General features: G+C 46.4%; 1 protein-coding gene and 1 pseudogene across 3 annotated transcripts; one reads left to right on the forward strand and one right to left on the reverse strand.

Annotated features, from left to right (window-relative positions):
* Positions 1 to 3,205: 3,205 nt before the first annotated feature.
* LOC115099942 lies at positions 3,206 to 63,536 on the forward strand (annotated as a pseudogene).
* Positions 63,537 to 86,363: 22,827 nt separating this feature from the next.
* On the reverse strand, positions 86,364 to 482,274 carry ERI3 (ERI1 exoribonuclease family member 3). Of its 3 annotated transcripts, none has more exons than XM_029617885.1 (8): positions 482,108 to 482,274; positions 429,013 to 429,299; positions 410,906 to 411,022; positions 393,725 to 393,784; positions 392,201 to 392,292; positions 355,336 to 355,408; positions 273,707 to 273,806; positions 86,364 to 91,722 (listed from the first exon to the last, which is right to left on the reverse strand). In XM_029617885.1, exons 2-8 carry the CDS (start codon positions 429,268 to 429,270, stop codon positions 91,640 to 91,642), a joined length of 783 nt encoding a protein of 260 aa, XP_029473745.1. In that variant the 5' UTR covers positions 429,271 to 429,299; positions 482,108 to 482,274; the 3' UTR covers positions 86,364 to 91,639. The 3 variants fall into 3 exon arrangements, with proteins under 3 accessions (XP_029473745.1, XP_029473744.1, XP_029473743.1); XM_029617884.1 differs by lacking the exon at positions 482,108 to 482,274 and adding an exon at positions 482,063 to 482,083; XM_029617883.1 differs by lacking the exon at positions 482,108 to 482,274 and adding an exon at positions 481,741 to 481,887.
* Between the last annotated feature and the right edge of the window lie 13,174 nt (positions 482,275 to 495,448).

Genomic DNA, 495,448 nt, shown 5'->3' on the forward strand with positions numbered 1-495,448 from the left:
GGTATCTGAAGGCTGTATCGTATCTCCCCTGCATCTCCTCTCCTCCAGGGTATACATGTTCAGGTCCTTCAGCCTCTCCTCATAGTCTTCCAATGCCGACCCCACCCTCTTCTTTGGACCCCCCTCTGTCCTCTCCTTATCCTTTTTGAGATCGGGTTCCGGAACTGAACAGAGTATTCCAGGTGAAGCCTCACTAAGGACCTGTACAAGGGCATCAGCACCACTTCCTTTTTTCTGGTTTTCCCTCTCTCTATGCAGCTCAGAATTCTTCTGAATTTAGCTATCACCTTGTCGCATTGCCTTGCTGCCTTTAGATTGCCAGAAACTATTACCCCAAGATCCCTCTCCAAGTCCGTGCACATCCACCATGCACCCACCATCACATACAGCTCTTTTGGATTACCGCATCCCACATGCATGACTGTGCATTTCTTGGCATTGAATCCCAGCTGTCAAATCTTCGATCAGTCTTCAAGCTTTCTTAAATCAATTTTTATTCTTTCTACTCCTTCAGGTGTATCCACTCTGTTGCAGCTCTCAGTATCATCCGCAAATTCACAACTTTTCAATGGGCGAAGGAACTATTATCAGCATCTAATCATCTGGCTTTATGGAGACAAAATAAAGCAATATCTGGGCGAGTTACAATGGACCTTCCAACAAGGGTGGCCAACTCAAGTCCTTGAAAGCCACAAACAGACCACGTTTTCTGAATATTCACAGTGAAATATGCATGAGATAGACCTGAATACAATGGTGACAGTGCATGCAAATCTATATGTTATATTTATTGTGGATATCCTGAAAACCTGGCCTGTTTGTGACCTTGAGGACTGGAGATGGCAACTCCTATCCTAAGGTTTAGGATTCCTAGCCCTTCCCAGCTTATCTATAAGCCTGCTACCCTATTACTAGAACCACTTATCACTTCTATAAGCCTTTTGATGTACATAGTGCTATATAAATACACATTAGATAGTACCTGCTTACAATCTAATTAAGACAAACATACAGGGCAAGAGAGATGTTGGGAATTTTATTTATTAAGAAATGGTTAAAATCAATATGACTATAAGTAGAAGAATCAGGGGTTAAGATTTAAAAGCAGCCTCAGAAAGGAAAAATTGGCTTCTTACCTGCTAATTTTCTTTCTTTCCATGAGTCCTACAGGACTAATCCAGACAAATGGATATATCTCCCCTATCAGCAGATGGAGCAAAGAACAAAAGATTTACTATAACCATCTTCTTGATGCATTGTGCCACCTGCAGTCAGTCAGTATTTGCATATCAAATCTTAACTCCCATACAAGAAGGATTAACAAATATTTAGGTGAACTGAAAGCAGGCCTGTTCACTTCAACTGGGAAGGCCAGAAAATAGAATCTCAACTACTATAACCACTCTTCAAACTGAATAGAGAATACACTATGTAAGAGCAGACCACAGAATTACCAGGCAGGACTCTGGACTGGTCTCGTGTGACTCAAGGAAAGAAAATTTGCAAATAGAAACTAATTTTTCCTTCCTTATCATCCACCAGACCAGTCCAGATGGATGTACCTAAGTCACGCTTAACCTGGGAGGGATCTTGGTCTTAAATCACAAAAAAGTGCAACACCTCCCTAAATGAAACAAAATACAAAAAAAGAAAGGGAATTATAAATTATTCACAGAAAAAATCTATATATAAACTACTCAGGACTTTTAAACTAAATAGAGGAGGTTGTATCAGAAAAGCCGGTGTATAAGATGTAATCCATTGTCTCTCGCTCGCAATGGGCCTCAGGCAGTATCAGTGTTGCATACACCAAAGATTTAAATCATGTACGGTCATACCTCCAATGGCTATACCTAAAAAGGTTTTTATTTATCACTCTAACTTTCACCTGTTATTTGAACTTTCGCCATCATGAAAATATCCACAAGACTATATTCTAAGAAATCAATATTTTATTTATTTATTTAAGGTTTTTTTATACCGGCATTCATGAACTCGTTCACATCATGTCGGTTTACAGAAAACAGGGGTGCGGATAATACAACCAAAAAACATAAATAACGTGATGAAGAGAAGCAGTTACAATTAACAAGGGCTAATGAACTGGGAATGTAAGAAATAGAAAGAGATAGAGGAGAATAATTATTACAAAAGTTCAATATAAATATGGTGTCTCATATGTACAGTCTCTGTACATATATGCAATAAATATATGCAATAAAATATGCAATAAAAATCTCATACTGACATCATCTTTAACTGAATATCAATCATATGATTTCTCAAACAATAGGTCTAGTAGAGTTGGAATTATAATTAAGCTAATTATTCAGTGGGCTATTGTTTGAGAAATCATATGATTGATATTCAGTTAAAGATGATGTCAGTATGAGATTTTTATTGCATATTGATTTCTTAGAATATAGTCTTGTGGGTATTTTCATGATGGCGAAAGTTCAAATAACAGGTGAAAGTTAGAGTGATAAATAAAAACCTTTTTAGGTATAGCCATTGGAGGTATGACCGTACATGATTTAAATCTTTGGTCTATGCAACACTGATACTGCCTGAGGCCCACTGCCAGCGATTACATCTTATACACTGGCTTTTTTGATAACGCCTCCTCCATTTAATTGAAAAATCCTGAGGGATCTTGCTCTTAACACTTCTGCCACAATAACAGCCATGTCTGCGGCTCGGACATGCGATCTGTAAAGACTGGCAAACATATGGAAAGGGGACCATGCGCCCTCTACAAATGTCCTGCAGGGACACTCAGCCCAAAAGGCCAGCACTCCTCTAGCAGAATGAGCCCGAAGACCTTCTGGCACCATCAGGACTTTACAAATCGTTACAGAAGACTTAGAAGCCTTTACACCTCCCCTGCCCCCACTGAACAGCACACAAGATCTGGGAAGACCCAGCACGCGCAGCTCCGGGCCCAGAGCCCGGAATGCGGCTCGCTAAAGGACGGTAGTTCAAGCCCAGTCTTTTATGCATTTCAGGTTTACTTCATTTTTAACTCAAGATGCATCTGAGGAAAGGGAGGAGTCGAGGACCAAGAGCGCCCTCGGTTCCCGCTTCGTAGGGCCGCTCCTCGTCTGCTGGCGCATCTCCGTGCCCCCGCCGCCGTTTCCATGGAAACCGCGCCAGAAACGCTGTCCAGCGCTAAGAAAGGTCCGACCGGAAACAAGACCCGGCGTCCCCTGTACCGGAAGTGTTTTCGACTGGACGGAAGGTGGCGCTGTACCAGCGGTGAGACGGATTCTCTTGTGCTCGCAGCGGCAGAGACGGTAAGAAATATTTGTATTATATCGCAACCGCGCTCTACCCTGACTCTTCTCCCTCTCTACACCGCACAGAGGCCGTGCTTTACCCGGACTCTTCTCCCCTTTTGTACTGCATAGGGACCATGCTTTATCCTGAGCCCCTCTCCCTTTATACTGGAGGTGTATAACTGGATGGGGACAGTGCTTTATCCTGACTCTTCTCTCTCTCTACACCGCTCAGAGATTGTGCTTTATCCTGACTCTTCTCCCCTTTTGTACTGCATACGGACCATGCTTTATTCTGAGCCCCTCTCCACTTCTACTGGAGTGTATAACTGGATGGGGACAGTGCTTTACCACCCGGACTCTTCTCCCCTTTTACTGCATAGGGACCATGCTTTATCCTGAGCCCCTCTCCCTTTATACTGGAGGTGTATAACTGGATAGGGACAGTGCTTTATCCTGAGCCCCTCTCCCTTTATACTGGAGGTGTATAACTGGATGGGACAGTGCTTTATCCTGACTCTTCTCCCTCTCTACACCGCTCAGAGATTGTGCTTTATCCTGACTCTTCTCCCCTTTTATACTGCATAGGGACCTTGCTTTATCCTGAGCCCCTCTCCCTTTATACTCGGGTATATAACTGGTTAGAGACCTGGCCAAGCCACACACACACTTTTTTTTTATACTCTGTATGTAGGACTGGATAGGAGCTACCCTCTGTCTTGGTTCTCTCCCCTGCCAGCCTTCATATAGTCCTTCAGTACAACAGCCCCAATGAGCAATCCTGGGCTGGAAAGCCAACTCAAGTCCTCCTCTGAGCTGGCTGGCTGATATTTTTTTTAAAAAAGCAATATTTAGTATAACCTAAAAAACCCTGAGTTTTCCTCCTGCTTGCTTCTAATGGCCCTGGATATGAGCAATCTTTTATGTACTTATTTTATTTAAAATATATTTAAAATTATTTTTATACCGCAAACTCACAAAGTTGCTTTGGTTTATAAGCATAAAGGAAAATAAATTACATATGTTATTAGGCATAACGACAACACAAAGTCACATTAAATAAAACCTGCCAATTATTCCTTCCTCATACTGATTCTTTTTACCATCTAGTCCTGTAATTTGGTTTTAGTCATGTGTTGCATAAGAGATGTGAGTATCTCAACCATTGTAATTTGCCCCGCATGTAGTGGTTGGAGATGTGCAACTTACTATCTAGCATTGCCCTCAACCCCCACAGTGGGCCTGATGTAAGATAGGAGTTAAAAATGTGTATTGAACTTTAGTGCATATTTTCTTTGCTTGTATGCTAAAAAAGTTAACTCCTGATGCGGAAAGCTAATATAATGCATATGCATCTGGAGTTAAAAATCATGTAAACCTAAAAAATGCATGCAAAAAAAATAAATAGCATCCCTAAATTACATTTAACGTGCACACAGCATGAGTTAATGCTATACACCTCTGCACTGGGAAGTAATAGCTAATGCCTTGATTAACATGGGATTTGAATAAAGGAGTACTAATTGGTATATTAAACTCTTTGTTAAATCAGGAGCCTAGCTGTATGCAGAAAAATGTGCACACAACAGCATGCTAATGTGAGCATAGACCAGCACATCCTATTACATCAGGGCTAATGTGTGGGTCAGCAGTCCAGCCTACTGGAGCTTGTCACACCTAAAGTGTGCTGACCATTCCTTTCCTTTGAAAATTGACTAGGCTAAAATGGTCCCTCCCAACTCAGATGTATAATGTTAAACTCTCCTGCTTCAGAGGATCAACAATTTATATAAAAAAAAAAGATTTTGCAGTGTGTGGTTTTTCATTTTCACTGTGATGCTTTAAGGCTTTTGATGGTGCTGCACTAATTACATCATGGGCTTTGTTATGTTCTGGCTATGAAGAAAGAGTGTTTTCCTTTATAGACCCCAGCCTGCAAATTACAGCACAAATGTTTCAGTAGGAAATGGCTTATTTGCTGCTGTGATATATGCATTATGCTCATGCTCCTGGGTAACATCTCCCTTCAGCATAACCACTTCTGGGGAGAAGGGTCAAGGTGACTCAAATCTCTAATGCTTTAGGATTTGCCACCAAAAGAACCTCATGTTGTACATTCCCTACCAGAGCAGAGGTCTCAGCAGCTGATATTGGGCCTTGAAGTGGATGTTAGCCTGCGAGGAGGTGAACAGAAATCCGGTGGATAAGTGGTGGCACAGAGCGGGAAATTCCCCGGGATTTGGTAGCAGAGCCAGGGCTGCCTCACCAAAATCCTGATTTGGAATCCCCTATTCTTGCAAACCTACACTTTAATTTTTAAAAGCAATAGAATGGATTCATGTTTTCACGTGTTTACAGAATCAAATAAGAACCAAATATACTGAGAATGTGACACATTTGTACGTGTGTGCCCCTGTCCCATCTGCAATCCACTGCTCTTACAGACACTAGTTTATGGTAAGCGCACGTAAGGGTGCTCAGGGGTCTCCCATGCCTGGAGATGGAACTGCATTTGTACACCATTGCTAAAGCTCAGCTCTTCTTACCGACTGAGTGATAAAGGCAAGAGCTGGGTGCTAGTGCTTCATCTGGTAATAGTAGGGACACGTAGAGCTTTGTATTCCAATTCCACGGAGCAGTAACTGAGTCTGCAAAAAGGGGATTTTAGCCAGTAAGTGGACTGAACACATATGAGAGGCCCACATGGTCTCATTATTCCCCAGAAACAATTCTCAGTGGAAGGACATGTCCGTGTTGATAAAGGAGGCAGATTTGTGACACAAGTTTTACTGTTTATCCCGGTTTCTTGCCAGAAGGCAACATGGCAACAGGTGCGGATGTTCGGGATATCCTGGAGCTGGGAGGTGGGGACTGTGAAAACACGGGTATCATCAGCAAGAAGGACATCATCAACTCGGATAAGGTAAGTGGCGCCCAGCCCCTGGGAGGCAGTGTGAAGGGAAGGGAGATGGTGAGACTGGGCAAGCAATAAGAGAAGGTTAGATTTCTTGCTGTCTGGCTGCACAAGTTATCCAGCTAATTGGTTCATGACCAGGCTGCTGAATGTACTCTGCTGTCTTATAGTTAGCTGGAAAAGTTTATCCAGCTGACTTTAGGACATCCAAACAGCAATCCTACACTTATCTGGCTAACACTGAATATCAGGGTTTATCCATCTAACTTGGCCAGACAAGTGGCTCCGCTCCAGGACGCCCCTGTCCTGCCCTTTACGTAACTTTTTAGACCAATAAAAACGTGGTGCCACGTGACTGGCCCTGCCTGACTAGTATGGCACCAGTTAGCCAGCTAAGGCCAAACTTAACTCGCTAAGTGGCACTGAGTATCGGACCCATAGTGTTAGATCTCTGCTTTTAAACCTCTGCCGGCAGGAAGGAAGGTCTTTCATGGGAAATGCAGGGTGTGGGAAGGAAAGATTGGATAATGTATTTCTCTTGTAGGTGGTGCCCACAGCTTCCTGCAATAACATGATTAGGGCTGCAAAATCCAATTAATTGTTGTAATGTAAATTGCAGTGGGAGAGGGGGGTCAGGCAGAAATGGTGGCAGCCCATGCATCTTTCCAGAGCTTCATTTGTAGAGAGAACAGAAATTAAAACGTAAAGTGGATGGTGGGGGCCGTTTTCCAGATGTGTGCACACACTCTCTCTCGCACACCCATACGTGAATGCGCTCTATTCCTCCTCCTCCCCCAGCCCCTGCTGCTTATGCCCACCAAAGGATGACTGGGTTAAGGAGGAGGGCAGAGAGAATGGGGGCCTTTCTCTCTACTGTCGTCCTCCTCCTGCTGGTGATTCTTGTCCTCCATCCCTAGCCCCCCCCCCCCACCATGATTCCCTCAATGGTCCTCATTCCCATCTGCAGTGGATCGAGAGCCCCCAATCCCTTCTCCACTATACTCATTGCCTTCCCCAGCAACTCTCCTCCTCTCCCTCCTTGGCCAGTAAGGCACAGGCTGCCTCCTCGGGCTGGGATGCGGCACTGCCAGATCTCTTCAGCCTCCTTGGACGTGGGCGGAAAGCTGGAATTCAGAGGTGCAGTTTGCTCTTTGTGTCTTTGGCTGGATGGTGGAGGAGGGAAAAGAGCAGGAGAGCATGCTCTCCTCGTTCATTCTTTCCTCTCTCCCTCCTTTCATTCACTCTTTCCCTGCCTCACTCCGGTTGCCTCACTTACACTCCACAGCACCTTTGATCCCCTGACTCACTCCCTTGTTTCTTGACAACTCACTCTCCTCCTCTTTCTGATCCCTTCACTCACTCTTCCCACCTCTTCCCTTCCCCAATATCCCCTTGTAGCGTATTTGGGCCGGCTGCAGCCATAGGAACCGTTTCAGGAATACCACAGGACTTGACTAACTTGGTTTGGGTGCAATTATTTATTTACAGTGCATAAATCAAAATAATAGCTCACCTTGCATCAGGCACACGCATATTAGGTAGACATTCGGCATTTGGATATCTCGTAAGGTCCTACCAGCTCCTCTGAGGCCTCCTCAAGCTCTCTAGGCCTGGGCTCTTATGGCAGGGTGAAGGGAACCGACCTTCACCCAGAATCCCTTGCAGCCTTCTGCCTTAAAGAGATCTGGGGTTCTTAAGGTAGAATGAGGGAGGAGTTGCTATACTCCGTCACTCCCCCTTCCTGTTCCCCAAGTGTGGTCATCAGAGGCAGAAAGGACTGGGAATCCAGAGCAATAAGCAGCATTGGGGCCAGGAAGCCAGCAGCCTCAGTAAATGGCAGAAGCAGTGGAGCTGACAGCTGGTCACTCCTTGACTCTTCGGCCTTGCTAATTCTCCCTCACAGCCTCCTTAACTGTGCCAGAGAATCATGCAAAAATCAAAACCACGCGGCTGCTTCCTTCTCAGCATAAGCAGCTCCAGCACATCCTTCTGGGGCTGGGATGTCAGAGATGATCTGTGCACGCCAGCGACTCTTCTCTGTTTCTGTATGGGAGCTAGAACCTATTAACGCTTCAATCTTTTTTATTGAGTTTCACTATTATATACACATTACATGTATACTGTCCCTAAGGTGATGTGTGTTTTCTGCACCCCCACCCCCGGTATCCCAGAGATAAAGAGGAACCCATCTATTCTTCAGTAACATCTCCAAAACTAACCCCTAGTTCCTTCCCTCCCCAGCATCCATCGCATTGTTCCAGAGAAACGAGAAGGTCCACCCAGTTTTCAGGACCCAAGCTCTAATGTATAATCTATGAAAAATTGTTCAGGATAGAACTACGCGCTCTATATGGCAAGCTCCAGATCTTCAGGAAGACATATTTCTTCAACGTTACGTCTACTATAATCTCAATATATTTTTCATTTCTCTACTGTGTCACATTCGGAGGCTCCGGAAGCAACCAGTTCTTTAAGATAGAGATTTTCTCCCCCCAAACTTTAGTGCATGAATCTGGAAATGGTGTCCCCCCACCAAATCATCAAAAAGAAAAAACCAGGCCTCCAAAGGTAATGGTCCCATTGTAACCTGATAAATATATGCCTGCATTGCCTTCCAAATGGTTTGCAGCACTGGACATGTCCAGAATTGATGTCCCAGAGCACCCTCCATCTGCTGGCACTCTGTGGACAACATTGACTGCGTCAGCCTCATACGACAGGCACGTTTTTGAGAGTAAAAACCTTGCATAAGAAATCTATTCTGAGTTTTTCGTAAAGAGGGCTTTGTAGTGAGAGAACGAATCCTCGAGAAACAGGGACCATGGATAAGCCCAATTCCACCTGCTACCCCTCTAAGATTCTGGTAAAATCTAGAGGCTTCTCCTTTTCTTCATAAATTTACAGAAGTAGGAAATGCTTTGTTTAGAGGGATCCTTGCAATCGGAGAATTCCAGCAAGAGCTCTCGGTTTTCATTTTGCAATTTTCTCTTGTCTAAGGATAGAATGTAAAGCTTCAGCTGTAAATAGGCCAAAAAATGCTTTTGTGGAATCGCAAACCGTATCTCACTAAAAGACAATGGGACTGCTCCTGCTCCCGACATTTCTGAAATAGTTTGAACCCCTTTAGCCGCTCACATTGGGGAAAAAAAGAGATCATAATCCCAGAGGAAAATCCCCATTCCCCGCTACTGGCAAAATATGTGAGATTTTGCTGCTAAGATGCAACTTGGTGCCCAGCCGTTTCCAGGCCTGTATGATTTGGTGCCAATCACCAATGTTCTGTAGCGAGAGCCCTCTACAATCAGGGACCTACCCTCTCCATCATCTGTCACCTTAGTGGCTTGAAATGTTCCTGCTACGCCCACTCTCCTGTTGGAGGTTTGGGCCAAGAAAACTCCCCCCTCGCATGCTCTGAGTCCCCTGCAGCATTGCATACCGCACCTCTGCAGAGCCTGTGCAGTCTTCTAGCTCGTGATTGGTGCATCTTAATGTAGACTTAGCCCTTACCAGCCCAAGTGACAAGAGGATCTCTGACATCGATACAAGGGATCGGGACTCCCAGCCTAAACCCCAACCCAAGGGACCTTCCTAATTTGCTTCCTCATACTTGCTTCTGAAGAACCTATTTCCATCCCTTCTCCAAAACCCATGATGGTCTCCTCCCCCGCCCATGAGAAGCCCCCAAACCTTCTACGTTTGAAAATATAACATCACCTCTCCAAAGGCACAATGGTCACGAAGATGTGCAGGTTCCCCCTTCTCCCAACCCACCGAATGGAGGTAAACCAAGTCTGTAATAATCACCTAAGTTCACTCAAGTCCGTGAGTCTCTTTGATGCTGACGATCTGACATATCTCTGATGAGATGAGTTGTAAATCAGCCGTGAACAAAGACAGCTGGAAGGCACAATGACCACGGCTTACACATATGGACAGGTGCCATTAACCAACTCCTCCATCTGAATAGGGCAGTCAGTCCAACCTCCAGTGCAAACCAATTTTGAATTCTGTGGGTAGGTCGAATGCGTTTGTTCTGCGCAACAACCAGAATGAGTCCTTGGCTCAATGGATAAACAACGGTAGCAAACGCAACGTTTCAACTAGCCAGCTTTACCCTGCGTCTCTAAGGGCCATGAGATCCCCTGGTACCTGGCTCAGCATTAGATTGCACAAATCCCTGGGCTTTCTCTGCTGACTCAGATATAGCAGGCTTGATCGTGTGAGAAATGTCGAGCCATGCTGGATACAATACAGCAAACGGGGTGTGCCTGCTCAATTAAACGGGTGCACATGGATAAAAATGCTTTTCTTTATGCTACTACCACCACCGAGACGTCCTGAAAAAGTAAGATGGCCTCCCCATCAAATTTCAGATTTCTAACCCAGCGGTATGCTTGGAGGACCTATTCCCTGTACGTACCTCCCAACTTTGTCACCATGTGTAGAATGCACCGCAAGCACACGTGGCATCCATTGCCAGTTTCCTCTGCTAGCTCGCAGTCTGAGATGTTTTCTAGAATGGCGATAAATGGAGATTATTCCTCCTTGATCCATTTCCAGATCCTCCAGCTTAGCTTTGTGTGCATCTCGAGCAAATGTAAAGCAGAAACTTCAGCTTCTAAACGTACTCTGAGCCAGACACCCAGGCTTCTACCTCCTGCAGTACATCAGGAAGCAGCATATGGAGCTCATCAAACTTCCTGTAAAGGTTTTCAAACTTAGCTTCTAAGATCACTGCTTCTGCATTTGCAGTCTCACTCACTGCCGGTTCTCTGGCCTCGGGGGGTTGCTTGCGAATCATGCCGCTCTCTGTCCTTTCACACAACACTCTGGAAGACACCTACAAAAAAACAGCCACTTACCTCACCAAAATAAAACTACTAACCAACATGGAACTCATCCTAAACTTCGATAAGACAGAAATAATCATACTGGACAGAAAGAACAATGCTCCTCAACTACCACCTCTCAAACTAATGAACCAAAAAGCTGCTATCTCACCTATCACCCATGCCCACCCATGCCCACAACCTAGGAATCATAATTGACAATGAGCTATCCTTCAAGAACCACATCACCTCTAAAATCAAAGACGGATATCACAGACTCCTAACCCTACGATGTCTAAAACCTTTCCTATTTCCCAACGACTTCAGAACAGTCCTTCAGCTACTCATCTTCTCCAATCTGGACTACTGCAACTCCCTGCTATTCAACTTACCTCTCACCATCATCCGACCACTCCAAATCCTCTAAAATAGAGCCATCAGAATACTCACTGGAACTAAAAAAACACGATCACATTACTCCTACGCTTATTTCACTACACTGGCTCCCAATAAAATTCAGGATAGAATACAAAATACTATCCATAATACACAAAATAATATACGAAAAACAAACAAACTGGTTAAGTACATCTATAAAACTTCACTCCTCAAACAGAAACCTCTGCTCAGCCAACAAAGGTCTATTAAAGATTCCACCTACTCGTTCCAAACAACTTACCTCAACTCGGAAGAGAGCCATTTCCCTAGGAAGTCCCAAACTCTGGAACACCCTCCCAACCGAACTTAGAACAAAATTTAAAAACCTTCAAAAAAGAACTAAAAACCTGGATGTTCACCAAAGCACCTAGTGACTCTCAGATATTACTTCCCTCCTACTGACCCTATGCAAACCATGTTGAACCATGCAAGCACATAATACAAACCTAACTGAAAACCATATAGTTTGAAATACGATCTACGTGTATAAAGCCTGCAATATTTATCTTGACAATCACATGAATCTTTGGAAAATAGGCTAAGCGATTACTCTACCATTCCCAAGAAATCTATTCACCGTTAAGCACTTTATTACCAACAAACCCTCCCAAGCTGAATACCTAGCATCATACCCAGTTGAGCCTATTACATCCAATTGCTGTTACTCAATAGTAAATTATACTCAACACGAGACATCGCCGTGCTGTGAAACCACTAATAGTAGATGTCATAAATACCATGACAATACCCTGCTGTATTAACATACATAGTATGATGGTTCATATATTCTCTTGTTTTAGCCCCTCCCACAGTTACCTTGTAATCCGCAGGCCCGTTCTTATAAACCTATGTTTTGTAATTGTTAAGAACATAAGAACATAAGAAATTGCCATGCTGGGTCAGACCAAGGGTCCATCAAGCCCAGCATCCTGTTTCCAACAGTGGCCAAACCAGGCCACAAGAACCTGGCAAGTACCCAAATACTAAGAAGATCCCATGCTACTGATGCAATTAATAGCAGTGGCTATTCCCTAAGTAAACTTGATTAATAGCCATTAATGGACTTCTCCTCAAGAACTTATCCAAACCTTTTTTGAACCCAGCTACACTAACTGCACTAACCACATCCTCTGGCAAACAAATTCCAGAGCTTTATTGTGCGTTGAGTGAAAAAGAATTTTCTCCGATTAGGCTTAAATGTGTTACTTGCTAACTTCATGGAGTGCCCCCTAGTCCTTCTATTATTCGAAAGTGAAAATAACCGAGTCACATCTACTCGTTCAAGACCTCTCATGATCTTAAAGACCTCTATCATATCCCCCCTCAGCCGTCTCTTCTCCAATCTGAACAGCCCTAATCTCTTCAGCCTTTCCTCATAGGAAAGCTGTTCCATCCCCTTTATCATTTTGGTAGCCCTTCTCTGTACCTTCTCCATTGCAACTATATCTTTTTTGAGATGCGGCGACCAGAATTGTACACAGTATTCAAGGTGTGGTCTCACCATGGAGCGATATAGAGGCATTATGACATTTTACGTTCTATTAATCATTCCCTTCCTAATAATTCCTAACATTTTATTTGCTTTTTTGACTGCTGCAGCACACTGAGACGATTTTAAGTATTATCCACTATGATGCCTAGATCTTTTTCCTGGGTGGTAGCTCCTATATATGGAACCTAACATCGTGTAACTACAGCAAGGGTTATTTTTCCCTATATGCATCACCTTGCACTTATCCACATTAAATTTCATCTGCCATTTGGATGCCCAGTCTTCCAGTGTCCTTCTTGCAATGTATCACAGTCTGCTTGTGATTTAACTACTCTAAATAATTTGTATCTGCAAATTGATAACCTCACTCGTCGTATTCCTTTCCAGATCATTTATATATATATATATGTTGAAAAGCACCGGTCCAAGTACAGATCCCTGAGGCACTCCACTGTTTACCCTTTTCCACTGAGAAAATTGACCATTTAAACCTACTCTCTGTTTTCCTGTCTTTTAACCAGCTTGTAATCCACGAAAGGACATCGCCTCCTATCCCATGACTTTTTTTGTTTACGTAGAAGCCTCTCATGAGGGACTTTGTCAAATGCCTTCTGAAAAGCCAAATACACTACATCTACTGGTTCACCTTTATCCACATGTTTATTAACCCCTTCAAAAAAATGAAGCAGATTTGTTAGGCAAGACTTCCCTTGGGTAAATCCATGTGACTGTGTTCCATTAAATCATGTCTTTCTATATGCTTTACAATTTTGTTCTTGAGAATAGTTTCCACTATTTTTCCCGGCACTGAAGTCAGGCTCATTGGTCTGTAGTTTCCCGGATCGCCCCTGAGGCCTTTTTTAAATATTGGGTTACATTGGCCAATCTCCAGTCTTCAGGTACAATGGATGATTTTAATGATAGGTTACAAATTGTAACTAATAGATCAGAAATTTCATTTTTGAGTGCCTTCAGTACCCTAGGATGCATACCATCCGGTCCAGGTGATTTGCTACTCTTTAGTTTGTCAATCTGGCCTACTACATGTTAGACCCACCCCTTCTTTTTGCTCAGGCACGCATGTAATTTGTGGATTTAAAATACGCATTGCTCATGCACAAGCTTCATACTCATGTGTATGGGTCTTTTGGTGTGAGCAATGCTTTTAAATTGGCCCCTGAGCATGTAGGGCCGCTGCTCTTACAGCTAAGGCAAACTCAAGGTCCAAATTGCTATATATTTTGGGCGGGATTTTTGATAGTTGTTTGCAAATAAAACTTCTGTGAGCCAGCAATAGATAAAACTCTTGTCATTCTGATCTCTTACAAAAATACTTAGCTCTGGTTAGTAAGGACAATCTATCAAGGGGGTCATTCCCAGCTATTTATTTCTGTAACACTGTAAGGATGTACTGAATATTCAGTGTCAGCTTTCATTTCATATAATTATTTGGAAGATACTTGATAAGAAATGTATCCTTGGTCTTAAGCTCATCCTGGAAGGCATTTAATGGAGAAGCTTTCTGCCTTTATTATTGAGTTTTATATACTGTCATTCGGTAGAGCCATCATAACGCTTTACAAAGTATGTATTTTTCTTAGCAGTTGTGCAACAGTAAAACAATGTGAACATTTTCAGAAATAAACCTATCAAGTCCAGAAAGCATTAATAGGTTGGATGGGGAGGGGAAGGAGGTTCAGGGTGGAGAGCAGGTGCGAGATCAGTTGAGAGTTGGGATGATCAGACGTCTGAGGGTCAGTGTAGAATTTGCAGAACATTAGTGTTTTTAGGTCTTTTTTGAATGTTTTTAGGTCGTGCTGGGTTCTCAGGGCTTTAGGTAGGGGGTTCCACAGTTTAGGGGAGGCAATTGAAAAGGCTCTTTCTCTTGTGGTTGCCCACAATAAGTCTGAGACGTTTGAACACACTCGGCCTTCGTTTATTTATTTATCCAGCAGATGAATCCAGAAGGATTAATTTTCTAAGCTGGTTACATTTAGAGACCTGAATGACATCATGGCAGTGCTAATTCTCTCTGTACCACTAACAGTACGGGTATTTCTCTGGTTAGAATTTGCTCATGCATGATAAGAGTTGCTTGGGTGCTGTTATTTGTTCTCTAGCTGGGTGGATGGTTCTTAAACTGGGTGGAATATCATCTCTCTCACAAATATGAAACTATTGGAAGAGCAGGAACGTAGACGCTCACGTAGTCTGGTCCATCTAGGAGGCCGGATGTTTGCTGGTTATTTAGGTTATTATAGAGGCTTGTGATTAGTCATGGGAAAGGTGGGTGCTGTGCTACTATGAAAATATGCTAATATTCCAAACCAAATGAAGGGAGAAAACTATTCAATATGTCTCAGCCAGGACCATATCTAAAAATATTTATATGTGGAGCATGAAACTCATGCAGATACAGCCTGCTATTGTCAGTCCTCACTGTAATCATTGGTCTGCAATCCTTTTTGTATTTGCAGTGCTTTCTTAGTACAATTGAAAAAATAACGTCGTTGACTTGTACAACGTCTGTAGGCTATGCAAAATTCATCATCTTCCCTTAGGTTTCCATGCTTTGAGTGGCTCTCTGCATCGGGACGCACTATATTCTGATCATCCCGATGTTGCCCCGCCACAGTGAGGGGAGAGAATTTATATTCGCCCATGGACCAGACCACTCCCGTTATTCAACAGAGGGCATTCATCGTGGATATCCAAAACTGCTCTCGCTTACTGAACTGCCTGTCCCTGTCACCTGCCTCCCGACTCGTAACTGGGATTTGTTCAGCGCTTGTCCTTTTCATTTGCTGAAACGTATGATTACCCTTCAGACAATGCTGCGCTCTGACCTGCCTGTATTTTTTCAGTCTTGAGGCAACTCTTGTGGTGTTCGGTTAATCTACTTCATCCAGTTCTTTTTGCACGCCCAGAATAAATCATCGGGGAAGAACATTGCCAAACATAACCAGAGAATTAGTGCGATTGCTAAATTTTGTTGTATATTGAGCCGTGGGATGAATCCAAGAATTGCCAGTCATGACTTGCAGGGGTAACTCGCATCGCTCACATGTGCAGTAGAAATGCAAAAACGATGACAGCCTGATGGGGACTGCCAGTAGCAGGCCGCGTCCGCATGAGCATCAGGTTCCATGTAGGAAGCTCATTTTAGAAATATTATTGGATATGGTCCTGCTTTAGACACATAAGTAAGGCTGGATCGTTTTAAACATTAGTATGACAAATATAGCAGGAAATCTGGAGCCCTTTGGAGTGTTCTGTGTCCCGGGTGCTGTAATTGCAACGTATTTGCCCTGAGCACTTTGTAAGTGGTGTGGCAGTTTTAAATGCAATTTGATGATGGTATCGTATTAGATAAATTATGCTTTACAGCAGGGACTGGCATCTGCAGTCCTGGTGGTCCCACAAGCCAGTCGGGTTTTCAAGCTATCCACGCTGAATATTCATGAGATGCATTTGTAAATACATCTGTGGCCCCTCTTATTCCATATGATGGTAGAGTTCTTCCAGAGGGATTAGTTGTGTTCACAGCATGGGAATAGTATTCGATAAAAAATATATGGATACATGCAGCAGTTCTGTTTGTCAGTGACTTGTAGCAAACCGATTCTTTCATTACAGAAAAAATCCAAGAAGTCTGCAGAAACTCTGACCTTCAAGAGGCCGGAAGGGATGCATCGAGAAGTCTATGCATTGTTGTATTCGGACAAAAAGTAAGTGAGAGACCCTGCCGCCGGGACCAGCCCATGCTCCTCCCAGCTGCTGCCCAAGGGTGTGTCGAGCTGGGCTTTCCCTTCCCCCGTTTCTGCTGACTTCTCACTAGGAGATAAGAGTGCAGATCCCCTGCAAGAACGAGACCTGTGAGCCCATGCACTTCATCTTATTATTATTCTTTAATTATATGTTGGTTACTTTGAACTTATTCTAACAAATTCCAGTGTGTAAAGTTACAGTACAGTGGTTTCGGCCCGCAGACTTTTGTGGTTACGGAATTGGTCGGTGGATGTCTCCTCACAGTTGGGAGCTTTTCCTTTTAGGGAAAAATTTCTTTTTGGGGATGATTTGGAGCAGCTCATTAAGTCCTTGGGGGATAATAAGGTGTATAAGCTTCCTGAGGATAAGCTGAAGGCCTCCAGGGGTTTCGGTCCTTCCCGTTCTCATTTTAGAGCTCAACGCTGTTTTTGCCAGTCCAAGCCAGTCGCCTTTGGCCAAAGGCAGCCTTCTAGGAAGTCTCAGTCTTGGTCTCATTCCTTTCGAGGCTGGAGGCCTCCCCGAGACAGCGGTGCTTCAGGTGCAGCAGGCCCTAAATCATCCCAATGAAATAGCGTCGACCCACCCCTCTGTTCCGATGGTCGGGAGACGGCTGTCCTTGTTTTATGAGGAGTGGGTCAAGATCACGTTGGACCACTGGGTTCTAAGCATTATAGAACATGGTTACGCCTTAGAATTTGCTCACCCGTTGCACGATCTGTTTATGGTGTCTCCCTGTGGGTCCTTAGGGAAATGGCGCCAGGTAGAACAAACACTTCGTCGGTTGATAGACCTCGGAGCGGTGATCCTGGTTCTTTCGGACGAGCAAAGAACCGGCAGATATTCAATTTATTTTGTGGTTCCCAAGAAGGATGGGTCCTTCCGTCCGATTTTGGATCTGAAGGTCAACAGAATTCTTAGAGTGCCCTGTTTTCGTATGGAAACTCTGCGGTCCGTAATTGCCTCAGTCAGGGGAGGAGAGTTTTAGCTTCCCTCGATCTGATGGAGGCGTATCTACTCATAGCGATTCGGAAGGACCATCAGTGGTATCTCTGGTTCATGATCCTTCGCAAACATTACCAGTTTCAGGCCCTTCCCTTCGGTCTGGCTAACGCTCCCCACACCTTTACCAAAAAGATGGTGATGGTGGCAGTGGCCCTCCGATGGGAGGGGATCCTGTGTCATCCTTATTTGGGCGATTGGCTCATTCGAGCATAGTCAGAGGAACTATGCAAGTCTGAGGTGGCCAAGGAGGTGCAGACCCTTCACTCTCTGGGCTGGATCATCAACCCGACTAAGAGCCAGTTGTGTCCCACCCAGGTCCTGGATTTCTTGGGGGCGCGGTTCAACACTCGGATCGAAAGGTCTTCCTTATGCAGGAACGGCGGATAGCAAGCTGATGTCTCAAGTTCGTCGTCCCTTGGCTCTGACGCTTCCCAAGGTGTGGGACTACTTGCAGGTGCTTGGTTCTATGGCATCTATACTGGAGTTGGTTCCTTGGGCTTTTGCTCATATGAGGCCGTTGTAGAGGGCATTGCTCTCACATTGGGATCCCAAATCTGAGGAGTTCCAGATTCCCTTGCCACTCCAGGAGCCCACCAGGTCCAGTCTCGCTTGGTGGTTGATACCTGAACATTTGTCTCGGGGTTTAGACCTGGAAGTCCCTCAGTGAATCATTGTGACGACTGACGCCAGTCTTTCCGGTTGGGGAGCAGTTTGCCAATCTCAAGCACCGCAAGACCAATGAACACAGCAGGAAGTGCAATGGTCCATCAATCATCTGGAGACACGAGCGATACGATTGACCTTGCTGAAGTTCCTTCCTCTCATCCGGCATCAGTCAGTGCGAGTGTTATCCAACAACGAGATGACTGTGGCCTACATCAACCGGCAAGGAGGAACAAAAAGCCATCCTGTAGCATTGGAGGCGGATGTTCTCATGTCCTGGGCGGAGAAAAATCTGACCAAGCTAGCGGCTTCTCACATTGCTGGGATGGACAATGTTCAGGCCGATTTTCTGAGCCATCAGCAACTGGATCCTGGAGATTGGGAGTTGTCCGACAAGGCGTTCAGGTTATTAACTCATCGGTGGGGGATTCCTCGCTTAGATTTAATGGCGACTCGGGTGAATGCCAAGGCGCCTCGCTTCTTCAGTTGTGGAAGGAGTGGATGCTCTTGTCCTTCAGTGGCCCCCGCAACATTCTGCTCTACGTCTTTCCTCCTTGGCCCCTGGTGGGCAAGGTTTTAAGAAGAATAGAGGCCCATCCGGGTCCAGTGGTTCTGGTGGATCCGGAATGGCCACGGAGGCCGTGGTTTGCGGATCTCATCAACCTCACGGTGGTCGGCCCCGGTCCATCTGGGTCATCTTCCAAATCTCCTGATGCATGGTCCAGTATTTTTCGACCAGGTGGATCGCTTTTGTCTAGTGGTTTGGCTTATGAGAGGCGGCAGTTGAGAAAGAAGGGCTATCCGAATGCGGTAATTTCCACTCTTTTGTGGGCTCGCAAAACCTCAACCTCTCTTACTTATGTCCGGGTCTGGAAAGTGTTTGATTCGTGGTGCAGTCGGTCGAAAGTTTCCCCTTAGCACGCCTCAATAGTCCACATCCTTGCCTTCTTACAAGAGGGTTTGGCAAAGGGGTTGGCTTTCAGTTCTCTTAAGAGTGCAAGTGGCAGCTTTAGGCTGTTTACGAGGGAAGGTGGAAGGAGTGTCCATATCGGCTCCTCCGGATGTGGTGTGCTTTCTTAGAGGTGCTAAGCACTTGAATCCTCCCTGACGGGCTGTTTGTCCATCTTGGAGTTTGGATGTTGTGTGAACCTCCTTTTGAGCTGCTTAAGCGTGTTACTTTAAAGGACCTTACGCTCAAAACGTTTTGGTAGCTATCTGCTCAGCTCGGAGAGTCTCGGAGATTCAGGCTCTATCTTATCGTGAGCCTTTCCTTAGGTTTTCAGATTCTGGTGTCTCTCTACGAACGGTGCCATCCTTCCTTCCTAAGGTCTTATCGGCTTTTCACATGATCCATTCAGTTGAGTTGCCAGCCTTTCCAGATTTGGATCCAAATTCTCTGCATGCACGCAAATTGAGGAGGTTGGATGTTCAGCGGGTCCTTCTGCGTTTTTCGTTTGTCTGACCATCTTTTTGTTTTGTGGCGCGGTCCTAAGAAACGGCATAAGGCTTCCAAGGCTATTGCTATTGCTTTGGCGTACATATGTCACGGGCGAGCGGTTCCGGAGGGTCTTAAGGCTCATTCACTTCGGTCTCAGGCGGCGTCCTGGGCAGAAAGTCAGTTGATTTCCCCCCAGGAGATCTGTAGAGCGGCGACTTGCAAATATTTGCATACTTTTGCTCGGCATTACCGTTTGGATGTTCAGGCTCCTGACTCCGAGAGTTTTGGAAGCGGTGTGCTTCGAGCGGGCTTTCTACGTCCCACCCGTGTAAGGCAGCTTGGGTACATCCCAGCAGTCTGGGCTGATCCGGGTACGTACAGGGAAAGGAAAATTGGTTCTTACCTGCTAATTTTCGTTCCTGTAGTACCATGGATCAGCCCAGAGTAGAGGTTCTTTCCACTCGAGATTTTTTCCATTTTCTGACAGACTATACCAGAACGAGGACTTCAGTGCTCTTAATCTATACTTAGTTTTGATTTAGCCACTAAATTTGACCGTTTTTGGATTACCTGTTAGAATTTAATTTCTGCTTTGGTACTGTTTATACTGAAGGGGACTGCAGGTGGTGCACCTTCAAGTTTTTCTCTGTCTCCATCTGCTGGAAGGGAGGCATAACCGAGCAGTCTGGGCTGATCCGTGGTATTACAGGAACGAAAATTAGCAGGTAAGAACCAATTTTCCTTATTTTTGTATCCGCATATTCCACAAATGTGCACATGCAATTGCTCCACCCAGCCACTTCTGAAACTGAATAACCGTTTTGGTTTTCCATCTGATCGACCCCAAATTTTCAGGATATGTCAGAGAGTGCATGAGGTTCATGACAGGGGTATATTCCACCGCTATGTGCATGTGACTCTCTGGTGTGTACTTAATGCGTGTCACGTTTTCAGGAGATGGGGGTGGGTGAGGGTCATGACAAGGCATTTCACGAATACCCACATGCAGTTCTGCCACCTGACACACCAAATTTTCAGGAGATGTCAGGGGGCCAGAAGGAGTCGGGCACAGGTAATTTGTCCATTACTTCTGTGTGCAGCCTCTAGTTACATTCATAGCCGTGTTAATTGCATGCATTGATTAATATGCAGAAACATCTCCTGCTGTTGCTGGCTAAGAAGAGGTAGGAGAGAGGGTGGGAAGGGAGCAGCAGACAGGTCCTATGCTAATCTTTCTGTTTGGGTGCAAGTTTAATGGATTTTCTCGGGGAAGCGATTCCATTTTGCTTTGTGCTGGCTGCGGGTAAGGCCCTATGTGTTCCTTCCCCCAGGGATGCTCCGCCCCTGCTGCCCAGCGACACCACGCAGGGTTACCGCACTGTGAAGGCCAAGCTGGGCTGCAAGAAGGTCCGGCCCTGGAAGTGGATGCCCTTCACGAACCCAGCCAGGAAAGATGGGGCCATGTTCTACCACTGGCGGCGAGCAGCCGAGGAGGGCAAGGACTACCCCTTCGCCAGGTTCAATAAAGTAAGGACAGCATCTCATGACGGACCAGCCTTATCCTACTGTAGCACCCATAGAAAGTACGGTACTCGGCTACATGTTTCTGCATTTGTTACGCTTTCTCCTTGCTTCGGAAAGCTCTTATCTAATTGTTAACCCCTTCTTTCTCAGCAGCAATGCCTCTGATCTGCTGTGCGAGATTTTATGTTTTAGGTTCCGGATTGCGGACGCTTCCTGAGGTGTTGGGCGTCTTCGTGGGCCATCCCTCAGGAGGAGCCGGGCCGCCTGGGGTGGGGGGGGGGGGGGTTGGATACCCCCTGACTGGGTTCGCCCGCAGTGTACCGGACGGTCCAATAGCCAGGGGTCATGGCTCCCTTTACCTTCCGAGGCACCTCTCGACCACCTTCCTCTGGACAGGGAGCTTCCCGCTTAATAAAGTTTCTTTTAAGTTCCTTGTTTTAAAAACAAAAAAAGTAGAGCTTAGCAGGAGCTTCGGCCTCAAAAGCGGGAGCTGTTGGCCAGGGCGGGGAGGTGCAGGAGTGAGCGGCGGTCGACTGGCTGTTAACCCGGGGATTCGCGGTGCCTCTTTCCTTGTACGGTCCCCTGGACTCTGCCCACGTTCCTGGGAACTCCCCAGTGGGGGTTGCAGTGGCTCGGCGAGCATCTCCGCACAGGAGACCTCATGGGGGGAGTGCTGCGGGGCACGATCGGGACCATGGCGCCAAAAACCTAACATGGCCGCCTGCCGCGCGTGTGGAGGGTGGCCAGTGTAACCCCAATATTTAAAAAGGGCTCCAGGGTTGATCCGGGAAACTGCAGACCAGTGAGCCTGATGCTGAAAGACTGAGTTACTGCCAAGATTTGCTGCTTAGTTCAGAATTTTTCTGCTTCATAAACAATTTTTCTCTCAGAGGACAATTATGGGATTCACTTCCATGTCTTGTTTGCTTCTTGATGAACAAGGTTTATGGTTCAGGGGTATCTAACCCTTAGTTTCCTATGTCTGTGTAAAACGTTTTTAAAGTATCTCAGCTTGGGTACAGGTCAGTACTGAGGGACTGCAGGTGGCACCCTAGGTTATGTAGCAGTGCCTCTGCCTCCATCTGCTGGTGGGAGTGCATAACCCACTGGTCTGGACTGATCTGTGGTATAACAGGAACAAAAATTAGCAGATAAGAACCAATTTTCCTGTCTTGGCCCAGGCCTAGTGAACATAAATGCTGCATAGCATGGTGAAAAAATAGGAACTCTCTGCTCAGGGTCAATCCTGGAACCCGGGTTAGGCTCTTATAGGGGTTATAATTAGTCCCTCACAAATTCAGATTCACAAAGCTTTTTTTGGCATGACTGTGTGTGCATGTGCTGCCAAAGTGATGTATAAATTGACTAAAGTCAAAGAAAAAGAGAAAAGATGACACAGTAACGACGGTAGCGATAAAATAAAATGCCTTGTATGGGATTCAGACCTTTCATTCCTGCAGTGTCGGGGCATGGAGAATGCCCAGGGTGTATCCCCGCGTGCCCTTCCAGCCTCAAAGCCCCAAGGGGTTGGTTTTGCTCACCTGTGACTGCAGCGTGTGACTGGGACTCGATTCTCTGTTCGTATAGCTGAGAAGCCTGAAACGAATGTGTTTTCATCTTCTTGTGCCAGAGCTGTTAGAGTGCTCCCGGAGGTTTCGAGCCATTTTTGCACATCTGGGCGAGGTAGGGGCACTGTGACGCAGGAATAAGATGAATATGCCTCCCTCCCTCTCTCTTCCCCTCCTGCATGTTAATGTCCCAGACAGTGCAGGTGCCTGTGTATTCGGAACAGGAGTACCAGATGTACCTGCATGATGATGGATGGACCAAGGCCGAAACAGATCATCTCTTCGACCTGTGCCGACGGTTTGACCTCCGCTTCATTGTCGTCCATGACCGCTATGACCACCAGCAGTTCAAGGTGAGTCGCCAAGCATGCTAAGGTCCCAAGATGAATTGTCCTGTGGTTGACAGCACAGTCCTTACTGATCTGGGGCCAATGAACTCCCCAGGATCTCTCTCTTCTCCTAGGGCAGTGGTTTGCTGTTGCCTTATCAGAGATCTTTGGGGAAACTAACGCAAGCAGAATTCATAGTTCACAACTAAATGTTACTTTAGCTTCCCTTTGCTGTTCTCTTGCCTAGAATGCACAAAGTGACTTTATTATTCAATAAAAGGCATCTCTCAGTATCAATTAATGCACAGCATTAGACAATATAGCCAGCCAGGCTGAGAGCTCCAGGGTTAGACTATGCCAGCCTGTAGGCGTACTCATTACGTGGCAGTGCCTTCCTGCTGTTTGCAGCGACAGAGGCCGCCCAACTTCTCTCAGGAGTGTATGATGTTCTCTCCTTCATCAGCAGGTGCCTCGCTGTTTGCCACTCTCGGAGCTACAGTATCTTTCTAAGGGAGTCATTTATCAAAGTGCTATATGGCGTTTTTCGCATGAAAAACCCACCATTAACGCATGCTAAAGCACCATAACGTTTGGTGCAATGCAAATGAGAAAAAGGGGAGGATATTGGGGTGGGAATTTTGGCCAAGTGGGCTGGGCTCACGGTTTTGCGAAGCCATATCGCACGGCTTTAACGCAAATTTTAACTACACCTTTTTCATTTGTGTAAAGCTGTGCGATAGGGCTTTATCGCGGTTTGCGATGTGTTTCGCACATGCTGTTTTCATCGGTTTTAAGCTCCTGGAGATCCAGCCTAGCTATCAGGGCCCTCTGGGGAGAGAGAGAGAGAGACCTGGGTAACATCAAGCTAGGTTGAGAGAACATTGCCCAAATCTCATCTTGGAGTGAGTGTCCTCACTCCGAAGGACATCAAATCTTCACAAGAGAGCACTGTTCTGTTCGTACGTCTCACTTTGAATGTCAAAGTGGCCCCTAACCCCTACACTAATACCTAAACCTCACCTCTCGTGATTAGGTGGGCCTCCCATAGGGATACAAATACCTATCTAGGGTGAGGGCATTGTGGCGAGGTGCTCTCTCGCGCTCTCTCTCTCCCTCTCTCCTTAAACCTACTAAACATGGTCCGTCTCTCCCCCCCCCCAGTGGTTGTATGTAGGAAATACATCAGTTCTGGCACTTAGTGCAAATTGTGATAAACTGCCTATTACCCTAAAACACGAACCCTTTTCCTTTTGCATGCGATATTTAGTGCGTTTTGATAAATCCAGGCCTAAGTGTTTCCCCTGCTGTTTGTTTTGTGATGCAATGTGTAGAAAAGATCCGCGGAAGACCTGAAAGAGCGCTATTACAGTATCTGCTCCAAGCTGGCCAGCATCCGGGCCACTCCGGGAACAGACCTGAAGATGCCAGTGTTTGATGCTGGGCATGAGCGGCGCAGGAAGGAGCAGCTGGAACGCCTGTACAACAGGACCCCGGAGCAGGTAGAGCCATGGACCTTAAAGCGGCTTCCGGCAGTGCTGAAATGGGTCCAGTTTCCCACTTCCATCACATAAGTGGGGGGGGGTGTTAAAGATGGGATAGGGGGTCAGGTGGATTTGTTCTGGGCTGCGAGGGGGGGGCGGGTTGAGAGGACAGAAGAAGGTGAAAATGGCAAACGTTTGATTGTTTTGCTGCTTTGCCTGTGGGGTGCATAAGAGTCACTGCAGGCTGAAGGTTTCTGTATTTGGTAACTTTGGTTAATAAAAGGTTTTACAGTAAAAGGGACACGCGCCATTGCCAGTTTCACCCCGGCTAGTCATAGGACTTCCAAGCCCCCCCCTAGTTTATGAATCCAGCTGTATGAATGGGGATTAGGCTGTCTGGCAGACACTGGGGCAGTGCGGTGCTATTGCTGTGATCTGACTCGGCCGCCATTCCTCCTCTCACCTGCAGGTGTCAGAAGAGGAGTATCTAATCCAAGAGCTGCGGAAAATTGAGAGCAGAAAGAAAGAGCGAGAGAAGAAAGCCCAAGACCTGCAGAAACTCATCACCGCCGCCGACACCACCACTGAGATGAGGCGGGCTGAACGCAAAGCCACCAAGAAGAAACTCCCACAGAAAAAGGAGACAGAGAAACCGGTAAGGATGCTTCCTTGCATCTGATTCTCGTTCCTCACAAGACAAGACCTAGTGCAGAAACACAGGAGGCCCAGCGCTACATGGGAGGCCCGGTGCCTGACACATGTCGGGAAAACCCAGAATGAGATGCACATGGATGCCCCGTATAACCCAATGTTTGTATGTGAATGTGCGAGAGGTCTGGAACCTGACACACGCGCAGGGTAAAACCCAGAATGAGATGCACATGGATGCACCGTATAACCCCATGTTTGCATGTGAATGTGCGAGAGGTCTGGAACCTGACACACGCGCAGGGTAAAACCCAGAATGAGATGCACATGGATGCACCGTATAACCCATGTTTGTATGTGAATGTGCGAGAGGTCTGGAACCTGACACACACGCAGGGTAAAACCCAGAATGAGATGCACATGGATGCACCGTATAACCCAATGTTTGTATGTGAATGTGCGAGAGGTCTGGAACCTGACACACGCGCAGGGTAAAACCCAGAATGAGATGCACATGGATGCCCCGTATAACCCAATGTTTGTATGTGAATGTGCGAGAGGTCTGGAACCTGACACACGCGCAGGGTAAAACCCAGAATGAGATGCACATGGATGCACCGTATAACCCAATGTTTGTATATGAATGTGCGAGAGGTCTGGAACCTGACACACACGCAGGGTAAAACCCAGAATGAGATGCACATGGATGCACCGTATAACCCCATGTTTGTATGTGAATGTGCGAGAGGTCTGGAACCTGACACACACGCAGGGTAAAACCCAGAATGAGATGCACATGGATGCACCGTATAACCCAATGTTTGTATGTGAATGTGCGAGAGGTCTGGAACCTGACACACGCGCAGGGTAAAACCCAGAATGAGATGCACATGGATGCCCCGTATAACCCAATGTTTGTATGTGAATGTGCGAGAGGTCTGGAACCTGACACACGCGCAGGGTAAAACCCAGAATGAGATGCACATGGATGCACCGTATAACCCAATGTTTGTATATGAATGTGCGAGAGGTCTGGAACCTGACACACACGCAGGGTAAAACCCAGAATGAGATGCACATGGATGCACCGTATAACCCCATGTTTGCATGTGAATGTGCGAGAGGTCCGGAACCTGACACACACGCAGGGTAAAACCCAGAATGAGATGCCCCGTATAACCCAATGTTTGATTGTGAATGTGCGAGAGGTCCGGAACCTGACACACGCGCAGGGTAAAACCCAAAATGAGATGCACATGGATGCACCGTATAACCCCATGTTTGCATATGAATGTGCGAGAGGTCTGGAACCTGACACACGCGCAGGGTAAAATCTGAGAAGGTGACGCCTGCAGATACCCAAAGTCTGATCACCAAATCTCATTCCTTTCCCCCACCCATTGTCCTCATGGCAGATACCAGGCGTCTGTTACAGAGGGACAAGGAGAATGAACCTCTGGTTATGATCTTCTAAGCTGCAAATCCGTGATGGGGTACTTGTGATTCACAGCTGGAAAAGCTTTTGCTTAGCCAACAATGTTTGTTTTTTTGTTTTCCTTCTGCTGAAAGCTTTCCCAACTCTAGTGCATGGTAAGGGGGGCGTCAGGGTCCCCTCTTTTCCCATGTGTAAAGGTCCTCGTGACGTTTGATGCTATCCTCAGCATGCAGAAGGCGTGCATGAGTGGCAGTCCCTCCACTTGTCACACTGCGCCCCAGGCTGCTCTCCTACACTTGATAGTTTAGTTTTATTATAAAGTTCACTCTGCCCTTGGGCTCCTAATTGCTTTTGATGGTCCCTCGTAGCACTTTGATGTCTGACTCCTACTCTAGTCTTCATCTTATGCCTGGGGAGACCAACGCTGAGGCCGGGCCGAGCAAGTCCAAACCCAAGCAGATGAAATAATTTGCAAGGTACTAGAAAGCCCCTGGACTCTGCGCAGGATCTGGAGCGCTGTGTGCGTGCTCAGTGCCTTTCCCTTCTCTCATCCCCTCCTGTTCCCCTTTCTTGCAGGCTGTTCCTGAGACCGCAGGCATCAAGTTTCCTGACTTCAAATCGGCAGGAGTCACGTTGCGCAGCCAGAGGGTACGTCTCAGAGCTTTACCGGTCCTCGCCCTCTCCTCTCTCCCCTCACTTCCTGCTTGGTTTGGCTCTTTAAAACAGCTCAGTACAAGAAAGTGCCAGCGCAGCGATGGCTCCTCAGGGACGTAGGGCCACAAGTTTTGATTAGTGTTACAGTAATGTCAAGCTTGATGAGGGGGGGGAGAAGTAACGCGGGATGCTGTGCTTGATGTTTCCCTGATGAGAGCTTGATAGAGATGAAAAAGTCGAGAAGCTGCGCATGATAGCTTGATGGAAGAGCGTAAAAGGAGAGGCCATCCATGATGACTTCCTGATGAAAGACACATGAGAAGGGCTAAACAAAACCCCAGCTTGCAGGTCCCATCCCTGCCCATGGCTAGAAGCAGTCGTCATTGCTGGCTCTTACCACTGCTTTTCCACCTTTTCTGCTGTCTGTCTCTCTTCCACCCCCAGCTCTCTTCCTGGATGCAGTGGCTCTTACTCAGCTTCAGTGCAACAAGACCTCGCTCCTCACCTTCCAATAAATGAAGAGATTCCTGTCCCCTCTCATCATCCCTCGCTGCTAACAGCCTGAGTCTTCCCTCCATTTCCCTCTTCATAATACCTACAAAATCCATTCCTCTCCTGCCAGCATCTCGGTGCCATCGTATTCTTTACACCTGACTGCTTGTTGGTCTTCTTGACATCTGTGTGCCTTCTACAAATCCTTCCAAACGCTGCTGCTGCAGTCTCTACCATCTCCCCATTATTCCCATGTCACTAAAAAAATCCCCAAAATACTGGAAAAATAAGGGAAAAGTTAAACATTTTTTATAATTTGAAAATAGATGCGGCACACAGATAAGGGAGCACTAAGCATGAAAAAGCTGGGGCCCTGAATAAAATAGTGGGTTTTTCTCTGACCGATCACTGTCGGAGTTTATCCCACATTATGATTGTACCTTGCAAAAACTTTTCAGAATATACACAATGAATATGCATGAGATATTTGCATATAATGGAAGCGGTGCATGCATATCTATCCCATACCAATTCTTTGTAGATATCTTGAAAACCAGACCTGTTTGTGGCGCTTGAGAACCAGCATTGGACACCCCTGGGCTAGGGAGTGGATGAAAGAGGGGAATAAAAAGGTTTGGAGAGAGAGGGGAAAAGGGGGGTGAGAGTAGGAGATGGAAAACCAGTATGTGAGTGGTGAAAAGACAGATTTGAGGACTGAAAAATGGGGCAAAGGAAAGTTGAAATCTCACTATGAGTGGACAGAGAATCAGAGAAGAGAAAACTGATAAAATATGAAAGGAAAAGATCAACATGAGGAAGGGAGGAGAAGAGAGAAATAGAAAATGGAAAGGGGACCCTGGAAAAAGACTTAGAAGAAGACCAATAAGAGGAAAATGAAAAAGAGAAAAGGCCCACCCCAATTAGGTCCATATCCAAAGGGTTTGTCCAGCTAACCTTTTGAGTTAACTCGACAAGTCCATGATTTCAACATTTTCTGCCACACTCTGGCTAAATGTTGGCCAGGCACCTTGTTTCCTGCACATCATTTCCAGGATAAGAAGAGGCAGTACTGGGGATGTCCCACGGTCCACACACTCCCCGGACAAAGTTAGCCAGGTAAGTCTGGTTGAAAAAGTGCCAGTTCTAAAGCTCCTCAAATACTCAGCGGAGCACTTGTCTGCTCCTGAATTTCTTTGTAAAGCTTTCCAGGTACTTGTATCCTGGGTAATTTTCCTGCTCGCTGGTTACGCATTATGGATCTCAAAATTCCCAACGGCAGGGGCAAAAAAGAGCATTTTATTTTCAGTTTTCAGTGTTTGGGAATGTGCATTTCTTATATCTTTGTATTTTGCTCAGCCTAGGGGGAAGTGCGTTTCTCTTCCTCTGCATGCAGGGTCTGGCTTTTCAAGGTTTCCATTTCAGTTTTTGTCTGCATGTTTCCTTATTCTCTGTTAGGTTAGAGTGGGTCTGTATTCTGCCTGGGTGAGGGATTTTGCTAGCATGTAGTTTGTGTAGAGATTTATAGCTGTCCAGGGTGATCATTTTTTTTTTATTTATTTTTTTCCCCAGTAAGGAGGTGTATTGGTGTTCTAGGGCCTGGTGCAAAATTGTTGTGTTGTCTTTTCATAGATAGGGTTGTTGCTGTTTGAGTCATGAGCATTACTGCTGTTATGGTATGGAAAGTTTGCTGTAGCCTTTGAGTGTTCTTTTGCGGTGGAGGCAAGTTGTGTTGCTTTAACTAAGGTGACCCCAGAATTTGAATATATGTTTTTATGTTTGGTGAGTTGTAAGTTCTGCTTTGCACCCATCGTTGTGGGAAATTTCTGCGGATGCTGTCTGTGTGTATTAGAGAAGCGGAGGTGCAGGGTTTGTATTGCATTTCTGTCCACACTTCGCTCTAATATAGAAGACTCGGTTGACTGAGGCCATCAAATCATTTAATGGTACATTTACCAGGTGGTTGAAACTGGCCAGGGGTTTCTTTATTACACAGAAGGCCCTTGGGACTTTTTCTTGTAATTTCTTTTGCAGGCAATTTAGAGGCAAGGGACTGTGCTGTGGGGGTGATGTATGGGAATGTCACGCTGGGGTGCCACCCTCCATTCCTAGCTTGCCCCTCTAATACCCCCAGAAAATACCTCTGTCTAGAGACGCCATTGCCCTGGACCAATCAGGCCGCAGGTTCAGAGCCTGCCACAACTTTTTCCCCCTCCTTACATCCTCCCATCCCCCACAGGAGACACCCAGCTGCCCTGATGACCCCTGGCTCAATTTCATCAGCACTGTCCACGGTTACCTGCAGAAGGCAGGGTCTTTAAGTATGAAAAAGAAACAGCATTACCACCCTACCAGCGTCCCATTTAAAAACGTCTTTAAGCACAGACAGGTCCTGCTGCAGAATTCAGTCCGGCTGGCCTTCGAGGAGAACGGGTCTTCTGCATGTTGCCAGGGGACCCACAGTCTGGCAGAGTCAGTTCCTTTTCATTGGACTCCGGTGATGCCTGGTCCTGAGTCTGTGCTATCGGCTCTCCCTTGCTCCCCCAGGTTGAGCCCAGCCTGGAACATGGGGTCCCAGACCCCGGCCTATAGTGGCTAGGCCCCCCGTTCTCTCTGGCGCAGTGTGTTTGTGTAGCGGCCGGGCCTTCCTTCCTTGTAAAGAGCTGCCCTCTCGGAAAACGTAGCCCTGGTACATGTTGCGTTTGGTGTATTATTTGTGGGTGAGCAGGACGCCGTGGATCTCCTCTCGGAATTGCCTGAGTTTGGCCCATGTGTCACCTTCTGGATCGGTAAAACCATGTCATCTGGCTTGCGAGCTTCTCTCCGTTTATTCCTGAATTCTGGAGAGCTCCACTTCCCTGTCTCCCATTTTCCAAACCCGTCCGTTGTCTCCACGTCTGAAGCGCCTTTTCAGCTACAGGCAGCCGGTACAGGTCTCTGGGAGAAACATTGTTTTGTCTACGCACGGGGGCCGCTTTGCTCCCAACAACAGAGCTGCCCAGTTTAAGTCATTGCTGATGAGCAGGCTTAGCGCTCGGCCTGCTTTTCTGAAGTCCTTGTTGAAATATTCAGGGAACATCAGGAAATGCCAAATACACGGTGGCCCATGTTGTCATCAAAATGCTGAAGGGGCAGTGGGTATGGGCGTAGTGGGATTTTCTAGAATAGCCCAGAAGGCCTCGGTCATCCCCGCTAGTGGCTGGCACCGCAGGTGTAAATGGCAGTACCTGCGTGGTTTCTTCCACAGCCTTTGCAGAGGCTCAGTTAGCAAGGGTTGGTTGCCTCCTGCGTATCTGAGCTCGGCCCGTCGTCAGAAGCAGGCTTAACCCCACAAGTCTCGGACAGGATGCAATGGTAGACAGACAGGTTTGTCCACCTTGCTGTCTTTTTCTTTGGAGTTTAGAAAAGCTCCAGCCCTGTACAAAAGCTGGAGGGCAGAATATCGGGTGAGCTCAGCCAGCAGTCGGGTTTGAAGCCTGAAGAGCATTGCCGCTAGGGGAATCCGGTTGCAGATGCACGGTGCAGGGTTCTACAAGTGCCTTGGGGACCAGGATCCAGCCTTATCAAAAGGAGGGCGAATCCGGGTAGTAATGCCCCTCATAGGGAGGGATGGGGCAAGAAGACAGGGCCAGGTCACTCGTGCTCTATAAATCAGGTTCATTATTCTCACTTTTTGGGTTTGTTTGTTTTCATAAGTAGTGTTTTATGGTTCAGGGTTATTTTTGGGGTTTATAGCCTGCACTCTTGGGCAGGCCGTTTTCCTTGGCAGGGAAGTAGAAACTCCATGCGCCCTCGTCAGGCGGCTCAGCCTATCCTTGTTAATCAGATCTTGCAAGTGCAGGGGAAATAACTTACATAACCTCACTGATAGTGCCAGTTCCTGTTTACTGCTTTTAATTTCCCTGCAGTTAAGTTCATTGCCTTCCTTCTCTCAGCAGTCGGTTTTCACTGATGGGGAGGGGGGTGACTTGGTAGCGAGGTTATGGAGTGCATCCTGGGAGGAAGGGGAGTACGAGGGACGGGCTTCCCTTGCTCTGTGGCCACAGTGTGCGTGCACCCTCCGCGGCTGTGATAATTACCACAAACTGACCCGAGCACGTGAGTGCTAGTAATTGGCAGGGCTGAACTGTATAAAGGATAATTTCTTTCTAAACCTCCAAGAGGAAGAGTTACTATGCAGACTCTGATTCTGTTTGGGTGGGGGGAGGAGGTAGAAAGCACATCCCGGGGATGGCAGCCCTAAGAGCAGGGCCGTGTGGTGTCAGCTGTGGGATAGGGAACACTAGAGCTGCCTGCTGCCCATAGGACGAGTGTGGGAGGGCAACGGGGGGAGGAAGGAGGAAGATGGGCTATAGAGAGAGAGGAAAAGGAGACCAAACTGAATGGTGAACTTTACTTTAATAATAATTATAACCCACACGATACTCAACATTAAGTAACGTAAAACTATGCACCAATTTCTGTTCATAGTGCCCAGAGAGTTTATGAACCCCAAGTAGAATAAGAATTACAGGATCTCACCACGGTACTCTTGTTTAATTGGAACAGAAGGCTGTAAATTAAACAATTCAGTGCTTCTGGAGACAACATAATGTTCAGAATAGGAACTATAAGACTCGTTCAGAAAAAGACCGCCCACTCTGCGCAGGTGCAGAGTAAGTAAACCCCAGTTTCCTTAGCACAGTTAATTGGCTAATTAGAATCGGATGCTTCAATAATTGAGTAGCGAGTAAATCTGCACAACTGAGTTTAGGTATCCTGTTTTATATAAATGGCCAAAAGGTTTTGAGTTTGATCTTCACCATAAAAGTTAGCGGGAATTCATCTTGCCATGATCAATAGTAATTTCAGAGGAACTACAAAAAAAATGTAGTTATCTGTCTGGTTACAGACCATTTCTAAATTTTTGGGCATTCATTCATCCACTGTCAGTCTACAAATGGAAAAGCTGAAGACTACAGTCATTCTACCCAGGAAGGATTGTTCAGCCAAGGTCGCCCCAAAAACAAACTGGAAAACCATTCACAAAAGTCACAAAAAATCCTGGACTTACATCTGCAGGCCTCTCGCTACAGCTGATGTGAGGATTCATTGCACCACACCATCCACCATCCAGAGAAAAATGAATGGGAATGGTGTGTGTGAGAGTATATCTAAGAGAAACCACTGCTGCTCACCTCGGCTTCACCAGAGAGCATCTGGATGACCCACAAACTTTTATCTTTTCAGTCACAATAATAAATGTTTTGTCTGGTGAAACTAAACACTACCTTCCAAAATAAGAACCTCATCCCAATTGTCAAGCATGGTGTAGGGTTGCTGGGCAGCTTGCCATTATTGATGGAGCCATAAATTCCTTCTCATCAAGTCAGACAAACGGGTTATGCCCACCGACCAGCAGATGGAGACAGAGACTAACAATTCACTAATATGCTTTATAGGCATCTGTGCTTACCTCAGCCTGCCAGTATTCCCTGTCTCTCGCAGCAGGTAGGAGAGCATCCCTTGATGTAGACTAAGGCCTGATCAGGCTAGATAGGAAGACTGAAATGTAGAGGGCAGCTCCTGAGGTGAAAGATGAAAGACAAGCTCTCCCACCCTCAGTTGGGGGTTTATTCTCCAATACCTCCAGTGGCAAAGGCCTTATTGAAACTCTGAAGAGACTAGAGATGTGAATCGGAACCAGAATCTGTTCGGATTTCAGTTCCGATTCACATCTCTAGAAGAGAGCAGCTCCCTATTCGCTGACACTGATTTGGGTTCCAGTTCTGCAGCCTTGTCCATTAGGAATCCAACCAGGCTGGGGAAATCCCCAGCTCTTTTCACTCAAGACAAGGAGGCAGTTCTGTCGTCCCAGCATTGGGTTCCTGGCCCTCACTGCCTGGAGGTTGAGAGTGTAGCTCTGCAATCCCTGAATCTTCCTGAGGATGTCTCTTGTATTCTTCTGGCTTCAGGAAGCTCGGCACAAGAAGTCCTGGGGTTTAAAACTGCTGAAATGCTTTCCTCATCTTTCTGAGTCAGGTCTCACATTAGGGCTCCCTGTAGTGCAGAAGGCAAACCAATCTCTGTACTGCCTTTAGTTACCCATCTCACTTGGGGCTTGCTTCCCACTGTCATGGGACCTCAACGTGATACTGACCCAGCTTTACTCCTATAGGCTTCCTGTGAGCTGAAGTACCTGAAAGGTCACGTTTTTGGTGGCACTAACTTCGGCGTGCAGAGTCAGTGTGACTTATGCACCTTACACCAAGTTTTTTTTTCACAGCAGGGGGTGGTCCTGCTTACACATCCGAAATTCCTGTCTGGTGTTGGACTCCCCCTTAAGCGGTCAATCATCCTGCTAGCGTTCTTTCCCACGAAGGTGAATGCGCACCACACGGGAGAGCCTCGGTCTTCTATCTGACGCCCTTAGAAAGGCCACCCAGCCTTTTGTTTCATGTGACATCAAGAAATCTGGAGTTGCAGTTGCCCAGTGCATGCTTTCTAATTGCACAGCAGCTTGTATTTCCTTCTGTTATGCCCAGGTGGGTCATATCAAGGCTCATAGTGTCGGAGCCAAGGTGGCATGGTAGCCCACCTAAGATTGGCCACCACGAAGGCTGCGACGTGGCGTTCTCCACACCTTCACATCATGTTGTTTGGACAGGAACTCCCTACATGACAAGAGGTTTGGTCAGTCTGTCCTGGAGCCTCCACCCTCCCTCCAACCCCCAAGGCCTGTGATTTTGGTTCCAGTCTGCCCATTTAAAAAAAAAAAAAAAAAAGAGAGAGAAAATGCTAAAATGGCCCTTTGCCATCAAAACTAATGGGGAGGGGGTGACTTGGTTAACGAGGCTTCTTCCTGGGATATCCGGGTGCCCTGGTAACCGCAGGGTCAGTCCCGGGGTATCCATTGCCATCAAAACCAGTTTCTGCCCATTGTCGCTGTTTCTTGTTTTTTCCCCATTTTTTTCATCCGGGGCAGTCTGTGTCTGGGGAGTCCCCATGTCTGAGGGCTGCCATCCTGCTTGCCCTCGGAGAAAGCAGAGTTACTTACCTGTAACAGACGACGTCGGAGGACAGCAGGATGTCAGTCCTCACGAGGCTTCTCCAGGTCGAAGCTAAGTCATGACGTGAAGGGGTCCCCCACATGGATGTGTGGTGGGTTGCCACGCTGCGTGTGCCCAGTAGGGCCAGAAACTTTGAGGTCCAACGTCCGTGCCGGGCTCCATCCGATGGTATCCGTCCGTCTGTGAGGACTGACATCCCGCTGTCCTCGGAGAACACCTGTTGTAGATAAGCAACTCTGCTTTATTGAAACTTTTTTAATGAAAATGCATCCTTTTTGTCTGTTGTTTATTCGATTCTTCTAACCCTTCTACCTGTGAGTTTTTGGCAGCAGAGCCCTGGCATGTAAAGAGGCTGCCCTGGTGTCCGAGACGGGCAAGAGGACGGCTGATCTGAGGCTTCGTGCCCAGCAAGCAGACCAGCGCTGCGAGCACTCGCAAACCCTGAAGATAGCAAGAGTAAGGGTTCACTTGGGCTGCACTGAAAGAGAGGCGAGAGGAAGGCTAATGCCATTATGCACTGGAGGCTGTGTGCAGCGGTTCCTCGATCAGAGCCCGGCAGAGAAGAGGAGCGGCGTGTGGCTAGGCATGCAGGTTTCCAGATGAGAGAGAGATGGAAAGGTGTAAGGACAATGAAGAAGGAAAAGACCTTGCTCAGGATGAGGGATTGTGGGACCAGGGGCAATGTCTAGTAGAGAGAGCAGATCCCCTCTCTGTGGTGCAGGTTCTGATGAGGCACCAGCGAGTCCCAATCCCTGTGACCTTCTGCTGGTGGAGGGGAAGGTGACCGTCTTCCTGTGAAGCTTGGAGCCTGGGATCGTGGCTCGGTTTCCACCTCATGAAGGCGGCACAGCAGAGTTCTCCACCCACTTTCCACCTGAGCTCTGAGCTTGAAAGTATAACAGATGGAGGAACATCTCATCAAAGACAAGCAAGGTGGATCTGCATAATGACAGCAGAAGTGGGGAAAAATGGAAAATACAGTCAGGATGACATAGCTCAGTAGTTTAAAATTACTTTTATTTCACAGCCCAGCATTAAAAATAGATAAGGCGTCAAGGCTGGGATTCAGACATGAAACATACTGACAACAGCCAGCAGATGAATTACCAGCCAGCTCCATAAAAAAGGAAGGAACGAAAGGAGTGGAGATTTAAGGGGATGCAGTGAGGGACTGCAGCCATTTCTCACGTCCCGAGACTGCGACCTAAAGGCTGTTGCAAGTCACATATGTAGGCAATTTACCCTGTTCCCAGCAGAACACCAGCACTTTCAGATACAGTGAAGAGGGCAGGAATGAGGAGGTCTCCGAGCAGGAGTGAAATGCATTGGCAAACTATGGGAGGGAGGAGGTGGAGGGGGCGACCTTAGTACTGGACTAGCAAGGAACGAGGTGCGGGGGAGGCACAGCAGACGCTCTGCGTGTACCTGGCCCTTGCTGTGATATCAGTCGACAAGCCCCCCCCCCCGTCCCCTAAACGAAGCCGTCTCGGTTACTCAGATTGGGCAGCTCACAATGAGGGTGCGGGTCAGGTTACGCTGCTCCCAGGTGCGTCATGGACTCAGAAGGAGGGCGGGTTCTAGAAAAGTTGCAAACCCCCCCCCCCCCCCCCCCCCCCCTTCCTACGTCTCCACTCTGCCTTTCTCCCGGGCATTAATGCAAGTCCAGAGCCATGACCCATCTCCCCTGATCAATATCATTCCTTCAGAGGCCTCGCCTTTCAAGGCACTTCTATAAAATATCACTCTTGTTTATTTGGATGTGATAAATGTAATTACTTGGCGTGATTAATAATTCACCTGTTTACTATTGATTGCTCTTGAGGCGTCTTGGCAAGATAAGCAGATAGCAATCCGCACATCCTTATTAGCTGCAGACTAGATGTGCTTTGGAAGCGCTGAAACTTGGGGCGGATTAGAGAGACGGAAGACTTCTGTCGTTTTTCCTGGCAGTTCTTCCTGGAGTGAAAACTCCCAGAGTGCTGAGCCTGGCTGCAGAGCTGATATATAATGTAGTGAGGTAAGGGGGAGAGGAGGAGAATGTGCAGACAAGCTTAGTGCTGTGGAAATGATGCGACTCAGTCGTGGCAATACTGCTACCAAGGCACCCGTCTGTCCCGGGACCGATCCCAGCAGCTACCAAAGGACCCGTCTGTCCCGGGACTGATCCCAGCGGCTACCAAAGGACCCGTCTGTCCCGGGACCGATCCCAGCGGCTACCAAGGCACCCGTCTGTCCCGGGACCGATCCCAGCGGCTACCAAGGCACCCGTCTGTCCCGGGACCGATCCCAGCGGCTACCAAAGGACCCGTCTGTCCCGGGACTGATCCCAGCGGCTACCAAGGCACCCGTCTGTCCCGGGACCGATCCCAGCGGCTACCAAAGGACCCGTCTGTCCCGGGACCGATCCCAGCGGCTACCAAGGCACCCGTCTGTCCCGGGACCGATCCCAGCGGCTACCAAGGCACCCGTCTGTCCCGGGACCGATCCCAGCGGCTACCAAGGCACCCGTCTGTCCCGGGACTGATCCCAGCGGCTACCAAGGCACCCGTCTGTCCCGGGACTGATCCCAGCGGTTACCAAAGGACCCGTCTGTCCCGGGACTGATCCCAGCGGCTACCAAAGGACCCGTCTGTCCCGGGACTGATCCCAGCGGTTACCAAAGGACCCGTCTGTCCCGGGACCGATCCCAGCGGTTACCAAAGGACCCGTCTGTCCCGGGACTGATCCCAGCGGCTACCAAAGGACCCGTCTGTCCCGGGACTGATCCCAGCGGCTACCAAAGGACCCGTCTGTCCCGGGACCGATCCCAGCGGTTACCAAAGGACCCGTCTGTCCCGGGACTGATCCCAGCGGTTACCAAAGGACCCGTCTGTCCCGGGACCGATCCCAGCGGTTACCAAAGGACCCGTCTGTCCCGGGACTGATCCCAGCGGCTACCAAGGCACCCGTCTGTCCCGGGACTGATCCCAGCGGCTACCAAGGCACCCGTCTGTCCCGGGACTGATCCCAGCGGCTACCAAGGCACCCGTCTGTCCCGGGACTGATCCCAGCGGCTACCAAGGCACCCGTCTGTCCCGGGACTGATCCCAGCGGTTACCAAAGGACCCGTCTGTCCCGGGACCGATCCCAGCGGTTACCAAAGGACCCGTCTGTCCCGGGACCGATCCCAGCGGTTACCAAAGGACCCGTCTGTCCCGGGACTGATCCCAGCGGCTACCAAAGGACCCGTCTGTCCCGGGACCGATCCCAGCGGCTACCAAGGCACCCGTCTGTCCCGGGACCGATCCCAGCGGCTACCAAAGGACCCGTCTGTCCCGGGACTGATCCCAGCGGCTACCAAGGCACCCGTCTGTCCCCGGGACCGATCCCAGCGGCTACCAAGGCACCCGTCTGTCCCGGGACCGATCCCAGCGGCTACCAAGGCACCCGTCTGTCCCGGGGACCGATCCCAGCGGCTACCAAGGCACCCGTCTGTCCCGGGACTGATCCCAGCGGCTACCAAGGCACCCGTCTGTCCCGGGACTGATCCCAGCGGCTACCAAGGCACCCGTCTGTCCCGGGACCGATCCAGCGGCTACCAAGGCACCCGTCTGTCCCGGGACTGATCCCAGCGGCTACCAAGGCACCCGTCTGTCCCGGGACTGATCCCAGCGGCTACCAAGGCACCCGTCTGTCCCGGGGACCGATCCCAGCGGCTACCAAGGCACCCGTCTGTCCCGGGACCGATCCCAGCGGCTACCAAGGCACCCGTCTGTCCCGGGACTGATCCCAGCGGCTACCAAGGCACCCGTCTGTCCCGGGACCGATCCCAGCGGCTACCAAAGGACCCGTCTGTCCCGGGACCGATCCCAGCGGCTACCAAGGACCCGTCTCTCCCGGGACCGATCCCAGCGGCTACCAAAGGACCCGTCTGTCCCGGGACCGATCCCAGCGGCTACCAAAGGACCCGTCTGTCCCGGGACTGACCCAGCGGTTACTAAGGCACCCGTCTGTCCCGGGGACCGATCCCAGCGGCTACCAAAGGACCCGTCTGTCCCGGGACTGATCCCAGCGGCTACCAAGGCACCCGTCTGTCCCGGGACCGATCCCAGCGGCTACCAAGGCACCCGTCCTGTCCCGGGACTGATCCCAGCGGCTACCAAGGCACCCGTCTGTCCCGGGACCGATCCCAGCGGCTACCAAGGCACCCGTCTGTCCCGGGACTGATCCCAGCGGCTACCAAAGGACCCCGTCTGTCCCGGGACCGATCCCAGCGGCTACCAAGGCACCCGTCTGTCCCGGGACTGATCCCAGCGGCTACCAAAGGACCCGTCTGTCCCGGGACTGATCCCAGCGGTTACCAAGGCACCCGTCTGTCCCGGGACCGATCCCAGCGGTTACCAAGGCACCCGTCTGTCCCGGGGACCGATCCCAGCGGCTACCCAAAGGACCCGTCTGTCCCGGGACCGATCCCAGCGGCTACCAAAGGACCCGTCTGTCCCGGGACCGATCCCAGCGGCTACCAAAGGACCCGTCTGTCCCGGGACCGATCCCAGCGGCTACCAAAGGACCCGTCTGTCCCGGGACTGATCCCAGCGGCTACCAAGGCACCCGTCTGTCCCGGGACCGATCCCAGCGGTTACCAAGGCACCCGTCTGTCCCGGGACCGATCCCAGCGGCTACCAAGGCACCCGTCTGTCCCGGGACCGATCCCAGCGGCTACCAAGGCACCCGTCTGTCCCGGGGCCGTTCCCAGCGGCTACCAAGGCACCCGTCTGTCCCGGGACCGATCCCAGCGGCTACCAAGGCACCCGTCTGTCCCGGGACCGATCCCCAGCGGCTACCAAGGCACCCGTCTGTCCCCGGGACCGATCCCAGCGGCTACCAAGGCACCCGTCTGTCCCGGGACCGATCCCAGCGGCTACCAAAGGACCCGTCTGTCCCGGGACCGGACCCAGCGGTTACCAAAGGACCCGTCTGTCCCGGGACTGATCCCAGCGGCTACCAAAGGACCCGTCTGTCCCGGGACTGATCCCAGCGGTTACCAAGGCACCCGTCTGTCCCGGGACTGACCCAGCGGTTACCAAGGCACCCGTCTGTCCCGGGACCGATCCCAGCGGTTACCAAGGCACCCGTCTGTCCCGGGACCGATCCCAGCGGTTACCAAGGCACCCGTCTGTCCCGGGACCGATCCCAGCGGCTACCAAAGGACCCGTCTGTCCCGGGACCGATCCCAGCGGCTACCAAAGGACCCGTCTGTCCCGGGACCGATCCCAGCGGCTACCAAGGCACCCGTCTGTCCCGGGACTGATCCCAGCGGCTACCAAGGCACCCGTCTGTCCCGGGACCGATCCCAGCGGCTACCAAAGGACCCGTCTGTCCCGGGACCGATCCCAGCGGCTACCAAAGGACCCGTCTTGTCCCGGGACTGATCCCAGCGGTTACCAAGGCACCCGTCTGTCCCGGGACCTGATCCCAGCGGCTTACCAAGGCACCCGTCTGTCCCGGGACCTGATCCCAGCGGCTACCAAGGCACCCGTCTGTCCGGGACCCGATCCCAGCGGGCTACCAAGGCACCCGTCTGTCCGGGACCGATCCCAGCGGCTACCAAGGCACCCGTCTGTCCCGGGACCGATCCCAGCGGCTACCAAGGCACCCGTCTGTCCCGGGACCGATCCCAGCGGCTACCAAGGCACCCGTCTGTTCCCGGGACCGATCCCAGCGGCTTACCAGGCACCCGTCTGTCCCGGGACCGATCCCAGCGGCTACCAAGGCACCCGTCTGTCCCTGGACCGATCCCAGCGGCTACCAAGGCACCCGTCTGTCCCGGGACCGATCCCAGCGGCTACCAAGGCACCCGTCTGGTCCCGGGACCGATCCACAGCGGCTACCAAGCACCCGTCTGTCCCCGGGACCGATCCCAGCGGCTACCAAGGCACCCCGTCTGTCCCGGGACCGATCCCAGCGGGCTACCAAAGGATACCCGTCTGTCCCGGGACCGATCCCAGCGGCTTACCAAGGCACCCCGTCTGTCCCGGGACCGATCCCAGCGGCTACCAAAGGACCCGTCTGTCCCGGGACTGATCCCAGCGGCTACCAAAGGACCCCGTCTGTACCCGGGACTGATCCCAGCGGTTACCAAGGCACCCGTCTGTCCCCGGGACTGGACCCAGCGGTTACCAAGGCACCAGTCTGTTCCCGGGACCGATCCCAGCGGCTACCAAGGCACCCGTCTGTCCCGGGACGATCCCAGCGGCTACCAAGGCACCCGTCTGTCCCGGGGACCGATCCCAGCGGCTACCAAAGGACCCGTCTGTCCCGGGACCGATCCCAGCGGCTACAAAGGGACCCGTCTTGTCCCGGACCGATCCCAGCGGCTACCAAAGGACCCGTCTGTCCCGGGGACGATCCCAGCGGCTACCAAAGGACCCCGTCTGTCCCGGGACTGACGTTGCGGTTACCAAAGGACCCGTCTGTCCCGGGACCGATCCCAGCGGCTACCAAAGGACCCGTCTGTCCCGGGACTGACGTTGCGGTTACCAAAGGACCCGTCTGTCCCGGGACTGACGTTGCGGTTACCAAATGCGCGCTCTCTCTGACACGAGTGCGCGCTCTCTCTCTGACACGAGTGCGCGCGCGCTCTCTCTCTCTGACACACACTCTCCCACATAAAGGCGCACTCGTTTGTGTACCCAGGCACTCTCTCACTCCCACATGCTTTCTCAGGGCCTTGTCTTTGGCTGCTGTGGGATGGGCTCCCTGAAGGCAGGCAGCAATCCCCTCCTTCTCAGGTGGAAGACGTAGATTTACAACTTCCGCTCATGAGCCGGCTGCCAAGAAAGGGGAGGATCGCGACGGACCGAGGGCCGCAACTGATGGGAGCATTGGCTGGATCTTTCTTCTGAACCACGGTTTGCGTTTCAAAGAGCTACATGCGGCTCACAAGGTGCCAGTTGGCCACCCCTGGCCTATAGTGCGGCAGTTTTGGGGGCAGCAGCAGGAGCTTAGCTATGCATAAGCACACAAGGCTCTCCTCTATTGGCTAACGCCCATCTTTGGCAACAGAGAACAGTCCTCTGCTTCCTGCTCCAGCCCCTCCCCTCCCCTCCCAGGCAGTGTGCAAGGGACTGGAAGGGGTGAGGTATGAACAAGCTTTGCTCTCTAAGCCAGCCCCCCCCCCCCCCCCATCCCCACCCCCTCCACTCCTACCCTGCAAGGGACAGGAGGGGATGTGGCTGAGGATGGAGTGGACCAGAGTTGAGTTTTTGACTGTATATTTCTATCTATAATTCATGGTCACTTATTTCCTAGTTCTCTCTCTGTGTGCCCAGCATGAGATACTCTGTTAACTTGTAGTTTCTTTGCAGTTCTGTGTTCTCTTTTCCCAATAGGAGGTGTATTACTAATAATACATCTGGATTTTTAGCTCACCTTTCCAATGATGCCCAAGGTGGCTTACAGCATTTTTAGAATTCAGGTATAGTGAATCCCTTCTCCCAGAGCTTACAATAAAAGTGGGTACCTGATGCAACAAATAAAGTGACTTGAAGGTCACCATCAGTGTCGGGGGGGGGGGGGAGTGGTCACCCTGGTGTCCAGCCCGTTGCTTTAACCAGTGGTCCACATCTTTTCCCTGCTGGGGAAGGCCCAGTACAACATCTGCAGGGTTGCCTTTATTTAGGAGGCGTCCTGGGAGTTAGTGCTGTTTAGTGTTACTTCGCAATGTGCCTGGTAATGGAGGGAGTTTGTGTCATTGTTATTGAGGTGACATTTTTTTGTATGGTGAGTGGTAAGGGGATAATTAAAAAAAAAAAAAGCAAACTAACCTGAGGTAAAACGTTTTTTCAAAAAGCACTACAGTAACCTAAATAGTAGTAAGGAGAAACATCCTGGCTGAGCCAAGCCGGCCGATCATTTCAGAGTACGTTAGCCATTCTGGTATGGATTTCTTTTAATTTACACATTGTATGTATATATTTTTTATTTTTTTCCAGTCCATCCACAAAAATCACAGCTGGCACATTCATCAGACACTGTGACACGATTTCTGAAACATATTTGTAGAGTTTGTGTTATGTGGCTTCTATCTCTCTCTATTTATTTATTTAAAAGTTCTTTTAGAGGGCACATTCAAAGCCCTGAGCAGTTTACAAAATAAAATGTTCATAATCAAAAAAGTAACAAAAGAAAGATTTAATAAAATACATTTAAAAAAAAAAGGCCAGCAGTAAAGGTCTCGGCACCTGCATTCGATCCTATGTAAAATATATGTTTATGGGGGTAGTTTTCAGAACTGTGTGTTGGGGTGCAAACACGTGAGTACTCTGACTCGCACGATAGTCTCAGCACGCATCCCCTTTAAACCATGCTTAAGTTTAGCTGCTTTTAGGGTGGACATTTCTCCAAAAAAACCCTCTTTTGCCTGGATCTTTACCCAGGTAAATGAATTTGGATAATTCTCCTCCTTATTCCCGATTAGGTGATTTTTTACAGGATTATTCTGGGAGGGGTGATGGCCTCATAACGATTGTTGATTTGAATTATTAAAATTGAGGTGGGAGAGAGGGAGGTGGCTGGCCTATGGGCCTGGAGGCTCACTTAGACTGCCTAATGCGCTGCCGCTAGCCCTGGACGGACTCTGCAGTCACTGAGAGTCCCAGATTTCCACGTACTGGCCTTGCTCTCATCCAGGGGCCTGGATATCTCATCACAGTGGTTAATCAACCCTGGCTGTAACTTGTGTACAAAGGAGAGAGCAGCACACAGGCTGAATAGTTATGAAAAATGAACACTCTTCTGGCTGCCTACCCTGTTGCAGATGTTGCCAAAATCTGCAACAGGGTAAAGAGCCAGGAAGGTGTGGAACACTTGAGGAGGGACCTAGCAAAGCTTGTGGAATGGGTCTAGAGTCTGGCAGCTAAGATTTAATGCTAAAAAAATTTCAGCAAATACCCAAGGGAGCAGTAAGGGGGTGATCATATGTGATGAACTCAAAGTAGCCAAACAGGTGGATAAGGCGACAGCAAAAGCCGGAAAGCTGCTTGGATGCCTAGAGAGAGAGGAATGGTCACTCAGCACTGCAGTTCCTGGTAGGGATGTGAATCGTTTTAGGACGATTAAAATTATCGTCCGATAATTTTAATATCGTCTTAAACCGTTATGGAACACAATACAATAGAGATTCTAACGATTTATCGTTATAAATCGTTAGAATCGTGAGCCGGCACGCTAAAACCCATCCCCGACCCTTTAAATTAAATCCCCCACCCCCCCCCACCCCCCCCCAAATAACTTAAACATTTCCTTGCCAAATCCTACCTCCTTCAATCCCCCACCCTCCCGAACCCCCCCCCCCCCCCCCAAATGACTTAAATTACCTGGGGGTCCGGAACGGCAGCGGTCCGGAACGGGCTCCTGCTACTGAATCTTGTTGTCTTCGGCCGGCGCCATTTTCCAAAATGGCGCCGAAAAATGGCGGCGGCCATAGACCAACAGGATTCGACGGCAGGAGGTCCTTCCGGACCCCCGCTGGACTTTTGGCAAGTCTTGTGGGGGTCAGGAGGGCCCCCCCAAGCTGGCCAAAAGTTCCTGGAGGTCCAGCGGGGGTCAGGGAGCGATTTCCCGCCGCGAATCGTTTTCCATACGGAAAATGGCGCCGGCAGGAGATCGACTGCAGGAGGTCGTTCAGCGAGGGTTCCGGCGCCTCGCTGAACGACCCTCCTGTAGTCGATCTCCTGCCGGCGCCATTTTCCGTATGGAAAACGATTCGCGGCGGGAAATCGCTCCCTGACCCCCGCTGGACCTCCAGGAACTTTTGGCCAGCTTGGGGGGGCCCTCCTGACCCCCACAAGACTTGCCAAAAGTCCAGCGGGGGTCCGGAAGGACCTCCTGCCGTCGAATCCTGTTGGTCTATGGCCGCCGCCATTTTTCGGCGCCATTTTGGAAAATGGCGCCGGCCGAAGACAACAAGATTCAGTAGCAGGAGCCCGTTCCGGACCGCTGCCGTTCCGGACCGCCGCTGGACCACCAGGTAATTTAAGTCATTTGGGGGGGGGGTTCGGGAGGGTTGGGGGATTTAATTTAAAGGGTCGGGGGTGGGTTTTAGCGGGGTTTTAACGATTTTAACGATATATCACGATATTTTACCCCCCCCAAACGGCAACAATACGATTCCCTCCCCTTCCCAGCCGAAATCGATCGTTAAGACGATCGAGGACACGATTCACATCTCTAGTTCCTGGTGCTCTGTAGGCCCTCGTGTGGCGCAGCTTGGAACTGCATGCCTGTGTACTCTTGCACTTTTAATTCTCTTGATGCACATAGTTGCTGTCATTCATTGCAGTGCACTGGGGGCCTGTAGTCATTAAATCAAGACTGCAGTTATGGAAGAGGGCTGTGGGAACAGCCTGCCAGGGGCTGGAGAGCATCCAAAATATATTAATCATAAAAATTACCAGCTAGTCAATTTTTGTAGTCACGTTGTCATTTTAAGAGCGACCTCAAAGATATTTGCAGAAAGAAGAGAAAAGACTGTATTAGGAAGAGAGATTGATGTGCTTCAGAGCGGTGAATCTGTTATTTACACAGGTAACCTTTGCTATTTTCTGTTTCCCTGTGCTTCACCCAGATGTTAGGATATGATAGGGACAAGTCATGAATCAGTGGTTGCCCATAGGCTCATTTCCATATCCAGAACGTTAGGCAATTAAAAAAAAAAAAAAAGAATGAATGATTGTGCTCATTCACCGCTGGCCACATAAACTGAAGGCGACACCTAGGGGCTGGCCCAGGAGTTGAGCCTGAAGTGGCTCTATTGAATGCTCCAGCTTGGCCACAGGAGGGCACTGCAGCACTTCTCAATGCCCAGGTGCAATTAAAAGAAGTGCAGAGAGTGGTCAGCCTCCCTGCAGTCCTGCTGCCTGGGACAGTTGTTGGCAATGGCACCTCTAAATGTGTTTAGCTAACAAAGCCCTCGCTAACAGATCATCAGTGCTGTGTGAGTAATAGACTCCTCATTTACTTTTAATACATTTTGCATAGAGAGCAATCAACCTTCATCAGTCTTAAAGATGAATCGGTTTGCCCAGCTACATTTTAAAGATATTAGTCCAATAGCAGCCACATCAATCATAACATTTTCTTAATGATAGTAGAATTAAAATATACTCTGGTTTTCACAGCACTATGAAGTGTGCTCTCACACACACAAAATTAAAGGAAAGATTTATCGCAGTGGATTTGTGATGTGCGTAGTCCATTTTCCTGATGGCTGGGAAGGGATCATGTCCAAAGTCCATCACAGGGGGACGTTTATTAAATGTGCCCACGTGCTTTTTATCCTGCCTAGGTGCTTCTGCTGTTTGTTCTGCTTCAGTACCTCCTGCCCCATTCCCCCCTCTCCCACCCCTGGCTTATCTCTTCATCAATTCCTCGTTGCCACTGGATCCACCTCTGCGCAGCACTGCCAGGTCCTGCCAGTCTTAGGAGCAGGAACTGGGATCAGGCTCCCCGCACAGTGCACTGCTCTCCTATCGGGAGAAGCCACAATGGCTGCACTGGCGGTGACTGCTGCACAAAAGCTTCTCTCGTTCTCTGCTTTCCATTAGCCCTAATTTCAATGTGTTCTTCCTGACTGCCTTTACCTAATCCGTGCACCTCAAAATACGCACACTGAGCTAGACTGGGGTAATACCCCAAGAAACCAGCACACGGCTAAGAGATTGAAAGAAAGGATACTGGGAAGTGGCCAGCAGTGATAGAATTCTTCTCTTCCTCAGTGGGAAAGTCAGAAAAATGCTCCCCCGAGGCATAGAACATTATATTAAGGGCACCAGATAGCTCCATGTCAACAGGGCCAGGCTGAGCCAGTCCTGCTTTTCTACTCCACTGTTTGCAAGTGGTTGGGGTTCCAAATGTTTCAGGAATAGTAGGACTGACCTCCCTGGAATGAGTGCCCGGACTCCAATCCAGATATCTCTTTATTCACCCTCTGCCTGCCACCCTGCTTTTATACCTAGCTTGGTTTTCTTTTCTTTGTCTGCATTTATTGTGTTTGCCTGTGTTATCATAGTTTAATAGAGTAGAAAAGCATGGAGGTTTTGTTGTAGTAATGCTTATTTTTAAAACTTTTCTTCCATGAAACACTTTCTCAGTTGCCAATTCTGGGGCTCTGATGAAGATTCACTCTGTGCCGTGTTCTCAATGTTAATTCACTTTGGTGAAGGTAAAATTACGCATGGATACCTCAAGGCTCAGGACTTGGGCTGGTTCTTTGCAGTTGCATTGTTAGTGTTATTGCATGAAGGGCTCAGGGAGCCGTGCTTGTTTGCAGGTAACGCACAAATCTGTAACAGCGAACGTACCGTGAGGGGCCGAATAATCAAAGGAAGATGATGAATGGTTTTAATGTTCCCTCTAGTTTTTGAAAGGCTACATGCGCAGTTTCTTTTGTGCAACTTTGAGAAGCTGAGATCAGATCTGTACGCTACAAACCAGTTTAATGAAAATAATACCAGGATTTCTTGTGCGCAGGTTTCACCACCTGTGAGCGCACGTGCACAGCGTAGCGGGAGCCATGTTTGTAAGGTGCTTCACTGCATAAAAGTGTAAAATCTCTACCTCAGGTGAGAAAATCCATAAACCATTTATCAGCTAGAAGGACAAGAACTGGTAAATAGGAAAGGGATCTAGAAGTATTCCCTCAGATGAGCTGAAAGCTGCCTGACTGGGTTCATAAGGAGAGGGCATCGCCCCAGGAAAAGGCAGGTAACGATGAGTATTGGGTGCAGTTCAGGAGGAAACCTCTTCATCAGCAGTTCAGAGAAGGGTGCAGACAGAGCCTGTCGCAGAGAGATGGGAAAAGGGGGGTTTCTGTTCGTACCCCAGAGCTGGTTTTCACTCTCAGCTTCCGGAGGAGGTGAAGGCCTGGGGTCCTGGTTCCCTCCCTAACTCTGAGGTTTTCTCTCCCTTTCTCACTGGGTCCTTGGTTTAATGCTGGAACCGTTCTTCTTCTTCTTCAAAAAAAAAAAAAAAAGCTGAGAGAGCAGTGCAGGGCTAATTGGATGCCTTGAGCTCAGCAGCAGGGGTGAGAAGCAGGCACTTTTATCTCTGGGGCAGTGACCGGAGAATGTTTTTGCCCCGGCAGGGAGCTAGCTACTGTTATCTGTGCTTCCAACATTGGGGTGAGTGGTGCGGGCAATTGCACAGTGGTGTTTGTGTCAGGCCTGTGGAGTGAGGCTATTGCGCCTCCATGCAGCCTCGCTGTTCTCCACCCTAGCCCAGGAGGGAACCTCCGCAGAGGCTGTAATCGGCAAGCTGGTTACCGGGTTGGCAGGTTCTGGTTTCAGCGAGCCCTGAGCGGGCTGAGGAAATGCTGGCCATCTTGCCTCCACATATCCAGAAGCCAGGGACTCTCCTCCTTCCCCGCTTTCTCCAGTGCGTCTTTCCCTGCTGGAGGACCGGGAAGGAACAGAGGGGCCAGATGAGGACATGCGGGGTGATGAGTCCAGTGCTTCAGAGAGGGTGTCCTCTGAGTTTTGTCTGGTTTCTCCATAAGACCCATTTGATAATAGGGGGAGCAGGGGCAAGCATCGTCCTCCCAGAAGTCCCACTGCCCATCTAAGAAGCTTAGGCTGCCTACGCTGGCAAGCGCAAGGGGGGGGGGGGAGCTTCTTCATCTCCTGGGGCCTGGATGGCCATCAGAAGAGGAGGCTGCCTTGAAGGATTTGGATGTGGAACAGGATGATCCAAAAGATATTTCAGGCGATCCTGCGGACACAATGGTGGATGGGGTGCCTGATGTAGATAAGGAATTGTCAGATTCAGATGAGGTTCCCACCACAGAAGGAGATGACATAAGGTGGTGCACTTCTCCAGAAGGAGGAACTGTATCCTCTTCTTCCCTATGTCTTGCATGGGATCAGAATAACACAGGAGGATTTGAGCAATGAAGAGGTGGACCCAGTCCTGGGTGGGTCACCAAGCGCTTTCCCTTTACTGAACAAGCTGTCCGGGAGTGGGATACTCCTGAAGTAGACCTTGAAGTAGCCAGAGCGATGACTAAGTCATATTCCTTGCCAGAAGAGACCTTGGAGCTAAGGTAGATGCGTTATCAGCAGTTACCAGGAAGACAACCATCCCGGTGCAGGGTCGGCTGTGCTAAAGAGGTCCAGCACTGGAAGTTGGAGATTCGGTTAAAGAGGATTCTTGAGCCTTTGGGTGGCGGTCTGTGTTAGTCTAATGCAATGAGCGGGCTTATGCTGGGGGCAAAAGGCACAGGACAAAGAGGCAGCTGATGCCAAGTGGGTAGCCCCGTTAGAAGCAGGGTTTGCCTATGTGGCGGATGCGCTGTATGACAGAGGTCGGCGAGGAACATGGTCTTCCATGGTGGTGACACAGTCTTTTGTGGTGGCATTATTAGTCGTCAGATATCTGGTCTAGGTAGCAGCTGTCTACTCTCCCTTTCAAAGGAAAACTGTTGTTCGGTGAAGATTTGGAGCAGTGTGGGATGCATTTGGGGGAATCAAAGGGCAATATGTTGCCTGAGGATAAGAAGGCTGGCATTTTGACATAAGCTCCCTTCAGCACTTGAGGAGACTTTGCTCTGACAGAAAAGCTACTGCTTCAATGCAAGGCGGCAGGCGTTTCGTGGGATGCATAGAACTTCCCAGGACAGTTTTGGCCAAGGGACGAGAGGAAGTAAGAACTCCCAAGGAAGGCAGGCTGCTCCTCCTGGGGGAGACTGGCCCTCTTTTACAAGGAGTGGACCAAGATCACATCAGATCAAAGTGTTCTGGAGGTGATAAGAGCCAATTATGCCTTAGAAATGTCTTGTCCGCTTAGAGAATGTCCTATTGAGACAGTGCAGAAAAGAGACATTTCACCGGCTACGGCGACTGGATGCAGTTGTCACAGTTTCTCTAAGGGAACAAGGAATGTGCTCGGTGTGCTTTGTGGTTCCCAAGAAAGAAGGCTACTTTTGGTCCATTTTTGATCTGCAAGAGGTCAAGGCGACTCTGTGGGTTCCATGTTTTCACAAGGAGACGTTGCGGATGGTTATGGCAGTGGTTCGCAAAGGGGAGTTTCTGGCATCTGGGGAGGCCTATCTGCACTTCCCCATATGATTGGACCATCAGAGGTTTCTGCGGTTCAATTTCAGGCTCTTTTCTTTGGGTTGACAACAGCGCCATAGATGTTCAGGAATAGTGGTGGTGGTGGCATCACTCAGAAAGGAAGGGATTCTAGTTCATCCGTATCTGAATGACTAACTCATCTGGGTGAAGCCAGTGTTCAATTCAGTAGCTTGTGGAGAGGTTGCAGTCTCTGAGTTGGGTGGTGAACCTAGTGAAGACTCTCCTACAGCCATCCTAGTCATTGGATTATCTGGGAGTGCGGGTCCATAGCTGTGTAGGCAAGACGTTCCTTACCTTTGACATGATCATGAAGTTGCTGTGGCTACTGCATCTGTCGGTGCCCAGGGTCTGGGATGATTTGCAGGTCCTGGGTTCTATGAATTTTATACTGGATTTGGTTCCAGGGGCATTTGCTTACGTGTGTGGCCTTTTCAGAGGGTGATTTTGTCCTGTTGGAGTCCTTTTGTTGGAGGAGTTTGTTTCCTTTACCACTTCAAGGGGGTTCCAGGTTCACACTCTCGTGGTGGCTGTCGTGACCCACTTTGGAGAGAGGAGTGGAGCTGGATATTCCAGAAAGGGTGGTAGTGTCTATGGATGCCAGCCTCAAAGTTTGTATGTCAAGGACGAGTGGCCCAAGTTCAGTGGTCAGTTCTGGAGACATCCTGGTCAATCAATCTTTTGGAAATGAGGGCAGTTTGCAGGGCATTACTGGTCTTTTCTGCTGCAGATTCAAGGGCGGACATTATACATGTTCTTGGGCAATGCGACTACAGTGGCATATATTATAACGTCAAGACGGGACAAGGAGCCGACTTGTAGCTCTGAAGGCCAAGAAGCAATTTCTCTGGCCTGAGAAAAATCTAGCGGGACTGGTGGAGGCTTATGTGGCTGGAGTGGACAGTGTGCAGGTGGATTATCTCAACTGGCAGCAGCTGGATTGGGGGAGTGGAAGTTGGCCGCAGAGGCTTTGGCCTTTCTTCGAACTGGGTGGGGCCTTCCCCACCTAGATCTTCTGATGTCACGAGGGAATGCCAAGGCAAGGCGGTTCTTCAGCCACTGGAGGGAGATAGAGTCCAAGGAGGTCAACGCTCTAGTTCAGCTTTGGCCAGCAAGACTCCTTTTGTATGTGTGTTTGCCGTCGCCCCTCGTTGGGCTAGTTTTTGCATCGCATAGAATAGCATCCTGGATGGGTGATCCTTGTAGCGCCAGAGGGGTCACAACGTCAGTGGTTTGCGGTTCTAGTTCATTTAGCAATAGACAGTCCTGTCTGGTTCATCTGCAGGGCTGCAGTGACAAGGACGAATCTCTTTGGATCAGGCAGATCTCCTCTGTAGCTTCATTTAAAGGGGGTACTCTGAGCTGGTGATTGCTACTTTTCTCCAGGCTAGCAGTCCAGCCACTTTTCCGAGTGAGTCGTGGTTTTTGGGTGGAAGGCCTAAAGCCCTTACAAGTGGACATTTCTAAGGTCTTAGCCTTTTTGCAACGGGACTGGCCTACAATTTGCCTCGCGTACAGGTAGCAGCTTTAGGATATCTTCGAGAGAGGCTAAGAGGGGACATCTTTTGTTGTCTTAAGGGAGGGAAGTGTTTGTGTCTCCCGGTCCATAGCATAGCAGTGCCACTTATATTCATGCCCTTAGAAATGGCTAAGTAGGAAGAGCTTGCAAAAACTCAATTTGCATACCCACAATGCAGGCACAGGGCAACTTTCTTCTTTATTATAGTTAGGTATGATTTAATATTATAAATATTTACCTTTTTGTGTAGAGAATGAAATGGTAACTCAAGGCAAGTTATATTCTGGTACAGAAGATATTTCCCTGCCCTAGAGTGTTTACAGCCTAAGCATCCTATTTATTACGTGTTTTTCCCATAGACCCAAAATGAGAGAGAACCTTTAGTAAGCTTGTACCTGCAGCGATGGCTGGTGCTTCCCAGGTTCTCAGCCTGCTGCTCCACTCCTATATAGAGCGAGATAGATATCTACATGGAGAGGAAACAGAGAACACAGGAGAGGGAGTTTTCAGAGGGATTTAGGTACGTAAAAGTAGGATATATTGTAGTAATTTCAAAAGCCCATTTACATGCATATTTTGAAAATTTGGTGAAATTTCAAAGGAGTTGCGCCATTAAAAGTAGCAATTTTCAAAAGCAGATTTACATGTGTAGATCCTTTTTGAAAATTACCTTGTCTCCCGTGTTCTCTGTTCACACCGCATGCGCCACATTCATTCTTTAGAAGAATCATAGTGTTCTGATGACACGCATCACAGCGGCACCCTCTGTTAGGGACGTAGTAAATAGGAGTTTTCACGTCTTTTTCAAATGAAAGAAAGAAGGAGAAACCTTTAATGGTTCTGTTTGTTCTGCCTGCATCTGAAGAAACTTAGGACCCTGCTGCCTAATTAGCATTTGGTGAGAGTTTGTGCGGCCATTAGGTTAGTCGGGAGATGGTATAATATGCCCGGTGATCCTGCCATTTGCCATCCACCCTTGCCCTGTGTCCACCATATTGAAGATTTCTAAACTACCTTCCTGCCAGCGAGCTCCCTGCACCATCGGCTGCTTCCTGCTCACCCCTAATTTCTTTTCTGCTTTGTTAGAGCTCCCGTTTTAAATGAATCTCACAGCTCCGGGGCTTATCAGGTAAAAAAAAAAAGAAAATAACAAAAGAATAAAGGAGAGTAAGTGTGTCAGTGTAGACGGATAACAAAGCTGGGGGAAATGAATAAAATAGGTCATTTCAGCTTTGGCTAGGAAGGAGAGCTTTGATCTGCTCTCCGCGGCGGGAGGAGAGAGAGGAGTTTGAAGTCAGAAGAAGTTTTGTTGGTAATTTAGTGACACTAGAGAACTGTGCAATAGTGGTTTTCCCCTCTGCTTTGTCAGTGAATGCACTCAGACCCAGCCTGAAAAGTAGAAAAAAGCAAGCCATTGCTGCCTTTTGAACTAGGCAGCCACGAGTGAGGGCTAACTCCCAGCTTCCTGCCTCTCTCTCTGTCTTTGTGTTGCAGATGAAGCTGCCCAGCTCTGTGGGACAGAAGAAGATTAAAGCCCTGGAGCAGATGCTGACGGAACTGGGAGTAGGTGAGGTAAAGGGGTGGAAGCAGAGAATGCACGCACGGAGAGAGGAGGCCTTTGTACTCGTGATGGCCTGTTTGTTTTATCTTTCCCTCTGTTCATAAATAGCGACTTATCTGCAAGAATTTTTTTTTTTTCTGGAATAATAGTTCATACGTTCAAAAAAAAAAAAAAAAAGCCACTTTCTCCGGCTGGTATAAACGATGCCTGTATTATTCTTCCTTCCTTTAAAAAAAAAAAATCGAAGGTTTAGAAAGACTCTGCCTACTGGGAAGCGTGAAGTGGTGGTCGAATGTTGGGAGCCCTGGAAGTGTTCTTGTCTAATTTAGCGTCATGTTTACCGATGCTGTCACATGTGGGGGGTCCTGGTGTGGTGATACCCCCCCCCCCCCCCCCCCAGAGCCAGGCTAGGCCCCTCTACTGACCATCTGAGCTGGGGGGGGGGATAGCTGCATGCTTTGCAGGTGGAGCTCTGTCGTCCTGCCGATGCTGCAGAAAATATGGGGAATAAAACCAAAAGACAAAGCTAAAATCTGAACCGCAGACAGAGATGCGAGGTGAATGTGCTGTTTCGGGGGTCAGGGTAATAAACCCAGCTCAATGCCTGCAGGCTAAGAACAGCACTGAGAGATTTCCTTCTTTCTCTTCCGGCTCCCTTTCTGCCGAAATGTGGGGCCCCATCGGTGGGGTCCTGCCCTTGGAGGTTGCCTGAGATCATCGCGTCGTAAATGTCCGTGCATGCCAGTTACAGCACAAGTAGTTGTGGCGAGGACTCTGTGCCGGGCCTCCGCAATTTGTGGCTGCTAGGAAGATGAAAGAACAGAAACTGATAACCATTTCTGTGATCACCAGCGCCGCCATTGCTCATCCCGGTCCACTATTTGAATGGCGTACTGAATTGTATGTGGACGCTCACTGGAGCAGGGCCGCGGGGGGGGGGCTCGGGAGATGAGATCCCTTTGTAATCAAGGAGCAATCTTTTCTTTTTTTTTTTTTCCATACTCTCCCCCTCCTGTCTTCTGCAGACTGAACCCCATGCCCACGGAAGAGATTGTTCAGATGTTCAACGAACTGCGCAGTGGACCTGGTGTTGCTCTCCGAACTCAAGCAGGCCTTTGCTAACTGCGGAGTACGAGCTGCAGATGCTACGGCACCGCTACGAGGCCCTCGCCAAGGCTGGGAGTGTGGGACCCCTGAGCGGGGAAGGTGCCAGCACAGACGGCCACTCCAGCATTGCCCTGGAGGAAGGCAAGGGAGACAGCAAGGATCCCAATTATTGATGTGGTGGGAGCGCCCCTGACCCCGAACTCTGTAAGTAATGCTCCATGCTAGCGGTCTTGCAGGTCCTGAGAAGTAGAGATTCCCGGCAGGCTGTGATCCATCCCAGGATTGTGCCGGGCGAGGATGCATCTGAGCTCATCAGATACCTCCTCAGCCTTGTGAAGTTAGGCCAGTGAAAGTCCTGTAAGTATGAAGTTTCTAGCTTCCCTGCTTGCCCCTGGCATCATATTACTGGGGACGTGTCAAGATGGACACAGCAGCTGGCTCTCCCTGGGGCTACCCTGGGGACTGCTAAAGACGAACATTTAGTGACTCAGCTGCAGGTTAACAATATTGGCAAGTCCTGCGTTCATTTGCCCTTTCTCTGTGGCTGCAGCCACAGAGGAAAGGGATTCAAGCAGAGGACATAAAAATAGTAAGTTTCTCTTAAGCAGAGACATGTAAACGTTTTCAGTGTGACTGGATCAGTTTTTGGCAACCTTCTGAAAGAAAGTGCCGTATATACAGCTTTAAATGTAGGCCCATATTCAGACACAGTCCGGCCAGCAAGTTAGCCAACTAAACTTACCTGGCTAACTTTAGAGGCATATTCAATAGAGAGGCCGCACTATCTTAAAGTTATCCTCCTACCTTTAGGATAGCTCTTAGGCCCTGACCAGACTTAGCCGGCTATGTTATCCGACTAACTCTGAGTATCGGAGATAGCCGGCTAACCTAATCAGCTAACTCAACGCCCCTAACTTAGCCGGCTAAATTCTAACCCGTTACCTTATTAGCTGCTAGAATCCAGCCAGATAAGTGCCCAAATATTCATTTGGCTGGCGAACTTCTGAGTTAACTGGCTAAATGCTTTTGAACATGGACTTCTAAATTCTCTGAGGTAACAAATAGGACTGGGCAATCTCACTGAGCTCCACTAATGCACTGCAACTGGAGGCACATTTCAGCCTTGGCAGTGTTGGCCCGCCGAGCTTCCAACTCCCTCACATATTTATCTGTTTATTTACAATAATTTGCATCGATTGCCCAAACAGTGAACAATATCCTCAAAGTGGCACAGCCTCACTAAAACCAATGTGAAATATTCCCAGACGCGTCATTTCCCCTGGCTGAGGCGCCGATGGGATCGCCTGCAGAGAGGCGCGGTTCCCAGACGTGTCAATTCCCCTGGCTGAGGCGCCGATGGGATCGCCTGCAGAGAGGCGCGGTTCCCAGACGCGTCATTTCCCCTGGCTGAGGCGCCGATGGATCGCCTGCGGGGAGGCGCGGTTCCCAGACGCGTCATTTCCCCTGGCTGAGGCGCCGATGGGATCGCCTGCGGAGAGGCGCGGTTCCCAGACGCGTCATTTCCCCTGGCTGAGGCGCCGATGGGATCGCCTGCGGAGAGGCGCTGGTTCCCCAGACGCGTCATTTCCCCTGGCTGAGGCGCCGACGATGGGATCGCCTGCGGGGAGGCGCGGTTCCCAGACGCGTCATTTCCCCTGGCTGAGGCGCCGATGGGATCGCCTGCTGGGGAGGCGCGTTACCCAGACGCGTCATTTCCCCTGGCTGAGGCGCCGATGGGATCGCCTGCGGGGAGGCGCGGTTTCCCAGACGCGTCATTTCCCCTGGCTGAGGCGCCGATGGGATCGCATGCGGGGAGGCGCGGTTCCCAGACGCGTCATCTTCCCCTGGCTGAGGCGCCGATGGGATAGCCTGCGGGGAAGGCGCGGTTCCCAGACGCGTCATTTCCCCTGGCTGAGGCGCCGATGGGATCGGCCTGCGGGGAGGGCGCGGTTCCCAGACGCGTCATTTCCCCTGGCTGAGGCGCACGATGGGATCGCCTGCGGGGAGGCGCGGTTCCCAGACGCGTCAATTCCCCTGGCTGAGGCGCCGATGGGATCGCCTGCGGGGAGGCGCGGTTCCCAGACGCGTCAATTCCCCTGGCTGAGGCGCCGATGGGATCGCCTGCGGGGAGGCGCGGTTCCCAGACGCGTCATTTCCCCTGGCTGAGGCGCCGATGGGATCGCCTGCGGGGAGGCGCGGTTCCCAGACGCGTCATTTCCCCTGGCTGAGGCGCCGATGGGATCGCCTGCGGGGAGGCGCGGTTCCCAGACGCGTCATTTCCCCTGGCTGAGGCGCCGATGGGATGCCTGGGGGAGGCGCGGTTCCCAGACGCGTCATTTCCCCTGGCTGAGGCGCCGATGGATCGCCTGCGGGGAGGCGCGGTTCCCAGACGCGTCAATTCCCCTGGCTGAGGCGCCGATGGGATCGCCTGCGGAGGCGCGGTTCCCAGACGCGTCATTTCCCTGGCTGAGGCGCCGATGGGATCGCCTGCGGGGAGGCGCGGTTCCCAGACGCGTCATTTCCCCTGGCTGAGGCGCGAGGGGATCGCCTGCGGGGAGGCGCGGTTCCCAGACGCGTCATTTCCCTGGCTGAGGCGCCGATGGGATCGCTGCGCGGGGAGGCGCGGTTCCCAGACGCGTCATTTCCCCTGGCTGAGGCGCCGATGGGATCGCCTGCGGGGAGGCGCGGTCCCAGACGCGTCATTTCCCCTGGCTGAGGCGCCGATGGGATCGCCTGCGGGGAGGCGGCGCCGGTTCCCAGACGCGTCATTTCCCCTGGCTGAGGCGCCGATGGGATCGCCTGCGGGGAGGCGCGGTTCCCAGACGCGTCATTTCCCCTGGCTGAGGCGCCGATGGGATCCGCCTGCGGGGAGGCGCGGGTTCCCAGACGCCGTCATTTCCCCTGGCTGAGGCGCCGATGGGATCGCCTGCGGGGAGGCGCGGTTCCCAGACGCGTCATTTCCCCTGGCTGAGCGCCGATGGGATCGCCTGCGGGAGGCGCGGTTTCCCAGACGCGTCATTCCCTGGCTGAGGCGCCGATGGGATCGCCTGCGGGGAGGCCGCGGTTCCCAGACGCGTCATTTCCCCTGGCTGAGGCGCCGATGGGATCGCCTGCGGGGAGGCGCGGTTCCCAGACGGCGTCATTTCCCCTGGCTGAGGCGCCGATGGGATCGCCTGCGGGGAGGCGCGGTTCCCAGACGCGTCAATTCCCCTGGCTGAGGCGCCGATGGGATCGCCTGCGGGGAGGCGCGGGTTCCCAGACGCGTCATTTCCCCTGGCTGAGGCGCCGATGGGATCGCCTGCGGGGAGGCGCGGTTCCCAGACGCGTCATTTCCCCTGGCTGAGGCGTGGTTCCCAGACGCGTCATTTCCCCTGGCTGAGGCGCCGATGGGATCGCCTGCGGAGAGGCGCGGTTCCCAGACGCGTCATTTCCCCTGGCTGAGGCGCCGATGGGAATCGCCTGCGGAGAGGCGCGGTTCTCGCTGGTGGGCACCAATCTGTGTGGTTTCCTCCCATCTCCTGCCTGCAGAAATCTTTCTGAGAAAGATAATTGACTGAAAGTGGCTCGCCATAAACTCCCCTGCCTTTTCCCCACATGTAGGAAGCAGTATAGATAATTCCTTGGATGTCGACACTGGTTTGTTAGGTAAATGGCAGCAGTAATATTTCAGAAACATGCATGCAGCCGCCTCGGCGGTGGAAGGAAAATCTTACTCCGGATTTGTGCCCGATATATATCATATATATATATAGATATATATATATAATATGATATATATATATATATTATATATATATATATATATCGTAGGCAAGGCATGGAATCGACATGGGAATCCATCCCTGGCTGCTGGCGTTTCTGGGTCAGAATCAGGAGAAGACTCCAGCATTTCCCCTTTGGTTTTTCACCCAGGATGCAGGTTTGTGGATTCTGCTCTTCATACACCTGTAATTTTACACACACACTGCGCAGCCAATTAGCAAACCTTCACAAAAGCCACAAGAGGTGCTCGGCTTCCAGAAGGAACGCGCACAGACACGACTGGGCATCCGTGTATCAGGCTGGAATAGAAATTAAAAGATGAAAGGATATTTACGAGCTGCCTTGTAATTGAAGAGTCATCTGTGACATCCACGGAGGAGGGTCCAGGAGGGATGTCTCCTCCTCGGAAGAAAAGAACCACCCAGCAGTGAGAGGGCAGATGTGCAGAGCTGCTTTATGTGAGCACAGGCTGCACCTTACCCAGCTTGTCTGGTTGATTCTGCTCTTCTGCGCAGGAAGGGGTGCAAGAAGGCTCAGAAAGCAGTATCATGTGTGCCTTTAGTTAGGATCAGTTAGTGTAGCACTGGCATTTCCAGCATGTGAGACATCCCGTGCACCTGATATCAGCCTGGGTGTCCTCTTCATTGCAGAAGGGCTCTGACAGAGGCACTGGAGTGCATTTTCCCTTCACCCTGGCTTGCGTGGCCTCCCTCGTCTTCAGCGGCTTTCTGCTGCCGAAGATCCCTTGCATCACTGTAAGCCAACTTTGCAGGTGCCCCTTGTGCACCGAGCTTTTGGAATAAACTGTAGCAAGGATACATTTCCTACCCTTGCACACACCACACAAGTCTCATATAAAACCATAAGGTCTTTGTTTTCAGCCTGCCTCACCCGTCACCATCCCCTGACCAGTCTGACGGCATCGAGGTTCATCCAGGCAGTAGCTCAAGGAAGCAGCTTTCACAGCAGCTAATGATATCAAGTGGGCCCTGTGACAATTGTATCCAGACCAAATTAACCTAAAATAGTCCCTTCACCAGTTAATTTGACGTCCTTTAAACAGAGTGCATGATAGTTGTCCATTAAATGGAGGATTTATTCTGACTGCGTACTCAGGAGGGGAGAGGGTTTCCATAATTAACTCTCATTCTCATCGCTTGCGAGTTAGGGCAACTCTTCCCGCTCCTTTCATGAGGAAACAAGGAGCATAAAGCATTCATCTAATGGACAGCTGTTATGTATCCTGTTTATGCTGTTTATGAATGCCATTTTGTCTAATGAGAAGTTGATTAACTTGTTACGGGACTTCTTTTCACATGGCCTGAGCAGCCTTAGCTTTTATAGGCAGCAGGAGCAGGGCTGACACTGCAGCACCCAGGGGAATAAACCAGGAGAGGAGAAAAACCCGCGTGCAGGACACTGGAGAGCGGCAGGCCAGCAGCAGGCTTGGAGGACAGAGAAAGAAGACGGTCAGCCTTCGTCTCTTCTGCCGAGCTGGGAGCCGGCGTGGCGCGCACCTTTCTGGCGGAGAGCAGAGTCGCTTTCATGTTACTCTTAAAAGAAATAATAATTATTTGGGAAACACTGGTGCGCAGGGTGTATTACAGCAGCAGCACAGTACAGTTTGGGTCTTTGTCTGAAGCTCTGTCTTCCTTCGAAGGCGATAATGTGAAATATTTATCGTCGGCAGATAACGCTGCGCCTGCCTGGAAGAGGTAGTGGTGAGTGCAGACGGAGCCGACAAGGGTTTAAAATGACCTGGTCTTTTGGCATATTTGAAAGAAATATAATCAAGTTAATTCACTGCAAGGCAATTCAGTACCTAAAGGGCCCCATGTTAATACAGCACTGACCTTTTACTGGCTGATTACACAAGGACGACACAATTAGATTAGTCCAAGACAAAAGGTCAAGCGCATTCACACTGTGACCATTTTGCACTACCTTGAAAGAGAATTACCCAGAGCGGGGATTGCGTGTTTGGCGCTCTCCTTATTTCCTCTTACCCCCATGTTCATGGCTCCTTCCCTTGCCCTAGCGTTGCTGCTTTACGTGGCGAGGGTCGGGCTGAAGCAGAACGCTCTCCTCTTTCTCTGAGCCTGAGCAGCGCATCATCTCATGCCACTGCGTCACCTTCGTCCCCTTTTTCAGACCCCATGGTCGTGTGTCGCGCTGGAGCTGATGACCCTGGCCGGGCCTGGTCACAGGACTCTGGAGGAGCAGAGATGGTCTTTGTTGCAGCTCCGGCAGAACCAAGGAAGGTTAATTGGAGACTGCCTGATTGTGGTTTTTTGCCACTAAACAGAGCTACGTTCACTGAATGTTGTCTCCAATTCTTAAGAGAGGGAAAGGTTATAAAAATCCTTTTTTTCTCCCCCCCCCCCCCCCCCCCCCCACTTGTCTGCAGGTAGCTCAGGGGCCCTCACAGGCACCCCTCGGCACCACTCGGTAGGGTTCACCACAGCTGCAGTTGTCTGTCCAACCGAGTCTGAGCATGCACCCAGGCCCCACTAGCCCTGAGGATGGCTGCCGGGGATCTATTAGCAGCAGGAATTTGGGAAAGCCACTGAATGCTGAAATCCCTGGCATCATTGGCCTGGCGGGTTTGTCTCCGAGCTGGCCTCCGTCGCTGTTTGTGTCCCTCAGCCAGGTCCTAGCAGTGACGGTCCTTGGTTAGGGGCCACCCCCTCAGCTCCCTGGGCTAATGACAGCCCTACAACTGGCTACTGCCGCTGCCACTTACTGATGGCCTGAGGTTCCCTCACCCCGGGGACTCTGCCTGCACAGGGCACTTCTAAGCACTTGCCACTTTGGCGCTGTTCTGGCTTGATTTTTATTTGAGCCATTAGCCGAATATATTGATCCAGTACAATATCTGAGATTCAGCTTCTGCCGTGACACGCTGGGAGAGGGTGACGTGAGTAAACCAGGACGACGGCGATCTACAGGTCCTCTGCTCTTTGGGCCATAAAAGTTTCATGCCGGGTTGTGAGGCAGCCACTGGCGATCTGACACCCTCTCTGCCTCGGATGTTCATGGACTGGCTGGATGGTTTTCATGTTTCTGCCCGTGACCCCGAGAAGGTTGAGAGGTGGTGAGCAGATGAGGTGAGTGCAGAGGGTTTTTGTGTGTGTTTTTTTTTTTTTTGCGGCTTGCTCCAGATTTCTGAAACTCAAACTCCACTCAGCGCTGACTAATGAGTCGAGTCTCCCAGAATCCCTCACGCTGCTGAGCCTTTGTTGTGCGGCTCAGAAGTCAGCCCATTAGCAGGCAGAGGAAAAGGCCCTTGCTTGTAAGAAGTCAGAATCATTTGGACTTTTAAAAGCCGCCTTCATCCGAACGCCCGCTGACTTCTGGGTTTGCAGCTTATTTGAAACCTAGAAGTTACATTGTTAAGATCAAAAAATTCTGTCTCGCAGATGAAATCGGAATATATTTTTCTATTTCTCTCTGTGCAGTCTCTCTCTCTGTCTGTCTTTTCTTCCCTATTAGAGAAGAATGGCTTGGATTCCTGCATTCTAATGTAAAACATTCTTTTTTTTTAACTAGACAGTTTCTAATTTTGCCTCTAGGCACCAGCCGTGGCATCGATGCGAAGGCGCTGGGAAGGTGCTTAATTAGAATGGGCGACGTATCTGAAAGATGTCTCTTTCTGCCTTCCTCTTTTTTTTTTTCTCTTCTCCCCTGTGCTGATAAAGATTATCAGACGCACACAGCCGGAGCCCTCTTCTCTTAGAGCTGCCGCTCGCTCTCTTGTTTTTGCCCGAGTGCTGCGAGACAGCATTATTTATAATTGTCTCCGTAATGAGAGCATCCTGTGCTGGTATACAGCATCTGTAACTAACCGGCAGGTTACCTGCCCTCTGCATTTTCTCTTCCCTCCCTAATAGGTTCCTCATCAGATTACTCCACTAAGGGTTTTGATAACAACAAAAAAAAAAGCCTTTTCGCTTTATCTTGGCAAATTATGTTCTGTTTTGCAGCCTTGCTAGGAAGAATGGAACTCCTGCGGAAGGCAGGAAGTCTGCCGACACCTCAGCTCGGCATGGGGGCAGCTCCTCTGCCAGTAATTTGTAGACGGAGGTGGAGGTTCTTTGCATTTAGAGATCACTTAGCGGGTTTTAGTTTAGTAGACTGATGTCTTCCGTCCCCTGTCTCTGTGGCTTTCCATGCTGAGAAGAATTTGCCCTGCTAGGAGATCTCTTGTTTGAATGGGACTGGGTAGCAGGGTGCGGTGCACAGCAGCGTGAATGTGGCCAGAGAGCGTCTGAAGGGGAGGGGGGGGGTCCCCGACAGTACCAGGATCGGTGCCGAAACGAAGCAAGGAAAGTTGTCTGTCCGTCGGCACCGGCCCGGTCTCTGTCCTGACCCTTTGTGCGTTTCAGGGGCCAGGGATGGCTGGTAAGGAATTGCTTTCCCGTTAGTGCACAGATAAATGGCGCACAGCGGCCTGGCCTTTACCTATCCATTACGCTCTCTGTAGCACTCAGCTTTTAGGGAGAGGGGAGTGCGTGTCTTATCATGTTACCCTTTTTTTATTAATCCTCCCTACAAGCTAAATGCTCTTCTTGGTCCGTACTGAGTGAGTCCCCTTGGGTGAGCCACACGAGGCCATCAGATAGCAGGGTACCTGGCCCCTAGAGCTTCCTTTCCTTTAATACAGCATTCCTTTTGTTCTGATCCCCACCCCTGTGCATGTCTGGGACGTTTCTCTTAAATGATCACACCTTAGTGCCAGCCTTCCCCCCACCCTCTGATTGTACCTTCAGGCCAGCACTGAACCTGGAATGATGTTTTTTTGTCCTGATTATAACTCATGTTCTGTTTTTCCATCTTTCCCTATCTCAGAGGAAGCGACGGGAGTCTGCCTCCAGCTCATCCTCTATCAAGAAGGTAAAAAAGCCCTGACGCCCACCCGCAGAGGATAACAAAGTGGACGGCCGCATCACCTCAACACTGCCCGGCTGCGGGCAACGGAGGAGGGATTCAGTGTTGGGTGTGAGCTGCATCCTTCAGTCTGATGAAGCAAGGTTTCTGTTATTCCTTCGGCTCACAGTGCCCCACGAGCAGTACAGCTGGAATAACAGGGAGCCCTGCTGTGCATTTCTAGTGCAACAGACGCGGGGACCTTGCACTGCTGAGAGAGAGGCCGGCTCCAAGAATAAGTCTGCCTGTTTCTCTCTTGTTTTTCCTCCCGCCGCGCTGAAACCTATCTGTGGCCCTGGCTTTGAAGGGCTGCCAGGCCCAGTCCTTCTGGAATGTGCTGGCTCCTGTACACACAACCCTGCACATGGAAAAGCAAATTCGTGTCACGGGGATCAGAAGAAGCAGTGGTTTAGCCGTTCCTCCATCTCCAGCGCTAAATGTGACTCATTGTTTTCCAAAAAGAGAACCAATCCAGGCCTCCGCACCCGAGGCAGGGAAACAGTGCACTCTGTGCAGATGCCATGGCTTTGGCGCTGTGGCACTGCTGATAACAACTTGACTGTGATTTTGTCAGTGCTGTGTTTTCCCTCCTGTGCTTAAAGCTCTTGAGCTTCACGTCCCTGTCTCCACTGGTTTATCTTTCACTTATTGCTCTGCACTGTGACTGTCAGTATGAAAACGAGAGCCTTGGCTTCCACATGCGCTGTGTCCTGTCCCTCGCTGTCTCCCCCAGTCTTTCGGCGTTCTTGTTGCTGGCGCATTCACAGAGAGCTCAGGAACACCTTCACAATCTGCCCTCATTAGGCTGAGGAAGGTTTACGGTGCAAACTTTAGGTACTGGTAAGGCCCCTTTCAGGTTATGCTGGGGTGCTTCCTTTTACAGAGCAGGTATAAAAGGGATTCACAAAGATGCTTGGGTACGAGGTGAGCCCCCATAACACAGCCTGTAGTAGGGAGCTAGAAGCAGCCAGGGGAGGGGGAGTGCGCAGAGGGCTGTCTCATCACGTCGAGCTGCTGGCGGGTTAGGGAGCACACAGAGCTGTCTCTCAGCTCTGGGGCTTTTTACATAGATGCCACAAAACCTTTTAATGGATCAAATGGAAAACAAAATAGCTAGGGCCTGCCCTGAGGCTGAGAAGCAGCACTCCATGCTGCTCGGGCTACTCTTCTGCACCCCATGCTAGCCAGTCCTTGGGAGGGACTCCGAGTCATCGCCAGAGGGTAGGGCCTGTGATTGTAGGATCCCAGAGGACGTCATGGTGCACGGCCCCCAGCCAAGTAGCCCAGCCTGTGCAGTGACTCTATAAGTAGGGGAAAAATCAAGGGGCATTGTGCATGAAGGCTCATTGTAGCCCAGTGGAGACTTGTTCCAATTAAGCTGGAACCGCAAAGGAGCAGGAGGAATCTGCTGAGCTAAAAATAGATAATTTAAAAAAAGAAAAATTGGTGTCCAGTCTCATTATCCCCTGTTCCTTTTTCTGCCAGCCCTGGACAGCTGCCAGGCTCCTCCAGCAGAGGACGTGAGCGGTCATGGTTTAGGGACACCCTAAGCCTGGGGTGACAGCCTCTGGCTGATCCAGCTTCATACTCCCCTCGCCTCCCTTTCAGAGCTGCTTGTAGCCTTTGCCTCCACCCCCTCCTCTGGCAGCCTGCGTGGTGAGAAGAAACCTGCCCCCTCCCCATTCTGTGTTTTATGAGACGCAGGGAACAATCATCCCCTGCTTACGTCCTGCACTCTCTCTCGTTCATCCTGGCTGCGTTCAGTTCGTTCTTTTCCAAGCTGAAGGACCTTAGTTTTTTGGGTCTTTCCTTGCATGAAAGTTGGTCCAGTAATTTTTGTTACATCATAATCTTCAATTTATGCATCACCTTCTTCCAAAAGGATCCAGAGCAGCTTACAAAACAGCAAAAATAGCAATCGAAATACATAAAAAGCTAGGAGAGCTTGTGGGTGGGCTGTGATCGGCTTGGTGGTGGATTTAAGGGTGACGGAGAGTTGCTGTTACTCTCCATTTATTCACCGGGCAGCGGAGGGTGGGTAGAGTTTATCTCAAGGTTTCAAAGAGTTTGTAGTCCAAGCTTGCACGTTTTACCGGTTAGTAGCGTGTTCTATAACCAAGTTAACGTATGTGGTTAGGGGTGACTTGAACATCAAAATGGCGTCCTTAAATGTGGGGCATTCCTTTGCCCATTAAGCCCAAGAGCTTTTGAAGGAGGGGCCCAGATTTGTTCAGGAAACGCCCCTTCCAGACCAAGAGCACTTAAAGCTGCATTTGGACGGGGAGTCTTCTTATTCATAAATCCCTGCCAGTGCTGGTACAGAAGGCGGTGGACGATCCTGCTGGTCACTGGCGTGCTCTGAGCTGCGACTAGCTTTGCCCTGGTTCATGCATATGGTCCTCGCTCGAGGCCATCCTCCTTTTTCACCTGTTTAGAGAATTTCTCTGCCACCTCATTGATTTTTGGGTGCGATTGGAATTCTTGCATTGGCCCTTCCATAGCAGATCTTCTGGTCTCTCACTTCCCCTGTGATCGGAATAATTGTCTCCTTGGCCTTATCTCCAAATATAACTTCTGGGATACATGGATGGTATTTGATCCGTACCTGTTACTCTGCGCGATTTCAGTCTTACAGCAGGAAAGACTGCTTATTTAATGAGGTCCACTTCAGAGAGATCTTGTCTAGTACGATTTCAGACCGTCACCCTACGTCTGTTACCTCTTCCACATTGGAAATGCCTGCATCTAAAAGTTTCTGGAGATTGAATACCTCAGGCATTTATTACCCTTATGGGGAATATTTCAGCGGACTTTCTTTTTCATCATCCTTTGGCTGATTACTCTCTGGTGCTGTTGTGGGGAATCTTTAAATCAGTTGCTGTGGGTCATGTCACATTGCATATACAAGTACCATTAATAAACCAGAAAGCAACAGCAACTGAGCCTAGAAGCACAAATGAAAGAGCTGGAGAGGAGACCCAAGGCATCTGGATCATGTAATGTACTGGCCATTGCAGAGGGATGGGATAGGTACATAATGGTAAGTCTGGTAAAATCAGAAGTGGAGGCAGAGCAGCCATGTGGACAAGATGAGGAAATCTGCAGATACAACAGGTTCCTCCCCTGCAGAGATTTCTGTGGCCTTTAGGGGGTGTTATAGGGCTTTGTACACTCCTGGGGATCTTATGAAACAGATACAGCTTCCCTCCTTAAAGGCAGATCCTAAGGAGCAATTAGAGGGCCCAATCAGTGCACAAAACCTGTATAGAGCTGTAATGTAGTCGTGGAGGGAAAGGTCCGGGGTCGGATGGGCACCCAGGAGGGTGGAATAAAAGGTTTCTGCTATTGTTTTCTAACATGGTAATTAATCTTTGCAATCACATCAGGTGTAATTTATTGGATACTGACATTGCAGTAATCCCTAAGAAAGATCTGGACACACTAGAAAGCAGCTCATGCAAAGCCATCTCCCTCGTTAACAATGATAGGAAATTGCTGGCTAAGATTCTGCAACTACTACAGTTGGATCAAACTGGTTTTGCTAACACTAGGCATCAGTTTGACATTATGAGTTAGGCTGACCAAAATAAGATGTCAAGCCCAGTTCTGTCTTTAGATGCAGAAAAGAGATTGGACAGGACCTCTTGGCCTTTTATATTCACAGTGCTTGATCATTTTGGTTTTCTGCCCGGTTTTACAACTTGGAGAAGAGTGTTGCACTCCATCCTCAGCGAGGGTGGTGGTTGATGGTTATAGCCATCTTCATGTCTCCATGTTGCACTCCATCCTTAGCGAGGGTGGTGGTTGATGGTTAGCCATCTTCATGTCTCCAATTCTACGAGGCATCTGTTGGGGTTGCCCTTTGTCACCCTCTTGTGATTGAACCCCTAGCCCAACCTCTATATCTGAATTGATAATCGTAAGATCTTTCTGCTGATGCTGTCCTAGTCCTAGTTATGCAGCCTAGCCACTCAGTTCCCAATATTCTTCTTATGCTGGCTAAGTATGGTGTGGTGTCAGATTATAAACTGAATCTTAACAAGTCTGAAATTTTTCCCATAGGCCTGCGATTGAAGAATACCCAACATTTCTTGCTAAATTTAAGCTGCAAACATTTCAGCTCCAATATCTTTGAATTACAATTATGAGGAGCTTCTAGGCTCTGTTTATCAGAAAACTATAATCCAGTGGTGAATAGGGTGAAAAATGATGGATCAACATATATTAAACATGAAATATATTCATTTAAAATATCTGTTCCAGCATGTACCATGTCCAGTACCTGGGAAAGCTTTTAGGGAATTGAATAAGTTAATATCCAGTTCTGTATGGCTTGGAAAATCTACACGGATACAGATGAGTATCCTGTGGCTTCCAACGTTCACGCGTTTACCCAATCTTCAGTTGTATTACTGGGCAGCCCCTTTGAGAAAGTTGCTTGGGAAATCAGGCCTCGGGGGTTTCTATTGAAAGATCTTTTTTGCCAGGTAGGGACCCTGTGCTCCTGATTGCCATTCTCACCCGACTGTTAGGGAAATCTGTAGGGGAAGCCCAGTGATAGCCCACACCCTATACATGTGGTGACAAATTATCGGTAAGGTTGGGGTCTCCAGAGAGGGGCTGACACACTAAAACCCAGCTATCTCAGTACGTGTACTGTTTGACAGCCCGATTGATTGGGAAACCACTGGTTTAAAGTACATAGAGCAGCTGTGTTTCTCTGACCCGATGGTACTTTTTGAGCAGCTGGTTAGGCAATGTCATATTTCTCAGGTCACTCTTCCTATGTATGAGCTGCTTAAACAGTCCCTCTTCAAAGCTAAGAATAGAGGATGGATTCCTAGGCACATGAACTTGGTGGAATTGGCTGTAAGTAAGCCAGAATATAACTAAAATGAAGGTAATCTAGTTTGTATAAAAGCTTATGTAAAGAAATTATAGGTGAAAGCAGAATTTCTCCAAGGACCAGCAGGATGGTAGTCCTCACAAATGGGTGACATCATCAGATTGAGCCCCAATGAGGAAAACTTATGTCAAAGTTTCTAGAACTTTGACTAGACACGCTAAGCATGCCCAGCATGCCCTATACCACGCACCCAGGCAGGGACTCTCCAGTCTCTCTTTCCACAGAGCTGTAAGCCTCACGAAGTGAGTGAGTGCACTCTGGCTGTTTTTTTGGCCTTGTGGAAACTGAGGTTTTTCTTGCGGTTTTCATGATTTTTCCTCATTGTTCCATCATCAGATCCCTCTTGGTGCCCTCCCACAGTGTCTCCTAGGCAGGGTTTTCAGTGATTCAGGTAAGCTTTCTTTCAAAGTCTATTTCCTGTGGCGGTGGTGCATTGTGCCCGTTGGCCATCGCCACCTTGGCGCCATCATTTTCAATATGTGCCACTTTTGTTTCTTCTCTATGTTACAAGACTGAAGAAGGACCTCGTGTGGACACATGGTATAGTCAATGTGTCTAGTCAAAGTTCTAGAAACTTTGACATAAGGTTTTTTTTGTATCAGGGCTCCATCTGATGATGTCACCCATGTGTGAAGACTAACATCCTGCTGTCCTTGGAGAGCACCTGTTACAGGTAAGCAACTCTGCTTTAGTTTTTGATCCAGAAATGGAATGAGGAATTGCTATTAAAACTCTAGGAGAAAATGAGGATTCTCTTGGAAGGGACACATGCTATCTCAATATGTCATAAGAGACCTGACAATGGTTAGGCTCCTTCACCACACCTACCAATTTCCCATGCAACTTCATAGGTTTAATTCTACTTATGATCCTCGATGCGGGGGAAAGTCTGGGTAGAGAGGAAGATGCATTCACAAGTGCTGGACATGCCTACAGCTGCAGACTTTCTAGGTAAGGGAGTTTAAAACAAACTCAAGGGTTTGCATCTCCTGCGGTGGCTTTGCTGGGCTATTGGGGCTCTACCCCAGTGGCTGGCAGAGCCAAGAAGCTGACAAATCAAATGCTTCTCGTTGCTAGATTTATTATTGCTCAACATTGGAAACAGTGCCTGAATTTAGAAGTCGTCACACTTAAGGACAAGCACCAAACACGATTGTTTTTGGGGTAAATTTTGGTCTTGCTAGTCTGAGTTGCAGAAGGGCCTTGATACAAGCTTTCATTAAGAGTTTTCTTCTTGAATGGTTTATAGGTCCTTGTTAGGAAGTTGCTAGAACATGCAGGCGACGTGTACCCTGGCACTGTTTCAGGCTTCGTCTATCTTCTTGATATTATTTTATTGTTTGATTGTGGCTATTTCTGATTGTCTCCAATATAAATAAAGAGTATAAAAAATACAAAACCTATATCAAAATACAAAGCACTCAACAGATCAGCAGCGCTCTCTCTCCGCCCTGCGGAGTGGGACGGACTAGGAGCTGCAGGGTGTAGGAAAGAGATGATGATGGCTGGAGCGAGAAGCAGGGCCTTTCGCTCTGCCCTGAGGTGGGCTCAGACTTGGAAGGTGCTGGTGTCCTCTACATCTTTTCTAGATGGGTTGTGTTCATCAACTCAAAGTTTATATTGTAACATGATGTAGAAACAAAAGATGATTCCTTATTGTGAAGTGATGAGAGACAGCTGCCTTGTTAGGCATGTGATTTCTGGTAGCAACGTGCTCGTCTTGTGCTCTTTGGGTAGCGATGATGTAACCCGTAGATTCGCAGATGGGTTGGGCTCTGGGCCAGGATTTCAATGTGAGTTGGTTTTCAGGATATTCATGGTGAATATGTGTCAGCTAAATTTGGATAGAGTGGAGACCCAGTATATGCACATTTATCTTATGCATATTCATTGTGGATCTCCCAAAAAAACCAACTGTGAGGTGGAGTTGCTTATCCCATTTCTATGGCATGGGTTAGAAAATTCTGCAGATGAGTAAGATTGTTCCTCTCGTATCTCTAAATATGGTGTGACAAAAGCGATTATTGAACACATTGACTGAGACTGGGAAGTTTTAATTGAAAAAGCAAAATTAAAAAAAATGATGTTATAATTAAAGCAAGGTGACCCCATACCGTATTGGAGTCTGTGGCATTATACAGACCCTAAGAGTGAGGGGCCTACATATACATATACTTGGCAAAAACCTTTCATATTAATTATTGACCGGTTGTACTATTGGTTTGAATTTGTGGGTATACATTTAAGGTACACTGGAATACAGTGGTGTGTGGGTATAAGGTTGTGATTAGAAAATTCTGCAGCATTTCTGAAATTCTGTGGCAGGTGTGAGGTAAATGTACTTTATAAAAATAGTAATTTTCTGGCCTCTTATGTGTCTGGGTGTTTTTTTGGTTTTGTTTTTTTTTGAGTGAGAGAAAAGGGATCTTAATGATTGGTGCAGGGTCACTCGACCTGAGGATGCAACCACAGGGCTAGGGGAGGCCTGGAGGTGGACAATGCAATGCACATGTTCAGCCAGCTGCTGCTGCCTCCGAGCGCCAGGCCCTGATCTTCCGCGATTCCACAGTCTGTCCAATGTCACAGCAAGGGTTGTGATTTGCAGCCCCCGCTGAAACTCTCAAGGAACATAGTAAATAACGGCAGCTAAAGCCCCAAATGGTCCAGCCAGTGTGCTTGGCAGGTTGTTTAGGAGCGTAATTGCCGCTCTGTGCGGGTTAAGCTCCTTGGCTTCGGTTATGGCTAATAACTGCTGCTCCGTGCACTTAAGGTTTACACAGCGCACTTACCCAGAGGAACTCACGGTCACAGGAGTATAACTGGGGTCAAAAAGAGGGAGCAATCAGAAACTAATCCTATAACAAGGATGCTGCCCTGGCATCGGTACATCCCTAAATCATGAGTGCTAGCAACTGGCAGGGTAAGACCTGCCATGGCCCAGTGCTCCTACTTTCTTGTTTATGTCCTGTTAGTTTCTTTTACCTTTTCTGGGTAGTGAGAGCCAGACTGTACTGAGATTACATACCTGAGGGATCCCCACACGCCTCCTCTCTAGCCCAGCTATCCTAGCAGTGTTGTCTGGCTGAGTTGCTGGATGGATGTAACGCTTGCAGGGATAACGAGAAGAGCCTTCCTTCCCTGCGGAGCTTGCACTCTGCTGCCGGAGAGATACAGACCAAACAAATCGGTGCAGTTTCCTGCAGAATCCAGCACAAGTGTCTGCATAAGCCAGCAGCAGTAGCCAGGACTCCCTCGTGCTACCTCTGCAGAAGATGGGCTAGAGAATTGTACCCAGATCTCCTGCATGGCCATGAACTGAGCCTTCAGGCTCGCACAATCCATCTAACTTTGTCCTTATGCGATAGAAGTGTACGCTGCTCCCTGCTGTACCAGACACTGCATGCTAAGGGCCTTTATTTAACAGCAGTGCATTCTAGGATGAATGCCCAGAACCTGGAGCTCACTGGAATCAGTAATGAATATTGCATTTAAATTGTAAGCTTGCAAAGGCAGAGAAGCTGCTCACCTTTACCATGTTGTTTGGTGTAGGTATTAAGTGGATATGATGTGCATGTCAGTGTCTCCCTGGACTCTATGAATCTCTTGATCAATGAAACGCTTTCTCGTCTGCATTAGCTGCAGTCTCTGCGGACTGTGATACTGGTTATTGGCCCAGTGTCAGAGATAATGCAGCAGTGTGCCCTTGCACAGCAGTTGAAGTTGATTGGAAGCAGACCTGTCTCCTTCCATTCCCAGGACTGAGGTTAACTGCTGTGGTGTAGAGAGATTCCTGTTTCCAGGCATCAGAAGGAGAGACTGTCCAAGTCGCATACTGGAGCACACAACCTTCTGAGATGAGGCCTAGCAAAGTCCCTGCCTGTTAAACCTCAATATCAACCTCCACCTGCCTGAAAAAGGGTTCATCTTAACATGGCTATTTCTGCAGAGAGCAAAGGTGATAACTCGTGGTTTTAAAAAAGGACGACCACCTCGAACAAAGTGTCTTCTAAACAGAAAAGTGTGGCCTCTGTCAGAAAGCAGTGAGGAGTGATGATAGGAAGAAACCAGTGTGAAACAGATTCTGGTATCAGTCTACTAACTCCCAGTTGTGAGGCTCCCCTGGCACTGTGTATTGTGAACCCTGCCTGAGGGCTGAGCTATCTATGGGGGACACCTCCAAGCAGCTGTGAATGAAGAGTTTTGGTGTCGTAGCCCAATGGAGGATGGTTCCAGTTAAACTGTAAGCCCCAAAGGAGCAGGAGAAAACACATGATGGCTTCTGTGTACATACCTCTGTCACACAAAGGGACCAATGCTTAGGCCAGTGCACCGGTTAACTCTCTATTGGACATGCTAAGCCAGGGGTGGGCAATTCCAGTCCTCGAGGGCCACAAACCTGTCGAGGTTTTAGGATATCCTAATGAATATGCATGACAGATTTGCATACCACTGAGGCAGAGTGCATGCAAATCTCTCTCATGCATATTCATTAGGGATATCCTGAAAACCAGACTGGTTTGTGGCCCTCGAGGACTGGAAGTGCCCACCCCTGTGCTAAGCTAACTCCCAATGCAATAATGGATTAGCAAGTCCAATCGAGTGCGTAGCCAATAACCTCATCTACATGAATTTACAGGTGATGAGCGCTATTGGCCATTACCCCGGGATGCAGAAAATGACCGTGTGCCCAACTGGCCCTGTTTAACATGGCAAATTTAACGCCAGCCCCAGGGCTGGCATTAAGTCATTCTGCACTTAAGGATTCAACCAAAAAAAAAACAAAACCCATGCTTTCTGTGGTTCCTTCTACAAAGTGTCGTCCAGTACGGTCCAGGCCATGCAAATTGTGTGTGTGTGTAGTGTGGCGGTAGCAGGAGAAAACGGTCGCCCTTACAGCCAGCTCTCCCTGGTGCCTGTGGCCGAGGAGGCGCTAGGGTGGCACAGTTTCCCCTGGTGCCTCCTTTTTCCTATTGCATCGTGCACCCATTTTTAGTGCATCGGCCCCAGGGAAACTTCCGTTATTTAAATCAAGTATGTGATGAATGCATACACTTTGCTCATGCCGCAGAAGAGAGGTGGAGAAAGCATCTTCATCCTTCCTGCAGCATGAAACCCCACTCCCCTTCCTCCACACGCTGTGTATGATCACCGACGCACCGTCCGGGGCCGCCACCCAGAGTGCTACAGGTTTTGTGGTGGTTATCTAGTGCTTTCACCAGCCTTGCTCGTATGTGGTCTTCAGGCAGCAGAGCAAGATTCCGGACTCTTCCGGGTGGCAGGACTGCGGGAATTGTGCCTCCTCCTTCCTGCCCACAGAGGCCGGAAGAGGAAGTGGTGTCATATGGACCTGTGCAGGTAAAAAGGAGAAGGTTAGATCACAACGGCTGTAAGGAGCAGGAAGCACTGGCCCTGCAAGGGTGGAAGAAAGAAACAGGCTTCAGGAGGCGAAGCAGCATCGGCAGGCACACAGGGCCTGAAGGAGCAGGAGCAGTATCGGCCTGGCTCACGTGGCTGAAGAGGAATAGAGTTACCCCATAAACAGAAGAGAGAAAAGGGGTGCTGAAGCCACATGGGCCCAAGGAGGAGGCTGCTACAGCTGATTAGAGAATATGTGGTGAGAGAGTATATGCAAGAGAGCATGAATGGGTGTGAGAGAATGTGAGCATGAAAGAGCATGTGTGGGTGTGAGAGAATGTGAGCATGAAAGAGCATGTGTGGGTATTAGAGTGAGAGTATATGGATGTGAGAGAACTTGGAAAAGAACATTTGTGTGTCAGAGCACGTAGGGGAGATAGAGGGTGAATATGTGTGTGTGTGTGTGTGTGTGTGTGTGTGTGTGTGTGTATTGCAGAGTGTGTGTAGCCAAGAGACAGTGGAGAAAGTTTGTGCACCTCTGCAACCTACTACTACACAACAATCTCAGGGGATTTTTAAATTCCTTATTTTAATTATTGAGTGTTATTTAATGTCTGCTATTTTGAAAAATTTTATTGGTGGTTGGGAGATTTTTAAAAAATGTGTATGAGTTTTTAATTGGATGTTCTATTTCTCAGCTGTTTTGAAATATTCTTTTTATTAGTATGGTTTTGCATTTCTTGATTTTTTTTTAGCATTATGTTTTCTGAATAAAGATCAGGTTTCTGTTTTTCCATTGTTGCATTGCATACAGAGTCTGGCTTGTTGAGATTTCCAGTTTAATTTTTGCTTGCATGTTTGTATTTATGGTCTCTTTATTCTATATACTTGGTGAGAGTCTGTCTGTGTTCTGCGTGTGTGACAGAGGTGAGATATTCTGCTGGCCTGTAGTTTCCATGTAGGGATCTATAGCAACCTGGCTTGTGCTGTTTTCCTAATAGAAGTTTCTAGGGCCTGGTGTAAGATTTGCAATGTTACCTTTTCATAGATAGGGTTGTCACTATTTGAGTGTTGGCAGTTAGTGCTGTTTTGGTATGGGAGGTTTACTGTATTGTAATTCAGTTTACTCATGGCTTCCTGAAGGCCTAATATCATATGGATTCCAAGTGTCTTTTTTGAAGGTTATTTCGGTTGGCACCATGGTAGTGCATGCAAATATAGTATATATATATATATATATTGTTATAAATGGTAGTTTATCTCAGAATGTCCTTTTTCATGTAAAATCTGTTATAAATGATTTTTAATTATGTGTGAGGGGGTGGGGAGGGAAGGCAGAAGGCTGTATGGTTTGCCTGGGATGCCTAATCATCTTGCATCAAACGCAGGCCTCTCACTGGTTCTAGACTGAATTGCTAGTGCCTAGTGCTACTCTCTGAACAATAATGAGGGGCAGAGCTCCTGGAGGAGGCATGTTCTCCTGGGCACTTGGGCCCTAGAAGAACACTAGAAGCCACTTTACTGCTGTTTGCATAGGGAGAAATGCACATTGGTTGTCCATAAGATGTGGAGCTCACACTCTGAGATGGAAGGAAGCTTCTCCATGGCTACCTATTAGAGCTAGACCCCTTACCAGTATTAGGAATAATAAACTTTTCTCATGCACATTCTCTCAGCAAATACAGTGCAGTGATTTGCGTGCTCTCTACATCATTAGCTCACTTTCCTCCAAGCTTAACTGATTATCAATAAAGTATGACTATGTACTTTGATTTACATTGTTGACCTGCCTAGTAAAGGTCATAGGCCAAGTTCACCCCACTCTCTTGCTCTCTTTTCAGAGAACTAATTAGGAGAGTCTGTCCAAAATTGGTCAATAAAACCAATCCCTGATCAGACATCAGAAATATGAAAATTTGTCTGACCTTTGATCCAGGTAATAACAAGCCCTACAATTCCCTCTCCATTAGGAGGCCACCTGCTCAGGCTTGCCAGATCAGAAGTAGAGGGCTCCCTTCTCAGAGAACTTCCTCTCCATGCATGGCTTCTGGACCAGGAAAGCGACAAGGCCACTGCAGAAAAAATACACCTTTCTATTCTGCTACCCTCCAGCTCCTGCTATTAGTACCACTTATTTCTATAGTACTATGAGATGTAGGCAGCGCTATATGGATACACAAACGAGGAATTTGACAGTAAAAATGGTTAAAATCAATAAGGCTGTGATAGGGATACAAGATTTTGGTTTTAGTCATTTCATTTTATTTTAGTTTGGTTTTTTATTTCATTATTTTTTTTTTTTTTTTGTTTCTGTGATGATTGTCATCCACGAGTTGCTCCAGAAATCAGTGGCCTAGTAGCAGGAGCGTCAAATCCAGGCCACCAATGATAGAGGGACTTTTGCCTAGGCCAACCACCTTCCCTTCAGGTTCGGCTCTCTGGTGCTAGTGGCCGATGAAGCATGAGAAGTGGGAATTGACCCTGGCACGAACAGGGGGCAAGAGGCCAGGAGCAGAGCGAGGACCAAGAATGAGCCAGGAGCAAGAACAAGCAGGAGTGCTGAATGTAGAATCTGAAGGCAAAGTAGTCTTCCAGATGCGAGGACTGGAAGGTAGGACCAAGCTCTGGCTACTGATTACTGAGACTACCTCAGCATAACTCCATAGAGGAAACAAGATGGCCGTCATAGAGAAGCACGGAGCACAGAGCTGGGACCCGAGACAGACAGTTTCAGTGGCTCAGCACCACCTAAAGGCAACAGATGTTTATAGTTTCATTTTCTATTGCATTTTAGTGTGCACTAATTTTTTAGTGCATGCTAATTTGATTTCATTTGCATTAAAAAATTAGCATGCACTAAAATATTGTGCACACTAATTGAAGCAAAACAGCAGAAATGAAAGCACATCCCTAATTGAAAGATTTAAGATTTAAAAGCAGCTTCAAAAAGGTAAGCTTTTAGGCAAGTAATACAGACACAGAGGGATTGTAGTGCAGGAAGTCTATCCAAGGCATCCAGCAAGGTGTAGGGAGGAGGGAGCTGGCAATGGAAGAGAAGGATACATAGAAAAACCACTTGTCCAGTGACTGGAGGCCATGAGGAACGATGGAGAAGGCTCTAGAAGAGAGGGAGAGCACTTGTAGGGAAGTAGGAAAAGCTTGATCAGATTTCTCCAAAGCCTGGCTTTTTATTTAATGTTTTTTGAAACCTTAACGTGACAGTTAGTAAAGGATTTGTCCCGTAACAAGAGCTGTCACTGCAATGGCCGAGGCTCATGACGCCATGGCCCAGAAGAGGCAGGTTCTGATTGAGCTGAAACCCCAGAGGGGCACCGAGGCAAAACATTGTTAGTATTTTAAAGGTATCACTTCTACTCCATTGCTTGTTTAGTTCTATAAAAAAAAGTATTTGTTACTCAAAAGTTTAAGCCACAGATTTCCAACTGGAAAATGAAACATATCTATTTATTGTTCTTTTACCCTGTTACCAGTTTAGCAGTAATAAGACAATCATCACACAAAATAGTGTTTTATCTACAGCAACTGTAGAAGTTGCAAGAAAAATACAAGTAGAATTGAATTAATGTGACCATTTGATAAAAAAAGAAACTAATAGCAGCATAAAGCCATTTCTGTTTGTGCTAACAGCACGTGTGTTTGCATCATGTTCTCTAATAATAGGCGCATTTAACTTACAAAAACAAAAAATGAACTCGAGCAGTGAATGGGTCTCACCCGTTCTCAGCCTGGACTTCAGCACAAAATTCAAATTCCCCCTGGAAAACCGAAGTTGGTTTCTGATTGTGCTGCCACAAATAGAGAGGAAGGGAAATACTGCATCCTCCGCGTAAGGACCCGTGAGCTGTGACCTTAGGAAGGTGCAGGACCCAGGGTGCATCGACGGCAGCAGGGACCTGGGACGCTGGGGGGTGGGGGGTCCCTCAAAGAGCAGGCCCCACCCCCTTGGAAGGACAGCCCTGCAGGGAGCAGTGGGGTGAAAGGAAGAGGCCTGCGTGGGGATAGTGTGTGTTCAAGCAGTTTTACACTGAAGACGAATATAAAATGAAGCCCTACACATCCAACACTGCAGAAAGCTTAGCGCCAAAGGTTAGAGCCAGTGGCATCTCTAGACAGACAGAACTGGGCTATGAAGGAGGGCGAGCAAAAGTAATATTTCCACATACCGTGCTTACCCCATGACATAGCTCCTCGCTTTTATATTGGCCATAAAAGACACTGAGAGAAGCTGCCAAGGGCACTAAGGAAGTTCCCATCCGTTTCAACCAACCAGCAAACTACCTACTTATTTATTTATTTTTCTATACCGATGTTCAACTAGTTTTATCACCCCGGTTTACAGCTTAACAGTGGAATCTATTGCAATAGATTTCATACTGTACATTAAGACATTGTGACATGATTAGCTTTGTAACATGTATAAACTTTAAAATTATTCAATAAAACCAATCAACCAATGCTTGTCTAGCAGCTGTACAAGATGGGGCAGAAACGCAATATAAACTCTGAACTTCAAGTTCTGTAACATTCCACATCCACAGAAATTCCCCCCAAAAATGAGTGCAGAGCCAAACTAGGAGATTTCCCTTACAACTCAACATACAAAAAAATGTATTCCAATTCTGATGTCACCTTAGAGCGGAGTGCCGCAGGGATTGGTGTTGGGACTGGTCCTGTTCAATATCTTTGTGAGCGACATAGCGGAAGGGATAGAAGGTAAGGTTTGTCTTTTTGCGGATGACACTAAGATCTGCAACAGAGTGGACACCGGAAGGAGTGGAGAGAATGAGACGGGATTTAAGGAAACTGGAAGAGTGGTCGAAGATATGGCAGCAGAGATTCAATGCCAAGAAGTGCAGAGTCATGCATATGGGGTGTGGAAATCCGAATGAACTGTATTTGATGGGGGGAGAAGGGCTGATGTGCACGGAGCAGGAGAGAGACCTTGGGGTGATAGTGTCTAATGATCTGAAGTCGGGGAAACAATGTGACAAGGCGATAGCTAAAGCCAGAAGAATGCTGGGCTGCATAGAGAGAGGAATATCGAGTAAGAAAAGGGAAGTGATTATCCCCTTGTACAGAACTGCACATAGCACTAAAGTGCTATGTGCAGTTCTGGTCACCACATCTCCAAAAGGATACATGTGAACCGCAAAAGGTACAGAGAAGAGTGACCAAAATGATAAAGGACCTGGAATGGCTCTCCTAAGAGGAAAGACTAAAGAGGTTAGGACTTTTCAGCTTGGAGAAGAGACGGCTGAGGGGGGATATGATAGAGGTGTTTAAAATCATGAGAGGTCTAGAATGGGTAGATGAGAATCGGTTATTTACACTTTTAGATAGTGGAAAGACTAGGGGGCACTCCTTGAAGTTAGTAAGGAGCACATTTAAAACAAACCAGAGAAAATTATTTTCCACTTAATGCAGAATTAAATTCTGGAATTCATTGCTGGAGGATGTGGCAAAGGCAGCTAACATTGCTGGGTTTAAAAAAGGTTTGGCCAAGTTCCTGGAGCAGAAATCCATAAATTGTTATTCAGCAGATAGACTTAGAGAAAGCCACTAGTTATCCCTGGGTGTTAGCCACATAGGATCTCTCCACCCCTTGGGATCCTGCCAGGTACGTGTGACCTGGCTTGGCCACTGCTGGAAACAGGAAGATGGCCCCTGGGTCTGACCCGGCATGGCAATTCTTATGTAACATTCTCTGCTGGTAGATTAGCAGCTTGCTGTGTACAAATCAGTTCAGAGGGGAACTGGAGAATAACATTGGGGAGGGGGATGTTAAACTATCCCCAGAATTCCCTGTTGCTCCCAGGCTCTGGGATGTCACAGTATCCCCAGGATTCTGGAAGAGACGCTATAAAAATAGGAAATACCAACAAGCTGCAGAGAATGCAGAGAAGACTCCAGCAAAATCCAGAATCCATGATGCTAAGGAATTGGAAAAATATCTCGCCTAATGGAGGAAGGGGATACAACAGGTCATTCCTGATTTTTTAATTCAAATCTCAGGGCACGCTAGCCCTTCCAGTCACAATGGGAAAAGACGACTGTGAAGTCACTGGGTGAGGGGTGAGGCACAAGGTTTGGGAAGAGGGTGAAGGGGCCTCCCCCTGCTCCGTCTCCCTTGGGGGAGCCTTGGCTGACATGTCCCTATTAGCAAGGAAGCGCTCAAGCCATAGGAGCAAGGCTGTTGGCCAACTGTCAACATTACTGCAGTGTGAGTCATTAGGCCCTGACATAGTTTAATATTCATTATGCTAAAAAGCTAGCGAGAAGCCTGAGCCCTTGCCCGAGATAATGGTAATGAGCTCTGGGAGTTGCTGTTGAACGCAGAGAAGTGCCAGGTACCCTGGCGATAAAACACAGGCACATTAGTGCTAACAGGGCCCGAATGGTGCCGGGTGGCTCGTAACGCTGACTTATAAGGGCCAGGACAGGCTGAAGGCGGGGGAGTTCCCTCTCTCCAATTAGCTCTTTCTTGTCACTTAAAATGGCCACGTCCTGTTTCCTTTTCCCTGAAATATCTGGAGAGGTTTGTGCCGAATGTGCTGACAAGGCCGCGTGATGCCATCGCTGCACATTGGGAGGGTTTTCTCCAGAATAATAATAATGATGAAGGGAGGAAGAGAAAAACGATCTTAAAACAGAAGCGCTATCACTTGTATTGTGTTTTTTTTTAATAATTCAGTCCACGGTCAGAATAAGAAAGCAGCCAGCAGCATTGTCCACTGTAGTCAGGGGTAAAACCACAAATTGCTTCACGGACGCTTCTTGGACGCGGCTTGCATTTGCAAGCTATTTAAATACAGTATCGAGCGGTAGGTGAGCCGGACTGTGCGTGCGGCAAACGCGGGTGCGCCCGGCCCTAACGCAGCTCTTCCTACCGCTCCTTACAGTATCGGCCCGATAGCTTGGCCAGAAGCAGCTCTGAACCTGAACGCTGGGACAGCGGAGTCTGCAGGCCTTCCTCAGGCAAACATCAGATCCCCCCCCCCCGTGTAGAGTGTACAAAAGGCCTCAGAGAAACCGCGTACAGCCACACTCACAGTGCAATGCTACCCCGAGCCTCTTCAGTCAGCACTCACAGGGCATTCAGCACATAAAAACCCAGAACGGCCCATCCAGCAGAGCCGTAGCTAGCCCAGGGCCCACTGCAGCAGCCTTCATGAATTCCACCACAAGGCTGGTGGTGGTGGTGGGGCAGGAGATCACACTTTTGCCCCTTTCCCACCCCAACCTGAGCCAGCGGCCGGCACTTCTGGCAGCCTCATGTGGCAAGTGCAGGGAATTCAGATTCCTCTTTCCTCTGAGGTGGCCACCGTATGAAGGTTTGAGCCATGCTCTTGTGTGTGATCCAGAGATGGAGTGAGGTGTCATAGCTACAGACACTGCCTTCGGCAACCTCTCACATTCATGTCAGGATGATGTACAAGTTACAGTGACATATTAACACAGTAAATAAAGACCACAATGGCCCATCAGGTCTGTCCAGAAAAATGTTTAGAGTCGTAACTGCCGCTCCGAGCAGGTTACCCCCATGTTTCTGTGAAGGGCAGTAACTGCCGCTCCGAGCAGGTTACCCCCATGTTTCTGTGAAGGGCAGTAACTGCCGCTCCGAGCAGGTTACCCCCATGTTTCTGTGAAGGGCAGTAACTGCCGCTCCTTGCAGGTTACCCCCATGTTTCTGTGAAGGGCAGTAACTGCCGCTCCGTGCAGTTTACCCCATGTTTCTGTTAAGGTAGTAACTGCCGCTCCGTGCAGGTTACCCCCATGTTTCTGTTAAGGGTAGTAACTGCCGCTCCGAGCAGGTTACCCCCATGTTTCTGTGAAGGGCAGTAACTGCCGCTCCCTGCAGGTTACCCCCATGTTTCTGTGAAGGGCAGTAACTGCCGCTCCGAGCAGGTTACCCCCATGTTTCTGTTAAGGTAGTAACTGCCGCTCCGTGCAGGTTACCCCCATGTTTCTGTTAAGGGTAGTAACTGCCGCTCCGAGCAGGTTACCCCCATGTTTCTGTGAAGGGCAGTAACTGCCGCTCCGTGCAGGTTACCCCATGTTTCTGTTAAGGTAGTAACTGCCGCTCCGTGCAGGTTACCCCCATGTTTCTGTTAAGGGTAGTAACTGCCGCTCCGAGCAGGTTACCCCCATGTTTCTGTGAAGGGCAGTAACTGCCGCTCCGAGCAGGTTACCCCCATGTTTCTGTTAAGGGCAGTAACTGCCGCTCCGTGCAGGTTTACCCCCATGTTTCTGGTAAGGGTAGTAACTGCCGCTCCCTGCAGGATACCCCATGTTTCTGTGAAGGGCAGTAACTGCCGCTCCGAGCAGGTTACCCCCATGTTTCTGTTAAGGGTAGTAACTGCCGCTCCGAGCAGGTTACCCCCATGTTTCTGTGAAGGGCAGTAACTGCCGCTCCGAGCAGGTTACCCCCATGTTTCTGTTAAGGGCAGTAACTGCCGCTCCGTGCAGGTTTACCCCCATGTTTCTGGTAAGGGCAGTAACTGCCGCTCCGTGCAGGTTACCCCCATGTTTCTGTTAAGGGCAGTAACTGCCGCTCCGTGCAGGTTACCTCCATGTTTCTGTGAAGGGGAGTAACTGCCGCTCCGTGCAGGTTACCCCCATGTTTCTGTTAAGGGCAGTAACTGCCGCTCCGTGCAGGTTACCCCCATGGTTCTGGTAAGGGTAGTAACTGCTGCTCCGTGCAGGTTACCCCCATGTTTCTGTTAAGGGAAGTAACTGCCGCTCCCTGCAGGTTACCCCCATGTTTCTGTTAAGGGCAGTAACTGCTGCTCCCTGCAGGTTACCCCCATGTTTCTGTTAAGGGCAGTAACTGCCGCTCCCTGCAGGTTACCCCCATGTTTCTGTTAAGGGCAGTAACTGCCGCTCCCTGCAGGTTACCCCCATGTTTCTGTTAAGGGCAGTAACTGCCGCTCCCTGCAGGTTACCCCCATGTTTCTGTTAAGGGAAGTAACTGCCGCTCCCTGCAGGTTATCCCCATGTTTCTGTTAAGGGCAGTAACTGCTGCTCCCTGCAGGTTACCCCCATGTTTCTGTTAAGGGCAGTAACTGCCGCTCCCTGCAGGTTACCCCCATGTTTCTGTTAAGGGCAGTAACTGCCGCTCCCTGCAGGTTATCCCCATGTTTCTGTGAAGGGGAGTAACTGCCGCTCCGTGCAGGGAACTAACACGGATCACCACCATCATCCACATTGCTAAAAGCCTTCCAGCATAGGCTCCTGAAGTCAAAAAGACAAATGACACATTCATAGCAGGGTTAGCCTCAGCTGACCTCTCCTGGTAAATCTATCAGGCAATAGTAGTGAACAGAAGCCCCATGAACACTTCAGGGCGTCCCAGGAGGCCCAAGGCTTTGCAACTAGAGAAGCTCCGAGTGTTGTGACTGTGAGATAAGGGAGGTGCAGGTCTGACTCCAGCCCATCCCCACCAGTCCCTTTCTCTCCTCCTCAGCCCATCTCAACCTCTCGCTTTTCCCTTCAAACTGTCTGCAAAGTCTCTCCTTCTCCCTCTTTCAGAGCCAGCAGCAGGAGGGTCAGGACTTATTCAGCACAAGGTTTAGCTTTTGCAACAGGCTCCGGGGCAGATTTTAAATGGGAAAACCCCTTTGGTAATAGGCATACATGGGAACTTTTCATTTCCGGTCACCCTGAGAAGGCTGTGGATTATTTGGGGGAAGGGCCCAGGAGCACTAACTTTCTCCTTATTCTTAAACACACGCTCAGAGCGTCCCACACATGCTCAGTCTTACTCGTCTCATTCTCCCAAATACACGCGGTCTCTCACTCACACCCACTCCCACACGCCCAAACCTAACCCAGCAGCAGCAGCTGCCTCTGCTTGTGGCCCACATGGCTGACAGGTCTCCTCTTTCTGCCAGCTGCATGGGCCCACACGTCCCCTGTTCCTTTGCTGGCCGACGTAACCACTGCTATAACCTCTGTGGGCCGATGAGGCTCCTCTTCCCTTTTCAGCTTCACACTGATGGTCCTCGTTCTGCCTGCCCATGCAGGCCCTGGTTGCTTCCTCTTCCGGTGCCCGAGCGGGCCATCTCAGTAATGCAGCCATAGTTTTCCTGGGTTTGCCTGGAGACCAGGGTCCAGTCTCTGGGTCGAATCCAGAGGGTTCCCAAGTATCCACTGCTCCCCAGCAGTAAGGGGGGGCAGAGTGGGAGAAGTGAGCCGGTTCCAAGGGCCCACAGCAGCATTGGACGGAGTGGCGGTGTCCTCATCAGTGGATCAGAAGGGCCAGAGAGAGCGCGCACCTGGAGCAGGGGCTGCGGCCGGGACCAGGAACAGCAGGAGCACTGCCACACCTGCAGCACCTGTTTGAGGCTGCATCTTTTCTTCTGGGCAGTCAAATCAACAAGGGTTGGTGGAAAGTCCAGACCGCTGACCCCCACTCCTCTCCACATTTGGGATAAAAAGCTCATTGACAATCAGGCTCATGAGGCAGAGATAACAGGATACATTTTACAGAGAAACCAAGCACCACCAACCAGGTTCTCTAACACCCCTGTCCTTTATCAAGGTTTCCCATTTGCTTTTAAAAGAAAAAACAAACGGAGGCCCACAGATCACCTAGCGTGGAGAGTACAAATTAAAAAATAAAAAAGGTTTCTTTCTCTAAGGCTTTGTAGATCTCCTCTACTCCTGGAGGAAGGCGCATGAAAATGAGCTCATTGTAGTATGCGGTGATTTCTCCACAGCATCAGGTTTTGATCTTCGTGAATATTAAAAATGATCATTTTTGGCAGCATTGTGCTAGAAGCTTATAGATATTTGGGGCTTTACTGTAATATGTTACAGGAAGTCTTCAGACTTAAGACCCAAGTGGTTCCTGAAAAAGCAAGTTTGCTTACCTGTAAACAGAGCTCTCAGAGAGCAGCAGGATGAATTAATGGTTAATTTTGCATGGGTGATGTCAGACGTGGACCCAACTCTCAGAGTGCACTAAAAACTTTATTAAATAAGCGTGGGAGTCCCCCACACTCACATGCTGCCTTCTGAGCCTCCCAGTCTCTTCTTAGAGCTTAAGCGACACAGTCAACCCTCTAGGACAGTGGTCCCCAACCCTATCCTGGGGGCCCACCAGCCAGTCGGGCTTTCAGGATATCCACAATGAATATGCACGAGAGAACATTTGCATACACTGCCTCCATAACATGCAAATTTTCTTTTCCCTGAGAAGACCCGGTAAGGAAGAATTAGGGTAAAGAAAACCTCTCTACTCTCCCTTTTTTTTGTTTTTTTTAAATATTTATATTTTACCTGAGCTCAGCTGTCCCTCAATGAGAGTACGACCTGGTCTCTGGCTACGGGGATAGAGGTGAGCTCAGCTGTCCCTCGATGAGAGTACGACCGGGTCTCTGGCTACGGGGATAGAGGTGAGCTCAGCTGTCCCTCGATGAGAGTACGACCGGGTCTCTGGTTACGGGGATAGAGGTGAGCTCAGCTGTCCCTCGATGAGAGTACGACCGGGTCTCTGGTTACGGGGATAGAGGTGAGCTCAGCTGTCCCTCGATGAGAGTACGACCGGGTCTCTGGTTACGGGGATAGAGGTGAGCTCAGCTGTCCCTCGATGAGAGTACGTCCGGGTCTCTGGTTACGGGGATAGAGGTGAGCTCAGCTGTCCCTCGATGAGAGTACGACCGGGTCTCTGGTTACGGGGATAGAGGTGAGCTCAGCTGTCCCTCGATGAGAGTACGACCGGGTCTCTGGTTACGGGGATAGAGGTGAGCTCAGCTGTCCCTCGATGAGAGTACGACCGGGTCTCTGGTTACGGGGATAGAGGTGAGCTCAGCTGTCCCTCGATGAGAGTACGACCGGGTCTCTGGTTACGGGGATAGAGATGAGCTCAGCTGTCCCTCGATGAGAGTACGACCGGGTCTCTGGTTACGGGGATAGAGGTGAGCTCAGCTGTCCCTCGATGAGAGTACGACCGGGTCTCTGGTTACGGGGATAGAGGGCTAAAGCCTTCATCACCAAGTCTCCCTCGTCCTTTAACCACCTTGCCTCATTTTTTTTTTTTTTTTTAAGTCCATGCCTGAAAAAGTTGTCGGACTAAGGGCACTCAACAGAGGGAGGGACCCACTGGTGCCACCTCAGGGATATGGGCGGTGTGATAAATTTCTCCTTTTTCTTCTTAAACTTCCTTTTTTTTTTTTTTTTTCTACAAGCAATCCCCAACAGGGAAATGCATGTCCACCATCTGCTGGAGATGGAGACTATTGGTGAGCTAATATCTGGACAGGACTTTATATCCGTGACATCGGCTTTTACTTCGTCTCCATCTGCTGGTAGAGGTGCATTACCTACTTGCGGGGATTGGCTTGCCCGAGATCAGAGGAAGTGCCTATTCTTGACATTTATAAAATAGCATATGCACAAGAACATGCTACTTATGCTCATATACGTTATTTATAAGAGTGAAATCCCTTTGAAAATCTACTCCTTACATTTTAAGCCCTTTGGGGATAGGGAAATGCCTACTTACCTAAATGTAACTCACCTTGAACTACCAATGAAAAGGCAAAAGCTAAACATAAATAAATTTTCCTAAGGAGAAGACGTCCCCAGCATTTTTTCTGCTGATGTCACCTCATCGGGCCCCATGGTCATCAGCCTGTTGGGTGATGCCTGGGTCTCCTAAAGCTGGAACAAATCTAAACTGGATAATGAGTGTCAATTTAGAAACTTTATAACTCAAAGTGCTTCAATTTGAGGATTACCTGCATTTTTCCTATGTATTTTTAATTTTATTTAACTTTTTCCAGTTTTAATTGTATGAACTTTCTGACCAGATCAAAGATTGTACAGATCTAGTCAAATGGTCAGAACTCCAGTTTTCAATATGGTTAAAATGGATGAGAGGATGGAGGGAAAGCAAGATAGAAGATAAAACCTGAGAGAGCGCGCATAGATTATGAGATTCTTCAATTACTGTTACGATAATGGGTGAGGGAGGCCATTTTGCTCTTGGTACCAGAAGTCTACACATGACATCACTCATGAAATGCAGGAAGCTTTCATCTTCCATTACTAGCACAATACACGATTCATCGATATGCAAGGACTTAAAAAAGAGAAGCATATGTTTTTTAATTTGATTTCTGATATTTATTGATGTGGCACATTTACAGCAAGAATTGAATAACTAGGCAATGACCTTTAATGGTGGTTGACTTTCTCTTGGTTGGTTGTTTAGCTGGAGTAACACCTACCGTGCATTACTAAATTCAGGGGCAGGTTCGGTGTCTGCATTCTGTGTCTCTTGGAGCCTGCTTGGCATCACCTCTTCAAGCGCCACAGACATAGAAGGAAGCATTAAATACCAGGAGGGCGACTGGTGACTGTAAAGGACTTCTGAGAGGGATTTAGCTCTTATGTTAAAGAAACGCAGAAATGCACATGGCATAAGATGTAATGTAAATGTAGATAACTTAACTCCTTATCATCAAAATGTAGTTCAGTCCTGTTTTTTCTAAATCTCATCTTCAATGCAGCCTGGTACTTGTTGTCCTGCTTGGTGCACTGGGTTGAGAGTTAGAACGCTAGAACAGGATTTGAGCATCCTCAAGCCATGATGTTATATTGGCTATAGTGCTTAATGAAGGCAACAGGGATAAAAATACATTGGTGATAGGAGTTAAAAGTCAGAGGGGGTTCATTTTAAGATTGCTCAGCTCTTCTCCAGAAATGGCTTCCTTAATTGTTATTGAAATACTTCGGTTCTCTATTGTATAGATAATGATGCTATTGCCATTCTTGAAATAAATACAAAAGTCTTTGAAAGAAAAGCTGAACCGAGCAGGCATCTTGGGGAGGTCCAGTAGGTTGGTAACATTACAGATGATAGGAGAGGATGAGAGAGAGTACTCCTGAACCCAGGCCGGAACTGAAAGCTGACCAGCACCAAAACCGGAGTTTTGTCCATGCTGTTGGACTTTCTGTAACCTGTAATTTTACTCCACTGTTATTATTTTGGAATTTTTTTCTTTTCTTCCTCTTTATTTTAATCATTATGTATACTACTTTGGCAACACGTGTAAAATTGTCAACGCCAATAAAGTTAACTGAATCCTGAACAGAGTTTCCATAAATTCTTCCCTGCAGAGCTAGTCTGAATAACACAACCTTCCTGCCCAGACTTCTTCACTTGACTGCCCACAGAGTCTTGCAGACTGAGCCATTGGGAAAACTCCCAGTCATCTTTCAGGGGGATATCACTGTTCAAAATTAGTATGACCCTGCAGGTACACAGAAGAGAGGAGCAAGTGGCAACCCTAAGGCTATGGAGAGGAGAAGAGAAGAGATAGTCCTCCCCTCCTGCTCTGGCAGCTGAGTCTCCTGACCTATGAACAGTAGAGGAAAGAGCGAGTAGTACTACAGAGCATCAGCATGCATATGGCTTACTGAACGTGCTGCACTAACTATCACTGCGGTCGCCTCTCTTCCCTCTTGCTCCAACACTGAAGCATATGGCACAAGGATGCCACTGCTATAGGAAGAGGTGGCAGAAGAAAATGGGATTGTGAGAGACTGGTAGGAGTGAAATGGAGCAGGGCTGGGAAAGGATGAGAAAAAAATGGATGATGGGAGCTGGAGGAGTGAGAGAAGATGATTGCTGGGAGGAGTTAGCGGTTTGCACTAGAGTTGGAAGAATGGAGGATTAGCCCCTTTGCCAACATTGGGAGAAGGTAAGATCGGCCTTATGTTAGAGCTGGGATGATGGAAGAGTGACCCTGTGTCAGGGCTAGGAGAAAGAAAGAGTGGCCCCATACCAATACTGAGAGCATAAACGAGTGGTCCTGTGCCAGTGCTGGAATGATGGAGGGGCAGAAGGAACCAGGGCCTCATACAGAGAAGGAAGGACAAGGCACATAAGTAAAGGTGAGGGAAATAAAAGAAGCTGCAGATGGAAAGGAGGAGAAGGAGAGAAGGGGGAAATGAGAAGCATTAATGAGGGGTTTGGGATGGCAACCACTGATCGGGCAGAAGAAGTACAACAGGGTTAATTTAGATCCTAACTGCTGACTCCTGCTTACAATTCAAAAGGCAAAGCAACAATCACTCATTCAGGGCAGAGGCAGCCGGACCATTTGCACCAATACAGCACTCTCCCCTAGTCTCGGACAGGTGGTTAGGGGCTATTACTGACCGGGCCCAGATCACTGTCAGACCACCCTGCAATCAGTAGAGTCCATACTCCACTATGATCTCTGGATCAACCACTGCAGGCTCCACAAAATCAGCCTCTTAAATCTCGCATTTCACAATATGGGCGGACAAGCCAGGCTCCTGACTCGTATGCCAAGCTAGGGGGACATCGGAGGCAAGAGCCATGCACTGCATGGCCCCCTTCTGTATTCTTCTCCCAGCCCCAGATGTGCTTAAGCATTCCCCAAGCTGGCCAATAAGAAGCAAGCCTGCCCCACTGTGGCATGAGAGCCTTACCGCCAGCCAGGGCTGGGAAGCAGGGAAGAGAAGGCCAGCAGTTTGCAATTGTTTCCTGGGGCTAATAGTCCTGCTTTTCTGTAATGTCAGGAGTGCTGCAGAATACTCTTACAGAGATAAAGTACTCAGGGTAATTGGACTACAAAGGTGACTATTACCTGTGCCAGGGCCTATCATAACATGTTTCCCTAATCTGGCTACAAAAACACTTCAAATGACAGAGGAGGATAAATGTGGTTGTATTTCTATGTTACTGCAAGCACATGGGGCTGTCTTATCCCTGCAAGAGTGGTCTGCTTTGCCTTCGCGGACCTGAGTCTCTCTCACATCCACAGGAGGCGACGATCAGAGGCTCCACTATCTATCGGGCCCAAGAGGTTTACTGGGGCCCTGGTAGGGAATGGAGGAGGATTGTCAATGCAAGGGAGAGCCCTGCTGCCACCGAGCAGTGGTGAAGGGTTCAAGTTCACAGCCAACGAGGACCATGATCACCAGAGGTGGAACAGAAAGAAAGAGCGATTTCTAGCAGGGAAAAGAGCCAGATCGGCTTACTCTGCAGAGGTCTTCTTACAAACTATTGGGGCTCAACAAACTCTAGGTATGCTCGTTACCACTGCATGCAGCAGTAGCTTTTGTTTAACAGGTATTTCATATACTCAAACATTTGGAGAAACCTCCAAAAGACTGATCAAGTCTTACTGTCCTACATCAGGCGGAGCCAAAGTATAGGAAGCCCTTTCTACCAAAGCCTCTCGTCGATTCTGGATCCGAATGCCAGTCTGGCTAGCATGCACACATCGGGTCACCATGACGCGCTACTTGGCACCTCTAACCAGGCTGGCATAGGGTCTCCTGGTGACATGGAACCGGATGCTGTAACTTCCAACGTGTATCCACTAAAGGAGCGAGCGGGAGGCCTTGATGTCCTCACTGCTCCATGCCTCTTCACTGGGAATAAATGCAACAGTCTAGACGAGACAGAGAATCCAGACACACCGCCTTATACAGAGGGAAAGAAAGCCAATCTTTCTCACATACAAGCAGGAACTCAGAAAGGTTTGCATTACTTAAAATACAATTTCTTGAGTTTGACCCCAGAAGGGAGGTTAAGCATTTAACCCCTTGATGCTGGGAGCCTTGAGGGACTCCCCAATCAACAGAACATTATCATCTCTTGCTGATTGTACTGTAGTTAACTTCCATTCCAAATTATTCCAAGAGATGCAGCTTTATTATCGCAATAGAAAAAGGAGGACTCCAAATCTTAGAATGTTCTGGACTGGGAGTTAAACAATCAAGATGACATGAAACGATCTCAGTCTTAGTAGGCCTTCATGGAAAATAACGCTGATCCAGTCCTGGGGTAGCCAACTGCACGACCTTATGTGCATTTCACCTTCAGCACTGCTGATGACATCACAGGTCAGTTTTCCTGCAATAGTTTTCACACACTCCAACAAACGATGATGTCATCAACCACATGACAGTTTTATTTCTTTATCAGGGACTTGGGCCTGTGCTGCCATTTCATTATTTTCAAAATTAAAATAGAATTCTACAGGTGTGTGGGATGGAGGGAAAACAGAGAGATATATTTAGAGTGAAAAGCATGGTGGTTGCATTTTAAAGCATCCTTCCAATGCATTATGGTGATTTTGCTCTGCTTCTCCCCTCACGGTATTTCTTAGACAGTCAATAGTCCCAAAGGAGGCACTAGTCCAGAGGAACATGGCCTCTTGGGGAGAGACAGGCAGCAACAACACAGCAGGAAGCAAGGAATGCTGGGAGATGAGAAACACAATACCTTCATCTTGGTTTCGTGTGGCTGCTTTTCTGGGGCAGAGGTTGGACCATAACAAGTGTCTTATAAACGGAGGCAGAAGCAGCAGGTCCAAGTGGGACTACAGTAAATTTGAATCAGGAAGGAGAGACAAGTCTTGTAACAGGAGCTTCAAAGGGAGGCAGATAATGTTTGCCTGAGGGAAAGGGACATGGATTGGGTATCTTAACAAAAAGACAGACTGCCTTACTCTCGGGCATCACTGTTGCCAACGTAATTTCATCTCCAGACTGTAGTCCACACATGGTCTTCTGTCTCCTATCCCAATGTACTGTCTTAATACAAGTCGACAAGGACCTGAAGGCAGTAGCATATGATGTGGGAAACCAGAACTGGAGACAAAACTTCATCATGACACGGAGTTAGGTCTGCAACACTGGGCCACCCTGAGCACTGGCAAACTCCCAAGGGGATTAAGAGGTAAAGAAAACATAAGTGGTGAACAAGGCTCTTCTACATGGCGACACATGATGAGATCTTAAAGCAAGGTTGTACCTACATTTCTAAACATGGTGGGGAGGCTTCTCCATCACGAAGCCACGTCTGGTAGCAGGCAGGTGCATTCAATCATTACACTGAGCCTCAGCACAAACTGCTCGCACTGTGCAACATGCAGCTAGCTCCAGGGGCAGAGAGCCAGGATTCACAGGGAGGGAGGAGATCCCTGCGGCACCTCATGCTCCTTTCCCCCTCCCCCCACAATGGGATGGGGCACTTTGCAACATTCCCACCTGTCCCTTTTATTGACATTTTCCTGATTGGTTGTGATGGTCCTCCCATGTCAACTGTGGTGTATTTGGTGGAAGGAGAGGGTAGGGGTGTGGAAGGGGGCCTCTGCCCGGCCCTGATCTCTCCCTCTAGATTCGAATCAGGAGCTGTTATGGAGGGAACTTTGTATTTGGGGCTACATGGAGATATAATTCCTGCTTGATATTTGCGGCCTCTGCAGGTGGTAACGGTTGGGTTGCTCTGTCCATTTGCCTTGAATTCTACATCCTGTCTGTCCTCATTACGTGAACACACGTTCAGAGAAGCGCTGCATGCAGCCTTTATTCCCCCCGCTTGCCCTGGACATCAGATGCGTCTTGAGGTCTGCTTGAAGATGAAGCCCCGGTGAGCCAGCGTCTTCATGATGTTAGCGATGTTCCTGCAGTCATCTATGAAAACAAGAGGCAAACAAAGATTAAATAATACAATTCTAAAAGGACAGGAGTGTATGGACCTCAAGAAGTCCATCTCTCTGACTTCATTGTAGTAACCACTCTAGCTAAACTATCCCAGACAAAAAGTTCTCCAAGCTACTTTTAAAACCACCAATGATGTAGATTTCACTATCTTGCTAGGTAACATGCTCCAGTGCTTACCTAGCATCATGCTTAGAAAGTCCTTCCTACTGTCAAGACTCAATAATACAATTTAAGTTCATTACTTCTTATCCTATCCTCATCAGAAATGGAGAGCAAGCAACCACCATCTATTTTAAGAAGTACTGACTTGCATACTGTATTGTATTCAGGCCCAGGCAACAGAGGCAATTGCCTAGGGCACCAAACTTTGAAGGCGCCAAATACCCAAGCCAAGGAGGAGCCCGATCCGGCAATCACTTCAAAGGGGCACTGCCACGGCACTCTGGAGAGCAGTGGAGGTAGAGGGGCTTCACCCACTAACTGATCCCCAGGGTCTTCCACTCCCACACTCCAATCCTACCATTAGGCGCCCAAATCTTAAATCCAGCCATGATTGTATTTTGAAACGTTCTCAACTAATGTATCATATATTATATCAGACTGTAATCCTCCTTGAGGCTTGGATTACTTAAAGGCAGAAAAAAATCAAAATGAAACAAATAGCTAACTAAAAACATGGCTGTTTATGCATACGCCGATGTCCTGTGTAACTGATCCTCCTGATTGGCATTGGCTAAGCACAATGAAACTAACACACACCGGGAAGAACAGAGATTTGAGAAATTTGACTTATACACAGACTTTAATGTATTTCTACACTACAATGCATGCAGGCTTGCTAGTAATGCAATACCTTGCCAGTAACGTAATACCTCCTTATTTGCCTGTAATGTAATGCCTTTACTGCAACACCCCATAACTTTTAACTTAATCTGCTTTAATGTAATCCACTTCACTGCATGTAACCCCCTTTAACTAATCTATCACACTATAATCTGCTTTGAAGCAGCTGACCAGCCATGAAAGGCAGAATAGAAACATTAAATTAAATAAATAACCTTCTTCATGCATTTGAATACTGTTATCAAATCACCTTCAGTCTTCTCTTCTACAAGATAAACAAATTAATCCTTCCACTAATCCTTGTGGAAAATACTATCTAGATCTCTAAGAATTTTGCTTTTCTCCAATGGTCTTTCCCAAATTTCTCTACATTCTTCTTAAAGAACAGGGCTCAAAACCTGACCCTGTGCTACATCAGAGGTCTAATGAACGTTGAGTACTGCGTGACTGTAGGAACAACTAGGCAAGACCAAACAGGCTAGGCACAAAATTACGTTCCAGAAGGGCATCATACAGCTTGACGCTACAGATCTTTCACGTGTATATGGAGGATGGTGCCTTGTATAACAAGGAAACATAGCAGCTTCTTCAAGTTTATACTGATCCTTTTGGCACCCCAAATGGAAAGTGACCAGCAGGCAACTATGAGAATCAGTTCTAGGTCCATTCCTCTTCAATGTCTTCAATAAGTGAGACTGGGAAGAGTTAGAAGGGAAAGTGTGCCTGTAGATATGCCCTGGAGGTAAATAAGATAAAAGATGATTTTAACACTTGGAAAAATGTCAAAAGTATGACAATTAATGCAAAAAAAAAAAAAAAAGCTAAATCAGGAATCTGGGATACAGAAGTAACAGTCACTAAACAAGAAAGAGACCCCAAGGTAGTCCAGTCAGTGTGACAAAGCAGTAGGGATACCTGAGTGCATAAAGAGAGGCGTCACTAGTAGAAAGAGGGAAGTAATATCACCTTTCCACAAGTCTCTGATGGGACATCATCTTGAGAAATAAACTCAGTTCTGGAGACATTTACAAAAAGACATTGACAAGGTAGAGAAGACCACCAAAATAATGCCTAGACTGCACTATAAACCATAGAGAGCCTAGGAGATATGATAAAAACATTCAAATATTTAGCAGGATTCATAAAGTATCAGAAGGAAGTGTTTTCCATAGAATGGAAAGTTCAGGGACAAGAGGTCATCATATGATGCTGAAAGGAGGGAAGCTCAAAAGAAATGTTACAAAATACTTTTGCATTGAGGGGGCTGGTGGACACCTAGAACCGATATCTAGTGGAGGTTATAAGAGCAAACCAGTGGTAGAATAGGATAGAAAAAAAAAAGGAATCTTAGTGGCAGATTAAGGGAGAAGAAAACAGATCAAGAAAGAACTATGACATCACAGTAGAGAGGTTCAAATGGGGACTGGGTGGACCAAATGGTTCTGTTCTGTCACTGGTGTGGAAATGATAGGGTGGATCAAATTAGTGTGTGTGTGTGTGTGGGGGGATGTGGCATGTTATAGCAGGGATAGCATAGAGTCCAACAGGATAAAGATCTTGCAGGAGACTAAATGCAGAGTATGATCTTTATGGGTGGAAATTCCATGTGTGATGGGGAAGAGTATAGCGGTGGGGGTATACTATCATCCACCTGGCCAAAATGAACAGAAAGACTATGAAATGCTAATATAGTACACAGTAACATAATAATAATGCTAGAAGAAGAGCAAATGGCCCATCCAGTCTGCACAGCAAGCTTCTTATGGTAGTATTTGCTGCTCCGTGCAGGTTACCCTCAAGCCTTATATTAAGGGTGATTATATTAAAAATCAAAACCAAAACCAAGTAACTGTGAGACCCCTAACAAAATTACTGCTAGTAAAATCTTTACACGATGACCAATCTTCCTGATAATCCATACAATGCTGCTGTTTGACTGTGCATTGCTTTTGGACTTGTCCGTATAAGCAAACCTGAGCTTTTTCCCTAATGTCTTCATATCAATACCCTGGACCATAAAAGTCAGGAAAGCTAAGAACTTTAGCAGCACAGTAATAATGGGAGATTTCAATTACCAAACCAAAGAGGAGTCAAGAGTTACCCCACAGTATTAATCATCAGAAGTAAGAAGGAGGGAAACATCAAACAATACTGTTATCTATTGTTACACATTTTTGGCCAAATTTTAAATGCCCGGCGCGCATAAAAATCGGTACTTATGTGCGTGACCGAGCCCTGTGCATGCTGCGCAAATTTTCAAAAGGGCTTTCCTATGGCCTTTTTCAGAAGGTGTAACCAGAACTACACGCAATTATTCAAGGTGTGTTCACATCATGGATTGACTCAGAGGCACTGGTGAGGATATTTGCCTTTCCTCGCCAAATAATTCCTAACATTCTATTTGCTTTTCTAACTGCTGTGCCCACTGACCTGAGGATGTCAAAGTATTGTCTACAAGGACTCAGAATGATGAACTCTTGATGTAGCCATCTCTCTGATGTTCGGGTTGTAACCATTACCACTCCATGTTTGATACCTCAGACTTATTAGAAGGGCAGTGCAGCCATACTTCTGGATTCTAGTCTCCCCTTCTTTGGCCCTTTAAAGTTCCATATGACTAAGCAAAACACTCCCTCGTTTCTTCTTTCAGACTGTTGCCTCTCATTTGCCCTTGCCATTGCACACTTTTTCTAGGCATGTTTAAATTCTGTCAGGTTTGGTTGTTACTACTTCTGCCAGCAAGGCTATTCCCAGGATCTACCAACTTCTTAGTAAACTGTTTTCTCATGTTTCCTCTGAACCTTCTTCTCTGCAACTTCATATCATGATCCCTTGTCCTTGAAGTCCCTTGTCTATGGAAAATTTCATTTTCCAATACTTTATTGAAGCCTGACAAATATTTTAAGGTTTCTATCTTACAACCCATCCCTTCTTTCCATCCACAAGTATGTTTTGAATGTCTTAAACCTGTCTTTGAAGGGCGTGGCCCTTTTCTGAACCAATTCTATTATCTCAAGAAACAGCCTCCAAGGACTGAACACAGTGCTCAAGGTGGGATCTTACTAGTGACTTATGCAAAGTATTACCACCTCCTTTTTCCTACTAATACCTCCACTTATGCAACCAAGCATGCTGTTAGCATTCCTAGTTGCTTTATTACATTTACTAGCTAACTTGAGGCCATCTGAGATGATGATGAGTTGATCTTTTTCTTGTTTGACAATGTCTAGTTCTTGCCTTTCTAATTAATATGCAGCTAATACATTTTGCATCTCAAATGCATGATTTTACATTGAAGCTCATTTGCTGAACCCTTGTCTACTCTTCCAGTTTTTTCAAGCCATCTTTCATTTTTTTTCATCCCTTCTGGTGTGCCTCCACTGTTACAGAATTTCCTGTCATCTGCAAACATGCACATTTTCTCAGCAAAACTGGTAATAAAGCTATTGAAAGGAATGAGTTTTACCACTGAACCCCAAAGGTATCCCACTAGTCACCTTGCCTTTATCAGAATGAATTTCATTTACCATCATTCTCCAATACGCTCTCTAAAGAAAGAGGGATTTTTGCAGTGTCGTATGAGCATATCAAATGAATCTAATCCAAATATTCTGATGAGAGCTACTCTTTTTTCTAACACTGTAGTAATAGGAAGTAACTATTTATACAGTTTTCACATTTAATATAATGAAAATTATTAATAACTAATTAAGGGATATTGACTGACCTTACTTTTTAATGCATATCCAGAGAAATATATTCGTAACAAGGTTTATCAGCTCAGTTTATAAGCAGGTCAGAAATGCACACTACATCTGCAACAGTGTGCCTTGAGATATTCATCCATTTGATCTATGAGACTAGTATTTTCATCCCTGTTGCCTTCCTTATGACTATGGCCAACTTAACATGTCTTGAGGATGCTCAAATCCAGTTCTAGCTTTCTAACTCTCAACCCAGTGCTTACCTATAGCAAGTGTTCTCCAAGGACAGCAGAATGTCAGTCCTCACATATGGGTGACATCATCCGATGGAGACTGGCAGGGAAAAGTTATATCAGTGTTTCTAGAACTTTGTGCCTTACTGGGCATGCTCACATATGCCACAACACCAAGCATCCACACAGGATCCCTTCAGTGTCTTAATTTAGCAATAACATTTTGTTTTTTATGGATAAACCAACTCCACGGAGAGGACGGCAGGTTTTGTGATGACAGACATCCTGCTTTCTCCGAGGATGAGCAAGATGGCAGTTCTCATCATGGGTATCCCTAGCTGCAGGCTGCCTCCAAATAAAAAAAAATGGGGGAACAATAACAGGAGCCAACAGGCACAACAGCAGCAATGGTTTCTGTTGGTAATGAGACCTTTTTGTTATTTTTAAACTATGAGAGGCAGTGTGGGACTGAAAGAACAGGCCCTAGGAGGGATAAGAGATTCTGCTGGTGTGCCTCTCCCTGCTTCACTGAGCCGTTTTGCCACCCTAAGCTCTGCAGGGAGAGTTGTTGCTGAGACTCTGTTCCCCCTGCTGGCTCCCATTACACCGATGGCATCAAGCCCCGCCCCCAAAGATGTCATCAAACTGGGAGGGGGGGGGGTGAAGAGCCGGCGTGGGACGCCAGAGGTGCCGCGTGCTGGTGGTGAGCGCTGAGTGCCACGGATTCTGCAGAAGGCTTTACTGTTGATTCCTTGCAGGACTATCATTTCAAAATCCAAACAGTAACTGGTCAAGGACATTGTGGTGACCTCTCTTCAATCAAATCCTACCACAACTTTTGCCAGCCGTATTGTCTCAAGCAAGTACCTTTACACACTTTTCATTAGCCTTCTCCCTTTTCCAAGATTTCCATTAGTTTAATTAATGCTCAGTCCGTTAGAAATAAGTTTCAATTTACTCATGATGTTATTCTCATTGAACAAGATGACTTCTTCTGTATTACAGAATCTTGGCTCTTAGACTCTGATCTCATTATACTTAGCCAAATTTGTCCTGCAGGATATTCTTATATCTCTCAGCCACGCATAAAGAAAAGGGTGGTGGGCTGTTTTTCAAATACAAAGATGTTTTATCCCATGACTCCCAGCTGGAAATGCTAATCATTTCTGTAAGTTGCTTCTCTATCTGTTTAGTTTACTCTCCCACTAAATTATTAGCTAACAATTTATCTCCTCTGCTCGAACAATTGATGCTCTCCAAGACTGATCTAAATAATATGAATATTCTTGGTGATTCCAATTTACATATTGATGTCGAGCATCTGCCAACACATTGTTCTCTATTCTTAGACATCATGGATTCACTTGGTTGGCGCCAAATCATTTCAGGCCCCACTCACAGATTAGGTCACACACTTGATCTTGTTTTTGTTAACAACTCTTTCCAACAGTCTAGCACTTCATCGTTAACGGTCAATCAGGTACCTTGGTCTGATCATTCTCATATCAGTTTCTGCTTTTGTACCCCTAAAGTCTGTGTCAGATTGCTCTCAAGTCTCTCACAACCTACTCAGGCATGGCAAAATTGATAGCACCTTGGTTTTCTACCGATGTTTCATCTGCAAGCTCCAGGATATCATTTCATAATATCACTGATTCCATCTCACAATGAGATCACCTATTAGAGTCCATTCTCAACAATTTAGCTCCCTCAAAGTTAGCAACTTCTTTTCATGCCACACCTCAGCCATGGATGTCTTCCTCTATCAAAATTGCATGCCAAATCCTCAGGAAATCTGAACACAAATGGCGAAAGAGTCCATCCTTAGAACTGGCCCAAGCTTTTAGGGTGACTCTTAAGACTTATCAAATCTTGGTCTTAGAAGCCAAAAAAACCTACCATTCAAATTTATTAAAAAAGATTGGCTGATTATCGACCTCCACCGCCTCCAGCGCAGCGGATGAACTTGCAAGACGCAGCGCAGAGAGATGACATCACTCGCCCGGTGGGAGGGGGAAGCCAAGGTGAAGGAACGGAGCTGCAGCCTCGGTTCTCCTCCAGTATGCTGGAAACAGCATCAACAAGGGCTCTTTGTCCCCGGTTAACCCTGTGGAGGAAGAAAGGAGGATCTTGGCAGCGCAAGCGGTGGATTTTCCAGGTGTGCTGAATGCCCGTGAAGGGGGTGAGTCTTTTCAACTGCCCCCGAAACCAGCTGTAGTGACTCTGGATACTTTATGGGATCTGGTTGCTAGTCTTGGAGGGCTAGTGAAGGATTGTGAAAACAAATATGTAAAAGTGGTATCTGAGATTCAGTTCCTTAACCTTAATTTGGGAGGCCAGGTTAACGATCTTACCAACAGAGTTGAAGTGGTGGAACAAAATACTTTGCAAGTTCAGTCCATAGACTTTAATTAAAGATTATGGAATCCAGTCCAAAAGACTGGAATTCCTGGAAAATCATCTTAACATGAGATTCTTAAATTTTCCTCGTGCTTTGGGAGAAGATACCCATAGCATGCTAAGAAAGTTCTTCCTGGAAAATTTAAAATTTGAAGAATCTAAACTTCCTCTGGTAAATAAGGCGTATTTTATAACAAAGGCCAGAAGAAATACTGGATCAGATGGAAGCTCTCGACAATTTGACGCAATTTTTGGAAAGCTCAACAGTGGAGATTTTGGATCGAGGAACGTTATTTGTGTCCTTTGTGACAGAGAGAGATATCAGTGATGTTATGAGAAAATATGTCCAAAATATAACTCTTGCTTGCTTTCTTTGGTCAAGTTGTTAAAATATTTCTTGATTTTGCTAGGGCCACCCAAATAAGGAGACGGGAACATGTGTTAAAATATCCTTGCAGGTGCACAATTCGAGGAAAAGATGAATGTTTTGTTTTCGCCATGTCAGAACAGCTGAAATCCTTCCTAAATGCCAGGAATTTAAACATCAATCCTGTGTAACAGATCCTTAGATAATCATTTATTGAACGCCACCTTACCGTTAAGCCAGTTTTTCTTGCTTTATTTTGGATTCCTTAAATACTCCCTTTAATTACCTGGGCCTTGTTTTCTCTGCTTCTTAATTTGACAAAGTTTTACGCCTCGCTGAAAAGTGTTGTATTTGGAAATTTCTTATTGGAAATGTTTAACGTGAAATTGATATCTTATTTATCTTTTCTTTTTTCTGAAAGATGTATGATTACTTTATGAAAATTAATAAAATATGAATTATAAAATAAAAAAGATTGGCTATGATCCTAAAATCTTGTTCGCCATAGCTAAACGGCTCACTAATTCCAAACCCCCAAAGCTTTCTCCACATGAAAGGCTTTCCACTGAATCCTTTGCCTGAACATCCTCAATGTTCCCAACTGGTTTCTTAGTGATCCTGTCCCATTAGCGTCCACCTGGGACACTTTCAATTTTGTTTCCTGTAGCGAAGCCAGCAATTTCCGAGGTGATGTTTCTTACGTGCCGCGGTATATTAAAAAAAAAAAATCACTAAATAAATAAATAAATAAATAAATGTCTAAATCCAATACCACCCTCTGCCCTCAAGCCCTTTGCTCCTCAGCACTATTCAAGGCCGCTAAGGAAACCTTATCCCCAGTTTCTGCGCGCTTAATAAACTTATCTTTGAATGAAGGCTCTGTTCCCACAAGCCTAAAGAAGGCCATTCTTCGTCCTCTTCTCCTTAACCCTTCTGATCCAGGTAACTACAGACCTATTTCTGTTCTACCATTCTTTTAAAAAATTCTTGAAGTCTCAGTGCTATCTCAACTATCTGACCATGTCAATTTGGATTTTGATGCGCCTAAAGCACCAAACTCCTCCTCCTCTCTTTAACAGACACTATCAGCAGGGGTATAGATGCTGGTCACCAATTCCTTCTTGTTTCCCTTGACATCTCTTCAACATTTGATACTATAGATCACAACATTCTCCTTTTCCATCTTCTGGAATGTGGCCTGTCTGGAACAGTCTTGGAATAGTTTCGCTCCTACCTCTCTACCCAGTCACCGCAAGTTAGTTCACGATGAAATTTATTTTCTTTCTGCTATAAAAAACTGGTGTCCCTCAGGGATAAGCTCTTTCCTCTCTTCCCTTTAACATCTACCTAGCACCGATCTGTAAAATCTTGGCCAGTCTTACTGATTCTTACAAACTTTATGCTGATGACATTCAGTTCATCATTTGCATCCGTTCTTCCTGGAATGACACACTAGATCACTTGGGCATTTGTTTTTCAACAATCAATTTGTGGCTAAAACATAACAAATTGACTTTAAACATGTCCAAGACTGAATTTCTTGCTTTGTCTAGTTCACATTCCTCAATTAAAGAAACTACCATACATCTTAATAATTCTATGTTTCAAATAAAAAACCAGATGAAAAGCCTTGGCATCTTATTAGACAGTTTTCTATCTTTTAAGCCGAAAGTTAAGCAGGTCATTAAACGAGGTTTTTACAGATTACGAGTTCTTTCTGGCCTTTAAAAAACTTCTGCATCCACCAGAATTTCACACTGTTCTGCAGGCCTCCATATTTCCTAATGTTGATTACTGCAAAAGCCTCTACATTGGTCTTCCCTTTTCCACTCTACGCCCTATTCAGTTATTGTTAAATTCATCAGGGAGCCTCATCTCAGGCTTGAACTGTACAGAGATGGGTTTACCTTCTACATAGTGATGGCAGGTGCCAAATGCACTAAGGAGGACCTTAACAGAGTTGGTTTGGAGACCTGACAGATAGATGTAGAAGGTTACAAGCAATTTTTATATGGAGCAGGAGAAAGGATCTAGGGACTTTTGCTCACACCATATGGCAAACCTTATCCACTTAAATTCATAGGATTTTCTAGTGGAATCCTTTCTTGAAGCTAAAAGAACTTGAGATGTAATCATCAGACAAATCAAGGGGTTCCAGTATCAACCTCTAAACATCCAAGTGGTAAGCAATATGGACTTGATATTGGGATGGCACAACTTGCCTTGATCCTAAGTCCCCTCTTTGAAGAAAGGGGATTAAGGTGCCAGGGACACCATCTTGAACTTTTCTCTTTTGATAAATTTGTTCAAGACTCTCAGGTCTAGGATGGGAAAGAGTCCTCCTATTTTCTTTGGAATCAGAAAATAATTTGAATAGAATCCATGCCCTCTTTGACCTGATGAAATAGGATTGAACACTGTGGCCTTCAAAAGGGAGGAGGGCTCCGCATTAAGCAGTTCCTGATGCAACGACTGACTCCAACTGGGATCTGGGGGCCAATTTGGTGCAGATACCAATAGGTTTAATCTGTACCCTCTTTTGATGATGTTGAGGACCCACATGCCTGAGGTTACATTGGGCCACTGGTTTATGAAAAACCACAGCCTTCCACAGGTGGAAGGTCCACTGGCATAGGTACAAGGATTCTGGATATATTCTCTGTGATCCAGTCAAAACCCCATCCCAGGTGTTGACTGGGTTGTCATCTGGGGTTTAGGCATCATATGCTGCCTTAAATGGGAATGAGGGGGGGAGGTCTGCTGAGAATGGGATCAAGGGAGCAGAGAATAGCACCTCCTTGGGTGGAAGAAGTTCTTCCTGTGCCATCCTTAGATATCTCCTGAAGGGGGAGGTTGGGTGTGGAGTGTCCATGGAGAGCTGATAGAGCATGGATGTGCAACCAAATCCTTGATCTTATCTTTGAAGAAATTCTCTCCTGCACTTCCAAACAGATATCTGAGGCTTGCATCCAGGTGAGTCTGGAGATGTGCCCAATGCCATTTCAAAAACATCGAATAAACCATGTGTTTTCTGCAAACTAACCTTTCATCCACCAGTGACTGGAGAGGAGACAGTCTTGCTACTTTCAAATGAATGCAAAAAAATACAATGAATGAGACCATTTTTTATTTGTTCCAAATGGAACAAACTGAAAATGGCCTCCTACAAAAATACTTGAAAATGTTTGGAAATGTATTTGTTGTGAAAAAACCCCCAGGCTTCCTATAGCCCTGGAAGCACCCTCCTTGCCTTCCACAAGAACGCGGGGCCTGGATCTAGCTAGATCTCCACAGGCCCTTCCGATTCCTCACTGGTACCACAAATGCAACACAGTCTGGGGCCCAGGCCTGGGTCCAGTTGAAACCTCCCTGGCCCCTCGCACCCCCTATTAAATCTGCCAAGGCCAGGAAGCACCCACCCTGGCCCCTACTTATCTCCTTCCAGTGATCCTTGTAAAATTCCTAAGGGTAGGAGTGAAGTCCTCTCGTGCCTTCCTTGAATCTTGCAGTTTTAAAAATGTCCCCATCTTCCTGGAAGATGCTGCCAAAATGAGGTCACTTTGGTGCAGCTGATGCTATTTTGGTGTATATTTTGTGAATGGCTGGGGTGCCATTGGAATGAATGAAGCAAAGGTGTGACACATTCACACATTTAGACCTAGTAATACAATTTCTTTCTTTCTTAACACCCAAGACTGGGGGTAGGTGAGCCCAAGATGGCCGACATCAACCACTAGCACATTGCAGTTGTAAGTGCTCTACTGTTATTTGGACTAGAACCTTTGAAACACCTATATGGGTTTGCAACATGGTCAAGAGAAAAGAGCTAACTAGATTATACCCAAGTAAGACATCACTGTCTGTTGCTGGCCACATGAGAGGCAGATGCTGAATTGATATCACTTCGGCACCGTCCCCCGGGTGGATGGTGCTATTTTTTTAATACTGCTAGAGTCAGAGCAGGATTGCATGGGCTTCATGCTGCCCTTAAGGATTTTACGAGGACCGCAGGAAGGAGGTAACTGGGGGCCACGGTGGGAGTTCCTCAGCCTCAGAAGATTGTAATGGGGTTGGGAGCACCCTGGCAGGAACAAGCTGAGCCCAGGCCTTGAAATGGGTTATGTGGTAGTAGAGGTCAGAGCGCCCATAGAGGCCTAACCAAGCAGGCCTAGGCCCTGAGTTCAAGTGCTGAAGACAGAAGCTTCCTGGGCTTTGGGAGGCCTTTTTAAAAAATCCTTTTTTGCAGTTTAATTTTTTTGGTTCGGCAAACAAACCAAACTAGAAAAAAAATTAAACAAACTGAAAAACAAGAAAAGAAAGCTCTCAAAATGAAAAAAAACCCAAACAAATTGAACTTAACATTTTGGGGCTGCACATCTGTATTTGACCATCCATTTCCATTAGAAAGTCCTTCTTAATTTCTAACCTAAATTATTCCATCTGTAATTTAAGACCATCACTTCTTGACCTTTCCTAGGCAGAGATCGAGCACAACTAATCCCTGGTCAAGGGAATTCTGTGGACCTGGAGCCTGAGTTGATGCATCATACTGGCTGAAGAGGCAAAACTCATAATGAAAACTTAAAAAAAAAAAGTATTTGTTGCAGGAAGCCTGCGAAGGAATCGGTTGGACTGCTAGATGATCGAGGGGCTAGAGGGGCAATTAGGTAAGATAAGACCATCACAGAAAGACTAAATGAGTTCTTTGTCTCAGTGTTTACTAATGAGGATGTTGGGGAGGTACCTGTAATGGAGAAGGTTTTCAGGGGTAACGATTCAGATGAACTGAACCAAATCACGGTGAACCTGGAAGATGTGGTAGGCCACACTGACAAACTAAAGAGTAGCAAATCACCTGGACAGGATGGTATGCATCCTAGGGTACTGAAAGAACTAAAAAATGAAATTTCAGACCTATTTCAATTAATTTGTAACTTATTAAAACTGTCCATTGTACCTGAAGACTGGAACATGGCCAAAGTAACCCCGATATTTAAAAAGGGCTCCAGGGATGGACCAAGAAACTGTAGACCGGTGAGCCTGACTTCAGTGCCAGGAAAATCGTGGAAACTAATATAAAGAATAAAATCACAGAACATTTAGATAGACCTGGTTTAATGGGACACAGCCAGCATGGATTTACCCAAGGCAAGTCTTGCCTAACAAATCTCTTATATTTTTTTTGAAGCGTGAATAAACATGTGGACAGAGGTGAACCAGTGGATGAGGTGTATTTGGATTTTCAAAAAGCATTTGACAAAGTCCCGCATGAGAGGCTTTAGAAGAAAATTAAAAAATTGTGAGATAGAAGGCAATGTACTTTTGTGGATTGCAAACTGGTTAAAAGACAGGAAACAGAGTAGGATTAAATGGGCAATTTTCTTAGTGAAAAAGGGTAAACAGTGGAGTGCCTCAGGGATCTGTACTTGGACCGGTGCTTTTCAATATATATATAAATGATCTGGAAAGGGGAACGAGTTTGGTGATCAAATTTGCAGATGATACAAAATTATTCAGAGTAGTTAAATCCCAAGCAGATTGTGATAAATTGCAAGAGGATCTTGCAAGACTGGAAGATTGGGCTTCAAAATGGCAGATGAAATTTAATGTGGACAAGTGCAAGGTGATGCATATGGGGAAAAATAACCCTTGCTGTAGTTACATGATGTTAGGTTAGGAGTTAACCACCCAGGAAAAAGGTTTAAGTGTCATAGCAGACAGTACATTGAAATTGCCAGCTTAATGTGCTGTGGCGGTTGAAAAAGCAAACAGAATATTAGGAATTATTAGGACGGGAATGGTGAAAAAAAGATATAGATGCTCTGGAGAAGGTACAGAGAAGGGCAACCAAAATGATACAGGGGATGGAACAGCTCCCCTATGAGGAAAAGCTAAAGAGGTTAGGGCTGTTCGGCTTGGAGAAGAGACGGATGAGGGGGATATATTAGAGTTCTATAAAATCATGAGGGGACTAGAATGGGTAAACGTGAATCGGTTATTTACTCTCAGATAATAGAAGGACTAGGGGGCACTCAATGAAGTTAGCAAGTAGCAAATAAATAAAAAATAAAAAATCGGAGAATATTCTTTTTCACTCAATGCACAAATTACGCTCTGGAATTTATTGCCAGAGGACGTGGTTAAGGCAGTTAGTTTAGCTGGGTTTAAAAAAGGTTTGGACAAATTCCTGGAGGAGAAGTCCATAAACTGCTATTAATCAAGTTGACTTAGGGAATAGCCACTGCTTATTACTGGCATTAGTAACATGGGATCTATTTAATGTTTGGGTACTTGCCATGTATTTGTATCTTAAATTGGCCATTATCGGAAGCAAGATGCTGGGTTTGATGGTCCCTCAGTCTGACCCAGTAGGGCAAGTTCTTATGTTCTTGCTATATTCTAATCCAGTGTAAAAACCTTTTTGAGGCTGCTTTTAAATCTTAACCCCTGCTGGGCAGACTGGCTGGACCATTTGAGTCTTTATCTTCTGTCATTTATTAAGTTACCACAATTATCCCACTTACACCCTTACTGATTGTAACCATTTTCTTAATAAATTAAATTCCCCACTTCTTTTTTAGATTGTAAGCTCTGTTACCTGCTTTTGCACAGGCTAATAACTGGTATCTTTTGAACCCCCACGATGTTAGCGTAGTTGCCTTGACCACGTCCTCTGGCAGCAGAGTCCATAACCTGATTGTGCGCTGAGTGAGAAAATGCTTCCTGCGATTTGCTTTAAATCTGCCGGTTGCTCGTTTCATGGAGAGTCCCCTAGTCCTAGTGTTTGAAAGGGTAAATAACCGCTCCCTATTTATCCGTTCCACCCACTCGTGATTTTATAAATCTCAAACGTATCCCTTCTCAGTCTTCTCCTTTTCACACTCAAGAGCCCTGATCTGTTTAACCTTTCTCCAGAAGCGAGCCATCCCATCCCATCCCCTTCTCTGTCCCTGTTCTATGTGCGCCGTGCCTCTTTTAAGATGGGGGCGACCAGAACTGCTCACAGTACTCAAGGTGCGGTCGCACCATGCATCTATTCAAAGGCAATAATGATGTTCTCCGTTTTGTTCTCTGTTCCTTTCCAACTAATTCTTAACATTTTATTTGCCTTTTTGACCGCTGCTGCGCACTAAGCCGAAGATTTCAAGGTATTGTCCACAAGGACTCAGTGCAGTCTCCTCGGGGAGAATCCCTGCCTCTGCTGCCCTGCAGGGGTGAGGGAGCTTCCTATTTACCTGGGACTAGACACAGTCCCACAGTTTGCTAAAGTAGATTCCTGATGTCTATATTTCATGTTGAAAATTGGCTTGCAAATCCATGGTTTGATCTATGGGGGCCGTCTCCTTAAGAAAAAGCCGGAGTAAATGTGTAATTTCTCCCTTGACAGAACACGCGGCGTGGCGATCCTTCTTCCCGTTCCAGGACAGCTCCGCTCGCTGCCATTACCACTTTTTCTTCCTCGCCCCGCGCCTTGATGTCTCCATTTCATTACAGTGCAGCCATTTATCAAGCTGTTACCATAAGGGTGACTTTGCGCGCACACGCAGACGGGCACGGGCTCAGAGGCAGCGCCACACCAGGGGAAGGCGGCGGGGAGAGGAAGAAAAGTGTTAATGAATATTCTGGGGAGAGCAGACTGCATCATCACTGATGTGTATAATGATAAAGAAGGCTGAGCATCCGTCTCCTAACTGTAAATCCAGAGAGTGCTTTATAATCAAGCCCAGGCAATAATAATGGGAAATTAGGTCTCTCTATCAAAGGGGGGAGGCCTTTTAATCACGGCTTAAAGGGTGCGAGTGCTGTTTATCATAATTGAACTGTATCCGGGCTAATTGTGGCCATATTTCACTGTCTGAGAGACACCAGCGCTGGCTGGTGATAGAGTGCTGTGCACTGCATCGAACGGGGGGACAGAGAGACGGAGCCAGGTAGTTAGCAGCAGAGAGGACCCCTCTGTCTCTGTACCTATTTACCCCCCACACGCACGACCTTGTCTGCCTGTGCCAAAATATAAATGCACGGAGGGCAGAAAGGAAAACACTAGAATAAAGGAAAAAGGTGAGGATTGCAGCTGAAGCTCTCGTGCCTCTCCGCCCTGGTTTCTAAACTGCACTGCAGCAGGGATCTGCCCCCTCTCCCTATTCTGCATTTAGGGGTAATCTGCAACCAGCCCATTAGGTGCAAACCTCCATAAGGAACGTGCTCGGGTACTGCCCGCGAATAGACGGATCGTGCAGGCGAAAGTTCAATGGAAAGTAAGGTGCACCGTGGACCCCCAGGTTAGCTGGCTAAATACTTTGGAAACATGTCCCCCTCACCCCCATCATGAGCATGCACCTGGGAGGTGGCTGTCTGCAGTACAAGCATAAAACATGCAGATTCTGGAAAGAGGATGCTGTGGGGGAACTTTGGAGCCTCCTTCCCATGGGACAGAGATACAGATACAAACTGTCATCATTCCTACTGAAGGAAAGACAGGTGGAAGGCTTGCAGCGATTTCACCTGGGCAGTCCCGGGTCCCTAGCAATATCTGCAGAACAAGTCTGAGAGCACAGTAGCAGGTTCTCGCTTTGTCGTTTCTACCTTTCATTGTGTTTTCAGAGGCAGTGTGTGTAACTCCATAGGTCTGTGTCCGTGATTATCAATGTTTATGGACACGTGATATGCATTTCTGTATGTCCGTATGCATATGGCTGCATGGGTGTGTGTATGCATGCACAGTGCGTCTCTGCATGATAGTTTGTGTGTTTATGAATGTTTGTGAGTGTGTGTGTGTGTCTGTAATGGGATGCATGTGTACATGCGTTTGTGTATCCCTATATGGGGATGTGTGCACACATCTGCATGGATGTTTGTGTGTTTATGAATGCGTACAAGTGTGTGTGCATGCAATGTGCGCCTGCATGGGTATATGTGTGTTTCTGAATGTTTGTGAGTGAGTTTGTATGTATCTCTGTAAGGGGATGAATGTATGCATGCATGACTTTGTGTATCTGAATATGGGAGGTGTGTAAGCATATATCTGCATGGGTGTTTGTATGTCTGTGTGTATATATGTCTGTAAAGGGATGTATGTGTGCTCACATGTATTCATTAATCTCTATATGGAGGGTGTGCACACATCTGCATGGGTGTTTGTATATGTGTGTATATATGTCTGTAAAGGGATGTATGTGTGCTCACGTATTTATTAATCTCTATATGGAGGGTGTGCACACATCTGCATGGGTGTTTGTATGTGTGTGTATATATGTCTGTAAAGGGATGTATGTGTGCTCACATGTATTTATTAATCTCTATATGGAGGGTGTGCACACATCTGCATGGGTGTTTGTATGTGTGTGTATATATGTCTGTAAAGGGATGTATGTGTGCTCACGTATTTATTAATCTCTATATGGAGGGTGTGCACACATCTGCATGGGTGTTTGTATGTGTGTGTATATATGTCTGTAAAGGGATGTATGTGTGCTCACATGTATTTATTAATCTCTATATCAGGGGTCAGGAACCTTTTTGGCTGAGAGAGCCATAAACGCCACATATTTTAAAATGTAATTCCATGAGAGCCATACAATATGTTTAAAACTAAATACAAGTAAATGTGTGCATTTTATGTAAGATCACACTTTTAATGTACAATAAGTCTCTGAAAATATTACACCAGGCCTTAAGACACCAATACATACATCTCCTATTAGGAAAACGGACCAAGTCAGGCTGCTATAGAGTCCTACACAGAAACAACACGCCAGCAGAAAACCTCACCTGAATCACGTGCTGTCCCTCACCTAACATAGAATAAAGAGACCAAAACGCATAACAAGAAGCATGCAGAAAAAACTGAATTGGAAACTGCAACAAGCCAGAGTCTCTGTATGCAGTGTAACAAAGGAAAAAAGAAACATCACCCATCCTTATAAAACAAATCAAGAAATATAAAATCATCAGCAGTAAAACTGTACTAACAAAAAGAACATATTTCGAAACAGCTGATGAGTGGAATATCCAATAATTAAAAACTCATATAAAACATTTCCAGATACCAACAAAATATTTCAAAATAGCAGACACAAAGATCCAGTAATGAAAAATAATAAGGATACAAAAATTTTTTTGCTCTGCATACCTGGGAACGTTTGATATCCAGGTGTCCTGAGATTGTTCTGAATTAGGAGGAGGCGGGGTGGTTTGCTTGGAACTTTCTCCTCTCTCTCAGTCACATACCAGCGCTCTCTCTCACACTGGCTCTCAATGACACACCTATACACACATGCTCTCAGTACTCACATATACCCATGCTTTTTCTCTCTCACTTATATAGGCTCTTAATTACACATTTACACACATGCTGTCTATCTTTTCACACTTACACACACACACAGGCTTTCAATCACACACATTTCTCTCACACACAGACTCTCATTCACATGCTTACAAACATGTCCTCTCTTTCTCTCATTTACACACAGGCTCTCAATCACATACTCACATGCTCCCTCACCTAAATCAGCTCTCAATCACACACAGACACACATGGTCTCTCTCTCTCATTGAAACACAGGCTCTCAATCACATACTCCATCACCTAAACCAGCTGTCAATCAGACACAGACACACATGATCTCTCTCTTACTTATACACACAGGCTCTTAATCATACATACACATGATTTCTCTCACACACAAAGGATCTCAATCATACACACATACTCTTTCACACAAACAGGTTTTCAATCACAAACTTACACATACAGGTTCCCAATGGTAAACTTACATTCATGCTCTCTCTCACAGGCAGGCTCTCAATCACAGACATACTCTCTTTCACATATACAGGCTCTCAATCATTCACATACATGCAATCTCTCACTCACACACACAGGATCTCAAACACACATGCTTGCTCGCTCATTCACTATCACTCTCCCCCACCCCCACCCCGGGAACTCGCGGCAGCAGCAGCAGCCTCTTACCAACGCTAACCTCCTTCATTTTCAGCCCTCGCGGAGGCGAAGGCGGAGTCCCATCGGTCGCGGTTGAAACTCTTCATTTTCCTCCGAGCCGCGCTGCAGTCTTCTTCCCGTCGGACATTAGCGTGGCCTCTCCTTCCCGCGCAGGCACCCGATGCTCACCACTTCCTCTACCGGGCCGCGGGAAGAAGAGAGCACGCCGGTGCGCTCTCTTCTTCCCGCGGCCCGGAAGAGGAAGTGGTGAGCATCGGGTGCCTGCGCGGGAAGACTCCCGCGCAGGCACCCGATGACTCCAGCGCTGGCACCCGGCTGACACCAGTCGTGCCGCTGACTCTCTCTTCTCCTCCCCCCCCCCCCCCCCCCGGCCCGGAAGAGGGGAGGAGAAGAGAGCACGCCGGTGCCGCTGACTCCAGCTGTCCTGCCGCGTTCCGCCCGGGCTGACAGCATTTTAAGCCCGGGCGGCGGAGGACCAGGGAGCAGCTGGGTCAGCGGGGAACCGCGAAGTGTGGCGACACTTGTCCGCGACCCAGATGCAACCCTCAAAAGAGCCATATCTGGCTCGCGAGCCATGGGTTCCCGACCCCTGCTCTATATGGAGGGTGTGCACACATCTGCATGGGTGTTTGTATGTGTGTGTATATATGTCTGTAAAGGGATGTATGTGTGCTCACATGTATTTATTAATCTCTATACGGAGGGTGTGCACACATCTGCATGGGTGTTTGTATGTCTGTGTGTATATATGTCTGTAAAGGGATGTATGTGTGCTCACATGTATTCATTAATCTCTATATGGAGGGTGTGCACACATCTGCATGGGTGTTTGTGTGTGTGTATATATGTCTGTAAATGGATGTATGTGTGCTCACATGTATTTATTCATCTCTATATGGAGGGTGTGCACACATCTGCATGGGTGTTTGTATGTGTGTGTATATATGTCTGTAAAGGGATGTATGTGTGCTCACGTATTTATTAATCTCTATATGGAGGGTGTGCACACATCTGCATGGATGTTTGTATGTGTGTGTATATATGTCTGTAAAGGGATGTATGTGTGCTCACATGTATTTATTAATCTCTATATGGAGGGTGTGCACACATCTGCATGTGTGTTTGTATGTGTGTGTGTATATGTCTGTAAAGGGATGTATGTGTGCTCACATGTATTTATTAATCTCTATATGGAGGGTGTGCACACATCTGCATGGATGTTTGTATGTGTGTGTATATATGTCTGTAAAGGGATGTATGTGTGCTCACATGTATTTATTAATCTCTATATGGAGGGTGTGCACACATCTGCATGTGTGTTTGTATGTGTGTGTATATATGTCTGTAAAGGGATGTATGTGTGCTCACATGTATTTATTAATCTCTATATGGAGGGTGTGCACACATCTGCATGGATGTTTGTATGTGTGTGTATATATGTCTGTAAAGGGATGTATGTGTGCTCACATGTATTTATTAATCTCTATATGGAGGGTGTGCACACATCTGCATGTGTGTTTGTATGTGTGTGTGTATATGTCTGTAAAGGGATGTATGTGTGCTCACATGTATTTATTAATCTCTATATGGAGGGTGTGCACACATCTGCATGGGTGTTTGTGTGTGTGTGTGTATATGTCTGTAAAAGGATGTATGTGTGCTCACGTATTCATTAATCTCTATATGGAGGGTGTGCACACATCTGCATGGGTGTTTGTGTGTGTGTGTGTGTATATGTCTGTAAAGGGATGTATGTGTGCTCACGTATTTATTAATCTCTATATGGAGGGTGTGCACACATCTGCATGGATGTTTGTATGTGTCTGTATATATGTCTGTAAAGGGATGTATGTGTGCTCACATGTATTTATTACTCTCTATATGGAGGGTGTGCACACATCTGCATGGGTGTTTGTATGTGTGTGTATATATGTCTGTAAAGGGATGTGTGTGTGCTCACATGTATTTATTAATCTCTATATGGAGGGTGTGCACACATCTGCATGGGTGTTTGTATGTGTGTGTATATATGTCTGTAAAGGGATGTATGTGTGCTCACATGTATTTATTCATCTCTATATGGAGGGTGTGCACACATCTGCATGGGTGTTTGTGTGTGTGTATATATGTCTGTAAAGGGATGTATGTGTGCTCACATGTATTTATTAATCTCTATATGGAGGGTGTGCACACATCTGCATGGGTGTTTGTGTGTGTGTGTGTATATGTCTGTAAAGGGATGTATGTGTGCTCACATGTATTTATTAATCTCTATATGGAGGGTGTGCACACATCTGCATGGGTGTTTGTGTATGTGTGTGTATATGTCTGTAAAGGGATGTATGTGTGCTCACGTATTTATTAATCTCTATATGGAGGGTGTGCACACATCTGCATAGGTGTTTGTGTGTGTGTGTGTGTGTATATGTCTGTAAAGGGATGTATGTGTGCTCACGTATTTATTAATCTCTATATGGAGGGTGTGCACACATCTGCATGGGTGTTTGTATGTGTGTGTATATATGTCTGTAAAGGGATGTATGTGTGCTCACATGTATTTATTCATCTCTATATGGAGGGTGTGCACACATCTGCATGGGTGTTTGTGTGTTTATGAATGTCTATGTGAGTGTGTGTATAAAAATGTATGCACCATAGATTGTGTTTTGTTGAGGTATGAGTGTAATGGGGAGGAGAATGCAAGCAGAAAGGGAAGAAGCACAAGAAAGGCTGCTGGAAATTAAGGTCACCTACAGGAAAAAAACTTTTAATTAAACTTAAAGCTTCTCACTTGCCTCCTAGCAGCAAATTCCAGTCTAGTTAAATGTTCAGATATGAGAGTGCCCTGCAAAGCTCCCCAGGCAGGAGAGGAAGTAATTTCAGTAATTTTAGGCTAATGGCCAGGGTTATGTCCCCAATAAGTTAAGAGGAGAATCTGAGTGTCCGGGTGAGGCAGGCTCCCAGCGGCCATTACTGGGCAGGAACACTGTCAGGCTGCAGGGGCCAGTTAAAGAGACAGAGGGTCAAAAGAGGCATTAACTCTGCCTAATAGCTGCATTTGTTTCAGCTCCCTCTGACAAGTCACTTGTTTAGCAGAAGAGAGAGAGAGCAAAAAGGACCAAGGTTTCTATGACTGATCCCTGGCTATTCATAAACACTCAGAAATTGTTTCTCTGACAGAGATTAAAACCAGTTCTAACATGCCCAATAATAACACACATCTGTCCAAGAGGGAAACCTGCAGCTTTGGATCCACTCAACAAACGACTGCTGCCGACACCGGAAGAACCCGTACCAGCAGCAGGCGCGGTCCCAGACGCTTCCCACAACACCCAACGTGCTAATGGCAATTCCCATCAGAAACAACAAAGGCCCAGGCCCATTGGCTGCAATAGCACAGATCCTCTGACTCTGCCCTCAGCACCGTGGCTTGACACTTTCACAATACAGCAAAACTAGAGATGCCCCGAGAGCAAAGAGTGACTGAGGAAGAGGCAATCTTCCTGCCTCAGTCACCAGGACCACCCGTTTCCACCGTACTCCAAGATTACGTTGCAAGCAAATCTAGGACAAAAGCTGCAGGTCAGCATCTGCTTCTCCTGGGCAAAGGAGTCACGATTTCAGAAAGGAACCAGCACTACCCCACGGGTTTCTGGAACTTTTCTGGTCTAGTGTTTACCCCAAAATCTGGCCCTATCATTTAAGCTGCGGCTGACACGTGACAAGCATACAACATTCACTGGGGTGTGTGCCCCAAAACCGCACACAGAATCTCTCCACCCTCCAGGCCAGGCCAGGCTCTTCCCCCTGCTCCTGTGTGTTTTCAGCTCATTCACTGCTCCCTCCACCGCTCAACATATCTAATCCGGTCACTGCAGTGACAGTCCTGGACCAGGGGCCATGCTCCAGGCCTTCTTCCTGCAATCATTATCAGGGGTGTACAGCCAAAAAATGCTCCTTCATTTCGTTTTTAAATGTTCCCGCTTTTGGTTTTTTGTTGCTGCCCTAATTGTGAGTTTATGCACATTAACTAAAACTAAATGAAAAAACCTGATGCACATCCCTAATCTTTGTTATTATTTGTACAGTGCATAGCAGATGTACGCAGCCCTGTACCGAGAGACAAACATGGGCCCTCAATGTTACCCTTATACAAGGACCACAACTCCCTCTACCCCTTGGGGTTGTGCGTGCTGTTTCCCCGGCCCAGCTGACCTGATTCAGGGATGGAACCAGGGAACTGCCACTAAACCAGCAGGCCAGCATCTCTCTCCCGGAAAAGGCACGGAAATTAATTCTCTCCCATCGCCACCTCTTATTTCTGAGAAAGGATCTGCCGGGTACTTCTCTGAACTGGCCACTGCTGGAGAGAGGATGCTGGGCTCAAAGGACCCCTGGTCCGACCCAGCATGACGCTTCTCATGCTCTCTCAGCACTTTCTCTACAGAGATGGCAAGAGACCCTGGTCAAGGAAGGTCCCACCCTGCTACCTGCAACAGCTGATTTCAGATGCAGGCACTACAAATATCACAGGGTACCCAGGAGTGGTCAAAAGGCTTTGTCCTTCAACTTGGGTTTTCAGAAAAAAGAACTGGCAAACATAGCGCAGTCTCCCTCCTGGGGAAGACGAGTTTAAGAAGTTATTTTAGGTATAGGAAGAGTGGTAGAAAGCATCTTGCTCTGACTCCTATGGAGCCTGCCAGGGTGCCTCTGCTCTGGGAGCCACTCCATCAGCCCTGACCAACGTCGTCATCACTTCATCTCTTGCTCTCTCCATGAACGTTTACCTTCTTAGGGGGGCACAGTTCATGCTTTTCTCACGCATCTGACCCTCTCTAACCCAAGGAGTGGTCCTGTTACACACCAAAGGGCTGATCTAAAGCAGTACCTGCCGGGGCACCTACTCTGACACTTGGAGGTCAGTATTCAGCAGCACTCGGCTGCCTAAGGATAGCAGATTAGGGGCTGCTGAGTAGCCGGAATAAGTTCTGCTCTCTGGCACATCCAGAGTTAGCCAGATAAATTATCCAGCCGCTATCTGAGTTAGATGGATAAGTTATCTAGCTAACTTAATTCTACCCTGGAATGCCTCCAGCTTATCCAGCTAAACAGTTAGCCAGATGAAAGCTAACTGCTGGAGAAGGTTAGTGCAGTGGGATTTAAAATCCACAGTTTGTCTGGTTAAATTCTTAACTTAGCCAGATAAACTATCTAAATATTGACTCCATTTTGTTTGCAAGAAACTTTTACAGACTGACTTAGGAGCTTCAGCCACTTATTTCATTCACAGACAGATATAAAGCCGGGAAGTCAAGGAGGAATAAAATAGCCATCAGTATCAATACATGCTATCTCATCATAGTGTGGCCACATGGCTCAGCTCCCAACGTTCAGGCCCAATAGCACTTCCATGAATGCATGCCACGAGCTGCGATATTAGCAGGGCTTGTTCTGTTCTGTAACTTCACAAAGAAGTAGAGGAGGAAGAGCAGATGGAAGGATGGAGGGAGATAAAGGGGTAACAGTCAATTATAGCAGAAAAAGATCAAATTGGTCCGTCTAATCTGCAAGTTGTATTTCTTCTTCTTAAAGTAGATGAGCAAATAAATGTCCACATTCAACCCAACTGCTCCGTATCTTCAATTCCTTTCCTCTCCCCCCCACCCAAGACCCCAACAGATAGGCTATTGCAGTCCCTGTCATCGTCCTCTATGATTCCTACAAGACCAACACTAAATCCAATACTGCGATCCCCTTCCAGGTTTTACTATCAAAACTAACAAAGCAACTGTTCAGAATATCCAGGTTCCCCATGCTCGTTGAAATACGGCTTTTACCATAGTCACTGCATGAATATTCCCCAATGGAAGCCCAATACAGCTACACTACTGTTAGGATTGTAACCAGTACTCGATGCAGGTTATCCCAGTGCATTCTTAGAAACCCGATGCAGTCTTGCCACTGCTGATTGCAGGTTACTGCACTGCCTTCTTGGAAGCTCGTTGCAGTCATATTACTGTGACAGGGTTATTCTGTGCAGGTTACCCCTTGGCTATCCCCTTAGCCTCTGGAGCCGTTAGATAATGCTTCAGCTATCCCATTATCTTTTGCAAGTAAGGTTCCTCTGCATTTACTCCATAACCTTTTGAAGTCCTCTACGGTTTTAGATTCCAACAACTGTTCCAAGAGGGCATTCCAGGAATTCACCACGTTTCCTATGAAAAAATATTTTCCAGCATTGTTCTTGACTCTACCCCTTTGGCGCTTCAAATCATAACCAAGTTCTACAACTTTCTTTCTACCGAAAAAGGTTTACTTCTTTTGCATTAATACCTTTCAGGGATTTAAATGTCTATCTCCCTCATCTCTAGGTATACATATTTAGGTCTCGAAGTCTCACCTTGTTTAGCTATTTGTGCAGAACACCATACTATTTTGGTTGCTTTTTAGAGGTATGGGAGTAAGACACCAGAAGGATGAGGAGACAGTCGAAGAAAGGGGAGGAAGGTAGTGGTGGCAGAGAACAGGCAGTGGGAAAGAGAGGAGCAGAGAGATGAGAGTGAGGGATGCATGAGCGTAAAAGAAAGGTAAGGTCCTGGGCAAGTAGGGTTAGGGAGAGGTGTGGAAGATGAAAGGACAGAAAAGGGAGGAATGGAGAAGAGTGAAGGAGGTAGCTGAAGAAAAAGGGGTGGAGGGAGAGAGAAACTGTGAAGGAGTCAGTTGGATCTCTAGATACCAAGGGCTAAAAAGCACACTCAGGGAGGACAAGACTGTGCCAGAAAAACTAAATTAATTCTTTGCTCTAGTCTTTATTGAGAAGGATGTTGGGGAGATAATGGCAATGGTTCAGAGGAAGTGAAGCAAATCAGTGTGAAACAGGAAGATGTAAGAGCAAATTATCAAACTAACAAGTAAGAAATCACCAGGACTGGCTGGTATTACCTCCAGAGTTCAGAGGGCAGTTTGGGCAAAAATCAGATCAAATATGGAACTGACGGCCTATCATTAAAAACAACCATAATACTTGAAGATTGGTGTGGCCAATGTATTGGCAATTTTTAAAAAGGATATCAGGGGTGATCCATAGAATAGTGAAAATGCCATCAGTAACAGGCAAAATGGTAGCAGCTAGTCTTAAAAACAAAATTACTGGTCATATGGTAGACATGCTTAATGGGGAAATACCAACATGGATTTTGCAAAAGGAAGTCTTCCCTTACAATCTATTTGCTTTTTTTGGAAGTGTTAATAAACATATGGATAACAGTGAGCAAGCTGATATAGTGTAACTGGATATTTGACAAATTTCCTCCATGAGAGGTTTCTAGGAAAAATAAAAAGTCATGGGATAGGTGGTGATGTCCTTTCGTGGATTGCAAACTGGCTAAAAGACTGGAAACAGAGAGTAGGATTAAATGGGCAATTTTCTCAGTGGACGGGAGTGGGCAGTGGAGTGCCTCAGGGATCTGTATTGGGACCCTTACTTTTCAATATATTTATAAATGATCTGCAAAGAAGTACAACGAGTGAGGTAATCAAATTTGCAGATGATACAAAAATGTTCAGAGTAGTTAAATCACAAGCAGATTGTGATAAATTGCAGGAAGACCTTGTGAGACTGGAAAACTGGGCATCGAAATGGCAGATGAAATTTAATGTGGATAAGTGCAAGGTGATGCATATAGGGAAAAATAACCCATGCTATAATTACACAATGTTAGGTTCCATATTAAGTGCTACCACCCAACAAAGATCTAGGCATCATAGTGGATAATACTTTAAAACTGTCGGTTCAGTGTGCTGCGGCAGTCAAAAAAGCAAACAGAATGTTAGGAATTATTAGAAAGGGAATGGTAAATAAAACAGAAAATGTCATAATGCCTCTGTATCGCTCCATGGTGAGACCGCACCTTGAATACTGTGTACAATTCTGGTCACCACATCTCAAAAAAGATATAATTGCGATGGAGAAGGTACAGAGAAGGGCTACCAAAATGATAAGGGGAATGGAACAGCTCCCCTATGAGGAAAGAGTAAAGAGGTTAGGACTTTTCAGCTTGGAGAAGAGATGGCTGAGGGAGGATATGATAGAGGTCTTTAAAATCATGAGAGGTCTTGAACGAGTAGATGTGAATTGGTTATTTACTTTTTCTGATAATAGAAAGACTAGGGGGCACTCCATTTAGCATGGGGCACATTTAAAACTAATTGGAGAAAGTTCTTTTTCACTCAATGCACAATTAAACTCTGGAATTTGTTGCCAGAGGATGTGGTTAGTGCAGTTAGTGTAGCTGTGTTTAAAAAAGGATTGGATAAGTTCTTGGAGAAGAAGTCCATTACCTGCTATTAATTAAGTTGACTTAGAAAATAGCCACTGCTATTACTAGCAATGGTAACATGGAATAGACTTAGTTTTTGGGTACTTGCCAGGTTCTTATGGCCTGGATTGGCCACTGTTGGAAACAGGATGCTGGGCTTGATGGACCCTTGGTCTGACCCAGTATGGCATGTTCTTATGTACCCATGAGATAGGAGGTGATGTCCTGTTGTAAATTGGTAACTGGTTAATGGCAGAAATAGCATGTAAGATTAAATGGTCAGTTTCCCATTGAAGAAAAGTAAATAGAGTGCTCCAGGATCTGTACGGAGACCAGTGCTGTTTAACATTAATAAATGATCTGGAAAAGGAAGCAACAAGTGAGGTGGTCAAATCTGCAGATGACACAAAATTATTCAAAGTTATTAAAATACGAGCAGAGTGTGAGGTACTTGCAAGACAGGGGGAATAAACATCTAAAGGCAGATGCAATTTAATGTAGACAAGTGCAAAGTGAAAGACAAGTAATCCTATCTATAGGTACTGAATGCTGGAAAGGACCTTGGAGTCATTATGGATAATACGTTGAAGTCCTCAACCCAATGTGCAGCAGTAGTCAAAAAAGCAAACAGATTGTTAGGAATTATTCAGAAAGTAATCTAAGGAAAGAGTTGTACGATGCAACCGCACCTCGAGTATTGTGCACAGTTCTAGTTGTCCATCTCAAAAAAGAGATAGTAGAACTAGAAAAGGTAGAGAGAAAGGCAACAAAAATGATAAAGAAGATGGAATGTCTCTCTTATGAAGAAAGGTCAAACTGGTTAGGTCTCTTTAGCTTGGAGAAGAAATGACTGAGAGGGGATATGATGGAGGTTTATAAAATCATGAGTGGGGTGGAACTGATAGAATGGTTATTTACCCTTTCAAATAATACTAAGACTAGGAAAAATTCCATGAAACTAACAAGTAGCAGATTTAAAACAAATCAGAGAAAGTATTTGCCAGAAGATGTGGCCAACACATCTGGCATAGCGGGATTTTAAAGGAGTTTAAACAAGTTCCTGGAGGAGAAGTCCATAAACCATTATTAGTAGGGATATGCATTTGTTTGAAAGAAATGGGTAAAATACAATGACAAAGTCAATTTTTGTTGTCATTTATGAACCCCTGAAACGAATGGTGGGTGCCCATAAATGAAACACATTTTCATCTCATTTGTTTGTTTTCCATTCAAGTCTATGGTTGTGCTGACCAACAACAGGTGCAGGTAGGGTCTAACTTGTAGCCATAGCTGCTGCTCTGCCTAGCTGCCATGCTTCTAATGTACAACATCGGGGATCTTGCTTACACTCTGCCTAGCTGCAAATGTCTCAGATGTACCACCTTGGGAGACTTGCTTACACTCTGCCTAGCTGCTCCACCCTGCAGGCCTCAGCCATCTAGATGCCTAAACACAGGGTCTTTCCTAGCAACCCTTTTTCAACCTCTCGAAGAACATTCTGGATCCTTGGGGACATGGCTGTATTCTGGGCTAACAATTGGTCTGAGACTACCTCATTTTAAACCATTTTGTGGCCTCATCAGCAGGGCACAAGCCCTTGAAAGATCTGATACTGAAGACATACAATATACATATATAGACTACAGCAAAACCCTCAGTCAGAAGGAAGAAATGCAGACATCAGAAAACATTTATTTATTCATTTGAAGCTTTTTTATACCGACGTTCGTAAGAAATCACATCAGTTTATATAGAACAGGTAGTAAAAATAAAGTTAAAAATGTTTACATGGAACAGGTAGAAAGATAACATTAAACATGCATGGGAAAAATAGAAAACATCTCAAGTCCTTTACAAAATTCCACAAAGTTAATATTTGAGGCATAGAGTGTAAAAGCAAAAAAAAGAGGGAACTAAAACAATCAACAGGAGGGAATGAGCAAAGTCAAAGCTTTGCAATGGAGGATTGGATAGGATAATAGGGGAAGGATGACGGTGTTAAAGGGGAAGAGATATCCAGCATTGCTAGGATGTACGAATGGCCATTGTCTAATCCTTTGAGGAGAGTGGCTCTGAGGGATATAAGAAGGGTTTTGGTGCTGAGGAACTTACGGAAGCTGAAAGTTGGCAGGTTCTGCAGGGCTGAGATTCGGTTTCAAAAGGATTGGTTTGACGATGGCTTGTTTTAATGTGGCAGGGACAATACCACGAGTGAGGGAACAGTTGATGATTTCAGCTAGGGGTTTGGCTATAATGTTAGGGATAGTTAAAAGGGATTTTGTAGGGATGGCATCAGCAGGGTGTGAAGCGGGTTTTATTTTCTTTAAGAGAGATTCTATTTCATAGGAGGTGGTCTCGAAGGAGTCCAGGATAGCATTTGGATTTTTTGGGAGGACGTTAGTGTATGGGGAGGAAGGGGGAAAACTTGTCAAAAGCTTGGATATTTTATCATTAAAAAAGTGGGCAAGATCATCGCATTTGATTTTGGAGTGATTGTCGGATAAGGGAGGGGGGAAGATTTAATAAGATGGGAAACATAAGAGAAGAGGGCTTTGGCACTGTATTGAAAGTCGTGAATTTTCAGAGCGTAGAAGTCACGTTTGGTTTTCAGGATAGCAGTTCTGTAGATGTGAAGGGAGGATTTGTATGAGGCCAGCAGGATAGGAGAGGGATCTTTTCGCCATTTCTTTTCATTGTTTCTTAGGTCGCGTTTAAGTTTTTTTAGTTCAGGTGAGTACCAAACTTTTTTTGATATTGTGAGAAGGGTTAAGTTCTTTGGTTGTTATAGGGCAGATTTTGTCAGCAATGTCGCTAGTGATATTGTTCCAAGAGGAGATGGCAGTTTCGTAATTCGAAAGGTCAAGTTTATCAAGGGCGTTAGTGAGGGAATTAATTAAGTCGCCTTTAGTGCAAGGTTTTCTGAATTGGATAGTATTGTTGTGTGAGGGAGGGGAAGTAGATGTTTTCTTTATGGAGAGATTGGTTTTGATAAGTGAATGGTCAGACCAAGGGACAGAGGTGCAGGAAGGTGTTTCAGTACATGTACAAGAGAGACCTTTTACATGTACTGAATGTGGGAAAGGTTTCATTTACCTAATGCAATTCCAGAAAATTAACAAAAGGAAGAGACTGTGTTCAGTTACAGAATATGGGAAAATCTTTTTTAATAAAGTAAATCCCACAAATTACCAGAAAAGCCACACTGATGAGAAAACATTATGTTCCGATTGTGACAAAAGTTTCAATCCGAAAGCAAATTTCACAAGAAACTGAAAATTCCACCCAGCTGCAAATTCAGTTTCAAGTAGGGAATGTAATAAATGCTGTCACAAACATGATACTGACGACAGATCATTCTCTTATACTAAACCTGCTTCACTCTTTGCTGCTCTACTCCTTATCCTACATCTTAGGATGTTTCTTCCACTAAGCACTGCTGCCATATCCAGACTTAGCATATTCTACTGATGGATCACCTTGGGGGTCTTGCTGTCACTCAGCCTAGCTGCCATACCCCAGGCCTTATACTTTTGGGGGTCTTTATACCACTTGCTACCATACCCAGACTTTACAACTTGGGATTCTTGCTGCTATTCCCAGACTCTACACCAGTGGTGTTTTTGCCACTGTGGGTTGCTGCTTTGCACCTCTCATAGTGTCTTGGAGTCTTCAGGCTACTCTTTGTGCTGCTTTGTCCCTCTATCAGGGCCTCTTTTTGATTTTTCCTGTCACCTTTGTTGCTTTGCTCCCCTTTCATGGTGTCATTTTGCCTCTCTCGTGCTTTCTTTAGGAGCTCATGCCTCTATTATCATTGCTGTTTTCTGAAGCCTCGGGGTCTTCTTGACACTCTCACTACTGCTTTGCTCCTACGACAGTGCCCTGGAGAACGTCTGCCACTGCTGGCACCCTTTTGCCCCTTCATGGTGCCTTAGGCTATTCGTGCCACTTTTGGTGCCACTTTGCCACAGTCTTGATGCCTTAAAGTTCTCTTCCCCCTTATATTATTGTCTACTTACAAGAATATTTAGAAAACCCCAGTTCTGAAGCTCAAAATAGGTTGCATTGCTTCCCCCACTGACTTTAATGGTAAATGAATGAACACAATTTTGTTTAGGTCTGAAACTAAGAAAGCGAATGGATGTAACCTACTACACAAATAAATGAACCAAGACAAAGATTTTGCCCCTGCACTTGCTTAATTATTAGCCAGGTAGACTTGGGAAAGTTACTGCTTATCCCTGGGGAGTGAGGAACAAGAAATGAATCTGCTCTTTGGGGTCTGCCAGGCAACTTGTGAGCTGGATTGGCAACTGTCAGAGAAAGGATGCTGGGCTGGATGAACCTATGGTCTGACGCAGCTCGGTGTGACTGATGTCCTTATGAAGAAGGAAAGGAGCACCAGAGTGAAGAGGAGCAGAAAGAGGTGAGTGGAGGAAGGGAGATGATGAAGGTGAGGGAGGAGACCCGTTACTCACTCATTCATAATTACACCTTTTTTTCAGCTCATTACACTGTTCCACCTTCATCTCCCCTGACAAATCAATTCCATGCTCCACTGATTACGCCACCTCTCTGCATCTCATTAGGAAACATGGTCAGACTAAGTTCATCTGAAACTACCTCAAAGTTAAAAATAATAACAGTACTAAAAACAGCCTTCGGACTAAGAAAGCTGGGCCAGGCGCAGCTTAGCACCCAGGGAACCAGGTGAAGGTAATATGTGCTACTGCTGCCTTTTTAAAAACACAAAGACTCTGGTGTTTCTGAGGAATTCAGGGCTCAAATCAGAATATAATCCTGAGAGCATAAACAGGTGCACAATAGCTACACCCTTATATCTAGGACTTAATTTGTGGACAAAAAGGAAGTGGAACTATGGAGCAGGTTAGGAGAGTGTGGGGGGAGCAGGGCCAGGGGAGTAGCCTAGTGGCTGTTAACCAGGGTAGCCATGGATTACTATAATACCAAACACCTCCCAAGAGCATCCCTTATCACAGCAAACTCCTAACCACAGGACATCTTATTTACCCAGTAGAGCCCCTACTTCTCTAATCTGTGTATTAAGAACCCAATGGTCCCTGTGCTGTAGTATCTGAGTTTGAGGTCATAGAGTCATGCTGGGCTAACAGGTGTGGAAAAATAGAGGCCATTGGGAACCACCAGAAGCTAAAGACAAGGAAAAGATGGTCACCAGAGTGTCTAACAGTGAGAAAGGGGTACTTCCTGACCTTCTGGCCAAGTCAGAGGGGGTTTCATTTCATCACCGGACTCTCCCTGGGGACACGATTACAATTATGTTATGACTACTGAAGACGGATTCAACCTCCTGCTAAAAACAAAAATGCACAAGTCATACTATCTACCCCAACTTCCCTTCAGTTAGACTCTCTCAGTTCTGAATTAGCCCAAACGTAAGAGTCGTTTTCTACTTTGCTGACCTCCATACCTAGCAGACGAAGACCCGAACGTTCCCCCTCCATGTGCAGGCCTGTATCCTCTCGTGAGCACAGGGGGACTATTTAATGCCCTGTGCTTACAGCACTGCAGCCACTCACTGGCTCAGAGAAAAGAAGCAACAACCACAGGGCTAGGGGCCTGAGTCAGGCACGGGTGCAGGGAAATGCAAATCCTGTCCTGCCCTGGGGGCATCGGACCAGAAGTCAGAGAGTAGGCACCTATGAAACCCAAAGCTTTCAGCTCAATAAACGGAAGCTGTTTTAAGACAGCAGAACTACAATTCCCAGGATTCAACTGGACAGAAGTTAAAAAATGCAAACAAACCAGAATTCGTTCAGCTGTCTGGAAGATATGAGCATATGGCAAGCTTCCACTGATCTCCTGGGAGGGACTGCAGAACCTCAGCTGCCCTTGACTCTGTCTGCATGCCAGCTGGGTGACTCCATTTCCCAGCATTTCAGCCTTCTGGACAACGCTTCCTACCTCCGCCACCAGTCATTTTCCTCATTGTGCATCTATGGATCTCTTTGGTCAGAACCTTTGGCTCTCTGCGCTCACCACTGCTGTGTCTCTGGGCTTAGTCCCAGGCCCATCACCCTTCTTCCTGTACACATCAGGCTTCTGGGGCCCTAATGTTCTCCTTTTGAGTGTTCCTGCTCTGCCTTCACAGATGCCACAAAAATCTGTTTCTTGCTCTTTAAACCCATGCTCTCATTCTGGAAATAGGCATGCTATGAATTCCTATCATTCTGGCTTCTGCTCCTGTTCTTCATCCACTTTCAGCTTTCTCCCAATTCATTCTCAGTATCTACATAGTAACATAGTAATGACGGCAGAAAAGGACCAGATGGCCCATCCAGTCTGCCCAGCAAGCATCTGCTGCTTCGTGCAGTTACCTCCAAGCCTTATGATAAGGGTAGTAATATTTACAATCAATCAAAATCAAGCAACTGTCAAACCCATAAATCATTGCTGGCAACATTTTTACTGGGTGAGGAGCCTTCTTGATAATTCAGACAATGCTGCTTGACATTTTTTGCTTTGGGATTCGGGACTTGGCTCTAGAAGCCGTCCTGTGCTTTTTCCCTTATATCTGCTTGTCAGCACCCCAGACTGTAAAAGTCAGGGCCCATGCTGGTTGTATCCAGTTCCCGTCCCCCCCGCCATGAAAGCAGGGAATGATGTTGCAGTTACGTCAAAAGCATCAAGGCTATTAATTGAGGGTAGTAATTCCCATGCATCTCTGTTAAAGGCAGTAACTGCCTTTCTGTGCAGGTTACCCCCATGCACTCTCTTCCTCATTTCCATCTTCTAGCCTTTAGGGATCCACAGTGTTTACCCCATGCCCCTTTGAATTCTTTGACTGTTCTCTTCTTCACCACCTCCTCTGGAAGGACATTCCAGGCCTCCACCACCCTCTCCATGAAGAAATATTTCCTGATGTTGGTTCTGAGTCGTCCCCCTGGAGTTTCATTTCAAGACCCTAGTTCTAATGTTTCCTTTCCGAGGGAAAAAGTTCAAAGTTCGTGCATCCTTAAAACCTTTTAGGTGTCTGAAGGTCTGTATCATAATCTCCCCTGCACCTCCTCTCCTCCAGGGTGTACATATTCAGATCCTTCAGCCTCTCATCATAAGTCTTCTGATACAGACCCCACAACATTTTTGTCACCCTTCTCTGGACCAACTCCATCCTGTCTCTATCCTTTTTGAGATACAGAATCCAGAAAAAAAAAGTACTCCAAGTGAGGCCTCACCAAGGACCTGTACAAGGGCATCATCACCTTTTTCCTGCTGGTAATTCCTCTCTTTATGCAGCCCAGCATTCTTCTGGCTTTAGCTTTGTCCCATTGCTTCGCCTTCTTCAAATCGCCAGATTTTACACCAAGGTCCGTGCAGATCAGTCTTTCACCCCCCATCACATGCAGCTCTTTTAGATTAACGCATCCCAGATGCAGGAATCTGCACGTCTTGGCATTGAATCCCAGCTGCCAAATCTTTGACCTCTCTTCAAGCTTCCTTAAATCCCGTCTCATTCTCTCTACTCCTTCAGGCATGTTCACTCTGTTGCAGAACTTAGAATCATCCACAAATAGATAAAACCTTATCTTCTATCCTTCCTCAATGTCACTCACAAATATATTGAACAGGACTGGTCCCAAAACCGAACCCTGTAACACTCTGCTTAACATGGCTTCTGTTCACAGTAGGTTCCATTTACCATTACTCGCTGTCTCCTGTCAGTCAACCAGTTTGTAAATCACTTCACCACCTTGGCGTTCACTCCCAAGCTTCTCATGTTATTCACAAGCCTCCTATGCGGGACCGTATCAAAAGTTTTACTAAACTCCAAGTAGATCACATCAAGTGCTCTTCCTTGATCCAAATCGCTAGTCACCCAATCAAAAAAAAATCAATCAGATTGATCTGACAGCACCTTTCCCAGGTGAATGCATGCTGCCTCAGATCCAGCAAGCTACCTAATAGTAGATAGTTCACTATCCTTTCCTGCACCAAAGTGAGGCTAACCGGCCTGTAGTTTCCAACCTCCTCTCTGCTCCCACTCTTGTGAAGCGGGACCACCACCGCTCTTCTCCAATCACTCGGCACCACTCCCGTTTCCAGGATCTATTGACCAGGTCACTCAGCGGAGCCGCCAGCACATCTCTGAGCTCCCTCAGTATCCTGGGATGAGCCTCATCAGGCCCCATGGCTTTGTCCACTTTCATTTTACTTTGTTCATCCCACACATTCTCTTCTGTAAATGGAGTTTCATCTACTCCACCCTTATCTACAGTCTTCTCAACCATCAATGGTCCTTCTTCAGTGTCTTCTTCAGTGTACACCGAACTGAAGTATTTGTTAATATTTCCGCCATTTATTAGTCTCTCCCCACACATTGCTCGTCACCTTTCAGGTTCACTATATATCCACACAACCCTACTTTCTCTCTTACTGCTCACATTTCCAAACTTCTGTTTTTGCTTTCAGCTTGCTTCACATCTTCTAAATCTATTCCTCACTCATCATATACTTATAAATACAGAAGTCTTCTCCAGACTTCACTACTACAAGAGTCTCTTCGCTGGTCTGCCAGATTCTGCTGTAAAACCCTCTTCAGCACAGGCCCTTGGGTCAGGCATTGCACCATGTTCAAAGTCTTTATCTTCCATTGCATCCTCACAAGCTTTCTGCCCCCACACCATCTGTACAGAAGAAAGTGCTGCTGGAATACAGGTCTCCTCTCTGGTGATCTTATGATATAACCTGATGACTAAAACCCTTAGGTTTTGCATTCTACTTTGTACCAATGTATTCTCATTGCTCGTAACCTTTGGAAGGTGTCCTGGGTACGCTGCCATGTAATAAAATAGCTGCATGTTGTTGGACTGAGAACACCTTACATGTTGCATTGCTTATTGCGTTACTCTCTTTTATAAAACAACGTTTTAAACTTAAAATAGCTGCATGTCGCTTATGGAAGAGGAAATGTATTCACCTTCTAATGGGACAGACAGACGGGTCCGGCTTCACAAACCCTAAGGTCAACCAGTGCAAGATGTCATCTCTTATGGTATAAGAGGCATTATTGTCAGAATGGATTCATTTAGAAATGTAATCTATGCTGTTTGCATTTGTGTTTCCAATCCCATAAAGCAAAAGGCACCAGAGAGAGTCAAAAGTGCCTCAATATATATTTTAGCAGTGCGTGGGCAGCCAGCTCTGTTTCAGCAACACAATAGCACCTCCACAGCATGTCATCAATCACTTAACCTAACTGGGTCTAATCAGCACCAAGGTAAACACGCTTATTATAATTATCTGTGTTAAAAACAAAAATCAACAGTGGCAGAACAACTTTCTAATATGCAATTACAGGCTTGCATTGATTTTACAATGTAATCCGCAGCCATTGATTTAATAACACAATTATAGGCTGGCTCTCGGGATATTAGAGCTGGGGATTTTCATAAACTTCAAAGCAGGGGTAAAAAAAAAAACCCTAAGCAGCTTTTAAAAGAAGAGAGTTGGATGGCTGGTTAGGGAGTTATTAGCAATGTGAAATCCTCTAAATCTTGGCCTTGTTACTTTCCTAATGGCATCCCTATTACAGCATACAGTGTGCTGGCCATCGACAGAGCAGGGCCGGTGTCAGCACTAATCCATCCAGGGAGACACTGGCCTTGGGGATGGGACAGGAATACGCATGGTGAGGGAGGGGGTTCAGAGAATTGGAAATTCCCAATTCACATCCACAGTCACTCTTCAAAGTAGGTGCAAGCTGATCCACTTCTTTGAGACTAACTATATTACCAACGCTTAACTCATTCTAAGCCCGAGGTGACCAGGAGCATCCTGAGCTCTTTCACTGTTGGTTTCTGAGAAGTCTGTCTGTGTTGCACTGGGGCGAGCTCTTTCATGCTCAGAGTATCTCAGAGAAATGAAAGCAAAATATTGGGCATTTTAAAACAAGTTTGCAAACAAATTCCTCCTTGCTACCCAATGACTAGTGAACAAGGTTTCTGGTCCAGTGTTCCTACATGCAAACAAAATCACTTGTATCTATCTATAAGAGTAGGTCGCAGGCAGGATAACAGAGCAATCTCATTGGATGAATGTTTAGTTCTGATTTATGACGACGAGAACGGACTACACATCATGTGCCCTCTGACCCTCCAGCTCCATCTCCAATGTCAGCCCTTCCGCTCTCTCCCCCCATCCCCTGCCCCTTCAGAGCTGTGACACCTCAGCCCCCCTTCTCACCTCCCCCATGTCTCTCCTGCACTGTGGCCCCTCGCCCTGCTTTCTCCCCTCCCTCCACCCTCCACCCCCCATCCCTGTCCCTCCGGCACTGTGGCCCCTCGGCCCTGCTTTCTCCCCTCCCTCCACCCCCCATCCCTGTCCCTCCGGCACTGTGGCCCCTCGGCCCTGCTTTCTCCCCTCCCTCCACCCCCGATCCCTGTCCCTCCGGCACTGTGGCCCCTCGGCCCTGCTTTCTCCCCACCCTCCACCCCCCATCCCTGTCCCTCCGGCACTGTGGCCCCTCGGCCCTTTCTCCCCTCCCTCCCTCCACCCCCCCATCCCTGTCCCTCCGGCACTGTGGCCCCTCGGCCCTGCTTTCTCCCCACCCTCCACCCCTGTCCCTCCGGCACTGTGGCCCCTCGGCCCTGCTTTCTCCCCACCCTCCACCCCCCATCCCTGTCCCTCCGGCACTGTGGCCCCTCGGCCTGCTTTCTCCCCTCCCTCCACCCCCCATCCCTGTCCCTCCGGCACTGTGGCTCCTCAGCTCCTCTTACTGCCCCCGCTGCCCCCATCTCTCAGACTTCCTGCCTTCCCCCAGCGCTGGGGCCCCTCAGCTCCTCTTACTGCCCCCGCTGCCCCCATCTCTCAGACTTTCTGCCTTCCCCCAGCGCTGTGGCTCCTTAGTCCTGTGCTTTCTCTCACACACAGGCGCAGTCTTTATGGGCACATTTTTCTTGTCAAGCTGACAGGCCTGCTAAGTGGATTTCACCCTGATCCATGGCTGGATTATCACATTACTCCAATGTCCTACATAAACATATTACTTTATATTCAATAGCCCTAATGAATATAAACTGCTTTTTTTCTGGTTTTGCGGGGGTTGGGGAACATATAGATTTTTAATGAGGGCCTATTAAGTCCCTGTCCCTCACCCCTCCTTCAAGAGAGAGTTAGGTGGCAGTCTCCGAGTAGGAAATCAATGGCATTATTGTAGGAATATTGTCTATTGATATTGTAATAATAAGATTCAATTGATTTAGGGGTGCTGTATCCAACGTGCATGGACGAGGTCAGTGCGGGGTTAGACAGCTGTGGACTGGTTCAAGCAGCTTCTTCGTCATCTCACCGCAGGGCCCAGCCCACACCTGAAGGAATCCTGGAGTACCAGAACGAGTACTACAGTACCACCAGGGACAAGGAGACCAGCTTATATTTGTTGTATGAAGCGAGGGACACTCACATTTGGTGAAAAGAAAGTTCCTTAACAAGAGAGGCAGACTTACAGTAACATCAGGAAGCATTTCTTCACAGGAACAGCAGCGGTGGCAGCAGATTCCAGAAGGCAGAGCATGAGTACAGCCTTAGTAAATGATGGCATACAAAGAGCAAACTGGTCACTCCAGTCTGCCCAGCAAGGGTTTTATGGGTGGAATTGCCACTCTACACAGGTTAGCCCCAGGCATTGTATTATTTGAGATCCTGACAGGTTCTTGTGACTTGGTTTGGCACTGATGGAAACAGAATACTGGGCTTGAAGGACTAACCTAGTATCCTGGGCTGAAACTGCCACTCCTTGCAGGTTACCCCCATGCCTTCTCCTTAGGGTAGAAACTGCCGCTCCTTGCAGGTTATCCTCATGCCTTCTGTGTAGGGGTATAGCTGCCGCTCCTTGCAGGTTATCCTCATGCCTTCTGTGTAGGGTTATAGCTGCCACTCCTTGCAGGTTACCCCCATGCCTTCTCCTTAGGGTAGAAACTGCCGCTCCTTGCAGGTTATCCTCATGCCTTCTGTGTAGGGGTATAGCTGCCGCTCCTTGCAGGTTACCCTCTTGCCTTCTGTGTAGGGTTATAGCTGCCGCTCCTTGCAGGTTACCCTCATGCCTTCTCCTTAGGGTAGAAACTGCCGCTCCTTGCAGGTTACCCTCATGCCTTCTCCTTAGGGTAGAAACTGCCGCTCCTTGCAGGTTATCCTCATGCCTTCTGTGTAGGGTTATAGCTGCCGCTCCTTGCAGGTTACCCTCATGCCTTCTGTGTAGGGTTATAGCTGCCGCTCCTTGCAGGTGACCCTCATGCCTTCTGTGTAGGGTTATAGCTGCCGCTCCTTGCAGGTGACCCTCATGCCTTCTGTGTAGGGTTATAGCTGCCGCTCCTTGCAGGTGACCCTCATGCCTTCTGTGTAGGGTTATAGCTGCCGCTCCTTGCAGGTTACCCTCATGCCTTCTGTGTAGGGTTATAGCTGCTGCTCCTTGCAGGTTACCCCCAAGGCTTTCTGTTTAGGGTTGTAGCTTCCGCTCCTTGTAGGTTACCCCCAGGCCTTCTGTTTAGGGTAGAAACTGTCACTCCTTGCAGGTTACCCTCATGCCTTCTGTGTAGGGGTATAGCTGCCGCTCCTTGCAGGTTACCCTCATGCCTTCTGTGAAGGGTTATATCTGCCGCTCCTTGCAGGTTACCCTCAGGCCTTCTGTTTAGAGTAGAAACTGCCGCTCCTTGCAGGTTACCCTCATGCCTTCTGTTTAGGGTTGTAGCTGCCGCTCCTTGCAGTTTACCCTCATGCCTTCTGTGGTTATAGCTGCCGCTCCTTGCAGGTTACCCTCATGCCTTCTGTGAAGGGTTATAGCTGCCGTTCCTTGCAGTTTACCCTCATGCCTTCTGTGTAGGGTTATAGCTGCCGCTCCTTGCAGGTGACCCTCATGCCTTCTGTGTAGGGTTAGAGCTGCCGCTCCTTGCAGGTGACCCTCATGCCTTCTGTGTAGGGTTATAGCTGCCGCTCCTTGCAGGTGACCCTCATGCCTTCTGTGTAGGGGTATAGCTGCCGCTCCTTGCAGGTGACCCTCATGCCTTCTGTGTAGGGGTATAGCTGCCGCTCCTTGCAGGTGACCCTCATGCCTTCTGTGTAGGGTTATAGCTGCCGCTCCTTGCAGGTGACCCTCATGCCTTCTCTGTGTAGGGGTATAGCTGCCGCTCCTTGCAGGTGACCCTCATGCCTTCTGTGTAGGGGTATAGCTGCCGCTCCTTGCAGGTGACCATCATGCCTTCTGTGTAGGGTTATAGCTGCCGCTCCTTGCAGGTGACCCTCATGCCTTCTGTGTAGGGGTATAGCTGCCGCTCCTTGCAGGTGACCCTCATGCCTTCTGTGTAGGGGTATAGCTGCTGCTCCTTGCAGGTTACATGCCTTCTGTTTAGAGTTGTAACTGCTGCTCTTTGCAGATTACCCCCATTACTTTCTTGGAAGCACATTACAATCATTTCAATATGGTTTGGGATATACCTAGAACTAGTGGCATTTGAGGATAATACTTAATAAATAATGTACTTGTGGTATAACATTTAAATAGACAACTTTAAAACTGTAATTTGCTAAGTATACAGTCAGTATATAGAAGTGCACAACTGTTTAACGACAGCGTACTCCTGTTACTACATTTTTAGCATGATAACATGCTCGAGAAAACCTGGCTTCTGATGGGAATGCATGCAAGCAGCTGCTGCAGTGATCTCTCTACAGATCCATATTAGAAGCTGCATTCCTGCAGTGACAAATACTACAGATCTCAGTGAGTGCCCACTCTTGCAGCTCTGTTAGAATCACTATCCAGCAGCATATTCACATCAGAATCACAACTTATAACAAGAAGTCATCACAACTGGCCACTTGCACTTATATATATATATATATTTTTTTTTTTAAACAGGATCTTTACTTGTGGGGAAACTAGAATAAGGCTGGAAGGGGAAACAGGTAGAACAGATGGGTCTTGTGATTATTATCTGCAATTACAGGTCTATAATATACAAATATTTATCAGAAAACAGCTTATCCAGGGAGAAAATGGACAGAGAAAGGCAATACTGGCAGTGGGCAAGAAGACAGAGAAGGAATGGATTACAGATCGACATGCCACGCTGCTAAAAATGGGCTAAAAGATTTTCTTAAACAGTAAAGAGAGAAATTTGATTTCTTAAGCCCCGATAGTCAGTAAACCGGCAAGCAGAACTGTTATCCGGCCTCAGATAGTCAGATAACTTGTCCAGGATATGCAGTAGGATAAACATCCCACCGAATATGCCTGATTAAAGGTATCCGGCCAACTGTAGCTGGATAGCTTGCCTTTTAAACAGATATTTTATTTATTTATTTAATAAGTTTTATATACCGTCATTCGGAATCGTCAAAATAACGCCATAAGTACCCAGTCAAGTGGCATTCTGAAGGGTGTGTTTTGTTTTTTTCTAAGAGTGATCACGGGCCTCCTGGTCTGATTCCCACTCCCACATAAATCCTTAAAACACCTGGTGGCCAAACAACCCCTGAACACCTCCAAAGGGAAGCTGTCTTCTCTCCCTCCCTGGTAAAAAAATAAACATGGGGCTCTTCATGCCCACATGCCCTGATCCGCACGATCCCAGGCACTTCCAGCGTTGCTGATGGCACATAGTCAGCTGCATTCACCCCTGATTATAAAACCAATTTCACCCAGAAATAGCCAAAATGGGATTACAATTTTAAATCATACGCCCTGCACACACTACATAGTGACTCGAGCTCATGCTTAGTGCACGGAGATTGCAAGCTAACCTGGATAAGGAGCGCTATTCCTAGAAGCAGCCGGGACGCATCCTTGCCAGCGTGGACTGGTGTAACTGGGCAGACCAGATGAGTCACTTGGTCTTTATCTGCTGTGTTACTGCACAATGCACGACTTCACCCCTCGTGAGGTAGAGAAGCCCCTGGCCGCACGGGGAGAGCACTGGTGAAGTGGCCTGGCTGACGAGCGTCCTCTCTCTCTATCCGCCCAGAGTCGTCCATCTTGGGGAGGGTGTGTGCTGTGTATGTGTACAGATGTGCGTATGTGGGCGTATATGCACAGGGCGCTGTGTTAATATATTACACCGCTTCCCAACTCTTCTTGCATACATCTAGATGATTCCTCTATCTCAGCCCCTTCCTCTCACAGGTCACTAAGTTTCCACAATCAGCTGAGTTTTTCGTGAGGACTCTGCACCCAACCCAGTCAGCCAGCTTTGGCTAGGCTGCCACTGATGTGGGACTGCCTTTACCAGGTGGCGCTTAGCTGTCTGCTGGATAATTTTCATGGGGAACTGGAAATGGGCTTTTAGAAATCTGCCGCTCAATGTTTGTGTACTTCTGCCCGCAGTGGATCAGAGACGATCCCGGGGATGGATTGGTAGCTCTGAATTCTTCGAAGTATGTGTACAATTTCTCCTAAAAGCTTCCAGCACAAATGAGTAGGTGTGAATGTGTGCAAATGGTTTTCTGGGATACGTTTCAAAGTGAAAGTACACGTGTAAGTCTATGGATAAAAAAAACACCAGTGGAGTTAGCACCAATGTGAGCAGTTTGAACATTTACCCCCTGTGTGTTGAAAATCATCCTTAGATTCCTAATTCCCCTGATCCTGGCTTCGCTCTTTGGCCTCCCAGCTGCTCACCACTGCTCAGTCTTCAGGGCGCAGGGCAAAGCGCACGGTTTAACCCACAGTCTGCGCAAATTGTACTCCCGATGCAACAAGGAAAGTCCATACGGGTAGCACCGTCTCACGCAAATCGCAGGCTAATGATGGCATCGGCAGAGAGCTGGGCTGCCTTACCGCCTGGCTTCTGACTCCTAGTCAGAGATAAAGTGACATTTCCAGGGCTGCCGGGATCGGTCTTTGGGATTTGCATACATCTTCCCTTCCTCTCTTTAATACATTTTAAAATGCCTCCATGGAACGAGTAACGCACCCCTGCTCCGGGCTCTGCACCGAGACCCAGCAGATCTGTCTTTCCAGCGGGCAGGAGGAGGCTGCAGCCCTGGGAGATCAGAGGCTTGTGCTCCAGGAGAAAATGAAGTGACCTCCCTGGCAGGAGAATCACAACCAAGGAGCTCCCCTCAGCCCCCTATCCCGCCTCAAGATGATTTGTGCTTATGTGCGCACAAACTCCTTCCCTGAAGTTTCCCGGTTAAAACGTGCAAAAGGCTGGGTGCACGTTTTAACTTGGGTTTGCAATACCATTTTTTGCTTACTGCATTGGGAGTTAATGTTTTTTAAGAGAATGTGTTGAGCTGAATTGATGCACACAGTCTTAACGGACGGCTCGTTACGTTGGCCCCTCCCGAAGTTAAGCGACGAGACCCTTGGGAAATGACAGCAGGCAGCCAAGGTCCTATCCAGGTGGTGCCAGGAGGAATGCAGAGGTTGCTGGCACAGGGCTCCCTTGTGCTGTGTTGTGGCTCCTGTAGCTGGCATGGCCCAGAAGCAGCCCAGGTCTCCAACAGTGAGGAAAAGGCGCTGGGTGAGTGCAGCTCAACCTTAGAATTATTCACTGTGATGTCAAAGGCCAGAGCAAGAGCCGGGGCAAAATCCTGCAAGGAGTGCTCCCAGGCTCTCTGGAAACACAGGCCAGTTGTCACTCTGGCCAGAAATAAAAAATGAGGCTCTTAAAGCCCAAGGCAATGTCTGACAGATGAGCTCCAGGGATGCGATGCGGTGCTGATGCACTGTATTAATCCCCGGGCTGGACGGGAGGGCTGGCCGGGGGGAGGACTTCACTTACATTTAAATCACAACAGGGGACAATGATTGCCCCGGAAAAAAAAAAAGAATCAGAGCATTATCAAAGCATTTGGGCAGCGTAAATGTGGTCATTTGGCACAGGCCCTGCTGCACCTGTGTTACAGGCAGCAAGATGGATCACTCACACGCCCGAGCTGAGCAGGTCCATATTTAAACTGTCCCCATGCTTTATGGTCTGTACAGGAACCAACGCTCGTCAACTGGGGGCCCATTTGTCAATGTTAAAATGGCAGATTCCCGCTAATGAATAACCCGGTCCCCTCCCTTCTAGTACAGCTCAGAGGACAAGGAAACAGGGCCCGCAGCGCCCGCCTCCAGGGACGTGCAAGCAATGCCAGCGCACACACCTGGTGAATGTCAGCTAACCAAACACACAGTCCCCAAACTAAACTCCCATCTCTTGGCCATGGAAGTTGCTAGTTACAAATAACTGATCACTTTCCTAGAATGCAATCAATCACCGATAACTTCTGAATTACTCAAGCACCAGACAGATACAATCTTCCTGAGGTGCAAAGGGAAATGCATCCTGATGAGTTTTGCCATTTGGAGAGTGGGAGCTGCCGCTCTAGCTCTGAATAAAGAGCGGTGTGAGGGTAGGAGCAGGGATGAACGGGGCCTTGTAAGTGCAAATAGGCATTTGGAGGGCTTTGAACTGGGATCCGCCTGCTGGACGTCTGACACACACAGCCCTGCCCCCATGGACTGGGACTGGTCAGCGGGAGAGGGGTTGCTGGGTTGTTTGGAGTAGGAAGGCAATGCTCCAGTACTGCAAGGCGGCCCTGGACCCTGAATGTGGAAAAGCAGCAAAGTAACCTGGTAGTAAGCAGAGCCAGACAAACATGCCTGGAGGGAGCTGAAGCAGTGCCTGGAGGGAGCTGAAGCAGTGCCTGGAGGGAGCTGAGGCAGTGCCTGGAGGGAGCTGAAGCAGTGCCTGGAGGGAGCTGAAGCAGTGCCTGGAGAGTGCTGAGGCAGTGCCTGGAGGGAGCTGAAGCAGTGCCTGGAGGGAGCTGAAGCAGTGCCTGGAGAGTGCTGAGGCAGTGCCTGGAGGGAGCTGAAGCAGTGCCTGGAGAGTGCTGAGGTAGTGCCTGGAGGGAGCTGAAGCAGTGCCTGGAGAGTGCTGAGGCAGTGCCTGGAGGGAGCTGAAGCAGTGCCTGGAGAGTGCTGAGGCAGTGCCTGGAGGGAGCTGAAGCAGTGCCTGGAGAGTGCTGAGGCAGTGCCTGGAGGGAGCTGAAGCAGTGCCTGGAGAGTGCTGAGGCAGTGCCTGGAGGGAGCTGAAGCAGTGCCTGGAGAGTGCTGAGGCAGTGCCTGGAGGGAGCTGAAGCAGTGCCTGGAGAGTGCTGAGGCAGTGCCTGGAGGGAGCTGAAGCAGTGCCTGGAGAGTGCTGAGGCAGTGCCTGGAGGGAGCTGAAGCAGTGCCTGGAGAGTGCTGAGGCAGTGCCTGGAGGGAGCTGAAGCAGTGCCTGGAGAGTGCTGAGGTAGTGCCTGGAGGGAGCTGAGGCAGTGCCTGGAGAGTGCTGAGGCAGTGCCTGGAGAGTGCTGAGGCAGTGCCTGGAGGGAGCTGAAGCAGTGCCTGGAGAGTGCTGAGGCAGTGCCTGGAGGGAGCTGAAGCAGTACCTGGAGAGTGCTGAGGCAGTGCCTGGAGAGTGCTGAGGCAGTGCCTGGAGGGAGCTGAAGCAGTGCCTGGAGAGTGCTGAGGCAGTGCCTGGAGAGTGCTGAGGCAGTGCCTGGAGAGAGCTGAGGCAGTGCCTGGAGGGAGCTGAAGCAGTGCCTGGAGAGAGCTGAGGCAGTGCCTGGAGGGAGCTGAAGCAGTGCCTGGAGAGTGCTGAGGCAGTGCCTGGAGGGAGCTGAAGCAGTGCCTGGAGAGTGCTGAGGCAGTGCCTGGAGGGAGCTGAAGCAGTGCCTGGAGAGAGCTGAGGCAGTGCCTGGAGGGAGCTGAGGCAGTGCCTGGAGAGTGCTGAGGCAGTGCCTGGAGGGAGCTGAAGCAGTGCCTGGAGAGTGCTGAGGCAGTGCCTGGAGGGAGCTGAAGCAGTGCCTGGAGAGTGCTGAGGCAGTGCCTGGAGGGAGCTGAGGCAGTGCCTGGAGAGTGCTGAGGCAGTGCCTGGAGGGAGCTGAGGCAGTGCCTGGAGGGAGCTGAAGCAGTGCCTGGAGAGTGCTGAGGCAGTGCCTGGAGGGAGCTGAAGCAGTGCCTGGAGAGAGCTGAAGCAGTGCCTGGAGAGTGCTGAGGCAGTGCCTGGAGAGAGCTGAGGCAGTGCCTGGAGGGAGCTGAAGCAGTGCCTGGAGAGTGCTGAGGCAGTGCCTGGAGAGAGCTGAGGCAGTGCCTGGAGGGAGCTGAAGCAGTGCCTGGAGAGTGCTGAGGCAGTGCCTGGAGAGAGCTGAGGCAGTGCCTGGAGGGAGCTGAAGCAGTGCCTGGAGAGTGCTGAGGCAGTGCCTGGAGGGAGCTGAAGCAGTACCTGGAGAGTGCTGAGGCAGTGCCTGGAGAGTGCTGAGGCAGTGCCTGGAGAGTGCTGAAGCAGTACCTGGAGAGTGCTGAGGCAGTACCTGGAGAGTGCTGAGGCAGTGCCTGGAGGGAGCTGAAGCAGTGCCTGGAGAGTGCTGAAGCAGTGCCTGGAGAGTGCTGAGGTAGTGCCTGGAGGGAGCTGAGGCAGTGCCTGGAGGGAGCTGAGGCAGTGCCTGTGTCTGGTAAAAGGCAGATGAGGGAGAACTATTGCAAGGCAGACCAGGTTTCAACATAAGCTCAAGAAGCCACACTTGAACGGATAAGAAGCACAGAAGGATGCCGGCTCCTAAGAAACACTGATGGCTCAAACTACCAAGTAATGGGATCATTTTCAAATATTGAGACTGCTGGTCAGTTTGAGTCATTCCAGATTGTACTTTTGGGTTTAAGTAGGCACAGCTACAGTTTTATTACCTATCGCCATCACTACGGCTTTCTAAGCTGGTGGAAAAAATGGTCAAAGGTACGGCAATTTCACTTTAATCCCCCTCCCGCCCCCCAAAAACCCCAATTCCTGCCTTGAAGATGCAGGGTCACTGCTTTGGAGAGGGAAGAAATAACAGTCCCCAAATAGGAACGAGACCTAGGGCGAGGAGTCATCATCATCTCTGATGAGGCCAAGGTATCCAGTTGGCCTGAGCAAGCAGCTGGGAAAGCAAAGAGTATCGCAGTAGACGACAGCAGTTAAAGTCTGCAAGGATATAGCCAGCTAGCTGCCAGCTTTTAAGCTTCTCTGCTTATCCAGGATAGATTTTGTCATTTTCCTCAATTGTGCTCTACCAATCTTAGGCAGGTGAGCGTACAAGATCCCTCCCTTCCCAGGTTTCTGTAATAATCTAACTAGCCACCAATAGCAGGGCACTGCCCGAGATGCCACCCTCCTCCTCCTCCTCCTTCTGCAGACTCGGCCACATGAGCACCTGCATTTCTGCTGGCACTTCTAGGAGTTTCTGACTTGCATCCTGCCAGAAAGACCCAGCTGCTGGTTTAATTCTGTCCCTGCAAGCTTCTCTAAATAGCTGTCCGTGCTGGCATGGCTGGTACTGCAGGTATTTGGCTGAGCTGAGGATGGGTACAGCCGATCATGGGGATATAATTGTATCATGCTATCTATTTTTTATACAACAAGAGAAGCATCACTAGAAGAAAGAGTCCCTAATTAACATGTATTTGATGTTGTGTTGATCTACATAAGAACCTGCCATACTGGGTCAGACCAAGGGTCCAAGCCCAGCATCCTGTTTCCAACAGAAGCCAAAACCAGGCCATAAGAACCTGGCAAGTACCCAAAAACTAAGAAGATCCCATGCTACTGATGCAATTAATAGCAGTGGCTATTCCCTAAGTAAACTTGATTAATAGCAGGCAGTGGACTTCTCCTCCAAGAACTTATCCAATCCTTTTTTAAACACAGCTACACTAACTGCACTAACCACATCCTCTGGCAACAAATTCCAGAGTTTAATTGTGCGTTGAGTAAAAAAGAACTTTCTCCAATTACTTTTAAATGTGCCCCATGCTAACTTCATGGAGTGTCCCCTAGTCCTTCTACTATCCGAAAGAGTAAATAACCGATTCACATCTACCCATTCTAGACCTCTCATGATTTTAAACACCTCTATCATATCCCCCCTCAGCCGTCTCTTCTCCAAGCTGAAAAGTCCTAACCTCTTTAGTCTAGAACATGTATTTGTTGTTGTAATGACCTATGTGATCTTCTTTTGGAACGATGGTATATAAAATGCATAAATAAATTAATAGTACCTCTTTACATGTCTACGTGAGACCTCACCTTGAAAACTATGTCCTTGATACCACATCTACAGAAGGACATTGACATTTCAAAGGGAGGCCACCAACATAGTGCACAGAGAGACTGAGAAGGTATAGATTTACTCTCTAGAAGAGAGAAGGGAAAGAGAAATAGGATACAGACATCCAAATAGAAGCACTAAAAGGAGCATTTTCCATATACTGAAAAATTCAAGTACAAGGGATCCTGATATGAAACTGAAGGGATGGAAATACAAAAAGAATGTAAGAAAATAGTTTTCATTGAGAGGGTAATGGACAACTGGTAGAGACCGAAACAGAGGTTCTAAGATCCAAAACAGTGCTGGATACACACAAGGACCTTAGGGTCAGAGAGCAAAAAACCACAGATTGAGTAAAACCTGCGACAACACAGTAAACAGGCAGACCAAGTGGACCAAATAGAAGACATTGTATGAAAAATACTATGTTAGAAAATAACAACATAAAGGGGCGGATTTTAAAAGCCCTGCTCGCGTAAATCCGCCCGGATTTACGCGAGCAGGGCCTTGTGCGCCGGTGCGCCTATGTTCCATAGGCCTACCGGCGCGCGCAGAGCCCCTGGACTCGCGTAAGTCCCGGGGTTTTTCGAGGGGGGCGTGTCGGGGGGCATGTTGGATCGGCGCGGCGTTTTGGGGGCGGGATGCGGCGTTTTGGGGGCAGGCCCGGGGGCGTGGTTTCGGCCTGGGGCGGTCCGGGGGCGTGGCTGCACCCTCCGGAACCGCCCCCAGGTTGCATCTCGGCGCGCTAGCGGCCCGCTGGCGCGCGGGGATTTACTTCTCCCTCCGGGAGGCGTAAATCCCCCGACAAAGGTAGGGGGGGGGGGGTCTAGATAGGGCCGGGGGGGGGTGGGTTAGATAGAGGAAGGGAGGGGAAGGTGAGGGGAGGGCGAAAGCGAGTTCCCTCCGAGGCTGCTCCGATTTCGGAGCGGCCTCGGAGGGAACGGCGGCAGGCTGCGCGGCTCGGCGCGCGCCGGCTACACGACATCGGCAGCCTTGCGCGCGCCGATCCTGGATTTTAGCTGATACGCGCGTATCTACTAAAATCAAGCGTACTTTTGTTTGCGCCTGGTGCGCCAACAAAAGTACGCGAAGGCGCACTTTCTTAAAATCTACCCCAAAATGTGCATCAAGCTCAGTATCCTGTTTCCAACAGTGGCCAATCCAAGTCACAAGTACCCGACAGGATCCCAAATAATAGATAAATCTCATGCTACCTAGTAATGGGCAGAAGCGCTGGGCCCGGATCACAGAAGGAGGCTTCCATGATCCGGAAGAACTACTATAAATGAAGGTACAGGAGCTGAGCGGGGGTGGGGTGGGAATTCACATTTGCATGGAATTCCTCTGACTGTGTATGTGTATGTTCAGTGGTACATATATAGCATGCCATATTGATTCTATACAGAGGCGCACTCACTTGCTCTCTCTCACAATAAAAACATTTTCCCTGGTAACACAAGGCTAACAAAGGGAGAATGCACAGAAAAACGTTAAATCCCACGTTGCTGTGTGCCTCCCTACCACATTCTGTGCTAGGAGACCCTCATTTCCATTAACTCCTCCCACTTGCATACTAAATGTACAATTTGCTTACTGTGTGCTGCGCTATTTATTTTGCATGTTACAGCTGTTTAATGCACGTTAGGGCCCTAAGCGAAATGATAAATGGCCTAGTAAGTTTGTACCTGAAGCAATGGAGTGTAAAATGACTTGCCCAAGGTCACAAGGAGCAGTAGTGGGCTTTGAACCCTGGCTTCCCTGGTTTGCAACCCACTGCTCTAACCTCTAGGGCTACTCCACTTCACATGGTCAATCAGTAAAACTGTTATCATGGTTTCCTGCTCCCCTGTAACACTAGAGGAACTTCTCTGTATGCCTTCAACCCTCTGAGCTCTGGTCCCCTCTCACCCCTATATTGCAATACTGGAGCAAAATGCCAGATGATGAGCAGCCACACTGGTGAGACTCCACAGAGCAACATCGTAGTGTCCTTCAGTTTCTCCTCTCCTTCCTATCATAGGGAAATATAAGGGGAAGACAAAGACCTACGCCATTGAATCTACAGTCCCCCCTGAGGACAAGTCCAATTTAAATCTTCATCGGATTCTCATCATGGCTTTATTAGTCTGAGAGTGGCTGACAGGATCAGGAGGAGGAGATGGCCAAGCATGGTTCCCCGCATGATCACTGAGCCCAGATGGGAGATCCCCTCCACCTCCACCAAACACCACACAGTCCTTCATCACTCTGCTGGCTTTGATGCTGGTGGATGATGCCAGATGCTGGCTAGCCATGGAACAGGAATGGAGATCTCTTCCACAAACAACTGGGTCCTTGGGGCAAGTAGCAGAGGGGGGCTTTCATACAACAAACTGGACTGCTGATGGAACAGATGGGAGATACCAGGATTACTTATAGAAGGGGTAAAATAGTAACTCTCTTGAGACATCAACTGCAGTACAAGGTCAACTGGCATTGGTGAAGATGCCTACTCCAGTCAAATTTGAAACAGCTCCCACCCTAATAACCCCTAGATCAATCTCCTTGCAGAGATCTGGACTGTAACTGCAAGAATGGAAGTGTTGTCGTGTCAATCAATTGTGTGCCTTCTCAGAAGATACTGTTAAAAAAAAGTCAATCCCAGGATTTAAAGTTTACCTCTTATGACAATCGTATGTGGGGATGAGAGAAGAAACTGACAGTCCTTCAGACTGTGAAGGTCAACCTAAATTTACAGCATAAAATTGAAATGTTAGAGAAATTAAATGCAAGTTGCATTTTCTCTAAGTTGCCTATGGCGATACTGAAGGACAAGAGAAATAAATATCTGGCTGATATGTTGAAATTTCCAGTGGAAGCACTACCTCCAGCTGTGAGGATCCAGTATATGCATTTCTTGGACAAGGTATGCCGTGGACAAGAATTTAAATCTGCTGGCATTTTTGGAGCAATCACAGGAAGAGGTGACTTGGGCACTAAAACCAGATAGGAACTGGACTCTTAAGACTTTTTCCTTAATAAAGATGTTTCATTTTTTAGCCAGAAGCAAAGGGTTTTCCTGACATCTGTAAAACTCCTCGGTCCACAAGAAGAGCATTTCTTATTATGTGTTCTAAGATTGTCCAGTTGGGGACTGAATGTTTTTCCAAGTTTCTATTAAAGTGTATTATCAGATTGTTGACACTGCTCAGCTGAGTACGTTTCTGAAAGACCATGAGGTTCATAGGGTTCGATGGACTGCACCCTTACTATATGCATCTCAGAAGATGCTGTGACTATAAGATATTTTTTACATTGTTCTTTAGGGGAAATTAACTTAATACACGGAAAATTTAAGATTCTCAAATTTAAACACCGCATCTTGTTCTCCATATTTTCTATTTTTCTCCTCATCATACTATCTGATTGAATCAGTGTAGTCTGTACCTCTTGTACTACTATTATTTTATCTGATATATCCTTAATCTTACTCTCTTGTTCATTTACCTTAGGTTCCAATTTTCGTCTCGCATTTTGTGAAGTATTTCTTGAAGTAGCTAATGATGAGATTGACTTCTCTAGTATCATTATCGCATTCCAAATGGAGTCCAGTGTAATTGTATTGAGTTTATTAATTTTTGTATGGTGATACCAGCATTCATCCCCCCCTTCTCGACAAACTTCAGAGATCAATTTGATCTCTCCTGCAGAATCTCCCCCCCACTCTTGTTCTTTCATATTCTTAGGTGTTTCAACATGATCACTTTTACATTAACATTAATCATTTCATGACCAATTACATGTATAGAGTCCATTGCATTTCCAACAAGTCTCCCCTCTGCGCCCAGGTTCCCTCCGGCCGATAGCAGTTTATCCCGGAAGGATCCTTGAGGTTTGCCTTGGATTGGAGGAGAGGCAGTTTCAGGTGCACCTGGGCTCAATGATGTTTGATTGTCCATGAGGGACAAGCTATGTTCCCCGCCTAGTCCCTCTGCGGACTCTGCTCCAAGTGTTGAGGTTGCAGCCGGGACGAAAAAACCCTCAATTTGTGGTTGTAAAGGGATATTTGGTGCTGGGGCAGAGGACTCAAGCCACAAACGTCCCTTTCTCTTCGTATGAGGCATGCTTTAAATTAAGTAAATAAACCAATATTAAGGGTCTTACCGCATGACCTCTCCTTCAATTTGTCCTTCGATCCTTTTAGAGTGGAGGATTCAGAGAAGTTATTCCTTGTAAAGTTATAAGTCAATAGGTAATAGGACCAGAGAAGACTAAGTATAAAAAAGTAAATTTTAAAGTCAGAAACAAAGTCAGGAGCAAAGTCTGAGCTAAGTTGCGTGCAACGCGCCGGTAAGAAGGGGCTAGCTTTAAGGACCCCGCCGGTCCGAAAATGGTGACGTCACTCAGGAGGGCAGCGGCAACTCCGTTAGGGCCGGGATTAGCACAGTCCTCACCTCCGGTAGGCCCTGCAGATATTTCTCACTCCTTTCTTTCTCCTCCTATAGATATTTTATTACTACCTCCTGATTCATTACCAACAATAACTAAGATTTATTATGTGCCAACATCAAAGAATGTGAATGACCCTAGAACAGGTGCCCTTAATTTGAATCTTGAAACAGACCTTACTGCTTTTTTGGAAACACCAATTGAAGTACAGATAGCATATCGGGGAACTGTAGTAGTATCGTTGACTCATTCCATTGAGAGAGATCTAGTTTTAAGATTGTTTCTTAGAAATCGAAACAAGTTGTACCTAGGAAAAAAGTCTGGATATATCCAGACATTATGAGAGATACACAAATACATAGGAAATCCTTTGTGGGAATGTGTCAGGAAGCAAGAACGTTAGGTGCCCATATAAATATTAGGTACCCATGTAAATGTATGTTACAACATAAGGGAAAAAGCTATATTTTTCATGATCCATTACAACCGAGGAGTTATTTAGATAGTTGTAAGGGTGAAACCAGTGTTACCTAACTTGTTCAGGTGCAATCAGAAAAAGGCTATCGCCTCCTTTTTTCTTATAAATTCTTTAATGATAGACAAGAAATGTTCCAGTTAACCAGAGATGCTTTTATTTCTTTATAATAACTGGCAGGAATTACAGTTTACATTAAGTATTTTATCCTTATAGTAATATGTTTATAAATTTTGTTAGAAGTTGAAGATTTAATTTGATGTAAACTTTTGTTTGTATAAATGAAAAAATTGCTAAAGAATTAAAAAAAAAAAAAAAGAAGATGCTGTGACAGCAGTTTACCACATAAAGATCCCTTATATGTTGGTGGCCAGGGTTCATGAGCATTTTTTTTTTTTTAACTTATATACCCCCTTTGGAGGGGGTGGGGATTTGTGATTCTTCTGTCCTGTTTTGAGGACTTATATTAGTTGCACAAGATTTGGTTTTGGAAAATTATGAGAATTTCCTTTATTTTTCTACCATGCTTCTATACTTATTATTTCCGTTCAAGATTTTATATTCTAGATTGAATTGTTAATTATATAGAGAGAGTCCGTCTGTGCCCCTGTCACCCTCTCATCCCTATACTGTAACACTAGAAGAGTTCCCCTGTGTCCCTGTTTGCCCCTAAGTACAAGAGAACTAAAGGAGGTGCCGTGTGCCCCCATCGCTGTAACGCTACAGGAAGCCCCATGCTCTTGTACCTTCCCGAGTTCTGCTCCTAGCTCAGCCCTGTGACGCTTTCTCTTTTTCACGCTGAACACTGCTGCACGCCACACACCGGCAATGTAGAGGATGAAGGAGTTGCCATAACCCGGACATTTTCAATGCAAGAAAACCAGATAGTGTGGACAAGGAAAAAAAAAAAAAAGCAAAGAATGGCACTGCTATCAGAAGCGTCAGTATCAAGCTACTGTACGGAGAAAGGAAAGATCACCAGGCACCAAGGGATGCAATCAGAGACCCAAAAAAACGTGGCAGAAAGATAAATCAAGCATAACTGGAATAGGTTTGTATTTCTTATTATTTATATTTGGCTCACACCTTTTCATTAGTAGCTCGACGCGAGTTAGGGTCAGGTCCAGTAGGTATTGGGCATATGTTGTCCACACATAATATACTGCATGAGCTCCGGGAGGCGGCTCTCTTTGGTGCAATGCAAGAATGAAGAACATAGTAAATGCGAAAGATTGAGATACTACCTATCATATCCTGACTTACCAGTAAAGTTTGTGCCTATTGTGCTCTGCACAAAATGAACCCATTTGGAGGCATTACCCTGACCGAGAGGCAGGGTTTTAATAGAAAAGGACTTGTGTATGTTAATAGCCCAGATAAGTCCTGGGTAAGATTATCAGTGGCTAGGCATGGAGGGGTGTGGGCTATACAGCCCCCTCCCCAGGCCAGAGAGAAATCAGATGGGGCGGGCCGCATGCCACCGACAGTGAGAGTGAGTTACCTCATTATCCTGAATTACATTACTGCTGCACACCTCATTTCTTCCCTAAGAAAAGAAAATTTGTTTTCTATTGACTTCACCCCAGCGGCTTCCCTGCTCGCCCTTGAATAAAATACTCATTGTTGGAGGGTTTCTAATTGTACAATTAATACTTATTTCTCTTAACGTGATTCTAGAACTTACCATTGCTCGCCCTCAGGCTCAGACTGAATGGGAGGGAAGTGATTGCATGGATACGTTATCCTCTAACACATATGCACTCTGTACCATGACAGGCAAGCAAGCTGCTCAGGGTTAAAGCACAGCACACGCCACTCTACTTGTAAAACATTTGCAAAAACAGGGTAGACAGAAGAGATGAATAGAGCCATATTTCAAATGTGATTTATATAATTTAAGTAATATGAATTATGATCCAGTGTTGGATGCCGTTGGATGAAAGCTGAACTAGTGAGGTCGCTCCATTGTGATCCAAGATCCATGATACCTGCTCTGCTCTATCATAATTGGATGTGGCGGAATATTAAGTTTGATCAATAAATAAATATTGAAGGCTTGGTTTGCAGAACACTGAATGATGGCGCCTGTAAACAGATTCCAATTCAGCCAATGAACTGCTGCTGGCAGTGAAACCATGGCAAAGAGAAAAACAAGAAAAAGAACTCCAAGCCGTAAAGGCCACATGGCTTCCCCTTCTCCATGCAATCTCATTGCCCAATCTCAAATGCCTCCAACTCCTATATAGCGCAGCTGCCAGAACCTTAGGAGTAGCCAAAGCTTCAGAGCACATAAGCCCTATCTAAAGACAGCCACGCTGGATCCCAGTTGAAAACAGACTCCAACTCTCAACTCTCTGCTTTGTCTTCAAGTGTGTTAAAACTCCCTCTCCCAGCTTCTATTCTCCTACTCCCCTATTCTTCCCAAATGGCCCTTTATTCCTCTACCCCTCTAGCTTCTGCTAGATTAATCTGTACACGACTACGGGCATTCAACTGCTTTGCCCCAAACGTCTGAAAGAAATACTGCTTTCCTTACGTCCAGGAAAAGAGCCAAGGCCTGGTTATTCAGCCAGGCCTTGCCCTAGCTCCTTCTCCAATCTGCAACAACGCAACACTTGTCAGTAAAGAAAACACCAACTATCTGTTGACCATTGGAACTCAGTCTTGAGACCCAACACTATCCTCCTCTGATCCCTCCTATTTAAATTCTTCTCACACCGTGATGCATTGTGGGTGGCTGTGCCAACCGCTTGGGTGTCCCTTCGACCACTGCACAGTTATTCCCGGCTTGGAGGATGCAGATTTTGACTGCAATCTGCCTCTATAGCTGAAGCAATGCCCTTATTTTTGGGGGGCTTGGCTTTGGTTGGCTTGCTCCTTTACTTAGGCTGCCTTGCTGTTTCTGGACCCTCTGATGATGTTCGTTTGTGCGTGTCTCTATCTTGGGATTTTAGGCCTGGTGATGACTGCATGGAGTGGGGAGGCAATGGTGCGTAACTGCCCGATGGCAAGGATACTGTCTCCGCTTCACACAGCCATGCAATTTTTCTGGCCCTCTGATGCCGGGCTCAGGGAGACATGCAACCACAGACACTGCAGGTGGACTGGTGATGGCCAGGACCAAGACAAAGCTAACAAGAATAATGGCCTTTCATTGCAGACATAATGTGGCTACAAGAGCAGCCAGAGGTTTTTTTCAACATCTTCTTAGCACTGAAAAGTGCTGTTTTTTTTCTACGAACTGAAGTGAGAATGGAAAAAGTGCAAATGAAGACTTGGTGACTGAGGTAATTGTGCGGGAACATCTGCGCATGGGCAAAGCATCAACCTTATGCTATGAGAAGGTTCCGAGCCACGCGTCACCAGATGACAACGCACCCCAAGACAGCATAGCTATTTCTCTCAGCTTATCGACGGAAAAACTCCAACTATCTGGAACTCAGTCTTGAAGTCCAACACTATCCTCCTCTGATCACTCGTACTTAAAGTCTTCTCTCCAATAGTATCAGGTTCTTGCCCCTCCACTTACAATTTCATTTTCTTCTGCTACCCTCAGTTATCTATCCGCCACACCTCCAACCATATCCTGACATGCCCTTCTTCCTCTTACCCCATCTAGATTAAGTATGTTGTAAACTTTTATTGTTATAAGAAAATGTAACTTTAACGGAATTGTAATCTGCCTTGAGACCGTCCTGATACAGGCAGAATATAAAATGTGGATAATAAATAAAGGAAGAAAAACAGGTGGCACCATCACATGATAATCTCACTCTAACGACAGATGAAACCACGAAAATCAGCACGTCATCTCTTCTGAGAGGGTGAAAGCTGAGCCTTTCCTGAACACTTCTGTACATCTCAGGTGCTCAGGCAAATGTAAGACACACCCTGTCCGATCTACTTTCTGACACTAACAACTGGGCCCTGCCTCAGTAACAGCACTCAGCTTGGTCAAGAAAGCCCCATGTGGCTGCTGCTCCACTTGTCCTCCCCGAATAGCAGGTCCAGGAGAGTGATCCAGCAGATCTGAGCCAAGCAGGATTCCTGACGGCTCATACAACACCCATTTCTAGCTACCATTTTGTTTGGAATGACAGTTTCCTTCTGCTCCAATGTAGTAGATTTATAAACTGCTGTGAGGCGAGGTACAACTGAAACAAAGACTAATTTTATGACAGTCTCTCCAGCAGGCAGCACTCTAGGGAACGTTGTAGGACTGCTGACTCTGGAAGAACTTACAGCTCTTACCAGCATTTTTCCCTAGGGAAAACCAGATTAAGAATATTTAAGAGCTCATAAGACCAGACTCACCAATCACTGCTGTTCATTTATGATATCTGGTGGGACAGACAGGATAAAAGTCAATATTTAAAAGCCATTTAGACAGATAACTGAAAACGTATCCATCTAAACGGCTAGCTGGATATATTTAAAGCCGTATGCGTCTAAATTCTAGCTGTATAAATCGGGGTGTTCCAGGGATGGGCGGGAGGCATTTCTGGGTGTAGCCGCACCACTAAATGTCCCCTTCAAGTTAGCCAGATAGCAATATCTGGCTAACCTGACTAGCCATTCCATGACTGAATATTGACCTCTTAATTTTTATATTCCACTTTACTCATTCAACCACCATCCAAACAATCACAGCCACCAATCACCGAGACCTACAGCCATCACCCATACAATCACAGTCACCGATCACCGAGACTTGCAGCCATCACCCAATCACAGTCACCGATCACCGAGACTTGCAGCCACTCATACAATCAGTCACCAATCACCGAGACTTGTAGCCATCACCAAATACAATCACAGTCACCAATCACAGAGACTTGCAGCCATCACTCATACAATCAGTCACCAATCACAGAGACTTGCAGCCATCACTCATACAATCACAGTCACCGATCACCGAGACTTGCAGCCACTCATACAATCAGTCACCAATCACCGAGACTTGCAGCCATCACTCATACAATCACAGTCACCTTCAGCCATCACTCATACAATCACAGTCACCAATCACAGAGACTTGCAGCCATCACTCATACAATCACAGTCACTTATCATCGAGATTTGTAGCCATCACCAAATGGCTTACTGACCTCTCATTCCTGGGACTTTCTACACGGGCTCGGCAGATGCCAAGCCAAAGAGCCAAACGAAAACAAGTGAAAGGTGCAGACAAGACAATACATTTAACCCCTACCCTACCCCATTTCCCTAGTGAAAGGTACTGGACACTAAAGTTCCCCTCTCATTCACAGAACAAAAGATTCCCTCACACACATCTACTGCCCCAGCATGAAAAGCAATCAAAAAGAGTCTGAGGAGTTGCCAGCTGCTAGGGAGTTAAGTTTCAATACTAAAAAAGCACAAGAGAGCAATGCAGGATGGAGAGGGGTAGGGGAGAGATGGTGCAGGTCACAAAGCACCACATCCAGGCATTGGAACAGGGTGGCCACAGCTGGAGGGATGCTGGGATGCACAGCGAGAGCTATAATTGGGACACAAGAAAGACGCAATTGTGCCATTGTACAGATGTTGGCGAGACCTAGAGTACTATGTCCAGTTCTGGAGAGTGTAAGTCTGGAAAGACAGACGGATCTGGGGGAGATACGACAGCGACATTCAAATACCTGAAAGGGGTTAATAGTGTACCAGAAGCAAACCTGTTTCAGTGCAAAGGCAGTTCTAGAAGGCAGACTCAGGAGCAACGACAGGATGGTGGCTGCATTTTCCTGGCCTCTGATTGCATCATTTGATACTTGAGGATCTTTACTCTCCATATGGTCCACAGAATGGTAGCTAGGCACGGATACTCCTATCAGCAGTGCCTTCCTGGCACAGGTACTGGAGTCTACTTCCAAGAAGTAAGGGATACGTGCAGAAGAGCCTTAAAAAAAGGGAAAATGTAGCACAGCATGCGTTTATACTGCCCTTATAGAAGAACAATTCCAGATCTTGTGCTGGGCTTCCAGAATGAACATCGGAGTGCTTGCTATGAAATGCTACAAGCCCAGCAGGAAATGCACGCAATAACAGCAATGCCTACACTGATGGGACTGACTTAGGCTATGCATTCATTGTGCTCACTGCTGGTGGTGGCAGAATACCTAGATGTGCAGCCAATGGCTATTTAGTTTAATACAAAGCTTCATGATTAAACCTGCTTGATGTGATCTCAGAAGAGGGATCCCTGCATGCACAGCTATGCGAGAGGATGGGGTACAAAGGAGGAACACGAGAGCTTCCAAGGATAAAGAATATCTTACAAGCGGTCACACTCTATAGCTAGCAGTTGGAATATATTCTTGGCAGTGCGGACAGGAATAACTGGGTCACTTGCTCTTTTTACTGCTATCAGCTACTGCTGGACCACAGAACAGCTACAGCACAGGCAGCAGCAGTGTAAGCATCCCTCACAGTATGTTTCAACCCTGCCCTGGAGGGATCACTGTTGGGGACGAAAGGATGCCGGTGCAATATCTGGTCTCTCTACTGAGTCTGCCAGTAATGGTGCGTGCCAGTTGGAGCCAACCTGTAATCGTGGTTTTACTAATGTGATTGCCTGACTACTGGGAACCAAACAGAGAGCTCATGTCACGCAGCGGAAACTTACAACAGAAAAATATGGACGTACACTGAAAAGTTATGATACTTGCAAGCCAGGTAGGCAGGTGCCACAACTTCAGCAGCGATCAGAGATCACGATGGCAACAAAGTGCTTCAGCACACGCGTGTGAAAATCTCTCTTATCAAGGCCTGAAAAAGGGCGGTAAAGTAAGAAGCAGACACAGACTGCCTTCTCGTTAGGGCAGATAGAAGGGGTCAAGAACTGTTCAGTCAGCGCCTGACTTCTTCTAACCGTGAAAAGTTAATTTCGGTTTGCACAAAGGCCATGAAGAATCGCATCTGGCTCTTGAGCCTCAAAATAACAAAAAAATGCTTCCAAGGCTTGGGGTAATACTGAGTGATCCTAAAGAGTTCAATGGACTCTAACCCTGAAGAGCCACATGAAGCTTCAAAATGATCGGGGACCCAGAAGAGCCACACGGTGCTTCTGAACATCAAGTGAGTGACCCTACCGCCTTGATCCTACTGTTAGGAACCACTGTCCTGAGACGGATTCCGGTCACCCTCGAGCACGCAAGCGGCCAAAGCTTCCATTAAAGACAACCTTAACTGTTCTTGCCATAGTCGGTACTTGGCTACTAATTCCTTGATGTCTGGGCCTATGCTCAACTCTTCACATCTAGGTATCGTTTCTTGGTTTACCCGAATGACTTTTTTCCTTATCCAAGTGAAAGTCAGTCGACAGCTGATTATGCAGGGTCCAAGAGTAAATCACGTTGGTGCTATCAGCATGAAGACAGTGATACGCTTATGAATAAAACAGCAGAGTGTTACAGTTAAAACAAAAAAAGATACTGCCCTTGAATAGCCTGCGAGCTGTCAAAGCATCTTCCCCGAGCAACTTCTGGGTACCACAAACCCCAGCACTCCTCAGCCACCCCCGAGGCGTGAAGGATAGCCCCGCACTCAGGGCCCGTTTCATCTTTATTGAAAGAAGACCTCTCTTTAGTAATAAGCACACTTCAAATAATTAGCGTGTTTTACGTAATAATGAAATTATGGAAATGCAGGCCACTTATTCAAACAAGTCGCCATTACCATATTTTTAAATATTAGACTTAATTAGAGTTTATCACTTGCTCTGAGTATGGAGACTGGGGTTTCGGCTGCTCATAAAGTGTTTATTAAGAGCGGGTAAGAAGGGCATCATGATGTGTTTGCAAATTAAGGCAATCAAACATTTAATGCTATGCACTCCTGTAGGCAAAGGCATTCAAATGAGTCAATTATGCATCCATTAAACAAGGCAGCCTGCTTTTTCCCTTTTTCCTCTCTATCATATGTTTGTCGAGGACTTATGTCCACTTAGAGCTGCCTAATAAAACACGAAACTTGTTAAAGACTAAGAAAGGAACGAGGGAGGGGGGAAGATAAGGAAAGAGGGGCGAGGGTGGTGCGGAAAAGGAAAAAAGGAATTAGAAATGCAATGATAGAGCCGCGCAGGCAGAGCAGCTCTCAATAAATCAAAATAATTAAGTTAACACGAAAATCAACTTCCCCATTCTGCTAAATTACAGCATTTGCATACTGGAGCCCAAATGAAGTACTCGGAGCTTTCCGAGGGCCGAAGGGTCAGCGCTGCTGTGCGCCTGGCGAGGGGGGCAGAGAGGGGCAGTGGTGCAAGACAGGGAGAGAGGATGAGGGAACTCATTTATTAAGGTGAATAACTAATTTCAGAATTTATGATGCTGGATTTTTGTTACCGTGCAATTTATATTGCAGAGGGACGTTCGGGGGAGGGGGAGGAGCTGGACATCTTTCTGCGTTATTGCTTGTCTGCCATTTGCAAATCATTATTAATTGTGGGCCCCTGCGCCGGTGCGCTCGGGCAATGTGCCTGGACAGCCAGCACAGACACACATATCTCTTCATCAAGACCTCAGCCGCTAGCCCCCAAGACCCAATTACCCCACCCTGATTGGGCCGAGATAAGGAGGGAATTTTTACAAATTAGGGAATAAATAGAATTTCCACACGTGGAGCCTGGAGAGGCCGGGCGGCGGTAATGAAAAACAATACATCACAATCAGGCCGACAGCTCTATTCATACGCCAGTGCGTCCCGCTCACTCCTCATAATCAGGTGCCGGTGACAGAGGCCCAGGCAGGCCCCGAACGCAGGGGGAAGGAAGGTTTCACCTGTCCAAAAACAGACCCGCACTCGCTTGCTTTTCTTTCCAGTAGCAGAATCTTTTTTTTTATTATTGTACAACAGGAGATGGGGGAAAGCTTCTCTAATTCTTTTAGTGAATTAGAAACCCAGGAGGTGACGGCATTTCCAGTTCCTTGGATTATTTGCTCAATTTATTTTAAGTATATGCTTATTGACCAATGACCAGTGCCTGTCTGTCTGCCCGCGGGGCACAGCCCCAATACGGCTGAAAGCCGTTAGGATATCACAGAGACTGCGGCTCTCTCCACGACCGCTGGGCGTACGAGATTTCCGCACCATCGGAAAGCACAAATTGTGACATCGCCCACGATGAAATCAGAAATCTGGATGTCAGCAGCTGCAGAACAATTTGCTCATGCCAACGGCGGGACAGCGAGCCTATGGAGGAGCTGCGTTTTAGCCTCCGCGGCAAAAGGAGCTAACGGGCGGAGCCGGGGTGCCACAGCCAATAGCGGCCCAGGAGTTTTCAGCCTGGCCATTGATGTCAGAAAACATCTGTCCTACATCAATGCAGACGTTCTCGGCAGCCCACGTACGGCTGAAGTCGATGGGTGAAAGGTGCCCGGTCGCAGACTTAGCCCGCATGTTTGAAGTGGACTTGTGCGCATTAAGCCCACTGAAAATTCAAGGGCTGTGTTGGGTACCCGTGCAGGTTACACATGAAAGATTTTATGCACGTAAATCCCAGTCCTGCTCCGGCTATGCTCCTGCCCAGTATAAACAGACGTGCTCTGCAGCGATCTTTATGCGCATATCTGCCCGGGGTATTTTCAAAGAGCCTAAGAGCGGGGTTACCAATGACATGAATGGTGGCAACCATAAGAACATAAAGCATGGCGCACTATGTCAGGCAGCGGCCTACCCTGCAGCTCCCAATGAGAAGATTCCTTCCCGGAAGAGGTAGCGAGGTCCGAGTCTACCTGACTAATGACCTTTGATGGACCTGTCCTCCACAATCTTGTCCAAACCCTTTTTAAACTCAGCTTTACTACTGACCACATCCTCCAACAACACATTTCACAGCTTAACCGTGCGTTGACTGGAAAAATATGTTCTTACATTTGTTTTACATTTGCTGCCAGTCAATATCATGGCGTGTCCCCTAGCCCTAGGCTGGCAGCATGCTCAGCTGACAAGGGAGTATAAGTACAAAACAGGAATTTGTAACAGGAAACAGTTACGCACAATTACACGCTGGCAATGCAAACATGGGAGAATATCTGCAAACATCCTCAAATACTGCCTAACTTGTCCAAGCTCCCCGACCCTCTGGGACTTCTTCTTTAAAAGGCATTTTCTGTAGGCAGAGAATGGGCCGGGGTCCTTTTTTCAATAGAGCCGTGCATCATATGGATGCATCCACCACCAATGCACCCGCACAGAGACCTTCCACTGTGAGCAAAGCCTTTATCCAGCACTCCCGGCCGGGTGGGAACATCCACTAATCCCGGGATGCAGGCACTAGGATGGACTAGAGGAGCTCAAACCCCACGTCACGTATCGCAGCAAAAGCAGGCAAGAAGTGGAAAATGGAAAGCAGCAGCACGTTTGGAGGACCGTGAGTGTGCGCGGCAACCGGCAAGCCCTAATACAAAGTTATTCCTTCCTTTAAAGCTCCCTAAGCCAGCCTTGTTAGGATTCAGAATCAAAAGCGACAAGCTGCACTCAGATGCTTCAAACGCAGCAAGGCTCATTTCAGCAGGTCCAACACGGCGCGGGCACGGGGCAGGGAGAACGGTCCATGTTTAACATCAGCTCTCGATCAGTAGCTGCTGCTTTGTCTGGCAAATTCCCTCTTGCCTTCTGGAGGGGAGATCAAATCATCCCCTCTTAACCACGCTTTCTCTCACAGCAAGACCAAGCCAGCGCTAGGAGTTTCATGCAGAAAGCCACGTGCTTGAAAGGAATCAAAAGGTGTTTATTAACAGAAGAAATGGGGAAGGAATAGAAAGTCATCCAGAGAAGCTGGAGGAAGCGGCCCTAGCGTTTCTGCAGCGTAACTCCAAATATTCAATCCCTCACCCATAGGTTTATCTTTCTCTGCATCAATCAATTAAGCGTCCGTCTGTAAATCTGCTCACCGCTAGGTTTAAAATGAATCTATCATTCAACAGAGAGCGTGCATGTATGCATCACCCTACATCAGGAAACTACGGGGCCTGTCCCCAGGGGCGGGCCAGGGCAGATGGACGTCAGGAAGCAGGCAGTCTGCATCCCAGTCGTGCTTCTTCGGAAGCAGCCTCCAGTGCAGGGCTTCCAGGATATCCACTCAGCTTATCCTGCCAAGAATCTTTATTCCCAACTACCATATCCCTCTCCCAGCTCAGCCCAGACACTGCAGCAACAGTTCTGGGCAAGGGCCACAAAGCACGGGTCCTTCTGGAACCTGGGTAATGTTGGCCAAAGTTTGACCACTAGGTGTCGCCACCGAGCAACAGTGGAGAGTCCCTCACAGCCCTAGGAACTGCAAATGCCACTAAGACACTGGACTGGTTGCAACAGGGATGTTAAAGGTTTCAAAAAGGCTATCCGCGCTGCTGACCAACAGCCATGCTGCAACAGTACTGAGATTTAAGAGGAACATGGCACGCCTATACCTTCATTTACTGGGGGCAGAGGGTGATGGTTTGTGAAGATGAGGGAAGGAGAGGAGTTTGAGCAGATTGTGCGTAACATGAAGAGGTCGCAAGATGGGTAAGATTGCATGGAGGGTGCTGAAGAGGATAAGGGACAGACAGGCTCATTTTATTTTAAAATATTTTTAGCTCAGACTATCTATAAATCCGGCTGGGTTACATCCTAAAACATACATAAATACATTAAAACATGATTTCAATATTAACAGCCAGAAAAATCGCCAGACAATCAACACCGGCAGGGGCCCCGTCTGCAGTCACATTAAAAACGCCTGTGTGGTCAACATTCAGCTGCTATCAGACTAATTTGTTTGGGATATTAAGCAGCAGGGCCGGTCGCTCCAGTCACGTGGTCTGCCGTGACAGAGCCGCGCTCAGCAGACCACGTGATGTGTCCCGGGCCGGTCGTCCTCGGGAATCCACCGCTGTTAAGCAGTGTGGCTACGCTGCTGAATCTAACTGGATAACAGAGTTAGCCAGCTAAGTTTATCCGGCTGACTTTAGACCTGCTCAGTAGCAGGTCTAACCTATCCAAATAAGTCTGAATATCTCCACTTATCCAGCTAAATCAGCCAGATAAGAGGCCACGCCCCTGTCCTGCTCAGCACTTAGCCAATAATTAGCTGGATAAATAGTTATCCGGGCCAAGTGGCGGCTGAATATTCAAATGCTACCACTTTTGGCCACTTGCATCAGGCTCTGCATAAGCAAACATCCTGGAGTTATGCAGCAATCAGCTCTCCCCTCCTCAGGAAACGGGGTCATTCTGATGCCACAAAGCCGTAACAGACGGAATACAGGAACGTGCATCAGATTTCTCACTGGGTGAGAAGGCACAGGTAAAACCCTGAAGACTAAAAACACAAGCTTCAGTTTAACACGCCACACTACTGGCGGCCAATGCAGGGAGCATAAAATCGGAGCGACCCGTGCAGAGCTGTGCGTGAAGCAGATGGACAGAAAGGGGCTTCTTTGTGTCAAACGGTTGGCACTGTAGGTGAGGCGTGAGAAGAGGCTGTGGGACGGGTACGGGCTCCGGATAAAGGTGGCGTGGGAGCGTGAAGGTAAGTCCTCCCGTGAGATGAAGGGGTGCTGCAGCTCACAGGAGGCGCTGTAGGTGGCGCTATAGACGTTATTACAAAACAAATGCAACAGGCACAAAAGAAAGTAAATGCATTAGCCAAAGAAAACTTAAGAAATGAACTGTATCCCTTTAAAGGGGGAAGGAAATTAGAGTTCCGACCTCTGAATCATCCCATTAACAGGATGTTTAACTCCGGATCATTAAATATGTATATCTTATTACACGCCTTGTTAGAGTATTGAGCTATATTGACTAATAATAAATTCCAGGCCTCATCTTGGCCATAAATTTATGTGGAGATGATGAAGACTCAATAATCTAGCCATGCAGATAATATGATAGGGCCTTAAAAAAGATCATTACATTATATGTCAAAATTAAAAGTGAAATATACTTTATTAACACGGATTCCACACTCAGGCCCATAACCTATTATATCCCAGCGACGGAGGATGAGACAAAACAACCCAGGGGCACAGAATCACATTCCCTGGTCAGAGAGGGACACAGGTCTGTGCCTTACTGGCTCATGTCCACGCGTGGGCACTACTGAGTGTGGCTTCAGCGGCCCATGCGTGAGGGACCTTCGTTTTCCATTTTTATTTTATTTTTTCTTGGAATATCGATGTTATAACAACAAAAAAAAAAGGAACACTGGTGAAAAAAATGACTGTGATAACAAACCGGAGAAAAATCAGTGCCAAAGTCGCTTTTCCTCCGACTTTTTTTTTTTTTGTTATAACCTTGAAATTCCCAGGTGGTCTTCTGGAGCTGGTGCATCCTGCTCCCTCTCTCGCCGTGTTTAAATCCCATTTAAAGACCCACATTTTTTAGGCTGCTTTTAAATCTGAGGCCTGAGTGTCTGCTTTTAGCCTCCTTAACTTTCTTTCCTTTTTTAACCATTGTCTTGCATTATGAAACGCACCAGGTCTCTTGTCCTGTATGTTTGTCTTATTAGATTGCGAGCTCTACTGAGCAGGGACTTTTTTTTGTGTGCTGTTTGTACAGCGCCGTGTACGTCATGTAGCGCTACAGAAATGTTAAGTAGTAGTAATAGTTAAGTAATAAAAATAAAATATAAACTGAAAACAAATGTTCCTACCTATGTGGAATGATTAAGGAACTAAACTCAATTACCAGCAGACATGGCCATGTCACTACAAGCAGCTATCTTCACTGTCACTCAATGATGCTCTACATGAAGCACCACCAGAGCGACCCAAGACCAAATGAACAAGGAGACGTACTCCAGAGTCATCTCACTCAGCTACTCAATGACGAAAAATGCTGACCATGTGACTGCTAGATTTTTATCACAATGGTGCACTTCAAAACAGGCCACAGGCAAACCTATTCGCTGGCAGGCCAGGGTGGGAAGTGACGATAAATATCAATTAACCCATTAAATCTGCCTAGTTCTTTGCATCTAGTTAAAGATATAACCCATCTGCTATTTGTACAGACTTGACCACTTGCAGGACATTGCTTCTTATCAAGATCAGATTTGTCATTTTGCCTTTTAGGACCTCCTCCATTTTGGGTAGATGAGGAAACCACTACCTATATTTATACCAATATCTAGGCCTCCCCTTCTCCCATGTGACAGATCGCACGCATCACCTAGATAGAGCTTCTGAGGAACAGCCAGATGACATAGGACATGTGGATACCAACAACATAGGTAAGTGTAGGAGGGAGGTTCTAGAAGACAAACGTAGGCTTTTATGTAGAGAGCTGAAATCCAGACTCTCCAGGGTGGCCTTCTCAGAAATGCTCCCTGTTCTATGCATAGGACCTCAAAGGCAGGCAGAGCTCCGGAGTCTGAGTGGATGAGACAATGGTGCAGGGAAGAGGGGGTTACATTTGTTAGGAACTGGGGAACAGTCTGCAGAAAGGGGAAGCCTATTCTGAAAGGATGGACTCCACCTTTAAACTAAGGTGGAACCAGACTGCTGGTAACTAATGTTTAAAATGGAGACAGAGTAGCTTTTAGGCTAGAATATGGAGGACAGCAGTCGCTGAGGAGTGTATGGTTCAGAGTGACATATTTTCAAATGAGGCTGGCATAACGGGAAAGTTAGAATATCCCAACAGAGAGGTTATGATAGAGGCAGAAGTAGCCCAGCTGTTTTTAAATAAAGAGTAAACAGAGATAAATAATTTCAAATTACTCATTTCAACTTCTAGGCAGATTGTGAATACAATTAAACATTATATGTGAATGCCAAAATTCTAAAATTTAAGATTGGAGAGTTGGAATGTATGGCATTGAATGACGATGTAGACTTAATAGGCATCTCAGAGACCTGGTGGAAGGAGGATAACCAATGGGACCCTGAGACAGCAGGGTACAAATTATATCAAAATGATAAGCCAGGTCAAATTGGTGGTATATGTTGAGGATGTTATAGAGTCAAACAGTATAAAAATCCTGCAGGAAACAAAATGCACTTTTGAATCTCTATGGATAGAAACTCACTATGTGACTGAAAAAAAATATAGTTGTGGGGATAGACTACCATCCACCTAGCCAGGATGAAGAGCAGACAGTGAAATGCTAATATAAATTAGAAAAGTTAACAAATTGGGCAACACAATAATAATAAGAGATACCAATGCTGGAAACATTCTTTGAAGGTGATGATTCAGAGAAAGTGAAGAAAAACACAGTGAGCCAGGAAAATGTAATAGAGCAAATTCATAAACTAAAGCATAACAAATCACCAGGACCAGATGTCTATGCCCCAGAGTTCTGAAAGAATTAAAAAATGAAATTGCAGACTTATTACTAGCAATCAACTTCTCATTCAAATCAGCTATGATGTCTGAGAATTGGAGGGTGGCCAATGTAACGCCCATTTTGAAAGAGAGTTTCAGAGGTGATCTGAGAAACTACAAACAAGTGAGCTTGATGTTGGTATCATGCAAAATAGAAGAGGCTATTCTGAAGAACAAAATTAACACAGATTAATGGGGTCAAGCTAACAAGAATTTAGCAAAGGCAAGTCTTGTCTTAAAAACTGGTAAGATTTTTTTTGAAGGGGTTAAACAACATGTGCACAAGGGGGAGATCTTGTCTTACAAATCTATTAGATTTTTTTTGAAGGGGTTAATAAACATGTGGACAAGGGTGACTGTTACAGGATTTTCAAAAGGCATTTGATAAAGTCCTTTCTGAGAGGTTTATTAGGAAATTAAAGAGTCATAGGATAGGAGGAAATGTCCTGTTGTTGATTGGCAACTGGCTGAAAGGCAGGAAATGGAGAGCAGAACTGCATATTCATGTCTCTCAATTGAGAAAAGTAAATAGAGGAGTGATAGGGACCATGGTTTTTTTTTTAATATATATTTATAAATGATCTGGAAAAGGGAGTGGCAAGTGATGTGATCAAAACTGCAGATGATACAAAATTATTCAAAGTAGTTAAATCATAAGCCAATTACAAGAAGCCTTTGCAAGACTGGTGAACTGGGTATCTAAATGGCAGATGAAATTTCATGTGGACAAATGTAAAGTGATACATATGGGAAGAATAATCTAAACTATAGGTACATGCTGCTGGGTTCCATATTAGATGTCATCAGCTAGGAAAAGGATATTGGTGTTAATACTTTGAAATCCTCGATTCTGTGTGACAGCAGTCAAAAATCAAACAGAATGTTAGGTATTATTAGGAAAGAAATAGAAAATAAAACAGACGATATGCTTCTGCATTGATCCATGGTGCGACTACACTGTGACTACTGTGTGCAGTTCTGGTTGCCTCCATATCTGAAAAGATATAGTGGTACAGAGAAGGGCAACCAAAATGATAAAGAGGCTGCAACAACTCCCTTATTACAAAAGGCTAAATAAGTTAGGGGTTTTCAGCCTGGAGAAGAGGCGGCTGAGAGGAGAGATGATAGAGGTCTATAAAATCACGAGTGGGGTGGAAAGGTAAATAGGAAATGGTTATTTACTCTTTCGGATAATACTAGGATCAGGGGACCCTCCATGCAGCTAACAGGTAGCACTTTTAAAACAAATTGGAGAAAGAACTTTTTCACTCAGTGCACAATTAAACTGTGGAATTTACCAGAGGATGTGGTGAAAGCAATTAGCATATCAGGGTTTAAAAAGGGTTTAGACAAGATCCTGAAGGAAAATCCATAAACCACTATTAGCCATGTAGACTTGGGATAACCACTGCTTTGGGATCCTACCGGATACTTGTTATCTGGATCTGCCACTGTCCGACAGGATACTGGGCTTGATAGACATTTGGCCTGACCCAGCATGGCATTATGTTCTCCCTCTGGCCATATTCAAGACTCGTCTAAAAACTCACATTTTTTAAGCTTGTTTATCATACAGTATATGTTTCTTTTAATTAAATTGTAAGCTCCATGGAGCAGGAAGTGTCTCATATGCGTATTAGTAGCACTTTAGAAATGATAAATAACAGTATCAATAGAGATGGAAAACTGGTGAGCAGGCAACAGATGAGAAGAGGACAACTGGGAAGGAGAATGGGTTAAGAGATGGAGAAGTGAGACAATTAAAGATATGGAGAGATGGCGAGAAGGGAAAGGTAAGAGACCTTGAGCAGGATGGGACAGCATGAGAAGGGGAGACTTGAGGAGATGGAAGAACTTGCCAGGGGATGACTGCAGAAGGATGAGAATGAAAGAGAATGGTTAAGAGAAGAAAGGGGGATGGCCAAAGAGTCAGTGTGAGAAGAATTTGGGGGATTCGAAGGGGTAGGGTAGAGGGGGATGTTCAGAGAGCCAGAAAGAGGGGCAACTTTTGTGGAGACAGGCAATCCGTTTTGAACATCAAAGGCACAACATAAAACAAATAAATAAATAAAGTGGGCTACATAGTTGGAGATTGATAAGGAAAGCGACCCAATGAGGGGAGGAAGGGCTGATAGGAGGCAATGGAGGAAAGAGTTAGGGAGATGAATTGGTTAAAAAGGGAGAACTGGAGGGTGGAAGAAGGGAAAAAAGTGGGATGAAATCTGGCTATGAGTGGATAGAGGCGCAGAGAAGACAGAAATGAAGAAAACTTAGATGAAAGAGAAAGATTAACGTCAAAGACACAGCAATGACAACAGAAAAGGACCAAAAGGTCCAGCCAGTCTGCCCAGCATGCTTCTTATGGTAGTATCTGCCGTGCAGGTTATCTCCAAGCCTTATGATAGCAGTACATTTTTTATGGGTTAGCAACATTTTCACTGAGTAATGAGCCTTCATGAAACTTCAGACAGTGCTGATGGTATACTTTGCTTATAGACTTGGCCTTAGAAGCTGTCCTGTGCTTTTTCTTTTATGTCTGCATAAAAATACCCAAGACCATAAAAGTCTTCATTTCCACGATTTCAGGTCAGTTTTGCAATCAATCATTTTTTCAAAAATCGATTATTGTAACTCACTTCTACACGGACTTTCAGACAACTCATTAAAACCTCTTCAGATGCTTCAAAACTCAACAGCAAGGATTCTAACAAAATCCAACAAAAGAGACCATATTACTCCCATACTAAAGAATCTCCACTGGCTCCCAATCAAATTCAGAATCCGCTACAAAATATTATCAATCATCCACAAAGTCATTCACAACATCACTCCACTGGACCTCAGAATTCCTCTACAACCTCACGTCTCCTCCCGTCCACTGAGATTAGCACAGAGAGGCACTCTTCAGGCTCCACCCATCAAAACGACATTAAGAAAAAGAGCTCTTTCCACGGCTGGTCCCAAATAGTGGAACTCACTCCCTCCTGATCTCAGGCTGGAACAATGCCCAATCATGTTCAAAAAAAGACTCAAGACTTGGTTGTTCTGTCAAGCCTTCTCTTAACAATACTCAGCTTCCACAGCTCCCATGGACTGCCCTCACCCAGGGCATCCTCTTAAATACCCATTACCATTTTTAATAAAGCTATAATTGCATCCTCCCTCTACCCCTCTTAGTCTTCCTTCCCCATTCTAGTTGACTTTAGGCCACACTAGACCAACTCCCCCCACCTTGTTACACTTTGTTCTACCATGTTATTTTGTTTTCCAAGTTGTATTCTACCTTGTTCATTGTAAGACATATCTCATGTCATTTGTTTGATGTTTGAAATGTAAACCGAAGTGATTAGTAACTCTGTTACCTGAACCTCGGTATATAAAAGCTTTAAATAAATAAATAAATGTTGGTTGTCATCTGAAAGCAATTCCTCACCCACTTCCTTGTCAAAGCTGAGAGCAATGTTGCAGTTGCATCAAGGCTTATAAGGTAAGAGTAGTAATCCCATGTTTTCTGTTAAGGGTGGTAACTGCCACTCTATGCAGGTTACCCCTAAGCTTATCATTTCCCCAAACCATAAAAGTCATGGCCCTCATTGGTTGTTGTCTGAATTCAATTCCCCTTTTCGCTCTGCCTTTGAAGTGGAGAACAATGTTGCAATTGCATCAAAAGCATCAAGGCTTATTAGTTAAGGGTAGTAACGACCACACTAGCAAACTACCCCCATGTACTTTTTTCATTTCCATCCTTTAGGCTTTAGGGATCCACAGTGTTTATCCCATGCCCCTTTGAATTTGTTTTTGTCTTCATCACCTCCTCTGGAAGAGCATTCCAGGCCTCCACCACCCTCTCTGTGAATAAATACTTCCTGACATTGGTTCTGAGTCGTCCCCCCTGGTGTTTCATGTCATGACCCTTAGTTCTTCTGATTTCTTTCCAATGGAAAAGGTTTGAAGTTTGTGCATCATTAAAACCTTTCAGGTATCTGAAGGTCTGTATCATATCTCCCCTGCACCTCCTCTCTTTCAGGGCAATCATGTTTAGATCCTTCAGCCTCTCCTCATAAGTCTTTCGATAATGACCCCCATACCATTTTGGTCACTCTTCTCTGGACCGCCTCCACCCTCTCTCTCTATCCTTTTTGATATATGGGCTCTAGAACTGAACACAGTACTCCAGGTGAGGCCTCACCAAGGACCTGTATAAGGGCATTATCGCTTACTGGTTATTCCTCTCTCTCTGCAGCCCAGCACTCTTCTGGCTTTAACTATCGCCTTGTCACACTGCTTCACCATCTTCAGATTGCCAGAAACTATCACCCCAAGATCCCTTTCTTGATCCATGCACATCAGTCTTTCACCCCCCATCACATACAGTTCTTTTGGATTACCGCAGCCCAGATCCATGACTCTGCACTTCTTGACATTGAATCTCAACTGACAAATTTTAGACACTCTTCAAGCTTTCTTAAATCACTCTTCATTCTCTCTACTCTTTCAGGCATGTCCACTTGATTGCAGATCTTATTATCCGCAAATAGACAAACTTTATCATCTTTCTTCCGCAATGTTGCACACATATTGAATAGAACTGGTCCCAATACTGATCCCTGTGGCAGTCCACTAAGTTCTCTCTTCAGAGTAGGTTCCATTTACCATTACATGCTGTCTCCTGTCAGTCAACCAGTTTGTAATCCACGCCACCACCTTCTCATTTTATTCACAAGACTCCTATGCGAGACTGTATCAAAAGCTTTGCTGACCTCGATCCAATTCTTTAGTCACCCAATCAAAAACAATCAATCAATCAGATTTGTCTGACAGAACCTTTTGGTGAATCCATGCTGCCTCGGGTCCAGCAACCCACCCGATTGTAGATAGTTCACTATCCTTTCCTTCAATAAGAAGTAAAGAAAACGGAGAAAGAAGAAATGGAAAAGAAATCCTAGAAAAGGAGTTAGATCAAAAAGAGGAAGAAAAATTAAACCAGAACCAATGCAATTAAAAGAATAAAATGCCCAGACAACAAAAGTAGAAAAAAAGCATTCTATTTTTAGTTTAGTGGTTGACATAAATCAATAATGGGAATATGATTCTCGTATATATTTACAGTATATTTTGCACAGTACATTTCTATCTCTATTTCTCCAGTATTGTGCTTTTGCTTTCCATTTCAGATGTTATCTGCATGTTTCTATTTTTAATTTGTGGTCACATTTGGAAAGTGTCTGGCTGTGTTTTGTGTAGGTGACCAAGGAGAGGGATTCTGCTAGCATGTAGCAGCCCAGCTTTTGTTTTTTCAAGACAAGGTGTTATAAGGCTCTCTCTAATATTTGCAGTGCGACCCTTTCACAGGTAGAGTTGTTGCTGTTTGAGTCCTGGCAGTTAGTGCTAGTTTGGTACAGCAGACTTATTACATAGACACCAGTTTCTTTCTTTTCAGGGTTTTATGCTTCTTAAAGTGCTAGTAGTCGAGGGAGTTTGTGTTGCTAAAGTGATACCAGAACCTGAATACTTTTTGTATGGTAAGTTATTTTACTTCTGCTCTTCACCCACTGTAAATAAAATTTCAGTGGATGCAGAGTATATTTATGGCACTGGAGATTCAGGTTTTATATTGAGTTCATCCTACATAGACCTCAGACTGCATTGGTGGTGTACAACCAGTTTCGGGGTGTAGGAGAAGGCAATGGCACCAACGGTGCCTATGGCAGAAAAGTCAGAGTCCATCTCAGATTGCAGGCCTTGTGCCATTCTGGTAGCCCTTCTCTGAGCTGCGTCCACCCTGGTCATGTCCTTACATAGGTATGGCCTCCAGAACAGAACTGTCTCGGTACTCTAGAGAGGCTCTCACCATTGTCCTTTTTCTACTGGGCATGACCTCTCTCAAACTTTTTCCCCTAAGGACACATTAAAATACACTGGAATAGATAGATTTTTTCGGAGAGAAAAAAGATGAAATCTAGTACTTTTTTTGACAAATAAGGGGAAGAGATTCCCTCCTAAAGAAGGGCTATTAGCAGCTCTGGACTGATAAAACTCTTTGGGATGCAGTTGATATAAAAGGAGCTAGCATTATATCAAAGCAAACGTGTCTCGTTTCTTCTTTTCAAAAGCTGCATGCCAGTTGCTGAATAATACAGTGTGGGTCCCAGGCAGCTCTCGTGTAAGCCTCTCAGCCTGACAAAGGTTGCTCACTTCGTCTCTTCTCTTCAATACAAAAGAAATGACACTTCTGAACCGATCTCTTTTTAATAAGAAGGTCACAGTCATTTAAACTCTCTTGATTAGGGCAGACTGTTGAGGCTTCTTTCATGTCGGACTCTGCTGGCCTCTTTGTGCATGAGCTGGGAGATCAATGGTATGTATCAAGTTTAAAGTGATTCCAGGGCTGTACTCTCACTTCTCCCCCCTTTCCCAGCTCCCTTTCCAGACAAACAAGGTGACGAGCATTCGGGGGCACGTGGATCGATAAGGCAACACAGATCAGCTTCAGGAAAACCAATCGCAGATCAGATTGAAACTGACTGCTCCTTGTATCTCTACCAGGGCTCTCTGCAATAGATTGGCTTAGAAATGCGATGGTGAAAGAAGACAAAAGGGGAAGCAAAAGAAAAAAAAAAAAAAAACCTTGCTAATGCTCCCTGCTGCGGCTGTTTTAATCTGTGACAGCCAGAGGATTTGCTGAAAACCATTATCAGGTTTCTCTCTCTCTCTCTCTCTGATAAAGCTTCGACTAATCTGTTTGCCAGGGGTATTGAACAAATGCATTAGTGAAACAAGTTTTTTCGCTGTCTGTCAGGGCAGTGAAGGTGGGGAGGAAAAAATTGGAAGGTTAAACAGCCTGTCGGAAAAGTTACTGTCCATGCTCCCAAGAGGATTCTTCAGGCTAGGAGACTGGTGGAACCCAAGTGGACAGGGCCATGAAGGCTACAACTGGGCCTGGACTGCAGCACACAAGTGGCCAATATGAAGCATTTAGAAATGCGTCCTTATTGGGGTCCACTCGTACAATAATGATGCTGTACAGTTTATGAAAGAGATGTTAAAACCTGATCTTTTCTGCTATTGCCTCTGGAAGCTCCAGATTTTGGTACTCTAAAGACTGCTTTGACCTTGCTAGGATAAGACTGCCTTTTGCTCCAGGTCTTCCTCATTCTTGGGGATTTTAACATGTGGATAAGCCCTGACTCTTTTATCTCAAAAGTTCTCACCTTAACCTTCTCATTCAACCTCAAACTGTACTCTACTGCTCCCACTTACCAGCATGCCCACTGCCCTGACCGAGACCTTTCTTCCATCTTTCACCTTTTAGGAATATTCAGGCTATTGACCCATGTCCTCTTCAATCTGGTCAGAAATCTGTTTATGAGGCACTTTCTATTCTCCTATGATTTGAACGCTTCATCCCTCCCCCATCCTGTAAGGGAGCCAAACTCCAAACCTTGGCTCACACCTCCAGAGTTTTCTTCCTACAATTCTGTGTCCACGCTGCAGAGCATCTCTGGTTGAAAGGCTATTCCATGCTGACTTCAAATATTTCAAATTCATGCTCGCCTACTTCCGACCTGCTATTATACTCGTCAAGCAAGATTAGGTACCTCTAACAACCACCCTCGTCTGCAATCCCTGCTATCTCTTTGCCTCCTCCTCTCAGCCCAGACCCTGGCAGACTTCTTCCACAAAAGACAGATACGATTATTTGCTAAGTCTCCACCCAACCACCTACCCTGCTGCCACTGTGTTTACCTCCCTTTCCTTTGGCTGCCACTTTCTTCCTTTGCCTCCCTTTCCTTTGCCTGCCACTTTCTTCCTTTCTGAAATAACAGAAGAGGAAACTGCCCATCTTCTCTTCAAACATTACTTGCTCCTCCGACCCCATTCCTATCTCCCCTGCAAGCCCTCCATCACATCCTCAATTGATCATTTGCCACTGTGCCTCTCATGTTCCTTTGAACAGGTTATCATCATGCTGCTCCTCAAAAAACCTTCATTGGACCCTACCTGCCCTGCTAACTATCATCCTATCTCTCTCTTCCCCTTTGCATCCAAATTGCCTGAATGTACCATTAACTCCACTGTCTTGACTTTCTTTCATCTCAAGTTGGGCTGGATCCGCTGCAGTCTGACTTTCATCTTCTATGTGCCACAGAAACTGCTCGACAAAGTATCCACTGACTTCTCTGTGGCCAAGGCCTTTTATTTGATCCTCATCCTCCTTGACCTAACTACTCCATTGGACAACGTTGATCACAGACTGCTCCTTGATGCACCAAATTCCACTGGATTTTGGGACTCTGCTTTATTCTGGTTTTCTTCTTACCTCTCCCATCATACTTTTACTGTATCCTTGGGTGGTTCTTCCACTATCAGTTGGTGTGCCTCCTGGCTCTGTCCTGGGACCTCTTTTCTTTTCTCTCTACACATCTCTCCTTAGTGCTCTGATCTCCTCCCACAGCTTTCAGTACCACTTTTATGCTGACTTCCTCCCGTTTTCTCTCTCTCTATGCCAGAAATTTCAACAAGAATGCAGTTCCAAATCTCAAACTCTCTTCTTCTCTTCCTGTCTCTGTAAATGGCACTGTCATCCTCCCAGTTCCTATGACCCATAATCTTGGAGTCATCTATGATGCCTCTTCTCTGCTGAAAGCATGCCAACTTTTCCTCTATGAGCTTCCTTTCTGAGCATGCTACTAAAATGCTCTTCTACTCTCTATCACCTCCCACTTAGGCTACTGCTCTTTGAGGGCCTCCCACTGAGCCAACTTTCTTCGCTACAATCTATTCAATATTCGGCTGCATGACTTATCTTCCTTCAGTGTTGCTATGACCATGTAACCCCTCTTCTCAAATTGCTACACTGGCTCCCTGTCCACTTCTGCCTACAGTTGCATTTGCCCTGCAGCATCTCGCTACCTATCTTCTCTTCTTTACCCTACACCTTTCCTTGTAAGTTCTGTTCATCAAGCAAATCATTCCTATCAGTGCCTTTCTTCTTCACTGCCAACACCCGGCTCCCAGCGCCACGTGTTCCACCTTATTGTACTGTATGCAACAGAACAGATTTCTTGAGTTGGTGCCTCATTCTCTCTCTCTCTGGCTGTGTTCAAATCCAGTTTGAAAATGTATCTGCTCTACCAGAAATTTATCTGCTCTTGTCATGTTTGTCTCGACTGTAAGCTCTATGGAGCAGGGTCTGTCTCTTGTGTGTATCTGTACAGTACTGCATATGTCTAGTAGCACTTTAGAAATGATAAAAAGAAATAATAGTACATGCTGAACCTCTACTGTTTAAGGGTAGCTCAAACTTAATGCTCTGTCTCCTTTCATCCGGATTATGCTTCATTATTGTCAATGGGATACACAGTTTTGGATAAACTGTTTAACTTCCTATATCTATATATCTATATATCTAGAGAGAGAGAGAGACGCTCATCCCTATCTCTTTCCATCTGTTCATCCTTGGGTATCAAGCTCACAATCTGAACAGTCCACTTTGCAATGAAAGTAACATCTTTTTTCTTTACTCATCTAAAACTGTAGATCTTATCGCAATGCTACCTGCAGCCATCTCCCCTCTCACTGGAAGAAGCCATCCCTGGGCATCTCCCCTCTCACTGGAGGAAGCCGTCCCTGGGCATCTCCCCTCTCACTGGAGGAAGCCGTCCCTGGGCATCTCCCCTCTCACTGGAGGAAGCCGTCCCTGGGCATCTCCCCTCTCACTGGAGGAAGCCGTCCCTGGGCATCTCCCCTCTCACTGGAGGAAGCCGTCTCTGGGCATCTCCCCTCTCACTGGAGGAAGCCGTCCCTGGGCATCTCCCCTCTCACTGGAAGAAGCCGTCCCTGGGCATCTCCCCTCTCACTGGAGGAAGCCAACCCTGGGCATCTCCCCTCTCACTGGAGGAAGCCGTCCCTGGGCAGCTCCCCTCTCACTGGAGGAAGCCGTCCCTGGGCAGCTCCCCTCTCACTGGAGGAAGCCGTCCCTGGGCAGCTCCCCTCTCACTGGAGGAAGCCGTCCCTGGGCAGCTCCCCTCTCACTGGAGGAAGCCGTCCCTGGGCATCTCCCCTCTCACTGGAGGAAGCCGTCCCTGGGCAGCTCCCCTCTCACTGGAGGAAGCCGTCCCTGGGCAGCTCCCCTCTCATTGGAGGAAGCCGTCCCTGGGCATCTCCCCTCTCATTGGAGGAAGCCGTCCCTGGGCAGCTCCCCTCTCATTGGAGGAAGCCGTCCCTGGGCATCTCCCCTCTCACTGGAGGAAGCCGTCCCTGGGCAGCTCCCCTCTCACTGGAGGAAGCCGTCCCTGGGCATCTCCCCTCTCACTGGAGGAAGCCGTCCCTGGGCATCTCCCCTCTCACTGGAGGAAGCCGTCCCTGGGCATCTCCCCTCTCACTGGAGGAAGCCGTCCCTGGGCATCTCCCCTCTCACTGGAGGAAGCCGTCCCTGGGCATCTCCCCTCTCACTGGAGGAAGCCGTCCCTGGGCAGCTCCCCTCTCACCGGAGGAAGCCGTCCCTGGGCAGCTCCCCTCTCACCGGAGGAAGCCGTCCCTGGGCATCTCCCCTCTCACCGGAGGAAGCCGTCCCTGGGCAGCTCCCCTCTCACCGGAAGAAGCCGTCCCTGGGCATCTCCCCTCTCACCGGAGGAAGCCGTCCCTGGGCATCTCCCCTCTCACCGGAGGAAGCCGTCCCTGGGCATCTCCCCTCTCACCGGAGGAAGCCAACCCTGGGCATCTCCCCTCTCACCGAAGGAAGCCGTCCCTGGGCAGCTCCCCTCTCACTGGAGGAAGCCGTCCCTGGGCATCTCCCCTCTCACTGGAGGAAGCCGTCCCTGGGCAGCTCCCCTCTCACTGGAGGAAGCCGTCCCTGGGCAGCTCCCCTCTCACTGGAGGAAGCCGTCCCTGGGCAGCTCCCCTCTCACTGGAGGAAGCCGTCCCTGGGCAGCTCCCCTCTCACTGGAGGAAGCCGTCCCTGGGCAGCTCCCCTCTCATTGGAGGAAGCCGTCCCTGGGCATCTCCCCTCTCATTGGAGGAAGCCGTCCCTGGGCATCTCCCCTCTCACTGGAGGAAGCCGTCCCTGGGCATCTCCCCTCTCACTGGAGGAAGCCGTCCCTGGGCATCTCCCCTCTCACTGGAGGAAGCCGTCCCTGGGCATCTCCCCTCTCACTGGAGGAAGCCGTCTCTGGGCATCTCCCCTCTCACTGGAGGAAGCCGTCCCTGGGCATCTCCCCTCTCACTGGAAGAAGCCGTCCCTGGGCAGCTCCCCTCTCACTGGAGGAAGCCGTCCCTGGGCATCTCCCCTCTCACTGGAGGAAGCCAACCCTGGGCATCTCCCCTCTCACTGAAGGAAGCCGTCCCTGGGCAGCTCCCCTCTCACTGGAGGAAGCCGTCCCTGGGCATCTCCCCTCTCACTGGAGGAAGCCGTCCCTGGGCAGCTCCCCTCTCACTGGAGGAAGCCGTCCCTGGGCAGCTCCCCTCTCACTGGAGGAAGCCGTCCCTGGGCAGCTCCCCTCTCACTGGAGGAAGCCGTCCCTGGGCAGCTCCCCTCTCACTGGAGGAAGCCGTCCCTGGGCAGCTCCCCTCTCATTGGAGGAAGCCGTCCCTGGGCATCTCCCCTCTCATTGGAGGAAGCCGTCCCTGGGCATCTCCCCTCTCACTGGAGGAAGCCGTCCCTGGGCAGCTCCCCTCTCACTGGAGGAAGCCGTCCCTGGGAAGCTCCCCTCTCAATGGAGGAAGCCGTCCCTGGGCATCTCCCCTCTCATTGGAGGAAGCCGTCCCTGGGCAACAACAACAACAAAAAAAATCTTACCACTGGACATTTTATCTTGGAAATGACAATTTATTTGCAGATGTTACTTTAACAGCTGGCATACATTGGTACTCAGTTGAGCCCTTCATCCATTAAGGTTGCATTTCTTGGTGTCTCTTGTAACAGCGGATTTCTGAATGGGGTCACTGGTCATAGGTAAAATATGCAGAATAATTACACTTGTTGGCAAGCAGCCTAATTGGGTTTTCGCTTGGTTTTAGGTCTTAGGTGAGGTCTTCACTATTTGTTAGCAGAGGTGTGACATGAAATATTCTGCAGTGAGTAACAGCACGTGACACAGGATATGATGATAGTATATACATTTCACAAGTTAGCCAGTGTCATCCCCCAGCATCGTCCCTGACCTTCTGGTGGCGGCTGAGGTAAATTCCTTCCTTCCTCATTCTCAGACCATTTCCACTGCCTGCCAGGTGTCCTGCCACACCAGTGACCTCCAGTCCCTTCCCGAAGAAGTCACTCTCTCTGCCCCAGCCCTTCAGTTGAAGGATGAGAGATAATTAAGCCTTCAAGAAGGCTCAGACCCGAGGCTGGCAGCAGCAGCCGCCTGTTACAAACAGTTCTAGTGGAACATTAATTACAGTAATTTAAGCTTTGGAACGCTAACTGCAGCCAATGCAAGAGCATGCAGTACATTAGTGGCTATAACCAACTCCTTCAAAAAGACATTTGGCACCAGCAACTGTCAACAGGACTTGTGAAGCCTAACCCCAAACCCACCTAAGATTCTTGTTCTCTTCTTGGCTCCCTGTTTCCTCCTTCCCTGAGGCAACAAGTAAGCTCGTGGCTTTATCACCGCAGTGGCAGAAGTACTGCATGAAATGCCTCTGTCCTGCTTTGTGACAGTGAAGAAACTATCACAGCTGATCGTATCGCAGCTTCCCTTTCCACACGGTTTTCATACTTTCAAAGAAGGATACCACTAGTGGACTTCTGCTTGTCAAGGGACTGCAGCCCGAGGCGGCTCCTTGCCATTAGTTTCAAAATTAAAGCACGCAAGCTAGGCAGAAAGGCATTAAATGGACTCCATAAAAAGGCATCACTGGCCACTTTTTGGTTGACTTCTAGGAACTTGAATCAGACACAGAGGGGTCTGTGCTGGCGTAAAGACATGAACTTTTTACCTTTAGGCTTTGCACAAATTTGCAACGTAAAAGTACAAAGATGTTTGCCACTGCTATAAAGTAAGTGCGGCCAGTTGCATCTGCTCTTTCTGTCGGGAGAATTTTGCTAGAAAGGTGCATGCAAAGATTTGAAAACGCCACCTTCGTATGTATTTTTCCTCCATTGCCCTGGAATCCCCCTCCTCTCTCAATGCGCTTAGGAGCTCATTTTCAAGCAAGAGAAAGGCATGCAAGTTACACCAATTTCCAAAGCAAACTTCTGAGTGTCACTCCACTTTATCTGCACACAGTTACATCTGCTATTGTGTGTGTGCAGTAATTTTTTGGGGGAAATGTGCTTACGTACTTTTGAAAATCTAAAAGAATGTGCTTAAGTCCAAACTCTTCTCCAGCTCTGCCCCGGGAATGGCGCCGCTCTTCCTGGATAAGCTTACAGGCACAATTTCACCTGCGTATCAGGCAGACAGCTGTCTGTATGTTAAACCCATGGAAATGCCTTTTAAAATTACCGCCAGGTAGGATAACTTTAAGATATGTGTGAGTGCACCTATATATGCAGTTATACACGCAAATGCACACACACCATATAAAATACGCGTAAATGTAGCCATGTTCACGTATCAAAAAATATGCAGCAGGTATTTTAAACATAGCCGGATACGTTTCGATTTATCTGGCTAACTGGCAACAAAAGGCCAGCTAAATAGCACTGTGGCAACATGCAGCTAAGTAGTGCTGTTTAAGATAGCCGGATAAATAAAAGAAAAGTGCTACCTAGAAGGATAAGTACGACAGACAGATAACTAATGTCTGAAGACTTATCTGGCTAAGTAAGATAGCCGGATAAATAAAAGAAAAGTGCTACCTAGAAGGATAAGTATGACAGACAGATAACTAATGTCTGAAGACTTATCTGGCTAAGTAAGATAGCCGGATAAATAAAAGAAAAGTGCTACCTAGAAGGATAAGTACGACAGACAGATAACTAAGGTCTGAAGGCTTATCTGGCTAAGTACGATAGCCGGATAAATGAAAGAAAAGTGCTACCTAGAAGGATAAGTTCGACAGACAGATAACTAATGTCTGAAGACTTATCTGGCTAAGTAACATAGCCGGATAAATAAAAGAAAAGTGCTACCTAGAAGGATAAGTATGACAGACAGATAACTAATGTCTGAAGGCTTATCTGGCTAAGTAAGATAGCCGGATAAATGAAAGAAAAGTGCTACCTAGAAGGATAAGTACGACAGACAGATAACTAATGTCTGAAGACTTATCTGGCTAAGTAAGATAGCCGGATAAATGAAAGAAAAGTGCTACCTAGAAGGATAAGTTCGACAGACAGATAACTAATGTCTGAAGACTTATCTGGCTAAGTGGCAGAATTTGCTATGTACATGTATTTCTGCCCCTCATTTTAATCACTTATTTTCCTTAGCACCTGGTTTTATGTGGGTAAATTAACTCATTTTATAACCTGCCCTCCCCCAATCAGTATTCCATTCTGACTTATACCAGATGGTCAGCAGCTGGAAATTTGCGCAGGTAACGGCCGGACGCACATTACTTGCATAAATGCTGGCCCTGCTCTGGAAGCCTCCTGTCTCGACTCCTCTCTTGTTTCTTTTACTATGAGCACATTTACTCGGGCACCACTACTTGCATGTGTAGGTTTGAGGTTTATGGGATACATAAGAAGCCAACGTGTGTCGGGCATGTGATCGTTCTTACCTACACAACTCTTTGAGCACACCTTCAGCCTCACCGAGGGAGGGAGGGAGCACAGACTTCATTCCTGCTGGGCACACAAATTAGCACGTCTCCATTTAATTCTCCTGGAAACGAAGGCAATAGCTTTGCCTCCCTGATGAGTTTAATGCATGGGGCAGAGCTGGAGAAAGGTTCCTTGGGCTGAACCTGTACGCAGAATTTATACGCATAAAGAGTTTGTACGCGCCTAAACTGGGCTGTGTGTGCCTAAGTCTTGTTTTACTCGATAAATCGCCTTCTATGCACATTTTTGGGTTGACGTGCTTTGGGTTTTTTTATTTGCATACCATTTGCTGATTTCAGCGCACCGTCTTAACGCAAGGCTTATTGTATCGAGTGCTTTGGGAGAGCCATTTTCAGGGATCGGACTAATAGGGTGAAAGAGCCTGGAGACCGTCCTGAGAACGGGAGAAAAGCCTCAGTGAATCAAACACATTGAGTAAAGAGCACCCGAGCTCTTCCTGGAGGACCCCACTCGATTCAAAAAGCTGCTGCTGCTGCTACTCGAGGGCTCCCAGAGGGGGTAGGGCACAAAAAACATCCTGCCATGTGCTCTCAGAGGGGAGCGAATCACTTTTCACTTAAAACCCCCCAGATCTGGTGCGCATGCGATCTCAGCAAAGCTTTGCACTGCCACCATTGTTCCACACTTTCACTCATTTGTACACTTGAAGAAAGGCAGCGTTTCCTTCCAAGGGAGGAGTGCGGTACGTGGAAATGCCATGTATTCTCAGAAAGCAGCTGGACAAACTGATATGGGTCTCCTATACCCTGAGAGCTGACTCGTGTGAAGGCGTAAGACACCCAGAGCCAGGGAGCTAGCGCGCCTCTCCTAGTCCTTCCCCTGAGGACTTTAATCCAATGGAATGACAATTACGTGCGCACCCACCAAGACCGCTTTTACTGCTCCTCCTTAGGATGAAGTACGGTTTTATTTATTTCTGTTGTGTGGATTTAAATGTTGGACTTGGCTTTGTAACAGTGAAGTTACAAAAGAAAAGCTAAGGCAATGAGAGCCTTTGCATTCCCAGCCGTTTCCCCGAGATCGGGCAGAAACGTTCCTATCGTGCACACGTCAGAACCCTCTTTCCCAGTTTTAGTCCCTCGTGCTCTGGAGTGGCTTTGTAAGAACGGTCTTTCTGCTGGCGCCCCCTAGTGCCTAGGAGTATTTTCTACAGTGGATGGAGCGCTTCGGAGAGCGTAGCCTCTCCGAGCAACACCGCCAAAAAAACAGGGGCGCAGACCAGGCCTGCCTTCTCCGATTCTCAGGCGTGTGGTGTGAAAATGCCCAATCTGTGTCGGCTTGGGCAACGGTGCCTTCGCCAGGAGCTTGGGGCACTGCTCCATCATCTTCTTCAGGCCTTCAAACATGGCAAAGGCTAAGAGGGCAGGAATCTGCTCTTCCCACAGCCCACCTGGTAGATGTGGCTCTCCTCTCCCCCAGCAGCAGACGCAGCCCTTACTACCCTACCCACCCCTGCGCGCAGGACCTGGGCTGCTCTGGGTCCTTGCTTGAGTTCATGCTGTTGGCTTTCCTTCTAGCCAGAAAATGTCAAAGCTGCGGCGTACGTGTTGTCCTCCTGTCCTCTGCCAGAAGAGAAAAAGCTGCCCGTCACATCCTGATCTGGTGCCCTCAGGCAAACACTTAACCTATGCCAGGGACCCACAGTGTAAAGAAATGTCAAACAGAAGGACATTTCCCGGTGTGTGCGCGCGTCTCTCAGTCACAGCGGCCCCAGGGCACAATCCACCTACATTCAATCTTTACTTGCTACATGTGTTTCCTTACCAGCCTTGGATTACTTTTTATCATCAAATTACCGCTCTGATAAGATTGAATAGATGTGATAGCAAAGCAGAGGCCTCCTCCCTCCCCTTCCCCCCAAACAGGCAGCGGGTTTTATTCAAATGTCAGAGAGGGTGAAGAGATAGCCCCGGGCCTCCCAGTCTCTACCTCCGAGAACATCCAACGCCTTGCAGAAGACAAAATCACTGACAAAAACCAGAGAAACTCGCATTTCTCTCTGCTCTCATCTCTGCTGTTCTGCTCTGAGGGTTAGGTTTCCTCTTGCTTTTTCCTGGAAACCCCCAAGGGCTCCAGGATCCAGCCCAATAAACGTTCTGGAGCTGCCGAACCTAGTGCAGAGGCCCTGTAGCTCTTTCCATCTGCCGCACCTTGAACGAGAGCAGCACAGAGGCGTAGAGAGAGGTTTCAGGCACATGTGAAGGGGCCTGTGTGCTCCTGGGAGCTTAGGCACATGATCAGCAGTGGATAATTAATGCCGCCTTGAGAAAGGAGCTAGGAGACAGAGGACATGGATCTCCTCGAGTGGGCTTTAGTCAGGGCACCCCTAGCTGGGAGGAAAGAGGGGTCTCCTTGCAAATAAAAGCTCTCCTTTGGCACTTCGGTGGTGGCATCCAGTCGATTTCTATGGCACTCGTAAAATAATTAGCACCTTTATTCTACTGTTACTGTCACAAATCAACAGCAATTTCACTGTAATTACACCTTGCAAAGACGACAAAAGGATTAGATGGTTTGTCATACTAACCTCATTACCCATTTGTACCTGTTCTGCGGTGCAGCTGTTTGTGAAGCCTGCAGGGCTGCCTGTGTATTGGGGAGGGGACACATGTGTCTGCCTGCATCAGAAGCCTGCACCGCTGCCACCCGTGCTGCACCCGTTCTCTGCTGGGGAGGGGGTGTGCATATGGGTGTGAGAAGGAAGCCTGCAGAGTGAGTGTGTGTGAGAGTGTGAGTGTGAGAGAGTGTGAGTGTGTGTGTGAGTGTGAGAGAGTGTGTGAGTGTGTGAGTGTGCAAAGCTTGCACTGCTACAGTCCATGCTGAGGCAACAGGGCCACCGCCAGGCTAAACAGTGCCCCGAGCAGTTGCAACAGAGGGTGGGGCCTCCTCTCCTCGCGAGGGCCCCTGGCAGGGAGCCTCCACTCTGTCTCCATACGACTTGGCGCAGAACCTCTGCCCGGTGGGGCCCAGAGCGTGTGCACAGGGATGGAGGAAAGGAGCTGGCACGGCTGCCTGCCTTTCCTCTACAGTAATATCGTGAGCAATAAATGAAAAGCCATCCCTGGAGCTGTTGCCACTTTAAGAGTAAGAGGGGTAGAATGAATCCTTTAATCATGGGTGGGGAGATAAATAACCCCAGCCTGCCTTGTTTACTCCGGCTCCTTCCACACATCGTTTGCTCTCAATACAAACTTCTCCAGGTTGTAAATATTTCATCTGCAGAAATGCACTTCAGGGCTCTCTGTCTAATCCCTATTAATTTAAATAATGCTTGGGCAGTCTTATCAAAGGATTTATTATTTATCAGGTTTGTTTACTTGTAGCTAACAGGTAGCGCTCAGCGTGTGTCCCCCAAAGCAGGGGACAGGCACAGTAAATCACGCCAGCTCCCCCCTCCGAAGGGATGTGTCAATTATTCCCGCTGCCGTTAATTAGTAATGAGGACTAATATCAGCCGCCTGACATGCTGGATGGAGCCAGCTCTGCTACAGTAAAATCAAAGCAGTCAAAGGCAGGAGGTAGAAAGTACGTCCTCCCCCCCAGGGATCCATTATCTCAGTCTCACCCCTCACCGGGGATCCCAGATACAGAGCCCCTCTCCTCACCCCTAACCGGGGATCCCTCACACAGAGCCCCTCTCCTCACCCCTAACTGGGGAGCCCAGATACAGAGCCCCTCTCCTCACCCCTAACTGGGGATCCCTCACGCAGAGCCCCTCTCCTCACCCCTAACCGGGGATCCCATATACAGAGCCCCTCTCCTCACCTCTAACCGGGGATCCCAGATACAGAGCCCCTCTCCTCACCCCTAACCGGGGATCCCTCACGCAGAGCCCCTCTCCTCACCTCTAACCGGGGATCCCAGATACAGAGCCCCTCTCCTCACCCCTAACCGGGGATCCCTCACGCAGAGCCCCTCTCCTCACTCCTAACTGGGGATCCCAGATACAGAGCCCCTCTCCTCACCCCTAACCGGGGATCCCTCACACAGAGCCCCTCTCCTCACCCCTAACTGGGGATCCCAGATACAGAGCCCCTCTCCTCACCCCTAACCGGGGATCCCTCACACAGAGCCCCTCTCCTCACCCCTAACCGGGGATCCCAGATACAGAGCCCCTCTCCTCACCCCTAACCGGGGATCCCTCACGCAGAGCCCCTCTCCTCACCCCTAACCGGGGATCCCAGATACAGAGCCCCTCTCCTCACCCCTAACCGGGGATCCCATATACAGAGCCCCTCTCCTCACCCCTAACCGGGGATCCCAGATACAGAGCCCCTCTCCTCACCCCTAACAGGGAATCCCAGATACAGAGCCCCTCTCCTCACCCCTAACAGAGGATCCCTCACCGCAGAGCCTCTCTCCTCACCCCTAACCGGGGATCCCTCACGCAGAGCCCCTCTCCTCACCACTAACCGGGGATCCCTCATGCAGAGCCTCTCTCCTCACCCCTAACCGAGGATCCCTCAACGCAGAGCCTCTCTCCTCACCCCTAACCGGGGATCCCTCACGCAGAGCCTCTCTCCTCACCTCTAACCGGGTATCCCAGATACAGAGCCCCTCTCCTCACCCCTAACCGAGGATCCCTCAACGCAGAGCCCCTCTCCTCACCCCTAACCGGGAATCACAGATGCAGAGCCCCTCTCCTCACCCCTAACCGAGGATCCCTCAACGCAGATCCTCTCTCCTCACCCCTAACCGGGGATCCCTCAACGCAGAGCCTCTCTCCTCACCCTAACTGTTGATCCCTCACGCAAAGCCTCTCTCCTCACCCCTAACCGGGGATCCCTCACGCAGAGCCTCTCTCCTCACCCCTAACCGGGGATCCCTCACGCAGAGCCTCTCTCCTCACCCCTAACCGGGGATCCCAGATACAGAGCCCCTCTCCTCACCCCTAACCAGGGATCCCTCACACAGAGCCCCTCTCCTCACCCCTAACCAGGGATCCCTCACACAGAGCCCCTCTCCTCACCCCTAACCGAGGATCCCTCAACGCAGATCCTCTCTCCTCACCCCTAACCGGGGATCCCTCAACGCAGAGCCTCTCTCCTCACCCTAACTGTTGATCCCTCACGCAAAGCCTCTCTCCTCACCCCTAACCGGGGATCCCTCACGCAGAGCCTCTCTCCTCACCCCTAACCGGGGATCCCTCACGCAGAGCCTCTCTCCTCACCCCTAACCGGGGATCCCAGATACAGAGCCCCTCTCCTCACCCCTAACCAGGGATCCCTCACACAGAGCCCCTCTCCTCACCCCTAACCAGGGATCCCTCACACAGAGACGTCCAGATTGCTACAACTAAATACAAGCTGAAAGGCTCCGTCCCCTAAATCAAGCGACTTCAACAATTTGTGAAGCAGAGGATTTATCAAGCAGGAACGTCTCGAGATGAGATGGAGCGAGGGATTTCCTTGGTAGCTCGCTATACATTTGCAGGGAAACTTAAGGAAAAAGGTAGCCCCAAGGGAAAGCGCTCGCTGCTTAAATGAAAGAAATAATTTCCTAGGATGCTGGGTTTCACGAGAGACATCTGGTGGGTGTTCAGAAACCTTCTGACCACAAACATTTACAGCTTTATATTTCTATCAGAGACAAAGGAGCTAGCAAGGTAGCTCTTTTAGCTATAACATCTGAAGCCGCCTCAGGCCCTACTACTTTCTTTCATTCAGGAAGATGGCAACACTTGGACACCTTTCTCTCTTTCTCCTGGACGTTACGTAATGCTTACCGTATATGTTTTTTAAACAAGTCTATCAGTGACAACCTAGTTTTTGGAAAATTCACAAATGTTCCCCTATACTTCGCTGTAATGTCTCAATGTAAAGATAGTATGACCTCCAGTTATCTCACTAGATATTATGTAAACCGAAGTGATGCCCTTGGGTGAGTGTCGGTATAAAAAACAAATAAATAAATAAATCTCTCGAAGCCTTCATCTGAGACAGGGCACGCGAGGCACTAACCACGTCGACAGGTGTGGCAGTGTCAGCTGACCAGCATGAACCTCGGACACTGCAATTACCCCACCTCTTGGCATTTTTCCTGCGAGAGGCGATGGACGGTCTGGCATGAACTCTCCATATGGCGTTCGTACAATGCTTAAAATGCCGTCTGGGCTAACTGTGCAAGGCTCTGACCTTGGGGCCGATGCAATAAGGGTGCACAGTTTTGCCCGCAGCTGTGTGCAATGCGCCTGTAAAACCGTGCCCTCTGTTGTGTGCTAATGAAGGCATGAACTATGACCCCCAATGCAGAGAGGGGCGCTGGGCTAGCTCAGGTGTTCTTACTGCTGGAAATTTCGCTCCTGCGCAGAGGAGCAGCAAAGTTCCCAGGGCTTGTGTCAGTCAATGGGCAGGAGCTGGGACCTGTAACTGGGTCACACAATTTGCTATTAAATATGGTTTATGTGCACTAAGAATGTTTTCTGCACTTAAAGCATGTGTGCGCACATAAATCAGATTTAATGCATAGAAACCATGTTCTGTGCAAAAGATGAGTTTTGTGTGCACAAAATCACTCATGAGAGACTCCCCCGGGTTTATACCGATCATTCAGCCTGTGCTGAGCGCACATTTCCCAGTCAGTCACTCCCGATGACCGAGCACACCATCAGCCGCACGGTAAGGAACTGTGCGCCGCATTTCAGCACCCAGGTTAACCCACACCTTAGTGCTCAGGTGCGTCCAGTGCCAGGCGCATGAGGAGTGGAGGGAAGTTTCTGATAGGTCCATGTTGTCCTGGTGCTGAAAATCCACCCCCATTTAAGGCCGCAAAACTTTAGACGGCTGTAAGAAAAATCAGTTGTCCCAACGTTACGCAGTGCGTGTCCACGAGAATCATCTGATCTGCGTCTTTCCATTCAGCTTTGCTGTCTAGCAGCCTCACATGGATATTATTAAGGAAATCACCAGAAACAGACTTACGCAAAATGTAAAAGATTCAATTCATGTTACAAACCTCAGGCATGAAGAGCAATGGTGTCTGAATCACAACGCCACCAAATTATTCAGAAATGACCAAAAAAAATGCCTTGTTTAAAGAAAATGGTCCATTGTAACCACTTTGGAAAATCCAAATGCGACCCTGCTTTCAAAAGAGTACGGAGATTTCGGCTACAAATGGACCCTACAAACAGAAGTCTCCATTATAACGCACACAAAAACCCAGTAATGCAGCTCCGAAAAGATACACACACTGTATACACACACATATATATTTTATTTTTCTCACCCCATCAAGTCAATACTCACATGAAGAGTAATGCCCAGGGCCTTTCCCCCACAACAGCAAATGATTGCAAATTACAAAGAAGATGCAGTCAGGAATCAGCAATGAACTGAAAGCATGGCGAAGAAATAGTTTTGTAAACACAATGCAAACCTCAAGTGATAACAGCTATGCAAGGTGGAGTAGCAGCCTCGTGGGTGGAGCAGGAGGCTGAGAATCAGGGATGGCCAGGGTTCAAATCCCACTGCTGCTCCTCAGCTACAAACTGAGGTCACTTCCCAAAGGAAAACTGCTCCGATATCTCAACTATTTGAACAAAAAGAGAGGAGAGTCTGGAGTAAGAGTGAAAGGGCAAGAAGGCGTTGATGGATGTTGGTTAAAGGCGCCTTCATGGTGTGTGCGTATGGGAAGAGGTGGCAAACCCTTTTACTCCATCCATATCAGAAGCCTCTGCTTCGCATTGCCGGGTTCTCTTCTCTTCCAAGAGATGGCTCACAATCTAAGCAGCTGATGTCCAAGATGAGTTAAAGTAGCGACCAAAATGATAAGGGGAATGGAACAACTCCCCTATGAGGAAAGACTAAAGAGGTTAGGACTTTTCAGCTTGGAGAAGAGACGGCTGAGGGGGGATATGATAGAGGTCTTTAAAATCATGAGAGGTCTAGAACGGGTAGATGTGAATCGGTTATTTACTCTTTCGGATAGTAGAAAGACTAGGGGGCACTCCATGAAGTTAGCATGGGGCACATTTAAGACTAATCGGAGAAAGTTCTTTTTTACTCAACGCACAATTAAACTCTGGAATTTGTTGCCAGAGAATGTGGTTCGTGCAGTTAGTATAGCTGGGTTTAAAAAAGGATTGGATAAGTTCTTGGAGGAGAAGTCCATTACCTGCTATTAAGTTCACTTAGAGAATAGCCACTGCCATTAGCAATGGTTACATGGAATAGACTTAGTTTTTGGGTACTTGCCAGGTTCTTATGGCCTGGATTGGCCACTGTTGGAAACAGGATGCTGGGCTTGATGGACCCTTGGTCTGACCCAGTACGGCATGCTCTTATGTTCTTTTTGATATCGGCGCCTGCTTTTTGGAATACAAGCTTTGGCTCACCTAATGCTTTTAAATATCTCATCTTCAGTGCTTCTGAAGACGTTTCATGCTTTATGTACATCAGTCTGATGCCCGCGGAAGGTCCCAACCTACTAAGATTCATAATGGAGAGGGCAGCTACAGCAGAGCTAGAAATGGACCCAAACCTAGGATGAAGTTTGGAATCCGATCACCTGATTTGAGATTCAGCCCAGCTTAAAAGCTGCCCCTCCTCCTCAGCTTCATTTCTCTGTATCTGCAGGGTCGCATTCTGTGCCAAGAGCTGGAAAATTCTGCAGCGGGGGTCTTTAACTTCGGCGGCACATTTGCATATATTTGCATAGGACTTAACATGCTTAGTCAGTTCAAAGATTCCCCAACCTTGGTTATTTGAGTCTGAATGTTTTCTTTTCTCTCCCCACTCTCCCACAATTTCAGAGCCAGAGGATGGTGAAGCGCTGGGAGCCCGGATTATCGTGATTTACTGTAGCAACCGTAGCCCGATCTGGTAATCCAAGTCCGGGCTGCGAAACTGAGGAGGAGAGGAGCAATCCTCACTGCAACAGGGCGACCCAGTGACTGAAATACAGGGAAGGTCACCCAGAGAATCAACGACAGCAAGGGGTTAAAACCTCTTCCGAAGGCAAGGAAGCTATAGGGTCGAGGGTCGTAAGGCTTAGATTCAGGGCCATCCAAAATGGGGTGAGATTTATGAGGGGAGAGGAGAGATGGGGGAGATAAGATACAGACCTTCAGATACCTGACAGGGATTATGAGGCCCAAACTGCAAACATCTGTAAACCTCAGGAAGAGCGACAGGAGCCATTTCTTCACAGAAAGTGCGTGCGGAGGATGCACGGAGCGCCCTCCCAGAACAGTAAAGGAATTCAAAACAGCAAGGCAGAAACCCAGAGGAAGAAAGGGTAATCTGTCGTAAGGTTAGGTGGAGCTTGCACAGAGCCGCAGTTACAACCCTAAACATTTTCTGGGCAGACCAGACGGTCCATTTGGGTCTTTATCTGCTGTCATTAGCACTCGAAGACGATAACGTGACAGAGCTGGGATTAGAACTGAGAGCCAGGCTGATCCTCAGCCCAGTTCTGGCTTTAGAAAATTCACAATGCACATTACAGATATCCTGAAAAGTAAAACCCATTAGGGGTGCCTGCAGGACAGGGGCGGGAGGAAGCGGCATTAGAATTGAGGTGGCAAGGAAACAGCAGGGACCCATGGGTTTAAGGAATGAGGTGCATGGATCCTCATGTAAGGACACCAAGGGGTCCATTTCAGCCTTTTGTTTTTAGGGAATAACATTTTAGTCAAACTTAGGTGGCTGAAAAATACCCCTAAATCTAGCCAGGCAAAACAGACATAGGATGGACGCTTGTGTAAACTTAGCAGCGCTGAGCAGTTAATCGGAAGCCCTTTTGCGCCCAGCTACGCGTGTCTGGTCAGTGGGAGAAAATTAAGAAAAGCAGAGGTTTGACCGGCTGACTCCCAAAGGTAGCTGCTTCAACCTTTTGAGAAGTGACCCCAGAGAATGCAGAGGTGCGGGGAGTAAATTAAGCTCCTGTTACAAACTGCAGTCCAGCGTCAGGATCCTTAAGAGCCCTGCCTTGCTGGAACGGTGCCGGCACGGACAGCCTAATAATTAAAGCCCTGTGCAATATGAATGAGCCCAGTCTGATTTATTGACTAAAGGAAGTTTTTACACGGTAGCCCATTAAGACAGACGGCCTTGTTTACAGCCAGGCCATTCCACTGTAGGGACCCTGGCCCGGGCAGCCCGTTGCGCTATTGCTCTTCAAGCAGACATCTCATTAAGGGAAACGGCATGTGGAGAGCACTGGATCTATACTTCACAGGTCCTGAGGGAGGCTTTTACCATTTTTAATAAGTGGGCAAAGTTATCCAACCTGCCGCTCTTCCTCCCTGCTCACCCTAGGATCTCCACTACTTACTGCACCTGCATGGGGGGGTGGGGGGTTAAACACTGCGGCACACATGCGGACTACCCACGGGATTCAGATGGAGAGAGGGGCACTCCCTAATGCTTTATGTCATGATGGGAGCAGAGCAGTAGTAATCCCTCCAGACTGGGAGTCACTCAATGACTGGCAGCAAATTCCAACCCTCCTCCCACAGCTACCTAGAGAGAAAAGTGATGGTCCGTGCCATTCACATGGCTGCCTTTAAGGCCACCGGACTGAAAAAAGAGAGCCCCCGTCTCCAAGCTTGGGGACTATCAGATCGGCATCAGAGAGCCCTTCGGTGCTGGTACAACACAGGCGCAATGCTGGCTTTTTCTGCCCCATCACAGGGGAGATCTGGATTTGAATCCTGGCTCCAGAATCAGCTAGGAAAAGTGCTGAAGCAACACTTGTAGCTTCTGAGAGGAAGCGAAGAAAAGCATGGACACGTACAGAAAGTGTGCGACATTTTACAACTGAGCTGGCGGGTGAGCACCACTGGGCAGTGACACCGCCCAGACTCTACCACCTCCGAAGAAAGGGACAGTACTTTCCCAAGAGCAGAGAACAGCAAACAGCTCTGATCCCAGCAGGTGCTTTAGAAGTGGAGAGGGGAGAGCGGTGACCCAAACAGCATGGGAGGAAGATGGCCGAGTTTGTGTGTTACTGCGTGTGGGAGAGGAGGGGCTCGGTCAATTCTGTAGCCCAGGCAAGAGTGCTGCCCCCAGGCAGAGCTCTGTGACCTGCACAGGTTTGCATAGCTACGGATAACAGGATAACAAGAGGGACTTGAGCGGCTTAGCACAGTGCTGGTTTATGCTGAGAGGGTTACTGCGACGGAGGACCTTTTTCAGAAAATGGAAAAATTAAAGCAGAGCTTCACAGCACAGGTGTTTGGCTGCGGAAGGATTACTGCAGATTGGGTAACACGGATGTTAGGGAGAACAGTAATCTCTCTCAGACTGCAGCCTGCACTGGTTTATCTGCTAAGATACAGGCCACCCAGGATCCAAACTGCCAGGAGATTCAGTGCCGGCACCTGTTGGGTACACACTCCAGCATCCCAAAAGCCAGACTGGAATAATCCAGCTCTGCTCCCCCTGCCTTCCTAGGCTAACCGGGCAGCTATGGGAGCTGGGGGCAAAGGGCAGCCGAAGGCACAGAAATCGCACTACTTCCTAAACAGGTCAGAAATTATTTCTCAAGGTTTGCATTCCATATCCTGGGTAAAAACAGCTGCAGCGCTCTTCAGCAAGCAGAAACGCCCACATCTCAGACAGATACGGAGTGCGATATGCACTTATGTACACACACACAGAGATGCCCACGCCACTATGCCAGGCTCTGCTCACAGCATTCCATATCCTGGGTAAAAACAGCTGCAGCGCTCTTCAGCAAGCAGAAACGCCCACATCTCAGACAGATACGGAGTGCGATATGCACTTATGTACACACACACAGAGATGCCCACGCCACTATGCCAGGCTCTGCTCACAGCATTCCATATCCTGGGTAAAAACAGCTGCAGCGCTCTTCAGCAAGCAGAAACACCCACATCTCAGACAGATACGGAGTGCGATGTGCACTTATGTACACACACACACAGAGATGCCCACGCCACTATGCCAGGCTCTGCTCACAGCATTCCATATCCTGGGTAAAAACAGCTGCAGCGCTCTTCAGCAAGCAGAAACGCCCACATCTCAGACAGATACGGAGTGCGATGTGCACTTATGTACACACACACAGAGATGCCCACGCCACTATGCCAGGCTCTGCTCACAGCATTCCATATCCTGGGTAAAAACAGCTGCAGCGCTCTTCAGCAAGCAGAAACACCCACATCTCAGACAGATACGGAGTGCGATGTGCACTTATGTACACACACACACAGAGATGTCCACGCCACTATGCCAGGCTCTGCTCACAGCACTCCATATCCTGGGTAAAAACAGCTGCAGCGCTCTTCAGCAAGCAGAAACGCCCACATCTCAGACAGATACGGAGTGCGATATGCACTTATGTACACACACACACAGAGATGCCCACGCCACTATGCCAGGCTCTGCTCACAGCATTCCATATCCTGGGTAAAAACAGCTGCAGCGCTCTTCAGCAAGCAGAAACGCCCACATCTCAGACAGATACGGAGTGCGATATGCACTTATGTACACACACACACAGAGATGCCCACGTCACTATGCCAGGCTCTGCTCACAGCACTCCATATCCTGGGTAAAAACAGCTGCAGCGCTCTTCAGCAAGCAGAAACGCCCACATCTCAGACAGATACGGAGTGCGATATGCACTTATGTACACACACACACAGAGATGCCCACGCCACTATGCCAGGCTCTGCTCACAGCACTCCATATCCTGGGTAAAAACAGCTGCAGCGCTCTTCAGCAAGCAGAAACGCCAACATCTCAGACAGATACGGAGTGCGATATGCACTTATGTACACACACACACAGAGATGCCCACGTCACTATGCCAGGCTCTGCTCACAGCACTCCAGACTTCTAAAGAGTTGTTTTAAATATGCTAACTCCCAGAGCAAACGCAGAAGACGCCCCATACTTTTAATTCCCATTCGTATCAGTTTTCTGAAGGTGCAGGAAGCTTGCTCCCAGATCATTTCCACTAATATACTGCTTGGGTACGAGTTGGCCCCCTTTCTAGGTGTTACTTCAGTTCCGATGCGGAGATATCACAGGTAATATCTCCCTGGTGCAAGCAGACGGGTCATTGCTGCCCACGAGCCGTGAAAACCATTCGCATTTGAACTGCAAGGCCAAATGCCCGGAAAATACCCTAACGTGAATCCAATAACCACGGCTTCGATACGGCAGCAGCATGAATCCCTGCCTCCCACGAGAGCAGCAAAATAAGTGCCGGATCTGAAAACGGGAGACGAGCTGGCCCTGCTCCTGTACAGCCTTGTCTCTCTGCGATGACAGCACCGTGCATGCACGCAGTCCCAGAGAAAATCCCCTCGCTGCTTGCAGGTCCACAAGTACAGACAAAGCAAGCTTTCTATGAAAAACTCCCTGTGACGCGGCTTACAGCACAGGAAATGCCTGCGGGCTGCTTGCCAGCTCTGCCCCCGTCTGTCTGTACTGCAGTTACTTTTTTACCTGCACAGGGGCACGGGGCAATTTCCAGTCACTGATTTTACTCATCTTTAGATAGGTAAAATCATGTGAATAAAGCTTGCCCTCTGCCTTGTACAGACCCTTGGACCTGCACCCGCTCAGCGGAGTCCTTTTCCGGACCGAGCACAGAACCGTCCCTTAGCACACTCTGTGCGAGCCAGCAGCACATCGGCCTCGTTCAGGCAGCTGTCATGAAACAGGATCCATGCTGCCGTATCATCAGGACATGCCAGAGACGTAAAGTTCCTGGATGGAATAAACGACGGCTTCATGGCGCAATTGGTTCAGGAACCAGAGAGGGAGCTATTTTAGATTTCATTCTTAATGAATTGCAGGATTTGGTGAGAGAGGTAACGGTGGTGGGGCCACTTGGCAACAGGGATCATAACATGATCAAATTTAAACTAATAACTGGAAGGGGGACAATAAGTAAATCTGCAGCTCTAACACTAAACTTTCAAAAATGATAAAATGAGGAAAATAGAAAAAACTAAAAGTGTAGCTGCAGAGGTTAAGAGTGTACAACAGGCGTGGACATTCTTTAAAAATACCTCTTTACAAGTGCAGTCCAGATGTATTCCACCCATTAAAAAAGTGGGAGGAAGGCAAAACGATTACCGGCATGGTTAAAAGGTGAGGTGAAAGAGGCTATTTTAGCCAAAAAAACGTCCTTCAAAACTTAGAAGGATCCATCTCAAGAAAATAGGGAAAAGCATAAGCATTGTCAAGTTAAGTGTAAAACATTGATAAGGCAGGCTAAGAGAGAATTTGAAATGAAGTTGGCCATAGAGGCAAAAACTCATAATAAAAACTTTTAAAAATATATCTGAAGCAGGATGAGAGGCGGTTGGACCATTAGATGACCAAGGGATTAAAGAGGCTCTTAGGGAATATAAGGCCATCGTAGAAAGACTGAATGAATTCTTTGCTTCTGTGTTTACTAATGAGGATGTTGGGGTGTTACTGGTTCCAGAGATGGTTTACAAGGGTGATGAGTCAGATGAACTGAACCAAATCACTGTGAACTTGGAAGATTGTAGTAGGTCACACTGACAAACTGAAGAGTAACAAATCACCTGGACCAGATGGTTTTCATCCCACAGTTCTGAAAGAACTAAAAAAATAAATTTTAGATCTATTAGTAAAAATGTATAACCTATCATTAAAATAGTCAATTCTACCTGCAGCCCCAATATTTAAAAAGAGCTCCATGGGTGATCCGGGAAACTAGAGACCAGATAGCCCGACTTCAGTGTCAGGAAAAATAGTGGAAATTATTCTAAAGATCAAAATCACAGAGCATATAGAAAGAAATAGTTTAATGGAACAGAGTCAGCATGGATTTACCCAAGGCAAGTCTTGCCTAACAAATCTGCTTCATTTTTTTGAAGGAGCTAATAAACATGTAGATAAAGGTGAACCGGTAGATTTGGATTTTCAGAAAGCATTTGACAAAGTCCCTCATGAGAGGCTTCTAAGAAAAGTAAAAAGTCATGGGATAGGTGGCAATGTCCTTTTGTGGATTACAAATTGGTTAAAAGACAGGAAACAGAGAGTAGGATTAAATGGTCAATTTTCTCAGTGGAAAAGGGTAAACAGTGGAGTGCCTCAGGGATCTGTACTTGGACCGGTGCTTTTCAATATATTTATAAATGATCTGGAAAGGAACACGATGAGTGAGGTTATCAAATTTGCAGATGACACAAAATTATTCAGAGTAGTTAAATTACAAGTGGATTGTGATACATTACAGGAGGACCTTGCAAGACTGGAAGATTGGGCATCCAAATGGCAGATGAAATTTAATGTGGACAAGTGCAAGGTGATGCATATAGGGAAAAATAACCCATGCTATAGTTACACGATGTTAGGTTCCATATTAGGAGCTACCACCCAGGAAAAAGATCTAGGCATCATAGTGGATAATATATTGATGTCATCGGCTGTGTGCTACTGCGGCCAACAAATCAAACATAATGCTAGGAATTATTAGGAAGAGAATGGTGAATAAAACAGAGAATGTCATAATGCCTCTGTATCGCTCCATGGTGAGACCGCACCTTGAATACTGTGAGCAATTCTGCTTACCACATCTCAAAAAAGATATAGAAAGATATAGTTGCACTGGACAAGGTACAGAGAAGGGGGACCAAAATGATAAAGGGGATGGAATGGCTCCCCTGTGAGGAAAGGCTAAAGAGGTTAGGGATGTTCAGCTTGGAGAAGAGACGACTGAGGGGGATATGATAGAGGTCTATAAAATCATGAGGGGACTAGAATGGGTAAATGTGAATTGGTTACTTACTCTATTGGAAAATAGAAAGACTAGGGGGCATTCCATGAAGTTAGCAAGTAGCACATTTAAAACAAATAGGAGAAAATACTTTTTCACTCAATGCACAATTAAGCTCTAGAATTCATTGCCAGAGGATGTGGTTAATACAGTTAGTGTAACTGGGTTTAAAAAAGGTTTGGATAAGTTCTCGAAGACCATTAACTGCTATTAATCAAGCTGACTTAGGGAATAGCCACTGCTATTTCTGGCATCAGTAGCATGGGATCTTCTTAGTGTTTGGGTACTTGCCAGGTTCTTGTGGCCTGGTTTGGCCACTGTTGGAAACAGGATGCTGGGCTTGATGAACTCTCGGTCTGAGCCAGTATGGCAACTTCTTAAGTTCTTATTTTGTAGTGCCTGCAGGGACTCTTCAGGAGACCAGCCTGCTGGGTGTTTAGTTCTTCTGCTTACCCTTCATTATTGTATTTCATTTTGTTTTTTCCTAATATATTATTTCTGATATTTTTAAAACATTTTGTGGAGGTGAGGGTGAGCAGATTACAAGTGAGGATATATCTAAACCCCAACTCTTCTCTCCAGTTCACACATCCATTCTTCACTTGAATCCACATGATGCTTGTACCGGACTCTGATAAAGATCTGCTCTTCAGCTGTCTGTGCTGTATTCATGCTTTACATGTATCAGTGTGACCCCTGCATGGGGCTCTGATGAAGACATGATCTTCAGCTCTCTGTGCTGTATTCATGCTTTACATGTATCAGTGTGACCCCTGCATGGGGCTCTGATGAAGATCCTCTCTTAAGCTGTCTGTGCTGTATTCATGCTTTACATGTATCAGTGTGACCCGTGCATGGGGCTCTGATGAAGATCTGCTCTTCAGCTCTCTGTGCTATATTCATGCTTTACATGTATCAGTGTGACTCCTGCATGGGGCTCTGATGAAGATCTGCTCTTCAGCTGTCTGTGCTGCATTCATGCTTTACATGTATCAGTGTGACCCATGCATGGGGCTCTGATGAAGATCTGCTCTTCAGCTGTCTGTGCTGTATTCATGCTTTACATGTATCAGTGTGACCCCTGCATGGGGCTCTGATGAAGATCTGCTCTTCAGCTGTCTGTGCTGTATTCATGCTTTACATGTATCAGTGTGACCCCTGCATGGGGCTCTGATGAAGATCTGCTCTTCAGCTGTCTGTGCTGTATTCATGCTTTACATGTATCAGTGTGACCCCTGCATGGGGCTCTGATGAAGATCTGCTCTTCAGCTCTCTGTGCTGTATTCATGCTTTACATGTATCAGTGTGACCCCTGCATGGGGCTCTGATGAAGATCTGCTCTTCAGCTGTCTGTGCTGTATTCATGCTTTACATGTATCAGTGTGACCCCTGCATGGGGCTCTGATGAAGATCTGCTCTTCAGCTGTCTGTGCTGTATTCATGCTTTATGTGTATCAGTGTGACTCCTGCATGGGGCTCTGATGAAGGTCAGCAAGGTACCGTGCAGATTTATAAAGGCAGGGGAAGGTACATAGGAGGTATTTAAGGAAGTTCCTCCTGAGTTAAGTGAAAGTTTGGAAGAGGAAGAATAATCTTAATGGGTAAGACTGTAAGTGCCTGCTTTAAGGGTTCGGCTACAAGGCATACAAGGCCCACAGCGAAGGCCCTGGGGAGATGCTTCCCGAGGTTCATGCGGCATAACATTACACGGTGGAAGTACAGCTCCTCAGAATTACTTAGCCCAGTGCCAAAAGCTGGGGAGTGCACGGACAGCACCCCATGAATAATAAATATTCCTACTCTTTGCAAAGGCCGTATCCCACGGGCATGCATGGCAGAGGCGCTCTCCTAGCACTGTAGGGTAATGAGTGTGTGGTGGCAGTGTTCTTTTGCTCCCCAGCTTCAATTATTCACATCTCACTCCCAGAACATTGTCTTGGCAGGGCCTGCTTGAAAATTACTTGCATCTATCACTCAATCGCTCTCAGGTCAAAGACACAATCCTGACTTAATGGCTGCATTTTGTTAGCAACTAATCTGTCACTGCTGTTTGTTTAAAAACAGCAATTTGTAGCTGGGGGAAGCTGCATGCTAACTGGGAAGGCTGCTTCTGCAGTCTGTGCCAGAAATGACAGGAGGAGAAGACACTTGGCCAGTCCTGCTTTGGAACCGATGTCCCAGTGCATTGTGGCTTTTGAAGTCCTGCTTCTAATAGGTATTTTAGATTACATTTCTTGTTGCATTGTAACACTTTACTGAATTGTTGTTTTTTTTTAATTGCATGCTATAATGGAACCTGCTTCGAGATTTGTTTGTGAATTAGCACTACAGGTACCAAAATGCTTGTCTGAAAGTCAGGATTAGTCCAATCTCCTCCCTCAGGAACCGGGTCATATGGCAGCCTGCCATGCTCTGGGAAGAGTCACAAACTACAAGCGGAATCAGAAGACTTGATTGGGTCATACTGACTCTGGTGTCAGCCAATCAGATACCAGTGATTGTGTGATGTCATTGACATGTCCCAGAGAGTCTTGTCCAAGTATCGCACTGATGCACCCCAACCAAGAGGAAGACCTTGGGGCGGCCTCAAGGTGTAGCAAGAGCCAGGGGAGAGGTAGAATCTATTGAAAGAGGGGAAGCACATTCTGGATATAGAAAGGTTGGAGGCGGTCCAGAGAAGGGTCATCAAAAAAAAGACAGAGGCTATATCACAAGCCCTCTCTCTATACAGTACCAGAGGAGAGACATTTAAATGCCTCAACGGTATAAATAATCAAAGCTTTTATAAAGAATGCTCTGAGCATCACAGTCTGAGGCTTCAAGAAAATGGGTTTTTACAGAAAGGGTTGTGAATGCATACAACAGCTTCCTAGTGGACATGATGGAGGCCCAAAAAAGTTACGAATTCAAAAAAGCCTGTGATAACAGCACAAAGGAACCTTAGTTGTAAAGCAGTGAGGAGAAAGCCAGAGATCAGCTGGGGTCACATGGGCCCATAGAGGTGCATTAGTTCCCATCCCTTCCATCCCTCTCTGCAGACTCCAAAAGCATGGGGGGTGCTCTTCCACACCCCCCCCCCTTCACTAAATCTCTAAGAGACTCCCCCACCCTCCACCCCAGGACCCTTGCTGGCATCCCTCCAACGTGGCTCCGAACGTGCCCACTCCTGGTCTGGGGCAGATTCTGCGTTTCCGCTGCAGTCGCCCATGCCCACTCTGTCTGCTTATGACGATGCATTCACAGGTCAGAGCAGGTTTTCTCCACACTTTTGCCATTGCTTGTGTTTGAATTGTACTGTGCATTATTCTCACTCACTCTGAAGCTCTACCCAAAATTACACAACAACAAAAGACAACGAGATTCAATTCCCCTCCCCCCCCCCCCCCCAAGTTTAATTTATTTGTAGGGCAACAAAACGGCACAAACTTTCCGAGAGCCGCTCCTGTCTGCCACTCCCCTCAGACAGGATGTACAACAGATACCTGCAGCAGCGTCTGCCCCCCCCAACAATCTCCAGGAAAGGATAAACCCCAGCTTCGCAGCCAGGATATGGGATAGAGACTCAATTCCAAAGCTACGTGGAAATGTAAGGAATAAAGGTTGGCGTCAGACGGGGGGCGGGGGGGAATGGGCAGCTACCCGGAGGAAGATGGTGCGTACTGAGGGTAATTCTGCAACCCCCTCCCCACCCTTTCCCCTCGTGCTAGCTTTCTGCAGAGAGAATCAGCCCATCTCCGAAGTTTGCTCTGCTATTCAGGACTTTCTGCTCTTGTGTTACCACTCAGACCTTCTCAACTTGTTAGCGAGTGACAGCATTAAGGCGCTGAATATTTAAAACAACGCTAAAGGTGACCACTCAGAAAAATCTATGTGGCTGGAGGCCTCCCCTACATCATGATGTCAAGTGGCTGAATTGGTCCATCCATCAGGCAGCGAGCATCACAGGCCACGCGACAGTGCCACTGGCACAGCACCGCATGTCTGGCTTTCTTTACGAGAGCAGGGCTCCCCATTTAAGTCACAAGTCCTAGCCACCTTGCATTACAAGCTGCACCGAGCTGGGCAGGCGACAACGCAAACGCACAGGAATTCCCATGGCTTCTCGGATCTTCACCCTCACAACATGGTCAGGGGGTTGAGGCGAAGCTGAGGGCACGATGCGGGTCCTGAAACCTCTGCCCCCATCCTAGCAGCTGCCAGTACTAGAACTGTAGCCGCCTGAGGAGCAGGAAACCCAGACCTACAGCTGAGCTGTGCCCAGTCCAAAGTACTGGGCTGACATCTGTTAAGTACCTTCCTCCCAGCAAAGGTCAGCTGAAGTCTGGAGGAGAACGGGCATGCCCCTCTCGAACAGCAGCGTTACTATTTGACCGTGTCCAAAAAAACTATATTCATATAATATATATATGTAAAATGCAGAATGGATCCAAGCTCACTAACTCGCTGCTGGAGCTGTTCTTAAAAATTTATTACTCTGTTGCCACATGAAAAATAAGACAGAGAAGTAATCATTAGTATAACTATAACTCCCCTTGCAATAGTCACACTTGTAAATTGAGATTTATGTTTGCAGCTGCCAATATTTCAGAGGCACGCAGAGGCAGCACGGGGCTGTGCTGGGCTGCCTGCTGCCCTAACACGGTTATACTTTATAACAATCGCTGCAGATTATTGCAATGAATAATACACCATGGGCTGGCACTGAGGAACTGCTCTCGATCAAGTGCTTCTGTAAACAACTGAATAAATAATATTTCTCACCCGCTCTTACACCCCTTCCAGCCCTACATCATGCTGAGGGGACTGCACGCATTTCTGCTTGCATAGCACAGCCCAGTAAAATCCAAACCCCGTGAAACAGGATGAGCAGGCCCATAACATCCGTGTGCCAGGCAGTATTTCAAATGGGCTTGTTAATGAGTGGTAAAAGCTCGCAGCCCGCCCAATCAAATGATTAGCTTTGATTTTAGGATGCATCTCGTTCAGAGCTGTGCCAAAGGGGATCAGGCTGATTGGTGCAGTCTGTATTAAGTCCTTTGTGACATCACAACTGATACGGACCCAAGGGTGATTATGACCGCTCTTCGTGTGCGCGCTGGTGAACAGTGCCCAAAATACAGGCAGAGGGCACCTTTCACAACTGGCCCCTGAAGATTGCTCATGTGTGCGAAGGCGGGCGAGGAAGGCATTTGCAGGGCTGTGTTCAGCTCCGGGGGCAGACTGCACGCTTGGCATTTTAAGATGACTGGGTGCTGTTTTGCTCCTCTCCTTGCACAAAGCAGGTGCAAAGCATGCAGGGGCCTTTAGCATGCATACTTTCTCTTTGAAAATGAGCTGCAAGGTGCCAGGATCAGTGGGGAGGATAAGACAGAAAGGTGCGTGTGAGGGGTGCGGGTGCTGCTGCTGCTGCCTATGGGGGGGGGAGGATAAGACAGAAAGGTGCATGTGAGGGGTGCTGGTGCTGCTGCTGCCTATGGGGGGGAGGATAAGTCAGAAAGGTGCGTGTGAGGGGTGCTGGTGCTGTGCTGCCTATGGGGGGGAGGATAAGTCAGAAAGGTGCGTGTGAGCGGTGCTGGTGCTGCTGCTGCCTATGGGGGGGAGGATAAGTCAGAAAGGTGCGTGTGAGCGGTGCTGGTGCTGCTGCTGCCTATGGGGGGGAGGATAAGTCAGAAAGGTGCGTGTGAGGGGTGCTGGTGCTGCTGCTGCCTATGGGGGGGAGGATAAGTCAGAAAGGTGCGTGTGAGCGGTGCTGGTGCTGCTGCTGCCTATGGGGGGGAGGATAAGTCAGAAAGGTGCGTGTGAGGGGTGCTGGTGCTGCTGCTGCCTATGGGGGGGAGGATAAGTCAGAAAGGTGCGTGTGAGCGGTGCTGGTGCTGCTGCTGCCTATGGGGGGGGGGAGGATAAGTCAGAAAGGTGCGTGTGAGGGGTGCTGGTGCTGCTGCTGCCTATGGGGGGGAGGATAAGTCAGAAAGGTGCGTGTGAGGGGTGCGGGTGCTGCTGCTGCCTATGGGGGGGAGGATAAGTCAGAAAGGTGCGTGTGAGCGGTGCTGGTGCTGCTGCTGCCTATGGGGGGGAGGATAAGTCAAAAAGGTGCGTGTGAGGGGTGCTGGTGCTGCTGCTGCCTATGGGGGGGAGGATAAGTCAGAAAGGAGCGTGTGAGCGGTGCTGGTGCTGCTGCTGCCTATGGGGGGGAGGATAAGTCAGAAAGGTGCGTGTGAGCGGTGCTGGTGCTGCTGCTGCCTATGGGGGGGAGGATAAGTCAGAAAGGTGCGTGTGAGCGGTGCTGGTGCTGCTGCCTATGGGCGGGAGGATAAGACAGAAAGGTGCGTGTGAGGGGTGCTGGTGCTGCTGCTGCCTATGGGGGGGAGGATAAGTCAGAAAGGTGCGTGTGAGCGGTGCTGGTGCTGCTGCTGCCTATGGGGGGGAGGATAAGTCAGAAAGGTGCGTGTGAGCGGTGCTGGTGCTGCTGCCTATGGGCGGGAGGATAAGACAGAAAGGTGCGTGTGAGCGGTGCTGGTGCTGCTGCTGCCTATGGGGGGGAGGATAAGTCAGAAAGGTGCGTGTGAGCGGTGCTGGTGCTGCTGCCTATGGGGGGGAGGATAAGTCAGAAAGGTGCGTATGAGGGGTGCTGGTGCTGCTGGCTACCTATTGGGGGGGCGGTGGCCGGGTGTGTCTGTGTGATGCTTAAAAGGATCTAAGACTCAGTAATGTCAGAGCCCGGGCTCTCTGCTGTCTGTGGCACATAAGCGGACTCTAGAGAGAGCAGAGCACATCAGGAAAGGGAGGCATTAAAAGCTTTAGGCCCATGTGCCTGGGCAGGTGTCTGCAGCATCAGGGAAGTGTAACTAAATCCTTCCGTGTACAATAAGCTCGGAGCACGAGGAGAGCCTGCATTATTTACATCAGCATCCCTCGGACGGCTTTCCTTTTACTGAGGAGGATTGCAGGGCAGATCCCCAACGCAGGCCCTTCCACCTGGCAGGACACGGAGACGGGCTCTGACCGCAGGGCCTGGAGGAGAGTGGAGTTTCTTCTCATGTTCTGGGAATGAAGGCCTCTTTCATTACCTTCCCCTTCATGAGAGCCATCAGCGGGGCTTGTATGATTCTGCTAATTAGCCTCACTTCGTTTATCATTTCCATTTTCCTGCCGGAGACGCACGGCTTGTCGGCGGACAGCTTCATCTCCCGCGGAAACAATGCGGCTCCTTCTGTGCCTGTCTCACTTAGTGCTGTCACCACAGCCCATTATGAAATTGGGGTTTCATTTACAGACTAATTAAACATTACAGCTTGTTCACAATTACAACACGGGGATGAGGAGGTAACTAATTACTTAAGAAATGAGCTAACATTTATCTCTCACACTGCACAATCACCATTAGGCACCCTTCAGGAGGCTGAGAAAAGGCTGCCGGGCACTCTGTCTGCCGCCGCCGCCGCACACCAAGCCAAGGAGTTCAAGGTACTGCCCACAAGGGTGGCGACTCCTAACACAGAGCCCGCCATCGTGTTCCTGGGGCTGGGATTACTTATTCCTACCTGCATTGCTTTACCCTTGGTCACATTAAATTACGTCTGGCATGTACATACTCGCGTCTCCTGTTCTCACAAGGTCCTTCTGCGGTTCTTTACAATCTGCTGCTGTTTTAATGACTCAAAACAGTTTTGTGTCATCTGCAGATCTGATCACCTCGCTCGCCTTTCCTTTCTCCAGATCATTTATGAATATGCTAAATAGCAGAGGTCCCAATACAGACCGGTGGGGCACTCCACTGATGACCTGTCCTCATTCAGAAAACTGATTACTCCCACCCTCTGATTCCTGTCTTTTATGCAGTTATCAATCCAAAACAGGACACTGCCTCTGATCCCAAGGCCTCCTAATTTCATGAGGAGCCTCTCATGAAGGGCTTTGTAAAATGACTTCTGAAAATCCAAATACACTACATCACCTTTATTCACTCCCTCAAAAAAATCTAGTAAATTGATAAGGCATGACTTCCCTTTCTAAACCCCATGTTGACTCTCCTCCATTAAACCAAGTCTATTCATGTGGTCTGTAATTTTGCTTTTAAGAATAGCTTTGAGCATTTTGCCCAGCACCAACATCAGGATCACCAATATATAGTTTTCCAGATCACCTCAGGAGCCCATTTTGAAAATTGGCGTCACACTGACCACCCTCCAGTCCTCTGGTTCCATGGCTATTTTAAATGATAGCTTGCAGAAACAGGTCTGCAATTTCATTTTTTATTTCCTTCAGAATGCTGGGGTGAATACCATCCGATTCCTGTGATTTGTTATTCTTTAGTCTGTCAATCTGGGTTATTACGTTCTCCAGTTTCACAGTGATTCCATCTAGTCGCTCAGAGACATCACTATCAAAAAATGTTTCCGGTGTGGGTATAACTCATCCTCCTCAGTAAAGACAGAGGCAAAGAATTCATTTCACTTTTCTGCTATTTCCTTGTCTTCACTCAACTGACTCCCTCAAGTTTTCTGCTTCATTAGGCATTTAAACTAGAGGACGGGAGTGGTAGAAGGAAGTTGGAATGTTACCCTCGAACAAATATGGGAAGTGGGTAGAGAAATTAACACAAATCAACTCAATAGAGCAGAAACGATGTCCAGGAAAAGGAGCAAGCTGAGTAAGAAAAGCTGGAAATGCTCCTAGTCTGGGCAATACAATTCCAGATCTGCAAGCCCTAATGGAATAGAAAGACAAAATAGGAATGGGAGCCAAAAGAGAAAACAAAGCCACTCTAAGAACAAAAGCTGGGACGAGTCGTGGAAACGGAGGAGGATCGGCAAACCAAGGGATTTAAGGGGGAGGGGGAGGCTGAAACACTGGCACCACATGCTAACGAAGAGAAACGCAATGAACCTGTCCATGTCCAGCTCATCACAAAAAGACTTTTTCTTCAGGGGGAAATTAACATTTTAAAAAATTAGATCACTTGTATTAGCATGAGGACCATGTCCCTCGGAGCAGGAGACAATGGGGAGACGCCATCTCCAGGGAAAGGAAGTGGGAGTGAGGGAAACGGGGAAGGGAGGAGAGAGCTACGCTGAACGGAGTGAGAGGGGGAGGAAAGGGAAATCCTGACGTGAAACTTAAGTGACTCATATTTCATTTACTTGTGTTACTTCCTTATGCCATAAGCTAATGCATCAGGAGCTAACCTAAACATGTGCGCCCAAAAAGACATGCCTAGCACACAGAGGACACAGGTTATGTGCACACAAATGAGTTAGGAGCAGACAACATGTTTTATGTGCATAAAAAAGGATTTAGGTGGAAAGCATTTCTCTATACAAAACATGATTTGTGCATAAATACTGCATCCAGGACCCCATGCCACATAGTCCAAGTTCATCCCACAGACTTTACTCTAGTTCTGAGCAGGAGGTAAGTTTCCACCATTAGGGAAACATGAGTTAAGCCCAGCATCCTATCTCCAACGTGGCCAAGCCTGCTCGCCAGTACCCGGGGATCCCATAAAGCAGACCTCACTCCCAGGGAGAGCAGTGGCTTCCTTCAGTCTCCCTGGCTAATAATGCGTGATGGACTTCTCCTCACCTCTGTTAAACCCCGCTATGCTCGCTGCCTTCACCACGTCCTCTGGCAGCATGTTCCCCAGCTTGACAGTGCGCTGAGTGAGAAAGCACTTTCTATGATCTGTTTTGAATCTGCTGGTTGTCAGTTTCATGGAGTGTCCCCTGGTTTTAGTATTTGAAGGGTAAATAACCGTCCTTTACTTACCCGTTCCACCCCGCTCATGATTTTATAAACTTCTATCGTGTTCCCTCTCAGCCGTCTCTTTTCCAAGCTGAAGAGCCTCTCATTATAGGTGAACCATTCCTTCCCCTTTATCATTTTAGTCGCCTTCCTCTGCCCCTTTTCTAGTTCTGCTCTGTCTTTCTTGAGATGGGAAGATCAGAACTACCCACAATACTCGAGGTGTGGTCGCACCACGGCTCAATACAGAGGCAGAATGCCATGTTCTGTTTTATTCTCCATTCCTTTTCAAATCATTCCTAATATTCTCTTTGCCTTTTTGCCAGCCACCATGCACTGAGCCAAAGATGTCAACGTATTGTCCACAAGGATTCCAACAGGCTGATTCAGAACACTGCACTCGACTTAGCGCACCATTTAGCCCCTGTCTGGCCACAATTTTTAGACGCGCTATTATTATCCCTTATACTGTAAGGGGTAATAGCACGTGGAAAACGCGCAGCAATTCCCCCAAAACTAATAGCGCCCGCAACATGCAAATGCATGTTGATGAGCCTATTAGTTATTCGCCCGGAATACTGAAAGTAAAATGTGCGGCCAAGCCACAGATTTTACTCTCAGAAATTAACGCCTGGCCAAAGGCAGGCGTTAACGTCAAAGCACTGGGAAAGCACCGGGGAAAAGTGTACAGAAAAGCAGAAAAAACTGCTTTTCTGTACACTCTCCAACTTAATATCACAGCGATATTAAGTCGGAGGCACTCAAAATACATAAATAAATAAATAAAAATCTGCCTGCCGGTCAGCGGGTTGGAAACACGGACGCTCAATTTTGCCAGCATCCATTTTTTTAACCCGTGGCTATCGGCAGGTTCGAAAACCAACGCCGGTAAAATTAAGCGTCAGTTGTCAGACCCGCTGACAGCCTCCTCTTCCGCTAATAAGGAGGTGCTAGGTATGCGCTACTGTCCCTAGCACCTCTTTATTAGCGCCCGGCCTCATTTAAATAGAGAACTACACATCAGTAAATTAATCAAGTCCGGGTATGCCAAGCTGCACAAACTACATCGGTTGAAAGCATTAACAACGTTTCAGGACTTCCATACTGTATTGCAGACTCTAATCTTCTCAAACTTAAGACTACCGTAACTCCTTACTACTAGGTCTTCCAGCAAGTCACTTAAAACCACTACAACTACTGCAAAATGCTGCAGCAAGATTCTTAATAGGATCTAAGAAATGGGTTTGGTTACCAAGTATTAACGTTAATATTCATCATCATTCATTCCAATAACACTGGCCTGTTAGGAGTGACACTACAACCTTACAATCCACAACGAACGAACTCTAAGATCGCAAAATAAAGGACTATTGTCTCTCCCCACAATACGGAGCACACATCTGACGCAAATAAGAGATGGTATGCTCTCCGTAGCAGGTCCAAACCTCTGGGATTCTCTGCCTGAGGCGTTACGCATGTTACCAGATAGAAAGAGATTTAAATATGAGCTAAAGGCATGGCTATTGAAAAACGCATAGAAGTTAACTTAAAAACATTAGAATATACAGTGCACAAAGACATGAAAAGGACAAAAAATAATAATCGAATGATGAAGAATAAATCAAACGAGAGAATGTAAGATTCTCAAAACAACCCACTGACAGATTTGAAAACTCATTTCGTTTTAATTTTCAATAACCTTCGCCTTAAGTACTTGCTCAATCATTAATATGTACTAGAAAATTTAGCTTGATAAATATTAATGCCTGTCTATGAATACCACCTCTGTAACCAATCATTGTACGTCTGTGGAGTTGTAACTATGAATGTTACTTTGTAAACCGTTGTGATCTACACATGGAATGATGATACATAAAATGCCTAAATATTTTATTTATTTATTTGTTTGTTTGTTTTTATATACCGAAGTATTAGTGCTGGCCTTCACTCCGGTTTACATTTGAACAACATTATACATAAAAATCATGAGAGGGTTGTAGTAACAGTGAACATTAGAATCAGAGGGCAGCTGTAACAAGAGTTAACAATCCTAACAAACGTCGGATTAACAAAGGGAAAAAGCTGATATAATGAGGGAGAAACAGTTATTCTAGCAAGGAAAAGGTGGCGGCTTGGGTCGCATTGTTGGAGGGAGGGCATAAGTTGGAATTGTAGGATAAATAGAAGGGGGACGAACCCTCCACAATTAACCAGATAGCAAATGTTGCTTACCTGTAACAGGTGTTCTCCCAGGACAGCAGGATGTCAGTCCTCACATATGGGTGGTGCACTAAGCCGCGTGCACTCTTCTGAATCAGCCTGTTGGAATCCTTGTGGACAATACGTTGACATCTTTGGCTCAGTGCATGGTGGCAGGCAAAAAGGCAAAGTTTCCAGAACTTTGACTGGCTCCTACTGGGCATGCCCAGCATGGCACTAACCCTGCAGCCAGCAGAGGTCCCCCATTCAGTCTTATTTGAAAGCTACAGGCAGTGCCGAAAAATAAAATAACAAAAAGCTACGAACCCAACACCGCGGGGCGGCGGGCGGGTTTCATGAGGACTGCTATCCTGCTGTCCTGTGAGAACACCTGTTACAGGTAAGCAACATTTGCTTTCTCACAGGACAAGCAGGATGGTAGTCCTCACATATGGGTGAGTACTGAGCTGAGGATGTCCGAACCTGCACCAAATGTACCCAACGGCATGCAACAGGCACAACAACTGGGGTGGAATTTGGTAGAGGGCATCCTGAACCCCTCCGGGCAGGCGGCAGGGTGTTGGTACATCACGTTGGAAACAGGTTACACAGGACAGATTGGCCGAAGATGGAATCCTGTCTTCCGGCTTTGTCCAAGCAATAGTGGGCTGCAAAGATATGGAGAGAACTCCAGGTGGCAGCCCTGCAAATGTCAGGAAGCGGCACAGATCGTAGGTGTGCTACTGAAGTTGTCACGGCCCTTACAGAGTGCGCTTTAACACGGTCTTGGAAAGGAATGCCCGCTTGCTGATAGCAAAAAGAGATGCAGTCCGCTAACCAGGAGGAGAGAGTCTGCTTATCCACAGGTTGCCCTAATTTGTTAGGGTGGAAAGAGATGAACAATTGAGTGCTCTTCCTGCGGGCAACTGTATGGTCTAGATAGAAAGCTAGAGCCTGTTTACAGTCAAGGGTATGCAGAGCCTGTTCTCCTGGGTTGGAATGGGGCCTGGGAAAAAAGGTAGATAGTATGATGGATTGATTGAGATGAAAATCCGAAACTACCTTAGGTAAGAATTTAGGGTGAGTGCGGAGTACCGCCCAGTCCTGCAGGAGTTTAGTGTAAGGCGGATAGGTAACTAGGGCCTGTAACTCACTAACCCTGCGAGCTGAAGTGATAGCCAAAAGGAAAATCACTTTCCACATGAGATATTTTAGGTCACAGGAGTGAAGAGGCTCGAATGGTGGTTTCACGAGCCGACCGAGAACCAGGTTAAGGTCCCAAGAAGGAGCCAGAGGACGTAATGGGGGCTTGATATGGAGCAAGCCCTTCAAAAGGCGTGTTACCAAGGGCTGAACTGATATAGGGACATTCCCGACACCTTTATAGAAGGCGGCCACCGCACTGACATGCATTCTAATGGAAGATGTCTTTAGACCTGACTCTGACAGATGCCAGAGATAGTCCAAAAACTTCGGGATTGGACAGGAAAAGGGATCAAGGGACTGAGAAGAGCACCATGATGTGAACCTTTTCCATTTATAAGATTTTCTCGTGGAAGGCTTTTGTGAAGCAATCAAGACATGGGAAACTGGATCAGAAAGGTTAAGTGGCTGAAGGATTAACCTTTCAACATCCATGCCCTCAGGGACAAGGTTTGAAGATTGGGATGGCGTAGGCACCTGTTGTTTTGAGTGATCAGAAGCGGGTCCTTTCCCAAGGGAATGTGCCTGCAGATGGAGAGATCCTGAAGAATGGGAAACCACACTTGGCGTGGTCAGTGAGGTGCTATCAGGATCATTGTCCCCTTGTCCTGACGTATCTTCATGAGAGTCTTCGAGAGAAGTGGAAGTGGAGGGAATGCATAAAGCAAACCGGTTGTCCATGAGAGAGAGAATGCATCTCTGGGCAGAGAGAGTTCGCTGCGGATGAGGGAGCAGTAATTGTCCACTTTGTGGTTCTGAGGGGACGCAAAGAAGTCTATCTGAGGATATCCCCATTGTTGGAAGATGGAGTTCGCTACCGAGGGGTTGAGTGACCACTCGTGTGGTTGGAAGACACGACTCAGCTGGTCTGCTAACACATTGTCCACGCCCGGCAAGTAGGTGGCCCTGAGGTACATCGAATAGGAGAGGGCTTCCACCCATATCTGCGCAGCTTCCTGATACAGAAGGAAGGAGCCTGTGCCTCCCTGTTTGTTGATGTACCACATGGCCACCTGGTTGTCCATCTGAATTAGGATGACCTGATTTGACAGGCGACCCTAAAAAACCCTGAGAGCATATCTTATTGCTCGAAGCTCCAGGAAATTTATTTGATGTTTGGCTTCCTTTCGAGACCAAGAGCCTTGTGTCTGTAGATCTGCTACATGGGCTCCCCACCCGAGATTGGAAGCGTCGGTGGTGAGAATGACTTGAGGATTCGGAGTCTGAAAAGGCAATCCCTGGAGGAGATTGGTCTGATTTTTCCACCAGGCGAGAGACAAACGGAGTAAGTCGGTGACGTGGACAATGGCCGACAGAGGCTGAGTAGCTTGAGTCCATTGAGATCTCAGAGTCCAATGCATGAGTCTCATGGCTAAGCGGGCCATTGGTATGACATGGACTGAGGACGCCATGTGTCCCAGAAGGACGAGAAATTGGCGAGCAGTCGCAGTGTGCTGAGACTGCAGCTGGAGAGTGAGAGACACGAGAATTAGTGCTCGTTGTCGAGGCAGGAAAGCCTTTGCCTGCAAGGTGTCCAAGTCTGCCCCAATGAACAACAAGGTTTGAGATGGGACTAAATAGGATTTTTCGTAATTGACGAGAAATCCTAACGAAACTAGAGTGTGAAGGGTTAGATTGAGGGACGATAGAGCAGTTTGCTGAGTTGGAGCTCTGATTAACCAGTCGTCCAGATAGGGATAGACGTGAACATCTTGTTTCCTGAGGAAAGCTGCAACGACTACGAGGCATTTTGTAAAGACTCGTGGTGCAGATGCTAGGCCGAACGGAAGCACTCGGTATCAATAGTACTTGGGGCCTACTAGAAACCTCAGGTACTTGCGATGAGCTGGAGTTATCGCAATGTGGGTGTATGCGTCCTGGAGGTCCAGAGAGCAGAGCCAGTCTCCTCTTTGTAGAAGAAGTAGAAGCAATCCCAAGGTGACCATCTTGAACTTTTCTCGTTGAAGGTACTTGTTGAGTGCCCATAGGTCTAGAATAGGACGGACACCTCCCGATTTTGGGGGGATTAAAGAAGTACCGGGAATAGAACCCTAGGCCTTGCTGAGAGTATGGAACAGGTTCTATTGCTCTTGACTGGAGAAGGAGGGAAACCTCTTGATCCAGAAGGATGGAGTGGTCGGATGTTCTCCATGTCTGTAGCGATGGGGATTCCAGAGGTAGGGCAAAAAAGATCAGATGATAACCCTGAGCAATGATTGCCAATACCCACTGGTCGGTTGTGACTGAATGCCACATGTGAAAGTGGCACAGTTGACCTCCCACTGGTATGTGCGACAGAGGAATCTGGCCGCTGCTCTCTAAGCAGAAGTCAAAAACTGGAAGTAGGCCCTGGCTGGGGAGCTGTTTGTGGTTTTTGTGTTTGGCGAGACTGAGGTTTTTGATACGGTCTCATAGCACGGGATCTGGCTGGTGGCAGGTAGGACTTCCTTGGACAGTAGAACAACTTCTTAGAGTCCTTTCTAATGGGGAGAAGTCGGAGGGCATCGAAGAGAGCTGTTTTAGGGTCTCACGATGGTCTTTTAATTCAGCCACCATGCGTTGGATCTGTTCACTGAACAGATTATCTACTACACATGGTAGGTTGGACAACTGGTCTTACACTTATGGGCGAAGATCAGAAGACTTGAGCCAGGCCCACCGTCTCGCTGAAATAGCCACGGCAGACACTCTGGTAGAGGTGTCAAAAATGTCATAAGATGTTCTGATCTCATGCTTGCCTGCCTCAAAACCTTTACTTACAAGGGTTTGTAGTTGGTCTTGGAATTGCTGAGGCAGGGAGTCTGAGAAGTCCTGTACCTGCTTAAAGATGACCCTGTTATATTAGGTCATATAAAGCTGATAGGCAGCAATTCGGGAGATGAGCATGACCCTTGGAATACTCGTCGACCAATGTTGTCCAAGAATTTCTGTTCCTTACCAGGAGGGGTAGACGAGTGAGGTTTTGACCTTTTTGCCCTCTTTTGTGCAGACTCTATCTACCACAACCGAATGGTGATCAAGCTGTGATTTTGACTGAACTAAATAAGTGGTGTCAGCCTTTCTGTGTACTGGAGCAATTGATCCAGGATTTTCCCAGTTCTTTTTGAGGAGATCAAGAAGGACCTGATGGATGGGAATAGAGGTGATCACCTTGGGGGCATCCAGGAATTGGAGCAACTCTATCATCTGGTGCCTATCATCTTGTTCTGTCTGTAGTTGAAAAGGAACCAATTCAGATATTTCCTTCACAAAATTTATAAATGAGAGGTCCTCTGGAGTAGAACGCTTTCTACTCTCAGTGGGTGAAGGTAGTGAAAGTAAGTCATCGGTGTCTGATGAGGTATCATCACCCCAAGTATCATAAGGATCAGCAGATGTCCCTCTAGAAAGTAGAGGAGGTTGGATACCTGAGGGTCCCGGTCTAGGCTCCGAAAGAATCGGAGAAATTCCCGGAGGCACCGATGAAGACATCCACAGCGCCGGTGCAGGCATTGAGGGCAGCAATGGAAGAGTCAGTGGCGCTGACAGACGTATCGGCACCGATGGATGAATCGGTGGCGAGGGATGTATTGGCATCGATGGCTGAGGCAAAACTCCCGATGGAGGGATGCGGAACGGTGTTTCTCCTCCAGATGTTGAAAGGGGAGGGGAGTGAGGACAGTTTTGTTAACAATTGCAGTATCTGAAGCTATAGGTGCAAAGTTATATCCCCTCTTCAGTATGGGGACAATTTTCACACTGTTTGTACTTTTACCCACAGAGTTTGCACTAATTTTCAAAACTAAATTGTGCACATCAGAGCCAGATTTAATGTCTGGGCAGCCATAGACAGTCATCAAATATAGGAGGTCCCCCCTTCCAGAATTGATCAGAAGGTGGAAGGATACCCCCCCCATGAATCGCCCCTGCCCAGATCTTCCCCACTCCCCATAGTCGAGAGACTCTAGGCACGGGCAGCTGCAGAAGCTCCTGTGCGCTCACAGGCCCCTCCCTTCCTCTCGCACAGGCTTTCCGTTACCATGGAAACCAGCGCAGGGGCGGAGCCGCCGCAGGGCCCGCACTGACTTTTCTTCCAGGAGTTCCGAGTGGCTGCAGAAGACAGAGGTGCGGTAGCGGGCCCGGCCCCTGTGAAGCCTGTGCCAAACTTTGGGCCCTGATGCACACCTATATCGCTCGGATGTTTGCATCTGCTTTTTCTGCGGTTCCCTTTCTCCGTACAGAGATCTGAAAACACAAGCTATGCGCACTGCACTCCTCCCTCGCGCTAACCACGCCCCCAGGAAGGCCGTCCTCTTCATGTGGATAAGATTACACAAGTACGAGGCGGCTGATTTATGTGCGATCGCATCAGCAGCTTTCACCCGTGATGTACGAGAGGCAGCACGGGAAGCTCGAGGAAAAGGAGAGCCAGAGGGACACAGACAGAGGGCACGAGAGCCTTCAGCTCTAAAGAAATTAGAAATTCACATTCTATCTGCATGAAATCAATACTCACAAAACACAGGTTAACTGTGGCAAAATAATTGACTTGTGCGGTGCTCCAACACCAATTTATTTCTCTCACTGTATGGAGAATATTTACTCGGGTAAAGGAGTGCACAGGTTTCTAATTAGTGGGTAGGAGAGAGGAGGCTGGCTGAAAGCATGCTGAACCGGCTTTCCGTACCGGCTCAAAACGCGTCCCAGGAACACCGGAAGGGATGTCGCAAGGGTCAGCGACAGTCACCAGGGTCATTCCTGCCACAGCTTTTGAAATCAAATATCATTCATGAACCATCCCCGTGCCAGACACGGACATTGTATGCATACGTGATACAGATGGAGGCAGCAGGACATATGACTCTTCAATGGGTCACAGGACTTCCCACCAAGCCAGGTAAAGCCACGCTGCCTGACCTCAAGGCCAGCTGTACGCAGCAGTCAACATGCTGACATCACCAAACGAATTTTATCAGCCTTTATCAGAGCAGGCGGGAAAAGGTCTATGGCACATCCACATAATTATACCATTATATACTGGCTCTTCTCCTTTTTTCTACTGTAGCTGAAGTACATACACCTCTGTGTAGATGCACACAATCAAAGTAAGTGGGATGCTGCAGAGGCAGCACTCACAGTCCCTGGGGGAGAGGAAGTCTGTCAATGCACACTGGCGACATCTAGTGGCTGGATTTAGGGTACATGACTGCACTAAAGGAAGTTGGGAGGGGATATAAAACAGGAAACATGAAGGCTGGCTCCTGATGCCAGATCCTAGCCCTGCTTCTGACAGAGATGGAAAGTGCCAGATCCAAAAATAAATAAATCTGGGCCCTTAAACACACACGTAAGGGGATGCCTGGCACAGACTTCCTCTCTGGCCTTATTCAATCCCGCCTAAAAACCACATAATCTGAGGCTGCTTTTAAACCATAATGAGTATCCCGCTCAAAGTCTTATCGGTGTTAACCGTTTTCTTCATAAATAAAATTTCACACTCTCTCTAGCCCTTTAGGGTTGTCTTGAGGAGATGGTAAGCTCTATGGAGCAGGGACTACCTCTTATGTGTTTTTGTACAGTACGGTATAGAAGTCATAATAGTAGCAGAAAAATCTGTTTAAAAATATAAAATCACATGAACTAATAATTTAGAAGGGTCATAAAAAAGATTGAGCTTACTGAAAGTCAGAAATACTCCTGTATGCCTCGCACAGATTCTCTCGTTTCCATTCTTAGCACTGATTTTTTCTCCTTTGTTTGAAGTAGTTGGAGGTGGTTTAGGATTAAAATAAATCAATTAACTTCTCTACAACAGGATTCAAATTTACAGCTAAAAACTACCCGCAGTTTTGAAAAAAAATGCAAATCCTGATTTCAGATTCGTAAACCCCAATATCTAATTTCAGCCAGTTTGGTTTGAAAAAAAATGGAAAAGCTTCGGGAGGCCGTTTTTGTCCACTTTCCCCACCAAAATGAAGCATTGTGAAGATGTACTTCCACACCCATATAGGCATAACAATTCTGCCTCTCTCCTACTTTTCAGCTCATAAAAGGAAGGAGAAATGCTCAGCTCGGCTCCTGTCATCACCGGGGAGCTTAGAACTTCCATATCAAACAGGCCACTGATTATTCTCCAGGACCATAATTGTGCTGCCCTCTGACCCGCACCTTCAATCAGCACCGTTTAACTACCCCGTTTTAACCCAGGAGACACACCCCCCTGCTAACTAGCAGCCGGCTTCTTCTCATTAGGAGCCAGGGCTGGGAGGGCACCAGTGGCTGGGAGCCAGCGTGCAGCCTTCCATTCTCCGAGCTCCTGCAGAGATTCTGGGCCCAGCAGGGCAGTGCTAAGCCCCCAGGGGCCCTGCAGCCCATTCCCACAGAGAGTCACCTTGACAGGAGCTTTGTTTCCTAAATCTAGCTCTCGGTACTGTTCCGAGGAAGAATGTCCATCCACAGCAGCCCGAAAAGGATTTCAGAAATAACAGCTACATTTAAAAACAAGAACTGAAAAGTGCTCCCTTCTCCTTGTCATGTTTCATGGATGTGCAGAGAGCAATCAGGGCAAGGAGAGGACCGGCAGCCCGGCCAGACCGATACCACGGAGGGGGCCCGAGACATCGCTACGGCAGGTAGCCAGATGCATGGCCCTGTCAAACGTCACTGCTATGGCAAATCAGCTTAAACATGAACGTAAGAGGTAGCCAGCCCCCGGGCTAGGTGCGAGCAGACTGGTAAAGCTGTATAGATAACACTTTCTCTCTCAAGGCCTCATGAATACCAAATGAAATCGTCCAGCATTACAAGCCAGATTCTGGGCTCCAGCAAATACAGGGAAACGGGCTCAGGAGGGCTGCAAAGCGCTGGACGGCAGTGTTCAAACAGAACATCTTTTGCCTAAGGATTTCATTTCCTACCACTTCGGGAAGGGAAAGCACTTCCTGGAAACAAAACGTGTGCAAACTTGGATCCGACCCGAAATCTCCTGGTAGCAGCCTGTCTGCACCTTCCTCGCAGCCGAGAGCACGCACGATGCCGAATGCTCCAGGCGGGACCGAGATGCGTGCGCTCCTCCGGGGCCCCTCTAGAAACGCGCGTGCCGGCACCATACTCTGCTATCTCCACAGCCCGCGTGACTTCGCCAGAACCGCTGTGCTGAAAGCGCTTCTAAAAGGTCCTGGTCCCACACCGACACGCTCCTCCCACTGAAATCAAAAAAGTTAACAGAACTCTAACATCCATGTCCCAAGTCTAAATGATGCCCAGTGCCAAAAACAGCAAACCACCCAAATGATGTCACTCATTGATCCCTCACTGGGCACCAATACCTAATGCTCTTCTTTTAACTTTCTACACAGCTGGAACGCGTCCTGGGAGGGAAGACCTAACTGGACTCTGGAGTAAACAGTATCATTAGTAATAAAGAGTTAAGTTGGATAAAGCTGGAAGGTTTCTTCCATGACATGTGCCATGGAGGAGAGCCCACCAGAGACCACAGAGAAAGGCCCTTGCTGACAGCTCTGCCCTCCTTCTGAAATGTTTAGCTCTAGAGCCCAATAAAACAAAACATAAGTAGAAAAAAATGTAAGCTCAATTTTCTCTGCTCAGGTGGTAAGAATTGTGTTAACTCCCGCTGCAGTGAGCTAATGACACGCCAATGCACCAGGAGATACAGAGAGCACATTAACGCAACTGCACCATGCATAAACCATGTTCAATGCTCACAAAACACGTCTGATGTGCACAAATCATACTGTAGCCCAAAAAACAACCAAAAAGGCGCACTGGACAGGCACAGCAGTTTAAAAGTGCTCTTCTATGGGGCAAGCGCTCGTTAGTGCAGTTATCAGCACCCGAAGAACTGTCTCTCATCATGTAAGCTCTTCAGGGCAGGCACTTACAGCAGCACAACTGTTGCCATGGTGCAGCATGACGCTGCTGCCAATGTCTTTCCCAGGTCTTACGCAGATCTGGAGAAGCATGAGGCGACAGCTGCCTACACAGCAGGCATTGCACGACGGTGACAATTGTGCCCCAAAGATCTTACATGAGGATAGTCAGTTGTACAGATAAGACTTCTCTGTCTCTGATTCGGGACTCCCGAGGCAGATGGTCTCTGGCTCAAGATCCCAGACGTGGAGGTATCTCCATGGCTTGGAAATTTAAGTCCTTGGTCAGAAGTGGAGTATAGTTAACTCGTGGATCTGAGGGTCAGTGTTACTCTCCGATGCTGTGCCAGCATGGTCCTGGAGCAGAGGTTCCCACATGGGGTGGAGATCATGGTCCAGGATCCTCCGCACCCAGAACTCCAGGTCTGAAACTCTGCTGGCACAGCTCCATCCACCAACACTAGTCTCAAAAAAGGGAGGTAAATTGCCAGTGTTAAGCCTTCAGGACTTTAATGCATTTCCCTTCGTTAACATGGGATTTGCATGGAGAGCACAATTTCACTCCTATTTCTGTGCTAGAAAGTAAAGTTATGTGTGCCCAAGCAGGGGTAAACCTGTGCTTCCCAAGCGTCCCTTTAAGGAAGCCAGCAGAACTAGTCCCAGCCTCTCTGGATCATCTTCCTTCATGTGATCTCAACTCACCACAAGAAGATGGGAGAAATGAATTCTGGAAAAAACCCTCAAAATGGCCTTCTGTGCCAAGGCTTTCTTGTCAAGTTCCCTGGACTGTGCAGAGTTAAAAGGAAAAGCTATCTTAAATTGTGTTTTACTCTGCCATCCTCTCCCTCTCTGGCCTCTATAAAACGTGTTAAGCCTGACACATGGCCCCATACAGTGCCCTCTGCTACCCATATCCAAGATAAGCCACACTGACTATTAATGGACTCTAAGTTCTTTGCCTTGATGAGAAAACTCAGTATAGGAGGAGGAAGCTGAAACCAATTATCAGAATCTTTTCATACTCAAAGCAGGAAAAGGACCAAAGTCATCTTTGGTGCACTCTGATCAGGCAGAAATGAGTTCGCCAGGAGTGAAGATCAGAGGCTGCTTAGCTCTTAACTCTGCCTGCTGGCTGAGTACCACACCTCACACTGCCATGTGTATTATCAATGCTTGTTACTGCAGCCTTCCACTCGCCCTGCTAGCACCAGCAAGCTGCAATCACCTTGCTTGTGATGAGAGCAGAAAGTCAGGCCCCAATCACATTCAGATACACTGGCATACTCCGTCATGCCTCTATCAAACACATAGGTTCCCTTACTGTCACACCTACCCAACAATGTCATGCACAGTGTCATGTGTTCCCTTACGTTCAAACCTACAAACCATCACATCTTCACATAGTCACTTGTTCCCTTACTGTCACACCTACCCAATGTCATGCGTTCCCTTACGTTCAAACCTACAAGCCATCACATCTTCACACAGTCACATGTTCCCTTACTGTCACACCTACCCAATGTCATGCGTTCCCTTACGTTCAAACCTACAAGCCATCACATCTTCACATGGTCACTTGTTCCCTTACTGTCACACCTACCCAATGTCATGCGTTCCCTTACGTTCAAACCTACAAACCATCACATCTTCACACAGTCACATGTTCCCTTACTGTCACACCTACCCAATGTCATGCGTTCCCTTACGTTCAAACCTACAAGCCATCACATCTTCACACAGTCACATGTTCCCTTACTGTCAACACCTACCCAATGTCATGCACACTGTCATGTGTTCCCTTACGTTCAAACCTACAAACCATCACATCTTCACAGTCACGTGTTCCCTTACTGTCACACCTACCCAATGTCATGCGTTCCCTTACGTTCAAACCTACAAGCCATCACATCTTCACACAGTCACATGTTCCCTTACTGTCAACACCTACCCAATGTCATGCACACTGTCATGTGTTCCCTTACGTTCAAACCTACAAACCATCACATCTTCACAGTCACGTGTTCCCTTACTGTCACACCTACCCAATGTCATGCGTTCCCTTACGTTCAAACCTACAAGCCATCACATCTTCACACAGTCACATGTTCCCTTACTGTCACACCTACCCAATGTCATGCGTTCCCTTACGTTCAAACCTACAAACCATCACATCTTCACAGTCACATGTTCCCTTACTGTCACACCTACCCAATGTCATGCGTTCCCTTACGTTCAAACCTACAAGCCATCACATCTTCACACAGTCACATGTTCCCTTACTGTCACACCTACCCAATGTCATGCGTTCCCTTACGTTCAAACCTACAAGCCATCACATCTTCACACAGTCACATGTTCCCTTACTGTCAACACCTACCCAATGTCATGCGTTCCCTTACGTTCAAACCTACAAGCCATCACATCTTCACACAGTCACATGTTCCCTTACTGTCAACACCTACCCAATGTCATGCACACTGTCATGTGTTCCCTTACGTTCAAACCTACAAACCATCACATCTTCACATAGTCACTTGTTCCCTTACTGTCACACCTGCACACATAGTGTCAATTTTCCTTTACTACCATATTTCACTCCTGCTCGCCCACATTCTGCCACATAGACCCTTACTGTCACGCACATCTAGATACAGTACATAACGGCCATTCAGAGCTGGACTCCTTCCCATCCTTCTCCCATCCACAGCTAACCTTCCATTCCCATTCAGCTCCCCCACCTCTCTCCCTGCCACCTGCCTCCCCCATTCCCAGCTACTCCTCCCCACCTCCTCCCATGTCTGCCACACTTTGCTTCGCAGTCTTAGAGAAAGTGGGTGGTGCAGTGCGGGGATGCATGGGCAGCTCATTTTCTTCTAGAGAATAAGTAAATTTATCTACTGGGGGTGGAGAGAAAGGAGCAAATTAACCGTAGGAATATTTTTCACTTTTTAGCTGTAGAAAGTTTTTCCTACTGAGACAGAGGGCAGTGGGGCAAAGGAGAGAGAGGAAAGGTAGAATTTATTTCCAGTCTTTTGTATTGATTTTTTAAAAACAGAAGCAAAGGATGCAGTCCACTGCCCATGGGGATGCAGGATACTTCACACCTCCACGCACGTCAATACAACAAACACGCTAACACGAACAAGTCGCCTCTCTCCTCCCTCCCCATAAATATGAAACCTACTCCAAGCTGTCCCGGGAGCACACACACCACACACCTTTCTGTGATCCCACCCTTTCAGACAGGCGGTAGCCCTAGTTTCATGGCATGCTGCTGATGGAGGGTTATTCGCAACTGTGACAACACAGGACCTTCTGGCGTTAGCTACGTCTGCAAGACGGCCTTCATCGCCAACAATACTACCTTCCATCCCGGCTGTCTAATGTATTTCGTTTTGAAAGCTATAGTCGGTAACTGAAAGAGGAAAAGCCAGACCTCCAATGGCGACAGCAGGCCTGTTATACTGCAAATCTACTCTTGTACTTTACCCCAAAAGCTTTTAATACACGGACGTCACCATTTGACATTTAAAACAACTGTCAGACTGGGAGAGTTTCACCAGGCATGCATGAGTTCTAGACAAACGCATCTCGTCGGGTTTCCCTGAGACCAACATAAGAACGTATTGTAGAAAAGCTGCGACTAGTGAGATGAAGTAAAATCCATGTCTCAAAAAGGACAGAGACAGGATGGAGGCGGTCCAGAGAAAGACAACTAAAATGGGGTGGGGTCTACACTGGAAGACCTATGAGAGGAGACTGGAGAAACTTAATATGCACATCCTGGAAGAGAGCAGAAACTGGGAAAATATAAAACAGACTCAAATACCTGAAAAGAATTAATGACACAGAAGAATCAAACCTTTCCCGACGGAAAGAAAGCTTTAAAAGCAGAGGTCATGATACGAATCTCCAGGGAACAACGTCAGGAAATCTCTCCTCAGAGAAAGAGTGGTGGACGCATGGAACGCCCTTCCAGAAGAGGTGGGGAGGACAAGAACAGTGATAGACGTCAAACGAGCGTGGGACAAGCACAGAGGATTCCTGCGGTTACAGACTGGAAATGAAGAAATGGGGTCACCAGTTAACATTTCTGCAGGGGAACAGCTGCCCAGAGCTGCAGTTTCTGTCCTTAGCCACACTCTGGCAGAGTCTATGGACCAAATGACATCACATTATTTAACATGAAATCAACCCCCCTCCCCGCTCGTGTGATGTGCAGTCACAAAAGTGGTAACCCCCCTTCCCGGAGCGTGACATTCATCAACGGCCCCTTTACCTGCTGTCATTAAGTATGCTGCAGCATACGGGGGCCATGGCTAGTGAGCAGAATAAAGGTAACATGGCACACGGATGTCTGTGGCTGTGAGCAGAGTAAAGGTAACATGGCACAAGGGGGAGCGTGGCTAGTGAGCAGAGTAAAGGTAACATGGCACACGGGGGACCGTGGCTAGTGAGCAGAGTAAAGGTAACATGGCACACGGGGGACCGTGGCTAGTGAGCAGAGTAAAAGTAACATGGCACACGGGGGACCGTGGCTAGTGAGCAGAGTAAAGGTAACATGGCACATGAGGGACCGTGGCTAGTGAGCAGAGTAAAGGTAACATGGCACATGGGGGAGCGTGGCTAGTGAGCAGAATAAAGGTAACATGGCACATGAGGGACCGTGGCTAGTGAGCAGAGTAAAGGTAACATGGCACACGGATGTCTGTGGCTAGTGAGCAGAGTAAAGGTAACATGGCACACGGGGGACCGTGGCTAGTGAGCAGAGTAAAGGTAACATGGCACACGGGGGACCGTGGCTAGTGAGCAGAGTAAAGGTAACATGGCACACGGGGGACCGTGGCTAGTGAGCAGAGTAAAGGTAACATGGCACATGAGGGACCGTGGCTAGTGAGCAGAGTAAAGGTAACATGGCACATGGGGGAGCGTGGCTAGTGAGCAGAATAAAGGTAACATGGCACATGAGGGACCGTGGCTAGTGAGCAGAGTAAAGGTAACATGGCACACGGATGTCTGTGGCTAGTGAGCAGAGTAAAGGTAACATGGCACACGGGGGAGCGTGGCTAGTGAGCAGAGTAAAGGTAACATGGCACACGGGGGACCGTGGCTAGTGAGCAGAGTAAAGGTAACATGGCACACGGGGGACCGTGGCTAGTGAGCAGAGTAAAGGTAACATGGCACATGAGGGACCGTGGCTAGTGAGCAGAGTAAAGGTAACATGGCACACGGGGGAGCGTGGCTAGTGAGCAGAGTAAAGGTAACATGGCACACGGGGGAGCGTGGCTAGTGAGCAGAGTAAAGGTAACATGGCACACGGATGGCTGTGGCTAGTGATCAGAGTAAAGGTAACATGGCACACGGGGGAGCGTGGCTAGTGAGCAGAGTAAAGGTAACATGGCACACGGGGGAGCGTGGCTAGTGAGCAGAGTAAAGGTAACATGGCACACGGGGGAGCGTGGCTAGTGATCAGAGTAAAGGTAACATGGCACACGGGGGAGCGTGGCTAGTGAGCAGAGTAAAGGTAACATGGCACACGGGGGAGCGTGGCTAGTGATCAGAGTAAAGGTAACATGGCACACGGGGGAGCGTGGCTAGTGAGCAGAGTAAAGGTAACATGGCACACGGGGGAGCGTGGCTAGTGATCAGAGTAAAGGTAACATGGCACACGGGGGAGCGTGGCTAGTGAGCAGAGTAAAGGTAACATGGCACACGGATGGCTGTGGCTAGTGATCAGAGTAAAGGTGGTACAGCACAGGGAGGACCATGGCAAGTGAGTGGATGTACAGTACGGAAAATGGGTCAGTGAAAACATCGGTCTCGTTTGTACGTCCCGACACACTTTGTGGAAGCGACAGCCAAAACCCCCGTAAAGTCTTGAGACGCACCCAGAAAGGATCCTAAACCAAGAACCTCCCGACTGAGCCGCAGGCTTGGGGAGGGGGCGGACAGAGAAGCGCCGTGTGCAGACAGACAGACAGCGCGCCTCTGTCATATGGAAGCTGTAGCACCAAGCCCCCCTCCCTCACTAACTGGCATCCAGATTTCTCTCATTAGGGGAACCTGGCGGCCCTTGCAAGCTTCTGGACAAAGTGATGCCTCGGCCACGTCCTCCACTATCCTGACAGAACGCCTCACCTTCAGCTGCCATTGCTGGCAATGATTTGCAAATATTGATGAAACCCTAATGTAAAACAATCGTGGGGGTGAACTCTGGGGGAGGGTTGTGTTATCTCTTATCTTCAGTTTTATTCATAATCCTCCATGAAGCACAAATTAATCCAAGCCATCGCCTTATCTTATCTGTCAATCAAGCAAGCAGCCCCCCCCACGTGTGCTTCTCCCATGCTAACTATTATTCCTGCCATACTAGTGCTGCCAGGCCACGATTTGCATAATATCAGCGGCAGAGGCTGCGGGGGCAGCAGGGGTCAGGCGCTGACATCTCCGGTGCAGTCTCCCTACAAGTGCTAATTTGCCCTTGCATTGATCTGTCCCTCAGATTCCTTTGTCATTCCTATCTGTACCGGTCTGCCAGCATATGCAGGGGCTGAGGAGGAATGGGAAAGGTAGTGGGGGAGGACTGGGGGATGATTGGGACGCGCGATGATTGTAGTTACTGATGTCTTTAACCAAAAAGCTGGTTCTGGGCTGTGGCCAAGGGTCAGCGCTTGCAGACATCCTAATTATGCTGTTCTTGTGAACTCCTGCAGGGACACCGAGGGAGGTCTTGTCAGGGAATGCAGGAGAAAAACCCGAAACTTGTTAAATTGTGGTCTCTCTGATGGCTTGTTATTCTTTGCTAGGGTCCTGCCGTGCCTCTCATTAGGAGAAACATGACTGCTTTAGCCTCTGCCCCACCCTGCCAGAGCCACATCTCCCGGCCTCTCAGCGCTGCTTCTCATTAGCTCCACTGCGAGCCCAGCACACAGTCAGGCTGTCAGCTAACCGCAGCTGATCCAGATTCTACCACCTTGTATCTACGCTCTTCTGCTTTTCATTTCCCTGGGAAGAACAGGACTAAACCAAGGACTGTAGCAGCCAGTTTGCTCACTGGAAAGGGTGTCTCTCCATAAACAGCAGGATAAATTAGCCAGGACACACGGGTGATGTCATCTGACGGTGCCAAAACGGACCCTTAACTCTCAGCAAATAGAGCTTTTACTCCCCTGAGTACGCGTGAGAGTTCCCACGCAGGCACTGCCTCGGAGGCCCTCAAGTCGATTTTAAAGATGTCCAGCTGGGTATTCAACTCTCCAAAGAGGTGGGTGGGTATTTAGTATGGCTAATTCATCCTGCTGTTTATAGAGAACACAGTTTATGGTAAGCAAACTTGCTTTCACCATCAACAAGGAAGGTTGACTTAGCCATGATGATGCTTCAGTATCCATGAATTGTACGTCAAGCCTCTTTTGCTAAGCTTAGGCTCTTGGCCCACTTAAAATCTTTGCGGAACTCTTCCAACTTTGAACTGTGTTGCAATCTCTTCCATCCCAGTTTCATTTATTGCAACTCCCTTTACCCAGGACCTCCCCCCTCAATATATAATCAAGGCATTACAATTTGTTCAAAATGTAGCTGCCCTATTACCCACACTGGCTCTGGATACTATGGTCATATCCATCTGCTTTTGCAGCAGCTTCACTGGCTATGCATTCAGTCTATTCATCAGGTCCACCCTTTACAACCTTACGGTTCTCGTCCCATCTCCTACCTGATGCTCCTCCTGCTTGATCGAATCGCCTGGCAATGACCTGTGCTATGGAATTCCCTCTGCCTTTCTAGTCGCTGTCTAAAGGGACCTAAAGCCTTTAAAAAGTCACCTCTTCAAAGCAGCCTTTCTGACCGCAGATCACACTTTTCATTTCATCCTTTTTAGGACAGTCACCTACACCCTTCAACCTAAATTCCTGCTGCAGGACTTGATAAAGTCTTTTCTCTTAAGCCTTATGTTTACTGCGGGATTTGTTAGCCCTGTCCGCTCACATTCACGTGTGAACTTGTACTTATTTACAAGTATGTATGCATAAAGTAATTTATTAGGTATGTTCATATGTACCCTGCCCCGCAGGGAGTGGGAAACAATATTATTAAATAAATAAGTATGGAAGCAGTTCATGCAGTTTGCATGCAAATGGGTCCAGAAAACTTTGGTGACAGCAGGATGAGAACCATTTCCATTTAAAGCTCTAAGCCCTTCTAAGTGAGGGTGGATACCAGTATGTCTTCAACTTCATTGGGTAAGGAAAGTGATGTGATCAGCAAGCTCTAAACATCCAGGCTGTCAAGCTGAGAGAGAGGAGGTTCTGTTGATACAAAGAACCCTCTTCTTCAATCAATAAAGATAGGTTGGCACCTAGAAGGATCAGGGGGCTAATGGACAGTTGAACCAAGTATGAGAACCACATTCATTTGGGTCTTGCTGGGGCCCTTGAGCACTTTTTGCACTGTCCTGGCTAAGAGTGGAATCAGTGGAAAAGCATACGCGAGATCTACATTCTAGGTGAACAGAAAAGCGTCTTGAGTGGATCTGAGTTTGCTTGGAAGAATGGAACAAAATCTTTCCACCTTTCTGTTTTCTTCTGATATGAAGTCGTCATTTGAGGGATGTCCTCAAAGGTTGAATAGCCTGTCAGCTATTGACTGATGCAGGGACCATTCAAGAGGACAAAACACTCTGCTGAAGTGATCTGCCAATGTGTTAGAAATCCCTGGAAGGTAAGTCACTTGCAGAACAGCTTGATGGTTGCACACCCATTCCCATATCCTTATCACCTCCTCGCAGAGTGTCCATGACCTGTGCATCCTTGCTTGTTGATATAAAACATGGCTACTTGGTTGTCAGTTGAGATGAGAAATCTCTTTCCTCCAAGGAGATGTAAGAAGGAACTCAAGCATGTCTGAGTGCTCAAAGCTCCAATAGGTTGATTTGGAACTGTCATTCTACTGGCAACTAAGTTCCCTGAGTTCGGACAGGATCTGTGTGTGTTCCCCATCCCTTGCTAAAGTTACCTGATGGGGAAGATGATGGCGGAGGTTTAACCACCAGCAGAGCTCTTTTGTCATTTCTGTGAGATATTCACCAGAGTTGTCAAAGGTTAACTGGTCCTATTGACAAACTGAAGAGTAGTAAATCAAATGGACCGGATGGTATTCACCCCAGAGTTCTGAAGGAACTAAAAAATGAAATTTCAGACCTATTAGTAAAAATTTGTAACTTATCATTAAAATCATCCATTGTACCTGAAGACTGGAGGATAGCAAATGTAACCCCAATATTTACAAAGTGCTCCAGGGGTGATCCGGGAAACTACAGACCAGTTAGCCTGACTTCAGTGCCAGGAAAAATAGTGGAAAGTGTTCTAAACATCAAAGTCACAGAACATATAGAAAGACATGGTTTAATGGAACAAAGTCAGCATGGCTTTACCCAGGGCAAGTCTTGCCTCACAAATCTGCTTCACTTTTTTGAAGGAGTTAATAAACATGTGGATAAAGGTGAACCGGTAGATATAGTATACTTGGATTTTCAGAAGGCTTTTGACAAAGTTCCTCATGAGAGGCTTCTAGGAAAAGTAAAAAGTCATGGGATAGGTGGCAATGTCCTTTTGTGGATTGCAAACTGGTTAAAAGACAGGAAACAGAGAGTAGGATTAAATGGACAATTTTCTCAGTGGAAGGGAGTGGACAGTGGAGTGCCTCAGGGATCTGTATTGGGACCCTTACTTTTCAATATATTTATAAATGATCTGGAAAGAAATACGACGAGTGAGATAATCAAATTTGCAGATGACACAAAATTGTTCAGAGTAGTTAAATCACAAGCAGATTGTGATAAATTGCAGGAAGACCTCGTGAGACTGGAAAATTGGGCATCCAAATGGCAGATGAAATTTAATGTGGATAAGTGCAAGGTGATGCATATAGGGAAAAATAACCCATGCTATAATTACACAATGTTGGGTTCCATATTAGGTGCTACAACCCAAGAAAGAGATCTAAGTGTCATAGTGAATAACACATTGAAATCGTCGGCTCAGTGTGCTGCGGCAGTCAAAAAAGCAAACAGAATGTTGGGAATTATTAGGAAGGGAATGGTGAATAAAACGGAAAATGTCATAATGCCTCTGTATCGCTCCATGGTGAGACCGCACCTTGAATACTGTGTACAATTCTGGTCGCCGCATCTCAAAAAAGATATAATTGCAATGGAGAAGGTACAGAGAAGGGCTACCAAAATGATAAGAGGAATGGAACAACTCCCCTATGAGAAAAAACTAAAGAAGTTAGGACTTTTCAGCTTGGAGAAGAGACGACTGAGGGGGGATATGATAGAGAAGTTTAAAATCATGAGAGGTCTAGAACGGGTAGATGTGAATCGGTTATTTACTCTTTTGGATAATAGAAAGACTAGGGGGCACTCCATGAAGTTAGCATGGGGCACATTTAAAACTAATCGGAGAAAGTTCTTTTTTACTCAACGCACAATTACTCTGGAATTTGTTGCCAGAGAATGTGGTTCGTGCAGTTAGTATAGCTGTGTTTAAAAAAGGATTCGATAAGTTCTTGGAGGAGAAGTCCATTACCTGCTATTAAGTTCACTTAGAGAATAGCCACTGCCATTAGCAATGGTTACATGGAATAGACTTAGTTTTTGGGTACTTGCCAGGTTCTTATGGCCTGGATTGGCCACTGTTGGAAACAGGATGCTGGGCTTGATGGACCCTTGGTCTGACCCAGTATGGCATTTTCTTATGTTCTTATATTGTGAGTGGAAGCCCCATTGTAGGACTTGCATGTGGAGGCAGGTTACAGCAACCACATGAACCGCTGCTGCCATGTCGCCCAGAACAGCTAGCACTTTCCTGGCTATTGTCTGACCTGTTTCACCAAGAAGTAAACTAGGGACCTGAGGACATCCACTCAATCTGCTGGAAGAAATGCTCTTTGCCTAAAGAGTTTATCCATGCCCCAATAAATTTGATATTCTGAGATGGGGTCAATTTCTCAAAATTTATTAGTAACCCTATGGACTGCAGGAGTTGAATTGTCTTGTTGTGAATTTTCTGTAACTAGCCAGTTGTCCAGGTAAGAGAAAACACAGATGTCCGATGATGCAGATGTACTGCTACCATAGCTACGCATTTAGTAAGGACCCTCAGTGCTCCTGAAAGACCAATAATGATAGTGAGAGGATTCTACCACAAAGTATAAATACTGCCAGGGGGAGGGATTGATGGATATGTTGGCATACGTGTCCAAATATACTACATCTACTGGCTCATCTTTATCACATTTTTTGAAGGTGTTAATAAACATGTAACAAAGTCCCCCATGAGAGGTTTCTATGAAAATTAAAAAGGGATCTGTACTTAGACCAGTGTTTTTAAAAATATTTATAAATTATCTTGAAAGGGGTACAATGAGTGAGATGATCAAATTTGCAGCTGACACAAAATTATTCAGAGCAGTTAAATCACAAGCAGATAGTGCTAAATTGCAGGAGGACCTTGACAGACTGGAAGAGTGGGCATCCAAATGGCAGATCAAATTTAACGTGGACAAGTGCAAAGTGATGTATATAGGGAAAAATAACCCATGCTGTAGTAACACAATATTAGGTTCCATATTAGGAGTTACACCCAGGAAAAATATCTAGGCATCATAGTGGATAATACATTGAAATAGTCTGCTCAGTGTGCTGTGACAGTCAAAAAAGTAAACAGGATGTTAGGAATTATTAAGGAAGGGAATAGTGAATAAAACGGAGAATGTCATAATGCATCTGTATTGCCCATGGTGAGAACGCACCTTGAGTACGGTGTTCAATTCTTGTCACCGTATCTTAAAAAAAAGATACAGATACACTGGAGAAGGTACAGAGAAGGAAGACAAAAATGATAAAGGGGATAGTCCCTATGAGGGACCTATTTAATGTTTGGGTGACTTAGATTGGCCACTGTTGGAAACAGGATATTGGGCTTGATGTTCTTATGTTCTAAAGGCTAAAGAGGTTATGGCTGTTCAGTTCAGAAAAGGGAAGGCAGAGGGGAGAGGACTAGAACAGGTAAATACGAATTGGTTGTTTACTCTTTCAAATAATAGAAGGGCTAGGGATTACTCCATAAAGTTAGCAAGTAGCACATTTAAAATAAATTGGAGAAAATTCTTTTTTCATTCAATGTACAATTAAAGCTCTGGAATTTGTTGCCAGAGGATATGGTTAAGGCAGTTAGCTTAGCTGGATTTAAAAAAGGTTTGAACAAATCCTGGAGGAGAAGTCCATAAATTTCTATTAGTCATTTATTTATTTAAAAAAATGTATATGCCGTATCATTTAAAATTCGGAGCGTCTTACAGTAAAAGCCAATGCTTAATACTGGCATTAGTAGCATGGGATCTATATGTTTGGGTACTTGTAACTTCGATTAGCCACTATTGGAAACAGGATGCTGGGCTTGATGGACCCATGGTCTGACCCAGTATGGCAACTTCTTATATTTTTCAGATCCAGGGCATGCATCCACTCCCTTGCCTGAATGAAGGGCAGAATGGTGTGGAGAGCATTCTCTTGAATTTTTCCTGTAACAGATGCTTGCTCAGAATTCATAAATTATTTTATTTATTTGCAAGCATTTTTATACTGTCATTCCAGAATATGACCATAGCTGTTTACAATATAAAACATATATAAAAAAAAAAAGCAATAGCAAACAAACATTTTGGGGTCCATATTCAGCTCTTACTGGCTAAACTAGTTACCCAGCTATATGTAGCCTGATAACTTTAAACAAGAATATTCAGCAAGACGTTTATACTGATGAATATACTGGACAAGTTATCCGGCTAATTGCAGCAGATACCTTGTCCTCTAAATGGCCTACTGAATATTGGCCCCAATATAAACAAATAAAATGCTGACAATCATAAAACTATAACAGAACAATCAAACATCAGCAAATAGCTCTCCTATTTGAGGTCATAGGCAATCTTGAAGAGCCAAGGTTTTAACATCAGCTAAAACATGTAATGCCAGTGGCATTAAATTCAGGATGGGTCTCAATCCGCTTAAGAGGGTGGTGATGCATGGAACGGCCCTCCCAGTGGAAGAGGTGGAGAGAGGACACTATCTGAATTCAAGAAAGCCTGGGATAAGCGCAGGGGATCTCTAAGGAGGTGATGGGAATTATAATGCTACATTAATTGGGCGGATGGGCAGACTGGATGGGCCCTATGGTCTTTTTCTGGCATCATGTTTCTAAGTTACTATGATTTCTTGTGGATGAGAAAATAGCAAAAGTAGAACCCCTGGCCATGTTGGTAAGACGGGATAGGTTCTAGCGCCACTGCTGGAGAAACAACTCCACCTCTGTGCAGGGCTGCGCAGATTAAAGACTGAATAACGGGGAAGCATCTGCAGTCAGGAGAAATGCAAGTGCTGACCAGATTCCACAATTCTGAGGACCCAGTGATCTTTGGTGATTTTGTGCCACTCCTCCAAGTAGAGACAAATTCTCTCCTCTACCGAGGGGTTGAGAGTTCAATTTGTAGATTGGTCAAAAACCTTTGGTTGGCACCTCTCATTCTGTCGGCCTCGAGCTGGAAGTATTATTGATGCAGAAGCAGAGGAGGAGCCTGGTATCTCTGGAACTGCCAGAAGGGACAACTCTGAAAGTACGAATGCTTAAAAGCGAAGTAGGGGCACCTCGAAGTCGACTGTTGCTCCAAGCTGGTTGAGAGCCACCAGTCTAGCACATGTTGCTCCTTGATCTGAATTACTGTTTCTCTGAGTTTGACTCTGAAGCGATCATTTCCTAGGCAGAGAACATCCGCTAGCTTATCACGGACATCATCGCACAAACTGCTGGCCGACATGTTAAATGTCTCATATACTGACCGAATAAGATGGCATATATATTCTTCTGTATTTAGGAGCAGCTGCAGATCTGCAAAGTACCCTTCCTGGAGCAAGGAAGGGTTTCAGTTTCTGAGTGCAATCATATAAGAACTGCACCATGTAGAACTGGTGCACGGAAATGTGAGCGTTAAACATGGAACTCTGGAACACTTTCTTCACAAAGTTTTCCAAAGACTGCTGGACTTTTCCCTGGTGAAGTATTGGAAATTATCCTTCTTTTAGTGCTAACTCCACCACGACTAATTGGTAAAGCAGCTGTACCACTCCTAAACCCAGGGTTTTCTGGATTCTATACTTCAGGTCTAATTTCCTGGCTATAGAAGTGCAGGAAATAGGATTCTCCCACATTCTTTGTTGTAAATCTTGCAAGACTGAATGGATTGGAATAGCTGTCGGCTCTACTGGAGTGTCTCAAATCTGTAGGTAGTTGAAAATTTCCATGTACGGGTCCTTGTCCTTACAGATGTTGACTCCCAGTGCCTTACCAACTTAACCAGAAATATGGAATAAGAGAGGTCAGGTGGAGACTAGCATTCCAGAGGCTCAGGTAGGGGGTCAGAAGGGATTTATTATTTTATTTATATCTTTTTTATATGTATATTTTACTAAGTTACTGATATTAAACTTGTTCTGCTAGTTTTTTGTTAGTAATTTATTATAATTTTATGAGGCTAATTGTGTTATATATTATTGATATTAACTTGTTTTGCTAGATTTACTTTGTTGGCTATTGACTATATTTTGACTATTGTACATCATTCTGTTTTATAAATGCAATAAGAGGTGATCCATCACGAATTAATAAACAACCATTCCCATCAATCTTTCCTCTGATTTGAGGGGTGAAGGGATACAGAGATCCAGGACCCCAATGATGACTGAGTCATCATCCTTGGTCATCTTGGAGAGGAGTACTCCTGGTGATCATCCTCCTGGATTCTGCTGCGAGAGACTACAGAGAACTCAAACCTCTTCCTAGGGGTTCTGATGGAGTATTCCTTGAATCAATGGTAAAAGGACTCCCTACTTGAGGGAGCAAATCCAATACCCTGAAGAAGAGAGGTTAAAGTGCCCTTCTTGTCCATAGCTGCCAAGGAGGCAAAGAAAATCTTCAAATTCTGCCACCTGGTCCAAGGGCTGCCATGTCCTCTGGCCAGGATTTGGGAATGGAACATCCTTTTCAGAAACCAAGACAGAACCTTCTTGAAAACCCTCTTGACTTTATAATATTTGTCCCAGGGGGATGGTTAGACATTAACGGCAAAATTAAATAGTAGGATAACATGCATCCAAGATATCCAAGACACAAGTAGTAATGCATGTGAGAAATTATAGGTGCCCACCACAGTCAACAAAATGTATTAACCCATAACATAGGCTTTATTCAAGAGCTTCTTCACAGAGTGATATGAATGCTTTGTAAAAATTTGAGCTGTTTGCCCTTCTGTCCATTCCATAACAGCCTCTGGGCGAAATATGGGTCCATGTTGGGGGACTCACTGCTCTGTTAATTTTCTTGAACTGTGCTATTTTGAAGCTCTCGAATAAAGCTTATGACATAGATTAACAACTTCTTTACTGACTGTGGTGGACACCCATAATCTATCACACGCATTACTATTTCTGTCTTAGAAATTAATGTCACCATTGAACAAATGGAATCTGGCATCTCCAGTCAAAGTCCTTGCTCAAGTAGTCTTGATGGAGAAATCGCCCTTGAAATAGGAGGAAGTGGAGCATATCTCCCATTCTCCCTGAGACTAGCAATTTGAGGAATAGCAGTGTTGCCAGTACCAAGGCCCGATGCATCAACAGCATCGATCCACACTCCAAGGTGTCGAGGGAGGAATCATCATTGGTGTTGAGGATTGATGCATCAACTGTTGCAGGACTCAACGCACCGGTGAATGATGCATTGACAGTGCTGGTACTTATTACATCGATTGCACTGCTGGATGTCCTCAGGTGCTGGTGCCAAGGTTTGGTGGTTCTTTGGTGCAAAAGGCACTGTTGGCTCTAAGGAATGGTGCTTTATATTTTTATTCGGCCCAGAGTCCTGAAGAGCATGTGGAAGTCTTGTTGACACCTGAGACCCATGCTTTTTCTGCCTATTCAACTCTAAGTGGAGGAGCCCCAGGCTTGCTCCAACAAGGAAGGATGTCTACTCAAGGAACTCCTCTTGCTCAACTTGACATTCAGGGAGCTAGAAGCAGCGCCGCTCCAGAAAGAGGAATGGTTTCATCTCTTCTACGCAGTTCCTCCATCTTCCAGGCTCTGGACATCTGAGAACGCAGAGACATCTGACTGCAGTGGTAGCAGTTAGATTGGTTATGGTCAGGTCCCAGGCACCAGTAACAAACATTGTGGCCATTATTAATTGACATAATTCTTACCACATACCAAATTTTTGAAGCCACTGATATTGGGCTTCTTAGTGCTAGACATTTTTTATGAAAACTTTTAATTTTTTTTTGAATAGCACTGAAAAGTGCTGTTTGAGGGACTGCAGAAACAGCGAGGCAAAAAGTAATTAAAAAAGTTAGAAAAGTTGAAGAGATCAAGAGATTAAAGAAAAACAGAAAGGTAGGGTACACATCCATGTAGATGCTCAGAAGAAAAAAGACTGAAGGGCTCACAAGGCAATGCCCGTACAGGAATTCCTGCACATGCTCAGTAGAGCAAAAGCTCTATGAGCTGAGAGAGAAGGGTCTGTTCAGTGCCAGGGGAAGTGTCATGGCTAATTCAGCTCTGTTTGTCGACGGAGAATGGAGGCAGTTGATAGTTCCAAGTATAGGCAGAAAAGGCTCAACCAGAGGGATATCGTATAGTCCCTCACAGCCAGCCTTGAACATCTCAGAGATATAATGGGGAGAAAGGGTGGCTGGTCACATTTATTTCCTCCATGATTTGGGGGTCGGGAGAGTGTGGAATGTTTCCTCCCTTTACTGGAGGCTCAATGATGCCACACAGGCCACTATCAGTAGGCCATACTCTTGGACAGGGCCTTTAGGTCAGACACCAGCCTGGAGTACAGAACCCAGACTATGCCCTAAAACTGTGGGAAAAATGACTTTCTTCTCCTTGAACAGACATTCAGCTCATGGGCTGTACAGGCTGCTTTAGCATAACATCAGCTTGGGTACAAAATACAACCTAAGCTATGACACAACAAACCCAAAAATCTAGCCAAGGGTCTATGATAAAAGCAAATGTTCAATGTAAAGATGAAGAGCACTGTTCGTTGGATCACTTCTACTCAGCTCACTTTCTACTGTGGCACAATACTCATGGCAGGGATGGGTTGATATGACACACTGTTCCATCTCCCATGCTGGCATTTGATGTTATTCTAGCACCTAAAGCTGCATCACATTACTACTACTATTTATCATTTATAAAGTGGATGGATTTTAGCAATGTTATAGAGGAAGGAATGATACTGTATAGCAGTGTTTTGGGAGTATGTAGAGAAGGAGAAAGAGACATCAAAGATGACCCCTAGGTTACAAACTGAAGGAACCGGGAGCATGAGAACACCAACGCATATTAAATCCCACCAGCAGAGGGCAGCACAGATAACGAGAAAGGAAAACAGTCTATGAACATGACATGGGCCCTTTACCTGCCCACTAAAGAGAGGGAACTGTGGAAGGAGACAGGGAAGGTGTGGGGGACCGTACCCAGTTCCAGCTGAGGAAGGCAGGTGGCAGGCATCATACATCTGGGGTTAATATAAAATGAAAAGTCATGGAGCATTCATCCTCAAGGGAGGCAGCTTCACTCAGCAGCAGCTTTGTGTTATATGAGGGCTAATTTAATGCAGTCTGGAAGATGTGGGATGACGACTGAGCAGTCAGTAAACTAGCTGCTCATAAAAAAAAAAAAAAAAAAAAAAAAGGAGGGCAAATTCAGTGTGCTTGACAAGAGCCCTCATTACTCTAGGAAACATGAAGGTCCTTAATTATTGCAAAACACAGAACATTTCAGAATGCCAGCTGGAAACCTGGACAGGTTCCCAATCAGCCAGGTGGCATTTATTTGCAGAAAGAAAACAGTAATAAAGTGTGTGCAATTTCCAGCTTTGTAGGTGTGTAGGTGAGACCAGAACTTGGCTAGGTGTACCACTAGCCCACAGCTCTACAGAAATGAACACCATGTCAGTCGCTGCAGGAATGGGTCAAATTTCAGACAGGTGCTGCTCCTCTCTCCCAAAGCTCATTTTAAGGAACGGATTTTACCCAGTGTCTCATCCCTTCTTTAAAAACTAAAGACATTCATCAACTACAAAGTGACTTAACTGTTCACTTTATAATTTCTAACTGCTGAAAATCACTACAAGACTAAGAAGGCTGCCTGGTGGAGCCCGCGTTATGACAAAGAACCTGCGTAATCAAGCTCTGCCCCCTGCTGGGACTGAGGATGGCAGAAATGCATCATTTCCTCATGGAGTTTGCTCTCTGCTCGGGCTAGCGTACTGTCACTCTGGTGCAGGTTTAATGCACTGGCCCCTGGGAGTCCCTTCCGAGACATGTCTTCTAAGTAAATGAGAGAACGCAGAGAGCCGTAGCTCTGGTTCCCAGGCAGCCAGACATCCTAATTATCTTTTTGACACCCTCCCACACAGAGGGGAGAACAGAGAAGGACAAAGCGGAAGAGCAAGCTGTCAGATTTCGCTTTTCCAAGGCTGTCTGCAGAGCGCTGTCTTTCCAGCTGTGACACCTCTCAAGGTAGTTAATTAGAATCATGTCACTACGCTAATGTGCTCTGACTGGACTCTGACAGACGCACGTTCTAGCGCCCCACCCAATAGTCCAGCAGCGACTCAGGCGTGTTGTGCTAGTCCAATGACAAGACCCCAAAGAGGTGAGTTCCTTTCAAAAAAAAGTTTGTTGGAACTACACTGCCTTCTTGAAAGGTATTGACCTTTGGGTGCCACGCCCCATTGAGTGTGCCCTCTTCAGGAGATGGCTAATGGTGATCATTTTACAAACCCTGGACATTTTCCCTCTGACTGGCTCTTTTTGAAAAGGCACATACTTTGTTTTCCAATGCCTCCTAAAATCACAACTAGTTCTCAATACCGTCAGAGCACTGGTATCTATAACTCATCAACATTAAAAAAAAAAAAAAGAGAGAGATAATTACTGCTACAAGAGTAGCTACTACAGTCTTCATTATGCAAGAAATATGTCAGTCTAATTATCTTAAGCTTTCATGTACTATAAAATTACTGCAGTATGTTCATCAAGAACGTTGTAGCAATCCCAATATTGAGTATTTCAGTGCTGAAGGAAGGGAGGGTGTGCCATGCTACACTACCTCAAGACCGCTAAGATGGGTAATAAGGTGTACCATACTACTCCACCACAGCATCCCTATGATGGGTGAGAAAGATTATTTCACTGCTGAAGGGAGGGTGTGCCATGCTAAGCTACCTCAAGACCGCTAAGATGGGTAATAAGGTGTACCATGTTCCTCCACCATGGCATCCCTACGATGGGTGAGAAAGATTATTTCACTACTGAAGGAAGGGAGGGTGTGCCATGCTACGCTACCTCAAGACCCCTAAGATGGGTAATAAGGTGTACCATGCTACTCCACCATGGCATCCCTACGATGGGTGAGAAAGATCATTTCAGTGCTGAAGGAAGGGAGGGTGTGCCATGCTACGCTACCTCAAGACCCCTAAGATGGGTAATAAGGTGTACCATGCTACTCCACCATGGCATCCCTACGATGGGTGAGAAAGATTATTTCACTGCTGAAGGAAGGGAGGGTGTGCCATGCTGCTCCACCACAGGACCCCCAAGATGAGCGAGAAGGGTGTATATTTCAACACTAAAGGATGGGCAGATTAGATAGGCCTTATGATCTTTTTCTGCCATCATATTTCTATGTTTCTAAGATGCGCCACTCAACTCCAACCACAGGACCTCCAAGATGGATCCAGAGGGCTTTTCCACTCCATTTCTCAGACATTCTTTTATGGTCCATATTGTTTCTGACAATGACTGTGAAAGGGAAAAATACCAGCAGTGTCTTCAAGTGAACACATGCCCAACCCTCTGGCTCCTATTCAGTATTACTCACCCTCTACTACAAATGTTACTGAGCTCCACCAGCATTCATCTTCACTCCTGGGAGCAGCCACATCAACTAGAAAGTCACGCTCACTGAATCACCCAGGTTTTACTATCCTTATGTATTACCTCCCTCCCTCCCACCCATACACAAACCAATGATATAAACCCATTTTCAGAGGAAAGGAAGTTCTAGAACAGGGGACCATGGGGGGGGGGGGGGGGGCTGTAATGGGTCAGACTTCGGAGTACCCTAAGAAAATATTCTTCACAGAAAGCATGGGAGCTGTGCAGAGCAGCCTGCTAGGGGAGGCAGAGAAAGCAACAATAACTATGAATCACCCAGAACTGGGGCAAAACATGTAATAAAATTGACCGCAGCACATAAACAAAGCAATATATGCTACCATCACAATAGTACGTATAAAGTGGTATTATTTCTTATCGTCTGAGGGGCTTTACACCTCCCCGGTTTTAAAGAGGGCCTCTGGTGTAGGATAGTAAAATCTAGCGCAGTATATACGGTACATAATGTACGCCGCCATCACTATAGTACGTAAAAGTGGTATTATTTCTTATCGTCTGAGGGGCTTTACACCTCCTCGGTTTTAAAGAGGGCCTCTGGTGTAGGATAGTAAAATCTAGCGCAGTATATACGGTATATAATGTATGCCGCCATCACTATAGTACGTAAAAGTGGTATTATTTCTTATCGTTTGTGGGGCTTTACACCTCCTCGGTTTTAAAGAGGGCCTCTGGTATAGGATAGTAAAATCTAGCGCAGTATATACGGTACATAATGTACGCCACCATCACTATAGCGCTTGCAGGCACATGTTGCTGTCTATTAGTTTTGTTTCAGTTTCACCCACTTTTTCATGCTTCATTGTTTCTGTTTATGGTGAGTTTTCACTTTTTTGTATTTTTGAATTTTGGTGGCAAAAACAAAGCCTGGGCTAAGCACAGAGGATCCTAAGTTACGAGGAAGTGAGGGGAAAGCTGGAGGGGGCTCTATGGGATGAAGCAGATGGCCCTTGCCTGTGGTTATGCTTGCACCTGAGGTAATTTGGGATCCTTTGCCAACCTTCACTGCAGGTAGTGGTCCCGCTGCTCTCAGTCTGCTGGAGCCGTAATGTTTCATGGCATACAGAGGTATTGATTCCTATATCTGAGGGGAATGTCACAGCATCTCTCTGCTTTACGGGCTATTACCCTTAGCAGCCGGCATCTACTTCCAACATCTCAAGCTTTTCTATCTCAATTACTGCACCTAAAAAATGATCTCCCACACGCTCTCTTTCTGTGCCTGACAGTCCTAGCTGCCTCCTCCTGCAGGGATATATGGAACATGAGAGCCTGAGGCTGTCTCCCTTTCATTTCTCTAACTTTTTTTTTATGGCCAAACAAGACATCGGAAAATTAATCAAATTACCTAGGAGATCCAAAACTGAGGATACAGATTTTGAATTTTCTGTTGGAAACTTTTTCTTTATTTAAAGAATGAAATAGTGAGATAATACTTTATACGATCAATCCAAATAAACAATTGGATAATATTTCAAAGTTTGTAATTTTCACTGGATATCCTTCAAAATATCATAATCTAAAGGGTATTGCGCAGTCCCCCGACACAGACTATGTTTCGCCATAGGGCTGTATCAGGAGGGACAAAGAATCCTGAAACATAAAATAAAAATCATGTGTTGAAGGACAGATCAAAACTACAAATACCAAGACACTGAAAAGGTGGGCAAAACTGACCCACCTAATAAGGGTTAAATCCTGATACACAGGCTCCAAAGATACAGCAACAAATAAAGAAAATGGCTGCTGAAGCTCTTCCCAAAAGAGACAAACCTAAAACATACATGATCAAGTGCCATCAATCAGAAACGATTCAGTTCAGTAGATAAAATTAAGTCATTAAATCACATGATACTGTAGTCCAATCAAAACCAACGAAACTAGATTAGTGCCAACATGAAACACCATTGTAGGCTGCAAAGTATGAATGAGGTAAAATGGGAGATGAAAAATACAAAATAAATCAAGAATTAAAAGGGATGTTGCATCAGAAAACATACATCAATTAAAGAGAAGCCAACCATTCAATCTCATGGTTAAGACCCTCAGGATGTAAAGATTGCAAGAGCCAACATCGTTCTCGTTGAATCAAAACATTAGAAAAGCCATCCCCCTCTCAAATATCATGGTACACAATCGATGATAAAAACACAAAATCAGTGGTCAGCGATCTCATGGTGCACCTCATGCCAGTGTGCCACCAGAGGAGCTTCCAAACAGGACCGTCAATTACAACTGCAATGTCCATAGATCCTTGTCCTTAATTTCCAGGTGCTCTTCCCCAAATATAATAATGAGCAAGGACAAAGCACTATGTAAAACGATCCCCAAAGAACAGCAATCGGAAGAGAAATTAAGTTGCTATCTGGGATGAGTAGTGGGATGAATAAATTCCATTAAAGAAAGAGAAAAGGTCATGACCTGAAACATGAATAGAAGGAAGAAGTGCATGCATTTCTTAAGTTACTAAAATCTCTCTTAGGTTTTGGCCTTAATGAAAAGCAAATCTTCTGTTAGTAAAAACAAGATGAGGAGTCAACATAGACCAATGACGATACATAATCCTGCAGAGTTGTCCATCACCCTTGAGTATGGCAACTTCTCTTTACCAGCAGCCAAGACACTGGCTCCTAGCTCTTGGGGCTGAAGGACAGGGGGCAGAAAGGAAAACCCTTCAGTGAGGGGAAACTGCTGAAACAAAGGGTTCACCTATTGATGGTCTACAAAGAAAGAATCCATCCTAACAGATTAGAGGCTCAATCTACCAGCAGATATAATGCCAACAGGAAAAAAGGTTGAATCTTCCAAAAGGTTAAATACTACCCAGTCCACAGACTGCAGGTTATCCTAATTTCAACGTTCTTCTCTTGTCAGACTGAACAGACTCTAGACATGAAGGATTCAATTCTCAGCACTAATAGCTCACCAAGAATAAAGACTTCATCTACCAACAGACTAAAATGAGTTTCCAGGAATAAAAGCCTCAACCCCAAATAAATTACATAAATTCAACAAACTTTAGCTCATTGCTAAAGATGTCTGTGGTTTTTAAACTAGTTAAAAATCTCACTGCTCTGTTCCATGGGGAGTCCAGATTTCCCAGTGGAAGAGAGTTTTGTAGCGCAGGTGGTTTCTGTCTACTCTGGCCAACAACTGACCAAGGGACCAAGTCGATGGCTCAGTGGCAGTACCTGGGGATGATACACAAGCAGCGAATATTCACAGCCCCTGCAGGGGCACAAAGTCTCAGTCATCATGCAATGGTGAAATCTAGTGGCTGGATTTAGGGCCCATGAGTGCAGGGTTCCACGAGGAGCCACTGGGCGAGGACTCAAACTACTGGGTCAAAACACAAAAAGAACAGTCTAGCTTTAAAGTTTGCAGACAGGCAAGAGATGATATTAATATGTAGATTCCAAAGTAGCACATCCTATAAGTCCATTTTTATTAAACAACGAATGTCATCAATTAAAGTCCATCAAACAATTCTTCAAAAGAACTTGGGTTGCAAAGGCAGATTTCCTATCAAAATACATCACTGTGTTGAAGAAATATCACAAACCATCTTCAATGTTAAAACCCCCCCAAAAAACAAACACTGCCACTACAAGCCCTTTTTGGTAATTAAGAACGTGGGACTTGTTTACATCCACTCTCTTTTTCTCTAGGTAAGTCAGCAAGTGTACGGCATTTTGCCAGTTTTTCTCCAGGACCCATGCAGCTACCAGAGCTGTGCACCAGAGTTTCTACGCCCTGGGGCCGTGACAGAACTCTCTTCAAAGCAAGGCCCTACAGGTCTTGGGAAAGTCCCACCTGCCACTCGCCCAGTGCTTCAAGGTGAAAGAGCATCAGAGGGACAGGAGAAGGCTCCATTATACCAAACACTTAGCAAATGCATCCCCTCGCCCCCACCACAGAGTCTCTCCTCTCTTTCCTTCAATGTCACTGGTCTCTCTCTCAGGCTAAATAAACAGAGCCGTGTGTACAGAAAGGGTGTCCATACCCCAGCAGACAGCACCTCATGTCAGCCCTGGCTCCCTGCTGCTGGCAGCTCTCCGCTAGTTAATTAGAACCGTGTCACTAAGTAAATGTGCTGTGACTGGACTCTGACAGACGCTCACCTCTGACATGGGAGGCTAGGAGACAATCCACATCAAACTACTGCAGGCTGACCCTTTTAACATCCAGAGTAAACTCACCGCACATTGAGTTGAAGCTCATTAAAACTGTCTCCTCTCTCAGCATCCCATTAACCTCCCTGTTAAAAAACACACTCTTCCCCCTTCTTCTAATTAATGCTCAGAACAGGAACAATCTCACACCACAACCTTCCTAGATTTCCAATCAGTAAAAGATGGGCGAGAGAGTGGGAAGGAGAAAGAGAGCGGAGACAGAAAGGCCAGAGTTAACTTCCCTCCATATTTCATGGTGTCTGGTGACCTGTAAAAACATTTAGGGATTCTCTGTAATGTTCATGTCACCTGCCGAGGAATAAATGAAATGTATTGCAATGACCTCCTGCACGATCTTTTTTCTCTTTCCATCTGGCTTTCATCAGGGAGCCAGAAGAGCATAAGCCCTGGCTCTGCCCAAAGATCCACCTCGTCCAGCATCCTGGTCATGCAGCGTCACACCCTTCTAATCTCTGGCAGTCACACTGACCCCCGGGTGAAATAGCCTGCGACTGCTGCAGATTTCAGAAAATGTGTCTAATGCGGCTTTGCCTCCACAAACCCCTGTGGCAGTGAGCTCCGTAGGGAAGCTCTGCGTTGTGTGAAGAAGCGTTTCCTCCCCCAGTATCAGACAGTAACTCCTCTCCAGTGTTTCTATGCATTTTCACCGCTCCTCTCATAGTTTCTATATCTCTCCTTTCCACACTGAAGTCTGAGACTGATCCTCTCCTTACCGCAATCCACTTTTCTTGCCCTTCTCTAAAAGTGCATGTCCTTTTCCAGATGGGACAACCAGAACAGCAAATGCTCACCATGCACTTAGTTTAATTCACTCAATCCGCTATACCTGAAAGAACTTGGACAGCACCTTGCAAAGGTTCACAAACCTTTGTCTGTCTAAGAAATATAAATCAAAATGCAAAGCAGGGGTTTATCCCTTCTCCAAAACATCCCCTACACTTTCGTTGTGAAATAACAATTACAGAAATATTCTAAAAGTAATTAGGAATAAAGACCCCAAAACCTCTTGCTTGCATAAGTCTTCACTCCCTTCCAGCAATACTTGGTGGAAGCCCTTTTGTAGCAGTAAAAGTCATGAGTCATGGAGGATAAGCATCTACCCACTTTGTACAGTGGGATGGTGCATTTTCCTGTTTCTCTTCGCAGAATAGTTCAAGTTCTTTCCGCTTGACAGGTTCTGGAGGGCATAACTCAGGTGCCCCTCTGCTGCGGCTCCTTCCAAGGGCATCTTACTAAGGCAGCTGGAGAGAAAATGTGCCCTGGCCTTTCCCTGCCTCCGCAGCTTCCTGGCCTCTGCTTTCTAGGGTCGCCAGTTCAATCCCGGCAGACTCGGGGTATTCTTTTCTCCATTCCATGGAAACACTGGGATAGCTGTCCCTCAGTTTTTATTTGCGCAAGAGTGCAAGGTTTAAGTTTGTGCCTTTGTCCTTTAATGACTGCTTCTTAGACCAAGGGCTTACTGCCTATGGTGTTGAAGAAAGCAGTAGTAAAGCCAACACTGGATACTTTAGTTTTAAATAGTTAGAAACAAGTGTTAAACCTGCAATTTTTTGAGAAAAAAGTGATAGAAAGCAGTAACTATGCAATAAGCTGAATTCTCAGCAATGGAGAGCCTGCTAAATAGTCAACAATCTTGGTTTATAGAAGACTACAGTCAAAAGATGTGATGGATGATCTTTATCAAAGTATGGATGGTGAGTCAGGATGTTGGCAGGACTCTTTTGGTCAATCATACTCTACTACTCTCCAGGTTGGAAGCTGTAGGAACAAAAGGGTTGGCGTTACGATGATTTACATCTTTTCTTCAGCACAGAGCACAGGTTATGTGGGGGAGATCATACTCAGATGCTTGGTCATTAAGCTGTGGTGCACCACAATGCTCGATCAAATCACCCTACCTTTTTAATATTTTTGTGACTTTTCCTTTGATCTATCCTCCTTGTATTGGGATTGATTTTTTTTTTTCAAGTTATTTTTCCAGTGGATTGAGGGCTTATGAATCTATTGACTTTCATTGCTGGCTGTTTGGGAGCAGTTGCTAAATGATTCAATGTTAATAAACTGAAGCTGATATAACCAAGATAGAGGCTTTGGGGGTGAGAAACATAAGAAATTGCCATGCTGGGTCAGACCAAGGGTCCATCAAGCCCAGCATCCTGTTTCCAACAGAGGCCAAACCAGGCCACAAGAACCTGGCAATTACCCAAACACTAAGAAGATCCCATGCAACTGATGCAATTAATAGCAGTGGCTATTCCCTAACTAAACTTGATTAATAGACGTTAATGGACTTCTCCTTCAAGAACTTATCCAAACCTTTTTTGAACCCAACTATACTAACTGCACTAACCACATCCTCTGGCAATAAATTCCAGAGCTTTATTGTGCGTTGAGTGAAAAAGAATTTTCACCGATTAGTCATAAATGTGCTACTTGCTAACTTCATGGAATGCCCCCTAGTCCTTATATTATTCGAAAGTGTACATAATCGATTCACATCTACTCGTTCAAGACCTCTCATGATCTTAAAGACCTCTATCATATCCCCCCTCAGCCGTCTCTTCTCCAAGCTGAAAAGTCCTAACCTCTTCAGCCTTTCCTCATAGGGGAGCTGTTCCATCCCCTTTTTTTGTATCAAACTTAATGATGCGTCTATATCTCAGTTTGTGAACTCGACATTTGGCTGGATAGCCATCTATCTCTTCAGGGCCCAATCCAGTCAGTTGCCCATTGGCCAACTGCAGGCAATCCATCAGATTTGGCTTCAGTGATACAGGCATGATCCTGTCATGGTTGGATTACTGCAACACCATTTATATGGTGTTTCCAGAGTTTTGGATTAGGCATTTACAGGTGATCCAGAATACTGAAGCAAGAGGACAGGGGGGAAGAGGAAAGTTCAGTATTAGGGACCACATTGCGCTGGCTCCTAGTCTATTAAAGAATCTTGTTTAAGCTCTTGATGGTAATCTTTAGTTAGAGGGGTCTAGGGACCAAGTTATCTTGAAGAAAATGTATTTGAATATGCGTCGAGGCATAATTTGAGGATGCAGAATTATTTCGTACTTGCTATCTAAGAAAACTGCTTGCAGAAAATAAGGAAGAAAAAGAGCTTTCCCATTTAAAGGATCATTTTTGTTGAACAATTTCCTACAAGAGATCCATAGTGAAAAAGATTATGTATAATTAACAAAATTGGAGAGTTTGTACTGGAATTGATGTGGACGACTGAGGTTGGCGCATGTGGATCTACAGGATAATTGTTAGTTGATGCAATCTGGTAGGAGTGGAGGAGGATAGGTTTTTCAATTTTAATTTTTATTAAAGGTTTCAATAAAGAAATATATTTATCTTGGCAAACAAGATTTGTTATAGCACCAAAATTCACAAGTTCAAACAGAACAAACAAGATACATACATTCACCATCTTCCAACCCCATTCTTCAAACAGTCTCCAAAGTCAAACAAAAGCTGCTATCTGATTTCTATGGAGAGCTGTGAGCCTTTCCATCTGGTAAACTTCTCATTGCCTTTGTAGACACAGCATACTAGGAGCAAAGGTTATTTTTCCAATGAGCAGCTATTTTGCATCTAGCTGCTATTAATATTTGAAATATTAGCTTGTTTAAATGTTTTGGTGCATTATCAATCAGAACATTAAGTAGAAAACATTTTAGATTCCAGTCCATTTGTACTTTTGTGATTTCTAAAATGATTTTCTGAGCTCTCTTAGTATGCTAGGATTTATCTCATCTGGCGCCATGATCTTGACAACTTTCAACACGCTTCTTCATAACATACCACCTAGCTTTCGTTAAATAAATGTACACATCTGTTGACTAAAAATGCCATTATATTGTACTTCAGTTTCTGAAGTTATGACCCTAACAGTTATAATATGACTGCATCGGGCTTCAAAAAAGGCACCCAGGTAACTTGCTTGGAGTGACCATAGTTAAAACCCAACATTTAATGAGCACGAGGAAGCCAGATATTTTGAACAATGGCCACTATTTTGGTGACTGTGTACCTATCGCACAAGCTGGCCAGAATCTTGCAAAGGGAGAACAGATAGAGGTTAAAAAAAGCATGGCCAAAAAAGCCAAGCCTTATGGGACCCCCATCACAATCTCAGACCATCCCGAATGATCACTCCCACGTTCTACATGTTGAGAGCGTTGTGCAGCACGGAACCAGAGATACTGCATACACGAAGGCTGTAGAGGAGGACTGAGTGGTCCACCATGTAAAACTCAGCAAAAATGCCCAAGGAGACTAAAATGTAGCTATTGCCACTATCCAGACCTCTCCTTAAGAAGTCTAATAAGGAGAGAATTAGCAGTTCTGCATTAAGAGATTTTCTGAACCCATACTAATGGGAGTCAAAGATCTGCTTCCCTTCTATATATTCAGTCAACTGAGTTAAAACAATACTTTCTATCAATTTTGACAGAAATGGTAGTGAGGAAACTGGTTGATAGTTATTAAGATCAAGAGGATCAGCGCTAAGTTTTCTCATGATGTGGTCTTACTGATGCGGTCTTCAAAGATGGAGGAAGAACTCCTTGAGTAAGAAGTTAACCAAGACACTTTAAAAGGGTGCCACAGATTCGAGGATGGAAATATTACAAGGGCTCAGCGAGCAACACGACGGATTAAGTCTTGAAATGGTCTATGTGATTCCCAGGACTGAGGTGCGGTCAAACAAACTCAGAGTAGGATTCCAATCATTCTCCAAGATGGTGTTCCAATTGGGTACTATAGCAAAATTATCAGTGAGCTTGGATACTTTTTTCTTAGAATGACAGAAAAAAACATTGCAATCAAAATTAACAGGAACTCGTGGATGTGGCTGCTGGATTGATTGAATTAGTGGTCAATTTCTTAGCCTTTTTGAAAAGCTCTTTTGGTTTGTAATCAATTTCATGATTATATTTAGAAAAGTAAGATTGCTTCACTTCCGTGAATGAAAGAGCAATATGAACCTAACAGTGATCTTTAATGATTCAGGGAGTCATTGGTGCGTAACTTACACACTTACACGCTCGACATCAGATATGTTGTCTGTGTGCTCTAATTGCCAGGGTCCACCATGGAAGATATTTCATCTGCAATTTAAGTTTTGGCACAGGTGGAGCAATGCTGGCAATAGTTTTAGACATTATAGATTCCCAATGGGAAATCCCCGATTCAATATCATCTTGGTGAAAGGAGTTATATTCAGCTCCAATCAGATCAGAAAATTTCTGACTATCAATGTATCCTCTACGTAAAATGGTTTCATATAAGGTGCCTTCAGGAACTGATGCAGCAGGTAAAAACGGGGCCGAAAAACTAATCAAAATGTGTCTACCAGAGTCCTATTAACAAAACCTAGGTCTAGAGTGTGAGCAAGTTTATGTGTGGGGGCATTGATCAGCTGTTCCCATCCTAAAGACGACAGTATACCTAAAAACGATGGGCAGTGAGGCAGAGCTGGATCGCAATCAATGTAAAGGTTAAAGTCTCCTAGAATCATCACGTTGTTAAGGTTGGCTTTGGAGAACACTACTTGTTCAAAAATAGGAGAAAGATTCTGAAGTAACAAGATAGGCGGACAGTATAGTAAACATAAGCTAAAGTCTTTAGAAGATAAAATTAGCAATTCATAAGGGGACTCGCCCCGGGGTCTTCAGATGCCATATTCCACTTCTCCTTCTAGTAAGGAGTAAAGGGCTAAACTAGAGGTTAGAGTAGTGGGCTGAACCAGGGAAGCCAGAGATCAAATCCCACCTGGAACAAGTCACTTCACCATCCATACCTGAATGTAATCCACTTTGAAGAGGCTGACCAGCCATGAAAGGAGAAATATAAATTAAAAAACACAACTCATAATATAAGACATGCCAAGGCCTCTCAATCCAGACCATTTAGAAGTACTCGAGAGATCCCAATTGGGAGATCTATTGCCTGTTCCTGCTACCTGACAGTCACCTGCCATTTCTTAAGACTTTATGACACTTACAATTCAAATTGGATGGCAATGACATGCAGAGAACTTGCTTCTCTTCCTAGTGATGTTATTCGTGATATATATTAGCCATGATTCTGAAAAGCATTTATTCCACATGATGCATATGGTGCAAATCTTTTGCAAATGGGGTCCCACAATATCTTACTACAATGAACCTCAGTGATATATTACAGTAGTGTTTAATTTACTGCTCGCTCAAGGTGCTTTCGTTGCACAGTAAATACATACTATAGTCATGTACCAGCCTAATAAGAGGGCATATGTTCACAGATCAGGACTGGAAACATCCAAGTCACCTGGGCACCTGCATCTAGGCCAGGAGATAATGGGTAGGCAGGAGAGGAGCCAGCCATCAGCAGGCAGGACAGCACTTGCCATGGACATTAGGGAGCGCAGTCAAGCCCAGGCTGGAGAGTAGCTGCCACTGGTGACGGGGCATGAGAGAAGCCATCACTCAGCTGGTCACCAAAGAGCAGAGGCTGAAGGAACGTAAAACAAAAAGCTCTGCCGGTGCTTCTGATTGCAGTGCACCTTTAATGCATTCTTTAGGCCTTCGATTAAGAACACATAAAGGACGCTTTTTTTTAAAGCCGTGTTTTCCCTGGCTGCAATAAAAGTATGGAAACACAATATGACAGCAGATGACTCTCAGGCCTAGGCCATCTGTACATTTACTCTCACTTCCTCCCAGGCTTTCCTGAATTCCAATACTGCACGTCCCTGTACACCACCTGCTTTCTAGAAAGAAATAGTTCCTAATGTTTACTCCAGAGTGTCCCCGCTGTGAACCCTTGATCCTGAAACTCCTTGCCGCTGAAAACCATTTAATTCCGTTGAGGTTGTTGAAGGTCTCTGTCTATCCCCCCTCTCCTCTAGTTTCTTAAGTCTCATTTCATAGCACGCCGCACCAGTTTGCCTCTAATCTGTCTCTGTTCTGTGGGAGATGCGGCCTCTCGATCTGGACCCACAGCAGCTCTCATCAATGCTCCAGAGCAGATACAACCCTAACGCCTGACTGGATTTACAGCACATTGCGTTCCCTAACTGCTCTATTTCCAGCGGCCGGACTTCATCAGAAAACCCAATCTGCCATTTTTAAAAGGAGGAGAGAATTATTCAATGCTTTGCACAGAAGTTCTATTAACTGCCAGGTTGGGCTCACTGCCTTGTGAATGTACATTGTATTAAAATCAAGAAGACTGCGGAAGGAGGCGGCTCAGGACCCAAAATCCCCAAGATGATCACCTCTGGAAGGGACCTGAAACCATCGTCAGTCTTAGAAAAAGCACGGCCTCTGCTCAGCTACTTTGCAGATTCCTTTTTAACTAATTTTAATGGGCTAACATAGTACTCCTTTCCTACTATCCAAAATAGTTTTTCTAGGCAGTTCCTGGACTTTTTTCTTCTCTTATTTAGATCCAGAGTTGCCAGGATCTTTTCCTGATCCCTTATCCAGCACATCAGCAGTGGCCCCAGACAGTCCCTTATCTTCTTACTGTTTGGCCAGGCGAACACGCGAGTTCAATGACGCAGAACGAGTTTCAAGCTAGTAAGGTTGGTGTGATGTCATGGCGATCATAGCTATAGTGGATCCCCTGAAATTATTTTCTTCTAATGACAAATGTCATACGAGTAGAAGAATGGTTTGAATGACATCACATGCCTGCAGCTAGGACTGCTACTTTAACACACTCTGATGTCTTATCAGGTGCATGTCCCAATTACTACGGCTGTTACAAACAACCGTGCAGCCTTGCTCCTTAGTGTTGAAACTAAGCTGGGGGTCTCGGCAATGTCACAAAAGGCCAACGTGGTGCCTGGGGACTGGCCTGATGGCCCAGTAACACTGCCACACTGAAGACCTCGATTTGATTTTCAGGCCCAGCTTCTGCACTTCATGCTGGCCAGGGCTGGAAATGATGTGGAGTTCCCCAGTGACGCCCATTGCTACTGGCAGGCTAAACACCATCTGTGTGCCAAGTCTGGAGGGAACCAGGATTTGTGCCTCTCAGCCAAGGAAGGCGAGCAATTTAAAAAATGGATAGTCACGAAGGAAGGTTTACGGTTAAATCCACCTAAGCAATGAAAGTCACAGGGCCTAAGCGAGGAGCAGACTGCCACAGCCAGAGACTGAAAGAGCTGGATAACAGCCTGGTGCAATGTCCAAATAAAACAAAATGGGTAGAAAGTTTGTGGTGGTAAGGCACAGCAGCGTGTGAGTGTGGGGCACTTCCCTGCCATTAAATAATAGCAAAACCTAGTGCACTCCTGCAGCTAGGGCCAATGCCACGAAGAAATCCATCTTGCTTCCCCCCCCAGTGACACAAATATCCATTTGTTTAATCTCTGGGATGTTAGCATCTATTATTTCCATTCACCTAAATGAAAGAGCACATTACATCATCACAGCACTATGGAATGGCAATGTCCAAATTCATCACTCGCGCTACCAAAAAGGCAGGTTTTCCTTCTCTCTAACCTTTGCAGAGAAATAAGTCTTCTTCACCGAGTCAACAGCAAGGTGCAAGATGCACTTCCTCCAGAGGCAGAAAACAAAAGGTGCAAGCAGCCAGAGCCAGGGACGAGAAGGCTGGAGAAAGTGAATGTGGCATTAACAACAACAACACAGTGCGTCCCACAATGCAGCCCATGCAGGCAAGTGCAGAAAAGGTCTGCAAGCCACCGGAGGAGGAGCCAGGCACATGCCCCGGGGCCTGCCAGCTGAGCTCCCTGCTCAGAACATCGCATCCTACATTAAGGCAAATTAGAACAGAAATGGGCAAACCCACCCCACTCTGCCAGCAGTGCAACACCAAAGGCACATTTCCTCCTGTACTGAGCAAAATGCAAAGACTTTCCATAAAGGAATGAGCAGGCAGACCTGGGGGCAATGGGAGATGTGTGATATTCTGCCACCAGGCCAGAAATGTACGACATGGAACAGCACCAGAACCCTGAAAGTGCCCTTTGTAGTTTTATTTTATTATTAAACACTGAATTACTTTGGGTAGGATTTCCCTTTCAACACCGCCTGCAAGGTGCGGGCATGGCGAGTGCGTTTACATTCTGCACCGATAGGGGGCGACGCGCAGGCATCGTTCTCCCCAACACGAGGGCACCTCCAGGAACAACGCTTTGCGCTGCTGCAAGGGGCAATTTACAAGCTGGGAAGACCCCTTTGAAAACCGTTCCCTTTATTGGATTGAATTTAAATTACTCGCCTTTCCAAATCTGAGCGCAAGGCGAATTACAGAATTAGGTTCAGTGTTTACTTCCCTGCCCCAAAGGGCTTACAGTCTAAGCCTGTAGCTGAGGCGTTGGAGGGAACAGCAGCGGGATGTGAACCCTGCCACTCCACTCACGGGGCCGCTCCTCCATGCCAGGTCATACTCCCCGCTGCTCACAGGAGCCCATCTCCACCCCTCGCTCACGCCGGTGCTCGCAGGCACCGTGCAGAAGCGTTTAGTGCTGCCATAAGATAAATGTCTTTAAACAGCACTGACTTGGTTACACAGGAGACAAGCTGAAAAGGATGGCACTGCTCCCCCTATCTCTTTATCCCTCTGTCCACCATCAACGCTCTCCAGGCTACTGTAAATCCCTACAGAATACAAATCTCAGCTGCCATCTTAATCACAGGCTGAATGCTACACTGGGAGATGGGATTAGCTTTACAGCCAATCTCGGCTCCCATCTGTCTCCCAGCCATGTGTCTGCATTTCACACTTAAAAGCAAGAGAAGCCTCAGCTCCCACCTGAAGGCTCTTTCAACGAATGGAGGAGTTACCCACGACGATGGACGGACGGACGGGCGGACGCCTTGGAAAGAGGGAAACGAGATAAACACACACACACACACACACACACAGAATAGAATAGAAATTTAAATCTGTCTTCTTGCTTGCTTTAACTCTGCTGTCTCCAGTGCCAAAGAATATCATTACTCCTCTGGCAGTACCCCTGCATTCAATGATTAACATCTGTTCTTAGTCTCAAATCAGGCTGTCCTTACCAGCCAGGCTGCTGCTATCCATCTTCATCACTATTGCAACCTGTCGCCTTGGACTTCTCGCAGCCCTGTTACCCTAAACCCAAGACTCCACCACTCATTCTCTCCTCTGACCACCTGCTCTAAGGATCCCCTTCCCGCCACACTCTTTCAGAGAGACGTCTGCCCATCTCCCCTATTACTGTCCCTACTTTCTCCATGTCAACCCAGTCCCGCTATGGACACCAGCTACCAGCTGCTCGCTCTGCTTCCACTCCTCTCCAAACGTCTGCCTACTTACTCTCAACCCTACCAATCCAACTTGCACACACAACTGAAAACACCCTCTCAGCAGTACGGAACCATCTTCACTGCTCACATCTCAAGACTTGACACAGGTCATCACCCTATATAGCCTCTATTCTTTAGACCCGATATTCAAGGTGCATTCAGCGCTATTTAGCCGGATAAGCGGAATTTATGTGGCTAAGTAGCAGCCGCTGAATATGCACCTACGCTCAGCAGCTGTCACCTGTTTAAGTCCCTTATACAGCTAGAATTCACACGCACAAAATGTAGGCGTTTACTGGGCGGAGCAAGTTAGCCATATAAGTTATACAGTTAATTAGACACCCCATAGAGCAGGTCTAAACTTAGCAGGGTAGACTTATCCGGCTAGGTGCTTATTTATATTCGCCGTGCCACTGAATATACAGCGTAACTTGGCCAGGTAAGTAAGTTACTATCTACCCTGTTAGGCCTTGCTATCAGAGAAGAGGCCAACTCTAAGATTTGTCGGAAAGTGGAGGGGGAGAAGGCTGATTGGGGTTTTTCTGCTCATTCCCCGGCCTTCCCCCTTGGCCTGTCCTACCCATGTGTCGCAAATTCTCTTGCAATACACCAGGTTCCCTTTTCCTTCACCTTCAAGTCCTACTTGACGATGCATTACAATATCTTTTTGAGCCATACTGCAGGTGGGTTCAAAGGAAAATTGTGTCTTTCTGTGGATGACACCAGGGTCTACAAAAGAGTGGACCCCTCTGAGGGAGTAAAGAGTATAAGAAGTGCTCGAGGAGTGCTTGGCTAAGTTTCAGTACTAAAATATGCAGAGGACATGAGGAGGGGCGACCTGCTGACCCCAGTGGCACCTCCAATGGTTTCTTTGCAAGAAATCTAAACTGTCGTCTTCAGAATTGAGTCTTCTATCGCTGGATGTCTTGCTCAACTAAGAACTTTCTCTGATCAAACTGTTTTCGAGATGAAGAGCCAGGACAGTGACATGAAGGAATGCACGGTGCTCCTGCAAGGATGTGAAACCCAGGTGAGTCTTCACAATGAGTTAGAAACCTCTGAAAATGTGATTAGCAAATGCAAGTTCTATGTTTTCTGCACATTAAGGGCTAAAAAAGTATTTCTTAGAGGTGCTTCCATACCCTCCAAGTCTTGTTTTCAATGATTTATTCCCTGCCGAACAACTAGGCTGAAGGAGGGCTGCCCACTTCTGAGTCTGTGGAGAGAGCTGTGCTTAGGGCTACTCAGAGACTGAGAATTAAAGGCATTTTTCTGAAATAAAGATCTGTTTTCCCAGACCTGTGCAAGTCTGAAATCCCTACAGGCTGTCCCAGTTAGGTACTGATTTCTTTATTACATCTCCAGCGAGTGTATACTAAAGTATCAAGGAACTCAATTCTTACTCTATTTCCGGAAGATCAGCAGTGAGGTTTCAGGACGTCACTGCATGGAATTATCAGGCTGAGGATCGTGATGCGGAATTATTCGTTTGCTGCTATAATGTTACTTCATCTGATTACGGGATTTCTTTTCTCCCTTTTACTATCCTTTCTTGTGGAAACTTTTTTTTAATTTTCCTAATTATGTACATAGTGAATTTGATCACTTATACAAAGTTATTTCAGTATTTCTTATCAAGATTGTATTTCTTGGCTAAAAAGTGCAATTTATAAAAATAAGAACATAAGTACATGCCATGCTGGGTCAGACCAAGGGACCATCAAGCCCCATATCCTGTCTCCAACAGTGGTCAATCCAAGTCACAAGAACCTGGCAATTACCCAAACACCAAGACCTTCTTTATATGGTATCATAAGATTATTCAAAATGAAAAGCTATTCCAAAAGGACTAACCTGAAAACTCCAGCCACTTAGAAACAAAAATAATGAAAGCGTGGAAAACACAAATCATAACCCTTAGGAAATGAGCAGTGGCCACTGACTTTTTAACCACAGCTCCACAAGGCTCGGCCCATTTTTAAATAATTTCTGCAACGTCTACTAAACTTCCATCGGAAAAAGAACTGCGCAGGAGTTTTACGCTCTACACAACCGGGAGAAATGCGGATCTGGAAGAGGAAGCCTCCTTAATATTAGAATGATTATGAAATGCTTTCTCATGCTCTGAATTGTTCCCATTTGAGAGGACAGCAGTGGCGGTGTCTGTGCTGGTTCTTGCAGGATTTTCATCGCTCTTTGATATGGGGCTGTGGGGTCCTGCCTGTGAGAGGAAACCTACAAGAAATTATGTTTTCTTTAAAAGCTGACTAACCTTCTGGGGCTGTGCTTAAAAAGTCAGTGACGTGCATGCTCTAGATTTCTTGCATCCGCATTTATGACAGCCACTTAAAGAGTCAATAATTTTATAGGGTAGATATATATTGTTTTTTCCATGATTTAATTCTATTTTAATAAGAACATTATTAACATTACAGTGCCCTCGTATCAAAGAAAAAGATATCCGTCTGCCATCGATTACATTAATGAGGAAGGCTTCCCAATCCAATCAAACATGGGGTCCAGGTCCTCCGTGCGCTGCTAAATCTGCAGCAGCTGAGTTTATGTGAGAAAACTGAAGGGTTGGGCCCGCATACACCACCCCCCTCTCTCCCTTGACTGCACTTTCCTGTAAGTAGCACTTAAGTTAGCACTAAAACAGAAAACCCAGAAAAGATCTAATTTAAACACAATTTAAAAACTGATGGCCCTGCTTGCAACATGGAGTAGGTGGCTTTGCTGCCGCTGATTTCCCTGTGCAGGGGGCATGCCCAGCTTGGCATCAGTCGCGGGAATAGAGAGCGTGCAGAGGGTAAGCCCAACCTGGGCTGCTCTCAGTCCTTGCTACCTCCAGGGCAATCTTGATCTTGTTCGCTTCATCTGACTAAGATGCTGGAGTGAAGTGGAGGACGAGAGATCTCACAGACGCTCGATGTCTGGAACCTGGCTGGGGCTATTTTTCATGCATTCTGATTGTCTCTGCTAAATCTGACTAAGATGCTGGAGTGAAGTGGAGGAAGAGAGATCTCACAGACGCTCTATGTCTGGAACCTGGCTGGGGCTATTTTTCATGCATTCTGATTGTCTCTGCTAAATCTGACTAAGATGCTGGAGTGAAGTGGAGGAAGAGAGATCTCACAGACGCTCTATGTCTGGAACCTGGCTGGGGCTATTTTTCATGCATTCTGATTGTCTCTGCTAAATCTGACTAAGATGCTGGAGTGAAGTGGAGGAAGAGAGATCTCACAGACGCTCTATGTCTGGAACCTGGCTGGGACTATTTTTCATGCATTCTGATTGTCTCTGCTAAATCTGACTAAGATGCTGGAGTGAAGTGGAGGACGAGAGATCTCACAGACGCTCGATGTCTGGAACCTGGCTGGGACTATTTTTCATGCATTCTGATTGTCTCTGCTAAATCTGACTAAGATGCTGGAGTGAAGTGGAGGACGAGAGATCTCACAGACGCTCGATGTCTGGAACCTGGCTGGGACTATTTTTCATGCATTCTGATTGTCTCTGCTAAATCTGACTAAGATGCTGGAGTGAAGTGGAGGAAGAGAGATCTCACAGACGCTCTATGTCTGGAACCTGGCTGGGGCTATTTTTCATGCATTCTGATTGTCTCTGCTAAATCTGACTAAGATGCTGGAGTGAAGTGGAGGAAGAGAGATCTCACAGACGCTCGATGTCTGGAACCTGGCTGGGGCTATTTTTCATGCATTCTGATTGTCTCTGCTAAATCTGACCAAGATGCTGGAGTGAAGTGGAGGACGAGAGATCTCACAGACGCTCGATGTCTGGAACCTGGCTGGGACTATTTTTCATGCATTCTGATTGTCTCTGCTAAATCTGACTAAGATGCTGGAGTGAAGTGGAGGAAGAGAGATCTCACAGACGCTCGATGTCTGGAACCTGGCTGGGACTATTTTTCATGCATTCTGATTGTCTCTGCTAAATCTGACTAAGATGCTGGAGTGAAGTGGAGGAAGAGAGATCTCACAGACGCTCTATGTCTGGAACCTGGCTGGGACTATTTTTCATGCATTCTGATTGTCTCTGCTAAATCTGACTAAGATGCTGGAGTGAAGTGGAGGAAGAGAGATCTCACAGACGCTCGATGTCTGGAACCTGGCTGGGGCTATTTTTCATGCATTCTGATTGTCTCTGCTAAATCTGACTAAGATGCTGGAGTGAAGTGGAGGACGAGAGATCTCACAGACGCTCGATGTCTGGAACCTGGCTGGGACTATTTTTCATGCATTCTGATTGTCTCTGCTAAATCTGACTAAGATGCTGGAGTGAAGTGGAGGAAGAGAGATCTCACAGACGCTCTATGTCTGGAACCTGGCTGGGGCTATTTTTCATGCATTCTGATTGTCTCTGCTAAATCTGACTAAGATGCTGGAGTGAAGTGGAGGAAGAGAGATCTCACAGACGCTCGATGTCTGGAACCTGGCTGGGGCTATTTTTCATGCATTCTGATTGTCTCTGCTAAATCTGACCAAGATGCTGGAGTGAAGTGGAGGACGAGAGATCTCACAGACGCTCGATGTCTGGAACCTGGCTGGGACTATTTTTCATGCATTCTGATTGTCTCTGCTAAATCTGACTAAGATGCTGGAGTGAAGTGGAGGAAGAGAGATCTCACAGACGCTCGATGTCTGGAACCTGGCTGGGACTATTTTTCATGCATTCTGATTGTCTCTGCTAAATCTGACTAAGATGCTGGAGTGAAGTGGAGGAAGAGAGATCTCACAGACGCTCTATGTCTGGAACCTGGCTGGGACTATTTTTCATGCATTCTGATTGTCTCTGCTAAATCTGACTAAGATGCTGGAGTGAAGTGGAGGAAGAGAGATCTCACAGACGCTCGATGTCTGGAACCTGGCTGGGACTATTTTTCATGCATTCTGATTGTCTCTGCTAAATCTGACTAAGATGCTGGAGTGAAGTGGAGGAAGAGAGATCTCACAGACGCTCGATGTCTGGAACCTGGCTGGGGCTATTTTTCATGCATTCTGATTGTCTCTGCTAAATCTGACTAAGATGCTGGAGTGAAGTGGAGGACGAGAGATCTCACAGACGCTCTATGTCTGGAACCTGGCTGGGGCTATTTTTCATGCATTCTGATGGTCTCTGCTAAATCTGACTAAGATGCTGGAGTGAAGTGGAGGAAGAGAGATCTCACAGACGCTCGATGTCTGGAACCTGGCTGGGACTATTTTTCATGCATTCTGATTGTCTGCTAAATCTGACTAAGATGCTGGAGTGAAGTGGAGGACGAGAGATCTCACAGACGCTCGATGTCTGGAACCTGGCTGGGGCTATTTTTCATGCATTCTGATTGTCTCTGCTAAATCTGACTAAGATGCTGGAGTGAAGTGGAGGAAGAGAGATCTCACAGACGCTCGATGTCTGGAACCTGGCTGGGACTATTTTTCATGCATTCTGATTGTCTCTGCTAAATCTGACTAAGATGCTGGAGTGAAGTGGAGGAAGAGAGATCTCACAGACGCTCTATGTCTGGAACCTGGCTGGGACTATTTTTCATGCATTCTGATTGTCTCTGCTAAATCTGACTAAGATGCTGGAGTGAAGTGGAGGAAGAGAGATCTCACAGACGCTCGATGTCTGGAACCTGGCTGGGGCTATTTTTTCATGCATTCTGATTGTCTCTGCTAAATCTGACTAAGATGCTGGAGTGAAGTGGAGGAAGAGAGATCTCACAGACGCTCTATGTCTGGAACCTGGCTGGGGCTATTTTTCATGCATTCTGATGGTCTCTGCTAAATCTGACTAAGATGCTGGAGTGAAGTGGAGGAAGAGAGATCTCACAGACGCTCGATGTCTGGAACCTGGCTGGGCTATTTTTCATGCATTCTGATTGTCTCTGCTAAATCTGACTAAGATGCTGGAGTGAAGTGGAGGAAGAGAGATCTCACAGACGCTCTATGTCTGGAACCTGGCTGGGGCTATTTTTCATGCATTCTGATTGTCTCTGCTAAATCTGACTAAGATGCTGGAGTGAAGTGGAGGAAGAGAGATCTCACAGACGCTCTATGTCTGGAACCTGGCTGGGGCTATTTTTCATGCATTCTGATTGTCTCTGCTAAATCTGACTAAGATGCTGGAGTGAAGTGTAAGAAGAGAGATCTCACAGACGCTCGATGTCTGGAACCTGGCTGGGGCTATTTTTCATGCATTCTGATTGTCTCTGCTAAATCTGACTAAGATGCTGGAGGGAAGTGGAGGAAGAGAGATCTCACAGACGCTCTATGTCTGGACCCTGGCTGGGGCTATTTTTCATGCATTCTGATTGTCTCTGCTAAATCTGACTAAGATGCTGGAGTGAAGTGGAGGAAGAGAGATCTCACAGACGCTCGATGTCTGGAACCTGGCTGGGACTATTTTTCATGCATTCTGATTGTCTCTGCTAAATCTGACTAAGATCCTGGAGTGAAGTGGAGGAAGAGAGATCTCACAGACGCTCTATGTCTGGAACCTGGCTGGGGCTATTTTTCATGCATTCTGATTGTCTCTGCTAAATCTGACTAAGATGCTGGAGTGAAGTGGAGGAAGAGAGATCTCACAGACGCTCGATGTCTGGAACCTGGCTGGGGCTATTTTTCATGCATTCTGATTGTCTCTGCTAAATCTGACTAAGATGCTGGAGTGAAGTGGAGGACGAGAGATCTCACAGACGCTCTATGTCTGGAACCTGGCTGGGACTATTTTTCATGCATTCTGATTGTCTCTGCTAAATCTGACTAAGATGCTGGAGTGAAGTGGAGGAAGAGAGATCTCACAGACGCTCTATGTCTGGAACCTGGCTGGGACTATTTTTCATGCATTCTGATTGTCTCTGCTAAATCTGACTAAGATGCTGGAGTGAAGTGGAGGAAGAGAGATCTCACAGACGCTCTATGTCTGGAACCTGGCTGGGGCTATTTTTCATGCATTCTGATTGTCTCTGCTAAATCTGACTAAGATGCTGGAGTGAAGTGGAGGAAGAGAGATCTCACAGACGCTCTATGTCTGGAACCTGGCTGGGGCTATTTTTCATGCATTCTGATTGTCTCTGCTAAATCTGACTAAGATGCTGGAGTGAAGTGGAGGAAGAGAGATCTCACAGACGCTCGATGTCTGGAACCTGGCTGGGACTATTTTTCATGCATTCTGATTGTCTCTGCTAAATCTGACTAAGATCCTGGAGTGAAGTGGAGGAAGAGAGATCTCACAGACGCTCTATGTCTGGAACCTGGCTGGGGCTATTTTTCATGCATTCTGATTGTCTCTGCTAAATCTGACTAAGATGCTGGAGTGAAGTGGAGGAAGAGAGATCTCACAGACGCTCGATGTCTGGAACCTGGCTGGGGCTATTTTTCATGCATTCTGATTGTCTCTGCTAAATCTGACTAAGATGCTGGAGTGAAGTGGAGGAAGAGAGATCTCACAGACGCTCTATGTCTGGAACCTGGCTGGGACTATTTTTCATGCATTCTGATTGTCTCTGCTAAATCTGACTAAGATGCTGGAGTGAAGTGGAGGACGAGAGATCTCACAGACGCTCTATGTCTGGAACCTGGCTGGGACTATTTTTCATGCATTCTGATTGTCTCTGCTAAATCTGACTAAGATGCTGGAGTGAAGTGGAGGAAGAGAGATCTCACAGACGCTCGATGTCTGGAACCTGGCTGGGGCTATTTTTCATGCATTCTGATTGTCTCTGCTAAATCTGACCAAGATGCTGGAGTGAAGTGGAGGACGAGAGATCTCACAGACGCTCTATGTCTGGAACCTGGCTGGGGCTATTTTTCATGCATTCTGATTGTCTCTGCTAAATCTGACTAAGATGCTGGAGTGAAGTGGAGGAAGAGAGATCTCACAGACGCTCTATGTCTGGAACCTGGCTGGGGCTATTTTTCATGCATTCTGATTGTCTCTGCTAAATCTGACTAAGATGCTGGAGTGAAGTGGAGGAAGAGAGATCTCACAGACGCTCGATGTCTGGAACCTGGCTGGGGCTATTTTTCATGCATTCTGATTGTCTCTGCTAAATCTGACCAAGATGCTGGAGTGAAGTGGAGGACGAGAGATCTCACAGACGCTCTATGTCTGGAACCTGGCTGGGGCTATTTTTCATGCATTCTGATTGTCTCTGCTAAATCTGACTAAGATGCTGGAGTGAAGTGGAGGAAGAGAGATCTCACAGACGCTCTATGTCTGGAACCTGGCTGGGGCTATTTTTCATGCATTCTGATTGTCTCTGCTAAATCTGACCAAGATCCTGGAGTGAAGTGGAGGAAGAGAGATCTCACAGACGCTCTATGTCTGGAACCTGGCTGGGACTATTTTTCATGCATTCTGATTGTCTCTGCTAAATCTGACTAAGATGCTGGAGTGAAGTGGAGGAAGAGAGATCTCACAGACGCTCGATGTCTGGAACCTGGCTGGGACTATTTTTCATGCATTCTGATTGTCTCTGCTAAATCTGACTAAGATGCTGGAGTGAAGTGGAGGAAGAGAGATCTCACAGACGCTCGATGTCTGGAACCTGGCTGGGACTATTTTTCATGCATTCTGATTGTCTCTGCTAAATCTGACTAAGATGCTGGAGTGAAGTGGAGGAAGAGAGATCTCACAGACGCTCTATGTCTGGAACCTGGCTGGGGCTATTTTTCATGCATTCTGATTGTCTCTGCTAAATCTGACCAAGATCCTGGAGTGAAGTGGAGGAAGAGAGATCTCACAGACGCTCTATGTCTGGAACCTGGCTGGGGCTATTTTTCATGCATTCTGATTGTCTCTGCTAAATCTGACTAAGATGCTGGAGTGAAGTGGAGGAAGAGAGATCTCACAGACGCTCTATGTCTGGAACCTGGCTGGGACTATTTTTCATGCATTCTGATTGTCTCTGCTAAATCTGACTAAGATGCTGGAGTGAAGTGGAGGACGAGAGATCTCACAGACGCTCGATGTCTGGAACCTGGCTGGGGCTATTTTTCATGCATTCTGATTGTCTCTGCTAAATCTGACCAAGATGCTGGAGTGAAGTGGAGGACGAGAGATCTCACAGACGCTCTATGTCTGGAACCTGGCTGGGGCTATTTTTCATGCATTCTGATTGTCTCTGCTAAATCTGACTAAGATGCTGGAGTGAAGTGGAGGAAGAGAGATCTCACAGACGCTCTATGTCTGGAACCTGGCTGGGGCTATTTTTCATGCATTCTGATTGTCTCTGCTAAATCTGACCAAGATCCTGGAGTGAAGTGGAGGAAGAGAGATCTCACAGACGCTCTATGTCTGGAACCTGGCTGGGGCTATTTTTCATGCATTCTGATGGTCTCTGCTAAATCTGACTAAGATGCTGGAGTGAAGTGGAGGAAGAGAGATCTCACAGACGCTCGATGTCTGGAACCTGGCTGGGACTATTTTTCATGCATTCTGATTGTCTGCTAAATCTGACTAAGATGCTGGAGTGAAGTGGAGGACGAGAGATCTCACAGACGCTCGATGTCTGGAACCTGGCTGGGGCTATTTTTCATGCATTCTGATTGTCTCTGCTAAATCTGACCAAGATCCTGGAGTGAAGTGGAGGAAGAGAGATCTCACAGACGCTCGATGTCTGGAACCTGGCTGGGGCTATTTTTCATGCATTCTGATTGTCTCTGCTAAATCTGACCAAGATCCTGGAGTGAAGTGGAGGAAGAGAGATCTCACAGACGCTCTATGTCTGGAACCTGGCTGGGGCTATTTTTCATGCATTCTGATTGTCTCTGCTAAATCTGACTAAGATGCTGGAGTGAAGTGGAGGAAGAGAGATCTCACAGACGCTCTATGTCTGGAACCTGGCTGGGACTATTTTTCATGCATTCTGATTGTCTCTGCTAAATCTGACTAAGATGCTGGAGTGAAGTGGAGGAAGAGAGATCTCACAGACGCTCGATGTCTGGAACCTGGCTGGGGCTATTTTTCATGCATTCTGATTGTCTCTGCTAAATCTGACCAAGATGCTGGAGTGAAGTGGAGGACGAGAGATCTCACAGACGCTCTATGTCTGGAACCTGGCTGGGGCTATTTTTCATGCATTCTGATTGTCTCTGCTAAATCTGACCAAGATCCTGGAGTGAAGTGGAGGAAGAGAGATCTCACAGACGCTCTATGTCTGGAACCTGGCTGGGGCTATTTTTCATGCATTCTGATTGTCTCTGCTAAATCTGACCAAGATCCTGGAGTGAAGTGGAGGAAGAGAGATCTCACAGACGCTCGATGTCTGGAACCTGGCTGGGGCTATTTTTCATGCATTCTGATTGTCTCTGCTAAATCTGACTAAGATGCTGGAGTGAAGTGGAGGAAGAGAGATCTCACAGACGCTCGATGTCTGGAACCTGGCTGGGACTATTTTTCATGCATTCTGATTGTCTGCTAAATCTGACTAAGATGCTGGAGTGAAGTGGAGGAAGAGAGATCTCACAGACGCTCGATGTCTGGAACCTGGCTGGGGCTATTTTTCATGCATTCTGATTGTCTCTGCTAAATCTGACTAAGATGCTGGAGTGAAGTGGAGGAAGAGAGATCTCACAGACGCTCTATGTCTGGAACCTGGCTGGGACTATTTTTCATGCATTCTGATTGTCTCTGCTAAATCTGACTAAGATGCTGGAGTGGAGTGGAGGGAGAGAGATCTCACAGACGCTCGATGTCTGGAACCTGGCTGGGGCTATTTTTCATGCATTCTGATTGTCTCTGCTAAATCTGACTAAGATGCTGGAGTGAAGTGGAGGAAGAGAGATCTCACAGACGCTCGATGTCTGGAACCTGGCTGGGACTATTTTTCATGCATTCTGATTGTCTCTGCTAAATCTGACTAAGATGCTGGAGTGAAGTGGAGGACGAGAGATCTCACAGACGCTCGATGTCTGGAACCTGGCTGGGGCTATTTTTCATGCATTCTGATTGTCTCTGCTAAATCTGACTAAGATGCTGGAGTGAAGTGGAGGAAGAGAGATCTCACAGACGCTCTATGTCTGGAACCTGGCTGGGACTATTTTTCATGCATTCTGATTGTCTCTGCTAAATCTGACTAAGATGCTGGAGTGAAGTGGAGGAAGAGAGATCTCACAGACGCTCTATGTCTGGAACCTGGCTGGGACTATTTTTCATGCATTCTGATTGTCTGCTAAATCTGACTAAGATGCTGGAGTGAAGTGTAAGAAGAGAGATCTCACAGACGCTCTATGTCTGGAACCTGGCTGGGACTATTTTTCATGCATTCTGATTGTCTGCTAAATCTGACTAAGATGCTGGAGTGAAGTGGAGGAAGAGAGATCTCACAGACGCTCGATGTCTGGAACCTGGCTGGGGCTATTTTTCATGCATTCTGATTGTCTCTGCTAAATCTGACTAAGATGCTGGAGTGAAGTGGAGGACGAGAGATCTCACAGACGCTCTATGTCTGGAACCTGGCTGGGACTATTTTTCATGCATTCTGATGGTCTCTGCTAATACTTTTAATGGATGGGTGGTAAATATTTTATGTTTATGATTATGTTTTTTATTGAATGCAATTTGCTTGTATTTATATTTTGAGATCTTGTACATTGCTACAGTATGTATAATAGGGATTAATAAATGCAACTGTTATTAGGAACCAGAGGTCACAAAATGAAACTCCAGGAGAGAACTCAGAACCAACATCAGGAAATATTTCTTCACAAAGAGGATGGTGGATGCCTGGAATGCCCTTCCCGAAGAGGTGGTAAGGACGAAAAGAGTGAACGAATTCAAAAGAGCATGGGATACATACTGTGGAACCCTAAAGGCTAGAGGTTGGAAATGAAGAAAATGAGGGTGCATGGGGGTAACCTACACAGAGCGGCAGTTACTACCCTTAACTCAAACATGGGGGTAACCTGCACGGAGCGGCAGTTACTGCCCTTAACACAAACATGGGCGTAACCTGCACGGAGTGGCAGTTACTGCCCTTAACAAAAACATGGAGGTAACCTGCAGAGAGCGGCAGTTACTACCCTTAACAGAAACATGGGCGTAACCTGCAGAGAGCGGCAGTTACTACCCTTAACAGAAACATGGGGGTAACCTGCAGAGAGCGGCAGTTACTACCCTTAACAGAAACATGGGGGTAACCTGCACGGAGCGGCAGTTACTGCCCTTAACAGAAACATGGGGGTAACCTGCAGAGAGCGGCAGTTACTACCCTTAACAGAAACATGGGCGTAACCTGCACGGAGCGGCAGTTACTACCCTTAACAGAAACATGAGGGTAACCTGCAGAGAGCGGCAGTTACTACCCTTAACAGAAACATGGGGGTAACCTGCAGAGAGCGGCAGTTACTACCCTTAACAGAAACATGGGGGTAACCTGCAGAGAGCGGCAGTTACTGCCCTTAACAGAAACATGGGGGTAACCTGCAGGGAGCGGCAGTTACTACCCTTAACAGAAACATGGGGGTTACCTGCAGGGAGCGACAGTTACTACCCTTAACAGAAACATGGGGGTAACCTGCAGGGAGCGGCAGTTACTACCCTTAACAGAAACATGGGGGTAACCTGCAGGGAGCGGCAGTTACTACCCTTAACAGAAACATGGGGGTAACCTGCAGGGAGCGGCAGTTACTACCCTTAACAGAAACATGGGGGTAACCTGCACGGTGCAGCAGTTACTGCCCTTAACAGAAACATGGGGGTAACCTGCAGGGAGCGGCAGTCACTGCCCTTAACAGAAACATGGAGGTAACCTGCAAGGAGGGGCAGTTACTACCCTTATCAGAAGTCATTACCTGCTATTAATTAAGTTGATTTAGATAATAACCACTGCTATTACTAGCAACGGTAACATGGAATAGACTTAGTTTTTGGGAACTTGCCAGATTCTTATGGCCTGGTTTGGCCTCTGTTGGAAACAGGATGCTGGGCATGATGGACCCTTGGTCTGACCCAGTATGGCATGTTCTTATGTTCTTAAACATGGGGGTAACCTGCACAGAGCGGCAGTTACTGCCCTTAACAAAAACATGGAGGTAACCTGCACGGAGCGGCAGTTGCTATGAGAAACTTGCTGGGCAGACTGGTTGGACCATTTGGTCTTTTTCTGCACTCAATAGTAAAAGTGACTTGTATTAATTGTTCATTTTATCTGTGTTGACATTTAACTTTACACAGCATTACGTATGCATTTGGTGGTATATAAAATAATAAAAAACCTATTTTACTTACATTTTATTTATTTATTTAGGATCTTTTATATACCGCAGTATAGCATTCTGCCTTCACTCCGGTTTACATGAGAACAACATGTTCTCATGTAAACCGCATGCTTACATCATTTACAACAACCCCAAAAGATAAGCGCTTTATTAAATGACAGGGTTCTGATATTATGCTTTACGTTTATGGATGTTTCTCCAGCATTTATGAGGATTTCATCTCGCTGAAGTCTTCCTTAGAGTGCTAGCTGTGGACACTATAACACATCATGGCTTGGAAATGCTGAGAGGACTCTCTTGCTTTGCAAATTCTAACATGGATATGATGCTAGTAACCTTTTTGCCTTTTACTGTAATAGTTGCATTCTGTACTTCTTTGTACATTGGATGTCTATGCTAGCATTTGCACCTTTGGGGAATATATATGGTATTTGCCCTTTATGCAGGATGTGTGTGTTATTTGGAGTTTATGTCTATTTTGTATTAATTTTTTTTTTTATTGTGCTTGGAAGTGTGTGTGGTTTTATGTCACTCTATGTGGCCTTGCTATGTTTTTGTGTGTTTGTGTAGATGCTGTAAATTTGTTTAAGATTAAAGAAACGTTTTTTTATTAAAGCTATTACCTTTTTGGGTTGCTGTAAATAATATAAATAAAGGAGGTTTTTTTTTAATTATATTTAATGTTTTATCTTATTTTTACTAAATTCTTTTAGTAATGATTGTAGCTTTCTTTTATTCTTATTTATTTTTATTATGATGGTTTATGTAATTTTATTCTATTTATTTTCTTATGTTTTTATTTGTTTTTTAATGATTATGTACACCGTAGTGATAGAAACTTGTTTCTATACAACGGTATAGAAAAATTGTTCAAATAAATAAAATAAATAAAAGTGTAAGCTTGCACCTCTCTTGGCTAGTCAATGTACTATTTAAAGGCACATATTTTGGTAAGCATATAAATATATTTTTCTGTTGGTATATAAAATAAAAAAATTCTGGAGAGACAGGTCTGTTATTAAGTTCTCTCTCTCTAACATTTTGATGTCTCTTGGCTTTGTTCAATGATTGCTACTTGGTATGTGCTCTATCCAGCATAGTGAGATAATGTACCTGGGTCAGGAATTAAAGAATACAAAACCAGAGGCAGACACGTAGGAAGAAAAGGAGAGAGGATACCAGCTTTCTGGCTGAAGTATTCAGCAGAGACACACCAAGAAGCTAATGGGACACTGATAAATGATATGAGGTAATTAAACAAAAGGATCAATTATATTCCTTGGGTTTACAATCATTTACTGAACCAAAACCCACAGCCAAACTGTAGTGGCGGGAAGTTCTGCATACAGGGCTGAAAATACAAAAGCCAACAAGAAACCATGCAGGGAACGCCACAAGTTTCCTTTAGCACATGGGGCTACAGGGAAAAGACACAAAGTTAGTGAAAGAGTGAGAGAAAAATAATACACAGGGAGACAGAGCGAATCGGAGCAGAATGGGGAATACAGCGACTCCTCCAAGGCCACAGAGCCAGGGAGTATCTACAGACTTTTCATATTCTGCCTTCTTCCACGAGTGGCCTCAAGGCTTAACAGTTACAGGTCATCAACAATCACAGTTGAATCCAATTGACAATGGATAGCATTGAGAAGTCAGGGTGTATAATTTGTAATCCTTGCTTGACACTTCGGGTAGATAGGTCAGAAAGACTGAGAATTTCTGCTGAGGAACTCTAAGGGAAGGCATGACATGGGAGTAACCTAGTGCTTAGAGACGTAGGCCGAGAACAAGGGAAGCCGGGTTCAAATCCTACATCTCCCACCGAGTATCCTTGTGATCTTGGGCAAGTCACTTCATACTCCATTGCCTCAGGTGAAAGCAGCATTGCTTACCTGTAATAGTTCTCCGAAGACAGCAGGATGTCAGTCCTCACATATGGGTGACATCTTTGGATGGAGTCCAGCACAGAAAACTTATATCAAAGTTTCTAGAACTCTGACTGAGCCTCTTTGAACAGGCTCACCCATGACCACGTGGGGTCCCCTCAGCCTTATATCATAGAATTCAAAAAGAATAAAATAATAAAGGATAAAACCCACATAGTGGAAACCTAACTCCGCAGGGAAAAGCAGGATGGCAGTCCTTACACTTGGGTGAATCCCTAGCTACAAGTTGCCCTTCAACATAAAAGGGGACCAACAAAACATCAAACAAGTGCCATTGTACACAACAATAACCAGTACTTTTGGTAATGGGGAGGGGGGCGGCCTGAACACAAACAATGGGCCCTAGGTGGGAATAAGTTGGTTCCGAAGGACAGACTGCCCAAACCTGCTGTTGTGTCAGCCATCCCTACCCAAACAATAATGTGATGTGTGGAGAGAACTCCACGTTGCAGCTCTGTAGATCTCCTCCATGGGAACTGCTCGCCAATGGGCCACCAACGCTGCCATGGCTCGAAAAGAGTGAGCCTCGATATGACCCCCCAGATGCAGTCCCGCCTGGTCCTAACAGGAGATGCAGGCTGCTAGCCAATTACAAAGCATCTGTTTGGCAATGCTAATACTCAATTTATTTCTATCAAAAGAAACAAAATGTTGGATGGACTGTCTATGGGCTTCAGTCTGAACCAGATAGAAAGCTAAGGATTGCTTGCAGTCCAAACTGTGCAGAGTTCATTCGTCTTGGTGCAAATGGGGCCTGGGAAAGAATCATGGCAGGACGATGGACTGATTAAGATGGAAGTCCAATAGTACTTAATAGTACATAAGACCACGCTGTCATGAAACATCTTTGTGTAAAGTGGATAAGTTACTAAAGTCTGGAGCTCACTGACCCTGTGTGCTGAAGAGACTACCACAAAAATATGACCTTCCAGATCAGGTACCTCAGATCACAGGAGCACAGTGGCTCAAAGGGGGCATCCCCGTATCCAGCATCGTGCATCGATGGGGACAGCTGCTGATGCTTTCTCAGCTTCCCTCAATGCTCTGACTGGTCTTTCCCTGGTGCTAGGGTCGAGGACAATGAACCTGACATCCTCGAACTGGAGGAGCTTGACGATGGCTGGTCTCCGGCGTCCCTCTCAGCAGACGACAGACGGAGCTGGGGGCCCCGTCAATGCTGATGGCTTGGTGTCCATCGATGTAGCTCCGAGGTACCCTGATGCTGATGTCAATGGCTCGGTCTTCTCCAGCCTGAAGAGGCCTTCATCTTATTGAGCCAGATCTTCATGCAATGCCCTAAGGCAGAGGACACATCTATCATGGGGATCCATGACAGATATTGTCCTCGTACACCTGGGGAACCACTTGAAACCAGAAGTGGACATGTCGTTGCGATATTAAAGGGTTGCAAAATCAAAATCAATGGTGGTGGCCATCAATGGCCAGCGGGCACTGAGTGCACCGCCGCCCTGGGGGATCGACAATGAAAATAAATTTACCCTAAAATGTTGAACAACCTATCTAGGACGCTAATGGGATAATTGGAGGAACCTCACGTCGACTGCACAAGGAAAGAAGCCCTAGAAAGCACTTGAAAAAAGCACTGAAAAATAACGCAAAAAAGTTGAGGCTCACCTGATCACGAGATGTGAGGGGACTGAGGGGACCCTACGTGGAAGTGTGGTATATTGCATGTATGAGCATGCTCAATGAGGCTCACCTGACCACGAGATGTGAGGGTCCACAGCAAAGAAGAGACTGAGGGGACCCTACGTGGAAGTGTGGTATATTGCATGTATGAGCATGCTCAATGAGGCTCAGTCAAAGTTTTAGAAACTTTGACATAAGTTTTCCATGCCAGGCTCCATCCGATGATGTCACCCATGTGTGAGGACTGCCATCCTGCTTGTCCTTGGAGAATATAATAATCTAACCCCTCTGGGGCAGGCAAATAATTACTGTACCTACATTATAACTTGCTGTTCTTCTGTCTTCTCCTCCTCCATTGCTAACCCCAGGCTTTGTGCTATCTTGTAGGACCATGTGTCTGGAACAGTCTTCTGCAGTTGAAGAGGCCTCCTCCATACTTGGCTATGTACAAGTCCTACTCAAAGACCCACCTTTTTGAGATTGCTTTTCAATCCAATACCCCTGACTCTTCTTCATCTTGATCCCCTTATGTTTTACTGTAAATACTGTAATCATCTTGTCTGTGACAACTAGATTGTAAGCTCTATGGAACAGGGACTGCCTCTGATTTGTGTAACTGTACAGTGCTGTGTACATCTAGAAGCTCTATAGAAATGTTTAGCACTAGTAATAAAATAATCAGCGTTAACAATGCTTCAGAGCCAGACTGAAGCTTGATGCCTTTTCTTTTTGCCAAAGCATTTGCTGGTCAGTCAGTGCAATCGCAAAGCTAATGTTGGGGCTAGTTTAGTTTAACTTGGTGTAATGTAAATCAAGCCCGATTCTGTTGGTTACTATGTTTTAATGTTTGTTATTTTTATGAGTGGTCTATTGTAACTCACCCAGAATAAATAAGAAGGGAGAGGGGGTAGGACAGAAATATCCAAATATCTAGCATACTTTACTAGAAGTACAGGGTGGAAGCACTCTCCACAGGAAAGGGGGTCGTGATATAAAGCTAGAGGAAGGTAACACCTCTTTACTGAGAGAGTGGTGGGGGCTTGGAACAGCCTCCTAGGAGAGGGATTAGCACCCAAAGCTATGACAGAGAGGGCAGCAGTCAAGGCTTGCGCTCCCACAAAGGAGAACTAGGCGGTCACCACAGGGGGACTTGACAGCAAAATTGCCAGCCCCTGGCCACCAGCGGAGCCTTCACTGCTGGCAGCCAAAGAAGACAGAGCAAGGGCAGAGGTTCTCGTGAAGTGCAGTTGCACTGTGACCCACGCAGAGATGGGGCCACAATAGCAAATTTGAACCAAGTGTTGGCTGAGCAAAGTAGGCCCCACCATAAGAGCAGCCTAGCTCAGCTCTTTAAAAATGACCCTTTGCTTCCTCCCTTATTTATTTTCTGTTTTTCAGTACTTCAAAGCAGAGGGCCACAGGATGTTTAAAAGCAGCATAATGACTGCACAGAATTGGAGGCTTGGAGCGGCTGCAAAAGTGTGAAAAAGTCTTCCCAGCACAATATGGCTTAGCCCCGCATCCTGCGGCTCATTGGCTCACTCATTGCCTTTGATCGTAAATTCTATCAGCAGATCTATGGCGTCGTTATGTTCGGAGCAATGACGAATCTATGGGGCTACCATGGCCCCCATCTTGGCAAATTTATATATGGGCACTATTAAGGCACATTGGCTTACTGAGCATCCAGATCAGATGCAAATGTTTACATGGAAACACTACATAGATGATATGTTTGTACTGTGGGAAGGAACCAGATTTTCTTTATATGATATGATTGAATTCTCATGATCAATACCTTAAGCTTACCGCTGATGTTCAAACTTGCCAAATCTCTTTTCTTGACATCTGGATTTATAAGACAGAAAGGTTTTTCCATATCACTGTATCAGAAGCCTGTGAATTCCAATATGTTACTAATTTCACTACTGCACATCCATGTGCCCTCAAAGAAAGTTTACGACAGGCCAATTCTTTCACCTCCGAAGGCTTCGTTTCATAGTTATGGATGCTGCAACTGTCGCTGCCTGACGTCTCCACTCCGCCCTCCTTACCACTTTGGCGACTCCTCCTGCGGTTGACGGACGTTTGGCTGCCGCGGCATCTTCCTGCCGTCCTCTCCGGCGTCCCTGGACCAGTTTGGGCGCTGCCTCCCGCCATGCTGTCCAACTGCCTAAGGGTGCGCGTGCGCGCCGCGCCGCGCAGCCCTGCTTCAAGTACCTTCAGTGGCGCGAACCTCAGGGGCGCCCCCTGTGATGACGTCATGCATCCAGGATACAAATAGCCTACGTGATTGCTAGCTTACGAGTTAGCAAAGGTTGGAATTCCTTCGGATGGGTTTTGCTCTCCAAACCTAGCTACTCTGCCTCCATTTGGACTACTCTATTGGGGTACCCACTCCTCGGGGGCCTCTCTCTCCTTTCTCTTTCAGGTCGCTGTCTGGAACCAGTACTCGCTCCTCGAAGGCCCATGTTCCTGGATTTGCTACCTGGACTTCACTTCTGCCTATACCATCTGAGTTACCATCTATCTCTCTCAGAGCTGTTCCCTCGCTCCTCGAGGGCCTGCCTTTACTTCAGTCCCTGTGCTCCATACTGAGAGATCGCTGTGTGAGTATATTACCAACGAGGTTCTAGTCCTGAACTCTGCACTCACTGCTGCTACTCACGATATCAATTTCTCTCCACTACAGCACAGCCATTGAGGGATCGCTGTTCCAGAGCCTGAGGGACTACAAGTCCAGCCGGGCTATATGCCAGCTCACTACCACCACCTCTGGTGGCTCACCATCACTGTCTAATAAAAAATCTAAACTGTGTGTGTGTCCTAAGCTGAGCCTGACATGTGGCCCCCCACGGGACCTTCCCCGTTGGCGTGATCATCTGCCACAAAGTCCAGGGGTCCACCCAAAATCCTTACAAACAATAACAATGGACTCTCAGATCCAGGCTACAGTGTTAAAAAACAGATTTCTTGTCTAAGGATATCCTAAATCCTGTATTCAAAAGGCATACCAGATCTAAATACAGCCATCATGAGTGGTTATTTCTTCCTCAATCCCGTGTTGATGGCCATGGACGTATCACCAGTCTCTTGCCTTTTTTGCCATGCACTAGAGATGTTCATATCTTGCTTATGAACTTTTGGCATATCCTGCAATTACATGAAGTCTTCAAGGATCTCCTGCGCTTTACGTACACATGTAGCAATAGTTTAAGAGATGTCCTGGTACAATTTGATTCTACAATAAGACCTTCCACTGGCATACTGGAAGCCATCAACCTTGCGGTAACTGTACGGTTTGTCACGTTTCGATGTGCACATCTGCTTCATTCATAACTTCGGCTGGTCAGACAATCTCGTTGAAATACAGGACCAATTGTTTATCTTCAGCAATATTCGATATCATCCAGGGCCCATGTGGAAAGTGCTATATTGGCAAAACTACAAGGATGATCAAAACAAGAATGATTGAACATCGCTCTAGCCTATCGGTACACTGCCCTAATGCCCTGTTGGCAACACTCTGGGGTAGATTTTAAAAAGGTGTGTGCGGGTGTACATGTGCGCTCGCTACCTGGTGCACGCACATGTACACCCAATTTTATAACTTGCGCATGCAGGTACGCGCAAATTATAAAATCAGGGGTTAGCATGCGCAAGGGGGTGCACAATTGTGCACCTTGCACACGCAGAGCCACGCTGCCTTCCCCCATTCCCTTCCCCCTAATCTGACCTTCCCACCCCTTCCCCTACTCTAACCCCTCCCCCCAAAAATTTTTATTTTACCTTTTGCACCTGCTTCCGGACAGGCGCAAATTGCGTGCACCGGCAGGCTGCTGGCACGCGATCCTTCGACACAGCGGCAATGGCTGCTGTGTTGCAGGCCTCTGGCCCCGCCCCTTTAGTAAAGCCCCGGGACTTACACGCGTCACCAGGCCTTTTTAAAATAGGCCCGGTGTGTGTAACCTTTTTAAAATCCAGCCCTTTGTGATGAGTTCTTTACTTCTTTGATGATCTTGTGTGTTGGACCAACCTACACCGAATTGGTGAGGAGCTGACCTGAATTTGGCGTTGTTAGGTTCGGAGCAATGACGAATCTACAATCTTAAATGGTCTGAATTCAATCTTGGACTTAAGTGTTTTTGGAGTAATTGACGACATCACGTGTATATTGCTTACTTCTCATTTGTCATTCTAGACATTGCTCCATCAGCTTGGATCACGTCATCAACTAGCTGAGACGTCATTTGGCGTCTTTTGGCATTTAAAAATGAGTTGTCTTCTCCCGCTGTTTCTCTCTCAAAGCTTTGAGGACTCTGCATCCATGGAAAACTATGGTATTGACCCACTACAGATAAGTATTTCTATATCTTTTTTTGGATATTTACTAAAAGTATATCATATTTGATTTACAGACAACAGTCTATGCATTTTGAAGCTGCCAGAATGCGTAATATTAATTAGCTCCGGAGGAAGCATCTTGCGAAACACCAGCCATTGTTGGGCTTGTTCTCAATAAAAAAGAAAGACTTGTGGGTCCTTTGGGTTACCTTTTTTCAAACACCAATAAAAGACTTGTGGGCTTTCTTCCAAAATAAGACTCAGTCTTTATCTATAGATATATTTTTGTATTTACTCTTAATTTATTTATTTTTTAATTTTAAATTGACTTGGATGATTGAATAGACCAGGTGGCCCATGCAATGAAGGGCATACTGATACCATAGGTACCGTATATCATTTCAAAAGATTGGTTACATATGTTTAATACGATGATGGCTATTTCCCTTCCTGTTTTCTATTTTTATTTTTGTTTGATTTTAAACATGGCACATCCATGTGAGAGGAAGCAGCATTTAATTTCAAAAGAGGTGAGCTGGGCTGCCCTGACAGCCAAACACTGTGTTAAAATTCTCTTTAGTGCTGCCTCCTTTCAGCTTCCCAACATGGGGTTTAAACATGGCACATCAGTACCAGTGGCTGAAGTCACTTATGTCCCAGAGGGGGGAGAAGAGTGAGTGAGAATGTGTGTGTAACTGTGATAGCGAGAATGTATATACGTGTGTATTATTTATTTGAGATTTTTATATACCGACATTAGTGTGCAAACATCAGACCGGTTTACATTGTAACTAAAGGATGGAAAGTACAATGAACGGGGGAGGGAGGGGAAAACAAGTAATTGCAGCAGGAAAATTGCAGAGAAAGCGCAAATAGCAACGGTAGTAACTTTATACAAGGGAGTAACTTATATACAAGGGGCTTATAGAAATGTATGTGAGGTGCATCGCAATGTTAAAAACAGTGACTTGTGTGAGTTGTGTACAAGCGTGTATCAAAGGTGGAAAAGGAGGGCTGAGGGAGAGAGAGGAGGGAGTTTGTGCAGGACAAATCGACAACACTCAAAAGCTCCCAAGTATGGAGAACGGGGATATTAGTTTTAATTATTGGATGTTAACTCAAGTAACTGTTTTGAAATATTTTACTGGTGTACGGGAAATTTTAATACATTTTCTATGAGTTTTTAATTATTGAATATTCTCGAAGTCAGCTGTTTTGTAATAGCCCTTTTATTAGTAAGGCATTACTATGACGATTGATATTTTATATTTCTTGATATTATTGTTTGATGTTTTATGAAGAATGGTGATGATTTTGTTGTTTCCATTGTTGCAATGCATACAGAGTCTGGCTTGTTCGGTTTCCAGTTCAGCTATTGTCTGCACATTAACTTGGAGGCCTCAAGGGCTACAAAAACAGGTCAGGTTTTCAGGATATCCCCATATTCATTAGGGATATCCTGAAAACCTGACTGATTTGCGGGCCCTTGAGGGCTGGGAAGGAATACCACTGCTCTATTCTGGTGAGGGTCTGACTGTGCTCGGCATGTGCGACCAAGGTGAAATATTTTATTTATTATTTTTATTTAGCAAATGACTTTTCATGGTAACTCAAGGCAAGTTACATTCAGGTATAGGAGATATTTGTTATTGACCCCAGGGTCTCATTTACTAAGCATTTTTCCCATAGACACAGAATGGGAAAAAAGTCTTAGCAAACCAGGCCCTCTTTGTACCTGAGGCAATGGAGGATAAAGTGACTTGCCCAAGATCACAAGGCGCATCAGTGGGATTTGAAACCTGGCTCTCAGCCTGCTGCTCTAATCAGTAGGCGTTCGTATTGCTTGTTCTGTTTTTCTAACAGGCGATGTACTGCTGTAATACAGCGTTGCCTTTCCATAGGTAGAGCTGTTGCTGATTTGCGTACTGACAGTTAGTGCTATTTTGGTATGGAGGGTTTACTATATTGCAAATGTAATTTGGTTTACTTATGTCTTTTTGAGGGCCAGGCCCATAACCAACAGACAACTGAAAAGACCTAATATCAAATGGGTCTTTAGCGTCTTTTTTTGCAGGGCATATAAATATAATATACATATGGTTGTGATAGTTTTACTTCAAAATACTGTACTTTGAATGTTCTTTTTATGTAAAATATGCTATAACAATTTTAATTATGTGTAGAGGACAGAGATGACGGTGCATGGCTGAAAGGTTCACCTAGTATGTCTAATATCTGTGTACTGGCCCTGGCAGCAGTAAGCATGCAAAAAGATACATTTATTTATTCAGTGGCATTTGATAATCCATCTTTTTTTTTTTTTAGCATGAAGGGCCTGAAAGCGGATTACAATAAATTTTAAGCAGGTCATAGTAGTGTTAAATCAACAATATTGTTATTGACGACTAGGGATCAAATGAGGTCTGAGCTGACATATTAGAAATGAAGGGCAAATGGGCAGACTGGACGAGTCTAAAGCTCATCAGAAAGTTAAGATGACAATGATATGGAACTCTGATGTGTGTTTACATGAGAAATTCAATAAAAAAATGAAAAGCAAGCTTTCCAGACAGAGCCTGACAACTCCCACTCTGATGTTACTGTCTGGCCTTGAAAGCACATGCTTAATCCATTTAAAACCCATGAAAATGAGCTTTTCACACCTTTCAATGATCAACCTGGAGTTATTCCCACATCGCTTCCTGACCTTCTGCTCCAGAGTGAGGGTTGGTGGATGCTAAAAAAGACTTGCATTCCAGTACAGCCAGCTCGTGCATAGGTGTGACGGTGCAACGGCACCACTCAAAATAAATCGAGAGACCAGAGATGCAAAAACTTAATGGACAAGGAAGATGAAGTGGTGATGGTAGAGGTGGGCAGCACTGACAATGCCTCGTCCCAACACCTACGAGCTGCCATTGCACCCTAGTCTCTTGCGTACCACGGACTCACGCTTGCATCAGGAAATGCAGGTATTCTGGCTGCAAACTCTTAACGAGTCTCCTCAGGAAGTCTAAATATTAATGGGGGAAAAGGTTGAATATTTACATTTCCTAAGTAGACTCCTGAAGAGTTTGCTGGCAGAAAGCAGAGTTGCTTACCTGTAACAGGTGTTCTCAGAGGAGAGCAGGATATCAGTCCTCACACATGGGTGACATCATCCAACGGAGCCCGGCACGGAACTTTGATCTCAAAGATTCTAGAGCTTTCAGCAAGCTCTACTGAGCATGTGCAGCTGTAGCCACCTCCCTTCTCTCAGGCAGAGCCCCTCAGTCCATAATACAGCAAATACATGGAGAAAACACACTCCCAGGGGAGGTGGGTGAGGACTGACATCCCGCTTTCCTCAGAGAACACCTGTTACAGGTAAGCAACTCTCCTTTCTCAGAGGACAAGCAGAATGGCAGTCCTCACACGGGTGAATCCCAAGCCAGAGGCTGCTGAAAACAGAAATATGGGGCATCCCGTTAGTGCGGAAGCACCACAATTTCTCCCCTCTCTTAATAAGGGGTCTAGGAGGGAAAATCGTTGGGTTTTCAACCTCAGAGACTGGTATGACTGACAGAGAGACAGAAACCCCATTACGCAGCAAGGCATCCGAAGGCAGGGGCGTAATGCAAACACAAAAACCAACACAGTCAGAGCTTCTGAACAGTGAACTCTGACTAGCACCAGAAGGCCTAGGATCCAGAGGGTACAGACAATTTAAAACTAGCTGGGGCGAAAGTAAAACAAGATAGATTGGGTATGCAGAGCAACGCTCAAAGTGTAACCAAAAGGAAGCGCAGGCATGGAACCCAAATGCCTGCCCAGAGAATTAGCAGCAAGAAGCACCCGGGTCCGTAGCGGATCCCACCCGCCGAGCTACTACAAGTACAAGATCAGATGGGATACAAACCCCTGAACACCGAGGCCTGAAGGGCTCCTCCTCCCCAGGGAGCCCATGCAAGATGCTGAGCAGGGCAGAGAGCTGCTACCGAAACTCACCATAGCGGAGAAAGGATCCTTTACCCTTCCATGAAGGTATATGTGATGACCACTCCCATTTACCCCCTGGCTTCCTCCTGGACTGTGACTGAAAGGAGGCAGAACCCTGAGCTGCAGGACAAAGGAAATAGCATCTAGGCTGTAGGAAATACAGATGGGAGACTTCCCAAACATATGAACCTCCTGCTAGTCCCAACAGGAAGTTGCTATCTCCCCTCAGGAAAGACACTGAGAGAGTCCTAGACTTCAGCAGGATGAAGTCCGTAAACCTCTCTGCTGAGTGACCCTCACCAATCTGGGAACCCTGAGATAGCAGAGGAAGAACAGTCTGATCAGCAGGCGAGACTTCCCAGCAATGAGCCTAGGTATCAAACCTATGGCTCAAGAGAACCCGTTGGGCCACTTGACAATGTCACAGCACACAAGCGGAAACATCCGCATGGCTAAACACAACTACTGACAGAGTCACCTCTGAAAGAGGAGAAAGAACTCGTGACTGGAATATGGTGGGGGAGTTGCTTTCGCGTGATCCTCCACCCCCCACTGTGCAATAGTGCAACAGGGAAGTGAGAGCTCCCGATGGGCGGCCTTCGGATCACCTGCGAAAACAGAGGGTGGCTACTACTCAGTGGCTAAGCCAACCTAGAGGATGGGATGTGAAGAACCCCCTTCTCTGAGCACCTCTCGAAAGGCAAAGTCAGACCTCTCACTCCCAAGGTGGGAGGAGAGCACACTCTTCCACCAGATCCGTTCCATTCCGAAAACCCTTCCACTCTCCGGACGAGAGTGGGGCACAATCACTAACTTATGAGATCCTGCCCTTCAATGGCGCCCCTCGTTTGAAACTCTGACAGTGCCACATAGCAGCCACAGTGCTCTGCGCCGACGGTACTGAACCCAACGGCACTGATGGCACCTGCAGCACTTGACAGCATCCATCAATGGAAACCACGGTGCTCAACTGCCACCAAAGCTCTGCCTGAATAAACAGCTCTGGAACTGTCACGAGCAAAGCCCAATCCATGAGCACACGGCTCTGTGGAAAAAGGAGGACTGAGGGGCTCTGCCTGAGAGAAGGGAGGTGGCTACAGCTGCACATGCTCAGTTGAGCTTGCTGAAAGCGAGGTCAAAGGTCCCAGCTGATGAGGATGTCATGTGTGAGGGCAGACATCCTGCCCAGCCTACCAAATAGAAGATGTACACCCAACTCTGAAACCTTTTTTTTTTAGGTAATTGAATTCATATGAAACATGCACAAATGGACAGGAGCCAGGGTTGAGACCTTAATGATTAGCACTTCTTTTCTAAATGATTGGGGTTCTGAATTAATTACAAACGAGTTTCTCCCCATCCCCGGCAAAAAGAAAAAGTTAACCTGATAGCAAAGGAGACTATTTTCTGCTTGCCCTACCCTGTGAGCCAGCAGCACTGAAGACAATCCTGGGGGTGCTGACCCCTTCTAATTCAGCCCCTCTGTGCATCTCCTACCATGTGCACAGATTTCTCTACATTTGCCAGCAAGGCCAGGATTTACTGATCCGCTCTGTCGCATCAGGTCTCCACCTTCTGGTCTGCTTTTCAGGATGCATGACATGAATATTCCTTGCAGCCAGGAAGAAGAGGAGTTGGAGATCCCGTGCAGTACACAAGCACTCATCAGAAGAAAGCCGGAGTTTAATAACATGCGCGTACTCACAAAACAGGCAGGCCATTCAAGGCTAGGTTTTTACACAGCGTTTTTGGGTTAAAATGGAAAATTTCATGGGGAAATTAAACATTTTATGGCCAAATCTCACTCCATTCACAACTTACGTAATTATCAGGACATACACAAAGTCCCCGACCGAGCTCATCATTAAGCACTCCCCTGTATTTTCTGGGTATCTCGGGGTCAGAGTCAGCAACATGACAACCCTTAAAAATGCAGTAAAAATAACTCTGCCCCCACCCCGGCCAGCAGCTGAGAAAGCCCTGCATATCCTCAGTACTCCATGTACCCAGCCCACCCCCCTCCCCCATCACCACCAAAAAAGCCAATTTTGTTTTTCCCCAGTAGTAAAATAAATGTCCTTGCAAACGAGAAATTTTAAATGCAGCTTCTGCCAATAATGTAACCAGATCCATAGTTCAAAACTAGCTTACTAATTAAAAGCTGGTGGGTTTTAAATAATTCATCTCCTTAACTTGTATTGATTTGATAGTTTAGTGGTTAGAGCCTGGAAACAATATTAAACAGCTTCCTACAGCCTTAGGCTCGGCTACAGCTCTCGCAAGTGAATCACAGATCATGGAAAGCCCTGGCTGACACGCACACATGCTCCCAGAGAAAGGGAGGGAGAGGGCAAACAGGCAGAGGAGGAGGAGGATACAACAGTCAAAGGAGTGTGCACAGTCACGGGAAAAACCTGGCCCTGAGTGCCATCGAGTACAGCGGCCATTATCCCCGCACGCCGCAGCACGCCCGGGGGCCGCCGGCGCGACACTGCTGGAAATATTTACATGGCTTCCGGGTCTTAAATTCTCTGCGCACAGCAGTACCGTACTCTCCAGTGTCACGCTGAAGCCTTGCATGCGCATACAATACCCTTCTTCCCACCGAGTGTGTGCACAGGTGCAGTACTCACCAATCCCGCTGTGAGGTCTCCCTATGTGCTGCAGACTCATGCCTTTGTTCATGTCTAGAAGTCCGTTCTTAGGCCAAGTCCCAATGGCAAAACTGTAAGCCTTCAAGATAGGAGAGAATGAATCAGACCCATTCAGGTTCTCACCGCTTATCATGCTATCAAACTGCTGAGTGACCCACTGCCTTGCACCTCAGCGCCTCAATGCAAACCCAGCAAGGAGTCAGCCCAGGCGCTTGTGGCCAGGGCTTTCAGAAATGGTAACCTGTTTACTGTTTGGTAACTTACAGACTCACCAGAGGGCACAGGACCCTGCACAGATTCATCTTCTCAGCTCAAAGTCTGAGTAAGAAGCAGAGGCAAATAACCTTTAAACATTCCCAGACTTCATAAATACCAAGCAGCATGGAGGTTCATTTCACAACCATCAGGGATGACCTGCATTCAGCTTTCTTAAGGACTAAATTTGGATTTTATCTGTGTAGGGCCCTGAATGGGAGAACTTTTCTCTTCCCCCACATCAGAGCAGCTGCCTGCACACAGGGATGAGAAAGTTGCGATACCCACCCCACCCTCAACACCCAGGTGAGCTTAAAGCTGCAGATGTCTGGGGAAAGGTGGGGGTGTCACGCAGACTGGGTGGAGCTTGTGCCTCATTATCTGTCACCACAGACTGCTTTTTGGCATTGGGTCTGAGGCAGGACCCTCATTGACCTGTACAATATGGCGGATTAACACACCGGGGACTCAATGACGTTACAAGCATTCCCCAAGCCACATTTATAGGTCCCTTCCTTATAACCCATGTATGAAGTAGATTACCACACACAAAACAGCATTTATAACAATTTAAGATAAATACAGCATATATTGAACACAATACACCATGATACATCAGGCAAAGAGCAGCAGAAAACATTTCTGGGAGCTTCCTCAAAAGCGAGGCAAAACTGCAGGTGGTTGTAAATGGGCCTCAGATATTCTGAACCCCAGATCCGTCGCTGGACATTCTACCTTCCCCCAGCCCAATCACACAAGTAAAACGTACACAACAATAACATGAAGAAACATAAAACATCAACAATAAAACTAAACTAGGAAAAGGAATATTTCTAAATAGCAGACAGAGTGACATCCAATAATCAGAAACGCCAAAAAAGAAAAGAAAAAATGTTCCAGTTCCAAAACTAAAATTGAAAAACAGAGCCCACCCAATGATAAAAACTAAAAACAAACCTGGGAACCTCTGATTTCCAGATGCTCTGAGACTGTCTTGGATTAGCTCATGGGGTGGGGAGCAGGGGTTGTTGTGCACAAACATTCTCCTTTCTCTCTTATACGTTTGTTCTTTCTCACATGCACACACAAACACATATATGCTCTCTCGCTCTCACACCCTCTCACACACAGACACTCTCTGTCTCTTGCACACACACACTCCTTCACACAAGCTCCCTCTCTCTATCTCATACACACACACACAGAGGCATCGCTCGCAGCCCGCTGAATCTGCTTCTCTCGGCCGCATAGGGGATGGGCTCCGCTCACAGTCTGCGAAGTCTCTACTCCTCTCAGCTGTGAGCGAGATGGGCTCTGCTCACAGCTCCACATGGCTTCTCTTTGCCACTCCTTATTGGTTGGCGCCTAAGCGACTACCTAGTTTTGAACAGTGGAAGCGTGCTGGCCCTGCGTTATCCACAGAAAGAGAGAAAGAAGGATGAGAGGAGGTGGGCTTAGGGACAAAGATAAGGAGCTCAGTCTTGGCCACATTGAGTTTAAGGAGGTGATGGGACATCCAGGCAGCAATGTCAGACAAGCAGGCCAAGATCCGGGATTGGATTTCTGGTGTAGAATGGTAGATCTGGGGGTCATCAGCATAAAGATGGTACTGAAAGCCCTGAGAGGAAATCAGAGCAGCAAGGGAATGAGTATATAGGGAGAAGAGAAGAGGGCCCAGGACAGAGCCCTGAGGCACCAATTGATAGTGAGACGGCAGCAGAGGAGGAACCACCAGAGCAAACACTGAAAGTGCAATGGAAGAGGCAAGAAGAGAACCAAGAATCCCGAAATCCAAGTGAGGACTGAGAATCAAGGAGTAGGTGGTGAGCAACAGTGTCAAAAGCTTGAGACAGGTCAAGGAGGATAAGGACTGAGTGAAGGCCTTTGGTTTTAGCCATAAGCAGGTCATTGGAAGCTTTGGCAAGGGCTGTTTCAGGCCAAAACTAGACTGGAATGAATCAGGAATGGATGAGATGTAAGAAAGTTAAGACAGCGGCGGTGAATAGCACATTCAAGTAGTTTGGAGGCAGAAGGAAGAAGGGAGATGGGAGGATAGTTGGCAGGACAAGTAGGATCCCGGGAGGGATCCTACTTGTCCTGCCAACTATCAACTTGATGACAGCACGTTTGAAGGCAGCAGTGGAGAGTGACAGATTGATACTCATTCCCTTCACATCCTCAATGGTTATTTAAGGAAGCGTACAACAAAGAGAGAGGAGAGTAGAACACAAGGAAAATGGGAGGCGATCTGCAGAGCACCCACGCTGCAATGATGGGATGTAAAACAGAAGCAGCCCCGGGGTAACTGTGAATGAAGGCGCCTGGAGCCAGTTCTCAGCTGGAAGTCCCAAGTAGCAGGAGGAAACCGGGGGCCCTGTGCTACTGTTCTCTTTCCCCACCCCCACAAATCACTGCTTTTAATGATAGCGAAAAGCTGTGTGTGAGGGTCTCAGTACTGGAATAGCAGGGGGTGCTGCAGGGCAGGAGGGAGGTGCATGGGCAGAGCTGTGTGTGAGGGTCTCAGTACTGGAATAGCAGGGGGTGCTGCAGGGCAGGAGGGAGGTGCATGGGCCGAGCTGTGTGTGAGGGTCTCAGTACTGGAATAGCAGGGGGTGCTGCAGGGCAGGAGGGAGGTGCATGGGCAGAGCTGTGTGTGAGGGTCTCAGTACTGGAATAGCAGGGGGTGCTGCAGGGCAGGAGGGAGGTGCATGGGCAGAGCTGTGTGTGGGGGTCTCAGTCCTGGAATAGCAGGGGGTGCTGCAGGGCAGGAGTGAGGTGCATGGGCAGAGCTGTGTGTGAGGGTCTCAGTACTGGAATAGCAGGGGGTGCTGCAGGGCAGGAGGGAGGTGCATGGGCAGAGCTGTGTGTGGGGTCTCAGTACTGGAATAGCAGGGGGTGCTGCAGGGCAGGAGGGAGGTGCATGGGCAGAGCTGTGTGTGGGGTCTCAGTACTGGAATAGCAGGAGGTGCTGCAGGGCAGGAGGGAGGTGCATGGGCCGAGCTGTGTGTGAGGGTCTCAGTACTGGAATAGCAGGGGGTGCTGCAGGGCAGGAGGGAGGTGCATGGGCAGAGCTGTGTGTGAAGGTCTCAGTCCTGGAATAGCAGGGGGTGCTGCAGGGCAGGAGGGAGGTGCATTGGCAGAGCTGTGTGTGGGGTCTCAGTACTGGAATAGCAGGGGTGAGGGCAGGAGTGAGGTGCATGGGCAGAGCTGTGTGTGGGGTCTCAGTCCTGGAATAGCAGGGGGTGAGGGCAGGGCAGGAGGGAGGTGCATGGGCAGAGCTGTGTGTGGGGGTCTCAGTCCTGGAATAGCAGGGGGTGCTGCAGGGCAGGAGGGAGGTGCATGGGCAGAGCTGTGTGTGAGGGTCTCAGTACTGGAATAGCAGGGGGTGCTGCAGGGCAGGAGGGAGGTGCATGGGCCGAGCTGTGTGTGAGGGTCTCAGTACTGGAATAGCAGGGGGTGCTGCAGGGCAGGAGGGAGGTGCATGGGCAGAGCTGTGTGTGAGGGTCTCAGTACTGGAATAGCAGGGGGTGCTGCAGGGCAGGAGGGAGGTGCATGGGCAGAGCTGTGTGTGGGGGTCTCAGTCCTGGAATAGCAGGGGGTGCTGCAGGGCAGGAGTGAGGTGCATGGGCAGAGCTGTGTGTGAGGGTCTCAGTACTGGAATAGCAGGGGGTGCTGCAGGGCAGGAGGGAGGTGCATGGGCAGAGCTGTGTGTGGGGTCTCAGTACTGGAATAGCAGGGGGTGCTGCAGGGCAGGAGGGAGGTGCATGGGCAGAGCTGTGTGTGGGGTCTCAGTACTGGAATAGCAGGAGGTGCTGCAGGGCAGGAGGGAGGTGCATGGGCCGAGCTGTGTGTGAGGGTCTCAGTACTGGAATAGCAGGGGGTGCTGCAGGGCAGGAGGGAGGTGCATGGGCAGAGCTGTGTGTGAAGGTCTCAGTCCTGGAATAGCAGGGGGTGCTGCAGGGCAGGAGGGAGGTGCATTGGCAGAGCTGTGTGTGGGGTCTCAGTACTGGAATAGCAGGGGTGAGGGCAGGAGTGAGGTGCATGGGCAGAGCTGTGTGTGGGGTCTCAGTCCTGGAATAGCAGGGGGTGAGGGCAGGGCAGGAGGGAGGTGCATGGGCAGAGCTGTGTGTGAGGGTCTCAGTCCTGGAATAGCAGGGGGTGCTGCAGGGCAGGAGGGAGGTGCATGGGCAGAGCTGTGTGTGGGGTCTCAGTACTGGAATAGCAGGGGGTGCTGCAGGGCAGGAGTGAGGTGCATGGGCAGAGCTGTGTGTGAGGGTCTCAGTCCTGGAATAGCAGGGGGTGCTGCAGGGCAGGAGGGAGGTGCATGGGCAGAGCTGTGTGTGAGGGTCTCAGTCCTGGAATAGCAGGGGGTGCTGCAGGGCAGGAGGGAGGTGCATTGGCAGAGCTGTGTGTGAGGGTCTCAGTACTGGAATAGCAGGGGGTGCTGCAGGGCAGGAGGGAGGTGCATGGGCAGAGCTGTGTGTGGGGTCTCAGTCCTGGAATAGCAGGGGGTGCTGCAGGGCAGGAGTGAGGTGCATTGGCAGAGCTGTGTGTGAGGGTCTCAGTACTGGAATAGCAGGGGGTGCTGCAGGGCAGGAGGGAGGTGCATTGGCAGAGCTGTGTGTGGGGGTCTCAGTCCTGGAATAGCAGGGGGGTGCTGCAGGGCAGGAGGGAGGTGCATGGGCAGAGCTGTGTGTGAGGGTCTCAGTACTGGAATAGCAGGGGGTGCTGCAGGGCAGGAGGGAGGTGCATGGGCAGAGCTGTGTGTGAGGGTCTCAGTACTGGAATAGCAGGGGGTGCTGCAGGGCAGGAGTGAGGTGCATGGGCAGAGCTGTGTGTGGGGGTCTCAGTACTGGAATAGCAGGGGGAGCTGCAGGGCAGGAGGGAAGTGCATGGGCAGAGCTGTGTGAGGGTCTCAGTCCTGGAATAGCAGGGGGTGCTGCAGGGCAGGAGGGAGGTGCATGGGCAGAGCTGTGTGTGGGGTCTCAGTCCTGGAATAGCAGGGGGTGCTGCAGGGCAGGAGGGAGGTGCATGGGCAGAGCTGTGTGTGAGGGTCTCAGTCCTGGAATAGCAGGGGGTGCTGCAGGGCAGGAGGGAGGTGCATGGGCAGAGCTGTGTGTGAGGGTCTCAGTACTGGAATAGCAGGGGGTGCTGCAGGGCAGGAGGGAGGTGCCTGGGCAGAGCTGTGTGTGGGGTCTCAGTCCTGGAATAGCAGGGGGTGCTGCAGGGCAGGAGGGAGGTGCATGGGCAGAGCTGTGTGTGGGGTCTCAGTACTGGAATAGCAGGGGGTGCTGCAGGACAGGAGTGAGGTGCATGGGCAGAGCTGTGTGTGAGGGTCTCAGTCCTGGAATAGCAGGGGGTGCTGCAGGACAGGAGTGAGGTGCATTGGCAGAGCTGTGAGTGGGGTCTCAGTCCTGGAATAGCAGGGGGTGCTGCAGGGCAGGAGGGAGGTGCATGGGCAGAGCTGTGTGTGAGGGTCTCAGTCCTGGAATAGCAGGGGGAGCTGCAGGGCAGGAGTGAGGTGCATTGGCAGAGCTGTGAGTGGGGTCTCAGTCCTGGAATAGCAGGGGGTGCTGCAGGACAGGAGTGAGGTGCATTGGCAGAGCTGTGTGTGAGGGTCTCAGTACTGGAATAGCAGGGGGTGCTGCAGGGCAGGAGGGAGGTGCATGGGCAGAACTGTGTGTGAGGGTCTCAGTACTGGAATAGCAGGGGGTGCTGCAGGGCAGGAGTGAGGTGCATTGGCAGAGCTGTGTGTGAGGGTCTCAGTACTGGAATAGCAGGGGAGGGCAGGGCAGGAGGGAGGTGCATGGGCAGAGCTGTGTGTGGGGTCTCAGTCTGGAATAGCAGGGGGTGCTGCAGGGCAGGAGGGAGGTGCATGGGCAGAGCTGTGTGTGGGGTCTCAGTCCTGGAATAGCAGGGGGTGCTGCAGGGCAGGAGGGAGGTGCATTGGCAGAGCTGTGTGTGAGGGTCTCAGTACTGGAATAGCAGGGGGTGCTGCAGGGGAGGAGGGAGGTGCATGGGCAGAGCTGTGTGTGAGGGTCTCAGTACTGGAATAGCAGGGGGTGCTGCAGGGCAGGAGGGAGGTGCATGGGCAGAGCTGTGTGTGAGGGTCTCAGTACTGGAATAGCAGGGGGTGCTGCAGGGCAGGAGGGAGGTGCATGGGCAGAGCTGTGTGTGGGGTCTCAGTCCTGGAATAGCAGGGGGTGCTGCAGGGCAGGAGGGAGGTGCATGGGCAGAGCTGTGTGTGGGGTCTCAGTCCTGGAATAGCAGGGGGTGCTGCAGGGGAGGAGTGAGGTGCATGGGCAGAGCTGTGTATCGGGGGGTCTCAGTACTGGAATAGCAGGGGGTGCTGCAGGGCAGGAGGGAGGTGCATGGGCAGAGCTGTGTGTGGGGTCTCAGTCCTGGAATAGCAGGAGGTGCTGCAGGGCAGGAGGGAGGTGCATGGGCAGAGCTGTGTGTGAGGGTCTCAGTCCTGGAATAGCAGGGGGTGCTGCAGGGCAGGAGGGAGGTGCATGGGCAGAGCTGTGTGTGAGGGTCTCAGTCCTGGAATAGCAGGGGGTGCTGCAGGGCAGGAGGGAGGTGCATGGGCCGAGCTGTGTGCAGGGGTCTCAGTCCTGGAATAGCAGGAGGTGCTGCAGGGTAGGTGTGAGGTGGACTGGCAGAGCTCTGGGGGGGGAAGGGGAGGGGGGTCTCAGTCCTGAAACAGCAGGGGGCACTGCAGAGCAGGAGCGAGGTACCTTGGCAGAACTATGGCTGCCCTTACCACTATCATATCTGATTTTGACTAAAGCAAACAGACAGGGGCTGTCTGAAGAAGACAAGCCCTGCTGGGCAGGGACTGTATGTACAGTCTGGTGACATGTTGGCAGGAATTGGCAGAGCTCAGTGTCTTGGCATAGCTTCGCTTGTAATAAAGGGAGCCAGCCATGTGCATTGGAGCACAGGAGCTTCCCAAGAGCCGCAGGCGGGAGCTGGAAAAAGCAAGCAGCTGTTTTCTGGAGCACAGCCAGGCTCCCAGGCAGGGATACAGGTGGAAACAGCGAGGTGGTAGCAGCTGATCAGCAGCCGCCCTCCACCCGCACACCCCTGACGTGAATACGCTCCGGGAACCTTGCCAGCGGTCTTCTGGGAAGAATAACTTACACTTCAGTGAAATCTCCATACGCACTACAATTTAATTCTTCTGAATACCTCTGGGGTGGCAACAAATGTCAAGGAAGGCTGCAGGATCCTCCTCCTCTCTTTCACAGCACTGATAACAGCTCAGCTTACAATATTTATTTACAAAGTAAACCATAGGAAAACACAGTCACAGGATCAAGCACATTAGAAAAACAGATTGAAGTTCATCAGGAAAAACTGTACTATAACTGCATCTTGTCCACATAACTGAAGAGGGGCAAGACAAAAGGAACATGGGCTTACATCTCATCAAGGCAGACATACAGCTTGGGAATTTTATTTATCGAGAAAACGGTTAACATCAGCGGAGCTGGGAGCGAGATGACCAGGGGTTAAGGTTTAAAAGCAGCCTCAGAAATGTGGTTTTTAAATGGACTCAGGAAGACTATTCCAAGCACAAGGCGCAGAGTCGGCGGAGGAGAAGGGCACAGATAGGAGTGACAGCAATTAAGACTGGGAAATCTGGAAAGCAGCAGTGTTCCCCAAACTCTCCACGAAGGCCACAACTCTTTCCAGACTTCTCACTTGTAGAGCCAATCTGTTTCGGGCAGTTATTCCCAAAAGGAGCATGCATACCAAACCCCAGCATCAGACAAAGCACTGTCAGCACCCAAAGACACAGCACAGAGGACTACAGGGTAACATGTTCTTGGAATGGACCCTTAGACCACGGTGGAGTTGGCGCAACCCTCAGGAAGGAGCTCTGAAGGTCCCCATTGTCGGCAGGCGCAGCTGACTGGAGCAGAGGCCCAACTGAAGCTTCACCAATACCAGCCCTCTTTCCCCTCAGGTTGAGCCCTCAGATGCTGGGGCCACTTGGACTTAGGTGCAGGCCTCTGTGGAGGTTAAGATCTGTTGCGTAGAAGATGTTGCAGGCCAGCACGGTGAAGAAGAATCCATACGAGCAGCAGTTGCGAAAGGCGGCAGTCAACAGAGAGAGATTCAGGCTGAGGTCAGTGGCGGGGGGAGTCACTCAGTGTTGAGGTTCAGGCAGTGGTCACAGGCAGGTGGAGATCAAACAACGTTGAGGTCCAATCCAAGGTCAAGTCAGAAGTTCAATCCAAGTCAAAGCCAGAAGTTCAATCTGATGAGGGACGAAGAGAAGGAGGGAGGACGAGGAACCACAGGAGCAAGACAGACGAAGGGAAGACTGACCACAAAGAGAAGAACTCAGAAGATAAACCAGACTGCCAAGGAACCAGGAACAGGACACAGGATCTCAGGAGAAACACACAGCGGAATCAGGAACCAAGGATCAGGAACCAGGAATGCAGAGGCAAAGCATTACTCCAAGGAGTCAACCTATTGCCGGGGCACTGGAGAGATGTTCAGACAGGCTTTAAATGCTGGTGGCTTCATAATGACGTCAGAGGGTGCCGCAGGGGAATTCCCACCACGAGTAACACAGTACAGGTTGGGCGCTCGCGCGCACCTAAGGGATTCCCCGGTGATGAGCGGTAGTGCTGGCGTAGCCTGGCGGCGGCAGCAGCATCAACCTAGCCGTACTACAGCTGATTGGATTGCTGGAACCAGGGAGGGTGGCCGCATTGTTGAAAGAATGTCCTGGGAGGCCCAGGTTGGAAGTAAGAGCGGCAGTCCGCAAGACAAACCCGCAGCCCGCTGATTGCAACAACATGGTTCTATCCCCTTCAAAAAAGTTTATCCATTGGTGAGAACCCAAGGACTGCATTCACCGGTCTGAGTGTTTGTATGTAAAACAGGGCATCATGCTTCTAATAAAGACCTGTCATTTACACTGGAGCTGAATGAGCAATCATGAGCAGGACACAATACCACAAGCATGGAGTTGTCCAACAGCTCCCGTCTCTCATACAGCCAGCTCATCCGGGGTTAACATCACTGCATTCTACAGATTTCTGGTTCCAGGTCTTTACGTTTACAGGTGCAATGGGGTAGAAGCAGAATTAGCTCAGCCTAATGAATGCTTGAGTTTTTCTGGCCCTTAGGAAGAGCTGTGAAATGATGGGACACACTCCCACCGCCACCTCCAAACTCGAGAAATAAATCTCACAGCCCTTCCTAAGGAAAGGATACAATACGCCTTTCCAATGATATCTTGGGTCAGAAAAACACAAGCATTCCAATTTGTCAGCCAAGGTCATGTGCATATTATTTGAAACCCATGTTTTTCTGTAAAGCCTGTTGCTATTAATTGTTTTACTGTTTATTTTATACTGTTACATGTAAAGCCTGTTGCTAAATTAATGTTTCACTGTAAACCGAGGTGATGTATTGCTATACGTACCGCGGTATAGAAGAACCTATAAATAAATAAATAAATAAATGTGACTGCAAGGACTGTGTCATGAGGCTCCAGCCAATGGCTTTGCAGCTTTGATGACATCACAGATCACGGAGTGCTAAACAAAACAGACTTCTTTCTTTAAAGCAAAAGTGTTGGCTTTCTCTTTGGTGCCTGGACATAACAACTGAACCATCACATGAAAGAAAATGAGCCCAAAGCCCCTGGGAAAAAAAAAGTTTAATGTACACTTTGGGGCTTTACTGTTCTCATCAAATGCCCTGCAGCCAAATTACCCCCCATTTTGGCTTTTAAAAGAAAACATTGATTTTTTAAATTTATTTTACTGCTCCACTAACTGAAATCTCAGAGACGTTAGACCACACCATGTCTAGCACGCCTAACGCTGTCCTGCCATTGGTTGGTACTCCATGCTCATTATGCATCTGACGACGTCGACGGATGCTCACATGATGCATTTGACAAGTCACTTTGCTTAATTTTTCCTCAGTCATTTACTAATTAGTAGCAAACTCCACCAAGTATTGGAGCTGGAGAATACTGAAGACTGCAGCAGAAAGCAGACTACAGGGGCTAAGCAAAGGACACGCCTTCACGGTGAATACGCCAGAAACTCCTGAAAAGGGGAGTGAGGGGGCCTGCAAATGCCAGAGAGAGAGAGAGAGAGAGCGCCGGAGAGGGACTGCAATTCCGGGGACAAATCAGGAGTTAGCCCTCACCTTCCTCAGTCACTGAGAAATCCCACCTAACCGCATCTAAAGCACATGTAACCTTCCAGAGCTGCTTGTGCTTAATTTACTGCTGGACTACATTCTTCTAGCCAGGCACACACTTCCAGGGATAATTAATAGATAGCAGCGCTAATCCTATTGGGAGATGATTAGCAATTAAAACTCCTAATTAAGTCTATGCATAATTCACTAAAATTACAGTTTATGTACACAACAGGGAGTTTATTTGGTTTTGTTTGGGCTTCTACAAATATGTTCTGATGTCTTTATTGTTCAGCATCACCCATCGGGCTGTCATGGGAGGGTCGTGTTGAAGGAGAATTACCAAGCTAACATTCCATAATTACATCTGCAGTATTAAAGGAGACTTGCCCCACTCTCAGTCTGGAGTGATGGCTGCAGGTTTTTTCCTCAGGCCCTGATCTGCTGACAGCAGGCTCCCTACAAGGGCTTTGGCAGCTATTTCATCCCTTAATCTCCCAGCCACCACCTCCATGGACTACAGCAGAGGCACAATATGCTGAGGACTGTGTCAGGGACTGAGCTGTGTGGGTTCAGGAACCCGGTTCTGTCAGTTCTCGCTCTGGGCTTTCCTTCTCCACAGCATTATTTCAGAATCTGATTTGCTAGTGAAGGTCATCCTTCTTCATGCTGAAAGATCTGAGCAAACTAGCTAAGCAGACATGGAGGTGAACTGACCACTGAAGGTCAAGTGTGCGCTTATGCATATTCAAAGCTGTCTGCAGGATCGATTGCTTTCTAATTGTTTTGCCTGAGTTTTGGAAGGAAGTGCCAGGGGCATTGATCAGTTCCAAATGAGGTCGCTCACTCTTTGAGGGTGGAAGACTGGGGGTGTGGAGGATACAAAGATTATCATTCCAGAACACGAGCACGGAGAAATGAATGACAAGATGACAGCACAGAACAGAAAGCAGTTCGAAAAGAAACTCGCCAATGCCAAGGCATATCAGAAGAAAATGACAACACTACAAGTGTCGGAGTTACTGGAAACGTTAAAAAATTCAATGCCGGCTGGGGGTGGGGGCAGGATACTCTCCTCTGGAAATCTTAGCATGGAGCACCCCCTTAAAAGTACAGTGGCTCATGGGCAGACTGGCTGAACCTCGTTAAGATCCAGTTTGCAGAAAGTACTTATGGCAATATAACACAGATTCAGACCACAGGTCCCATAGGCCTCTGCCCAACACCACCCCTGAGTGCAACACTGTACCATCACTAGGGGTCCGATTCATCATGGTCTTTTCCCATAGGGAGTGAAGCGGTCCCTGTATGTGTAAAGATGACAACATGAGGGCCAATTTACTGAAGGGAAGTAACTCATGTTATGCACCTAAACTCATATCGCCCTGCTCCCTAAGGCTTAAGAAGGGAAAAGTCAATTTATTTTTGTAGATGGAGATCTTTTATGCCTTAATGTGATTTCCAGTCAAATGAGTAGAAATACACTGAACCAATACGGTTTAACAAAATTAAACATTCTCCAACAATTCCTGAAAGCTGACAGAGCAGGACAGAAGAGTGCATTGCTATTTTTCCATCAGCAGCTGAAGGCACGAGAAGTGAAGAGGGCCATGGACCACCATCCCTCTCCTGCTAAGATTTGTGGGCTATCTGATCTTCCTGCAGCTGGCCCATCATGAGGCATCTCCCTCTTCCTCCATGGTAGAGAGGAGAGTAGGATCTGTCAGGCCTGGAGAAGTAGGGCCTTGACCCAAGCTTTCTACTCTTCAGAAGAGGGGACACGATAGAAGTTTATGAAATCAAGAGTGGGGTGGAATGGGTAAATAAAGGATGATTATTTACCCTTTCAAACTCTAAAACCATGGGACACTCCATGAAACTAAGAAGCAGCAGATTTAAAACAAATCCTAGAAAGGACTTTGTCACTCGGGGCACTGTCAAGCTTGGAATGTGTTGCCAAAGGATGTAATCAAGCCGAAGAGCACCTGGAGAAGGTCATAACGCATTATTAGCCAGGTACTGCTATCCCTGTCCCCGGGAGTCAGGTATTTGTGAGCTGAACTGGTCACTGTCAAAGACTGGATGGAGCTTGGTCTGACCCAGCACGGCACTTCTCACGTAAGTTCACCCATACAGACCCACGGGCACAGATGGGCAGACAAACACAAAGAGAGGCAGCACACCCAGATCCAGAGAGAGAGGCAGGCAGAGGGACCACACCCCACGCCCAGATCCACAGAAACACATGCTACTCAGTCCTAAGGTGCCGGCCAAAATTGTTCTTAGCAGCTGAGAAAAACTCCCCCCTCCTCCCCTGCCCAACCTTTTGGTTTTTTCCCTATTTTTGTATTTTTCTTAGTTTGTTCTTTTTTGAGAGTGGCAGCTCTTGCCGTGCATCCTCCCGTGGCCGGGTCTGCTGCAGAGTAAGCAGCTCCTTTCCCATGACCCGCTTACAATGATGTCATTATGCTCTGGCAGCTTGCAGTGCCTTCATGGCACCAAGACGCGACAGTGCAGCCAGCGTGCCTCCCTTCAAGATCGTTCACGTCCCCATTTGCTCACTCCAGGTATGACATGGTATTCAGAAAGTGAACTGGGAAAATTAGATGAGCATTACATTCCTTATCTGCTGTCATATTCTATGGGTTTCATAGTTAAAGGAACAAAATATCTCCTATATTTTACCAAAACTGGAGTCCTTGCTATGTCAGAGTATTCAAATGCATTTATAACATACATCTTAGAAAGCAGAGTGGCTTACCTTTAACAGGTGTTCTCCAACGACAGCAGGATGTTAGTCCTCACAAATGGGTATCATCATCAGATGGAGCCCCGACACGGAAATCTTATGTCAAAGTTTCTAAAACTTTGTTTCTAAAACTTTGACTTGGCACACTGAGCATGCCCATGATGCCCTAAAGCACGCTCCACACACTGTCCCCCTCTCCAGTCTTATCTATATAACTGAAAATTAGGAGAAACCCAACTCTGCAGGGTGGTAGGGGGGTTTCATGAGGACTGACATTCTGCTGCCCTCTGAGAACATCTGTAACATCCCGTGCCTCCCTGCTTGTTGACATACCACATAGCTACCTGGTTGTCGGTTTGTATTAGAATGACTTTGTTGGACAGCCGATCTCTAAAAGCCCATAGCATGTACTTGATAGCCTGGAGCTCCATGAAATTGATTTGGCAACAGCTTTCCTGGGCAGACCGGACGCCCTGGGTGCTAAGCCTATCTACATGAGTTAATGGCTTCTGGATCCCCATTTAATGTAAATTCACTGGAATTGATTTCTTAACAGCATGTTCAAGATGTCCGATTTGCTTTAACATCAACCAGTACGCCAACAGCTACGGGTCAAGTTTCAGAAGTCCTGTTAAATGGGGAATTGAGAACCGAAGTTGGAAACGCCAAATTGAGAGTAAAAATTCCAGAGCCTATAGCTTTGAATTCAGAGGAAAAATTTCAACTATCGGGTGATCCAGAAGAGCCAGAGGACGCATCCATGGTTAGGACAATTAAGGTAGGAGAACTTTGAAAAGAGATCTCCTGTTCCATATTTGAAAGTACCTGCCACCAGGACAAGTCCTGGAGAGACAGGGTGACTCGGATGATGTCCTGGAAGTTCTATGTGGCCTGGCATAACTGTACTTCAGGTTCCATTGGGCTCTGCACATGTGTATTCGTGCCAACATGGATGGGTGCGGCCATGTGGCTGACATCTGCTATCTCTGCTGAATCTCTTCCGCGATGGTCAAAGAGATGGCCCTTTGACGAGGCAGGAAGGACTTGGCCTGAACCCTTTTATAGCAGGGTTCCTAGGAAGTCCAATTGAGGTGACGGGCTGAGATGGAACTTTGGATGGTTAATGACAAACCCTAGCAACTCCAACACCCAGATGGTCAAGTGCCTGAGATGTGCTTCTGACCAGCCAAATTGACCAGATAGGGGGAAACATGCACCGTCTGCGGAGGTGTGCCGCCACCATGGCCAGGCATTTTGTGAAGACTCATGGGGCTGGCGCTAGCCTGAATGGCAACACCAGGTACTGGAAGTGCTGTTTTCCCACCATAAATCGAAAATATTTCCTGTGACTGGGGAAGATCTCGATGTGAGTTTATATGTCCTTTAGATTGAGGGCACATAGCTAGTCCTCTTTTTGCAAAGGTATCCAGGGTAACCATCTTGAACTTTGCTTTGTTTAGAAATTTGTTCAAGGCTGTTAGGTCTAGGATGGGATGGCGTCCTTCTGTACTCTGAAATCAAGAAGTACCTAGAGTAGAAATCCCACCCTCTTTGCCCTGGTGGGGCAGGCTCGACCACTCTGTCCGTTAAGAGGGAAGAGAGCTCCGCTATTAGTCCACCTGATGCAATACCGGCCCACAAAATGGGCTCGGAGGGCAATTTGGCAGGACACCCAATAGATTCAATTGGTAAACCTTGATGGACAATGAACAGAGCCCACTGGTCCAAGGTTATACTGGGCCACAGCCTGCCCCTGACTAGAGGTTCCAACGTCCTAGGTACAGGTGGCTGGCATATGCTCCCTAAGACCCAGTCAAAACCCCATCCCTGAAGTTGACTGAGGCGCCAGCAGGGGCTTGGGGGCTCTCTGCTGCCTGGGATGGCCGTGGGAGCCCTCATGGTGTTGATGGAAGCGAAAGGGCGGAGGATAGTATTTCTACCGGTGAAAGAAAGACTTCCTCTATCCCGGTCTCATTGGCCTGCTAGAAGAGGAGGACGGGTCCCGAGTGCTGGAGGAGAGTTGTTGAAGGGTTTTATGGTGGTCCGTGAGCTGGGCCAACACGTCCCTCACCCTATCTCCGAAGAGATTCTCCCCAGTGCACGGCACATCAGCAAGTTGTTCCTATACCTCTAGTCGGAGATCCGAGGCCTGCAGCCATGTCATTTTGTGGGCACCGATTCCTGCTGCAGACACCCTCAATGCCATCTCAAAACATCGTAGGTCGCTTGGACCTTGTGCTTTCCGCACTCCAGGCCCTTATACACCAGCGACATGAGGGTTTCCTGCCGTTGTTGACGCAGCTGCTCAGCTACCTTCTGCCAGATGCCCCACGAGTACTGGCTCATGTAAAGCTGGAAGGAGGTGATGCAGGTAATAAGCAGGACCTTGTAAGACTTTCCTCCCAATAGGTCAGAGATCCCTTAGCTCTCTTGGGCGGATTTGACCACCACCGACTGGTGAGGCAGCTGTCGCTTATCGAATCCGGGAGCCTTCTGGACGAGGTAAACTCCATCAGCCTTATTTTATTCATTTTACAAAATTTATATGCCGCATCATCTAAAATTCTGAGCGGCTTACAATTAAAACATCCATAATAACACAAAACTACATATATTTCTACATCATAAAACAATAACATACATAAAAACAAGAAGTAAAATTATAAGAAAATAAAAATAAATTAAAACAAATAGGCCCACATTTGCTCACATAGATGATAAATATTCCTGCCAATCAAATTTTAAAAAAGCAATCTCAAACAAATGTGTTTTAAGCTTTTTTTTTTTTTTAGGACTTGAGACATACCTGCTTTCGTAATGACAGAGGTAGTTTGTTCAACGCGTCAGTACCAGCAATAGATAATTTTTCTTGGGATTCTACTAGATGGATGGTTTTATGATTCGGGATATCCAATAAGCATTGCCCCTCTGATCTTAAATTTCAAACTGGACGGTGGATCTTAAGAAGAATATTAAGACAAATAGAGGCCTCATGGCTTAGAGATTATGTATTAAACTTAAAATTTTGTATTCTATTCTATATTCAGTCGGTAGCCAATGCAAGGAAGTTAAGATTGGTGAGATGTGTTCAAACTTTGAGGAGCCCGTTAAGATTCTTGCAGCAGAGTTCTGTATCATCTGCAAGGATGCTCCTCGTGCTTTGCTGGGTCTTGCGTAGCCACCATTTGCTGAGATTGTGTGCTTCAAAGAGAAAGTATGGCAGCAGCCCTCTTCAGCTCAGAGAACAGCTTGGCTCTTGAAGTTCTCTGTAAAATGCGCATCATGACGAAGGCGAGTTGTGGGTGGAACGGTCCCTGGAGGAACTTTAGAGGCCTTCTCAGAGCCTGAAGCCTATAGGAGTGATTTCTCTCTTTCCCCTGATTCTTTTTCCATTGATCTTATTCACGGGAGGCACTGTGAAGGGGTGTTCCCATATCCTCAGCTCCTAAAGGATCTCATGTACTGGGACCGCCACGATCTCCGTAGGAGGCTCCATGAACTGAAGGAGCTCAAGCATTTTGTGCCTGATATCCATCTCCGTCATCAACTGAAATAGGAAGGCTTCCGCCATCGCCGTCACAAACCCTGCAAAGGTTAAGTCCTCAGGCGGGGTCTTCCTTTGCTCATCTGGAGGAAAAGGATCTGAGGGAGACTCTGAGGTATCCTCCCCCAGGGGTCATTGGGACTCTTATCCTCACTGAAGCCACAGGGGATGAGGCCCTAGGTACTCAGCCTTTGTTTAGAGGTGCGGGCACCGGCAAAGCTGGACGGGGGGGGGAAGAGACACTACAGGCCTCAGTCTCTCTGCCAGCCTAGGTAGAGCTTCCTCTATGGAAGAACCTCCAACAATCACCATATTGGTAGGGGGAGACATCGGTGCCCTACCAGGCACTGGTGCTGTCTCGGAAACAGACACCAGCTGGGACAGTAATGCACCGATGAGCATGCTGAGCTTCTCCAGCAGCAGTTCCAGGATGGAAAGTACTGGCTTCGGTGCCGTCAGTGCCATAGGACCAATGCCCTGCAATGCCCATTCCACCACCAGCTGGACTTGGCACTCGAGCTCCTCCTTGAACGTTGCCGATGCCAAAACTGACTGGGAGGAAGAAGGGGTAGCCAGATCTTCTTCGGACCCGTGAGGAGGATCGGTGACTGGCATCAGGACCAGGGGAGACCATGGCAGACCCCCAGCACCAATGGAAAACTGTCACTCCTCGCCACAGGGTCACTTAGGTGGCATTGAGGCATGAGCCGGTGTGTCCTCGTGCATCGACAGGGACCAGACGATGCTTCTTGGGCTTCTCTTGATGCTCGGACTGGTCCTTCCCTGGTGCCGAGGCCGATGTCGAGGAACCTGACATCCTTGGCCTGGAGAAGATAGACAGTGGCAATTCATATGTTCATCTGTCTCAGGCGCCCCTATCCACTGGCAGCACTGACAGAACCAATGGTCCCGCCGATGTTGATGGCGCGGTGTCTATCTGTGTGGCTCCACAGTCCATCAATGCCGATGCCGATGGCTCATTCCTCTTCAGCTCGAAGAGCTGCTCCATCTTGTCAAGTCAAAGTCAATGTTCCTTCAGGTTCATCTGGGCATATAAATACCAACTCGAGACATCATGCAATGCCCCCAGGCAGAGGACATGTATCTCGTGAGGGTCCGTAACGGGCATGGTCCTTGGGCACCGGAAGCATCGCCGAAAACCAGATGTGAGAAAAAAAAGTTTTCCAAAAGGCCAAAAAACAGCCAAAGTGAGCTCACTCATATCACAATACTTACAGCTCCACGGAAAAAGAGAGACTGGCGAGGGACAACACATGGATGCATAGTTTAAGGCATGCTGGGCATGGTCAGTGTGCCATGTCAAAGTTCTAGGAACTTTGACATAAGTTTTCTGCGTTGGGGCTCCATCTGATGATGTCACCCATATGTGAGGATTACCATCCTGCTTGTCCTTGGAGAAGATTATTTACTGACTGCTCAGAGGTCATTTATATCATACATATAGAGATGAACAAAATCAGAGCCTGTTGGTCCTTAGGTATCAAATACCAATTATTCATTCAAGATCAAATATAGCATATGTTCTTTCTGCGCAAGCCACTACTGGAGTACAAAAATAAGCAGCCATCTTTGGACAGCATTTCCTATACAAGCACCTGTTGGATTTGCAAATGTCGAAAAGATGGTTGGCGATCAGATTGGTTGTGTGAATCACCAATTCAAATCTGAAGCATTGTAGAACAACTCCTGAAAACTGCAAAGGAAAAGTATTTTCATAAAAGCCCAACCTCTCATCCTGCTGCAGCAATAGAGGCTTTCATTACTGGGAGAATTTAAGAGTAAGTTGTCAATTCTCCCTCTGTCAATGTCCTATACTAGGGTCATTCAAGAGCCAAAATTGGCACTTATGTCCAGTGACACTGAACATGTGACTCTGTTCATGCCAGAGAAATTCTAAGGCATAGATCTGAGAAAAAGTTTGCTAACCCCAAGCATAATATTGAGAATTAGAAATTCTTACCATGATACCTTTTTTTTAAAAAATTGAAACCAGTCTTTTCTTACGCAGTCAAAGGGTATAAATTAAACAATTCCACTTTTCTTGGGGCTTGCTAATGAACAAAGTAGGAACAATGAAGTCCATACTCAGAAGCATTTAGTCAGAGAGCTCAGACGTTATCCAACTAAATTAATATTTTGGCATTTATCCAGGTAAATTTTGGCCAGTTAAGTCATTCTGGGGGCATAATTGGGAGGAGCTGAGTTAGCCGGATAAGTTATCCAGATAACCAATCCAGCTAAGTCTGGTCATCCTGTAGACCTGTCCTAAAATTAGTCTGATAGCTGGGTATATCGTGCTACTGAATATATAAAGTTAGCCAGATAAAGTTATCTGGCTAGCTTGCTGAGCCACATAGCAGCTGAATATGGACCTCAATAAGACTAACTCAGAAATTATACACAAATTCCTAGTTTCTTTAGCACAGTTAATTGGATAATTAGAATCGGGTGCTTAAATAACTGAGTAAAAAGTAAACCATCCTGCACAGTAAATCTGCACTGAGTACAAGTATATATACAGGTCCAAAAGGTTTTAGATATGGTCTTCACCATGCCATAATCAAAAGAAATTTCAGAGAACCTATTAAAAAAAGTAATTGATATTCATCTGAATAGGATTTCAAGATAATTTCTAAATAATTGGAGCTCCATTCATCCACTGTCAGACATTCAGTGTACAAATGGTAACAGCTGAAGGCTACAGGGACTCTACCGAGGAAGGTTTGTCCTGCAAAGCTGACCACAAGAGCAAACTAGAATATCATTTACGAAGTCAAAGAACCCCAGACAAACATCTGAAGATCTGCAGGCCTCTCTCGCTGAGGCTGATGCAAGGGTTCATGCATCAATCATCAGGAAGAAATCTGAATGAGAACAGTGTTCACGCGAGAAAAGCTAGGAAGAAACCACTGCTTTCTAAAAAGCGCATTTTTTCCCGTTTCAGGTTTGCCAAAGAACATCTGAATGACCCACAAAACTTGAGAAATAATGTGCTCTGAACAGGTAAATAAAAAATTGGACATTTTGGTCACAACAACATGTTTTGATTGGCAAAAATCAACACCACCTTCCAAAATAAGAACCTCATCCCGACTGTCAAGCACAGTGGTGAAGATAACATAGTGAGGGGCTACTTTGCTGCATCAGGGCCTGGACAACTTGCCATCATTGATGGAACCATGAATTCTGCTTTATAATAGAAAATTCTAGAAGAGAATGCCAGTTCATTGAGCTCAGCTTCAGCCATGAATGCTGCTTTATAATAGAAAATTCTAGAACAGAATGTGAGTTCATTGGGCTCAGCTTCAGCCATGAATGCTGCTTTATAATAGAAAATTCTAGAAGAGAATGCGAGTTCATTGGGCTCAGCTTCAGCCATGAATGCTGCTTTATAATAGAAAATTCTAGAACAGAATGTGAGTTCATTGGGCTCAGCTTCAGCCATGAATTCTGCTTTATAATAGAAAATTCTAGAAGAGAATGCGAGTTCATTGGGCTCAGCTTCAGCCATGAATGCTGCTTTATAATAGAAAATTCTAGAACAGAATGCGAGTTCATTGGGCTCAGCTTCAGCCATGAATTCTGCTTTATAATAGAAAATTCTAGACGAGAATGCCAGTTCATTGGGCTCAGCTTCAGCCATGAATTCTGCTTTATAATAGAAAATTCTAGACGAGAATGCGAGTTCATTGGGCTCAGCTTCAGCCATGAATGCTGCTTTATAATAGAAAATTCTAGAACAGAATGCGAGTTCATTGGGCTCAGCTTCAGCCATGAATTCTGCTTTATAATAGAAAATTCTAGAAGAGAATGAGAGTTCATTGGGCTCAGCTTCAGCCATGAATGCTGCTTTATAATAGAAAATTCTAGAACAGAATGCGAGTTCATTGGGCTCAGCTTCAGCCATGAATTCTGCTTTATAATAGAAAATTCTAGACGAGAATGCCAGTTCATTGGGCTCAGCTTCAGCTCACGGACAGAAGTAACTCATGTGGCAATACAATAGCCCTAAACAGTCAAGAAAATCTACTGTAGAATGGCTGAAGATTGTATGTTCTGGCCAAGTCAAAGTCCTGATCTAAACCCTACTGAAATGTGGTGGCAAGACTTAAGGCGAGCTGTTCATAGAAGAATGGACCAACATTTCTCAAGGGCTACGTGCGAGACTGATCAACAGTTACAGGAAAACGGTGACTTGAAGTTCTTGCTAATCAAGTAGCTGCAAATACGTTTTCACACAGGGATACTTATTGTTGAATATTTTTGTTCGATAAATAATCAAAATGCTTCCTTTTTGTCAGGTAATTATTCAATGGGCTTATCGGGATTTACATTAGCCTCTAATTATGTATTCAGTATAAACTGTGCTAAAATACAGACCGTCCAAGGGGTTCACAAATCTTTTTCCAGCACTATACACCACAATCGGAATACAGCTCGGAGGTGGAGCTTGCTAATAAGATCAAAAGGTTAAATATCACAATGTTTGTCATAGCAGCCAAATATGGCTACAAACTAAGTTCTAATCCCTGTTCTGTCATTGAGATTCGGTGACTATTCAGAGTCACTTTTTGTGCCTGTGTTTTAATTCCAGCTCTGCCAATGTCTTTGAGCGTGACCCTGGGCAAGTCACTTTCGGGCCAATCCTGTAAAGTGCGGCTGCGTTTACCCTGCTCCTAAGCCGCTTTTAACTCACGTTCCGGCCGCGTTAGCCCTTCCTGCGATCCCGAATCCCCTTTAACCTACTCCTACCGCGTCCTAAATTCCCCGGGTAACCCCTTCCGCCCGCGGCATGTATATTGCATGCAAACGAGCGAATTAGCGCGATATTGCATGCAAACGAGCGAATTAGCTATTCCCCTAGCATCCCGTAACCCGTGCCCCGACTAACGCTACCTTTCCCTGCCGCTTTGTCGCGCGTTTAACCTGCAAACTTACCGCCTACCCTGACCCAGGCGGTAGAGGCAGGGGTCAGGGTAGGTGGCAAGCTTTCCCCCAGCCCCCGCTCACCTGCCCCGGCCGCGATCATGGGTGCCGGTCTCCGTGGCAGCCCCAGTCCTCTCCCCTGCTCCCGAAGCCAAAAAAAAAAGCTTTTTTTTTTTTTTTGGCTTCGGGAGGAGGGGAGAGGACTGGGGCTGCCACGGAGACCGCTTTCCCCCGTGCAAGTAAGTTGTTTCGCCGCTTGTCTCTTCTCCCCCCTCCCGGAGCAGGGCGCGAAAAGCCGCCTTGCTCCGGGAGGAGGGGGGACACTGACAGCGGCGAAGCTTTCCCCCAGCCCGGACACCGGCGAAGCCAGAAGATAGCGGCGGAGAAACGGCGAAACGACTGTCAGTGTCCCCCCTCCTCTCGGAGCAGGGCGCGAAAAGCCACCTTGCTCCGGGAGGAGGGGGGACACTGACAGCGCACAAGCAGCGATGGAGAAACGGCGAAACGACTGTCAGTGTCCCCCCTCCTCTCGGAGCAGGGCGGAAAAGCCGCCTTGCTCCGGGAGGAGGGGGGACACTGACAGCGGCAAAACTTTCCCCCAGCCTGGACACCGGCAAAAAACTTACTTTTTTTGCAGCCACGAGCACGAACACGATCTGGCCTGCCTTAGCTCCTCCCGACAAGATGGCCGCCTGCACGGGGAAAGCGTGCAATTGGCCGCTGAAGACGTGACGTCACGACATCACGTCTTGAGCGGCCAATTGTACTCTTTCCCCGTGCAGGCGGCCATCTTGTCGGGAGGAGCTATCGGAGCCAGATCTTCGCCTTCCTGCTCGTGGCTCATGGCTGCAAAATTGTAAGTTTTGCCGGTGTCCGGGCTGGGGGAAAGTTTTGCCGCTGTCAGTGTCCCCCCTCCTCCCGGAGCAAGGCGGCTTTTCGCGCCCTGCTCCGAGAGGAGGGGGGACACTGACAGTCGTTTCGCCGTTTCTCCGCCGCTGTCTTCTGGCTTCGCCGGTGTCCGGGCTGGGGGAAAGCTTCGTCGCTGTCAGTGTCCCCCTTCCTCCCGGAGCAAGGCAGCTTTTCGCGCCCTGTTCCGAGAGGAGGGGGGACACTGAAAAGTCCTTTCGCCGTTGCTTCTGCGCTGTCGCCGCCGTTGCTTCCTGGTATCTGTCATTTCAAATGACATTTGAAATGACAGATACCAGCGTGGCGTGAAGCCTTAGGCCCGCGCACCCAGGATCCTGTATAGGCGCTCTATCCAGTATCCTGGTTTGCGCGGGACTAAGGCTTTTCGGACGCGGCTTACATTTACATATAATTAGGCTTCAGGATCGCGCGGTAGGTGAGCTGCTCTGTGCGGGCGGTAACTGCGGGTGCCGTAGGCACTAACGCAGCTCTTCCTACCGCACGATACAGGATTGGCCCGACTATCTCCCCGGGACTCTATTTATCCAGCATACAAAAAAAATAAAGCTTTCAGACAACAGCCCCAGAACCGCTAGACGCAAAGAGCTTTTGGGTGCTGTTTGTATGAAAGGCACCATCTGAACCTTGGTTGTTCTTTGTATGCTATCCTGTTCATGGTTATGTTCAGCGCTCACACGGGAGGTGGCAGTATCACAGTTCAAGCACTTTTAAATCATTTAGGAAAAAAGCACAGCCCTAAACGATCAGAAATTCCATTTAATAGGACAAATAAAGAAATAGCAATCTACTCCATCAGCTACAGCAAGACAGTTTTGATTTAAGAAAGAAGAGGAGAGAAAAAAAAAAGAGGAAAGAAAAAGAGAGAGGAGGATAATGTGAGTTTACTCAAGCAAAGAAAAAAATATTTAAGTGATGTCGAAGAGCAGATTGCAGTAACTAGTGAAGAATAACAGCGGCTACTTGGCTGTCAAATCACACAAGAATTTCAGTAATAGATTCTCGGGCTGACACTCCATTCGATTCAAAGGTGATCCTGCTTTATCCCGCCACATCAAATATTAAAGGCTGGTATTAGGCAGCGAGCATCGCTTTCCCCAGCTTACGCTCTGCTTTATTTCATGCATTTCCTCTTCCCTTCACGCACCTGAATGTTCTCAATGTTATCTGGACAGGCCTTCATACACTTGGCTTATCAATCCTTTGGGGGGGGGGGGGGGAAGAGAAGAGGATACTTAAAAACGGTATTAAAGGTTTTTCTTTATTTCCCCTGATTATTATTTTCAAGCTTTTCAATTTTTATCCAGAAAAGCTTAGAGGTGAAAACAGGAGGGAGGTGGGAGGTGGGGGTAGGCAAGTGAGGAGAAAGAGAAGAAAGGAATGAGCCAGCCAGCAGCCCTTGTGTGACCGATACCTTTCAACAAGAGCAGTCTAGCTTGTCCAAGCCCCGGCTCAAGCAAGATTGGCACATCTCGCCAGCACAGGCTGTCCCCGACAGCAGCCTCAGCCACTGGCCCTCCCCGTAACGAGCGCTGGCCTGGGGTTTTACCGAAACCGTACTCTCCTCTTACTCCTCTGAACATGTGTCGGGCAGGGTTTCCAAACTCCTTACCCTACACTCCTGTGTAACTCTAGAAGCAGGGCCTCCCATGCACTGGATCCGACTGATCTGTGAGGGCTGCGGCATGGCAGATGGCATCACACAAAACACTGGCCAGTGTGAATCCAATGATGTTCCAAGCAAGGGCTCTTCCTGGGGAGCCGCAAGGCAGCAGCTAAAAGAATAGAAGAATGAAGGAGAGGAGTCCATTTTGAATGGATTCCGGATGGGACTATTTATGTCTGAAATACTGCGCCGTACACGGATGCTCCAACTTTACTTTGAAAGGTCCCAGCTAGAGCCGACAACTTTAGTAATTACAAATCGATGCAAAGCCATCAATCCGTCAGATACCATCTTTTTACATGAGACACCGTGTTTCTGTAAAAAGGGTTTGGGCGTTTAACAAAATAAAGAAAGAAGCTCAACGGGGAAAGAAAGATAAAAGGGCGGTTGTAATCCGGCTTCACAGACGTGGTAGCAGGGAGGAGGCTGGAAACCACAGACCGTTTAACCTTACCTTGGTGGTGGAAAGCATAGGGGGGGGGGGGGGGGGGGTCGCAGGATCCGAGGCAACATGGTTTGTCAGAGGAAGACTGGGGCAAATGAATCTGAATTTTCTGATTGTGTGACCGTAAAAATAGATCAAACTTGGCCATTAGATGCAATTTATTTGGATTTCAACAAAGCCTTTGATATGGTCCCGCATAGGAGGCACACGAATAAAATAAGCAGCCTAGAAGTGGGCCCAGAGGTATGAGAAACTGATTGACCCACAGACTCACTCTGAGGAGAGAAAGATGACTGGTGGGCTGTCAACGGGATCACTTCTGGGGCTGCTTCTGTTCAATACCTTTGTGAGCGGTTAGAAGAAAACGTTTGTCTTTTTGCAGATCTGTAACAGAATGGATACCCCCTGAAGGAGGAGAGAGAATAAGAGAATGATCCCTAAAGCCTGAGGAGTGATCGAAGATTTGGCAGCTGGGAATCAATGCCAGGAAGAGCAGAATCCTGCATCTGGGGTGCAGTAATCCCGAGGCATGGAATGTGATGTGCAAGGACCTAGGGAGATACCTCAAAGTGACAGTGTCTGATGAACTGAAGGTAGCAAAGCAATGTCACATGGTGGTGACTAAGGCTGCATAGAAAGAGGAATAACCAGCAGGGAAAAGAAGGTGATAATGCCCCTGAATTCATCATTGACGGGGCCTCACCTTTAGTACTGTGTTCAAAAAGCTCAGAAATAGGTTAGAAGCAGTCCAGAGAAAGACAATCACAATGATGTGGGTCTGCATCAAGTACATATGTGATGAAACTTGAGGACCTAAATATGAATAACCTATAAGAGAGAAGAAATGGGGGATATGATACAGTCATAGCTCCCTCTAAGCTGAGCATGCGAGCGAGTGCTCATACATTTTGGAGCATTGCTCACAGGTTTTAGATGGTTGCTCACATACATATTTCTTTGTGCTATATACAGAAATGCAACGCCAATATTGGCACTCAAAAATTGTTTTAAAAAGATGTGCCCAGACCTAGTCAGTCCTTGGAGGGAGCAGTAGATACAGTCCAAAGGCAGTCAGGCATTTGGACTGCAAAAACCTGGGGAGTAAAATTCTTCCATGCAAAAAAACAAGAGCTGGATTTGGGGGTGATCATATCTAAGGAATTCAAGGTGGCCAAAAAGGTAAATAATGTGACAGAAAAAGCCAGAAAGATGCTTGGCTACATAATGAGAGAAATGGCCAGCAGAAAAAAAAGGAGGAAATATTGTCCCTGTGTAGGTCCCGGGTGAGACCTCATTTGGAATACTGGAGACCGCACCTTCAAAAGGATAGAAAGAGGATGGAGTCGGTCCACAGGGAGGCCACTAAGTTGGCCAGTGGTCCTCATTCTAAAGCATATGGAACAGATTTAAAGATCCAAGCATGGATACCCCTAAAGGAAAGATAGAGACATTCAAATATCTCGAAGTACCCAGGAGTTGAGTCTCTTCCAATGGAAAGGAGACTCTTGAATAAGGGGTCATGGGATGAGGGTGAAAGGAGCAATCTAAGAAATATTTCTTTACAGAAAGGATAGTGGATACATGGAAGAGCCTCCCAGTGGAGGGGCTGGAGACAAAGACAGTATCCAAATTCAAGAAAGCATGAGATAAGCACAGATCTCTGAGAAAGAGGTAGGGATTGTAGAGCTGAGCAGTTGGTGTGGATGGGCCGTTTGGTCTTTTTCTGCTGCCATATTTCTCCGTTTCAGACTTCTGAATACCTGAAAGGTCTTAATAATGCACAAGAATTAAACCTTTTCCGATGGAAATGAAACACAGGACTAAGATGCTCCAAAACAATGTCAAGAAATACTTTTTCACAGAAAAGGCCTGGAATGCCCTTCTGGAAGAAGTCAGGGCGACAGGAGCAGTAATGGAATTCCAGAGAGAAGGGATAAACACGGAGGACTGCAAAAGGCTAGCCGATGGAAATGAAGACATGGCGCAAGCTGGGGTAACTTCTGGAGGACCCTGACCGACGTGGCAGCTACATTCCCAAACACTCTGCCACCATTTACTAATCTCCTATGAAATCCAACATGGAAAACAGAAATAAAAACCAAAGAAAGCTGCAAACGCAAGAAGACCTCTCCGATGGGTTCAGTGGCTGGGTTGGAGAATTTTCAGCCCGACAAGGCTGTGCGCCCTTGTCATGGACAATTCTAAGCCAAGCATCACCTAACATGATAGCAATGTAAAGTAAGAAGGAAAAGGATCAGGGGCAGCAGCTATACTGAAGACGGCTTAAGCGACTCCTGGTCTTCCACTGTAACACCAGGGGAATCCTAGCACTGCAAACCAAATATGCAAATGAACCTGGTTCTTAGATCATGTGTATGCAAGTAGATCCGATGAATATTCATTAGGGACATGCAGCCCCAGAAGACAGGAGGCCACGTCCATGGCCGTGTGAAAGATAGTCCATTATACAAACTGCTTTGCAGCACAAGAGTTTCAGAAATATTTTCCCTCCCACCCCTCCATGACGCAGCGGGCAGCTCCTAACCCAGACCCTGCCACCTAGACGGAGCCAAGGATCAGCAGGTCCTGCTAAAATGGAGACAGACTGGAAGGGAGGGAGCAGACTCTGCCTTTCCATCTAAACTGTGCATCACGGAAATTCTTCCTATGGCAGTGAAACCAAGGTAAAAAAAAAAAAGCTTAAGGACTTGCTCAGGGTCACAGAGAGATCTGAAGTTGGTGAAGTGGCGAGCCACTCGCTGGGCAGCAGCTAAGCTTCCCCACCATGGGAACAGCGTCTGGGCCACATCCGATCGCCGATAAAGGAACAAGTCAGAGAACCGATCATGGGAACAGTTTTTCTTTTTCTAAAAAGATGGGTAACAGATAGTTTTCCTGATGTCTTCCTTGTAATTACTCCTTGTGGTTTTCTTTCTTCAGACAGACAAGAGGGATGACCTTGTTTTTTTCTTAGAAATCTGAAGGACTGAGACCTCTGCTCAGGGAAGAGCCCATTTGTGCAGGGCCAGATTGAGACTGGCCCTAGAGCCTCTTAACAGTCACTTTTCTCATAATTTGAGGCCTTCAGCTGTAGTTTTAGGTAATTTCTGCTTAAATCTGGCACAGAGTTTGTGCCTGCACAATTTTTTCCCATTCTGAGGCTGCAGGAAAGTGAAACCTCGGGCAACAACCCGGCTAGTTCAAAGCTGTGCCAGTAAAGTGACTGGGAGGCTTTTTGCACTGTATTCCTTTCCTCTGGCCCTTACGGAGCATTCGTGGACTTTAGCAAGACTGGCCACTAGCATTCCTTCAATCTGCATAGCTTTCCTGCTGCACCATGGAGGAAAATGGCTGGCAAAAGCATGCACACTCAGGAAAGGCTTCTGAATGATAGATTACATTTCTAAGGGGCCTCTTTTCAGCCTTCTCCGGTGGTGCAGCAGCAAAGCTATACAGACTGAAGTCCTAGGGCCAGCCAGTCCTGCTCAGCCCCGGCCGAGCCTCTCTTCTTTCAGTCTGCAAATTTTGCTGTCACAGCACAGCTGTAAGCCAGCGCCATTCCCCAAGCACCAGCCACGACAGTGACCCTTCAAACACTACATCATCGCACCCCTAATGAGGTACAACGTCCTGTTCCTCTAATCCGGGAGCTTTAAAGATACCATTGAGATCTTCCTGAACTGCAGCCACACTAGCTCTGCCTGAAAGAGCTGTCGAGAGCATGCAGAAAGAGGGGCCGAGGTCCTGCCTCTGTGCCGCAGAGTAAGCCTGCAAGCGGGCCTGAGATTGGGGGAGGGGGACAGGTGAGTCAGTGTGCGAGGGGGTCTGTGTGCGGGCTGGGGGGGGAGGGGGATGCAGGAGCTGCGTGCAGATGCCTAAGATCCGAAGCCCCTTAGAGACTCTCTGGGCTGAAAACTGTATGAATAAACACAATCGCGAGAAGGGGCGCGCATACCAAACAGAAAAAAAAAAAAATCCACTCATCCCAGCAGAACTTAGCTGGCCATTAATAGTAAATGAGCAGGCTGCGGCTCCGTGCCAGCAGTCGGTGTGCGCCCCAGTGGTGCAGAACCTCCCCAGCCCACCTCTGCTACTTGCAGCTTTGCAGTTTCACGCCGGTGCTGGAGAGGAGCAGGTGCCCGGCCTCCTGGATCCTACCCCATTAGTTCGGTGCCCAGCCATCTGCATCATCATTTCTGCTGCCCCCCTCCCCCGTACCAGGGAGCTTTTCCATTAGCGCCTTTAATATTCTGACACCCAGCACAGGCTGCTATTCCATTCAGACGCTGATCGCCCTGTGAAATTACATGGCCAGCGCAACTCGAATGGAATGGTGTATAATCAGCCTGCGCCATGCACCGTCAGCCCCGTAGCAAACACAACAGAAAACGCGCTTACCGATGGCATTAACAGCTGCTGCAGCCGCTGCACTCCTCTTTCTGTTTTGGTTTTTTTTTAATCAGATGAAGTATCCCTTCCTTTAAACATTTCTTAAATAAAAAATAAAATAAAAAATAAAGCAAAAGTGACAGCTGCCACGCTCTCAGCTATTGTGAAACCCCCCTGGTTCAGGAAATAAGTGGACAGCCGGGAGGGAGGGAGGGAAAGCAGAAGCAACCCCACTGCCCGAACAGCCACGAGGCCACAGGAGAGAAGAAAGCCCCGAAACCGTGGTGCCAGGGTCAAACCTGTCACAGAGCCTCTTCTGCACGCCAGGCAACTATTTCATTTTTAGCAAAAGAAATGCCCAGCCCTTAAAAAGGAAGCTGAACAGGTTACCTGCTAAGGGTGTCGGGGTTTGCTTTCAGGAAAGCAGACACTTCGGTGTCTTATTTGCCACCAGCCCTTGCAAAGTGCTAACCTCAGGTTTAAAGGGAAGCACTGCTGAGCTGAGTGGCCTCTCCCCATGGTGAGAGGTCTCATGGGGTCTCTCTCTCAGGTTTTCCGACCGCAAGTGGTGTAGCAGTCAGGCCAGAACCAAGCCAACATCTCTCCAGGAGCACAGTCACCACCGCTGCCACCACCATTACAAAAGGTGACGTCATCCTTGCCACCTGTGCTGGCATCACTGGTCAGGGTTGCCAACTGCTGTAAATTTACAGGCTACAAACCTTTTCTGTCCTTAAGGTCCATAATTTAGACTGGGCTGCCCGTAAACCAGTCTTCCAACTCTCCGCACCGGGTGCTTGGGCTGCAACCCAAGCAGCGCCCTCTGTCTTTGAGAGCTGGAAGCGAAGCACGAAAAGACAGCATGGCTGCCAGAGAAGAAAGGGCAAGCTGCAAGCTCCCCCACTGGCAGGCAAAGGAGGACGTCTCTGCCAGACTGCCAGGCAGGGGAGCCAGCTCTCCAAATAGGACTACACTCCCAGTCCTGCTGGTCAGTAAAATTGTGTCAGACTGTCACCAAATCTTTGTTCTCCCCCCAAAGTTCAGAGCTGTAAGATTCTGTACACTGTCTGGAAACCCAATTTTGTTTTAGAAAAATGTTGCTCTAGGCATCGTGTCTGGTTCACAACCTGCCTATGGTAGCACTAGGCTTCTGAAGCGTCTGTGCGGTGCTCAGGCATGGGGCAATCTTGTAGTGCAGAAGCTGAGAAGCCTACAACACATACAGTTTACCAGGCCTGCCCCTCTCATCCTCCTTCCTTCCAGCATTGAATTTGTGAATTTATGTGAGCTCCGGCCTTTATCGGCCTCAATCCCAGCTTTGTAATGTGATTTTCCATTCATGCTAACTTTTACATTTGTATATGAAGAGCATCCTCCTCTCCTAGAAACAGAATCTGAGGGCAGATAAGAACTGGCAGGCCCATCTACTCTGCCCAATTTCATAGCCTCTTCACTTCTTCATAGCTTATCCCAGGCTTTCTTGAATTCGGTCACCTTTTTCATCTCCACCATCCTTTCTGCGAAGAAATATCTTCTGATGATGCTCCTGAATCATCCCATGACTTCTTTCCTCTGAATAAGGTTTGCTCTGTGTCCAATTTCTTTCTTTCTTTGAGGGATCTAAATGCCTCTATCATATCCCCTCCCCAACATCTCTTCTTGAACAAAATGTAAGTTTGCACCAATGATCTTCTGGACACGACATGCTCCTATAACTCAGGGGTCAGGAACCTTTTTGGCTGAGAGAGCCATAAACGCCACATATTTTAAAATGTAATTCCATGAGAGCCATACAATATGTTTAAAACTAAATACAAGTAAATGTGTGCATTTTATGTAAGATCACACTTTTAAAGTACAAGAAGTCTCTGAAAATATTACACCAGGCCTTAAGACACCAATACATCTCCTATTAGGAAAACGGACCAAGTCAGGCTGCTATAGAGTCCTACACAGAAACTACACGCCAGCAGAAAACCTCACCTGAATCACGTGCTGTCCCTCACCTAACATAGAATAAAGAGACCAAAACGCATAACAAGAAGCATGCAGACAAAAACTGAATTGGAAACTGCAACAAGCCAGAGTCTCTGTATGCAGTGTAACAAAGGAAAAAAGAAACATCACACATCCTTATAAAACAAATCAAGAAATATAAAATCATCAGCAGTAAAACTGTACTAACAAAAAGAACATATTTCGAAACAGCTGATGAGTGGAATATCCAATAATTAAAAACTCATATAAAACATTTCCAGATACCAACAAAATATTTCAAAATAGCAGACACAAAGATCCAGTAATGAAAAATAATAAGGATACAAAAATTTTTTTGCTCTGCATACCTGGGAACGTTTGATATCCAGGTGTCCTGAGATTGTTCTGAATTAGCAGGAGGTGGGGTGGTTTGCTTGGAACTTTCTCCTCTCTCAGTCACATACCAGCGCTCTCTCTCACACTGGCTCTCAATGACACACCTATACACACATGCTCTCAGTCACTCACATATACAAATGTTTTTTCTCTCTCACTTATATAGGCTCTTAATTACACATTTACACACATGCTGTCTATCTTTTCACGCTTACACACACACAGGCTTTCAATCACATAAATACATGCTGTCTTTTTCTCTCACACACAGACTCTCATTCACATGCTTACAAACATGTCCTCTTTCTCTCATTTACACACAGGCTCTCAATCACATACTCACATGCTCCCTCACCTAAATCAGCTCTCAATCACACACAGACACACATGGTCTCTCTCTCTCATTTAAACACAGGCTCTCAATCACATACTCACATGCTCCCTCACCTAAATCAGCTCTCAATCACACAGACACACATGGTCTCTCTCTCTCATTTAAACACAGGCTCTCAATCACATACTCACATGCTCCATCACCTAAACCAGCTGTCAATCAGACACAGACACACATGATCTCTCTCTTACTTATACACACAGGCTCTTAATCATACATACACATGATCTCTCTCACACACAAAGGATCTCAATCATACACACATACTCTTTCAAACAAACAGGTTTTCAATTACAAACTTACACATACAGGTTCCCAATGGTAAACTTACATTCATGCTCTCTCTCACAGGCAGGATCTCAATCACAGACATACTCTCTTTCACATATACAGGCTCTCAATCATTCACATACATGCAATCTCTCACTCACACACACAGGATCTCAAACACACATGCTTGCTCGCTCATTCACTCTCTCTCTCCCCCCCCCCCGGGAACTCGCGGCAGCAGCAGCCACCTCCCAACGCTAACCTCCTTCATTTTCAGCCCTCGCGGAGGCGAAGGCGGAGTCCCATCGGCCGCGGTTGAAGATTTTCATTTTCCTCCGAGCCGCGCTGCAGTCTTCTTCCCGCGCAGGCACCCGATGCTCTCCACTTCCTCTTCCGGGCCGCGGGAAGAAGAGAGCACCGGCGTGCTCTCTTCTTCCCGCGGCCCGGAAGAGGAAGTGGAGAGCATCGGGTGCCTGCGCGGGAAGACCCGCGCAGGCACCCGATGACTCCAGCGCTGGCACCCGGCTGACACCCGATGACTCCCGCGCAGGCACCCGGATGACTCCAGTCGGCGTGCTCTCTTCTCCTCCCCCCCGCGGCCCGGAAGAGGAAGTGGTGAGCATCGGGTGCCTGCGCGGAAGAAGAGACCACGCTAGTGTGGTCTCTTCTTCCCGCGCAGGCACCCGATGCTCTCCACTTCCTCTTCCGGGCCGGGGGGGGGGGGGGGGGGGGGGGGGGGGAGGAGAAGAGAGCACGCCGGTGCCGCTGACTCCAGCTGTCCTGCCGCGTTCCGCCCGGGCTGACAGCAGTTTAAGCCCGGGCGGCGGAGGACCGGGGAGCAGCTGGGTCAGCGGGGAACCGCGAAGTATGGCGACACGTGTCTGCGAGCCAGATGCAGCCCTCAAAAGAGCCATAACTGGCTCGCGAGCCATGGGTTCCCGACCCCTGCTATAACTGGACGTCTACAGAGCAGAAGAGTCCTATTAGTACCGTAGAAAGTTCTCAGAAGGGGACCCCACACTGCGAGTGAGTGCACACCCAGCAGGGCCTCAATGCTCATCAACAGAGCTGGCACCAACTAGCCCGGCCAGCGACCCCTGCACCTCGCACACAGCACGCACAGTTGTCTCTCTGGCCCTTACGCTCCAATTTTAAGTGCTGGATTACAATATTCCAGCATTTAGCTTCCCAATGAAACAAAACAAAGGTCACTGAGAAAAACCCCAAATGCCACTTAGAAAACTGAAGTCTACAAAAAATGGCAGTCAATTCTCATTGATTTAAGTGGTACCTGGTACAAGGTGAAAGCCCTTAATACTTGTGGTCCATGTACTGTTGCTGCAAATAAGTAAAAAAGAGAATTACATGTGAGCCCACTATCGATTCCTGTTCAACTTCCCACCAACCGCATGCCCAGTGACGGAAACCTTTCTAGGATGGCGCCATCCTCACGCCTGCAAGCTTCAGAGGAAGGGCCAGAGGAGACCCTTGCTGGAATGGAAGTAAATCAGTCTGTGTTACACTTGAGTTGGTAGCTAGCCTTGAAATCGGTGCCTCGGGTATTGATTTCCTCACACATCCAGAACTTTTTGAAAGATTTAGCAGTGAGCAGAGATCAAAGAGAGGTTAACCTATTTCTCTGCAAGTGATAAGCAGACCATAGGACAAATCCCTCCATTATCAACTAAATGTGACTCTAACAGAGTGCAAGGGAGCTCCCTCTTGGTAAGAGAAGGCCCCTGCAAGGCATGGACACAATATGTCAACTCATCACATTCCTTATAAGCTCTTATGGGTTAGGCAAGGCAACAACGAGGGCTAAGCCAGTGAGGCTACAAGAACCTGAGGCCAGAGTTGCCAAACTCCAGAGACCGATTTTCATAAACAATCAGCTAGCCAATAAACCTAACAGGGATTTTGGTTGCTTATCCAAATCTGAGGTAGCCCAACAGCAACCATAAAAACGGTCAATAAAATTAAAATGGATCCAGTTTACAAAGCAACTATTGAACTCAGATTTTAATCAGCACAAGAGATTGTTTTTATTCATCGCCAAAATCACTGCATACAGTTTAGATGAGTGCCACATGGGTCACCAATCCATAAACATACCATATATGCACCCAATGGTGGACCAGGAGCTGAGCTCTCATATAGCCATCAAGAAACAATCCGTTAAATAGCTACAGACCTCATATTATGGTTTTCATCACTAAGGATCAGCTTATTCCCTTTTGAGAGAGTGAGATGTGGTGCTGCAGTTTTAAGATGGCTTCTGAAATTGCAAATTAATTTTTAAAACATCTGATGGCAAACATGGCCATAAATATATTTTGTGAAACAAGCATGAAATTTCTCTTTAAGTGTTAGGTTTTACTTTCAAATAGTCAAACTGTCCAACAAACTTCCCAGCGCAGCACTTATCCCCCCACATAAAACAGGATTTGTGTGCCATTAAAAGTTGAATCAGTCAACCTGGTTAGTTGATTTGCCTCCTTGCAATATATGAATCCCATCTACACTGGGGATACACAACAGCCCTGGCCTGTGGCCAATAATTTTTAGGATGGAGAAAGATCTGCCCCTATCAGTTGTCAGCAACCACTAATATAACCACAATCAGACAGACTCCCTGGGCCAAGCATCCTCTCTTCTCCATCCCCTTTTACGTGAAATAGCTCAAGGATCCATCCTATCTCCAATCCTATTCAACAACTACAAGGCCCCACTCAGCAAAGAAGTCCTATGCTGATGATACTCAGCTACTGTGTCCTCTAGGTGAAGGCTGAGAGCAAGCTATCACCAACATGAACACTTGCGTCAAATCAATTTCAGACTATCTACATTATAATGAACTAAAGCTCAACCCCCAAAAAAGAGAGGTACTAAAGATTGTAAAAAACGACTACAGCCACATCTACTCAAGAGTGACCTTAAAAGGTACTACCATACTTTTCAGTGACCGAGTTCATAGGTTGGGCTTTTGTGCTAAACTCTCTTCTTACTATGGAAGCCCAAATTCTATTCATAAAAATATCTGCCTTTTTCCAAACACGCCAACTGTACCACCTCTGTCCCTTCTTTGATGGCCAAAACTTCACAACAGTGATTCCGGCTTGTATAACCTCTCGCCTGGACTACTGTATCACCTTCTATACTGAACTACCAAAAAAGATGATCCACCATACTCCCAACATCCTACAACACTATTTTCTAAGTCTTAGTCCTGGCCTTCATGCCATGCAAAAGTATAGCACCACCCTATCTCACTAACAGACTCATCCTATACACACCAACCCCAAAGATAAATGTGACCTCCAGCATTAAGAAAACCATCTTCTCAGGATCATTCCCCACCCTCTGGAACTCACTATTGCTAGACCTCAGGTTAACCTCAGACATTCTCACTTTCAGGAAGAAGCTATACGTACAGCCCACAGCCAAAACCTTCAACTCCCAACTCAGACTACCATAATGACCTCAGAATAGTCACTGTTCTTGCTCCACTATATTTATCATCTTTATTATTTGCATGGAGTTTTCTATTTCTTTACTGTGCTCTGTCATATTTAGTTCCATCTTTTGCATTACTATTTGGCACAGTTATTTTGCATTACCTCCTTCATATGTTTAGCTGCACTCAATGTCCTATTCCTCTACCCCTGCCCCGTTAATAAGGTGACATCTTATACCTACAATATACCTGAATGTAAACCGATGTGATATCTGAGATCGAATGTCGGTATATAATAAATATAATAAATAAATCTTAACTTACTATGCTTATCCTGATTATATCCTTATCCTGATTATAACCTTATTAATGCTGAACTCAAAACCCAATGTAAAATCTGACTCTCTGCTATATTGTGCTTTGAACATTTTGTTGGAAAAGTTGGAATCCATTTAGTATGGCCAAGTACTGGAATATAAATGTATTTTAAACAAAACAAATAAATAAATGAATGAAACATAAGAAAAATAAATAATGACGACATCACCACATGGGGACCCTGGATTGGCTGGTCTTCTAGTATTTTTTACTCTATTACTATGTCCCCTGAATACACCATTCATTCAGATAATTCTTCAGTTTCCTCTTTAAAATATCCAATAATGATGCCTAGACAGTCTTGCAAGGCAAAAGATCACAAACTTTGGAAGTAAATTAAAATTTCCCTCTTCCTCCTGATTTTTATATTCTAATCAATATAAGTATTGATCTCAATTCCACAGAATTCCATAGCAATGGAAATGGCAGAGTTATCTGGAGATGATTGGCCCATATTTCTTCTCATGCTAAAAAAAAAAATATTGGGACCAGTTCAGGAGCCAGCCAGTTCCATCCCATGGAGTAACCTTTCACCTGCACACCACACCAAGCTTTGCAGAAACAACTGATCCACATTCAGATTCTGTTCCAGCATTTACAATCCCTTCATCTCCAACCAGCCCAGGTTCTTCCTTGGATGTTCAGCCTGGCAAGCCATCGTCATCCATTTAACTCGCGCACTTCCAGCAGGTGTTCAGAGCGTGTTACAATATGAAACGAGGTTTACGATAAACAAAGTGTACGTCTGCAATAACAGAGAGCCATATAGTGTGGGGCTTACAATAAACAGTGTATGCCAACGAAAATACCTTGATTAATAAATAAAAATTGAATTAGCAACAACAGGGGTTAGGGGAGGTAGGGGTATTATAGGCCACTACTGGATCCCCCCCATAAGGATGAGAAGAGGGATGAAATGAGCAAGCAGGCCCAAGTTTTGGGAATGCTGGTTGACTCTCGAGTTGACCACGATGCCACACAAAGCAGCACAGTAACATAATAAATGACATCAGTCAAAGACACAAAGGCCCATCTAGTCTGGCCAGCAGCAATTTTATGCACATTTATCCAAAGTAAATCAAATTCCCTCATGGAACCCAAGCCCACTGTGTCCCTTCGAGGATTGCAGGTGTCACTCCGTGCAAGTTTCCCATGCCTTCCAGGAAGAAAAATGAAGCCATGCCTCTGCTGTCTGAGGGGTCGATGCAATACAGGGCGCTCAGCCTCCCTACATCATTCTGAGATACGGCCTCCAGAACTGAACACAATACTCCAGGTAAGGCCTCACCAATGATCTACAAAGAGACATAATTACCTCTCTTTTTCTACTAGCTATGCCTCTTCCTATGAATCCTCCTGGCTCTGGTTACCACTTTATCACAGTGTTTTGCTACTTTGAGATCATCCAACACTATCACACCTGGTCAGTGCACATCAGCTCTTCACCACTACTCCCATTGATTTCTGCATCCCAAGTGCATGATGCTGCACTTTATGGCACTGAATCTTAAATGCCAACTACTAGACCATTCCTCAAGCTTTCTTGGATCATTTTTCATTCTGTCTGCTCCTTCCAGGGTGTCCACAAAAAGGCACACTTTTCCCTTTGACTCCCAAACATATTGAACAGAACTGGCCCTAGGATTTAGCTCTGAGGCACTTCACTTTTCACTCTTCTCTTTCCTCAGAGTGAATTCCATTTACCAATATCTTCGGTCTTCTATCACTGAACCAGCTTTTAATCCAGTCCACTACTTTGGGACCCACCCCCAAGCTATTCAGTTTATTAATGAGCCTCCTATATGGGACAGTATCAAAAGCTTTGCTGAAATCTAAGTAAACTGCATCCAATGCATGTCCCTGATCTAATTTTCTAGTCACCCAATCAAAACCATGCTGCCTTGGATCCTTTAGAAGAGTCTCCATCAAGTTCCCCACCACTATAGTTTCCAGCCTCCTCTCTGTTACTATTTTTATGAAGTGGGGCTACATCCACCCTTCTCCAGTCCTGTGGAACCATATCAGACTCTACAGATCTATCAAGCGGACCCGCCAGGACATCTCTGAGCTTCTTAGTATCCTAGGATGCATCCCATTTGGCACCATGGCTTTGTCCTCTTTCAATTTTGCCGACTGAACACGGACCCTCTCCTCTGTAAATGGTGTCGTATCTACCCCGCTCTTATACGTAGCCTTGGCAACTATCAGTGATCCTTCTCCAACCCTTTCTTCAGTGAAAACTGAACAGAAGTATTTATTTAGCATTCCTGCTTTTTCCTCATCTCCTCTCAGTCATACAATAGCACCTCTGGCCTTCCTTCTTTCACAGACGTAACTGAAGAAAGTTCTGTTGCCTCCTTTTCTTCCGTTTGTGCTTTGACCATCCTGACTTCTTCCAGCCGTTAGATACTCTCTCGTGTTCTTCTTGTTGGGATCCTTTTTACTTTCTGAGTGCTAAACTTCTGGCCCTTACTTTTTCGGCCATTCCAGTTTTCTTTTCGGCTGTTGCCCTTGCCTCGGCTCCTTTTCGTTTAGTTTCAGCCACCTCCTCCCCCCACCCTGCTAGAGCTCTATAGAAGCACCTGCACATTATAGCAAAGTCAGCATTTTTGAAACTGAGGCCTTAACTTTGATGGACCCCTCTCCACCTTGAGAATATCGACGCATCCCATCTGATGGTCATTGGTACTAAGGTGTGCGCTGCCTCCATTTATAAGGACCCTTCCCTTGCAGGTTCGATCCATTTGAGGCCCACCAACACCCTCTCCCCTTTCTTGCCCACCTTTAGCCAGATCTCTGTGAAGTCGTGTTTTTTCATCCATGCCAGCTATGCTAGTCAGAAGCAGTTACACTCCTAGCCATGTTCTACTTATTAATAGATTAAATTATTGCAATTCTTTATTCATTACTTTACAGAAAAAAATCTGTTGAAATTACCAGGATTGTAGAACACTTCCACCCATCTGTGGCTGGGCTTACACCCATACGTCCTTCACTGGCTCCGGTGGAGCTCAGGAGCAAATGTAATATTTTATGTTTGACTTTTAAGGATTTGAATGACACAGCCCCATAGCATCTGAAATACAATGTGCAGCAATATTGCCCTGTAACTCTTTTGTCCCCAAAGAGATTTCTACAACAGGAAATCCAAAGCTGGCCACCAAATTCAGTCATAATTTCACTTGCTTTCTAGATCCTGTAGTTCTGAAAATCTAGCCCCCAGGATGTGATGGGCGAGAGTGACCTTAACTCACTACAATGAGATCCTTTGGCTGGGCACATGAAAGCTCATCCTGTATCACAGGGCTTCTGTGCTGCCCCCCAGCCTCCGTTCTGGTCCTATCCACTGGAGCATCCTTCTGGCAGGATGAAAGACTTTCAAGCTTGCTTCTCAGAGCACTGGCTGGGAGGCCACAGTCACTGCAACTGCATCCCAGCTCCAATCAGAAGGTGAATAATGCAAGAGAGGGACGCTTCTCTCTTACTCTCCTTTACTGGCCCGGATGCCATGCCTCCAAGCCACGTCTTACCTCCAGCAGCACCCACTGCACCTTCAAGGCCTCTCCTCCCACACGGGCTTCCTGTTACTATACAAACCCGTGATAGGCAGATTGGAGGCCTTGCCTTGAATTTCCCTTTTCAAGTTCCTGCTGCTGGATCAGGACACTGCCACAGCTTGGAGGTGAGGGGGAGGGCACATTTCTCCCCCTCACCCCGTATTTCTGATGATTTCTAGGGGAGGTGGGATGGGAGTCGACCCCCACCCCGCACCCACTGATTATTTTGTGGGAGGGGGAGCAAAGACCCCCTGCTCCTGCTGCCTGAAATCTAAATCTGGCCCTGCTCTGTTATAGTAAAATGTGAGCACAAGAAACCACAAGTCGGGCAGCGAGTCCTGCCAGCCTGCAGCCTAATACAGGGGTGGCTAACTCCAGTCCTCGAGAGACATAAACAGGCCTGGTTTTTATGACATCCAAATGCATATGCATGAGATATAGATTTGCATTCAATGGAGACAGTGCATGAAATCCATCACTTGCAGGTCCCTTGTGGAGATCCTGAAAACCTGACCTGTTTGTGGCTCTTGATGATCAGAGTTGACTGCCTGTGGTCTAACGTAACCCAGAGCTGCGCACCTTTCCAATGGGCTTACAACTTCTACAGGTGACCTGCTGGCACTCCCCACTACCAGACGGTAACAGGTACTGACACGTGGGAAGCGCACCCCAGGGATCGTGGTGCACAGCAATCACGACACTTCTCCGTGCTGACCTGCATGTCCTTCTGTTTTTAGTTGGCCTCTGTGCTCTGCAGAAACATCAAGATTCTTCCCATATAAAATCTTTTGGGTGTTTTCTGGTTGCACATTCATCTGATCACCACAGTTAGGGCTGGGAAAGATTATTTTTTTCCCACTGTGTTCCAAGTTGGCCACAGAAGCATAGAATTATTTTTTTTTTTTTAGCTTCAGACACACAGAAAGAGAGGCTGAACTGCTAGGACCTGGGTCTTCTTTTATCTAACAATGATGTCTAGAAATCTTTACCTTGTTGGCAGTGGAGGAAAAACCAGAGCAAGTGAACAAACAGCACAGAGCAGGACATAAGAGGCTTCTCCCTCCTCCTGAAACCAGGACCGGCAGTGACCGGCAGTTTACAACACCGGCAAAGGAAGAGTAGTTAAATCTCAAGCAGATTGTGATAAACTGCATTGAGGACCTTGTGATTCTGGAAGATTGGGCTTCCAAATGGCAGATGAAATTTAATGTGGATAAGTGCAAAGTGTTGCATTTAGGGAAAAATAACCCTTGCTGTAGTTACACAATGTTGGGTTCCATATTAGGAGCTACCACCCAAGAAAGAGATCTAGGTGTCATAGTGGATAATACTTTAAAATAGTCATCTCAGTGTGCTGCAGCAGTCAAAAAAGCAAACAATGTTAGGAATTATTAGGAAGGGAATGGTTAATAGAACGGAAAATGTCATAATGCCTCTGTATCGCTCCATGGTGAGACCGCACCTTGAATACTGTGTACAATTCTGGTCGCCGCATCTCAAAAAAGATATAATTGCGATGAGAAGGTACAGAGAAGGGCAACCAAAATGATAAAGGGGATGGAACAGCTCCCCTATGAGGAAAGGCTGAAGAGGTTAGGGCTGTTCAGTTTGGAGAAGAGACGACGAGGGGGGATATGATAGAAGTCTACAAAATCATGAAAGGACTTGAACAAGTTCATATAAACTGGTTATTTATTCTCTCAGATAAATAGAAGGACCATGAAGTTAGCAAGTAGCTCATTTAAAACAAATCAGAGAAAATTCTTTTTCACTCAGTGCATAGTTAAGCTCTGGAATTCATTGCCAGAGGATGTGGTTACAGCAGTTAGTGTAACTGGGTTTTAAAAAGGTTTTGATAAGTTCCTGGAGGAGAAGGCCATAAATTGCTATTAATCAATAGGGAATAGCCGCTGCTTGTTGCTGGCATTAGTAGCTTGGGATCTATTTAATGTTTGGGTACTTGCCACCTACCTGTGACCTGGATTGGCCACTGTTGGAAACAGGAAACTGGGCTTGATGGACCCTTAGTCCGACGCAGTATGGCATATCTTATGTTCTAAAGGCAGAGTAAACATAAACAGGAGAAAGCAAAGCAAGCGACAATGAAGAGGAAACAGAAAAGGAGGCGAGAAACTGAACAAAGAACAGAACAGGGCCTCTGAGCTGCTTCTGTGGGCTATGAAAGCGAGTTACAAGTTTCTTTATTTTCAGTCATCCCAGCTCTTTCTTCCCTGAGGTGCTCCTGATTGAATGAAACATGACCCACGGCTCCAAGAAGTGGATTTCAATTACATCTGTCACCATGCAAGGATATGATGATATATCATGTGATATTAAATCCATGCTAATCATATCAATGATTTTTTTTAATAGTGCACTAATCACATTTTTACATCTCAATAATTAGAAGTGGGAGGCATGAAAAGAAGGTTATAAAGCAGTAGCCTCTCTCCCTCTCCCTAACAGCCAGGTTGGGCCAGGAAGAAGGCCGGGACTCTGCCAAAGATACCCAAAAGGGAGCAGATCAGGAAGAGGCCAAAGCTTTCTGGCCAGACCTGCAGTCTTCCCATTTCCTGCACACTGGAAGTGGATTACGCCATCCTCCTGGGATCAGGCCCCGGCAATCCAATGTCTAATGAAACCAACCTGACAAAAGGGCACAGATCGGGCCCATACAAGAGCCTTTCACATTCATAAAGTGACTCTGCAATGGCAAAGGGAGTCCTTGAATTTCTCTCTGGACTCCAGCAAGAGTCCCTTCTCTGGCAGTGTCTTATGGACACAACTACCACTGGTATAAGCCCACACCATCCCATAATGAGAAGCTTGTGCTTCCGACGAACATGAAATGAAGGTTTTTAAAGAGCCTCAGACACTGCTCACGTGGCTTTCTGTCCCAATCCCCCCTAAAAATAGTCAATTACAGCCAGAAATCTGCAGGATTCTGTATATGTGGTAGCAGCACCGAGTCTCTGAAGTGGCGTGGATAGACAAGCAGTGGCAGCACCAAGTCTCTGGGACGAGTGGCGTGGATAGACAAGCAGTGGCAGCACCGAGTCTCTGGGACAAGTGACGTGGATAGACAAGCAGTGGCAGCACCGAGTCTCTGGGACGAGTGGCGTGGATAGACAAGCAGTGGCAGCACCGAGTCTCTGGGATGAGTGGCGTGGATAGACAAGCAGTGGCAGCACCGAGTCTCTGGGATGAGTGGCGTGGATAGACAAGCAGTGGCAGCACAGAGTCTCTGGGACGAGTGGCGTGGATAGACAAGCAGTGGCAGCACCGAGTCTCTGGGACAAGTGGCGTGGATAGACAAGCAGAGGCAGCACAGAGTCTCTGAAGTGACGTGGATAGACAAGCAGTGGCAGCACAGAGTCTCTGAAGTGACGTGGATAGAAAAGCAGTGGCAGCACCGAGTCTCTGAAGTGACGTGGATAGACAAGCAGAGGCAGCACAGAGTCTCTGAAGTGACGTGGATAGACAAGCAGAGGCAGCACAGAGTCTCTGGGTGAGCTTTTCTGTGCACCCTCCAACTTAATATCATGGTGATATTAAGTCAGAGGTCCCGAAGGGTAAAAAAAAAAAACAAACTAAAAAAAAAAATTTTGAAGTCGGCCGATGGCTGTCGGGTTGAAAACCGGACGCTCAATTTTGCCAGCGTCCGGTTTCCGAGCCCGTGGCTGTCAGCGGGCTTGAGAACAGAGGCCGGCAAAATTGAGCATCGGCTGTCAAACCCGCTGACAGCCACCGCTCCGGGCCAAAAGGAGGCGCTAGGGACGTGCTAGTGTCTCTAGCGCCTCCTTTTGCCCGTTTCTACCAACGGGCCTAATTTAAATACTGAATCGCACGCACAGGAGAGTGGCCTGTGGGCGCGCTGGGAGAGCGGGCGTTTGCCTGCTCTCCCGCGGACTTTACTGAATCAGCCCGTATATGGGCAATGAACTCCACCTTCTTTCCCTGTACTCTCCAGCTCCACCTCCCTCTCTCTCTATATGGGCATTGAGCTCTGCCCCCGCTTTCCCTGTATTCTCCAGCTCCGCCTCCCTCTCTCTCTATATGGGCATTGAGCTCCGCCCCCGCTTTCCCTGTACCCACCCTCCAGGTCCGCCTCTCTCTCTCTCTAAATGGGCAATGAGTTCCGCCACTCTCTTTCCCTGTACTCTTCAACTGCACCCACCATCCAGCTCCACCTCCTTCTCTCTCTGTATGGGCAATGAGCTCTCCCACTCTCTTTCCCTGTACTCTTCAACTGCACCCACCATCCAGCTCCACCTCCTTCTCTCTCTGTATGGGCAATGAGCTCCCCCACTCTCTTTCCCTGTACTCTTCAACTGCACCCACCATCCAGCTCCACCTCCTTCTCTCTCTGTATGGGCAATGAGTTCCGCCACTCTCTTTCCCTGTACTCTTCAACTGCACCCACCATCCAGCTCCACCTCCTTCTCTCTCTGTATGGGCAATGAGCTCCCCCACTCTCTTTCCCTGTACTCTTCAACTGCACCCACCATCCAGCTCCACCTCCTTCTCTCTCTGTATGGGCAATGAGCTCCGCCACTCTCTTTCCCTGTACTCTTCAACTGCACCCACCATCCAGCTCCACCTCCTTCTCTCTCTGTATGGGCAATGAGCTCCCCCACTCTCTTTCCCTGTACTCTTCAACTGCACCCACCATCCAGCTCCACCTCCTTCTCTCTCTGTATGGGCAATGAGTTCCGCCACTCTCTTTCCCTGTACTCTTCAACTGCACCCACCATCCAGCTCCACCTCCTTCTCTCTCTGTATGGGCAATGAGCTCCCCCACTCTCTTTCCCTGTACTCTTCAACTGCACCCACCATCCAGCTCCACCTCCTTCTCTCTCTGTATGGGCAATGAGCTCCGCCACTCTCTTTCCCTGTACTCTTCAACTGCACCCACCATCCAGCTCCACCTCCTTCTCTCTCTGTATGGGCAATGAGCTCCCCCACTCTCTTTCCCTGTACTCTTCAATTGCACCCACCATCCAGCTCCACCTCCTTCTCTCTCTGTATGGGCAATGAGCTCCGCCACTCTCTTTCCCTGTACTCTTCAACTGCACCCACCATCCAGCTCCACCTCCTTCTCTCTCTGTATGGGCAATGAGCTCCCCCACTCTCTTTCCCTGTACTCTTCAACTGCACCCACCATCCAGCTCCACCTCCTTCTCTCTCTGTATGGGCAATGAGCTCCCCCACTCTCTTTCCCTGTACTCTTCAACTGCACCCACCATCCAGCTCCACCTCCTTCTCTCTCTGTATGGGCAATGAGCTCCGCCACTCTCTTTCCCTGTACTCTTCAACTGCACCCACCATCCAGCTCCACCTCCTTCTCTCTCTGTATGGGCAATGAGCTCCCCCACTCTCTTTCCCTGTACTCTTCAATTGCACCCACCATCCAGCTCCACCTCCTTCTCTCTCTGTATGGGCAATGAGTTCCGCCACTCTCTTTCCCTGTACTCTTCAACTGCACCCACCATCCAGCTCCACCTCCTTCTCTCTCTGTATGGGCAATGAGCTCCCCCACTCTCTTTCCCTGTACTCTCCAGCTCCACCTCCCTCTCTCTCTATATGGGCATTGAGCTCTGCCCCCGCTTTCCCTGTATTCTCCAGCTCCGCCTCCCTCTCTCTCTATATGGGCATTGAGCTCCGCCCCCGCTTTCCCTGTACCCACCCTCCAGGTCCGTCTCTCTCTCTCTCTAAATGGGCAATGAGTTCCGCCCCGCTTTCCCTGTACTCTTCAACTGCACCCACCATCCAGCTCCACCTCCTTCTCTCTCTGAATGGGCAATGAGCTCCGCCACTCTCTTTCCCTGTACTCTTCAACTGCACCCACCATCCAGCTCCACCTCCTTCTCTCTCTGTATGGGCAATGAGCTCTCCCACTCTCTTTCCCTGTACTCTTCAATTGCACCCACCATCCAGCTCCACCTCCTTCTCTCTCTGTATGGGCAGTGAGCTCCGCCACTCTCTTTCCCTGTATGCTTCAGCTCCTCTCCCCTCTCTCTGTATCATCCAATCCACTCTCTATTACCACATATGGAAATGGAGCTCTACTCCTCTCTCTGGCTGTACTCTCCAGCTCTGCCTCCTCTTTCTCTCTGAATTGTCCAGTCCCCTCTCTATTACCACACAGTACACCTGAGCTCGGCCTCAGGTGTATGATACACACCTCAAATATGTACTTCCTACACCTCACTATTTTTCCCCATCCTTGGATGGGCTTTTACTATTAGTATGCATAAAAAAACTTTAAAATCTGGCTCCATGCCAGGAGTCTAGAGCTTGAGGTGTAGTAATATTTTTCCTGCACTATCCCTGTAAAAGCATTATAAACGATAGTGGCATCAGGAATCTATTTTTTTACCCCTGAACAGTTACATTTCTTTTTAGATTCCAAGAAAATTACAGGAGCTGCTCCTGTACCTGAAAAGTAACTCGATGAAGATACAATGGACTTAGAATGGACCTGGATGTTTCCATGTCTGTTGCTTTTATTCTTCTCTTTTTCTAATTCTCTCCCTTTAAATATCATCAAATAATGTGCATTTCTGGCCTTTTGTATAGAAATTTAAATGATCATGTATTTGTTCGGGGGCTATGTATCAAATACTTCTGAAGCAAGGCTTTCTTGTGAATTTAATTTGTGGAACCTTAGAAATATAAAATTAAACACTAAAACCTACCACATCCACAGGCAGGACAAATATAACAACAGTAAGGTGGCAGCTGAGCTGAGAACATAAGCCAAGTCTTTACTTGTTCCGAAAAGCTAAATTTGTTTCTGCCGTAATTTCCTGGGGCAGGTTGTTCCCTAGTGCCGGAGCAGCAACTGAAAAAGCCTTCTCTACAAGACTCAACGCGGCAGCACTCACTCTCTCAGTGGGGACCACTAACAGATGTCCTTGGCGGGATCTGAGCGGACGAAAAGGTTTGTACCACACCAACTGGGGCGGCCCCTGCACTCAGTGTGAAACACACAAAAGTGAGCATCTTAAATGAAGCTCCCGCTGCAAATTCCAGAGCAGCAGGGGAGAATAAGCCTGCCGGGGATTCTCGTCACATCGCCCTGCAACAGCTGGAGTTTGTACAAACATTTTTGAGTCAGGCCCACATACGGCTCACTGCACTAATCAATCTGGATTGCGACTGTCCTAAATGCATGGTATGTTAAAAAAAAAGGTCGCAAGATGGCATAAACCCCTTGAGACAGGATGTAATATGATAAATCGGAGTGAAATCCAACCCCCAGGATCCTCACATCAGCTGAGGAGTGGGTCGTTTCTCCATCAATCATGGCAGAAATGGGAAGAGACTACAAATCAAATCTCCCTGCACGCAGCATTTTGGGTTTTTTTGAGTGCTGATAGTCCGGTAACTCTCCCGGATCCACTTCACTTACACATGCGTTCAAGGACCCTATAGCAGCTGAATATCATCCGCATGCATACAGTGGACGGCACTCCCCTGGGGTCTCGGAGATGCTGAAGAAAAGTGGGGCCCGAGAGGAACCCTAGGGCAACCCCCATCCAAGCTCTTGCATTGCCAACTTGGCTCCATTCATCTGCAGAGGAGGAAGCCCACCCTCCAGGCTTACTGCTTCACATCTCTCCAAAAGAAGAGGATGGGTCACCAAATCAAAGATGCATGACAGAGCAGGCTGATCCTGGCATCACTGCCCAGAGGGGCAACCACGCAATCCCTGCCACAAGGGCCACTGTCTTTTCAAACACGTTTGCAAGGTTGGTAACTGGCCAATAGTTCTAGCAGAGCAAGTGGGTCCAACTTTGGGTTCTTTAGGAAGGGGGTGATAACTGCCTTATTTGGGCTGGACGGAAACCAGCTCGCCTCCACAGACACATTCACCATATTCCTTAATTTGCCCGCCATCAGAAAGAGCAACCTGGCCCTGGTCCAGAACCTATCAGGAGGGGGACATCTACGAGCTCCAGAATAATACAGAAAGGCAGGACTGGCCCCTCTTGGAGCTCTGCTGCTGTAGGGGGATTGATTAGCACCAGGATCCACAGCTGTAATATCACGAAATGAAATCCAATTTCAGGATGTTAACTACAAACGCTACTTGGCAACATGGATTGCTAAAGCTGGCTGGAGACACACATTGCAGCTATAATATTAGTGGATTTGATTTTTCCACTGAAAGTTTCAACTCAGTTAGGCTTTTAGGAAAAGAACGAATCGGTACAGGGAAGATCGTTTCCTTTCTGACCATTAAAGGCAGCCTTCCCCGTCCCTGACCTAGGCTGCAGCACTGAAGGAGGAGCCCAAGGCAAGAGGCCAAGAATGACTCTGGAAATGGAAGCACAAAGATCCTTTCCGCCACTCAATTCATCAAAGGACATTCAGAATAAAAGAATAAAAACACAAGAAAACGATCAAACAAAAACTAAAACAGCTTAAAACGTAAGATAAGATCGGAGAGGGCAGAAAAGGAAAGATTTCAGTGGAGCTTTCTAACCGGGGGAAAAGCCCCAGCACAGCGCCGGGTCCCCTGTGAACCAGCTTGGTATTTCCTTTGCAGATGAGCACAGGGCTCTGTCTTTTAACAGCAGCTCACTCCCAGGTGCTGGGTTATGAGAAAGAGGTTTATGTAGCAAAACGATCTTTAATTCTTCAATGCACAGCAAGCCAATGAAGATCTGCTACAACAGGTCCCATACGTTTGTGAATCGGTCGAGCCGAGATCAACCCAGCAGCCGCGGGGTTTTAAGTTTGCTCTCTCCTATAACTCCCTCTGCTGGGAGAAGCTGGGACTGCAGAAGCTGTAAGCTCCCCCTCAACCAGTGCTTGTGCACCATTCCCTACAGCGCCTCCTGCTGGCAAAGACTGAAACTGCAGGAGCCGTGAGCAACCTATGACAGCAAGCACTCCTGCACCATTCCCTACAGCGCCTCCTGCTGGCAAAGACTGAAACTGCAGGAGCCGTGAGTGAGCTACGACAGCAAGCACTCCTGCACCATTCCCTACAGCGCCTCCTGCTGGCAAAGACTGAAACTGGAAGAGCCGTGAGCAACCTATGACAGCAAGCACTCCTGCACCATTCCCTACAGCGCCTCCTGCTGGCAAAGACTGAAACTGGAAGAGCCGTGAGCAACCTATGACAGCAAGCACTCCTGCACCATTCCCTACAGCACCTCCTGCTGGGAGAGACTGAAACTGGAAGAGCCGTGAGCATCCTATGACAGCAAGTACTCCTGCACCATTCCCTACAGCGCCTCCTGCTGGCAGAGACAAACTGCAGGAGCCATGAGCTACGACAGCAAGCACTCCTGCACCATTCCCTACAGCGCCTCCTGCTGGCAGAGACTGAAACTGGAAGAGCCGTGAGCATCCTATGACAGCAAGCACTCCTGCACCATTCCCTACAGCGCCTCCTGCTGGCAAAGACTGAAACTGCAGGAGCCGTGAGTGAGCTACGACAGCAAGCACTCCTGCACCATTCCCTACAGCGCCTCCTGCTGGCAAAGACTGAAACTGGAAGAGCCGTGAGCAACCTATGACAGCAAGCACTCCTGCACCATTCCCTACAGCGCCTCCTGCTGGCAAAGACTGAAACTGGAAGAGCCGTGAGCAACCTATGACAGCAAGCACTCCTGCACCATTCCCTACAGCACCTCCTGCTGGGAGAGACTGAAACTGGAAGAGCCGTGAGCATCCTATGACAGCAAGTACTCCTGCACCATTCCCTACAGCGCCTCCTGCTGGCAGAGACAAACTGCAGGAGCCATGAGCTACGACAGCAAGCACTCCTGCACCATTCCCTACAGCGCCTCCTGCTGGCAGAGACTGAAACTGGAAGAGCCGTGAGCATCCTATGACAGCAAGCACTCCTGCACCATTCCCTACAGCGCCTCCTGCTGGCAAAGACTGAAACTAGAAGAGCCGTGAGCAACCTATGACAGCAAGCACTCCTGCACCATTCCCTACAGCACCTCCTGCTGGCAAAGACTGAAACTGGAAGAGCCGTGAGCAACCTATGACAGCAAGCACTCCTGCACCATTCCCTACAGCGCCTCCTGCTGGCAGAGACTGAAACTGGAAGAGCCGTGAGTGAGCTATAACAGCAAGCACTCCTGCACTATTCCCTACAGCGCCTCCTGCTGCCAGAGACTGAAACTGGAAGAGCCGTGAGTGAGCTATAACAGCAAGCACTCCTGCACCATTCCCTACAGCGCCTCCTGCTGGCAGTGACAAACTGCAGGAGCCGTGAGTGAGCTATAACAGCAAGCACTCCTGCACCATTCCCTACAGCGCCTCCTGCTGGCAGTGACAAACTGCAGGAGCCGTGAGTGAGCTATAACAGCAAGCACTCCTGCCCCATTCCCTACAGCGCCTCCTGCTGGCAGTGACAAACTGCAGGAGCCGTGAATGAGCTACGACAGCAAGCACTCCTGCCCCATTCCCTACAGCGCCTCCTGCTGGCAGAGACTGAAACTGGAAGAGCCGTGAGCATCCTATGACAGCAAGAACACCTGCACCATTCCCTACAGCGCCTCCTGCTGGCAGAGACTGAAACTGGAAGAGCCGTGAGCAACCTATGACAGCAAGAACTCCTGCACCATTCCCTACAGCGCCTCCTGCTGGCAAAGACTGAAACTGGAAGAGCCGTGAGCATCCTATGACAGCAAGCACTCCTGCACCATTCCCTACAGCGCCTCCTGCTGGCAGAGACTGAAACTGGAAGAGCCGTGAGCATCCTATGACAGCAAGCACTCCTGCACCATTCCCTACAGCGCCTCCTGCTGGCAAAGACTGAAACTGGAAGAGCCGTGAGCAACCTATGACAGCAAGCACTCCTGCACCATTCCCTACAGCACCTCCTGCTGGCAAAGACTGAAACTGGAAGAGCCGTGAGCAACCTATGACAGCAAGCACTCCTGCACCATTCCCTACAGCGCCTCCTGCTGCCAGAGACTGAAACTGCAGGAGCCGTGAGTGAGCTATAACAGCAAGCACTCCTGCACTATTCCCTACAGCGCCTCCTGCTGCCAGAGACTGAAACTGGAAGAGCCGTGAGTGAGCTATAACAGCAAGCACTCCTGCACCATTCCCTACAGCGCCTCCTGCTGGCAGTGACAAACTGCAGGAGCCGTGAGTGAGCTATAACAGCAAGCACTCCTGCACCATTCCCTACAGCGCCTCCTGCTGGCAGTGACAAACTGCAGGAGCCGTGAGTGAGCTATAACAGCAAGCACTCCTGCCCCATTCCCTACAGCGCCTCCTGCTGGCAGTGACAAACTGCAGGAGCCGTGAATGAGCTACGACAGCAAGCACTCCTGCCCCATTCCCTACAGCGCCTCCTGCTGGCAGAGACTGAAACTGGAAGAGCCGTGAGCATCCTATGACAGCAAGAACACCTGCACCATTCCCTACAGCGCCTCCTGCTGGCAGAGACTGAAACTGGAAGAGCCGTGAGCAATCTATGACAGCAAGAACTCCTGCACCATTCCCTACAGCGCCTCCTGCTGGCAGAGACTGAAACTGGAAGAGCCGTGAGCAACCTATGACAGCAAGAACTCCTGCACCATTCCCTACAGCGCCTCCTGCTGGCAAAGACTGAAACTGGAAGAGCCGTGAGCATCCTATGACAGCAAGCACTCCTGCACCATTCCCTACAGCGCCTCCTGCTGGCAGAGACAAACTGCAGGAGCCGTGAGCGAGCTATGACAGCAAGCACTCCTGCACCATTCCCTGCAGCGCCTCCTGCTGGTAGTGACAAACTGCAGGAGCCGTGAGCGAGCTACGACAGCAAGCACTCCTGCACCATTCCCTACAGCGCCTCCTGCTGGCAGAGACAAACTGCAGGAGCCGTGAGTGAGCTACGACAGCAAGTATTCCTGCACCATTCCCTACAGTGCCTCCTGCTGGCAGAGACAAACTGCAGGAGCCGTGAGTGAGCTACGACAGCAAGTATTCCTGCACCATTCCCTACAGCGCCTCCTGCTGGCAGAGACAAACTGCAGGAGCCGTGAGTGAGCTACGACAGCAAGTATTCCTGCACCATTCCCTACAGCGCCTCCTGCTGGCAGAGACAAACTGCAGGAGCCGTGAGTGAGCTATAACAGCAAGCACTCCTGCACCATTCCCTACAGCGCCTCCTGCTGGCAGAGACTGAAACTGGAAGAGCCGTGAGCAACCTATAACAGCAAGCACTCCTGCACCATTCCCTACAGCGCCTCCTGCTGGCAGAGACTGAAACTGGAAGAGCCGTGAGCAACCTATAACAGCAAGCACTCCTGCACCATTCCCTACAGCGCCTCCTGCTGGCAGAGACTGAAACTGGAAGAGCTGTGAGCAACCTATGACAGGAAGCACTCCTGCACCATTCCCTACAGCGCCTCCTGCTGGCAGAGACTGAAACTGGAAGAGCCGTGAGCAACCTATGACAGCAAGCACTCCTGCACCATTACCTACAGCGCCTCCTGCTGGGAGAGGATGGGCACAAACTATGATCCCACAGAAAAAGTGGCTCCACAGCATTGTTTTGTCATTTCTTTCCCAAAATCAGCCTCCCCTGGTGTGTGTGCTTGGGAGAGCAAAGTTGAGGGTTATGAAGGTCACCAGCAGCAGACACCGATCTCAGACCAAGATGAGCAGAGGAGCCGTGCCCAGAAAGCCTGCACTATTTACCCCGAACAGGACTGGATTAGTTATGGGGATAGTTAAAAAGTTTGGGGAAACGGCCGAGATCTCCAAAATGAGCAATGGAGAAGTCTTTTGTTCCCATTGTGCCCCTCACATAGCCTGAAGCCGAGATGCATGAGGCCAGCAGCGTGGCTTGCAGATGGGGGAAGGAGAGGGTGGGCGGCTGTGGCCGAGACGGTCTGAACCCGCTTCGGAAAGCAAGGAGCACTCATCTCTCTCCCCCCCTGCACACAGACAACACTGTCCATATCTCGACTCCCCCCCCTCGCCGGATCAGGTAGGCGCAGCGCGGGACGGCTGGCAGATCTGAGAGTACGGCACGCCCCAGCGGGCAAAAGCGTCCGGTGCAGAGGAAAGCGAGAGTCAGTTTGGAGTGCTCCCCATTTATCAAACTCATGCGGGCCGCCAGCAGAGCGGGTCCTTCTATCATTACAGCTCTCAAAATCTGATTCATACCACTAATCCTGCCTTCATTCTCCCAGATTAATAACATCTCTTTCAACCTTCACAGTGTGATAAATAGACAGGGAGAGAACAAAAGGAGAAACAGAAGTGAGAGGAAAGCGCCGCAGCGACTCCCCCTAATAAAGACGGAGGAGCGGCGTGCAAGGCCCAGACGGTAAAACACAGCCCCCCTCCCATCAAGGCGCCCACTCCCAACAGGTAAAGCAGCTCGCGGGGGCTTCCGCAGATGGGATTTTGGGAGATTTGGCCCCCTCGCTTGCCGAGTGGAGCCTCCCACTACAAAAACACGCCACGTAAAGAAAGCAGCCTTCGACCCCAATGGCGAGATTGCATCTGCTGAGCAACCATTAACGTCCCGGGCGACACCGAGATAGCGCGGTGTCACTTCACTGCCGGCTGTCACAGAGCGCCGCGGAGCAAATACCAAGCAGACACGACTTGGGGGGTCCCCACCCCCCCCCCCCCGTTACCTCTGACCGCCGGAGAAACGGGGGAGGTGCTACCGACCGTGCCCCTTACTCCAGCAGAGCTGAAGGTGGAGGCCCAACGCCTTCGCTGCTCTTCACAAAGCTGACTTGCTGCGGGCTTTTAAGGTCAATGCACGGAGGTGCACATTCAGAGCAATGCCACATCCTCCAAAGATTTCAATCCAGTCTCGTCCGTCCCCATCCAAACTGCTTTAGCAGAAAAGCCAGAAATGACGGCTAAATCCAGGGGGCCAAGGAGCTGGAATTCTTTCCTCTGGAAGTCCAGCATCGGCAGACATCCCTCATCTCCGCCAGAAGCAGACGCTATCTGACCCCACAGGCTCAGGTCCCTGCTCCGGTACAGAGAATACTTACACAGGAGGCGGCTCTCTCTCTTTTTGTAAAGCTTTGCAGAAAACCCAAATTAAAGAGGAGCAATGAAGCAGGGATCTCCGGCCAGCAACGGGAAGGAATACGGACGTTGAAATGATGGTCAGGCTTCTCCACACAGCTTATAGTACCCCCTATCTTACACTGAGCTTTCCCCAAATTCAACTGGGCTTTCTTGGCGGGGTTGCAAATTTATTATGAATTTCTGGCAGTCGGTTATGGCAGAACACCACCTAATCTCGGGACAAGAGATAGTCATCGGGCCCAAATTGTGTGTGTGTCTGTGTGTGTAGGTGTGTCTAGGTGTATGTAGGTGTGTCTAGGTGTATGTAGGTGTGTGTGTGTGTGTCGGTGTGTGTGTGTGTAGGTGTGTCTCTGTGTGTGTGTGTGTGTCGGTGTGTGTAGGTGTGTCTAGGTGTATGTAGGTGTGTCTAGGTGTATGTAGGTGTGTGTGTGTGTAGGTGTGTCTCTGTGTGTGTGTGTGTGTGTGTAGGTGTGTCTCTGTGTGTGTGTGTGTCGGTGTGTCTGTGTGTGTAGGTGTGTGTGTGTGTGTCTGTGTGTGTAGGTGTGTCTGTAGGTGTGTGTGTAGGGGTGTCTGTGTGTGTAGGGGTGTGTCTGTGTGTGTGTAGGTGTGTGTGTGTAGGTGTGTGTGTGTAGGTGTGTGTGTGTAGGTGTGTGTCGGTGTGTGTGTAGGTGTGTGTGTAGGTGTGTGTCGGTGTGTGTGTAGGTGTGTGTGTAGGTGTGTGTGTAGGTGTGTGTGTAGGTGTGTGTGTGTAGGTGTGTGTAGGTGTGTGTGTCGGTGTGTGTGTCGGTGTGTGTGTAGGTGTGTCTGTAGGTGTGTCTGTAGGTGTGTGTGGGTGTGTAGGTGTGTGTAGGGGTGTGTAGGGGTGTGTGTGTGTGTAGGGGTGTGTAGGGGTGTGTAGGGGTGTGTGTGTGTAGGTGTGTGTGTAGGTGTGTAGGTGTGTGTGTAGGTGTGTGTGTGTGTGTAGGGGTGTGTGTGTGTAGGTGTGTAGGTGTGTGTGTGTGTAGGTGTGTGTCTGTGTAGGTGTGTGTCTGTGTGTAGATGTGTGTGTAGGTGTGTGTGTAGGTGTGTGTGTAGGTGTGTGTGTAGGTGTGTGTAGGGGTGTGTAGGGGTGTGTCTGTGTCTGTAGGGGTGTGTCTGTGTGTGTAGGTGTGTGTAGGTGTGTGTGTGTGTAGGTGTGTGTCGGTGTGTGTGTAGGTGTGTGTGTAGGTGTGTGTGTAGGTGTGTGTGTCAGTGTGTGTTTCTGTGTGTGTAGGTGTGTGTGTAGGTGTGTGTGTGTGTGTCGGTGTGTGTGTAGGTGTGTGTCGGTGTGTGTGTCGGTGTGTGTGTCGGTGTGTGTGTCGGTGTGTGTGTAGGTGTGTGTGTAGGTGTGTGTGTGTGTGTAGGTGTGTGTAGGTGTGTGTGTAGGTGTGTGTAGGTGTGTGTGTCGGTGTGTGTGTCGGTGTGTGTTTCTGTGTGTGTAGGTGTGTGTGTGTTGGGAATCTGGGGGCAGAAGCCCGGCAGACGAATACGTACCCGCAGGAAGGTTTACGGCAGCCTCCCTCCGACACGGAGGAGATGGCAGAATCAGGTACACGCAATGCCTGCTACATGGAAAACTGTGCTCCCCTACTGGGAGGGCTGGAAGAGCCCCTCAGAATAATTACAGACGTCTGGACGCGGGGATTGTTGCTAAAGTGAATGGCGATGTTTGCTACACAGCTTGGATTCCCTTCCGAGGGGGGAGTTTACAGGTTGTTTGGGAGGGGGGGGGGTTGGATTTGTTTCTCTCTGCACTGAAAAGTGTTTCTTCTTTGGGGGCAGCTCAAGGTATCGCAAGCTACAGTTTGCTGCTGAAATCCCTTTAAATGGCAGCCAAGGGCTGGGAGTTGGCACCGCCAAGCTAAGGAGCTCTCTCCTCTGCTGGAAGATGCTGCAGTGCCCGCAGGGAACAGCTCCTGCGATCCCGGCTCCCTCATAACGTTTAAAAAAAAAAAAAAAAAGGAAGGGGCGAGAGGAGCCCCTGAAAGGAACGGCAGCAGTTACTCCTCTGCATTATTGCTCAGCGGAGCTAATAAATCTTGCATGAGCAGCGCTGCCTCTAATTTTCTAATATGAAAAGGCATTTAGATTGAGAAAGAGGGGACTGAAGTAAGAAAGAAAGATAAGCAGGAATGCAAGAGGACCCCCCCCCTGCCACCGGCTCCTGGGCACCCGGGCTGGAGACAGGCGGGAGCGACAGGAAAGGCCTCCCGCGAGCCACCCGCCTAGACGGAGAGACTACGACCCCATGGCGCGGTATATAAAAACTTTTCAATAAATACATAAATAAACTAACTGCCACCCCCTTCCCCACTGCTACCCCGAGGCTCAGGCACTGCAGTGCTACCCCTACTATTTCACACCGTGCCGAAACTGCTCAAAATGCAACATACGCCACAGTTATTAACCATGCCTACAATACTGAGCTCAGTAACAAAGGCACAAATACAGATAGAGAGGGAGCGGGGCGGTTAGTTTAAATCTTGTAGGATGATGCGCTTATTGTAGATTGGGCTGTAAGCCACCTTGGGTCGACCTCTGTCTATAAATGCAACGTAACACAACACAAGATCCGTTAGGGAAGATACATCATCCACTATTAATCCCGCTCAGGCATATTAAACGAGGTGGGCCCTTGTCTCAGCAACAAGTGAAACATATTTCTTATTTGCTTAAAAAGAAACAGAACGCGAAGCAAGGAACTCCATCAAAAAGGTAGCAAGCAATTCAAAACCACACGATCCATAATAAAACTACCAGCAGCAGCAGCGGCCGCCGCCTGGCGAGGACAGCGAAGCAAGGAACTCCCTCAAAAAGGTAGCAAGCAATTCAAAACCACACGCTCCATAATAAAACTACCAGCAGCAGCAGCCGCCGCCTGGCGAGGACAGTGAAGCAAGGAACTCCCTCAAAAAGGTAGCAAGCAATTCAAAACCACACGATCCATAATAAAACTACCAGCAGCAGCAGCGGCCGCCGCCTGGCGAGGACAGCGAAGCAAGGAACTCCATCAAAAAGGTAGCAAGCAATTCAAAACCACACGATCCATAATAAAACTACCAGCAGCAGCAGCGGCCGCCGCCTGGCGAGGACAGCGAAGCAAGGAACTCCCTCAAAAAGGTAGCAAGCAATTCAAAACCACACGATCCATAATAAAACTACCAGCAGCAGCAGCGGCCGCCGCCTGGCGAGGACAGCGAAGCAAGGAACTCCCTCAAAAAGGTAGCAAGCAATTCAAAACCACACGCTCCATAATAAAACTACCAGCAGCAGCAGCCGCCGCCTGGCGAGGACAGCGAAGCAAGGAACTCCCTCAAAAAGGTAGCAAGCAATTCAAAACCACACGCTCCATAATAAAACTACCAGCAGCAGCAGCGGCCGCCGCCTGGCGAGGACAGCGAAGCAAGGAACTCCATCAAAAAGGTAGCAAGCAATTCAAAACCACACGATCCATAATAAAACTACCAGCAGCAGCAGCGGCCGCCGCCTGGCGAGGACAGCATGACCCTGCCAGGAGAGTCCTCCTCCAAGGGGGCTGAATGAGGAAGCACCCAAGGGCGTCCCCAAACGTTCAGGTGAAGCTTCCCTGGATGCAATCCTTTCACTTTTCTGCAGCGTTTTGGACTCGTCTTTGCTGTTTGTTTCTCTGTTCTCAATTCTATGCTGCTCATCAACTTTGGTCCGTGTTTCATGTTTTTATGATAATGGTTAACAGTTCCATTAACTTTTTATATAAAAGCACTGCAGATTTCAATTTGAGTTTTCCACTCTATATTAACAATGCATATTTTGGGGGACACTGTTTTCTAGCCCTGTTAGTTTTTTTTACTGCCATTAAGGCAGGAGAGCTCTCACAAAGAACAGTAACCCCTCTTCTAGACCTACTGTAATCTGTCCCCAGCCTCTTCCAGATCTACCACCCACACCAACCCCACTATACCATATCTCCAGCCTCTCCCAGACCCACACCAGCTTCTCCCAGTCCTACTGTAACCCATTCCCACTGTACCAAGTCCCCAGCCTCTCCCAGACCTATGACCCCACACAAGCCTCTCCCAGACCCACACCAGCTTCTCCCAGTCCTACTGTAACCCATTCCCACTATACCAAGTCCACAGCCTCTCCCAGAGCTATGACCCCACACAAGCCTCTCCCAGACCCACACCAGCTTCTCCCAGTCCCACTGTACCAAGTCCCCAGCCTCTCCCAGACCTATGACCCCACACAAGCCTCTCCCAGACCCACACCAGCTTCTCCCAGTCCTACTGTACCAAGTCCCCAGCCTCTCGCAGACCTATGACCCACGTCTCTCCCAGACCCACACCAGCTTCTCCCAGTCCTACTGTAACCCATTCCCACTGTACCAAGTCCCCAGCCTCTCCCAGACCTATGACCCCACTCGAGCCTCTCCCAGACCCACACCAGCTTTTCCCAGTCCCACTGTACCAAGTCCCCAGCCTCTCCCAGACCTATGACCCCACTCAAGCCTCTCCCAGACCCACACCAGCTTCTCCCAGTCCCACTGTACCAAGTCCCCAGCCTCTCCCAGACCTATGACCCCACTCGAGCCTCTCCCAGACCCACACCAGCTTCTCCCAGTCCTACTGTACCAAGTCCCCAGCCTCTCGCAGACCTATGACCCACGTCTCTCCCAGACCCACACCAGCTTCTCCCAGTCCTACTGTAACCCATTCCCACTGTACCAAGTCCCCAGCCTCTCCCAGACCTATGACCCCACTCGAGCCTCTCCCAGACCCACACCAGCTTCTCCCAGTCCTACTGTACCAAGTCCCCAGCCTTTCGCAGACCTATGACCCACGTCTCTCCCAGACCCACACCAGCTTCTCCCAGTCCTACTGTACCAAGTCCCCAGCCTCTCCAGACCTATGACCCCACACCAGCCTCTCCAGACCTATGACCCCACACCAGCCCCACCAATACCACCACATCCAACTTGCTTTGCCCCTGCACATCTCACTCCTGCTCCTATTAAAAAGGTGTTTGCTTTGAAATGCATTTTTAATTAGATTCAAGTTTTGGGTAAATCCTGAGCTTTGACAGTGCCCAAAGCCTGCAAATTTTTAAGATGCTAAAGAGCAGATTTCCTGATACTTCAATCATGAAAGGATTATGTAAGCAAAATTTTGTACAAAATGCACAATGGACTTCTGCCGCCTCCTCAAAATTGAGTCCTCAAGGGCAAAGTCTTCCAGCATATTTTGTGTCCATAAATTTTTTTCTTCCTGAAATTGCAGAAAATTACATCCTTGGCTAAAAGTTGTCTTATTTCAAATCGCCAACAAGTGACCTGCAGCTGCTTCCTGAACATCTTTTACTCTGGGTCTTATGGAGGATGTCATTTCAGCCCTGCAGAAACCCCTCTTTTCAGGATATCATCAGTCAGCGCCAGCAGGTTTCTAGGAAACATTCAGCAAGCAGTCAAGGACTCGCATGTCACTGGCAGTGTCGAGGCTGGGACATGGACCTGTCGCAGGGCCGGAGCCTTCCCCAGCTAAGAGCACCTGGGCAGGAGCAGGGTACGGCCTATACTATCACCATGGCACACTCCAAGGAGAGGATACCAGCGTGCACAGCCATCCAGCCTCAAGCAAACACTCTGAGGCCAAAAAAGCACAGAGAAGCTTACAAAGAGCTAAGTCTGGCTACTAGAGGACATGTGTTCCGGCTGCTAGAGAAAACTGGCAGCCTGACTGCTAAAAGTGGTGCAACGACAGGGCTGCCAAAGGAGCCCAGCAATGAGACGACAGGTTTAAATCCCTCTCTGCCACCAGCTCATTCCTACCGTGGGCAAAATATCCTCCTTCTTACAGTGCACGTGCCGAATGACTGCACCAGCAGCAGCAAGTACCCTGTTTCCTGGGACGGCATCCACATGACAAGACACTCCTAATCCCCCCCTTTTTCATCTTAAAACAATGCTTAAAACAGCCCAACGATCCCATATGCTGACAATCTGGCTCTGCTCTTGCAGGTCTGCCAGCCAGCGTGGAGCTGGAAGAAGGGCTGCGGAGAGCTGCATCCCAGCGTCTGCCACTAGAGAGGGTCACAGGCAAGAGGAAGACAGCAGACGGCACTTTTCCAAAGCAGAGGAGTGGAACAGGAAATTTCACTAATCAGATGCAGAATCCGACCAGCCCTTCAAGATTAATATAGCTACCCTGATCGTGAGACATTCACGCTGTGCGCCGCCAAGCTATAAAAATTTTTTTAAAGTATTTCTCGGAAGGATAATGGGCTATTTTTTTCTTTTTATGACACAAAACATGGCAGCTGGCATAATTACCACACACTTGATGCAGAATATGCAACAAGCATCATAAAGTCACACGACTGCTGATTAGGCAGCACAAATAAAAGCTTTTGTTTATTTAGTTCTTTCCTAACTCTTTGTGTACTATTAACAGCATGTGAACAATGATGATGCGTATATTACTAGCCCCTATGGGCGCCCCAGGTGTAAACGTGGGTGCAGCTCTCCGGAGAAGCACATCTTGGCCACTAGGTGAGGAGTGAGATCAAGGGCTGCTCTTACAGTGACACCTAGTGGCTAAAAGGCAGTACTGCCAGCAGCTGGTATGAGCTGGAGCTTAGGAGGAGAAGGAGCTGTGGGAGTCACCATGGAAAAATGCTGGAGCACTTGCAGAAAAGAGTGCCTGATGAGACCCGGATGGGAAGGAATATGGCTGAAAGACTGAGGCGCCCAGGTAAGAGCAGCTTCACTGGAGAACGACCCAGCATTTCCATGCTGCTAGTGTCGCTAACTTGGCAGCCTTTCCTCCAGATCAAGGATGGAGATGTGATACCCCCTCACACGCAGGTACCGTCCAGGAAGAGATCTGGAACTAGCAGGTAAGCACATCACCAAGATCCCTCCATGCTGTAATCTTGGTTTCATTCCTGGAGAGGCCCAAGCAGGTCGGGTTTTCAGGACAATGCATGAGGTAGATCTGCAGGCAGGGCCCGCATTATATGCAAACACGTCTCCTGCTGCTGTAAGCTCCCCCTCAACCAGTGCTTGTGCACCATTCCCTACAGCGCCTCCTGCTGGCAAAGACTGAAACTGGAAGAGCCGTGAGCAACCTATGACAGCAAGAACTCCTGCACCATTCCCTACAGCGCCTCCTGCTGGGAGAGACTGAAACTGGAAGAGCCGTGAGCAACCTATGACAGCAAGAACTCCTGCACCATTCCCTACAGCGCCTCCTGCTGGGAGAGACTGAAACTGGAAGAGCCGTGAGTGAGCACTCCAGGACGGGGTTTGCCTAAATCTACTCTAAAGATTTTGAAAGCTTCCCCTGCTTAGTGACTCTTGCAGATATGAACGCAGGAAAACAGAAGCACTGCTGTGCTGATTTTTATCAAAGCGAAGTGCGGGCATCACGCTGATACAGGTAAAGCAGGAATACAGCACAGACAGCTGAAGAGCAGATCTTCATCAGAGCCCCATGCAGGGGTCACACTGATACAGGTAAAGCAGGAATACAGCACAGACAGCTGAAGAGCAGATCTTCATCAGAGCCCCATGCAGGGGTCACACTGATACAGGTAAAGCAGGAATACAGCACAGACAGCTGAAGAGCAGATCTTCATCAGAGCCCCATGCAGGGGTCACACTGATACATGTAAAGTATGAATACAGCACAGACAGCTGAAGAGCAGATCTTCATCAGAGCCCCATGCAGGGGTCACACTGATACATGTAAAGCATGAATACAGCACAGAGAGCTGAAGAGCAGATCTTCATCAGAGCCCCATGCAGGGGTCACACTGATACATGTAAAGCATGAATACAGCACAGACAGCTGAAGAGCAGATCTTCATCAGAGCCCCATGAAGGAATCTCAGTGACAAAAGTAAAACATGAAAACAGCACAGACAGCTGATCTTTGCCAGAACCACACCTAGGGATCACACAGATACAGAACATGAATACAGTATGGACAGCTGAAGTGGGATGTAGGGAAAGTGACTTTTCAAAGGAGTATAAGCATAATAAAAAGACATTCTTTACCAGCTGTTAGTGCTTACTCTATAATTCTCTCTCTTTCTATCCAATTTTTCTGTTTATAAACAAGCAGTTCCCCCCTGCTCCTTTGTGCTTCCAGCTGAGTCAAAACCGGGGTTGGGATCACCCAGAGATTTTATATCCTGGGTGATCTGAAAGTAAAATGTGCAGCCAAGCCGCACATTTTACTTTCAGAAATTAGTGCCTATCCAAAGGTAGGCGCTAATTTCTGCTGGCACCGGGAAAGTGCACAGAAAAGCAGAAAAAACTGCTTTTCTGTACACCCTCCGACTTAATATCATAGTGATATTAAGTCGGAGGCCCCAAAAGTAAAAAAAATTTTTAAATCTGCTCACGGGTTGAAGACGGACGCTCAATTTTGCTGGCGTCCGGTTTCCAAACCCGTGGCTGTCAGCAGGTTCAAGAACAGACACCGGTAAAATTGAGCGTCGGCTGTCAAACCCGCTGACAGCCGCCGCGCTCCTGTCAAAAAGGAGGCGCTAGGGACGTGCTAGTATCCCTAGCGCCTCCTTTTACCGTGGGCCCTCGTTTGCATATTTTTTCCTTCTGAATCACGCGCCCAGGAGAGTGGCCTGGGCGCTCGCCGGCTCTCCCGCGGGTTTTTCTGTATCGGCCCGGCTGTGATTTTGGAGCACATATGTTTTCCTCCAGGAGTGAGCAGAATGGATGGTGAGGGCTGCATTTGACAGGACGAAGAGGGCGAGGCCACGTGAAACATTTTTGCTCTGGCCACGTTTTGTCGGTGCGAGGGGAGGCAGCCCAGGGTCCTGTCCTCACGCACCAATCAGAAATGTGGCTACAGGAGGGGATTTTCTGGAAGGCAGAAAGCAGTGCAGCCAGCGCTCGGCTCCTATCAACTTCCCTGCTTCTCGGCTCTCTTCCTTTGCCTTTTTGATCTTGTTCTTCCTTTTCAGTTTTTGGCCTGCTCATTTTCATTTTATGGATTGAAAAATGCGCAGAATGTCTTAGTCGCTAGCCGAGCCTTGTTGGCCACTCTGCCAATCATTATGGTAACGTCAGCCCTGCAAATATAAAAACAGAGGTTTTGTGGTTTTGCTGGGCCTTTATTTTATTTTATGCTCTATAAGCATTTGACTTCCTCGTAAAGGAAGGTCCCAGGTGGTTAGGAGTGAAGAACGGACACAGCGCCAGCTCGCAGCGTTACAATCCTTTGGCTGCTGGCAGGTGAGGAGATGCTGTAAACCTCCTTTACGCCACTGCCGGTGCTCATGCTCCCCGAGTGATCCCTCGGGTATTACGGCTGAGCAGGAGACATCCGATGGCGCTGAGACACAGAACCACTTTCTGAGCATGAGCGGGCCTTCTCACCCGCTAGTGGGAAGAGATGGGGGGTTTCTCTCTCTCTCTCTCTACAGCTGCTCCTCCATGTTTTTGTAGTTATTTCTTTACTTTTGTTTTATTTGAGTGTCCAAACAAAAAAAAAAAAAAATTAGTTACTTCAAAAAGCCCTAACCACTGTGGAGATGCTTGGGCCCTTTCTCAGGATGCCCCCAGATTGCACCACTGCCTGTCTCTCAGAAGACATAGGAGCCTTATACTGAAGGATTTCCTGGAGTTCCCTCCCACATCAGGAAATTATCGAAAGCTGAGGGACCTTCATGCTACGCAACCATTCCCCCTCCAGAAAGGAGGGAGTTAGGTCACGCTCTTCAGCCCTGCCCCAGCGCAAGCCATCAGCGTGGAAAAGTGCAAGAGATCCTCGGCAGTACAGGACTCAGAGAAGAGGCTGGTGAGGGGAGTGACGCCATCTGCAGAATCTCTTCAGCGAGAGCACTAGCAGGGGCATTGGACTATTTGTGCCCAAAACAGCTCGGCACAGAGAAAATCAAACTAGGTGAAGCCTGACGCAAAACCTGCAGACACAAAACCTTCCATTACCTCTGCCAGTTCTAGTCCCAAAATCACCACCGATTCCATAACAACTCACAGAGGAAGTGGTTAGTATTTGTGAAGTATATTTCCCAAATGCCTTCACTGCCATCTCCTCCTCCTTTACAAGACAAGTCTACTGCTTTGGTCATGATGTCTTCCAAGTTGGATACTAAGTCCTCTATTCCGCCTTATAGAGATAGAATTTAAATATTCCAAACAAAGATCCGTGCCCAGGCAGACAAACTGTCCTCATGCTCCAGAGGAGCCTCCTATTACACGATACTCAGGAGGATACAGAGGGCCTCATGGCTCTCTTTCTCCAATCGTTAGATGAAGAGGAGTCCTTAGCTCTTCCCTCGAAGCCTTTGCCACAACATCCCTTGTGGTGGTCCTCACCTCCTGGAGATAAGACAGAGAATGGCAAGTGAAATGCCCTTCAATCTACAAGAGGAACTGGAGCCTAGAGAGGGCAGGTTTGGTTTCCTTAAATACATTCACTCACCAAAGCAAGCAGCAGCAGCTCCGATACGCAGACGTCCGAGGAACTTCATGCGAGAACGTGGCAAACATCTTTCTTTACCCTTCCAGCATCAAGGAAATTAGACATCGATTATAGGTGCAACCTGCTCCAGCTCATTTCCGCGTCCAACTAGTGGTGGTGGAGTCAGCATTAAAAAAGGCAAAGAGCACTACCGCACATTTATTTATTTATTTATTTAATTTAAAATCTTTTCTATACCGTCGCTAAGTTATATACCATCGCAACGGTTTACATTCCAAGCCCTCCCTGCTAGAGTGGCTAAACTTCGGGACAGTGCACACGTCCAGGATGTGGCTATTTTGTAACCTGCATGCATGTTATCTAACAGCCTAGCCATGCTCACTCGTGCTCTGAATTTCAAGCGGGCGGGCACATGGGCAAGCAAATCCCACTTCTGCCACGTAAATCGGGGGATTTTAAAGGAGGCGCACGCCAACGCCATTCCCATTTTACCAGTTCACCCAATTAAGAGACAGGTCCTCCAAAGCCCCCTATTTATTTATTTATTTTTCTATACCGATATTCGATTTGAAATATCACACCGGTTTACATACGAGTTGTCCGAAGGCGAGCCTTTAGGGAACATGGTATATTTTAACAGATTAAAACCGATAGTTTAACTGATTACATTATAACAGTTTAAATAGTCTTCATTCCCCCCAGTAAAACCCTGCAGATCTGCCCATTTTTCTTTATTTTATAACTCATACCTCCTCCATAGCAAAAGTAAACTTATGTACCAAGGCTTCTGGGCGCGTGCATAGGTATTTATGCGCACATCTCTGGTTCACACCCTGAAACACCCACACCCTGCCCCTTTTTGAAAATTTCTGAGATGTGCGCTTTGATAATCCGCCTGGCATGCATGACCTGACTTGTGCGAGCAGTCCCTAACTGATGCGCACGTCAGTCTTTTAAGTGAATATGGTCCAGTATATCTGCCCTACAAAAGATATCAACCTCAGCAGAAGTTCTCCAATAGACAAAATCAAAAGGTCCCTACTGGTGATTCAGAAAGCGAAAGAACATGGCAAGCATCTCAGCACATCAGTCCATGATGCTTATTTCACGTCTTTCAGAACATCCACAGAGATTATTGGAGGCAGAACATTAGCTTTGTTGCTTGCTTTGAAACTCCAAGAGGATGTGCATGGCAAACTTGCAGATGCTTCATGCCAGGGTGACAATCTCTTTGGGGAGAAGGTAAAAAAAACGACGAACATACCATTAAATGACCACCATGCACCACTTCAGGAACTACAATACAGCTACCCTCTATTACCAGAAAAAGTCATCAGCCTTTCAGAAGTCAATACGTTTACCCTATGAGAAGGTACTACCAATATTCTTAGCAATTATCTCATCTTCAACAGCAACAGCATCAAATCAGGCCAAGAACTAGTGACTGATCACTGCAATACATTCAAGCAAAACCTAGTCAGAGTTTTTGACTACAATAAACAGTTTTTCCCTTTTGAAATTAAAGGGTCTTCCAGTGCAAAGGGTGGAGGGTTAGTGGGAATTGGGGGAGGGGGAGATTACAATACTTCAAAAATGCATGGTCATTAACAACAACAGACTGTTGGGTGCAAAGTATTATCAACCTAGGGCACCTATTAAATCTTAAGTATTCTCTGAACAATCCCCCAAAGAAGTACCCTTGAGAGACTGAACAATTATTAGGAAGGGAATGGCAAATAGAATGGAAGATGTCATAATGCTTCAGTATCGCTCAATGGTCAGACTGCACCTTGAATACTGTGTACAATTCTGGTCACCCCATCTCAAAAAAAGATATAGTTGCACTGGGGAAGATACAGAGAAGGGCGAACAAAATGATAAGGGGCATAGAGGTAAGGGGTGTTCAGCTTGGAGAAGAGACGGCTGAGGGGGGATATGATAGAGGTCTTTAAGATCATGAGAGGTCTTGAATGCGTAAATGTGAATCTGTTATTTACCCTTTTGGATAATACAACAACTGGGGGGGGGGGGCACTCCAGGAAGTTAGCAAGTAGCACATTTAAAACAAATTGGAGAAAATTATTTTTCACTCAACGCACAAATAAGCTCTGGAATTCGTTACCAGAGGATATAGTGAAGGCAGCTAATGTAGCTGGGTTTATAAAAGGGTTGGATAAGTTCCTGGAGGAGAAGTCCATAAACTGCTATTAATCAATAGGGAATAGCCACTGCTTGTTGCTGGCATTAGTAGCTTGGGATCTATTTAATGTTTGGCTACTTGCGACTTGGATTGGCTACTGTTAGAGCCAGGATACTGGGCTTGATGGTGATGGACCATTGGTCTGACCCAGTATGGCATATCTTATGTTGTCCTCCTTCAATAGGAGCTCTCTTCCCTCTCTTACTAGCCAATGCAGTAGAACCAGATGAAACCAGAATGGAATTTGGGGTTCTATTCCAGATACTTCCTGACTCCAAAAAAAGATAGGTGGATCTCACAAATCTCAACAAATTCCTAAAGAAAACAGTTCAGAATGAATTCTCTGGGTACAGTTCTTCGCCAGTTAGAAAACAATGCTTAACTTTCTTCACTGAATCTCAAGGATCCTTGCACACACACATCTTGAAGTTTCTTTGCTTCACCATTGCAGAAGGTGATTATGTTCTCTCATTCCATCTCTCAGTGGCACCCAGAATGTATACAAAGTTCCTAGCAGTTGACACAGCTCATCTAAGGATAAATAACCTTCTTCTTTTTCCCCACCGAGACTGGCTCATATCAGCTCATTCTTTCTGGAAGCCCAGTCTTCCACCTTCCGTGTTATGATCATTCTTCAGTCCCTAGGTTTCCTCAATAGCTCCCAAAATCCAGCATGAAGCCTTCTTGCCTAATAGACTTCATAGGAGTATGCATTGATGCATCACAAGGAAGAGCATGTTTGCCTCAGCAGGGGCAAATTAGTTAAACTGATCCTGAAACTCATAAATCGGCATTAAGTCCTTGCCTGTCTCTTCATGAAGATTTTGGGTCACATAGCAAGAATAGTTCCGGTCACACCATTTGAACATTGTCACATGAGACAAGCTCAATGGCAGCTAATGTTCCAGTGAAACCAACATTTTCAACTATTCCCAGATAAGGTGTAAATTTCCATCAGTCTTATTCAGACCCTAAAGTGGTGGCTGGATCATTCCAATCTGTTAAAAGGTCGATTTTTTTCACTCACAACACTTTCAAGAAATTCTAACCACAGATGCTTCATCGAAAGGATCTCTGCTCCCATAGAACCCGATCGTGGAAAGAGAAATTACTTCATATAAATCATCTGGAATTAAGAGCAATCTTTAATGCTCTAAATGTTCTAAAGATGTTCACTTTGTGATTAGAGAAAAACATTCAAGTTCTACATCCCCACACAGGGAAGAAAAGGTTTTTACAGACATTGCCTAGAAGCCCCAAAGATCTGGAAATGGGCAGTCGTCTCATGGGACTCTTCTAGCAGTGCCTACCTTCGGGGAGACCAGAATCAGAGAGCAAACAACTTCAGTTGTTAATTTCAACTGCTCAAATGGTCATTATGCAATCAAAAAAGCAAGATCTTTCTCAACTTTGGGGCACTCCACAAATAGACCTCTTTATAACATCTAATACAATTCCAACATTCTGATAAGACCAGCAAGACTGGCTGCAGATTACTTGTTTATTTTATTTGTATTCTACTTTTTGGTTCTTCAAAGCGGATTACATTCAGGTACTGGATGTCTATCGCTGTCCCCAGAGGCCTTACAATCTATGTCTGCACCTGAGACAAAGGAATGTGTCATGGAATATGCATTTCCCACAATGCCACTCATATTTAGGACAATGCAAAAACAGAGGGACGAGGGACAAATTATTTTGATAGCCCCTTTCTGGTCTCATCAAGTTTGGTTTTCCTTGCTGCAACCACTAAGAACGAAAATATTCCCATTCCTCATCACACTGTGCAACAGGAATCTCTTGCATCTCAATCTTCAAACTTTGGCTCTAACTGCTTGGATGTTGAAAGTCGGCAAGTGTTACCTATGCCATTATCCATCAAGGATAATGGCATAGGTAATGGCATAGGATAATGCATAGGTAATGGCATAGGATAATACATCAAGGAATTACTGTACCAGAAATTCTTACAAATTTAAATGGAAAAGTTCTGGAGGTCACGGTTTAGTTAGGACCCCTTTAACTATCCTGTCTCTTTTCTACTACAGTATCTACTAAACCTATTAACTCAGGTGTGAAAAACAACTCCATCAGAGTTCACCTTAGCGCAATAGCTGCAATACGATGATGACTGCAATGATGTCCATATTTCCCATCAGCCTATAGTTGCCAGATTCATGAAAAGACTCATGAACGTGAAGCCTTCTATAAAAGATCCTCATGTTTCTTGGAATCTAAAAATAGTTCTTGCTCAGTTGATAGAGCCTTCTTTCTAACCACTGGCAAAAGCAGATCTCAAATCCCTTTCTTAGAAAGTTGTATGCCTCATACTCTTCCTATACTCACATTTTTTACAACAAAGTAATTATGAAAATTCATCCCAAATTTCGACCGAAAGCGGTTTTTCAATTTCATTTGAAATCAATCCATTTTATTGCAAACATCCTTTCCAAGATCCTTTGCCCATAAAGTTGAACATGCTCTTCAAATACTGGACTGCAGACAAAAAAATTATGAGTTGCAATGATCTATTAAGTTACACAAACTAATCATCTACAACATTTAGCCTGGGAGTCCCTATGAATGGCTGACTTTTATCCTGCTTGTCCACAGAGAAAGCTAAGGTGCTCTCCATAGACGTCAGGAAAATCAGCCACATAATTCCCTCCTGCCTCCCTTATAGTTGGAATAGCAGCTTGCTATAAAGACTGAGGAGAGTCATGGGGCAAGCAGCTGCTGCACTGGAAGATCTGCGCAAGCTCGGAAAAATCCCCGTTTTTCTGAGTTCTGAAAGAGCTTTTCCATTGGATGGCATCAAACTTGTGTGGCTGATTTATTCTATTATGGAGGGACCAGTCACAGATGAGCAACTTACTTTTATACAAGGTAAACAGGGTTTTCATTTCATTTTTTTCCCAAATATAAGTTAAAAATAACAATCCAGTGGATTTAAACACATCTTAGTCATTCTTGCTTCAAACAAGGGGACAAAATGTTTTTCTTTTCATTTTGATCCCCCAATATAACAACATTTACTAAGCTTTTTACTTATATTTGAGCTTTTCCTATTTCAAAGGAAACGAAGCAATTTCATTTTGCTAATCCAATACAATGTCAAATTCACTGCAGTTTTTTTTCTCGTCTATTTCTGTGGTCCATTTTTTAATGTTCGATTTCTCAGTGTGGTTCAAACTTTGTGGCCTCTTTTTATGCTCAGTTCTGGTTTTATTTCCTTTTTCCTATTAACAATACCTTTTGCATTTAGTATATTTATATTTTTTTCATATTTGGTTTTTCACATTCTTGTTGGTATATTTTATGAGCTTATTTTTCCTTTTTCCTTTTTTATATTTTTTTTTTTATTTTTTATTTTCTATTACTATTTTTTTTCTATTACTTCTTTGAATATTTTATTTTTATTAATTCCTGTAATAATTTGTTCACATAACTGTTTTACTTTTCTGTACAGGTGCCTTGCTCTCTCAGTCTCTGTGATTTCCATTGGGTCTATGACCACACATTTGTATTATCACCTAAGTATTTATTTTATTCCTCATTCAAAAAGAACCAACCAGAAAAATATGACCGGTATGATATAGATATAAAATTGCATACTCTTTGGTGTTATATGTATGTATGTATGTATGTATTTGAAGTCATATTATTAAATTAAGATTCACAACACATACCTCTAGGTACCAGATATTACTCATTTATAACACTGGTTGTATGCGATTTTATATCTATACCTTACTGGTTACATCTCCCCGACTGATTCTTTTTTGCATGTGCACCACTGTGAATTGTTACCTGGTTTGACTGTGGTTCCATCAGTCTCTTTTTCCTTTTTTTTTTTTTTTGTTCTACCTGTGGTCAAGAACATTTGTAATGAATATAGATGCTACTCAATATTTTACACTATGGTTTTCCCTTCGAGGACATGAGCACTGCCTCATGTAGGCAATCTTTTCCTAATACTACCAGAAGTATCAATGACACTTGGAACTATAGATTTAAATATTCAAGTCTGATTTGGACATTTTTGATCATCTTTTATGGCTCTTCTTTTGTCTCATTTCTTGTATTTTTGGTCTTGAGTCTGACAAGTGAGATTTAATGGTAAAAACTGCAGAGTTGTGCATTTGGGCTGCAATAACCCAATGGTAGCAGTATAGTAAAGGGCGTGACATTCTTCTAAGCATGAAACAAGAGGGGGATCTGGGGTTGATCATATACGATGATCTCAAAGGGGCCAAACAGATGAGTACGGCAATGGCAAAAGCCAGGACGAAGCTTGGGTGCCAGAAGAATGATGGCAGCAAAAATGGAGCGGTACTGCCCCTGTATAGGTCCTTGGTAAGACCTCATTTAGAATACCGTACACAATTCTGGAGATCGCACCTTCAAAAGAATATAAAATGGGGTAGAGTTGGTCCAGAGGGTGGCTATCAAAAAGGTCAGGGGTCTTCTTATAAAACATATGGGGACAGATGTAAAGATTTAAACATGTATACCCTAAAGGGAAGGCAGGATAGGGAGATATGATAGACATTTAAATACCTCTAACGTATCAATGCACAAGAGGCAGGTCTCTTTCAACAGAAAGGAGGCTTCGGGGTGATGGGATAAGGATGGAAGGGGTAGACTCAGCAGTAATTAAGAAAATATTTCTTTACAGAGAGGACAGTAGATGCACGGAACATCATCTTGGTGCAGATGGTGGAGACGAGGACAGGATCTGAATTGAAGAAAGCACGGGACAAGCACAGGGGATCTCTGAGGCAGAGGTAGGGATTGTAGAGCTGAGCAGACTAGGTAGGCCACATCATCAATTACATTTCTATGTTCCGATATTTTATTTTTTGTCAACTTTTGAAAATGTGTATGAAAGTACCCCTGATATATGCGTTGTGCTAAAACATTGCCATGTTGGGTTTTTAATTTGTTTGATGGTCCAATGATTTTTGGTTCTCTCTCTGTAATAAACTATTTCAAATTATTTTATATCATTTATACCATACTCCATTTTTTGTTGATATTTGTGCATTTTAAGGGGTTACTTATTGATCACCGTTCTTGCTACCACCACCACCATTTTTCTTACTGGCTTGCTATAGGGGATGGTTTGCCTCTTGTGGTTGCACTTCAGAATGTATTAAGGCCAAACACATCCTCTGATCTCAGACTTCGGTTCTCTGTGTTATACATACTTTACATACCCTGGTACTGAGGCCATGTCTACAAGGGGTTCTGATGACAAACAGCATGGGATATGCCTCTAAATTACTTCGGTCCATGATGACAACATTGGCTGAGGAACAGCTGCTTTCAAACACTTTAAACACTAATATTTCAGCATTTAACCACCATTCAAGTCTCAAAGGCTTAGAACCTAAGGAGGTCATTTTCAAAAAAGGTTTTATGCATGTAAATGGACTTTTCAATATTGCTACTTTTATTCATGTAACTCCTTTGAAAATTCACGCCATAAGGCTGAATTTTCAAAAGCATTTTAAATGGGCTTCTGAAAATAGCTATGATATGCTACTTTTATGGGCGCAATTCCTTTGAAAACTACCTCCTAATTGAGTATCCGAGATAAGTGGAGATAAAGTGGCTTCTTCAAGGTCATGGTGAGCGTCAGTGGGAGAAGCAGGATTTGAACCCTAGTCTCCTGCTCCCTAGTCTATTATTCTGACAATTAGGCACTCGTTCCTCAGATCTGATATAAAGCAGAATGAACTTTCAACTGCTAAGCAAGTTATCTAAAAACATCCACCACGGCAAAGGAAACCCAAGAAAGAAGGCGAGACATAAAAACATGAAAAACCCTTCCGTCCCACCGCACGCTCCAGCAGAACTTCCTCATGGCAGACAGGGGTGGCCACTGCAACCAGACATGGACGGACAGAACATGGCAGGATTTTAAAACCACAGGTCCCTTTCCTGTCAAGATTTCTGAATAACTGATTAATGAACACAAGTGAGGACTCGGAAAGGAAGAAAAATGCAAGGCAAAGCATGGGTGAAATATTCCTAGAGCTACCGGAGCTCAGGGGAGCTCTCCTGACTGTATCCTAATGAGATATTGAGTGGGTATTAATTATAAATTATAACAATTAGGCACAATTGAACATGTTCGGTTTCCTCTGTTTTACAATTCCAAGCCATTTAAACTGAAAAGGAGGCTTCCTGGCCCCCTCTGCGATTTGCCTGCCCTTCCCCTGGCTGGGGTCCCACTGCTTCAGCTGCAGGTTTTCAGGTTGTTCTGCTGTCATGCTGGCTTGCACTACAAAAGCTGCTCTGCCAATAACTAATGTGTGCACAGGTACAAATGACATTACCCTTCAGAAAGCTCGTTCCAGTCAAACAGGACCCCAAGATGCTTTACTATTACAATACTTACAAAAATACACATGCAGCCACCTGCAGGGAGGAAAGTCTGGCGCATGAATTTAGTGTTCACGGCTCTAGGCCAGAGCCTGTTTTAACAAGGAATGACTTAGCTACTATTTAGCAAATAATGTGCAAGCAACCAACACAACAGTTCAGCTGACCTACGACCGTGGTTACTACCCAGCAAAGTGTGAGCTCAGACACCAAGCGGATCTGCATACACAGAGATCACAGAGCTTGAGCTCAAGTACCACATGGTTCTGTGCACAAGAGATCATGCACGCAGAGGTCGTAGAGACTGAGCCTGGGTGCCAAGCAGCGCTGTGCACGCAGAGGTCGTAGAGACTGAGCCTGGGTGCCAAGCAGCGCTGTGCACGCAGAGGTCGTAGAGACTGAGCCTGGGTGCCAAGCAGCGCTGTGCACGCAGAGGTCGTAGAGACTGAGCCTGGGTGCCAAGCAGCGCTGTGCACGCAGAGGTCGTAGAGACTGAGCCTGGGTGCCAAGCAGCGCTGTGCACGCAGAGGTCGTAGAGACTGAGCCTGGGTGCCAAGCAGCGCTGTGCACGCAGAGGTCGTAGAGACTGAGCCTGGGTGCCAAGCAGCGCTGTGCACGCAGAGGTCGTAGAGACTGAGCCTGGGTGCCAAGCAGCGCTGTGCACGCAGAGGTCGTAGAGACTGAGCCTGGGTGCCAAGCAGCGCTGTGCACGCAGAGGTCGTAGAGACTGAGCCTGGGTGCCAAGCAGCGCTGTGCACGCAGAGGTCGTAGAGACTGAGCCTGGGTGCCAAGCAGCGCTGTGCACGCAGAGGTCGTAGAGACTGAGCCTGGGTGCCAAGCAGCGCTGTGCACGCAGAGGTCGTAGAGACTGAGCCTGGGTGCCAAGCAGCGCTGTGCACGCAGAGGTCGTAGAGACTGAGCCTGGGTGCCAAGCAGCGCTGTGCACGCAGAGGTCGTAGAGACTGAGCCTGGGTGCCAAGCAGCGCTGTGCACGCAGAGGTCGTAGAGACTGAGCCTGGGTGCCAAGCAGCGCTGTGCACGCAGAGGTCGTAGAGACTGAGCCTGGGTGCCAAGCAGCGCTGTGCACGCAGAGGTCGTAGAGACTGAGCCTGGGTGCCAAGCAGCGCTGTGCACGCAGAGGTCGTAGAGACTGAGCCTGGGTGCCAAGCAGCGCTGTGCACGCAGAGGTCGTAGAGACTGAGCCTGGGTGCCAAGCAGCGCTTTGCACGCAGAGGTCGTAGAGACTGAGCCTGGGTGCCAAGCAGCGCTTTGCACGCAGAGGTCGTAGAGACTGAGCCTGGGTGCCAAGCAGCGCTGTGCACGCAGAGGTCGTAGAGACTGAGCCTGGGTGCCAAGCAGCGCTGTGCACGCAGAGGCTAAAGATCTTAAACTCCAGCACAGAGCACATTTGAGGATTCCTAGAAAATATGCAGTTTCTTCTGCATTTTGCTGCTATTTCTTGCAGTTTAGCACCTGAAGATCCATCCAGAGTATTTCAGCCTCTTAAAATCCGCATCTCTCCTACAAAAATCCCTGAAATGCCACAGTAGATCTAGAACTGGCTCCATGTCTGCATATACAGCTCTAGGCACTGCAACTGGGCATCTCTGGGAGTAGTGGAAGCTCCGATCATGCCTTCTGGCCAACTCTGAGATGTCAGATATGTGGGAATTATGAATCCACCTGCAAGCACTGGAGGTTTTCAGGCTACTGGGGCTCTGCACAAGAAAGTCATTCTGGGCTCTCTAGACACTTAGGGGTAGACTTTCAAAGGGTTACGCGCGTAACCCCCGAAAACCTACCCCTGCGCGCACCGAGCCTATTTTGCATAGGCTCTGCGGTGCGCGCAAGCCCCGGGACGCACGTGTCCCAGGGCTTTCCAAATGGGCGGTCCCGAGTGCTCCGGCACAGCGGCCTGTGTCAGGGCATGGTGCGCCGGCAGCCGACCAGCAGGCGTAACTTTTGAAAGAAAGGGGGGGGGGTGTGAAAAAAAAGTTTCCTCCAAGGCCGCTCCGATTTCGAAGCGGTCTCTGAGGGAACGGGGAAAGCCATCGGGGCTCCCCTTGGGCTCGGCGCACACAAGGTGCGCCCCTTTGCACGCGCGGCAGTGCACGCATGTTATAAAATCGGGTGTACGTTTGTGTGCACCAGGTACCGTGCACAATGTACCCCGCGCGCCTAACATTTAAAATCGGCCCCTTAATTTTGATGACCTATAAAAGAAATGTGGACATTTTCAATTTGCCCTATCCACGACACCACTGCATCACATAATAACTATGTGATGGCCAAACAGTACTGGCCATCACTCAGATCACGCTCAGCCTGGGCATTCGCAAGCAGGGGGAGGTTTGGAGGCAGATGCTCCATTTTCCATAACATTGCCAACATTTACATTATAATACGTCGTGGTGCATTTCTGGAGAAGACAATAATTCGTAAAGCTTCTCACACACTGTTACTATCCGAGTACCCACCACAGTGGTATCAGGAATCTTTGTAATCAAATGCAAAGAATCGCTTCCTTGCAAAAACCTCACCCCCAAAAAACGTGTAACCGCCTGGGGTTTGCCCTCTTCTAAGCACAGGCGCGAAGAGCCAGAGGAAATGTCCTGCAGCAGGAAGCAGGAAGTCTGCTGCAGCACAGGAAGCTCGGTCTCCAGGGGACCTGCCATCATTTCATTACTTTGCTGCTTCTCGCTTCCAATTACCACGCCAAGTGTTTCAAAAGAATTAAGCAAGTCACTAGCAATATGGATCGAAGAGAAACCCAATATAAATTGTTATTACGCTTTTACATTCCTCAGAACAAGCGCTCTCGCTCCATCAGGCTTGTGTGGGGAACGTGGTTGTGCAACTCGCACCCTTGGGCATCCAATTCTGGTCCTGCTCTAAAAATTCAAGCTTTCTGGCAAAGGCTTCTGGGATTTATCGTCTCCGAGTGCCTCTAGAGGGAAAAGTAACCGTCTTTGATGACTTACAAACTGTACCTCTTCATAGCTGATCCGTTCGCCTATGGTGCAGGAAGCTGCTCCGAGGAAAAACGGCCACTGTGCAGACGTGGACGGTGCCGGACCCTCCTAGCAGCACCCAGTCAGGGAGTGCACAATAAGCACGACCCGTACAAGACAAAACCTGACGTCCTTAAAGCCGCTGGCACACAGAGCTTGTAGTACGACTGGAAGGCGATGAAACTCTGGGGGTGAGCAAGGTGGGGAGTTTGAAGTGAACTTGGCGATGGATAAGAACTCAGCATGGCCGAGAATGTCTGCGTTTATTATTAAAAGGAAATAAAAAGATTGAGACCTAATTATTTTGCTGCTTAATTGAAATTGTGTAACCTTGCATTGTTTTCTTTTTCCCTCCATCGACAGCTCCTTCCGGATGACCAGGAAGCAAAAGGCACTCACATTTACTCACCAGCATAAGGCAGCTCGGTTTTTTTAAATAGCACCTTATACCCAACACAGGATTCTAGCTCGCCTTCCTGCTAAACTCTTCGGAGTTTAGCAGGAAGGCTTTCACTGGAATTTGGGGGGGAGAGGGCGTGAATATATTTTTTTAAATGCTCAAGCCAGCAATAACCAACATTTGCCTTCTGAATGCGTTTTGGTGACCGCGTGTAGTCCCTCCCTGGGCCGGTGTCCTGGTAACTCAGGGTGAGTAACCAGACCAGCGTTCTGCCCAGCCCGGCTCGGAGCACCTGAGTGCTGACAAAAACGGGCTTTCCAGCAACATAACCCGCTGTGCCAGATGCAGCCCGGGGAGTCCGCAGGAAGCGCTGGGAATTCTCAGAGCCAATACATTCAATTTTTAATTTTTTTTTTTTTTAAGCATTTAATTTGTAGAAGCCCAATCAATGGAGTTCAGTCACACACACACACACACACACACACACGCACTTACATTGCACCACAGACGCACCCTCCACTTCACTCCTAGCACCTGAGGCACTCTGGACCATATAGGAAGTGTCCCCTTTGCAGGGCACGACCAGCGTCGCCCTGGCTGAAAGTCAGAGAATCAAAGCCTCCTAATTAGAAAGGGGGAGGAGGCCGGCGTGTGGCGCACAGCACGGAGGTGCCCCAGCTGCCTCTCCCTTTCTTCTTGGTCTCTTTGATTTAAGAGTTCCTCTTCTGACACAGACAGGAAGGTATTTCTGTCCCACAGATTATAACTCACTCTGGGCTATTATTCAGCTTCCAAGGCCTGGTCCTGCTGCATTTAGCCCAAACATAATATCCTTCATGCATATATTATCTGTCTCCCTATTATCTGGAATCATTTCGGAATTAAATTTCAGCCCTGCAATATTGGCTGGAAGAGCGGCTAGCTTTATGATCTAGTCAAAGGTTAGAATACCAATCAAACTAACACTGCCAATGCAGCCAGACATTTTAATATTCCTAAACCCCCTAATTGTAAAAGGACATAATATTTTTCCCCGATTACCCCAAAGGCAACACATGTTAACAAGAGAAAGGGAACGGAAAGGAAAGAGATTTCAGATGGGCTGCGAGACTGATTTTATAAATCGAGAGAGCAGCACTCAACTAGTGAGAAATTCTGGGGGGGTGGGAGGCAGGAGGAGAGGGGCAAACCAGCCAAGTAGATGCACGGGGGTGGGGGCTTCAGGGCCACTGATTACAGGGAATCGATTAGCAGAATAATATTGGGAAAGGAGCTGCCAGTCCGTGGAGCACACAGGTAGGATGGGCACCGTGCCTCCCATGCCCCATGCATGCCACCAGCAAATGCTAATGCCCGGGTCACCAACATGGCTTTTAAAAACGTAGGAGAAAAGCCCAAGGAAGCCAGTCACTATCTAGCAGCATATTCTAGGTTGAGGCCTCGCTCTAACCCCCTCACTAATTCTGACCCCTGGCATCATCCGCTCATTTGTCCTAAAGTTCAGCCATCAGGGGAACAGCTGCTACCTGCAGGTATCCAGACGTCTGACAAAGGCATCAGCGAATGGCAGGCAGAGGAGGCTCTTACGCACACACCTAGCACTCCTAAGTAATTTTACCAACTTATCACCTCTCTTTGAATAGGGCAGGATTTAAGACTTTGACACCCACTGGAAGGGCCGGAGAGTTCTGCGTATTGATTGAGGAGGGAAAGAAATGATATTATCCATTTTGGAATAAGGCTGTAACGTAACTAAATGTGGAAAAAGCAAAAAGGGTCTGAATACTTTGTGAATGCACTGCAGTTCTGGGAGGCTGCCAGAGTGCCCCATTCATCTCTCCCCAAACCCAGGTCACTGCTTGAACTACAACTCATGGCACAGCTGTATGGCCTGCACAGTCACAATCCAACAACTTCTCTGCAGCCTGCCCAAGATAGTTCAAGCAGCAACTCGATGTGCACGGTGCCATATCAGAAGCAAACAGTCCAGATGTGCCTTTCCCTTACAGACTGACAGGTTGCACTGCATAGCACAGCTCCTGATGGACTCTCTCTAGTAGCCCATGGGGCTAGGAGGTGAGAGGGAGAGAGAAGAGCAAGCTTGGAGTTTTGGTGACTGACGTCACATGGCCCTGCCTTTACGGTCAAGCACACGTTACCCACTCACTGATCATCAAATGGCGACCAGCAATGAGCAGTGAACCGCGCCATGCGCTGCTCGGCTCTCATATTACATTTCCAGAGGCCTAGGAAGCGGCTCAGAGATCTGCTCTGACGGCACAGAAGCTGGAGGGCTATCTTTGGGCTGCCGTTCTTCCCCAGACGAAAGAAACTCTCACTCCAATGGCGACACAGGCAGAGTAAGCGCCAGCTTCGCAGCTGCAGGCTTCTCCCCAGAGTGCGTGTGGAGTCTTGAGGGGACTGGGATGAAGGTGTCGGACACACAAACAGCAGAGCAGCATCTGCCAGCTCACAACAGCACCCACTGCGCTGAACAGCCAGGAAAAAAAGCCCCACTCCTTTTACAGTCAGAGAGAAAGAGGGGGCAGTGAGAGTGAGAGCAGACTGCCTGAGAGAAAGAGGGGGCAGTGAGAGTGAGAGCAGACTGCCTGAGAGAAAGAGGGGTTAGTGAGAGTGAGAGCAGACTGCCTGAGAGAAAGAGGGGGCGTGAGAGTGAGAGCAGACTGCCTGAGAGAAAGAGGGGGCAGTGAGAGTGAGAGCAGACTGCCTGAGAGAAAGAGGGGGCAGTGAGAGTGAGAGCAGACTGCCTGAGAGAAAGAGGGGGCGTGAGAGTGAGAGCAGACTGCCTGAGAGTAAGAGGGGGCAGTGAGAGTGAGAGCAGACTGCCTGAGAGAAAGAGGGGGCAGTGAGAGTGAGAGCAGACTGCCTGAGAGAAAGAGGGGGCGTGAGAGTGAGAGCAGACTGCCTGAGAGAAAGAGGGGGCAGTGAGAGGGAGAGCAGACTGCCTGAGAGAAAGAGGGGGCAGTGAGAGTGAGAGCAGACTGCCTGAGAGAAAGAGGGGGCAGTGAGAGTGAGAGCAGACTGCCTGAGAGAAAGAGGGGGCAGTGAGAGTGAGAGCAGACTGCCTGAGAGAAAGAGGGGGCAGTGAGAGTGAGAGCAGACTGCCTGAGAGAAAGAGGGGTTAGTGAGAGTGAGAGCAGACTGCCTGAGAGAAAGGGGGGGCGTGAGAGTGAGAGCAGACTGCCTGAGAGAAAGAGGGGGCGTGAGAGTGAGAGCAGACTGCCTGAGAGAAAGAGGGGGCAGTGAGAGTGAGAGCAGACTGCCTGAGAGAAAGAGGGGGCAGTGAGAGTGAGAGCAGACTGCCTGAGAGAAAGAGGGGGGCGTGAGAGTGAGAGCAGACTGCCTGAGAGTAAGAGGGGGCAGTGAGAGTGAGAGCAGACTGCCTGAGAGAAAGAGGGGGCGTGAGAGTGAGAGCAGACTGCCTGAGAGAAAGAGGGGGCAGTGAGAGTGAGAGCAGACTGCCTGAGAGAAAGAGGGGGCGTGAGAGTGAGAGCAGACTGCCTGAGAGAAAGAGGGGGTAGTGAGAGTGAGAGCAGACTGCCTGAGAGAAAGAGGGGGCAGTGAGAGTGAGAGCAGACTGCCTGAGAGAAAGAGGGGGCAGTGAGAGTGAGAGCAGACTGCCTGAGAGAAAGAGGGGGCAGTGAGAGTGAGAGCAGACTGCCTCCCACCAGTCACAATCAGACTGTAGCACCACCCCGGGGGTCACAGGGCACATGGGGGCAGGGGAGCAGACCTGGGGCTGATCATCTCCTCACTCCTGCTGCAGGGCAGCCTGCAGGGAAGAGGAGGGGAGGCTGGAGGTTTTCTGCTCTGCTCCAGCCTTACCTCCTCCCTTCCCGTCTGTTCCAGCACGGGAGGAAGGGAGACACCAGTGGGGCCAAGGGCAGGAGGAATACAGGGGGTGAGAGAGAGAGAGCGGCGAGGGGGTGGAGGGAAGGGTTGCACCCACTGAAGATCTCCCTGTTAAAAATTGCTCCCCCCTGGAGTTAGGATGAGAGCACATTGCTGCGTGCCCTCCCCCCACCCCAGTCACAGGGAGGATGGGGAGAAGCGGGGGAGAGACAAGAAGCCCTCTCCCCTCCCCCATCGGGTTTTCGGGACATCCACCTTCCTATGCAATGGAAGCAGCACAGGGAAATCTCTCTCATGCACATTCATCCCACACTTCCTGAAAGGCGGCTTGAAAAACACTGCCCCGGCCCTTCCCCTCACCCCCGAGCCGCTCACTCCTTCAATCCCCCTCTCATCCACTCTAGAGCTGACACAGGGAGGCTCCTCCTCGGGGTGGCCTGAGGCACTGCCCCGGCCCTTCCCCTCACCCCCGAGCCGCTCACTCCTTCAATCCCCCTCTCATCCACTCTAGAGCTGACACAGGGAGGCTCCTCCGCGGGGTGGCCTGAGGTACTGCCCCGGCCCTTCCCCTCACCCTGCACACGTATGCTTACACATATAGGAAGTAATCCCATTTAATAGTTTTTAAATAATTTTTCAAGAGTGGGGGTATATGGTTTGTCAGATCGAGCATCAAATTAGGGGAGATTCGAGATTTGGGTATTTACGCATATAGGAAGCCATCCTGCAGAAATGCCTTGGGATTATTAATCCGAGTGAACCTGCACGGCCACAAGAAGCTTGCTGGGCAGACTGGACGGACCATTTCTCCGTTGCTATGTGAGAATCTCAGAATTGGATTCCTTATGACCTGGGGCGACTCCCTCTCGGGCTGAAACTTACAGGTGAATTCTCAAAACTTTACGCATATAAAAATGAAGAGAGACAGAGTAGAAAAGGCGCGGGTACATTCACTTTCGCACGCGAGCGTACATGCACAAAAGAGGGACGGGCTGGGCCGAGGCTAACATTTACGTGCACACGTTGCTATTTTAAAAGACATTTTATGCACAAACGTTTGCCAACTTTACTATTCAGGTAGGTTTACACCTGCTGTGAGCGATCTTAGATGTGCTTGTGGTGTACTAATGGCTGAGCAAACAGTGGGGAGGTCAGGATGGCCTCAGTGGGCAAACTGATCATGAATCCTGATACACACAGCTCCTACTTTACTTTTGCATGTAAAATATATACAATAGGTTGGAAAAGTCTGTGTGTTCAGTGCGTAAGTCGAGGGGTAAAGATACACGCATGCCATCCGTGCAGGTTATAAAATACTATGGGGTAAAACTACGCATGGCCATATACACGTGTACATGCTGCCGTGTGCATTTGCTCAAATGTTATTCTCTTAGTGTGCAAATACCTGAATGTAACTCGCCTTGAGCTAAATCCCAGTACATACATATATATTGATTCTGCCTTACACAATGCCCTTAGTGCATGCACTGCGAAAGTTCCCCGGTCTGTAAGAGAGCCCGCAGGTGTCCCAGGAGGCCTGCCTGCTTAATTCACCAGCATCTCACATTCTGCACATACAGAGTAATGGGATTCGCTCCTATCCGGGAGACACAATGGGAAGTGCACTCCGCCACCAACTCTCCTCATTTCCATGCAAATGAGCCTGGCTATTAAACACTTTCAGCGGAAGAAAAAAAGCAAATGCAGCGGCTGGAACCAAAGTACCTTTTTCAGATTAATCCACTGTTTGAAGTAGTCAGGAACCTGTAGTCCTAAGTACTCGCACTGCCCCGGTAGCCTGCAAGAGAGAGAGAGAGCAAAGGCTTTCATTTTCTGTCCGTGGGGAGAGGAGATGCTGAGCAGCAGGAAGGACCCCCTGGCGGAAAGGGCAGACTGAGCAGGGGTGACCAGCCCTCTGACCTCTAGCACAGCCACAAGCCTCCCCCAGAACCTCAGCAGCAAACATAGTGCAACACACACGTCCAGTCCTGCTTGGGGGAGGGAGGCTGGAGAAATCACCCCGGGGTGCCCAGAGCAAACACAACTTCTATGGGACCAAACCAGAAGTTTACAAAATGAGGGTGAAAAATCAGTAGAAAGCAAATCATCACTTTTGTAAAATCTGGGATTAGTTTTGGCAAAAGTCACTTTACATGTAAAAGGAAGAGTCCACGATCTCTCTCACCAAGGTCTGTATTTATTTATTTACCTCTGCTGCTTTGACCCCTAGACGGCTTACTACCTACCTGGGAGGGGCCTTGTCGTCAGGGCACTGACGAGTGCCCCTGGTTTGTCCCCCCCCTCGGGGTCTGGGAGTAGGCAACACCTCCACCCAGTCAGTACCACTTCAACCGGGCTGAGCCCAGACCTGCTTAAGATTTTCACGTGCTCCCCATTCTTTTAAGCATGGATGAACCGCATAACCAGCAAAATGTACAGATTTAACATAATAAAATGCAACATAAAGCCAATACGGCAGCACCTAGACACTGTGTACAGGGTTACGGCCACCTTTCGCAGAGGTCAGAATATGCTTCTCAGTTTTCCTGGCAGTTTCCAAAGCTAGGTGTGGTGCCATGGTGCCAGGCCTTCTACACCCACCCTACTGGCGCTGCTGGAAGGTGCAGGGCCAGCCAGGCAAGAGCAGGTTCCCGGCCCGCGCTGGCCCCTCAAAGTGCACAACACACGTGTGTTTATCCTGTAATCCGACTTTCGGACCACAGTGCGCAGAGAGCGGTGTTTAGAAGCCCTGCAGTGCTCTCCCTGGCATAAAAGGCCTAAATGAGCGCGGAGCGCTGTTATCATTATCATACCATGGCAGGACTTAAAATACGACCCCAGCTACTGAAGAAAGAGAGGAGGGAGGGAGAAACAAAAGTGAAATGAAATAAAACCACACACACACACACACACAAAGAGAAGAAGAGCCAGGCAGCCAGCAGCAGCTTTATCTCCACACAGGCAACACAAGCAGGCCAGAAACCGCTCTCTCCTCTGCTATTGTATCCCCTTGTACAAACACAGCCCGATAAAAGGTGTCAGCGCCGTGATAGCATATCAATTTAACCCTAATTATCCAGGGGGTCAGCAGAACAAATAGGGGTTTCTCCTTCCAACAGGTTCCTCTGCCACTGCTTGGAGATGTAATGTTATGACAGCGCAGGAAGGCGGGGGCGCCCGGAGAGTGCATAATTGAATTTTGGTCTCTCAGGTGGTCCCAGTGTATGAAAAATTAATGTCATCGTCGCCTGCCTAATCAAAACAGGTTAATGTCCATCTGCTACCGGGCACAGGGTGTCAAGAGGCCGGCGAGACAGGGCGGCTCTGAGAAGGAAGAACGGGCCCATTACTTCTGGACATTTCTGGTGCTAGCCTGAGCCTCAGGAAACTTGCCTGGGTCACTTCCCTTCTGGTGCTGTCTTTGAATCAGATGTGCGTGGACTCCAAATCTGATTCACAAATGTAAGAACCACACCAGCGCCGAGTCAGAGGGGTGGGGAGGGTAAGGACAGAGCAACCGTCCCTGCCAGTACTGTTCTCTAATCCCCCTGATACAGGGCTGCTACCTTACCTAGCTCAATCTGCAGGTACTGTGTCAAGCCCATTATACCCCACTGCATAATAACATAGTAACGACGGCAGATAAAGACCAGATGGTCTATACACTCTGCCCAGCAACTAGCTTCTGCTAGTAATGGCTGCTCCCTGCAGGTTACCCCCATGTTTCTGTTAAGGGCAGTAACTGCCGCTCCGTGCAGGTTACCCCCATGTTTCTGTTAAGGGCAGTAACTGTCGCTCTGTGCAGGTTACCCCCATGTTTCTGTTAAGGGTAGTAACTGTCGCTCTGTGCAGGTTACCCCCATGTTTCTGTTAAGGGTAGTAACTGTCGCTCTGTGCAGGTTACCCCCATGTTTCTGTTAAGGGTAGTAACTGTCGCTCTGTGCAGGTTACCCCCATGTTTCTGTTAAGGGTAGTAACTGTCGCTCTGTGCAGGTTACCCCATGTTTCTGTTAAGGGTAGTAACTGCCGCTCCCTGCAGGTTACCCCCATGTTTCTGTTAAGGGCAGTAACTGTCGCTCTGTGCAGGTTACCCCCATGTTTCTGTTAAGGGTAGTAACTGTCGCTCTGTGCAGGTTACCCCCATGTTTCTGTTAAGGGTAGTAACTGTCGCTCTGTGCAGGTTACCCCCATGTTTCTGTTAAGGGTAGTAACTGCCGCTCCCTGCAGGTTACCCCCATGTTTCTGTTAAGGGTAGTAACTGTCGCTCTGTGCAGGTTACCCCATGTTTCTGTTAAGGGTAATAACTGCCGCTCCGTGCAGGTTACCCCCATGTTTCTGTTAAGGGCAGTAACTGCCGCTCCGTGCAGGTTACCCCCATGTTTCTGTTAAGGGTAGTAAATGCCGCTTCCTGCAGGTTACCCCCATGTTTCTGTTAAGGGCAGTAACTGCCGCTCCGTGCAGGTTACCCCCATGTTTCTGTTAAGGGTAGTAACTGCCGCTTCCTGCAGGTTACCCCCATGTTTCTGTTAAGGGCAGTAACTGCCGCTTCCTGCAGGTTACCCCTATGTTTCTGTTAAGGGCAGTAACTGCCTCTCCCTGCAGGTTACTCCCATGTTTCTGTTAAGGGCAGTAACTGCCTCTCCCTGCAGGTTACTCCCATGTTTCTGTTAAGGGCAGTAACTGCCGCTTCCTGCAGGTTACCCCCATGTTTCTGTTAAGGGCAGTAACTGCCGCTTCCTGCAGGTTACCCCCATGTTTCTGTTAAGGGTAGTAACTGCCGCTTCCAGCGGTTCACCAGGAGCTGAAAGGCCTCATCCACTAGCTCCCATTCTCTCCTGGGTCCAAGTTTTTTCTGCTGAGGAAATTAGCTCTGATATTGTCCTTTCCAGCAATGTGAGAGGCGGATATGCTTAGGAGATGCTGCTCCATCTACACCATGAGCACATCTATCTCCTCCGACACCTGTTGACTCTTGGTTCCACCTTGATAATTGATGTGAGCCACCGTCGCATTGTTGGACATTATCTGGATCGACTGAACCTCTAGGCACTCTGTGAACCAGAGGCACGCCAACTAAACTGCTCGTGCCTCCAGTTTGTTGATGTTGCATTGCTGCTCTGCTGCATTCCAGCAACCTTGCACCTCTAACTCCTCACGGTGAGCCCCCCACCCTGGAGGCTCGCATCTGTTATGAGTACCAACCAATCTGACTTTGTCAGGGAAATTCCCTTCCTGAGATGATCCGAGTATAACCACTAGTCCAACTGGGATCCCACTTCTAACGGAAGGAGCAGCCTCACTGCATAGTTCAGCCAATGCAGACTCCATCGGGAGAGCAACATGCGCTGAAGAGGGCGCATTTGTGCCCTCGCCCAGGGAACCACTTCTAAAGTGGCAGCTAACAATTCCAGGATCCATAGATAAGCCCACTCAGTCGGACAAACAGAGTTCCGCAAGGACTGAACTCGCAGCATCAATGATGGATCCGAGTCTCCGGCAAAAACACTCTGCGCTGCCTTGTATCAAATCGAACCCCGAGATACTCCAGGATCTGAGATGGCTGCAAATTGCTCTTCGCCAGATTCACCACCCAGCCTTGTTCCTGTAGCGGGAAGGACAAAGACCTCCACTGTCTTGGCTCAAATCAACCAGTTGTCCAGATACGGGTGAACTAGAATGCCCACCGCTACCACCACCATGACCTTTGGAAAAGATCCTGGGCACCGTGGTTAGTCCAAAAGAAAAGGCCTGAAACTGGTAATGATCCAGGATAGCACATTGGAGGAACCGCCAATGTTCCTGCCAAATGGGAATATGCAGATATGCCTCTGTCAGATCCCGAGACGCCAGATACTCCCCCTGCTTTAACAGCTATTATGTCAGAGTGCACCATTTCCATCCTGAAATGCGTGACTCATAGATGTTGGTTGACATCCTTGAGATCCAGTATGGGCTGAAATGACCCTTCCTTCTTGAGCATGACAAAATAAATGGAATAACAGCCCATATTTCGCTGCGATTCAGGAATGAGAATCACCGCTTTTAGATTCAACTGCCGCTATAATGTCGCTTCTACTTCTACCCTCTTCTAAGGGGAATTGCATGGACAGACCCCGAAGACATACAAAGTAATGCAAAGAAATTCTAGAGCATACATGTCCCAAATTACTTCGAGAAACCATTGATACGAAGTAATCTGGACCCACCTGTGATAAAAATATAATAGGTGAACACCTATCTCCTATACCACCAGCTGAGTCCCTAAATCTTCATTGGGAAGACCGAGGGGCTCCACCTTTAGAGCCCACATAATTTCAAGGTCCTAAGGGGCAAAAGGAATGAGACCTGTGGAAGGGACAGGATCTCTGGGAAGAACCTCACCATAAGGCCAAAAATGCCAGGAGTCTCGAGAGCAGCCAGTCGCCCAAAAAGACTGGACAATAGATTTCTTGTCCTCTGGCAATCGAAGAACCTGGGTCTTTCCCCATTTACTTGCCATTTTTTCCAATTCACTGCCTTTGATGTGCAGCTTAGTAAGGTTGGACTATGAAATAATATCTGCAGACCAGTTGCGCAGCCACAGCTGCCGCCTGGCCGCAATAACTGAAGCAGCTCCTCTGGCAGCCATGCGTACCAAATCACAGTCCACATCAGCCAAAAAGGCAGGCCCCCGCTTCTATCACTGGTCCAAGATCAGACCCAGTGCCACCAGATTCTTGATAAAGACGCAAGGTAGCCCAAGCTACCAAGGCACAACATGAAACAATTTGCAAGTTCATTGTCACTGACTCAAATGCTTGCTTTAGGACAGCCTCAATCCTCCTATCCTGAGCATCCTTCAATGCCACACCTCCCTCTAAGGGATGGTGGTACCCTTCATGACAAAACACACCAAGGCATCCACCCTAGGGAAACGTAACTGCTCTCTGGCCTGCGGATCCAGGGGTATAAACCTGCAAGAATCTTTGTGCAGGGTGACCAAAATAGGATCCTTCTTCTGCATTACCAAGGTCTGAGAGATCAAACCCGGCAACTAATCTCTCTGAAAGAAAGAGAGAAGAGTTCAATATGGTTACAAATCTGGGGGAATTGTCCCCTTCCTCATTAGGAGAGCCACCGACATCATCATCGGTATCATCATAATCCACCTGCATTCGAGATCTGTCAGACCACACTGCACCATGGCGCTTGAGCATGGAGACAGGCAGAGGAGCACTTGGAGTGCACGGAACTACCTTAGTAGGTACTGTCAATTCAGAAGACCGACCATGTAGAAAAGTCTGCAATCCCTGGAAGAATTCTACCCAGGAAAAGGAGGATGGGTCCATTCCAAGCCACATTGGCCAGAATCTGACATCCTGAGAGCCAATGTCCCCTGAGGACTCAACCCGTGGATCAATCAAGGGAGAGAACAACTCTGCTGTGTCTCCCTTGGTCCCAACTCCCCTCAGACCGAGGAGATGGACCATCGCCGGCAAAATCAGAAGGAGGTAAATCTCCCCACGCATCCAGGCAGCACTGACACAGGCTTAAAGAAAGCTCCGACTGAATGGTCCTGAAGTGGCACACAGCACAAATAAATAGGCTCTTTTAGAAACATAGAAATGACGGCAGAAGACCAAACGGCCCATCCAGTCTGCCTTGCAAGTTTCGCACTTTTTTTTTTCTCTCTCATATTTATCTGTTACTCTTGGCTCTTAGTAACCTTCTGGTTCTATTTCCCTTCCACCCCCACCATTAATGTAGAGAGCAGCGTTGGAGCTGCATCTAAGTGAAATATCTAGCTTAATTAGTTAGGGGTAGTAACCGCCGCAATAAGCAAGCTATACCCATACTTATCTGTTTATCCAGACTATGTAATTCAGTCCTTGTTGGTTGATGTCTGTATATAGATCCACTTTTCTTCATTCCCCCTGCTGTTGAAGCAGAGAGTTATGCTGGATATGCAACCAGCACCATACTGTAAGCGTGCAGACCAATAAAGGCTGGCGACAAGTTTACTCATGCGTATAAACCATGCCCAATATGGACGCACAAAAAATGTGCATCTAAGCTCACACGCCTAAGCCATCTGTCCCAACTGGACGTCCAGTACAGATGCCTAAGCTAGCTTCACAAGATGTGCAACCAGAACAGCCAAACTGGACATACAGACAAGAAAGGATGCACACATGGATGCGCAGGCATGCACCGACGGCCAGCAGCAAAAAACGTGCAAAACAACCCCAGGGCCTACTACACGCCAAAATAGAAGAAGCTTGGGAGCGGGGCATAGACAAACAGCTGCTCAACCCGCCGTGCCTGCATTATCTCCTCACCTCACAAAACTCCCCAGAGATGTGAGTGGGACAGCCGAACATCGAGGAAATAGACCCTTCTCCTGCCTGAGAGCAGGAACGGGTCCTGGCTATGGGGGGAGGGCTAAAGCCTTCACTGCCGAGCCTCTCTCGGCCTGCAACTGCTAATTCGAATTTAGGTCTAGGCCAGTCAAGGCTAGCGGTCTGAAGGCCCTCTACTGAGGGAGGGACCGCACGGCATCACCTCAGGAGGCAAGCAGCACTATATAGACATTGTGTCTTTCCGATAACTCCTTTCAAACTTGTCTTTTTTTACTCACAGGCAATTCCCCGAAAGGAAATGCACGTCCACCATCTGCTGGAGATGGAGAATACTGGCGGGCTGTCAGGGCAGAACTAAATAGCCGTGATGTCAGCTTTTGCACCGTCTCCATCCGCTGACAGAGGTGCATATCCCACTCGTTGGGACTGACCTGCCCGAGCATTGAGGAATAAGAGATTTATAAAAAAATATATATATATATTAAAGCAAAGTAATAAAAGATTCCTCAGCTGTTAACCAATTGGCCAATAGGAAACAGATTCCAGTCTCAGTAATCAGGTCATGCAACTCTAATGCACACAAACTATTTTTTTCCTAAACCTGCCTCGGTAGGTAGGTAGATTGCATTACCTGACAACAACAGAGTTCTCACCTTCTGATCAGATTCAGGATGTCCTCTGCTCTCTTATGGATAACCCAATAGAAATGTGTTGTCTGACCAAGCCACATATTGAGTTTTTAAGTATTTACCAAAAAGCTTCCAATCACATGGGCAAAGCAGCCATGCAGCATATGGAGTAGACTGGCTGGGAGACGCTGCCAGAACAGCAAGTTTGATCTGTCAGTTTTTCTTCCTGCATCTCTGGGCTTCGATCTGGCACCCTGAGAGCTTTCATTCGCAACTACCTGGGGATTTTTCCTCTATTTTATTCCCTCCTAGCTTACTATAGTGCAGTCACTGCAATGACTGTCTTGGGGCTGGAGGGCCATGCACCAGGGCTCCTTCTGGGACCCTGCAGTGCTGTGCCTTAAATCTGGCCACTAGGTGTCGCCACTGCACAGTAACAATGACTCCCTCCCTCATCTGGGAGCTGTGAGTGCTGCCTCTGCAGCCCCAGCTGACCATGGCAACACAAAGCACCGTCATCGAGTCAGCTTTAGAAGCTGTTGGCATGTGCCTTCCCGCCGCTTATGTCTGTTACAAAACAGAGAAAGGTAAAAGCAGATACAGAGGATCTACCATATGGCATGCGTTCTCTTGCGTGCTGGCACTGCATTAATCACTATTAGGCAGATAACTGACCAGACCAAACTTTGCCCCCCTAAGCCGAAGGTAACTAACTAGGAATATCTGCCAGTGCTTTGACACCTGATAGGTACATGGCACATAAAAATATTGCATTTTATTTTTCTGTCTTACAGATATTAACCACTTGATAACCTTGTACCTCACTCCTTGTTCTCTGGTAGAAGAGTGAGCTATAAATCCTTGCAATGAATAAATAATATCCTCATTTATTTATTTATTTATTTATTTTTAGATTTTTATATACCGGTGTTCCTATATGAAATAAAGATCACATCGGTTTACATTGAAACAGAACATGAAAATTGCCAAAAGGCATTACATAGAACAAGGTTATGAAACTTGGAACAGTGTACATAAGTTCAAAATTTAACAATAACGTTTTAACATTGATGACCAAAAGATAAAGGAGAAAAAAAAAAAAAAGACTTAAACAATTAAGTTGACAGGTCTTATTGAGCATAAAAATTATAACGTATAAGTGAGAAAGTCTCAAGTGTCCTGCAGCAAGAGATTAGATACCGAAGTAGGTAGTGGTATGGAAAATGGGGGTTTGTGAAGAAGATATGTTCTTGCTGGTTGGAGGGGAAAAAATGATGATCATGGTCCTGGAAAAGCTTGGCTAAAGAGCCAGGTTTTAAGTTTTTTTTTTGAATGAAGAGTGGCAGAACTCAAGCCGAATGTCTGGTGGGAGCGCATTCCATTGAATGGAATGCGCTCATCCAACAGAGCAGACACAAATGCTTTCCCTGCATTTCTGTAGGAGGGGCTGAGGTTTTGGAACATACCCGAATCAGCAGCTGGAGTGACCTGGGAGAAGCATGTGCTCAGTTTCAAGGCCCACAGTCTGCCCATGACAACACCGCGTCCTCTACCAGGGCTGCCAGGAGGAACTGAAGTGGATCCTGCTATGTTTATTGCTGCAGCTGGGGGGTGATGACAAGATGGGGCAGGCGGGTGGCCTAATGGTTAGAGCATGGTGCTGGGTGACACTGGGCAAGTCACTTCTTATTGAAGCGCCGTGGAGCAGGGACTCTAAGTACCTGAATGTGGTTTGCTGTACTGGGTATATTTTACATAGATAGATATAAAAAGGACAGGAGGATCAGTTCACAAATGATTTCCAACCTACAGCATCACAATTTCTGCAGCAACATGGTGACGAACATCCCATTTTAATGTGGAATTTAAAGCTGGCCACTTTTGTGTGGCTCCTATGAGTTCTGTTAGTGCTCGATGTTGACTCTTTCTATAGCACTACTGAAGCACACAGCCCTGTCCAATGGTGATAGGTCCCTTCCCCAAAGAGCTTACAATCTAAATGGGAGCAGAAGGAAGGGGGGATAAATTGACTTGTGCAAAGTTACAAGGAACTGAAGTGCGATCTGAACCCTGGCTTTCCTGGTGCTGTAACCATGAGGCCAGCGCCTCCTCCCTTGAATCCAGAATGGAAGCGTTACCAAGTGAGAACGCTCTCGCAGCAGCTCCTCTGCCACCCCCTCTCACTTAAAACAAGAGGAAGACAGGGGCACTTTTTTAGTTTTCCTGGAGAAGAGGAGCAGTACAATACATCTGCTTCTCTGGTGTGTGGCACTGGATGACTGCGGCTCCTAGGGCAGTGATGGCCAACTCCAGGCCTCGAGTGCCACAAACAGGCCAGGTTTTCAGGACATCCACAATGAACATGCGTGGGAGAGATTTGCATGCCATGGAGACTCAGTATATGCAAATCTCTCTCATGCATATTCATTGTGGATCTCCTGAAAGCCTGGCCTGTTTGTTGCACTCGAGGACTGGAGTTCCCCGTTCAGTAAACCCCCGTTTCTCCTCCCCAACTTCCGTTTCTCTCTGTTTACTCCAAACTAATAAAGATGCAAATATCCAACTTTTTGGTAAAATGCTAGCTTGATAATAGAAGACAAGCTTGTTCTAGAAAAACAGTGGCTTAAGAAACTGCCCTGCAATCCTGCCTCAGTGGGACCCCTTGGAGGATGCTCAGCAGCTTGGGGGAAAGTCCCAGGCAGGACACAAAGTCAGCACACACGGTCACTAGCACAGTCCAAGGCCAAGACGTTGTCCATTTATAAATGTAGACACGTCTACCTTTGTATTTTTTTTTTAATAATCAAAAAGATTTGCATTTTTGACAATCTGAAGGGGTCCTTGCTTCTTTATGCCTCCGTGACAAGGCTGCAGAGCGTGCTCATAAGGGGAACGGACGGAGCTTTTAAGTTACTTCTGTGTATTTCATGAGCAGGGAGTGGCTGCTGGGGCAAACGTGGCCCACAGGATCATTAACCGTCCATGTCCAGAATCCTCCAAATGCTATTTCAGCCAGACAGGAAGTGGGGGACGCTGAGAAGGCAAAACCAGGAGCTGCACCCAGCCTGCCAGGGCCCTATATAGCGCACACTATGCACGCGTGTTTCTATGGGACTGCAGCGATCGGGGCCCACTGCCTCAGAGAAACGCTGCTGCTCGGCAAATTTGCAACCAGTGCAGAAAATAAAACTAGCGGAAAGGTTTTGAGGTTTAGTCAGCTCAGCAGGATACTGAGAAGAAGTAAACGGACTGACTGGGACAATTTCATGCCGAGACCTGGAGGCCAGAATACTAAACCCAGTTGGGATTCTTCTCCGGGGAGGGAGCGAGCAGCCTCCTCCCCAGCCAGGTTTGGGTTGCACTGCGATTTGTATTCTCCAAGGTTGAGTGCACAAAACATTCCCCACTCCAGGCAGGCTGCCGGGGCCGCCGCTCGTCTCCACGCAGGGGTCACAGAGACGGCGCATTCTGAAATATCAGCGTGACAGGGGATGCCTGCTCTTTTCTTTATTATTATTATTTTTATTTTTCAACTTGTCACAGCACAAGAAATCTAGAAGAGCCACATCAGCTTGAAATATCAGAGCGGCGTGCGAGACGAGAACATGACAGCGAGAGCAGGGAGGCCCTGCCGTCTGCTGTCAGGGAGCGCTAATGAATTTCAGCTCTACTCCATCCTGGGGACTTCTCCAGAGCCCCACACCCAATGAAAGCCTTCCAGGGGGAGACTGGAGCATAGGAGGTTTACAAGTCACGAAGGACACACCAACGTCAACCCTACCACCTCTCCTCTTCCTCACCGTGGGCAGCCTCACTCAGACCATTCTCCAAAGCCCCTCATAACCATCATTTAAACTAGCCCAGTGGGTCAAACCATGAAGATCTTGGGGGGAGGAGGGGAAGGACGAGATCTGTAGCTGGTTCATGATTTCAAAACATATATTGTGGCCCATCACGTGGTTAATTAATGGGTCAATAAACCAATTAGGAGTCTCTATCATCATCTGTTTTATGTCTCATGAAGAACCTGGGCCAATGAGATGATTAGAAAAGGTATTATAGTCAAAATAACTCATGAGAATAAAATGCAACCGAAAGCAAATCTACAATGCTTGCTTAACTGCCACCGATGAGTATGCAACCAATTCCTGTCATGAGATCAGTTACTGTTTTGTAGAGTGCAAGCTCACAGCTCCAGACCGCCCCGAAACAGCAGAAAAGCAGGGTGCCTGCTATGCCCAGCACATCACTTGCTGCTGGCAAATGCAAATCCAGAAACAGTTTCCATTAGCAGTGCCTATAAATGACATCAAAACATAACATAACATACACATAAGATATGCCATACTGGGTCAGACCAAGGGTCCATCAAGCCCAGCATCCTGTTTCAACAGTGGCCAATCCAAGTCACAAGTACCTGGCAAGTACCCAAACATTAAATAAATTTCAAGCTACTAATGCTTATTAATTAATAGCAATTTATGGATTTTTCCTTTAGGAACTTATCCAAACTTTTTTTAAACCCCGTTACACTAATGCTGTAACCACATCCTCTGGCAACGAATTCCAGAGCTTAAATATACACGGAGTGAAAAAAATGTTCTTTGATTTGTTTTAAATGTGCTACTTGCTAACTTCATGGAGTGCCCCCCTAGCCCTTCTATTATCTGAGAGAGTAAATAGCCAATTTACATTAACCTGTTCAGGTCCTTTCATGATTTTGTAGACATATAGAAAGACAGAGTTTAATGATGGCTTTACCCAAGGCAAGTCTTGCCTCACAAATCTGCTTCACTTTTTTGAAGGAGTTAATAAACATGTGGATAAAGGTGAACCGGTAGATGTAGTGTACTTGGATTTTCAGAAGGCGTTTGACAAAGTTCCTCATGAGAGGCTTCTAGGAAAAGTAAAAAGTCATGGGATAGGTGGCGATGTCCTTTTGTGGATTACAAACTGGCTAAAAGACTGGAAACAGAGAGTAGGATTAAATGGGCAATTTTCTCAGTGGAAGGGAGTGGACAGTGGAGTGCCTCAGGGATCTGTATTGGGACCCTTACTTTTCAATATATTTATAAATGATCTGGAAAGAAATACGACTAGTGAGGTAATCAAATTTGCAGATGATACAAAAATGTTCAGAGTAGTTAAATCACAAGCAGATTGTGATAAATTGCAGGAAGACCTTGTGAGACTGGAAAATTGGGCATCGAAATGGCAGATGAAATTTAATGTGGATAAGTGCAAGGTGATGCATATAGGGAAAAATAACCCATGCTATAATTACACAATGTTGGGTTCCATATTAGGTGCTACAACCCAAGAAAGAGATCTAGGTGTCAGGGTGGATAACACATTGAAATCGTCAGTTCAGTGTGCTGCGGCAGTCAAAGCAAACAGAATGTTAGGAATTATTAGAAAGGGAATGGTGAATAAAATGGAAAATGTCATAATGCCTCTGTATCGCTCCATGGTGAGACCACACCTTGAATACTGTGTACAATTCTGGTCGCCGCATCTCAAAAAAGATAGAATTGCGATGGAGAAGGTACAGAGAAGGGCTACCAAAATGATAAGGGGAATGGAACAGCTCCCCTATGAGGAAAGGCTAAAGAGGTTAGGACTTTTCAGCTTGGAGAAGAGACAGCTGAGAGGGGATATGATAGAGAGCTTGATATTTCACTTGGTTGCAGCTCCATCACTGCTCTCTACATTAATGGTGGGGGTGGAAGGGAAATAGAACCAAAGAGCTAAGAGAAACAGATAAGTATGAGAAAAAAATGTGAAGCTTGCTGGGCAGACTGGATGGGCCATTTGGTCTTCTTCTGCCGTCATTTCTATGTTTCTATGTTTCTATGTAAGATGTTTAAATCATGAGAGGTCTAGAACGGGTAGATGTGAATCGGTTATTTACTCTTTCGGATAATAGAAAGACTAGGAGGCACTCCATGAAGTTAGCATGTGGCACATTTAAAACTAATCGGAGAAAGTTCTTTTTCACTCAACGCACAATTAAACTCTGGGATTTGTTGCCAGAGGATGTGGTTAGTGCAGTTAGTATAGCTGGTTCACCTCTGTCCACATGTTTATTCACCCCTTCAAAAAAAATGTAGGAGATTTGTAAGGCAGGACTTCCCTTGGGTAAATCCATGCTGGCTGTGTCCCATCAAACCATGTCTATCTAAATGTTTTGTGATTTTATTCTTTTTAACAGTTTCCACGATTCTTCCGAGCACTGAAGTCAGCCTCACCGGTCTATAGGCTCATGGATCACCCCTGGAGCTCTTAAAATATCAGGGTTACATTGGCCACCTTCCAGTCTTCGGGTACATCGTATGATTTTAATGATAGGTTACAAATTAACTGAAATAGATCTGAAATTTCATTTTTTAGTTCCTTCAGAACTCTGGGGTGTATACCATCCAGTCCATGTGATTTACTACTCTTCAGTTTGTCAATCAGGCCTAACATCATCATCCAGGTTCACCGTGATTTGGTTCAGTCCATCTGAATCATTACCCATGAAAACCTTTTCCGGAACTGGTATCTCCCCAACATCCTCTTCAGTCAACACCGAAGCAAAAGTGTAATCTTTCCGCAATGGCCTTATCTTCCCTATGTGCCCCTTTAACCCCTCGATCATCTACGGGTCCAACCGACTCCTTCGCAGGCTTTCTGCTTTGGCTAAATTTAAAAATGTTTTTATTATGAGTTTTTGTCTCTACGGCCAACTTCTTTTCAAATTCTCTCTTAGCCTGTCTTATCAATGTCTTACATTTAACTTGCCAATGCTTATGCTTTATCCTATTTTCTTCTGATGGATCCTTCTTCCAATTTTTGAATGACGATCTTTTGGGCTAAAATAATCTCTTTCACCTCACTTTTTAGCCATGCTTACAATGGTTTGACCTTCCTTCCACCTTTCTTAATGTGTGTGCCTTGTTGCAAAGTCAGCAGGTACATTTTCCCTGCGGGCTTTGCATCAGAGACTGGGGCAAGATCCCTATGGAGAACTGTAGCTGCTTCTTCCCAGAAATACTTTGCACGTTGCTGCCTTCCTCCACTCAAGCCCGCCTCTTATCCCACAGGTACAAGGACGTGCGCTTCTGATCCCAGCAATCCCCATATAAGGTGGGCAAAGTTTCAGAAAGGCGATTTACCGGATGTCTATGGCTTCTGAAAATGCCTGAGGATAGGAGAGGGGGAACTCTATAAAAACCCGGCTGCTAGTTCCTCCGAATCGCACAAGACTTCATGCCGCCATCTTATCGGTGAATCAGCAGCTTTAAACTTGTTCCCCCCCCCCCCCCCTTTTTTTTTCTGGTTTACATTTATTAAATAGGAATCTCTCCCCACCCCCAGGCTGTGCTGGAATGGATCTTTCCAAACAGAAGGTTGAAAGGTCATCACGAGAACCCTGGTAGGGCAGATCAAGAGCTTTAGAACCCTGAAAAAGAAAATCCCTCCGATTAGGCGAGAAGCTGAGCTCAAACCTTAGCATGAATTCCTGAAGAGGAGGGCATTTGCACTGCAGGAGAAAAGCCAGCAAGATGAGCTCTGCAGGAAAACAATGGAAACCTGAATGCTCCAGCACAATGCTAATAATCTGCAGGCAGAGAGCTGTTTAACTGTATGACCCCAGGGGTCAGTGCTGCTGTCACCCGCTCCCTTTATGCATATTCTAGCAGGGCAGAGGATGCTGCCTTCTGGAGCCTCCCAGGCACTCCCGTGACATTAGTCACAGATGTGACAGGCCCAGAAACCCTTCAAGAAGGAAGGAGGGAGGGAGGGAGCATTTGCCAGAACTGATAACATCCATCGAGAAAAAATAATGGTTTATCACTGTATTGATCTGTTATTTTTATCACTAATAAGAAAGAAAAAAATAGCCTATTCCGTAACTTTTACTGAACCAAATCAACCACAAAGCAGTTTGCTTAGCTGTAAAGAGGGTTCTCAATAGACAGCAGGATGATCTGATGGACCCAGTTCTCACAGGCCCACACTCGGGAGAAAGATTGTTGCAGGTACACATTACTCCCAATGCGGAAAGGAGTTTTACCTGCACAAAATGTGCGTTTAAAAATATATGCACTCAGCTCAGAGGAGGAGGAAAGTTTCTAAGGCCGCCACCAGGGCTCCACCCCTACCCGTAAGAACAAACGGCGGTGGCTCAACAGTGCGTTTATTTTCTTAAGTGTAACTGCAGCCAGATAGCCGGCTAGAAGCTCAAGAAAAGATGTGCCCCTACATTGGGAGCACAACGAAAGATGGACTCCTCTGTGCGCCCTCCCGGGCTGATCGTGCATATTGACTCAGTATACGTACATTCTAACTCCCGATGCATTGGGATGTTTACCTATGTGTTAAAACTGTGCTCTGAAATTCAGCACACAGGCTCTTAACACACAGGTCAGAGCTCAGTAAAACTTTACTGAGCAAGTGTGGGAGGTCCTGCACGTATACCGACACCTATGCTTCTGAGGGTCTTCCAGAGCTTAAGCTTTAGCGAAGTAGTTTGACGTTTCCGGGAGGTATTCTGGCTGTCTACAGAGCGCTCTATTCACAGGTAAGCAAACTTGCTTTCTCAGTTATCAAGCAGGCCTGAATTAGCCATTACGTGTGGGGAACCTCAAGCTGAGGGTTGCAGAGTGGGGAAACCACCAGGTGAAGAGTGGTCTACTGAGAGACCAGAGTTGTTTAATCAAAGTTACTATCAATCTCTATTAGAGGGCTGGGTCTCAATTGTGTACATTTTCCATTAAACTTGATAATCACAGCACTGGCATAGAAAGTCATGCTGCGCAGCTAACAACTATTTTTGCTCAGATTTCTGAACACTGGTTTGATAAAGACCATCTTCTTCTTTCTTCTAGGGTAGTAGCTCTTGAGAATAAATTCCAGATATAGAATTTACATTTTCTAAATTTTCCTAGAAAGAATTTAGTGACTCCATATGACATGATGTTGAAAAAGTGAAGACTCCACATCAGAATATTCCTTTATGGTTTCTATTTATGGTTATGCTGGTTTCTATTTCTCCACATTGAACAGGCATGGATACTGGCAGAATATAAGAGAAGTTAAATAAATACTTTATAGGAAACAACTCAGGAAGAGTCTTCTATTAGAAAGGCATTGATAGTAACTGGTGCTTTAGAAGTGGATAGAAACTAGGAGATGAGCTTTTTTTTTTTTTCAGAATAGGCTTCTCCCTTTTCTTGGTGAAAAGATATATGTTTATCCTGAGCTGTGCAGACAGTTTCAAGATATAAGAAATACCTTTTTGGAACTTACATTTCAAGTTTTGGGGATAGAAACCTTTTTTCTTAAAATTTCTTTCTATATGAGTTGTGATTTATCAAGGTAATACATTTTTTTGATGACTCTCAACTGAAAGTTTCTAGAGGAAAAAGCAGATAAAACATCAAACCAAAAAGCAAATAAACAGTGAGATAAGAAAATGATGAGTTAGTGCTCTTCTACCAATTTTACATTCCCTACAAACATCTGAATCTGACATGCCCACGTGAACGTGGTAGAAAGGTATTTTTGTGTATAGCGTTTTTGCTTTTCCTTTTTAGTCAATGCCGGTGTGGAAGTCGGGTAGGAGTGTTTGATTCAGACAATCTATGTCTATATAAACATTGGGCAGGAAGTTTAAGAACAGACATTGCTAGTGGTAAGTAGATTGTGTGGATAAATGGGGTTATTGTACTTATGAGGTTAGATCTGCTTCTTGAATTCTCTCTTTTGCTTGTACTTTCTAGTTCCCCTGAAGCAGCCTTACTTACATATAAGGCGAAACTTGGGCCCTAGTCGGGATTGAAAGTGAGGTCTTTTCTTTACTCCTCTGTTGGATTTCTGAAGTTTTTGCTGGAAGTCCTTTTGAACCTGGGATTAAGAGTAAAGTTTACTCTTTCCTGTTTTGGATGTTAGAAATCTTTGTCAGATTCTTTTGAAATGTTGACATATTTTTCTTCATATTTGAAGGTTAGAAGCCCTTCTATATTGTATGTGGGGTTTTTTTTTATAATTTGAAACTTTTTTTTATCTTTTTATTAGTGTATATGGAATTGATGTCAGAGGAAGTGCTTCATGTGTATGAATATGTTTATTGGGGGTGGATTATTTAAGCAATTGATTAATTGATGAAATTCTGTATAAATAGATGAGCGCATATGGTTGAAAAATTATTTATATGCTTGCCAGTCTATTATTATGAATAAACTATTTTTTATCTTAGTTAAGGTTTATTGAAATTGATTATATACTTACCTCTAATTTTGTACCATACTTTATATATTGTGAAAGTTAACTTTGTTTCAGCCAGAGTGTATTAGAACATTTTTACCCCAGTTTCAGAGTCACCATCCCTCGCCTCTCCCCCACCCATTCCACATAGTTCTCAAACATTCCCAAGATCCACAAAAACCTGTTTCCAAATTGGAAGCAACATCAAGGTAATGAAAGCAGCCTAAGAACCAGTGTTTTAATACCAAACTTCTCGTTCTTGGTTGTAAAATCTGAATATACTTTTCCCAGCCAGCCATAAACATCACCCGTCGCTTGAAAGTTGCATTTGAAGTATGCTTTCCATCTGCATCGTGCTATGCAAAGAATTCCTTCACTGCCAAAAAGATGGCGCTTCAGTCTCTCTCCAACCGACGAGGATAGACATTTTGCCTAAAACACAGGCCTTTCTAGTAAAATGTCCATCTCCCTTACTCTTAAATGCCCTCAGAGGAAACTGTCCAAATAACATTGCCTTAGGAAGCCTCACAATATCATAACCCAATATTTTGGAGAGATAAGTTGCAAGCTTAGCCCAAAAAGAGTAGGTCGACTCAAGTCCAAAAATACTGAATCAGAATTCCTTCCTCTGTGTTACATTTGACGAAAAACTTTGTGAGATGCCAGCTTTAAAGGCCTGCACTTGGGAGTTATATTCTCTTCGCAAAAACTTATATTGCAGCTCTCTAATGTCCACAGTTGAAGACAGCTCCTTAATATGTTTATAATAAGATTTTAATATTTGCTCTGAAATGTTAAAACAGCTCTCACTGGTCCAATGAGTCACAGAGACAGCGAAGTCAAACTCTGGAACAAATTTATGTAGACCTTTACAGATAGTAGATGATGGAAACTTCCGAGCCTCTTCATGTTTTAACAACAACTTCCAAAGATTCTAAAACCTCTAAAGAGTCCAAAGCTTCTATTGGTAAGAAGCTTACATAATGTATCAATTGGGTATAAGAAAAAAAAAATCATTCAAAAGCATACAGATTTTTCAACTCCGAAAGAGACAAAAGCTTTCCCTCTTTGTCCAACACATGGTGCAAATGGATTATACCCTTCGATTTCCAATATCGGAAATCAGTCTTATTTCTGGGAGTAAAATCTAGGTTCCCCTGAATCAATAAAAGTGGTAAACAAACTGAGGACCTTTAAAAATACATGGTCAATCTTGCCCAGGCCCACTTGATAGGAGCTATCAAAATAAACCATGTACCAACCTCCTGGCAATTTACTATATGGGGCATGCAACACATCGTTCAAATTGAGAGGGGTCGTCAATGCTCGTTCTCCACATAAATTAACAAATAGATCTGTTATATACCCAATTTGTCCATGTTTAATTTAAAACCTGAATATTCCCCAAACTTCATAAATACATGCATCACAGCCGCCAAAGATGATTTGGGGGTAGTAAGAAATATCAACATCTCATCAGCAAGAGCCGCATATTTGAACTCTTGTATGCCCAATTGCATCTCTCTTTCGCTTAAGACATTTGGATGTAACACAACAACAGTTCCAGGGAAAGCAAAAACAGTAGTGGGGACAAGGGACAGCCCTGCCTCGTACCCCTCCCTATAGAAAATAGCTCAGAACGAATACCATTGGCTATTACAGTTGTTTTTGGGTTCTTATATAACAGTTGTATCGCCTGATAAAAATGACTTTCCAACACCATACATTCTAAAACATAAAACAAATATGGCCATTTGACACTATCAAATGCCTTTTCGGCATCAAAACTAACTGTCAAGTAGGGAATCTGTCTATTGTTACTTAAGTGCATGGCAGTCAGTAATAGATGCATATTCATCAAAACATATCTCCGATGGACAAAGCCAACCTGTCCTGTTGCGATAATCTTAGGCAAAAGAACCACCAGCAGCATTTTGGCCAATAATTTTTTTACCAAAATGTAATAAGGAAATAGGGTGATATTAAGCAGGTAAAGTGGGGTCCTTCCCTGGTTTAGGTATTACCATAATTTCAGCTACATTCACAACATATAGATATTCCCCCTTATCTAACAGAGATTGATATTCAAAACTAAGTGGCTGTGACACATTTTCTATTAATAACTTATAAAATTCAGCATTGTAACCATCAGGACCTGGAGCTTCTAAAAGTTTCGCTTTCCAAATCCCTCCCATTATATCCTCTAGGCTGAATGGCCTGTTTAACCAAGTGAAAGTTTACTCTGTAAATTTAGGAAACCTGACCTTATCCAAAAAAAAAAAAAAAAAAAAACGCTTTGCATTTTTCCACATTACAGCCTTTGGATGAATATATATCTTCATAGGTCTTTAAAATTGAAACAATAGAGTTCACAGGAGTCCACTTTCAAGTTTTAAGCGTAGCAATAAATAGAGGACCGGAATTAGTTTTAATTAAGTTCGCCATTAATTCATCAGTTTAATTTCCTTGTTGATAAAGTTTTAACTTTTAATAAAGCAATACTTTTTACGGCTCTTTGATGTACTAGAGAATTCAGAGCTACTTGCAGTGCTAAATATGCCTCTTTATTAACATGTGTTGGAATTTACAAGATGTTTTGCTTTCTTAAGTTGACTTTCCAAAGTCATTAATCTTTTATCCAAATCTTACTTCCTGTTTGCTACATAAGAAATTATTTCTTCCCTTAATACTGCCTTGGCAGTGTATCAAAATAGAACAGGGTCATCCTCATTTACAGCATTGACATGTTCATACTCCACCCACTAAGATTTGAGAAAATCTTGAAATTGTGAATCAGTCACCAAGAAGTACAGGACTCTCCATAAGTGACTCATTTGATCTCCATCACCTCTAATAATATGAATCCAAGTCAGAGTGTGGTCTGATAATGTAATATTGCCCATACCACAGGCAGTGACTTGAGACTAATATGAAATCAATCCTAGACTGAGAAGAGTGCTCCCTCGATGTGTGAGTAAAATCTCTTTCTAGAAGATGTAAAAGTTTCCAAGAGTCTACCAAACTCAATCTCTCCTCCAAGAATGCAATCCCCCTATCCACTTGTATACTCTCACATCGAGAATGAAGAGATCTATCCAGGACTAGGTCTCAAACTAGATTAAAATCTCCACCCACTACCAAACCATCTTCCAAATGGAAAATAGGATGTTTATAAATCTCCTCAAAAAAGGAGTGGTCGTAATTACTTGGAGCAAGGATGTTACAAAGTACTAAGGGTTTCCGGTATAATTCAGCGATCCCCAATTTCTTGCTTAATTATTAAAGGAAGATTTTTATGAATTAAAATAGCTTCTCCAGAAGATCTAGTGGTAGCTGAAGCAAACAACCTCTCCTACCCACCTTCTCTTCAATTTTTGGTATTCTACATCACTCAAATGAGTCTCTTGCAGAAAAACTATATCTGCCTGCATTTTTCTCAAAGCCGTGAGCAATTCTGTTCTCTTGAAAGCAGAGTTAATCCTATAAACATTCCAGAACAATATCTTAACACTCATCTGAGACATCTGTCAAACCATCAAACTGAAACAATAAAGCAGCACTAGCACTAGCCTAGGCCCCCTCCCAGCAATCATCTCAAAGACTTTCTTCCTTCAGCAGTAAGGGGACAGAAAACTCAAGAAGCCATCAGCCCTCCCCCCACCAAACATCTCTACCCTCCCTCCCGCATCTTCACAGAAACTTAGAAATGTAGGCAGAAAAGGATCAAATGGTCCAGCCAGTCTGCCCAGTAAGCTTATGGAAATGGGAGTAGCCTAGTGGTTAGAGCAGCTACGAACCAGGAGACCAGGGTTCAAGGCCCACTGCCGCTCCTTGTGACCTTGGGCAAGTCACTTTATCCTCCATTGCCTCGGGTACAAGCTTAGATTGTGAGCCCTGAGGGGATAGGGAAATACCCACAGTACCTGAATGTAATCTGCTCTGATACACTTTGAAGTGGCAAAAAGCGGAATATAAAAATCTAAATAAAAAATAATATCTGCTGCGCCCTGCCGGTTACCCCATGCTTATCAGTTTCCCACACAGTAAAAGACAGGGTCCTCGTTGATTGGTGTTTGAATCCAAGCAGAAAGCAATGTTAGAACTGCATCAACAGTATCAGGGAAAAGGTTATTCATCGCACTTATTTTTGCCTTGAGCAATGCCTGAGTGGGAACTGAACCCTGGCTTCCCTGGTTCAGGGTCCATTGCTCTGACCACTAGGCTACTACTAAATTTCCCTTTATGGTGATCACATGTTATGTGCATAGCCTCACACACACACACACACACCCCTTCCTTCTCCCCGCAAGGTCTCCACCAAGCATTAATAAAAAGAAAAAATCATCTCATAAGCAAGGGACATTGCATCGACAATTGCTTAGACAGCTGCAAATCTAAGTCCAACATTATATTTGCATTAACACCCAAAGCAATGCAGAGGGCCAAACATGAAAACAGAAGAGAGAAGAAAAATTATTTAAAAAATTAAATGTCCAACTGCTATTCACTTCCAGCAAAGATACACGCTATATGTCATTCTTCAGAAAAATGAAGTGTGCATTCTTTCACATTGGACAGAGAAGGCAAGTGTTGCGTCCAGTCCTAGACGGCTTCGCCCCGTTTGCCTCACTTTGTTCACGGCTCCTCCCGCTTACCTTGGGAAAATGGCTACCACCGTGTCTGCAAGCCGCCCTCTCCAGCGTCCCCGGAACGGCTATGGTGCTGCCTCCCACCATGCTCCTCCCAAGAGCCTACTAGGGTACACACGCGACCCTCATCTTTATTCCAGCATTGGCGCGAACCTCGGGGGCGTCCCCCTCAAGTGACATCACGCCATCCAGGTATATAGCCTGTACTCAATTGCTAGCTCACTGAGTTAGCAAAGACTCGGATTCGTCCTGTCTAAGCTACTCTGCCGCTTCCGTGCTGCCACTGGAAGCTCTCTCTCTGCCCTTCGGGGTATTGTCTAACCTGGGTACCCGCTCCTCGGGGGCCCTCTGCTTTATTTCAGGTGCCTTACAGGGATCAGGTACTCGCTCGAGGGCTTGCTCTCCCTGCCTCGGTGCCAGTACCATCTACTTCAGCCTGGTGGAATCGCATACCTACAGCTACCATCTAGTGAGTAATCTAACTAACAGTCTGACTCATCTACAGCATTGCCTTGCTGGGAAACCTGCACTGGAATTCCCCTATACCAACGGGGTGAGAAGGGTCCCCTCTGCCAAGGGTTCCGAGACTGCTACATTCAGACTACCTCACTACTGCCACCTCTGGTGGTATTTATCAAGCTGTACAATAAAAGATCAAATTCTGTGTTTGTGCGTCCTGAGTCTAGCCCAGTATTGTGGCTCCCCACGGGGCTCCTCCCTGTGGGCCTGGTCATCTGCCACAGTACCCAAGAATCCACCCAAACACCACTTAACCATAACAGCAAGGGACCACAATGATAAGCCATCTTAGCCATCCATCCTTTGCAAGCCAGTACTTGTTTTAACTTCCAACCCCCTTCACGAATCGCTTTGCTTCTGATAACTATTGGAACCATTTTAGTTCATCAGCAAGTGCCACTCATAACTTAGCTGGATACAGTAATGCTGAGCAGATTCCCATTGAAAAACGCTTAGAGCACAGGGTTGCAAATAATTTTGCGGAATAATCTTGGAAAACAAGGATTTTCTTCCCATTATAATGCAGCTATTTCCCTGCCCTGATCATTTGCATGATTTCCACCCTGGCAATAACTGCACGCAGTCTGTTTATGTTGTCTCTACAAGGGTCTAACCGGTGTGCCCTCTCGATACAACGCTTTCCATGTAGATCGGACATACCCAGCTCATGAGGAAGCCATGTGTTATGAACCCTCCTGTAGCTGCTACAGGAAGCCTCTTACCTCTTTCCTGGAGGCCGCTCTGAAGCAGAGGTCTCGCCTACAAACTGTCCAGGATTTGCTCCAGGGCCTGGGAGGCCTTCGATGCCTGGGGCCTGCTCTGCTCTGCATGGACTTCCTGGTTTGGGCCACGCCCTTCTCTCTAGAGGCCGGCCCGCAGCACTTCTCCTCAGTTATAGGGCCAGCCAGGTGTGGCCCATTTGAACTCCGCCCAGGGAGTTGCCTTGTTCCTGGGCTACAAAAGAACTTCCTCTGCATTCAGGCTTTGCTTGGGCAAGGGGCTTGTTCTCTCAAGGACTTCCTGTCTCCAGCTCCTGCCTGGCATTTCTGATTTTCATCCATGGATGTTCCAGTTCCGTGATGTCTTCAGTTCCACTTCGTGATGTCCAAATTCCTTGATGTCTTCTCCAAATGTTCGTGATTCCTGATGTCTCCAAGAGGCGCCGAGGTTTGCCTGTTCCGCTCCCCTCGTGGTCCGTGACCAGCTGTCCGGCTGTGTAGGGTGCGTAGAGGAACAGTGTGATCCGTGACCAGCTCCGTGGGTCCGCCTGAGGGACATTGCTTGCCTTGTTGCTTCTTTTCTCCTGCAGCCAACTTCTCCGGAGGGCCTTTAGCTTGCTACCTTCCCGAACTGTGTCGTGAGTCCTTTCTTGGGTTCAGCCGCTTGCCCCGGACCTTGTCTCCAGTCGGCCACATCCAGTTCCGTGGTGGCTGGAGTCGCCTGCCGGTGGTTCTTTGCTGAGCACTGCCTGGACTCTTCCTTGCTCCTAAAGTTCCAAGTCCTCGTCTTGTCTGACCCCGTCCCCAAGTCGTTGTGTCTGCTTCCAAGTCATCACGCCTACTCCAAGTTCCAAGGACTTCCTTGCTTGTTTAAGCCTCTCAGACTTGGATGGTTTCACCATAAAGGGCACACACTCTCCTTGTTTCTGCTGGAGAGCTCCCAGTAACGCTTGACCTCAGTAAGGCGTAACAGATTGCCGAAGCCTCTCAAGGCTCCCCGGTAAAGCGTAACACCATGACTCCAAGAAACCAGACAACTCCCGCTCACTCAAAAAGCTCTTGTAAACCAATAAATTGTAAATTACTGTGGTGAGATTTCTCTAGGTCTTCCAGCTGCTCATGTTTGTTGAAGAGAGCCTTGTGTTCAGTTACCTCAGATTTTGTTTGATGAAGATACCGCTACAAACTGACATTCCGATCCAGACTGCTTCGCTAAAACTTCTTCCAGCTTATCAAAGCTTCTTTTGAGCTCCGGTTCCTGCAGATTTTAGTTCAGGGATCGCCACTGTTCTCCCTACTCCGTGCTGGCGCATGCATCCGCCATCTCGGATTCTCCTGAGTTAGACTTCTCTTTTTCCTTTTCAGCCAGATGGATCCACATACCCAGGGTAAATACAAAGACAATGATAAAAGAATCCTTCCCTTGTCTGTTTATAGCTTTAATTGCCAGAAATTTAGCCAGATGGGGATGAGCTTGAGAGAGAAAAATGACACCCTTCCTCTCTCACTACACCACGTGATCTGAGAGTACCATTTTAAACAAGGCACTTCTTCCGAATAGCTAAAGGGGTAAAGCCATCCAAACTTGGTGCTGTAAGCTAAAATGATCTATTAGCAATACAATATTCAATTTATACAAATTGGATAACTTAGATGGAATTAGTACAGCCAAGTAAGTTAAATGAGAAAAGGGAAATCTCCAACCCACTGGTTTTGAGTCAATGCATTGAGGGATGCTGCTTCGAATTTTGAAAAATTAATTTTTAGGCCCGAGAACTCTAGTAAAAACAGAATCGCCAGACTTTTTTTTTTTAAGAGCTGAAAAGTTCTGCTTGAAGGGCTGCTGAGGCAGCAGCAGGAAAACAGAAAAGCAACGAGGCAGTTACAAGGCACAAGGCCAAAGTTGAAAAACTAATTGGGAGACAGGGACAAACATCCGTGAGGTAGCTTGGATAAAAAGATTACGGAGCTCAGAAGAGAGCTGAGTCCATGTAAACACCACTGGATGACATCACCCACATGTAATGGCTAATACATGCCTGCTTGTCGCTGGCAAACCAATGAAACAGAATTTGAACATTGACCAAAAAGGCACATGGAAGCCATCTTGGTCCTCCCCTTCCTTGTTATTTTATTTCAGACAAAATACATGATACAAATGCAGGGCCGGTGGGAGCTTGCCTAGAGCGCCAAAATCTTGGGGGCAGCAAAATTCCATCAGCGCGAGGCCCAAAGGGGCACTGTGCCATAGCCAGTACCATCAAAGAAAGGAGCCACTGGCCACTGGTAGGAGGAAGCGCGGTGCTGGAGCTGCCACAGAGAAGTTGGGGGGAGGAAGACGCATGACCGAAGGTTTGCCCAGGGCGCCAAGTATTCTTGCCCTGGACCAATGGAAAAGATAGTTGCAATGACTTCTGGAGCCCACATCAATAACCTGAAGCACCTACAGCGAGCCCTGGCAGGGAGAAGAGAGGAAAGGGTGTGCACTGGACATCAAGGTGGAGAAAGGATCCAGGGAAGATCAAGCAGTGAGACTAATGGAAAGAAAGAAAGAGAAAAACCGAGCATCTACATAGCCCCTATTAGGATCCAGATGTATGTACTGAGATAGCAGAAGAGAAACCTCTAGGGTAGAAAGTCTACCAACAAGGGAAGAGAAGATGGGTCAGTGCTGACCATTACATCTACCCAAATGTAGCTGGGAGATAAAGTGACAGAGCCAGGACTAGAACCCAGTCGCAGGAAGATAAAGCGACCTGCCAAAGATCACAGTGACAGAGCTGGGATTAGAACTGAGGCACAGGGAGATAAAGCAACCCAAGGTCAGTCAGAGAATTAGTGGCAGAGCTGGGTTTGGACTCCCAGGTCTTCGTTTGCAATACAGAAGGAAAGGTTTGGACAAAGCCCCACAGACACACTGATGTGCTTGTATGCGGCTGCTCCGGGAGATTACCAGCGTTGCCTGTGTAGAAGAGCTGAAGCCCTGGGGCACGTATCTGTCACCTGTATCCTTCCAGTTAGCTCCCCACATTACATCTATGGACTAATGTGATACATTCTCGACCATCATTTAAGAGCTACAATCCCTTCATCAGGTGAAAACAAAATGAGTAGTTTAAAGCATAGGATGATGGTGCCCACATATATAGGACATCCCGTGTTCTATTCGAGCAGACCTCGCGCACCCTGGGCAGGAGGGGATAAGCAGACAGCTCCCTCAGCTCTGCTCTAATGCTCCCCGACGCATCTCTGAAGACAGCAAGCTGTTTGCAGTCACCTTCCTGATTTGTTAGTAATTATTTTCCCTGTGTCACACTGCTGTCACTCTTAACAAAAGAGACAGGCCGCCTCGGGCTGCCTGAGGCAGAGAATGGGGCTAGGAAACAGCTGTCAGGGACCAGCAGCTTCACAGCTTCCTCCCTGCTCCTGTTACCAGCCTTTTTATTTTTCCAGCTGGAGGTTTTCGAGCTGCCTTGTTAAATTAAAATTTTTTTTAAATCTTATACCAGTGTCACTCTTTAACTACAGATATTATAACAGGAACCTGCCCTATTCCTGCTATCCTCTAAATTTTTACTTACACTGAACAGCAAAAGGCGACGCCCCCAAGAGAAGCCTCTCGTTTGTCACTTGCCTGCAGCAGCAAGGAAGTTCAGCTCCTATTGGCAATGCCAGCCCTCAGACCTTGGCTCTGAAGTTTTACTGCACCTTCAGCTTCTGCAGTCAGAAAGATTCGCCCCACCACCCTTGCCAGAAGGCTGCTCCTTACCGTTCAAACGTGAGGAGGCAGCACACAGCAGCCAGGACTTGCTGCTCACAGATGTGCTAGGTTATCAGGCGACCTCCAATGAGTTCAGAATATTGATTTAATGTCTCTTTCAAAGCACGGCACTGAGCACTGGCTCAATAGGAAAAGCGCCCCTACCAACGCGCTGGGACACTGTGTCAGCGCTGGCAGGACCACTGCCAGGCTAAACAGCACCCCAGGTGATTGTGGGAAGAGGCAGCTGTCAGCCCCAAACGCCGAGTGTCCCCCCTGTCATCATACTGGGGCACTGGGTCAGTACTGGTTTAGAGGGAGAAAGGTTTCCTAAAATATGCCAAACTGCTTTCTGCAGCTCTCTGTGTCCCCTGGTGGTCTCCCATGCCTGCTTAGCTTGTGAGAATTCAGGCACCGTGAGGCCGATCTGTCACAGGTGTACAAAAGCCTTTATAAACTACAAGGGGGATTTCCCTTTTTAAAATTTATCACCGTACACCTCTTAGGTTTTCTCTTCTGGATGTACACCGCCCCGTGCTATCCGATCACAAGCCACAGGGGCAGGGTGGCCATCCACAGGAGAAGTCCTTTCCCTGAATCGAAACAGCGAGAGGAGGCAGAGACTTGGGCAGCCGCGTGCAGAACTCCTGAGAGCATTACAGGGAAGAACCTACTCAGCTTTCGCTTCCACCTCACTGCAAGGTCCCCTCACAACGCGGATGACGTGGCCACTTTCATCTAACGCCACATGGACAGGTGCAGCACAATATGGCAAGCTGACCTGAAGAACAGCAGTCGCAGCGAGACTCGAGCTGGAACTTTCTGTAAAAGCTGCTCCAAATTGTCTAACACTCACCGGAACAGACAGGTCCATACGCTGGATGTCATCACACTGGATCCCAAAACATGGGCAAGAACGGGTCCCAAACGTGGCTGCTCCCAGGGGAACTCGCCCGAGCCCCGTGGACAGTCTGCACGGCACTCAGAGGGGGGAACGTTTCCCCTTTAACCTTCGCCAGCAGAAAGAGCCACTCCAAAAATAGCCTTGAAAGATAAATAATATCTGAAAGCAGCTTCCACTGATTTGCTCTTAACAAATTGCCAACTCTGCAGCACAAGCTGCCCAAGACGACATATAATGGGCAAAATAAAATTAACGCAATGGCATAATTTACAGATGGGGCTTCGCTAATGTGCATCAGAGACAAACACTGCTTGCCATAAACATTTCAGACTGGGCCGCTGTGTTTTATCACAGTATTAAAATACCACCATTTGCCATTTACCACTCACTTAAAATATACAACAACAAAAAAAACTTCTAAGCAAGTACTTTCTCCTTAGCAAATTAATTTGGTTTTCTCTCCGTGACCAGTAAGACCACTAAGCACAGAGGATCCAGCCCCAGTACCAAACGCACTAGGGCTCAGACTTTACCCACTCTTGGCACCAAGCATGCCAGGGGGTCAGGATTCATCCAGAGACGCATTTAATGAGCGAGCACTCTGCTTCTTAATGAACACTCAAAACAGAAGTCAGGACAGAAAGTCGAGGCACGGAGAAGTCCTCGGATTGACAGCCTGACAAGATCTGAGTGCACTATACAAGCAAGTCCCGTCCTGCTGCATCCATCAGTGATGCTGTCCTGTACTGCAGGGAGAGCTTATCACAGGCCAGTAACGGCATCTATGAATATCCAGCCTCTCCCTTCTTCCCCCTTCAACAATGTCACCGTTCCTGTTTTCTTGGGTTAATAAAATAAAAATTGCAAGTGAGAAATCTAAGTCAAATTCCAGTAGTTGGTCCTCATTAGACCCAGCTCTGTCAACATGCCAGGAAATAAGATGCCAAGGGCTCTGTCTCCGGCACCATGTGCATGCTCTCCTTTCTTTTCACGGTTTATGGGGGGAATTTATAGGTATCACATAATGAGCGACTCGTATGTGTGGAGGCGGCCGTGTGACACGAGCGGCAGGCTTTATGTTCTGGCTTGTCAGGAGACCCTTCAAAGAGGCAAGCTGCTGCTCCTCAAGAGGCTGTCCGTCGTCAAGTTAATCACATAAATCACGTGTGACAGGCTGCCCTCCTGGCTCGCATTCTCATGCTCCCCCCCCCCCCCCCAGGAATCACCCCCAGAACCTTAGCATTTCTTTTCCAGTGGCCCCTAAGCAGAACACCAAGGGTAGGATATTTCTGCCTCTAATCTAACACAGTAGTGACGGCAGAAAAGGGCCACATGGTCCATCCAGTCTGCCCAGCAAGCTCTGTATGCTGGCATCTGCTGCACCGCGCAGGTTACCCCCACGTTTCTCTTAAGGGTAGTAACTGCTGTTCCACGCAGTTATCCCCCAAGCTTAAGATAATCCATTAAAAAAATAAAATTACTGCTAGCAACATTTTTTTTTACTGGGTGAGGAGCCTTCTTGAAAATTCAGAGTGTGCTGTTTGATGTGCTTTGCTTATGGATTTGGCCGAGGATGCAGTCCTGTGTTTTTTCCTTATTTCTCCATATCAGTACCCCAGACCATAAAAGTCAGAGCCCGGGTTGCTTGTCGTCTGAATCCAATTCCTCTTTCGCCCCCACCACCGCTGCCATCAAAGCGGAAAGCAATGTTGCAGCGGCCAGTTTACAGTCCAGCAAGGCAGGTACAGGAGACAGGTAAAGGGCCTGAGTACCACCAAATCCTGAGATCAGGCTTGCATTCTTCATATCAGTCTAGGACCACTGTCCTGAATCCCAAAACAGGAGCAATCCATGCCAGATATCAAATCCCTGGGGCTCCAGTACGGAGCGCTGGCTGCACCGACAGGATACTCTCACCCTCTGTGAAGTCAGAAAGGACACTCAATTCCACTGTGCTAAGTAGCATTTGGCAATACGCCCAAATACATGCAAACTTCATCATTTCAGGAGTGAGCCAGAGCACTGCCAGTGAGGGGGAAATGACAGGAAGAAGCAACGTCAGCACTGACAGCTTAAGTCTCACTCGCAACTTCTGCACGCCCTAGAAAACAATGAGAGATCCCATCAGTCAGTCTTCACATGCCTACTGCAGGCACCTGCAACCATTTCAGCGGTTGCTACATGGGGAATTAATTAGGGCACACAAGTCTCTCACCTGTGGACCCCAAAAAGCTTATTACCTGATCAAGTGTGATGAAACTCACACTAAAAGATGAAATACATCTGATTGCCATGCAGCGCTGCCTCAGATCAGAAGTCTGTCTTTGACAGATCCCAAACAGCAGATCTAATTCCATGGATAGCAGCAGCTTTCCTTAGTCTCCCTGGCTAATAATGTGTTAAGGACTTTTCCAAACTCGGTAAGGTAGTCACCATGCCCTTTGGTAACTAATTCCACAGCCTGATTGTGAGCTGCGATTTAAAATCTGCTGGTTGTTAGTTTCATGGAGTGTCCCCTGAGGAGTCTCTCATGAGACTTTATCAAATGCCTTCTGAAAATCCAGATACACCATACTGACTGGCACACCACCTTCACAGCAATCCAGTAGAGTGCTAAGGCAAGATGTCTTTTGCTAAATCCATATTGCCTCTTCCCCGCTAGGCCATGTCTATCCATATGGTCAGTAATTTTGTTTTTAATAGCAGCTTCTGCTATTTTGCCCAGGCTCACCGGTCTATAGTTTCCTGGATCATCCCTGGAGCTCTTTTTTAGAAAGCTGCATTACACTGGCCACCCTCCGGTTTTCAGGTATTGTGACTGTTTATAATGATAGGTTACAGATTGAACAGGCCTGTAATTTCAAATTTCAGTTCCTTCAGAACGCTGGGGTGAATACCATCCTGTTGTAGTGATTCAAAGTCCTCCTACCCAAAATGTCCTAACCATGGATGTGTCCATCCTGGGTTGGGGAGCTCATGTGGATGGGCTCACCATTCAGGGTCTCTGATCCTCTCGGGAACGACTCTATCAAATCAATTTCCTGGAGCTCCGGGTGTTCAGGTAAGATCTGTGGGCCTTCAGATATCGACTGTCTTGATCCAAACCAACAACCAAGTGGCAATGTGGTACGTCAACAAGCAGAGAGGTACAGGATCATACCTCCTGTGCCAGAAAGTGGTTCAGATGTGGTCATGGGTCCTGTTCCACAGGATGGTGTGCAGGGCTATGTACCTGGCTGCATGGAGAATGTGATAATGGAGCTAAACATGAGGCCACAGGCCCCGGTGCCTCTGCCAGTTTGGGAACCAGCAACTATGACCAGATCAGCAGGGGGAGGCAGCAGTGCTCTGCAGGACACCGATGCAGTTCCGATAACAGATGCTGGCTGGGTCGGTAACACGCCAATGAGTGTATGCAGAGACTGCAGCAGCAGCCCCAATGCCTCACATCGTCTTCTCAACGGCCAGCTGCACACGCCTCTCCGGTTTCTCCTTGAACATCGCCAAGGCCAAGACAGGGACAGAGGAGGTGTGACCAGATCCTCTACAGAACTGAAAGGAGGATCGGTGGCTCACATCGTAACCGATTGAGTCTGTGGTGCATCCCCAGCATTGATGGAGGACTGGTTCTCCTCACTATGGAGTCACTTTGGGGGGGCATCACAGACAAAGCTGGTGCGTCCCCGTGCCTGGCACTGTTCATTAAAGGGGACCAATGGTTCTTCAGCTTCCCTCAATGCTGAACATGATCCTTCTCCAGTGCAGAGGTCGATGATGAGGAACCAGACAATTCTCGACCTAGAGAAGCCAGATGATAGCAGGTGTCTGGCGTCGACGAATCCAATGAGCCCGCCGATGTCGATGGCTCAGTGACCATCGGTGTGGCTCCGAGGTCCCTTGGTGCCAATGCCTCTGATGCTGATGGCTCAGTCTTCTCCAACTCGAAGAGGCGCGCCATCTTATCAAGCCGATCTTATGTCCCTTAGGGGTCATCTGGATACACCTGCTGCAACCCCGGATGACATGTGATACTCCAAGACAGAGGACACATCTATCATGGGGGTCTGGGATACACTTGGTCCTCATCCACCGGGGGGGGAGGCATCACTTAAATCCCAAGGTCAAAATGCCATCACAAAATAAAAGGGATGTGATGTTCAAATCAATGGCAGTTTCTGTGGATGGCTGACAGGCACCAAACGCACTGCCACCCCAGGGGTATCGAAGCAAAAATAAACTTACTGTTAACAGTCAAAAACCCTAACTAGGACATTAAAAGGAGAACTGGGGGAGGGACCCCGCATCAACCACGCGAGGCAGCAAAGAAAATTCTCATGAAACCAAAGTTTTCCAAAAGAGGCCAAAAGTCAGAAAAAGTGAGGCTTTCACCCGATTGCTAAACAGTCTCTTCCACAGAAAAGAAGAGACTGAAGGGGACCCCGCATATGCACGTAGTATAATGCATGCTGAGCCTGCTCGATAAGGCTCAGTCAAAGTTTGACGTAAGTTTTCCGTGCCGGGCTCCATCCAATGATGTCAGCCCATGTGTGAGGCTTATCCTCGGAGAAATGCAAAGACTAGGGGACACACAATGAAGTTACTAGGTAATACATTTAAAACTAACAAGAGAAAAATATTTTTTACTCCGTACATAATTAAGCTCCGGAAATCATTGCCAGAGGATATGGTGAAAGCTATTAGTGGAGCTGGATTTAAAAACGGTTTGGACAGCTCCAGTAGGAAACCATTATTAAGGAAGAGTTGCAGATATCCACTGCGTATTCTTAAGATAAGTAGCTTGAAATCTCTCTACCCCTTGGGATTCTGCCAGGAACTTGTAACCTGGGCTTGGCCACTGTTGGAAACAGGATATAGTTTTATGCTCTTATCTGTGTCGGTCTCAACGCCTCCAGAGATCAGACTCGTTCTCTGAGACCCAGGAGCTGTTTACATTGGGTGCATACAACCTCTTACCAACAAGTAGCTAATCAAACATGTGGTAGTCCGTGCAAAAGCCTGGACAGCCTGCATCCTGCTGTTGGACTGATGAGAGATAGCCTGACCCCCCCATACACCCTCATCACAGACTCTAACCCCTCTAACATGCTAACCACAAATTCTGGCACTGCTGACTAATAGCTCTGGAGACACAGCTTCCATCCACAAACAAGCCATCCAGTCCCAGGGCTCTCCCCCTTTTATTCCCCTCCACAATCCTTATTTATTTAAACACTTTTATGGACCGGTATTCGTCGAATCATCATTTCTGTTTACATCGAACTAAACAGCGAAAGTACATTGAACAGGGGGTTAGGAACTTGGGGGGGGGGGTTTTTACTTGAAAAAGACAGCAAGTGAAATCATGGCCATTTACATGGAATCAGGTAAGAAGTTACAAAAACAATCCAGATGAGAAGAAACAAAACCAGGCAAAATAGGAAGGAAGGAAGGTACCAAGAGAAAACATGAAAGAAGTAAAAGAGAACGAAGAAAGATACACGAGAAAGGAAGGATTGTGTGAAATGCTCCCTTCTGCTACCAATTGCAAAAATAAAAAACAAAGTATTGAATTTAAATAAGTATTAGTAGGCTTTGATTAAGCCTACTAATATTTCATTTATATTCAATACTTTTAATTAATGAATAAGGTCTCAAATATGATTAGGATGCAAGCTTTGTTCCTGCTCTGACATAGGACAAGCTAGGCCAGTGCTGTCACTGCAGTCTCACATCCCCCAGGGTGAGGATCACTGCTGTCACTGCAGCCTCACATCCCTCAGGAAGAGGCCCAGTGCTGTCACTGCAGCCTCACATCCCCCACCATCTCTCAAATCACACCCTGCATCCCTCAGGGAGAGGCCCAGTGCTGTCACTGCAGCCTCACATCCCTCACCATCTCCCAAATCACACCCTGCATCCCTCAGGGAAAGACCCAGTGCTGTCACTGCAGTCTCACATTCCTCACCATCTCCCAAATCACACCCTGCATCCCTCAGGGAAAGACCCAGTGCTGTCACTGCAGTGTCACATTCCTCACCATCTCCCAAATCACACCCTGCAGCCCTCCGGGAGAGGATCGGTGCTGTCACTGCAGCCTCACATCCCCCAGGGAGAGGATCAGTGCTGTCACTGCAGCCTCACATCCCCCACCATCTCCCAAATCACACCCTGCAGCCCTCAGGCAGAGGCCCAGTGCTGTCACTGCAGTCTCACATCCCTCACCATCTCCCAAATCACACCCTGCAGCCCTCAGGGAGAGGATCAGTGCTGTCACTGCAGCCTCACATCCCCCACCATCTCCCAAATCACACCCTGCAGCCCTCCGGGAGAGGATCAGTGCTGTCACTGCAGCCTCACATCCCCCAGGGAGAGGATCAGTGCTGTCACTGCAGCCTCACATCCCCCACCATCTCCCAAATCACACCCTGCAGCCCTCAGGGAGAGGCCCAGTGCTGTCACTGCAGTCTCACATCCCTCACCATCTCCCAAATCACACCCTGCAGCCCTCAGGGAGAGGATCAGTGCTGTCACTGCAGCCTCACATCCCCCACCATCTCCCAAATCACACCCTGCAGCCCTCCGGGAGAGGATCGGTGCTGTCACTGCAGCCTCACATCCCCCAGGGAGAGGATCAGTGCTGTCACTGCAGCCTCACATCCCCCACCATCTCCCAAATCACACCCTGCAGCCCTCAGGGAGAGGCCCAGTGCTGTCACTGCAGTCTCACATCCCTCACCATCTCCCAAATCACACCCTGCAGCCCTCCGGGAGAGGATCGGTGCTGTCACTGCAGCCTCACATCCCCCAGGGAGAGGATCAGTGCTGTCACTGCAGCCTCACATCCCCCACCATCTCCCAAATCACACCCTGCAGCCCTCAGGGAGAGGCCCAGTGCTGTCACTGCAGTCTCACATCCCTCACCATCTCCCAAATCACACCCTGCAGCCCTCAGGGAGAGGATCAGTGCTGTCACTGCAGCCTCACATCCCCCACCATCTCCCAAATCACACCCTGCAGCCCTCAGGGAGAAGCCCAGTGCTGTCACTGCAGCCTCACATCCCCCAGGGAGAGGATTAGTGCTGTCACTGCAGCCTCACATCCCCCAGGGAGAGGCCCAGTACTGTCACTGCAGCCTCACATCCCCCAGGGAGAGGATTAGTGCTGTCACTGCAGCCTCACATCCCCCAGGGAGAGGGATTAGTGCTGTCACTGCAGCCTCACATCCCCCAGGGAGAGGCCCAGTACTGTCACTGCAGCCTCACATCCCCCAGGGAGAGGATCAGTGCTGTCACTGCAGCCTCAAATTCCCCCAGGGAGAGGATCAGTGCTATCACTGCAGCCTCACATCCCCCAGGGAGAGGCCCAATGCTGTCACTGCAGCCTCACATCCCCCAGGGAGAGGCCCAATGCTGTCACTGCAGCCTCACATCCCCCAGGGAGAGGCCCAGTGCTGTCACTGCAGCCTCACATTCCCCAGGGAGAGGATCAGTGCTGTCACTGCAGCCTCACATCCCCCAGGGAGAGGCCCAGTGCTGTCACTGCAGCCTCACATTCCCCAGGGAGAGGATCAGTGCTGTCACTGCAGTCTCACATTCCCCAGGGAGAGGATCAGTGCTGTCACTGCAGCCTCACATCCCCCAGGGAGAGGATCAGTGCTGTCACTGCAGCCTCTCGTCCCTCGCCATGTCCCCAATCACACCTTGCAGGCCTCCAGTAAGGAAAAGTACAACCTAAAAGCAATGATCCCTTACTTTTGCTTTATGTATTCCTTATTTCATTGCTTATCTTTAAATGTAAAAAGGAAAAAATCTTACTGTAGAATACAACCCAAGAAGCACTAACAACTAATAATGTCAATTAGGCAATAGACATGTCAAGGAGTGGCCGGTCCTGCTTTATCACACGGAGGACTCTGTACAGCAGCAAAGCATTTTCTTATTTGTGAAGATTCTTCTACCTCCACGGGTCTATAGTACATTACAGAGAGGTAAATTAGAAAGCAAACGTAAATCAATGCAAAAGAAAACTGGGCACAGAAAAAGATATTGGTAGGTATGATAGCACTTCCTGTTATAGAAAAGTGCTAATTCAGCAATTTTGAGTTGATAGTCACGTTTGGGTTAGGAAGGAATTTTTTTCGCTGTTCCGAATTTACTAAAGATACAAGGTATTGTGCTTCTCCCTGGACTACCCTATACAGAGAGCTGTTACAGGACATAAGATGACAGTGTCTGCAGCTGCTGTGAACCTATACAGTACTTTTCCTTTAAAAAAAACAAAACAAAAAAAACACCACTCTTTCTGCTTGCCATCCCCTATGCCAAAAACAAATGCAGGCCCCAGGACTTCTATGGAAGCCTAACTTCCAGAGCTACTGCTCCAGCACAATCTCTGCTTTCACCTTCTTTTACTGTCGGGAGGCTGCAGGAGGCTTCACTCCTTTACCCAGGGGGGTTTTACAGACCCCCAAACTACTTGAGAAAGTTACCCTGGCATCCAATTCTGCACATTAAACAGGTTCTCTGGACTGGTTTCATTACTACCCTCAGAAAGCCAGCCTCGGACCTGCAGAATAAAGTTAAATTTGCATGCTACTCTCAGTCAATCTCGGGTTAAAAAAAAGAGTGGTTAGTCTTTCAGACTTCTTCATTTTACGTGCACACTGCCTCGAGATGGTTTATTTAAGCAGCATATCCATGAGTGGTGCATTTAGCCCTAGTTAAGAATGACGCGGCTGTAGGAAGAACAGGACAGCAGGTCATTTTCTAAAGGTTGTCTGGATATCTGGGACCGCATTCTTCCTGTTTTGCATGTACTCACATGAGTTTCAAATCCCAGTCTCCACAGGTCACGAAGATGGACTTGACACTTGGATCTAAAAGGCCTTCCTTCCCCATCCACTCATCGACCCGCTGAAAGGCGAGAGAAGAAAGGAGTCAGGAACAGAGATGAGCCTCGCTCATTTCAAACGCTGATAAGCTCTTGTAATCTGCACAGGTAGAAAATTGTGATCTTATCCCACACAGCCTCCTGTGGCTGCACCAGTCCAGATCTTATCACACGCAGCACACGCTCTGCTCCCGCAGGCAGCATCCAGCACACCTCCCCCAATTTACTGCAAAGCCATTTCCACAGGTAAAAGCACGCTTTGCCATAAAATTGCATGTATGCACACGTTTACCCCGACTGAGCAGAAGTCTTCCGAGAGATGGTTTGGATTTGCGTGCACACTTTTACATCATCAAAATGTATGCATGGAACAAATCAGCAGATTTAAACATGTGCAGGGTAGTATGGCTGGGCTGATTTTCTAAGCAAACACGTGCATATGTTTGCTTGGAAAACCGATATAAATCATGCATGGTTTTGCAGACTTTTACAAAATTATCCTTAGATGTGACCCGACCTCTTCTGCTGGTCACTTCATTGTTTCTGGCTTGGTTTTACTTTTGGCCTGATGCAGCCACGCACCCTATCATGTACCAATGGAGAGGGGGAGTTTCAAAGCTAAGGTGCCAGGGTTTTCCAAAATTAGGGCACATCCTCCCCCACTATAATCAACAATCACGGTGATGGTCCTTGCAAGGGGACCGCAGACCATGGCTCCCTTTGCAGCCAGGATGCATGCACGCCCTGAACTCCACCCATAGGTGCTGCTGTTCTACAATGGCTGGACTGCCCTCACCCCAGTGAGACATTCAGAGCCCCTGATGGCCTGGGGAGCAGAAGCTAGGGCTCCTGCATGCCAGCATACAGCATTGCCACTGGTGCATGGAGCCAGCTCTGATTTCTCTTTCATGGGCTTAAACGAGGGCTCAGTAGCAGAGCAGCAGAAGGCACCATAAGTCAGGACCAAGGTGCACTAGCAGAGAGCACAGTGATGCTGCTTTTTGTCAGGTAGCTCATATGGACCTGGCATTTACATTTCTCAGTTTCTTAACATGTGCAACAAGAACTTGCTATCTTAAGGGGAAAAGCTCAGAGTAGGATTGAATTTGGGACTTTTACTTTCTATCTGCATAAAATCTATTTTCCCAAGCCAATGACTTTATAAGTCAAGTTACTGGTACATTGCACACTATCTTTAAAGTTTTGTCTATATGGTAGACAATGGTTTTGGTTTGTCTAACTTACAAATAAAATGTTTACAAAAATATTGGTAATCTTAGCAGGATCTCTGCGATAGAGCTGTGAATGAGACAATTGGAAGGTGGAGTCCAAGGATTCGGTGCTGCCTTCTGTTTGTCATTACAGGACAACAAAAGTCTTAATCCCACCAAGCAGGTCTCCAAAAAAAAAAAAAAGACTCAGAAGCTGCCAAGCACTGACAGTCACATTGCTCACCTCCAGCACTTGATTAAGAGTTGGCTGACCGTCCACCATGTCCTGAATAATTCCAGTCAACTGAGATGAAAAACAATAGAAACAGAAGAAAAGTCATTTCTGAGATCAGAAGAGAGAACACATTTTTCTTTAGGTGCACAGATATCATGGCGCACACTTCTGGGTGCCTGGAGTTAGGCCTAGGCACCCAGGCCTCCAGTACCACATTTTGAAAGGCGCTGGAGAGTTGTTGCTGCCGCATACTTCTATCCTGGCCAGCTTCTGAACCGCTCATCGACAGTGGTGCCGTCCCGATCCGGCAGCAGCAACCACCTAAGAGATGAAATTCAGCATGGGGGGGCCTGCAGCCAAGGCCCTGTTTTTCACATGGGTTTCCATAGGAAGAGGAAACCCCCGTGGGCAGGGCCTTTGGGCAGGCCGCGGCTGGCTGTCATCGTGAGATCAGAAAGGTAAGTGGCTGGGAGTGGAAATCCCCCCCACCTCCACACCCTGAGGGTGGGGCGCCCACCCACGTGCCATCCCTTCCTCCCCCGCTGCCTCTGAGAGCCAGCAATGCAAATCCGGCCCTGCCTCCAATACACCCCCCCCTACCTCTCTTCCTCTGTCCAAGCTCATACATCCTGGGAACTTATTCCTGCTCAAACAGGACCAGTGAAACATTTCTGTTTATCATGAAGTCATTTGTTTCTCCTTTTAATATACTGCATAGTTCCAGGGACGGTTCTCTTTCTCAAAATGGCACCAGCTGGCCCATCACGTAGCAGGGGCAAAGGTTTGGTCAAGCAGGCGCCATGTTGAAAAATGACCACTGCCAGGCCCAAAGATAGGCACTAATTTCTCTGTGCACCCTCCAACTTAATATCATGGCGATAGTAAGTCGGAGGTCCCGAAAGTTTAAAAAAGTAAAAAAAAAATAAATTTTGAAATAGGCCCGCAGGTTGAAAACCGGACGCTCAATTTTGCCGGCGTCCGGTTTCCGAACCCGTGGCTGTCAGCGGGCTCGAGAACAGGTGCCAGCAAAATTGAGCGGCTGTCAAACCCGCTGACAGCCGCCGCTCCTGTCCGAAAAGAGGCGCTAGGGACGCGCTAGTGTCCCTAGCGCCTCTTTTTACCGCCGGGCCTAATTTAAATAAATTTATTTACTGTATCGCACGCACAGGAGAGTGTCCAGTGTGCGTGCTGGGAGAGCGGGCACTCGCCCGCTCTCCCGCATTTTTTACTGTATCGGCCCATAAGTTAGCCAAATAATTTAGGATGGGCCTGGTATACCTACCCAGCTAGATTTTAGCAGGATAAACACTTATCTAGCCAAATAAGGGTCCTAGTGCTCAAATGTTGCCAGATAGCTGGACAACGTGTGAGTTATCCAGCTAAATGCTTTGAAAATTAACCCCATATCCAGGGAACATGTTGCATTAATATCAACAGAGCTTCTCTATAATTCTCAAGTGTCCAAATGTAATTATTTATTTTCTGAAAGCAATACTGCATGAATAATTGAGAAGTCTGTGATAGAAGTACTGTAATAATGAACGAATGAAATATGCTGCTTACGCTGTACCTATTTCCACACCTTCTGCTCGCTCAGTTCAGATTTCTTTTACTGGCTCCTGAAGATGCTCTGACAAACACAGAGAACTGGACTGGTTCACTCTGTGTGATGTCAAATGTGTCACTGCAGCTAACAGGCCAATTACATGCAGTACACACAAGATGAAATCTAGCAGGGGCTGCCTTCAGAAAATTAAAAATAACTCAGCGGGGCTTCATGGAGGAGGCCCTTGTAGAAGGGTATTCATCGTATTGCTCTCTGCAGATTGCAGTGCTCAAGGTGTGTATGTTGTGATGAGGCTGCACATGTACAAAAGACCAAATGCATGGCCCAGTTCCAAGAGTCCTCATCTAGTGCAAAATGTGCCATGTGAACCAGAAAGGACGTTTCATCTCTATCAATGTCTGCTGTGCATGTTTAGCAAACAGCACTCCGACCAAAAGCAAATAAATACGCTTAAAAAAAGATTAAAGCACAATTAAACCATAATTACATTTACTGAATGCCAAACTCCCAGCTTCCCTACAATCCATGGCGCGATGACATTCTGCTAATGACTCCCATGGAATGGTAATATATAACTTTCAGAGAGAGTTTTTAATTTTCAGAAAAAAACAGCCTTCCTCTAGGTGGCTTTCCTCACAAGTTAATCAAGCAACTATTAGGTGGAACTTTAAGGAAGTGTAGGAGACACTCCAGAAGCTGATTCTAGATTAATCTGTATGTTAATTGGGTAACTGCTGCTTATGGACTCCCCAAGGTCTAAAATGAAAATAAATTAGACAGATGAAATAAGTGCAGCACTCTACTCTCTAGCACAGCTTCCTTATAATCAAGTTTACTTGTTCTGCTCCACATTCTCTTGACCGGTGTCAGTGAAACCTCATTGTGCTTTTAATGCATCTTCTTCTAGAATGGACTATGAATGTCAATCGTAATGGTGTACTAAGCATGTGCAGCCAACAGTGCAGGGTCTAGAGACCCCAGGGCCAACAAGTAGCATACGGAATTCTGACCTGTAGAAATTGTGATCTAATCCCAGTCAGGGTGGACCCTATGGGAACTATGCAGTCTCCTTGTGTCTTTTATTATTTTTTTTAACATAAGATCCTAAATAACTTTGGAAATGGAAAAAAATAATAATTATTTGTTAATTTCCTTTCCTTAAGTCCTGCTAGACCAGTTCAGCAAGTGGGTTTTACTCTGCCCCACCTAATGGAGACAGAAGACGAACCTTTTTCAGTGCTAGCGCCTCAGTGATATCACTAGATAAAGGGAGGTGCAGCCTGGACCCTTGCCAGTAACTTTCTGTCTAAGCAACAGAGCAAGCCCCTAAAACAACAGTACTTTTACCCTTGCCAGGAGAAGAGAACATCTACCAATATCCTCTAGGAAGGAGGAGAGCGGTAAGGAGAAGGAAACAGAACAAACAACAAAGTAAGTCCAGCTATTCCCTAGGGAGAGTACTATAATCCCCATACCTCCCCTCAAAGGATAAGCAAGAGATAGAGAAATATATATGTGCAACTGCTGTGTTCTGGACTGGTCTAGCAGGACTCAAGGAAAGGAGATTAACAGGTATGACTAACGTTCTCCTTCCTTATCCTTCTAGAGCAGTGCAGACAAGTGAAAATTACCAGGAGAGAGGAAGACAGGGCAGCTCTGAGAATGTTTGTCCTGAACACAGTATCTGCCTTTTCTTGTACATCTGATCTGTGATGTTTAACAAAGGAATGCAAAGACGACCAGGTGGCTACTTTATAAATATCCTCTGAAGCCACTGCAAAGTATTCTACTCACGATAATGCCTCGCATCTCGTGAATTGAGCATGGAGCACCTTTGGTGCCGATGCACTCGCCTCCTTGTTCCATCTGGCCAGAGTAGTTCTGGAATAAGCTTGGCCCCTGTGGGGGCTGCCAAACAGTAAGAATAGCCTGTCTGGAAGGAGTATCTCATCTTCATATATTTGAGAAGTATGCATCTGACATATTAAAAATGGAATCTAACATAGTAATGACTGCAGAAAAGGACCAGATGGCCCATCCAGTCTGTCCAGCAAGCCTCTTATGGTAGCATCTGTCATTCCATGCAGAATACCCCCATGTTTTTCTCAAGGATAGTAACTGTCACGCTGTACAGTTACCCCCAAGCCTTATGATAAGAGTAGTAATATTTACAATAAACCAAAACCAAGCAACTGTCGACCACATAAATTACTACTAGCAGCATTGTTAGTCAGTGAGGAGCCTTCTTGGTAATTCAGACAATGTTGCTTGACACTCTTCAATGTGGGACTTGGCCGTAGAATCTGTCCTGTGCTTTTCCCCTTACGTCCGCGTGTCAGTACCCCAGACTGTAAAAATCAGGGCCCTTGTTGATTGTTGACTGTAGCCAGTTCCCCTCCCCCCATCAACACTGAGAACGATGTTGCAGTTGTGTGAAAAGCATTAAGGCTATTGAATAAAAGGGTAGTAATCCCCATGCCTTCTGTTAAGGGGGGTAACTGCACTCCTTGCAGGTTACCCCCATGCACCCTCTTCTTCATTTCTGCCCTCTAGCCTTTAGGGATCCACAGTATTTATCCCATGTCCCTTTGAATTCGTTGACTATTTTCATCTTCACCACCTCATCCAGAAGGGCATTCCAAGCATCTACCACTCTCTCCGTGAAGAAATAGTTCACAACATTGGTTCTAAGTCGTCCCCCCTGGAGTTTCATTTTGTGACCCCTAGTTCTACTGTTTCCTTTCTGATGGAAAGGTTTGAAGTTTATGCCTCAGGTACAAACTTAGATTGTAAGCCTTCTGGGGATGGGGAAATACCTACAGTACCTGAATGTAATCCACTTTGAAGCACTGAAAAAAGTGCAAAAAGCGGAATATAAATCTAAATAAAATAAATAAATATATCTCCTCTGCATCTCCTCTCCTCCAGGGTGTACATATTCAGATCCTTCAGCCTCTCCTCGTAAGTCTTCCGATACAGACTCCACACCATACTGGTTGCCCTTCTCTGGTTCACCTCCATCCTGTGTCTATCCTTTTTAAGATATGGCCTCCAGAACTGAACATAGTACTCCAGGTAAGGCCTCACTAAAGACCTGAACAAAGGCATCACCATCTCCATTTTCCTGCTGGTTCTTTCTCTTCTCTCTATGCAGCTCAGCATTCCTCTGGCTTTAGCGAATGCCTTGTCACATTGCTTCGCTGTCTACAGATTGCCAGATATTTTTACCCCAAGCTCTCTCTTGGTCCGTGCACATCAGTGTTTCATTCCCCATCACATACAGCTCTTTCAGACTACCACACCCTAGATGCATGACTCTGACTTCTTGGCATTGAACCCCAACTGCCAATTGTTTGACTACTCTTCAAACGTTCTTAAATCACTTTTCATGCCCTCTAGTATTTCAAGCATATCCACTCTGTTGGAGATCTTGGTATCATCCACAAATAGACTAACTTTACCTTCTATCCCTTCCACTATGTCACTCACAAAATTATAGAACAGAAGTGGTCCCAAATCCGAACCCTGTGGCATTCTGCTTAACATGGTTCTCTCTTCAGAGTGGCCTCTCCTTACCATTACATGCTGTCTCCTGTCGTCAACTAGTTTGTAATCTATGCCACCACCTTGGCACTCACTCCCAAGCTTCTCATTTTATTTACAAGCCTTCTATGTGGGACTGTATTAAAAGCTTTCCTGAAATCCAAGTAGGTCACATCTAGCGCTCTTCCTTGATCAAATTCTCTAGTCACTCAATTAAAAAAAAAAAAAAAAAAATCAATAAGATTGGTCTGATAGGACCTTCCCCTGGTGAATCCATGCTGCCTCGGATCCAGCAAGCCACCAGATTATAGATAGTTCACTATCCTTTCCTTTAGCAGTCTTGCCATTAATTTTCCTACCTCCAAGATGAAGCAAACCAGCTTGTGGTTTCCAGCTTCCTCTCTGCTACCACCCTTGTGAAGAAGCACCATAACTGCACTTCTCTATTTACCATGATGTTCACTCCTCCAAAAGGCTGGCAGTGAGATAGACTGATTCAAATGAAAGGACATAAATAGCCAAAAAGTAGCTGCTTCAGGAGAGAACACCTGGTCGGAGTGTCTAAGATAATGTAATGACGAAATACATCTGGCAAGGCAAATGGCCACCAGCAAAACCATCTTCCCAGAAAGATCCTCTGGAGAAGTATGTTTCACAGGCTCAAAGGGTGAACCTATATGTATATTGAGGACCAAATTAAGCTCCCATTGAGTAACTTGTGACCTAAACAAAAGGTAGATACGCTGGATCCCCTTGAAGGAAGCAGGATACATCTGGTTGGGCGGTCACAAAGAAACTTTAGCCCTAACCTCTGTAGCAGGAAGTGGCTGCAACCTGAAACTTTAGTGAACTGAGTGCTAGCCTCTTGTCTAGGCCTCTCTTAAGGAAGGCCAGGAATGCCGCAATGTCTGCTCTATAAGTTGAAACTAACAGCTCCTCACGAACGCCAAGGAGTTCTTAGGGGTCCTTATCATCATTGCTATAACTAAAGGGGCGTATCCCTTCTATCAGGGTCTGATCAAGACAGACTCAGTAGTCAGAGTTCACAACACAGCTTTAATCAAAAGAGCATGTAGCAAATATAACAAGGTCCTGTCTTGCAATATACAGGAGAAACAAAATATACAAAAACACTTCCTTACCAGGCAAGCAAGGTTTTAGATCCACAATAGCTCAACAAAATTCAAAACAACACTTACAGACATGGCCCATGGATTTATGGATTTTTTTGTGCCAGCAGAGACTCTTTGTTAGCTCAGAGTTTTTGATAGGGTGTGCTATCAGGGGTGGCTCTCCTTTTGGACAGATAAGGGCTTCACTGATATTGTCCAAACACTAAGTTTGGACAATATCAGTGAGTGCTGTCAATTTGAGACCCGCTTGGTGCTGACACTTTCCTGCAAAAGCAAGCCCTCTCAAAGTTCAGGCCTTAAGACAAAATGGAGCTAGGTCCTCCGTGGAAAATAGGTTCTGAAGTAATAGGGCACGTCTTCTGGCTAGCAGAAGAAGGGATCCGGCTAGCAGTTTTACCAGATTCACATACCAAGGTTTTCTTGGCCAATCCCAAGAACTGGGAAGTGAGTCACCTACTTTTTGAATAGTTTACCATTAAGGCCTGGACAATTCTGGCAGACGCCAACTGTTTATCTTGGAAAGATTTAGCTTTGATGAGAGAGACAGAGACAGAGAGAGAGACAGAGAGAGACTACTAGCACATGCCCAGGCTGCACCTCTCCTTTCCCCAGTGACAATGCCACGGATAAAAAGGCTTGTTCTCTGTCTTCTTCAGCTGGGAAGCAGAATAAAACCCATTTGTTTGGACTGGTCTATCAGGATAAGGAAATGGGAGCTAATGAAATGCCCCTTAAAACATGCCCATGAAGTTATATGTACATATGTCTCTCTCACTCAAATATACAATTTTTTCATGCATGCAAAGAAACAATGTGTGTGGGCCCAAAATTATAATATTAAACACTCTTTTGTCCAACCATTAAATAAACTTCCAGGGCTCATTTCCTATATTACATTATAAAATCAACCATTGTGATTTTTCATGTAGCATCAGGTGCTCCAGTGTTAAAGTCCTTTGAAGCACAATCAATGCAACATGAGTTCCAGAACAAAAGAGAAGTTACACTGACTACCTTGCCCAAGCATTCATTGGAGAAGAGTTCCAGATGAATGGAGAAGGAAAGAGCTGGCAACTATAAATTACTTGGCCTAATTCACTAGTGAGGGACAGGAAAGGATTGTTGAATTCCTCCAAACCAGTGCATCCTAGAGTCCTATGCAACAATGATTCAGTAGATGGAGGTTTGGTCAAACAAATAAGATGGATTACTTTACTGACAGATTAGGGAATAAGACTGGGGACAGCATTGAAAGTAAGAGATTTCAGAACAGCCTTCATGATTATTCCAAAAAAGACTGTTAAGCCCGCTGGATAAACCAGGGAAATGGAAAACAAAATTCAGCAATCAGCAAGAGAAGGTGGTGATAAATGGAGCTCATACGCCAAAGGGTGGGAAGGCAAAAGACCAGTGAAATGCCAAAGGGACCAGTTCTTTTGAAAGATCAATCTTTTGGTCCATTTCAAAACCACTTAGATAAACATACAGTACATGGGTGTGTGTGTGTGGTTACAAATTTATGCGCAAACAGAAACGGAGAAGAAACTGCTCTTATTGTAGACAAACATCAAAAAGGGAATTGCAAAGTCATGGTCCCAAATTTTTAAACCATATATCAAATTGATTTTTATTGTAAGGTGGCAACTCCACTGTCTCATAACTTAAATAATACTTTAAATGGGTCCCCTGACATGGACCTTGTGTTTCGCCGCAAGACTGTGTTGGGAGGGACAAGGATACAAAGATATTGTATCTGAAAATTAAACAGATAAAATTAACATAAGAAAGGACTCTATAGTGATAACAAAACATACTTTAGCCAATGTTAAGAACAGCGTAAAGGGAGCGCAAAGTGTACAAACCAAAGGAGCCATTTAAAAGCACTGTCAAAATGGCGCAAAACCAAGCAGCCAATCAGATGATTGGTCAGTTTTTCTTCTGTTAAACTCAAGTCTCTGCGAGAAGGAAAAAGATGAAACGAAAAAGGCCGCCATAAATTAAGAGTGAGATTAACAGAAAGATCAAGTAAAGTACCCCCACTCGATTTCATTAAGATCATTAGGGGTAAAACTATCAAGGGCATAAATCCATTTTTGTTCTTTATGGATGGGGGAGGGGAGGAGATAACATCAATAATGAAGAATCTAAGATCAAGGACAGAATGAGAGCTTGAGTACCAATGTGTGACCAACGGGGCATTTTCGCGGTGATTATTGATACTGGAACGATGTTCAATTAAATGTGTCTTGATCATACAAGTGGTTTTGCCAACATATAACACTTGGCAAAGGCAGATAATAATGTAAATGACTCCTGTAGATAAACATGTGGTAGAGAAATGTAAAGGATAGATTTTCTTAATGACCGGATGTTCAAAAAACAAAAGTGAAAGGGGACAGACTGAATACTGTCCACAGGGTTGGTGACTCCTAGATGAGGGGATTATCGGAGGGAGCACGCATAACTCAGAGCAGACCAAGTAGTCCCGGAGATTCTTGCCACGATGGAACGTAAATCTAAGGGGGTAATCAAAAACTTTATGTAATGAACGCAACAGCCAATGGCGGCATATAATCATGGTAATGTCACGAGTGCAAGATGAAAACGGTAAAATACAATTTATATATCCCTCTGACGATCGTGATTGCGGCAAAAAAAGGAAATCTCGATTAATATACAGAGCCTATTTAAACGCTTTTTTAAGAATGCTATAAGGGTACCCTCTCTGTCTGAACCAACAAACATCTGCTTAGCTTGATGAACAAACTTTGATTTCGATGAGCAAAGGTGACGGAAGCCTAAGGAATTGGCCAGCTGGAATATTGCTTCTTAGAGCATAAGGATGGTGACTGTCAAAATTCAACAGATTGTTGCGGTCCATGTCTTTTCAAAAGATAGAAGTATTAAAGCCATGAGAATCATAGGAGATAAGAATGTCCAAAAACGAGATTTGTTAATAGTGTATATTAAAGTTAAATTGTAAGTGATGAACATAAGAACATGCCATACTGGGTCAGACCAAGGGTCCATCAAGCCCAGCATCCTGTCTCCAACAGTGGCCAATCCAGGCCATAAGAACCTGGCAAGTACCCAAAAACTAAGTCTATTCCATGTTACTGTTGCTAATAATAGCAGTGGCTATTTTCTAAGTCAACTTAATTAATAGCAGGTAATGGACTTCTCCTCCAAGAACTTATCCAATCCTTTTTTAAACACAGCTATACTAACTGCACTAGCCACATCCTCTGGCAACAAATTCCAGAGCTTAATTGTGTGTTGAGTGAAAAAGAACTTTCTCCAATTAGTTTTAAATGTGCCACATGCTAACTTCATGGAGTGCCCCTAGTCCTTCTATTATCCGAAACAGTAAAAAACCAATTTACATTTACCCGTTCTAGACCTCTCATGATTTTAAACATCTCTATCATATCTCCCTTTCAGCCGTCTCTTCTCCAAGCTGAAAAGTCCTAACCTCTTTAGTCTTTCCTCATAGGAGAGCTGTTCCATTCCCCTTATTATTTTGGTCGCTCTTCTCTGTACCTTCTCCATCACAACTATATCTTTTTTGAGATGCAGTGACAGAATTGTACACAGTATTCAAGGTGTGGTCTCACCATGGAGCGATACAGAGGCATTATGACATTTTCCATTTTATTCACCATTCCCTTTCTAATAATTCCCAACATTCTGTTTGCTTTTTTGACTGCCGCAACACACTGAACCGACGATTTCAATGTGTTATCCACTATGACCCCTAGATCTCTTTCTTGGGTGGTAGCACCTAATATGGAACCTAACATTGTGTAACTATAGCATGGGTTATTTTTCCCTATATGCATCTCCTTGCACTTATCCACATTAAATTTCATCTGCCATTTCAATGCCCAATTTTCCAGTCTCACAAGGTTTTCCTGTCATTTATCACAATCTGCTTGTGATTTAACTACTCTCAACAATTTTGTATCATATGCAAAATTTGATTACCTCACTCGTCATATTTCTTTCCAGATCATTAATAAATATATTGAAAAGTAAGGGTCCTAATACAGATCCCTGAGGCACTCCACTGCCCGCTCCCTTCCACTGAGAAAATTGTCCATTTAATCCTACTCTGTTTCCTGTCTTTTAGCCAGTCTGTAATCCACGAAAGGATATCGCCACCTATCCCATGACTTTTTACTTTTCCTAGAAGCCTCTCATGAGAAACTTTGTCAAACATCTGAAAATCCAAGTATACTACATCTACCGGTTCATCTTTATCCACATGTTTATTAACTCCTTCAAAAAAGTGAAGCAGATTTGTGAGGCAAGACTTGCCCTGGGTAAAGCCATGCTGACTTTGTTCCATTTAACCATGTCTTTCTATATGTTCTGTGATTTTGATGTTTAGAACACTTTCCACTATTTTTCCTGGCACTGAAGTCAGGCTAACCGGTCTGTGGTTTCACAGATCGCCCCTGGAGCCCTTTTTAAATATTGGGGTTACATTAGCTATCCTCCAGTCTTCAGGTACAATGGATGATTTTAATGATAAGTTACAAATTTTTACTAATAGGTCTGAAATTTCATTTTTGAGTTCCTTCAGAACTCTGGGGTGTATACCATCCGGTCCAGGTGATTTACAACTCTTCAGTTTGTCAATCAGGTCTACCACATCTTCTAGGTTCACCGTGATTTGGTTCAGTCCATCTGAATCATTACCCATGAAAACCTTCTCCAGGTCGGGTACCTCCCCAACATCCTCTTCAGTAAACACCGAAGCAAAGAAATCATTTAATCTTTCCGCGATGGCCTTATCTTCTCTAAGTGCCCCTTTAACCCCTCGATCATCTAACGGTCCAACTGACTCCTTCACAGGCTTTCTGCTTTGGATATATTTAAACTGTTGAGCCAATCTAGAAATAAGAAAAATTGAATGTCTGTCCCGGTCCAAATCAAAAATATATCAATTTACTGTAATCATAAATGAACAAAAGAAAACCAAGGGGAAGGGTAAACATTTTTTTCTTCAAAGTTAACATATAGACAGGCCAAGCTGGAAGCCATGGTGGCACCCATGGCTGTCCCTTTAATCTGCTGAAAAAACAGAGTTAAAGAAAAAAAAAGTTCTTTGTGAGGGTTAACCGGGTTAAGGAAACTAAAAAATCAGTAGAAACACAGAAGGAATCAGGACGACGATCGAGGATTTCTTCTATAAGAATCAGGGTTTCATCTTGAGGTATATTAGAATATAAGGAAACAATATCGAGTGTAACCAGAAAAAACGGAGGGGATGGGGTAGACAAATCTCAAAGAATGGTAATAAAGTGTGCTGAATCACAGACAAAGGACCGGCTCAAAGGAACAAATGGTTGTAGAAAATGATCGACAATTTTAATAAAAAACTATTTTGGAAAAAAAAAAAAGAAAGAAAATGATCGACAAATTTAGAGGGGCTTGAGGAGAGGAACCAATCCCCAAAACTATTGGACGGCCGGGGGGGTTATGAAGGGATTTGTGGATCTTAGGCAGAAGATAGAAAGTGGGGGTGATGGGAAACTCAACATACAAAAATTGTGCCTCCCAAGTAGTAATCTGTTTAAGGTTTAAAGCATGTTGGATCAGTGCTGTAATAATGCTTTGTAAGCTGGGTGTTGGATCATCAGGAAGGGGACAATAGAAATTAAGAGTCCTGTAATTGATGTGTTATTTCTTCCACATAACTAGATCTATCAAGGTCTAGAAATCTGATGGCCAGTTTTTCTTCTCTGGTGATATTATGATACATAGAGGAAGGGAACAATCCCAATCTATCAACTTCAGACCGTACTATTTTTTCGAATGTTAAGAGCACTGGATCGACGGGTCCAGGTGGAACCCTCCTAGATTTTTTTATATATGATGGAGTCATCTTGTGGCGGTGGAGACCCTGAAAAAACCCCACACATTTTAATCTTAGCATCCGGAAGAACTGGTGTAAGTGAACATGGACATCAAAGGAATCACAAGGGACCGTCGGTACAAAAGAAAGTCCTTTCTCGAGCAAACTAAGTTCAACATCCGAGATCCTGCGTGATGACATTAAATACAAGCCCTGATGAGTGAGAAGTTATTGCCAGGGATTGAGCAGATGCTGCTGTTGGCGTGTGGTGTGTGTCACACATGGAACCTAAGGTGGAAGAGAGTGCCCCCGAAATCAGGGGTTGCGTGTAGGTTTTTGAGTCTGAGTCACATCTAAAAAATTGCTGGAGTGATGAGACGATGATGAAGACGAAGAGGGTTGACCAGAAGTAGAAGTAGAGACCTCCTGATTTGTGGTGATGGACAGTTCATTGCCAGATGAATCGTCTGAGGAGGACTGGGCAAAAGTCACTTTTTTTCATGAAGGATGGGTGGAAGACATCCATGAGTATATGTATCCCTTATGATAGTCCAATTCGTCTCATTGGAATTTTTTAAATTTTGCAGTTTTGAGATCACTCCTAAATTTTTCCAGATTAGATTTAAAGTCTTGTAATTGTTGGTTGAAGGAGTCCAGGGAAGAATTATTTTTGATGGCCTCAATTTGCACCGAGAGCTTGTCTTGTAAAGAAGCTGTTGATTACTGAAACCACCAAATAATTAAACAACATTAAATCAAATGAGCATTTATTGAGAATTTGATTCCACCGTGTTAAAAATTCCTTATTCTCAGTGTGAAGGTGAGGTTCTTTTTGTACTCTCAGTCCCATAAAGAACAAAAATGGATTTATGCCCTTGATAGTCTTACCCCTAATGGTCTTAATAATGAAATCGAGTGGGGGGACTTTACTTGATCTTTCTGTTAATCTCACTCTTAATTTATGGCGGCCTTTTTTGTTTCATCTTTTTCCTTCTCGCAGAGACCTGATTGGTCAGTTTTTCTTCTGTTAATCTCATCTGATTGGCTGCTTGGTTTTGCGCCATTTTGACAGAGCTTTTAAATGGCTCCTTTGGTTTGAACACTTTGCGCTCCTTGTACACTGTTGTTAACACTGGCTAAGGTATGCTTTGTTATCACTATAGGGTCCTTTCTTATGTTAATTTTATCTGTTTAATTTTCAGATACGATATCTTTGTATTCTTGTCCCTCCCGATGCAGCCTTGTCGGGGGACCCATTTGAAGTATTTAAGTTATGAGATTTTTGATATATGGTTTAAAAAGTTGGGTTTCTGACTCTCTCTGCACTTCTCTTTATTTGATATTTGTCTACATATTTATGCGAATATCTGTGTTCCACATGCATAAATGCACATACGTGTATATATACAATCAAATACAACTCAATCAAATAAAAATCATTTAGATATGAAAGGAGTCTGCAATCTAGATGGTTTGTGATTGGATATGGGATTTTGTATATTATGCTTTCATTGTAATTGAAAAATTAACAAAAATGTCCACTTACAGTTTGTTTTGAGGGGTTTTTGTTTGTTTGTTTTACAGTGAATTGTAATGAGGCTGGAACAGGGTACATGATGATAATTCAACATGAAAGGCAATTACTTTTGGATGGCTTTTGCCAGTGCTGATTATATTTTACCTCTCGAGGCATAGTTGCAGCCAAAATGTTGCCTGTACAGTTATAAACTGGCTTTTTCACCCTGTTTTAAAATTGCTGAATGTGTTTTTTGATTTTCATTGTTTTGCTTTTTAAGGCATTCTGTATTTTGGGTTTCACTGCCACGTTTTAAACACCTGTCTACAGATATTTACACACACACAGTATATCAGAATGTGTACATTTATTAGGGGACTTATGGCTTTGCATGAACCACTATCCTGTGCTGCAATTATAAATCCTCCTCCTTCAAGTCTAAGCTTACATCTCCTTAACCATTCCCGAGTCAGATTCTGATCCACGTGGGGTTTCCTGTGCAAGAGACACGATGTTCTCTCCTATATACATCCACCATGCCACCAGCATTACTGCCAACAGACAGACAAAGCTCCAGGACTTCTGAAAACCAGAAAAATGTCCCATCTGAAGCTAGGCCCAAAATCTCCTTTGGTCTGTAAGTTTTCTTGACTAGATAGTAAGCTCTATGGAGAAGGGACCGTCTCTTACATGTATTTGTACAGCACTGGATATGGCAAATAGTGCTCTAGAAGTGATGGGTAATAGTAACAGTAAGGCAGCACAAGTGCAGACATTGCTGTACACAAAGACAAGATGATCTTTTTATCCATATGAGAAAACATTAAGAAATGAGGAAAGAAAACCTTATGCAGAGACAGGTTAGGTGCCTTATTTAAAGTCACAGAGTGAGTAGAGAGAGCAGTGTGGATGGTGGGTGTGAGGATCGCCTGGTAAGATGCCTACCTGGTGCAAAAGTGGCACAACCTCATGCGTCACCCAGATAGGATTTTAGATAGAGCTGGGGAGGAACCGGCTGTCGTGGTACATGTGGGTACCTTGACATAGGAAAATGTGGGAGGGAGGTTCTGGAAGCCAAATTTAGGCTCTTAGGTAGGAAGGTGAAATCCAGAACCTCCAGGGTAGCATTCTCTGAAATGCTCCCTGTTCCACGCGCAGGTCACCAGAGGCAGGCAGAGCTCCGGAGTCTCAATGTGTGGATGAGACGAGGGTGTAAGGAAGAGGGATTCAGTTTTGGGAACTGGGGAACCTTTTGGGGAAGGGGGAGTCTTTTCCGAAAAGGTGGGCTCCCATCTTAACCAGAGTGGAACCAGACTGCTGGCGCTAACTTTTAAAAAGGAGATAGAGCAGCTTTTAAATTAGAACAAAGGGGAAAGCCGACAGTCGCTCAGCAGCGCACGGTTCGGAGGATACTAATGAAACAAGAGTTAGGGCATCCCCAGCAGAGAGATTCCAATAAAATCAAAAGTAGTCCAAGTGCCTGTAATTAAAAACTCACCTGAGTTAAAAGATTCCAAATTATCCCTGTCAACTAAAAGAAGGCTCTTAATACAAACAAGAAACACACTTTGAAAAGCCTGTATGCCAATGCCAGAAGTCTAAGAAGTAAGAGGGAGAGAGAGAGCAGTAAATCGCCTGGACCGAATGGGAAACATCCCAGGGCTCTGAAACAACTCAAAAATGAAATTTCATACCTATTACAAATAATTTATAACCTATCAGTAAAATCATCCATTGTACCTGAAGACTGGAGGGTGGCCAATGTAACACCAATATTTAAAAAGGACTCCAGGGGCGATCCGGGAAACTATAGACCAGTGAGCCTGACTTCAGTGCCGGGAAAAATAGTAGAAAGTGTTCTAAACATCAAAATCACAGAACATATAGATAGACATGGTTTAAAGGACACAGCCAGCATGGATTTACCCAAGGCAAGTCTTGCCTCACAAATCTGCTTCACTTTTTTGAAGGGCTGAATAAACATGTGAATAAAGGTGAACCAGTAGATGTGGTGCATTTGGATTTTCAGAAAGCGTTTGACAAAGTCCCGCATGAAAGGCTTCTAAGAAAACTAAAAAGTCATGGGATAGAAGGCGATGTCCTTTTGTGGATTACAAACTGGTTAAAAGACAGGAAACAGAGAGTAGGATTAAATGGTCAATTTTCTCAGTGGAAAAGGGTAAACAGTGGAGTGCCTCAGGGATCTGTACTTGACCGGTGCTTTTTAATATATTTATAAATGATCTGGAAAGAGGTACGATGAGTGAGGTGATCACATTTGCAGAGGAAACAAAATTATTCAGAGTAGTTAAATTGCAAGAGGACCTTGTGAGATTGGAAAATTAGGCATCCAAATGGCAGATGAAGTTTAATGTGGATAAGTGCAAGGTGATGCATATAGGGAAAAATAACCCATGCCATGGTTACACAATGTTAGGTTCTATATTAGGAGCTATCACCCAGGAAAAAGATCTGGGCATCATAGTGCCAGAGGATGTGGTTAGTGCAGTTAGTGTAGCTGGGTTCAAAAAAGGTTTGGATAAGCTCTTGGAGGAGAAGTCCATTAAGGGCTATTAATCAATTTTACTTAGGGAATAGCCACTGCTATTAATTGCATCAGTAGCATGGGATCTTCTTAGTGTTTGGGTAATTGCCAGGTTCTTGTGGCCTGGTTTGGCCTCTGTTGGAAACATGATGCTGGGCTTGATGGACCCTTGGTCTGACCCAGTATGGCAATTTCTTATGTTCTTACTTTAAAATCATTGGCTCAGTGTGCTGCAGCAGTCAAAAAAGCAAACAGAATGTTAGGAATTATTAGGAAGGGAATGAAAAATAAATTGGAGGAGGTCATGCTTCTGTATCACTCCATGGCGAGACCACATCTTGAATACGGTGTGCAATTCTGGTCGCCGCATCTCAAAAAGGATATAGTTGCGATGGAGAAGGTACAGAGAAGGGCAACCAAAATGATAAAGGGGATGGAACAGCTCCCCTATGAGGAAAGGCTGAAGAGGTTAGGGCTGTTCCGCTTGGAGAAGAGACAGCTGAGGGGGGATATGATAGAGGTCTACAAAATCATGAGAGATCTAGAAAGGGTAAATGTGAATCTGTTATTTATTCTTTCGGATAATACAAGGACTAGGGGACTCCATGAAGTTAGCAAGTAGCACATTTAAAACTAATCAGAGAAAGTTCTCTCTCACTCAATTAAGCTCTAGAATTCATTGCCAGAAGATGTGGTTAATGCAGTTAGAGTAGCTGGGTTTAAAAAGGTTTTGGATAAGTTCCCAGAGAAGTCCATAAACTGCTCTTAATCAATAAGGAATAGCCACTGCTTGTTGCTGGCTGGCATTAATAGCATGGGATCTATTTAATGTGTGGGTACTTGCCAGGCGATTGTGACTTGGATTAGCCACTGTTGGAAACAGTCTGACCCAGGATAGCATAATCTTATGTAGCACTGTACATTTAACTATATAAAGACAAGTCTTGCTTTAACCAATACTCCTATTGCATGGCCTTTAGCTGATGCTGCAGTGCTTCTGGGCACCACACTCTGCTCTTGCGTTACCTCTGTGCAGAAGGGGGTGAGCTGGGGGTGTACCACAGGCTGCACATACGTATGGAAGGTCGATTCTATCTCCATCGTCCTGCCATTTAACTTCAGGATGGGAAATTCAATTATCTCCTAAAATTACAAAAACAAAGCAAATACAATATTAACATCACTCAGAAGCAAATCACTGCACTCATGTTTTCAGCCAAACATTCATGAGATCATTATGTTCTCAGTGGTCTCACCAGGGTTCCCAGCACAGCCACATCCGCATGGTAATGTGGGAGAGCCCATAACTGGAGTTTATTAAGCCCTAAAGCTGACAAATTTGATTTACTTCAGGTATGGGAGAGGAAAGCACTCGAGCCACCCCCCAAAATTAATCCAGTGGCCTGTTTTCGTCAATAAGTGGCCACGTGACTCCCAAACTATAGAGATTTACTGGCAGTAATCAACATTTCATTCAACTCAAGTTAGAAGCAACAACTGAGTCAGCAAAAGCATCTTCGACACCGCAGCCACACGAACCTTCAGTGCATTGATATTTGGACCTAATTCCGGGCCCTGAAACAAAACAATAATCCATAACTGGATAACTGAAGTCCCGCTGTGCCTGCACACACAGCAAGTTTGCCTCCAGACATCACAAGAGGCTTGGTTGGTAGAAAACTTCTTTTCCCCAAGTAAATCTGAACACAAGCACCACCATATTCACCGACAGGCTGCTCCATACATCCACCACACTTTCTGTAAAGAAATATTTCTTTAGATTAGTCCTGAGTCTAACCTCTTTTGCCCTCCTCGTTCCATTGAAAGCAGCTCGCCTCCTGTACATTTATTCCTTGGAGGTATTTAAATGTCTCTTGTATATCTCCCTTTTCCCTCCTTTCCCGCAGGGTGTACATATTTAGAGATTTAACTCTGTCCCTGTTTGCTTTAGGATGAACATTACTGACCATTTTAGAAGCTGTTCCTTGGGCAGTCTCTGTTTGGTTTCTATAGAAACACAGAAACAAGATGGCAGGAAAAAAAAAGCATAAGGCCTAAGCAGTCTGCCCATCCACACCAACCCTGAAGATGGGGTCTCCAGAATTTTTTCTGGCTGACTACTCCTCCTCTCCCTATGCACCTAAGCATCCTTCTGGCTTGTGTCGTTGCCTTATCTACCTGTTTGAGATCCAGGATCTAGGAGTGATCATAATGAATCCTCTTAAGGTGTTCAAAATGTTCCTTTCAGTGAGGTTGTCAGTTCCATAAGCTGGTGATTGATATGAAGTCAGGGGCCTTGTCTTATGACATCTGAAAGTTCTAGTAGCTTCTTCCACCTTCTGATCCAGCAGCAGTAGAAACCAAGCTCATCTCAGCCAGAACTTATCATCAATATTAGAAACATAATGGCAAAAAAAGAGACCATTATGGCCTAATCAGTCTGCATATCCACACCAACTACTCAGGTTTACAATCCCTACCCTCCTTCAGAGAATTCTGTGTGCTTATTCTATGTTTTCTTGAATTCAGATTCTACCCTGGGAGGCCGTTCCATACATCCACTACTCTCTCTGTAAAGAAATATTTACTAAGATTACTCCTCAATCTACCTCATCTCACCCTCATACCAATTTTCTGTATAGGCGGTATATAAAAATGTCTAAATAAATAAATAAAATAAACCCTCTTTCTAGAAGCTCCTTTCCATTGAAAGAGGCTCACCTCCTGTGCATGAAAACCTTGGAGATATCTGAATGTCTCTATCCTATCTCCCCTAACTCACCTTTCCTCTAGGGTATCCATGTTTAGGTCTTTAAGTCTAAACCCATATGCTTTAGAATGAAGACCACTGATCATTTTAGTAGCCACCATCTGGACTGACTCAAACCGGTTTATATCCCTTTTGAAGAATTGGTCTCCAGAACTATTCACAGTATTCTAAATGAGGTCTCATCAGGGGCAGTATCACCTCTTTTTTTTTTCAGCTGTCCATTCTTTTCCCTGGGCACACAAGTATCTATCTGGCTTCTGCCATTGCCTTACCAACCTGTTTGGCCACCTTAAGCTCATCAGATCCGATCACCCTCAGATCCCACTTTTCTTTCATGTTTAGCAGAAATTACTTTACCCCCTGTACTATACTTCTCTGGTGGGTTTTTGCATCCTAAATGCATAGCTCTGCATTTTTTAGCATTAAATCTTAGCTGCCAGATTCTAGACCATTCCTTGAGCTTTGCTAGATCCCATCTCATGTTTTACACACCTTCCTGACTTTCTACCTTGTTGCAAATTTTAATATCAGCAAAATGAAACATTTCCAGATAATTCTTCTAAAATGTCACCCAGAAAAACGTCATTCTACATTTTCGCCTCCCACTCAATCAGTTTTTAACCTAGTCAGTCAGTCAGTCAGTCAGTCACTTTAGGTTCTATACCAAGGGACTCAATTTAAAGGTCACCCATACAGAATTGTGTTAAAAGCCTTATTGAGCTCCAAATACACTACATCTGGTGCTCTCCCTTGATCCAACTCTCTAGTCATTCAATCATTGATCAGGTTCGTCTGACCTCTGGTAAAGCCATGCTGCCTCAGATCTTGTAATCCATTGGAGTCCAGAACACCACTATCCTCTGTTTTAGCAGCGATTCCATTAATTGCTCACCACAGAGGTTTGACAAACCAGTATGTAGCTCCCAGTATCCTCTTATCTTTCGCTTTTATGAACAGAAACACATCTGCCTGTCTCCAGTCATCCAGAACTACTCCAGACTCTAAAGAAGCACCGAAAACGTTAGCCACAACTTCTCTTTTAAAACTCTTGGATGCACCCCATCTGGCCCTATCGTCTATCTACTTTAAGTTTGGTTAGCAACTTCACAAAACACACTTTTCTGAAAACCAATTGTTTACCCCACTTCCAATCTTATTTATGTTTGTTTTATGTGGTCCTGCTCCAGGCCGTTCCACAGTGAACACAGAACAGAAATATTTGTTAAACAATTTTTTTCTTTCCCCTTCTTTCACCTCAGAGTCTCACGATGCCACTTTTGCACTTTCTTCTATCATTAACATATCTAAAAAAAAAAGTCTTGTCCACAGGATTTTACCAAACTTACTATTTTTTTTCCATTTGCATCTTTGCATTTCTGACCAACATGGAATGGCCATCCTGGATTTAGCCAAGGTAAATCTTCTCTCACCAATTTGCTACTTTTTCTTTTGAGGAACTTAATAAAAATGTGGATAAAGGTGAGCCATTTCATGTAGTGTATTTGAATTTCCAGAAAGCTTTTGACAAAGTCCCTCATAAGTGACTTCTTAGGAAATTAGAAAGTCATGGGATAGGGGGCAGTGTCCTATTATGGATTGTCAACTGTTTAAAAGATAGAAAACAGAGAGTAGGGCTAAATGGTAAATTTTCCCAATGGAGAAAGGTGAATAGTGGAGGCCCCAGGGATCTGTTCTGGGACAACTGCTTTTTAATATATTTATAACCGACCTGGAAATGGAAATTATGAGCGAGGTGCTCAAATTTGCCGATGGCACAAAATTATTCAAAGTTGTTAAAGAACAAGAGGATTGTTAGAAACTACAAGAGGACATTGCAAAACTGGGAGACTGGGCATACAAATGGCAAATGAAATTTAATGTGGACAAGTGCAAAGTGATGCACTTAGGGAAGCGTAACCCAAATTATAGCTACAAAGTGCAAGGTTCCACATTAGGAGTGACCATTCAGGAAAATAATCTAGGCGTCATCGTTGAAAATACCTTGCAATCTTCTGCTTAGTGTACAGCAGCAGCCAAGAAGGCAAATAGAATGCTGGGGATTATTAGGAAAGGAATGGAGAATAACACAGAGAATATCATAATGCCTCTGTATCGCTCCATGGTGCGACCTCATCTTTAGTATTGTGTGCAGTTCTGGTCACTGCATCTCAAGAAAGATACAGCAGAATTAGAAAAGGTACAGAGAAGGGTGACCAAAATCAGAGAGAGGATGGAACGATTCCCCTATGAGGAAAGGCTAAAGAGGTTAGGACTCTTCAGCTTGGAGAAGAGATGATGAGGGGAGATATGATAGAGGTCTATAAAATAATGAATGGAATGGAACGAGTAAACATTAAATCAGTTGTTTATGCTTTCAAAAAGAGTACAAAGACTAAGGGACACACAATGAAGTGATACACTTCAAACTAATAAGAGACAATATTTTTTACTCAATGCATAATTAAGCTCTGGAATTCACTGCCAGAGGATGTGGTGAAAGCTATTAGTATAGCTGCATTTAAAAAAGGTTTGGACAAGTTCCTGGAGGAAAAGTCCATTAACCATTATTAAGGTGGAGTTGCAGAAATCCACGGCTTATTCTTGGGATAAGCAGCTTGGAATCTTTCTACCCCTTGGGATCCTGCCAGGTACTTGTGACCTGGCTTGGCCACTGTTGGAAACAGGATACTGGGCTTGATGGACCTTTAGTCTGACTCAGTATGGCAAGTCTTATGTACTTATGACTATTTTCCCAGCTTCTTTTAGCTTTTCTAGCTGTTGTCACCTGTCTTCCTCTTTTTGCAATCTCTTTGATTAGTTTAGAAGCAGGGCTGGGATCTAGCTGGGGATTTCCCCTCCTTTTATAGCCTTCTCCAGCCCAGGCACTGCAGTGATGCTCCTTGCCTTGAAGCCACAGACCACAGCTCCCTCTGGGTCATGGTACAATTGTACCTTAGATCCAACCAATAGGTTGCAGCTGCGTGCAATGGCCAAGACTCTCCCCCTCTGCCAGCCCAGGAATCTAACACAACTCTTTAAACACAGCAGAGCCAGACCACATCTTTCTTTTTTTTTTTTTAAAGCAGTCCAGGTCACACCAACAAAAACAGCAGCATTTCCCTCACTGTTCTTACTGTTCCTCCTGTAACCACTCCCTTCATTATAGGACAAACGGTAATTAACATGCACTGGAGAGTTTATCACCACAAACCCTGGCTAACATCCACCTACTAGAAACAAGACAACCCTAGAGGAACAAGTATGAGGAGGATGAACACAGGAGGGACAGCTGGAAAGACCTCACAGAGAGACAGTAGCCCCTTGAGATCCTATACAGTAAGCATACAGCATAAACAGCTGAAGAGAGACCTCTGAGGAGGAGACGACAACATCCTGAGACCCCCACATAATGAACGCAGCACAATCAGTTAAAGAAACCCTCAGGAAAGGAGACAGCCTCACCCTAATACATATCCACGGTACTAATACAGCAGGAACAGCTGAGGAGAGGCCCCAGAGCAGTTGACAACAGCACCCGGACACAACCAAAGTAAGAATACAGTACAAACAGCTGAAAAGAGCCTTCAAGGGAGGCAGAGCTCCACCCAGAGACACCCACATTATGAATGTAGCACAAACAGCTAAAGCAAGGCCTCAGGGAAGGAGATAGCAGCACTCACAGGCCGATACAGTACAGTGCGCGCCAACGGAGCGCGCTGTTAACCCGCGTTTGGACGCGGCTGTCAGCGGGCTCGAGAACCGACGCCGGCAAAATTGAGCGTCGGCTTTCAAACCCGCTGACAGCCGCCACTCCTGTCCAAAAAAAGGCGCTCGGGACGCGCTAGTGTCCCTAGCGCCTCTTTTTACCACGGGCCCTAATTTAAATATTTTGTTTTACTGTATCGCGCGCACAGGACACTGGCCTGTGCGCTCACCCGCTCTCCCGCGAACTTTACTGTATTGGCCTGTCAGACAGCCAAAGGATGATTACCCTCGCTTGTTTGCAAGTTCTCCCAGGGGTCAGATAAATACAGTTCTGCAGAGTGCATTGGGAAGGGTACAAAGCAGTCGTAACCATGATAAAGAGATGATCATTGCCCCACTGGTAAATCTCAGAAGAAGGTTGTGTTGACGTGAGTGAGCCTCCAGGAAAACCTTTCAGCCCCACAGGCTGCATACAGAGGTTTTAAAGGGCTTCAGCCGACACAAGGAGATTCTCATTCTTGTGCAACTGAAGGGCTTGTTAACCTGCTCACAGCTCCTGTTCCTTTTAAGTGGTGGACAGAGATAACATGAAGTGCCTGGGGCGACTCCAGCTCGCATGTTCATGGCACTGTACAGTGAAAACAAAAAAAATTCTGAGCCTAGGATATGGTCCTTCTGAATCCAGAATTTCAAGACCATTCAAGCACATCACGAGCTTCACGTTCCATTCTCTCTCTACAGCAGCAGTAAAACAAAACGAGCTGGCATGCACACAGCAGTCACGCAAAGGCAGTCTAATAGCTCTTAATTTTGTGTGCTTATCTTCCCAACAAAATACATGAGTCCAAAGCTGAACTATGTATCAGAGAGCGTTGGGAAGAGATGCGATTATCACTGTAGATTTGTCCCTCTGTTGAGTTCTTTTATGTCTCTTGAGTTTGCACAGAACGTCCATACAAGACAATGGAACATTTCTGCATGTCTCAGAAAGATTAAATTCTCAGGGCTGGTTAATAGAGATGCACGATACCAAGAGGGCTCTGCCCTCCCCCTTTTCAGAGTATGCAAATAAATCCAGTGAATGATATCACACTCTATGCCTCTCTAATCATTTATACAAAAAAAACTAGTGCTCTTTAATATTCAAAAACAGTTTGCAAAATTTAATCAAAGCAGAGCAAATGCTAACATTTTTACTTCACTGACATTTTTATTAGCGCATTCATAAATTTTTTACAGCATGAAAGGAATTAGTTTAACAACCAACAACAACAAAAAAGTGCCTGTAAACATCTGGAAGAATGAGAGAAAGGGATAATCAGGCTAAAAGCAGCCACTATGTTGGGGTACCAGGACTGGGGGCTCTGTGTGGCAGCCTGCACTCCGGGTTAGTTATGGGGAGCAGGACATCCAGTGACATGTATTCAAGAGTCACCTCTGCCACCGATTCTGCACGACTCTGGACAAATCACTTCATCCTCCTGAGCTTCAGTTCTAATCCCAGCTCTGCCCCCAACTCTCTGCGTCACCCTGGGAAGCTCATTTTATCACCCTGTGTCTCAGTTTATCCAACTGGAGTCGTATGCTAACAGCAATATTGCTGCTCTCCTCCCACCTTGAATCTGTTGTCCGAGGCGTGGTCACCGGCCCCAGACTTTGTTCCGCTTCCCTCCATAGACACAGAATGAGAGAAAAAAAAAAGCCTTGGTAAATGTGGCTTTTACTCCAACTAAACCAGCAGCCCTAGATTTCAGGAATGGCTTGGAAAGCTTGCACTTGTCATTATTACAGACAAGCAAAGAGCAGCCCGGTAGGTGCTGTCCGCAGTGCTAGAAAGCAGTGCACAGTATCATGCCAGCACCCAAAGGCTGGGGAACATAAAAATCACAGCCGAAGGGAAGGGAACACCACCAGGTATGTTCCAACCTCAAAGAGCTAACATTCAGGCCAATGCACTAAATTAGAGACACTTCCGACTCATGACAACCCGAAATTCCAAACTTACAGCCCCGTTTGCAAAAGCTTTTGTCAAATTTCTCATTTGCAACAGAATACAGTTGCATGTAGACCGCTATGCATGAAAGCATATTTCAATTCTAAATTAATGAAGTGCTGCAATGCAAAGCAGCTCATTCATTTTAAATTTTGTGAACACTTCCTCACATGCCAGTTTTCACAAAAAAAAAAAAAAAAAAAAAGAGAACTACACTTCAGTGTCGATGCTAAGAAAAAAGTCACCACCTAAGTAAAATTCTCACAAGATCAAAAATCACTTAGACATTTCAAAAACACACGATGAACCAACTTCACAAAATGTTATACACTATTTTTTTAAGGTGGTGGAGGGGATATGTTCATAGTCAATTATCTACCCATTAGACAGTATTAGATATCATCACAACCCCTTTCCTACTAACCCAATTGGTTTTTTGTTAAATTTTGAATATAATGCAATTTAAACATTATTTCTATATTCAGCATATGTTTTTTTTCTGCAAATCAGATGTCTTTTTACATGAATCCTTTATTATATACATCTGAGGTCTTCTATGAAAATGGAGAAAACGTTACACACACAACCTTAATAAAGAGAGTCACTAAACAAATCAGAGCAAACCTAACACTGGCCACGTTTCAGGAATTCTTCTTCCCTTCCTCAGGGGTAGGTCTTCATAAGGTCTTATTATTATTTTCTACGCTGTCATTCTCCGAGCAGACACCATCTTTGCTGTAAAAGTTTCTGTCTAATATCTGATGTCACTATTGTGCTATTTTTTTTGGGCCAGGCCATGCAGCAAAATGTCACATAGACAAACAGGGCAGGAAATCCCACAGGTTATGTTTAGTTTACTACCTCTTATTACATTTGTAAAACATAGCGATGTACAATAGTCAATAGCTAAAGCAAATCTAACAAAACAAGGTAATAATATAACACACAAACAATAAGAGTACTTGTATTTTATGAGGCCAACAAGATAAAACCAATAGAGCAAGTTAATATCAATAACCTAGTAAATACAGTAATATATATAAAAATCAAAACTATTATTTTATTTTATTTATATCTTAAAGTGCTGGAGTAAAAATTAAATGCAAGAATAGGCAGCAGTATAAAATAAATGCAAAATTTTTATCTGATAATTTGCTTTCCTCGTCCTCACAATAGGGATTTCCTCTTCCACAGCTGGCGTAGACAGAGAACGCGCCTCCACGCTGTTTGTTGTGATGTCACTTCCCCTATAAGGGTGGCGGGCTGCAGGCAGTCCCCAGTAGACTTCTGCCAAAACTGATCTTTAGCCGAAATGCCCTACCTCTTGGTTAAAATTATTTTGAATTCTTAAGTATTTAACAAATCTGAGCATTGCCCCTGGAGGATGCATTCAACTCCCTGGGGCTAAGGTATCCTGACCCATAAATCTAGGTTATAGTAGTGGTCATTCTGGTTTCCTCCATGCCAAGAGCAACATAGGCCCAGCTAGATAGCAGGTCAACAAACAAAAATAACAATCGTGAACATGTCCCTACTTTCCTGTAGGAGCTGAGAGCTTAAAAAAAGAAACAGAAAGACAAAAGAAAAGGTGGAAGATATATTTGCTCCCAACTGTCAGTAGGAGCTACATTTCTGCCAGCCTCCTGGGATGGGACATAGGAATGAGATGGGGGCATCATAGGGTAGGAAGACCTCCTTCCTCTCCTCTTGCGTTCCTGCTTTTTCTTTTTAATTGCTCACATCAGGCGAGAACCGGACTGGTCTAGCAGGTGTCAAGAAAAGCAAATTAATCAGGTAAGAATAATTTTGCATTACTTATCCCCCTGCTAGACCAGTCCTCAAATAGGGATATACAAAAGCTATTATTCCCTGGGGCGGGAGGATGCGAGTTCGGGATCAAGTGCCTTTGCTCCAAAGGAAGCATCTGAATTAGCCCGGACGTCTACTCTATAATGTTTGGTGAAGGAGTGCAGAGAGGCCCAGGTGGCCGCCCTGCAGATCTCCTCCAGGGCCACCCTTGATATCTATGACCATGATGCTGCCTGGATCCTAGTGAGGTGTGTCTGAAGCCTGATGGTACTTATTGCCTCTTTAATCCATCTGGTCAGGGGTGCTTTAGAGGCTGCTTCCCCTTTACATGGGCCACCAAACAACACAAACAATGTCAGATTTTCTGAACTGGTTTGTGATCTTGATGTCCAGATAATGTGGCTCCATCTCCCCTTTGTTTGATTTGCCCTATCTGAAGATCGAAAAGTTAATTGTCTGATTGAGGTGAAAAGACAACCGAACTTTGGGTAAAAAGGAGGGGAATGGACAGAAGGTCACAGCCCCCTTGGAAAAAACTTACGGGTCTCTGCAAGGGAGGACCTATACCTCAGAGATTCGTTTGGCTGAGCAAACGGCCACCAAGAAGACCGATTTAAGAGAGAGATCCTTGAGTGATGCCTGTCTCAATGGCTCAAAGGGAGGACCCGTCAAGGCCTTGAGTACCAGGTTATGGTCCCATGGAGGGACCAGGGGGTGGAAAGGCAGTTTGAGATGCTTTACCCCTTTGAAGAAACGCACCAGTCTGGCTGCATTGTTATGCAGTGGCCCTTGACTGGGTCCCTAAATGCTGAGATGGTTGCCATCTACACCCTCTGAGAGCTAAGTGATAGGCCTTTATCTAGCCCTTGTGAGCAACTTCTGCCCTGCACGGGGATGTCCTGTCTTCATGACAGAAAATCTCAAACATGCACCTCATTGGATATAAGTCAAGAATGTTGACAACTTCCAAGCCTTGAGCATTGTGGAAATGATCTAAAGGGAAAACCCTTTTACTGCTCAGGCGTGCCCTTACAAGGGCCATGCAGTAAGACAGAATGGAGCTGGGTCTTCTAGGAGTAAGAGGCCATGGCGAAGAAGGCCCCTCCCCTCCAGAAGGCGCAGGGAGGATCCACGTACCATGCTCTCGGCCAGTCTGGGGCTATTAAGATAGTCAGGAGTCTTGATTCTCTATTTTCTCTAGTATTTTCCCTATTAACAGTCATGGTGGGAAAACGTACAAGCAGCCTCTAATTGGCCAGGGCACAAGCAGGGTGTCTATTCCGCTGGAGCCTGGTTCTCTGCTTCAGCTGAAGAAGTGCTTTGTTTTCGTCTTGTGTCGGGATGCCATCAGATCCATCATTGGCTGTCCCAATTTGCTCACAATTCTAAAGAAGGCTTCTTGGCTCAGTTCCCATTCTCCATGGTCCAGCTCATTCCTGTTCAGGAAGTCTGCCTGGGTATTGCATATGCCCGCAATGTGAGTCGCTGTCAGGCTTTCCAGATTCTGTTTTGCCCAAGCGCCTATCGCTGTGGTCTTGCAAGCTAGTGACTGGTTGTGAGTGCCCATGACGGTTTATATAGGCTACCGCCATGGCATTGTCTGAGAGAAATGTGATTGGCCTGTTTTTCATTAGGGGGAGGAAGGCCTTGAAGGTCAATCTGATGGCCTACAGTTCCAGCCTATTTATATGCAAGTTCTTCTCCTGCTGGCATCACTGCCCTTGGGTCGTCAGGCCATGGCAGTGAACTCCCCAACCTATAGTGCTGGCTTCTGTGGTCAGGATGATCCATTCTGGCATGGCTAAGGTTGGGAAGGTGCATTCATCATTCTAGGCTGTCCCTTATTAGTATTTGTATGGCAACTGCTGGTCACAGCTCATTGAAATTGGTGACCATCTGGTCAGTAATGAATCCTGCAGTGGGCGCATATGTGCCCGGGCCCACAGGACCAAATCTATGGCTGCTGCCATCAGGCCTAAAAGATGTAGGTAGTCCCAAGCAGTATGGAAAGGTTGGGCTTGGAAATTTTTCATGTGGGAAATTAACTTTTCCCGCCTTTTGCAGGTGAGAAACACCCATCCTGATTCTGTGTCGAAGCATGCTCCTAGAACCTCTAGGGACTGTGTGGGCTCGAGCTGCTTTTTGCATAGTTTATCACCCAGCCTAGCCGCACCATCAAGAGTACCACAGTGGTAGTGGCTCAGTATTTTCCTGGGCAGACCTGGCCCGAATAAGCTGGTCATCCAGGTAAGGATGAACCAGGATACCCTGCCTGCGCAGTTTTGTTGCTTCTATCACTATCACCTCGGTAAAGGGAAGGGCTCGAAACTGGAAGTGCTTGCCCAACACACAGAAGCGTAGAAACGTCAGGTGATATTCCCTTACTGGGATGTGAATGTATGCGAGAAACTCCCCTTTTCTTACTGCCAGTATGACTGAGCGCAGAGTTTCCATGCAGAAATGCAAGACCCCGAGGCATTTGTTGACCTCTTTGAGGTCTGGTATTGGGCGAAAGCAGCCATCCTTCTTGGGGACAACAAAGTAAAAAGAATATGTTCCCGTGCCCAGCTCCTGGGGCACACTGCTTGTAGCTTCCTTTGTCTGGGGAGGAACAGGGGGAGACCTAGCTACGATCACTCCCAACTCACACTCACTGTCTGGGAAGGCCCCTCCCGATACAGGCATGCGTAGAAGAGCCCCTTTTCCTGCTTCTTTTTTTTTTTTTTTTTGAAACTTACTATGCCATCAGAGAGGAGAAGAGAGAAAGACGATAAGCAGAGTTATTTATTTTATTTATTTATTAGGTTTTTATACCGTCGCTAAGACAAGCCATCGTAACTGGTTACAAATCATAAAATAGCAAGAACAATCCAAACAATTTTTAAATAAGTAACAATAATTTTAAATTAGCTAATAATATAGTTAGGGCGAAGCACTTGGCGTTTGTACTTCCCATTGCCCTGTGGGGAGGAGGAAGTCCCCTATAACAGCAGCCACTCCTGCGCCTCCGGCAAGGGTGGGGACACCAGAAACGAACGACCCGGGAATCCCAACTATGAGGGGGGAGGCACTGAAGGACTGACCAGAGACAGAGAGGGATTTTTTTCAAGGAAGTTGCGATGAACAAAACTCGTCCGTACCTTCTGTGCGTCAAGAGAACTACTGGGGACTGCCCGCAGCCCCCGCCTCCCTTATAGGGGAAGTGACATCATAACAAAACAGCGTGGAGGCGCGTTCTCTGTCTACGCCAGCTGTGGAGGAGTAAATCCCTATTGTGAGGACGGGTCCAGCAGGGGGATAAGGAAAGTAGCGTTAATTGGAATTAATGTGGGGGTAGGCTCCCTTTCGAGGCAGTGAGTTCCAAACGCACGGGGAGAAGCCTGGACCCAGACCAGGAACCGCTCTCCCCTTTAGAATGGGACTTGCCCGACTGTCACTCATTCTTCTTAACATGGTATTGATGAGGACAACAGCTTAATAGGTTTCGTTTTTCCACAGATGCCCAAGGATGCCAGGACTCTCTCAGAGACTGCAGTGTGTAAGACAGAGGGAAGAGGCCTCGCGTCCCCTGAGCGGGTTAGTCTGCACTGCAATGAAATGTAACCTGTGACCCAGCGCTGGCTTTTCATTAGGAGGCTGCCCTGCTAATAAAGACAAGTGTTGGGACCTTCTGCAGGTACAATTCATCTTTTCTCCCTTTTTTTATCTAAATTCAATTTTTTGGCTGGCCTGGGAATCGTTATGAAATCAGAAGCTGACATTCCAGCAGGAAAAATAGAAAATCCATCAAATATAAACAGGAAAAAGAGAGCTGCACTAGGAGTCTCCTGATTAATATCTCCTCACAGAGGAATTCTGACAATACAGTGAGGAGCAGGCTGCAAGTACGTGCCCTACCCAGGAGAGCACCACACACACACACACACACACACACAGAGTCCCACCACAGCACAGGATGCAAGTACGTGCCCTACCCAGGAGAGCACCATGCTCTGCACTTCTACCACTCTGCCCATGAATTTACACACACACACACACACACACACAGTCCCACCACACAAACACACACACAGTCCCACCACAGCACAGGCTGCAAGTGCGTGCCTACCCAGGAGAGCACCATGCTCTGCACTTCTACCACTCTGCCCGTGAATTTACACACACACACACACACACACACACAGTCCCACCACAGCACAGGATGCAAGTACGTGCCCTACCCAGGAGAGCACCACACACACACACACAGTCCCACACCACACACACACACACACAGTCCCACTACAGCACAGGATGCAAGTACGTGCCCTACCCAGGAGAGCGCCATGCTCTGCACTTCTACCACTCTGCCCGTGAATTTACACACACACACACAGTCCCACCACACACACACACACAGTCCCCACACACAGTCCCACCACACACACACACACAGTCCCACCACAGCACAGGATGCAAGTACGTGCCCTACCCAGGAGAGCACCATGCTCTGCACTTCTACCACTCTGCCCATGAATTTACACACACACACACACACACACACACACAGTCCCACCACACAAACACACACACACACACAGTCCCACCACAGCACAGGCTGCAAGTACGTGCCCTACCCAGGAGAGCGCCATGCTCTGCACTTCTACCACTCTGCCCGTGAATTTACACACACACACACACACAGTCCCACCACACAAACACACACACACACACAGTCCCACCACAGCACAGGCTGCAAGTGCGTGCCCTACCCAGGAGAGCACCATGCTCTGCACTTCTACCACTCTGCCCGTGAATTTACACGCACACACACACACACACACACAGTCCCACCACAGCACAGGATGCAAGTACGTGCCCTACCCAGGAGAGCACCACACACACACACACACAGTCCCACCACACACACACACACACACACACAGTCCCACCACAGCACAGGATGCAAGTACGTGCCCTACCCAGGAGAGCACCATGCTCTGCACTTCTACCACTCTGCCCATGAATTTACACACACACACACATACACACACACACAGTCCCACCACACAAACACACACACAGTCCCACCACAGCACAGGCTGCAAGTACGTGCCCTACCCAGGAGAGCGCCATGCTCTGCACTTCTACCACTCTGCCCGTGAATTTACACACACACACACACACACAGTCCCACCACACACACACACACACACACACACACACACACACTCTCCTGGGTAGGGCTGCAAGTACGTGCCCTACCCAGGAGAGCGCCATGCTCTGCACTTCTACCACTCTGCCCGTGAATTTACACACACACACACACACAGTCCCACCACACACACACAGTCCCACCACACACACACACAGTCCCACCACAGCACAGGATGCAAGTACATGCACTACCCAGGAGAGCACCATGCTCTGCACTTCTACCACTCTGCCCGTGAATTTACACACACACACACACAGTCCCACCACAGCACAGGATGCAAGTACATGCACTACCCAGGAGAGCACCATGGGTTCAAATGCCAGGAAGACTGGCTGACTTCATCTATCCCAGTTTGATTAAGAGCTGCTACTATTCTCAGGTAATCCCACAGCTTACTTCCATTATTAAACTGTGCCGGTACAGTCATGCTGACCCCTTCCAGAAGAATTAACTCCACCTAAAAATGCCGAATTCAAAACCCAAACAGCAGTCCTTGGAGCACTGCACATTATGCCTGAGCTGTTTAAAAGTTCTCCTAGATCAGCGTATGGTTCCCAGCAACCACAGAGGGGTCTCTCTGAAGCTACCTTCATTCCATTGGGTATTTAAAATAAAATGTTTTTGTTTAAAGCAATAAAGTATTTACCAGACCTTTGCACTTTCTCCAGCCACTCTTGGCTTGCATGCATATACATAGGGGCCGGCTCACCTCGTCCTTCCAAAAGTTAAACACATGAGCGCCAGGCTCTAGAAGCTCACATATTATGACATCAATATCTTTTAATCTCTTCTGTTGCTCCAATAAAAAGTTGTCACAGCTTTCAGAGATTCCAGATACAAAGAGCAAAACCGCTGGCCACACAAGGAGCTGGGCTTTCACACAAATACTCCTGATTTTTTCATTTACACCATGGGCTGTCCTTAAATAATTTATGGCGGGTTAAATTTATTGCACAGCCCAGGCCGGCTGCAAAATTCGAATTGCCAAATAATTAGATTTTAGGGGCAATGCTTATAAATTATCCGCTGATTTGTCCGGACTTGTTTGTCACTTGCACTGTGCTTCAGGTCATCTTTGGCATTTGGCTGTTTGCGTTTTAATTGCTGATTTACACTTTGACAGATGAGAGCTGATGCCTCCAAGGTCCAGTGGGGGAGAGCAGACAGAGGAATGGATTCTTTCAAAGGGTTCTTCCCCTCCCCCAAAAGAGACAATTAAACAGGAAAGAACAAAAGACCCAACACCGGTCGAGCCTTTATTTTTTAATGCCATATACGCTATTAAAAACTGATAAATAGCAATCTAGGGTTGATCTAAGCAACATGCTTCAGGAATATAACAGGAAACTGGTGATTTACGATTCTCTGCCCATCTGGGCTGCTCCAATGGGAGCAGCAAGTGAAAAGTGTAAGGGATTTCAAACTTAAAACAAGTGCAAGAGGAGAAGCTTCATGCCAGTTTTCACTTGACTGGGAGAAGGCTCAGGATTTCGCCTTCGCCAGCAGACGAAACCCCCTCCCCTCCCGCCAGCTTGCAATACTGCAGGTCGTGGCACATCTTTGGCACGTCGCCTCGGACACTTCTCGCCAGTTCCCTCGGAAGTCCATGCACTGCTGGGGAGGAAGCAGTGCCAAGCATAAACGTACCCAAGCACAGCTTTACAGAGAAAGCGCTTATGTTAGCTTTCAGCTCAGTTTTATTGTGTTCGTTTGCTGTTCTGGATAGAGAATGTAAATGAGAAGTAACAGTAGGACCACAGTTCAGCAAAAGGAGCTCTCCAGGTGCCTGAACCCAGCCCCCTTTCTGAAGAACTCCGGGATCCTGCACAGAGCTAACAAACTAACACCTTCCGTCACTTGAAAAGAATCCCATCCAGGACCAAGCAGCTCAGACACAAAGGTGGCTGGAGGGGAATTTCTAATCATGTTGCATTCACCTGATTTCAACACTAACAGGGTCCCGGGCCAAGTGCCAGGTAAAACATGGAGTGGCCCAAATTGCTTTGAAATGAGAGCCTCGAAACAACCCCTATTGATTGGGCATGAAACCAAGAATATGAAGCTAATTAAATTCCAATTACAGAAATGCTAGAAAATGACTCATGAGCTACAGATTCATCATGGAACATCTTATGTCATGAGAGAACATGCTTCCATGCGACATAGCATAGTCATAACAAAACTTTGTGCGCCAGTCCAGGCTGGCACAGGGGACCCCCCCCTCCTAAGAAAATCAGGTTTACTCGTGCAAGGACCAGAAGTCTATTGTTCTCTACTTTACTTACATCTTTTTCCCTGATTTTCAAATCTTTTCATCAACACTTTTTTTCAGCTACAATAGTAACACTATTCAACCAGCACTCAAGAGCATGCTGTCTGCTCTTAGGGCACCTTTTCCTCTCAGTGTGTTTGGATTGCTTCAGACTGCTACTTCCAGTACAGGTTTCTCTGCCATGGTGTACGACCTCTAACCTGCAGGTTATTTCAATAAAAACGTGGCACCGCTAATAAGCCTCTACATGCACTTCACAGCTGAATTATAAAGGAGCACAATTTAGAACAGCATCACCAAGACAGATGTACAGTGGATTTCTGGCTTTCCTCTGCATTCTGTACACCCTGCATCTCAAATGCATCAACAGAGTAGCACAAACACTGCCTTTACTCGGTGTAGTGAGCTTTCTCCAAGAAAACTGAAGTTCCATGGCATCCTCTGCCAACCACAGTATCGTCTACTGTACAAGGAAACCTGGAAGTGTTTAACAATCCCATACAGTTATTCCACTGCATGTCCGTATCCCACAGTGCTTACTAAGAAGCAGAGGTAGAGTTTTCCATTGTCCAGTCTAATGACGCTAGGAACCTGTGTGAGTGTTCCACACTACATCCTACAGACCGCAAGAACCACAGTGCTTCTTAAGAAGCAGAGGTAGAGTTTTCCATTGTCCAGTCTAATGACGCTAGGAACCTTCCACACTACGTCCTACAGACCGCAAGAACCAGTACAGCTCCCCTTGGTGCTCATCTCCAGGAGGTACATGGATGGATGCACCCCGAGGAAGAATCGAAGCACAAAGCATGTCGGGCTTGGGGGGTCAACGAGCAGCTAGCATTTCAACAGGGGAAACATCTTGCATTTCTAAATTTGGTTAATAGTTATCTCCATTCTCTTGAACATTTTCTGCTTTTAAATAATTATAAATGAGAGCTTCTGGTTAAATGTTGGTATTCACTAGCAATGTGCACAGTTCACAGGACATATAAAAAAAACCTTCCAAACATTTAAGAGACCTAGTGATGATATTTAATGAGCAGTGGCAACACTTAGCATTCCTGAAAAATAAAATTCGGAACTGCAGTAAGCAAACGAGTACGGCTCAAGTATTATGAGGGTCTCATTATACATGCTTTTTTGTACGGTGATTTTAGATTTGATGTGATTACATATTACTTCAGTACATAAAAAGTTAGGTTTTATTGTTGTCTATATGCATTTAAAAGCATTTCTTACCCAGCTATCTACAAAGCAAATTAATTTCAATTTTAGTAAGGTTCCCTGGGCTTGGACTTTAAAAGTGTGCCACATCTCGGAGCTAGCCTCCAGGCCACAGGCAATTTTAGGAGCACAGCATGGTTCATGCTACACCCTCTCTACATACCTGGGGATGTATCTGTGGTTTGTCACAGGTAGCCTCGAAGTCCAGCACTAAAAAGTAGTGGTATCTCTGGGGTGGAAAGGACGCCATTGCTGCCACAGAAGCGCCAAACCCTTGGCATCCAAGTTTCCTGTTTAGCATTGGGCCGAATCCCTGGTCAATGCCGTGGAAAAAGAAGGGGTCAGGATTCAGCACAGCCTGTGCCCTGGTATACAGATGTGGAGGAAGTCTTGCTGGACGGATATGGGACAGTGCATGCATTGAACTCCCAGGAGATATTACAGCTAAACCTTAGTGAGGAGAGAAAGAAAAAAAAAAAAAAGACAAGCATTAACATCAGTACAGCTCATCCCTGTTCTCATGTGGCTCGGCATCCTGGCTAACTGCCTGCTGAGACCAGAAGTGCAGTGGGAGATTAAGGGAGCAATCCTAGCAAATATCAAGGAGCCTTTCCACTCTTGGGACTTCTTACAACACTTCCGTTTTTTTCTGCCCCAATACATTTATTTATACCAGTCTTCGATTTTACACATTACATCGGTTTACATTCCAACAAAAAATCTTACATTTGCATGCTTTTTTAGAATTAAAGTCTGATTTTTGCTATCCTTAGCTCTCCTCTTTTTAAATAGCCCCTTCCCTGAGATCACGCTCTGCTTGCATTATATTGATGCAGCCTATGCCTGTGTGAGGCTCTGGTAAAAGGCAGACTTCAACTGTGTTACATGCACACAAGGGGCTCTGATGAGGATCAGCACCAAATTTACTGAGCCTGATAATGATGGGAGGGGATCAATCGATCCGGAGGAGGCCCTTAACCTGTTCTAGTTGTCACTCAGAAGGCCAAAACAGCCTCTTTCTTCTTCTGTCCATTCCACAAATGCTCCCAGTCACCACCTGAGGGGCTTTCTAAGAGGCTGGGACCAGCAGGAAGAGAGGGAAAGAGAAGGAGAGAGTGACGGAGGTAAAGTAGGCGTGAAGAGTACTGGAATTTCCTTTCTACTGCAGGAAGACCATTTTCGGTCCCCAGTTTACCCAGGTCCTCTCGAGCCTATGAAAAGTCATCATCTGAAGCTAGCATGTAATGAATCACTTTACAAGTACTGACCACTAGGCCAGCTTCTGCATTTCGTTTCTTTAAAAAGTCATCACTTAACATTATAATTAGCTGCCTTTAATTAAGGAGTGTTCTAGGTATGCCATTTTTGCTCACTTCAAGAAGCGTTTTTGAAGTTTGGTAGTTCTATTTTTTAAATTATTTTGAGATTTGTTTCCCATGATAAAGATAGTGAATAAGTCAAAACACAGTTGCATCAGGAATTCAGCAGAGCCATGAATTGTGGCCAACCAATGATGTTACGTGATGCTTTAAAAAAAGGTTTGCAGTAAAGTGTGCTTACCATAAATGGTGTTTTCCGTATACCGCAGGATGAATTAGTCATAGTCATTACTTGGGTGATGTCAGCAGTGAATGGACTCGCCTCTCCAAGCTAGCAAAGCTTTGAGCTCTACTGAGCATGTACAGGAGTTCCCATGTAGACGTTGCCTTGTGAGTCTCCTCAGTCTATACCAGAGCTAATCTAGTGAGGTAGTCAACTCTCTAGGCAGGTGGGCAGGCATTCCATGGCTAATTCATCCAGTTATCTATGGAAAACACCGTTTACGGTAAGAAAACTTGCTTTTCTGTCAATAAGCAGGCTGAATTAGACTTTACATGTGGGGAGTCCCAAAATGAGGGTTGCAGCAGTACATTTACTTAGTAAGCAACCCAGCCACACTTTGGAGAGTGGACTACAGCGAAAGTAGATTTTGCAAAACTGCTTGTCCAAATTTCTTATCAGTCCTTTGAAAGCTTATCAAGACAGTAGTGGGATATAACAATATGAACAGAAGACAAATGCTGCAGCTTTAAAGGTATCTTCAACAGGTACTTCTCGAAGATGAGCAACATGGCTCTCACTTGCTAAGACTTCACCAAGTCTGTGATTTGCCATCCTGCTAAGGTGTAGCAGTGGTGAATGCACTCAGCCAGCCAGTTAGACAAGGAATGTTTGGTGACTGCTATTCCTAGCCTGTTGGGATCACATGACACGAACAGTTGGGAGGTTTTATGACGCAGCTAAGTTTCTTATAATACACTAAGCTCTTTTGCAATCCAGAGTATGTAGGGCTTGTTTGCCTTCATGCACATGAGGCCTATGAAAGAAGCTAGGTAATTCGATGGATTGATATAGAAAGTCAAAATTACATTGGGCAGAAATTTCAAGTATGTACAGAGAACCAACCTGCTGTGGAAGAAGTGTATGTACGGAGGACAGTGAATGAGAATTTTGAGTTCGCTGATTCTTCTAGCGGAAGTCATTGCAACGAGGAATACCACCTTATAAATCAAATACTTTAGAGAAACTGACTCTAGTGGCTCAAATGTGAAAGGAAAGGACCACATTCAGGTCCCATGGACAAGTGGCTTTCGTACTGGGGGCTTAACATGCAATAGACTTTTCATGAAATGAGATAAATGCAATTGAGTAGAGATCAAGGAGTCATCCAGTTGAGTGTGGTAAGCTGTTACAGTGCTGAGGTGGTGGCGAGACCTGAGTGAAAATGGTGGAGCAAGTATGTCACAGCAGATGCTTGGTTCACAAGAAAATTGGTCCAAATTGTTTTCTTGATCAATTTTGAGTACCTATTCCAATTGAAGGCATAATTTCTTCTAGTTGAAGGTTTTCTAGATAAGACTAGTATGTCGATAATCTCTGTAGGTAAGTGAAATAAGTGATCACTGAGCCTCAACATCCAAGCTGCAAGGTTGCAGGTTGAAAGGTTGGGATGATACAATGTCCCATCTTCCTGAGTCAACTACGCAGGGTCTGTTCCCAGATATATAGGAGGACTTCTAGAAAGTTGTATAAGATATGCATATCAGATCTGCTATGAGAATCAACCAACCATGGTCCTGAAGAACCTTTATACTGTTCTGGTGTAAATGATATCACTGTAAAAGTAGCCTAACATCACGATGAAAATGTTGTAAGAACAAAAAGACACCTATCAAATGTATATTATAATTAAAAAGTGAGATTATAAAAGGACCATCATACTAAGCACTACCAGTACTTTAGACCTTCATTGCTTTACGTATAATCATCAGTCCATTAGTTCTATCATTTTTTTATGCAAATAAAATGTGACTTTTCTTAAGGCAAGTGTTTGTGTTATTCTTCTTTTTACATAATAAAGCTGGTATGATAGATTCCATCAATCCCGACACGCATTGTGTTTCGAATGAAAAACCATGAAATTTAAAAGGATGCTCTCTGGTATTTGGTAAAGCCATTCCCTGAAGCAGAGTTTTCACTCGAAACATGGCAGGTGTTAGACTTCATAAGCTGAAGAATTTGTCAGCCACTGATTTCTGTAGAGACCACTTGTATGGTTGAAACATTCTGCTGGGTTGATCTGCCAGAATGCTGGAGATGGCTGGCAGATAGGTGGTCTCTAGAACAACTCAATTTCTTTCCACCCAATTTGAGATTTTTAGGGCTTCCTTGCAGGGAGGCCATGATCCCATTCCTCCTTGCTTGTGGACATAAAACATGGCAACCTAGTTGTCAGTTTGAATCAGGGTTTCTTTCCCTGAAGAAAATGCACAAAGGTTGATAGGGCATATTGCTCACAACGCTAGTAGATTTATTTATTTATTTATTTAGTGATTTTTATATACCGCGGCACGTATAGATATACATCACCTCGGTTTACAGTAAACAATAAATTAGCAAAAGGCTTTACATATAACAGGATTTACAGAGTGTAAACAGATGAAGTAAACAATAAATTAGCAAAAGGCTTTACAGCTCTCTTGAAGAGTTTAGATGCCCTGTTCAAACAGTTCTGGTGTATGCTCCCCACCACTTCATGGAGGCTTCCATCACTAGTACCACCTGATAGACACGTGAGTGAAGATGGGCTGCTAACCTTGAGAATTTGGGGTGCAGCCACCACTGCAACTCCCATTTCATAGTCTCTGTGATTTGCGCTGGAAAAGAAAGCAGTTGAATTAGTTGATCCAAGTGGATGCAGAGACTTCACTGGAGGTAGCAGATATGAAGATGAAGATGGATCAATGGGACCCCATGGATAGCTGTTGCCATGTGACTGAGAACTATGAGAACCCTTGTAGCTGATGAGCATGGAGAAGAGAGAAGATTGTGGATGAGCGACCTCACAGTGTTTGGTCGGGAGGCAAGAATGCTCTTTACTGCAGTGAGTTTATCCAAGCCCCAATGAATGAGTCTCCGAGTGTGATCCATGCTCAATTTCTCAAAGTTGATCAGAAAACCTAAGCAGTGTAAAAGAGCTATTGAGAGCAGAGCATTTCATCTCGGGATTTCGCTGTGATGGGCGAATCATCCAGACATGGTAAAACTTATATTCCCTTGTGATGGAGTTGAGCTGCCACTATTGCAAGGCATTTTATAAAGACAGTGGAGCTGACGAGAGGCCAAATGGGAGTACTTTGTACTGGCAGTAGGAAAGACCTACCTGAAAGCAAAGGCAGTACCAATGTGAAGGGTGGATGGGGATGTAAGATAATGCATCCTTTAGATCCAAGGCACACATCCATTCGCCCTTCCATATGTAAGGAAGAATTGTCCTGAGGGAGTTCTTTTTTAAATTTCTCTCAGAAATGATGTTGTTCAGACGTCTCACATCCAAATAGACTGCAATCTCCTTCCCCTCCCTGTTTTCTTGGGGATAAGGAAATATCAGGAATAGAAATCCCGCATATGTTGAATTGCTAGAATTGGCGCCCTCATTTGTTGTTGGAGAAGCGATTGGACTTAGTCAAAACATAAGAACATAAGAAATTGCCATGCTGGGTCAGACCAAGGGTCCATCAAGCCCAGCATCCTGTTTCCAACAGAGGCCAAAACCAGGCCACAAGAACCTGGCAATTACCCAAACACTAAGAAGATCTCATGCTACTGATGCAATTAATAGCAGTGGCTATTCCCTAAGTAAAATTGATTAATAGCCATTAATGGACTTCTCCTCCAAGAACTTATCCAAACCTTTTTTGAACCCAGCTACACTAACTGCACTAACCACATCCTCTGGCAAGAAATTCCAGAGCTTTGTTGTGTGTTGAGTGAAAAAGAATTTTCTCCGATTAGTCTTAAATGTGTTATTTATTCGAAAGTGTAAATAACCGAGTCACATCTACTCGTTCAAGACCTCTCATGATCTTAAAGACCTCTATCATATCCCCCCTCAGCCGTCTCTTCTCCAAGCTGAACAGCCCTAACCTCTTCAGCCTTTCCTCTTAGGGGAGCTGTTCCATCCCCTTTATCATTTTGGTTGTCTTTCTCTGTACCTTCTCCATTGCAACTATATCTTTTTTGAAATGCGGCGACCAGAATTGTACACAGTATTCAAGGCGCGGTCTCACCATGGAGCGATACAGAGGCAGTAGATAAGATGGATCTGGATGGCGCACCAGACAATGTGGAAGGGATGATACCCATACTGCACAATTTGGAGGACCCAGGGGTCCTTGGTGATCTGATACTACTCTTCTATGACGTGTTCAATTCTTCCCCTACTGGGAAAGTTGGGAATGGACTGTTCAGAGACAAAAAAAACAAAACAAGGCACCAGTTTGGGCTGGATATGTTGCATGGTTTTTAGCTGATGGCGTTCTCTTTGTCGAGGTCTGGCTGGATGTGGCTGTTGATGCTGGGCCATATAAGGTGGTAGACAATACTACTGAAAAGACTGGTAGGGTCTCCTGTGGATATACGGTCTTTGTATGAGGAAAAGTGACATTGCACTGTGGAGAGCTGTTCAGGAGCCAGAGAATGACTGCACTGCCACATTTTGGTTCTTCATCCGAGCGACCATCTCCTAAAGCTCGTCTCTGAAAAGTCTATCTCCAAACAGGGAAGGTCCACCAATTTTTCATGGATGTCCTCACAAACGCTACTTGCTCAAAGCCATGCCCATACATCTTGCTCCAGTGGAAGCGGTATGTGAAATAGAATTGAAGGATTCATAAACTGATTGAAGTACGTGGAGGATGCCCTCTTCTGCATCAGAAGCTATTGTAGATAGTAGCTATCTTGCTCAGTGGTAGGTAAGAAAGGCTTCCGTTTTTGAATGTGGTCATGAATATACTGCACCATACAGAACTGATGGATAGTAATGCAAACAGATAGCATGCATTTTAAAAAAATTCTGTCGCCAAAGTTATCTAGAAGTTTTATAGTCTTTTCCTGGAGGAGAATTTGAGTGAATACATGTCTTTGCCATTTTCATAGCAAACAATTACAGACTGGTGAGGCAGCTAGATGATACCAAAGGCCAGTGACTGTTGGACACTGTACTTGAGGTTCAGCTTTCTAGCTGTAAGAGTGACTGAAATGGGAGTGTCACAAATTCTCATCTGTAGAACACAGAGATGTTGAGAACTGGAAGGGCTGGTTCAGCTGGGGTATCCAGTATCTGAAGGCAGCCAAAAAGCTCAGAACAGGGTAGCGAAGTGAGGTCCAGAGGATCTGGAAGTGGACTGTAGGGCATGCCAGTAGAGTCTTCCTCTGAGCCTAAAAGGTACTGGCTCACTTATCCAGGACTCCAATGATGAACAGGATGAATCGGAGGGACTTCTGGTTGCCTCTGAGGATTGGCCTAGACTAAAACCTCTGACCTATTAGAATTCACTACAATAAACAAAACTCCTAAGCAAGGGTTCTGAGGGTGAGTTCACGCCTATAGGTGAGATCGAGACTCCAGTCTGTGGTATCGCCCAACGATATTGGAAAGGAGAGACTGGAACATTCCTTCCATCTCTTTGGTCAAAGAGGTAAAGAAACTTCACCAAATCTGTGATTTGGTCAAGCAAATGATGTGTCCTCTGGCCTGGCATAGGTGGTGGGAGATCCTGTTCCAAGATCAGGATAAGTTCCTGCATGAGAATGGGCAGCCTATTCAAAGTGGTGCTGTAGAAAATATAGATTTGTAGTCTCCAGGCAAAATACTTCCGCCACTAGTCTAGGCAGGATAAGTGCCCTGGTTATTGGAGGGGGGCACAGTAACCTGACCACCTTGTCCTGAAAATCTAGGATGGTCTCTATGGAGCTGTGTTAGCAAAGCAGCCTGATAAATTAAGTCTGAAGTGGATGCATCAGTGGCTTTGATAGGGTAGAGTGTTTGGATGTCTTGGTATGCTTCTACGGGTCTTTGGAAATGCACATCAAGGAATCTAGTGCAGGTTGATAATATAAGGTTAGTTGCATTAGATCCCTGCCATTTGTCCTTTTACTGTGCATTGCGGGATCATGTGGAATAGGAGCTTGAGCACCATGTGATTAAAGAATAGAGCATTGGTGTGCTGCACACTTCAATGCTATCAGAGAATCAAGCATGGAGTACATCGGTGTGTCATGCATCGAGCACCTTGCTGTGCCGTGCATGAATGCTTCAGTGGAAGATGCATCGGGCAAATCAATGCATCATGTATCAGGAAAGCCAATACTGCATATGCCGACAATGGCCACGTCAACAGTACTGGAGCCAATGCACCTCGCTTAGTATATGTGTTTTTTGACGCAGGCTGAGATGGCTCCAGTGATTAATGCCAATTTAATTTTGAGACAGGGCATCTGGTAAGAACCCAACCCTGCGGTTTTGGACTAAGTGTGCAGGGGAGGTTTAGAGCTCAGGTATTTTCCCTGCAAGGCAGACAAGGCTGCACCGTGGTACAAGGATTTACGCAGTTCCTCGATGCAAAGCACCCTAGAATGCTGCAAGTGCAGGGACATCCATCCACAGGCATAGCAGTTCTTCTGGTCATCTTCCAGGCTGAGGCATTGGTAACACTGTTTGTGCCCGTCACTGAGGGACATAATCTTTCCACAGATAAACCATTGTTGACTTCTTCTTCTGGCCAGACCTGACAGAAGAGAAGGCCATGTTTCTTGGGGGTATTTTTATTTTTTTTTGGTAGCACTAAAGAGTGCTGCTGTGGGGCTACAAAGGCAGCAAGGCAACTTAATAGACTGAAGAAAAAATATCAAATTTAAAAGGATTTTTAGAGAAAAATCATTAGGAGAGAGAGTTCATGTCCATGCTGTACTCAGACACAAAATGACCTAGGAGACTCACGAGACAAAAGCTGCACAGGTATTCATGCACATACTCAATAGAACTCAAAGCTCTATTATCTTGAAGAGACAAGTCTGTTCCGTGCCGCCGGATGAGGTCACAGACATGTAATGGTTAATTCAACTTGCTTTTCGACAGAAACAGAAAAGTTTCCTAAAAGTAAGGATTGAGTGGTGTCTTTTTTTAAATTTCTTTTTGTTTTGCACATCCAGATAGATCTAGTATATCCAGTATATCCAGATCCAGATCTAGTATATCCAGATCCAGATCTAGTATATCCATACACACAAGCCCCAAATAATGGAGCAATTTCATTTTTCCTCTTGCCAAATCTTGGGGCTGTAACTCCCATAGCGGCAGAAAGGGGCACCTCAATTCAAATTCCTTCTTACATGTTACCTAGACCTGTTAAATGTATAACGCTCCGGCGTAAGTTCCTGTTCACTGTACACCGACGTGATATCTTTGATGAGCGGCGGTATATAAAAAATTATAAATAAAATAAATAAATTTACACAGCCACTGCTTCAGAACAACAACAGTTTAACAAAGTACCATCTACGTAAAACCAATGGGGAAAAAAGCATCCATTTATTCTTTAAAATAAACATCCTATGGAGGAAGCCATTTTACAGCTGAGCTTGCCAGTTTTGACTATCTGCTGACATAAGAGAACCCACAAATAAAGTCTGGGTGTCAAAACCTTCTACTGAATTACTGCTTAACATTAAAAGTAATGTGCTTACTGTGAAGACAGAAATTAGGGGCAGCAAATAAGTTTAGATGACACCTTTTTACTGGGCTCAGTTATCAGGTCAATCTAACTAAAAACTCAAATCAAACCTTTATTTTTTTTGGCCCAAGTTTCCTCTTGTTCCTTCTGGGCTTTTAGCTCAGTCAGAATCAGCCTGTATTGAGCTGCAGCATCAGGATAAATTATTTGCAACCAGCCAGAGATTTTTTTCCCCCACCCAACTCAACGCAACCACTGCATCGAGTCGTTGGCCAGGGTCCACAAGCCACAGCTCTCTCCCAGCTAACGTGGACCCTAATTCCAGCAACTACGTGCAGATTACACAGCCCTGTCATGGAAAACAATAAGAGAAATGCAGGCAGCAGTGCAACAGTGAGATAGGGGCTATGCGGAGCACCTCGGTTATATTTCTGTGACAACATTTACCACCATGTTGGAACATTGCTTCTTTTTTATAGGAGGCATTGTCCTCCCCCTTTTTTTATTTTTTTACATTTTGATAGTAACATATGTATGGTTAAGATCTTGCTGTAGGTTTGGGTTTTATTTGTCAGCTGAAGATATTGACATAACAGGCACAGAAGCCTTGTAGAACAAGGACAATCAATGGGACATGGCGACACAAGAGTACACAATTCACCAAAATAACAAAGCAGAAGGAAATAGTGCTGGCTTGGCCCTGTGTGTTAATTCTATGAGAATCAAACAGCATAGAAATTCTGCAGGAAGCAAATGGACAGAAATTCCAGGTTTAGCAGTGGGGTGTACTACCTTCCTCCCAAGCAGAAGGAAGAAATAGATTGTTAAATGCCAACAGAGATAAGCCAAGCTAACAAATGTAGAAACACAACAATGGGAAGAGTTCAATTATGCAAATATTGATGGAGTGAATGTCAACCTCCCTGGCATGCCCCAGTGCAAGTTCCTAGATGCCATAAATGACTGCTTCATGGAGCAATTTGTCCTAGAACCAACAAAAGGGGAAGTGACTTTACCTCTAGTTACATAGTAACACGGTAATGACGGCAGAAAAGGACCAAATGGTCCATCAGTCTGCCCAGCAAGCTTCTCGTGCTACTATCTAGCATGCCGTATAGTTCACCCCTGGGTTCTCTTAAGGGTAAGTCCGTGCAGTTACCCCCAATCCTTATGATAAGGGTAGAATATTTACAAATGTCAAACCCTCAGTGGAATGCAGAATCTAGTGCAAGGGGAAAAGGTGATAGAGCCGCTTGGAAACAGTGACCATAATACAGTCAAATTTCAGATTCTCACCGGAGAGAAAAGAATAAAACTGCTGCAGCAAAATAACATAAGCATCTCCCACCATGATTACAAGGTGCTGTGAAAAAGATTACCACCACCCAAAATGGAAAGCAGAATCTGATGAGGAAAATGGGAAGGCACATAAACACTGACCAGTCAGATGTGAAACACTAATAAAAAAGGCTAAGCGTGAATTTGAGGAGAAACTGGTCATGGGGGTAAAAAAAAAAAAAAAAAAAATCAAAAGATTTTTCAAGTGCATTAAAAACAGGGCTGACCAGGGTGTAAAAGGGCAGTGAAGGAGGAGAAGACCACAGCAGAAAAACTAAATGAATTATTTACTTTGGCCTTCACTGTGGAAGATGTTGGGGACTTACCCACACCAGAACCATTCTTTGTAGGTGATGATTCGAAAGAACTAAAATTAATCAGAGTCTTGAAGAGATGCTAGAGCAAACTGACAAACTAAATAGTAGCAAATCTCTCAAATACAAAATTGCAGATCTACTACTAGTAATCTGTAACATTCTAATTTGTCTCTGTACCCAAGGACTGGAGTGTAGGGAGATATCCCATGTTTTACCACTGAAAGACCAAATATGAATCATAATAGCCAAGAGGGATGCAGACAGAACCCGACAATCCAAAACACTGTCACAGCTAAAGAAAAGAAACTTTGCCCAGATGAGAACTTTAAACCAGCACTGAAGGATGCTTATCAAGGTCTGCCTGTTTGCAAGAGCCTGTGTAAATAAAACCAAGGCAGAGGGACAATGCAGCATCTTAAGCTCCTAAGCAGGAGTCATGGACTGGCCAAGGAAGTCCAGAAGTCAAAAAGACTCCCACCCTTGGATGAAGGGGGAGCATTCTGAAACGGAAAACACACCAACTCTGGCATACAGCCTGGCATAGTGTCATGGCCAGACACCCCCCCCCCCCCCACCAAGAAAAAGGGATGGGAAAAAGACCTGCAATGACGCAAAGGCCCTCCACACACTACATGATTATGCACGAGCTTATGCATATTTATCAACTGGAAAGTATAAGATGAGAGGCAAATAAGCAGACAGGAAATAGGAACCCGAAGCAGCCCAGCACCCCCTGCTATCGAAGAGGGAGATTAGGTGTGGCCAGGAGACCAGAGACACCCTGCTTAGGGTCGGACAATGATATGGAGTCTGAGACAGTGAGGTGCAGAGAGCAGCCCTGCAGCTCTTCTAGTACCAGAACTGGAAGCAAGCCCCAGTCAGGCCGGTAAGTACCAGACCCAGAAGCAAGCCTTTTCCCCTGCCCACATTCTTCAGACCTCCAGGCAGCATCTGCTTCAGAGGTGAACAGAGGGAGATCGCCTGAAGTTGGGACCAGGAATAAGTAAGCTAGCTATAAGTTTACTATATTAAGCAGGCTAATTTTTATGGCATGTTTGAAACCACCCATGCACAGAAGTTTTTTTAGGATAAAGTGGTGCTTAGTGGCCGGGATGTTAAGAACAATTCCTTTCTCTATCGTCTAAATGCTAAATCCTTCCAAATCAGATAAAAGTCTAATTCTGAGAACATGTTGTCTTTTTCCTGAACTTATTTATTTATTTATTTATTTAATAACTTTTTTATACCGGCATTCGTAGGACACATCATGTCGGTTTACAAAAAACTGAGAAGGAAAGGAAATTACAATGAACAGGGGAGGGGGTAACTGGGTGAGTACACAAGTAAAAGAGAGGATATTTAACAAGCAGCGATACAACTATTTGCATTCGGTTAGGGTTATATATGCAAATGAACTAATATACAATGTTACATGGCATGTGCACTTGACATATTTAGCATGTGGAACTTGATTGCAGTAGCGCGGGGCTTGTGCACTTGATACACAGTGATGGTTACAGAGGGGGGGGGGTGTGGGGGGGGGGGAAGGTTGCAGGGGAGGGGGGTGTGGGGGGGGGGAAGATCTGGGGTGGTTGAAAAGTATCAGGTAAGGGTATAGGCTAGGTTGGGATTAAGGTGAAAGATGGGTAAACATCGGCTAGGATTGGGTGGAATTAGGGTATGCTTGTTTAAAGAGCCAGGTCTTGATTCCTTTTTTGAAATGGCTCAGGGATGGTTCTAAGCGGAGTGTGACGGGTAGGGAATTCCAGAGGGTAGGGCCCGCAATGGAGAAGGCTCTATCCCTAGTGGCGGTGAGGTGACCAATTTTAAGTGAGGGAGTTTGGAGAGTGCCAGCAAGGGAGTTTCTGGTGGGGCGGTTAGATTGACGGAATTGTGGCATGTCTTCAAGCCAGGGTGAATTGTTGTTGTGTAGTGTGTTGTGGAGGATGGTAACTTAGGATCATGAATCGGGAGAGGAACTGGAAGTGTCCTGTAGCAGACAGGTCCTTGCACCCCTAAACTCACTTACAGGAGGGTAGACAATATATTACAAAGTTAAAAAAAAAAAAAGACTCCAGGAGTAAATACAGACTGGTAAGCTTGACAACAATACCAGGTAAAATAGTGGTAGCTATTACAAAGAACAAAATTACTAAACATATGCATAAACGTTTCATGGGGAAGAGTCAGCATGAATTTAGCAAAGGGAATGCCTTACTAATTTATTAGAATTCTCTGAAGGTGTGAGCAAGCATGTGGACAAAGTTGAACCAGTCAACAGTGTATTTGGATTTTCAGAAGCCATTTGATAAAGTCCCTCATGAAGACTCCTCGGAAAACTAAAAAGTCATAGGATGGGGACGGGGTCTTAGTATGAACAGGTTAACTAACAGGCTAAAAGATAGGAAATAATGATTCAGACTAAGTGGTCAGTTTTCCCAGTGAAGAGAGGTAAATAGTGGTATGCCACAGGGATTTGCATGAGGCCTGTTGGTGTTTAACTTATTCATTAATGATCTGTGAGAAACTGGAGAAGGACCTTGCCAGACTAGAGAATTAGACATGACCCCCCGGTTTGCATAAATAAGCCATGAAGACGGCTAAGCATATGGTGAAAACTCAAGGAGCTGATGCAAGGCCTAAATGCAGTAGGTAATACTGGAACTGCAGGTCTCCTATTACAAACCTGAGGTACATCCAGGTTAAAGGAGTCACAGGGTGTAAGCCTTCTTGACATCCAGTTACCTGAACTAAATACTTTGTGTTTGCCTTCTTTCCCACCAGAAGTATGTTGTGTGGCGTTTCCCACATCCTTTTATGCACATCCTGGATGAGAGGGTGGACAGATGCTGCCACCAGCTTTTAGGGCATCAATGTATTTCAGGAGACCAAATAAAAGGTGTTATGGATTCACCTCCAAGACAAGAGAGACAGCCAAGTCATCCTCTGAAAGTATCCAGGGAAGGAAAGATGGAGAACATAGTTCTTTCTGTTGGGAGGGCTGCAAACAGAGATATGAGGAATAATCTTCTTAAGGACTATTGAAGCACCAGGATTCCTCAGAATACAAGTCCTTTACATATAGAAGAGCTAAGGAGTATTGATTTGGCACCAACCCGGAAACAAATAGCACTGATGGGCTAGATCTCAGATTGGATCTTCCTAAGACTGAGGCTCAACTTTCCAGGCTTGCATCATTATCTCGAACTCAAGGGTGGTCAATTTTCACAATGGCACAGGGAGCCAAATCAGTGCCAGCACCAGTGGAAACACATCAGCTGCGGATTGTTCAATACATCCATAAGGAGGCGGCACTCGACACTCAGACCTCAGTACCATTAGTGTGCCAAGCAAACATCAGCAAAACCTTCCTCCACAACTCCATGTCAAACAATGCACATTACAATAAAGAAAGCTGTGTAGGACACTGTACATCCTGCAGGGCATTTTTGTATGATGACTGGAAGGCTTCAGAACAGCCTGAGTAGTGCCCGCTTTGGACTGAGTAGATCTTCTATTTCTGCATGGCTCTAACAGTCATGCATCGACAGATGTGCCAACACAATGGAGTCTTTGTTCAAGACTCTGCTTGCTAACCTTACCTTTACAAGTCTTTGGAGTCCTTTTGTAAGAAGATAATTTTAGGCAACTTAGCTAGATTCCCGGAAGACTTTATGAAGCGAAGAGAGTGATGGATCAATATATATATAAGTACAAGGATTGTAAAGGCATAGCACAATCACCATCTTTGTTCCCCCTTCATTTCTGAGACTCCCTGGCACCAATGAGCTGATAAAGAGATAAGATATTATCAAAAAACATCTAGTGTCTCTTAACTTGTTTTAGTAAGAAATAAGGGTGGGAAAGATCAGAGACTAATACTGAAATACCTTCCTAATGAGCTAATTGTAAATCTTTTGTTGAATACCTAAGGCATAGAGACCCTGAGGTTAAGTCAGAAAAATAAGATATATAAGGAATTGCATTTGGCCATTTTCTTTGGATGATCCAAAAAGAGCAGAGCGAAACAGCTGGTTCTTTTTGGGGTCCCCAGGCTTGCAGTCTTTCAGGTTTTCAAAAGACACTGCTTGTAGAAGAAAGACTTATGAGGGAAGTATCCTTTGTATAATATCTTATCTTTATTTCTGTCTGTATTAATATATCCTATTTACCTCTACTGATTTATGTAAGCCTTACTGTGATACTGTATTCATGTTTGATATTACTTATCTTTGCTGATTCATTATCCATATATTAGCAACATTTAGTAAACTAAGTTTTGCTTTTGTAATACTGTTTATGCATGTTCTATGACATAATATACCCCTTTATGGCCACCATGCATACCCTTACTCATACATGAGCAGGGAGACAGACTTTGCTCAATGTAGACCTATCCTTGAGGCAAAGCACACAAAAGGTCCCGCCTGGCTCCTTTCATAAATTAATTGGGCTTCCTGGTTGTGTCACGCCTTCTTGGCCAGGTTTTTGGAGCCTGGCTTTCTGGGACCGCAGCATTTTAGCAGACATCACAACCATCAATGTCATGATTCTTCCCAAATACTTTCTGATAATCAGTGACTGATATCTTTCGAGAACACTTGGGACTGCATTTGAAGCTGTTGGCCTGTGGCTCCAAAATGGTGATGATAAATGTCAAAATGAAATCAAAGGATGGAAAAATATGCTTGCAAGAGAAAAACTAACCAAAGGCCTGCCAGATGCCCCTTTTCCTAGGGAAAAAAATCAGGCTAGAGGAAGCGATTTGACAGAAGGTTGAGGAAAATAAAGCTCACGAAGGGAAAAGCAAAGGCTGACTAGAGAACTAAGGTGATTAAAGCCTTTTTGCGAACAGCAGGATTTTCGGTCTGTTCTTCTTGGACTAGTGTAACTCGCTATATATATGTATATCGGCCTTCCAGTTAACGCCATGCAAGCCTTGCAAATAGGATCCTGGCAGCGGCATCTTGAACTGACAGGTACACAGATGCACGACTATATCATCCTTGTTCTCATTTCCCTTCACTGGCTACCAGTTAAATGGTGAATTCAGTATAAGTTGATGACCCTATACACAGGCTTTTGTACAGTGATTCAGCTCTCTGGGCCAATGCAGTTTTGTGAGTATAGAAAGCATCACATACATGATGATATAGTTGCTCTGCAGAAAGTACAGAGAAGGGCGAGCAAAATGATAAAGAAGAGGATCGGCGCTCCTATGAGAAAAGGCTAAAGAGGTTAGGGCTGTTCAGCTTGGAGAAGAGACGGCTGAGGGGGGATATGATAGAGGCCTTTAAGATCATGAGAGGTCTTGAACGGGTAAATGTGAATTGGTTATTTACTCTTTCGGATAACAGAAGAACTAGGGGGAATTCCATGAAGTTAGCAAGTAGCACATTTAAAACTAAATCGGAGAAAATTCTTTCACTCAATGTACAATTAAGCTCTGGAATTTGTTGCCAGAGGATGTGGTTAAGGCAGTTAGTGTAGCTGGGTTTAAAAAAGGTTTGATAAGTTCTTGGAGAAGTCCATTAACTGTTATTAATCAAGTTGACTTAAGAGAATAGCCACTGCTATTACTGACATCAGTAGCTTAGGATATACTTAGTTTTTGGGTACTTGCCAGGTACTTGTAACCTGGATTGACCACTGTTGGAAACAGGATGCTGGGCTTGATGGACCCTTGCTCTGACCCAGAGAAAACTAAGTATGGCAATTTCTTAAAAAGGGAAACTTTGATAAAATGAGGAAAATAGTTAGAAAAAAACGGAAAGGTGCAGCTGCAAAGGTTAAAAGTGTTCAACAGGCTTGGACATTGTTTAAAAATACAATCCTAGAGGCGCAGTCCATATGTATTCCGCGCATTAAGAAAGGTGGAAGGAAGGCAAAACGATTACCGTCATGGTTAAAAGGTGAGGTGAAAGAGGCTATTTTAGCCAAAAAAAAATCCTTCAAAAATTGGAAGAAGGATCCATCTGAAGAAAATAGGATAAAACATAAGCAATGTCAAGGTAAGTGTAAAACATTGATAAGACAGGCGAAGAGAGAATTTGAAATGAAGTTGGACATAGAGGCAAAAACTCATAATAAAAACTTTTTTAAATATATCCAAAGCAAGAAACCTGTGAGGGAGTCGGTTGGACCATTAGATGACAGAGGGGTTAAAGGGGCTCTTAGGGAAGATAAGGCCATTGCAGAAAGACTAAATGAATTCTTTGCCTCCGTGTTTACTAATGAGGATGTTGGGGAGATACCAGTTCTGGAGATGGTTTTCAGGGGTGATGACTCAGACGAACTGAACGAAATCACTGTGAACCTGGAAGATGTAGTAGGCCAGATTGACAAACTAAAGAGTAGCAAATCACCTGGACCGGATGGTATGCATCCTAGGGTTCTGAAGGAACTAAAAAATGAAATTTCTGATCTAACAGTTAAAATTTGTAACCTATCATTAAAATCATCCATTGTACCTGAAGACTGGAGGGTGGCCAATGTAACCCCAATATTTAAAAAAGGCTCCAGGGGCGATCCGGGTAATTAAAGACCAGTGAGCCTGACTTCAGTGCCGGGAAAAATAGTGGAAACTATTCTCAAGATCAAAATTGTAGAGCATATAGAAAGACATGATTTAATTGGACACAGTCAACATGGATTTACCCAAGGGAAGTCTTGCCTAACAAATCTGCTTCATTTTTTTGAAGGGGTTAATAAACATGTGGATAAAGGTGAACCGGTAGATGTAGTGTATTTGGATTTTCAAAAGGCGTTTGACAAAGTCCCTCATGAGAGGCTTCTACGAAAACTAAAAAGTCATGGGATAGGAGGCGATGTCCTTTCGTGGATTACAAGCTGGTTAAAAGACAGGAAACAGAGAGTAGGATTAAATGGTCAATATTCTCAATGGAAAAGGGTAAACAGTGGAGTACCTCAGGGATCTGTATTGGGACCGGTGCTTTTCAATATTTATATAAATGATCTGGAAAGGAATACAACGAGTGAGGTTATCAAATTTGCGGATGATACAAAATTATTCAGAGTAGTTAAATCACAGGCAGACTGTGATACATTACAGAAGGACCTTGCAAGACTGGAAGATTGGGCATCCAAATGGCAGATGAAATTTAATGTGGACAAGTGCAAGGTGTTGCACTTAGGGAAAAATAACCCTTGCTGTAGTTACACGATGTTAGGTTCCATATTAGGAGCTACCACCCAGGAAAAAGATCTAGGCATCATAGTGGATAATACTTTAAAATCGTCGTCTCAGTGTGCTGCAGCAGTCAAAAAAGCAAATAGAATGTTAGGAATCATTAGGAAGGGAATGGTTAATAGAACGGAAAATGTCATAATTCCTCTGTATCGCTCCACGGTGAGACCGCACCTTGAATACTGTGTACAATTCTGGTCGCCGCATCTCAAAAAAGATATAGTTGCGATGGAGAAGGTACAGAGAAGGGCAACCAAAATGATAAAGGGGATGGAACAGCTCCCCTATGAGGAAAGGCTGAAGAGGTTAGGGCTGTTCAGCTTGGAGAAGAGACGGCTGAGGGGGGATATGATAGAGGTCTTTAAGATCATGAGAGGTCTTGAACGAGTAGATGTGACTCGGTTATTTACACTTTCGAATAATAGAAGGACTAGGGGACATTCCATGAAGTTAGCAAGTAGCACATTTAAGACTAATCGGAGAAAATTCTTTTTCACTCAACGCACAATAAAGCTCTGGAATTTGTTGCCAGAGAAGGTAGTTAGTGCAGTTAGTGTAGCTGGGTTCAAAAAAGGTTTGGATAAGTTCTTGGAGGAGAAGTCCATTAATGGCTATTAATCAATTATACTTAGGGAATAGCCACTGCTATTAATTGCATCAGTAGCATGGGATCTTCTTAGTGTCTGGGTACTTGCCAGGTTCTTATGACCTGGATTGGCCTCTGTTGCAAACAGGATGCTGGGCTTGATGGACCCTTGGTCTGTCCCAGCATGGCAATTTCTTATGTTCTTATGTTCTTATAAAGGTTGGCTAATAAACACTTATTGACAGTACCTGCAACAAAATTAGATCATCTGGTCATCACAAGACAAAGCGCCTTCTCTGTAGCAAGACCAACAGCTCAGAGCCATTACATGCTCAAACTCCTTTAGAAAAAAATCTTATTTACACAAGCTGCCCCCTTAAGATTATATTATAGATATGCATTGCAGAACAGATGTTAGTTCAACTTTGTTTTTGGAATTCTTATTTATTTCTGGTTTTTACCTGCTCTCTGCCTCAAACATTTTGCTATGAGTGCAGATGATAAATTCTTTTAAATAAACAAAATAGAGAGTTAAAGTTTCTAGTTGATTCTAAGAGGGGAAACGCTGAAAAGCCAAAGCCTGATGAATATGGCCACCTGGGGCAGCAGAAAAAGGAAACAGAGCAGTTGCAAAGTCACTGCTGCACATGTGCAGAAATAACTATTAGTCTTTGCCAGGAAGTCCACTCAGTCATGTGAGCCACTCGCACAACACGCCTGCTCATCTTCAGAGGAGCAGCAATACCCACAGGCAGTCAAGACTGTATGACAGACTACTAGGAGATACCCGCAGATAAAGTACTGTAGACTGGGGCAACTGGGCGAGTCACATGGTCCTTATTTGACATCTGGTACGTTACTATGAAAAAAAAAAATCTGGACTGTAAATAAATTGTAAACAATACATCCCCCACTTTTCCCCCCTTCTCCGTGCATTCCCTACCCCAGCCAGCTCGCCCAGGCGACACGCCTGCTCTCACCAGCTAGGTAGGCCGGAGGTACATTTTCTGAGACATCTTCAGTGCAGGGCTGTCACCATAATAGTGAAAGCAGTTTTCCATCTGTCTCTGGATCCCAGCAGCTGGACAGCAAATCTGAGCACTATTTGAGTGAGCTTTTGGGTAATAAATCCTCAGCATGCATGCTGAGGTAAAAGGTCTGCTTTAGAGCTGACTGCTCCCAATCATTACTTTTGGGTAGGTAAATTGCAGCTTAGTCAGATAGTTTATGGGGTGGGGCATCTCTTAGGAAGTTCTTATACTAATACTTACCGGAAAAAGAAGGAGGGACCATATAACTGAAACCCTAGCAGAGTTACATTGGCTACCAATTGAACACAGAATTAAATACAAAACCCTCTGTATCGTTCACAAACTAATTTATGATGAGAAATCAGACTGGTTGAACACAGCATTATGGGTACACACTCCACACAGGAACCTCCGCTCAGCAAATAAAGCCCTCCTAACCATCCCATCAGTTAAAACAGCAAGACTGACACAAGTGAGAGAAAGAGCCCTATCACTAGCAGGACCCATAATCTGGAACACAATGCCTCCAGAGATCAGGCTACAAAGTGATCTCAAGACATTCAAGAAAAACCTAAAAACATGGCTTTTTAAACAAGCATTTTACAAAGAAACGAGAGAATAGAGAGAAATATTTCAGGAAAAGACAGAAAGGCACTGACACACAGTCCTTAGGACTATACAGTAGATTAGACTATGAACTCCACACCACAATAAACCATAACTATAATACTATGTGTAATAAAACTACCCGTGTAAGTACCTTGGTACAATTGGTCATGAACTACTTCGCTAAATGACTATGTCTAATGATATATTGTAACCGAACCTTTGACGGCACCTGTTAGAATGTACTATAGTACACTTTGACCTACATTAAATATGTGCCTACATGTAAACCGTTGCGACGGTATTTAACTTAGCAACGGTATAGAAAAGTTTTTAAATAAATAAATAAATTACAGTGCCCTTGGATAAATACTTGTTATAATAAGATGTGAGGAGTGTATTATGCATGGGGATTGTGCTGGAGGAGGGGAAAAGTGGTACAACTTGGGCAATGGATGGGCTTACAGCTAGGTTTATAATCTGGTTTTATTGAGGATTTCACGGCGAGAAGCAGGCACTCAAATGTAAATGAAACAAACAGCAAGAGTCTTCTGCACCTTGACTCGGGAAAGAAGGATGGCTGACATATTGGGACCAAGTACTACCGCCACTAATCAGGTGTCTTTGGACTGGCTGTGCTGAAATGTTGCCGCTCCTGTTTGAGGACAAAGCATAAGGTACACACTTGCTTTACTGATGGGACTTCATCTTGTGTCACAGCCTGTCGTCCAGCCCAGGCACAGGACACTGTGACAGCAGGCGGCACAATCAGTAATGGAAGACCCACCATGTATATTATCCTAGAAAAGCATCATCTGAAGTCCTTGGATCAGTGCTTCCCACAGAAAAGTCACCACTGCTTGATGCTCCGATCAAAGCCAGCGCCTCGCAGCAACAAGAGATAAGAAGAGCAGCTCTGTGTAAGAGCACGTGTATTCATGCCTGCTGCTTCTTCCCAGCTACCGCACGAGCCCCGAAGTGGGGAAGTTCATGCAAAGCATGGATGGCTGGGCCCAGTTAGTTCACCTTCTCCTCGTCCCCTATCCAGGGAGGGTACAGAGAACTCCCTCAGGCAGAGCCGTCTCGCCCGCTCCTCCTTAAGGTTGAGACCCGCAGGGAATCCTGGCTGAAGGGAGGGGCCCTTCAGAGCATAAGAGCTCAGGGCCCAGAAGGGTTAGATGGCCCCAGGGAAGAGCAAGAGTCCCACAGTATGAGAAGGCTGCTACTTTTGAGGTTAAGACTGACATTGTTAAAACTACGTTGGGAGCTTGCCTGAAGCCAAGGTGGGCTGCATAGGTTGTTTTGTTTTGCTCTGCACTGCACTTGTGTGTTTTCGCTGTAAATAAATCGCACCAGAGTCTGCCTCCACTTTTACTCTGGCTGTCCCAAAGCTGCTACTGCTTGGATTTCCACACCTCCCTCCGAAGCTTGCTCCTTTCAGTCCTTCCAGTCTCGGCCTTATCCCCAGGGTGAGATGGGGAGAGCAGGCCTTGAGCACTGGCAGCAACCTCGGTAAGTACCTGAGCCAGCTGCCCACATCACACCCACGTCTCCCTGTTCCTGCCCTTAGATGTAGAAGGAACTCTGGCCTACTGTGGGACGGGTCATGCGAGCCTGTATCCCTTGTCTGTTTTAAATTTTGGAAGAGAGACCGGTTGGGCTGTAGTGCTTCCCTATGAGTCCTCTCCAGGTCTGCACTGCTGCTCCGGGGAGGATTATGTTTAGCAGGCTGTGGCCTTCCCACAACCAGCCACACTCACCCTGACGCTACTGCCATCTCTTTGCAGTTTGGACAAGCTGATGACTGGTGCTGGGAGCACATCCTCCCCGACTCTTCCTTAGGCACGCATGCGCCTGAAGTCCAGCCTATTAAAGGCCCTGCGGCAGGAAAAAGGGCCGCAGCACCTCCTAGTGACATCATCAAGGCTCCCTATTTAAAAAGCCCCCGAACCATCAGCAGACACCTCGGCAACGGGTCCCTTGCCTAGCCAGCAATACGCATCGCCTCAGCGTGTAACATCCTTGCCTCAACCAACCTATCTTGTCCAGTCTCGTCCTGTTCCTGTCCTTGTTGCCTTGCCAATCTGCCTACCTTTTCTTTGTTCTCATCCTCGGAGTCTTGTCTTGTCCGTCTTGGCTTGATTCTCCAGTTCTGACCTCTGACTACTCTCTTGCTTGCCACCTGGACCTGACCTTGCTATGTCCTATCTGCTGCCTGCCCTGACTCTCGGCCCGACCCCGGACTCTCTCTTGGTTCACCCTTGGGACCCACCTAAGTTCTGCCGGCCCCTGGAACCCAAGGGCTCAAACTGCGGAGAACAGGGCTGGTTTAGGCAAAGCCCCAGCTTGTCCCAGGGCAGGGCGTGTTCACCAGCTATCAGCAGGAGCCTACTAGGTTGAATCAACCTTGCAACAGCACAAGGGCTCACATTCATTGCAGGAGGCTGGTGCGCCACAAAACGTTTTGGTTAATAGGAGGCTAAACTCAATGTAGGTATGCCTTGGCCTTGAAAAGGTTAGAAGACAAGTCCTTTCTTTCCCCTGGACATTCAACATGAGCCGTTACTTAGCCATGACAGCATGGGTATGGCATCACAAAGCAACTTTGTCAGTCACACAGCTGTTTGCCAACACTTGTATTCAAGGTCACATTGCAGGGAATCAATAGAGAAATTACAAACACTAAAATGATTCAGAATAGCAGCTCTTGTAAAACACTCCTTCATAGACGGTCTCTACTTCTAATAGTACCACAATAAATCCTATATGCTTGGCTCAAAAATTCAAATAAGAACAATCCCATCCAATATCATCTTTCTTAAAATCTTACATACAGTCTGATGGTAGACATGAGCCTTGCAACCTACATCCCCTCTGCCACATACTATTAGGTTTTTGGGGGGGGAAGACTACTCCATCACACCCATCCCTTCTGGGAAGAGTTGCTTCCTGTGCAGTATGTATACCCAGGAGCTCCTAACATAGCTCCCTCACGCCCCAGCTACACAGCTCCCTCTGCATCTTTTTTTCAGAGGACCTCTCCTAGATGGCCTCACCTCCATCTGTATGTTTTCTCACCACTGATTTGTACAGGTGGATTATCTTTCTTTTCCTACTGGTGATGACTCTCCCAGTGCATATTTAGCAGTCTTGATGTCATCGCCTACGATCATCCCAGATCCCTCCATAACGTGCTGCTCTCTGCGCTTTCCGTGCCTGAAATGCACAATTACGTCCATCCCCACTAAATCTCAATTGCAAAACTCTTGACCAATTCTTGTAGCTTTTGTAAATCCCTCCTTATGTTTTCCTCTCCCTACATACACATCCTAGACAATAACAAAGGACCACCTTTTGAATAGTAATTATGATATAATTGACCTGTATAATAAAACATTTTAAAAAGAGAGGAGTCTTTGTACATGGCTACTGCAATACATCTTGGAGGTGCCCCAATATAAGCACTGTCCTATCTCAAAGTCATTTTGTGAAATCTCAATTCCGTCATTTATGTAATTACAAGCCTAAGGTAGACATAGGATGCACTAAACGAGGAACACGGGTTCGATTACTTGAGCATCATAGTTGCTTAAACACACAAACAAATTAAAGCACCTATAATTCAACATTGTCTGGACTATCAACATGTTTATTCACAGTTCAAGTGCATGGACACAGAATAAGTTAGTATGTTTCCTTTCTAGATCATTTATAAATATATTAAAGCACCGGTCCCAGCACAGATCCCTGAGCCACTCTGCTGTTTCTCGGTGGAGTGCCTCAAAGATCTTTATTGGGACCAGTGCTTTTAATATATTTATAAATGATTTGGAAAGAGAAACAAGTGAGGTGATCAGATTTGCAGAAGATACAAAATTATTCCAAGTAGTTAAATCACACGATGACTGAAAAATTGCAGGATGACCTTGCAAGACTGGAAGATCGGGCATTCAAATGACAGATGAAATTTAATGTAAGCAAGTGCAAAGTGATGCACATAGGGAAAAAGTAATCTGTAACTGTAAAAGTAACTGTAGTTACACAATGTTAGGTTCCATATTAGGAGTTACCACAAGAAAAGGATCTAGGTGTCATAGTGAATAACACATTGAAATCGTCAGCTCAGTGTGCTGCAGCAGTCAAAAAAGTAAACAGAATGTTGGGAATTATTAGAAAGGGAATGGTGAATAAAATGGAAAATGTCATAATGCCTCTGTATCGCTCCATGGTGAGACCGCACCTTGAATACTGTGTACAATTCTGGTCGCCGCATCTCAAAAAAGATATAATTGTGATGGAGAAGGCACAGAGAAGGGCTACCAAAATGATAAGGGGAATGGAACAACTCCCCTATGAGGAAAGGCTGAAGAGGTTAGGACTTTTCAGCTTGGAGAAGAGACTGCTGAGGGGGGATATGATAAAGGTCTATGAAATCATGAGAAATAGAACAGATATAAATGTAAATCAGTTAATTACTCTTTCAAAAAAATACAAAGACTAGGGGACACTCTCTGAAATTATTATTAGGTAGCACATTTAAAACAAATCATTCAAAAGAAATTTTTCACTCAGCACAAAATTAAAATCTGAAATTCATCGCCAGAGGATGTGGTTAAGGCAGTTACCGGAGCTGGATTTTAAAAAGGTTTGGACAAGTTCCTGGAGAAGTCTAGAAACTGTTACTAACAAGTAGACTTTGGGAATAGCCACTACTTATCACTGCACATTAGAGGCATGGGATCTATTTACTGCTTGGGATCATGCCAGGTATTTGTGACCTGGATTGGCCACTGAAGGAAAAAGGATACAGGGCTTGGTGGAATCGGTTTAATCCAGTATGGCAAATCTTATGTTCTTACGTCTTTAAGAGGAGAAGACTGGAGGCTAAATGCAATTATAGAACACAAAACTGGATATTTGCACTGCAGTCAGTTATTCCTCAGAGGCTGGATGAAAAATAGTACACCTTAATTTGATAAGACAGACATAATATCAATCTTTTGGGGCAGAATAAATAGTGTAATTATCAATAAATGGTATTCATAGAGTGAATGGCTGTTTTGTTACAGTTACACTACTGATTGTTTGTTTTAAGTGGCACTGGAGGGATAAAACGTCAGTCTGATTCTGGTGTTCAGCAGTGTAGAAAACCCGTAATAGCAGCTTAACCCTGTAGCAGCAGTTTTCAAAATACGGACAGACTCAGATTTTGGATTTATAAACAATGGAACAGTATTTGGGAGAATACACAAATACTTTTTAACTGCAATTTCAAAAATTTCACAAAATGACTGAGAGGTCAGTGATTATATTGATGCATTGCCAAGATATATAGCAACAGCCATGTAGGAAGACCTCTCTTTATTATACATCATTTTTTATTATATGGATCAGTTAGATCACTATTAAATAATATTCACAAAGTGGTCCTTTATTATCATTTAGTGTATTGATCCACTTGGGTATGCAGTATCATCTACACATCCTAGAGTCATCTCTTTCCTTCTAGCTACTCTATAATATAGAGTATGAAAACAACTAACAGACACAGCCCTAGGATTGACCCCATTAGTCACACTCCTCTTCTTCCAGTGAACATTCATCACTCTCAGTTGCCTCTTTTTCTGAGTTGGTTTTAAACCCAATTCACCACCTCAGGACCCATCCCAGACTGCCCACTTTATGACCCTTTTAGGCAGAACTAGATCAAAAGTTTTGGTTTAAATCGCAATCTATGAAAATAGAATTAAACTAGCAGCTGAGTCCGTCTGGCAGGCTGCAAGTACTATGATAACTAGAAGTCCTAGCGAAAAGGCAGGTACGCACATAGCTAGATCAATAAATAAATCTAGCAAGCTACATAAAGGACCTAAAAAGCAGGATGCTTTGCCAAAAGCCATGCTGGTATTTATATCTATTTAGATTACAAACCTTCATGAATAGATGTGGGAAGTTAGGAGTACTAGGTGTGAAATGAGCAAGCCTGCTTACCATAAACAGTGTTTTCAGTAGATAGCAGGATGAATTAGACATGAGCTGCGGGTGATGTCATTAGGTGGCACTGGACGGAACTGTCTCACCAAGCTAGTAGAACTTTGAGCTCTACTGAGCATGTGTGGGAGTTCCTGCACAGTTGTTGCTTCTAGAATCTCCTCAGTTTCTATCCAAGCTGATAAGTAGGATAGTCTGCTATCCAGGGAAGAGGGCAGGCATCTCATGTCTAATTCATCCTGCTATCTATGGAAAAAACACCATTTACAGTAAACAAACTTGCTCTTTTCTATCAATCAGCAGGGCTGAATTAGACATGATCTGTAGGAACTCACAAGCTGAGGGTTGCAGCGGTGTGGTTATGTTAAGCAACCCAGACTACTTATTAATAAAATGGTGCAGTACTGCTTTCCCCACTGCACTGTCTGGCAAGGCTAGAGAGTCTAGACAGTTAGGTGAGGTAAAAGTATGCACTGATGACCAGATAGCAGCCTTACAGATGTCCTCGATGGAATCTCTGCACCGTGTGCAATGGAAAAGGCAACTCCTCAAATCTGGTGAGTCTTGACTAGCGAGGTTCAGTCCAGCAGCTGAACAACAATGCTGAATGCAGCTTGTAATAACATCATGCAATACTGGGTCAGACCAAGGGTCCATCAAGCCCAGCATCCTGTTCCCAACAGTGGCCAATCCAGGCCATAAGAACCTGGCAAGTACCCAGTTGAAGAAAAAAAAAAAAAGTTCTCTTTGTTATGCTTAGCCCTTGCATGTGAAGCTTCTTTCCATCCTCATGTGCATGAGATTTTAGATAAAAAGTAGGGGGTACAGTGGACTGGTTTAAATGGAATGCAGAGGCTTTTACTAGGAATTTCAGGTGAGTTTGTAGTACTACTTTATCATGAAAAAATTGTAAGTAAGAGGAGTAGTGAACTAGGGCCTGCAATTCACTCACCCTTCGAGTGGCGGTAACAGTTACCAAGAACAGAACTTTCCAGTTCAGGTATTTCAGAGGAGCCAAATTCAGTGGTTCAAAGGAAAGCTGCGTGAGAGCCATTAGGACTATATTAATGTGCCAAGGAACTAGTGGCTTCTTCACGGGAGGATGCATAAGAAGCAAACCCTTCATGCTTCCGGATATGAGAAGATATAGACAGATTGGTCTGTCATTGTTCGATGAGTGAAAGCAGTGACAGCACTGAGATGTACTCGGATTGATGCTACTGCAGACCAGATTGAGCTAGGGCATACAGATAGGACAATAAAAAAGTCTAGGACCACAAGTGAATGGGTCTACCAAGAGGAGAAATGTTTCCATTTGAAGGAGTAGCTGCTTCTCATGAAAGGTTGTCTAGACAAAAGGAGGACTTGTTGGATGGGTTCTGAGAGGGACTATTTCTTCAAGATTGTGCATTCAACATCCATACTGTCAGGTGAAGGGAAAGTAGTATAGGGTGCAAGAGTTTGCCTTCTTCTTGGGAAAGCAGAGACGGGTAGTCTTCCAGGGAAATTAGCAATGTGGAGGATAATTGAACGAGATACGCATACCAAGGTTGCCTCAGCCATGCTGGTGCTACGAGAATCATCGTGGTGCAACCTCTCAATGTCTTTTGGCTCATCCAAAATATAAATGGTATTGGAGGAAAAGTGTACACGAGGTCTATGTTCTAAGGTATCAGAAATACATCTTAGACCTTGTGTAGAGGGCTCAGGTGAACGGAGCAAAATTGATTTAATTTTTGATTGTGCTTTGTTGCAAACAGGTCAATCCACAGACATCCCCATGTTTGGAAAAAATGGTCAGCTACATCCTGGTGTAATGACTATTTGTGCAGGCTGAATATTCTACTAAGCCTGTCCACTATCATACTCTGGATACCTGATAGGTAAGATGCTTGAAAGGTTATGTAGTTGGGAGTCACCATTGCCTTATGTGTAGGGCTTCATGGTAGAAGATCCATGATCCTATTCCCCCCTGCTCGTTGACATAGAACATGGCTACTTGATTGTCAGTTTAATTATGCTTCTCCTGAGAATATGGCAAAAAGCGTGCAAGACATAGCATATTGCTCTGAGTTCCAGTAGATTTGATATTGATTTTCTTGTCTTGCCCAAAGACCCTATGTCTTGTAAAGTCCACTGTGTGCTCCCCACCCTAGCATGGAGGCATCGATAAGCAGGACTATCTGATGTGGCATTGGATGGAGTTGGACGCCTTCTTATATTCTGGATGGGTAGAGCCACCAGAGCATTTTTTGTTTTCATCTGAGGGGTGATGAAGACATAATGAAAGGGGTTACAAAAGTTGGTTCCATTGTGATCTGAGAACCCAATGAGATTCTCATTTGGAAACAGGTTAGAGGAACTATATGAATGGCTGTGGCCAATTAGCCCAGAAGGACCAGCACTTGAAAGGCTGTGGAAACTCACATTTTCAGTAAAGTCATTGCCACTCTAAAGAGAGTTTAGACTCACTCTGGGGCAAAAAAACCCCATTCTTGTGGGTGACTATAAATCACACCAATGAACTGAAGTCTGAATGGACTGTAGTACTGATATATATGCCTGAGCTCAAGACCAACATGGAGATGGAAACTGACCCAGAATCCTCTGCTATCTTAGCCTTTCTGGCTATTTTGTTATTTTAGAATGATTAGGATATAATTTTATATGTTTTTACAGGGTGATTGTATTTTTAGTTTATTTTTATCTTTATTTATTGTTTTATTTTATTGAATTTATTTATTTATTCATTTTTATATACCGTCATTCGGTTCAGCCATCATAACGTTTTACAAAGTCAAACAAAAACAGATAAATTATACATAGTTACAAAAAAGTAACAATGGGGGGGGGGGGGGGAGAGAAATGGAAGGAAAAGGGAAAAAAGGGAAGTAACAGTAATAGTATTAATTTATCATAAAGGAGGGATTCTATCATTACTTCGTATAAGTTCCAAATTGTAATGAATATGGTTGATGCTAGTTGTAGATACTTTTTCTTTCGTGCCTGGGTTTGGTTGGTTGAGTTGATTGTAGATGGATTGTTGATATAGATGATCGTTAATGTAGACTGTATGAAAAAGGAAAGTTTTTAGATCTTTCTTGAACTTTTTGATATTGGTTTGAGTTCTCAAATAAAAAAAAGAGTTCTATTTTTTTGGACAAACAATGGAGAAAGCTCTATTTCTAGTGGATGATAGTCGAACATCTTTGATGGGAGGAATATTTAGACAAGAAGTGTTATTAGATCGAAGATTTTTTTTTGGTAATTTGTGGAGTGACTTTTAAACCAGTATGTTTATGGTGATCAGCATTCACTAATTTGTGAATGATGGTCAGGATCTTATAATCAATTCGAGATTTAATAGGAAGCCAGTGAAGCGACACTAGTATTGGGGTGATGTGATCATATTTTTTTGTTCCAGCTAAAATTCTAGCTGCTGCATTCTGAAGAATCTGCAGAGGTTTGATGCTAATGAATGGAAGACCAATCAGAAGGGAATTACAATAGTCTATTGTTGAAAAAATTAAGAGTTGTAAGACAGTTCTGAAATCCAATGAATTTAGGAAAGGTTTTAAACGTCTGAGAACTAGGAGCTTGTGATATCCTTCTTTGATTTTAGTAGTTTATTTATTTATTTATTTATTTAAAATTTTTATATACCGACATTCATCCAGGATATCATATCGGTTCACATTGTAACGCAAAAACAAACGCACGGCATGGCGCTTTACATTGAACAGTAAAAAACATGATAACAAGGCATTAACGAGAGGGGGGAACAATAATATGGGAAGTTTTGCAATAAAATTATATACAAGAATTGCAATTATATACATATGTACAAAAGAAAGAAAACTATGAGGTTAATTTTAATCAGGCTAGGAGATAAGATGGGGAAGAGAAGGGAGGAGAGCAAGGAAAGAGGGGGGCAGAGAGAAAGAAAAGAAGGTGGCGGAGAAGAGGGAGGGGAGAGTGGGGGCGGTAGAATGGGAAAACAGGGGAGGAGTGTGGAGAGTGGGAACAGTGGTGAGGTATAGTGAAAAATTAAGTGTATGCTTTTGCAAAGAGCCAGGTCTTGAGCTTCCGCTTGAAAGATTTGAGGCATTCTTCTTGCCGTAGTTCAACAGGCATTTTGTTCCAGAGGGTCGGCCCGGCTATCGATAGTGCACGGGCTCTTGTGGAAGTGAGTTTATAGAGTTTAGGAGAGGGGATAGGCATGGTTGCTAGATGTGCTAGTCTGGTGGGCTTATTAGACTGGTGTAAACGGAAGGATTCATTGAACCAGTTCATTTCGGGATTGTATAGGGCTTTGTGGATGAGAGAGAGAGCCTTATATTGTATGCGGGAGGCTATTGGAAGCCAATGTAGGTCTTTTAGAACAGGTGTAATATGGTCATGTCTACGTAAATTGGTCAAGATCCGGGCTGTGGTGTTTTTGTAAGATTTGAATGGGATGGATGGCATTATTAGGTAGGCCGAGGAGTAGGGAATTGCAGTAGTCGGTTTTGGCGAAGATTGTGGTTTGGAGAACTGTACGGAAATCGGGGGGATGTAATAAGGGTTTGAGTTTTTTTAGTGTGTGGAGTTTAAAGAAGCCGTCTTTTAGAATGTTATTTATGAATTTCTTTAGTGTGACGTGACCATCAAGAATGATACCCAGATCACGGACTTGTTGAGTAAATTGGAACTGAGGAAAAGGGGGAGGATCGGTTGGCTTTGGGGTGAGATGAGCATAATTTCAGTTTTATTGGTATTAAGAGCAAGGTGGATGGAGGAAAGGAGATTGTTAATGGACTGGAGGGTTTCATTCCAGAAGTCCATGGTTTTTGCTAGGGAGTCAGTGATGGGTATAAGCAGTTGAACATCATCAGCATATATGTAATGAGGGAGGTTTAGACTGGAGAGGAAGTGACAGAGGGGCAGAATGTAAATATTGAATAGGGTTGAGGATAGGGAGGATCCCTGAGGGACACCTCGGTTGAGGGGGATGGCCTTGGATACGTGATTTCCTAGCTGGATTTTGTAATCTCTATTACTAAGGTAGGAGTTGAACCAATTGTGGGCAACACCTGTAATACCGATTTCAGTTAGCCGCTGTAGGAGAATGGGATGGCTAACGGTGTCGAATGCGGAGGAGATGTCAAGGAAGGCAAGAATGTATGATTGCCCTTTCTCAAATCCTTTGATAATGTGGTCTGTCAGGGAAAGTAAAAGAGTTTCAGTGCTATGAGATTTTCGAAAACCGTATTGTGCGGAGGCCAGGATATGATTTTCTTCTAGGTATTCTGTGAGTTGCTTGTTGACAGTTTTTTCAAGTAGTTTAGAGATGAATGGAAGATTGGATATGGGGCGATAATTAGCTGGATCAGAAGGGTCAAGTTTGGGCTTCTTTAGAATAGGTTTGACTATTGCCTGCTTCAGGGAGAGCGGCACCTGTCCAGAGCTAATGGATAGGTTGATGATTTTTGTTAAAGGTTTGGCAATGATGTTGGGTATTGTAAGAAGATGTTTAGTGGGTATGGTATCAGATGGGTGGGTGGAAGGTTTGGCTTTCTTGATAAAGGTTTCTATTTCTAATGTTGAAGTGCAGTCTAGGGAGGAGAGGGCATTGGTGTAATTGCTGGTTTTTGTTTGATTGATGTTAGATTCGAAGTGGTTGGTAAGATTGGCAGAGGAGGAGAACTTGGATAGCAAATTGTCGACTTTGGTTTGGAAGAATGTGGCAAGTTCTTCACATTTGGATTTGGCTACTACATCAGGGATGTGAGGGGTAGCTGTTTTAGTGAGAGAATTCACGTAATCGTATAATACTTTAGGGTTGTATTGGAATTGATGAATTTTGTTGGCATAGAAGTCTCGCTTTGTCTTGTTAAGTTTGTCACTATAGAGATTTAGGGAGGATTTAAATTGTGCCAGGTGTGTTTGTGAGGGATCCTTGCGCCAGATCTTTTCAGATTTCCGAAGGAGTTGTTTGAGATTTTTTAACTCTTGGGAATACCATGGTTTCTTACTCTTGTTGTTTTGTGGGCGGACACTTTTGGATTGTAGGGGACAGGTGGTGTTGGCTATACTATTGGTGATGTCAAACCATGAGGTAAGCGCTGTGTCTGCATTGGTGAGCTCTAGGTGGTCAAGTTTGTTGGCGAGAGCCGATGTAAGGTCGTCTCTTGTGCAATTTTTTCTGTAGTGAATGGTTATGTTTGTGTTGTCATGGCAGGTGGGTGTCTTAATGGAAAGAGAGGTTTCAATGAGGTGATGATCTGACCAGGGGATGGGTGTGTGGGAAGGGTGATCAGTTTGTATGAGGGCATTGGTGAATAGAAGGTCGAGGGTATGGCCCGCCTTGTGGGTAGGAAAATGGATAGATTGCTTATATCCTAAAGCATTTAGTGAATCAAGAAAAGCGTCACAAGAAGGGGTGCGAGGGGAGCTATCAACATGCAAGTTGAAATCTCCAAGTATGATGGCTGGAATGTCAATGGAGATATTCGTTGCAATGTATTCTATAAGGGTTGAGGGGTTGTTATGTAGGGTGCCTGGGGGGGCGTATGTGCATATTGTAGGAAATGATTTTAGGACAGGTCGTTAAAGACTGTCCATTAAACTATGTAAACCGACATGAGGTGTATACAATATGTTCGGTATATAAAAATGCCTAAATAAATAAATGCCCTACTAAGCCTGACCTGGAGAAATTCCATGGACACCTGGACAGCAGTTAAAGCTGGTGACAATTTGTAATGCCTAATTATAGGGTCACAAGAGCATAAGGAAATGGTCAGAACCTCAGGCTAGAATGACATTACAGGGGCATCTGTAAACACAGCCTAAGATGTAATTATTGCCCTGAACTGAAAGATTTTAACAGAACAAAGGATTATCTAAAAAGTGATGGCAAATGGGGCCCAACCTGGAGAACTGGTCACGGTAATGTAGGGATACTCTATCATGTTGTTGACATGACAACCTATGTAAATGATACTCCAGGTGGTCATGCAACTTATGAATTTCTGACCTAGTACTGCATTGTATTTTACCTATATAAGAAGGATCAATTCATGTATACAGATGAGATACTGGTCAGTCAGTTTGTCAGAGAACTGGCATCCAGCATCTCCCAAGAATTCTTATATTGCTCAATAAAAAGTTATACTTTCTCCAAAACCTAAGTATAGTGTTCTTGTACCCGTGGAGAAGCACCATATGCGTGTTTGGTGCATAACAGTACAAACTTTGGTACATTCAATATAAATCCCAAGGATTTAACTAACTCTTTTTTATACCGACATTCATGAAAAGTATCATATCACATCGGTTTATACAGAACAAGGGGGTAAACAACTTTAAACAAACCATTTTACAAGAAGCAAAAGTTACATTAAACAAGAAGGGTAGAACTTGGAGGCTGAGGTAGCCAGAAAACAAAGGATAGACAAGGTAAATAGCAACTAGAATGGCAGCAGATGCCGAACTGCTTGAGTATGACTAGGTATCATTTTGAAGTTTCTGAAGGTTATGGGAAGGCTTGAAGGAATAGCCAGGTCTTTTTTCCTAAATGTTAGGAGGCAGGGTTCTAGTCTGAGGTCCGAGGGTAAGGCAATCCATATGGCAGGTCCCGCTGTTGAGAATGCCCATTCTTTAGTGGCTGAGTGAAGTGTGGCTTTTGTTGAGGGGACTTGCAGGGTTCCTTTGTATGCTTCTCTGATGGGTCTAGTGGAGGTGTGAAGTTTGAAAGGGGTCTGAAGGTCGAGCTGTAGCTGTTTGTGGATGGATTTATGGATTATGGTGAGAGACTTGTGTAGAATTCTGTAGTTTATTGGAAGCCAGTGAAGGTTCCGGAGGATGGGCGTGATATGAGCTACTCGGCTGGAGTTGGTCAGGATTCTGGCAGCCGTGTTCTGGAGCATCTGTAGTGATCTGGTGGTGGAGGTGGGGAGACCCAGGAGGAGAGCGTTGCAATAGTCTATCTTGGCAAATAGCGTGGTTTGGAGGACCGTCCTGAAGTCATGGAAGTGGAGGAGGGGTTTGAGTCTTTTCAGAACTTGTAGTTTATAAAAAAAAACAAACAGTCTTTGGTTGGTAGCAGCTGAACAGAAAGACAGAAGGGAACAGAAAGACAGAAGGGAAAAAAGTGTGTCCTTGGTAGGGGCTATCAGCAGCCAGTTGTCCAGGTATGGAAAAATCTTGGTGCCCAAATGACATTAAACCACTACTGTAATGCATTTTGTGAAGACTCAAGGGCTTGAATAGAGTCCTAACGGAAGGACCTTGTACTGTTCATGGTGAGCCTACACAGTGAAGCAAAGGTAACACTAATATGAAGGGTGAATGGGAATGTGAGCATATGCATCCTTCAGGTCTAAAGAGCACATCCAATTGTTTTGTTACAAGGGGAAGACTGTTGCCAGAGAAGTCATCTTGAACTTCTCCTTGTGGAGATGGCAGTTGAGACTTCGAAGGTCTAGAATCAGGTGAATTTCCTGTTTTCTTTAGGATCAAAAAGAGTATGGGAAATAGATGTTCTGATTTTGTAGGGTGGGGTAATTTCCTGAATCGCATTCTACTAGAAGAATTGTGTTACCTCTTGATGTAGTTGTGGCAACAGAGGGGTCTTGGAGGAGGGACTGCGGTATGAGGGATCACTGGGTAAGTCTTGAAGTGTAGATGGTAACCCCTGTAAATGGATTTACAACACCCGTAGTCTCAGGTGATCTGTTTCCATTTTTTAAAGAAAAGCTGGATCTTCGCACCAAACTGTGTAGCAGAGCAAGTGATGGGTCATACTAAAAACTCTGCCCAGGTTTGCTGGACTGCTGTTGCATTTTTTGTTGCCTACATTCCCTGGGACGGCCCCATAAAGGAAGCTGTTGAGCCGGTTGTCTTTGCAGCTAGAGTGGCAAGAGACAATATTATTGGTAGGGCTGATAAGATAAGAAACTTTGAAAGCTGTGTCCACCTTCTCCACAAACCTGGAATATATCAAGTCTTCAGGTGGAGAGGTATGGTCCCAGTGGCTCCAGAGGCAGGTCGGTTGGGATGCCAGTAGAGGTGCCAGGGGACTCTACTGGAGAGTGTTGGCTAGACCAAGATGACTATGGAGAACTGAGTTCCACAGGAGTCCTCTGATGAATACATGGGATGTCACTGGAAGTCATTTTTTTGTGGTTCGATGAGGAGGCAGCAGCAAGTGGTGGAGTTCCTCACCTGATTCTTTCTGGTGGGGCGGGAAGAATCAGATTAGCCAGTGGGAAAGTGGGTTCTTCCAGTTCAGGGATGAAAAATGAGAAGAAAGTTTTCACAATACCTGTGATCTGATCCATGACCTGTTGAGATCTTTGAACTGGGGTAAGAGGTGGACAGTCCTCCTTGGAGACCAGAATAGGGTCTTCTGTGATTGAAGGTGAATTAGACAGGAGCTGCCTAATAGAACAGCCAAAGTCTCTAGGATGGAAGCTGTGTCATCAGTAGTGAGGTGGTTATGGGGAGCAGACGTGGCTGAGCTTCCACTAGGAAAGCACCATAAATATATATTTGTATTGGCAAAATCACTTTTAATATTTGAGGACTTTTTTGAATAAGTGGGAATTCCTGGAAAACCTCAAACCCCTTGCTCTGCGTTACACTGCCTGAATTTGTGCAAAAATACTTTAGAAATACCAGAGACAGGTTGCAATCCCAGTTCCTCTTTATTAAAATCAGAGAAGCATGCTAATCTAACAGGCCAGGCCATCAGCCCAAAAATGAGAAACCAAGGCTCTATGTATTGCAGCAAAAATTACATCTTCTATATGTAAGAGCAAAAAAGTCAGCAGAACCAGGGGTCACGATTTAAAACTCCAGGGAGGAAGACTCAGAACCAATGTCAGGAAGTATTTCTTCATGGAGAAGGTGGTGGATGCCTGGAACACCCTTCTGGAGGAAGTGGTGAAGACCAAAACTGTGAAGGATTTCAAAGAGGCATGGTATAAACACTGTGGATCCATTAAGTCTAGAGGATGTGAATGAAGTGAAGAGGCATGGGGGCGGCTTGTGGGAATGACGGCTACTACCTGGCGATTAATATCCTTATTCAAAAAACATACACACGGTTAATGCGACCCCAACATTGCTCTATGCTTCAACAGCAAGAGGAAATGTGAAAAAAAAAGGTTATGCATCCACAAAAAAAGCAGGGAGTAGCTTGCTTGTTACAGCAGTTATTACCCCAAACCAAATAAGCCTGATACTTCACTTTCAATGTATATCCAACATAGTTCTCTGCTTCAACGGCAGAGGGAATAATGAAAAGATGATTTATATTCGGACAACCATCAACAAGGAATGAATTGCACAGGCTGGATAAACATGCGTGGGAGTAGCTTGCTATGACGGCAGTTACTACTCCTAACCAATTAGCTAGATACTTCACTTAGATGTAGCTCCACCACTGCTAACTACATCGATGACGGAGGTGGAAGGGAAATAGAACCAAAAAGCTTGCTGGGCAGACTGGATGGACCATCTGGTCTTCTTCTGCCGTCATTTCTATGTTATTCATCTTGTCCAACAGAAAATGAATAAAAGCATTGTAACAAACTATCTTTCTGTATCTATGTTTCCTACAATTAATATTCTAATACCCATGCACTGTGCACATGTACAAAGGTCAGCTAAAACAGTAAACAGCTTCTTTATCTTTTCTTAGGAATCATTGTTTTTCTAACGTAGATGTAGAGATGCCAAGCTACATCATCTTTGGTTCACTTGCCTTAAGCTTTTCTGCCATCCTGATAAGCTAAACTGCATAATCTCTACTGTAGCTAGCAGCTATAAACATCAAACAGAATTTGACTAGGAATTCCAGAAACTTATCACTTATTTTTGTAGGCATATGGCTCCGCTAGGTGAATCGCCAGTAGGTGGAAGGCGCTGCTCCTTTTCTCCTGGCCTTGCAAAAGAACCAGAATAGACAGAGGCAGGAGAGACATGGTGATCATCAAAACGATCAGACGGTGCATGGAGATGAAATACTCCGTGATGTCTTTCAGCAATGAATGGACAGATGGGCCTGCAATGGGTAGAGCGTCTGAAGATAGGTAGACAAGTCATGCATCGAGCGAATGGAGGAAGGGTGCAAGGTTTGCAATGGTGCAGGCTTTTCTGGATGCGATGACTTTAGCATTGAAGGGGTTGACACAGATTGCATCAGTGATGTGTGTGTCTAGGTCCCATGCACCAGGTGCAACAATGCAAGAGAGTTTGTCTGCATTGAGATGTGCGACAATGCATCCTGTTTTTTAGCCAACTGTCGATGTTTCTTGGATGTGCTAAGCGGCATTTTTTTTTTTGGTGCAGGTTTGTCAATGCATTTTGGTGACTTTGATGCCTTCTCAGCTTTATCTTGGTGTTTTATCGACTGCTTCTGGTTTAGATGGCACTGACTGCATCAAAGGATCTCAATGTTGCACTTTAGACAATAGGGGGTGTTTTTGGAGTCCAATAACCGAGGTTGCTGTGGTCTGTCCATCTTACAAACTGACACACTATGGGCCTCCATACTTGAGGATCCTTGTCCCAAGTCAACACTTCAGGATGAGGAGGAAGACTGGAGACTATGTGACCAAGACCTGCCCTTTACAGGTCACAAGGAGGCTATCTTTATTGTTCTCATCCTCTGGGTATGAAGGAGACATGTGGCCACATACTGCACAGTTTGGTTGCTCATGATCTGGACCTAAGCAGTAATAGAAAAGATCATGGCCATCCATCTTAGACATAAGACATCTGCAGGGGCAGGCCTTGAATCCGCTGGTCGGTCTGCTCAACATCTTCATTATTTTATTTTTGTACTACTGAAAAGTACTATTTGAGGCTTGCTACTGGTAGCAAGGAGAGATGAACAATATTCTGTTTGTAACTGAGGAGACAGTCAGGAAAGTCTGTTCAGGTCGCCATGCAGTAGCACAGACAAAAACAGACTCAGAAGATTCTAGAAGCAACATACATGCATGCTCAGTAGAGTTCAAAGCTCTTCTAGCTTAGAGACAGTTTCGTCCAGTGGCGCCTGATGACATCACCCACAGATCATGTCTAATTCAGCCCTGCTTATCTACGGCAAAAATGCATTACTATGCAAGTCATCTTGGGCAGATGTTGGAAAGCCAGAGTATAAACGTCAGTCCATAAATAATATGGGGATTTTGTATGCTCATTTGTCCAAAATGGCAGATTATAACTGAGAAGTATGATAAACTGCCCTGGATAAAGGGAAATCTCTTACAAGCAGCAATGCTCTACAGCTGTGATATAACCTTGCAGGGTGAACAGGAATAACTGGCCAGGTTGAATTGGCGAGTTGGTATTTTCTTTACATAAAATGCATCAAGTGTCCTTCTCTGATTATGCAGTCAAAAGACATCAAATTGTATTTGTTTGACTTCTCCATCTAGTGAATCAATGCTGCCTCAAGTCTTGTAATCCCCTGGCTTCAAGATTTCACATCAGAAAGCTCAGATTTATAGTTGCAAGTCTCCTTCAAGCTTCTGCTGTTGTGAAGAAATACTACACCTGCCTGTCTCCAGCACTCAGATCTACTCCAAGCTCCAGGGAGTGACTGAATAAGTTTGTCAGGAGAGCTGCCAGCACCTCTCTCACTTGGCATTCACTTTTGTTTTGCTATTTCACACATCACTTATGTGCACTTCTTCATCAATCCCTTCCTCCGTGAATATTACACTCAACACATTTAACTTTTCTGCTTTATCCCAGTCCCCGTTCTTCCCTCTGTCTTATAATCCCACACCTGCATTTTTTCCTCCCACTAATACATCTTCAAACTTCCATCTCCTGATTTTACTATCTCACATAGTTTCTCCTCCATCAGTGATTCCTTGTACTTTCTCGCCGCTAATCATTTCAACCTTACCTTCTCAGTCATCTCTTTGACTACTTTTTCTGTTGCCTTTACTTTCCTAACATTAGACTTACTGCCCTCATAATGGTTCCTTTTAGTTTTGCCCACTGCTCCTCTACTCCACCTAGATTCCTCCCAAGCTATTCTTCTGTCCTAATAAAGCTGCCATGAAATGCACGGTCCTTCCTTTTTGTGGTCCAGCACTGCCAACTCTTCATTCCACCCTGAGTCCAATGTGCTTACGCAACATATTAGAAATGCTTTCCTCATTTGTGAGCATCAGCGCCAGTATCAAACCCTCATATAAGGGTTCTCTTATGAAAGAGAATCCAGAATTGCCATAGTATGGCCACAGCAGAAACTTGCTCATTGCTGCATAATTGACAACCTGCCACACAATCAATTTCCTGAAGCCTTCCTACCTCTTACTTCAATCTTTTGAAGAAAACTACCAGGTGCCTGCCTGCTTCCAGTCTCAGCTCTCTCGCTGCTCCTGCTGCAGCTCCCTCCCCTCGCAAATAGTTTGCAGGGAACCTTCTCCTTCTCTTGTTCTCCATCCCCTTTCCTCATGTAAACAATAGGGGAGGGGTGAAGTTGGAGAGAGAAAAAAAAAAAAAAAAAAAAAGAGTCAGAATATTTGATCCTTGGAAGATGTGGCCAATCATAAAGCAGCTACAAAGACCTGGATGTGTGTTTTGGAAGTCTGCAGCTGCTGGTGTCCCACAGCTGGCAGGGAGGGCATTCATTTCAATTCATAGAAGCCTTGCCAGGCACTGGCTTGACAAGTTTCAAACCTGTGCTAATTCAACCCCTTTGGCTGTCTACTACCATGAGCCCAATATATGCCCACACATTTTTCTGTGTAATCAACAGCATGACAGACTGCCTATACTGGGGGCATGTCCATACATTAGGAAAGGCAACAAGGACCTTCTCAAGAAAATCTAAAGAGAAGGATCATTGCACTTAGATTGTAAGCTCTCTGGGGATAGGGAAATACCTACAGTACCTGAATGTAAACCGATGTGATATCTCAGATCGAATGTCGGTATATAAAAATAAATAAATTTAAATTCGAAACCAAAAAAATGTGATTTTCTATAGCTAAACATTTGCAGCACTTCTTTCTTTGATAGATAGTTGAATTTTATTACTTGGTAAATTGTGTATTTGTATACAATTTAAATATTGCTTAAAAACAATATGAATGGGTTTTTTTTAAATGACACTTACATAGCTGGATGTGAATCTTTATGCAAGATTATGTAAATCTGCCAGCTAATTGCTGCAGAATCTTGAAAACTCTGCTGCAGGAAATTGGGCACAACCAAGAGAAGAGGAAAGGAGAGACGGGGGAATATGATGAGATATAGACCAGGCACAAGCAGCCAACCTTTCCCCGAGGACCATGTGCTGTAGGTCTCAATATGAAGAGACTCAGAAGCACCGTTAGAAAATATTTGCTTATGGAAAGGCTGGTGGGTGCCTGGAACAGACTTCTGAAGAGTCAAAACTGAGTTCCTAAAAGCCTGGGATAAGCCTGACACCAACTGCGTTCAATATCTATTTGGCACCTTTAGCAGAGCATATTCAGCCCAATGGCATTAACATTTCACCGATGGGCAGGGAATTTGGCCAGTGAAATGGAAAACCTTAAAGACCTGTTTACCAGTCATTACCGATTGCCCAAAAAAGGAATCGGCTGAAGCTGGAATGCGACCTCTCCAAGCTCGTCCCCTCCACATTCTTTTCCACCAATCAAAGGGATGTTTTTTCCCACCTAAGCTCCAGGTACAGAGTCTTGGGGCGTCCTTAAAAGCTCACCGAACCTCGATTGTAAGACCAGGTTCCAGTGATTGCTTTTTTATCGAGATGTACCTCATGCCTTTTCCTTGGTAGCTCAAGGTGAAATGCAGTGAATTTATAATCCGAGTTTGTTCCCGAGGTGGGGAGTGACTTGCCCACGGTCCCAAAGAGTGGCCTCCCTCATTAAGATCTTGCCCCTCTTATTCATGCGCTCGTGTCATCCAGACTGGACTGCTGGACTGGGTTATATATGGGGATTCTGTGAAAAGTCACTGCGAAGGCTGCAACTCATGCAACGCTCGGTGGCCAAACTTCTCCTAGTTTAAGCAATTTACATTTCCATATTTTTAAATTCTGTCTAACCTGTGAGGCTTTAAAGGTTTTATGGAAAACTTACGTCTCGACCAGAATGAAGGGGTGGGGTCACCACCTCCTGCCGTTTCTTATACAACTCCCTTCCACGGGAGAGCAGGCTTACCAGCATTATCTGGCATTTAAGCGTGCAAACTTGCTTTTTTGTTTGTTTTAATTTTAAAGGTATTTTGGCTGAGCTTCATGTTATGTGCTGGTTATTTGTGTTTTATATGCTGATATTAACTGTGTTGTGTGTTATTTGTCTTTGTATGTTTGGTTTTCTTTTATTATGCAGTGCTATTTTATTAGTTTATCATACTTTGTATTTCTTTTGTATGCTTGTAATATTCTCTGAGCTATTTTTTAAATGAGTGAGAAACAAATGTAATTTAAACAAACAAACAGTGGCAAAGAGGCTGATAATGAGGGTGGGACACCACCACAAAACGACAGTGGTATGACTGAAGGGGGCTTCCAAGATGGCATGGCGTAACCTCCATGGAGGGGTCATGATTTAACTCCCAAATCTTCAATCAGCCTGGGTATTTTCAGACAACTAATTTTGATGGTTATATGGATTATTACAAGACATGCTAATAGGCATGAAAGGGACCTGGTTGTTTGCTTCTTACAAGTCAAGTGCTTAATCTAAGTCGAAGATGGCAAGGCCTAATATGGCCTACCAGCAGCACTGGTGCAGGCCAGAACTTCTTGGGGCGTGTTTCAGATAGATATGAAGAAGTGGGTTATCAGCCAAGGGGGAAGGTAAAACGATATGGAGGGACAGGAGGAGTTGGTGGTGTTGGGTTGCATTACACAGAGGCAGAATCTCACCTAGCCAGGCTGGCTGGGCCAATTTGGTCTTTATCTGCCATCATCTACTAAGTTACTAGAGCTGCGGAGGGACTGTACCAAAACATAAATACAAGGGTAGATTATGACCATGAGGCTCCTCTAGTCCCACTAGAATACAGCAGACTGCAGAATATGACTTTATTCCTCCTTTTACACGGACTTTCCTGAATTCTAATGGCAGGATGCCGAGCCCGATGGACACTGGTCTAACCCAGCATGGCATTTCTTATGCTCTAATACCATTTATGGACCCACCTCCTACCCTGGTAGGCTATGCCATACATCCCCCACTCTGTTTGTAAGAAATGCTTCTTCATCTCACCCCCAAAGTCTGCCCCTCTCCAGCCTCATATCAAATCCCTTGCTCGAGAGGCTGATAACCTCCAAAAGATGCTGGACTCGTTTATACCTGTGATGTATTTAAATGGTTGTCATACCTTGTCTTTCTGATTGCAGGGCTGTGCAATGTTTGATAATGAACCCTGTCCACCCACAACTAAATTCAGTATCTCCAAGAGCACCTGCACACATCTCCCTGCAGCAGCACTATCCCCAGTCTCTTCCAACCTTTACTCTCATTGCTCTTACCTCCCCTTCCCACTTTCAGATATTTAATGATAGGAGCTGCAGGGGAGCAGAGCAGACGGACATGCTTAATGGGGGAGAGTAAACCTGGTTTTTGCAATCTTGCCTTACTAGATATTTTTGAAGGTATAAACAAACATGCAGGTAAAGGTGAACCAGTTGATATAGCATGTTTAGATTTTCAGAAGGCATATGACAAAGTGCCTCAGATGGGCAGACAAGATAGCCCATAGGGTCTTTTTCTGTTGTCACATTTCTCATGAGAGACTCCTCAGGAAACTGCAAGGTCATGGGACACAAGTCCTGCTGAGGCCTGGTAACTGGATAAAAAGAGACAGAAAACAGAGGGTAGGACTAAATGGTCAGTTTTCCAAATAGAGAAAGTGGAGTTCCCCCAGGGTCTGTATTGGGACCTGTGCCATTATACTAAATTATCTGGGGAACACCAAGCGAGGTGACACTAAATTGTTTTGAGTCATTAAAACGGCAGCAGATTGTGAGGAACTGTAGGACCTTCTGAGACTAGGAAACTGGCAGCTAAATGGCAGATTAAACTTAATGTGGATAAGTGCAAACGAGAATCCCAAATAAGGTAGATAATACCAGCTTCCATGCTAGGAGTCACCATCTGGGAAAAGGACTGCGGAGTCCTTATGGACAATGCCTTGGAAGCTTTGGCTCGGGATGCAGCCGCAATCAAAGAGGCAAGTAAAATATTAGGAATTATTTAGAAAAGAAGAGAGGAAAAAAGTGAGAATATCATAATGCCTTTGTACTGATCCATGGGGCAAGCAAAGCTTGGGCACCCCATCTCGAACTAGACAAGTTACAGAGAAGTGTGACAAAAGTGACAGAGGATGGAAAAGCTCCTTTATGGAGAAAGCCAGATATAATAGGGCTCTTTAGCCTGGAGAAGACCACAGAGGGGAAACGAGTGAGATTTTAAAAATCATGATGGCGTGGAACGGGTAAATAGGGGAAGGTTATTTACCCTTTCAAAACAACACTAGGACTAGGGGATACTCCATGAAACGAGCAACCGGCAGATTTAAAGCAAATCATTGGAAATATTATTCCTCTGAGTGCACAATCAGGCTATGGACTCTGCTGCCAGAGGACGTGGTCAAGGCAATGAACACAGCGGGGTTCAAAAGAGGACTGGACAAGATCCTGAAGGAAAAAAAAAAAAAAAAAGACTTTTACCTTCTATGAACAATCAAGTAGAAACAACTGGAAGCATTTTAAAATCACACCTCCCTCTCTTAGGGTCTCCAGGCAAGGAAACGGGACACATCGCTTACCCCAGGAGTGAGATACAAGAAATCGATGAATTACTGGGGATCTGCCAGGTAACCGTGACCCAGACCGGTCACTGGGCTCCATGGACCTGGGTCTGACCCAGCTTTCTTCTTCATGCTCCTATTACCAGCGCACGTTCCACACTGTGCCCTGCGCCAGCACAGATACTTGGTCAGGCGCCAGCATGCACCCTGCACACACTCCCCATACCCCTTCATTTCCTCAGCCGTGGTCCCCACGAGGAATATGCATTAGATGAACAGATGTTTGATAATGGGTGAAGTTGGTGCTTAAATCGAACACGGCTGCCAGGGGGTTTGTGGCATTCCATTGTATAATGTTTGATTACTACATTTTATTTTGCATTGTTACCCACATGGAACTGTGAAGGAAAGGCCAGAGATTTTATTTATTGGTGACATCTGCATATAATAGAAGCAGCATGTGAATAAGTCTCATGCATATTCACTGTGGAAATCCTGGCTAGGTGTGGCCAGAGGAATGGGCTGAGAACCCCAGCTCGAGTATATTAGGTTCCTAAGCACTGTCTCTCTGGTCCACATTAGAAGCACCTTTACATCTGGCCTTGTAGGCTCTTTAAAAACACATATTAGGCACTAATGCCTCAGTTCTTGCCTTACATTAAAGCCCTGGTTTCACAGGCCTGAATGTGGATGGCTTCTAAGAATAAACACATCTGAGCAATGTAAGTGTGGGAAGCTGCTTAAAAACAGCTGAAAGAGTCCCCAAATGACCTTTATAATGGACAAAAAATAAAAAAAAACCACCACTATAACCGGTGAGAAATACGATCAGCCTAAATCAGAACCAAAAAACAGGCCCCAAAACATATTACTTACATCCTTGGTGAACCTATAAAACCAAAGATGTTACCAAGAAATCTGGGAAACGTCATCAGTAGCACCCCAGAAGGATAAGCGCAGCTGGAAGGCCGCCCTGACAAGACTACACTTACAGTATCCCATTCCAGACCGAGACCTTCCAAAAGAGCAAGCCCACTGCAACTGATATTTGTGGTTTCTATTTGATTAGGCACTCTGGGATTTGTGGCTTGTGTAACAACCACACTTGCACGCTGCTAAAAAAAAATAAAAAAAAAAAAAAAGAGAGAGAGAGACAGGTGATGCCCTAATGTGGCACCGAAACTTCCCGATACATGCAAGAGGCCTTCATACACCTCTCAGCTCAGATCGAATGACCTAGGTCCCTTTTACACGTACTCAGGGCCTGAATCATTGAGGGTTTTCTCCCATTCTGCATCTACAGGGGGAAACTGTGTGAGCGAGGCCTCAGCGACTGCCCCGTGAAAATGGAGCAGCCAGCTCAGGTGGACAACGGCTACAGAAAGAGCACATCGGGAGCTTTCTAGTTCGTTTTTCTCTGTGCACTGCACGCGGGCAACAGAGATTTTACCCAATAAACAAGATCACAGGCAGGCAACACAAAGGCTTCTATCATTAGCAGCCGAGGGACAATGCACGTACTCACACTTTCATGCAGAAATCAGAAGTCAAACTGTTCCACGAGGCAAAAAAAAAAAAAAATTACCTTCCCACACTTTAAAGATAACCTAGAAGTGAGAACGTTGAAAACATTACTCAAAACCGTTCGTCAGTTTCCATTTTCAGGATCAATCGGATCACGTTTTGTAACTGCAAACCATACCTGGTCTCAGGTGCCCCTTCCATCCCCCTGCGAGTCAGTCATAAAACTGAGACTATGACATCACACTCATTTCCACGGAAACTCTGTGATGGCATTGGACAGAACTGCACTAAGGGCAGTGTGAAAGCAGTAACCCCGGCCTCGCTGCTGCACTTCTCCTAACTAAGACCGAGAGGCGGAAGACAAAATAGGATTGGAAAGGAGTAGGCCACGGGCCACACAAAACTTCAAAATGCATGCGTGATGATCTGGGGCGCGTGCGACAGAGGCCCGCGTTGCGGACGGTTCTTTGTGTACTTGAATTGCCTTGCATGTGCATTTTGGAGGCCGACACGTGCTGTCGAGGGGGGTGGGGGTGGTGGGAGCAGTGTGCGTGACAGAGGATGTTTTGCACGTGTCCAAAAGGGAGTGAGGTGGTGCACGTAAGAAGCAGAGATGAAAAATAGCCGTTTAAATGGTTATTATAATTATATATTATAATTGTTTGAGAGGTGAAGATTTGTAAAGGTCTCGGAGAGTATAACTAGTGGAGCTGATTATTGACCAGGCATGCAATAAATGAGGGATACTGACCATCTATCAGACTATAACAAGAACGTTTCTCAACCTGGATAGAATTCCAGAAGAAGTGATTAACTAAAAGTCTGTGTGTTATTATTACACCCCTTACTCACTCTTGATCTTGAGGGCAGTGGGCAAAGGTGTCCTACGTCAGAAGCATCATTCAATATTAAAACATCTGCTTGACTTGCTGGTACGTAATAGGACAAATCTATTATCAGTTCTAAGATCTGTTATTAATGGGTTCTTATTTTTTCAGCATTTGTATACCCAACAGTTTTATATCTGGGGTGTTGCATCCCATGAACTTGAGATGTGACATAACTTCCAGAGAACTCTGTCTAATCAGGGCAGAATAACGCCATCTACGAGAGCAAAGGAAGTATCACCCCCATACTTAATAGAGCTCAGCAAGGGAATGAATAACTTTGGGTCTAAACTTTTGCTTATAATCTCAATTAACAAGAGGCCTTGAACGAGTAGATTAAATCAGTTATTTGCACTTTCGGATAATAGAAGAACTAGGGGGCACTCCATGAAGTTAGCAATCGCAGAAAATTATTTTTTACTCAACGCACAATTAAGTTCTGGAATTTGTTGCCAGAGGATGTGGTTAGTGCAGTTAGTGTAGCTGGGTTTAAAAAAGGATTGGATAAGTTCTTGGAGAAGTCCATTAACTGCTATTAATCAGGATGTCTTAGGGAATAGCCACTGCTATTAATTGCATCAATGGTATGGGATCTTCTTAGTGTTTGGGTAATTGCCAGGTTCTTGTGGCCTGGTTAGCCACTGTTGGACACAGGATGCTGGGCTTGATGGACCCTTGGTCTGACCCAGCATGGCAATTTCTTAGGGTTTCCTTAAGAAAAAGGAATATTGCTGCCTCATGTTCCCAAGTGAAGGAAATGGCCAGCGAGTCCACTGCAGAATGTTAATGGCCTCAAGTACACTTAAGGTGTGGCTCTCCGTGTCCTGCAGATTTCTCTCTTCAGGCGGTTAATCTGCCCTTACCGAAAACTGACTCCTATCCTCCTCAGGACAAGGTTTCTTCCTCTGTCAATTTAACCCTAGATCCATGACAGTGCAGCTATAATATAAGTATATATAATATACTTATATATATATATATATATATATATATATTGTATAATATAAGTATATATAATATACTTATATATATATATATATATTGTATATAATATAATATAAGTGCAGGCACTTCTCCAGGTTCGCATCATTTGACCAAGGATGCCTAAACTTTTGTACACAGCTGTATGCTTAAAGAGCCTTGGGGCTTGGCAGGTGGGGCCTGCAGGTTGCCCAGTAGTGATCTGCCTGCTGCCATGTGGTGAGCCACGCTGGGGATGACCTAGAAGTAAGTCCTTGGCAGATATGGAATGTTCTTGTTGTTGGGCGAAGCCGAATTAATTAAATATCCATGTGGACAAACTCCCTCCCCCCCAGTATATGGATGAACTACTACTGGTCACCTCCTCACTGGGAGTTTCCCAGGTAATGCTGGACTTACTTGTACTGCTCAGCAGTGTTTTAGCTCTACCCGACATACGCAGCCCTGCAGAATACCATACGAGAGCATTCCTGCTCAGTAGTGCTTACAATCTAATCAAGCAGACATACAGGACAAGAGAGACCTGGGGAATATCATTTATGAAGAAAATGGTTAAAACTATGAGGCTCTAAGCAGGAAAAGCAAGGGTTAAGATTTTTAAAAAGGCCAGAGGAGGAGCATATGGTGCAGCCACATGGCAAGCACAGAATCAGGAAATGGCGAGCCACAGAAAGTATTTGTCTGATGAGACGGCCACTGATGCTAAAGCAAACGATTTTCTAACCTCAGTGATGCCCTGGACAAACCATCATTTACTGCAGTTTATCTTAGCCCTCATTTCAGTAAAGCTGATGAGCTCTGTGACTTAACACAATTCAAGGCAAAAGGATCCCCTTCTAATAGAAAAGGGTGTTAAGGTAGAGTTGAATAGCTCAATCATCTTCTCATCTACCACGCCCCTTTAAGACCTACTAATTCTCATAGAGTTTCTCCAAAGGGGTAGCATGCTTCACCAAGGAAACCCTAGAGTTAAAAAGAAAGATGGTGTGCCAAAAGGCGATAGAGCTGGAAATAAAACGTACAAGGATGAACGCGACCACGCAGAAGCACGGTACAAGGAAAAATCACTAAGTTATGCAAAAGGTAGCCTATTTCCAGGATCAATTCCAAAGGGCACATAAACAGGTCTCAACAGTTTTTCCAAAGTGACCAACTACACAAAAAAACTCTTCTAAAAAGGTAGCCGACAAATGTTCACAGTTGTAATGTGCTCGCAAACTATTCTGTGACACAGCCATCCTTCAAACTAAAACTTACTCCAGACCCTACCCGACAGCCCCAGGTACAAGCAGAGTAAACGTCGACTCACTGATGCCACACGTTCCCCGGCAACAGAGTAAAATAGTATGGATGGCAGAAAAACATCCAGTCTGCTCAGCAGGTTTTTTATGAAAGTGCCGCGCCTGCAGATTACCCCCAAGAGTCCAAATATTGTTGTTTAATGTTCTTCCCCCATTAGATTCCTTGTCCTTTTTGGACAATTTGAAGGCAGAGACAAATCTTCTTGGACCACGTCGCCAACATAATAATTAGCCCCTTTGAGAAGGATTACTACCCACGGTCTTAAAGACGGCAACTGTATGATCGGTCCAAAAGAATCCAGTTCATGAACTAGCCAACTATCGGCCTCTCTCTAACTTACCATTCTTGGCTAAAATAGATGAAAATATGTCTTAAAACTACTGCATTAGCTTTTTAGATGAAAAATCATTGTTAACGACTATCAATGTGGGTTCACATCAGGACATGGTACCAAAACCTTATTGGACGCCGTGAATATTTCCCCCATGAATGTTACTAACTTGCACGTGTGCTCCTGTCTATTTGCCTGGAGACCCTAAGAGTGGGAGGTGCCATCTTAAAAGGGTGCCAGTTGTTTCTACTTTATCATTCACAGAAGGTAAAAGTGGGGCAAACCTTTCCACTCCAAAGCGCGTAAGACCAGGAGTGCCTCAGGGTCAGCATTCTCAGCCGCTCTATTCAACATTTATCTGCATCCACTAGAACAAGTGACAATATAACATATATACAGCTGTAAACATCCAACTTTCCAGTGCACTAGGGTCTGACCAGCAGGTGTTTTATCACTCCTACCTGAATACATCAATGGGAGAAATAATGACTGGGAACAAGTTGGCCCTAAATCTAAAAAAGACCCCATTATTGATCGTCCTCCAGCTCTGTATTTCCATAATCACATTTTTACTTTTCAGACTAAAGTAAGAGATTTAGGTCTAACTGATGCTTTCCCTCACAATGCAGCCACTGCACAGATTGGTTGTAAAGTTGACCTTCTACAAACTAGGGTTGGTACGCTGTCTAAGATTTGTATTATCTAAATTCAATTTTTGCACCACAGCTCAAGCGCTGGTACTAAGCACTAGATTAGTGTAATAATGCACTATTCGTAGACCTGCTGAAGTGCCACTTACAGCCTGCTTACTCAATCACCTGCTGCCAATGAAGGGAGCATTACCCCATCTTTGAAAGAGCTTCACTGGCTTCCCAACGCATCTAGATTTCAGTTTCTGTTAATATTCAAACAACAAGAAGGAGTATTGTATCTATAAGAACTACTTCACCCCTGGGCATGTCTTGCACACAGCAAATAAGCAACTGTTTGCTGTCCCTTCATTTAAAGAGATTAAGCTGCAGAAGACTTGCAAGTGAGGTTTTTTTAATCATTGATCCCACTAGAGTTTAGATAAGTAAGATTAACAACTTTTGGGAAAAACCAGAAGACCTCTCTTTTCAGAGAGGGCTTTTCCTAATTTTAGTTAAGATATACTCATAAAATTAGGTTACCGATTAGTGATATTAGATATAATGCAATAATTTTAATGCTTTTGTTTGTTTGTATTATAGTCATGTCCATAATTACGGTAATAGTTGGGTTTTTTAACTGTAATTCACCTAATACAATCCACGATTGAATGAGGCAGAATATAAAATGTTTTAAGTAAATAAATCTCTAAGAAAACAGAAACCAACATAACCTCTACGTGGTATGATGTTAAAAATATCTTTCTGCAATGTTTAATCTAAAGTTACTATTTTCTGTTTTTAAAACATTGAAAATAATAAAACAGTGAATATGGCATGTGTGAAAAGTTTGAACACGTTGCCAATTGATTCATACTACTTTTTTAAAAAAAGTTAAGGCCCAAAAGGTTGAGTGCCTAACGAGTCAAGCAATTAGTCAGCTTGTGATTGCTATTCTGTCTACTTTCAACAACCATGGCTTCCTCTAAGCAGCAGCAGTCTGAGCATTTGAAAATGGAGATTATTCACTCTTTCAAAGGAGGGGGCAGGATATATATATATGCTTCCAGCTAGTTATTTCAATTATCAGCATCACTATTAAGAAATGGAAGTTACATGAACTGCTGAAGTCCAGAAAGATCTGAAAAACCAAGAAAAATCTGACAGAACTGCCCAAAGAATAGTCAGATCTGCAAAATAGTACCGAGAGATCACCTGCAGCAGGACAATTTGCTGGGAAAGTTTAACTGACACTGCAGGCAGTGTCCACCAGTACAACCCTGCTTACAAACCAATGCTGTGTATGAGAGAGCTATCAGAAGGAAACGTTTCTGATGACAACAAAAATCATCTACAGCAAACAAACCTAGATAAGTCTGAAACTTTTTGGAACAGAGTGCTTTGGATTGATGGAAACAAAAATTGAACTGTTCAGCCACAACCACACAAGATACATTTAGAGAAAAAAGGGTGAAGCAATAACACCTTGCCAGCCATTAATTATGGGAGTGAATCTATTATGTTTTGGGATTGTGTGGCAGGTAACAGTGCAGGGTAGTATGGCGAGGGTGGAAGAAAGAATGGATTCAACTAAATATCCACATATCCTAGAAGCTGAGGTCCACGGTCAATGAAGAACTGAAACTAAAATGAAGTTGGATATTTCAGGCAGACAGTGATTGAAATCACCAAGAAATACTTTCAGGAAAGAAAAACAAAGGTTTTGGCATGGCCCTTGCAATTCTCAGACTATTACCGAAAATCTCTGGGAGCTCTGAACCATGCAGTGCATGCAAGGAACCCAAGAAGATTTCTGAGCTAGAAAAAAAGTGGGAAAAATATTCTCAAGGCCAAAAGGAAAAGTTTGGAAGCTGTTATTTCTGCCAAAAGAGGTTTCAAAGTACTGACCCAAAGGGTATCCACTGTTTTATTATTTGCATTTGGTTAAAATCAGCAAACAGTTACTTTTCATTAGAAATTGCAGAAAAGATGTTGTTTAACTTTGTACCAGTAGAGGTTGTATCAACTTCTGTTCACTTAGAGATTCACTGGTTGCCTAAACTTCTGCACACAACTGTACACTTTTTAAACAGTTACATAAAAAATTTAAGAAAATAAAAAGTTAATTTTGATAATTAGACTTGCAATATAAAGTAATGCAGGACGATTCCCCGACTTACAATATCATCACAAGGAAAAAGCCAACAAATTAGGTAAACACATTTAGCACTCAGTTAACTGTTTAAATGATATTTAAATCATTGGTGAGGTGGTGGCAGTGTATGTCCTTACCAATTTCCATCCATATGTTTTTCAATTTACGCATATAACTCTGTTGGTCTCTATATGTGACCAAATAGCAAAGTGACAGATAGAAATCATAAGGCATTCCACTGTACTTAATGAAAACTAATGTCCAGAGAAGAACAAAACTGCCCACAAAAAGCAGACATTAAAATAAATTTACAAAAATAACACATTATCTAACTATATTGTGCACATATTTATATTTCTAACAATCCATCTTTCATAACATCTTTTCTTTTCACATAGTAGTACAGAAATTCTGCTTTCAGAAGCAGCACATGCAATATACAATTCAATTATTCCATGAATAGCAAAGGACAGTAACAGAGTCTACACTGCAAAGCTTGAACAAGTGGGAAATGTGGTACCATCATAAAGCATGGAGCCAACCAAAGTCTGCCTTAACTTAATCTAGTGTAAAAGTCTCTATGATCACATTGATCCAAAACAATCTGCCTCAGGCTGTGTGCCTGTTCCAGGTAGTTCTCAACGATGGTGGAAACTAAACCCATTACTGCACATTATTACACAGCCATAGGAGACTGATGTACCTTCTTATCAAGCCAAGATACACTTCATTAGAAAATTGTACTTAGCAAAGTGCATAGGTGGATAAGGAGGGTAGTGGGGATTTTGGGTAGGGGGGGGGGGTGGAGGATATTCCTCCACAATACCCCCTTACTATAACTAATGGCCATTTATACAAGAGTTAAGATCTATTAAGATGATTTTTTAGCATGCAATATAGTGTTACAAGACTAAATACAACTGCAACAAATTTTGAAACAAAGGATGGAAACACTTTTCCCACAATTTATATTTTTTGCCCCCATTCTAAAATCCTTTTCCACATATGCCCCTCAAATTACATTCCTTACTCCTACTCCTTTCACAAGCTACAGAACCAATAAATATGGTTTACTTTTCTTCTCCCTCCCCCTCACCCACATTCAGCAGGCCCCTCTCTAGCCTGCTAGAGTAACTTTTTCCCCCCAGCCATGCAAAGAGATCCAGTTTCAGTACCAAAGAGTGAGGGATCCATTCCTCTCTCCCCCTCCCAGGAGCTCAAGTCTGATCTAAAGAGCAGGGCAGGTTTCAGGCAGCCCCTCAAGTCCTGCGGCCCAGGCCACAACAGCAATGCAGAGCACCCCCAGGCCCCCTCCCCAGCGCCCCACTCTCCCATTGGAACGCAGCCTGACATCACAGCACTGCAAGGACCCCGCCACCAGGCAATGCCTGCAGCCCGGGCCGCCCCCTACCCCTGCAGGCCCATAGCCCCCGTCCAGCTAACCCCACCCTTCAGCCCCCGACACCCCCAAAAGCGCGAGGAGATTCAGCGCTTTACATCGCTTTAACACCAACACATGAGTCCCCCAACACACCGACTCACCTCGCACTCTCACCCTGTCTATGGAGACGCCACTGACGGACGGCGCCGCGCCACCAATCCGGCGCCCGCCTGCCGCGGCCGCCAGCCAATGGGGGCCGGGGAGGCGGGCATCTCCGCTCAGAGCGCCAACCCAGCTCGCAGTCAAGCGCGGTTGTGAGGCCAATATGGCGGCGGCGGGCGTGGGGGAGGATTGTGGGAGCAGTAGTTTTTTCCTCTTACGGGCGGGTGACGGCGTAATTTTTTGAAGGGGGGGAAGGGCCAGTCGGCCTTGCGCCGAGAGAGGCGAGCGGAACGGCAGGTGTGGGAGGCTGATGGTCAGCACGCCGACGGTATTCTGGTTTTCTGAGCGTGCGAGCTGGGGGCTGGGACAGTGGCTCTGGGTGGAGGATGCGGTAAAGGATGCAGCGCGGCTGTTGCTAGGGAGATTTGCAGTGCGGGGCTGCAGTGCGTGGTGCAGGGCCCTGAGCAGCATGGCCAGCGCACGGTTACCAGGGCGACCAGGGCCCAGCATCTCTTCTTCTCTGCAAGATACACGGACTTACCTCCAGGTCCCTACTCTCCCCTCTCTTCAGCCCAGCCCAGTCCGGCTTCTAACCCACCCATTCCTATAAGCCTAAAAATTAGTTGGGGGTTTTTTTCTTTTAAGAAAACAGGAACATTTCAGCTGTGAAGTGGCTGATCAGTACTAGGGTTCGCAACTGGCCTGATTTTTGGAGTACTGTTGGTAAAAAAAAAAAAAAAGGGAAGAATAAAGTGTTTGGAAATGTCCTGATTTCAGCTCCCCAGCTGCAGGCCAGGCTCCCATCCTCCCCTGCACTTCTACAACACAGGGCCTGCTTTGGTGCAAACTCTGCTCAGTATGTGCTGGAGACATTTGTTTTGTGTCACTTACATAGACTTCAGTCCACAACTTAATCAGAGGCCTAAAAAACTGTAGCTTGACCCCTGGACTGGGAAAAGCAAACCTTTTTCAGAGTAAAGAAATCGGACCACTTATTCTCAAACAGGCTAATTTTAAAATGAGCGTGCATGCGCCTACACACATGCGTATTGACACGCAAGCGGGAGTACGCTTGAATGTTAAATCATGTGCGCACTTGCATATCTATGATTTAAAATACACCTACCGTGCATAAGTAAACTCCTAATTTTAAGAGGTTACTCGCGCAGACCTACTTTGCATATCTCCCATAGGACCACCAGTTTGCCCAGTCAATCTCGAAGACAGCCAGATCCCTCTGGTTCTTCATCCTGCAAGCTCCCCAGTTGATCCAGCCTCCTCATCTTGTCGTATAAGCTCAAAAATGCGAGATCTGCAGATTTAATCCTCATCAGGAGCAGCAGCAAAGTTAAGAGGTTAATGAGCCGACGCACACCGCAGTCTCCAGTTTTAAAATATGGAGTTATGCATGTAACTGTTAGCCTCACCCCCAACTCTACCCCTTTTCCACCATTGTTTTTTTTTCACTCGGACACGTGCATATACGTGCGTAATTTCTGGCTTTTAAAATATGCGTTGCTCATATGCAGCCCAGATACTCCCATATTGGCCATTTTAGCATGAGCCCCAAAGGGTAGATTTAGGAGTAACCTTAGAAAATATTTCTTCACAGAAAGGGGGATAGATGCATGGAACAACCTCCCAGTGGAGGCAATAGAGGCAAAAACAATAACAGTTCCAGAAAGCGTAGAAGTAAAGAGGAAAAGAGATCAAGTGGGGTCTAAGGCATGGTAGCAGGAAGCAAACTGGGAAGACTAGATGTGTCCTTATCTGTATTCTGTGCTTTTCTAATGGTGAACAATAGCAGTAAAAGTAACGCGCGTAAACCCCATCAGTGAAGACATGAAACAGCATCTTAAGTGCTTGGAAATTTGACAGTTGAAAGTTGGCAATCCTACTAATCACAAAAAGCAGAATATAAATCAATCAATCAATTAAATAATCTGGATATTTTGCACTGAAGTTTCAGGTGAAGACAGAAAACATGGAGAAGAGGATAAACTGGGAGGTCTTTCACCTTCCTAAGAAAGGAGACTACCTCTTATTTTAGCATATGTCAGCACATAGGGACCAGCAGATCTAGCTAGTCTTAGCACCTAGATGATCTCTGGCTTTCCCCTAAATTCTGTGCTTATTTCATTTTTTCTTGAATTGTTACTGGGAGGCCGTTCCATGCTTCCTCCACGTTTTCCATGAAAAAATATTTCCCAGTGTTATCTGTAAGCATTATATTGACTTCTTGTCCTAGAATTTCCTTTCTACTGCATTATTTAAATGCTTGAATGTCTCTGTCATATTCCTCCTCCAGTCTCCTCGAGGGCAGCAGTTTTCAAACTTGGGATTAAGACACACGCAGAAGACCTTTACCTAATACAGAATAGAAACAGAAACATGCAGTCTAAAACTGAAATAGAAACCCTAAGAAACTGGTCTCTCCATGCGACAGAACACCAGAGAAAGAGAAACAGAAACTTATTTCCTGCTGTACTGATCAAAATAAACAAATGTACATTTCCAATCACTAAAATCTGAAATTTTTCTGCCTTTTTTGAGCTTTTTATTTTTGTAACCAAGGTGGTCCTGGTCTTTGTTTTTCACTTTCCTCTTGTTGGTCTTTGAAGTCCTTTTCATTTCCTATTTCTTCTCTCTCCTGTCTTCTTCCCATCTTTCTCTATATCTGTCTTTGACATCAATCTTTCCCTTTCATCTTTCTCCATTTCTTCCCTGCATCTCTGTCCTCTCATAGATAGACTTCACCTCTCCTTCAGTCCTTAATATCCCTGCTCTCAGCCCCTCCCCGTCCTCCTATTTCTCCTGCTCTCCTATTCCCCCTCTGTCACCCACTCTCTAGTCCCCCTATTTCCTCTCTGTACTCACCCCTCCCCAGCTCCTTTCATCATGCATCCTCTTTCTTCTGCCCCTTAATTCCCACTTTCACCTCTCCCCAGCTCTCCCATCTCTGACCCCCTTCACAGACCTGCCCCTCTCAACATAGGAAGTGCCATATTGGGTCAGGCCATTGGTAATGGTTCATCAAGCCTCGCACCTGCCTCTGACAGAAGACAACCTGCATCATTTGGAAATATCAGGAAGATCACTTCCCCCTTGCTCATTCCCTCCATTGCCCTCCTATCCATTCTATTGCCTCTCAAACTCTCCCCAGGGCCTCCACACCATCTTTCCACCCCTCCCTACCTTTCTGCACCCTGTTTCACACCCCTAGCCTATCTAATAAACACCAACTCATACCTCCCACCAGAAAAAGCTATGCAAAATCAGCTAGCAGAACACTTAGAGACCAACAATATCCCATATCCATCACAACATGGCTTTCACAAAAACTACAGCACAGAAACTCTACTGCTCGCCCTAACAGACAACATCATGAGAGGCTTCAACAGCGGTAAACAGTACATCTTAATGATGCTAGACCTATCAGCAGCATGCGATACTGTAAATCATAACATCCTACTAAATAGACTAGAAGAAATAGGATTAAGTAACAAAACAAATGGTTCAAATTATATCTAAATAATAGATACCACCAAGTACAGATCAAAGACATAACGTAAAAAAAAATAAACCTTCAAACAGGAGTCCCACAGGGATCAGCTTTATCGACCACCCTATTCAACATATATCTGCTGCCACTATGTCACCCGCTAGCTGGTCTAGGCATCTCACACTACATATACGCCGATGATATTCAACTAATTTTACCCATTGATGACACAATTTAAAAGACATTGAACATAGCCAACATGTATCTGGATATCATCAAACAGTTACTAAACCAGATGGAATTAGTTATTAACATAGAGAAAACAGAATTCCTACATTTAGAATGTAAAAACATTGAAATCATTCAAAACCCAATCATACTCAAAAACAACCAAAAAATAGAATGAGCAGAGAAAGTAAGAAACCTTGGAGTAATAATTGACACAGAGCTTAACCTGAAACAACACATATCTTTAAAAGTAAGGGAAGGATATGCCAAACTCATAACTCTTAGAAGACTAAAACCACTACTAACAACTAATAACTTCCGTTCAGTGTTACAAGCTCTAATTTTCGCTAGCACCGATTACTGTAATGCCCTCCTACTTGGTTTACCATACACCACGATAAGACCACTCCAAATACGGCAGAACACGGCCGCAATAATCCTGACTGGTAAGAGAGACCATATCACTGAAACCCTAGCTGAACTACACTGGTTACCCATTGAGCAAAGAATACAATACAAAACCCTATGTACCATACATAAATTAATACATAATGAAAAAACTGAATGGCTGAACACAGCCCTTCGCGTACACGTCCCTCACAGAAACCTGAGATCAGCAAATAAAGCTTTATTAACCATTCCCTCAATTACAACAGCAAGACTAACCCAAGTAAGGGAAAGAGCACTTTCCTTAGCAGGACCTATGCTATGGAACACCATGCCGATCAAGATCCACTTACAAAGAGACATCAAAACCTTCAGAAGAATTTAAAAACATGGTTATTTAAAGAAGCATACAGCAATGAGAAAGGAGAAGAACACAAGGAATATGGGAGGCGATCTGCAGACACCCACGCACACTACCCTAATCTACACAGGTATGTATTTTATTTTTATATATTTTCGCTCACCACCAAAGAATAAGATACTATAAGTTGTCTATTTAAATCTGTCACTGATAAGAATGGACATGATGTTGTTGCGGTTCTGGCCGCGAGCGCTGCGACCAGACCCTTACCTCCATGCTCCTGGACCTACTCCCGCTTCTGGAGGCCTGGTTTGCGCCCTGTTTGGTGGCGTACCCGCGGGGGCCGCTCCACCGGGAAGCTTCCCATGGATGCCCTGCTTCTAGGCGCACGCGCGTGCCACTTGGACACTTTTCTAGGCCGTTTCCCGCCAGTGGTGACTCCACCCAGTTCCTGACGTCAGACGCAGCAGCCTTGATAAGCCGGCCGCGGACACTCAGTCTTTGCCTTGCAACGGCTTACCTCCTGGTTCCCTGTTGCGTTGTGCCCCGGAGTGAGTTGCCTCGCTACTCGCCCCGTTCCTGCTTGCCTGCTACAGTACCTGCTTGGTTCCTGCTTGCCTGCTACAGTTCTTGCCTGGTTCCAGTACCCGAGTCTTGCTACAGTTCCTGCCTGGTTCCAGAACCTGAGCCCTGCTACAGTACTTATCTACTGTCCTAGTCTGGTTCCAGTTCTCAGGCCTGATCAACAACCCGCCTAAGTCCCAGCGGCCGAGCCCCTACGGGCTCCTCCCAGGGGGGCTTCGGCTTCCAAGTGTGAAGCCGCCTAAGTCCCAGCGGTTGGGCTCCTACGGGCTCCTCTCCGGGGAGGACCAGCTTCCAGGGTGAAGAGCACCTCTACGTCCTGCCTGAACATCTGCCTCCCGGCCTGCCACATACTAGAAACATTGACCACCTTTCCCAGTCTCCTGCAGATCGGCCTAAGGGTCCACTAAACTGAGAATCCATAACAGATTGCAAGGCCATGGACTCGGTGGATGCGCCTGTCCCATTGGACCTGCCAGGGTTGGCCCAGCAGCTACAGTATCAACAACAGTACCTCGAGGTCCTTACTGGTTCGGTAGGGGAGTTATTGGCCCGATTGGATGCCAGGGCCTCGTCTGCCCCAGAACCAACACCCGAGGGTCAAGACTCCTCAGTAACTCAGCTGCCGGCACTCTCTCGTTACGCTGGTGATATAAGGACCTGCCGCGGCTTTCTGAACTAATGTTTTATACGGTTCTCCCTGTTGCCCCGGCAGTTCCCCTCGGATGCGTGGAAAGTGGCTGTCCCTGCTTGATGGGAAAGCCTTGATATGGGCTTCTCCCCTTTGGGAAAATAATGATTCCTCGCTAACGAACTTACAACAGTTCATCTCGAACTTTTGACAGACCTTTGATGAGCCCGCCCGAGTAGCCTCAGCTACCTCTGATCTGCTGCAACTCCGTCAGGGGGCTCGCTCCTTGGCAGATTATGCTATGGAGTTTCGGACTTTAGCCCAAGAAGTAGGTTGGCAGGATGGTAGTCTTAAGGCCATCTTCTTGGAGGGTCTCTCTGGACGCATAAAGGATGAGATTGCTGCTCGAGATCTGCGGAAGACCTCAACGCCTTGATAGAGATGGCCGCCCACGATGACCGCCACCTACAACAACGGGCAATGGAGCAGCGCTCCTCTCGTCTCAGTTCGGCTGTTGGGTAGGCGAGACCCGTGCCTTCTCCTAAGACTTCTCATCCAGATGCTTCCACCTGCGAACCCATGCAGCTGGGCCGGGCCCCGCTCTCTGCTGAAGAGAGGCAACGTCGCCATTTTGAAGTTGTGTTTGTATTGTGGTCAGAAGGGCCACTTCTTGGCACGCTGCCAGGAGCAGGCGGAAAACGCCAAAGCCTAGGAGGTTGGGAGGAGCTCCTCCTAGGCTGTGCTACAGCTCCTCAATGTACCGTGCCTGTTACCCTGGAATACCCCAGAGGGTCCATTGAGACGATTGCGTTCCTGGATTCTGGAGCCGGAAGTAATTTCATCCTGCAGAACTTAGTCTCCCAGTTGCAAATCCCTACGCATAGACAGGAGGTCCCATTACGAATTACCTCTATCCAGGGGACGCTCCTTCCAGGACCTGTCATGAGTCCACGGCACCCATTACTGTCCGCACCGGGGCGATCCATTCAGGAGATAGCCTTCCTAGTGTTGGAAAAGGCTGTCCACCCCGTGGTGCTAGGGTTGCCGTGGTTACAGAAGCACTCGCCCACGATTCAGTGGGATACTCTACAGATTGTCAAGTGGAGCCCTTTCTTTCTAACTGACTGTATGAAAGTGCCTAGGACTCCCGCACTTCCGTTGATGCACTCTGCCCTAGGTCCTCCTGCACCTTATGAGGACTTTACGGACGTATTTTCCAAGACTAAGGCGGAGATCCTTCCGCAGCATCGTCCATATGACTGCGCTATAGACCTGTTACCTGGTACTATGCCCCCCCGAGGAAGGGTGTATCCCTTATCATTACCCGAAACCCGGGCCATGTCCGAGTATATTTCAGAGAATTTGGCCAAGGGGTTCATTCACCCATCCAAGTCGCCTGCAGGGGCAGGCTTCTTCTTTGTCAGCAAGAAAGACTGCTCACTGAGACCGTGTATAGAGACTATCGAGGCCTAAATTCCATTACTAAGCGAGGCCGTTACCTGCTCCCGTTAATCCCGGAGCTCCTCGATAGGTTCCAGGGAGCGAAGATTTTCACAAAGTTGGACTTACGAGGTGCGTACAACTTAGTCAGAATTCGTCCCGGAGACAAGTGGAAAACCGCTTTTAATACCAGAGACGGGCATTACAAGTATCTTGTGATGCCTTTCGGCTTATGTAATGCTCCGGCGGTGTTCCAGCACCTTATGAACGAGGTGTTCCGGGACCTTCTGAACATCTGTGTAACCGTTTACCTCGACGATGTGCTAGACTACTCCCAGGACCTGCCTTCGCACCGTCAGCATGTCCGTCAAGTGCTCCAAATACTTAGGGAGCAAGGTCTGTACGCGAAACTGGAAAAATGTAGTTTCGAGAAGACGTCCCTGCCATTCCTGGGCTACATAATCTCTGCAACAGGCTTCCAAATGGATCCTGAGAACGTGGCAGCAATTAAGAATTGGCCCTGGCCGAAGGGCCTTAAAGCATTGCAACGCTTCCTCGGCTTTTCCAATTTCTACCGTCACTTTATTCCTAACTACTCCCATAGTGGCCCCGTTGACTGCCCTCACCCGAAAGGGGGCCAACGAGGTGGATTGGCCTGTTCCCGCCTGCCAAGCCTTCGAGGCCCTTAAGGAAGCGTTTTTGTTAGACACCTGCCTTTATCATCCAGATCCCAGCAGGCCCTTTGTGGTGGAGGTTGATGCCTCCAATGTGGCCGTGGGGGCCGTGCTGAGCCAGTACTCTGATTCTGGACAATTGTTACCCTGTTCTTATTTCTTGAAGAAATTCTCCCCAGCAGAGAGCAACTACTGTGTTGATGATAAGAGTTGCTAGCCGTGAAACTTGCCCTGGAGGAATGGAGACAGTGGTTGGAGGGAGCCAACCATCCGGTTAAGATCTACACCAACCACAAAAACTTAGCATTCTTGAAGCAAGCCCAACGCCTGAACCCAAGGCAAGCCCGGTGGTCGCTGTTTTTGATCGGTTTGACTTTACCTTACGCTATCGACCCGGCTCTAAGAATATTCGAGCTGACGCACTCTCGCGCTCCTCTGAGGTCGAAGAGACTCCTGACACCCCTCAGTACATTTTGGATCCTGTGAAAGTGAGCCTTGCAGCAACCTTGGTATCCTCCCAAGGGAAGACCGTCATTCCACTTCGCTCCCGGAGAGCTGTTCTCACTTGGGCCCATGACTCCCTCACGGGGGGCCATGCTGGCTATAAAGGGACCTTAGACTTGTTGAACCATTTCTACTGGTGGCCGACGGTGAGACAGGACGTCCAGGCTTTTGTGGGCTCTTGCCCTACCTGCGCCGTTCAAAAGCCGCTCATCGGAAGCCCAGGGGCCTCTTGCAACCTTTGCCCATCCCGGTGGAGCCTTGGACACACATCTCCACCGACTTTGTCGTGGATCTTCCCGTCTCAGCAGGTAATTCGGTCATTTGGGTGACCGTAGACCGATTCTCCAAGATGGCGCACTTTGTCCCCTTGCCAAAGTTGCCTTCTGCACCTGACCTAGCTAACCTCTTCGCTCAGCATATCTTTAGACTTCACGGTCTCCCGCAGGATATAGTCTCCGATCGAGGACCACTGTTTACTGCTCGATATTGGAAAGCACTTTGCAAACGCTTCAATGTGCAACTTAGTCTTTTGTCTGCATTCCATCCCCAGAGTAATGGGCAAACGGAATGGACTAACAGAACCTTGAAGACTTTTCTCCATTCGTTCGTGAATGAACGACAAGATAATTGGGCCAAGCTACTCCCGTGGGTGGAGTTCTCTTATAATAATCACATGCATGCTGCTACTGGAAGTTCGCCTTTCCTCGTCGTCTATGGGAAGCAACTTCGACCGCCCTTGCCTTCGCCTGAACTTAGTGCACTCCCGGCAGTGCAACTTTCAGCCCGCCAGCTCCTTTCCTTATGGACGTCTGTCCAGGGAAAGATCCGTAAAGCCCCAGTCCGCCAAGAAATGGGCAGATAGACATCGTCAGCCAGCACCCATCTTCCTCCCAGGAGACCGCGTCTGGCTTAGTACAAAAAATCTACAGCTACGTATTCCGTCTCGAAGACTAGCTCCGAGATTCTGTGGGCCTTTTCGAGTCGCCAAACGAGTGGGAGCAGTCTCATACCAATTACGCCTACCCTCCTCCATGTGTATACATGACGTGTTCCATGTGTCATTGCTAAAGCCTCTTGTTTTATCCAATACCACTCCCGGGCTCCTGAATCATCGGACCCTTCAGTACCGGATGAGGTTACATATCAAGTACGTGAGGTCTTGGATATCCGGTTCCATCAACTCTGGGAGTACTTGCTTGCCTGGGAGGGTTGCGGACCCAAGGATAATTCTTGGGAACCGCCCGTAACATCCTTGACAAGGACTTATTACAGCAGTTCCATCTGGACCACCCAAGTAAACCCGGACCGGCTAAGAGGGGGCGTAAGAGGGGAGGTACTGTTGCGGTTCTGGCCGCGAGCACCGCGACCAGACCCTTACCTCCGTGCTCCTGGACCTACTCCCGCTTCTGGAGGCCTGGTTTGCGCCCTGTTCGGTGGCGTCCCCGCAGGGGCCGCACCACCGGGAAGCTTCCCATGGATGCCCTGCTTCTAGGCGCGCGCGTGCCACTTGGACACTTTTCTAGGCCGTTTCCCCCAGTGGTGACTCCGCCTAGTTCCTGACGTCAGACGCCGCGGCCTTGATAAGCCGGCTGCGGACACTCAGTCTTTGTCTTGCAACAGGCTTACCTCCTGGTTCCCTGTTGCGTTGTGCCCCGGAGTGAGTTGTCTCGCTACTCGCCCCGTTCCTGCTTGCCTGCTACAGTACCTGCTTGCCTGCTACAGTTCTTGCCTGGTTCCAGTACCCGAGTCTTGCTACAGTTCCTGCCTGGTTCCAGAACCCGAGCCCTGCTATAGTACTTATCTACTGTCCTAGTCTGGTTCCAGTTCTCAGGCCTGATCAACAACCCCCTAAGTCCCAGCGGCCGAGCCCCTATGGGCTCCTCCCGGGGGGCTTCGGTTCCAAGGTGAAGCCGCCTAAGTCCTAGCGGTTGGGCTCCTACGGGCTCCTCCCGGGGGAGTACCAGCTTCCAGGGTGAAGAGCACCTCTACGTCCTGCCTGAACATCTGCCTCCCGGCCTGCCACATAGAGACATTGACCACCTTTCCCAGTCTCCTGCAGGTCGGCCTAAGGGTCCACTAAACTGAGAATCCATAACAGATGTAATACCACCACCAATGAGCAATTATAACTATGTTACCGTAAATTGTTGGCACCTGTTTAGTGGATAGAAATCAAGATATTTTTCCAACATTAATATTTGTGCCTTATTGTAAACCGTTGTGATGGTACCTAACTTAACGACGGTATAGAAAAGTTTTTAAATAAATAAATAAATCACTGCATCTAGAGTATCTCCTCCAATCCTTGAGTCCCCACTCTTCCACCCAAACCATAAATCCCCAATCTCCTAATTCCTCAATTCATGTTTTGTTTTGGTTTTTTTTAACTCTTTATTTCTAACTTTTCCAAACTTAACAACTCATGAATACATAAAGAAAAACACCCCAGGTGACACGACAAGCATTATAAAGAAAACATCCTCTCCATGTTACATAGAAAAAAAACAAAGTAGACCAACTATCCACTCTCCCCTAAATTCATGCTTTTTCACTCTTCCACCCAATCTCTTCTCATCTCTCCCCTACATCTTCCATCCACCCTCTCCATCTTTCTCCTCTTCATACCGTCCCATCTGGTCTCTCATCTCACCTATCTCCTGCTCCTTTGCATCTCTCTTGGCCCCCTCCCATCTCTCCCTTGCACTCTCTCCTCTCATTGCTGTTATTTCCATCTCTTTTCTTCAGTAAAAGCCAGAAAAATGCTTGGCTGCATAGGGAGAAGCATGGTCAGCAGAAAAAGGGAGGTGATATTGCCCGGTATAGAAACATAGAAATGACGGTAGAAAAAGACCAAACGGCCCATCCAGTCTGCCCAGCAAGCTCTGTGTCTGCACTACTGCTAGACCTGGAAGCAGGCAGCATGCAATGCAGTACATTGAAGGAGAAATGTGTCTTCATTTTAATGCAGCAACTGACAATCTGGGCACAGGCCCCGAATACCCAGCTAACTACACCCCTGACTCCTATGAAGTTTGGGGAAATTGATTCCTCTCTGGTTCAATAAAAAAATCATGTAAAGTTTACAGTAACCAAATTTACCATTTACTTTTGAATAAGTAATTTTTGAATGTTATAAAAATATTTGATTTTAAAGAACGTTAATAGAAGTATATGAACCCTGTAAAAGCTATTTTAAACGTCAGTTAAAGTAGTGTTTTTTGGAAAGTGATGATTTAATTGTAAGTCTAATGCCCCTGATACCTCCACTGATAAAGCCTTTGGCTTCAATGAGTATGCCTTTTCCCTTCTATTAAATTACAGGATGCTGGATTCTATTGAATTTGTGATTTTTTAAATTATAAATTAGGTTCTAGATCTCATTAATAGCAAACTCATTTAGCTATTAGGTGCATTGTGATACACACAAAACCCTAAAAAAAAGCAGGACAAATTAGCCATGGAATGCCCACCCACCTCCCTAGAGAGTCAACCGCATGGCTAGATTTAGCTCTGATATAGACTGAGGAGGCTCACAAGGCAACGCCCACATGAGAACTTTCGCACATGCGTAGTAGTGCATGACACCACCCACATGTAATGGCTAATTCAGCCTGCTTATCGATGGAAACAAATATTTATCCGTCACACTGTCCAGACCTCCAGACCCGTAATCTGCTTTAGGGGAAATTCATTCTGGTTGGCATGCTTTCCCTTATGTGCATGTACACACTCAACGATGGAATCCTGCACAGAAAAAATGGGCATATTTAAAACAATGTAACTTTGAAAAGAACCAATCAACGAAGTAAACAGAGATATCCTAGGGTACTGAAGGAACTAAAAAATGAAATTTCTGACCTATTAGTTAAAATTTGTAACCTAACATTAAAATCATCCATTGTACCTGAAGACTGGAGGGTGGCCAATGTAACTCCAATATTTAAAAAAGGCTCCAGGGGCGATCCGGGTAACTATAGACCAGTGAGCCTGACTTCAGTGCCGGGAAAAATAGTGGAAACTATTCTCAAAATCAAAATCGTAGAGCATATAGAAAGACATGATTTAATGGAACACAGTCAGCATGGATTTACCCAAGGGAAGTCTTGCCTAACAAATCTTCATTTTTTTTGAAGAAGTTAATAAACGTGGCTATAGGTAAAGTGGTAGATGTAGTGTATTTGGATTTTCAGAATGTGTTTGACAAAGTCCCTCATGAGAGGCTTCTACGAAAACTAAAAGTCATGGGATCGGAGGCGACGTCCTTTCGTGGATTACAAACTGGTTAAAAGACAGGAAACAGAGAGTAGGATTAAATGGTCAATTTTCTCAGTGGAAAAGGGTAAACAGTGGAGTGCCTCAGGGATCTATACTTGGACTGGTGCTGTTCAATATATATATATATATATAAATGATCTGGAAAGGAATACGACGAGTGAGGTTATCAAATTTGCGGATGATACAAAATTATTTAGAATAGTTAAATCACAAGCAGACTGTGATACATTACAGGAGGACCTTGCAAGACTGGAAGACTGGGCATCCAAATGGCAGATGAAATTTAATGTGGACAAGTGCAAGGTGTTGCATATAGGGAAAAATAACCGTTGCTGTAGTTACACGATGTTAGGTTCCATATTAGCAGCTACCACCCAGGAAAAAGATCTAGGCATCATAGTGGATAATACTTTAAAATCGTCGGCTCAGTGTGCTGTAGCAGTCAAAAAAGTAAACAGAATGTTAGGAATTATTAGGAAGGGAATGGTTAATAAAACGGAAAATGTCATAATGCCTCTATATCGTTCCATGGTGAGGCCGCACCTTGAATACTGTGTACAATTCTGGTTGCCGCATCTCAAAAAAGATATAATTGCAATGGAGAAGGTACAGAGAAGGGCTACCAAAATGATAAAGGGGATGGAACAGCTCCCCTATGAGGAAAGGCTGTAGAGGTTAGGGCTGTTCAGCTTGGAGAAGAGACGGCTGAGGGGGGATATGATAGAGGTCTTTAAGATCATGAGAGGTCTTGAACAA

Source organism: Rhinatrema bivittatum, chromosome 10 (genome assembly GCF_901001135.1).
Source record: "Rhinatrema bivittatum chromosome 10, aRhiBiv1.1, whole genome shotgun sequence".
NCBI classification, from domain to species: domain Eukaryota; kingdom Metazoa; phylum Chordata; class Amphibia; order Gymnophiona; family Rhinatrematidae; genus Rhinatrema; species Rhinatrema bivittatum.

Bases quoted from the DNA above. Each gene is read 5' to 3' on its own strand.
- ERI3 (XM_029617883.1), bottom strand. The intron at 273,807-355,335 runs GTACTTTGGTTC...CCTATCTTGAAG, and splicing joins AGTGGATTAATCTGAAAAAG to GCTTACAGTTTTGCCATTGG. The intron at 91,723-273,706 runs GTGAGTACTGCA...TTGTTTTCATAG, and splicing joins GAGACCTCACAGCGGGATTG to ATGACTGCAGGAACATCGCT.